This window comes from Strix aluco, chromosome 1 (genome assembly GCF_031877795.1).
Source record: "Strix aluco isolate bStrAlu1 chromosome 1, bStrAlu1.hap1, whole genome shotgun sequence".
Taxonomy (NCBI): domain Eukaryota; kingdom Metazoa; phylum Chordata; class Aves; order Strigiformes; family Strigidae; genus Strix; species Strix aluco.
This window is the reverse complement of record NC_133931.1, coordinates 144,843,173-145,419,888: the sequence shown is the minus strand read 5'-3', so window position 1 is coordinate 145,419,888 and position 576,716 is coordinate 144,843,173. Positions and strand designations below refer to the sequence as shown.

At 37.5% G+C, this 576,716-nt stretch overlaps 1 protein-coding gene across 2 annotated transcripts; it reads left to right on the top strand.

Moving 5' to 3' along the window:
• The first annotated feature begins 97,857 nt into the window (after nucleotides 1–97,857).
• On the top strand, nucleotides 97,858–544,235 carry ZNF385D (zinc finger protein 385D). 2 transcript variants are annotated; one of them, XM_074838710.1, is made up of 9 exons: nucleotides 97,858–98,021; nucleotides 185,491–185,769; nucleotides 399,656–399,798; nucleotides 438,534–438,644; nucleotides 472,474–472,636; nucleotides 532,184–532,417; nucleotides 534,357–534,535; nucleotides 535,897–535,998; nucleotides 540,137–544,235. In XM_074838710.1, the coding sequence occupies exons 1-9, from the start codon at nucleotides 97,919–97,921 to the stop codon at nucleotides 540,368–540,370; spliced, it is 1,548 nt and encodes a 515-aa protein (XP_074694811.1). In that variant the 5' UTR covers nucleotides 97,858–97,918; the 3' UTR covers nucleotides 540,371–544,235. The 2 variants fall into 2 exon arrangements, with proteins under 2 accessions (XP_074694811.1, XP_074694822.1); XM_074838721.1 differs by lacking the exons at nucleotides 97,858–98,021; nucleotides 185,491–185,769 and adding an exon at nucleotides 364,943–365,284.
• The last annotated feature ends 32,481 nt before the right edge of the window (nucleotides 544,236–576,716 follow it).

Here is a 576,716-nt window from a genome sequence, read left to right as displayed (position 1 = left end):
GTTACCTTGAAACAAATTTCTGATGGAACTGAGCATTCACATTAATTCTTTTATGTTGCTGGGGGCTGCAGCTGTTAATTAGCCATCTAAAAATTGCATTTGGTGGTTTCCCAAGAGATTTCTTTGTCATCACTTCTTTTGAAAAAGCTACTGAGGATGTTGTGGAGTAACACTTCAAAACATTGCTGGTATATAAACAATTGAGATAGTCTGTTTGTTAATTACATGTATTCAGTATAACCGTTTAATCTCAGTATTGCTACAAAGAATACAAAATGAGTTAATTCATTTATCCATCGTTTGCTCCATAATTTTAAAGCTCTAATACTCTGTTTAAAATGTTGTCAGTTATTTGCATTTGTGGTGAGTAACTGCAGGACAAGAGAAAGGTAAAATTAGCATGGAAGTGTCAATTTTTAGATCCCTTAACTGACTAATTCAGCAGATAATCTGAGTCAATTAAATCCAGGCCAAATCTTGTCATAACCCCAAATGTTTTAGAGGAAAGATGATCTCTATTTGGTGTAACATGATGATAGTTTTGCATGTTCTAGCAATATCTACCAATGAACATCATGTGGAAAAAAAATTCCACAGTATAATACTTCTGATTGTCAGAATATATTAGCCAAGAGGTAATAATCACAGCTAAGAAAGAGCCATCATCTTTAGAGGTGATGTTTTTTTGAGTAGTAAAAAATAAAGGATCACTTTGGACAGAGAAAGCAAGTAGTTGGAGGAATTCTCTGCTACCTCCTGGTCAACAGAATATGTTGGCTTCGAATTAGATGTAGTAATGGTGGATTGAGGCAGGTTTTTTCAAAGTAGAACTCATTTTTAAAAGTTTTTTTTAGGAGCCATAGAGTTTCCAGAAACATACTGTGTATTATAGAGGATATGACTCCAGGTCAGTTTTATTTGATTAAGCAATTGTTTGTAATGAGAAGAAGTTGATATGTATTTTATTCATTTTTGTAAGATAATGCCAAAATCCTCTATTTGGCAGGTATCAAGGGGGCCTTTATGAACAATGGCCAAAACAAGATGTCTCATCTTTCAGTGTGTTAGAGTTGAGTTTCAAAGATGTTGGAAATGTTGGATCAATAAATGTAAGTCATGACCAATTCTAGTTCATCCTCAGAGAGAGAAAGTGGGGCCGGAAATACCTAATGTTGTTTTATTTCAGATTTAAATATAAGCCTTCAATTATGCAAGAGAATAAAATAGCTTCTATGAATCTAGAACTATGAAATTAAATGTAATAACACTATTTTTTAAAAAATCTTTCTTGATACACGTGACTCCTACACTTGTACAACAGTTTGCATGCAAATGCTAGAAATTAACTTGAATTAAGAAAATATAATGTTGTTCTTGTATAATGTGGGAGAAGGATTCCTTGTCAGGAATGGGTTGGTCACATGGCCCTGGACAAGTGCAGGATGCTCCCTGCTGCTGTATGTGCTTACTGTCAATATTCATCCACGTTGCAATTTCCATTTCAATTCCAAACCTCAAAATTGCTGTGCTCTTGTATAATACACTCCTGGCACTAAATCATGCTACCTACTGATGTTTAGTGACCTGAATGAAATTGTTTCGATGTAATTGACTGGCATGCTTTGTGTATAGAAATAAGTCTGCTCAGCAAAGGCTAAATTATATTTTTAAGTCATAAAAGAGAGACTTGTCTATTTTAGATTTTGAAAAAAGGTGCGGGCCCATCGATTTCATCCACACAAGAGGTAAAATATATCAAAAAAGTACACAAACTTAAAAGCAATTGCTCTAGAATTGCACTCTACCGGTTCTCCCTGTTTTCATACTATAAACCATATCTTTTTCCTATTGTGATAGATTTCTCTGATCAACACTGTGCTGCTCTTAACTGGGAATACAGCCTTAGTTCTCTTTTGGAAGTAGGTTAGGTACAGTTGCCAAAAGGAAATGCAGTATACAGCAATAGGAACAGGGAAAGTGGGTGGGTATGGGTTATGTGGCAAGTGTATTAAAAGCCTGTACTGCATAAAAGGCTTACTGTTTAGAGGTGCAACAGAACAGTATTTAAAACTTGTTTGGAAAATTTTGCTAGATTAGATGTAAATATGCTCTGTGCTATATTCCTTCCTATTCTGCACCTATACTCTCCGTGTCAATGAAATCCATTACAGTCATCACAAACCGTTATGTTTTCGTGAAGAAAAATAGTTGTCTGTGTTTTCTCAACTTTTGGAGGGTGTACGCATGATCTGCCCAGAGGGAAACACACCAGAGTAAAGGGAGATGGTGAAGTTATGTCATGATTTTTATCAACTTACTTGGGAACTACGTAATAAATGGTAAAGGCTGATCCCTTTTTTTAATGACTTTAATAATAAAGAACTTCAATTGCCCTCTTTCCCTCATATGCTTCATCAGAGCTGGTCCTCTGATTGCTGTCAGCCCATTGTTGGCTTTGAAGGATAAGGATGGAGGGAAGTGATTGCGTGGGAGTAGGAGTCCCAGCCCAAATTCCTACTTTCATTAGATATGTTTCTGTGAGATAGTTTCTAATTCTGGTTATTACGGAAATAGATTCCCTATAGCATGAGTGCTTCTTGCGGTCTGGCTGACTGTCGACATGTCTCTTGTGTTGTTTAGAGATACAGAAGCTTTGATAACCAGATGTGTCTGAATGAAGGGATAAGTCACTGTTCTTCACTATCATGCATTCACCTTCCGGCCTTGACAGCCATGAAAGGTCTGGTAGCTCCCTCATAGAGCTCCTCAGGCTAACTTAGTTGCTCTTTGGAAAAGATCCCACATCTGTTTAAAACTTGCATGTTGATAGTTACATCAGCTCCTGCAGAAAATCACTAAGTTTTTGCTGAGGAACACAGTAGTAATTTCATTAGCTCTTTTTGGCCACCAGTGGCTGCAAGAAGTCAGTCCCTACTTGCTCTGTCACCTCTGAGGAGCAGCTATAAACTGCTCTTGGTCCTGGCTGTCCTTGTCTGGGGTCATTGTGCATGTGGCTAAACATTAGCTCTCCTGACCTGACCTCTTGTTCTTTGTAGTATGACATTTAATTTCAGCAGGCAAACTTAAAAAATTTGTACTGCTTGATGTAGGTGAGGGCTGAAACTATGTCTTCTCAAGTAACTCCTTTCCTGACGGGAAAAGTGCTGATCAGGTCTGCGTAGCTTTGACTTACTAAATCCTCTGGATGAAGTCACACCTTGTGTGATTTCCTTTGCCTTCACTTTCCTTCTACCTCTGGGTGGTTTTATTTTGCTTTGAGATTTTGGTTTGTGATATGTGTGGGATTTGGACAGAGTTAGATGTCAAATCTGTGTCCCATAGTTGTAGGTTCAGATTTCTCCTGGCTAGCCTAAGAAAGGATAGTCTTAAAGGCACTGATATATTTTCTTTTTGTCCTCTGTTACCTTTGGGGCCTGTCTTCAGACTTCAGGAGAATCTTAACAAAAGAATGCTGTGAAAAATTAGTATCAAAACCACCATGTATATGAATTTTAAAACTTCAAATGCTGTATTATTATACCTCTTTATGGCTATAAACAGTTCTGTTAGAGTTGTAAAGATTAACTTGTCCTGGGAGTTCATGGAAATAGCAATGGTAACTTCACAATCCCAAACTCATGTTATTTTAAAGAAATATAAAGCTGGTAAGTATATGTGGTATTGGGCACTTTTGCTGGCAAAAGTGTGGTAGGCATCTGTCTGAGGTGAATACCTGTGGATATCCTGTGTGTGTTAAAACAACCACAAACATTTTGCAAAAAACCAAGCTTTTCTCTAGGCTGTGCAAGTCAAAGGCCTGACTCATGGACTATGTCGTGTTTTCCTTTGAGCCTTGACTGACGGAAGTGACACATTTTATGCCCTGAAGGACTCCAAAGGGAGAAATCTGGCAGGCACTCAAAGGCCCTGAGGAGTGTTTTGGGCTTCAGGTTTATAACTTGTGTTCACTAACCATGAATCAGCCCACACATTTTGGGCTGATGTCAGCAGTATACCATGGAGATAGCACATGGCTTTGTCCCTTACCGTGTTGAAAGAAGGGCCAGTTCTGCAGCCTTGTAGGTGACATGGAGCACAGAGGGAAGGAGACACAGCCTCACACTCCACAGTGCAAACCTTCCCTTGTACCTTTGTACCCCTCTCCTCTCCACCTCCCTTGGTAATGTGTTTTGTTTTGTTGAAGAAGTCCTCTTCTCTGTAGCCAGAGTTCTCTTGGATGCACCTTATGCTAAAACAGCTGCTGGATCTGCCTGTGCTCTACACTAAAGTGAAGTACTGTCTGCTGAAGAAAATGGTCGCTGCTTTTGTTTATTCATGCATAGAGATATTGACTGAAATGTTGACATGTACTATCTTAAAGTAGGATGATTATCTGAAAGATACCCTATGTTAAATTCTAATAAAACCACAATTTAAATCAACCTGTTCACCCAAGTGTTCCTTTTAATCCTCAGTGTCATCTTTCTTCTAAGGAGTACTTACAGGTTTTACCAGTGATTGACTGTTATTAGGTTCTTGGAAAGTAGTCTCGATTGGGTACAAACTACATGAAGAAACATTTAAATTGTCCCCTTAACTTTTGATGTGCAACTTGAATTATATGTATATTTCTTAAAATGTAAGTAAAAGATCTGTTTTGTGTCTCCTGTTAGGTTTCTGTTTATGATTTTAACATCACAAGTGTGCAAAAATCTAAATATAACCCCCCTGCCATAATTCAGGCAGAAAAAATTCTTGGCAAGACATATCAGGCTATGATTAGCTGAAATGGGGCTCACTTAGAATAATTTTTTTTTCTCTTTTTTTATTCCATCCCTGAGAACAGAAGGTGTGCCTGGAGCTTCTACTAACTAAAGCTTTGCGGACAATGAAATAGCAAGGATACTGGGTCAGTAAGCTTCTCTTTTAAATATCTCATTATAGTTTACCTACTAATAAAGTTAAGGGTCTTGTTTGGTCTGTAGGCTTGTGATTGTGCAGTCTATAATTGTCTATACAGTCCCATCTGCCTCGTTTTAAATGTAACTAGAAGTCTGCATTTGTACTGTTCTCTCCAGTTCCATAATTGGCCCCTAGATTATTCCTTCTGATGTCTTCAGGTGATGATTTTTTTACTTGTTTGCACACAGAAAGATAGTTTACATTCTCCACACTCTGCATGGAGTCGCCTTACTATTTATACATTTTTTTCCACAGCATTTCTACTGCTGTGTTAATAATTGTCACTTTTTTCTTCCCCCATGAAAAAAAAAAAGGATAAATCTTCCTCATCCCATCTTGCCTTACCAGCTCTCACATAAATTTTGTGCTGTGATTCTTCTAGTTTTATTAATGCTTGTTTATTAATTTAACCCTGTAGTTTCTGCACCTCTTGCTTGGTTTGATTGATTTGCTACCACTTTACTATGATTAAAGGTAAAAATGCCACCCTTGCTTCTACTCAAGAAATCTTGTCTTCACAATTGTCTATTCCTGTCAAGTGCAAGCATGCACACCACTAAGGAATTCACATGTCCCAGGGAAAGCAGGACATGTTCCTTCTTTACCAAAGATAGGCTTCTAGAAAAATGTAGATTGACAATGTGTTAGTTATTACTCAGATGAAGCCTTCAGTCCTGTGGATGTGCCTAGTTGCAGTGGCCTCTTGTACAAAGGTATTAACACTTACATTTGATGTGCATGACACCAGAATAATTACATTTTTCACCTGTATTTTTTTCAGTTCCTTCTCTTTCTGTCTGTCCCTCAAAGGAAAAGAATTATTCTACTCTGATAGGTCCTTTGCTCTTTTTGTATTGTGTCACTTAAACACAGCAGTGGATGAACATCCTAAAGCATGGTCAGTTAGCTCATGGCAGTCCATCTTGCCACAGTTAGATGCCTAACAGAATAAGTAGTTCAAAGCCATTTTTTTATCTTCCAGCTAGGTTATGGTCTCTTGTACATCAAATCAATTCATAAACTTGATTGATTTTGTGTATGCTATTCATGTGCATCCAACTTGAGGATGGACTTTGTCATCCAGTTGCCTGCTGACGGAAGTCTGCAAGAAGCCAGGGAGATGTGCCAGCTTCACAGCTTTCCTTTACCAGTAACCTGTTGTATTTTTCTGCTTTTGTATCTTTTACTTGTCTGGCACAGAAGCTGAACCAAAGACCCTCTTTTACACTCAGTTTCTAATCATATACCTGTAAAAATATAAATGCTTACTTTCACCCATAAGTTATTCCGTTAAGTTGGTTCATCAACTTTCACGTGTAAATGTAAAAGTATCAGTGAGAACTGCACTGTAGATTTTTTTTTTGATCTATTTTAGTTCAACTCGCTAATTTGAATACTATTGAGAAATATATAGAGCAACCGTTGTCCTAAGAAAAATGTTTTGGAATGGAGCTTACATGTACAGGGTGTAATAGAACAGTTGAACCTAAAAATACATGCTTGGGACAAACATTAAAGAGAAATGAATAATTATTTGAAATGATCTGAAGGAAAGAATTTTTATGACAAAGCTAAATTAAACAAAGTCCCATTATCCCTTCTTGTATAGGGTTTTGTATGGTGTCAAGCTCCTTTTAATGTTTAAGATTGTCTCATTCTTGTCAAATGGAAGTGACTGAGAGGACAGAGAAAAGACTGATTATAAGCAAAATGATTTCCAAAATGTCAGACAATGAGGATCACTTCAAGGCACTAATGAATTAAAATACTTTTCTATCTCCTAACATTCTGTGGCTTAATCTGTACCTGCATTCAGTGAAAAAAACCCCTCATAAAATACTCTGTGACAAGAATCATCCAAAAATACGGTTTATAGGAAATAACCTTCTAAGTTACTACTTCTTTTCTTTCCCAAAAGCTTGGATTAAAAAGTAGGTCAACAAGCCCATTTAAATAGCTTATTCCAGTGTGGTTTAAATTAGTACTAGTGACAAGTGTATGAAGTGCTGTGCATTTTGTTTTTATAGCATATTCGTTAAATTTAGAATTGTTCAAAGTGGCTGTCATACACAAGCCTCCAGGCAAATCCTCAGATCTTTCAGTGGACTTTATTGTATTTAAACATGTATAACATGTTGGCATTGTATTTGTAAACCAGGTGTTTTATCTGACTGTGAAATTAGAGTAATGAGCATTAATGTTAGTACAGTGGTGGAACCTCTTGAACCAGGGAGCTACAATATTGGCTCAAAGGGTAACGCATTTATGTTCTCTGAGCACGTGACTCCCATTCCTAGTTTTGTCCAGGAATCTCTCCAGAAGAGTGATTTTAATCTAGAGACAAGCTGAAACCTTCAAGTATCACTGAACAGAACTGCCCTTGTAATGCTGTTTAGTAATGATAGGTCAGGCAGCTTCGATCAGACAAATGGCCTGAGATGAAAGAGTGATTGTAGGCAAGGAAATGGCTTTTGCAGGAGCTCTGTCCTTGCTTCAAAAGCCATTCTTTGGCTTGCAGTCTCCCTCTCTGCCTCTTGAGAACTGCCAGAAACAATTCTGGCCCTAAAATTCAGAGGTATCTAGCGCCAAGGCGAGGAGAGAGGTTTCCAGCCCAGATAGAAATCTTTCTCTGTTCCTCCTGCTTTTGTTGCTGTGCAGCAGAGGGTTCTCATTTGCCCCGATTGTGAAGATACCAGCAGAGCTAAGCGAATAATGAGGAAATCTACTCACTAGTGTTTTGACAATTGCTAAATAGAGTTTTGCTTAGATCATGTTTGTACTTATTTTATCTGCTGTGGAGCTTTTTGTGAAAAGCTGTGGGAGTGAAGTGTTTGCTCAAAAGAATACTTGCAGAGAACTATTTCTGGACTGTATTCATGATTAATTTAATCAAAACCCAGTTTTTCTCTCTGTAAAAGTAGCTGATTAATGATTACGTCACAAGTGAGGAAACAGAGAATAAATCAGTGTGTTAAATTCAAGTTCGGGTCTTTTTCAGAGCTCTACATAATTCAGCTGCAGCAGCATGTCTTCAGTAGCTTTTTTTGTATCCTGCTCTTCCAGTAATGATATCCTTGTCACAGTCTCCCTCCTGCCCTGCTCTTGTATGCCATTCTATTTTATGTAGGTTCTCATTCTGCTTTCATTGTGAAGTATATGAGTACCTTACAAGTTTATGGTACGTGACTAGTGTCTGTCATATTTGGCTGGTTCCTTCCCTATGTGAAGAATTAGATACTTAAGAGTGCTTTGTATTGATAGGATTGTTTTCTGTTTATGGGAAACAAGATAAACAGAAGAAGAATGATTTGCATTTGGAGTGAGAATTGATGCCATTTGTGATAGTCCTCAATTCCTATAGGAATTTGTTTCAGAGCCTTGGCTGGCTGCTGGCAAAGCCCTGTGTTTTAATCAGGTAGCTTTAAGTTATATTTTTGTATCTGCATACAGAATCACCTAGGTTGGAAGAGACCTTGAAGATCACCTAGTCCAACCATTAACCTAACATTGACAGTTCCCAACTACACCATATCCCTCAGCGCTATGTCAACCCAACTCTTAAACCCCTCCAGGGATGGGGACTCCACCACCTTCCTGGGCAGCCCATTCCAACACCTAACAACCCCTTCTGTAAAGAAATACTTCCTAATATCCAGTCTAAACTTTCCCTGGCACAACCTGAGGCCATTACCTCTTGTCCTATCACTTCTTACTTCATTAAAGAGTCATCCCCATCTCTCTGCAACCTCCTTTCAGGTAGTTGTAGAGGGCGATGAGGTCTCCCCTCAGCCTCCTCTTCTCCAGACTAAACAACCCCAGTTCCCTCAGCCACTCCTCGTACGACATGTGCTCCAGACCCTTCAGCAGCTTTGTTGCCCTTCTTTGGACACGCTCGAGTAATTCAATGTCCTTTTTGTAGTGAGGTGCCCAAAACTGAACACAGTAATCAAGGTGTGGCCTCACCAGTGCCGAGTACAGGGGTAAGATCACTTCTGTCTCCCTGCTGGCCACGCTATTTCTGATACAAGCCAGGATGCCATTGGCCTTCTTGGCCACCTGGGCACACTGCTGGCTCATGTTCAGCCGGCTGTCAATCAACACCCCCAGGTCCCTCTCTGACTGGCAATACTCTAACAAAACTTCTTTGTCAGGTCTCCATCCTCAATTTGCCCCTGTTTCTCCCATAATTGTTTCCTAATGGGGATGGATAACTGAAAATCCTGAGAAACTGAGGCATGAAAAGAGTTGCCAATGCAATGAAGTGCTTTTCCCCCTTGCTGCTCTTTTTTTCTAACATTGCAGTTGTTGGAGAGGCTTCTTATTTGTGCTCAGAAAGCTGAGATGCTGACAGAGTGAATAATGAGGAAAACTATTTCTTATTTTCAAAGTCATCTCTCAGGTGTGGTTAACTATTTCATACCGGCTGCTGGCCAGTCAGGGTGAAATACTCAAGACATGATAAACTTAGCTCGGTAATGACTTTGTTGATCTCGAGTCATCCCTAAGTTTTAGCTAATAGTCCACACGTATTTGCAAAAGCACTTAAAGAGCATATTTGTGTTCCTTTGACTACAGTGGATTGAAGCAAAACGTTAAGCATATTTCCAATACAGATTGATTTCCTGTATTGGATCTGTGTTGCAAACATGTCTTAATAGATACTGTCACATAATACTTCTTAAATGAGTAGTGAGATGAGTTAGGTACAATATGGCAGGGTTATATGATGCCATAACTAGCTACTAGTGTAAGAAGTCATTTGAACATGTATTTTGTGGAATGAATTGTTCTGGCAACGCTTCACAAATTTCTGAGAGAAACTTAAACAACTACCTCTCTAAAGACTAGTCATAACATATGATGCCATCTTGAAAGGTTATTTAAATTCAAAGAACCCTTTATGAAGTGATTAAGTTTTAAGAGCTGGAGAGGTTTAAGAACCAAAGGAATAAGCCTTTATTTGAAACAGTATCAATTCTTATTAAATTTGATGAATCTGAAGGATATTTCAGGGATATCTTGTTTAGCATTGAAAGAGGAACTCTAAAGATACTCTGAGAATTTACTACTACAAGAATATTGACAAATTACTCTGTCTCAGCACTAACGGTCTACTTATTCATGAGCTGAAGATAAATATCCTGTTTTCTTGTGCAAGGAAATAGCAAGCAGACAGGTAAGAAAGCCCAGAAAGAATAAATTCCACAATACAGCATGAAGACTGACAACAAACCTGTACCTTCCCAACACAGTGATGACCTCATGACCACATGATCATGACTGAAATTATGAAGCTCCACTAGGAAAGTGGATTAAAATTTCAAGATAGTGTGTTAAGTTACAATCACTTTTCAGTTTTTACTTGTAAAAATGTCAAAACCTGTATAAGGTAGATTTGCTGAAAACATGGTCCTATAGAGGGCCAAACTTATCAGACTAAGATTTTTGGACAAATAATAAGACCTGATTAGAGTTTAATAGGCATATTAATGGATTACTATCTCTCACAGAAATTCAGATACACTTTTGTCTGATGTCATAGGACTTGGGTGCAACCAGAGATATTTGCCATTTATAATTTATTAGGTTTTTCATAGTAAACGAAGAAGTCTTCCATAGATTAGTGAGATTTCATTCCCTACCTTCTAAGGTTTATTTACCTAAGAAAGATGTACCCTAAAATGTGTTTCAGTTTGGAGAATTAAGAATTTTGGGACTGAGATTAACTTCATTGTCATAGGTCCCATCTGTGACTAAAGGTTTTCTCAGGAATAAAGGTGTATATTAGGTAGCCGTTGTTTGTGTTCTATTTTTCCTTTACTACTTCTTAGCAGTACCACAACAATCATAGTTAATTACTGCTTAACTAATAATTTTTCTTCTCTTTAATTGTGAAATTTCCCAAGTTGTACAACCAAATTACATGATGGTCCCACCTGTGAGTTTTTCTTGAGAGACAATTATTAAGACTTACCCTGCTGTGTCTTGTTTCTCTAGGCCCTTTTTGGTAATCTTCTAAAAAAAATTCCTTGATGCTTAACTGTATGAAGAACCTTCTTATCCTAATATCTCATCTAGGAAACCAACTAAGTAATCCTTTGTGTAATTCCTTAGGAAAGCATTTCTCTGTGAATGGGCTGAGTGAGCAAGGATGAATAATTGAAGCTGGATTTCACAATCCAGTTTATCTGCAATGATGTTAGCATACATGATCCACATAACTTTAAAATATTTAAATCTCTAAATTGATCTGTTGTTCATTTTGCCTCTATGTCACAGCTTGCATTTTGTCTCTCACAGTGCTGTCATGGTAAAAGGAAATAAATACTTGCATGCTTTAATAAGTGGTTAAGCTTTATGTTAGTCTTTCCACAGAAGTGAGGCAAACTGGGCTAGCCAAACAACTGTTTCTCACTACTTCTAATATGCTGAGATGGCTCTGATTAAAACAAACATTTCTATTTTGCTTCAGGTACTGTTGACTTGTGCTGCCTATCTTAGCCTGCAGCCCTGGAAAGCGGCCAAATTACACGGAGCTTGGCTTTGGAGAAAGGGTTATTAACAGGGTAATTTGTGAACTTTCTGCTTTTTTCACTCCTGTTATTCTGTTTTGATAGTGGGTAGATACACCAAAATGGCACTGTGTAGTACCTGGCCAGGAAAGTCAAACGGCTAAGATTTTTGCTCATGAAGCAATTTCAGTTAAATATGAATAAATGTAGTTACATCCACATAATACTTACATTCTCACATTTTGTGACTCTTGAAACTTAATACAAGTAAAACTAACAGTTTTTGTCTGAGCAAATGGGTTCTAACACTGAATTGACATGACATGAGACTTTGTACAAGGATTGTCCTTTTGAACTAAATCAAAGGGATAAAAAGTGCCAACAATTTTAGTAGCCAAGCATACAGTTTCATTTCCTGGTGATTCTTCTGAGAATCTAGGTATGAATCAATATCTCATAAATTTTGATGATGATTCCCAAACTCTTATTCCCAACTCTATTTTTAAACCCTGGTGGTTTCACCCAGCATTGGCTAAAACCACCTATTCTGAGCAGTCATCTATGTATTTGTGGTGATTTACCAGCTGCGTTTGGAGGCATTTATTGCCTTTGCCTTTGTTCCTGTATGTCAGAACCGAGCACAGTGTAGCTGATGTATTTAGGACTCTGGCTCCACTGTAAAATTATGAGTGTTTTTTCTGATGTAGCTAAGGCTGTGTTCCCCCAGAGATACGGGCCTGGGCTTAATGTGACACATCTCAAATGGTCCTGCTGTACTAAATGGGGCTGTCTGTGCGTATGGGTAAGCTTATACCTAAGTACCTGCAAGACACTGGCTTGAAGTTTGACCTGAACCACAAGCAATATTCTGGAGGCAAGAGATTCCTTAATCATCAATTCACTGAGGCACTATGTTTTCCTTTATTGTTATTTACTTTAAATTAAAATTATTCTCCTCTTAGAAATGTTATTGCCATGACCAAAAAAGAAAAAAAAAATGCTACAAGCTGACTTGATCATAAATTCTGGGAGGCACAACTTCTGGTAAGCCTATAAATTGAAAGGATTACAACATTTCAAAATTCTGTTGTCAGACATTGTCTTTATTTTAATTTCTTTTTTTCTTCCTGTATTATTAGTCCCTACAAGAATAATGGATGACAAAGTGTGATGTTCCCATTAACTTAAATTGTTACCTATAAACCCTCCAGAGATTTCTAAGTAATATGAAAGTTCACTAGACTGGGCTCACTATGAGAACCTGCTCATGGTGCTCTGTATTTTTACCAATGCAGTCCAGAAATCCATAAATCTTCATAGCTCTGGGATTCCCAATATGTCCCATTATGATGAAAAAGTGGCATCTGATTCAGGGAGTGTAAATACTGTATAGACGTTCAATAAAGTGTTTCATTCTTCACTGGTGAATTACAGCTTTATGGCACATAAATAAAGCAAAGCAAGGAGAACTAAAATATGAGGAATAAGTGTATATCACCCATGTTATCTGGGATGAAATTGTTTCTACTGTGGTGACAAACTTCTCATCTTCAATTTGCATTCATGTCTTGTGTTACACCACTCTAAAGGCAGCTGGTTGATATTGTTATACATGAACTCAAACAGTTAAATGATAGATTCTGTTATCTTCCAACTTTTCATGGGAGAAATAAATCAGACTGGGTTGACCGTGGGGTATAGTTTATCAGCTGGGTAAAGTTTGAGTAGAAACAATATTTTTTAAGAATCAACTTCATATTGTTATGATTTTTGGACACAAACTCTGTTGATGGATCGAAAGATTCTCATCCTGATCTACCTATGTGTTTTTGTTTGGGGAGTTAGTTAAATTAATTTTGACCACTTTGTATTCCAGAGGATGTTGCTCTTCCTTACTAATTCGCAGTAAAAATACCCTTTTGAATGTAAAGATGACGGGTGTGAGACATTACCCCAGGAAGGAATCTGGATGCCTGATAAGATGGAGATTATGCATGGTTTGGTATTCAATCCTTTATTTAAAACAACCCACAAAAAAATCTCACCTGTCTCCATTAGCTACAAGAAAGCTGAGGGACGTAGCACTTCTATCCAGTCATGTGGACTTAGTCTTTGGTGCAGTTTAACTCTGAAATTGCTTTCACAAGGACAGATATGTTAGTTAATCAATCATGGTGATTTATTTAGCTACTCCTGAAGGTTTTGTGAAATCCAAGTATTCTTGGCTGTCTGGTAAAGCAGCTGGATGCCTTGGCATTTCCATGATCTGAGAAGGTGTCTGTAGGAAGAAGTGTCTGTAAGAAGCAAATGATCTCAACCGTTCTTCTTGGCAAAATGACTGTCTCAGTGATGATGGTCACAGCAACAAGGGCATTTCGGACACCAGCACCAGTGCTTCTCTGCAGCTTAGTGATTGAAGCCCAAGCAGCAGGGCTGTTGATAATGTGGGGGATGAAGCCAGCATGAGTGGTAGACATATAGTAGACATTTGTCACCAAGCAGCAATAATGAACACTTTCTTCCTTGTTCCATGTTGGTTCTGGTGTGTAGTGCAGCAGCTGCAAAGGACTCTGGTTTCGTTCTTCCTTTCTTGTGCAAAACTTCCTTTGAACCGTATAGAAAGAAATAACACTAGAATCTATGGACTAAGGTTTGGGGATGTGAATTGCAAAACCACCCCCAAAAAACAAACCAACCAACCAAAAAGCCCCAAACCAGAAACTCCACCAAATAGAAAAACCCCAAACCCTGATGAAAAACACATAAACAAAAGGTGTTGCCCTGCCCTGCCCCCCCCCCCCCCCCCCAAAAAACCCCAAACCCAACAGTATAAATATACTGACAAGACCTGTTTTGTGCAATACCAGACCATGATGGGTTTTTCTGATCTAATGATACACGAATTTTTCTAATTCAGTCACTAGGGTAATTGCTTAGCAGAAGATGTGATGACAGAGGTGAAAAGGATTTCATAGATCATCAAAACAAAGCTGCTGTGCTAAGCATATTGTCATATCACCCTATTTATAAATGTGCCAGCTCCATTAAAATTGGTTAGGATGTTTGATCCTCTTACCTGTGTGAGCAGCATATTCTAGAAATGCACTTGTTTTATGGAGGGTCTAGTCTGGGCTTATTTATGGCATGGTTATATCCATTGGCTCTTCAGTCACTTCAACAGCTCTTTTCTCCCTCCAGTATTCATACCTTGGTGTATTTGTATAGAGCTGTCTGAAGACGTTGTCTCTACCATTTTTTTTTCCTTCATGCCTTTAGTGCAAGATAATCTTCATTCCTCTGATCATCTTAGCCCTTCTTAACTTGTAGTAGTCTTAAATCATCATGAAAACAGGTAACTGGAATTTGTAAGCTTAATTCTAGATAAGGTCTCACAGAAGTAATACATAGTATTCTGACTTCTTATACTATGTCTGTGTCATAAGATGGCATTTGTCTTCTCTGTGTCTGTATTTATCATTTATGGTCATTGCAACCTGTGTGACCAGGCATTTCCAGTTAGTGAACTCTGAGTCTTTAGTAGAAATTCTTTTTATATGCCAAGACTTTGTCTGTATGATGAAACCTAAGACTGACTTTTCTTTCCCAGCTGAAAGGAAAGCCAGCCCTAAGGGACAGGCAGGAAGAGATGCAGTGCCCTTCAGTCATATTTTTGACTATCAAGGGTCAGAACGTAGGTTGCAGAGTCTGTAATGCCCATGCTTATTTTGTGAATTATTCTATCAATTTTGTTGCATTTATCTCATGTTATCTACGTTTTTGATATTGTCCTATTGTCATCAGTACAACTTATATTCAAAACAGTAAGTGACTTGATGTGACTTAGATGTTCCCATCTTCACGGATAAGTACGACTGAAATCTTGGATGAGGCAGTTCACTATGTTATTGCTGGCTAGATATGAAATAGTTTAATATCTGCCTCAGTGTGTTTTCTTTTTTGTCTTTGTGTTTCTGAGCTCAGATGGAGTTACAGAATACAGTATGTTCAGATGGCCTTTTGGGCATTTTTAGGGGGAGTCTGTTTACATCTGGAACAGAGATTTAGAATTAAGATGACTTTATTTGAACAACTTCTTCTTAGGAGATTATACTTAGTAACTGTGTAACTGTGGAAAGAGCTGGTCCAAATACCCAGTGTTAGTAGTCTTGGTTAACACGAGATACCATAACTCTAGCAACTCTCTCTCCAATAAATTTACAGGTTAAATCAAGAGACACTGCATTTGACTTACATGCAAGATTGAGGTCAAGGCATGTGTGCTCTGTTCTTATCCCTTGCACAGATCTGCTGCATAAGCATGGGTCAGACTCTGCCTTTTGGTTTCTTTGTCTATAAAACTTAAACATGCATCATCAATTTAACAGTCTATGACACCTTACAGTTTCAGTTCAGCCATGGCCTCTGCTTCCGGGGTTTCAAACAAAGTGGCATGTTAAGGTGTATTTAGCAACATTGCAAAAATGTGATAATGTTTATACTAAGAGAAAGACAAAAAAGAAAAGAAATTAAATATATTCTATATGTTACTTAAAGTTCAGTAGCTGAGAGCCATTGAAAGTGGGGTTTAAGGTGGTTTGCAGTAAGTCATATCTTGTGGCAGATACACTGGCTGTACCTGGACTGAAAGGCCATAACCAGTTATCTGGGTTTTAGGAAGCTGAGAGGTTAGAAGCATGTCCATATTTCACTTTTGTTGAGTGTCTCATTCCTTTCTTCTTTCAAAAGTTTTTGTCAGCTTCCCTCTAGGACCAAGAGCTCTAATGTGCCTTCTTCCCCTCATCGCTCACTGCCAGGAGGGTAACGAGGCCTGACTTGGAAATGCTGCGTGAGTGGCAAGCAGCTGAGCAGTCTGATTCAGTATATTGCCATGTACAGCGCTGTAAATCTGGCAAACCTAATTATACTCGGAGGGATAATGACAACTCCATATGGAATGGAAAATTGTTTGCATGTAGATTTTGCTGCTTAACTCTTCTGGTCTTCCTGTAGTTAGTAGGCAGGCAGCAGCCTCCAAAGGTAACAGCGATACTACTTCTTGTCCAGCTGGCATGGAAGATTTAACTTCACATGAGCCAGCTGGCTATCTCTTTGCCTCCTTTCACCTAAGAGACCGAAATATGTCATCCTTGAGATATGACCAGACTCTTGGAACTTACACCTCTTTCTGGCAAAAAAGCAGCATTATTAGTACCCTGTATATGCTTTGCTTCAGAGATATTATAAAATATATAAATACACATACATATGTATGTTTATGCTTTATCTATCTATCTTCATGCACAGATGTTAAAACTAAAATGTATACCAAAGGAACTTCAAGCTTACAAATAGAAATCCAGAAAAAGAAGCAGGAAATGAAAAACCAAGGTACTCTGTTTTCATTTTGAAATGACTGTCTTACTTCCCCTACCCTGCATATCTGGGAACTTTAATTATCAGTTGGATTGTTTAAACATGCAGCTAAATTTATTCCATATACGTACTTAGAAGCATTGATATTAGGAGGATCAGAGTATTTTCATTTCCTGTATTTGGGGATTTAATTTATTACTTTTCAACATGGCACTGGTGGTTTTTGTACTTATTTTCCTTTCTCTAATAAATACAAATAGTATAGAGAAAGATAAAAATGGCTTTTTTAATAACACTGTTTTATAAGTAGTCCTACTAGGCTCTGAAAGTCACATCTGGAACAATGAATCGAATGGGACGTTATAACATTTACTGATGCTGCTGTTTGGTTGAATCTTGATTTTCTGCAGAGGCAGCAATGTATCAGTCTGAGCTATGAATCTTTCCCAGGAGAATGTAGAATTTGGAGACAACTGAAAGTGATAAAGACACAGAATTCCACCTTTTTGGGTGTGTGGTGCTAGGGCAATAGTAGTGTTACCTCATTAAGTTACAGATGCTTCTCTTCATGTCAATTGTTTCAGCCAATCCTGATGAGCTCCTTTTAATAGCATGGGAAGTGAATGGGGTTATTTTGCATCTCCCCTTTTGACTGCTCAAAACTTAGAAAATGCTCAAACGAAGCAATTTTAAAATTATCCAAGCTTGCAAAAATTAAATTAAAAGCATGACATAAAAGCACTTTAAAAAGTGCTAACTGTGGATTCTTGTCTTGTATCTCATGAACAGCAGATGTGGCACAAACCTCTAGCAATAATCTGAGATGCCTACAATGCAGACATTTATAAAAAGCAACAAAGAAAACCCCTTACCTCACAAAAGTAACTAAAGTTTTTTGTCCACTGGATGCCTACTCCTGGTAGCACCGAGTGCCTTTGTTAATATTGACTAAAACAAGAAGGCCTTTATTCAAATAAACCTTTAAATAAGGCTAAATATTTGCTTTAAAAAAAAAAAAGTTAGAAGGTGCAACTTTCTTCCAGGGTAATAAATGAGGATTGTGGCAATGAAATAATCAGGATCCACTTAATTGAACATTAACAGTAAATGAAGGTAGGATTTAAAGTAATAAAAACTGAGGGGCTACAGGTTTTAGGTTATTACAGTCTAAGTTAGTGTACTGCTATCCTTCTTGCTCCATCAGTTTCCTCAGAATGTGTACTGTGTCGCCTAATGACTATAACTAGGTAACTAGTCTTGACTGTCGATCAAACCAGGGGGTCATAAGAAGGATCTCAAAGGACATCAGATGCTGTTTGTGCTGGGGTTGCTGATCATGCGTTGTTCAGTGCTCTCAGCTGTTCTGAACATTTGTCATCTGCTCTGTCATTTGATATCTGGGATCTCCATTTTCTAGGTGGAGAAAATAGTCCCTCAATGCTTATTGCAACTGGCATTGTAAATAATATGTTTAGGATGCTGAAAATAAGTAAAATAGATCACATGTGATATCAAGAAAAGATCTCAAAGGCCATCATATAAGACTGTTTTATAAATTGACTTTGGAAAGTCTTATCTATGTTGTCAAACTTATAAAGATATGTTGAAATAATAAATTAAAAAAATGAAATAAAAATAGGGGTTTTACTCTTAATGAAATGGCCTACTTAAGGTCTTTGTATCTTTTGCAAGTTTTAACTGCTTCTACTGGAGGCAATTCTTGAAGTTGTCTAGCACCCAAATTATTTGCAGTAGCTTTTTTAGCTGCAGCATCCTTCAAAGTGATCTACAGAGATATAACCAGGAATGTATCCAACCGTACTGAGCATGGGAGACCTCTGATGCTAAGATAGGTGTCTCATGTTTGGATTCCATCCATAAAAAGGGATATAGTGCAATTCCAAAGTCCTAAGACCTTGTGAAGGTTTTAAAGTGAAACCTGTTGTTGGAGGTAACTTCCCTGAGGATTACTGGCAAACATGTTGTATTTATGGAGGTACTCCACAATTTAGATGGCACAGACATGATGACTCTTTCATTCTAATTTATCTTTGTACATGATTTATAATGTCCCCCAAATTACTTCTTGGTATGTAATTTTTTAATGCTTGTTCTTCTCTCAGAAGTGAATTTTTTCAAAGGATTTCAAAGAAAATCATTTTAGCTCTGAGTGAGCTAGGTGTGAAAAGTATTGTTTTGACACTCTTTTATGCTCTGGTTGCTCCAGAAGCATTTAAATCTGAAAACTATAATTGTGATGGGTAAGTCTCAGCCTCTCAGATAAGGTGTTATAAGCACACAAAAATAACATTAAATAGATGTTAATTAAGGTTGTGAAATTAAGCACTTGCCAAAAAAAGTTAGGCAATGACAGAATGAACACCGATAGTGAAACCTTCATTCAGACCTGCTCTGTGTATGTTATGCCAACTTTTAAGTGAAAGTGTACTATTTTATTCATGTCCTGTCTTTTTCTCACCTGCTATTGTCTTTTCTTCTTATGTTTGTCTTTCCAGATCCAGTTTTCTTGCCCAGTAATTCTTTGCTTTATTCATCCAGAGCTCTCATTTCTACACCATTCCTGACATTTCCTTGCCTCACATTCTTACTGTCACCTTCACTCCTGAATGTCTCTGCCTCTGTCTTTTTTTCACTCTGCTGCCTCTGCTGTCATCTTCCTGCTGTTGGCCATGAAGAAATGAAACTGTAAGCAACAACAAAATCCACATCATATTTCTTATGTACCCATCTGAAGTTGTAGAGAACTGGTTTACGTATGGGAATATGTTTGGAAACAAAGTTTTGGAGGAGAGGCAGAGGGGAACCCTTCCAGACTGTGGCCACAGTCCAACACCTCCCATCCTTTTGTCTTGCAGGTCCTTTTGCTATTGTGCGTGCTTTGGGATTTCCAATGGGAGTTCAGCTTGTTTCTTTTGATTACTGATGTGCTGAGTTTTTTAGGACCGTGTTAATAGATGAAGTAAAGATGGTAGAAGGGTCTGCTAGAGGAAGCTATCTAGGAAAAAAAAATCTGAGACAAAAAGTGTTGTTGGCATTCTTCACATATTTGCATTTTACCAAATATATGTGAGCATGCTAATTTTGTGTGCAACTCCTCTGTGAAACTAAACGCTCTTTTCACTCATACCCACTGCGTGTTTCCCATCTTTTCCCTCTATCTTTTTATTAAACTGACTTTTCCTATGTTCTCTTAAGTTATATTAGTTTAGGCCTACAGGGAAGGTTACTGTGTGTATGTGGCATCAACTGGCACAAGCCCCTGCAGGTTTGTGAGGCATTGCTGTTGTGTGCTCTGTACTCCTGCTGTGCTTTAGTGATCAGAGTGTTGGGAGGGGTGAATGTGCTAGATGATGCCTGTGAGCAGTTGGTGCCTGAAAATTGAGGTCTGTAACAATTAGTGATGAGAAGTGTTCCATTATACATTAAATAAAGAAATTTTTTTTTACCAAACAGTGTTTAACTTTGTATTTAACAAGGCCTGAGTGATTAAAATGTACAGAGAAAATATCCTGACCTTGACAATAGGTACATCCTGGCAGAAATGCTCAAACAAGGCAGATAAGAAAGAACAGCTTGGCCAGAGTTGGGAAACATCCAAGGAGAAAGAATTGTCCTCAAAAGACTTGTGATCATAAAAGGGAAAAAAGAGTAGGGGGCTCACTCAAACAACCACCTGTGACCCCTGCACATGTGTAGTGTAGTTTTGCAATGTCAGCGTTATGCAAATGTAATAGGCAGAAAGGTGGAGACTACTTGGAAAATGTATGAATATTCATGTCCTTAAGGTATATAAAGGATGAACTTTTGTTTTAGTGTATGCACGTTAGGTGGAATGATCGCCTGTGCATCCAGTGCTGCAATAAAGAATGCCTGCTTTCTAAACCTCCAAAACGAGTTTTAGAGAGTTCCTATGCTGGCTTTTATGGTGAAAAACACACTGGAAAAAACAGTGAGGCCAGTGCACTGGGTGAATTTTAACCTTAATTCAGGAACTTCCAGAGCTTTCTCACTGATATTGAAAAAAGCTAACTTACATTCCTAATTTTCTACACTGTAACTAGATCTGGCTAATTTCTTCCCCAGCTGTTTAATTGGCAAAGGGGGCTGTCATTCTGTTAAATAAAACTGGAAAAGAAGGAGCCCAAGGAAGATCTGTGTAACGAAAGTTTGTTCCAGTTCAAAGCTGCTGTTGATATTGGGTGTGATCCAAAAATCTTCTGATGCCAGAGGAAACGCTTCCATTGATGTCATCAGATTTCAGATCAGAGCCAGTGTGCTCAGCCCACTGCTCCTCTAGCTACTGCTCTGCTACCTGAATCTCTGGGACGATGTGCTGTGCCAACAGCATTTACAGGACACACTTCTAACTCACTTGTCTAGTAGGACACGCAATAGACGCCCACTCCCACTTGTATAATTCACTCTATTTCTCCCCCCAGATATTTAATTATTTTTGTCTTTTTATTTTTTCTTTTTTCAGCCTAGTCTTGCTTTTCCTTTGCTTTCATGAGGCTAGATGTGTATGGTTTTGTGTAATCCACTGATGTCATGGACCAGGTCTGGGTGGCCCTCGCTGCCTGGTGGGCAGTTGTCCCCTAAATCAGTTGCTGGCTCATTCAGCCATGAACTGATTCCTGGATGGTCTCTTTGGACTCATGGTCTGAGACTGGACATGATTGGTGGCCCCACCATTGACACTCTCTGTGTTTTTACATTAAAAAAACAAAACAAAACAAACAAACAAAAAAACAAAAAAACACAACAAAAAAAAAGGAAAAAAAATGTTTTGAGAATCCAGGCAGTTATATGAAAGGGTTTCTAGTGATCTGCTCTAGTATTACTGTATGTTATAGGCTCAGGCACCAAACCATGGTCTTGGCAAGCCCCACCAGAGTGTGGCCAGCTCTGGAGCTGAGAGAAGCTTCCTGGTAGAGGGTTTGAGATCAGTGGTCTACTTTGACTCTGCTTGTCAGGGAAATGTGCCTCATTGGACAGTCTCATGGCTGAATTGATTTCTCAGTTGTCTTATGATCCATATTGCCCTTTGGTGTTGCCAGTCATACTATTTTAGATTTTTCCTTCATCTGCCTTTTTTTACAAGGCTTCATCCGTCTCTGCACTGCTGAAACTTGCTGTTTTCTCTTCTAATTTACTTTCAGAGGGAGTGGGATGGAGACCCCTGTCAGTCTGTCTGCTGGTTAAAAGATGCCGGTGCCCTTAGCTAGGCAATCTCTTACATCAGTTCATTGGACAAAGACATAAAAATAGTTTTCTTACTGTCAGAGCAGAGCAAATATTTAACTCTTTCCAATATCCAATTATCTTCTCTGATTTTTTGATAACTGTTGATAAGAGGTTAGCTGCTATGGTAAAACTTGTTTTATGGACTATGTACTATTTTAGGCTCTGTGCTGGTAGGGGAAGAGAGCTTGTATAAGTCACTTTCCTATTCTGAATCTGTTCTCCCACATATAAAAAGGGAATAAAAATGCTGGCTGCCTTTCTGATAGGCTTTGAAATCCACTGCTGAAAAATGTAACTTAAAAGTTGGACATTATCATCTATAATTATAATCAAATCCATATGAGCATTATGTGTAAGAAGGCAGCCTGATAGCATATATGGCTGTAAGTGTAAAGAAATCAGGAAATTCCAGCCCCTTCTGCAGATGAGTGACAGTGCAGGCATTTTTAAGTACAGATATTAACTGTTCATTCTGTCAGCAAGGCAGGGAACATGGTGAGCTGCATTGCTTCATATTAAAATTCCTCCCTGTATTTAATTTCTCTGCCATCATTTTGCTTAGCATAATCCTTTGACCTAAATATGAAAGTATCAGCAAAGGACTGAAAAATGAAGTCAGGTTTAGAGCTGAATGTCCTGCTATACTTTGTGAATGGCATTAGTTTGGGGGAGGACAGGGGGCAGTAGGAACTCACACCTCAAAATCTAGAATTGGACTGCAGAACCCAACATATTTTTTAAAGATACAGTTTCTCTTCCAATGTTTACAATTTTTACTCCTATAGTCTAATTCTGTCTTGGATCATGAGAACCTCAGATGTACTTTTGAGCATCAGATTACTTCAAGAACTTCTAGGTAAAGCATCAGCTTTTTACTGGCTTACAAAAGCAAAAATGGTTTGTTATCTCAAATAAATACACATCACTTACTGTTGATTTAAAAACTATCTTAAACTTGTGAACATACCTGAAGCACAAAGTATCAAATGTGAATCTTTCTTATTTTCTGATTCCAGATATGGGAACTGGATAAATCAACATGCAATTCTGTAGATGAACAAGATTTCGGATCTATCTCCAAAACTCCAGCTGCTCTTTTTGCTAGTCTCACTTGCCTTGCTGGTCTTGCCTGGACACCTCAGGATAGTCCAAGGACACGTACTAGCTGCTGTCTGATAGGTCTGTGTTATAAAGGTGGGTTCATCAAAATGAATGCCTTCTCCCTGATTAGATTTTTATTTTGATTTATTGGTTTCGGTCCCTGGCATCAGTGCAGTAAATTTAAAAACCCCCAAAACTATTGACTTCATTTAGTACATGTTATATAGAATATACCTGATGTGACTATTTTTTTTTTTTTCCCTTAAGAAAGAAGGAATGTCTTTATTGTAACTATACTGGATCATGCTTCTTGGTAAAGGAGCAATATGGTTGCAAATTGCGTGATTCATCAATCTGGAAATGCTTGTGTAACCAAGTTCTGTTCTATTTGTCTGCATCATGATACTAGTTTATTGCATTTCACTGCCATTTTATAAAGCTCAGAACAAATCATAGAATCATAGACTATCTCAAGTTGGAAGGGACACACAAGGGTCATCAAGTCCCACTCCCTGCTCACAGGACTCCCTAAAACTAAATCATAGGACTAAGAGTGTCATGTTCATCTTGCTTTATGGCAGCTTCCTACTGTACATGGTAATGGACCTTGTGTCTACTCTCTATTTTCCAGCCACTGTACTGACACTGTTCAGGTAGGTGTGGAGTTGAGGCTGTGGTGATAGAGATGGGAAAGGCAGCAGCATGGGTTTCTCATTTAAGAATGTTTGTTTACAAGTGAAGCAGATAACTTTTAGTTGGTATAAATCAAGATACTAAAGTGGAGACACTTTTTTTTCCTTTTTTCTGAACTACCATTTCTTGCTACTTTGAGCAATAATACAGTGGTTGTAGAAGTAGCATCCTGAGGTCTTAAAAGGTTTATGGCTGTATTGTGTTACATGCTTCAAACACACTTGATATGAAGTGTTGTAAATTTCCCCGAAAGGGGATTGAGTCTAGGGGGGTACACAGAGCACAACCAGATTTGCTAGAACACCTTGGGTTTTATTAATAGACTTGAGCTGTTAATAGCAGAAAACTATTTGAACTACTAAGTCATTACTGTTTTGCACAGTTCACACACCTGCACGCAGCTGGAGCAACATCTGAAGTGGATGGTTATTTGGATATAATCATGATTTCTAGACAGGTGTTCTGAAACTCCTTTGAGGAGGTCAGCAGGTGTGTGTTATACTTGTCGTTTTTGTTTGCATGTAGCAGCCCATTTCCTCTCTTGGTATGGTCTGAATTATCCCACCGCTGCTTGACGGACACATTCACCAGCCTCTTGGTGTCTTCAGTTTACCAGTTCTTGGGAGACTTTCACGTGCTATCTCGTGGCACGTATGTTTCCATTCTTCACCCACTGTTTTCTGGTGACGGTTCCTCCACGCACATGTGTAGGTGCCTGGGGAACCTATTCAGGCAGGCTTGTGCAGAAGGGTTTCTGTGGCAGGGGCAGTGCTACTGAGTCACTGACTGTGACTGAGGGAAACGGAGCGTGCGTGGGAGAATGGAACAAATGACCCTGTTTTGTAGCTGGGGAACTGGGCCACGGCATTTTACTGACTTGTCTCACCCCTGTCAAGAAGCCTGTAACAAGACTGCGAACTGAGTCCAGGATGTCTGTGTCCTTCTTGCTCAGCCCTTCCCTTTCAAGAACAACTGTCTCTGCAGTTTTCAGCTCCTGTTGCTCTTCTTGCCCTGCTGCAAGGTATGCAGTCACAGCATACTTTCCTGGATTTGCTGACGCTCTGGAAATAGGCTGTAAAATAGGAGGAAAACCTCAAAATGTCTGAGATTGGGTCTCTAGGGCTTGGTTGGCACACTCTTACTATGACTCAGCCTGAGTTGTTTGTTCCTCTCAACGAACTAAGAGATATTTCTTCCAGTCTTGAATGCACAAAGGGTGGCTAGAAAATAAGAAGCCTGAAGAGATGTCAGGTGTCCAAAAGGAACAATTGCTAGAATAGTCTATTTTCCCTATGACTCTTCCACCCAACACATCTAAAATATTTAGAAGAAAAGAAAGAATAGGCTTAACGTGTGTAAGAAATTAAATCCAAAAGGAAGACTTGAAAGGATTAAGGGAAATGATTATTGAGGTTGTGATTCAAGATAATGTTTTGCAGGAGTTGCTTTGTTTTACCAACCCATGTCTTTCCACTCTTCCCCAGTCCAAGTGCTGAAAACAACTGTTGACAAACCCTTGCTTTTATTTCACCCTAGATATTGCTAATATTTCTTTAGATAACACTGACAAATGACTATAAAATCTTAATCTGTAGATTTCGTGGTGATGGTGTCAGCATTAGATTTTGCTAAGGATACGAGTTGTGACCAGGCCTAACACTGTAACTTCATGCTAACCTTTTCTCTAGTTCTTTTTTCAGTCTCTGAAATCTCATTAGATTTTTATAGAGGAAAGACTACATAGAAATTGCTTTTATCTTTACGTAAATTCCATTCATGTAATACGAACTGTATGTGCAGTTTATAGCTTGACCGTGAAATGTTTGCTGGTTTTGAAAATATCAGTGTATTTTGAATGAAAAACATCTGGACCTGGCTTCTTTTTTGCACTGGGGTCTGATGCTGAGCCATTAACAGTTACAGGATCAATCCCTTAGTCAAAACTCTACAACTGCGAAACTGTAGAATTTGTACCAGATCCTCAAAAGAGATAAGTAAACTCCTGTCTCTTACCTCACCCAGTTAAAAACCAGGCATGGCATAGAACTAGATCAGTCTGTAAGATCTGTGTCCTGCCCCTACAGTACCTGATACCATACTGCACCTTCCTGAGCCTATCCAGGCCTTGGAGAAGACTCTGATAGTTGCAGGTGACTTCTTAGGGCAAAGGTCAGGAGAGTTGGAGGCATTTGTGATGAAAACCTAAAAGGGAAAAGTTGTGAAGACAAGTAACTCCACTCTGTGCCTTTTCTTGTATTCCACTGAGTTTTGCTGTTGATTCACTGAATCAAAAGCATAGAAATTCTTTTAAATACCAGTAACTTTAATCATGTGTAGGTATATTCATCACTGAATTGTCTTAGTTAATTAGTGTCATATTTAAACAAGATTTTGGTTGAGTAAAGTGTCAATTCTCCTTACCATTAAAATATACCTCATGTTAGAGCAGAATATTTAAAATGGCTTGACAGTGTTGTATTTTCAACCCACTTCATGCTGGTAGAAGGAACTTCATCTGAAGTACTGTTGAGGTTTGAACTCAGCTAGCAGCCAGACGCCACGTGGCCAGCCGTTCACCTCCCCCCCTCCCCAGTGAAATAGGGGAGGGACAAAAGGAAGAGAATTTGTAGGTTGAATAAAAAGAAAGAATTTACTAAATATAACAAGATAACAACAGTAACAATAGTGAGTCCAAAAAGGAATGGGTAAAATGTAGCAGTGGCTTACTAAGCGCAGCAACTGCCCCCCACAGCAACAACACAACCTGACGAGCAAACGGCCTGAGTCCGAGCGAGAGCCCACCCACCTATATCCCTGGGCATGACATCACATGGTATGAAATACTACAATGAAAATTGAATCCATCCTGGTCGAAACCAGGACAAGTACCTAGTCTTGAAAGTATTCTTGAGACTCTCACTTCCTTGTCCTGATATACTTAAGAGTGATTAGAATAATAAAATGAATGTTTATTTTTTTTTAAACCATACCTACAAGAGGACATTATGCAGAACAAGAACAAATTAGATGATCAAACTGTATGTAATTAACTGAATTGGAAAATCTCGAGATACAAGGGTGGGATGACCTCTATATTTGATAAGTAAACAGCCTATTGCTGACACTGGTGGGAAGTGAATAATAAAATAGTTGGTGTAGGTATCTTTACCTGATACTAAACTTCACATTTCACCACTGGTTAAATGTAGTCTTACTGGTTTTGACTATGTCACTTACAGCAAATTGTTCTGTTTAAACATGAAAAGCCACTGAACTTCCCGGGAATTTAAGGAAGGGAAAATGACACCAGAACTTGGCTGACCATGAAGTGTGCAGTAAAATTCTGGCTGTCACATGGAACACATTTGAAAGATTTTTGCGGACATGTTTTGAGTTAGGAAACTGTGTCCTCTCCTAAAAAAGAAAAAAAAAAAAATAATTCTTGAGCCTTTGCTTTTGGAGCCCAAGAATGGGAACAAATTCCAAGTTATACTGAAAGATTTAGAACAGCAAATTCATGTCAGGTCAGAAAAAAATAGAAAATTATAATTACAAGAAAACATTGTGACTATTTTTTCTCATGTAATTCAGTTGGGAGTCATCGCTCAGGAAAGGCGTATGATCAATAAAATCTTGTTCTGTTTAACTATTATAGGACAACTTTACTAACATGTGAGCCAGTTTCCTCACACTGCCTCAGACTTGGAGTTGACAGAAAAGGAGTCAAGTCTCTAGATTGATTTAATGCATATCTAAGGATGAGTAGCCAGAAGGAGAAATGTGGACCAGTTTGGTCAAAACCCTTGATCAAGGAAAACAGGTAAGTATTAGACTACTTTGAAATGTTGAGACTATTTTTAATGGTGGGACTAGGTTTGCTTAAAGGTGCATTGAAAACAGTAAGAGATAAGTGCCTTACCTCCTTCAGCATTTTTGTGAGTTGCACTGGATTTCTGGCTAAAATGCAGGTGCTTTGCTCTCTTTGTAAATCTGTAGAAGGCTGGATTTGTGTCAGGGCCCTGAGGGCACTAATAGACTGATATGCTGGAGGAGTGCTGGTTTCTAGCACAGCCACAGTGATGCCCTGCCTGGCCATGGATCCCCTTGATTAACACTTCAACCTGTGGACTGGCTTCTTGGCTCAAACTTGGACCTGCCTTACTACTATGGTTTTGCCTTATGTCTTAGACTCTTGATTGGACCTGGCCACCATTTCTGCGCTGCTCCCCAACTTGGGGTGGTGGATGGGCCCTGGCTGGTGACACACTGCCCTGCTGGTCCCCATGGGGACTCCCTGCCGCTCCTGGCTCAACTCCCCTTAGGGAGCAGACTTGCTCTTGTTGCTCTCTGATAGCTTCTTGTGGATCTTTTTGTTTGTTTCTAGTTTTTTTTGTTTGGTTGGTTTAGTTGCTTTTCTTATAATAAATTGTATTCTGCAGACTTCTCTTTTAATCTATTGGTTTCACAGAGATGCTTGAATTAGATCTGATATCTAACCCGTGAGCAGGAGCACATCTGTAGTGAAACCAGAATTTCCCCTTCATCTCTAGGATTTGACATTATTTGAGTTTTTTGACCTAATTTTCTTTCCTGAGCTTGGCTGTATCAAAGATTTTCTTGCAGGTTTCCTCTATTATAGATCTATTACCCATTCCCTAAAGACCAGATATAATCCTTTCATCTATCTTGTGTGGGTATTACTGCCTGCTGCAACAAATCAGCACAGCTTTAGCAGCTTTAGATGGATATCTATGTAATCTCTTCATGGGCTGGCCAGCAGAATCCCACTACTCACTGGTACAGTGTTCTTTCATATTCATCATGTGAGTATTCAAGTGCTCAGATTTTACTAATGGGAGTACCCTGGAGAGAAGATAATAAGCTTCAAGGAAGGCAAATATTAGTCCTTGGTTTTGAGGTATTTGCTGAATTGCATATCTATCTGATTTTAAAATTTGCAAGTTGAACCATGTTTGGTTACTTATATTAGTTGGAGAGCACAGTCAATAAAGCAGGACTTGTGTGAGGGAAGTTTCAGTGGAAGTTAATTACATGTAATCTGGGAATAGACAAAGCATACAATAATGAACCTTAATGCCACGAAGTTAATGAGAATTTTGTCATTGATTTCACAGTGGACTAGGCTTCATGAAAGACCTCTCTGACCTACAGAGAGGAAGTTTACCTAATGCATGTCAGGTTCATGTTAATAACTATTTACTGAAATAATTTCAGTAATTAAGAGTGTGTGAGAAGTTAGACTTATTTCCAGATAATTCACAAACACAAAGCAAAAGTTGACAGAATGAATAATTTGCTTTGTTCAATTCTATTTCTTTGTTTGTAACTGTTGCAATAGCAGTTAGTATCACTAGCTCTCTGTGGCTCAAAGTTAACCTGACTGAAGTGATACAGTCCAGAGCAAAATCTGCAGTGAAAAGCTGATCACAAAGTTATATGGTGAGCCAGGGGACTGAAGAATAGCAACTACGAAGTTGCTATTTGTGAGTGGAAGAAGGATGTCTAAGAGAGTGCCTTCTACTTGTGGGAAGCAGCTGTAGATTTCATAATGATGCTTTTCATGGTAAAATGATGGTTCCAAACACATATACTACAAATATCAAAAAGTCTATAAAATTTTAAGGTTTAATTGTTGCAAAATCAATAGGGTTGTAAAAAGAAGCACAGTCCACTAACATTCCCTGTTATTATTGCACAACAGAAGTTTTTCAGGGTTTTCATGGATTTTGGTAAATTTAAAATCTTCAGATGTGCCAGAGTGTGAATCTGAGAGAACTTCATAAAGAGGAGAGCTGTTACATGACCTAGGCTGCAAATGTACTTTCCTCTCCCTCCCATCAAGTAGAGAAATCTTTGCCCTGCCTATGCCTTTGCTGAAAGGAAGAAACTAGCTCAGTTTTCATGCCTAATTTTGTTGCTTGACACTGTAATAAATTTAACAAAGCCTCTAGGTTTTTAAATGTGATTCTTAACGGAGCTCAGGGTTCAGAGCACGGAGTTGGTTATTTGTGGCTGTATTTAATATGGAGGTACCAAAGGATAAATCAAGGGCTGGGCTTTGTGAGATAAATTTCTGCAGTTCTGAGGAATAAGTCACTGCAGGTGAATGTAAGGCTGAAGAGGAAACAAAACCCACAAGAAGAGGAAGAACAGTAGTGGCTTCAAGCAGTGAGGGAGTTCCCTGGTTCTTATCACACCAGTGGAGTTGAGAGGGATGGGCTCTGGAAAGGCTGAGCTAAACCAAAAACCTGAGGAAAGAAAGAGAATAAGGCCAAGCAGAAAAGGATGTGAAGGAAAAGGAAGGAGACAGGCAAGATGGGAAAAAGAGTCAATTGCTCAGGAAAATCAAATTGCTAGGGATATTTACATATATAAAACTTAGTTTCATGGGGCATTATTCTCATATTTCTAACACATGAGAATAACCACTTCTCCAACTGAGGACATTGCACATATCCTGTGGTGGAAGAATCATCTCCAGGCATCAGCTCTAGCAGAATTTGCTTGTGCTAGATAAATAAAACCCACATTAGCTGCCAAATAAAAATCATTAACACATGAGTTTCTATTATGCTTGCTCAGTCTCTGGTGTATGGAGTAGATATTACCAGCTCATCTCCCATAAACTGCCCAGCAGGTGGTTGATATGGCTTTAGGCTGATACAAGGCAGGACCATGATGCAGGGCAGAGTCACATCTCTAGTCCTTGTATTGAGCCACTCTTGAAACCACAGCTCAAAACTACAGCTGTCATTCAGCATCCTCCCTGCAAGACATTCTTGGTACTCTGAATTCACTTAGACCAGTCTTTTTACCCTTTGGGTCTTCCTTGGGCAATTTAATTCGTAAAACAGACAAAACATGCTGTGGGTACTGCAAGTTTTTATCATTTCTGATTTTTTAGTAAGTCGTATCTTTTTTATGCTGTATATTAGAGTCCATATAATACAGAACAGTACAATCATGAGACCAGAGGGTAGTCAAAAGACATTTTTTCCCGTGTGTGTGTGTGTTTTTGGTTGTGTTTTTTTTTTTTAACTTTTGCAGTTCAGATCTGCAAAAGAAAAGGTGTGTTATTCATATTTATCTCATCTGTAATGCTAAAGTTAGTCTGCACTGCTGAGATGGGTGCTGCTCTTTGGGGAACCCCTTCCAATTTATGTCATAACTACTAAAAGATTATGTAAAATGATGTACTAACTACTGGGAAATGATGTAAAAAAAAAAAAAAAAAAATTCATTCCAGAATGTGAAAAGATGTTCCTAGTATCCCTTTCATTCATTTAAAATGGCTTTATTATTCATCTTTTCCAACAAGCCAAGAAAAAGTTCAGAGCAAAGAGGGGTATATTTTGGGCCCTAGCAGTCTGTGTGTGTCCCATTTCAGAGGCTGAGCAATGCTGGAGGGACCCATTTTCTGTCTGCTGTAGCTCTCTTGATTATTATTTTAGCCAGATGTCAAACAGAAAACTGACAAATTTTAGATACTCTTAATGATCATAGTAAGCGAAGATGATAAACATAACTGGATTATACTCCTGCAGCTGAATTGCTATTGATTTTAGAGAAGATAAAATTTTATTGTGAGACGGTCACCTCTCTAGCTCTCAGCTATGCTCTGCCACCTTGCCTACATGGGGCAGGGTAGTGCCTTGCAAATGGCTTTGCTCTTCCCAAGGAGATGACTGTAATGTGCAGTTCTGCTTTGTACAAGCCTGGTTGCTATAATTTGTGTCTCTGATTAGTCCTTCTCCTATTGCAACCATTAGTAGACATTATGTTGACTTCAGTTTATAGAGCTGTGTTGTATTAGAACAAACTGGTGATTATTTTTTTATTAAATGTTGCACTGTGGCACCTGTTTTCATGGGTGTAGAAGGATCTGTTGTTAAAAAAAAAGATATATAGTCTCAACCTAATGAAGTGGGAACTGATTTGAGCCCAAAGTGTATTTCATAAGTAGTAGGAATAAAATTCAAAAATTTGTATTTTTTATATGATTTTTTCTTACATTTTACCTACAGACTTTTTTCCAAGGAAGTTATATTTTGCCTACCTTATTTCATTTTGTATATAAGGAAAGAATGTAAGAGAAAATATTTTTGCCAATGTTTTGCTTGTGTTCCCTTATATACAAAGAATTTTACCAAAAAAACCCCAAAAAAGACTTAGCAAAAAAATTCATTCTTTATTAACAAGGCACAGCATACAATCATTCACTATTATACAGATGTTACAGTTAATCTTTAGTGTTCAATCACAGCAAATAATAGTGGCAAAGTTGGATTTTGTATGGCTTTATTACTCTAAAGGGTATAGGAGAAAGAAATTATATTATTCCTGGTTTAACTTTTATATGACCATGTAAAAGAAATGTATGCAGTTGTAAATTGTTTATTTATATGGGTCCCTCTTATCAGTAGATCCTTCTGTTAAAAGATGTTGTTTTGCTGGACAGCCCATAGATGTTCCACAAGCATATTCATGTTCTTTATTCTTGAGAAAATATTTGTTTCCAGGCTGTATTAACACAAATTGTTTCCCTGTGCAGTGTATATATCTGCATAATTATGTAAATATGTCACAAATAATTCTACAGGGCGTAGCTTTCATTTTCTTCTGTAGTGATATCAAACAGCAGTATAATTATGGGGAGCAATATGTAGTGATATTGTTAACTTGCAAAGACAAGGTGTCACATCTAATACAGTACAAATCTAATAGGGGAATACAGCATGACAACAGTGAGTTCAGACTCTGCATGCTCAGGTATACATTGTCATACATGTTGAAACAAAGCAGGAGACAGAATTCAGGAGGGAGAAGGCTTGTGACATTTAAAAAGCTAGAAGTAGAAAAATTATGTTCTCCTGTTCTTTTGTTGTATTTCAGCAAAGTTTGGATAGCCCAGAATCTGAATTTTATCTCCCAGACATCTTGTTACTATATTATCAAAACCCATGATATTAAAAAGCAACTGGCATGCAGTTGATACTTGACTTAATCAGTGCAAAGCAAACTCCTCAAGCATCCAGTTGCTTAGGATCTTTTTATCCTCCCAAATACCTGATAAATTCCCTCATTCATATCTGTTAGTAACAATACAAATTATTGTTTCAGCTGTGCATCATTAAGGTTATCCCAGGAGCAGAAACCTTTTGAACCTATGACGTAGTTCATGAAGCCTGCCAGAGTCAGCAGTTCAAGCTCATCACGTGCACTCCCCTACTGACAGTGGTCCAAGCCATATCTTGAACTCAGATCACCCATACTTCCTATATTTTTATTGCGATACTACTTGCAGTCATAAAGGAAAAAGAAACCTGGAATGCTTTCAGTGTTTATTGTAGTTCACATCATAAAAATGAACACAACTGGAGGTAAGGTGAAGCACTGCCTGTACAGTCAACACAATCTAATATCTGGCTACATAAATAAGAGATGAAATAAAAAAACCCAACCCACCACCACCAAACACACACCAAAACAAAAATAAAAAATTTAAAATATCTATGTTTAAGTCAAGTATCAACTGCATGCCAGTTGCTTTTTAATATTATGGGTTTTGATAATAAAGTAGCAAGATGTCTGGGAGATAAAATCCAGATTCTGGGCTATCCAAACTTTGCTAAAATACAAAACAAAAGGACAGGGGAACATAATTTTTCTACCTCTAGCTTTTTAAATGTCACAAGCATTGTAGTGGGTGGCTCCATTTTGAGGGAGGTTGAAGGCCCAATATGCAGTCCGGACCTGCTTCATAATGAAGTCTGCTGCCTCCCTGGGGCCCAGGTGAAGGACCTCATGGCAAAACTCCCCACTTCAGTGATACCCAAGGACTACTACCCTCTCTTGGTTTTTCAGGTAGGTAGCGATGATATTACCAGGAGAAGTCCTAAATCAATGAAGAGATATTTCAGGGCCTTGGGGAAACTGATTAAGGGGTCGGGGGCACAAATTGTGTTCTCCTCCATCCCTTCAGTTGCAGGAATGGATGAAGAAGAATACAGGAGAACTCAACAGATGAACTTGTGGCTCAGAGACTGGTGTTACTGGTAGGGCTTTGGATTTTTCAATCATGGGTTAGTGTACAGGATGACAGACCTTTTGGCATTAGATGGAATGCACCTGTCCCAGAGAGGGGAAAGGGTGTTGGGGCAGGAGTTAGCTGGGCTCATTGACAGAGCTTTAAACTAGATTTGAAGAGGAAAGGGGACAAAACTGGAACTTCCAGACAGAAGCCCCAGAATAGATTACCAGAGTTTTTTGGGCTGTTGTGCCAGTGATGACCCTCACCCTGATATCCCAGTGGAGGCAAGGGATGGAGACATGCAGCACAACAAAGATGCAAGGGATATTGATGGATCGGTAACTGTGGTAACACCTGTGAAAGGTCAGGCCGGACTTAGGACCTCTAAATGTGAAAAGGTGCTGGGGACATCAGCCCATCTGAAGTGGATGTAGACCAAGGCACACAGCATGGGTAACAAACAGGAGGAGCTTGAAGTCATGATGCAATAGGAAAATTATGATGTTGTGGCTATTATAGAACCATGGTGGGATGTCTCCCATGACTGGAATGTGCCAATTGATGACTACAAACTCTTTAGGAGGGATAGACAAGGAAGGAGAGGTGGTGGGGTGGCACTGTATGTCAGGGACTGTTATGATTGCTTCAAGCACAAATATAGTGAAGACAGGGTGGAGTGTCTTTGGGTTAGAATCAGGGGGAAGGCCAACAGGGCAGATGTTGTAGTGGGAGTCTTCTATAGGCCACCCACCCAGGACAGAGGGATGGATGAAATATTCTATAGGCACTTAGAAGAAATCTCACGGTCGCTTGCCCTTGTTCCTGTGGGAGACTTTAACTTCCCAGACAGCTGCTGGAAATAGCACACAGTAGAGAGGGACCAGTCCCGGAGATTCCTGGAATGTGTGGCAGATAACTTCCTGATGCAGCTGGTGAGTGAACTGACCAGAGAAGGTGTCCTGCTGGATCTCCTCTTTGTGAACAGAGAAGGACTGATGGATGATGTGGCAGTTGGAGGCCGCCTAGGGCACAGCGATCATGAAATAATAGAGTTCTCTATTGTCAGGGAGGCCAGAAGAGGGGAAAGCAGAACTGCCATCCTGGACTTCCAAAGAGCTGACTTTGACTTGTTTGGGCACCTGCTTGACAGAATCCCTTGGGAGACAGTCCTGAAGGGTATAGGGATCCCGAAAGTCTGGACACTCTTTAAGAAGAAAGTCTTAAAGGCTCAGAAGCAGGCAGTCCCCAGGTGCTGTAAGAGAACCTGGCACCAGAGAAGACCACCCTGGCTAAACAGGGAGCTTTGGCTGCCACTCAGGGAGAAAAGGAGAGTTTACGGCCTTTGAAGAAGGGGTTAGCCACTCACAGTGATTACAAAGAGGCTGTGAGGCTATGCAGGGCAGAAATCAGGAGGTCTAAAGACCAGCTGGAAATCACCCTGGCTTCAGCAATCAAGGACAGCAAGAAATGCTCCTATAAGTATGTGAGTAGCAAAAGAAAGACCAGGGAGAGCCTCCATCCCCTGCTAGATGCAGGAGGAAACATGGTAACAAGTGATGAGGAAAAGTCTGAGGTGCTTAATGCCTTCTTTACCTCAGTCTTTAATAGCAAGACCAGTTGTATTGAGGGAATCCAGCCTCCTCAGCCATAAGACAGAGACTGGGAGAACGACCCCCCCGCAATCCAGGAGGAGACAGTCAGTGACCTACTGCATCACATAGACATACACAAGTCTATGGGACCAGATGGGGTACACCTGAGGGTGCTGAAGGAGCTGGTGCTTGCCAAGCTGCTTTCCATCATTTACCAGCAATCCTGGCTGACCAGGGAGGTCCCGACAGATTGGAAATTGGCCAATGTGACGCCCATCTATAAGAAGGGTTGGAAGGATGATCTGGGAAATTACAGGTTTGTCAGCTTGACTTCAGTGCCCGGGAAGCTGATGGAGCAGCTCATCCTGAGTACTATCACACAACACATGCAGGACAAGCAGATGATCAGGCCCAGTCAGCATGGGTTTATGAAAGGCAGGTCCTGCTTGGCAAACCTGGTCTCCTTCTATGACAGGGCGACCTGCTTATTGGATGAGGGAAAGGCTGTGGATGTTGTTTACCTTGACTTCAGTAAGGCCTTTGACACCCTTTCCCACAGCATTCTCCTGGCAAAACTGGCTGCTTGGAGCTTGGATGGGCACATGCTTTGTTGGGTAAAAAACTGGCTGGATGACCGGGCCCAAAGAGTTGTGGTGAATAGGGTTAAATTCGGTTGGTGGCTGGTCACAAGTGGTGTCCCCTAGGGCTCGGTTTTGGGGCCGCTCCTGTTTAACATCTTTATTGATGACCTAGACGAGGGGATCGAGTGCACCCTCAGTAACTTTGCAGATGACACCAAGTTGGGTGGGAGTGTTGATTGGCTCGAGGGTAGGGAGGGTCTGCAGAGGGATCTGGACAGGCTGGAGCAATGGGCTAAGGCCAACTGTAGGAGTTTCAATAAGGCCAAATGCCGGGTTCTGCACTTGGGCCACAACAACCCCCAGCAGCGCTACAGGCTTGGGGAGGAGTGGCTGGAGAGCTGCCAGTCAGAGAGGGACCTGGGGGTGTTGATTGACAGCCGGCTGAACATGAGCCAGCAGTGTGCCCAGGTGGCCAAGAAGGCCAATGGCATCCTGGATTGTATCAGAAATAGCGTGGCCAGCAGGGAGACAGAAGTGATCTTACTCGGCACTGGTGAGGCCGCACCTTGATTACTGTGTTCAGTTTTGGGCCCCTCACTACAAAAAGGACATTGAATTACTCGAGCGTGTCCAAAGAAGGGCAACGAAGCTGGTGCAGGGTCTGGAGCACATGTCGTACGAGGAGCGGCTGAGGGAACTGGGGTTGTTTAGTCTGGAGAAGAGGAGGCTGAGGGGAGACCTCATCGCTCTCTACAACTACCTGAAAGGAGGTTGCAGAGAACTGGGGATGAGTCTCTTTAACGAAGTAACAAGCAATTAGACAAGAGATAATGGCCTCAAGTTGTGCCAGGGAAGGTTTAGACTGGATATTAGGAAGTATTTCTTTACAGAAGGGGTTATTAGGTGTTGGAATGGGCTGCCCAGGGAGGTGGTGGGGTCCCCATCCCTGGAGGTGTTTAAGAGTAGGGTCAACATAGCGCTGAGGGATATGGTGTAGTTGGGAACTGTCAGTGTTAGGTTAATGGTTGGACTAGGTGATCTTCAAGGTCTTTTCCAACCTAGGCGATTCTGTTAAGTGCAGTGATAGTTGGTGTACCTGTGTTCAAAGGCCAATTTTACACAATTAAATTTGATAGATAAATTTGGAATAAGCTATTTTTATACAATATATACAGCTTGTTAAGGATGAAAGTATTTCTGATTTTTTCAGACAGTTATATCTGAGAGATCTTGTCTTTCAACACAATTTTCCTCTGCAGATGATTTTTGTAGCATGTTTCTAGTCAAAACATTCAAGGCAGGGAAGGTATCCCAAACAAGGCTAGTAACAATATTTTTGCAGACCTAGCAAATGAAAGGCTGTGCATGGAGGCATGTTGGTATAAAATATTGGCACAAGGGGAGCAAGAAGGCAATGTTAACACATTAAAAGGCATAGTGCCAGGGCTTGATAGTGGAGTTCAACTCCACTGTAGGTAATTTATTCTTTTTTTACCAGAAAAGAAACATGATCTCCACTGAGAGGTTTTTAGGTCCTACACACCATCTAAGGCAGGAATTCTAAAGTTTTATCAGGCAGCAGCAAGTCATAAAAGTTCATTTAGGGAAGAAGTGGAATTCCTCAATCCACTTCCATGTCCACGTATCAGGTGGAGGACTGCTTTTCTTTTTCTGCCCTTGCAGAAGTGGAAACTTCCTCTTTTCTTGTTGACAAAGTTACTCCTGGAACTGTTTGATGCAACAGTTTCTCTTTGCCAAGCAGAGTATTAGGTGCAACTGGGGGATTATGCGGGATCTGGTTGTATGGCAGGGACACGGTCCAGACTTTTGGGAGATGACTCTTCCATGGGTCACTTTGACTGCAGGCATTACCTCCTGGGGCACCTAGATGTAACTCTTGGTTTCTAGCATACTGGACACAGACCCTTTAGTTGATATACCTCTCTGTCTGTCAGCAGCAGCTATGTGAAGAAATTCCAGCATGGACTATACAGCAATACATTATGGTTTGCAAACAGACCCATGGGCTGCATTTCTGGAACCCCTGCTCCGAAAAGGCTGTTTCTGCCAGAAGATGCTGCATTCCAGAAAACTCATATGTAAGTAATCCTAGTATCTGAGTCCACTTATAAACAACAGACTGTTTCTGGAAGTCCTTTTTGGTATATGCTTTCTCATTCTGTTACCTTGGCCTCTTTCCCTCCTCCTTGATTTGTCACTTGAGAATCCACATAAAATGAAGAATGCAGCATATTCAAAGGAAAGTTCCTGGGGCTGAAATGTTGCAGCTGTTCAGTCTCTGTGGTCTCTTAAATCAGAGCTGCAGTTTGTATTACTTGTGCTGAGGAGAGTTAAAAGCCTTAGAAGGAGTTGCTGTTGGCATCTGTGGCAGAGGGTACCACCACTTTGCAATACTAGAGGGGATATGAGCTCTCGAGAGCTGAAAGCACTGTAGATTTTATCAGCATGAGCAAATACAGTCTGCGCAGACCCATGAAAAGGTAGCTTGAAGTCTTCAATCTAATGACTGCTCTTAGGGCAATTAAACGTTAATTTTGACTTAATGAAGGCTTCTGGGCTCTGCAAGACATCAATAATCCTGTCTGATTTCACTGCTGAAAGATATCCTAACTGGTAAACTCATTTCACTGATGTGTGGTTCAGAATGGTTCCTTCCTGAAACAACATTTCACATACTACAAAATATAAATCATTAAGCATTCCTCTTGGAAATGGATGCTTTTTCCTAACTTTTACATACTGTACTTGTTATAAGAATTTTGAGAATGTTGCCCCCATATCCACTAATTGCACGCTGTAGCTGTATACAGCGTGGAGAAATGAAAAGTGAAACAAATCTGTTTTAGTAGAGCTGCTCTTTGTCATGAGCTCTGATGAAGATGGTTGGGTTTTGAATGCGTTTAAAAATGAAATGTTGATTCACTTTTCGTTCATTTGTATGTTGCTGGTATGTAAGATGAAATGCATCCCCTGCCGCCCAGCCTCCTTTTCCCTGACATCAAATCGGTTTACAGACAGGCAGCAGTCCCAGATGTACCATCTACATCTGAGAATGGTGGTTTTTTTTTTTTTACTTTATTTTATTATTCTGTGCTTCATCTTTGCCCAGATGGAAGATAAAAACTGGCATATCCTGGGAGGTGGGCAGTCAAATATCTTTATATATTTTTGGAAGAATGTGTCTGTTTGTGGGACCGCACCTTGAAGATGGTGTCCAGCTGGTGACAGGTTGGGTTGGAAAGAGCTCATTAGTTGGCATTGGTTGAATTTAAAGGCCAAACCAGAAGCAAAAATCAAGTGCAGTTTATGGTTAAGCACCCATTCAGTATGTCAGTGCCTTTCCTTTTTTTTTCCTTGCACTTGTTTTTTAACAAATTACAGTTATCTTATTTGGTTAATTGAACACAACTAGCTTATTTAGAACTGGGAATTTGATATCTCTACTGCATCAGATTTGACATCCACTTCAGGCACATCTATCAGGGAATGGGTTTTTAGAGTCAACCTCAGGATTACATTACAGCTCCTGTCTGTGCTAGAACTGCTGTGTGTCAGGAGGTCAGTGTAAATAGTGAAAATCTGTAGCCTGGAGTAATCCAACTTGACACGGACAACGTAAATGTATGTTATAATTAGCATGCTGGGACTTAATTGCTTGCTAAAGCACACTGCTTCTCTCACTTGGGAATGTAAAAGTGCTTATAAATCTAATTAAAATTCTTATTTGAAAAAAAAGATGATCTAGACTTGGATTCACTTGGGCGTTTTACCCCTCAAATATAGAAGAATCTGTTCTTATAGGTAGGAAAATATTGATAATAGCAGATGATATGATAACATAATCAGAAAATCAATTTGTGAAATGATTTTACAGGACTATTTTTGTTTATCTTGGCCAGCCTTAATCTTCTGACTTGAGAAATCAGCTTTCTTTCAGCACTCTTTTCTGAAAGACTGTTGCTGACCCTGCTGGTTTCTATTGAACTAGCTCCCAGGCACATGGTTAGCAAAGTTACGTTTACCTCTTACTCAGCAGAAATTTCAAAGTTTCAGCCTGTCTCTAATTCCCAACACTTGCAAAAAAAGCCAACCAAGTGACAACACACAGGAAAAAAATAACCATCCCAGCCTGAATAATGGTCTTGGATGCAAATACTAACAGGGCAGAAAATGATAGTCTTCTACAGCTCAGCTTTCTTCTTCCCTTTGCACATTTTCCCTTCCTTTTTAAGGTGTTTCTTCTTTTTTTTTTTTTTCCTCAGCTCACTGGCATCTGACTAGAAAGGACACCTCAGAAAGGTTAGTTGACCATAGACTGAAGACAGCCTTAGTTGAAGGGGAGGATTTATAATTAGGAACAGATACAAAGATATATAAAATGATGTGAAACTTTTTCTGAAGTGGCTGTAATTTATACTTAAAAGGGTCATAATGACATTGCTTTTCTGCACTTACACTGAGTGCTTCATCTTAAGATCTCAAAGGGCTTTAAGGAATGAATAATCTCCTCCTTCACCTTTAACAGTTTTCAATGTCAGAATAGGAGAAAAGTTAGGGATGAGCATGCAGTGACAAGTGGCATTCAGGGGTCAGTATTGGGACTGTTTAACATCTTTGGTGACATGGACTGTGGGATTGAGGACACCCTCAGTGAGTTTGCTGATGACACCAAGCTGTGTGGTGCGGTCCACGCGCTGGAGGGAAGGGATGTGCCATGCAGAGGGACCTGGACAGGCTGGAGAGGTGGGACCGTGCAAACCTCATGAACTTCAACAAGGCCAAATGCAAGGTCCTGGACATGGGCTGGGGCAATCCCAAGCACAAATACAGGCTGGGAGGTGAGTGGATTGAGAGCAGCCCTGCAGAGAAGGACTTGGTGGTATGGGTGGGTGAAAAGCTGACTATGAGACAGCAATGTGCACTCACAGCCCAGAAAACCAACCATATCCTGGGCTGTATCAAGAGAAGCATGGTCAACAGGTTGAGGGAGGTGATTCTTCTCCTCTGCTCTGCTCTTGTGAGACCCCCCCTAGAGTACTGTGTCCAGTTCTGGGGCGCCCAGTGTAGGAAGGATATGGACCTGCTCGAGCAGGTTCAGAGGAGGCCACGAAGATGATCGGGGGGCTGGAACACCTCCCTTATGAGGACAGGCTGAGAGAGTTGGGGTTGTTGAGGCTGGAGAAGAGAAGGCTCCAGGGAGACCTTATAGCGGCCTTCCGGTACTTAAAGCGGGCTACAGGAAAGATGGGGAGGGACTCTTTATCAGGGAGTGTTGTGGTAGGACAAGGGGTAATGGTTTTATACTGAAAGAGGGTAGATTTAGATTAGATATAAGGAAGAAATTCTTTCCTGTGAGGATGGTGAGACACTAGAACAGGTTGCCCAGAAATGTTGTGGATGCACCCTCTCTGGAAGTGTTCAAGGCCAAGTTGAATGGGGCTCTGAGCAACCTGGTCTAGTGGAAGGTGTTCCTGCCCATGGCAGGGGGGTTGGAACTAGATGATCTTTAATGTCCCTTCCGACCCAAACCATTCTATGATTAGCAGAATCCACAATCTCCTCTCCAATTTAGGCTGGCATGCTCTCTCCAATAAATGACATACTGTCACCTGGACCTCACCAGACTAGCTATAGTGCATAGAAGATCATAGTTGCTGTCAAAACCTGATTTGGTAGAAAACATTATGTAGGAGAATGTGTAAAAGCTTCTGTCACAACCAGAGCCAGAGCTGCTGATGAAGCAGGGGGGGTATTAAGCCTGAATTCAGATAGCTAAAACAGAAATGGCTACCTGGGATCATAATGCTGATTAGTTGTTTAGACCCCCCCTGTATGTTCAAGGAATGGAACAGGCACTTCTGCAACACAGTTTCTGACCTGTTTTAGATGTTCCTCTTAGCACCATTAACTAGGAAGGTCAGGTAGACTTTTAAAGTTAGATGAAATTACCTCCCCACCCCCTGCCAAAAGCAAGCACTTTGTGGTGTTAAGGCTGAGCTGAGAAGGGAACTTTTGATTCAGATCTTTTGATTCCTGGGTGAAGATTCCAGTAAAAAGAGAGTACTAAAGTAATTATGATTTTAATGAAAGTTTCCTGAACTGCTGTGTTTAGTGCTGGACTGCAGGTGGTCTTTATGCAGTGGGCATGCTGCGAGTTGTCTTAAACAATTAAATCCTACGGAGACCAAAGTGGAGAAATAATGTCTTTATGGCTAATGTTTGGACCACAGCAGATAAATATTCAGGTCCCTGAAGACTCATGATGCTGAATGTGTAAGCACATTTTATCAAAGCATCTCCAAGACACTGCAGTTATATGGCCACTGGGATGGTGCATTTTTGGTTGCTTGGTGGACACAGAATTGCCAACAGTGCTGTTTTGTGTGTCATACAGGAAGTTGGAGGTTTTAGGTAACTTGTTCTATATGACACCAAAAGATTTTCCAGTAAATGGGGATGACAGCCTTAGTATACAAGTGATGGAAAGACCTGTGTTGAGTATACTTCATAGGTGTTTCTTGTGATCAGAGCAAGCATGGACCTGATCTAGTTGTCTCAATACTTGGTGTTGACCAAACATTAAGAGAAAATAGATGGGAAATAACCTGGTCTGGCTTCCTTCAGTTAGTGAGACCTAATGAAGGCCTAATGTTGCTCCTGCTGGGATTCTTCAGCAGCTTTGAGGCAGCTGAAAAATTACCTTATATAGAGCAGGCATTCCCTAGGAATGCTTCCTGCTTTTTCTATAGACCAGAGCTTTATGATCTTTATAGATGGGAAGGAGTCTGCAGAAAAAATCCAACTCAAGTTTACACTGTAGTATTCAAGTAGGCTAAAGGTGTGTTGCTTGCAACTTACTATGTTAAAAGCTGCTGTCCTTTCAATAACTCTTTCTGAATTGTATTATGTGTTTTTTGTTGAGACTTCAGCTTGCACAGCTTCTTAAACAGGCTCCTAAAACTTGAAATCTTGCACACATTTACAGAAGCAGCGGGTGCCAAGGAAGTGGCAGTTACAGTGCTGCCACCAATTTCAGTGGCACAGCAGGAATGGTCTTTAAGAGTAAAGCTAGACTTACAAGCACTCCATGTTCTTGGGGAATATTCCTTATTACAAAACAAAACTTCTTTCTTAGAAGACTTTAAGGCAAAGAAATAACTTCTTGCCAAGATAATGTCTGTTCCTCTTGGTTACTGGCCTCACTAGACCTTTCAGAAAAACCCGGTTTAGGCACAGGTAGAGTTGTGCTGTTTCAAAAGAGTATTTTATAGGGAATGACTAAGCTGTGCCATGATCTTGGCAACATGTGTTCTGATCTTGGCAACTTAAAGCCTTTTGCTCAAGTGAGGGATTCAATAGCCCTCTAGGCTTCCCCTCCCTTCTGTCTACTTGTCCAAGGTCTTTTGACACATTTTGTCATCTTAACGTCTGCAGAGAGAACTAACATAATGTCTAACCACTGTCTGCTGGGTGAATAAAAATCTATTTCACAGCATGGCAAGACATTCCTTCCACCAGTAAAGACCTATAGAGATTTGCCCAAAATTCAGGCACTGTTTAGAAGATTGAAATACTTTTGTTTAGTTTGTGCTCTCCACTCTCATTTTTCACATACTTCTCCACAGCTTAGCCTTCTTTTCTGAAAGAAGTTTTTAAAATATCCTAGCAGAGGCTTTTTGTGTGAGCTATCTCAGATTAGGAGGCAGCCAGAAGAGGTTTATTGTGGAATTCAGGCAGCATTTACAGCCTCATTAATGCACAAGTGTCTTACTGCTTCTCAGACTTTCTGTATTTGTATTACAGTTACATCAGAGCTCCATCAGGTGGGTATTATAGAAACATGGCCCCTTTCCTAATGAGAAGATGCCTAGGTGCTCAAATTAGAGAGCACTGAAATTTTATCTCTTTTTCCATTCAGTGTTTTTGTATCCCTCACTGCCTTATTATTTTGAGAGTGGGAGCAGGCTGTCTCAGTCTAGACTTGTTGTCCCTGGCTTAATGATCTTTTCCCCTTTTTCTGTAGAGTGGAAATCAAAGATTTTTCTTATTAATAACATAATCACATGAATACTTTGTGGGTTTTTCCATAGCTTCAATAACTTCCTGTGTTAAAAAGAAAGCAATGAGGAGGGGTAAATGTCAGCACTGAGCTGGTGACCTGGGAGGTTGGTGAAACCTGGTGATTGGGGTAGAGCTTTGAGGAAGCTCACATGGTTCTGACCTGGGCTATCCTGATAGTGATCAGTCCACTGAATAACAGACTCAGTAATAAAAGGAAGCAAGTGAATATATATTGGAAAGTACATCAACTGCATAATATTTTTCTGGGTCATTATGAATGACATATGTTGTGAAATTCTTTGATTTTTTTTTCATAAATATTTGCTACAACCCTCTGGTTTCTTCCAGTGACTTATTGTTAGTGATTTCATCTTATGCTGAATGACTATTTAGTAACATACTGGGAATTTTTTTCTTTCATTATTATGTTCTGCAGTTCAGACTGAACAACTCAGAGCTTCAGCCATATTATTGTCTTGTTTTTGTTGTTCCATCTCAGCTGTAAATTGCATTTTCTGTCTTTTTCCAGCAGTGGGATGAGTTGTTCTTGTTCCTCTTCCCACCAGAAGTCTGGTTTCTGTTGGTTAATTTAATACCTTTTCCACTGGAGATAGTTTATCAGTTTCTTAAGCATTCTGTTATGTTTTACTGGCCTTATTGACTGTCTCACTATTTAATAAGCCTGGTGCAGTGCCTTCCCAATGGATTTCCTATGCCTCCTTTGTACAAAGTTTTCAGCAGTTAAAGTGTTATCTTGTTGGTTTTAGTTTGGTCTGATGGATTCTTCCCTGCTTTTTGACTGGCACATTTCATTGTCGGCTCCATCACTTTTCTCCAGCCTGATTATCTACTTGGTTGTCACACCCTTCCAGACCTCCAAATATTTTCTAAATGCTAGTATTGAAGTTTTTCCAGTCTCCTCATTAGCTTTCTCACAGGGATGCAAAGTGATTTTTCCGAAGGGCATTCTGAATTTTAAGCTCTCTGGCCTGTGGTGTCAAAGACTATTCAATTGGTTGTGACAGGGTGACTTCAGGAGTCTCACTGCTCTGCTGCTGTGACTGACCAAGAAATGGGCATGGAGGCAGACTGATAATTACCTTGTGTGTGCCTCAAATAGGCTTAAATACTGGGTTTTTTGAACTGACACACAGAGTGTGAGCCTTTCTAACACCCTTGTGACAGCTGACCCTAAATGATTGTAACAGTGCATGGAAACACAGTGTTACAGACCCACCTGGAGATTGACTAGTTATGTCCCTCACCTGAAGAAAGAGGAACCAAGTTCTATGTAACAAGCCAGAAATGATAAGCAAGAAAACAAACTTCCCCAGCACTGAAACATGAAGTCATTTTCTTAAAGCACTTGTTTGCCTGCATTTCCCACCAGTGTGCTGTAGGGAGCAAGGTTTGGGAAGCTGAAGGACAGGTGTAGATGCTTGTTTGTTCTCCTCTGAAATGTGCAGCAGAATAATATCTCTTGAAATGCATAGTATGTTGTGTATGATTTGTATGGACCTGTGACTCAGATTTTCTGGACTGAATCTTTTGTCATTCTCATTCAGGTTCTGCCACACACCATCACGTTCAAATCCTTACATTGTGAACATCTCCATGGAAGACAACAGAATAAGTCACAGGGAGAAGTGATACTGCATTTCTGAACTGCAGCCTGCATCAGCCTGGACAAGTCACTAACTTTCTGCCAAGTTCATACAAGTCACCTCTTGTGAGATGGATGTGCTGTTTGTGCAGGGAATTAATCTATTACAAGCTCAGCTTTGTATGTTAGGGTGAGAGCAGAGTGCTGCATGTGGAGGATCAGTTTGCAGGACAGGAAGCATCTGTAAAGCCTTCCTTTTTTGGGCTTTTGTATTGACAAGTGAATGAATGCAGCTCTTTTGATTAGTTTATTTCTTGGGCTGATATTTCTTCTTGTTCTTGTAAGCCTTTGCATTTCTTGCTCCTCATTTCAGTGTCTGAACATCTCACTTTAATTTGTCCTCATAAAACTCCTGGGAGGTAAAGTTGTAGCTGAAACTTGGAGAGTTGAAATTACTTTAATCAGCTTCTATAAGCAGTTTGCGAGAGGACAGGGACAGAATTTGGGATTTTAGAGGCTTGGCACCAACACCATTTCCACTAGTGGTCCAGTTGTTTAGGAGGGCTTTCCTTCTGGAGTTTTGTCTTACCTGTCTTTCAGGAACTTGCAGTTGAGCTTGATTTAGTGCAGTCCCACACTCTTCCTTTTAAAGATGTCTTTCAAATCAGTGTTTTATATGAACTTGAGTTTAATTCTCTTCTATGATATAGAAACACTATGGCTGCAGAATCACAGAATGGTTGAGGTTGGAAGGCACCTATGGAGGTCATCTTGCCCAATCCCCCTGCTCAAGCAGGGCCACCTAGAACCAGTTCTGGTCCATGTACAGATGGCCTTTTAATATATCTGAGGATAGAGACTCCACAACATCCCTGGGCCAGTGCTTAGTCATCTTCACAGTGAAAAAGTGTTTCCTGATGTTCAGAGCCTCCTGTGTTTCAGTTTGTGTCTATTGCTACTGGGCCTGTTACTGGGCACCACTGAAGAGAGCCTGGCTCTGTCTTCTTTGCAACCTTCCTTCAGGTATTTATACTATTGATAAGATTCTCCTGAGCCCTTTCTTCTCTAGGTTGAACAGTCGTAGCTTCTCAGCCTTTCATCATAGTACAGATGCTCCTCAGTCATCTTCATGGCCCTTCATTGGACAACTTCCAGAAGCTCTCACTTGTACTGGGGAACCTAGAACAGGACCCAGTACTGCAGTTGTCTTGTCAATGCTGAGTAGAAGGGAAGGATCACCTCCCTCAATCTGCTGGCAACACTCCTCCTAATGCAGCCCAGGATACCATTAGCCTTCATTGTGGCAAGGGCAATTACATTCTACTGTTTTTAAGGAAGGTTTTAGGGTTGCATCTTCCCTCCTGAAATGTAAATGTTTGTAGGTCTGTGATCTTAACCAAAAGGAGAGCAGCTTTAGAGAGAATATTTTTCTCAAAAATTTTAGTCAGTGCATTTAATTAATAAAAATAATAAACTCTTTAGGGAAGTCTGTCAAAAAAAAAAAAACCCCTTCTGCTCTGTTTCTTAATTTTTTACTTCTCTGGATTTAGTGGTGCCTTAATTTCAACAGTTTTGGAGACTCCACAGTGTTTCAGTTTTCAGTAGAAAAAGGGATTGGAAAAATGCTTTCTAGGCATCTGTTTAAAAATAAAATAAACTAAACACTTTTTTCCCTGGGCAACCAGGAACATTACATAGTTGCAGACTGCCAATGCCACACCCTCTAGAGAGCCTATGTAATAGGTTTTGACTTCTGCCTTGCCCTAGCCTATTTCGATTTCACTTTTTCCATTGCATAGTGATTTTACAAGAATAACATGTAGTTTCTTAGTGGAATTGTCTTTATCTTTTGTGTGACTGCAAAGGAGACAACAGAACAAGGATTTTCACCGCCAGGAACTCCATCAACAAAAGCTGGAGGCAGTATCATTCTCTAGGTTGTATGGAGTGGTATACAGAGGTCTTCAAGAAGACATCTAGATTGTATTGCTGTAGGGTGTGATAAATATATTAAAATGTGCAGTAAATGGAAGAGAGGAGATTCCTGCTAGATCACTTATCTCTAAGATTGGACCCTGCCAGCCTGGGAAATGGCATGGCTCATTATTTCAGTGTTTGATCTTTGTTTGTATTGGCAGGGGAAAATACATCTATATATCTATATCAATGCAGTTAAACCTCAGTGATGTACTTCGGAGAACTGGGTCATGCTGAAGGTTGCCTATTAACCAAACTTCAAGGTGAATGGCAGACATGAATCTCCTGCGCCTGAACTGTAAATTAAACACGTCAATGAAAATGACCAAATTGAAGGTGAAAGGAATCTCCAACACGCTGCCCTTCTGCTTTCTGATAGTGATGCAAATGAGGATCAGAGTTGAATGTGAGGGCAGAAAAAAAGAACATTTGGAGATGAAATTTGGAATGAAGCACAGTTCCTTAGAGACAAGGGAAAATCTCTGTTAAAGGAAGTCATTGACAATCAGAAAGGGAGGGCAAAGAAGTGGGATGTGACAAGTGGTAAACGATGGTTTCCAGGTGCTATGGGGAGATGACACAGGTAGTGCTGTACAAAGTGGTCCTGGGCAAAATCCCAGTTTGGTGTGGAAATACTCCTTGAAGACCACCTTCATCTGAATAGGGAGCAGAAAACCTCTTTTTCTGTATAGACACTTGAGCGCTTGGTATCTCAGGCCACCCTGACTCCAGAAAGTCTGATAAAAGGCTGAAGTCATCAGGGAATTGCTGAACTCCTCACAACTAAAACAGGTTTCAGTTGTGTTTTGAACAGAAATTTTGAGATGACTTTTTAGGTAGAGGCTACTCATCTGTGCATCCCTGGAGGAGCATAGGCTGTCATGGAGTTACCTCTGCTGAGCACCACAAGCCAAAGCATTAGAAGCAGAAGACCTGTATCCTGTTCTCAACTCTGCCTCTAATTTGTTTCTTAATTTTGGGTAACTTACACAATTACATCACCAGATCTTGGCTTGCTTGTCTGTATGATATACAGTAGCCCCTTTATAAAGCTTACTTCCCAAAAACTTGTACTTGCAAAGGGATGTTATTGCATGGTGTGTGGTGGATAAAAATTAGGTGGCTTTAAGTAATTGATTGATTTGTATCCAAAAGATTCATATGGGAGCTATTTTTTGCTACTAATGTTGAATAGGAGCTTCACATTATATGGAGGTCTAGACTGATCTTTTTTTATAATTCTTTCCTTTGATTTTATTCTGTCATCAAAATGTTGACAAGCATCAGTACACAGTCCAGATTGCTATAACAAATAACTGTCATATACAAGCATGGAAAGCCTACTGTAAAAAAACCAACCAAACAAAAAAAAAGCAACAAACTAAATCTTTTATGGTGCATTATTCACTACATTTTAAACAAAAGCACTTTATATACAGCCTGTTCCTATTGCATTGGGATTTCCACCCTTGTTTTAAAATTTCACTTTGTGCTAACAATTGCACCTAGCTGTAATACATTTTTAATAATAATAAAAAAATTCTTATAAAGGTACAAGGAATAAAATAGCAGAGGGTTATAGGGTTGTATTACACAGTATGCTTTTCATATTGTTCATAGCAATTGCCACTTTTAATCATAACAATACATCTCCAAAGCCCTACTTGGTTTGAAATAATTTAGTGTTGCAAAATCAGTCATGAAAGTTCCTTGACCTGAAAGTCTGCCAGTTTAGAGAATGGAAAAACAGGCCTAGCAAACATAAGCGTATTGAAATGTTTTGGAATATAATAAATAAATTCTGTTAAACTCACTAGGGCAGATTCAAGAATATGTAAAGTCTATTTGTATAGCTCTGACTGAATGATTTGCACAGGACAGGTTTGAAACATAGTCTTCTGAGACTGAATTTCAGTGATTTATTAAATTGGTTCTCATTCAGTGAGAGTGGTGAAAATTTTAATGTATCCAAATCTGGGCATTGTAAGGAGATCTTTCATGCTCTGACATTTGCAGTAGTCACAGTGTATGCCTGCAATATTAAAAAAAAGAGCTTACCTTGTACAACAAGGTCTTTACAATCTCATCTGCATAGATTTTAAAGATTCATTTTGGATTAAACATTTACTCTGCTTTAATAAAAATCATAGCTAGTAGTCAGATATCTTCACTGCATGCTCTTTTTTTAAAAAAGTATCCCCACATGGTACATAACATGGAATGAAACTTGAGCTGTGTAAAAGCTGACTCAGTTCAAGGCTCACAATCTCACTGCTGTTGGGCATGAGGATTTGTATTTCTTCACAGGTGGAAGATTCTCATTTCTCAAATTTAATTTCTTATTAAGTTTCAAATGCCAAGCAGGATCAGGGAGAGGAGATGCAGTTGTCTGGACACTTCTCAGAGGAAAAAGAATGAACTGCTCTCAGGAGCTGAAGTGTCTCCTCAGGTTCTATAATTTCCTGTTGAGGAACTGTCACAGAAGGTAAATTTATACCTTTAAGGCATATAGGTCGATGTCAGGCTCAAGAAGGACAGAAGTTTGAAGGCTGATAATTATTGACCAGTGCTAGTCATATCTGACCTCAGCATAAGGACTAACTTTGTTCTTCCCATAAATGCTCTTGGGTCTGATCTTCCCCACTGGCAGCCCAGCCTATGCAATAATTTTAGATGTGGATCTGTTTGTCCATTGGCGTCACAGGAAAAATTCCCTTATTGACAAACAGACTTGGGAAAAGTTCAAAATGAGGATGTTCTAATGTAATGAACACTTCCAGCTTCGGTTTCTAATCAAGACTGGGATTGAAGTGGTGTTTGCAAGTTGCTTGCATTCACACTTGCATGTATGTTGCTAGAGATAGCCTGACTCATAACACAGCTTCCAATTTCTCTCTCATGTTTTTGTCCCTTCCCTGTTTTTGGGAAACTCATTAATTTACCCTCCTTTGAGTTCTTAACCATATAAGAAGCTTTATGAAGGTTTTGTACTCCAACATGAGAGCTCTGGAACACTTAGATTTTAGAATTTGTGCCATCTCTATTTTTGACTGATCTTTTTAATACTCTTGCCTTCATTTCAGCATCTGCTCTCAAGGCTTGGAAGGAGACAGTGTTTGGCACTGCATTTGAAATACAGAGTAAAACATGTATAAATGATCTGTCATAGCTTGAATACTCTTGTTCAATATTGAGGGGTAAAAAATGGCTGTTCTATTGCATTTGTCCATAACAAAATTTGACGATGTATGCAGCAAAAGGACAGTTTAAAACCTGCATCCTTTAGTTACCTTTCTCTAGCCTCCTCGTTTATCATTCCACTTTAATTTTTAAATATTTCATTGCATCTTGATAATACACTCAAATTTTAACTTGTCATGAAATGCATAAACTGTATTATTAATATCCCATTATTTTATGGTTGTACAAGAGCAGATTTGAATTGTCACTTTAAATCAGACCATAAGTCAAAGTAAAGATCTTAATAGGCTGCTTAGATCTGTATCTTCACTGAATTAAACAGTAAATTGGCAGTCTCTTCTGCTAAATGTAGTGAGATAGCTAGTTAGTGTGATATGCCCAGGCAAACATATTGTGTTGCAATGATGGAGACAATTCCCTATGGCAATTGCACTGGCAGTTGAGTTGATTCTTCTTGATATACTGATTCAGCATGCTCTTAGTGTTGAGGAAGGAAAATGTGTTTTAGAGGCTCCTAATGTGAATTCTAGGAATTGGGATGAATATTACTTGTGTCACCCGAGATAGTCTTCCCATATTCTTATGATATTCATTCCTCATAGTCCATTAAAATGCCTTTATTGTGGAATGTATCTAGTTGGAAATTATATTTAAACTGTATGTTACTAGTAAAAATGCTTAGTATTCATAAAGAACTCCATAGACTTGATGGGGCATAGACCCTGTACTGTATAAGGACACCTCAGATCCATTATCTAACACTGGTGTCTTTGACAACCAAATATTTTTCCTCATGTCTCACCATCAACACTTCTGTACATCCAGAAAACAGCTACGATACATGTGCTGAGAAACTGAGCATACTCACTGCAATGCATGGAGTACCTTGAGTGCTCATGTGAACCACATCCAAGTGGGACTCACCTGTCTCAATACAGAATCACTCCTTGTCTCTGCATCTCCAGGATTTTGGAGACTAAGGGACTGTAATATCATGTAGATGTCCTTTTTATTTCAAGTATTTGATTTGATCTCTATTTTGATAGTGTCTTCCAAGGAGAAAATGGGATGTGTTTAAAAATCCATGTTATAATTGAAGTGATAGTATTGTTATTAATGCCTTAATGTAGACATAAACATTTAGCCTAACCCATCTTTGTACTTTGCTGAGGAGAAATGTCATTTTTAGATGTTCAGATATGCTTGGACTGGAAATGGCTAAGAACTCTTTTGTCATAAGTGAGCATTCATTAGGGAATGTAAACATTTTTTGCAGATGAGGTAGATGTGCTTACAATAATATTTCTTCAGACACTAGTAAATAAAGCAGAAAAAATGGAAAGTACCACTGCTAGTCTTCTATGTTCTGCTTAAAAGAGGCTATCTTTAGTTAACATTAACTCTTTTCCACCTCCTTTAGGTGCTGTTAATGTACGTTAAAAAAAAACCCTCTAGGTAGTGAACGGTGAAGATGGAAGGTGAAAAGGAAATGCTCTCTGTAGATATAAGCCACATTTTTCTGACTTTTCATGTGCTTTTTTCATTGACTTAAAGAAATATTTGTGTATTTTGTATGTTCTTGTACTTCAGTTGTTGTTTAAAATGTGTTCAATACACATTTTTAAATTCTATTTTAGGACAGAAGTATAGTTCTTCCAATAATACTGGAAAGAGGCAAGGTGACGGTAAAAAAGCAAATCCTTTAAGAGAGTAGGCATTATAGAAGACTTGTGTCTCTCGTGGGAATAAAGCAGCAGTTTTACTTCAAATTAGAACATTAATTTTACTGAAACCAAATACTGCATTTCAAGAATTACTAATATTGAAGAGAGGATGATGAATCAATACTTAAAGTAATCATATGTGACAAAGAAAGATCTTACCGATAAATACATAAAAAGAATGATTTAATGTTGTGTTTCTCTTATTTCTTTTACTACTGTGCTTTCACTGAACACTACCTCAGATCTCCCACACATGAATACTATTTCAGTCTTGCTGTCAAATTAGGAGAACAGCAAGGCAGGAAACAAGTATCATTAAACTGCTGCCTGTTAAAAGGAGGTACAGAAGCAGCCAGATGCTTGTACTTTAGTCTCAACTTAAGTTGTTGGCTTTGGACTTAGAGACTTTTTACTTTCTTGTAGTATAAGTGCATACTTTCAAACTCTTCAGACATCCTTGACTTCATTTATGGTGAAAATATTGAGCTATATTGATATTCTGTGAAACACAGTCAGCAATTGCATTTTAAAATTTTTCTTTAAGGATAGTAATGTCACCATTTTAACTATCTTTGAAAGTGTGCTTAGGAGTCTCTTGAGCAAAAGGCACTTTTTATCAGTCTTTCTGTGGGACAATACCATTTCATAATTTCAGTTTTCTACAAAAGGGGTGTCTCTGTGCCTTGCTTCATTGTAGCAGTTATCCATAAAGCCACCACTTGAGTTGTTTTCAGTAAAAATTACACTCTTTTACCCATGGTGAAGTTGAGATGCATACTCTCATTTCACTCTTGAGGACTTTCCTGTCTGGTGCTGGTGAGCTTCTCCAGAAAGCCACATTTAAAAAAAAAAAAGGGATGGAAGGGAAAAGAACAAAGCCCTGCTCGTGCATTCATTGCATTCATTTACCTTCAGTTTAAACATAGAACCTTGTCCATCTCCTTAGAGGTTAAGTCTCTGTTTCCTTTCACAGGCTAGGCAGGATTATAGAAGAATTTATGTGCAGCTGCTTCACTGTCCCAAATCACTCCTAATTTTTTTTTTTTTTGTGAAACTTTTGTTTTCATTTCAGGTGGCAAAGCAAGTGTTTTTAAATTTGGGGATTTCCTAAGATTTTGCCCAGACTATGCACCCACCTACAAAATGCCACTGGTTTTGCAATTTTGGGGCCCTGAGGGACAGAGGGAGGTTCAGCTACAGAGGTTAGCAGGAGCATCAGCACACAGGCCTCAAGAGTACAGGGAGGTGCTTTCAGGCAGCTGGTAGAGACCCCTGCCAAGAAAACCAGAGTGTGTTTTCTTTAGCTTGATAGGATTATTTTGCACTGCTGAAAAGACACAAAATGAATTTTAATTTGGCTAGAGATTTCTGGTGGATGATCTCCCCTGCTCCCTCTGAAATACTGGTGCATCTTGATGCTAAATGTCATCATGATTTTCTAAAGGAAAGTACTGGGAATATACTACAGATGAGTCAGGGCTATATGGAGCCACATGATACTTAAGTTACATTTCTCTAAGAGACTGTACTGAGACTGTGTCTTTAACATATGGGTGGACCTGGGAAATGACACTTTTCTATAGATACCTTTTTCATCATGCAGGTATTTAATTAACAGCGTTTCCATAACGGTAAAAATGAATGAAATCTGATTTCCTATGGGTTTGATTTTTTTCTGATTGATTTTGTTGTCTAAAAAAGTGTAAACTCTCCCTGGAACTTTCCCTGAGTTGGGAGCAAGTATGAAGAGGTGCCTTCTCATATGGGCATTTCCAGGGTTCCTCTATTTTTCATAAAGTTGCTAGGACCCAACCTATCTTTCTGATCTCAGTCTCTCAAATTCAGTTCAAACCAGTCAGCTGGCTCAACGTTTATTGAAGGTGACAAATACGCAGGTAGGCACAAACAAGAAGCACTATCATAGTGGAAAACCAGACAAAAATTGGACAAGAAAGCTTGTGCAAACAGAATATTTAAGTTTCATAATGCTTGAAGATTTGGATGGGGAGAGGAGGAAAGCTGCTAGCCCACTGACAAGTTGAAAATGGCATGTAGTACAATATGCCAGAGTCAGTATACTTAAGTGGATTCAGTGTCTTGTAGAGAATCTGACGTACCTTTCCTGTGAAATAGCACTTTAAAAAGTCATTGTTTTGCTTCTGGTGTTACCCTGGCTATTAAGCAAGTTCATTTAATTTCTTTATACCTTATTTATAGTGTGTTGGAAGATAAGCAAATGACCTATTGACTGCTCCACATTTTAGCTGACCACATAAATCTTGTCTAATATTGAGATATTTTAAACATTTGAACATTTTTTGTAAGACCTGCATGTAAACTACAACTTTGTTTTTTCAGAGTTACTTTTTAAGCATTAGAGTATATATTTTAAGTGTTTAGATATTTTTTCTAATGCAATGGAAATCAAGTGCTCATATATGTTTTTGGAATGTTGTTTTTGTTATCTTACAAATGTAATAGTAATTAGTAATAATCCAACAATTCTGATGACCCTCAGCTTTTTTCAACTGCAGGTATAAGAAATATGAACAAATGTGCATTAACAGCAAAGGAGGTTTTCTTAAACTTGTCTGTACATAATTTGTCAACGTAGTAGAAAATCAAATTTAATCTATGTATAATAAATTGAGCTGACATTCCCCAAACAAAGCTTATTACTCAAGAGTGGCAAAGTGCTGGATGTAGTAGTGACTTCAGCACTGACTCATTAGAAGAGTGGCTCTGTGCCAATTGCCAATTTTAATTTGCAAAGAGCCCTCAGAACCTGTTCCCTTCCTTGTGTTTTGGCCTGACTCTATAAAGTACGTTTCAGTTTTGTTTCCTTCTCTCTTCTTGGCGTAGTTAAAGTTTCTTCTGCCTTCGTGTGCTAGGGGAATGGCTTGTATGCAAATTTAGTTTAGTTATGGTTTTTGTTTTGTGTTTCTTTTTTTTTCTGTTCCCCCTCAAAACATTCTTTAAGATCCAGAGCCAAATGACTAATGCCATGCTACGTTGCAGCCTTGCCTTCGGATCTACAGTGTTATCTACTCAGTGCTATTTCAGCTACTGTCGTATAGGGGCAAATGTGAATTAAAGTGCAAAGCGATCCCCATTATATTACACATACAAACTGTAAAGAGCTGTATATAAATCTGTTTTTGCCATATGTATATTAGCTAAAAGGTTGCCTTGGGGCACAGCTACAAGACCAGAAATGGCTTTTCCTCACTGTATTTTTATGACATGCTGTATTTTCTGCAGGAATGTTCTTTAAGACCAGTGTTTTCAAAAACTGATTTATTTGTCTATTATTCATTTGTCCATCATAGGCCAGCAGTGATCTCTAGCTCTGAAAAATCAGTCCCAATTAAATGCAAATTACAATACCAAAAGTATTAACCATAGTTGAAATACAGGCTTTTAATTTTCTGGGGCCCAGAGTTCAGACTCCTAACTGTTTAACTCGAATAAGAATGCTTCTGTATGTGAACTGGGTATGAGACTTCACTGATTAATTTTGTAGTAGGTTTGGAAATGTCCATGATATTGCCAGCTTGTGGGAATACATCAAATTCTTTTAGGAAGACACCTCAGTTTTCACCAAGTTTATGTCCTTCAGCCATTGCGTTTTTCAGTCATGAGAGTCCCAGCTAATCTTAACTGACTTCTTAGTAAAAAGCCTGTCAGAGGATAGAAATTTAAAAACAGCTTGTAAACCAGGAAGCAATCATAATTGTACAAAAGTAGCTCACTCATGCTACTTTTTTGATCCAGTTGGGATTTGAGGAAGACCTTCCGTGTGATATTTCCAGTGGGCAATACTAACCTGGCATGACATGGCACTGCATAATGGAACTTTAAATAGCTATGGTTAATAACATGGTCAATTTTAATTCCTCTTTATAATTCTAGAACTTCTCAGGATGGCATATAATTTTCTTAAACATAGTTGTTGTTCATAGGTAATAAACAAATTAAAAGTAGCATTTGGAATTCTAGCCATACTCCTCAGACATCAGCAGAGTATGTGTTATTTTCACTCTCTGAATTGAATGAGCGTAGCTTTTTATTACTTTTTCTCTTCCAATTCCAGAGTCCTCACAGATGAAACCCACACTCACATCCTCCCTCTAATGTGCTACTTTGCTGGCCTTGAGGGCTCTGGTAAGGAATTTTGGGAATAACGTCATCCTGTGATGAATTTTCCCCTACACCATGTGAAATAATACCAGGCAGGTGAGATTTATTGGTTATAAAGCTTTCATTAGCAAAGTAAACTTCTTTTCTGCAAGGTGCTTCAGTGCCTTTTGTGGGTGGCTCATTGTTTTCTCCTGCATGAGATTTTGGAAATGTTATCCACTTGCAATGTGAGGCACTGTCATGTACCAAGCCCACTGTGCTATATAATCTACTGTTATATGATTAATTGCAGTTTCTTGCAAAAATACTTTACCAGTTGTACTAACATGCATAAAAAGAAAAATATGTTCTTATATATGTCTCTACAGGATTGAGGCTCTTTACTGACAAATGCTTCTTGTCTTTGTTAACATTTTGGAAATCTATTGAGCAAGGTTTTAAATTTTATAGTGCTTATATGTACACTTTAAACGAAATCAAAGCAACCTCCAAATGAAATATCAGAAAAAACCAATTTCTCACTCTTTCTTTTTCTTTTTTTCCCCCTTCTACTCTTCATAATACAATGGGTTTGTCTCTAGATGGCTGCATCTTCAGGAGCACTCCTGAAATTATTTTTTGAAATACCATTCTCTGCAAATACTGCACTTGTTATCACAAGTCCTTGCTTCTGAGAAAACTCATGCAAAAATCAGAGACTCGTTGAAATCCTAAGGGGAAGAAATTCAAAAGAGGTTGGGTATAATCATTGACTCCATTGTGCAATCACTGCTAATATGAATTCAAGTTAAAATTCAAATGAACACTTGCAGAAATGTTCACCCATCTCACACATTTTATATAAATATGAGATACATGTTATTTATATACATGATGTAAATAGCATCAGTTTCTTGGCTCTTTTAAAATGGCTTGAAGAAATGGAGTAATCGCTTCAGATGATGAGGCTTTGCAACATGTAATTTACTATGGGTCCCATCACTTTTGAATGTGTTGAGATTATCTTTGATGTATTATTGAAAATGTAACTCCTTCATTTGAAATTCTTCTCAACTCTCAAACAATGAGAGCAGTCACAACAAAGAAAAGAGTGGGAAAAAGAAAGGGAATGAATGTCTGACAAAATAGCCAGAATAGCCGTTTAATAAACACTCTGGTAAAGGAATATTTGGATAGGCTGAAGTTGTCCTTTCCTTATAGTTTTGCCTCTCTATATTTTGACTATTTTGCCTTTTGTCTTCTGCTGTATGTTTCTAGAAGTTTATAGGTATTTTTATATGTATATTACTGTTGAACTAATGAAGGAGTTCATCTGTATGGAGAGTTATAACAGCCTTTTTTTCTTTTCACCCAGCAGTGGAGTACTCGCAGTGCAGATATCCTCTAGATAATCTCTATCATGTCAATGAATGCTGGAGAAAAGGGGAGACTTGCACAAGGGGAGGTGAGCCTCTGCTGCTTTTTTTCCCCAGGTGATTCAGGAGGGAAGACTAGCTTGGGTCCCTTCAAGTGATCTCCACTGGTGTCAGTTTTGTTTCACTGAGAGGGTATGTTAACCTAACAATGATGAATACTGTCGGGGGAGGCAGCGGGTCTGCCTCTAGTCTAACTGAAGAAGAATTCAACCTTGACAAGATTCCAGTGTATCCATGAGAGGCCAGAAAGTCCCGAGAAGTGCCATGGAAACAAGATTAGAGAACTAAGATAAGAAGAACTGTCTTGACGATTCAGGCGAGAAACTATCACCCAATCGTGAACTGTTACTAAAGTAAACCAATCCTGTATGAACACCAGCTTTGAAGAAGGCTATAAAAAGGCTTGTTAGAACAATAAAGGTGCTTTTGCAGCCATTTTGGTCATTTCACACAATCTGATGTTTGTCGTGTCTGTCTCTACTGTGACAGAATACTTCCTTTTATCACCTCTTATCGCCTTGCTGAAGTGGGTCAGCAGTATTGTTTACTCCTTTGATAACAACATTAGGGCAGTTGTAAGAGCTTAACTGGGGTTTATATCACTAAGCAAGATATGGTTTGTCTCACAAACTCTGAGTTAGGATTGACTGTGGAATTTGGCTGGGGAATTCTTTGGAGGATGTAAAGACAGGCATTTCTTAACCCACTGCAGTTGGTGGAAAAGCTGGCAAAAACATCCCTGATCTTGGGAGCAACATGAGCTCACCCAGCTGAGTGCAAGTTACTTGCAGTTATTTTAAATTTATTTGTTTCTACTTGCCTGATTTGTCCCTGTTGCCCCTAACAGGTATGAAGCTCCACCTTTTTCTCTGCACTATAATGTAATAAATAATTGTGAAAAGCTAGCAGATTTTATGCTACTGTGTTAATTTATTACATGCTGCTGTCATGAGCAACAACAACAGCAAAACCTTTAAAGTAATATCTGAAAAAGAACATAAATGAAGGCTCAGGGACAACTTCTTAAAAGAGTACTTGAGAGCCTGAATTCCCTACCAACATCTCCTCACTGACAGATCATTAATGGCCTAGCAATTTGTGGCAGGAGTACATCCCTGTGAATGATTGTGTAGCTCTTTTATTTTTTCTTTTTAGTTTGAATTTGTCTGAGGAACCAAACCAAGAATGTTAAGGGACAACCTCAAAGGAAAATTGATTTTTATTTTTCCTTTCCACAAAACTAAACAAAGCACCAAAGCATATGTTGATTTCAGACTGAGTGGGATATCTTGCTTTAATATACAATTAAATACTACATTTATTTTTAAGTTGTATTTAACTCTTTATATAGGTAAAATATCAAGGCAAAACATGTTGAGAAAGTAGCGCAGCATTAAAATGCTTATCAAATCTGTTTGTTGCTAGCCACAAAGATGATAAATTCCATTCAAAGTCTCAAATACTGCTTCTTGAAGTTGTATTTTCCAGAAAATATGATCTAGTCTTAAAGGACAGAGACAAAATTCTTGTCTTCTGCATTCTGCACATACTCAGATAAAACCTTTGCCCTGCAAAGTGTATTCCCATTAGTTACTTTATTATCTTTCCCTTCTTGATCTCTGTTTTGTTTCAGTCTTCTACAGCATCTTGTCTGGAAAACTGCAGTTTATATTTTTATTGCATAGAATCTAGTGAAATTGAGCCATAATAAAGTAAATGGCTGTAATAATAAATTCCAGGTCTCCACCATGTTGGTTTTTTTCCCTGTATAAAATGTTGCTATTATTTTACACTGTACAATGTACTGGCATCCACCCCAAGTTATAATTAGCTTTAAACAAAGAGACTTTTATTTTTTGGGGAAAGAAAAAAAAAAAAAAAAGAAACCAAAAATCAGTGCACTAACTCATATTCAGATATTCCAGTTGCTCTTACCTATTTCTTACCTTTTCTTCTCTAGTATAAATTTAGCATACAACCACACTGTACTTCGTATGTTCAAGAAGGACTTTGAGATCTTCATGTTCAGACAATCTTGTCTGAGATCTTGCATTTAGTCCACTTGCCTTATACTGAGTGTGGTCATTTGGGTGTGACTGAAGTGTAACTCCATCATCCCAACAGCAAGTTTCATTTATGTGTGTGTTTACAGGAAGTATCCCACCAGAAGTTTCATTTTGTCTCATCATTCATTTGATTTGGAAATGCTGATGGCTAGAAATAGAGACAGGGAGGCCACAGCTATATTAAATTAATATACTGATCATCTTGGGCATTTCTGAATAGTCTTCTACCATTAAACTCTAATCATATTCTATCTATAATTCAGTGCTTGTATTATTTCTTTTCCACTTTCTTTCTCTCTCTGGGATATGGTAATAAATGAAAAGGGCACATGGTTCTGAAAAATCCTTAGACCTCCCTTTCTTGAAGGGCTGCAAAGGATGCTTATAAAATTCCAATTTTTCTTTGTTCCTGGGAGCAAACCCTTTAGCTTTGTGTTCATGTTGATCACAGTCAGTAACAAACTAAGCCTCTCTATGGAATACTTAATTTGATCTAAATATATCCTATATTAATAAATATAACTGTATTTACATGGTTCTTGCAGGAACAGAAGATGGAATACTTGTAGAAGTCACTGGATATAATAAGCAAGCAAGACAAAAGAGAAAACACAACCAAACAGGCTCCTCTGTACCATCACTCTGAACTCAATGCCTACTAGGCAGCTGGATGCCCATTTTTAGAAAATCTTTTCTTCAGGCCTAAACAAACACATGCTTTCACGTTGACACTGGTAATCAATACAAAATCCAACAAAATATGAATTTACATCAGCATATGGAAGCTCTTTCTTTAGGCTAAGCCTATCTTGAGAAACTCACAAGAACAGACAAGTTAGTTCAGAAGGTCTTTTCTGGTTTTTCTACTCTTTAATTACTAAAATAAATATTCATGTGGGATGGAGTAGTGAGCAGCAGGAATAACTAGTAAAAAGTGAGATGGTTGGACTACATAAGGAATCCCTTCTGTATCCTACTTTATTCTGCTAATCCTGCAGGTGCAATAGAGTAGATTTTTACAGGGAGAAAAGATAGTTAGGGGGAATGGGTTTTCTAAAGAGGATTTGGCATCACTTTGGTACTTAGATGAAGGTCAAATGTTCAGAAGAGGCAAACATCAAACAGCTCCAACCATGACACTTGTGCACAGATTTTTTCAAAGAAGTCAGCATCTTGTATGCAGAGCTTGTTCTCATAATCTTATTTGTTTTGGTGGCAAAGCTGAAGCTGAGCTCTTCTGAAAATCTGACTGCTGTAGCCAATTATGTTGACAGAAGCCCAGTTGACGCAAATCAAATTATGATTCAGAATGGTCAGAGAAATGGAAAATTTGTGTGTTTCATAGTTTCTTGAAATGTTTAGTTTAAGAGAAAACTGAGCAGAACTAAGAGCTCATTGCAAGCCTCCCTTGTGTAGCCTTCTAGAAATCAGCCCCATAATGTTTAGTCAGTGCATTCTTTTCTTCAAATGGTAGGGAGGCATACTGAATGACATTTCAGTGTTCGGTATAATTTTATTCTTTTGAAGAATCATATATAATTTAATATATAAATAGTGAATATTTTAAATGATGAGTGAAATCCAACCGTACTAATGTGTTGAATATTTTACCATTAATCTCAGTAGAACCAGTTTTGACACTAATTTTACAGGCACTGGCAAAATAATTGATCTAAAACAATGGAACGAAAGTTATCTGCTTCACCCAAACATACTGAAGATTGCTCCCCTTGTTTCCAAATAAACGATGATATCTGAAAAAAGTTAAGGATATCACTGTTTTAAAAGATATACTTGTGGTTTCCCCAATCTCACTTTCATCTATATATCTTTGTGAAGAAGGCAGATATGTACTGTGACCGTGGCTACTTTTTCAATTGTGGTGTTTAAACCAAAATGTTACAGTATGTTATGGTGTACATGTATGTACTTGGCTGCAGTAATATAAAGAGCTTGGGATAAAATTCATTCTTTCTCTGAGTTCATTGAAGAACACGTGAGAGATATTCAGTGACTCTCAATCCTAGGCATCTAACAAGTTTTTAAACATGACTGTCAGGTATTACTGAGATTTATTTTCACAATTATAAGACGGTTAATAGATTTTTCTAATGTCAGTGTTTACAAAACCAAAGTTTCACCAAAAAAATATATTTTCAGCAACTTTAAACAAATGTTAAAATAAAAATATATATATGTGGAAATATAAACACCTGTGCACACACACACATTCCAGAAATGTTCTTTAAAAGACCTGCTGCTCATATTACTCTTTCCATCTATTTTCTTTTCTTTGCAGCCAAGCAGAATATTAACTGGAATGTTCAAGACTGGAATAAAGACATTGGTGGGAAACTCAGCAACTCCATATAGGTAATATCATTGTCCACAACAATGACATTAAGGAGAGAAATTAATATACTTGTTATTTGTTTCATCCCTTACCCCTTATTTTTACCTCCATAATCTTTCTGCACAAGCCATAAATTCCAGGGTATACTACCTAATCTCATCTCAATATACATATGCTCATTTGTTGGAGGCAGGTTGGAGGGGATATAACAGCATAAAAAGGTCCAACCTTTTTCTGTTAACCAGAAATAAAGCCAAAACCGTCTAGGCTTTAGCTGAAGGTTTGGGGTTTTTTTCCTCTTTGTTTTTTCTTCATATATCCCTGTTTTATTTCATAGTATAAGATAAGTTTCTAATTATAGACTCAAGCAAAGCCCCGCATATAGCGTATAATTGGTGTGTTGGTTTCTAGATAGTATATGCTTCCACTGTGACCTATTTTCATGCAGCGAAGTCACTGGTTTGATGTTTATTTCTAGGTGCAATGTTAAAACCAGCAGCAATTTTAAACCCTGAGAAGTGTCTGTTCAGATGAATGGATAAAGAGTAGTTTGCTCCCATTTTAGTTAATTTATCATCTGGTATGTAACAGCAACTGGTGATGCTAAATACACTGATGTCACTTGAAGAATCCTATTAAACACAGACTGAAGTGTAAGTGGTTCATTGCCCTAAAAACAAACATGGGAAATTTTGCAGGCTATGGATCTTTTTCTAACTGACACCAAATAGACAGGCAAGAGGAATTTGGTTCTTTGTGTCTGTCTTGTATCTTTCTCAATTGTTTCTTTTTCTTCTTGCAAATTTTGGCTCATAGTTATTCTGCAAATATGAATTTCAACATGTAGAGGCTGAATATGGCTTGTATGTCCTTATGGACACTGTCTTCAGCATACAGCAGAAGCTAGAAGGTGTGCTGGAAAGAGAAATTCTTAGTAAACAAAACTATTTTTTCCTTTCCTCTGCATTCACAGATTTTCCCTCCTAATTTTCTCATTTTACTGTGCAAAGTAACCAGAAATGCTAATATCGGATGATTTGCTTGAACCTCAGCCAGTTATCTTAAGCTAATTATTATGGATTTTAGGCCTGTTTGCATCTTCACAGGCAATTAAACAATATTAGAGGGTAGTCATTAGAAAAGGGATCAGACTGAGTCTGAATTGAGACTCTTGTATTTTTCTTCATGACTAGAGCTATAGTGAAAAAGATCCCACCTATACACACAACACAAATATTTTGAGAAATGAGATTTTTTTTTCACAATGCTTTCTCAATAACAACAAAAGGAGAGCAGTTATAAACAGATAAATATATTTAGATTGTATCTGTCCAGTTGATCGTGTTCAGTGGGTTAAAAAAAAGAAATTAATCCCCTCTCCAACCACACCCTTCAAAAAGCAACAACCAGGGAGCAGTCTGAAAGAACAATCAGTGAGTGTGAGATGCATTTGTATTTTCAGCAAGGACCAGAATAGATATTAAATAAGCCAATTAATATGATGATAATCCTTGCTTCCCATTTACAGAAATATATTTTTCAATTGTTTATTTTATAAAGGAACCCTTCTGGAATTGAAAGATATGCGTGTTTTTTTTTTTTTTAATTGCTTTTTTTTTCCTTATACTGACATCATATTTTTCAGGTTGTCTTTTTGTCCCATCTTTTTTAAAGTAATTAAACCCTGAAACTTGAGCAACATTCTGTAAACTTTAATTCTACTGCTTTCCAATAATATGCAAACTCTGGCTGTACATACCTCATTGTAATGCAGAAATCACTTAGCAAAGAACAAAGAGACTTTTAGTATGAGTTTAATATGAGAAGAAGGTAGATTTAAAAGATCTTTTAGCATTTTTGTGTAAAAGATTTAAAAAAGGAGCTCTCAAACTCATGAAAATTGTATAAAATATTTAGAGCATTTTACAAAGCCAGAGAATGAAGAAGCATGAGATGATTTTTAGATCCAGTAAGCACGTTGTAAACATTCCTTGACCGTTGTATATGCTGGTAGGAGGAAGAATAAACTGAAAATACTGTTTAAAATGTGAAAAGCATATATATATTTGAAAACCTTTTAGAAGAACTAGCAGATGTACTATGAAGAATGATGTCTGGATCACACTTCTTGCTTCTAAACATAACCCAGTCAAATACAGCTGGCTCTAACAAATTCTGATAAATGTTTTAATCTCAGTAAGAAAATGAATGCAGTGATGTGCAAAATGAGCATATGAGTATCAATAAGATTTTTATGTGCTAATTTTTTTTCCAAGGAGTATGGCAGACACAACAGGAAAGAGCCTGCCAGAGGTGTGTGAACGTGAGGCACAAAAGGACTGGTGACAAAATCTGGTACTAGCATAGATTGTGGGGAGGAAGATGGGATAAATGTTGACATAAAAACCCAAAACATTTTTACTTTTGGAAATGGTAGTTTGATCAGAACTAGGGACTGAGGCAGTGCTGCTAACAGACCTGTGGAAGGACTTGAGTGGGGAGAATTGCAGCTGTACTGAAGTAGTTACATGAAATACAAGCCTGGAGACTTTGCTGGTGTGGCCTGGGCTATTTTGGAAGAAAATGCAAGATTTAGGTCTGACATCGATGAATGAGTCCAGAGGTTATTCATAGATCCTGTTTAAAATAGGATGAAATGTGCACGCTATTTTTTTTTTTTTTCTGTAACAAACTGTGAAGGCAATCTGCATTTTCAGAGCAAACAAACCACAATCCTACTGGATTTCCCTCTTGGTTATTCAGATTATGTTGAATACTGAAGTGTTTTTGCATTTAATGTTATTTCACTTTGTTCACAGTGGTTAAATAAACAGGATTTTGTTTAAAAATATTTATAATGCTATAATACTTGTAGTTTCCTTTCAATTATTTAAATTCTTTTGGTTTACTTACATATAAAGAATTAGATATTTCTGTAGGTACTTCTTTTTTATGGCTTCAGGTTTTTATTTTTGAAAACGGTTTATTCAACACATTTTGACATATGTGTGAACAATTCTTTGTAATGTCATGTATGAATATACATATTCTAAATTACCTGAAGCCTCTCACCTTGCACATAAAATAGAAAGAAGGGATTAAGTTAGAGGGCAGTCATGTAGATAAAGCAAGCTCGAATCTGAATATAACTGAAAATCTCCAAACCCTTTCTGAAAGCTCCAGCTATAACTGAATAAACTTTTAATTAAACTTTAAGTATTTTTAGACAATTTTTCTATTCATTTTCACAATATTTACTCAATTAAATACACACATATATATGACTGTTTAATAAATGAAATAGTGTGTAAAATGTGTAAATGAGACACTTTTATTTTTTACCATGATCTTTACTTAAACCTTGCTCTCCAAACATAACTACTAAAATAGGTCAAAGTATAAAAATAGTATAGTAAGCAACCTAAGGAGTAGATTCTGTTTGCAGACTGACTGGTGTAAATCCATCCTAACTCCATTGATTTCAGTGGTTTAACTTAGATTAAACTGTGTTGTTATTAATGAATGTGCATCTACTGCAGATGTGTTACTAATTCCTCCAAAGTCCTAACACCAAGGAGCAGGATTTAGCCAGCAAAAAATAAGAAAGTGGAAGGAAATACCTACCTTGTTTCATTCCATCTGCAAATTTCTACTTGAATCCTGTACTGCAGGAGTGTTTGACCTTTCAAGCTGACGGATGCCAGCTCTCATAAGGAGGTACACGGGAGACATACGTCTTTAGCTTTCCTCTGCCAGATAACAAAAACTGTGCCCATCATGGAGCTGCAGCCATCCCCTATCCCGTGACTGGCATGCAGCCTCTATATTCTGTTTCAACATACATACTCTTTTAGTTATGTAGTTGGATGAGCACTTATTGCAGTTGGGGATGTCCAGATTTCTGCAGCTGTATTACACAGAACTCTGGACATGTTGCAGGGAGAAGGATTGATGAGCCCTTGGGAAAGTCAGTGAGTGCTAGAGCAGTTTAAATTACTTATGCCTTGCTTTTTGATTATGTCTCAGGTGTCCCTGAGGACTAAGTCATGCAGTATATGAAATGATTGTACTGAAGGGATCAAATAAAAAGGCTGGTGTAGAAGGTAACATCCTTGGACTGCAGCAGTCCAAAGGATGATGTGCCATGGGTACTCCTTGTCTATGCTAGGCAGTGGTACCCTGAGCAGCTGCCTGCCTGAGCAGCCTGCGCCTGGAGCTCTGATTTGCTAATCAAAATCTAGGTCTTCCCTAGTAGGCCAATAATGTAATAAAAAAATGTTTTTTAATGTTTTTTTTTATTAACAACTAATGCATTCTTCCAACTTCAGTGCAAGTTTGATTACTTCTTAAGCCATTTATTAAATATAAGGAGCAAAAAAGTAAGTCAAAGGTTTCAGTTTTAGTGATATTTGGCAGCTGGAGAAATGCCAAGGCTAGCAACTGCCAAGCAGAGGTATTTCTGAATAGAAGTTTGAAACAAAAAAATTATTTTTTAAAAAAAATCTTTCATAAATGATTTGGTTTGGGGAAGCTGAAGCAAAATATTTTTCTCCCATCAACTTTGCCAAAATATAGTCTCTTATTTAGAAATCCTTTGTCCTCAGAAAATTCAGATTCTTAAGACTTTTTACATTCTGCTGACCTTGAAATCAGGAAAAGAGGTCCAATAGGTAATTAAACTAATTTCTTCAAAAACCTGCCTGCCTACAGAGCTTTATGAGTGACCTCAGATTGAGCATAGATTTTTTTTTTTTTTTTTCTTTTTTTTGCCCCCCTCAGCAAGGCTGCATACTGCTGCAGGGTGCAGGTATTAAGCGTCATGTTCATTTCATAGGTATTCATAATAATACAGTTTTCAATCATAGTTTTATGCAACACCACAGAACTTGATGCAGCTGTATTAATACATAGCAGTTAAGGATCAAGCCTGTTGCACACCTCTTATATCCTTTAAATATTGCTGAAGAATCCCTCATACAGTTTGTCATCAGCTGTAGCATTAATGCAAGTGGGCAAGTTTGAATGAATAATCAAACCTTCCTCATACTAATTCCAAAGTTCATGAGGAAGCAGTCAAAGCAGTAACAGGATGCATGGCAGACTAAGCAAAGCATTCAGGATATGTCTAAGCAGAAGAGAAAAATTATCATTGCACAAAAAATGCCCAAATGTCTGAAAGACTTTTATGACAAGAAGGAGTACTGAAGAGCGTGATAATTCAGATAAGCTGCTTTTTTTCTGATAAAAAGAATCTCCCTGGTGTCTGCCTTCATTTATCCTTGTCTTTTCCAAGTGTTTTTTTTACAATCTCTTTGTTGCTGTAATGCTAGTTGATTGAAATTCTCAATTTGCAGATCTCCTGGAACATGTTTATTCAGGGGATGGGACTTGCACAAAACAATACACTTGTATGAGGCAATCCCATCACATCAGCCTTCATTATCATTTTTTGATTGTCTAACTGGGATACTTGTCAGTGATTGCTGCAGTTCCTGTGCTCCCACAAAAAATGGCCTTGATTGTTGTGTGCCGATTGTTGATACTACATTGACTTTAGCTTTACCATGATATCTGAATTATGTGAGCATCTGATGTGCCACAACTGCAACTTTTCTCCACTAATACAATGGGATGTTTTGAGCACAGGAGCCGAGGTCTTTATATGAGTATGTGATACAGCTGTTGTTTTTTTTTGCCCTCAGTGTATCTTTCTTTTTTTAAATTAAAATACCATCATTACTATCTATTTCAGGCTCATAAGTTTATGCACATGACACAGCTTATTGCACTGGTCGTCTTCAAAGGAGGATGCAGAGTGTCTGAGTTAGTTTCATATTTTCCACAGCTGGATGATGAGTCTATCCATTCCTCTCTCTGCCACATCGCGTGTCTTTAAATCTATCATGAGTCATTTTTCTTATGTGGAAACTAATTAACATCTTGGGAACAGATTGCTTGCATTGTCTTGATATTTTCTGAAGTAACCAGATGCTGTAATTACTGTGTATACAGTTCTTTTTGCCTGTAGGTTGTCAGATAGCACCCCCCATCATTTTAATTAACACCATAAAGTTCATTTAAATAGTAAAAGATGAGACAAATTTGTTTAGGAGTCTTTGAATGCAATAGGAATAAAGATCTGTCCTGAAGGTAAAAACAAAACAAATCTAATTCAAATCATTCATGCTAAAATACTTAATTCCTTTCTTATATTGCTACTATTCTTTATTTGAAATTCTCCTACCTTTAGTTATAGTTCTTTTGTTTAATTTTTGTCATGTACATACTGGTAATCTGTGTTGGTTTACTGCAAAAAAGATCTAGATCTTCAATAATTACATTCCTGGTGAAACCTCTATCTGTAGGTCCTTGTTCTCTATATCACTGTCCACTTTGATTAGATCATTTTTAGTGCCTTATTTCTTCTGATTTTTCTCAAGAAACTGCACAAACTGGATTGCAATAAAAAAGATAGCTCATTGTTAATTACTTTTTAGGTGACAAGAGGCAATAAACATTCTCTGAGATCTGGTTTAAAAAGAAGCAAAGGGAAGGACGGACAAGGCATCAAAGCATGAAGACATTTATAAGGAATCAGATAAATCAACTGGCTCACCTCCTAGCCATTATTTGTCATCTTTTTCATAGGTAGATTTACTTATGAACAGTGTCAGCTTGACTGTATTTAAATTGGTCCCATATACAATGTCCGCTATAGTGCAACACAGCATCTTTTGGATGAGAGGAACTTGTTATATCATACTTTCATCAGAGGCTTTCTGAGATCTAAACGTGTTGTGTCATGTTTTAATCATCAGTCTTGGCTATAGCATTGTTCCAAACAGGTAAAACAGATTTTCTCATGAGAGTTATTAAAGAAAGATAAGGAAGAGAGAATTCAATGGAATGTTGTTGTCAGTTAAAATGCCAGACACATGCACAATGAAACTGCTTGGTTTGAGGATGGTACCTGCATCAAATCCAAAAATAAGATTGCAGTCTTGTTTCATGTAAATGCAATATTTAATTCATGATAATCGGTTACACCTTTTTTCCTTGTCATAGTCTATGACTATTCAAAATATTTTTTCCTATAACTGTGTAAGTTCTTTTCAATTACATGATAATGAATACCATAATCTTCTGTCCTAACTTTCAGCTCAGTATGTTGTATGTTACACAGCTGTGACTGAAATTATAAAGTGATAGAAAACTATTATGTCTGCAAAATATATCTTGTTTGTTTGTTCTTTTTTTTTCCTGCACTTTTACTAGTCATGGTGGATCACTAATAAATAGCAGTATCAGTGTCTTTTGAAGTCTATGTGAACTCTCTATTAGTGTCAGGGGAACATAATACAATGGATATTTCTAATAGAAAATCTTGTTTTACACCTTCTCTCTGAAATCAGGAGGAAGTGTAACATTAATGCCACAGAGAAAATAAAGAGAAAAATGGATTAGCAAGTGGAACCAACCTTGGGAGCCATTAGAAGTCCAGGTGTCATTAACAACACTAGGTAACTGCCAACCAAAAAAAAGAGAGACCCGTGTCTTATTTTGTGTATTGGGTTGGTTGTTTTTCTGTATTTCAGGAACCTTTTAAATTGAGAATCTGAAAAAATATTTGTTCCCCTGTTATATTGTCCTTTTATGGACAGACCTGTTTTTTTGATGAGTTAACATCAGTCCCTATGATGTACTGGCACTGTTAATGGAATGATGAGTTGTGGGAAAGTGTGTAGCTCCAAAAGCAGTCTCTACCTTGGGGATCAGTCAGCTAAAGATGGTTAAAGGAAGGTTTTCGGGGTTTTTTGTATGATTGCTGATGAACTTGGTTAAGTGTCAACACCAAAGTTCCCAGACTGTGGTTGCCAGACCATGTTAGTGGTCTGGGAATTAAACCATTAGACAATGCTTAGCATGTCAGTTGTTAAGTTAGATAAGATGGTAGCATGAGGTTTAGGATACATTAATTGCTGACAGTGGGTAAATCAACCTTCTTATTGTTGTGCCTGAGGAAAAGAAGTGAGGCAGAGCAATCATGCAGTAGGAAATCATAGTCGAGTACAGAGCAGCCTGAGGAAGCAACTAGAACTAAGAACCAACAGGGGTATGTGAGAGAGGACCAGAAACCAGGGCTCAAGGCTGGGGAGTTGGGAAACAAGTCCAGGACAGATGAAGGTTTTTCAGGCAAAGGAAGAAATACAGTTAAGACAGGAATGACAAACATACATGGAGGCAAAGATCATAAACAGTTTGAGTGGGCTGTGTTGCCAAGCTGCTTGTTGTCAGGTCTCAGTCCTGTTGTACAAAGTGGGAATTACAGAGAAAAGGACCTTTATCCCAGCTTCAGTCTCATCTCTTGCTTACTCATGCTGAGTCATCATCTAACTTGTTTTATCTTCTGAACTTACATAGGTTTAACAGTAATTGAAAGGCTGAATGATTTTAATTTTACAGTATCTTGTGATATTAGTAAGCAGAAACTGAACTCTCTCCACAGAGCATTTTTATGAGGTTCAGTTTTGTAACACTTTTGATTTTTTCCATGAAAGAGGCAGGAGCTTTAGCTGCAGCATATGCCATCTGGAAAGCAGCCAGCTGGAGACCCTGAGTTTTGTCAAATCCAAGACACTCTGTTGTGCTGCAGAGGAGCTGAGCAGGGATGATGAGGGGCAAACAGGAGGTGTTTGAAATCTATCTTGGCTCTAGACAAGTTTCACAGGAATCTCTCTGTCTTTTTAAAGCAATTTTGACAAATTAACAATCTTCAAACAAGAATAAGCAGCCCCCCCCCCCCACCCCCTGAAACCACACATCAAATTTAAAAGCAATTCTCCATCCATGCAGTTTCTACTAGGCTGAAGTTGGTATGAGTGAAAATGCTGATGGACTTAAATTCATTAGTGCCACTGCTGGCAGCCAGTACTGACTGAAGTGAAAACCCAAACTACTTTAGTGCATTGCTGGAGTGTGTTCTAAAGATGATGAGGTGGTTTATCTTCTGCTAAACTCTAACAATTTAGCTGAGTACAATTTGATCAGTTTGGATGGTACCTCCCTCACAATCAAGCACCAATGCTTTTTATAAAACACAGTGTTCTGGGTGATGACTGCCCCATGTCTTATTCACAGTATTGTATGTAGTCTAGAGGTTGAGATGACTGTTTTGGACAAACAGAATAAAGATGTTGTTATCTAATATTTGTATTCTGAAGGGCAGATGGATGAATGAATGTCAGTCTGGGAGCACATCTTATTTCTAGGCTGGTAAGTCAGACTAAAATGAAATCTCTTGTATTGCATTGCTTTTTCCCATATTTCTTTCTTGAGTTGTAGCCTCCTCTTTTAGTATCAGATAATTTTCTTCAATACTGACTTTAGCTCAGTGATTGTATATATATTTATATAAGTGTGAGTTACAAACAAATGTTTTATGAAGTAATTAGTATTTCCAGTGGTTTAGAGATTGTAAAATAAGAAGCGACTGGGAAAAGTAGAGAGAACATAGTTCTTTGTTAGTCCATTATTCTTCTAAGAAAGTAGTAGCTAGAAATACTATTTTGCTGGGCTTGACACATTTTAAATAGAAGTAAAAGACACGTCTTTGATTTTTTTAATTTCATGAATTGGTGAAGAAAACTGCTGTGAGTGGTAGTCAGTCACAAGAACTAATTGATCTGAATGGCAACAGGAGAAACAAGGTTAGCCATCATGCTTTTTCACAAAACTATTCTGCTCCGTCCTATGAATGTGACACAGCTAATAGTTGCATTCACACAGATTTTTAAATATGTTTTCAACAGTTTTTAGAAAACAAAATGTAGGAATTGGAACATCCACTTTGAGTTTCCTGACCCCCTTCCATCCATTCAGTATTATCGAATGTGTCAGCATACAAATTGCCCCACTGCATCTCAATTGAATGTAAGATACGTTCCTCCTTTTTCCAGTCTGAAGCTATCGCTGTTGCTGCACAGTCATAAACAACAGTTGTGGTCCACCTGAGAGGCAGCTGCTTTGTATGGTGGGTAAAGAGTTTGCTATACCAAATTTGATTGCGCAGTGTCTAGTGGGTTTGGGACAGAAGTGTCAAAAATGACAAGAAATGCTGTGCTGTATTGAAATAGCGCAGACCTCCCTGTGCTTAACTGTACCCTGCCACTGACCCAGTGGGATCTGATGGACTGTAGGACTGGAGTGCAGGTTACCAGATGTCATAGATGTTAAAATGGTGACTTTTCAGACTATGGACCTCTGCCACCTGCCTCTGCATTGTGCTGTGACTTTCCTGGGTTTTAAAATGGTCTGCAGATAAGTTAATGTAGCTGTCATCTTGCCCCCAGCGAGATTTGTGCCTAGTCTTTCAGCGGTCCCTCCAGTAATACTGCTTACATTTTACGGTTTTGATTTCCTCATATTGTAGATTTAGTTTTATTTTTCTGTAGATGTTCCCTGGAGCCAAAATAGAAGGAAGGGGAAATCTTTGCTGTAAAGTCTTATATTTATGAGGCTTATGCTGACAGGGAGGGGGAAGATCCTTAAAAAAGAACTCCAGTTGTTTTTAAACCTTTGTTCACATTTCAAAATGATCTGTGGAACACAGTTTTGCATCTATAAAACAAACCAAAAAAATCTTGTGATGTTGTTATTAATAAAGCAGGTAGCTCATCTTTCAAAATCCCATTTTAGCCAGGCAGTGATTTTCAATGAAACCTGACATGTTCATTTTTACCAGGCTTAGCAGACCCCAAGGCCTATTGAAAGTCATCTGAAAAAACCTTATTAATAGATCAGTTTTCTTTGCTGAAGCTGTACTATCTCCTGTATTTATAGAGATTTGGTTCTTTTACAACTGTCTTAGTTGAGCAGCAAGCTAACTCTGGTGACATAGATTAACAAAGTAGGCTAGTTATACAACATTGAAGAACGGTATCTCCTGGAAACCATTTAGTGAGCACCTTTACATATTGGCAACTATATTTTCATTTTTCCATTTATTGTAGAGAATTAATCCTTGGGAATCTATTGACATAATTGATGTCAGCTGGGGAATTGGAGCCAGCTTTGCAAATATGTTAATTATTGCTGCAAATGATAGAGAGCACTGGGACAAATCCAGACCTAGTTTGAATCCATTGACTTCTCTGAGCTCATAGAGGATTTTGCATGTTAATCACATGAATTTTGTTCAAAAATGCCTTCCAGTCTCCTGGTTCACATTTTATTAAAAAAAGACAGTCTGCTAGCTGCTCATTAAGATACTTTGCTTAACAGAGTGGATAAGCAGTCATACTTTTTGAACAAGTGTGGCTATTTACTTATAACTATGTGAGCAGAATAATAATGAGTTAAGACATTTTGATGAAAGGCAGTGCTAGTTTGGTCTTGCTTCTAGCACTGAATGAGAAAAGAATGTTTTTGGTTGAGCTCAGCTATGGTTATCATCTCAAAAAAATAAGCATGGATCTTTCTTCGCTCTTACCTCTCCACAGTCTTGTTTTAGTGAGTTTAACTTTTCAAGAACTACACCAGATTGTGGCATACTCATCTCCCTTTGGACTTCAAAACTTGCAGTGGCATCAAGTCTTACCCATCAAACAAGTTTCAATCATTTAGCAGCAGTCCTGGCTAACTAGGGAGGTCCCGGTTGACTGGAGATTAGCAAATGTGATGCCCATCTACATGAAGGGTTGGAAGGAGCATCTAGGGAACTACAGACCTGTCATGGTGCCAGGGAAGGTTATAGATCACGTACAGGACAACAAAGTTATCAGGCCCAGTCAGCATAGGTTTGTGAAAGGCAGGTCCTGCTTGACTGACCTGATCTCCTTCTGTGACAAGGTGACCCACTTAGTGGATGAGCGAAAAGCTGCGGATGTCTACCTGGACTTTAGCAAAGCCTTTAACAACATTTCCCGTAGCATTCTCCTGGAGAAACTGTCTGCTCATGGCTTGGATGGGTGCACTCTTCGCTGGGTAAAAAAACTGGCTGAATGGCTGGGTCCAAAGAATGGTGGTGAATGGAGTTAAATCCAGTTGGCAGCTGTTCACAAGTGATGCTCCCCAGGGCTCAGTATTGAGGTCAGTTCTGTTTCGTATCTGTATTAATGATCTGGATGAGGTGGATCGAGTGCACCCTCAGCAAGTTTGCAGATGACACCAAGCTGGGTGGAAGTGTTGATCTGCTTGAGGGTAGGGAGGCTCTACAGAGGGATCTGGACAGGCTGGATCAATGGGCCAAGGCCATTTGTATGAGGTTCAAAAATGCTCAGTGTCAGGTCTGCCATGCACCTTGGTCACAAAAATCCTGTGCAACACTACAGGCTTGGGGAAGAATGGTTGGAAAGCTGCCCGATGGAAAAGGACCTGTGGGTGTCTGTCGACAGCCAGCTGACTATGAGCCAGCAGTGTGCCCAGGTGGCCAAGAAGGCCAATGGCATCCTGGCTTGTTTCAGAAACAGTGTGGCCAGCCGGACTAGGGAAGTGATCATCCCCCTGTACTCAGCACTGGTGAGGCCACACCTCGAATACTGTCTTCAGTTTTGGACCCTTCACTACAAAGACATTGAGATGCCGGAGTGCGTCCAAAAAAGAACAAAGCTCGTGAAGGACCTAGATCACAAGTCTTATGAGGAGTGGCTGAAGGAATTTGGGTTGTTTAGCCTGAAGAAAAGGGGGCTGAGGAGAGACCTTATCGCTCTCTACAACTACCTGAAAAAACGTTGTAGTGTTGGTCTCCTTTTCCCAAGTAAGTAAGAGATAGGATGAGAGGAAACGGCCTCAAGTTGTGCCAGGGGAGGTTTAGATTGGATATTAGGTAAAATTTCTTCACTGAAAGTGTTGTAAAGCATTGGAATAGGCTGTCCAGGGAAGTGGTTGAGTAACCATCCCTGGAGGTATTTAAAAGATGTGTAGATGTGGTGCTTAGGAACATGGTTTAGTGGTGGACTTGGCAATCTTAGGTTAATGGTTGCACTCAATGATCTTGAAGGTCTTTTCCAACCTAGATGATTCTATGATTCTAAGTTGGAACTTGCATCTTTCTCCTACATGCTGCTCAAGCAGAAGCTATGTGGGATGAATACAGTGCTGGTGTCAGCAGGAGGACCTGAACTCTTCCCCTGCATCATTTTAGGTTTGGGGGATATGGGCATGGATTGAAGGGCTAAGAAGAGAGGTATCACACGTCCTTAGCTCTGTAGAGCACGACAGCTCTGGCTCTCATGTTAGATGTGGCATCTGGGGTTCTCCTCAAACCCTTGGTACTGCCAAAGTGAGCCTTTTTATGTATCCTAGGCAGTGAGTGGGAGCTGGAAACTTGCTGAAGCTCTCCCAGTCAACCTGTTACTTGTAAAAGATGCTTACTAAGCCGTAGGGTGAATATTGATTTAACTTGTGAAAAGCTTCCTCAGTAGGAATCGGTCTCAATAAAAGCTGGTCACGTGTTTGAAATGTCATGTATTTTCCATAGAGGGCAAATAATGCTCCTTTTCAGCTGTCAAATCAATGTCTCTGAGCTTTGCATGGTAGGAGAGGTCTGAGAGAAACTCCTGAGGGATCATGTCTAGGACTTTCCACTTACATGAGTCATATGCCGCTTCATCAAGAATAGATCTAGAAAATTGCAAAGGTACCTATTATCTGAATTAAATATCCTAAATGGATCAAATAGCACTGAAGGAGATGGTATCTTCACGCATATGAGATAAGGAGGGAATGCAATATGAGGAACTGGAAAGTAGAAGTCTGGAAAGCTATATTCTGAAGGCAAGATGAGATGGTGTCTCTTACCGCCTGCTTGAATTCACAAGTCACTTCTGTATCCAATATACAGAAAAAAAAATCTTCAAAGTGGCACTGTTTCTGCATCTGGCTTCTGAAATTCCTCATTTTGTGTCAAAACTTGGGTTCTCAGTGCAGTGTGCTTTGAGAATTTTCTTGCATATTTGTTAGAATAATCATCATAAGGAGTTCAGTTACTCTCTCTTAATGTGGTTATCATTCCTCCCTGGCTTCAACAGGAAATTATAAGTTAATTTGAGCTGATTTTTTTTTTTTTTTAATATGTTAACATTGTATGAGAGGGTCCATCTAAGGCACAGTACTTCATGCTTTTGGGAGTTTTGCCATGATCCAATAATAAATGACAGAACTAGAGTGTCCGTGTTGAGGAAGGAACCACTTCATTATGACAATATAGTGACAAAATAATTTGCTTCTGCATGAAATAAGATGAACTGGTTTTTATAACTTTGTTTAGCTTGTGCTATGTCTGTTGGTTTTTCTACAGGTAAGTGTTGACATACCTCTCCAACATACACAGTTTTTTTAGTTTGATAGTTCAGCTCTGTGTAAGAAACGACCTATAGAAAATATGCATCTGAGCTAGTGGAGATCAACACCGGACAACTTTCTTTTTTCATATTGTTTTGTTTGTCTGTCTTGTTTCTGGGCTTTTTTAAATTTATTATATGCCAGCAATTTTATAACATGACAGACTCTCCTCTTTTCTGTTAGTTTACATACAGTACTGAAAATTTTCCCATCTACAGAGCTGTAAATTGTGGAAAAAAAGCCCCTTTTTACTAAGTGTATGTTTTAGGTTATCTTTAAGTATAGTAGAGGTACCCTCTTCTCAGCACTAGTAAAACCACATCTGCAGTGCTGGCTCCAGTTCTGGGCTTCCCAGTGCAAGGGAGAGAGATGGAGCTGCTGGAGAAAAACCAGCAAAGCATCACTAAGATGATGAAGGGACTGGAGCTTCTCTACAATAATAAAAGGCTGAGATAACTGTGATGGTCCAGCCTGAAGAAGAGGAGTCTTAGGGGGATCTAATTAATGTATATAAATACCTGAAGGGAGGGTGCAAAGAAGACAGAGCCAGGCTTTTTCAGTGGTGCCCAGTGACAGGACCAGAGGCAATGGGCACAAACTGAAACACAGGATGTTCCCTTTGAACATCAGGAAACAATTTTTTGCTGTGAGGGTGACCGAGCACTAGCACAGGTTGCTCAAGGAGGTTGTGGAGTCTCCATCCTTGAAGATACTCAAAAGCCGTCTGGACAGGGTCCTGAGCAGCCTGTTCTAGGTGGCCCTGCTTGAGCAGGGTGTTTGAGCAAGATGAGCTTCAGAGGCCCCTTCCAACTTCAGCCATTCTGTGGTGCTGTGATTCTGTGAAATGCCAGACTTCCTGATTTTGGGTTGAAATCCATGTGGAATTAAAGTGCTTTGCATTTCCATCCAAAGTCCTGAGAAGATGCTGGTTTGCATTTGCTGAAGTGTACTGGAAGATACTCAACCCAAGACAACAGCTTTTACATGTGTCTTTTGAAAAAAGAATTAGCATTACAACCTGTGTACCAAGCTGTCAATACACTTACTCTCAGGCATAGGAAACGACCTGGTCTTGTCCATTTCATTTGAGTCTGCCTCTTCTGTAGCCGGTGCCTATCTGTTTATTTCTAAACAAGGCTGTGAATGGGTAGCTTCATGCTTGACCTTCCCAATTCACAGGGCTTGATCAGTGATACCTGTCCTTGATAGAGGGGTTTAGTATGTCAGGCAGCTGCTAAGGAATAACTTCAGGTTATAGATGTCTTGATTCTGTCTCCTAAATACAGACATCTGGTGCCATTTGATATGCTTTGCAGTGTTTCCTGTCCTCCAGCTGCTTGTCCCAGGAGTGTGGACTCCCACTGGCCTTGACTTATCTTTGCCATCACTGTGCAGATGTCTTTGATAACAGAGGTTTCAAATGGTGCTAGATGCTTGTGTAGACAACTGCATCGATGCAAAAATCTCTTGTGTCTCAGAAATACAGCCATGCTGGCCATGCAATAAATTTAACATCACTGGAATGTTACAGACTTTTGTTGTTTCTGTTACCCTGTTTTTTAAATAGCCTTCTTTATATTCTCGATGATCAATCCAGGAGGATATTTTCTTCTTCTTCTATTTTTCATCCAAATTAGTTTTGAGCATGATAAAGACATAGGACCTTGGAGGTAGATGTGGATTTACTGGAAGGTGAACAGTCTACAGTCTTCCCTCTCTTGGGGTGTCACTTGATACAGCACACCTTAGCCTTTATGTGAGGGCCTTCTTTGCAGCTCCCAAATCCACCTGCAGTTGAACGCACAACTTATGTTTTACTACCTGAGACTTTCTGATCCTCAAAATGTTGTCAGACACCTATGATTTAGTATTTATTTATTTATTTAGGTTTACAGTAATTGCACAAGCAAATGTAGTTCTCATGTAAGAGCCTTTCCTGATTACAAGTCCTGCTTACTCAGAGAAAGGTAATTTACTGCCTGCAGGGCAGGACTTGGGTATACCCAGGCTTCCTGGGTAGCTAAATGGATCATTCCATTCCAGTGCTCATTCACTTGCTGGCCTCTCTCAGACTGCTTGCAAAAGCATTTATCCTGTAAATGCTTACTCATGTAAGTAATAATACTCTAATTAGAAAGTATGTGGGGTTTGGAGACATTAGGATTTTTTTTTTTTTAGTGAGTAAGCACTTGCAGAGTAAAACCCAAGGGCACCAGAAATGATGGTAATTTTCTGCATAGTACATTGTCTATTTTTATCTTGAAGTCTGGATCTTTACATAACTTTCTATTAAACTGTTTGAGATCTTCCCTTCCTAGACCGGTCAGGAAGCCCAATGGGCAGACATTCTTATGCTTCAAAGCATTTTCTAATGACTCCCTTTTAAAATGAAATGAAACATTAGCCTGAATTATAGCTGTAATATGCATCTAAGTTCCTTTTTAAGCACTAAATTATATCCTTCCAGTGACTGTGTCCTTTCTTCCGTCCCTCTGAATCTCACTTCAAGCTTATCAAATAACTGCTTTAACAGAAGTTGGCATTCAGGTTCATTACTTGTCCTTTAAAAATGAGATTGTTTACAAATGTCTTCCCAACACCTAACAACTTAAATGGAAGTGTGCTTTTTCGTCTGCAGGAATGAAGAAGACAATGAAGATGTGTCCATGTAGGGGCAGTTTTGCCACAAAGACTGAAAGATAGTCATCAAAGCAAAAAAATCACTAATTTGGTGAGTGGAGGACTGTGAGCTACCCAGGCAGACATTAACTGGTATGTATATGCTTGACTTGCTGCTGGTTCTATTACCACTCCTTTTAATAGTGCTCTGACTGCCTTTAAAAACAAGTCCCTTGTAAGAATGCTTTCATATCTCAAACTGGTTTTGTGATTTTACTCTTCAGCTATTTTCTTCCTTCAACAGTTTATAAAGACTGTTTAACTCAAACTCCAGAAACATTAAAGCAAAGGGTGATGTTTTGCCAAGCCATATGTTCTTAAATGGTGTATTTTATGCAGTTGATAATAAATACTTTAAGGCATAGTAGCTAAAAAATAATTTCAACCTAATGTAAGCAGGCATGCTTCCAGTGATTTCAGCACTTACATTAAGGATGAATTTAAGTGTCTGTTTTCACTCAGGACTGGGCACAGTGTTCAAACTGTGCAGGTTTCATTGACATTAGGTGTTGGGCTGGGATCTAGAATAAAATTGCTTTTTTCTAGTCTACTCAAGAATTACTTCACTCTATATCCAGCTTTATTGCTTTGCAGAAGTATTAAAACACTGATATAAAATGTTCACTAAGTATAAATAGCTTGCCTGGTATTTCATCATTTTTTTACCTCAACAGCTTTTTAAAGACATTGTTCACCTGCAAACATTTTAATCCTCTTTTACATGAATAAAAAACTTAAACCTCTAATATATGTGCTATTCTACATAAAAATACCAACTGTAGGCTGTAAAATGTCTGTTCAATTGAATCATAAATTGCAATGCAAGAGTTAATCTCCAAGTAAACAAAGCTTTTAGTCCTGCCTACTTGGTATGCCAGGGAAACATAGATTACCTCAGTTAAAGTAGCAGTGTTTCCTTTATACCTGTAAAAATACACTGCATAGGAGTTGCTTATCTGGAGGTTTGGTGAGAAGAGAACAGAGTGCCAGGCTGGCAGTTGGGCTTAGTGTGCTGACGCTCACTTTTTCTCTATCTTGAAAGGCTTTTCTGGGGGCTCCTTCTGTTTTTTCTTTTCTTAGACGTGAAACAAGAAGGTTTTTAATATTGGCGGATCCTAAGTTGTTCAAAATATTTTTTTGTTCTTATTCCTTCATTGCACTTCTCTCCCTACCCAGGTTGAATTCAGTTCTGTGCTCTGTTGCTTTAAATAGATACCCGAGGTGTGAGGTGATGACATGGGGATAAAGCCCACACTTACAGCTTAAATGCTGTTTTCACATTGTTTGAAGATTGTTAAATTGGAATTACAATGAAAATCTACTTATGTCATAAAACTATAATCTCATCAGAGCAGTCAGAATTGATAAGGTATCGTGGCATATTTCTGACTTTGTTTTTGGTCTTCAGATAACCAGAAATTTCTATGTGAGTTGTAACCTTTAAGAAAAGGTTTTAAAATCCTTGTAAAATTTAAGATTTTTAATTTCTGTTCTTCCTAAAGAATGTCAATATGAAACAAAGACCTAAGGAAATAGCTATTACTGATATTTTTCTCTTTAAAAGAATGCTGTATTAGATGGAGTAATGTGTTAAAATGCCATGAGCAGACAAACCTAACTCATTGTTCAAAGGAAACGTATTAATGAGTGGAGAAGAATTTACAGCATACCTGTCATTTTAACAGCATAAAAGAAGCTTCAGGAACATGAAATCCTTAAGTGATTTCTTTTTTTTTTTTTTTAAAAAAAAAAAAAAAATCTATTCCCCCCCCCCCAATTCTTAAAAAAGAGACAGATTGCACAATTACTAATGAATTATCAAATGTTAAGCTTTGATTATCCTCTCATGACTATATAATGTTTTGGTTTATTGTCCGATTACTGAATGACTTCCATGTGTTAGTCTATGCCAAGTCATTTCATGATACCATGGATTTTAATAGTGGAAGTATGATAGACTTTTAGGAAACAGAGCTTGGCCTCAATGTTACAACTGTATCTTTATTCTTCTCTAACTCCTGTTGAGGGATCTTTAGAAAATAGTTTTGGCCTAATTTTATCACTGGTGTAGAAATGAACAAGATAACTGATATCTATGGACAGAAAGTACCTACAGAAGAGTTAAGAATTATAATTATTCCTTGTAACAGTAGCTAACTACTACTTCCTTAACTAATCAAATCCATCAATGAAGTCTCACAGTATTTTGACATATTTACATAATGTCCTAATTTGGTTTTATCCCCTGAACGATGAAATACAGAGAGTTTTTCCCAAAGTCATTCAGTTTCTTAAATCCTCTGAACTATAAACCTACCTGTGCTCGCTGTGTGATTCCAAAATCACACTGCTTGGAGTGAGAGAGGTTGAGAAAAGAAGTTGTGTTATAAAAGAGACAAAAAAAAGTTTAGAGAGAAAAACAAATACAGAAAAATTAAGTACAAATAAGTTGTGGTAGCACTTGCAGATAGCAAAATTTTTAAGAGTAAGAAAAGAATTCTGAAAAATGTCAGTTGCAATCAGTGTCAGCAATATCCATCCAGGAAGAGAGACAGTAATTACTTGGTTTTAGTTTTGCTGATATAAGAAATGCAATCTTGGTCCTCATTTGGTGAGTGGCAAAAATCTTATTGACACTGATAGGGCTGACATTTTGCTCAATGTCTTTCTGATGCAAGCCTGATACAAAACCCAGCCAACTAACATTGCATCCAGCAGGAGCTTTGCCACTGAGTTCACTGGCAACAGTGCTGGACCTTTTTGCCTTTGGGCCGTGAGGCTGAAATCAATGAGATTTCTGCTTTAAATTAGGTCATGTATTCCAAACCTAGTCCTGCAGCAGATTTTCTTTTCCATAGCCTTTTGTTTGTTTGTTTTTTTGTTATGACTACATCAAGGTCAGATCCACAATCTGGCACAGAAGTGGATCCGTTTTCAGTGTACATATTAAGGTGTGCATAGATGTTATGTTGTGTTACAGATTCGATCAATCTGAGCTCAGTTCAGTTGTGATGTAATTTCCATTGGTCTCAGTAAAACAAAAGTAGAAATAAATTTGGCCCATTTATTTCTATATTAGAGCAAAAATAGGATTTTGCAAATTAAAAAATAAAAAAAGAGTATTTGCTTGATGCTGCTTTTTGAATCTGATTTGAAATAGTTTAAATAATGCAGATTAGTGATCTGTAGTCAAAATTGGTGTTGACAAAGTTGAACACCTTGTCTGATGTCTTAAATATTGAAATAAAAATGCCAGATAGTGACCATCTTGTAATAATGTGTAATTTATATGAGCATATCAGTCTTGTTTAGAAGTGAAAAATTCAACGTGATAGAACTTCTTTTCAAAGGAAAATGTAGCCTAAAGGGTATGCATCACACTTCATTTCAAAAGCCCTAGGAGAACTTCTCACTGCGGTTCTTAGAAATTATGCTTTTTTATTTTTTTATATTTTTTAGAATGCATTGATGGAAAAGTACTAAAATGTTGGAATGTAAGAAAAATGTCAGCATTTCTAATCATTATTCTTCTCTGTGTGTGTGTGTATGTGTACACAAAGACTCTGTGACGTCCAACAGGATATTTTTGCATAATGGAAATTCTATATATATTCATTTGTGTAGTTGCAAGTTGAGCATTCTTCATAGAAATAGGTAGCATTTTAGTATTTCTACTTTACTTTCAGTGCAATAATTGTCATTGCAATGTTATTTGAAGATACATAGTATGCATTATCAACTACTTAAGTGGTGTACTTTGGCATTGTACATTAAGAGGATAATATTTACTGCAACATGATAATTATGGGGAAAAAAAACCCCAGGGAACAGTAAACATCTAACTTGCAAATGAAGAGCCACTGGGAAAAGGTAGACTAGATTTAGATTTTCACACAAAACTTTAAAAAAATTGCTTATTACATTTATTTAGTTTGATTAGTTTTTATTTTGATTAAACAGTCAGGGCTTGTAGGTTGTTCTCCATTAGCAGGTGTAATTTTAATTTTTCTCTCTCTACTCAACCCATTTTGCTCTGGTCCTATGTTTTGTACTGCATGTATAAGACTGATTTCACTTTTATTTTACAAGCAGTGGGAGAACAGATTAAATTATCTCTGTGTTCTGTAAGGATATGTCAACTCTGAGCACTGGAGTCTGGTGCAGATCTCCTTTAGTCGATGTGAATTTGAATAGATAAAGATGTACAGTGCAGCATTTTACCAGCATACTTACTGGCACAAAAGCTGTTTGCACAGCACTGCTGTACCACTTCCAGCCTTGATCCAGCCTCGTGTGCTGCTAGGCTGGGTCTCACATTCCTTACTGCTGCTGGCTAGTGTATGTGAAGCCTGCTCAGCTCAGCTGTAGCTCATCTACCTACACAGAATATATGTAAAAAGTAGGAAGTGACTGAAACCATATAAAATCTCATTTTTTGTTGAACAAAACCATCTCCGTTATATATCTTCCATATTCTACAGCAAAATTATCTTTGCAGAACACCTGAACTAACTTCACTGTGCAGAATAATATATTTAAAAACACATTCATGACATATAGGCCTTACATAAACCTATAAACACTTTAAATCAGAGACATTCCTCTAAATCTATTCATAAAAAAGATTCTCTGTCTCTACCAGTGTATCAGGAAGGAGGTTTGTCTTTGAAAAACATGCTTTGGCTTGAAGAGAATGGCAAAGATAAAGTTAGCTGAGTCAAGGCTCACTGGAGCTGCCTTGTCAACAAAAAGATTAATATAGCCTTATTTAAGCCAAGGCTGGTTACCATTTTAGGAATATTCTAAAAGAGTTGAGTGAGTTGTTCGGATGGATGTGTCTGTACTTGATGCTCAGCTACACAAATGTTTTCGACATGGTACCCACCGAGGATTTTGGATGGAAATCTCACAACTTAGAGGTGAGGATTTCTTGAATGCCTGATAAGGAAAAGACTTTGCTTGGGATCTTGGACAAAGCACACTCCTAGGTGACTCAGTATTAAGCCAGTGTAAAAATGACTGGTATTTGTGAGTGAAGGGAAGTGACCCAGACTGTGGAGAGTGAATAGTACTCTTATGCAAAAGTGAATCCCAATTACTAGGCAAAAGGCATGCAGAGCTCCACTTTGGATCACAGAACAGTGCATTAAGCTATATACACTGTGGAAAACCGTACGAGGTAAGATAAAGACTAGCATAAGGAAAAGGATAGAGGTATTACAACAGATAACATTGCTGTGCAGGAATTTTAAAGATTTGCTTGACACACATCATGAACCAAGAGGATGGCAAAATCCCTAGCTCTGGGGCACAATGCCTGGGAAGAATGGCTAATATTGAAATCTATGTTTGGAGTAACCACCTGAAGGTAAAATGTGCACAAGTCAGCTTTGCAGCCAAAAAGTTATGTGAGAAGCATTGTGTGAAAGTAGCCTCAGTTCAACTTTGAAATGAATGTATGTGTTTCAGTGGAATAAAAGGGCACGTGATTTTTGAAAATGTGGAACAGTATAGGCGAATTTATAAATTACTACTTTTATCTAGATTCTTTCACCAGCTCTCTGAGGATGCTACCGCAGCAATCCCAGGTGACATGGCATACAAAGTAGAGAAAGATTTTGGAAAGTGAAAGGGCTAGTAAAAGCCTGCCGTTGTGAGGTACTGTGCCAATGCAGAAAATGTGCACTCCTGGATGTCTTTTGCATGTTCCACATAAATGTATATACTGCAAGGACACTACTTTATCTAGGTCTTGTCTGTGCATGGACGTGGCAGAATGCAGAAGCAGAGTATATTTGTACCACACGACTGAAAAGATGAAGCATACATTTTTTGGGCTAAGGAGGGAGTTTGTTCCTTCCATAGGGATGTCCATAGGGATGTCCTTCCATATAGATGTCATTGCTTTTGCAACGACATTAGGACATCCTATCAATGGACATGCGAGGAGGAGGGAAAACTTTCTTTTTCTTAGAGAAAGATGTAGGAATTGCTATTTCCCTGGCTGGAAAGTGTACAGTTAATGATAGGTTGGGTCTAAGACAAGTGCAGTAAAAAAGCCTTGTGTGCTCAAGGGAAATTTATGGGGAAATGTGTTAATGTAGTAATGAGATTCATCTGTAGTTGACATATCAAAGATAAATGTCAACTTATCTATTTGTTAATGGATCTATTAAAAGCTTTGTTTATACTTTCTGTCTATTTTTTTTTCCTCAAGCACTTACACACAGATGGATTGTGCAAACAAATACTTCATTAAACGTAGGACTTAGAGCCAAGTGAACACTTTTGAGTCCAGAATCATGTCAATTAACCCAATTTAATTGCTTTCTTGATCCACCCTCCCTTTTTTAACATTTCTTTTTAGGTTTTTGGATAAGACAAGAGAGGCACTGACTAATTCTATATGACTGAATGACTCTCTACATCCTATTTTATTAATAAAAATACAATCTCTTCTCTCAAAATGGCACAGTACCATGGAACATAAAAACAACATAAACACCAAAATCCAAAAAGCTTAGTTAGAATGAGTCACTGAGGCAAAATTGGCAGGAACAGCCTAAGATTCCCAAGCTCAAGTGAGCTGGTGAGGGGAGGAGAGTCCTATTTAAATAAGACAACCATTTTGTTTAAAATGAGTTCTGAGACATATTTTTCCTACTGCTAAACAGCTAATTTGTCAGTATCAATAGTTCAAAGAAATTTGACTTTAAGTTGCACTAATGATTCGTTATATGTCTAGTTGCAACATATACACCTAGGTTTGTCAGTTGGACACAAAAAATGCTTTGATTGGAGAGAGTTCTAGAGTATACAATAAAAAATGGAGTTTTATCTGCAGCCAGTTGTATAACACAGAAAGGACTATCTTTGTCATTAAGTATAACATGTGCAGTGCAAATTATCAGCTTGAATTTTTTGGAAAACAAAATTTTACTTCCTTTGACCACAAACCAAATCTTCTGAAAACTGACAGCAACTGGATCTTTTGTCACTTCTTAATGACTAACAGTATGAATTTTTGATTTGTTCTTTTATGGTCTTTTCAATAAATGAAAGACCAAGTGGTTTAAAAAGATGCATTTAATCCTAGATTTTTGAAAGCTGCATCATTAGCATATGGTCAAATGTAGAACTTCTGAATGAAATTTTGTACAATAATTTAAAAAATTACAAGCTGGTACAATGTTATATGTCAAAACCTAAATTTGTAATATTTCCTTTTCTATCACTGGTATACATCTCATTATCTTTGGCAGGCATATGTAATATTTCTAAGTAATTAGATGAAGGACTTTTGCTACACATGGGTTTTTGGGATGGGGTAGAGGAATGATCATGTGATGCCATATTCCTTTGCAAAGGGATAGCTGCCTTTTTTTTTTTCCTAGGGTGAAGAAAAAAACCAAACTTGAAATAATAGTTACTGACTATCAATTACTTAGGACCACAAACATTTTTCAGTCCTCTCAGTTGTTCAAATGCTCCCAAATAACAAAGAGGATTTTTAATAGTAAAAAAAGTAAAAAATGAAATTTGAAGTTGTTCATATGTCAACACACAGCTTTTTCAAATTTCAGCTTTCTCAGACCCTTCACACCTTTCTATAAATCCATGTCATTTGAGCAATTCCGATATCTGTGAAAATCCAGAATTTGCAATTAAGTACACAGAATCTTCCTCTGCTGAAAAAACAATGTGATTGAGCACAATATCTTCAATGTATCTCTCTGAAGAAACATTTAATTGTTCAGTCCTTCTGAACAATGTTATAATAATAACTTAAACATAAACTCTCATTTGGTTTTCTCATTATGCTTGCTGAAGTTAATGGGACTATATGCATGCTTAAGCATATACTCTAGAGCTTTCTTTATAGGTTGTAGGTCAGAATGGCAGGGGAATAATATTTAATCAAGGAAGCAAGTTTTAGTTCAAACTTCCACCACACTGTTATGTCTAATAGTGAAGGAAATTATTTAAAAACTGCTGGCACTAAGTCTGCATTCAGCATGATTTCAAAACCACAGAATGGTCTATTAAATTTTTCTGGCATGTGAAACTTGGAACATGAAAAGTTAAGGGACTGTTCCTGCAAATCCCTTGCTTGCAAGAATAAGTACTTACAGGACTGAGCTGAAAATCCTGAAGTTCTTTCTGAATTTTCACTGGAAGCCAGGCAAAATTAGGGACTTAGAGTGCAGGCACCCAGCTTGGCACCTGGATCATATCTAAGCTCAGTCAGGATCCAGATCCAGTCAGTATGTCTGCTTAAAAACCCCTGAGAAAAACAATTTAGCAGGAACTCTTAAGAGTGTGCCTAATGAGTAACAGAGGTGGCTGCCTCACAAATGTAGCTTGGGCCACTCTTTTAAATTTAATTTCGTATTAAAATATGGCTGAAAAAGGAAATCTCCCTTTTAGTTGATAGCTTAGTGGTTGAAATACTTACCTAGAAAGTGACAAATTCTGGTTCAAATCCCTATTCTGTCATTTCAGAGTTAAATCTGTATCTCTTTTAGGAGTGGACATTAGCCATTGGCCCTAAAGAGTCTTCCAAGGAAGGAGCATATTTTCAGTGTTTCATCTGATTGTGGGTCATAATTATTATAAGATATATAAATTCTTATATGATAAATAATTGACATATTTATGTCATACAAGAAACAAGAGTCAGCATAGCTTCATTAGGAAGACCTGTGGGAATTTTTACTTGTGGTCCTTGGAGTATTTTTGTATTTTAGCAGTCTCTAAATAGCTTTGTGAACTGCCAGTTTTCTGATTCTCAATAGAGTTCCCTTTGAATCCAGACCTTCCCATAGACATAGCACAACATTACTTACTCCCTTTTGGGAGTGAAATATTTATAATTCAGTCATTGTATTCCCTAATTTTAGGCGATTGTGCTATGTGTTAGATATGTGCTATATATTAGATTTCATCCTTTGTCTTCACTGAGGCAAGTTTCCTATTGGCAGACCTAGGAATAGAAATTAAATAAGGTAAGCTGAGCTTTGATTGAAACTGAGTTTCTCTTCCTTTGATATTTGGATATAGAAAGTATTAACCTGCTCCAAAGCATGGGAATACTACCTAATATTTCATGTGTCTTGAGTTTATCATATTCTTACTAATCTCTTTTCATTTATTGTACCTAAAATTTCAACCACATGTGATTTAGAGAATATAATTATAGTATACATGGTAGGAAAGTTCTGTTCTCTGAAACATCATTAAATTTAATTCCAGTGTTTGTAGATCAATTTGATGAACTTCCATCTTATCAGAATAAATAATACTTCTAGCTATGCATTATTCAACATCCACATATGTTCAATCATGCAGTTCACACAGGAAGATTTACTAAGATCAGTATCATCATTTAAGATTAAAATTTTACAGAATCAGACCAGCTGTTTTCAGACTTTCATCTAATGTTGCACTAACCTCAGTATTACATCGTCAAAAATATTTTTCAAAATTCTGGTTACAGTCCCAAGCCCTCTGAAATCAATTGACTTTATCAAGTGCAGAGTTTCACATATCTTTTTTTCTATTGCAAATTAGGTACTTCTAGAGCAAAATATGATACCTTTTGGAAAAATGTTTCCTTCTGTGTGAATGAATACTTGATATTGCTGGTTAAGAATGAGTGGAAGGTCTGACTGTACTGCCAGATGTCTAAGAGGGTGTTGCATTGTTCTGTTAAACTGCTGCGGCTTTTAATATTCAGCCTTTTTGTCTCTGGTCTCTTAGAGCAGTGCTGTGCAGAGTGCTTCTAGAAGTGAAGAGGAACTCTAGGTACGTAGATGTGAATTATCAATATTTCTTTCCTTTGTTTTGTGTACAGCTGTGTTGAAATATGTTTGAGTTCTGAAAACAAATTTATAGCCTTGTATTCAGAAATAAAATCTAGTACATGTGCTGTACGTCTTTGGTTTTGGCAAACCTAGACTTTTATTCCTGTGCTTTGAAGACTGGAGTGACCTAGAATCATCTTTTCTGCCATTAAACCAAACTCATGCCACAGGTGTTCCATGGGATAAAAATACCCTGTTAAGAACAACTGTCTTATGAATTTTAACTCTCTGATTACTGATAGGAATTGTTGCTTGGTTTATATTAGCATGAGACAAAGAATGACTGAAATGGAGATGAACTACAAACTATTTAAGAAACAAGTAAGTTACACGTGATGTATATAACTCTGTATCTATATAGAGAAAGCCTCTGAGAGTTATAGGGTTATGAAATCCTGAAAGATCCCATGTATTCATGTTGAAAAATATAGAGATGGAAATAGAAATAGCAGAGGCAGATTTTAAGCAGTTATATGTGTGTAGTGCTTTTTAGTTTTACTGTAGCTAGACAGAAAAAATAGAAAGACACGCATCATTATTAACAACTCTGTTTGTGGTTTGTCACTTTTTAAAAGTCAGGTGGTTCCATGGTGTGTATCCGATACATGTCATGTATTTCCATATCCCTTAGTCCTGTGGCTATTAAAGCTCAACTTGAAAAATGTGTTGGGAACTCAAGAGATGTCAAACATTAAATTGTATTTTTATCTCTAGTCTATAGGAAAGGTAGCGTCTGGTTGTGACAGGCTGAAGCAGCCCTGAAGAGGAATGCTGCTTTCCTGTGGTCAGCAACACAGCACTGGCTTCTGGGAGCACTGTGTTATACAGCTCAGATGTGCACTGGCTAAAATAGAAGCTGCTTTTGTCTCCTGTTCCCATTTCCTACATAGGTCACAAATGATGTTTTCTTTTTCTCTAGTCAGGCAGTACTGTGGAAATGTTTAATTTGACCAATACTGAAAGATCACACAGGTAAGGCCAAAATGCATCCATCAGAACTGTGCCTGGTGGTAAAGCCCCTGCTGTTGCAGATGTAGTGGTGAAGAAGTACTGACAACTCCCACCTTGCATTTCACACAGTTCCGGTCTCTGCCAGCTGTGAGATGCACCAATCAACTAGACAGCACATGACCTGACATGTATCATAGCTGTCAACATTACCAGCATCTACTTCTCACTCCAGGACAAGATTATTTTCTGGTGTGTGTATAGAAGGGAAAGGGGATGCATTGGTTAGCCTCCTGCTGATGGTCTAAATGTCACCCTTCCACCTCTGAACTCTTTCCTCCGCAGGCCAGAAGAGCAAAATTGCAAAAATTCTATTATTTAGGGCAAATAGGTTTTCAAGAGGTTAAGTAGTGCATGCCATTGTATTGTGATAGTTCTCTTTGTAGCACATCAAAGAAGGAGGAAGCAGTGAGACAAAGGTGTCGTGCAGTAATATTGCAATAACCTAGGAACCCATCAGCATGTTCTGCTAGTTGGTCAGGTCGTCTATGTCAATGTCCTGGAATTCAGCTACTGGAAGTGACAGCTGTGGCCATCCCCTCAACTCTGAATGATCCCTGAACGCTGCATGAGTCCAAAACTAAAAGGAATAGAGAATAAACCCTGAACAGACATGGTTCTGTTAGGGGCCAGTGAAAGCACCAAAGAAACTTGAGGAAGGATGAAGGCAATTAGAAATTTAAAGAAATGTTGTTATATGGTGAATAGCGGGGAACCAGCCAAAGGAAAAAGAAGTAATGCTAGTGATCAGGGATCTCCTGTACACCTAATTCCAAAGGAATTTCCTTATTTTGGTTCCATATTCTTCACTGATGTTACAGAGATGCACACAATGTTTTCTTAAAGTTATATTAGAGTGGTTGTTAGATACCTATTTATACTTACTTTAAACATTCATGTAGCAGTTCTTTCAATAATTAGGTGGTTATTGAAGTAAGGGGAAACACAGACCAAATTATATGCAATTTTGAGACACGTGTTTAAAAATTGCAGATGTGTTACTTCACGCTAGCACATTCTCATTGACAAAACCACCTAAAGCAACAGTTTTTGACTAAAAACCAGGGAAAAGCCATATAATGTAGTTGTAGTGGATTTAATGAGTAATTGGTCCTCCATAACTGTATGAGTTTAGTTACATCAACATGCTACTCAGTAAAGATGTAGCATAGCTTGTGTTTGATGTGCTTTTAGCCACTGCAGTTAGGGCCCAATCCCAGATGCCATATTCAAGCATGACTCCGGTAGAATAGAGAGTGAAACCCTGAATTATGGTCACAGAAACAAAGAACAAACAAATCATTCACAGTTGTTAGTACCATAAAACCTGCGTGAGGTTTTCTGCAGGCTCCTGCAACCTACTGTATGCTGGAGGGATGCTACACATGTTGTGGCTTTGGCAGGGAGATGCACAGCCAGGAGAGGTAATGTTTCATTCAGTATGTTCCTCTTTCAGCCCCTGGCAATAGGTTTTCTGCAGTTTCCTACAGAGCTGCAAATAGAAACTAAGGCTGTGTCTGACTCACTGAACCTTTAAGGAGGTGACAGGTGAAAAAGTTAGCCCCTTCTCTTTTTATTTTTTTTTTCAGAGTGAGTTCCATGGTTTTATTCTAGTTAGGATATGAAACGTATGTTTCTGCTTATGTCTGTAAGAACTAAATTCTTAGTCCAGATTCTATCATCAGTTATATTATGTTAAACTGACTTCAATTTATATTACTACTATTTTTTTAAAGTAAAGTACAGCAAATATTTTTCTGTCATAGTGACAGGGAAGCATATTTATAACAGGGACCAAGTTGAACACCGAGAAAGACTGATAACCAACACAGGGAATAACGCAGGAATTGCAGATCACACAAAATGTGTGTCAAAAAAGGAAGAAATGGGAATTTTCTCTCAAACTGCTAAATTTGTTTGCTAAGGAATTCAGAAAATTCAGGGAAAATTTTATTTTGTTTTGGAAAGTAGAAAGGAAGATCTCTTTAATTCTTAAATTCTGTGACTGGGGTAATTATAAACTGCATTTAGCCTTTTATGGCTGACCTTCTAATTCTTCTCTCAAAGACCCCTGGGCGTACTTTTGCTCTACATTTATCTAAAATCCCATTCCTCAGGGTATCCAGAGCAGGAGGACTAGTAAATACCTGAGAGCAGCATGCCCTCTTGGGATCCCATCTCTTGCACATCCTGAAGATTATCTGTCTTCTGATCCAGCTCTTCAGTATCATTTCCATTTCATTAGCTAATATGAGGGACCAAGAGGCACCCCTGCAATAACTCCATAGCTTTGAAAACAGAAATTTCTTTTACATAATTTCTGTTTTTCAGTCATCAAAACTCGACTGACCTGAAACAGCAGTAAGTATTCAGTATTTCTTTATACTTGCTTTTACAACTATTATTTCATTCAGAAACCTCTCAGTTTATTTGTGAGCTCCCAAATGGTGGTGCCTGGAATTATGTTCTTATATCTAAATGTTTGCTCATTGGGTTAGTGATGTGCTTGGTTTCCTCAGCCTGCTCTAAGTTACGTAGTGAAATACTGAAATATCTTAAACTTCAATACTAGGATAAACGAACCTGAGATTACAAATCTTGGAGTTCTTCCGTATATTGGATGAAAAGACAAAAATGTGCAGACAACTCTGTGCCACAACAGTATCTCAGAGACAGGATTGTGATTCAAGAATCTCCCTCTGATGAGATTTGAGTAAAAGTTTGAGTAAAATGGAATTTTGACATGTAATAGGATCATTTAAATAGGATCATTAAAAATTTGAGCTTCTAGAACAGTAACTGAAATGCTCTAAGGTCAAAGCTGTGTCCTGTGGGCTTTGTAAATTTCCATGTTTATCATCTCCAGTGCATCCACCCAGCACCTCCAATTCTTTGGGCAAATCCTCAATTGCTTTTTACAGTCAACTGGATCAAACTCTGTGTGGCATGAAAAGGGTAGGCACAGTTTATGAATTGTATCTTCTGTCCTACCCATTGGAAAGGCATCCCTTCACTTCCACTTGATGGAAAACAAGTTTTCTGCTGTTAGGCATAATAACTGAGGGAACAGAGATGCATTGAAAGAAACGCAGACAAGGGCATAGAGAATAGAAATGTTGCTTTCCAGAGTAACCTTGTTTCACAGTTACCTACTCTTTTCCCTAGTTCTTTACACTTAAAAGAAAGATTCTGGGAAGTCAAGTATATATTGAATTTTGGGAATATGTAACCTGAAAATTAAACTTTGTAGATACAAAGATAAGTTGCTATTTCTGCTTTATGGAATGTAAAATTATAGTGGCTGTCCTTTTTGTCAGACTTTCAGTATTAAGTTCTGACTCCACTGCACGTTTCTTTTTATGATGAATATGTAGTCCTCTAAACCCATCCCCAGCTCTTAGAAACAATTATGAGCACAGGAAGCAAAGAATATTACTTGTTTAAGGTTGACCTTGAAGTTTTCCTTGGCCAGGAGTGCTCTCATGGGTTTGAGCTGGTGGGGATCCCTGCTGCCCGTCATGCAGGTGCAGTATCTTCACTGAACTTGGTGCCAGGGTGTGCATAGCTGCCCCGAAGAACATGAGAGAAAGAAGACTCAGAAAGATTATACTGAGGATTATAAAGTTGTGATGGGGGTGGACGCTGCTATCGCCAAGGCAAGAGCCAGCACAACCCAACTCCTGTCCTGTGCCTTGTCTTGTAGCTGGTACCAAGCTGTCCTCTTGTTTTTTCAATTCCTCCAGAAGTGTAAGAGGACCACATACAGGCTGCTCCAAAGCAATGCATGAATATAGCTGAGGTTGCTGTGAAAGGGCGAGCTGGGGTACAGGTGCCAGTTTAGCTGCTTTATCACAGCTTTGCAGCTGCAGGCAGGTAAGCTAGCTCAAAAAAAAGATACTTGTGGTTATTTGTCTGATTTGTACAAAATCACTTGCATATTTACATAATTCATTATAACCTGGAGGCATCTTCTGGAGGGGTACAGATTCCCATGTGGAATGTGAAGTGGTGCTCTGCAAGGAATCAAAGTCATTTTGTGAACTGCTTTTCTACCTCATCTAGCTTTCCTCTCTTTGGTCAGGTTAGGAGAAGGTAGGTATCTTCAGTACTAAAAGACACCAAGAAAAAATTCTTGTCAATGCTAAATTATGAGGGTGTTGCCAGCAAGTTTTGGACCAGAAGATGAGATGGGCAGAACTGCCTCGGGGCTTCTAGATTAGAGCTGGATTGCTACCATGGACTGAGCTGAAGCCTTACAAATTTGAGGTCCTGTCCTCAGATGGACTGACAAGGCAGAAGGTACTGTGTATTCCCCTTTCCAAGTGAAGCAAGTGTAATAATTTCAGCACTGAGAAATGGTACTATTGGAAATTCTTCTGTATTATTCTCAGGTAAAACAACAGATGCCTAAGCAAAAAAGCAAGTATGGCAACACTCCTATTTGTGAAGGTCTGAATAAGTCGGTTCAGTACAAGCAAAATTTAGAACACATATTCAAATCACCAGTCTGTTTAGTGCTGCGTCTATGCAAAGAACATGTTAAACAGGGAGATGTGACATCCAAATACTCCTTCGTCAGTGGAAAAACAGCCTCAAGTTAATACATGAAAACAGTTGTACATCTTCAACATTAAATGAGCAGGAAACATAAACAAGAACAAACAAAAATTAGCTTGCAACTTATGAGGCTACGCTAAGGGAATGACAGTATGATACATAGAGGTATTGTATAACATTCCAGTATTGTCATTTTATGATATCTGTACCTCTTATTTTCCACAGAGGCTGCTCATGTTCTCCATTACACCCTTTGTTGGAGTATAAGTGTGATGGTCCTTTAAATCACAGGTACTACACTGTACAACAGTGTTTAAGAGTGTTATGTCTTTCACTCCTTAAAAAAAAAAAAAGAAAAAGGAAAGTTATTAAATGTTGATCATGAAAAAATTAATCTTTCAAGAAGGGGTTTTTTTCAGCTATTAAAGTTTCTGCAAAAATACCTCTTTGCACAAAGACACAAGTATGTAAGGTTGGTATAAGTATTTTTTGCTTTTTTCCTATTTATTAAACCTGTTCTGGAATATTAATTCTACATACAACTATTGTAGACTTTTCCTTCTTCTCACTAATTCCTTGTTTTAGATGCTATATATTTTTATATAATTTAAAAATATTGCTCTCTACAAAACTTTTTATACCCTGTTCTTCATTTGCATTCCAACTAATTGCTGTAGGAGTTTCACATTCTTTGCAAAAGCAGATATAACTCCAGATGTATTTTCTTTCATTTTTCTTTCTTCCTCCTCCCCTGTGTAAATACTATTATAAAAGTACATTTATCAAAAGACAAAGACTATTCACTATAAAGAATATCCTCATGTAGAACAGCAGTGACATGATACACCACACACCCACTTGTGTAGTCTACCAATAACAACGGAAACAGGATCAAGTGATAGAAATATATGTGATTTAAATCAGTCATTTTGGGAGTGTATTTATTTAAGATCCTTCAAGCGGAGATGAATAGCAGGTTTTTAAATGTGATATTATGAGGGTAAGCAAATGAGTCATTATTTGTACTATAGTGCAATAGAGTTGGGCAAGAACAACACTACAAGAGGGAATAAGCAGTCATATCTAACTGTTTATTCTATTACATTCATCACCGCAGGGTGTATCTGTACATGTCGGGTCAAGGTCAGTGATCCTTGTTCACATGAATCATTCTCAGCGCTGATGAAAACCACCCCTGACGCAGCGTGTTCAAACACCAACAGCTTCAGGAGACGACAACATTGGACTGACTCACTTCTTCGAGCCAGAATTCACAGGTGAGGCAGAACAGCTGGGGGGAATTCAGGGCTTAGGATGGATAATGGATTAGCAGAGGCTGTTGGAGGAGATCAGAACTGGAAAAAAAGGTGGATAACTTTTAACTGGGGGACAAAACAGTGCTGTTGCATCATAGGCTATGGCTCCTTGACAGCTTGGCTGTTTGAGTTTCAAAGCCAAAGAGAGTCTCTCAGAAACAAAACTGAATTTTTAATTTTTTTAAGTGCTACCTGGTTCTGAGTCAGTTTCCAAGAAACAAGTTTTAAAGTTATGATAACAGTGAATCCTAATTATCGTTCTCCACAAACTTCTTGAAGTCAAGGGAACAGAGATAGAATATAATGGCACAGGAAGGAGGTTTTATTTTCCTTTTTCTCCTTTTTTTTTTCTTTCGATCAGTGCAAGTTCTGCATACATTTTGTCTGTATTTCAAAGTGTCCAGATAGAAAGAAGGATATGCCTCGTGGGAAGTGCTGATGCCATATAGATATTTATGTGTATGAAAAATGAAAAATCAACTGTGGAATACCTTTTCAGGGCTGTTGCAGTGACTGCTATAATTTGACATACAGGTGGATTTATTATCAAGATTACGAACAAAAGTTATGTGCATTATTTGTACTTAGGAAGCATCCTGCTCCGCCACATCCTCGGGACTATAACTGCATTTCGAACTATGGGTTTTTTTGCCTGAAAACTGCTAATATTCCATCTCTCTGCGCCTGTAACTTTTTAATCACTAAATCTGATTTTAAGAGGACAACAAATTGCAGTGAATGTTGTGTTTCTGACGTCGCAACGACCCTTTTACAGCAATTTTGGAGGCCTCATGCTAAAGCAAGGGAGGAGAACACGACGTCGGGGGGGGGGTCCCCGGCACTCTAGCGAGGAAGAGGGTGCTCCGGGGGGTGCGGGAGGGAGGGAGGCTGCTGTCTCACCACACATGGGCTTGTGGGAAGTGGGAATCTCAGGTTGAGTTACTCATCGTTATAGAGTCAGGAGTGTGCAGAACCAACGATGTTGATGGCAGGAGGTAACGTACACATGTTTGTCAGTGAAGGTGCTGTAGGAGGACTTGCCGGCGGGCAGGAGGAGGTTTATGCCGGGGACTGTCATTCCCCAAGTGTGGAAGGAAGCCTTCTGGTCCCGGGAGCCCATCACCGCCTCCTCTGATGTTCTCCCTCCCCACGGTACGACCGGGGGGCTGCCGCCGATCTGCCCCCCCCGTCGCTCCCCACCCCCGGCCGGGCAGGAGCCCAAGCACCGTTCCCCGGCTGAACGGGGCGGGGGGGCGCGGGGCGGCGCTGCCCGGGGCTCCGTGCTGCTCCCCCCCGCCCGCCCGCTCGCGCTGATTGACACCGGGCCGGGCGGAGGCGGGACCGCCGGCACCGCGCAGCTCCCGCCCGCCGCCGCCGCCGGGCAGCGGGTCCCGCGCCCCGTCGTCGCCGCCGCCGCGCTCTCCCCGCCCGGCTCGGCGCTGCTGCGCGGGGCCGCCCGGCGGCATGGCCGGCTCGCTGGGCAGGGGGGCGGCGTGCTGGCGGATGCGGAGCGCGGCGGGAGGCAGGAAGGAGAAGCCGGCGGGCGGCAAGCCCCAGCCGCGGCACGGTAAGGGGCGGGGGGGGTCAGCCGCCGCCGCCGAGGTGGGACGGGGAGCTCCGAGGTCCGCGCGGAGCACCCCCGGGGCCAACTTGCCTGTGACTTGGTGCAGCCGCTCGGCTGCTGTGGGGCGGGGGGATCCTCTTTGCCTTGCCCCTCCGGCGGGTGCCGAGGGCGGGGAGCTCCCCCCGCCCAAACTCCGCCGAGCTGCGCCCCTCATGCCTTTTACCGCGCACCGGGGCTAGGGCAGAGGAATCGTGCTTGCGTGCATTTTGGCATCTTGCTCTGATAGCGGATTCTTTGATTGTTGCAGAAAGCATTTGCAACCTGGCAAACGCCAGCGACTCTGGGAAGAGCCCTCGAAATCTTTTTTGGCTTGCATCTGTCTGGTCTCAGTGCCCTTAGAGCACTGTTAAATATAGTTGCCCTGGGTGCTCTTGTCCCCCCGTTACTTCTTTCGGGGAGACAGATGCTCTCTTCCGAGCCGAAGCAGCACACAAAGAGTTCTTCCAAAATCGGGTCCTGACTTTGAAAACACAGAAGGGAAGGGTGTTGCACGAACTACTGAAAACAAGTGTCAGGTTCGTGCCCCGTTGTGTGCTGCACGGTGAACGTGGTGACCCCAGAGCCACATCTGTCATGTACGGGTTCCTTACTGTACCACTTGGCTGTCGCCGTTGTCTGCTTTGATGAACAAACCCAACTGCCTGTGGATACAGTTGCAGTGTCTGGAAATCTCACTAGAATTTGTTTTAGCTGTGTGTTTCCCGTGAGTTTTAAACCCGCTATTTGGGTAAGTGGGTTTGCAGAAGTCTCTAATCTAACCTCTCAAGGATATAGTAACAGTTTAAATTGCGTTTGAGTTCTGCTTTAATTTGTGCTTGCTTATTGTTGGATACGTTAGTCCCCAAAGTAACTCTGTGCCTTTTCCAGAGAAAATAATTTGGCTGAAAGAGTAATTTGTACTCTTTACAAGTATACAGAGCACTGTAGCGCACGCAGTAATCTTGACGACAAAGATGTTGGGATGGCGGGGAGCCTGGCGTCTTAGGTGACAGCATTCTGAAGAAGGTGCTTGCTATGAAAGTAATACCCCCAAGTGCAGGTCTGAAATGAAAGAAATCTAGAAGTTGCTTCTCCCACCAACTGACACCTGGATATTTCTGAGCTAAAGTGCTTTCGCAGCCACACCTCCTTTTATGCTTGTTTATGTCCCTTTCACAGGGCAAAGAGGAAACAGACTAAAAGTCTGAGTGAAGGTTTTGTCAGTGGTTATCAAAAAACCTCTAAAATAAATGACTGTGCAGAAGAGGAAGTGTTACCCAGTTAGAGAACAAAAGTGGTTGTTTAAAAATAGTTGCAAATATTTATCCTCTTAATTCTGAGTGTAATGCTGGTAGTGGGCAATAACTCAAAGAGAGTTGGTGGCATCCCTTTAAGTTATATACCTGTTATACGGTAACATGTATAACATACATGTGTGTTATACAGGAGCTATGCACATAGACCAAAATCCTGGATGTAGTGAAGTCAGTGGGCATTTTGCCACTGACCTGAGAAGAGCCAGAATTGAACCCACAGACTGTGTGGTGTAAGGTGTCGGGCCAAACTGAAAACCTTCGAGTGATACAGCTGTGCAATTGTGGCAAAGTTTATAATACTGCAGTATGCTGCTGTGTTTAAAAGGTTGTCAAAGTAGCTCTACCGTAAATTAGTTAATTTAGGGAGATATTTTATAACTTGGTTCTAATTTAGCTTAACAAAAAAGGTGTGCTGTGCTTCAGTCTATCGGAGTTGCTTCTTATGAATGTTTTGTAAAGTATCATATGGCACTAAATTCTCGTTTAAGTAATTGCTGTAACAACACGGGACACTAAATTACACTGCAGCACATACCATTTGCATCCTAATTAATTTTCAATTGTACTTTAAGGATAATCACTCTTCTCGCTGTACTGTCTTTGCAGGGTGCACTGGACTTATTTACCAGGTCATTTACTATCCTTTAACAGCTCCACATGTAAGGTAAAAACAAAATTAGACCTAATTTGTATGTCCCTAATACTGGTTGTGTGCAACAGGGAGATTTTTGAGGAGGAAAAAAAAAAGTGTAGTATTACTTTAGTATGCTCCTTAAATTTTCAAAGTTATAGAAATCCTCTGTTCTCCAAGAATGGAAGTGAATTTTAGCTTTTGTAGACAGCATTGATCACTTCGTGCAGGAACGGAAATTTTACTTAAAATGTTCAAACTAAAGCATTAGAGGGGTTATAAGTAAGATATACCACAATTTTACTTCTAAGTATGTGAGCTGTCAGCAGTTTTTAACTGGGAAACGCACTTACACGTTTGATTCATTCATACGTGTATGCGTGCAATTATCAAAGTGAAGTGAGAACTACTCCCAAGAGAACTGGGAAGTGATGTTGTTGTTTCCGATTCTCTTTTTGCTGCAAAACCATTTCTGTGGGCCACCAGCCTGTGTTTGTAAAAAGTGGCATAGCTCTATGCATCTCAATGGTGCTGTTATTATTGACACCAGCTGAAGACTAAGCACAATATTTTGGTGTATGTTGGATTAAGATACTTTTATTTGCGCATCAGTTAAGGGTCAAAACTGTCAGGGTGCATATTGAGTTGTGAACACCTGAGCAAACCTGCTGCTTAACTGAGTCAAGTTACAAGTATTTGCCAGTTTTGACATTCCTCTCACCTTTTATATGAGCAGTTATGGAGACTTCTCTATACTTCTCAAATATTTTAAAACATGAATATGAAATTTTCTCTATCTCATGTGCAGAAGCTCTTGTTTTTACACTTTTTGTAGTTTTATACCATGTAAATCAATGTAAAGTAGAATTAGAGTTTCCACCTATTGTGGTCTAGACAGTAAACGAAGTCTTTGTCCAGACTGCAGCAAAAAGTTCAAGATCCCGTTAAGATGATGAATGTTAATCATCTTGTAAAAAGACCATTTTTAAATGATTTAATGTTGGGTTAGCATTGGGACCTTACCTGTAAAATCTCCCAAGAGCCTGAAAACCTGGATCGGTGGTTACTGCCAGAATTCTGTTACAGATAGTCTCTAAGCAGAAGATGTTAAGGAGTAGCATAATGAAAACCACAGTGTAAATCAGGTAGTATTTTACTGTACTGCTGAAGAAAACTGAAATATTTGTATGAAAAAATCTCTTCCCTTGAGGAGTAGATATGGAAGTTTGTGACTAGTTGTGAAACAGAAAGATGTTTTAAGTTACTTGACACCAGCAGAAATACCTTCTGGAGAGAAAGCAATATTTTATATCCCTTTTTAAAGCTGTGTGAAAGTTTTGTAGTGAAAAAGTAGTTCTCCATCCTTAGTGTTAAAACAATTACTGGGGGAAAAAAGCTCAAGTAAATAGTCCTGGATGTATGTGTAGGAGTGTGTGTGTACACATTGGTGATATTTTAGACAGAAAATTATTACTACTTCAATTTTTAATTTTTTTTTAACTGCTTACAAAATGTGCCAAATTTAGGCAGGGGAGTGGAAGTCCTCTGTGCTTCAGCCAGCCCAATGAAATCAGTTGGTATTGCGCCAATATGTTGGATCGTGCCCAGGTAGGCTAGATAAATAAATGTGAGCTGTAGCAACACAGACCTCTTTTTCACCTGGACCCGCTGACTAATTTTAGTCTTCACCTGTCTAGAGCTGTCACAGGACAAGACAAAAACTATTGTCTGCATTTCTGTTTAATTCTATCTGAGTGTAACAGAAATGTTATAGTGCGGTAAGGATAGAAGTCAGCATATTATCACTCCAGAGAAGTGGACTCCTCTAAATGTGTTGAACTGGTGGAAGAATGGGGAGAGAGGAAAAAAACCTGTCCATTGTTTTCCTCTGCTATAAGCTTAGATGTTTGCACGTACTGATTGCGACTGGACTAATTCCACAGTTGACGGTAGGGAAATTAAGTTGTGCTTGAGCTTTCCAGTTTCAGATGTTCTCATCTTTGCACATTTCTTCTTGAAATATTCAAGAACATGCTTTACTATTTTCTGTCATCTTGTTCCTTTTTTCCTTCTCTGTCTCCTGGGAAATAATGTTCTTGGTCATACTGAGGCAGTCATAACAAAATCTTTTGTTTTGCTGGAGGCGTAGTTCTCTATGCCTCACTTTTTACGTGTGGCTTATTGCAGTGTTTGTAAAAGTAAATGTCTGAAATTCATGTAGGCGTCGTTTTTTTATATATATATATTTATATATATAAATGTGCTTAATATAAAAGAAGTTCTCTTCTTGAAGCAAGTAAACCTCTTTTCTGTTATCAGCTGGAATAACCTGCAGGTAGACTAAATCTTAAAACATTTTTCTAGCCTGTATGTTCCTATATGTAGATCTACTAGTGCTTTGATGCCTTGACCACTTTTGGTGTCCCACTAGTCAGTGAGTGTCTGTTTGCCATGTAATGCAGACCTTGCTGTGAAGGCATGGCTTTCACAACAAATGGATGGGTAAAGGGTTTGACCTGGAGAACAAGAAAGGTTGGTTTACCAAACACATTTTAACTTGCTTAGTCTTTTCCTTTATGTAAGTGCCAGCTGATACCTCTTTTCTTATCCTAATCAGACATAATAGGGTACAACTTCTATAAGAACTTGTGTGATTTAGGAGTTAAGTTCCATTTTGTGTATGTTTTGGGTTTTGTTTGTGTGTATGGTGTTGTTTTTTTTTTTTTTTTTTTTCAAATTAGTTCACAATAGCGTTACTGTATAAAGGGTAATACCTGCATGGCCAGATATGTGCCTTTTTTCCCCTAGTGCACGGAAGAGGTTATTTATGATACTGATAAAACCTAGCATTACAACTTGCACAATTAGAAGAAGTAATCCAAGCTACAAATCCATGGATTATTCTAAATTTGAATTTACAACAGAATTACAAATGCACCATCTAGATTGTAGAAGCAGACTCCAAATAGTTTTATGATATTCATTTAAATCTAATTTTGGCACAGAAATGTAGTTAAGAAACCAAAGACTTCCCCTTCATTCCATAACCAGATTCATTTTTCTGACCTTTGTTTTTACAGATTTGGAGAGTTTTAATCAGACAGAGGTAACAAATCACTTTGGGAAATGCAAGGTGTGCTTTAAAAGGAGAAAAAAAGAATCACTTTCCTAATCATTTGGCTCTTGCTGTTTAAAATTGTGAAGCTAGGTGAAATGATTACTCTGACAGAACTATAGAAACTACCTCATTTTAGTACATTCTGAAGTATTTTATATTTTGAGTAACCCTGGCTCAGGGGCATTTTATACTCACATCTGGAAGTTTCCAGTCTTAGTATTCAGCCTAGTGTCTCTGCCTTTGTATTTCCATTTCGCCTTGCCATGTTATAACAATGAATCATCTTGTCCATTAACTAAAGTTGGAATGTCTGTTTATGCACTGAATTTGTTTCATCACGTCGCCATAATAATTGATTGGAACCGTGGCAACTCTGACTGCTTTCCCATATGTATTTGGACTGGACTTTACCCAGTGCTGTTCTGAGCAGCAGAAGGATAAGCCATCCCAAAACCTGGAATATCTTTATCCTCTTGGGATTCAACCTGTCTTTCTCATGAAGCTGTAGGGTAGCATTTTCATATTCTGTCTCCATGTATATGAAATTGGGTAGAAGCTGTAGTATTTCCAATCATATGAAAACATAGCGGAGTTGCAATACACATACATATATAACAGTTAAACCAGGAATGTTGTTATTGTAGGTTCGTTTTGATATGTTCTGTTTTGTTGATGGATTTTAAATTAGTGCTGTTTAAAATATTGAAACATTAAATAAGAAGTGAAACAAAACTATAGTGTTATTTGGTTAGTTTAATAATGCTAATAGAGCAGACAAGTGACAGGGTGCAAATGAAAGGGCCACGTGGCAGGGAGGCTGTGCCAGCAGATGCAAATTCACACCTCTTGCCATGTGAGTGGGCTTGCAGATTGCACTCTGGTTGCTATTTAAGCAGAGTGTTTTGCAAATAAATGTCCTTTTGTTAAAAAGGTATTACACTGGCTGTACCTTGACTCATATAATAGCATTTAGCCTTAACTTACTTTGTGGTAGTATCACTGAAATGTTTTTCTTTATTTCCATGAAAAAAAAAAGACCTTTGTTGCATTTTGAAGGTGAATACTGAAGGATCTGCTTAATAAATACAACTAAAATGTTGTGTAAAAGGTGGGGTTTTTTTAAGATGGCTTTGTGATCTTGTCCTGTGCACTGTCATGTCTAAGCATATTTTTCTTGGCTCTCTATGACCAATTTTTATTAAGAGTTGTTGATGCCATGTTTCTGTGGAAAGTATCAAAAAGAAGAAATGAGGAGTAGGAATTAGTGGGTAGAACCTTCTCCTGAAGGCAGATTAAAGTAGAACTGTTAGTTTGTGATAACGAACCCAAGAGCCTGTGGAAAGAAGTGAGAAAAAAGACTTGTTATTGTCAATGACTGCATTGAGCTTTGCTGTACAAACCATTCCAGTTTTTTGTTCAGTACTTCTCACTCAGAAGCTCTGAAACTACAGAGCTGTCTAAACTGCTGGCATTTGTAGTGAGGGGGAGGAATGGGAGGTTGAGAAGAGATACTCTTTCTCCAGAAGTTGGATGGGGTAGATTTGCGTAGTATGACCAGGAGTCCTCACCAGTTTCATCTTTTTGGCTGATAGTCACTGTGGTTTCATGTGGGAGGTCATGGTTCCTGCTAGACAAGAAGTGGGCGTAAGTAAAATTTTTTAGGAGGTAAGTGAGAGGAGGTTCTGTAATGAGAAGCTGTATGCAGAAAGATCAAGGGACCCTTGTGATGCATTCACATCAGCCAGCATCACAAAACAAATGAGATGCTGTGCTCTGTGCTGGCCAGAATGTCTTTAGGCTTTTGCATGGTTTTTAAATATAAGGCATCCTGATAATCAAGTCTTGACATCATTAATATATGGCTTATAATGTTCAAGCCTGACTTAGAGGGAAAGGGAACACAATCTTCGATTTTTATATAAGCTAGAGGTGTGAATTTTTGGCTGTCTAGCTATTTGGAATTCCAAGAGATATTCAGGTCTGCAAATCCATTTTAAAACTAGACGAAAGTGGTCTTTAGAACACAAGAAATGCTTTAGGGAAACACGGTCTTTTCCAGTCTGGATGACGTTGGACTGCTGTGGATTCTCTATGGCAGGCTGCTCCCAGTCCAGGTATTGATTTCAGTTAACATTGAAGTAGCCTGAGGGATGGTCAGTTGTTCGTGCTAATGGTACAGCTGGGTGCAGCCTAAATTGGTTCAAGCTTTTAGCCTACAAAGGCAAATTCTAATGAAGCAAAAAAGAAGTTATTGCTGGTTTTATTCATTGTGCAATGGGAGGATATCTTGTTATTTTTTACTGAGAAGTGGTAACAGTCTGATCAAAATAGGAGCATGTTTTGGGTTTTTTTTGTGTGTGTAGTCTTTGTTTTCTTGATGTCCAGGCTGAGAAGATAGTCCCAGCTCAGTTACTTTACTTTTTGGTAGAGGGCTATATTACAAATCTAAAGGTGTGGGAAAAGGATCGCCTTGCAGAAACTGGAGTGAGATTCTGATCTTGGAATGACTTGATCTTGTGGGAGGTGGCTGCTTGCTGGATGTACCATATCACTCAGTGAGCTTATTTTCTAGGCTTTTTGAATTATGTTTTGCCACTTGTTCCAGGGACTGAAGCAGACAAATGATCTCACAGAAGTGATTATTAGGTGCCACCTGAGAGTTTTTCAGGGTTCTTAAGAACTTTGAGAAGTTATTCCATTGCGGGGAGGGTAAATCTGAAGATGCATCCTAGATCATGGCTAGCTTTTCTTCCCTATCTTACTCCAGTAACACCATGATGCCGATTTGATGGTAAATGGACATTTTTAGCCAATGGCTTTTATATTCTGCAAACTGAAACTCTACTACTTTCTCAGTATAAAAAGAGGAAAGTTGCAAAACCTTTTATTGGTATGGTATGACAATAGTGAGGAACTTTTTTTTTTTTCTTTTAAATCAAGTTAAAATATTTAGATCCATTAAGTCCTGATTATATTCAGCATATCTAGTGGAAACCTGAGGAATGCATAGGATAATTCAGGTTGGAAGGGTCCTAAGGAAGGTATCTAGTCCAGTCTCCTGCTCTGTGTCAGCTGTGAGATCAGATCAGGTTGCTCAGGGCTTTCTTCAGTCCAGTCTTTGCAGTCTTGAAAACATCCAAGGAAGGAGAATGCACAAAATCTGGCAACTGGTTACTTTTTCACAAGTTGAAATTCAAAATCGAGTCTGAAAACTTTGGAAAAGTGGGAGTTCTAGATGATGGCCCCATCTTTCTAGAAATCAGGCCAAGAGTAAGCGGTGCTAAAATGATTCCACTGATTATCTGAAGTATCACTTGCAAAACATAATCCAAACTGCCTCATCTTAGGATATTCCAGAAAAGATCTACGGAAAGCTAATAATTTGCTTATTTGCATGGTGCTTTGAATAAAAAGTGCTAACTATTCCTAGGCTGGCAGTCCCTTGTCAGAGTATACCCAGAAATGTAGTAACTTTTTGAGAAACACAAAAGAGTATGCCAGGTTTCTGGCCCTACAACTATCCATTGCATAAATCAGAAGTGCAGGTAAGATTTTGTGACAAGAAGGGTCTTGGCAACTTGAATAATTGAAATGTTCCAGTGTAGTTGTAGCACAGAGGTCTCTGGTCATTATAGAAAGAATCTGAAAGATAATGCTTTGCTGTGTGTTTTGGTGGGTTTTTTTTTAGTTTGTTGCTTGGTTGATTGGTTCATTTGTTTTTAACAGGGCTGAGGGCTTCAGTCTTCAGACCACTCCGATCTGCTTTCTGTCTTCCTTAAACGTGCTGAGCTTGTATCCTGTATACGTTGAAGTTGATTTAGATGTCCAGACTCAATATGCATGTCTACCTTTTACTCTCTTCTGGAGTGAGACCACCAATCTCTGCTGTACCTCTCTTCAGCAGTGTTGAAGGAAGAGAACTAATGTTGGATCTATTTAAGCGTTTTCTGTCTGGATTCCTGTGCTGTGCTCTGTAGCAAGAGGCCATTTCACTAGGTTCTGTTAGTAGAAAGCTTGTGTGCCTCTTTGTCCTGGTCTTGCTGGGTAGTTGCCCACAAATCTGTAGAAGTAAATACAAGCTCAGCGTATTCCTATGAATCATCCACTCCTCTAGTCCAAATCAGATAAAAAAAAAAAAAAAAAGAAAGATTGTCCATGAACCAAAGATTCTGCATTTCGGTGAACTCTAACTGCACTTCTTGAACTCTGCAGCCAAGAGCAAGGAAGCTGTAACCAAATTGCAGTCCTGTAGCTGCAGGCCCAATGTTCACTGAACACATTTGTGAACATCAGGAACCTTTCACAAACTTTCTAGGGTCTGTCTCTGGCTTCTTTAGCGAGGGGCCTGGAACCCTGATGGTCCGATTGGGTCTGGGCTCCCAGCGCTCTCTGGGTCCCAGCTTTGGGGTAGTAGCATGGCTGCCTGCTCTGAGGCTCCACATGCCACCCTGCCAGCAGGGTGGGTGGGTTTCTCTGAGTGTCCCCCGTGTCTGGCTTCAGGAATCTGCTGAAGAAGCTGCAGCTCCATTTCATCTTTAAGTCATGGTATCTTCTTGTGTACAAGCCTACCAGTCAATTTCACTGCTTTCCAGTTATGTTCCTGTGTAAGAAATTGTCATACAACACAGTCTGTGTAGTAGTACAACCTTGCTGGTAATATATGTCCCTGGTACAGAGGAGTACTGTTTTTCTTTCCAAGGAAGCACTTTATAATTTTTGATATTAACACCCATTGTCTTGCATAGCCTAATAAATTCAGCTATTAGGTATGATTAATTTGTTAATGCTTCTGTGATCATCTAATAGGTTACATTGAGCCATGGACACTTTCAGGGCACTCACGTTAAAAGATTGTTTAGGGAATCACTTGATTTGCTTAATAATATTTTAATAAGATCTTTCATTGAGTTCTGTGGCCATTAAAGTCTCAGTTTTGAAATTTTTCTCTTGCTTGTGTTGTCTGCAACTGTTGCTTGGGGTTTTTTTTTTACATTTGATATCTGATTTTATCTCTGTCCCACTGCTCTTTTCAGTTGTTGCTTTTAAGAAGTAGATGGGCAAGCATTTCTGTCAGTACAGGTCTGATTCAGAAATTTTTGTTCAACGGTCTTCCTTGGACCTTACACTCCTAGTAATATTTCAGGTGTCAAAGTTAGAGGCAACACATGATTTAAAAACTAATTCAGTTAATTTAAGTCATATATGATTTTCCTAATGTAAGGAGAAATTAAGGACTGTATCTGCTCAAAGTTGTGAAAATTTGGCAGTGGCTGACTTTGTGATGCAAATGGCAAGACAGATTTCTCCTGTTTGTAATCTTTAACATGTTTCTTAAGAATTAGCACCCATACTTCAACAGTTGTATTTTTAAATGTGTCTATGTGTGAGAAGGTACGTATGAAACCAATCCGTGTAGCAGAAGGAATTATGATGAACTAATAGCTTTTTCAGGAATCTGTGTTCTCTGGTAAGAACTTGCTGAGTCTTGAATCTGGTGTAGACAAATATGCTGTATGAAGGGTGACATGAAGTACTTTCATTGTCAGAGCAGCACTGTGTAGTGCATGTCTGTGTTGCCACGTTTTGTTGTTTGTTTTTGCTACAGAAAAAGATAGCAATCACAGGAGGCACTACTAAGGAGCATGGCTAGGAACTCTGCTGCCATCTGTGTTAGCACTGTCTGTTCATGTGTGCTTGTTTCCATATGTATAGGTTAGCACTTAGTCTCTACAACCATTGGAGTAACATATCTGAAAACAGTTGTGATAATGAAAAGTGATGGCAATCAGTCATTTAAGAAGTTAATTTATTTGTTTTCAATATACTTGTTCTGTTTTTTTTCTTCTTTTTTTCTTTTCCCCATTTTTTTAAAATGGCCTACTACTTTAGACAGATTTCATGAGATACTACTGCTCATTCCAAATTTGAACTCATCACTTTTGGCTTTGTACATTGTAATCACCTTCACAGCAACCACTGTGATGCCATAAACAGAGGGTTTGACTTCAGGTGAAGAATGTAGGCAGTAAAAGCAGAAAAACCCATAAAGGAAAATGTGGGAGGATGGGAAGGAAGGGAGAGTGAGTATTCTTTCTGTGTAGGGATTTTTTTTTTCTCTCAAAACTTTTTTTTTTTTATCTTTGCTGATAGCTGAAAGAAAATAAATTCTTTTAAAATGTCAGAGTGGAACTTCCATTTTAGACAGTATAATTGAAAAAATGTATAAGCAGGGGAGTTTTATTCTGCATAGGATTTCTTTTTCTCTCTTTCCATTCATTTTTAAAAAATCACTTTAGTAAATCCACTGTGGGAGGATAGTTTTGCTGATGTACTTTTCCCAGGATGCAGCAAGAGAAATTGCATTTGCAGTTCACAGAGAATGAAATTAAACTTGCTCTGTCCTGATGATCTGCTACTCCTACACCCATCACATTTCTGGGAGAGACTCTTACATGCTATAGGAGGCAGTGCCCTGAATGTGCTTGCACCTGCTCTACTGCATGAAGGAACAGGCATGGATTTGGGCCCACGTAGCTCTCAAATTAGAATTAGGTACTGTGTGGAGTGCCGGTGTGTGTGTGTGTCTGCCTCCTCTCTGATGTGTCGCTCTTGGAAGGGGGGACTTCAAATGTATCACTTTGCTTATAGAGGTTGAGACTACTTGCCATTCTGTAAACTATTTATAGATGCTCAGAAAAATCGTGGTTTTAGAAAGCATCAGACAATTGAAGGATACCCCTTTTCAACTTGCATCATCTTATGTTCAAAACATAGTTGGGTGCTAAAGTGTTAAATCCGTAAAAAGTAATTGGCAAGTGGAAATCACACTGTGGCAGCTGAAAGAGCGGACTGTCATTTATTTGTGTAGTTGGGTGGCAGTGGGAAAGGCAACTCCCTCCCGCCCCCCACAAAGGTACAAAAGTACTTCCTTTCCTTACAGAATAGAGATTGAATGCATATAATGCCTATGGAGAAAAAAATTCTCCAATAAGAACAGAGAAAGCCCAAAGATCAGCAAGGATCTCCATTTAATATAATGCTGATCCTGTGCTCCACAAAGCTTGTTAATGTGAGGAGACTCCCACAATATATATATATAAAAGTTAGCACTTTCTGTTCTACAATTCCAGCAGTTTTCATTTACATTTCAAAGTCAGAGCGACTGAGAACACTCATACCTGTTCCCTCTGTCTGGATGACTGTTTCTGTAAAACTGACACAGTATGTGCAGTTTTCATCAATTTCATTTGTTCCATCTTCTCAGATGAGCCTTCAATCTTCTGCTTGCTGATCCCTGGTTTATAATCAGATTTGACAGAGATAGGAAGGCGGTAAATATCTCGATGTGAAAGTCTATAACAAGATAGAACTGTCATTTCTCTCCTCACTCCTCTGGTGAGGTAGAATTTTATTTGTGAAGTGTGAATAACTTTGAAGCTTAAAGCTGCCTGGTTTCAGGCCATTTTCAGGTGCATCTGTTTACAAGTAAGCCTTTTTTGTTTTGTTTTGTTTTTTTTCCTTTGTAAAAGGTAAGAAAAAAGCTCTTTATTGACTTGCCTCTGAATGTTTTGGAAAGCAATTTTATGTCAAATTGATTAACTATTCTGTTGTCCCAGAGTTTGATAACATGCTGATTTCAAGTAAGACCTGAAATAACAGATATTTGATGTGTGCATAATCATTTTGATTTCTGAATAACACCATTCCTGAATTAAAGCCATTGCTTTCACACTGTCAATAAAACCCTTACAGTTAAGTGAATGAAAATATGTTTAATAGCTGTACATAGCAAAACCCTGTTCATGGGGTTTTTGTTTTGGTTTGGTTTGGTTTGTTTCCCCACAGTTTTGTATACATGTTAGGTGCATAATTTTTGCATCTATTTTTGCTTCCTATCAAAATGGAAAAATACTTCCTCTTTGCTTTTTAAGCCATCCTCTGCATAATCTTAAAGCTCAGGTTTTGCCACAAATTAATACAGTAAGAATATTCAAAGTATGGAAGGTTAGGGCACATAGTTAAGCATATAGCCAGGTTACATTAAGTGTAACCTGTGCCTATGGAATAACACAGTTTTGTCCAAACTATAAGATGTTAACAGTCCTTTTCCAGTTTAATAAAGTGGTTCTTTTCTTGAACATTTTTACCTGGTTGTGTCTCCCCTTTACTTTTTATATTCTTATTTATACTTCTGGCATTATCCCATTGTAGACTGTCTGCCACAAACCTTTCTGTTACCAAGTCTTGGGAGGGAAAAGACTCTAAATACACTACCATATTTTCTCTCTTTCTCTCACATTTCATGATACACTAATTTCCATGTCTTTTCTGTTCCAAAAATTCTTCACTCCTTTACTTAATCCCCATAACCTCAGTTAAATCCAAGCTTTGTTATCAAAGGCAAAAATTTAAATGTGGTTTCCCCTCCCACTTAACCTCTTGCCTTTCATTTTTAGAATTTGGTGTTCCTGCCACCTGCCTATTCAAATTTCCATCTGGTGCACTACAGACTCTTCTGGTAGATAAATGTAGTAAATTATCTGCTGCTAATATATAGCCGTTAATTTGATTTTTCTTAAAGAAATTTGTGGGGTTTTCAATGTGTGTGAAATTCTTCAGGTTTTTTTCTTCACAATTGTAATGAGTCCAAAGTGTCAGCCCAATGAGCCCCAAGATCCACAGCTCCACACGCTTACCTATATGAGCGCCGTAATTTTCATTTCTGTTGGTTTTATGCCAATAACTTCAGGAAGATCAAACATAGTAAACTTTTTAGGTATAACTTTACAGACAGAACAGAAGAATTCTTCTGAGTAAACCATTCTCCTAACTATGCACATCAAAACCAAACTCAAATCGTGAGATGTACAGACAAGTGCTAGTGATGATTGTCCTCTTTGGAAGCTGCTGTTTTCACTGATGTGACTGTGGGAAAATGTCTTTTTGGTGTTTTGAGTACATGTGACTTACAGAGCTCTGTGGAAATTGCTGATAGTAAGGGAGAATCTGATTTGGGAGGTGCCTGCAGACTGTGAGGAGAGGGTGAATGACTGCATTAGTGCTTGTTATTGGCAAATGGTAAAAATCCTTTTTGTTGGGTCAGTGTTTCTGACTGTTTCACCCACCTGCCTTTTGTGTTCTCACTGGATATGCTATTACAGAACTTTGAGAAAGATATTGAAAAGCTGCATGCAGTAAATGAGCATTACAATTTCCTTATTAATGCTACTTTTCCCTTTGGCAAGCTTTTCAACTTCAGAGAGTGTATTTCTTCTCCTGCACTTAGAATGAATTTTGTATGCCTTGACAGCCAAGTTATTTGAAGTAGGAGTAAAACACGGCATATGGCAGTCACTGAAGTTAAATACTTGGCCTGAGCTGGTCCTACCAGCATGCAGTAGTGTCCAAATGACCGTGAGCCAGAAGAGAACCTACTGGTAGGAGGTAATTCTAATGTGTATGGGCACAACAAAGCTGATACAGAGTTCAACAAATGGGAACGAGTTGCAAGTAATAGAACATTTAGTCAAAAGTGATAACCATTGTTGTTCATGCCAGCATGTAAGTTGGCCTTTAATTATCTTAGAATTATAAAGTTTGCAACTTCAGGTGAAAGATGGTAAAGATTCTGTGAACTGAAAGTGAATTGCCTGAGATTTTTGGAGTGATTATTACTGAAAACAATTCATTGATTTTTACTGATTACTGAAACTAAAACATTCCTATCAAAACATGAATTCTCTATATAATTTATTTATATTTAACATATGTTATATCAATGTATAAATTATATATTGATATATAAGGATAGAGTGCCTGTTGTGGAAAAGAATATGCAAAACTCCATATGAGAAGGACACAGCTTTGCCTGACTCTTTCAACCGATTATAGGTGGTTTCCTGGCCTTGAGTGAGGAGCTGTATTTAATGACCTGAACATATAGGGGTGCATAGGCAATGTCTGCGCAGTGGCTATTTGCATTTGAGAAATGGGAACAGCTATCCGCAGAATTTACTAAGGCAATTTAGTAGGTTTTTGAGTGTGGAGAAAGATGCATTTACTGGGGAAAGCTAGCATCTGGCCAAATCTGCATGCATAGAGCTTGAATGTTGTTGGCACTTTGCAAAATTGCTCATCAATAGCTTCTTGAGTAAACAATTTAATTTTACAAGTGTGGAATATTTTTGAATGATGAAATATGAAATATTATAGCAGTGATAAGGAGGGCAATAGCAAAGAGTATGATTAAGGAGGAGATAAAATAGTAGAAGCAGGACAGTAAAGCCTCACATGGAAGGTTTTATTTCCAGATAAAGGGCATTCTACAACTGAGCTTGCACAAAGGTGAATACAGTGGATATAAAGAGAGGTGTGGAGAAGATGAAGTATTTAACTGGTTAAAGAAAGCAAAGAGCAGTATGGTATACAGTGGTCAGCAATAATGATCAGTTCAACAGCTGAAAGGGTATTTGACAAATGTCCTAATAATAAACAGAATAAACCAGTACAGAGATGTTGTTTTAATTTTCTCTTAATTGAAGCCAGGAAGCAAACATGAATCCTGAACTGAAAGTCTTCTGGTATCTGTGCCTTGCTTATGGAAACTTACAGTTCTTCAAGTAGAAATATATTTGTGAGATATGTAATTCATACAGTGAAACTGTTGCAGTTTATACGTCTATGGAATTTGTCTGATTTTTTTTTTTTTTTTTATCTGGAGGAAAACAGTGAACGCATCTTTCCTGTGTAAAGATCAAATCACTAGATAAGCTATTGGAATAACTAGATGAGCTACTTGTTTTAGTAATGTCTATAAGAAGACAGAAAATCTTAGAAGACCTGCATCTTTCAATAAACCAGTTAACACAGAGCTAGTAGTGAATGAATAGTGACTCCCAGTTCTCATCAAAGATCAAGGATACAGCAACTGATCATTTCAGGCTGAAAGGGGTGTGTGTGCGGTTTGTTTGTGTGGTTTTTATTTGTTTGTTTTTTTCCTCTTTTACCCCTGTGAGTCCAGAAATATGAATCCAGAGCACATATAGTTGGGCTGCACCTAGAACTTTTTGTTATCTCTCAGAAGATATCACTAAATAAGAATGTCTTTGGAGTTAGCCTAGCGTTTGGGATGTTTCAGATGAAACAGAACCAGGCATGAGGGGAGCTTTTAGATGTTGAAATTGTTGCTGGTAATGTTCTTGTTGCAAGGAAAGGAAAAGTCAGGGAAGAGGCAATAGAATTCTGTGATATTGGATGGTAGCAACTCTTTGGGGCATGCCAGACAGTGCTTGTGTCTAAATTGAAGGATGAAAGGGAACGTAGCATTTGTAGGAAACCAAAGGAAGATCAAAGGACATCCTAAGGGTGTCAGTGGTTCTAAAACGTTGTGGAAACAGAGCAATGTTAGCTACGTGGTGATACTTCTGGAAGTTCCCCAAAACAGGTGCTGGTGTAAAGACTGCACACCATGGCATTTGCTAGCAGAGTCTTTAGAGACCCAGGAAGCTACAGCACAGTAAAATTGGTAGCAGAGACAGATGGACAAGATTAAAATGGCAGATCCCTAGCTAACAGTGTGTGACTACTCACATTACTTGAAAGCTAGACAGTAGTATGGCACAGGGACTGGCAGTGGATTAGAGGAACTGGATCCTTTATTGCCTGCAGTAGCCTTTTGCAGTGCATGCCACTACCATACAACTGGCAACACATGGAAGTAATTAATTCCAATCTTCTATGCCTATGTCTCAGCATCTTTGTTCTGCTTGTCCTGGTTCCCAGTACAAATTTCCTTCTCCAGGCAGTCCCAGGTTCCTTAACACACTCAGTTGCCCCCTGTATTTTCTTAGCTCTCTGTCTTCTAAGCCACTCACATCCAGTAATCTTTTCCAGTTTTATGGGCAAACAGTATGTTTCCCAAGCCTAATTTTCCCAAAAAGTCTTTAGCCATGTTCCCCCCAAAATTCCATTTGGGACAGACATTGAACAATAAAAATGCCACTGCAATTAAAGTTTGGCAAACCAACTGAAAATGGGGTCTTCCTGATCGCAAATGATGGCTGTGTTAATGTGCAATGCTATCAGTTCTCCCTGTAATTACAGTTTTTCACATATAGGTTGAATAAAAAAAATTGTCAAAAGTTTGACGGAACAAATTATGCCTAGCATTCACACCTCAGAGTGATAGGAGGCATTTGAAAGGGACTTATGAAGATAGATGGGAATTAAAAATATACTTCTGTCTGACACTGTGGCTAATATTCTTAGATGTTCCTTCAGTCGTAGTATCCTTGACTGCTACAAGTGCATTATTTTATGTCTTTAATGTATTTTGTGTGTTTGATAGTGCTTTGTAGGATTTGTGTAGATCTTGTGCAGTACCAATTTTAAAAAATTCAATTGCCACATTGCATAATTTGAAAAAAGAATGCAACATGCATTAAATTTCCTTTTTTACCCTGATTAAATTTAATTGCCAAGAAACTCAGCAGTGAATTGAAGAAGCTCTATTTGATGGTCTTATTTGGACCCCTGTCTTTAAATGAATTTGAATGAAATAAATTTTCTTAAGACCTTCTTTAAAAAACAGCATTTTCTCTGAATAGCTTTTTATTGTATAAGGTATTTCAATTCCATACACAATTGGATTTGAAAAAAAAAATATATATATTACATTTGCCTTTTTATTTCAAACTAATCCAGCCTGGGAGTAGAATAACGGTCTTCTAGAAGCAGTTCCTATTTTCAGTGGAAAGTTTATATCCAGAACAAGTCTCCCACTTCAGGCAGTCTTGCTCTTTCCCGAGACTGAGATAGCTTTACATCTGAAGTAGTTTGTGTGTGTGCCCTTTATTTCTCCTGAAGTCATTCACCATTTCAATTCTTGTACACTGCCAGTTTTGTCCCCTTTCTATTCATATGAAGTTAATGCACCTGGAATCACACAATTTTTAAATTGCTACGCTTTGTTACTCTGTTTTACCCAGGTTCACATCTACAGTAGTCCAGGGGTCCTAGACTCTCTTCAGAGTGAGGAAATGTGTCCCAGCAATGTGAATGCTGAAACGCAAAATTCCTGGCATATCTGGAAGCGTGAATGGAGAAATGCAGAACAGGACCAGAGCTGCTTCAAAACAATCAATCAAGGGAGCAAGCAAAGCAAGTGCCTTGGGAAGAATGTAGGAATACAAGCTGCCTCAGTGCCTATGATGTTTGATGAAGTGCAGGGCTAAAAGCAGGCTGATGTGATGAATGCGCCATGCTCCTCCACTGCCCTGAAACATCTGTGTGTCGGATGCAGCAAGTCCATTGTGTTCTAAAGGCAGATTTGGGTCAAGCATCTTCACTTCCCATTGCCTGGTGCTAGGTGTGCTGCTGGAAGGAGCTCAAACATACCTGTTATGCATAATCTCTGTCACTGTTCTAAGCTGTTCTCATAAAGATGGTGGGGTGAGTGGGCATCCCTAGTCCGCAGGCACGGAGGAGAGCAAGCTTAGAATTTGTTCCCTGTTATTTTGTTCCATGCACTTGCATTAAAAAGTGAAGTTTTCCGGGAATGACTGAAACAGTAGCCTGGGCTGGGATAATTTACAAAGTTTGGAGCAGGTGGGAACAAAACTGAAAACGGGCACCAAGGTGAGCTGGGCCAGTACTGTGACCCCCCCTAGCACTGGAGATCTTTCACAGAGGCTGAGTGGAGAATAGCTGAAATTGTAGATGAAAAAGGTCTCTTAGGAAGTAAGGTGTCCTGTTTTTCTTCTGCTCTGGCAGTCTGAAATGGTTCATGCCATGGTCAGATGTGTGCCATGGAGGGTATGGGAGTGCATGGTTGAGAAGAAAATGCAGGACTCATATCCAGCAGTTGAACTCACTCAAGCTGCTGTAGGTGTACAACATTAGGTGACGAATCACTCTCCTGTAGCTGCAAACAGGGCAACAGCACTAGGCAGTGTTTAGGCCATGTTTTCCTTCCCCTGCCACCATATCACTTTGTTTTACTCCTTTGCAATTTAAGGTTCTTGAAGGCATGCCTCAGGGCAACGTGCTGATAGTCTGTGGAGTTGTACATTGTATTACTGGCTCTATTATCCACTCTTCCAATCCAGAATGTGTCAGTTATTGTACAAGAGCTATGTATGAAAAGGCTTTATGATCACCCAAGTGCTAGTAACATAAGATGGAAATGTCATTCAGGTACCAAAAGAGAGGAAGAATACATGCACATTTTATTGATGTCGGTATGGAGGCTTGTACTGAAACAATAGTCTTGTGTAGAGTGTCTTTAAAAGAGTTCAGGGTAGCATAGTCATTATGGAGAAAAGTCTTAAATAGCTGCTGAGGATCTGAGACATCTCTGTAAAGAGTGAAAGAGGGCAGAGAAGGTGTGGTTTTGATCTGTAGAGTAAATGCCAGCAGAAGGCCAAGAAAGCAGATTAGCTTGGTGAAGCACCTTGAAAAGGCAAGGTCGTGCAGGAAGGGCATGTGGACAAACACAGAAATAAGCAACTCTTCAGGAGACTGTACTGTTGATAATGAACATTCCTAGAAAACCAAGCACTGTGTGCTATGATGAGGACAGGAGGCCAATGGGAGACCACTGAACTACCACATCTGTCCTGCAGCATTTTACCACCTAGGAAAGGGAGGATTTACCTTCATGATTTATAACCTATTGACGCTAACATATAAGCAGTCAGGCGTGTTCTGCTACAGCTCCGGTGCGGTTTTACATTTTGTTGTTTATATTCAATTAATAAACATTTTTTATTGTGAAAAACATGGCAAAACTATCTCTCTGTATGCAGCTTCCTTCTAATAACATCAATTCCTAATAACTTGTTTATGCAAAGACAGAGCATTCATCTTCTTTCTTACAGTAAGGAATAATTTTTCCTGCCTTCTATCCTCTAGATTTCAAGTGGGAGCATATGATGCAGCTGACCCAGATTCACCTGCCATCTGGACTACCTTTTAGAAACACCTTTTTTCATTGTTTGTAGCATCCATAAAAGCTCTTTAGCTTTGCCCCCCAATCCATTAAAGGGGTTCTCAGATATAACTTCACAGATGATGAGCAAAACACAGCAGACATGTATGATAGACAGAGCTATTGCTCACAAGCATCCAGTCTTGTCACCTCCAGTTTACTTTGTCTTACACATTAGTGGTTACTTCAGTCTTACAAGTAACTAGTTCTCTGTCATTGGAGTAAACAGAGCTGAGTTTCCAAAGAGCCTGGTCTAAATGACCTTACTGCCCTCTTCCATGTTAATACATGGTATTTAGCTGGTCTGTGAAGTGCACTGGGGAAGACCAAGACCTCATTTCTCTTTTTCGCTTCAGAAGATCATGGAGCAAACTGATGAATGCTGTTAGTGTTCAAACAAAACTGGAAATTGCCAGCAGGTGGCTGTTGCCTTTGTGAGATGGGCTATGTGAATTGATGTATCAGAGCAAAACTAGTTAGCTGCATATCAATAGGAATTGAAATGGTGAATTTTGAGATGGCAATGATCAAGCTTAGCACAAAGTTAAGAAACAGCTCTCATGTTGATGGAGTAGCACCAAAAATCATTTCAAATTCAGACATTTTCCCCAGGATGTTTTATGTTACCATGGACAGTCACAGCTTTAGAATGTTAATTTGACCAACAAACCCTTTCTAGTTATCAAGCCTCAAAGTATCGATGACTGATGAAGTTGGTCTAGGAAAAGTTTTGGAAAATACACTTTTTGATTCTTACCTCTCATAGAGTTCCTTCTTGTTCTTGTAATCATTTCCTAGTTCATGAAACACAATGTAACTGCGTAACAGTGAAGAACAGAAACTAATTTACTGCCTTAATGATGGTCAACATTGGGAGGTACATTGGAATGGTACTGCTTTACAAAAAATTGAGATTATTAGTTGAATACCATGCTAAAATCTTCAGTTTCATCCCGAATCTCAGAATTTCATTTGAGCACCACACTGATGTGTGGAAAAGGCTTTCATGTCTTATAGGCTGTCTTGAAAGTTGGTGTATAGTAATCTGCTGATTTTGAAGAAATCTTTGTGGTAAGAAAAAGTGAAGTCTTTTACAGATATCTGATATATAACCTGTGTCACTGAATATCTTAACACAAATTAATTCTCTTAGGCTTCTTTTGTATTTTTTTGCTATGCACCTGAGATACATATGTATATATGTAACTTTTAAAATAAAATTATCCTTCTAAATTTTAAATGAATGTGCAGTAATTGTCTGTTTGCTTCTTAAAAAATCTAGTGTATGGGTTTACTGTCACAAATTGCCAGAGAATTAGCACCTTTGAATAAAAAATTCAGAGGAAAATAATTTTAAATTGTAACCTTGTATATTTTGTGTATTACAGCTGACTTTGCTAGTTATAACCCTTTAGTTAATGAATAGAGGTGATCTATGTGTATGGTTAAGACCGACATGTCTGGAATTTTCCTTAGAGAGTCCATAATGCAAGATTTATTTGGGCTTTTTTGTTTGTTTTCAAAACAAAAAATATGTAATCTCTTTGTGGCAAAACTTGAAAATATAAGAAAAGTGAACTGCACCAAACTCTTTCAGGTTGTTTGACCTATTTAGAAAACTAAGAACTACAACTTTTTGGACTTAATTCTATCAGTATTTAGTATCTACCAAAGAGTATGCTAATTATTACCAAAGAATATGAAACATCTGTGAAGTAGAATGAGGTTATTGAACAGAAACCAAAGAATTACAGATCCAGTTCACTGTCAACTGAAAGGTGATTTGAACCTTAAAGTAAATCTCTCTCCATTAGGAATTGCCAGAGCTTTTCAGGATCATGAGGTAGAAATCACTGTTTGCTTTCCTGTTGTAATGACATGATTCACATGTTCATGACACAGGCTAACTGAGAAGAAAACAAAGTTAATATCTGAGACCATCTGAAATGAAATAATGTGATTTGTGCCAGATGGATGCCTGAAGTAAGTACAATGTCAGTGCTTCCTAAGTAGGGTAACGATATGGACCTATTTCTGATAAGTCTGGAGAAATCTATTTTGATGAAGTTCCTTTCAACTCTGTTTAGCTCAGACATATGTTGAAAGATAACCTAATGGGATGCTACTGCAATCTGTATTTCCCCAAGCTATTGAATACACTACTGCGATAATTATACCAATGATGGCATAAAAAAAACTGTACAAGCACTGAAACAAAAAGGCTAAAGCCTATTATTTTTCTACTTAGTATGAAGCCTAAATAAATAATCTATGTCACCTTGGTATTGGGGTTTGTTATGAGCAAAACAGTCTTGACTCTAGAATCATAGAATGGTTTGGGTTGGAAGGCGACTTAAAGATCATCCAGTTCCAACCCCCTGCCATGGGCAGGGACACCTTCCACTAGACCAGGTTGCTCAAAGCCCCATCCAACCTGGCCTTGAACACTGCCAGGGAGGGGGCAGCCACATTTCTGGGCAACCTGTTCCAGTGTCTCACCACCCTCACAGTAAAGAATTTCTTCCTTATATCTAATCTAAATTTACCATCTTTCAGTTTAAAACCATTACCCCTCGTCCTATCACTACACTCCCTGATACAGAGTCCCTCCCCATCTTTCCTGTAGTCCCCTTTAAGTACTGGAAGGCCGCTATAAGGTCTTCCCCGAGCCTTCTCCAGGCTGAACAACCCCAACTCTCTCAGCCTGTCCTCATAAGGGAGGTGCCCCAGCCCCCTGATCATCTTCTTGGCTTCCTGTGGGCCCTCTCGAGCAGGCTCATGTCCTTATGCCTGTGGGCCCAGAGCTGGACACAGCACTGCAGGTGGGGTCTCACGAGAGCAGAGTAGAGTAGAGGAGAAGAATCCCCTCCTTCGACCTGCTGGCCACACTTCTTTTGATGCAGCCCAGGACACGGTTGGCTTTCTGGGCTGCGAGTGTACATTGCTGGCTCACAGTCAGTTTTTCATCCACCCATACCCCCAAGCTCAGGGCTGCTCTCAATCCACTCATCTCCCAGCCTGTATTTGTGCTCGGGATTGCCCCTGACCCATGTGCAGGACCTTGCACTTGGCCTTGTCGAACTTCATGAGGTTTGCAGAGGCCCACGTCTCCAGTCTGTCCAGGTCCCTCTGGATGGCACATCCCTTCCCTCCAGGGTGTCGACCACAATGCACAGCTTGGTGTCATTGGCAAACTCACTGAGGGTGTCCTCAATCCCACTGTCTGTGTCACCAACAAAGATATTACACAGCGCCGGCCCCAATACGGACCCCTGAGGAACGCCACTTGTCACTGCTCTTCACTTGGACATCGAGCTGTTGACCACAACTCTTGGAGTGCGACCATCCAGCCTATTCTTTATCCACTGAGTGGTCCATCCATCAAATCCATGTCTCTCCAGTTTAGAGACAAGGATATTGTGCAGGGCAGAGTCAAGAGCTTTGCACAAGTCCAGGTAGATGATGTCAGTTGCTCTTCCCTTATTCACCAATGCTGTAACTCCGTCATAGAAGGCCACCAAATTCATCAGGCACAATTTGCCCTTAGTGAAGCCATGTTGGCTGTCACCCATCACCTCCTTATTTTCCATGTGCTCTAGCGTATTTTGCAGGAGGATCCACTCCATGATCTTGCGGGATACAGAGGTGAGACTGACTGGCCTGTAATTCCCTGGGTCTTCCTTTTTTCCCTTTTTAAAAATGGGGGTTATTTTTTCCCTTTTTCAGTTCCCAGCAGGAACTTCACTGGACTGCCACAACTTCTCAAATATGATGGATAGTGGCTTGGCCAATTCATCCACCATTTCCCTCAGGACCTGCGGATGCATCTCTTCAGGTCCCACGGTCTTGTGCACCTTCAGATTCCTTAGATGGCCTCAAACCTGATCTTCTCTGGGTCCCTAGCTTTGCCTTCTGTGTCTTGGGTTGTGTGGCTGGAGCACTTGCTGGTGAAGACTGAGGCAAAAAAGTCATCGAGTACCTCAGCCTTCTCCATGTCTGGGTAACCAGGCCTCCTGTTTCCTTTTGGAGAGGACCCACATTTTCCCTCGGCTTCCTTTTATCACTGATGCAGGAACCTTTATTGAATTTAATTATTTACAAATTAACAGAAACTTCTCATCATGGATTTAGGGATTGAGTGGGAAGAAAAAAGAAAGAACATAAACAATCAAAGCAGTCAACTCCTCTCCTTCCCCTCCCCTAGGCTCAGCTTAACCCAAACACCTATCCTAAACCCTTCCTAATCTTTGCTTTCCCTATTTTCACTGCAGGTGAGGTTCAGTATGCCCCAGCTCCTTTGGTGAGGTGAAGAGAAGGGTGGAAGATGGTTTCATATGCCATAATGGTATAATTGTGCTTTTCTTTGGTTTAGTGTTTTTTCTGCCATTCTCTTTCTTAATGTGCCTGCTCTAGAGTGACATCCACAGGCCAGAGTCCCCTTGGGGGTGTCCCTGCCCTGGCATGGGTTCTCCACAGCTGCGGTCCCTTGGGGGTGTTGTTGGCTCAGCATGGGTTGCCCACAGCTGCAGTGTCTCAGGGGTGTCCGTGCTCCTGTGTGGGTCACCCACGGCTGCAGTTCCTCAGGGCGCCTCCGTTTTGCATGGAGCACCTTCTGCCCGGAGCACGTCTCCAGCTGCATTTCCAGCACCATGTCTCCCACTCCTTGCAGCTGCCACTGGCTCTCTTAAACCTCTGAAACCTGCTTGAGGTTTTGGGGGGTGATGGGCTGTTTATGCTGGTTTTGGAGCTGGCTGGAACCAGCTGTGACTGGCTCAGGGCTGTCTCCTTCACAGGGCACCGCAGAAGCCCCTTGCCACCAAAATTCTGTTGGTGCCCGATACACAGATTTTTCCACTTTTGTTTTAAAGTTTTACTCTGCAGAAAATAGTGCACAGGCAGACTTGAACCTGCAGTACTGAATTTTGTAAGGGTTTGGAGGAAATGGTTAACTTCAAGGAAGGGCTATTTGATGAGTAGGAAATAAAAAACCAAGACTTTGTAAATGGTTTCTTAAAGCTTAGCTGTGTGTCTTAGTCCTTGTGTTTCATTGACGTTGGAGTCATCTTTCACCTTAAATAACAAGAGACAGCTGTATTTCCTTGTGGACTCCTTCAAGATTACTTCTGAGAGGTGAGCAGCAATCTCATTTACCTTAAGCTGCTGCATGCATCGTGCCTTTATTCTTCCTTTGCTGAATTTTAATATATTATTTGCCATGTTGCTGAAATAGTCATTTAGCTCCCTGGGAAGAAATCATTTTTCAGTGAGCAGAGGCAGCAGAAAGCCTGAGCACCTGGGAACGAGCACTCTCCTGCATGTGTGCTCACACCCCTGACAGCTGACGGTCATCTCCTGGTCTCTCTAATCTGGAATTTCAGCATGGGTATGTGTCCAGTTTCCTGACTCAGATACACAGCTCTTCCTTTGTTTTCCACCTAAATCTTGACAGATGTATTACAGCCGTGTTATCTAAAGAGCTCAGGACTCAACTAGCTGATGCTGGGCTTTTTAGTGTATATGTGCGAGCTCAGTAGTGTTGGTTCAAATTGCTGTCTGAAGGCTCAGAAATGGAATACGCTCTTGATTAACACTTCACGCAGGTTTAAAAAGCTTTTTGAGTTTGTTTTCTAAACAGTCATATTCTAAAATTTATCTTCACTTTAAAGAGGAAAACTGGGATTTGCTGAAATCTGAATGTCTGAAGACTGATTTGAATACTTCTAGACTGCAGGTCTTCTGACTGACATATCCTGTTCATCTGAACAGAGCAGTCTATTATATAAATTGTCCAAGGCCTATTTTGTTCAAATGAGCTATCGTTCTGGCTTTACATAAGCTTAAGAAAATACTTTTTTGCAAAGCTGACTGAAAGTCAGTAGACTAAATTGTGTAAAAAAGAGTTTGGTATTTCAATTTAAAATTATATTGAGGATGGAGGAGAAAAGGAGAGACCTTTTTGTGCTGAAAGTTATGATTAAGACAAAAATAATTCTAGCACAATGGTCTCCCTTTGGAAAATGGGATTTCATTAAAATCAGCCTTCAGCTGAGTCTATCAGAGCTGTCAGTCACAAGAAGAGGTCATTAGGCATGAAACTCTGTGGAAAGATTGTAGGTTCACAGCCTGTCTGTTTATATCTTCCATGCAATAAATGCCACACTTTTTGATTTGAGAAATAGGAGAATAGTTTGTTTAGTTGGAAATGCTGATGCAATGAATATCTGAGTTAAGATTCTTGCAGGGGGGACTGTGCTACTTTATTCTGAATTCTGTGAAGAGCTTAGATATTATTTTTTTTCTTGCTTGTAACTCATCTGTAGTGTTGTTGGATTTGGTTTCAGATGTGATGTATACGTGTGACATTGGACATTGCATAATATTTATCTGTTTTGGAGAATCCGTGACTTGTCAAGACATTTGCTCTGATGGGGTTAGGAAGTTAGCAGCATGTTTTACCCCAAGAGTTTCTCAGCAATGAAACAGTACAGTTGTCTTCATGAAAATAATTATAAATAACTGCCAAAACACTTGTATCTACTATCGAAGTAGTATATATTCCAAGGAGATATTTTAAAAAGAGAAATATCTTTCATATCTGTAATATTTTCTACATTAGTTGAATCAAAGGACTTTATAGTAGTAATTGAAGATGCCAAAAATCTAAAAGATAGTATTAATATACAATAATTCTTCTTGCTGTTTTACTACTATTTCTAAATTGACGGCTATTGTAATCATATCTTTCTGAATGAAATGTTACTGAAATTGCAGTTCCTATACAAAGAGAGAAAGAAAATACAAGCTCAGAATATTTTTGTTTTCTGTGATGGATGCTTGACATCCAGTGTTTTTGATATATATGAATAGAAGGCAATTGTCACTTACTGATCTGATTTTAGGTGACGTGCTATCAAACTTGTTCTGGCTGTATGTAGCATAATTTCCACAGAATGTGATGATACCTTTTGGATTTAGCTTTGAGGGCTTTTGTATCAGTTGCATTTTCTGATTTATTTTAGTACACATATTCAAGCCATTAGAAAGCTAAGACTCAAATTTATATGTATGTGATCTGAGGAGACATAGCATTTACCTTACCAGTCTAAGGATGGCCCTCAGCAAATGAAGGCTCTGTCTTCAAAAGAGTAGCGTGATCAGTATATGTACTGTGGATATAAGAAAGAAGCAACCCAGTATGAGTAGTTGTTTTTTGTTTTTTTTTTTTTTTTCTTTTTCCCCAGATATTGTTATATGCTGTATTACACACACAATATATCATAGGCTACTTGGTCTTCTGCTTTCATAGATTGTTTCTTCAAAGACGTTTCCCGACTTCCTTTCCTGACTTTCCCTCACTTTTATTTCCAATAGTCTTTAGTCAACCTCCTGTTTCCTAACATCTGCAAACTGATCCTAAAATGAAAACTTTCTTCGAACTAACAGCTGTGAGATGTCTCTGCATCTGCAGTCTTGCATGGAGTCCTTGTTTTTTGACAATTATTTATGTGCAAATTTCAGCATATGGTGTGCTTTATCCGGTGCATTAAGTGCTATTGGAGTGGTCAAAATCCAAAAGTTAGTACTATGTATACCAGAACAAATTTACACAGGCAATGAGTAATGGACAAAATAACTGAGAAAATTAACATTTTCTTTCATTTAAAAAAAAAAAAAAGCAAGCCTCCCTGATTTCATAGTCTTGATCTTCAAGGGAAACTGCAAAAAACCTTTAAAAATGAATATTAGTGCTAAAAGTAAAATCTCATTAGATGCTAAGTGCAACAGAGACATTGGTGTTATGGCAAATTATAATTTCTCCTGAGTAACACTTCCTTACTCCCAGCTGTTCTCTAGATCCTAAGTATTTATTCGTCATGCTTGGGAAACATACTATTGAGTTAGTGCTCCCAGACCTGCCAGAAGTTTTTTCTGCTCTATAGACGACTAGCTCCCCTTTTCTAAAGATTAACTAATTGTTCTGGAACAAAGTTAATGATATAAACTAAGTGTTTTCAGATTTTTACTTTGCTCAATGTTTGCTCTATTTTTTCAAGTCTGATAAAGGCTTTGAGTGTCAAAAAGCTTTTGTTTCCTTCAATATCTCTTTATCTGCTGATGTAAGAAAAAGATACTATCTCTGCAAATGCTACTTCAGCTGTTCTTAACACACTGTTATTGCTTGTCCTTGTCTCACCTGGTCAGTATTGGAGGTTGTAAAGTTTTTAAAGGTTGTAAAGACAGATGTGGTTAAAACTTCAGCATGTGGGTTGAACTAGCCAGCTAAGCTTTCTCTGCAGTAGAGAGAAATAGGCACAAGCAGAAGATAATTAAGTTCTTTTATTACTTACCCTATTGTAGGAAAACAGGAACAAAGTGGGGGAAGAAAACCAAAGCTTTAACCTTGTCAAAATCCACCTGGTTCCCGTTCCCACTTTTCCCTTGAAAAAAGACTGTTTCTGGAGCAGTGTTTATGCCCAGATCTCCAGGATACAGTCAGGACCTGATGGTTTACCAAAACCATAATAGGGGGAACACCCACTGATTTCTATGATGCTGTTCAGGTGAGGAAATTTAAGTATAGGAAAGAGGTGAGTAGAGAACTCATTATTCTCAAGGATTTAGGATTAGGATGCTGATATTTGATAATCTCAATGCAGAACAAAATGCCATTAAAATAGCAATTTTACTGTCTGAATAGCACTTTGTATCTGACTCTTTAATACTCTATTACAGTGGACTTCACATACTAATATTGTTTGCTTTATGTGGCTGACATATAATTTTGAGTGAAAAATGGTGCACTTAACCTCCTATTATTAATCTTTTGAGACTTTTGTATGCTTTCCAAAACTGAATTACATTTCAATTTCTGTAGTGGAATATTTTAACTAACCTCTTCTTGGTCTGACATTTAAATGTGGCAGTTCTCTTTTTCTCTCTAAATAAAACACAAACAACTTTTGATACTAACATTAAAATGAAGTTCAAAGAACTTTTACACAACTTGGAATGTATTTTGTAATTATTGTGGTGGACAGATTTTTTTCAAATGCAGTAGTCCAGGGTATCTCCAGTTTCTAAACTCCATTAAATGAACTAAAGCTCTGTTTTAATAGGTTTTAAAGAGAGACCTGTTTGTTCCTCCCTGCATATGAAGTTTTCACCTGGAGCCTCAAGAATGCACTTGTCGAGATTAAAATTTGGATAAATTAATTTTCAAAGGGAAAGAAAGAATATAATAAAATATTCATGTTAAGATTTACTAATGGTTGCTGAACTTCCTATACTGTGTATTAACATCTGTTTGCGAATGCTGTGCATTTAAGCTGTGTGTTTTTTCTGGAAAAAAAAAAAGGTGCCTGTTTTCCTGGTTATTGTTGGAATGTACTTTCTTGTAATAACAAAGCAAAAACTAAAGGTGTAGTAGGTGAGTACCATCACAGAAAGAAAGAGCGGAAAGTACTAAATCAAACTAAATATGATGTACTTTCTGAAATGCTGCAGAGAATTGAGATATTTTAGTTACAAATTATACAGTTTCTAGGCTTGCTTTCCTAACAATGCAAGTCCATCCACAAAGTAGTACTAAGAGGCAGTAGCAATTACAAGTATTTTTAGCGAATAAGAATTAGAAGTTCTGAGAGTGCCATAAAACTATTGTACCTTTTCTAAACATTATATCTGAGCTACATATAACTATGAAATTGTTTTGAATACCTTTAAATTCATACACTTTCAAGTACAGAAATTAAATGTTTTGGCCTCCAAATACACATCCTAACTGTGTATGCAATTTGTACATAGTGTGGACCTGATTGATGGTATAAGTTGATCTGCAAATTTAGTCCCAGACAGAAATCTGTGTAATTTAGAAAGCTGCAAATTTTCTTGTATTCTTGGTAAGAGGTAGAAAAGATTTAACTGATAAATTTATGTATATGCTTTTAGCTGATAACCTTTTGGAAACTTCAGAGATTTCAATCTGCCAGAGCTGTTGTATTTGGAAGTTGATGGAATGCAAGATTAAAAATTCTATTTCCTGTGACTCTACAATTTAATTTAGGGTTATTAACACTGTGTTCAGCATATTTTTTTTCTCTGATTTACAGTGATGTATAATATTGTACTTGCATATTTGTATTGGAAAACTTTTTTTTTTGGTTTATATCTGATTTGGAAGATAGGAAGATCTTGTCATGAAAGTGCTTGTTTATCTGCTTCTCTTATATGCTAGTGTAAATAGGTGTTACAGTTTGAATTACTGTTATTTTATAGAACCTCTTGGGAGGGAGGGATTTAAATCTTATGGTCTCATATTCACTCTTTCATTGAAATAAAAAGTAAATGGTTTAGACGGTCTATTACTAGTCATAACATTTAGATTAAATGAACTAGAAAATAATCATGTTTGAGATACAGTGTTCATAGACAGCATAGCGTGTGATTCTTTAAAACTGTCCTTCCATTTATGTTTGTTATTTATTCACCTCCTCCAGGAAGGTCAAGCAAGATGAACTATCTTTGAGTCAGTAAACGCACTGGAAAGGGGTTAGTTCGGTGACAGTGCCTCTCTGTTCAACATATCTGTGTTTAAATTTATTAAAATTCCACACCTTGTATGAAAGCATTTCATGGTAACTGGGCAGTTGGCCATGTATTTGTTTTGAAATTTAGTTAGTTCTGCAGTGACTAAGAATGCATTCAAAGATCCACAGCTAAGATTTTGTATGTTTATTCCTCAGCAGTTGGTTAGCAAAGTGGAGTGGAGGTAACCTGGTCCATTGGGACAACTTCAAGGCCCATGAAACTTTCGGTTAAAGGCCAAGCTATTTTTTGGGCTACACACTTGCTGCTTTCATTACCTCTTTGTGAGCAAGGGTTTTGTTCATTGCATTTGTAAATTAGTGTTGTCTCCCTCCATCCTGTAAAAATAATAATAATAATTGCAAATAGGTGTTTTATGATAGCATGTTAATAAATGATTAGAGAAATGATTTTCTGATTGATTGACTGATTGCAGAAAATTAATCAAAGATTACTTGTTGACACTCAAGTCAAAAAAGTTGAATGATCTCTGTAGTCTTTTGACTGTGTGTGACTGAGCAGTGAAGAGTAACCAGATCTAAAGATCACTGAAGTCAAAAGAAAAATTCCCTTTGTACAGTGGGCTTTGGATGAGCACTGAAGAGAGAAACCTGGAAGTAATACAGTACTTGCTTACCTCTCTTGAAACGTTTTCCAAGTCAATTAGCAGGGCAACTTGTGCTGCTCCCAATTCCACTGTTCTGTGATGTTCTATTGTACTATATTGTCTATTTGCATTTTGTTAGCATTTGTGGAAAGCACAAAAATGGAAACGTTTAGATAAGCACTCAAATCCATTGTCACAGTTTAGTTGTCATCACTTATATAATGTGGCCTTGAATTAATAGCCAGGCTTTATTTGGGTTATTAAATCAGAGGCTTTGTTATAAAACACTTGCAAGTTTTAAAAGTTTATTTCAAATGATGTGCAAGCTAGATGACTAATTAAGGTTGCTAATGTCTCTGTGGCAATACTATGGATCAGAGGAGAGAAGAGAGATTTTCCTTTCATGTCCATGCACAGAGAAAATTGCATATGTGCCAAATGTCTGCTGCAGGTAATTGTGGACCAAATGTTTGCATACATGCGTGCACACACACACAGAGTGTTGCCTCTCTGTGGCACATGGCCCACTGAGTGTGTGACGTGAACATCTCACGCTGCTTATTTCCTCTTGGCATAGCGCTACTCTGATTTCACTGCATCCCATGATATTTCAGAGGGATAAAGAAGTCTGCCTAGTGCTGTTTCATGTATCATAACTGATTATTTAATTTCTTAATTTTCTCTTGGAACAGTGAACATTTTTCTCAATTTTGTTTTTATATACAAAGTGTTCAGAGAGTGTTCTCCTTTCTCTTCTGTATTTTTTTCATCTCAGACCGGTTTTACTGGCAGCCTGCTGTAGTATAGTGTAGTCTAGTATAGTGAGGCTGCACTGTGGATTTCCAGGTGATGCTAGCTGAGTTCTTTGGAAAGTTGGAGCTCTCCAAGGCTGTCACATAGCTATTTGTGCTTCTGTGGAACGTAGGCTATTGTTTCTGGATGAGGTCGCTGTGTGCGTTCCTGCCAGTGGGCACACAGACATTTTCTGCTACTTGGTGTCTGTTAGTGTGTGAGAGCTTACTCTACCAGAAGGTTTTGGCAGTACCATCACTCGTCAGATTGCATGAATGTATTGATGCCATTTGGGCATGACAGTTACTCGGGGAAGAAGAAAATAATGTTGTTCCTTCTCAAACACTTTTTAAAATCAGTAACATCTTAATAAACTAAACTTTATTCACTAGCTTGAAAACAACCAAACAAATCTCAGTGACATGTAGTGAAGCAGATAAACAATATAACCTAACCATTTTCTTGGTTAATACTTGAAGCTCTGTGAACTGTGAACTTCAAACTTTAAGCTCTGTGAACAAGGCTACACTTGCAATCATGTCCAGTGACCCGGGTATGTTTAATTTACTCAAGAGCTGCAGATTTCAGTGATTTTAAGAAAATATGATGAAAAATAGATTTTAAGTAAATATTAAATATTGCAGAACTTGTGATGTGGTCAGAACTTTCATAATTTACAACAGTTGCATTTCTGCTGAATGAACAGACTGATGTCTACTGTATCTTTATTTTAGAGTGTGGTTTGGTTTTGTGTTTTTTTTTAGTTTGAGTTAATTGAATACAATAAAAAGGACTGGGGATTCTTTATGCTTTATTTTTAGGCAGATACAGTTAATTTTATTTTGTGCCCAATTTGATGTTTTCCTTTTCTCTTAGCATTGTTAAAGCTCATTGATAAGCGGTCAGATTCAAATCTGAAATAAAGCTGGTAGTTGAACAGGGGGTAGCCAGAGTTTGTGCTCCCACTGAAGTCTTTCTTCTTCTTTACTGTCTTTTCTCTCAGCCCACTGGGCTTTGGGATGAATTATTACTTCACTGGGTAACAGTTGGGGACTAATCACATGAAGAGACAACTTGAGCTTGCTCTATCATGAACATTGTAGTTTCAAGCTGTGGCACTTAAGACACAATTTGAAGTTTTCTTGGTGCCAGAAAATGGTAGGTACATATATTTGTAGTTATGCTGGTGATAAACAGGGGTATATGAACATGGAGAAGTACTATTATAACTTCAGCTGGGAGGCTTAGGCATAGGAGAAGTACCCTTATACAGATTTTGCAGTATGAGAAAATACTAATAAAACCTTAATTAGGTGTGGAGTCTGCTGTTACTCCTGTAAACAGACAAATAAAGGCATATTTCTGTTCCATAGTGTAGCTGTGATGATAACATATGGCCTCCAAGCTTTTAAGATTTTTTTTTTCTGAAAACATTTATGCATCATTAATACTTAGCCCTTCTGGTAGGGAATAAAACAGCATTTAGGAGCATTCCCTTACCCATTGCCTTTTCTCTCTCTCTCAGCATGTAGGCATGTTGTTGGTCGAGGAAGGATGAAAGGCAAGCCAGAGCTCTTTAGAAAACCTGTTTCAAACACTGGACATCCACCCTATTATGCATTTTTCCTAATATAAAATATCACTTGCAACCAGCGGGTTTTATGATATTCTGATACACAGTAAATGTATGAGTTTGCAAATAACCTAGACTTTTCCCAGTGCAGTGATCTTGATATATCAGTACAATTCTTTAGTATTAAATAGGGTTTCCATTTTGGAATCCTGATGCATCTGAACACATGTGTATCTCTACCTAGAGGAAAAGATACATTGTAGGTGAATGTAATCAAAGTGTTAGTATTTGAATCTGTGTAATTTTATATCTTGCATTTGCAAGTAGTATACTTTAGAAGAAATATTTTTCCTTAGAAATGTTGCATGCACAGATAATTAAGGGAAAAAAAGCATTACTATTTTCTATATCTTATTTTTTTGTCTAAACAAAGGCTTCTTTAATCTTTGATTTCATGGCTGCAGAAACTGAAAGAATTTACAGTTGTTCTCAAGACATAGTTTTGTATTTGAGAGCTTCATTTGCTAGGCTTATCTTCATCCTGGGGAAGGAATGGGGTGGATGGGGATCGCAGGTGAGGCTGTTCAGGGCAGTTACTACATATACAGGTGCACTTCAGGTCCTGGCAGTTGCACCAGTAAGAGCAGACAATAGTTGATATCAGTCTGCAACCTTTCATTCAGTGGAGACTCCAATTAGATCTCTCTCTTCTATCCAAGTATTAATTTCTTGTTAAATTATATTAAAACAAACATTTATTTTGATAATTTGGTACTTCAGTTCTCTTGGTGTAGCTGAAATTTCATGAAGGTGAGCAACTGATCTAAGGTATGTGGCAAAATTTCAGTATGCAGCAAATTGTTTGACAGAGAAATTCTGTTGCAGCAGCTTTATTTTTTTATTTTTAATTGTGGCTTTTAATTAAATAAGCAAAATGAGAATAAAGCAAGGTACTAAGGCTGTTACCTATTTTGATACTGAATCCTATTTTATGTTCCCCATTCATTTTCAGGCTTGGAATTTTTGATGTTTTTTCTGTTGACAATGCCTAAGTGCATCCTAGATACTAACAATGGTGAACTTGGAGCTTTTGGAAGAAAACAGTAAGGGTTTCTGGTACATAGGAAGTTTTGGAAAGGTTTGGGAGTGTTAGAATAAGCCTATTAGCTGGATTTTTCTGCAGAGATGATGGGCAGTTAAAGTTAACAGTGCTGACATTTACATTGTTATCTTTAGGTGTTAGACACTGAAACGATTGGAGCAATTCATACCATGTTACAGGCTTTCCCAATGCTCTGAAGACCTAGTTATACTGTGTTGCACTGGTTTTACTTCCAAGTATGGGGGTTAGAAACCTAGCTCTATTTTTCTAGGAAATAAATGAAAAAGCAGCAGAGCAATGAGGACTGGGTAGCAAAGCAAAATCCAGGTCTCAAGGAGTGACAAGAGAATGACTATGGGAATGACACCTGATAGTGTTTCTCTGAATGAAGTGAATTTCAGAGGGTTTGTTGTGTAAAGAGTTAATGATGTTTTAATCAACTTTGTGCTTTGGGGTTTTTTTTTGTTTGTTTGTTTTTTTCCCCTTCCTGTCACCCACACCCCTTCATTAAATATTTAGGAAGATGATTTGAGGCTGTGTGGTCCATCACAAATGGACCTTGGGGCTTGTTGGGCTGTATCCTGTAAGCTCCAGCAGGTATCCAGACTGACTGTTCAAACTGCTGGAAGTTTAACAACTTTTGCTTATTAGAGGAGAAAAATGAGGCAGTAGGAGGGCGTGTCTCCTTCCCACAGGTGTGTTGCTCTCTCCATTGGCAAGGAGGGAGTGGAGGGCAAAATTGTACCTTACCTAAAAAATGTGGTGTTCAAGATTACCAGGTAGAAACTCTACAAATTTCAAATTCCTATCAGGAGGCATGCTAATTGTCTTCTATTTTCCTATTGATATGTTCTTACAGTAGCTTAAAATAAACCAAGGCTCCCGAAAGACCATTAAATGTGTAGTATTAAGTGTATGAACTCCAAAAAGCCAGGGGGAGAGTACAGTAAAAGCCTGCTTTTTATAGCACAGTTGGATAACAAGGCTTTACTCCTGTAAGCCTTCTCTGGTCTTTCAGTTTGTTCATAGAGTTAAGGTACTTGTACAGGTGTGACATAATTTTGAGGTGTATTTAAAATCTTCTCTAAGGAGTAGCCTCCTGAGGTAGGAAACTTGTTTTTTGGGGGGCCCCAATGGAATACCCAGTGTTCCTTGAGCATCCTTCATCTCAACACAGTGCAGGCTATATAATACACTGAAGTCTGTTCAACGGCAAGAAAAGACACAGTTTTGAATGGGAACCACATTTGGGCTACTTTACGCAGTAGGGGCAGCTGGTTTAAAGATGCTGAAGTTCACAGTTTTTAACAGGACATCTGGGAGGCACTGCATCAAAGCTGGGCCAAGTACATTAAGTGGCTGAGGAAATATCAGTAAGCGTGTAACCTGCTGTGGACCATCTTAGAGAGCATAACATGTTTTCTGCTCGGTGGCACTAAGTAGAGATATCCTTGTGTTTTATGAGTGCAGATACTGAAATTCTATTTGATTGTTGTGTAATAGCACAAGATAGTGGAGAAATCTTGCATTTGCTGCTTCCTATGAACTTTTTAATGCCTCCAGTCAATTTGAGTTGCAGTAGCTCACCAACTGTTTCAATTTGCTTCAGAATTGTTACGTGCAGCACTCCCACAGCATTTTGCTTTAGGAGTGAAACTAATCCAGGCAAATTTTGGAAGGCAGAATACAAAAGCTGCTGCAGTCTGGTTATATAGAAATATTTCGGATAATAACTGTATTTGAAGAGTTCCAGATTTGTATCCCTATGTAACAGTGTATTTTCTATGACAAATACATTAATTACATGTATGCATTCTTGTTCTTCACTAGTGGATGATGAGCTATTTATTCTGTCCTATAGTGAAGACTTCTGTATTTTGGAACTGCAAATTGTGGGTTCTTTTCCCTGAGGCACTGTTCAGGGTGTGTATAGCTAGCTATAGATTTTGGTATCACATATGTAACATGTTTAAAAACTGTTAGACACCATTTGGATGGCACTGTGTTCTTTTTTTCTCCTTTTTTTTAACAGGCTTCCAAACTTTTGTTTCTCTTTCAAAAGCAAAATGTAATAATTTGATACCTAGTGAACCACCCAAAGACTATGTAGAAGTTTGCTGTTCTGATAATTTGACAGTGATCTTGACTGAAATTTTCGTCTTGTGTATAAAATTGTGTATGAAACATAATTACTGACCCTCTGTATTATATCTTTAGCAAGTCAACATATTTGTGTTCAATTATTTATGTTATTGTCACAGTTGAATACAAATATGGTGATTTTTGTTATGGTATTAGGTGAACATTTCCTAGTGAATCTTCCTTTTTCTTTTGTTTGTTCAGGATGGAAAGGATTGTACTGCTTGATCTAATAGAGTCAAGATATAATTTCGAATGATTCTCACAGTAATGCTTTGAGCCATTCAGAAACAAATTCACTTATGACAATGGGAAAATTGATGAGTGATCACAGTTTAATGGGGTTGCGTTTCCTAGCACAACGAGGAAAGAAAGAATAGAGAGAAACTGGAAAAGAAAGTGGTGTAATGGCACAGAGTTCAATATTGATGGTAATTGAAGGTCAAGTTTGAGGACTAACATTTGTTTTCTTGGATAGCTCAGCTCATTAAGTGAGACCTAAATGGATTCCTTGGATCTCTTTGGCAGGAGAGATACAGTTGGGCAATGGCTAATGTGTTTTATCCAGTAGCTGATGCAGGGGATGATAAAGCTGGTTGAAATAGATTTCTTGGCTGTAGGCAGAGAAGAATTAATTAAGATTTTTAATTCTCATCTGAGTGAGAATTTATACCTTGGAATTTATAGCATGATTAAAGTTAACTATAATTTTCTTTGAAAAATCATATGACAAGTAGGAAACTCTTAGAGTGTGCTTACTTGAAGCATTTAAGAAACAAAAAGCTGAATTCTTTGTTTATATTTTTTGGAACATTGATAGGATAAAAATATTGCAGAAATACAAAGGCTTGAGGTAGACAGGTGCTCACTTCTGAAGTTTAAATTAAAAAATAACCCAAAACAATTAGGCATATACAATCTAGCCCTACATTGGGATCACTCTGGGTGGAATGTATTTTAAGTTTGTTATTGATAAATCTAACTTGTAAACCAGCATGAAGGAATTCCCAGTGACTGTGATGACTCTTTAATTATGCGGGCACAGCTAATCAGCTGAAAGCTGTCTTCTTGCTGAGTTCTGCCAAGAAATTGTCTTCACACCAGCAGATGCTTTTTTCTCCTTTTTTTTTCTTTTTTTTAAAAAAATTGTGTATTTTAAGCCACTGAAAACCTTATTAACTATCTTCTGTTATCTGTGGAACAAACTTGGTGTTGGTATGGTGGCGCGAGTGACTTGCTTATGCTAAAACCAGTAAAGCAGTCTTCAGCTGCTGGAATGGAATTTTGTTGTAGTAGGTCATCTTACAGAACGGGGTATTAGCTAGCTGGAGGAACCTTGAGGGAGCAATCTTTATTGAGCACCAATGTATCAGGCCTGCTTTGTTAAGTACAGAATATATTTTTCAAAAAGTTATTGTATAATTACCTTGATTAGATGAGAAAAAAGTGCTTGGAACTAATCAAAGAGCTACAATTCATTGGGTTTAATAATCATTATTTTTCCCCTTGTGAAATGCAGGTGCTTGGTTTGAGTGTGAGGGTGGTGGTGCTTATCTTCTACAAGCTTTGATTAAGATCTAATTCTTTGCATCGTGGAAGGAGCTAATCAGATATTCAATTTGCTAATCAGCTTCTCAATTTGATTAATCACTTAAGAAAATAAAATGTGACATATGTTTAAGGTTTTTGACTTAAAGTTACAACCATCTTTGAGGGTGGGCAGGTAGGCGGATCCGCTTAGTACTACCAGTTTGATGCGGCATTAAGTCTGAGGCAGCTGCAGCCTCTCCAAGAGTACCAGAGAGGAGAAAAAGCTCAGAAGCAGATGCTGCAGGACTTGCTGTTACAGGCTGCACATGAACTTGTGTCCCTGGTGCCTGATGCTTTACCTAGTCAAGAGTGGAAGTGAGAAAGCAATGTCCTCACTGCTCAGCTGATTACTTCTGTTCCCACTCTTGGGATTTCAGTGGGATTTCCCTTTTTGTAGTTTTTTTTTTTTTTAACATATCCTAACTATGGAAAACCTTATTTTTAATGTTTCATTTTGCTTCGTGACAGGTGTCACTGAGAAGGTGACAATATGTGAAATACTGCCATGAGTGGTGTAGGGTTTTTTCTTTGCACTGTTGACAGACACTGCTACTTGGAGCAATGGGACTGTTTCTGTTGTCATCACAGGAGAAGCCTTCGCTGGCCATCTTGTGTTTCCTTTTTCTGTAGATTATAGAACACTCTCTCCTAATGAAATTGTCAAAACTTGCTTCCTGTGTTGTTTTTTCTTTTTATGTTTGTCCTTCTGATGAGAAGTGGACAGTGATTTGCCACTACTTCCATTGTACAGAAGTTGTTTCATTTGTGTTTGCTCATTTGTTGATGCTCAAGATGTGTTATTGTGACTGGACTCTATTAAAATGGATGGCAAGAAGAGTTGTACTTGAGCCTTTATAAGCATATGTGCCCAGCAAGATCATGGAGTAGATCCTACTGGAAAGTACGCTAGGGCACATGGAAAATAAGGAGGTGATGGGTGACAGCCAACATGGCTTCACTAAGGGCAGATTGTGCCTGATGAATTTGGTGGTCTTCTATGATGGGGTTACAGCATTGGTAAATAAGGGAAGAGCAACTGACATCATCTACCTGGACTTGTGCAAAGCTCTTGACTCTGCCCTGCACAACCTCCTTGTCTCTAAACTGGAGAGACATGGATTTGATGGATGGGCCACTCGGTGGATACAGAATTGGCTGGATGGTCGCACTCCAAGAGTTGTGGTCAACAGCTCGATGTCCAAGTAGAGAGCAGTGACGAGTGGCGTTCCTCAGGGGTTGGCACTGGGACTGGTGCTGTTTAATATCTTTGTTGGGGACACAGACAGTGGGATTGAGGGCACCCTCAGTGAGTTTGCTGACGACACCAAGCTGTGCATTGTGGTCGACACCCTGGAGGGAAGGAATGTGCCATCCAGAGGGACCTGGACAGGCTGGAGACGTGGGCCTCTGCAAACCTCATGAAGTTCGACAAGGCCAAGTGCAAGGTCCTGCACATGGGTCAGGGGCAATCCCAAGCACACATACAGGCTGGGAGATGAGTAGATTGAGAGCAGCCCTGGGGAGAAGGGCTTGGGGGTATGGGTGGATGAAAAACTGACTGTGAGCCAGCAATGTACACTCGCAGCCCAGAAAGCCAACCGTGTCCTGGGCTGCATCAAAAGAAGTGTGGCCAGCAGGTCGAAGGAGGGGATTCTTCTCCTCTACTCTGCTCTCGTGAGACCCCACCTGCAGTGCTGTGTCCAGCTCTGGGCCCACAGGCATAAGGACATGAACCTGCTCAAGCAGGCCCACAGGAAACCAAGAAGATGATCAGGGGGCTGGGGCACCTCCCTTATGAGGACAGGCTGAGAGAGTTGGGGTTGTTCAGCCTGGAGAAGGCTCGGGGAAGACCTTATAGTGGCCTTCCAGTACTTAAAGGGGACTACAGGAAAGATGGGGAGGGACTCTGTATCAGGGAGTGTAGTGATGGGATGAGGGGTAATGGTTTTAAACTGAAAGATGGTAAATTTAGATTAGATATAAGGAAGAAATTCTTTACTGTGAGGGTGGTGAGACACTGGAACAGGTTGCCCAGAAATGTGGCTGCCCCCTCCCTGGCAGTGTTCAAGGCCAGGTTGGACAGGGCTTTGAGCAACCTGGTCTAGTGGAAGGTGTCCCTGCCCATGACAGGGGGTTGGAACTATGGAACTATGATCTTTAAGTCGCCTTCCAACCCAAACCATTTTATGATTCTGTGATGTTGAAAGTTAGAATTAGGTGCTTATATGCAGCTTTATTCATTAGTAATGCTTTCTCTGTGTTACAAATCTGTGGGAATCTCTCTGATAGGCCATGATGGCTGTGTTTAAACCCAGACAGGGGAATAAACTAGGGAGCAAGGTATACTGTCTATATGCTTCCCATTCATAATGTTGTATACGTTAATGAAACTAGTCAGATGAGCCATCTGTTGTGGACATAAGAGACCAAACAGCATGCCTTTGTCAGAGAACTTGTTAAAATGGAGATTTTAATGGGCTTTATTTGCTTTTTGGTTCAATTTTAAAAACACAAAATAGCATTTTAATTATTATTTAATCAATATTGAATTTCCCGTTAAATAATTTTGTGCCTTCACCTCTTAGATGGCTCCATCTCTTCACTTGTCCATTGCCTGGCAATATTTGCAGTGGTAACTGGCTGAATATTGGTCCAAATAAGAACAGGGTGTTTGTAGTTGGAGGCTGAAGGCATAATCATGATGGCAATGATATCTAGCCCCGTGAATGTGTTTCCTTTGTTTATCTCTATATAATGAGTAGGGGAATGCATGTATCCCCATCTACTTCAAGTAGGTTTAATATCAGCAGTAGCAAAAAATGTGCTTTTAATCTGTATTTGACTAAAACCCAACACATGCTGACCATTTATTTATCAAAATATTAAAAAGCCTGGGAACTGAATGATAAATATTGTGATTATTGTTTTTTGTATGCTGCCTTCTAAAAGCCAGTATGAGTTTGGACTGTGGATGACAGAAAAATGCAATTTTAAAATGTAGGAACATCAATCCTGAAGTAATGGTAGTCCTCAGCTGCCTCTGCCTGAAGTAGTTTAAGTTAAATATTACATTGTTTGCAGGCCTTCTCTAGGGAGTGGAGATGCAGAATACAAGGATACATTTTAATAAATATTTGATGGTCATTGAACAGCCCTCAGTTTTTTCCCATCTTTTGAGATTATGTGTCTAGATAGAAGAGTGAGTCTAAATTTTACCTTGAACTGAGGTTCAAGAAGTCTGGGAGTATCTGTATTTCATTCTCTATTTTAGAGTTGGATGACTCTCCCAAGTTGAAGAAGGCAGAGGTAGAAAGGCATGACAAAACTATTCATGAAATTTCCAGAAGCAACCTGATCTTATTCTGCTCTGTAATTGAGGAAGACTTTGCTAAGATTCAGATTCATGAACTTTTATTATTTTTTGCTTAAATGTCCACAAAGGATTACATTCTTATGTTAGAGCAAAGTTTGGATGCTTTGGTTTTACGACAGGGTTAGGCCAGAGGGTTTTCGGGATCCGTCTGTGTCAACACGAACCTAAGGAAAGAGGGGAGCGAGTCTGTGGCTAGAGCCAAGGCTGCATCAAGGGCTGTCTGAGCGGTGTTTTGCTTGCAGAAAAAGTATTGCTAAGCACTGAAAGCAAACCCACCTTTGCTATGAATCCATAAGAGGATATTCCTCTGGGAGTATTTGTTTGACTTCATGAATATTTAGTTTGAAATGTGTTTTGAATGTATTGTTACAATATTTGCATCTGAAATACCTCCATTAACAAAGACAGAAAAAAGAGAATGGTATCAGTTAAGACAGACAGGGGAGTGTGTGTCTATATATGCTCAATTAGCCTTAGAAACTACTAATTTATGGCCAGATTGTGGCACTGATACACACAGATGGAGTAGGATATTGTGGAAAGATTCTGCCCAAATGGCTGAGATTGCAAGCACTTTGTCCTTGGAAGGAAAGATGTGGACAGGATATTCCCACTGTGATTCGGTAGTGCCTGCAGTGTGGTAACTCCCATACCTTTTTAACTGCAGTGTCACTAACCATGAAAAACAAACAATCCTGTGGTTCAGTCCTCATATTTCTTCAGCTTATTCTGCCTGTCAGTAAAAGTGTAGAGTGCTGACATTTCTGGTATCTTTCCAGAGAGTGTAACAGCTGGGATTCAGACTTGTTCGATCTCCTGTTACTCTTTCATTGGTGTTTCTGGAGGGGGGGGGGGGGAAAAACAAAACAACAAAAACCCTGCAACCCTTAACACCAGATCTGGGCATGTGTCACGTGTCTCTCTGGCAAGCACTCAAAAGAGTATTCTGCTTTCTAGCGTTTCCCTCACAATAAATATGCACAGTTGCCTACTGGTGCTCAAATGGTATGTGATAATGAATTTACCCAGAGAAATGGGAATGTCATAGCAGCCTTCTTAATAAAGGGGTAGCTTTTAATAATACTATATATGCTCCTGGTCATGTAGAATAAGACAGATATTTCCTGTGGTTCAAAGAAATGTGAGACTTTCACTAGGTTGTAAATAAATCTGCCTGCTCCTAAAGAGCCAGAGACTGTGATAATGGCATTCAAAATGATGCTGACATCAGCCCAGTGGTTCTTGCCACCACTGAAAGAGCAAATAGTTGCCATTTAATTCTAATGCGGCGACATAGCCTGGAGCTAAATAATACATTTTTGTTAGTAATTATTTAGAACAATCCCAAACTGCAAAATAAATTTACATATGACTTGTCCGTTGTTGAGTATCTTACTTAGAGGGAATACAGAAAGGAAAACGACTCCAAGAGGATGGTCTGTTTGCATTATTTCAACTGCTAACGTTATTTGAAGCCTTTAAATGAAAATGAAATATAAATAAGCTACTGGTTTTAAACATTAAGGACTCCTGCATGCAATATTTAACAATATTCCATCAAAGATATCACCTTTTTATGCAAAAAGGAATGTATGAATATGAAAACACTTTCTTGGGTCCTTAGGTATGGAACTCCTGTGGCTGTTTTTATTAATTGAACATACACAGTGAAGGCTGTGTGAAATTCCTCATTCAGTAAATTGAAAAAAATCAATTAATTACAAATCTTTGTGGATTGATTTTTACATAGCTTTAAAATGCAGCATTGGTTGTGTTGAACTGAAGGTAAAATATGGTGAAGGTTTGTTCACAGGCAGTGATGTGAGCCCTGCTCTTTGTGCTTAGCTGTCATCTTTGAACCTGTGTGCTTCTAAATGAGCTGGGCATGACCGGGGGGTCTCCTAGGGGCTATGAGAAACCTGGCCCTATTGGGACACACTCCCTCCTCACCTGTCCCTTGCTGGACTGTTGAGGGCACTCCAGCCACCTTCTCGTCCAATGGAAACATGCTGGAGGGATGTATGTAGTGTGGATTAGCTGTAGCTGTATATCTTAGTCCCCTGAGAGTGGGGAAGAAGTTAAATCTGGGGCTCCCGAATCAGCTCATCGCCTGGTTTGTCTGATCTAGGCATACACAGTGGTCACTGGGTGGTACTGGAAAGGCTGCACAGGGACCTCAGAGTGGGAATACGCGCTGCCTGGTTGGGACTGAGAGCTGATGAAGCTGCTGTGGTCACCAGCAGCCCTTCCTCAGCATGTAGACTGACGGTAGATAAATGGGGGGACTAATTATGTTTTTGTAGAGAGAAGGAACTGAACAAAAAAAGGCTGAGATGGTTCATCAGTGGAGAAAGATATATGTGGAAAAATCTACAAAAAAACCACCCCTGTCTTTCTGATACTTCAGGTTTCGGTGATTACTGGTGTTCACAGGCTGGGATAGAAGAAGCAGGATGCTGTGTGCTCAGATAGGTCCTCTCAGACTAATAGATAGTTAGTGGGGGCTCTTATTGATTTGTAAAGTGCGTCTTGACAGAGCTGCTTGAAAGTCTGGGAGTTTATTACCCAGCTCAGACTAAAGCTGCAGGAGTTTGAGCCTGAAGCAGCTGCCAGCGATAATTTCTCTCCAAATGAAGTTCCTGACTCCTGTTTAAATAGAAGACTGGTAGTGGCTTTTCTGAGATGAATTAACATGATCTTTATGGTAGCGTTGTGTAGGTTCTGCTGAGTCCACTCAGTGTGTAGGATATAGGTCCCACCATCTCCTTCCTCACCTGCAGCCCAGCTGTCTGTTGTGGCCGAGTGGACAGCTCTTAAAGCTGTCTTAAAGGCCTTGCCTACATGAATGTTTTGTATGCTGCTTAGTTTAAGTCTAAATGAGCTTTTTTTTTTTTTTTTTTTTGAGAGAGACCTTTTTTGTTCCTGGGTGCCTTAATATGCAGCATTGGTTGCTCTGTTTTCCTTTGGGAGAGGTAATGAGAATGCTTTTATCTTTGAGGCAATCTAATGTAAAACAGATGAGAAGAATGACAGTAATTATAAATGCTTCCTTTAATAACCACTATTTTTATTGGTGATGCTTAAAATTTACACTTGGAATAATGTTTCTGTGATTTTCTGTTAAGACTTTCAAAGCTGAGCTTCACTCATGGGAAGTTTCATATTGGGGAGAAAAGATTTAATGTGCATTTGCTAATTATTAACAAAATGAACTGCAACATTAAAATATTCTGTTTACAGTGACAAGTGAGTGCAAATCAGGTTGTAAAGGTTGCCAGGCTGAATGTTTTGGTTTTGGATATTAATTTGGAGTGGCTCATTCTGAGGCAAGCGCATATGAGGGAGATGGTAGATTCAACCACAATTTAAATCTATCCCTGAACTGTGATTCACAGTAATTAGATTATTAACATTTGCTGTTAAAGTATGTACAATTGTCTTCAGCTGCATTCATCCTTAAGATGCTCCATTAGCAAGCAGGCAGACCTCAGAAAGCTCCTGGGCATTTCTGGAAAGAGATGGCATTTTACTGTAACACAGAGGAAAGGGGAAGCCCAGCATGGTTCAGGCACCTGTATCATCATGGCAATCGAACCTCTCTTTTAACTGGCTAGTCTGAGATTGACTTGCTTTTCAAGAGAGTCACATTTGGGGAATAAGGGAGCTAGATTGTCTCATACTGTGACCCTCAGCATGGAGTGAAGACCTGGAGCTGTTCTCCATGGGGACAAGGAAGCCACGTAGGGAAAAACTGGGAGAGCCTGAGGTCTGTCGCACTGTTGCTTCACCAGTCAGTGACAGTACTTGCTAGGTGTGGGGCAAGGAAAATTTTTTTTTTCCCATTAAAAACCCTAGAAAACTCAATTTCCTACGGAATAAAGATAAGAAACCATTCACTTAGGTTTGGTCCTCTGTGGTGAAGCTGCATGTTATTGCTGACTTGGAATTGTGGACTTGCTGATGGTGTGCAATCACAGGATTGAAATAGTTTGGCCTTGTCAGTCTGATCTTTAGCAAAAGCCAGGAAGACCTGAAAAGGGTTGTTCTTTATTATGGCTAAATTATGCATTGATAAATATTTCCTTGCACAGAATAACTGGAATTTATTGCTTTAGATATTTTGACTTCATGAGTTGTAACCATTTAACACCATGAATATGTGTTTTTTCTGAGACAGGCATAAACTAATAAACTTTTCTTTTTTTAAATAGCATGTTACTGGGTTACCATCTAAGGTATGCTTCTCAAGTACATTATTTATGGGCAAGTATGTTGTTTCTAATCGATTACATGCTTTTCCGCATGCTAGTAATGACTTCATAATTAGAGCAAATAAAGTGCATTAGATTTCAACATGTAGTAAATAGTTATAGCATTGATGTTGACTTACACCAAAGGTGTTAAAGCCCTCTAAGGAAGTGGAACAGGGAGCTAAATTACTGAGATATTGAGTAACCTGAGAAATTGAATTCTGAAAACAGACCTAAGTGGTGAATATAATTATGAATTTTATCCATGATACTCTGCTAAAAGCAAGGATCTATCAAAAAAAAAAGACTTCTGTATAGTGGCCTTCTTTCAAGCTTTTCCTTTCAGTAGCTTTGAGCTTTCTGCCAAGGCTGAAGTGGGGACTAATGTATAGAAGCCCTCAGCAACCAACACCTGCCTCTAGAGGTACAGAAAGATGGCAGCATTTGTCACAGGCTGTACCATGGGTAATGGCTATATTGTACGAAGTCATGACCAGTTGCTTTCTCTGGCTGGAGGGTATCATCTCTTAAATGCCACTGCATGGTGTACCACATGGATCTAGGATCATCTAACTGTATGTGGATTGATTTTTCGGTTGCTTGACTACTAGGAAAAAAATGAAGCACAGGAATTGAGATAAATGGCAAAAAGGAGATGTTATTACAAATAATAGAGGTAACCTTGCTTTTTTATAAATACTGCCAAATAATAGAAGTATGTGGAAATAGAAATGTGAGTGTTTAGTGCCTCTTGTAAGCTTCTGCTATTCTGCATTTCTGTGCTGTTGTCATTTGAAGGCTGGTGCTAAAAGGTGAGAGGAATAAAATTATTTCTTAGGCTAATTTATTCTTGAACTTTTTTCCCCCCTCCCAAATCTACATAAAGTTCTAGCTATTGGTGTTTTCAGATAGTGCAACTGGAACCAGGACAAGACAGAATTCTTAACGTGCATGTCAGATCTCTCAACCTACCACAAGAAGATGAATCCTTCAAACTTCTAGGTCTGGAGCTTGGTTTCAGGTGATGTCAGAGTAATTAGGGATATCTATATGGATTTGAATCACTAATAAATGCAGTGGATACATTTGCAACATATTTCCAGGTAATTACATTGGAAGATTCTGGCACTTCCATATGTTTGTCTGCTCTGTTTTCTTGCCTGTGCCTATATGAAAATATGGTCATGGTTACATGGCAGATTTACTGTTGCTTATTTAGTACTAACTGGAAAAAAAAGTTGCACAGGCCTACTACAGGGCTTTCTTCCTCTTGAATGGTGTTTTCTGGCCATGCAGCTTGGTTGTACCGAGGGATTCAGAGGTGTCCAGGGCAGCCCACAGGACGATCTTGCCAGTGCAGTGGGGCTCACTCAGCCTGTGTCAGACTGGGTGGTTCCCCCTTCCAACTGAGATAAGAGCTTGGAAATACAGCAACAGACCTTCCAGTTATATCTGTGAGGGGGGACTGAATGTCTCTTGTCTCTGGCTGGGCACTGCAGTGTCCCCTCTGGAGGGCCATATCAACCCGGGGAGAGGCTGAGGGAGCTGGGTGCTGCTGGAGGTTTGCATCGAGCTGCCACCCGCATTCATGGCCATTCAGCTAGCATGTACCCTCTTATATCTACCTTCAGCCTATTGCCCGCTGTGCTCCACTGCGGTACGTTGCTGCAGGAGGTAAATTTAAGAGATCTGATGAAAACTGGAGACTGAAGATGAGAAATGACAGACGGCATCTTCCAGAGTGCTCTCTCTAGTTGTTGCTTGGGAATGGGAGAGTGTTGCTCACGTAATGTGTTTCTTCTTGTCTGTTCAAGGGCACCCTAAAAAAGGAAGGCTGTGAGTGTTCTTGAACTATGGCTTGAAGCAAGATTATTATGGTAAAGATTTAGTCTCTTTCAATATTTCAGCTGTTTTCTGCTCCAATACCATCTTTGGGCAGCAGAGATTTCAGTAATTTTTAAATACATTTCATCAAGATGCCTTTGGGATGCTTCCTGAGATTTTCTGGTAATTTCATTAAATGACTCTGCTGGTAGTTATCCCCAGATTTCATTTTGACTGACTTTATTAAATGAGCTTTGACTTTCTTTATATTTGAGTAGAAAAAACTTTTCCTGGCATTTGTAAATGTTCAGGTTTGGGTTTTTTTAAGTCTGTAATTAAGTTTTATGACAAGACTTGCAGTTGTTTCTCTGCTATTTGAGTGTGTGTGTGTTCCTTTTTAGCTCCATTATGTTCGTTTCTGTACTTAAAATTCTCTGAAAGCTTCCTCAGATGTCTTGCATGTAGCTGTTTTAAGAGATTTTTTGGTTCATCAGGTAAAACTGAATTATTTTTAAAGTGCATGTATGGATTTGCATAATCAGCTCTCTGGAAGGTGTCTAATCTTTAGTGTTGTTCATGAACAGCACCTCATACAATTTCGTCTTCAATTCTGATTTGGGGCTTTTAGACAAATAATGTCAGAGTTACAACTATTAATTGTAACAGTTAAGAAAATGTAAATTTTATGTGCCTGACAACAAACCTGACATTTTTAAACTCTGTGTTCTCAGCATATCCCAAATTTAGTCAGCAGCTGTGGTGAAAGTGACAAATCTTTGCTAATTAAATTAAGAAAATGTTAGCATGCTTCAGGCAAGCTGATTATCTGGGCTATTTTAATGACTATTTGATGGTAGGTATGTATTTTATTTTCCTGGCAAAATGTTGCATGTAATAATGGAAGCTGAAGTGCCTTTGAGTTTTACCCCCCAAAAATTAATTTATGTAGGAAAAATGAAATGAAGGTAGGTAAATATGAATTAATAAAAAAAAAATCTACAAAGAAAAAAATGATGTGATGATTAAAATATTGTAAATAAGTGGCAGAGTATATTGTAGAAGGAAACTGAAGAAAGGTAGATAAGAGTGTTAGAGAAAAACAATGACTTCTTTTTTCCCTCAATGCTAGATGGAATATACGTAACGTGTCATAATGGGATGGGAAATGCATATAGGGGTAAAAAGCATCTGGCTACAGTAATACCTGATTCTGGGAAAATTAAGAGAAACCAAGGACCGCATTGTAGTTGAAGTTAGTGTGAAGAAGAGAATTGTAGGCTACATCTGATTTAATAAAATGAGGGAAAACAAATTTTTTTTTGTTCATTTTGTAATGGGAAATTTCTGGGAAATATCCATTAATACATGTTGAATGTTATGTAACAATTGAGTGGAAAACAGTTGCAAGCTTGCTGAAACTTCAATTTGTAGTGAGAAATACAGCTAATAAACATTTATGTGAAGCAGTAGGTGTGGGTTTTCTTTTTAATAGCTAATCTTTGAGGAAAAATACCATCCTCACAATAAACATGGATAAATGGGGGAAAAAAATAATTCTAGTTTTAAACTGCTTTCTGACCTGTGGCTCATTCTGGAGAGTATAGTTTCTACCATATTACAAGAGACTAAGATTTAAGCTTACATCCCAGAAAAATGTGCTTAACCATATAGATACTCTTGTGATCACTTGTCTTGAAAATTGTCTGCCTATTTATTATTATTATTCTTATCTTGTTGGAAAATTCCAAACTTTCCTGTGTTTTGTAAAACCAAAGTCTTGCAAATGTCCATCCAGGACTTTTAAAGTTTTCCAAAGGGGAAATAGCTTTAATTTACTTGTGGCTTTACATTTTGTTTCTCAGCTGTTCTGATCCATATTCCTGTAGAATAGTAGCTCCCAAAGACAGACCCTCTTCAAAGCCTTGACATATGTACATAAGCATTGGTACCTTCTGAGAAAAATTCCAGGACTTTATCTTTCTATATGTATATCTTACATGTAAAATATGTATATAAATATGTATCCTAACAACTTCTAAAAAATCATATATGTACTTCTTAATTATATATAAATCTAAGTCTATACCTATACAGCAAGGTAGACTTTTAATTACTTTTAACAGCATATCAAATAGCAGAGGAATATTTTTGAAATGAATCAGATGGTTACTATTCAGACCTTTTCATCTTGAGACATGCATTTTGTTTGGACAGCAAGCAAAATTATATATATATTTTTATGTTTTTTCCCTCTTCTCTTAGGTAATACAGTATGACCTGCTTTGCTCAGGACTGCCCCTATTCAATAATTTTTTTGTTATCTTTTTCAGTGCTACATTCAGGAAAAATGCTAGATATTAAATCAGATAAAAGGTGAGACAGTCTTTTTGTCTTTTTATATTTATTAAATATAAATATTTTAATTCCATGAATAAAAGCTAGAAAGGAGGATGATGCTGTAAATTTGGAGAAGGATAAAAGAACAGCAGTCAAGAAATAAAATTTGTTTTGGGAATTAGGTTTAACTGTCCATGAAATAGAGCTGAGCCTATATTGATTACAGGAATTTGGCACTCTCAGGTTCCTACATGGCATGGTACCATCAAGTCCCTTGGTTGTCTGCCCATTGTTCTGAAGTGCTGTCATTGTGTTAAAAACTTGCTCTGCTGTCATCCTTACCTCTTTTTTCTGTTCTTTGCCCTTCTGCTGAAAACATCCCTCTGTATAGTACTAATTTAACTGTTGAGAATACAGATACAGTAAGCTACGGTGCAATATTTTTAGTATTTCACTAATATATTATTTATATATCAGTGACACAAGTAGTGCATGGAACTTCCTTAACTGACAGGTATGTAACAGCATCCCTTCAGTCTTTTTACATTCATGCTGCCAGGATATTGTGTGTTTAGGTAGTGTTACTGGGATGTGAATCAGAGAGATTTTATGTCATAATGCATCGTCCCTATGTATTTAAACTGCATGTATTTTTTTGAGTCCCTGCGTATGCCCCCCCCTTAATTCTTACAGAAAAATATCTTCATTATCTCTCAAAACTTTAACCATTATGCTTTTCAAGAAAACATCTTTGGGGTATTCTTGTGTTATCTTTGTACAAAACATCTCCTATAACCTGTTCATTGGTGGTATTTACTGTATTATTCCATGAAACTCTGCCAATAAGAAATTCTGCAAGTTTTGATCGTGAATATCATCATAAAGTCATAGAATCATAGAATGGCTTGGATTGAAAGGTAGTTCCAACCCCCCTGTCATGGGCAGGGACACCTTCCACACCTTCCAATGTCTGACCAGGCTGCTCAAAGCCCTGTCCAAACTGGCCTTGAACACTTCCAGGGAAGGGACATCCACAGCTTTTCTGGACAACCTGTTCCCGTGTCTCACCACCCTCACAGTGAAGAATTTCTTCCCTATATCTAATCTAAATTTACCTTCTGTGAGTTTAAAACCATTACCTCTCATGCTGTCACTACACTCCCTGATAAAAAGTCCCTCCCCATCTTTCCTGCAGGCCCCCTTTGAGTACTGGAAGGCAGCTATAAGGTCTCCCCGGAACCTTCTCTTCTCCAGGCTGAACAACCCCAACTCTCTCAGCCTGTTGTCATAGGGGAGGTGCTCCGGCCGCCCTGATCATTTTTGTGGCCCTCCTCTAGACTCACTCCAGCAGGTCTATGTCCTCCTTATGTTGGGGGGCCCTAGAGCTGGAAACAGCACTCCAGGTGGAGTCTCAGGAGAGCGGAATCAAGGGGGAGAATCACCTCCCTTGACCTGCTGGCCACACTTCTCTTGATGCAGCCCAGGATACGGTTGGCTTTCTGGGCTGCGAGCGCACATTCAGTTTTCTGTTTGCTAACACCGCCAATCAAGATTATTCATATGAATGAGAAAAGGGAATATTTGACCTGTGTTACTCCATAAGAAAGTGACAGTCAGCTGTCAGATTTTAGTATCTTCTTCCAGAACCATAAAGGTACATTTTTGTGATGTTCCTTAGAGCTGCGAAGTATCTCATCCTTTTGGAGCTGAATGTCCCATATTTTTTTTTTTTTTTTTATTTTAAAAGCCAATGCAATGTTTGGAATTATTAGGAAGAAGCAGAAAATAGAACAGAACATCAATATGACAATGATTCTATGGTGTGCCTGTGTGTTCAGTATTTGGGCCAATTCTGGTCTTCATCTCTCAAAAACCATGTAGTAGAAATGGGATAGATTCTAAAAAGGGCAGCGAGTATGATCAAGGGTATGCAATGACTTCTGCGCAAAGAGGGACTAAATTGGCTAGGACTCTTTATCCTGAAAAAGAGGGAGCTTATTTTAGAATGCTATAAAATTGTAAGCGGCATGGAGAAAATGAATAAGGAAGAAATGTTCACTGTCTCATCTAAGAAAAGAACAAGAAGAAATACATGAAACTTGCAAGAGCTGGCTTAAAGCAAACAAAAAGAACTACAGTTCAGTGCATAAACTCCTTGCTGCAGGAAGCTGTAGATAATAAAAGTTGACATGGGCTTAAGGTATGATTGGAGAGTTTCAAAGGAAAGAAATCCATGAAGCACTCTTTCAAAACAAAAACAAAGCCCACACAAACCAGCCAAACAATGAAACAAACGAAAAAAACTTCTAAAGAAACCCCCAGCATTTTGGTCTTGGAAATCCACAGACCGTTGGAGGCAGAGAGGATGTTCTAGGCATGTGTGGTAGATACTTGCTCTGTTTGGAAGCTTCTCCACACCTCCAATCAACCTTTGTTGATGTAGACATGCTAGATGGACTTGTGTTATCTCTGATACTCTTGTGGTCTACCAGCAGATAGAAGAAAGTTATTTTTCCATATGCTTTATTTTAAAATAACACTTTGCGAAGTGTTTGTGTATATGCATGTCTAAAGATACCTAAAAATATGTCCAACACAACCAATGCAGTTCAGTTTAAAGTAGTGTGCTAGGATAGGAAGCTGGTTTCCCAAATTCTGCACTGGTAGCAGTGATAAAATTCTCGCTACTCATGAAAATAGGCAGAAATCTGTTTTGGGCTTTATAGCATTTCTTTTAAAGCTTTATGGTTTAATTTTATATATATATATTTTGGAGTAAAAACTATAAATTTGGTGGTACATAGCAAATACATTTCAAAGAGTGTATGTTTTTTGAGAACATGAAGTGGTTCCACCTATTCCATTTGTATAACCCCTGCCTTTAACACTTGGTGGAAGAGTTTAATAGTGTCTTTTTATTTTCTTTTTCTGGCATACTCTGTCGCTTTACACACTAAAGAAATCTCTTTAGTAGCACTTATATTGTTACTGGGAAAAAGAAAGCCTTGTCTTTCAGTTTCACCCAGAAAAGTCATACAGGCTATATAGCAAGGAAACCCTAAAGATCTCATGGATGTTTTCTTAAGGGAGATGATTAGAAAAGCATTCTGGCAGTGCTGCACGTGTGCAGGTGTGAGCAACACAATTCATGGGGTTGTTGAAACTGGCCTATTCGCAGAGCTCCAGTGCAAGGATGATTTATCAGGTAGGCAGCCTAGCAGGTTGTGCAAAAGACACAGTCTCCCAGCCACCTTCTAGTGATAATAAAAGCACACGAAGGCATTGTGTACTTTGCCTGTGAAAAGCATTAGGATCCTGCATGATTTACTGAAACAGTTTATCTAAATCACCCTTGCAAATTTTAAAAAAAGAACAGTATTTTGTTATCTTTTAAGATGAAAATTTGTCAGTGGGTCCTGCTTTTGTGTTTTAGTTATTTATAGGCTCCTACTGAGTGTCTTGAGCTATGCACATAGAAATCATCTTTGCTATAAAAAGGATCAACCAGTTCCTTCCCAAGAGGCTTTCGCATGGCACAACTCAAAAAAAAATTTTTTTTTTTTGCTTATAGAGCATGTCTGTGATGATATTGTGTAACTTCAATTTCTCCTGCTGCTTGACATTTACTTACCCAGATTGTATCTCAGAGAATGGTTTGTCATTGTGGTGACTTTTTTTTAATAAACATGAGTGTGTTAAATGCAAATAACTACATTAATGTGGCTTTATTGCTGAAATTTACACATGTAAAGTCAGGAAACTCAGAATAATGATTCCTGTAACTATCATAACTTGTCCTCTTTCTTGTGGGAGGTGTACTATTTTCTGTTACCCTCTCTAAGCATTTGTGTCATGTTAAACACTTAAATGTTGTTTCTCTGGTTGGACCACTGCCTCTCTAATATACTGCTTTGGATTTTGCTAAGGTTGTAATTGTGTTACAATTTCCTCAGCAGTAGTTTAATGTCTCTGAAATAAGTACGGTGGGAAACCAATACCTTCAGTCTGAAATCTCGCTCCTCAAAGATTATTTTAACCTGAATGGGGACAGTGTCAGGGGTTGAAATTGTGCAGGAGTCCTGACTAAGAGAGGGTCAGTCATCAGACCTTCAGTGCAAACTAAGCAGAATGAAGTTACTTTGTTTTTTTTACCCCCAGGGCATATTTTGACTTGACATAATTCACCTTTATATAATTACAAAATATGTCTGCTATAGATATTCTGCAGCTCCACAGTGTTAGGCTGTTGCAGCATATTCCAGTAACAGGTTTTCTGTTGGCACAGTGACATTATTTTCTTAGGTGAGATCAATTAACACAACATGCAAATGCTCTAGAGTTAATTTAATTGAATCTAAATGAACAGTTATGCCAGATTATCTATGTTGGCAGGAGGGTATGAATCTTTTCCTCAGCAAATCTGTATCAGAAATCTTTTCAGCCAGGGTTACTATAAAGTCTTGGAAATGACGGTTGGAGTATACTTAGCTTGCTTGAGTGAGAACTGCGGGTTTGGGAAGTTAGCTATCGGCACATCTGAAACTTTCAAAAACTCAAAACAGTGTGAACCCTTTGGAAGTAGGATATAGTCAGCACAGAGTGAGTGACTGCAGGAACAGCATCTTCTTTTGTTTTTGTTTAAGTGTAATATATGTTTTTACTTATTCGGCTAAATTAAAACCAAAAATGCATTTAAAAGCAAGAAACATGGTGTATTTGCACTCTTGGAGACTTTGTGTGCTTTATTTCATAAATAAACATCCTTCTGATTCACAAAGGACACAGTGTGGCTCTGTAATAAGAATGTCGTTTTAAGGGCAGGCCCTACAGGACAAAAAATCCTTTAGTGCTATTATTAGCAAGTCTTTTAGCCAGTAGCAGAGGGCAGGATTGTCAGGCAGTCAGCAAGTGTCCGCAGGTGAATTGTTACAGTGGATACCCACAAACCTGGCGCCAGTTGTATAGTTTAGCCCTACACCCTGCAGTATTTAGGCTGCTCTTCCTCTTCAAGGTGGCATCTCTGCAGGCTTCTCTGCAGGTCAGCTGGCAAATGTTTTGGTTTCCTATTTGAAACTAGGCATTCTTCATTGCTTTGTTTTTTTAAATATCTATCGATAACTGTAGGTTTATGTGTATGCACTTGAAGTCAAATTTTGCTAATTAATCAAATTGCTAATTGGACAGGTATTCAGTCTGGCTGAGAGCTAGCCAAAACCAATATAAAGCTTCTTGTTTCACAGTGTGTATTTGGAGTTATCTGTGTACAAAGATTTGTAAAAAATAATCTAGTGCATGGTGATTAATGCCCTATAATGCATTTCACGTATGTTGAAAACAAACAAAAGGAGCTTTATCAAGCATCCTCCAAGTAAATTAATTCTTGAGCTATGAAATTTTATCCTAAGAGTGATTTTCTTTTAATAATTTATGAAAGTGATTCATGTCCAAGTTCTTCACCTTCATGACTTCTGTTGGTGGCACAAAGCTCCAGTGTCATCAGCATTCTGCACCTAAACCTGCAATCTGCTGAGGAGCTGCCAGGTACATTAACTCTTGTCAACTTAACAGAGATTTGTTGTAAGAGAAGCTGCCTCCTTCATAAGAAGTTCAAACAGCCTTGACACTTAATCTAAATACTGAAGCTACAGGGATTTTCCTGGAGGTAATTTTGCGTGATTATTAGTTGATTAAAGTGGTTCTCTCTGTCAGTTTCAATCATGAATTGGCCCTATATGTGTCGGAGTCAGAGTTTATCATGCTGATGGATATTGGTGTGCAACTGAGTGTTTTTCATATAAATTGGAAAAACAGTTTGGTAATCCCCTTTTACAAGCTGTAACAAAATCTCTCAGAGTAGCTCTGCAAATGTGTCCATCTAATACAATAGCACTAAGCAGCTAGAAGTTAAATACCCTTTTCACATTCTGTTTTTATAAGGTAGACTGTTATGTGTGTCAAATCTGTTGTGTGTGACACAAGCTCATTTAAATATAAATAGGCATTCATTAATAATGAAATTTTAAATGCATCAAAAGTGTAATATGACTGAGTTGGATATTCATCCTATTGATTATAAACAGAAGAGCTGATTGTAGCAAATACTAGGTTATTTTGAATTTGCTGTACTGAAATTAGAAGTATGTTTCACTTTCAAACCTATAATCACAGCAATAATGAGCTCCTGTGCCGTGCTCAGAGTATATCGTGCTTGGATTTGTAGAAGATAGAAGACAGGTCTGACTATTGCTTTTTGTCAGTTTTGCCTCTTCTTGCTGTCAGCTCTTCCACTAGATCATCTGTATGGTTTGCCCTGAAAGATCAGGCCTCAACCCTTCACTGAATTTGAGTGTCCTTTCTGAAAAGATAATCTAATTTATTGGGTTCAAAATAGATATTTTACAATTTTAACACAAAACTAGAAAGAGGGTTTACTAGTATGATATGAGTGCATTCAGTTTGGAAGTAAATAAAATTTTTGTCCTCACTGTACTTTCATAAAATTATTAACATTATGATGAAGCAATTAATTTAAATAAAAGAAGAATCTCATTTGCAGATCATGTGTGAAGACTGTTTTTAAATTTCAGGACTTAGCATAGAGTAGGAATTCTAATTTCCAGGTGTTTCTCTTCAGGTTTCTTTTGTGAGCAGTTGCCATTAATTTAGAATCTGGAAAAGTGACCGTGTAGTAATCACATTTCCATCTACATTATCAACATGCTTAACTGCCAGTTCTTGTTTAGTTAGATTTATTGAGAGTTTCATATTGATGGTGTGGTTTAGTTAACACCAGTTTGGATAATTCATGAGTTTGCCTCCTTTTAATCTTGGAAAGCTGGTAATTGGAAGGGCATGTCAGAAAAGATTTCTTTAGTATATACCTGCATGGATCTACAACTTGCAAAAACATTAAGTGAGGAGGCTGCTGGGGCTGTGTCACGTCACTAGGAGGAGATCTGGCATAGGAGGCGTCTTGTCTGTGAATCCCTGCATGAGGGAGGAGAGCCAGCAGGGCTTCCTGAGGCCAACCGTCTGGCATGTTGACTTGGGCTTGCGTGCATATCCCATCCCATGGGGTGGAGAGGAAGATTTCTGGAAAACCATAGCTGGCTACTGCCTTCTCCTGGAATTTCCCATTTTCTGCCTCTTTTGAGGTTGCAGTGTATGTTTTGTGTTTTCACAGTTGTATGCAAGTTCTGATGTGCAGTGTATAGAATTAGGAAAGGTTGTCATCCATCCTATACATATTGGCCTTCTTCAGGGAAGCCTTGATTTTTTTTTAAATTTTTTTTTTTTTAATAGATCAACATTAATGCCGCATTTCTATGCCCCCATTTTTCCAATTTCTTGGTTTTAACTTTCTTCAAATTCCTGTTTGGCACTGTTTCCCCAGGCTTCCATAAATTTCAGGTAACTGCAGTGATACATCCAGAGATGCATGATTAAGATTCTGCTTATCACAGAATCATTCAGGTTGGAAAAGTGCAGTGGAGCAATACTGTTGTGTGGTTTTGATTTTCTTTTTCTTTAAATGAATGGTGTTTATATATGAAGAAAGCAAATATCCTTTGCAACTATTGGCCTCCTTTATTGGCAAATGGTGATGGAGACATATATATATATATATATATATATATAGGCATATTTTAGGGGAGATTGATCCAAGGAGGTGCCTTTGAAGCAACTGTACTTTACATCTGTGCCAGTTCCGCTTCATGCCAGCTTTGGGATCGCTGACCACTGAGGGATGCCATAGTCATTCTGAATCTTTGAAATCATGATTATTTGCAGTAGGATTAGGAAGATGAGGAGAAGGGTCAGATTGAAAACTGCATCAATTTCTGTAGCTCGGTTCTTAAAATAAGATAAATGAAGCATGACATCATGTATGGGAGTAATATTTATCTGTTTCTGCTCTTCTGTTTTGGTGGTGTTGCTTTCCCCTCAGAGCAGTAATTTGTGGCCTTTGCATGACCACACTTGGCAGTTTCATGTGGAGAGGAGAACTGGATACAGCCTTCAGCTCAGGCATAAAGGGATTTCAAACTTGCCTTGAAAATTCGACGAAATTGCATAAGTGATTTTATTAGTTAGTTAGATGATAGTGAAGGTGTGTTAACTGTCTCTTTTTATCTTCTCCCCCCTGCCCCCTTGATATGAGTAAGTGCCATTCAGTTGGTCTGGAACGGTTACAGTTGTGAGATAATACAGTTGGCTCTTCAGTTTGTTCACTAAGTAAGGCAGTATTGTATTTGGAGGTGTGCTTTACCTACCTGTATCACTCAAGTGGTTTGTGAGTGAAGGGATGTAATTGATTTAGCAAGGATGCACTTTCAAATACAGCTATATATTTTTAATTAACAATAGAAAAATGGAAAAGGAAATGACTTTTATTTCGTATTATATCTTTCTCTTTAGCATTATAAGCTTACTTGCAGGTATTCTTTATTTCTGAGTGCAGATTTTTGCAGGAAAACGATCTGTTGGAAAGTCACTCAATGTGGACATATCTCTAGGAAGCACAGGTGTTTGAGGGTTTATTTTAAAATAAAACTTTAATGATTTTTCACCAAGATCTAAAAGGTTTGATGTGATTCAGTTTTATTTACTAGACTTACATTTTGATGTTCCCACTGTTTGCCTTTGGAAACTATAGTAGTTTATCACAAAAATCTGTCTTGGTGTTCTCAACACAAAATAATCTTCCTAATTGCTCTTCTGACTTGCCAATATGTGTGCAGTTTGAAAATGTTCACATACAGAATATCTGCTGCTATTGGTATTTTGTAAGACAGAAAGTTTGTGTTGTTGGCCAGAGAAAGAATAAATGCCTAACACATGCTATTCTTGCAAGCTGGTGTCATGACCACCTCGCTGTACTTACCCCATCGACTCCCCAAGCCCTGAAGAAATGTGCAGAAATAAGTACAAAGATTAATCCTTCAAAGACTGGGCTTGATTCTTGGATATATTAATTGCACCTTGTTAGAATTTAATTGATTTATTTTTGCATGAACATAATATTAGAGCAGTGTACCATGAGCATGGTGTTGGACAAATCTCTTGCAGAGACTGTAACACTTGTCCACCAAACTGATGGGATTTGCTTATTCATTTAAAAAAAAACCCAAAAAAACAACCCACAGAAACCCCCAACCCGACCAAACTTCAAGTATATTGATTTTTCTTATCTCTTTATTTATACTACTTAGACTTGTAGATCTTAAGGAATTCATAAATAATTTGGCCTTTTTTCTTTACTCATTAGTTCAACTGAAGATGTGTAAAACAGGATGATACCATGGATATTAATTTGTTTTTTATCATAAATCTGTGAACTGTGTAACTCTTTCTTCCCAGCTCTTCTGCTATTATAATTATGGAGAAGTTTTCCAAAACCAATAGTTGGCTTCCTTTGCTCATCCTAGGGGATTGTTACCCATGTTGGCTCTTTTAATACTGTATTCAGTGCTTTATATAAAGTGAAGGTGCTTGGAACTGACTTTGATGCTTATCTTCTGCAACAGACCCCGTAATTCAACTGTTCAGACTGAGTCAGTTGGCTTGTTCAGCCTGGAGAAGAGAAGGTGTCCTCATCTCAGTCTACAACTTCCTCGCAGGGGGAGCAGCGAAGCAGGGAGGTGCTGATCTCCTCTTTCCAGTGACCAGTGGTAGAACATGAGGAAATGGAATGAAGATGCACTAGGGAAAGTTCAGGTTGGACATTAGGAAAAGGTTCCTCAGGGAGAGCGTGGTCATTCACTGGAACAGGCTCCACAGGGAAGTGGTCACACCCCCAAGCCTGTCAGAATTCAAGGAGTGTCTGAACAATTTTCTGTATTATATGGCTTAGTTCTATGTAGTCCTGGGAGGAGCAAGGAGTTGGGCTTGATGATCCCTATGGGTCCCTTCCAACTTGAGATATTCTATGATTCTAGTTTGCATAGAAGTGAAGGGTGACAGTGGTCATTAATATTCTTCTAATGAGAAAATGGAATACTCAGAATATTCTAATATAACATTTGCAAACTGAGAATCTATATATAAAACTTTATATCTTTTTAAGGAAAAAAGACAGCTATATTGCAGGTTCATAATAAAAAAACAAATTATAGATTTAATATAATAGTTTTACTTAGCTACAAACCAATGTTTTGGTCAATACAAACTGATCAATATTAGCTTTTCTTTAAGAAAACGAGAATGAAGTGCAAATGTAAAATAATCTAAATATTTTCAATGAACGCTTCTTACTTTGTTCGTTTAATCTGAAGAGAATTAATGTTTTAGGCATTTTAATTTAAACTGATCTAGCTGGTCAGAGAAACATTTTGACAGGAATTCTACTCCATGGTTGTTTATCATTCTCATTGTAGAACATCTGTCTGCCTTAAATCTACTGAACTTGCCTGTGAAAATGTCATTGCAAATGGATTCTTCTTAACGGCTAGGATACCTGTAGTTTCTGTATCTAGCTTTAATATAAATGCTTTATGTATTCCACGTGTCTTCTGCAAAGAGATGTGATTTATTAAAATGTACCAGTGTCTAAAAGCAGGTTTGAAAGTACATTTTACTACATTTCCGAAGTATCTTATTTCCTAGTTGTCTTTAATAAGAGTAATTTCTCTGTGGTAAGTTCTTCATAAAAACAGAGTAGGAGCAGAATAAAATAGTTTTGAAAAACTGTACAGTTTTCAGTTATATTGATTCAAATCCTGATAATCAAACATACAGCTATATACCTGCAAAGTGTTCTGCAGTTCACAGAATCACAGGATGCCTGAGGTTGGAAGGTTCCCCCAATGCCACCCCAATCAGTTATTTATACAAACTGAGATTCCCCCTGAGCCTTCTCTTCTAAGTTTACTTTGTGTTCCCCTATTTGTTCATCTATGGCCACTTTTCTTACAGTTACACATTGGTACCTTATATGTGGAGATCTCAAGGGATATTTTTGGAAACGTTCTTATGGGACATATCGTGTAAATTGAAATCCTGAATCGACAGGTAACAACACATTCAGGTTCCTTTAAGCATAGATTGATGAATAGTGACAACATGGGTAAAAATGTTGAAATTGTTCTAACTGGAAAAAAAAAAATTTGAAGGAGCTGTCTAGCTTTAATTCTGTAAGGATTAAAGAACACTAACTGTATTTCTGTTGTATTTATATGAATGATGCTGAATGAGCCATGTGATGGGCTTCCTTAAAATTACCAGATCAGTGGAAGCTCTGTCTATTTCCCATTGGGGTCCATTAGATCACTCTCTAAGTGAGTTTAAAAGGTTTGAAGTGAAAAAGTATGATCAATGCCGAAGAGAAAGATACCTTACCAGTTATTTTTGAGATGATCAAATGCAATTCAGGTTTGTACTACTTATTCATCAGAAACCCATTCTCCCAGACTTAGAATTCATCCATACAGGAAGCAAAAGCAGTAATAAAATGGGCATTTATTTCTTGCATGCAAAGGATGCATATCTGCCTGCATTACAAAAGCACCAGGAGTAGTTTCAAGGTCCCAACTTTAAAAATACTGCCAAGTGTTGCAGACTGAGGTGGGGGGAAGAAAGGGCATGGTACATAATGTTGTTAAAAAAGGAATAGCAAGAGGTAGTGAGTATGAACTCTGTGGTGCCCGAGAGTCGTTATTCTTGCTTGTGCTTTGGATTCATTGGAGCTTCTTTGGAAGCGACCTTAACCTTCAACTAGTGTGCTCAAGCGTGATGACTCCTCAGCCCTTTGCAGGCATTGTAATTAGTCCTGCAGAAATGTATGAATATAGTTCTTGCCTTAGAGAATCTGTCAACAACTAAAACTGTAATTATACTATAGCAAGTACATTATGAATCTCTAGATAAAGCAAAATACATGATAGTTTGTATTTTAGCTTCATGCAGTGCTTTAGTACTGCTTCCTTACACAAGTTGGTAAGATCTACATATCTGCCAACTATAATAATTTTTTCAGTAGTCTGTAATTTTTTTTTTTGCAAATAAATTTTCATTCCACCAGCTGAGCATTTGTCCAGGGATGCTTGTACATCACATAGCTGATCAGAGTTGTTGCTGTTTAGAGAAACTCAGGATTAAATACCTGTAAGAGCTGGCTTTACATGTCATCTAAGTTGAGTCCAATTCATATTGGATTCACTACCCTGATGAGGAGTAGCTAATTTACTCATGTGCTGTAGCGTGTTCCTCTCTGGTTCCCTCTGCACTCACTGTTCTGTGCAACATGTGCAAGTTAAGTCCAATGCAACTTCAGTTCATAGAATTTACAGCATAGGTGCTGCATGGCTAATGTGTTAAAACATCTGTATAATCAAGCATGTATGTGTATTTTACACCAGACTCTTACTAATTAATTCTTGTGAAAATGTGTTTAATTTATTTTTGCATGGTTTTCCTCCTCAGATTCAGAATGTGAAATAATATTTTGAAACTTTTTTTTTTTTCATGGGTTGGAATTTCCACTGGAAATCTGGTCTCAGGTAAACCAAAACCCAAATCACCTTTAGTTTCCAAATTCTTTGTCTTTTATATTAACTATATTTACAGCATTAAAACTTCTGGGCAAGTATACAGATAGTCACCAAACAAGCATATGGCCCAGAAAACCTACAAGTATGTACAAAAAAAAAAGTGTTAAATTTTAGAACAATAAACCAATAACTTGGCTGTCAATTTAAATTTAACCATAATCTCTGGTTATCACTCTCTCATCCTTTTGTGTAGTTCAAACATGGTGCTTCTTGCACAGAGTACTGTAACACGCAGTGGGGAGAATGGCGTTCTCCATGGCTGATGCAGCACCCCACAGTACCTGTCACTCTCATGTTTTGCATTGATTTTTTTTCATTCGTTCTTTTCTCCTCTGTTTTTCATCCCATCCTGATGCTGGAGTTGTCATGCAGAGACTTAATGCTTTCCAAAACCTTTATTGCTGTTGAATGCCTGTGTATAATTTTTGTACCCAGCTGTGGTGAAAACATGTGCTATTAAGATACAGAAGAAAGGTGAGGCTTCCTTGCTGGGGCAAAGCATTGAAAAACCAGAAACATTATACAAAAAGAAATACCTTTTTGCAGTCATCAACAACATTTTAGGTGGGTGGGGTTTTCTGTTTTGGGGTTTTTTTTACATTTGACTTCCACTGTCAAATTTATCTTCCTTCCGGAATTTGTTTCAGTGTCACAGTCCTAAGCTGAGTATGTGCTGGGGGAGATATTACTTTCATGCAGTCTGTGAATGAGTTTTTGTTTTCCTAGTTCTGTCTGCTTTCAATGCAATGTTAACCTCATTTTTCACAAAAATGTAACAGGGAAATATGAGGGATTTTTTGATAGATGATGTATATCTGTTGAGTAAACATCAAGACAAAAGGGAGGTAAATCTGTTATGCAAATCTCGAGAATGAATGCACAGTTCTAATAGTATGGCAGGAAGCATTTGTAAAACCATGTGTATTCAAGATAGCGCATAGTACAGCCTAGTTCTAATGATCTCTGACAGAAGTATGAAGAAAGGAGACTTAAGTGACCCCGAGCTGGAACAGAAATAGAAGAAAAAGCCCTTGCACTGTGATGTGAGGAATTCCTACAAATCTATTTTCTGTCCCCAGAGAAGGGCAAAATACTTTTTCTTAGCAGATGCCAAAAAATGTTTCTTACTTGACTATGGTTTAGCCTTTCATCGTAGAAGGATAGTCTTTCAGACAGTACCATTCATTTAGTGTGCTAATTACATGTTCAGCTTGTGATCTATTCTAACTTTCCTATTCTTTACTCTAAAACTTCAGCTTAAGTAGGTTTTCCCTATCTTGTATTTGTGTGGGTGATGATTTCCATTCCTGTCTTACGGGATCTCCTTCTTAACAGGGCTTTTCTCCACCTTGTCAATTTAATTTAATCTTTGCCTCTGATGTGCTTTCTGTCTCTTTGTCCTTGATGTAATCTACCAGTTTAATAAGTATATATTGCATTCTATCATCTGGTTATTAATGAAATTAATGAGTAATATTGGACAGAGAACACATCCCAGCAGAGCCTGCTAATACATCTTTCTCATTTGGAGAAATTGTTGACAGTTGCAACTTGGTCACTGTTTTCTCATAACTTTAGTATTAATCTCATAGATGTTTCATTTAAAGTATTTTCAAAATTTACCAGTGAAAAATAATGGAAAAGGGTGTCAAACGACTTTAAGTCAAGAGTTAGTGTCTGGTTTTCAGAGCTCAGCCTCTGACAAATCTTTTGTAGTCATTCAGTGAGTGAAGGAGCATTTTGTTGTGCTCTTACTAACAAGGAGTTCTCAAATCAAGGCACAGACACAGTAGTGTTATGAACATTAGTAATTATATTTTCACTGTATAAATATTCTCTCCATAGACTGAGGCTGATTAAAGCTTATTTGTGCCTCCTGTGTCATGGCAATGCAAGTCACTATGGAGACATTCCCACAGGTCTATTTAATTTCCTTTCAAGCCTGCCTTGGTTGTTGGAGCAAGGATGTGCTGAAGGTCCTCCAGGGCAAAGTGGTGGCTTGTCTCAGCTCTGCAGTCCTTTCTGAACATTGAGAGCTTGGAGCAAGTGATACAAGTGTTATAAGCAGACTAGTATCAGTATATAAACTGATCTGAGCACTTCTGCACTGTATACCTGTAAGTTTTTGCTGTGCCTGGGCTGGCTTTCTTATCTGGAAATTATTCTTTGCTTCAGACTAGAACATGTTTCACAAAGCCCTGTCCCATCATAGGCTTCATAGCCTGCTAACTATGCTCTGGGAGCAAGGTCTGCTGTTTCCAGAGTCCCTATTAGAATGTCCCACTGTAGAAAAGGACACATAAAATTCAGGTTGCAAAACATGTTAGGTAATTCCTTTCTTTCCAGTTGTTAACTTTTCCATGCAAATTAGGTCAATTATTAAAGAAAATGAGCAGAGTGTTTGTTTAACTGGAGAGGTTTGTTCAGTGTCTAGTACTGTGACTCTTCCTTTCTGGCTGTTTCTCTTTTTCAATTCTGTTTTTATTAGTTTCTGCAAAAGACAGTATGTGTTTATACTTAGTATTTAAATTTTTCCTTGTTAGCAAGTTCACAAGAAGCAGTTTATTTTCTTGTAAGATAAAGGTAAGATACTAAGGTGAGTCAAAACTCCATGGTTGGTGCAATTTGTTAGTAAACTGCGCAAATTATGTGAATACAGGAACATACCATTGGGTAAGGCCACGGAGAAGCATGGGCCACAGCAGTGAGCATCTGAGTGTTCTCTACTCCAAATATTAGATGAATTTATGAATACTCTGCTGAAGCAGGTGCAGTGTCCTGTTCCTATACGTAGTGACAGGTTTAATGTTGTCTGTGCCGTTGAAAGTCTCCTTTGAGTACCTTGCTTCTGTCCAAAAAATACATGTGTGAATGCAGTAGACCTGTAGATTACTGAAAACTCCTTTTGAATGATCAAAAAAAACCCCACCCAGAATACATTAAAATCTGTCTTGTTAGAAGTTTTGTCCAAAACTGTGCATTTATATGTAGTTCCTTCAAGTAAAACAATACATAATGGTGTTTTCAATGTCTATCCTAAATATCCACTTTCTTCTATTATATATAGTCTTTGTATCCATTTTTTAATAGTATGAAATAACAAATCCCTGTAATAACAAAACCTTTATTATAAACTTGCCTTTCATTTCCTTGTTGAGAAGTGGCATGCGTGAGATTGTGTATATGAACAATAACTGTGTTGTGTAAGGATGTGGACATAACTTTTCCTTTTTTCATATCTTAAACCATTTACACTGCAAAGGTTAAAAAAGGATTGAGATACTGCATGAAATCTGATGTATAAGCTGATTTGACTATATTATAAAGTGTAGAAAGCTACTTCCAGATACCTGCCTGTATTTTAATACAGGCAACTGCATTTTGCCTATGTAACTTCCTCCTGAATTTTTGTTTAGAGACTGTCCACTTTCTTATTTGCATGTGTAAGTTCTTGGCTTTCCTTTCTACATCTTAATGGATGTGAAATTTTCTCAGTGAGCTGCTGTCATTGGAACTATGACAGGACTGCACACTACCTGTTGAGAAATCCTTCTCCACAAACTAAAATGAAGGAAACTAGAAAATTGTGGTAAATTATAACCACTTTACAATTAAGAATAGGTCTGAAAAAGAAGCTGCTTCTTCTGATCAACTAACTATCCCTTAGAGACACAAAGTTATTAATATGTTAATGATTTTTTTTATTCTGACCAAGTTGTAGCCAGCACAAAAATTGCCAGCAGTTGACATTCAAAAGTGTTTTTGAATTGCTAAGTGGAAAATTGAAGAGAAATTGCTCTTTTACAGTAGAGTGGATCTTTGATTAAATGTTACATGCAATCACTGGTTTTACCAAAAATGTATGGAGTGTAACACACTTCAAAAGGCTTTGTGCTAGGACAAACATTATACTCCTTATGTGAGTGTGTTTTTTGGGAATATGGCTAATGTTGTACTCTCTGCATCACTATTCACACTTTAATATCGCTTCAGATCCTCTCAATAAAAGGAAGAACAATAAATAGTTGCCAGAAAAAGGAACAATGCAACCCAGACCTATGTCTTAAGGGACTGTGTTATTTTCAGTGAAATAAGAAAGAACTTGAGGAATGAAATAACCAACCAAATTTGTGGTTGCGAGAGAACTCGTATCACATCTGTATCTGCAAGACCGTACTGCAGTGTACAGTTAAATATGCCTAAAGCTTACTCATTTCCCCTTATTTTTATAGCTTTCTTTTGTCACAGACTTACTATGATTTTATCAGAATTTATGATTTGTGGGAATAACCCTTCTTGGTTTTTGATTGGTTGGTAAATAATTAGTGGAAATGTATTCTGAAAAGGCAAAAAAAAGTCCCTTGCTCCTTGGGATGTTTTACTCTATAAAGCCAAGGCAGAGAATGAAATGCCTGTCCTTAACTTCCTGCTAGAATACTGTGTGTGTTCATAAAACAAGTGTTAAAATTGTTGTTAAGTGCTGACATTGAAAAACTGATGTTTACTGGGATATATTGGATGTCTCTAAAATTTGACTAATATGACTTAAATTTCTTTTGATCCTTTTTGTCAGCTTCTGGTGTGGATGTAATGTATTTTAAATCAAATTGCTGCATTCAGGGCAAGCTCTTTAAAGACTTTATAATGAAATGCTAGACCAATTGAGTTGTCTTTCAATATGAAACAAGCCAAGCCCAAGTTCGCCAAGGCTTATGAACCTGGACTGGATTTAATATACTCTCACTCTGTTCTTTTTTATGTTTTTGATTTGGAAAGAATTCCTGAATCAAATCATAAGTAGGAAGATGTGAAACCATAGAAATTAAAGCTAAATGTATGCTGGATCCCAGACTCCTGAGTTTCAGTTTCCGAAGAAGGTTTGTGTACACCAGTTCTGGGGTTTTCCCCACTGATTTGGAGACTTTCACATATTCAGTAAAATTTGATACTGAATTCTAGGTGAAGAACCAAATAAACTTTCAGAGAGAGTGAGCTGTTAGAGTGCTCTTCCACCTCAATCCTTGTCTCTGACCTCTATTTCTGTTACAAAAAAGCAGAGTTAGGAAACTGGCCTGTCACATTATTTGTTCCTGATATCACTCCATGTCTTTGTCTTCTCACCCTTCCCCAGGAGATTTGGACTTTATGCCTGTGTTGGGAAACCTGCATGTCATCCTCTTCTGTCAAGTAACCGCATTTGAAACGGTCTCTCTAGAAGCAAGCAGAGTTTCTATTTCTGTAGAAGATGATGCTAAGCACAATGGTGGTATTGATTTATGCAGAGTTCAGATAACACACACTGGAAATACTGCATGCAAATACAGTTAAGATGAGCTTAATTCAAATTCTTCACTACAGTAGAAACAATAAACAATCATTTATAAAAATAACTTTATTTCTATTGAAGGCCTAAAGTAATTCAGAATGGGGGAGCTCCCGATAGTGGTGCTATTACTAGGAGAAGATTTGTTTGCTCTGTATATGTGTGGGATGTGTGTTGGTCTTTGGCAGATGGTATTGACAACATTGTGAGCAGAGTTTACTGTGTGATATAAATGAGTGAGAGGAGGTCAGGGAATGATTCATCTGCCAACCCATCCGCGCTTAGCTGCTCGCCCTGAGGTGGCACGGTGCATGGCAGGTAAGGCATGAAATGCATGGGCACCGTAGATCACGAGTCCTTTTGTGCGGCTAGTCAACTCTTTGTTCCAGCAGCAGTTTTGGTTAGTCCAATGTGTGCACTGGTTTTAGTTTTCAAATATTAGCAATGCTTTCGTCTTTGTGGGGCTGCCTGAGCCTACAAAATTCTGATCTTAACTTGGGTTCCTGTAAAGGCCAGTCAGTCAAAATTTCTATATTTTCTGTGCTTGCACAAGAAGGGTATAGTTGTTCCTCAGCTGGGTTGGGGCACGTTGTAAGAATTTGGTCAAGTCCATTCAAAAGAGATGATATGATATTTTACCTAATTTAACCAGTGAAACAAAATCCAGGGAAACAGTGTAGAAGAAACAAATAGATTAGTTTTCTAATAGTTTTTGAATTTTGGTCCATAATTCTCATGAAAAAAAGTATTTCCTGTCAAGTACCTATACTCTATTGCTCACCTGCAACTAAATTCTCAGTTGTTGGATAATCTTTAAATGTCTAAAAAGACTCATCTACCTGCAGTCTACAAAGGTCTTTTCCACACTGTTTTGGTAACAGCATTCAGTTGTTCTGGAGAATGTTGCATGTTTGAAGCACTCCATCAATTAATTAGCTAAGATTTGTTAAATTAAAGAACAAAGTATTCTTCCAGTAATGCAGAAGAATGTGCTTAGCACACATTACAGTACCAATAAATGGATTCCAGATCTCATTAACAGATTTAGGAGACACACTGTACTGTCACCTGGTGAATACATTTGGATAAGTGTCTTAATCTGGTATTTTCACATTTATAGTGACTCAAAACTTTATGCCACAAAATGGCCAAATACAATGTAATTTTTTTAAAAAAAGTCCATGTGACTACAGAGAAGTATTTGCATGTTTCCCTTATGTAATGTAGTTTTTATTAAATCGTCTTTTAGTTATTATATAGTGATTGCTTTTTAAGAAATTGAGTAAATACCCGTATAAGTTAGACTAAAACAATCAACAAAGCATACTAATTGCAGGTTTTCTGGTTTGTTTTGTTTTTAGGCTCAGTTTGGGCATATCTTTGAAAATCTTATCCCTTAAGAAGAGATAGTACAAAAAAAATACAACTATCCTGTCAAAGCTTTATTAGTGGCCTAAAAAATTGCACTTCAGCAGATATAGACACTCTACTGAATAATCCTAATCATAGCAATTATTCAGCAGTTTCCTGGGGAAGACCACTGAAATTGAAGAGTAAATCATCTTTTCAGACAAGAGTTTTCTCTTGTGGTGTACATTCAGTTTCTAAAATATGATATCCAAAATTCAAACATTAACTTTTATCTAAACGTATGTCTCTTGTGTTTGGGGCATTCTTAGGATTTGTTGTTTTTCCTAGATAGAAAGTACTAGATTACAATGATCATGAGTTTACCTGCCATTTGTCTGGGGAATTTGTGGTATTTTTTCCTACTGAATTCCCAAGTGGCAGAAAATTGAATAGTCTTGTAATGTATTTTCCCTTTAAAAAGCAAATGAAAGGGGATGGGGGCCTATGAAATATACTGTTGAACTTCTCTTCATGCTAGTCATAGTATCATGCTAACAAAAAATACTCTGACATTCAAATGAGAAAAGTTATTTGTCAGTTTTCCTTAAAAGCACAATAATCTCTGAAAACATAAAGTTGGATAGAAAAGGAAGAGAGCAGAGCAGAGGGGGGTTGAAAGGAAAGGAGAGAAATTGTCCATTAGCGTTAGAAACTGCACTAAATTAGGAGCCTAGAAAGCATGAATTTAAGTTTCACCTCCTACTGCACTTAGCAATTCCATGATTGACTGGAGGGTTTTTGTCTGGATGCAGATAGGAATTGTACAAGATTTACAGATACAGTAAAAGGCTTTCAACAAGGTCACTGCTGGCAGCACTGAGTGTTGTTCTGTAAGTATTTTCCTCAAGCTCCTACAGGTAATGAAGAAAATACGATAGTGCATGTATCTAATCTTCCCAACTTCACAGCTATTTCCAGTGCTAAAATATTATAGTACTTCATAATGTTATCTTCATCTTAGTCTTATATTCTAATAATGCATTTAATTTAAAGACACTTCTGCTATATTTGTGAGTTGAGACAGGTTTTGTGCCTGTTATGTCCCGGTAGGCACTCTCTCTGACCCATTTTCTTTTTTTTTAGATGGTACGTGTTTCCTTCAGTATCCTTTGAGGAAATAATACCTTTAGCAATGACAATGAGAAATCCTTGGGCTTCACAATAATGTAATTCTAGACTGCATGTTCTTTTTCTGCTTCTAAACTGTGGCTTTCATGCTGATAGAAGATTAAAAAAGTTATGAGTATGTCTTAAGACAGTTATTCTCTAAAGAAAGTACTTGTTTTGTGTGATGAAGAGTTTCTGTGACAAAGAGTTCTATATAATGAATCCACTTTGGAAAAAGGGGATTGTATCTCACGTATGGAACCAGTTGGGGCTGTTGGAGTAATCTGAAGCGTGGTGGGACAGGACTGTTCTGCAGCCTAATGTAAATGGTCAGCTCCAGATGCAGCTATATGATATGAGGAACTGGGAGGAAGTATGAAATGTAAGTGCTCCAGGAATAAGGCTATCTTTGCAGTATTTTTTAGGGAAGCTTATGTGAGTGATTAGCAACACTGAGTTGGGGCAAACAAATCATCTTTGTGAAAATGAGTTAAAAGTAGAGTGAGGAACAAATGTGAGAGTGAGTGTGGAAACAAACACGATAAACTAATGAGCTTTGGTATGTCACGTAGCCAAGGACATTACATTTGTTAAAAACATGAATTGTGTTCTGGCCAAGTTTAATGCAGAGTTGCTCATAAAGAATAAATCAGAATCAAATTGAGTATCTGCAAGGAGACAGCCCATGGGACTGTCACGAAAATAGGAGTTTTGACTTCATGAGTTTCCTAAAGGTCAGCCTTGTTGTGGTCTCCTTCTGTTTGTTCCTTGGCATAATCCCGAAGTGCAATTCTAAGATCTGAGTGTCCCACAATTTACAGTTACTGTAATTAAAATGGATACCAAACCTTACCAAGGTAACATCTATACTAGCAAAGTGGATTTCCTCAAGTTGTGTTTTTTTTTCCTTTGCCTTCACTGATGAAACTGTTAGATGGGTTCTTGTTCTAATGGTGAAAACAAAGTCCTTGCGTGTGTGCTCAGAAATGTGAGTGGTTATGGAGGTAGTTGACATTATCAGGTGGCTGCATCTGGGGTCTTCTGCTTCTTTTCTTACTCCTGCAAATTGGTTGAGCCCAAAAGTTCAGATCTGAAGGGTGAACTCTGCAAAGTCAGTGCAAGAGGAAAAGCTCAGGGATGGAATGGCTTGGTTTCATTACATTGTTTTATGCCAGAATTTACCATGTTTGATTGTACATTTGTCAAGGTTGCTGGTTTTTATCTCTAAGGTGAGTGAAAGACTCCTGCAGGCAGAAATAAAAGGATCTTGGGTCACCATTTGTCAGTGCTAATCCCTTTGTTGACAAAATGCTCACTCAGGAGAAGAAAATCCTGTTCTGTGTTCACAGGTGTGACAAAATATTGTGTCACTGTGAAACTTATCCATATGTAGGCTGTTGGCTGCTTTCTTTCATTTCATACTTTGCCACTGGGGCACTCATGCTTCTGGTAGGCTTGCTCTCAGAGAAAATCCACCCACTTTCTGGTACCTCTTTTGATGGTTGAAATGGTGACAGCAGAAAGAGTGGTTGCTGCTTTGTCTCCTGTCTTAAATCTATAACAGTGTTGAACACCTGTTAGTAGGTGATTGTGATACTGGCTGTACTAATTAGCTATAAAATGAGCACAGTCTTATACAGAACAAAATTTGAAACATAGTGACTTGTTTTTTCTTGGACCAGAGGAACCAGAAGCTTTTGCTCTTCTTTCTCATTAAAATTTAATGTTGTGCAAGGAAAGTTGAAGAAACAGTGTCATCCTATTTGTATGAAAAATGTTGACTTTGACCAAGTTCTTTGAGAGCAAACTTCCTGTGGTCTTGACCCCAAATGATTTGCTCAAATGACTGTAAGAGATCTCTTTCAAAAGCCTCAGATATGTATAACTGTATATGTGTGTGTGTATATATATATATGCATATATATATTATTTAAGTATATATAAGTACACACAATAAATGAAATTTTTCTGTCTTTGAAGTTATTTATCCGACACAAGGGTTGAAGCTAGCTGGCAGGACAGAAAAAATTATGCTTTGTGGCAGATGAAGTTTGGTAAAAAGTCCTTGTAGTCTCCCAGGTGCTTGGTGGCCATTCAGACAATTACCTTCCTAAAGCCATGTGGTTAGTTATTTGTGTGTGTTAGATCTTTGAATTCTTCAGTACTGAAAAAACATGTCTGTTATAAAATAGTAAAGATATAAATCATAGTGCACTACAAGGGGAAAAACAACCCCTCTTGCTTCTGGGTAAAGACTTTGCAACTGCAATGGACAAATTATTTTTTCTTAAATAAATGCATATCACTGCAAAAATTCTTGATATAGTAAGTATCCAGTGTAAAGGATCACTGCCCTGGTTTGTGAGTGAATTTTCCTTGTAATAAAGTTTCAGAATTTGCTGAAGCAGCAGGAGAGCAGTAATGTGGAATAAGGCTCAGTCAATGAAGGGCGGTAAGTGTAGTGATCAATAACCAAGTGATTTGTGAAAAGCAGTTGATGGCAGTGAGTATGTGTTGGCTCCAGATGTGTATGTACTGTAGGAGCAAGGCATGCTGAAGTGGGTAATGATGTTATACTGCAAGGTAAGGCATTCCCATTTGCTTCCTGACAGTGTTGATTGCAAATTATATTATTGGGCCAGAATTAAACAATGATAAGTAAAAGAATGATGATTCTGGCTAAATGAGGGAAATGAGAGGTAGGATGAAGTAGTCTCTTGTGTACAGTGGCTTAGGGGAAGGTTGCTTACTCAGTTTGGTTATAGGCTGTGCTTTTGATGGGTTTGTTTACACGCAGTGTTTACTCTTCATATGCCTCTGACAAAATGAAAATGTGACAAAGATTTAAAATGGATTTCCATCAAATGAAACAAAAGTAAATGTATGTATATTGAGAGGTGTATTTTTTTACCTTGATTGCCCATAGTTTTCTTCTGTTAAAGATAACATTTTTTTGGGAAGAAACAAACCTGACAATATCAATGTTTACAAAAAAAGTAGTAATTTGACATTGTTGGGATTTTTATTATCTTACAGGTCTTCTCAAGAAACTACAACCAGCTGATTGGACAGATATTAAATTAATAGTGAATATATTGCAGTCTTGAGTCATACAGTCAACAATGAAGTTTTAGCTGTGTTAATCTTTGTACTCTTTCATCATTAAATGTTTCCCTTATTCTGATTAGAAAAGCTTTGCAGTCCTGCAAAGCTTTTGTCATCTAAGAAGTTTTTACACATGCAGGTAATCCCATTAAAGTTCCCTGAGACTGCTAGTGTGAACAGTCTGGTAGTCTGGGTCTAAATTAATAAAGGAGTCTCATTTCTATTCTTCTATGGTAAAGATATATCAAACACTGAAAGTACTTTAAGTATGCTTTAACACAAGCTGTAAAAGGTACCATAAATTTAAAAAGTGACAATTTCTATAATGCATATCAAGAACAGTACAAATTAGGGTGACTGCCCCAAGATGCTGAAATTACTGTATGAATTTCTAGGTAGAGAAAAATGGGGATCTGATTCTGCTTTTCTTGCACTGTTTTTATGCCAGAGTAATGCGACTGACTTGCACTTATATAGGAGTATGTTTATCTTGACATTTTAGGAAAATGGATTCAGATAGATGTCTAATTTTTTAGTGGAAGGAGCACCATATTGTAAAGGTCTGTCAGTAGCTAAGGGTCACTACTATCTTGTGTTCAACACTTCTCTAACTTCTCCAAAAAAGTTCATTTAGATTGAAGTCTATACATGTCCAGTGAGGTGCAATGTTTTAGATGCTGAGGTTAATCAGAGAAGGTAATTCTGAGATAAAAAGCCTTGAAATACTGGGCCATTTAATATTTTGTGAAGTCTTCTAACCTTTTGTCATAAAATAATGATTCAAAATGAGTTAATTCTGAAAATTTCATATGTATTTTATTCAGTAGTCTCGAATGACCTTCAATGCTAACAGATATTTTAATGCATAGTTGAGCTGTTATTCTGCAAAATTAAGTAGTTGGGCAAGTCCCAGGGATTTTAAGACTTGCCCTATATTTGATGGAGTTTATAAGCTGCTTCATCTGAATCAGCATGGTTGAAGGAAGAAACTTCATAGGTTTTACAGAGCTTTAAATTCTGCCATGCATGACTTCTCAGAGGTTTTCAACAGCTTCAGTCTACCCTGACAGGTCGAGAGAGATTGCAGATGGCTAACAGAGCTGGAAATATTTTACAGACTCAGCAGCAACAGTTTTTACAGATCACAGTGGCTGAGCAAAGTGCTCAGGCTTCCCAAGAGCAGCAGTTTTGGGCTTGCGCTATGAGCATTTGCCACAAAGTGCAACAGGAGAAGTACTGCTGTGAAGGTCTTCCACAGAAGGCTGGAAGGCATCAGCTATTCTACTTCCTCTGTGTGTGTATACTTTTCATGATTCTTTTTCAGAAATACATTTTTTAAGGACAAAAAGTGGCTTCCAATCATGTGAGGGTGTTTCAGAAGTAAGCACCGATGCCTTTTAATTATTAGCAACTATGCTGTATAAAGTCTTAACAAAAATTACGATGGTGGAATCCTGAAGGCGGTGGTTCAAGACAACTTTGCACAGAAAAGATATGTAAATATATATATATTTCTGCAAAACTGAAAAACGTTTCCTATTTTAGAAGCCTATGTTGTAATTTAGCAATAGTAAGGTACCATCATTGATTAATATGTCCAGTAAGCTCCTGGGTGCCTCTGGTAATTTTTTAGATTTCGGAAGATATTGCTGGAATATCTTGTAAAATCAGCAATTTCTAACAGGGGCTGATTTTTACAAGCAAAGCGAAGCAGCAGACCCCGTGCTGGGGGCAGGTATGGGCTTGAAGTCTCTAGTTTGTCCATGTTTTCCTGTATTTCCATATTTTTATTATTGAGCTGTGTATGTCCAAATAGTAAATAGGTAACATATTTCAGAGATCTTGGATCAATAAAAACTTACAGAAATAATTTCAAACCCTCCCCTTATGCTTGCTCTAAAAGATATTTTCATTGTGTAACTTGTGAAAAATATAAGCAAATTCTCCTCAATGTCCCCTACCCTAATTTTCCACACAAGAGTCAACAAAAGAGTGAATTGTACTTATGGGAAAGTAATGCAAGGAATAAGTTACTGCAGTAAATATCTCATTGCCCAGTAGGTCCTCTTAGGTCCTGGTATTCTGTGATATGTTACCGGGTCATACACTCACCCTATGGGTTTATAGCAATCATAGCTTGAAAATATGTTCGCATTCACTAATAGGGAATCACCTGAATTTATCTTAAATAAAAAAATAAATCATCCCAGTTTGTATTTTCAGTAATTAGATTCCTTTTGCACATTTTTATTTTTAATGCATAAGCATTTCTATAAATGCATTACATCTGGGTACTGTGATGAAAAGGTTATTAGAAATGTGACACAGACAGATAGGCTTTGTGTTAAAATAATTCCCCAGCTGCATAAGTGAAGCCCTATGTTGGTCTTGTGTGACTGTAACAAAAGACTTCAGCTGCTGCTGTAGGATACTGTCATCCTGAGGAAACATGAAAAGGTCCAGATCTCCCAATTTGTCTTTCAGACTTTTTTACTAATACATGTCAAGGAGAGTCTAGTTTGCTAGACATTTATCTCTAAATCCCTAATATTGATGAAGAGATTGAGGTAAATTTGTAGTTGACATGAAAGAACATTATATCGACCTCAGATACAATAATGAAGATGTTGGCTGTCAAAACATGACAAAGTATATACTTTTAAAGTTATATACGGTATATTTATAGTTCTCAATTAAAACTGCACAGTATACCCCAAAAAACACATGCTGTAAACTAGCAGAAGTTATGTTCCTATTGCTATGAATGCAGTCCTAAATGCATGATCTTTGCAAAAGAGAATGCAATTCAAAGGTGCAGGAATAAGATAAATGACAATAACTTGCACATACACTTGCAAAAACATCTGCTAACCTTTCCAAACACAACAGACTTTCACCTTGATGTGTTTGCATTGCTTGGAAAATGATCTGCTCTCCATTAAATTCAATATTAAATAGCCCAGTGGGTGTAATGAAGCAATAAAATAATAATAATAAAATCCTTACACTTGTAAATGCTGCCAGAGCTACCTGAGTATTTTATAATGAGCAGACGATCAGAAAAAATTATTACTTTTGTGAAAGTGTAAATGATAATATTCAAATATGAACCCTAATTCTGCAAGCTTTTTTTAACACTGGTGTTTGTAAAAGTGCATTTACAGGGAGACAGAATGTACACCATTTTGTTTGACCTGGAAGTCTCTTCCAAAAGGTAACTGATTGAAGCATTAAAAATTGCTCTTTTGCTCTTCTATGGTTCTTTTGTTTTAAAGGCCTTTTGTTTAAAAAATATCCACACAGCAACTCCCTAAGACAAAACTATAACAAAAAGAGAGGGAAGATTGACTTTTAAGTTTTAGCTGTTTTTTATGTGGTAAACATTGCTATTTCCTATGGCCTGAGAAGGTTTGAGGATTCAAATCATAGAACTCTGGCAACCTTGAGAAATTATCTTGCAAACTGCAAGAAAATAATGATTTCTGAAATTGCTTATATGAAAGAAAAATTACAAAACACAAACTTCTGACATTCCTCCTGAATTGAAAACAAGAAAAAATAATTCTGAATTTTAGTAGTCCTTTGCTTGTGGCCTTTAATTTCCTCTTCACGACTATGACTACATTTATTGACAGTTTATTTTATTCAGTGTCTGATGGCTGCATTTTATGTGCATAACAGATTGTAGGGGATGAACTATCTGTCTCAAAATTATCATTCTTTTTCTGAAATTTTTTTTTGGGTGTGGTGGGGTTTTTTTTAAGCAGAATTCCCACAGAGCTTATTCATGTGACTTGCCTTTTATTTTTTTGTTTCATTTTGTAGATGTATTTTCATCAGCATATTGGCAAAATACTTAACCACAAAACTAAAAAAAAAAGTGACTTGTGTTTCTAAAGAGATAACCTATCAACAAAATAGAAACAAATACTAATTGAAACTTAATTTTAAAATTACCTACTCGGTAGATAGTGGTTGTATTAGAATGTTAAGAACAGAACTTACTCGTCTGCAAAAATGAGTTGCTCATTACGCCCCAACAACTGTTCATGCTCTTGTTTTCTGCTGAGGTATAAAGATTTGACTGGATATTTAGGTACTAGGAAAAGTAAAGATCTTTAAGGTGGAATATTCCACTTATAGGATATCTGGGTGACAAGTTGTAGGTTGATTTTGTGTCAAGGAATTGATCGAAAGAGGCTGAAAGAGGTGGGTTTTATTTATGAAATCAAAAGTTATATTCTTATATCAGAAATAGTGTGGCCAGCAGGACTAGGGCAGTGATCATCCCCCTGTACTCAACGCTGGTGAGGCCGCAACTTGAATACTATGTTCAGTTTTGGTCCCCTTCCTACAAGACAGACATTGAGATGCTGGAGCGCATCCAAAGAAGGGCAGTGAAGCTGGTGAAGGGTCTAGAGCACAAGTCTTGTGAAGAGTGGCTGAGGAAACTGGGGTTGTTTAGTCTGGAGAAAAAGAAGCTGAGGGGAGACCTTATCACTCTCTACAACTACCTGAAAGGAGGTTGTAGCAAGGTGGGTGTTGGTCTCTTCTCCCAAGTAACAAGCGATAGGATGAGAGGAAGTAGATTCAAGTTGTGCCAGGGGATGTTTAGGTTGGATTAGGAAAAATTTCTTCACTGAAAGGGTTGTAAAGCATTGAAATAGGCTGCCCAGGGAAGTAGTGGAGTCACCATCCCTGGATGTATTTAAAAGATGTGTAGACATGGCATTTAGGGATATGGTTTAGTGGTGGACTTGGCAATGTTAGGATAATGGTGGGACTCAATGATTTTAACGTTCTTTTCTAACCTAAATTATTCTATGAGCCTATGATTCGAATTCCAATACCTACAAAATTTCAGTAGTTCTGTCAAAAAGGTCAGTTGTCATCTTTTCCCTTCGCACATCCTTTTTTCTTTACACCTGACTCTGGACCCTGCTAAATGGTCCAATTCATATTTTGCTCAGAGTTAATAACTTGAAAAATCTGTAATTTTCTTCCTGACCTTTAAAATCTGTACTGACTGTCTGCCTTCTCAGAAACAGTGCTAAACCTGAGGTTTTGTCTAGTAGAGGCAGTCTGTGTGATTGGACACTTCTGTCCCTTCTTTTTGAGTCCAGCCAACTCAGAGTGCTGTTGGCAGAAGTTTTGAGGCTGAGTGGAATTCCCAAATGTGGAAATGAAGACTGTGGAAAAAATCATGCGCTTCAGGGTGCACGGCAGCAAAAAATTTTCTTGGTAGGCCGAGCCTTCACAGCTTTGCTAGCTCTGTCTTTTGCCGTTTTAACTACTGCCTTCTGTACAAGGTCTGTACCACAAGATACCACTGGTGGAGAGAGGGAGGTGAGGCAAACAGCTTGCTTTACCTGCATGGGAAGAGCATCCCTCGGAGCCTGGGTACCAGACACATAGCTAAACCTGTGTTTTTATTTGGCCCTTACTTTAGGGAGAAATCTTGTGTCTTCACAAGGACCATCTCTGAAAATGAATTGAATAAAAAACAAATGAGGGAGTTTTCATGGCTTGGCTCTGGCTGTAAGTCACTACAGTAGTACTTCTCAGATTTTAGAAGCTGATGTTTGCAAATGAATTACTTGGCCTTTAAATAGTTCCAAACCACCCAAAGTGCTCCATTATGTTAGCACAGGCTTGAGAAATAGATATGTATTACTAGCTAATTGAATAACATATGGTGTTGATTAGTGCTTAGCTCTTTTTATAGAACTCAATTAAAAAAATGACTGCAGTATATTTTGAGACTGAGATGTCTGTTGGTTGCTTCTGACATGAGGGATCTGCTGAACCAAGAAATGATGAACTTTTTCTGTTTAGTTCATCTATAAGTTCCTTTAGGAACTCGTGGTGCATGTGGCTGTGACAGGAGATAGGCTGGAGTCTGTTCATTTGCTGCAGTATTGAAATGCAGCCTTTCCTGAAAGATTTAAGTGCTCTCCGGGCAAAACAAAACAAAAGCCCAGGCTTTTATTTTCTGTGCTATTGCTCAAGGTATATGAATATACAATAAGCCTATTTCAAATGGATAAAAATCTACTCTTAGAGGGTTCAGTTTGCAGAGATGTATTTCTTGGGAGGAGTCCAAGAACATAGATATGAATTTATAAGGTCCTCCAACCCCAAATAACCTTGGTCTCCTTCCGCCTCATCCTCCCTCCCCAACAATAAACATGTGGGGAGAACCTGCCTTTATTTCTTTCACTTGATGCAATTTTCACTCAAGAGATTATTTTCCTCTTACACTTCACAAAAATCACCTGAGATGATGATGATTATGATTTTCTTATTATTCACATGGATGACTGAAGTGGTATAACAGCTAGCAGCGGTGATCAAACTGGGAGGAGGTGGAAGGATGCAGAGAAACAATAAACAGGAATACAAGATGTTTCTCTCCCTGACTTGACTTTTTTTCTCCTAAGCTACCTCTTCTACTGTATTTTGTGTGGATTTTTTGAAGAGAAAATTTGGTAAATAGTTGCTTCAAATGTGATGTGGTGTGCGCTATATGAGGCACACAGCAACAAGAAATACTGAATTCTATCTGCAGTTACTGACTAGTAATTTAGCTCTTGGGTGTATGACCTGACAAACTCTTCCTTGCTTTTTAAAAGCAAGTGATGGTTGTTCTTGTAGTCCTAAAACTCTTAGTTTTAGAAAAACCTATCAATAGCATAAAAATACTTAATGCATGTATTTTCCAGATTTCCACATCAGCATTTATTGTATTATAAACTATTTTGTATTTCATTTTCATCTGAAAGACAGCAAAATCTGAAAGACTCAGAACAAAGGAGGTCCTGAAAAATCAATTATTTTTTAAAAAAAAGCCTTTTCAGTCCCAGTAGGTTCCCATTCTCCAGTAGCTCTTCCACTGAAATGATGTTCATTCTTCCATCCAGAGAAAACAGATGAGTCCTGAAGCATATCCTGAAGGTTACTCAGGTCATTTGGGAGGGAGCTGTGTTTCAGAGATGCAGTGCTTTCACCGTGGGTGCCCTTTCACCATTTTCCCATTGTTTGCACTGTATGTTTGTAACTGCCACAGCAGCAATGTGTAAAATACGGCAATGTGTAAAATAGACTATTCATGACCTAAATTGTTCTGGGCTCAAAACCAGGAGCAGGTGCAACCCTGGTCAAAACCAGAAGGCTACAGTGTCAGGACCACATCATCCAGTGATAATAGGGGTTGGAAGAAGCAAAACCTATTTTATTTTATTGTTCCTGATCCTTCTTCTAGTCTGTCCTGTGCCCTCCATCCATGTATGAAATAGATGGCAATACGTTCGTTTTAAGCTTCTCCCAGGAACAAATTTCTAGAGCCAACATTTTATTCAGTAAGGTCAATCTAGATGTTGCAAAGGGCAGTTAGCTGTCACTGGCTTCTTAGTAAAGGCATCACAAGTACAGCAGGGATTTTCAAGTAACACATACAGGTACTGGGTTTGGGATAGGTCCTGTCACATACATTGGCTCACAGTGTGGAAGAGATTCTTAAAAGGCTGACGCAAAGGTCATCCTGCTATTATGGCTGTCATCAACCAGTAATGTCCTATCACCTAAAAGATATAGCATCAATTTATGAAGTTTGAAAAGATTTGAATATTCCAGTTATTACCAGAGGGGTTTTTGTGTAGCGTGTTGGTAACATTTCCCCCCAACGTAAAAACTGACAAGGTGATAATTAAAGATAGGATCTTGATAAGCGATTAATTTTATTTTTTGTTTTTAAACATTGTGCTAGCAACAGTTTCTTTGGAAGCAGCTGATATCTGTTGAGATCTGAAAACTGAGTTTTATTATTTCCTGCAAAAGTTCAGCTCTTTTAACTTTTGAGGAGACTGTTATGGCAGGGAGAGTGAGATTCCTCCCATCTAACTTGAGATCTACAGCATAGACATCTGCAAAGGAAGGGGAATACATGTTTCTAAGAACAAAACACCTCACTGTTTAATTTTAGTCTATTTTGCAGTGAGATGACTCTTTCCATAGGCCCCTTTGGTGAGATTTACAGCAAGTGCAGAGTCTTGGGGTGACTAACTGAGATGCAAGCATCTGCATTTTTGATTGTCGCTTAAATGTCTTTCACAATTTTAGAATGAAATATTAGAAATCCTTGAATATTGTAATTAGGGGACTTTTGTCCTTAATGCCCTGTCTGCATTTTCTGTCCTTCAGCTATTACAGGAATGTATTTGTTGTAGTGACTTGTTGGGAAGAAGACAGGGAGTTATTCTTTAAGATACACTGTGTCATTCATCGGTGGCAAGTGGTCTGCATCGAATACAACTGACTTACCTGCATAGCAGTCTCTCACTCTGGGATTCTCATACTCCATTGGGTTCTTAAGTGTACCCAACATACTTGACTGTTACGTACACAGGGTCAAAGTCACAGTGACTGGGATAGTTCTATGCTGACAAGACAGTCTGGAAACAAAACAATTAATTGTAATACAAATGAGCAAAGTTCCTTTTGATTTCCTTGAACAGAAAGCATGCTATTTTCTTGCAGCTAAGAAGGTAAGGATTGTTTCATGGGAAGGATGTAATTTCTAATCCCTTACATTCAAGCACATTTCAGAAGAGAAATCTCCAGGCAGTAGCTATGTTAGCTAAGTCAGCAAACACCACAAACTGTAGTTGTGCTGGTTTTCCACATGGGACAGTTTTCTACTTCACAAACCTATAATGTCATGCAAAGTTCATTTTACTGGTAAGCATCATTAAGCCAAAATTGAGTTCAGAGCCCCAGGGAAAATAGATGTAAGTATTTATCCACAGTGCTATTTGAATTGGCTTGAAATTTTGAGTTCTTGGTTGCCTTCCTCATTCATTTCTAGTTCACTGCAGTCTTTATTAGAGCTCCTAAAGGTTGAGAATTTAGCTTCTTTTAGGGGGGAAAAAAGTAATCTGCAAAACCGATAACTTTATAAGATAATGTAACTGGTACAGTCAAGATGAACTCTGTAATATGATGGCAGGGAAAGAGGGTTTTTATTTAATGCCTATCCATTTCCACATAGGATCAGCTGTTCAAACCAATAAGACAATGATAGCAATTAAAAATTGCTTTTAAAATTAAGATTATAATGTTTTCTTCTAACCATATTCTATGTAATTTCCCAATAGAATAAACTAAGCATTCTTTTCCTTACCCCCACCAATCAAAATTGCTGTCTAAACGTTTCACTTCAGAAAATTGAAGTATGCAATGATGCAGGCATGAACAGAAAATGCTGCTTTGCAAGAATTAGTCTTCATCTGTGTTAGTTTAAACAGTGATGGATCTTTACAAGATTTCACAAATTTATTTTTTTAATTTTCTTTTAAAATACTGGTTGGAGTGGCAAATTATATTTTAAAAGTATCTCAGCTAGTTATACTCAGTTGGATATCTCCCTGTTCTTTACCCTTTGCTATCTTTATTTCCTTGTTCTTTAAGGAATATTGAGTAAGAAGTACTCAGAATGTTTTAATCCTAAACTGCTTCTGTTTTTACAAAATTTTTTGTCTTCATGTTTGGGATTTTTTTTTCTCAAACCATTTGTGTCCAATATACTGACTACTGCTATGTGATGCTGGTTTGCAGCATCAGCTCGAGCGGTTTGCACAGGTATGTAATATTTCACCTTAGTCCTTTAGTAGTGCCATTACATATTCAGAAATCACTGTGTATCTGTAAAGGAAATGGTGACAGACTGTACTGTAATATGTATTCTGAAACTTCTGTTTTCCTAATTGTCACCTAGTACGCACTTATAAATTATCCCCTTCTTCTTCCAGATTTAAGAGAGACATAGCAGTAGGCAAAAATGTATTGCAGCTCTAATGCCATCACAGCTTTCTAGTGAAAGCACAAATCAAATGGTAGATGTTTGAATCATTTATTTCCAAGATGGAATTTCCCTTATTATTTTACTGTGCCTTTATCTAGTGTGCATTTTATAATTTATCTTTCTGGAATATGATTAGAATGCAAGACAAAAGTATTATATATGCCAAAAATAAGACTCGCATAGATTAGGCTGTGTTGACTGGAATATTAGAAGGATGTAATAACATGCTAATACACTTTATTAGGCTGCCGGCTTACCTATGTAAATGTTTCAAAAGGAATTAGACATGTGTACACATAGTGTACAATGTTTGTTTAATTTACGAGATTATATTTGCTTACAGAGTCTTACATCTTGGTTAGAAGATCTGTTTTATTATAGTAATCTCATGTCTATATGACTAGCACTATAGGTCTAGCGATATATTGAACCTGTAAATTTAAATTCATACTGCTCTCTAGTGGGGAATGTTTTCAATGCAAAATATATATATTAATGTACAGCAGGTATATAAACTGGGATTTCTGAAAAGTTACTGTCACCTAGAGCAATTCAGTAAAACTAGTGTTATCATGTTAGCATTTTAATCCTTGTAATGCTTTAATCAAAAGACTGACCTTCTAAATTTAAAAGTATTTTAGACAGATTAATATAGCTCTCTTTGCTGGAGATATTCTTCACTCCAAACTCCAGAAGACTGAGAGGTTGATGGATTGCTGCTGCTTCCTCAGGAGAAACTTCCTCCTTCCATCAGGAGACATATGCTATAGATCTGCTGTAGAAAAACTGCAGGTTTTCTCCTAAGCTTCCACAGTCTCATAATATCTTATGGGATGGTTGTGATTTGTCTATAAATGTTTCTATCAACACTGTTGGTATAATAGGTTTGATTTTAATGAATATCTACTTTAATGTGCTTCTTGTTTAGTCTGCTTTCTCATGTCTTGCTTTGGGCAGCTAAAATCCTAGATAAGAGTTGACTATACACAAAAGCTGAAATCATAATATTGACTGAACTAGTTGAGTGAGGTTTTAATCTACTGCAAGTGCAGAGCTCCTCTCAGAACTAGGTCTGTGCTTTCTTAAATGAAATAGGGTTTAGTTAGCATAAAAGAACACAATATTAATTAGATAGCAAGCATCTGAAAACTGAGATTGAAACTGTTTTGAACAATTGATAGGTTTTAGATTTGCATCTTTAGATAAATTTGTCTTTATGATTTGATTGGGAAACACTAAATGTGTTTAAATCCTTGGGAGGGCTGGCAAAACATTTAGCTGATGAAATTTATGATATTTTAAGCTCTCTCAAGAATGATTTGCAGTATTTTGGTGTAATAGGACCCAAATCTGAAGGCTGGTTTAGACTTATTTTTAGATACTGAACCTTGTCTGGATCTGGGATTAAAGGCACCTGTAGTCCATTTTCTTGTGTTGCTGCAATAGTATATTTTGTCTTGAGGTTGTCTGATTTGTCTGTTAGAGACCAAATAGTATCGTCATATTTAAGGCTGCAGTAATTTCGTCACACAGATTCTTTGGCTAGACCTTCATTTATTCACTAAATCTGGGAGAACAAGCAGTTTAAAGATTTATATGCTATATAAAGGTCTCATCAAAATACTAAGTTGGTATAACATTTTGCACTCCTTGAATAGTAAATTAGGTTTGCTGTGCACAGAGCACTTCTTCACCTGTGACATTTCTGCTCACCTTTAATTGCAGAAGCTCATGTTTACATTCATTTCACTTGAAGTTCTGCAGATGGGATTATCTTCTCATTGCTGTAGTTGTTACAATTTGGTATTAGCTGAATCTAAATTAACTATCCTTGAATCATAATCTTGGGAGGTTTAAATAAGAAACTAATAGAACATGTTTATTTGAACTATTTTGAAACCAGACAGGTTATGAAGTGATTACACTTGGGCTTGAAAGCATTCACAGAAAGTGAAGAGGGGATGACTAGGGGTTGCTAAATACCTAATTAACAAACTCAGGTGTGAGGTCTATGCATTTAAGCTTAGCTGACTAAAATATAGGGGATTTATTTTTTCTTCTATTAATTGCAGTACACCAAAATATATAAATATGTGAAACAGAGACTAATCCTCCCCCCTTCTTTTTTTTTTTTTCCAACTTGAAAAATGCATCTTACATTTCGAAGTGCTAAAACAGCTACAAATTTGTAGCTGTTAGTCATGTGAAGTATTTGCATGTAGGAGTGTATCTGTGTAGTTTAACTGACCTATTTATTGTATAGTTTATATAAAAAAAGTGAAATTTATGGATTTAATCCTAGAGAGGATTATAAAATATTTCTGCTGCAATAACTACTTGTATATCTGTAGTGGATTGACCTTGGCTGGCTGCCAGACCCCACCCAGCTGCTCTTTCACTCCCTTTCCACACCAGGGCACAGAGGGGGAAATAAGATGGAAAAGCTCATGGGTTGAGGTGAAGACAGGGAGCAGTTGCCATCACGGGCAGAAGAGATTCAACCTGCGGAAAATTTGTTTTAATTTGTTGCTAATTAAAATAGAGTAGGATGGTGAGAAACAAAGATAAAACACTAAAACACTTTGCCCCTCTGTCCCCCACTTTCTTCCTGGGCTTAACTTCTCTCCTGACTCTTCTGTACTACTCCCCCCACTCCTGAGCGGTGCAGGAGGATGGGGATTAGGGGTTGTGGTCAGTCCATACCACTTCATCTCTGCTGCACCTTCCTCCTTATGCTGTTCTCCTGCTCCAGCATGGGCACCCTCCCACGGAATACAGTCCTTCACGAACTGCTCCAGTGAGGGTCCTTCCCATGGACTGCAATTCTCAATAAAACTGCTCCAGCATGGGTCCTTTCCATGGCATGCAGTCCTTCAGGAAAGGACTGCTCCAGTGTGGATCCCCCACAGGATCACAAGTCTTGCCAGAAAACCTGCTTCAGCCTGGGCTCCTCTCCACAGACCACAGACCCTGCTGGGAGCCTGCTCTTGCATGGGCTCTCCATGGGCTGCAGCTTCCTTCAGGGCACGTCCACCTCCTTTGGCATGGGGTCCTCCACGGGCTGCAGGATGGATTTCTGCTCCACTGTGGTCCTCCATGGGCTGCAGGGAGTAAACCTGTGTCACCATGGCCTTCACCATGAGCTGCAGGGGAATCTCTGCTCCAGTGCCTCGAGCACATCCCCCCCCCCCCCCTTCTTTTCCACTGTGTACAGAACTGTTTCTCTTGCATTTTTTCAGCTGCTGCACACTGGTTTTACCCTTTCTTAAATATGTTATCAAAGAGGTGCCACACCTGTGGCTGATGGGCTCAGGTTTGGGCACTGATGGGTCAGTTTTGGAGCAGCATGGGACAGCTCCTGGCCTTGTCTCAAAAAGGCTGCCCTCCAGCCCCCACTGCCAGCACCTGGACACTTGCACCCAATACAGTTTCCCACAGAAGATGAGAGTTAAGTTGTCATAAGCTTCATCCAGACTTTACTGAGACTTGGCATTTGTAAGGTTGCTTTTCATAGTATAATTGTTAAATAATTAAACTAACCGAGGGCAAAGATAGAAATAATTAAAAAAAAGTTTAAAAAAATAAATACCTGTGACAGGTTGACTCCAGTGATAGACTTAATAGTACCCCTGAACATGCAAAGACATTCACTTGAGTGGCTGTGAAGTTATTCAAGTTACACAGCAGAACTAAAACATATGAAGAGAAAGCAAAATACATGAGTGGAAATATAGTGTTGAAATATGAAAATACAAAGGATGATTTTTTGCCTTTTCTACATCTGCAAACCAGTAAATCTTGTGTATATTATTTTATATTACTCATAAATTTTCCTTCTTATGTTTTTTCTTCCCCCCAGAAAATATGAAGAAGCCCTGGAGCCCTGATTTACCAGTTGATAACCACTCATACAATTCAGATTTCACATCTGTCCCAGAAAGGGAAGGTGAGAAAGAATTAGCACCTGATGGCACTGAAGAAAAGAAGGAGAGAGAAAAGAAACACACCAATTTCACTTTGTGTAATGTTTGTAACATTCAGCTGAACTCTGCTGCTCAGGCACAAATCCACTACAATGGCAAATCCCATCAGAAGAGGTTAAAACAGCTCAGCAATGGAAATCTCAAAAGTGATAATGGTAAGCATTAAAATATACATACGTTTTGCCATGTTTTGATGTGGGAATTGCAGCAATGTTCAGTAATGTCAATATATATGAGTCTAAACTTTTTTTTTTAATTCAACCAACAAATTCTTTGAAGTTAAGGCAAAGGCTCTTGATGACTTCAGAGTGCTTGGGGTCATCACTAGCATGAGAATCTGGCAAATAGCTAAGGGTATACCATCTGTGTTGTTACAAGTGTTTTCATTTTATATTTTGTTTACTTGATGGTGTTGATTCAGATTCTTTCTCATTCTATTTGCATTTTGATGGTTTTCAGCATAATCAGTGATATTCCATATTTCACGGTCTACTAGAAAGGTTATACTTGTTAGGGGTATGTTTACTTTTAACGAATGTAAGACAGTTGCAAAATAAATTGAAACAAATACATTACACAGAACAAATACATTCCCAAACTCATTTCACTTTAGTTTGCTTATTCAGGGTTCAACCCATAGCTAGCATAAGTCTGTTTAAAGATCATGACTGAAGTCAAACAGAGATGGAACAAAGGTTATTTTGATTTGAACTGTTTTCATTGACAGCTTTGAGAAAAGCATTTTGTAGTAGGTGGCATGTTTTCCTATCATCAGAGTGAGTTGTACACCTCAAAGAAAAACATGTTTGTGGCTTTATGTACAAAAGTAGATCAGACGTTAGAGACAAACAGCGATCCCTGACAAGAAAAAGCATATTACTATGTTATAGTTTTTCTCAATTTCATAACAGGTAGTACTGAAATTTGTTGTACTATGGGTAGAGTTGTACTGTATTGTTCTATTTGCTTCTGTGCACAGTGTCGCAGAAATGATGGTCTTAATGTGGTGTACTTCGGATTTTCAGACTTACTTTCTTCAGACCACACACATTACTTAATATTTTGTGCCATGAGTTGCTTCCTGCCCCACTTGCAGAAGGACATGTAGAACACTAATCCTTAGATAGGATTTAAGAGGTATTTTAATAATCTGTGCTTTGTCCTGGCTTTAAGAGTTGGGAATAATATGGGTATGTTGCAGAAGCGTGTTGGATGTGAGTGCTTTTCTATGTACAAAGTGTTGCTCATTTCCTTAAAACAAAACAATAAAAAACCAAAAACCCGTAACACTGAACACGGTTTTATCTTTAAGTGGTAGGACTATAACTTTTGGCACTGCTCATAGTTCAGGCTTAGGAAGAATACCACTACCATTAGTAGGAGCTATGAAAATGTGTAAAGAAAGATTGATTTCCTAATTGATTAAAACTGTAATATGGCTATCCACAAATGCATTCTTTCTAAAACCAAATAGGCACAGTCTAATGTTATTGCTATCTTCAATTAAGGTAAAATTGTTTTGTTGTTATTAGCACAACAGTTTTGCTAATGATAGAAAGCACGTTTCTGCAGTTCATTTATCTGCGTTAATCCATAGTAATGAAAGAATTAGTAATTAAGCAATGCTGAAATTAGTGTCAAAGGGCTTCAATCATGCTTCAACATTGATCTAGAGAGGATCAAAGTAATAGTATAGCGGCATGTTTCTTATTTCCTCCTTAAAATTATCCCTATGTCATTTGTAGCTGCATCCATTTGTAGTCAGAAAATAGCTGATTGACTGTCTAGCTCTTTGTTTCAAAGTTATTTTGGGGGTTGCCTGAAACTTGAAGCTTTTCAAATCTATCAGCTCTTTGAGTATCATCAAAAGTAACACTCCACTGAGAGAATAACTTAGGGAAGAGAATAAGGAAGTGATTTTCCCATGTCACCAAACCTTGAGATTTCAGGTTTTTTAAACTGAACATTATGAATGAAATAGAGATGAATATTAAATATTTCTTGCTAAAAGTTAAAACTGAATATTTCAGTAACCACCCTCACTGCACTTTGAACAGAGACCCTGTTTGAGATCCATTTTCTAAGTCAAGTAGAAATTGGAATGTGACAGACCGTCCACAATAATAGTTTTGTCAAAACTAGTATATCTGAAATATGGTCAATGTTTTATCGATTACTGATTGTTTTGTTGATGAGACCCCATCAAGCTCAAGTGTCATTTGACCATGACTAAAAGAAATTATGACTTGATCCTTTCAGTTTATCATGTGCACACAAATGATGTTGTTTGAAGGTCACTGATGTAACCGAAAAAACTGTTAAACATGCACAGTACTGTTTATTCAATGTATGTCAGTAGGTTGCTTTATTTATGAGAATGGTATTTCTTGTGTAGAAGTCTGATGGTCACAGAAGTCAGCTGTTTTTCCTCAGTGTCCAGGTTAATGGTCTAATAATTCTTGAGACTAAATTCTGCTGTGAATTAAAACTAAGTAAAGCCTCTGCTTTATGACATTGTCTTCCTGGGCTTCATCATCAATAGCTATTCATTATGTCTTATGTTGAATGAAGTGCTTGTACTGTGCACAAGAAAACACCGTTTCCAAATACAGCGATTCATGGACTGCACTATGGGTTGTATACGTCTCTGCAAAATTGCCTGCTCACTTGGAACTAGCGTACATGTAAAGCCTGGGAAAAATATTGGAATTGTGACTTCTCCTTGTTTTGTTTTATCTTGGAAATATTCCCACAAAGCAGGTCGGGTTTGTGTGTTTTATATCACGAGGGGTAATAGAAATGGAGGATTGACTTGTATGAAGCAATGGCCCATGTGTCGTTCCTAAATAATTTGCAATGGACTGCTGAACAGAGGTAGGGTTCAGCTGTATTAGCATTTGGCTGTGTAATTAAAGCTGCCATGCTATAGTCATCATCTTCAAACTGTGTGAAGTAGGTTTTATCTGCTGGATGTAAATAACAGAGCATGTTACTATAATTGAATATCTCTGCATAATTTCATAAAGTAAATTGCTTAAGCACAAAGCCTATTAACCTCTGCAAATATACAATTAATAGATAATGTGCATTGTGGGGTTAAAAGCAGCATTTCTGTGCTGCTGTATTGGTATCTGTACTGAATTTGAACAACTCACCAACTCTAAAGTTTTGCTAGCTGCTTACCTGTTAGCTTGGCAGCTTTACTGTATGATACCCACGTGGTTCCTTTCTGGGGCAGAGCAGCCTCAGAACAGCACACTGTGCAGAGTCACAAAAAATTATGTGAGCCCATTGTTTCTTGTGTCATTACTTCGTACAGTGATTTGTGTTGACTTAACAGGACATAGTAAGACATCAGCACTTCTGTTACTGAACTGTACATGCTTGGGAAGAACACAAGTTTCCATGTTCCTTCCTTCTAATAATTGTCTTTTGTGTCACTTAAAAAGACTCTTCACACTTTCTTCATTACACCCTATAATATATTCTTTTTGCTGGTGATTTTTTTGCCATTCTGTTCTCGTGCATGCAGTAGCAAGGTGACAAGTAAGTCAGTGGGGATTTTCAGTAAGTTTGTTTCTGCCTTAAAAGAGGGCAAAACGCATTTCCTATCTGGTCTGACGACATTGTACCACTTCTCACAAAACCAGCCTGGATGCTGTGGGAAGAGGTGACCTCTTGTGGGAAATCATTTATTCTGACCAGCAGGAGTAAGATTCACGTTTCTACTGACAGAATGGAAAAATAACTGTAGATGTAAATGTATAGCAGTACCAGTGAGAAAGCTGATATTCCTAAGATTTTACGTAAACCAGAATTTCCCGTGTTCTTCCTTTTGTGTAAATTGCTGAACTATCATAAATGAATGAGGCATGGTTAGGACAAAAGCTAAAACTGCTTTCCTCTGCAATACTTTCTACATACATTAGATAACAAGTGGAAAAATAATAAAGGAGATGAGAAATGGCACAAAATTCTTAGTTTTTAAAGTGAAAGGAGTTCTGATTTCTGAAACATTATTATTTTGAAACATTGGAGCCAGTGAAGCATTTGTCAGTAGTTTCTTCATCTAGCTCTCTGAATTCATAACTGAGACAAAAGACTATCCAGTTTAGAATCACAGAATCCGAATGGTTTGTGTTGGAAGGGATCTAAAAGATCATCTAGTTCCAACCAAACAGTTAAGTTTAGCAAGTTTCATTTACTTTCTTTTAACCTAAACCTGCCTACAACCTTTTTTCAGTGGAATTTCATCTTAGTAAAATTTTATTGTACTGTGAACAAGGACAGTGAGTGCATGGAAGAAAAAGAAAGGGAAAAGATCAGAATTAAATACTCTTTTTATCCCTTGCTAACTGCAAAAAGCAAACCTCTTAATTCAGCACCAGATATTACTTAAGAATAAATAACAATTTGCTTATTACAGTTATATTGAAATATACACTAAATTATGATCAAAATCTGTTTCACATTTTATTTTTCTTCAACTACATTTGGTGGTTGAATGTAGTTTCCCACAACAACTCTTGAGATTACAATTCCATAGTATCTATGCAGCAAATTTTTTGCACACTGGTCAGAAAATATTTTATCTTTTATAACTTTTTTTTTTGGATCTAAATCCTGACACTTTACGGTCCTGCAGGTAGGAAATCCAAAAGATTCACCTAAACCACTTGAAGATTCTCCTTCTTGCATTCTTCTGTTGCCAGTTCTTTTCTAGTTCTGTGCTGCTACTGTGCTCTACACCCCTACTGTCACATTTTTTTGGTCATGAAAACAGGCAGCTTTGGGGCAGACAGAATCTTACTTTAGGGTGGTAAACTACTAAGCTACAGCTTTCAGGGAAATGGTGTCACCTGCTCTTTTCATTATTTCCTCCAGAGAAAGAGGATTGGATAGGCATTGAGGAATGGAGGAAATCTTTAGACAAAGTATATTCTCCTTCAGAGGAGGGGATTTTCTGTTATTTTCCTGGGAAACAAGTATTGTCAGATCAGCTTGAGATGTTTCTGGAAGTCATGTCTCTTGCAATTTTTTTTTTTTTTTAAATAATGTCATGTTCTGATGTGGAGTCTCATGACCAGTTAACAGGAAATCCAGTATGAGTTATCCTCTGGTTTTAAGCCTTTAGTCTGGGGGTCATAGATGCCAGTATTTTGTAAAGAAGCACAGCAGGTTCCTTCTGGGTATTGTGTAATACCTCCCAAATGTCAAAGCTGGAGATCTCTGGACAAGTAGGACTGGCTGAGGGCAGTGTGTTGTCACTTCCACTGCTCCTAGATATAAATCGTTCTTCTTACTCCAAAGCACTTGTCTGTTTTCATCATGTTCCTATTCCAGTTAATGAACTATTAACATAGTTTCTGCTTTTAAAAAGCACTTTTGCAAGCAAAATATGTTTCTAAAGCACTGCTTGTGTTTGCAGAATTTATTTTTTTTATTGTATTCATTAATGTAATACCCACCATATACGATATCGTTCGGCACTAAGTTTTATCACAAGGTAACTTGTGTCTCATTGAGTGAATTAAGCTTAAGAAAGAGCCAGCTCACACCAGCCAGATCCATGATGTTAATTTTTCACCTAATAAGCACAGTGGGATCCATTTGGCTTTGAGTTGTGGTGGTTTAGGCTCTGCTGGGGTCTGAGACCACGGGGCCGCTGCCCCTCCCCCACAAAGAGAGTGAAATACAAAGCCCCGGGGCTGAGATAAGGAGAGGTTTTAATACAACAGTGCAAGAGCAACAAAACAAACAACAACAATAACAGTAATAACGATGAACAGAGCAAGATATCTACCAATACAGCAGTGAGAACAGAGAGATGGCATAACACACGCGCTCACCGATTCTCCCGCGCTCCCGCGCTTGGGCGCCAGGAGGTGATGTCAGCATGGTATTGAATAACTTGGCTAGAGCTTCCCCCCACTGCTGGGGAAACCTAACCCCATCCTAGCTAAACCAGGACATGAGTATACAGAAAATGATGGATGGATGGATGGTAATTGTGGACAAACTCTTTACATATGTGCAAATATCCATTGTAGACTTGCTATAGTAAGCTGACTGCTACCTATTACAAATAAATACAAAGGGACACTACTGAATTTTAATACAGACCAATCATATGTAAACCCTAGCATTGTAACAAGTTGTGGGAAGAAAGGTTAATGAGTGAACCTGGAATAACTTCAATAACGTCATGCAGTCACAAAGGTAACACATATTTTGGCAATCTCTAAAACATTCTTTTGGGTTTGGAAAAAGAGAAATTCATAGTAGTCAAACAATTTTTCATGTAGTGTATCTGGTAATTGGTCCACTGAATTGCATGACAGAATGAAAAAAAAAAAAAAAAAAGGAGCCTAGAAAACTGTGTTTATTAATTATGACTAATACTTCAGAACCTGGGAGATAAGTACAAATTTATTGCTAAATATGCTTAAAGTATTTTTGAAGTTCCTTATTTTTCATCAAGTGCACTTAAGAATGTGCTTATGTTCTTTGTTGAAGTATGGTTTCAGTCTCAACTGGCAAATTCCTTTCTTTTCTACCATCTTAGGTGTCAACTGAATAAAAGTTGCTGTGGCAGTTTATTGTGAATCAGACTGTTTAAGGTATATGAAGAGTCTCAACTGTCAAGAACATCTGCCCAGGGTCTAAACAAGCCTCTAACTGCAGGTTGAAAAACTTACAAAGAATTGGGTTTGTTCTAGTTTTCTGCCTGAATACTGCACAGGATCTCTTTTTAATATCCCCAGTTGTATAGAGTGCCCTCCTTTTGGGTACCATCTCCAAAGCAGGGTGCTTAGCAAGTTGTCTCCATACAAAGGATACAGATGTTTGTCCATGAGAAATTCTACAACAGCGTCAGACAGCTGAAACAAGTTCAGAAATGGGTCCTTACTTTGCTGCCTTTTAGCAAACTTGGATGGGGTTTCTGATTTCTGTGCTACGGCAGTGGGGGCTGAAGTACTTAAAGGTGTCTTCAACAGCACACAAAAGCTGCTGTTATACACAGGTTAAAGGGTGAAACCCGTTGTGTGTCTGGTTGCTACGTTTAATCCTCCTCCATACTCACAGTTCTTACTCTGTATGTTCCAAATGTTGTTCTCTTAGAGTTCGCTTGTCTTTTTCATATATTTATGGCCTCATGTCTTCAGGACTTCATGTTGCTCCTAGATGTACAGCACTTTTCCTTCTATGTTGAAAAATAACTGCCCTTAAAATATCTGTGCTTAAAATATGCATGCATAAAGTGGGAAAGCTAACTGTTATCTTGTTCTCTTTGCACCTCTGCTAAACATCAACATAGACTCTTTTTAATCACTTTTCTTTTGTTGTGTTTTTTTTTTTTTTTTTTTTTTCCCCCCTCCTGTATGGCTTCAGGCTAGAACCTGCCATACACCCTATTTATCTGAAACGGTTTGTCTCTCCATTTTAAAGTTATTACTGTTTTAGGTAAGTGTTGCCTTAATGTTTTGTGCTGTAACAAGAATATCAATAATCAATACTAAATTAGCTGTAGAAGGTTCAGTTTCTCTGGGAGCAATCTGTGTCCATCTGCGTTGTTTCTGAACTGTGCCGAGATGTTGGTCTGCCATTCTTTGCTTCTCCCTGAGTGTGGCACTAGTCTCATTTCTGAGAACTCTGGTTTTTAATCTCTACTTGCATGTACAGCTAACAAACTGTTGAAACCTATTTTGCAGTATCTCCATTTAGTTCTGCTTATATCACTGGGTCCAATATAGATTATGATGACCATGGCTTCCTTCCAGACCTTCTCAGTAACTTGTATTCTTTTAATATGATGTGGGGTTTTTTTTCTGCACTGGCATCTGGTAGGCAACAAATCTTCTATGAGTCATGACAACACACTAAGTTTATCAACATTTCCTGGTATTAATTTCCTGAGAGCTAGCTTTTCCCATATTCAGTTATTTTTGCTACTTCAAATATAGGTCTATATTCCTCAATGAGGCTGTAAAAGAATAACTTTGTATCTCTCATGTGGCATTAATTTTTTAATTTTTAGGATATCACAGAATTAAAGCAGAATTTTTGGGCTATATCTGAGTAGAAGAAAAAGTAGATATCATCAAATGTGACACACATTTCAGAAATGCTGATTTTTCTTATTTATGGCTTTTTATTCCTCTGATTCAAAATACACTGTCTTCCTGATAGTCATGTCACTGAAATCTTTAGTTAATTTTTTATCTTCTGACATGTTTCACAGTAGGGCGAAATATATCTCAAGATCAGAGTTTTAAGACCAGCTCCAACAAAATTAATTACAAACTCCTGTTGATTTCAAGAGAAGGAGGCAAGTTCCTCACTCTATTGAGGAATTATATTAATGTTAGTACACATTTATGCCAGTTCAGTTTGCATCATCAAGGAAGCACCAATTCTAATCTACAGTTCACACTGCTACTGTAGGAGTGAGTTAATCTGTATTATGTCTTTCCTTTGTTTCTCAAATTATTGTTTATAGATTAGTCTGCTGGAGTCCCCATGCAGACAGCATTGTAGATAATAGACACAATCACGATTCCACTCCCCTGGTTTTTCCATATGTATGAGATTAGAGAGCTGGATAGATACACTAATTGTAAGCAAAGCAACTCACTTCCTAAACTAATTCTTTGTTCTGTAATAAAAATTAAAATTCTTCTTCTCTAGATACTTTACATCAGGGTAATATGTCTTTAAATGCAATCCTCCTAGTGGGGATGGTATATAATTTATTATATGGAATGTAACGTCAGTGTGTGACTTTTTGACTCTGAAAGTAATGTTGAATGTTTCTTTTTATAGGCTTTAGCAGCATAATGACTATTAGACTAGAACCAAAACCAAGACATAGTCTCCTTTTGTGCTGGATTCCACAATGTTGTAGAAGAAAAAAGAAAGTTAATGAAGAATAATTTGTGATCAAACATTTTGTGAGCTTTAAGCAATTTCATTCATAGCTAAGTACAATAAAAGTAAAACTGGAAATGTCCAAATGACTCACTTTGGTATTTATGAGTACGGTTGGTTAGCAATTTTGTCAAAGATTATTCAGAAAATGGAGTATTACTGATTTTCTTCTGTTGAACCTGTTCCATTTGTAATCATTCTTGGGAACACTTAACTCATCTGTCCCTTTTTTACCAGAAGAACCCAGTCCCTACCTTCTGAGTAATTCTCATTCCATCCCAATAGAAATAGCAATATTATTAAACAGTGGATAAAAAAATCCTTCTTCCACTTCCGTTCCTGTCCTCAAATTCAGTAGAGGTTTGAACTTTGGCAGCTTGCACTGTGAATAGATGTTTTTTCACCGGTGAAGGACGGTAGAATTTTGTCTTGGTCCTCAGTTTTAACTATTCTGATAATATGTCCTAGTTTTTCCTAGGGTGTTGTTTTGTTTTCCTTGGGTTTTTGGTTTTTTTATTATTATTATGGCTTTTTATTTGATGATCAGACTGAAGAAAACCAGTGATTACATGATCATAGTTCTGACTGGACTTAGCTCCATTTTCCTCACTTTTGATTCAGAGTCATGTTACTAGTCATAGAACTTTTATATAGTAAAACACAGATGGATGCATATGCATGGCTGGTCATTCTCAATTTCAGTACTAACTTTTTCTCCTTTCATTGTTGAAAAAATAGTATCTTTAATGCTTCTTTTTTCCTAGAAGAGATAGCAAAACTCTACTGATAAAATGAGAGCATTCTTCTTATCAAAGGTAGTCGAGACAAATGTAGTCAACTTCAAATTGAAATACTACCAGGGATGTCCCTCAGCTCAGTAGTGATATCTGATACTCTGAAGTAACTTTGCTATGTGATGTATTAAAAATTAGAAGTCATTAAAAGAAGTATTTCATCTTTTTGGAGCAGTCTCTGACCTCACACCCATAGGGCATTAGGGTCAAGCCTGTAGGAGCTTTTCTTGTGAAATTGTATACTGGGTAAGTTTTCATTGGCAAGCAGGACAGTAAATTTTAAAGGGGTCTGTATGGGAGGAATATAAAATAGTGATGCCTGGAAAGAGGTAAATGTTACTCCCATCTTCAGAAAAGGTGAGAACCAATCAGTCGGTTATCAGTGGCCAAGAAGTTCATGGAGCAAGTCTTTATGAAAGCCATTTGCAGGTACATGAAGTAGAGAAAGGTGATTGGGACCAGCTAGCACAGATTTATGTGCAGACTTTGTAAGACCAACCCAGTTACCTTCTGTGGTGAAATGGCTGGCTCTGTGAACATGGAGATACAATTTTCTGACTTAAGAAAGGCTTTCACCCATAGGATTGTCATAGCCAAATTGGTGAGATAGGGGCTGGATGAGTGGAGTACAAAGTAGATTAGAAGCTGGCCCAGACTGTCAGATACAATGTGTAATGATTAACTTTCACAGTCTAACAGACAGATGATTGGTTATGGCACTCCCCAAGGACTGATTGTGAGCCAGTGCTGTTTAACATCTTCATAACACCTTCATCATGACTCTGGTGATAGGATGGAGTGCACACTTAGCAAATCTGCAGATGACACTAAGCATTAGTATGATAGAGTACAAAGCTACTGTTCACAGGAACCTCAACAAGCTGCAGGAGAGGCACAGCAGTAACTTCATGAAGTTCAACAGATGCAAAAATGTGAATATACATACACAACTATAGTCTGGGGACTGACTGGCTGGAGAGCAGCTTTGTGAAAAAGGACTTGGGTGTCCTCATGGGCAACAAGTTGAACATGATTCATGAGCTTTTGTAGACATGAAGTGTTAACTAGCACACTGGACTGCATTTATAAAAGGATAAGTAGTAGTTTGAGGGAAGTGATTACTATCCACTCTGTACTTTTTGAGATCGTATGTGGAGTACTGTGTCCAGTTTTGGGCCCCAGTATGAGAGAGGCATCAACAAAAGGGAGTGAGGCTGGAGGAGCATCACTAAGATGTTCAGACTGCTGGAGCACATGACACATGAAGAGAAGTTGACAAAGCTGGTTTTGTTTAGTGTGAAGAATAGAAAAGATAATTGGGGATCCTGTTGCAGTCTACAACTTCCTCAGGGGATTTTAGAGAGAAGATAGATGTCTACAGTGAAAGGGCAAGAGGGGGTAGTCACAAGTTGCAGCAAGGAAATTCTGATTAGATGTATGGAAGAAAGCTCTCAGAACCTCACTATAAAAACTGGAATAAGTTGCCCAGAGAGGCTGTGGAAATTATTCTCTGAAGATTTTAAGAACTCAACCTGATCTAACCTTGAAGTTAGTTCTGCTTTGAGTAGGAAGTTGTGTAAAGTGAATTCCAGAGATCCTTTCCACCTGAATTATTCTAAGGTTCTGTAGAAAATACACTAGGAAAACTTCAGTTTTAAAGATTCAGGGGCCTACTTACCTAATTTACATCAGGAGCAAGTTATATACAGACAAAGGCTTGGATTTTTCTTCATAGCTGTGTGTTTAAAAAGAAAAAAACACCAAGAAAACTCTGAATGTCATGTTGCTGATGTTATTTGACAGAAGCAAAACACATACAACAAAATCTGTATTCTTAGAAAGGCTTTGAGATGTACAACAAACTATTGAAGCCTTTTTTAGTATTTTTATTTTTTCATCAAATTGCCTGTAGCATATAGTCAGAACTACTGTTGATGTATGTTACAGTATATCTAGTTAAAGATTATAAAAATAAAATTCTTGTTCTTTAAAAGAGGAAATCTAGGAACAAAGCTACTAGTATACATAGATCTTGTTTTTAGACCTTTCTTCTGTTGTTAGTGGTGACAGAGGAAAGAACAGATGCTAAAGGATGCAGTAACAACAGATACCATTAAGACAGACTTGTCCTCATGGAAGGCCAATATTAATAGCCATTCAAACTTATTTTTCTTAAAATACATGAACTTTTAATGTAAACTATTGAAGATGTCAACAGTAGACCATGCCATGTAAACACTGGAGTGATCAAACAGCTCATTAAAAAAATTATTCAATTTGATTTTGTGTTGAATGTTTGCTGTTTTTTGGTTTTATGAGGTGTATTTTTCTCACAGATCACACCTCATCATGAAATTAAATTGCATTTCATGAAAAAGTAATTTTTGTATGTTGAGGGAAACATGTAGATCTCTATTTAGAATTGTCATTGTAATCTGGTATCAAAAGTACCACACATCAGTAACAGAGTATTCCCAGTGTTTTAAACTCTTGAAATCTTTAAGAAAAAAACACTGCCATAGTAATTTGATTTTATCACTGACTGTTGATGTCAGTGACCCTTGTCACAAACAGATGAAACATGCTTGAGAAAGCCAAAGAAAAGATCCTGGAACGGCCAAACTTTGAAAAATACATATTATTCAGAATTGCGGCGTTGGCATTTAAAGGCTTACTACTGTGAAATAAATTGTTTCAAGAACAATGGCAAGCCTCTCTGGTCTTATGAACAATCCAAATTAAAAGATTGTGGAAACAAACAATGCTATAGCTAAACAAAGAACAATTAAGTAAGTTTATAGCTGGCATAGCAGTCTCAGGACTATTCAACAAGGAAACATTTTAATTTTACAAACACTGTTTTTTGCAGGTCAGGAGAGTTTATTTCAACAGATTGACTCTCTTAATTTTATCTCCATGCGACTGGATGTGTGTGTAAAATCATAAATTACTTTCTGTTTTTTGGTACAGGCTGAAAATTTGGACTGTAGGTTAATTTAATCTGTTTTATACCCATAAATCTGTTGTGGGGGAAATAATTTGCTGGTTTTGTGATTCCTTTGATACCACACACAGCCTATTCTACAAAATCCATTGACACATTAATAGAGTACTAAGATAGTGAGGTTAAATTTGAATATGTGTGCTCTGAGTACAGTGATTATATATTCATACACACACACACAAATCATGGCACAGTTTATTCTTAGTCTGCATAGAAATATGTTGGCTCTTGGACTAGTCTGAAAGAAAATTCCAGTGCTGTGCTTTATAGAGAGAGCACTTGTGCACCATCTCACTATTTGCTCAGAGTCAGTCCTGTATGGTAGTTAGCAGCTAGTTAGTTTTTAATCTTTGAAAATTGTAGTGGATGTTTTTTTTTTGCTGAAGAGCTGTAATAATTTCTTTTGAAAGGAATTTTCCAAACAGTATGTGTTTATTTTGTCAAATCAGAAGTCACATTGGTGATATTTTCAAGTGAACATCGGTAGGAATAAAACTTCCTGATCCTTTCACTCTAGAAAGCTGAGTTGCATTTCTTCTAGTTCAGTATTATTCACTGATGCTGCAGATTTTATAGACCAGAAAACGTGCTCTTACAACTTACATAAGGTTTTTTTCCTTTCTTAATTCTGTATATTTTTCTATTCAAAACAGTCAAGAAATCTTCTTGCACTTTAGTATTCATATCACGTTATGACTGATGTAAAATAATACTTAACAAGAATAGGTGGTGTTACTTTTGATAGATGTCTGGGAGGTATGTTAGCTGTTGATAGGATTACTGAAACATCATATCTTTTGCAAGAATTTTTTTTTTTTCACTGGGAATACGAAGTGGTATAATTACTGTTTAGTGCTATTAAGATATTCCTGGTATATTCTGGTAAAAACATATATCCCTTGCTATATCCACTCTTCTTTAATTTCTTTGGAGAATGATCGTCATAATATTTACTTTCTTCTTTTGCCAATTAACTGTGGATATTTTATTAAGTCTCATCATAGAAAGCTTGAGTAATCAAGCTCAGCTGATCCTCAAAGTTACCCAGAAAGAGAAGTTGTCACCACGACTTACTGTTTGTGGATACCCAAAGGATTTCTGCTTAATGTGTTCTGACAGCTTTCCATGCTCTGTAGTTCAGCTGCTATAGATGTGATGCCACTAAAATGTGGTGGCTGAGGCAGCATGTGCAAACACAAAATGGAAGGATGGGCAAGTTTATCGTGCAGTTTCTGAAGACAAAGGGGAGAGGGTATCAAATGATACCTGCTTCATCCTTTAGAGTCCTTTGATAATAAAGCATTTCACAACATTCTTGAGACTACAGCAGACAGGAATATGTACACAAAGTACAGCATGGAATTTGAAATGTGCTCCATTTGTATATTTTGTGTACAAAGTGAGGTGCTTAGGGCTCCTTTTCTCTTGACATTGTGTAAGGTCAAAATCACCTACTGTGGCCCAAAGAAGCCCTATGAGAAAAGTAGGATATTACCCATACTGAGGGCAGCAATCAGGCCAACAGCAGCTTCCTACCAGACCATTTTACTGTAACAATGTGAGGTTAGACTCATACTGTTTAATCTCATGGAAGACTTTAGAAGGCCTTGGTTCCCATGGAGAAGCACTCTCTCTGGTAGTAAAATGTGCTTCACAACCCCCTGTGAACAGTGGCACAAACCCCTGAACAAACTCACTTGTAAGCAGCATAAAAGGGGATCAATGCCGCGGCATGAGGAGACTGACTAATGAGGGGATAGTCAGATTCAGATGGGGCTAGGTCAGTACTTTTTCATGATTTGGTGGGAAAATCAAACATGAAAATTCATTTTTATAAGATGGTATTAACTTGCAGAGGTAAATACAAATGTAGAAAATGAGTAGAATGAGTAAATGAACAACTGTGGGGAAGACTACGGGATAGGAGAGGGAACTGTTTGTCTTGTATGTCAAAATAATTGAAAACCTGACAGAACATAAAATGTTTTTTGCTTCCTGACCATCTTGAAGTCATTAAGGAAATGACAATAAATTTTCATAGAATTTATATTTCCCATTCACTTGAATGCCTGGTGCATTGTATTTCCTACTCAGATGGTGGGCTCCTTCTGCCAGGCACCGGCAGGTTGGTGTAAATTACCCAGCAGAAGTTAGAATGTTCTTTCATTACAAGCTGACAAGCTGAAAGACACATGCAAAACCCAATACTCTCCCCATCCCTTGCCACTGTCTCATTTCTTCCTCCTTCCTCAAGAAACCTTAGGAAAAGAATTCATAGTCCTTATCTGAAGAAAAGTGAAATTCTTGTCTGAAAACTGCTTGATTTTGAGCAGGCAAAAGACTTCAAAGTTAAACTGTGGCTTTTCTCAACTTTTTGAATCTACATGATACTTTGATTTGCTGCTTTGTTTTTAATCCAGAGTTTAAAAATAATGTTTCCATGCTACACAACTTAGAAACAAAAATAAAGTTCTTGATAACTGGAACTATGTTTCAAGAAAATCCACTTCTGCATTGTACTTTTTACCCCATATAAATACTAGTAAGAAGATACAATGCAAAAAAACCCCTTTCTGCCTGGCTCAGCACAAGAAGGATTTATCTCAATTTAGATAACATTATTTGAACACTAAAGTACTGAGCAATGAATCACACATTTCTTCTGAGGCATGCAGGTTTCCTTGCATATGAAGTTGGGTGAGCCTTGGAACTTTCCTCATAGAAATATAAAGCATACCTAACTCTGTACTCTTCTAGAAGAAGACTCTTTTGGACTATGAAAAGACCAATGGCATATTTGTTATGTTGCAGTTTCATCAGTAGTTCTTCTACCAGTAGTTTAATTAGGTCATGATACCTGTGGAATTATTTAATACGATATGGTAATATTATATCTGCTATGTTGGCGGTCTTTGGGATGGGGATTCTGTTACCCTTATCACTATGTGAGGCAGAAAGAATGTGAAGACTCTAGAATAATACTAGCACAAAGTATCAGTAGCATCAAAAGCATCAAAAATTAAAATGAATGTTTGTTGGGGTTTTTTTGGCCTAAATTATTAATTTCATTTTGTGGAAGTCAATTTAGTGTTTCATGGGAATGGACTTGGCTTTTTCTCCCTCCTTGTCTGAACTCCACTTATGTGGAGTTTCTTATGCTCTCGCTCTTTACCACAGAAGCGTCTGTATATTCGCAATAGTGCTGAGTACACAGTACGGTAATATTAAGGCTTTATTTAGGACAGTCTTTCTGTGGCATTAGTAAAAAGCGGGCAGGTTCTTGGTGGGATTTTTCTGTCTTCCAAAACCAGTAATTGAACTGTGAAGTGCTCTTATATCTTTTGGGGATTTTAACCCACATCTCTAAAGCATCTTACTGTTTTAAACCCAAATATTAACTAGTTGCCCTGGAACAAAGAAGTGTATCAAGCTTTCCTTTTTGCCTGTACAGCACCTACTGCAAGTGAAAGTACATAACCTCCTTATATTCTGACTCTGTTCTTCCATAAACAAGTGGCAATGTTGTTAACTTCAGTGTACACAAAAACAATATTATAAGTATTTTTTTATTCCTTTATTACTTGTAGTATGCAGCCATCTTTCCTCCTTGCTTTTCTTTATTGGCAATACTTGCCATTCAGACATTATTTTCTAACAAGTTAAGTTACAAAGAAATAATTCCGCAAGAAGCTCCCTTTCAGCTTCATTCCTAACTCCCCCTATTAATACTGAAAGTGTTGGCAGCCACATTTTCATGATGTTTACAGAATTGCTCAGAAATTTACAGTTTCTTTTTTTATTTCCTCTTCTTTGTGAAGATCAAAATAAGTTTTTATTGTTCAACAGTTATCAACATATAAGACCTAATACTCCCACAGGTATATTAGATCACCTTTGGCTTTTTACAATTAGAAGAAAACACCCTGGTGGATATTTCTTTTATCTGTCAATTCACTGGTGTCTGAAGCTGCTACTGCCAAACTCTGGAAGGGTTTGTCCTGAATAAATGCTTGGGGGCTTGGTCTGTAGATTTTTAAATGCCTTTGGGAGGTGAGATCAGATGTGTAAGAATGTGATTGTGTTTATTTTTTACATGAATACGGCTGGTAGAATTCTTAGGGATTTGCTGCATCAAAGATATTTATGAGAATATTGCCCTTGGCTACCATTTGAAAGGGAGCAATGTAGGACAGGGACAGATGAAGGGCAGGCAAACTGATGACTGGCTATAGAGAATGGTGAGAGTCTTTACATCTGGATACCCTTTCTGATACATAGCACTCAAGCAAATTAGGTGAATGTGCAAAAATCTTCAGTCACATTTCCACTTCAAATGTTTGCTTGGGTATTACAGTTCCTGAATGTTCATAATTTCAGAGACAGAAAAGCATGAGTAGGATTAGTCACTCAACAAATGGACTCAGTGTATGCTGTTGTATGTATATGGTGTGGGCTTGTTTGGAGAGCGAGATCTTCAGGCATGTGACTATTATGTTTGACCTTTGGTGTGAAACAGATGTTTGCTGGTTGCGTGCATGAATAGTTCTGCGTTCTTACATCTTCCTGCTTTTAAGGGAAGAATTGGGCAAGAAGACGGTAAGTAAAATCTGGCAGGTTTGTCATAGCAGTTCCTCAGCATGTCTAGGTTTACATTTCCCACGAGTAACAGGTAGTAAAAATGATGAAGCAAGCAGAAAAAGAGGAGAGTTACAAAATCAAGTTGTATATGAAGTTTCTCTCACTGAGGATGTATTGTTCTAGTTAGAAGAAGGAGCTATTTGCCTTCAGTTCAGTAAGAGCTCTCGAGCAATACAGAGAACTGTTGGACTCAATGATCTTAAAGGTCTTTTCCAATCTAAATGATTCTATGAAGTAGCTGAAGTGGCATTTAAAAAAATTGTGACATCTACCATTTATATTAATTTTGCTGACCAGAATAGTTATATAATCTATTAGTAATATACATTTGCTGATTTATAAAAATAAGTATGTGTATGCACGTGTGCATACATGTACAGAGGGCTTTTAATTAGTTGCTGAGATAATGTATAAATCTCTGCCCCTTTAAATTTGCTGATTGAAAAATGAAGAATTCCTGCCCTTTAAATGTTCGGCTTTCACAGAGGTTACAGTAAATCTCTTAATCTCCCAAGCACTTATTCTCCTCTGGGTTTTTCACAGGCATTATCCACAGGACATTCATTTCCAATCTGTATTTAAATCCAGCAATAACTATGTGGGCTTTGAGCTATCTGCTTTCATGCACTCCTAATGGGCTCTGCCACAGGAACTCTGGATGAGCTGGAAAAAAAAATAGATTCAAGCCCAGTCATATTTGGCTTCCATTTCAGCTTAAGCTGAGTCTCTATTTATTCTTGGTGAAGAGAGCATTAAAGAAAGCAATTATTTGGGGGTGAGAGAAGGGCAGGAAGGATCCGCAATAAAGGATTTATTCTGGCTTTATAGAGAACACCAGCGTATCAGTTTTTCAGGTTTATAATGGGACGTAGTTGAACGTATCTGCAGAATGAGGTGTGAGGATTTGAAACATATCCTGGATTTTTGTCAAATGCCCTCAGCACTTTTTTTCTTGTTTCTTACAGAAATTGTAGACCAGATTCTTAGATGTAACTGGTCATAACTTTACTTTGTCCTATAAATACAGAGTAGCGCACAGTGGCATATTTTCCATTAATTTGTAGATGCTTTGCAGTTAATATGCTAAATGACCCATTTTTGTAAGAGAAACTTAGTATTAAATTTATATTATAGTGTGAAAGAAAAAACAGAAACACAGTCTTCTTTTAAGTAGTTACATGAAGCTGCATCTTGACCTTCTGGCATTTTCTCTCCTGTGCATCAAAGAATTTGTTTCAGTTTCATTAACAGTGTACTTAGGGATAGGTAAGTGAAGGAGATTGAAAGAAACTGTGCTGAGGAGACTTATAGATCTGTATTTCCAGCCTATATACAATAACCTAAATTTGAAAACTATCTTAAATTGTATCCAGAAAAATGTGTGATATTACCAATGAACATGAATCCTTTAAACAGTAATTCTGTTGTTTTCTTCCCATCCTGTTTTCCTTTCTGGCATCATTCTCTTTATTATTCCTCTTCTCTGTTGCCATTCAGTGAACCTTTCCCCAGAGTACAAATCCTTCCACTTTCTGTGCACTGTATTTTCTGACTGTTCTGTGCTAATTCAGCTTTGCTTTGCTGTTTTGGCTTTATAAGCATACTACTTTATCAAAGACAACTGAATAGCCTTCTGTCAATAATAGCAAGCTGCATTTCTTCTTTCCTGCTTATAATATGAGATATACTTTAAATATTAGTAGTATAAAGATTTTATATAATAATTATATTATTACCATTATTTTCTGGTAAATGTGTTTAACTTGAGATTTTACCTTTGAAAATATTCTTACTAGGAAGCATACAGAGTGATGGTGAATTCTTCAGTAGAAGATAGATCTTTGTATTTCTTTCTAAATTGCATGTCTGGGTCTCATGTAGAGCTATAAGTAAAAATAAATGGGCTAATTAAACTGTGATGCTTATTAAACCCTTGGCAAATTCAGTTAGACCCTCTTCCCTGCTGCTGGAAAAGTCTAACTCAGATCATTATTCACAGCATGAGTAAATTTCTGGATAGATGGAGATTGGGAAGAAAATTCAGGTCAAATCTTGTGAGATGCTGCTTACCTCTTTCAGTTTAGATTAAGGAGCTCGGGCCAAGGAGTATCTTGAGTGGAAGTGATGGACTCACACCAGTATCTTGGCCTCTCACAGTAGCACAAAAAAGGAATTGGAAAGTAGTTGCTGACTTGTACCACTTTGATGTTTGACTTCTTAATTTATTGATATGCGTAACCTAAAGAACAGATCATAATATGATCTAATTAAGTGTTATCCAGCTATTTAGTAAATGATTGCTTGAGCAAACTTGCCTAAAACCCTCTGATGCTAGGAAGAGAATAGTGATGAGCCTGAAACTGGCTTTTTATTTATGTATTTATTTTTCCTCCTTAAGGGAACAAAGCTCTGGCCAACAGTTCTAAATGTGTCTCTGATTCAGTGAATTTATACATTGTGGCTTGTCTAACTCTGTTTTCTTACCAAGTTAAGCAAACGCTTATAAGAGAATGCACAGGGTTTCTGTAACTAGGGAAGTATTACTTAAGATCACTACACTTACTAGGTTATTTAAACAAGACGATCCTATATTGGCCTGTGTGCAGCAACCTATACTTGCACTGCAGATTCCTAGCTAAAATTAAAAATAAATAAATAAATAAATAAAATGTTCAAGGTGAAATAGAGAGGAGACCTGAAAGAATAGTCTACAAATTGGCTAAGTTTAAGGTGGAAGCTTTCTGAATCTGGAAATCTGTTCTTTAATAAATTTTTGTTCAGTGGCTTCTTTTCAAAAACATTGAGTTGTTTGGTCACACCAAGTTCTTGTTTGCTGTAGATTGCTGTGCATTGCTGATGAATATGCATGCTTGTTAGGAGTAACATTCCTTAGCAGAGTGGACCATAACAATAAAGAGAAATTGTCTGTGAAAGAAACTTGTTTGAAATAGCATTTAACTTGCAAGGTTTATGCTGACTGATGGCACATTTAATGATCACGTGGACCAGAGCCCTGAGAATTCTCCTCCTCAACTTTCTGAATTTGTTCTTAATTTCTTAGGACCCTGCATGTTAAAGCCTTTCCTTTATTTTTTTTATTTTTGAAAAGTACATTTAAGGAACCGAGATATAGCCATGCTCTTCAGGATTTGAAATCTTCTCAAAATCTGAATTCCGTCTCTCAGAAACACAAGTTTCTGTTTGTCACTTAGAGATTTAAGTTTTAATATTTGGCGTTTGAGCTTAATTTTCCCAACACTTAATAACTGCATTTACATGAGGCCTGTCTTGATGGTTAATTACTGGCAATTTGTGGCTGTCTTGACACTTCTAATACACTGATGATTACAGTTAAATCACTTACAAACTTATGTACATTTTAAGTTGTTTGCTTATGAACTGTTTATTCATCCCCTTTCATAGGAAAGCACTGTAGCAGTAGGGACTACAGGTGCTCAGTATGCTGCTGTGTGAATCTGTTTACATCAGCTTCTCATCTGGTAAATTATCTGATAGTCCAGCAGCCATTTTCACCTACTTGTAATAATGATGAGGAAATACAGTAGCTAAGTAACACTTGTCAGCCAGCCCAAATGCAGGTGTGGAATATGAGACATGGATGTTTCCTGGCTCACCCAAAATCTTGCCATGAGTTTCTGGCAACCAAAACTAGAATGAAGGATATCTGCTTCATGTTCCAGTTTTCATGGCTTGCCTTTCTTCTGACACAGTCCAAATCTGGCAGGTAATTCACTTACCAGTCTTTGTATTTCCATCAAAAACTGTGGTACATCGCTTTCTTTATCCACAGCTCCTTGACCAGAATAAAATATATATTTAATGTCATCTTTATAAAAGCAATATTGCAAAACTTATTTTGGTTCAAGGATTTTTGTTCTTTAATAAGGTCCCTCAGATAATAGTTTCTGATTCTTTGGCTTGCAATATAGTATAAACTTTGCCACCTTAGCAGACCCGCTGCCATAAAATTCTGAAGAGAACTATGCTTATATTGATATATTTCTAGGAGTGCAAATGAAATATTCAGCTATGTTTCTTTCCTCAAATCTCGACACAGGAATGGTTTGTGAGAATACCTGCATGTCTGCTGCTTATTTTTCTGTGAATTTTAGTTTGAGAATTTTCTTACTCATTTGTAAAAAAACCCCAACAACAAAAAAATTGAAACAACCAAAAAGCCACTAAAACAAAAAACAAAACCCCACAAAACAAACAAAACCCCAAAACCCAACCCAAACTTCAGGACATTTTTTAGCTGGGCAAATGAATTATTTTAATCCTCTTAGGACACCAGATTAATTTACAGGATAAATGTTATGTTAGGCTATGTACATTGGGTTAAGCATAATAACATAAAATAACAAGTAGCTCCATAGAGAACAAGAACAGAAATTTACAGCTACGCCATTTCTCATAGTGCTTAATTTAAAAGATGTAAATATAGGGTTATGAACTGGAAGTTACACAAGTTTTCAAATTCAGCCAAATTTATAATTTATTTTACTCCTCTGAAATATAGTTGAACTCATCAGATGCTGAATTGTACGTGCCAAGAAATTATGGTCAAATACTCAGGCTCATGCCAATGAGCTGCTGTTCCGTTCGCTTCCATCAACCACACGGAGCTTTGCTCTCTGAGGATCTTCTGATGTTGCATGTAGGCTTCTGTGACTGTCAGTGTCTTTTTGTTGGTTGTTCATATCGTCACTTTTGCATGGGCCATTTTACTGTAATGGATAGATGGATTTAAAAACCATCTGCAGCTACTATTAATAATCATTCTTCAGTGTGTGTATTTTGACAAGCATTTGGTAACAGCTGTTTGAGCAAAACCTTTTTTTGATTTACTTCCTTTTTATCTAATTTTGCAGTACCATTTCCTCTTTTGTTTGTTTTAGGTAATATTTGTCTATCAGAAAATATCAATCTTAAAATTTTAAGAAAAGCCTTTCCAAATGTCCAGTGAGGTATTTGAACTTAAAGTACTTACTATAAATTTTGTCAGTGATTTAAAATCAACATAATTTATTTTAGTGGTATTTCTGTCAATAACTTAACAGAAGTTTGGGTGTTACTATAAAGCTCCCTTGTTTAACTATATGTTAACTATTCTGGCAAATCAAAGAAATCACTTACTGTAAAAGTATTTTAAGGAATTTCTTTAATGGTCATATAGTGTGCTTACTCCTTGATTACTGCTTGATATGTGGTATTTATATCCAGGTAGTAGAAAAGCCTTCTAATGAAAGAAAAGATTATAAAAACTTAAAACATATGTATCTTTTAATAATTAGACATTATTGCTGCAGATTATACATCCATGGAGAAGAAAAGGAGATATTTTGCCTGATACGAATTGCTCTTCTGTTCTGCAGGAAACATGTTCAGTTAATGTTGTTAAAGCTTGGGATATGCAGGAAAAATCAGTGACCTCTTTAAAAAACAGTTGAGTGAAAATAATGATGCTACTTGATGCTACTTATATTTGGAGCAATAGATTATATTTGCCCCTTTTACATTCTAGAATTACTTTTGGTAATTTTCTTTGAAATAACTGATTTTCCAGACATTTGTGGTACAGTGTTAATGAGCTTTTAACCAGCAGTAGGAGTCCAAAAGAGAAAAAATAGGTTTCATTGTAGTCATTAGAACCACAGGACACAAGGAAAGGAAAAGACTCTGGATATTAAAAATCTCTTCAGCAGCTACTTTAGTTCCACAAGTGTTATTCCTGTTGTTTGACTGAAACAGGATTTGCATGCTCTAGGAGATGTGAGAGTGCTTGGTTACCATTACGAGCAAGTGACAAAGATCTTTTATATACTGTTTTACCAGGTTATATCTTTAGATAGTTTCATCGATGCATTTTCTATTTATACTGTAGTAAGGAATAATACAAAAGTTTCAAATAAAAACCATCATCATTTGGTGGTGATTATACAAGCTAAATTAGTTCTTGGTGTTACAAACCACACTGATGGTGAGTGAAGCATTTAGTAATAGGAAATAAAGTGAATCCTGTCTTCTCTCAATTCTGTAAGGAGGTTTGGCAAGTCTGCCAACAGGGTTATTGATCCTTCTTCCTTTGTGTCTCTCCACTTGGTCAGGCTATTATTTACAGATTATCTGATATTCATAGTATATTTCTTTTGGCATTTGAAATTTTATAAATAGTTCACTGCTTTCAAAAGCCTTCCTCTGGAAAGGCAAGAAATATGGCAAGATCACTTCCTGAATAGACTTTACAAGATTGTCTTTAGTGCAGGACTGTGCATCTTCTAGCCTGCCATCTAAGGTAGACCTTGTATTTGGAGATAAACTATCTTTTAAGTATATGATACCTTTAGTGGAGATTCTGTTTTGGGAGCAGAATATAACACCGAGTGTGTGTTCTTTGAAAATGTACATGATGATGGTATTGATGGGATCATTTCCCATTATAGGCTTCTATTTTATCTTGACAGCTGGATTTCTCTTCTGCTGCCTTCAGTGTGCTCACTGGGTAAGATTAATTCTAAGTCAGTCTTAGTGATGTGGGTGTACAAATCCAAAACCTCCAAACAAATAGGACATTTCTGTGATAGGTCAGTGATTTCAAAACTTAATACTCTGGGCTGTATGTTCTGGTAACTAACTGGTTTAAATGGCAGCACTACAAACAGAGTTTGGGGAGGAAGAGAACACTGTGTTTTACAGCCATTTTTTTGTAGCATACAGCCATGACTCTGATAGGCATTGTACTGCTTCAGCTGAGGAAACTGCCCTTGCTGCTTTTCCATTGCCGTTGGTAATAAAGCTTCTCGATTTATTACTTAAATTTTTTTAAAATACTAATCAAGAGACAAAAGAATGCAAGTCCTTCCTCTGAAACTGTACTGTCTGTTTTCACTGTAGGAGAGCTTGTATCTCTCTGAATACCAAACAGCTATTGTGGCAGGATACCTTGCTGAATGTACTATCAGATGTTGCCACTTTTCTTGCCATAATAATCATAGTTACAGCTAGTGAACAACACCACTGAAGCAAAAGTTGATTGTTTTTCTAAATATGACTTTATAGCATTGTTTGTATTAGATGCTAAATTGTAGTGCTGCTTCTAGCCTGACCTAAATTTCTTGGGGATTTACAGATGTATTATATTAAGGTACCACCCAGACTACATTAAAATGAAATACAAGTCTATCTTTTTTTTTTTTTTTTTTGACAGGTGAAGTGCTTAACAGTTCTATTTTCTGGTCCTATCAATTTAAAGGATCAAAAGAAGCTTGATAGTTTGTAATTTAGCACTATGTCACTTTAAGGATAACATCATCTGTTTGCATGCCACTGAAAACCAACTACTCTGTGACAAAACAAGGGAGAGTAAGTCCATTTTTTTTGTGCAGACCATACAGAAGAGAAGAAGGATTGTTGAAATGTTATTTGAATTTAAATGTGCTTAAGTAATTGATAGCTGTTTATCTATAGAAATAAAACAAACAGAATTAATTTGCTCCAATACTTGCAGCAGCAGCCTAATTGTAGAAGAGGAGGTGCATTTCTGGACTAAAGGATAGCAACTTGAAAATACTGTCTTTGCTAGCTTTGGCTTTACATAGCTAAAATGCTAAGCCCCTCCCTCCAAAGACAGCCTTTGATGACCTGTGTGCTAATACTTTCTGGCCAGGATTACTCCTGCTTTCAAAGGAATCTAATAACTGTCCTTGGCAGAGATTACTGTCTTCTCATGTCACCCGTGATCTCTACCATCGGTTCTGAGTGGGTAGGTTCCTGGGAATCCCATGCATTTTTGCACCGTTCCACAAAGATCTGCCTTGCGTGGTTTCATAGTGCGTTTTTGTTAATAGGACGTTATTACTTGCATTACCAAATTTCAGCGATGATGTAAGACTAAATATTGCAGTTGGTGAAGTGTTTTATTTTGTTCACTAGCTTTTGTCACACTTTTGTGTGACAGCTGCTGTAAGGTTTGTGGAAACAGATGCATAGACGCATATGAGAATTTCTCTGTTGTCATACTTTAATCTTCTGGGAGGATTCTTTCACAGTTTATAGTTTGTTGTTCCTTCTATATACCTATAACCTCTTGTTAATATTCTTGTATCGTTGTTTTAAGAAAAGACTTTGTTTTTGCTGTGTTGTGATATCCCCATTAATACATTTCGGATCTACCTTCTCAAAAGTATGCATTCTTGATGTTTTTTGTGTGTAGCTAACAGAATTGTGCATGTCAAAGTTCCAAGAGGCAGCACTTAGTTTAAAAAACAAAAAAAACCCCACCCTCCAAAACCAACAAAAGCTCCTTATTTGGGGAATTTAAACTAGCTATCTGCAAACATTTCCAGAATATTTCATCATCTACCACAGCAATCCATATAAGATACATTAGAGAAAAGGAAGCAGGCTAAAGACTTGAACTCAGACTCTGATTTTGAAAGGTAAGAGGAACTCCCTGCTGAACAGGCTTGCCTGGTTTGTTTTTCAGAACATTTTCAGTATGAAGAACATGTGAAGGCTAAGTCATGGTTTACGAGAAGTCACTTGATACTTTCTTTCCATGGAACACTTGAAAGGTTTTGCCGGAGTATCACTTGCTCTGTGCACTTGAAGGCGTTTTCAAAGTTATTCTTTATGCCACAGCATAACATTTACCTTGAGTGCTTCCAGTAGTTGATGAAGATGTTAATTTTGGGGCAGTATATTTTTCTGTGACATTCAGTTTTGAAGTAACATCAAGGAGACATTAAGGGAATCTGTATTAAAATCTGGAGAGTTGTACAAATTGTTTTCAGTCTCCTGATGAGTCTACTGGATATAATTTTTTGTGACCTAGAATCAAAGTCCACTTCTGTTTCTCAACTAAGTGTCACACTTAATAAGTGCAGATTGACCAGCATTTGACATAAATGTTACCATTCTCTCTAGCTTCATCTCCAAATTTAATTAAATGCAGGTGCAAGACTGAGTAATAACTTTAGCACTCTGTTCCCACACAATGAACCCACATGTCACTTATAAGACATCTGATGTCTGATGCGGTTTCCTGTTTGTTTGTGGGAAGTGTTTTCCTTAGGAATTAGTGTCTTATGGAGAACCATCTGAGCTCCAACATCTGCCGCAGGTTGCAATCTGTTGTCCAGTGCTAGAAATCTGATCTCTGTAAATGCTGCTTCTGAGTAAATTCTTTAAGTGGCAGATTCTTAAAGAGCATAATTCATACCTACTTGGGCTATAATACATTCTTTGCTCTTTCCTTTTCATAATTTTCTAGCTGTTCCCCCATAATCTGCAGTCTTCCAAATCTGATAGGGTTCCTCTTGCAATTCGTTGGGACTTCCTCGACTTATTTTTGTAGAGCGAATTGCATATCCTTGGATCAAATGAATGAAAGCTCAGAGAGGTTCTGGGTTTTTATGTACATGGAAATTAATTTAAACCTACAGCACTTTACATAATTTCATATGAACATTTGATATTTTTGATATATGAATGGGAAATCTATGCCTAGTGTGTTTTGTCTTGGAAGCATGTGTATGGCAGAGAATTGTCTTAATATTTTTTCAATGAATTAGAAATGTTTCTGCTAAATCTGGCTACCCTTAGTGTACTTTTTTCATGCAAGGTAGAAAGATATCTTGTAATTGATGTTGAACCTGGTTTTGGCTCCTGAATATAGAATTAAATGAAAGTCTTCATTTTAACTTCTTCACTACCTTTTACTTATTTTATATTTAACGTAGGCTTTTTGCATTTGAATGTAGATAAGAGAATCAATGCATAGAAATATTTCAAAAAATAGTCATGCTTGAGTTGTATTTTCCCCACCTTAAATTTGAGACAAGAAATTAATTACTAACATGAATTTTTTTCCTTAGTATAGTAATACTTCAAATTGTTATACAACACATTTTTTAATATGAACTCTTTACTAGAAAGTCATGTTTCCTTATGTCTGATGAACTTGAAGAATATATCTTGAAAGGAAACATAACATCAAGAGCTTCTTGTCTGTGAGAAAACAGGTTTAGAGGTGAGATTTACTCCCCCGTTTTTAACTGATTCTAGGAATGAAGAGAATTGACCTTTTGGTCCAAACTGTGAATAATGTATTCCTGTTTTTTATATATTTTGCTAAATGCTGCAGTATTTCACACTTTGTATGCATGTCTGCACACATATATATACATATATGTATGTAAAAACGGAATACATCTGTATATATGTGTTGCTTTAACTGTATAATATTCCAAAACAGAACATGGAAATTAGCACATTGAATAACTGTATCTGAATTTGCATGTTACATGCTGACAGTAGTCTAAATTGTGGTCAAAATATCTTGTACCTTTGCAGCTGTTTGTCATTTCACAGCCTGCTCAAATGGCTTTAATTTAGTCAGTCCAATCCCAGATGCTCTGTCTTTATGGAGTAGTTAGATCTATTTCTGTTATCAAGTCAGAAACTTTTAATTTCAAAAAAGAACTAAAACAGAGTTTTAAAAATATTTCCAGTTCTGCGTATAATGAGAGTTGCTTTAAATATTCTGCACTGAGAATATGATCCAAATAATTGACTTGTAATTGAACAGCAGCAGATCACTTTTTTCAACCTGTTGTGCCACCCAGTTCTTCATGTTTTTATAATAATACAGATTACATGAATAATTATGAATTACAGAAAAGTGCTTTGTCATTTGTACTCCTATTGAGGGTTTATTACTTTACTCAAGATCTGTAATAGTTGGTTTGTAAAGCATTTTGTTTGCTTTTCAGTGTATAATAACATTATTGCTTTCCTTTTGTTTTGTCAAATGCTTCAGGGTTTTTTTCAAATTTTTGTAACTAAATTTAGTTGTAGAAACTAAATTTAGTTGTAGAAACTGAGTGCTTCCAAACTCCTATGCTCCTTTTCCAAACACAAAACTGTTATTCCATTATAGCCAAAACTGCAATTAAACACTTTTATTTGATGTTAATAAGAGGTGGCGCCGTTCTGTTGATATCTTGGTGGTTCATGACAGGTACAATTCTATGCACTCTAGGGAAGAGGTCGAACCAGTGTTTGTCTTCAAGTCTGCTAGCTTTTATACAGGTATAATTTTGTCGTGTTCTAGACTTACTATTAAAACTTAAATTTTATTTAAAGGCATTAGCCCTTTATGTGAATGTTTTGGCTGTGTTTTGTCATTTGTAGATTATTTCTTATTTTTGCATACACAGATCTAAAAAATTGTACTGAATAGATTTTCTTCTCTGAATAAAACAGTATTTATGCAACTGGATATGTTGCTTGTCCATCATAACTGTTTGCACAGTTTTGATGAATATAATCTGTTTTTCTGTTGGGTTTGTTAGTCCTTTTAATACTTTGAGAAGCTGAATTTTAAAAAGAGAAATTTATTTATTTCTCCAAAGTAACTGTAGCTATTTAACTTGTAGCTGGAAGAGTTACTGTAGTGTCTCCCAGCAAAAAACACAGCCTGTGTGTGCTGTGTTGTATTACACTACCTGTGAGTATGAAATGAAGGAGACGGTGGAATAGCTGTGACTTGATTTGAAGACACTCCTGGAAGAGGATAGGATAGCTTCAGAAAGTTGTGGTGATTAATTTGATACTGAAATGTGAGGGGAAGATTTGGCCATGGATCACTACCCAGAACAGTTTTCAAACACTGCCTTTACCTAAAATTCTGTGGGTTCAGTAATGACTGTGGATACAAAGTTGAACAGTTACAGTAATGAATGATGTCAGTTAGTAGTCAGCTGTTGTTATGAAATCTTCCCTTGGCTTTTTAACTAACTTGTTATGTCTTGGATGAATTTATGTGATCGCACAGGTTTGGTAGCATCATTCTCCTGTTAGGTGTTTAGTATCCATGAGAGGGCACTGTATTACAGATGTGGAGAAGAGACGCATGGAGAGCCTGACAAGCAGCATGTCTTTAAAGATATAGTTGAAGATAAATCTGCTAAATATCTTTTGCTATTACATTTTAAAACCAAGGCAAGCTATTTTTATTTCTTTAGAAATATGAACAAGTTTAAGTATTCAGAGACTTCACAGTAATTTAATACGAATATACACTATGCAACAATTAATAAAAGGAAATAATACAGGTTTGAAATATTGCCTCTTTTGTATTGCTGGACACTGAAATTATTTAGGCACATATTTTTAACTAGTTTATTTTAACATGTCGAGATTAGGAGTGGTTTACATTTATTGGAATGAAAATGAAATGAATGCACCAAATACTCCACCCCCTCCCCTCCCTTTTTTTTTTTTTTTTCCTAGCTCACTGACAGGCAGAATAAAAGAATGATTTTCACTTTTTCTTGTTCTTTCTGAATCCAGGCAGAAAGTGTTAAAATGCAAAAGCTGTAAGTCTGACACTGTAAATTTAAATTATAGTAGCAGCTGCAGAACTAGTTTTTCTACATGGGCAAATTAAACCTAATAACATGCCCCCAAACCCCTGAGAGGCTGCCATAGCAGCACCAGGCACAAGCAATTTCCATACTGTGGAGCTTGAAAGAGTTCTGCTGAGATGCAATTGAAGCCAGTACCAGGGTTTTTTCCTGGTGATTTCCTATATCAGCTCTCCAGAGAGCATGTTAAAATGCTGAAGCTTAAAGGCTTCCATGTTTTCAGGAGTTGGGAGACTATCTAACATCAGTGTTATTTGTGCACCAACCCAACTGTTTCAATTACCAATTTATCGCTGGGGACCAGTAATGGATTTTTAAAGTTTGAAGATAGATCTGAGCTCTTGCGGTCTAAAAGGAAATTCACAATTCTGTTAGGGACATAGTGTAGATGCTGAATGGTTACAAGATTTAACCCTACTGTTTTGGGTAGTATTTATTAATATGCTTTTATAAATCCTATTAGAGCTGCAGTATTGCCCATTCTGCTCTACACTGTGGTATGAAACTGAAATCTGTGTAAAAAATACTGGAAATTGTGTTATTGCTCCTATTAGTTTAATGTAATAAAGTTACCTTATCCCTACCCTCAGACTCAGAATTCTTTGGCAGACTTAGTAAACTGTCGTGAAAGCCAAGAATCACATTATGGTCTCTCGAGAGGTGAAACACAGTATCTGTGTTTGTAGTGCATAGTGTCACTTGCACTGTTCCACAATGCACCTAGACAGGCAGTTAATTTTCTGCATGTGCTTACACTAATTTGGGCAGAGAAGGAAGTATTGCAGGTAATTGTCTGAAAAATCGGAAATATTGTGTTACTCCCTATCAGTGTAATGGGATATTATTTTGGTACTTCTTTTTGTAAAATAGCTAATTTGCGTTAACTGCAATTGGGAAATGTATTCTTCTAGATCTATTTTTCTGACCCTGAGTACTACAAATTCACAGCCTGTTTTGGAGGCATCTAAAATATGCCAATCAAAGGAGTTTCATGCATTATTTTGAAACTGGAATTTTGTAATCCATATGGAGTGATCAGGGCAAGATAGTTGCTTTTACACCCAGCAGAGTGTACATGGCACAGTGTGTGTCTCACATCTGGGAACACCACCACCCCCACTCAGGCTGGGGGGGTGCCCAGAAGGGTATGGGGTGCTTCCAGGTTTCCCCTGCATGGGTGACTGGAGACCACTGTGGGTGTTGCTGGAGGAGCCCAGCGTAGGTTAATGCCTGCCTTGCAGAGTAGGCGTGCTCAGGGATTTGTTCAGTCATCTTCTTGTAGGTTTGAACAGCTTCTTTTTGTTTATTGTTTCTTAATTGTAGGTACAGTTTACTGAGGGTTGGAGAGGTGGGTTTTTATTTATTTTGTGGGGTCTTTTTTTGGTTTTTGTTTCCTCCAAATAGAGTCCCCATGTCAGTTTTCCTTTTGATTTCTGTGGACTGTTACTACATTGGCAATATGGAGGAACAGTTGACTGTGACTGGCTTGCTGTAAGAGCTGGATTTCTGTGTAGCCTGCCATATAGCTCTGTTGGGTAAGGATACCCAAGAGGGGTTTCGTTAGTGCTGCTGGAGGGTTTTTTAAATTATAAGCCAGTGTTCTCAGGAATGCTGTTGAATTTCAGTGACAACTTTAGTAAATCAGACAAGACATTTTCAGCTGTTCTTCTAAATTTGATGCCTTATCCTTTGTGTGGTTTGGGCATACAAAGGACTCTTTTAAAGGGAAAGGTGTGACTGCAGTTCCACAATTCACAACATTAAAAAAAATATTTGAAGGCTTTGTATCGTTGTTTAATACATTTTAAGAAAGTAGATTAGAATGATTTACGAAGCTATCAATTCCAGCGTGTCAGTAATTAAGGGAAGAGAACTAGGATGAATTCAATATGTATCTAATACTTGTTGTGGATCACTTTGTCTAGCATGTCATCCAGAACTTCAGCTTCAGAGCAGCCTGTTGACAACATGTGTAGAACAACAGTTCATGTGTAGAGCCATGTGGCTTAGCAGAACTTGCCGGAGAGGGGAAAAAAAAAAAAAAGGTGAAGGATATTTTCTGTTTGTTTATTTTCATTTTAAGCACGAAGGGATTTAATGTCATAACTGCTTTATTCAGGTTAAAAGAAAATGGAGTGCCCCTGATGGGACATTGGGAATTTATGGTATGGTGTTGAAACCAAGATCGTGACAAGCAGCACTTCACACCATGTCTGTGGAAGCAGTTATGTTTTCAAAAAGGGTGTTATGCGGAAGGTCACATCTTTGCCTGCCATCAAGATTCTTGTACAATGCAGAATGTCATTTGTATTTTTAAAATTTGTATAAACTGTTAACTGTCCTTAGAGTATGATGGCTGCTTTAAAAATTATTACTTCATTTCCTGTTTTAAAAACAATTTTGTCTCTAGTTACAGACTTCCTGAATCATACTACCCAGATATCAAATAGTTTATGTGTATAATTCCAGCTGGTTGAGCTGAAAATATTTCATAATACTATACAACAGCTTTATTTCACACAAATAATCTTGTTTACATGTCGTAGTCTGCTGTGTACATCCTCGTTGCAGTTGATGGTTAGGAGATATTGGTAAAATAATTTCCTGGATTCAGTATCATATCCAGTCACTTATGCTACATAATGAAATCACTAATTTTCCCCAGTTAAATGGCTTCATAAAAATTTTGATGAAAATGAAAAGAAAAAAACTCTAGGGATGAAATCATGTCTCCATTAACCAAAATTTCACGTTAGTTATTCAAGTTTGAGTTCCTACACCCATGTCTAGACTGGGTAAGTATGTTATTCTTACAGATGTCAGCTAAACCCTTTTGTTTTCATTGGTTTTGTGGCAGATATATAAATTCTTTGTATCTTTGAACAATAGTCCAGTTTGATTTCTAGACCTTGAATGTTAACACCAACTTTTGACCAATTTAGAGTGTCTGGCAGAAAGACTTTCATTCAGCGGGTAAGTTTTTTTTCTTGCTGTCAGAAGGCTGTGGAGGGCTTTCAGGTCCTGAGTCCTAGTTCAGGAGATACTTTCCAACTATGACATAATTTGACCTACTCACTTGTACCATTGATATCAGATTATAGTGGACTTTCTATTACTGCAATATTAAATGTAGTGTGGGATAGTTCTTCTATCCACCTTATTCACCCTTTCCTGTCCTATATGATCCTCATAATTTCTACTTTACTGTACTGCAATATATTTATGTCTGGTCACAGTTCTATTTCTATGTTAGATATTTAGATTCTATATTTAGAGAAGTCTTTCAGAGTGCCTACTCCACATCTACAGTTTACATATAGTAAAACAGCTTTTCTGAGATAACCATTTAATTAAGCTTAGGAATTTCTTAGTACAACTGACAAACAGATGCACCTTTCCTTTCCTTTGTATTCTAGCAAAATAATTTGAGAAAATGTTTTCCCACAAAAATGCTATAGAATAATGTGGTATGGGTTTTCCCACCTTTCCCCTTGTCAAATTGTTTTATTTTTTTAAATTTGAGGAATAATTACATGCTTATGCTAAGTATTAAAAGTCCTTTTTATTCAAGTGAAATAAATTTCCTTTTCACTTCTGCTAGAAAGTGGAAGGAAGGTGACAGTGGTCACCATGCACTCTGACTTTACCTGTAATTCTGTGTCATGATTTATGAGATTAACATGTTGATTCAGCATGATTATAGAGTGCAGTAGGTCTTTCTTGAATTTGACTATTCCTCTATATGTTAACAGTTTCATTTTTTTGTTTGATCCAATTATAGGCTATTGGATATTGTAAGATCTTTAGTTCAGTATCCTGCTAATTGTAACTATTGTCTGCTTTTTGCTCCGTCACCTGATTGCAATGGTACTGTTGTGTTCCTGTTCTTCTGTGATGTATGATGTGCTGGGGTGCTTATCTGAGATCACTGTTATCCATTAGCTTTAACACAACACCATTGTTTGTTTGTTTTTTTTTTCTAAAAAAGGAAAGAAACCAACCTCAACAACTGAAAATGAGGTGAAATGGATTTTCAACAGAAATATTGTACCTCTATCAACATATTTGAGGAAATTTTTCCTAAGTGTTCCTTGGCTCTGTATTAGTGCAGACAATCCTACAGAGCCCTGGGATTTAGCGGCAACAGCAAGTTGAAACTGCTGTATGGGCTGGCAGAAGTGAAGCAGTGAGACTGCCAGTGAAGTGCAGTGTGCTGTGAGTTTGGAGGTCCTGCCATCACCTAGTGGTGAATCCAACGGCTGAAGTGATACAGAGGACGAAAGCATTACATCCCATTGCCGTGAGAGAGTAGCTGAATTGACTTAGATATGTTCCCAGCTGTTCACTAAAGAAAACTCCAGAGTGAACATAACCCCACAAACTCAAGCAAACCTGGATACAGGAGAATACTTTGTTTACTGCCTTTTTTTTTTTTTTTTTTTTGAGAGAGAGAGCAAAATATTCCTTAACTGATTTTCAAGGGTATAATTGCTGGTGTAATTTTTTTTTATACTTGGCTCTTCCTAATTTATTTGAATCTGTTTCATGGTCTTTGTGTTAACATTTGCCAAGTAGAATACATCTAGGAAGGACTGTTGTAATCAAGTATGTGATAAATAAGAATAATTTAGAGTGGAACAAACCCCTAAATTCTTATCTGTAGGTAGAAAATATTCATCCTCTTTAATCTTGTGATAAGGGAATATCCTCTTTAACAGGAAGGCTAATAGCCTACAAGAGAGTATTTCAGTGTTTACTTCTTTTATTGGATGTTTATGATTGATCTGTATTTTTTTTCCAGTTTGATTGCTGTATGTAAGATTCTTTGTTTGAAGCCTGCTTTTATTGCTTAGAATGACATGTCAGAGTGTAGCTAGCTCTCCACTTAACTGTAATACCAGAAATAACGATCAGCTTAAGTCAGATATAAATTCTGCGAAGTCTAATTTTACATTTGGTTCTAGTGTTTCTTTTTAACTCAATGTATGTCCATAAACACTAATTTCAGCTTACTAATCATGTAAAAACCTATGGAGTCAATCAATAAACACAGGGAGTTAATTGATATAAAACAGTGGCAGTTGATCTGTTCTGAAAATACCTCCAAAGTTACCACTTATTTATACCTGAATTTGCATGATTATTTTTTTTTTTCTCCCTGGGCTAGTAGTAAAGCAGAGAAAAGAATAACTTACAACTAGTGCTACAACAATAGTAATAGCTCACTTTTACAATGAGTCTCTGTAAAAAAGGTATCTAGATTTGGTCAAAAGAACCAAATGCAAGTGTATGCAGGATGGGTAGGAAGCAAGCTGATACAGGCATTCTCCAGAGTGGCTCATGCTGTCATTGTAGCAGGAAGTACTTGGCACTGTTTAAAGCTTTAACTGTTTCTAGTGCTTTGGTGTGCTGTAAAATAATAGATTTGTAATATGTATGAGCTCCTAGGCCAACCTTAGAAGTTCATAAAAGCCAGCTGCTGACAACTTGTACCTTGTACCTCACTGGCATGCATGTATGACACTAACTCTTAATTTCATGAGCCCATGTTCTGTTTTTCCACAGGGCCTTTGCCTCATTCAGTGCATTAGGATAAATAGTGCTCAGATTTAAAAAGGAACTCAAAGCTCTTACTATTTTTTTCCCTTTTTACATGACAGTATTTTAAAATTAACATGCTTAGCAATATAGATCAGGCATTTTTGAAGTCTAAACTTAATGGCAGTATCAAGATCAAAGCACATCTAGTTTTTGCCTTTAACTGATTTCAACATGTATCATAATATATTTTGTTGTATCTGGAAGCTTACAGTAGGAACGAAGAAATTATGTATTATGGGCTCGGTTCATTGCAATGGCTTCTGAAGGACAAATTGCATTTCACTGTTGTCAATTTGCAGTATAAAAATATTAAGTGGATCTTTGAGACAATGATTTTTCAGCTATCACGACAACAAAGCTATTTTAGTGTTAACTAAGACCCAGATCTAGCTTAGAAATTAAAGATGCCAAGAGGAAGGCATAACGGGCTTGACTGGGCACCAGATACAATTCTGTTGATTTCTGTAAGCTTTGTTGCAATTTCTGCTTGCAGTTGATAAGGCAAGAGGTGATTTATGGCAGATTATTCTTGAGGAGCAGATGGAAGGCACCGGCAGTAATCAGAATGGGTCAAGCAGAGAACATCTACATGCTTATAGTACCTCATACTACATTTTTGTCTGGCTGTAGAGGTGGTCATAAGACCTGGAGGCTTTGACAACTTATTCCTTCCCACATGTTTACAGTGAATAAACCACAGGAAGCTCTGAGAGCTGCTGCTCTTCCGTGGAGAGCTGGGAACAGCTGAGGAGGCTCCGGGCACGTTTGTGTTCATTACTGGTCTCTGCTGACCTCCTAGTTTGGATGCTACTTTTGGTCTTCCCTCCTGCATTGACTGGCTTCAATCTGTCATGCTATCTGTCCTATCTGTCATAGGACACAGCCCTCTATTAGTAAACAGCAATAATCTTAAAGAAGAGGTGGTATCTAGGGGGCCATAAAGTACATCGTATTTAGGAGTTGTTAACCTCCACTTCTGTTCACCACCGTCCTCCTCCGTCTTGTATCCCTGCATTTTCTTTAAAGCATGACAGTTCTGCTTTGTGGTATAGAGATAAGAGAAACAGGCAGAAAGGGGATCAAAAATGTTAAAATCCAATGCAAAATATTTAAGGGAGTTTTGAAAACAAATCTGAAGAATTTTACAAGGAAATTAATGTTTGTTATTTCCCATGGGTTACATTTTCCACTTAGTAAGAAACATGAAAAATAAATGTAATTTGTAGAATTAGACTGGCAATAGTACAGTATAATAGACTGCACTTCAGGCCTGATTATTCATGTGTCTGTAAGGTTGTTCTCATTTGGAGCTTAAGGGTTAAAACTGTAGTTTTATAACCAGTTTATCTGATAACAGTTTAGCTTGTGAACAACAGGAACCAAAAATCTGGATGATTGATTTAGTACCTGATCACATTACATTTGTTACAACTTTCCTAAAAAATAAATTCCATACTGGCAAGAGGTGCCAGATTGACAGCTCTGGAATCTTATTTATCTACTGAAAGACAATGTTTCTGACAGCAGGAGTTTGAAATCTCTTTTACTGCCCCAAAACTCTGCCTGGTAGGATTCAGTGCAGAATATAAGGATGCAATTTTGTCCTCAAACCATTGAAGACTTAGTTTCACTGCAGAGGTTAGCAAGCTGTTGCACTGCATGAGGAAAGCACAGCCCCGTGAAAGGTGTTGAAGTTGTGTGATGGAAGAGCCACGGGTTATTATTGTGCACATGGTTGCTCACTGTGGAGCAGAGTAAGAGACTGTCCAGGAGCTGTCCTGATCCACGCTCCTTCCCCAGTTCAAGCAGACATGGACCATTCGGCTTTTCATTTGCAGAGGGATTCCCCATGCAGTATCATCAGGCTTTTGGGGATGGTGGGGGAGAACATGTGGGGAACAGAATAAAGGAGAGGAGTTGCCTATCATTTTCCTGCACGTGCCAACACTCGTACCTTTAGTAGTGTAGAGAGGAGGGAAAAATCCTCCTGTAGATGGCTCACTGCAGCCTTTGCTGGACTTGCCTTGGTTTTAAGAATAAGCATTTGTATTCTTATGAGTAAGTGTGAGAGAATGTGTGTATCCTCTTTCTTAAGCTAGTGTATTTTTAACGTCATCGTTTAGCAATTTTGGCCTAGAATCTTTGTCTTGTTTGTATGTTTTCTAGTGGCTTACTTCAGGCTTATGGTTTTTACTCAGACTCTTGAGCTTCAGTCCTGTGTATGCCGTTCTCTATACTTTTATCCTGAATAGCACAACAGCCCCTGAGTGTGGTACACTGTAAATGTGAATTGCAGTGGTGCAGTCTTTGATATAGGTGGCTCCTGATCCGTCAGCATTATTGTAGATGAAGATTGTTTTCAAAGAGTGCTGAGAGATTATCTTGACTTGATGGGTGTCTGTGTAGCACCCAGGAGTTGTGCTTTGCGCAGTCTGTGCCTCTGCATAGCCTGCTGCTGTACTTCTGGAGCTGAGCGGTGGCTTTGAGTTTTATATCCCATCCAAGCAGGATAGTACAGAAAAGTGAAGGAAAAATATAACATTTCCATCAGTGATTTTATCTGAGCAGCTAAAGTTTGAAAAAAGTTCAGAAGATTATTTTAAGATTATACTTTTAACTGTGAATGACTGAGATGTGCAGATAATGTGGACTTCAGATAAAGCTCAGATGGACTGAAATGTATTTAGTTCTGTGATAGTACTAGGGGAAATTGGTGGCAAATACTGTTTAGAACAGGATTAGATAAAACTCTGAAAAATATATTAAAGTGCTAATCTTAATTTGGCAGAATGGAATAGGTGAGTACTGCTGCTAAGTTATTATTTCTTGGATCTACCTATCTAATATGTGAAGAAAGTTTTATAAAATTTAATTTTGCATTTTCTCAGTTGGATTTCAAATGAATGCTAGTTTCTACTGGAATAGAGTCTCATCAAGCACATCCCAGCACCCTTGGCATTTCAACCTGAGCCTTACTAGCACTGCAGTAGTACCCCAGGTTGTCTGTATTAAAAACTTGGTATTTGGGGAAATGGAGAAGAACCAGCAGATTTAAATTAGAAACTAGTTTTGTAATTTGGTTCCAATCAAGAAAAAATAATCCTTTTTTTTTTTTTTTTCTTTCCCCCAAAATGCTGGCTTTTCTATAAAGGCCGTCTGTTTCTCCCAGAGCTATAGCAACTTCAAAGGGTTTGTCAGCATTAGCACAGCTTGAGTAGAAACAGCCAACAGGATGTGGAATATTTGTACAGCCTTTCTAATTCTACAAGAGACTAAATACATTTACTGTTTTATATGCAAATACAAGAGATGATGATATAAAATTAAAAGAAAGAATAACACAAAATACATTTTCATGTGTTTTGCACTGAATATGTCAAAGCATTGCTAGTCATAATTAATATAACTGCAAGACTGAATACAAGATTATTAGTTAAATTCAAAGTTGAATGGAAACCAGACTTACCTGTTTTCTTCAACTGTTTTTTATAGTTGTTTTAGTTTTATGTTATAATGCAGCATACTGTATTGTCATAAGATAATACAGAAATTGTTAAAGATGAGTATTGCTTGTAATGTATTAGAATTATATATATATAAATTTCATGTTGAAATTTGTATTGTTCCCTGTCTTCCTGAGGAAGAATTTTTGAGCAATTGGGGGAACAAACTAGTAGAGAAAAATAACTGTTGAGACTTTAATGGTTCCATGGTAGGAGCATCTGGGAGTAGAAAAGTAAATTTTTCAGAGAGTGTTCTTGCTGAGGAGAAGCAATCTGGAGTGGTTCAATGAATAGTTTTTTCATCATATTCCACTGTTTAATTGGAACAATTCTCCCTCACTGTTAAAATGGTACAACTCTCAGCACAGCACTAGCTCTTGCAGTTTCACTTTTACTATATGCAACTTTGCTTTTTGGTGAATTCTGCAAATACTTGGGGAAATTCTTTGGCGAAAAAAACAGTGCAAGCATAATGGCAGTGGAGAGTACCTTGAACTACCAGCATAATCTTTAGAAAGCAAAGAAATGGCAGTTACTTTGGGGTGGTACTAATTTGCCTGCTCACTTTTCCACCCTTGTGCCAAGGGTTTATCTGCTAGTTTCAATGTATTTGAGGAGGAACTCACTGCTCCAGGTAAAGGGAATTAAATCCATGAGCATCTTTAGATACTCAGGCTGTTTACACTGGAGAAGGATGTTGCATTGGAGAAGCCTGGATATTACCATTTTGCTTAGAGAAGGAATCTGAGTTCCATATGAAACTGGAACAGTAATAAGCAAAATGGAGTTCAGAAAACTCTGTAATTTTTCCCCACCCTCTTCCAGAAATAGTGGAGGAAAATTTGGTTTATATAGCATAAGGTAAAGAGTGAGATCATTCAGTGTCTGAACAAAAAACCCCAATGTAGTCTTAACAGTTACTTTAACAGGTTTTTGAAAAGCCATTAAAGAGTTTTGGTTTTTTTTTTTTACTGAAATCTGCTAAAGCTCATCGTAACTGTCATCCTTCTCAAATTTATAAACAGGGAAAAAAAATGAATCACTTTTCCAAAGCAAAAAAGGGAAAGTGATTGCCTTTTTTTTTTTTTTTCCCCCCAGCCATTTTCAAGGGGATGCTTTGACTATGCAAAAATCTGCCATTTGTACCAAGTAAACATTTGAGCATCAAGTCATTTTGTTTCTGGCCAGTGTTACTAAATACTGCTCATTTATACTTAGGAGTGTTTTGTGCGATTTCTCCCTAAATAATGATTTCTCTATTTGTTAAGTGTATGTTTATTTTTCGTGTGAAAGGAGAGAGATCTGGTTCAGCACATTAACTACTTTGTTGGAATTATCTGATGTAGTGCATCTGAGCTCGTTGCAGTCCATAAATATTCAAACTTGCAGTATGCAAGTGAGGTAGGAAAGTGGTATCTCCTCCTTTTTACAGGTAGGGGAGTGAGGCACAAAGAAATTGAGAACTAGCTTCTCAAAGGGATCCCACTATCCAGGTCCCATTGATTTCCCAGGGAGATAGGCACTTAAATATCTTTCTGAAACTGGCTTACTGAGGAACTCACAAGAGGTCCGTGGCAGACTACTCTTACAAACCTCAGTCTTCTAAATCTTGACCTGTTTCCCTGACTACTGCCTTGCCTTTCTTCTAAGGAAGTTTTAATATTTTTCTTTTGTCTCATCTTTTTCAGAGGCAAAGACAAAAGGAAGGCTTTAGTGGTATCTCTAGCACAAGTAGTTGGGGGTGGGGGGGATATGGGGCAGCAGGGAAAAGAAGCTCTTTCATATTTCCCTTTTAAGTTTATTTTAATTCTGACACAGTAATCAAACTGACAGTTTTCAGCTTAAGTGTATGCCTGAATACTGCAGACCCATCTTTGACAGAGTTCATTTGACTTCAGCGTCAGGGCAATGCTTTTCCAGTGGTTAATATACTTAGTATTTCTGTGACCATGAAGCAACCTTCTATAAATATGTTACAACAGTTGTACATGGCTGTCTGAAGAAGTCTGTCTATAAAGATTTATTTGCAAATGTCCTTTTACCCTTTTTTTAACAAGCAGCTTTCAAAGGCTGTTTATATTTTTGGCAGAGCTGTGAGCTTTCTCTCAGGGCTACTCACATTTCAGAGAACAGGTGACTTGCATACTTTTTGTTCATAAATTACAAGTAAACTACATTGTCAGTCCAACATATATTTAGAGCAATCATACCTGACTATATTGCTAACAAGTTCCAATTCTTTTTAACATGTTTGAATTTCTTGTTGGTGTTTATGTTTTTGTTTGTTTGGAATTTTGTTTGTTTGTTAGTTTTGGGTGGGTTTTTTTTCCACTTGAAGACCTCAGGAGTAATCTTAGTACTTTAAAAATGTTTTCAAACAAAACTTCTTTCTTTTTGCACTCATTTGTTGCGTATGTATTCTCTGAAGGGTATATGTGCGTATATATTCTCCTATATTTGCTTAAAATAATGATCGCTAATTATTCCCTGTTAGTCAGGAGATTGCTAACAAACGATATATGCAGGAACACACAGCAAATCACAAAGCATCTTATCCGTTCAAGAAAATGAACTCCTCATCTCTCAGCTGATTGAACACTGTAGAACTGATTATTTTAGGTTTGTTTTTTGTTTGCTTTAAATTCTGAATTAGTCGTATAGAAGTTGTATAGAAACTTTTGGGAAGCAGCATAATGATCTACACTGTTTTGTGGCTCAGTGATGGAAAGAAGTGCTGCCCATGGCTTAATTCCCTGTTGGAATCATTTACTTGACTTTGTTGAAATTATGCCAGTGGATAATTTGGCCCCTGGTATTCCAGGAAACAGAAAAATGGATGCTGAAACCTGCTAATATCACTGGACTGTAACCAAATATCCCTTACTATGGGGCTGGGGAACAACATTTTTTTAAGTAGTGATGTGTAGCTCCAAGGTCAGGCAAACTGTGTCTTTATATTTGTGTATCAGTCAAAACTCATTTCATAAAAGAATTATTTGAGCACTGTGTCATTTGTATAACAGTAAATGTTAGAAATCAGAAAGCTGAACAACACAATTAAATAGAAATAAAAGAGAAGGTGCAAACACTAAAACAAACTTGAAAAATGGCACTTCATGCAGTCACCTGAGAATTCAGATGCTTGCTGCAGGCTCCTCCAGCTCCAGAACTCTCACCATCCCCTTTCATTGTCCAGCTGTACATGGTTTTTCTTCTTTGCTCAGCCAGTGACTTCTCTCAGACGGTGTCGGCTCCTTTCCATACTGTGATTAACTGCACTGCTTTTGATCTGATTACACAGAAGCCATGTTCTACTCAGGGAATGTGGCAAGGTCTGTGGGGAAAATGCCATCTCTGTGCATGGCATGGGTGTCCAGGAGGAAGCCTTCTATGGACCCTTCCTCCTTCCAGTTATTGGGAACCTTGGGCCTAGCGTAGTGGGATTCCTCATCTCCCTTACCCTTTATTGTAATGGTAGCAACAGAAGCCAAAATAGGCAGGAGCAGTCCAGTAGCCCTGGCAGTTTCTTCTCTGGATGGCAGTGATCCTTCTTGGCAGATACCTCTCAAGTCTGTTTTATAGCTCTTCTCCCTTTCTACAGTTTCAGAGGATGAGAGGCAGTGAGAACACAAACTGCGTCTGAGTGTGTCACAAGGGCATAGGGTTCTCAGGCCATGTAGCAGCATTCAGGAATAGAATCTTAAGGCAGAAACACACATTGGTTCTGTGTACGCTAATACTAGCTGTGGTACGGTCATGAGAGATCAGTATCGCAGAGAACCCCAGACTCTCTTTTTGTTCAGAATTGCTTTTGTTTCCTGTTCAGAGGTAGACTGCCTTATACCATGAAGATAATAATTGTTATCCTGCTATTTATATGATAGCTGAGATACCGATGACTAATGGAAAACAGTTAGCATGCTGGAAGCACTAAATTTTAAGATGACTGTAATGGAAGTTATTGATGCCTTCAGAAACTTCGTAGGGAAAAAACAGAATTCTTTCTATCAAGAATTTTTTTAATTTGTGGACTATCAAAATACCCCAACTAGCATCAGCATTTTCAGTATTCAAGTTTAGACTATGTGTAGCAAACATATTGATAAGTGTGTTAATAATACATAAAAATGGTCTGGGCGTTTTATAATTGCATTTCTCAATAGCATACAAATGCATATGGTAGCAAGGAATGGCTCTCAAGGGCTTTATACAGAGCAGCATGAATAATCTGTTTTTAAAAGTGTGCAAATAGCACATGGCCTGAAAAGACAAACCACAGTGATGGAAAAAGTAATTTTCATATATCTCTGTGCATAATCTGCTCACAATAAATAAATAAATGCATCAAACTGGTTAATAGGTAACAAATCCCAGTGCTGGTAGACAAATCCAGGTGTTATCAAATTCTGTCTAGAACTTTGTTTTCATGTGAGCAGGTCGGAGAATTATTCATAGATACCTGCATGAACAGGTTTAGAGCAAATCAATCAGGCTGATGTTTTGTTCTATCCCCCAAGCACACATGTGGCTGGTTCCTCTGTGCATTAACCTTGGAATATGCTGTCAAAGTCTATTTGCCTTTGTCTCATTGAGGTTGCATCCAATACTTGATTGGTGAACAAGTGCAAAAAAAGGTGTGATATTCCTTCCTGACATCATACGCAAATCTTGCATTTCTTGCATCCATGTTCCCTCTTAGGATTATGGGGCTACTCACATTACCTTGAGTCTGTAACCTATCTTGTACTTTATCCTGCTGTCTGTCACATCTTTACCTATCTGTTAGGTCAGTCATTTAGACTGTCAGTTCCTTGAAGCATGCACTACCGTGTTTTGTTGTGTGTGTATATATTTTTAGTGCAAAGGCACCTTGACCCAGCTGTGATCTGTAGTCTAGGTAGCTATTATGCAAATTTTATCCTTTAGTATCCTTGAAGAATTGCTTTTCAGTAATATTGATTGGCAGCAGTTATCTGTGATATAGTAGATTTGCATCCTGAGAAAAGGAGGAGCGTAGCACTCAAGACAAATCCTTGAAGGCGACCCTTTGATTTGTGAAATACATGCAAACACCAAATCCAGCATATTGCTGAAATGCAGCAACAAACATATGCAACTTCTTTGGATGACTTGCCATGCCTGCCCTCATGTTTGCCAGGGCTGAAGTTCTGAAGTGCCCTAAAATTTGTGTGGGCCTTATTTTAGCCTGTAGTGTATTTATATCTTAAATGGAAGTAAAATTTTGTTAAAATTTCAGTGAAGAGATCTCAAAATCTAGAGGGAAGGATCTAAATTTAACTGGAGCCTAAATATCTCTTGATTTACTCGGTGCACTTCAAATCCTATAAAAGTATGTTTTCCTCATGTACTTACTACGGTCATCTTGCCCTGGCCTGTGCTGATCTCTGTTACACCACTGTGCAGATTTATAGTTCAATTTTTCTTTTCAAAGCTTGCGTGCTGTACGACTGAGCTGTTGAAAAGGACAAAAGTGTTCTGAAACTGTTCAGGAGGTGAATCCAGACTGTGCCACTTTCCAGTGACTGCTTAGTTCAGCACAGTGTTTAAGTTAGCCTCCAAGGGTTCCCCTGAGCCTCAAATCAGCATCAAACTGAAAAGCAGCATGGTCAGGATAGCACACTATGTTTCCCACAGCTTCAGAACACTTATTTTCTTTTCAACTTATCCTCCAAGCAATTGAGTCTCTAAATTGGCATCACACTAGGTGACATGCTTAGGAGGGTACATCACTAATAGCATTAAATTGCTGATTTCTCTTAAAAGAAATACAAAATATAAAGGAACCAGACAAAAATACAAAAGTTTTCTGATGTTAATGGAGCCTACAGATGAGAAGTGTGGAAATAAATAACTGCTTGTACAATTATCAGCTTTGGCTTTCTTTCAACTACACACTTCTTTGGAAGCAGTTAGAGCTTGCGGATTCTTGAGAAATTGTTTATATTTTGCAGAAGCAAAAGGATGGAAACAGTCCCATTGAAAGCCATTTAATGCAATACTCCTGAACATGGCTGTAACTTCTCATTAGAGATCTTAGTCCAGCAGCAGAGGGTGGACGCAAGATCATCTTTCAGAACTGTTAAATGCAGAGACTGTCCTGGTCCAGACCCCTGGGACCCTATTTCATTTTCTTTTATAGAAGTGTCCAGTAGTTTAAGATTAGGATGTGATGCTTCCTTTTGGCTTAACGTCAAACCCCTATGTTTACCTCCGATTCACCCACAGGGTCTTATTTCCCAGTTCTCTCTGCTGCTCTTGTCTTCCCATAGGAAACAGGTTGAGGATTGATCTCAGCTGCACTTCAGGTATGACAAGGATAATCTGGCCCTGAAAGCAGAAATGAGGAACTTCTAAGAGAGTTTTGCAGTCAAAGTGTTGGAAGAGGAATTGTAACCCACTGGAGATGGATTATACTTGATTGAGATAGTGTTCTCTGAAAAATAAAATTTGTCTGAAAGACAGAATATAAGAAAATTTGTTTAAATAACTTGAAAACAATGGTCACTTAATAGTGATTAAAAAATTATTTCTGAAACAACTTTTTTCCCCATTAGTTTTAGTGGGCTTTGGAAAAACATCTATACAGATTACGACCTCAGAAATTCTGGGTTCTCCTATGCATTTGTTCCTCATACATCTGAATCTCAACTCTTAAGAGTACTCCTACTAAAACAGATATAAAATATATTTATATGTGGTTATTGTGTACTTCTGTATTATTTTTTGTCATTTTTTGGATAGTTGCCAATATCTTATTGAGAATTACAGAAATACAGGCCTATCTGTTCAGCCTCCCATTGTGTTCCTCTATTAGATCTACACATTTTTCAGTAAAGTCTTTCTGACTTTTATTTTGCTGTTTTAAAAATGTGATAATTTCCACTAGTCACAGCCCTCATGCAACAGCATTGTTTGAAGTCCCTTGAGTTTCAAAATACAAGTATCATTTGTGGGGAAGTAGCAAAATATAAGTAGTAGTTTCATGGGGAAGCCCCCACAAAAAGACTTCAAATAATCCTATCTGACCTTTGCAAATCTGTTACTTTTTATGCTAATGTCTGTGTATCTGAATCATCACTAAAATCAAACTAAAGCTGTCAAAATGAATCATCCAAATTATGGTTTAGTATCCTTTCCCTGAGTTCAACAGTTTTTTTTCAGTGACATCTTTCATGGTTTTAAAAAATAGTTGTACAAATGGGTTTATATTGGTACGAGTTGATAGAAATTTGCAGCATTTTCCTAATATACCTCTTTTTCTCCTAATACTCCTCTTTCTGTCACTTCGCTTATTTGTCTGCTGTCACAATAAAGGTACTCTACTTGTATTTTGAGACACAACAGAGGATGCCCTGTGTGCAGACAGCTGCTTGTACTTTTGTAAACTCGATTGCAAGCATTTCACACTGTTTTTTCCTGCTGTGTCCATTGCTGGCAATGAATTGAGTGCTGAGATAATCCAACTTCAATTGCCAAAGTGCTTAATTTTATCCGGTATCCTAATTTTTAGTGTGTTTATTGCAGTAATGCCAAGAAATGAATGTAACAGCACTTAGATTTGTCCAAATAATAAAAAGAGTCAAATGTTTTTATTTGACATATAGAAATAGAACTTTAAAAGAGAAGATGAATTGTGCTGAGCAAAAAAGATGCTTAATGTATGTTAGTTATTTTGTTAATGAATATAGGAATTGTACAGGAATATAGGAGGTGCTTTGGTACATGGGACTGAAGAATTTCTTTGTCTGAATGAAAACAAATGCATAGGAAAATGTAGCAAGCATATATACTCTTCGATCTTCTAACCCTTTCCAGCTCAAGGACTGTTGGAGCCAGAGGTGGTTTCTGTGTGTGTGCACCTTTCAGAGGATTATTTTTTTTTTCCTGTTGGTCTGTTCAGTCTCCCTTTGAACTCATGTAATCCTTAAGCATCCACAACATTTCTAGGCCAGGAATTTCAATAGCTTAACTGCACGTTGTATGAGGAACCATTTTCTTTCATTCAATCTTGCTGCTTGCTTCCTTTGAAATGTCCTTATACTTGTGTTTGAAGCAGCAGTGAACAGTCAGACTTCTAGCACACTATTTTAGGAAGGACAAGCTTTCCTCATACTGTATCGTAAATTGCACTTTGGATACATGGGATGGCAAAGAGCTAAATATCCTAATCCTTTATAATTACAGATGTCTTTGCAATATCTCTATGAATTAAGGTGCTATTAAATAAAGCACAGAAGGGCTGTGTCTCAATTTTTAAGATGCCTAGAGACACAGATAATGATGCAAAAGGACTTTCAAAAGAACACAATGGTCTAATTCTGTAATTTTCTCATTTTGGTTTTCTGAATACTGTCTGTCTTAATTGGCCATAAAATATCTTGCTGAAAGTTGAACAGGTATTCTGTACTGCAGCAGAAAGTGAATACCCACCTCTAGGATGTCAGAGTATCATCTGCAATAGTGTAATATCCTATGTCTTGTGTATAAAACCAGGTTTTTGTTGACTTCTGTAGGAACAACATGGATCCAGTTCCAGCTGGAAACTGAGTCCTGCATTTGTAGTCCTCAGGACTGCTTTCTCAGGGCACCCCCAGCATACTTGAAGCAACACCTGTACCCCACAATAGATAAGGAGCACTCAGACACAATACTTTATTGAACTTCTCCGTGCTCTTCCTCATTTGAGCTGTGACTTGCTACGCAGTCCCACATAAGATGTCCTACTGGCCACTGTGAGCATGAAATAGCAAGAGGAGGATCTGGAGGTTCCCAGATGCTCTTGACAGGGGAGGGAGGAACATGTAGCATGTGTGCTGGGGAAAGTACACTGGCATTACTGCAGGGCCAGGGCATCACCTCATGTCTGGGGCAAAAGGCTGCCTGTTCCTTGCTAGTTGTTCAGTACAATGCCATTAGGCAGGGAGCAGTAACAGTTGGGGAACAGCAACTGGCCCACAGTGCTCCTGAGATACTCATCCTTTTCAAACTTCAAATCCCCTCAAATGTACACTAGAGAGTAGCTATGCATATGTCATTTTCCTTCTGTCCCTGATAGGTGAGGAAGCTGATCATGTTCCAGTAGAAGCAACAGTAACTGCTGTAGTTAACATTGTATGATAGTTTTAGTTGTTTTACAGCTGCTCACAGCTGTCTGTTCCCCTTCCAGTCTGAGTAGTTTTCAGTTTTGTTTCTGAAGAAAGTATTTTAAATGTAAGTGGCTCATCTGCTTTATATTTTGAGCAGAAAAGCAATAAATAGGCTGTATTAAAAAAGTCTTTCATTTTTATACAAGTCCTAGCAGAAGCCATTATATTTTTTATATATAAAGTTGTCATGAGTTCAAAATAGCACTTACTGAAGACATTGTCTTTGAGTGGTCTTGCCTGAATATTGACTGTTGTATAAATGTTTTGAAAATCCTGTTATACTGAAGAAGTTGCACATGTAAGAGGCATGAAAGTCTTGTTTGCAGTTGCATAGGTAAATGGCTACTCCAGGTGGAATGGATCCAGGCTTAACTTGCTCATGCATTCAAGGATACTCTCGACATAGAAAGGAGGTACGCTAAGAATTTGTAGGAAAGGAATAATTAGGAAATGATCTCCAGGGATAGTGGGTCATACATAGAGCCTAAATTTGCTAGATTCCTAGCATACCTTAGTAAAATGCTAAACTGTGTCTTCAACTTGGGTGTTTTGGTTAGGTGCTAGCTACAAATGGATTGATTCAGACCATCCTAGCTCATAGAGCAGAAACTAAAAGATTTCACAGGCTAGTCTGGAGAAGAGTGCTTAGAAAGTACACAGAGTTCCTAAATATTACAGGCTGGGGCAGGACTCTGAAATTGTACCAAATATGCAGAAAAGAGCTTTATTTTTCTGCTCTATTCTTCTTTCTGCAGAAGCTGTCAAATGGAAAAGTGAGGGTTATGGTGGGTTAAAAGAGCAGTTTCAAAAGGGGAGGCTGGAAGACAGTGCAATGAGAGACTTAAAGAAGGAATAGTATTTGGGGCTGTTACAATTGTTAGATTAGGCTCATCTAGAAGTTTCAGTAAGATGAACATATAGTTTTCTTTTTAAAATTGTCTACCATTATATTATCAGTATAATTTTTAAATGGTACTGAGTTTTCAGAAGTCTGTTCTATGCTTCTGTGTCACTGCTGGTCACTGACTCCTTAAAAGAAAAACTGCAAATACATTTCCATTTCAGACTGTTGTGAAAGGACAGGCAGTATAATACGCAGTGCAGTATACTGGAAGCCGAGGTCTGAAAGTAAAGGCATTTCAGTATTTATCTCCCAAAAGCTGACACTATGGTTTTGAAGATTGGTGAAGAGTATGAATTTTCCAAGATTAGAAAGACATCTCTGACTGAGAGATTAGAGGAAGAATTTAGTAACCAGCCCTGCAGCTACAGCAATTTAAATCTGTAGAACAAGCACTTCCTCATGCATGCAGGGATGTTCTTGACATAGAAATGAAAAGGTTCATGAAGACTTCCAGAGAGGAGAATAATTAGGAAATAGTCTGAGTTAATTCTTCTTAGTATATATTTTTGTGAAGAGAAAAGTCACACTTTCTAATGAATGTTAAACCATTGAGAGGGACACTATTTAACTGGATTTGAACTATTTTAATTCTCTGTGTGTGCGTGTAGCATTAGATATTTGATCATGTCCTTGGTCTTGGGCAGTCTAAAGCCATAAAAATCAGGAGATATTTTCCTCTGACAGTTATACCACGAACACTTTTCTTGTCTCCCTCCAAGGCATTTCAGCCTCAGTGACTGGTCTTTCAAACTCAGTTTCTGTAATTTGTCAGAGTATGCTGCTGAAACAAAATGTCAACCACATCCTCTGTTGAGGTTCATGACTGTTGTATAATATTAATTTTTCAACAGTATATAAGGACACTACAGTTGAATTTTAGGGATGATCATTTTGATATAACATCTTTCTGCCATAGCCAACAACCCTTAACATCTGGAAGGTCTTTTTTTCTTTCATGGGAACAAGAAATGGCTAGGGCTTTCTCTGCTGAACCACCACATTAAATGCAGTAGATGTGTGGGGTTTTAAAACACTTACTGTGTTTTAAAAACAACTGCTTTTCATGGAATCACAGAATTTTTTAGGTTAGAAAAGACCTTTAAGATCATCAAGACCAACCGTAAAATGAACACTGACAAGTCCACCAATAAACCGTGTCCCTAAATGCCACATTGTATTGGGTTTGCATGGCAAGATTTTGGTAGTGGGGGGGATACAGGGGTGGCTCCTGTGAGAAGCTGCTAGAAGCTTCCCCTGTGTCTGACAGAGCCAGTGCCACCTGGCTCCAAGAGGGACCCATCACTGGCCAAGGCCAAGCCCAAGAGTGACAGTGGTAATGCCTCTGGGATAGCATATTTAAGGACAAAAAGTTGCTGCTGCACAACTGAGCAACTTCAGCAGGAGAGAGGAGTGAGAATATGTGAAAGAAACAGCTCTGCAGACACCAGGGTCAGTGAAGAAGGAGGTGGAGGAGTTGCTCCAGGCACCAGAGCAGAGATTCCCCTGCAGCCCGTGGTGCAGACCCTGGTGAGGCAGCTGTACCCTGCACCCATGGAGGGTAACTAATGTTTCTGAACATCCCCAGATGCTGCCCTAAGTTTTCAGAGATGTGTCTGAGCACCAGATATCAGGTATGGGCATTATTTCTCTTCTCTTGTGTTCTGGTGATTGGCAGCTAAGTCTATGAAGCCAATGCCCAAACATTGGAATGTCATGTTTTGGATAAAGTGAAATGAATCCTTTATACTTCATATATTAATTTTTACCTTTGTATCCATCTGAACTATTTAACAAATGTTATTCTGATGTAAATTGTTTATTAAAGGAAACATGTCCATCTGTGAAGGTATATGCCACAACTTTTCTAAAAACCTGTTTCTTTCTAATTGACATATGCTAGACACCTAGAAACTGAACTACTTAATCACTAGCAGTTCTTGAAAATTGTTTTTTTCATGCTTAATATATTTTGGAATTCTTTATGGTGTTGAAGTATGTATTAACAGGTCTGCAACTGTGCAGAAATATGTGACATAGTACTTTGAGGTTAGATGGTTCAGCCCAAACCTTTGTTCATTCCTTGAACAAAACATGAATGTGAGCTTTCAGCAGGTTTCCTAAAGTTCTGTTCATTTGAAGTTTTTTCTTTTTTAAGATTTAGCAGGTTTCCAGACAAGACTGTGAAACGTAACATAGTGTTGGCTCTTCAGGGCAAATCTTTCAACTGAAACCTGTAACACAGTGTTTCCACTTTTAAATCCTCTAGTAAAAACCTGATTGTAACTAAAACATGATTATTCTTCTCTATACAGTGCACCAGAAAGGTTCAGGCAACTTTTGATAGCCACTGAGCAGCTCGTCAGCCAATCAAAACTAGTTTTGAAGGCTATCTTACCTTGCCCATGTAATACACCCCAATATGTGCTGTGTGGTCTATCAAATCAGTGTGATTTTTAGTTGTACAGAGATGCTTTTGCTAACAAGCATGTTAAGTACCCATCATTTCACTGTCTTTGCTAGTATGGCTTCCGGTGTAGGATATATGCAATTCAGACAAGGTTAATTTGGAGATACTTGAGCCCTGTGCTTTTTCTCATTTTCCTATGCATGGCACTAGCATGCAGTGTTTAAAGTCCTTTGAAAAGCTAAAATACATATTTATGGTAAAGCCTGATTTTAAATTTAAAACCAATTTACTAAGCCTGTAAGGCTTGTTTGAGCTTCATATATGCATATAAGGAGAAAGAAAAGACAGTTTGGTCTTGTAAAGTCTTAGAAGAAGATATGAAAACCAACTTTGATAGTGTTACAAATTCTAAAACTGTGACTAAAGAGATAGAGAATGGTATTAGCTGTCCCTTACCATTGCTTAGATGAGCTAAAATAAACTGTCGTATTACCTGACCTATAAGAGGTATTAGGCATTTTATTACCTTCTTTCTATCCACTTGAGCTCTAGACCTTTATTAAAGATTGTTTACAGAAGTTATTGAATGCTGCTGGTCTTATTTTTAAAGCACTGACAGGATGGCATTAATGTCTCAAAACATAAAAGGAAGGAATGAGATAAATTTTAAAATCATGATCTAAGTGCAAGAGGAAGTAAGATAAATATAAACCAAACTTATACATTCTTCCTTGCCAAAAGTCTCTTTATATGCCAACATGTCTGCCATTACTTTAACAGCTTCTATCAGAGTAAACTGGAAAGGAAAAACATTAAAAGTAATTCACTGCACAAAAATGCTTCTTTAGAGTAACATTAGGCACAGACTCTGAATGCGATCTTTGCTTTCATAATGTATTTACTGCTTTGATGGATGTTAAGGTTATAAGGATGCTAAATGGGGATGGAACATTTTTGATTATGGGCATCATCGATCTTGATGAAACACTGTAGGTATGACTTCGGTTTAGCGATGCAGCCCATATTTTTGATTTCCTTGTATTGATAGCTCCTTTGTCTTCAGGGCTTCTGCTTTGTCCCCTGCTCTGCTGTTAATATGAATGTGGTGACTTCCCATGAGCTACTTCACTCCCCTAAAACATTTTTAGTTGTAGATTTTGAAAGGTATGTGTAAAAGACAAACAGCCTTAGTAAGCCCAAAAGGTCAAAAGCACAGAAATCTGTTTCATTTTTTTAATTGTCACTGAGAATTTGTGCAGCTTGAAAGAAATACTTGCATCAATGGCCTGTGTGTAATTTTGGAACCAACAATCTCTATTTTGATCAGACAAATTGACATTAAGGTGTATATCCTAGCTACTAGCTATTTGTGGTCTGAATGAATTTGAGATTACCCAGTTAATGATATCTAGTGCTAGCTTGGTCAATTTGTAACACCATTCTTCATTGGTAAATAATAGTAAATAGTGATTTTGGTACGCTTTTTTATAGGGGAGCTCAGTTTGAAAGTTCTTCTTACCATTTTCAAAATGGTCCAGCTAAAAACTACATAGGATTAACAATTGGTCCATACTCTGTCTCACCTCAAATAAATTATTGACTATAACTAGAGTGGTACAAGAATAGTTTTTTAAATATAAATTCTCCTAAGATTATCATTAATAACAAATTTCAGTTTGTTGCTAAAATAAGAGGTTTTCTTTGTCTCATAACAGCTTCTGATAATGTGCTTCCTTGAAAAGTAGTTTACTACTAGGTCATCGGTTTCCTCTAAACCATGACAAATGAGGATATTTTTGTGTGATTTGGTGAAGACTCTTTTAGTCTGCCTGTTGTACAGCTGCTATGAAAATACTTGCTTAATCAAAAGACTTCTGTGCCCTTGGGTGCAATATGTCACGAGTTGTGTTTCATTACTAATGTATGCAGGTTCTGCTGCTGGAACATCTGCTGCTTATTTGGAAAGGTGTGGAAAAATTCACTATACAGTAATTGGATAATAAAGCTATTGAGCTTCAGATAATTGCTTGTGCTAAACTCTAAATTTCTTTTGCTGTAGGCCAAATCCTCATTCAGATCTTTGACCCATCTTTCTGATGAATTAAATCAATTTGATTTTTATAATACTATATTGAATGTTAGTAACTGTTGTTATTTGTTGATAATTTGCTGATAGCTGATGGTTTGTGTTGGCCCTATTTGTTGTTAATATTTGATACTAAAATGTAAATCTAGCTATACTTACATTTATTACAAATAGCCAGTACTCTTACACACTCAGTGTGTATAGTAGTTTTATTTGGTCTTCAGTAGTTTTCCTTCATGAATTCTACACAGATAGATGCCAATTATCATAGAATCATAGAATGGTTTGGGTTGGAGGGGATCTTAAAGATCATCTCGTTCCAACGCCCCTGCCATGGGCAGGGACACCTTCCACTAGACCAGGTTGCTCAAAGCCCCGTCCAACCTGGCCTTGAACACTGCCAGGGAGGGGGCAGCCACAGCTTCTCTGGGCAACCTGTTCCAGTGTCTCACCACACTCACAGTGAAAGATTTCTTCCTTATAACTAATCTAAATCTACCTTCTGTCAGTTTAATACTGTTATTCCTTGTCCTATCACTACACTCCCTGATAAAGAGTCCCTCTCCATCTTTCCTGTAGCCCCATTTAAGTACTGGAAGGCCGCTGTAAGGTCTCCCCAGAGCCTTCTCTTCTCCAGCCTCAACAACCCCAAGTCTCTCAGCCTGTCTTCATAAGGGAGGTGTTCCAGCCCCCCGATCATCTTCTTGGCCCTCTTCTGGACCCACTTGAACAGGTCTATGTCCTTCTTACACTGGGGGCCCCAGAGCTGGACACAGTACTCTAGGGGGGGGTCTCATGAGAGCAGAGCAGAGGGGGAGAATCACCTCCCTCGACCTACTGGCCACAATTCTCTTGATGCAGCCCAGGATATGGTTGGTTTTCTGGGCTGTGAGTGCACATTCCTGGCTCATAGTCAGTTTTTCATCCACTGATACGCCCAAGTCCTTCTCTGCAGGGCTGCTCTCAATCCACTCATCTCCCAGCCTGTATTTGTGCTTGGGATTGCCCCTGACCCATGTGCAGGACCTTGCACTTGGCCTTGTCGAACTTCATGAGGTTTGCACGGTCCCACCTCTCCAGCCTGTCCAGGTCCCTCTGCATGGCACATCCCTTCCCTCCAGCGAGTCGACCGCACCACACAGCTTGGTGTTGTTGACAAACTCACTGAGGGTGCCCTCAATCCCACTGTCTGTGTCACCAACAAAGATGTTAAACAGCGCCGGCCCCAATGCGAACCCCTGAGGAACGCCACTCGTCACTGCTCTCTACTTGGACATCGAGCTGTTGACCACAACTGTTGGAGTGCGACCATCCAGCCAATTCTTTATCCACTGAGTGGTCCATCCGTCAAATCCATGTCTCTCCAGTTTAGAGACAAGAATGTTGTGCAGGGCAGAGTCAAAAGCTTTGCACAAGTCCAGGTAGATGATGTCAGTTGCTCTTCCCTTATTCACCAATGCTGTAACTCCATTGTAGAAAGCCACCAAATTTGTCAGGCATGATTTGCTCTTAGTGAAGCCATGTTTGCTGTCACTATTTATTGTTCATTAAAAATTCAGTAAATTTTCAGGACAAAGAGTATAAGATTAGGTTTTATTAGCAAGGTGTGTGCTTTCCCTCTACACGTGAGTCAAAAATTATTTTATTGGTCTTATGGCAACTGAAACACTTTTGGAATAATAAAATTATTTAAAATCAGTGATAAATTTAGTAGTTATTAATGCTTTGGACTTCCTAGGTATTTTCATGAATACCAAGTAGCAATATGACTGATTGTGACTGAAGAATATCATAAACCCCCTGTAGAGCAAATTCAGTTCAACAGATTGATTTTGGAGGAGGGTTTGTTAATTTTTTCACTAAATGGTCTGTGCTGACAATGAGTATTGTAGTAATAGAAAGTTTGTAAAATCAGAGTTTGTTTTAAATAGACCTCAATGTTGATTTCCGCAGGGCTTCTGAGAAAACTTCTGAGAAAAGGAGAAAGCAAGAGCAGAGCAACTCTGTGAGGAAGAATAAATGTTCATTAGAAAAAAGTAAGCTTTGTTAGAAAAGGACTCCTTGTTGCCCACAACAATATTACTCATGACTTCATTCACTGGAATATTGAATTTTTATGAGTATTTTCATCTCTGTTTCTTCCATAGGGTATCTAACTGACTTTTCTGCTTTCATCAGAATTGTTCATCCCTATTATGCTGCAACGCTTTCTGCCGCTGATGGTGACTCACTGACCCTGCCACAGGTTTCCCTGCTTTATCTGCCAAGTCTGATAATTATTTTAGTAACAAGTGCTAGCTCAATAATGTTTAGCCACTCAGGCCTCCTCCCTCATTATTTTTGTTCACTGGAGGCAACTGATCTGAAAACTATCTTTGTTCTCACCTGGGGTTTAAAGATATGAAAATTCATTCAGATCACAGTTATCTTTCCTGCTATCTTCCTTGATTAACAGTATGGTGAGCTGAACTGAAGTTTACAAGTGCGGTTGCTTCCTCACTCACTGTCTACTTTGAATCGAGCTTGTTGTCCCAGTTGCATGAGGCAAACAGAAAAAATGAGCAGTTTTAAGTACATGTACACTTCAGTATCATGTTCTACATATTATTAGTAGCTTCATTGCTTATGTGCTGCCAGAACTGCTCAATTCTGTCTTTTCTTGGCTCTCAGCAGGAGACTTTCAGGCTGAGCTCAGGAGCCCTAGTACGTAGAGGTTATTCCCAAATGGTGATTATTGCTCTGATAGCCACTAGGAACCATAGCTATGGACTATCTTAGTCTTTGCCCCAAGAAACTTACGGAGAAGTGGTGAAATTACTTTAGAGAAGCTCATTATTAACTAAAAGCTCAAAAGATAGGAGAAGACCAGACTTCTCAAGATCTACACTTTCAATCCCTGGGTAAACTAAATGGGCTGTCGTTCAGCCATCATTCAGGGTCAAGCAGCCTGATCAGTTAAACATTGCCAAGACAATACATAAGATAGCTAATTTCAGTTGCTTGTGAGAGGGACATTTTCCAATATAATTTTACTAATTAGTATTGTTATGTTTGAATAGAAAACCAGAATTTGAAAATGCAGCACTTCAACCCCCCATTCTATGGTGTGTAGCAGATCTCTCCTGAAATATTAGTGTCAGCAGCAGCAGTGTTGCTACTGGATTTCGATAACCATTTTAATGAAGTGTAGTAGATCCCACAAATAATGCATTGGAGGGAAGAAGCTGGTTCTGTCTGTCTCCGAAATGACAAATCCCCAGGGACCGCTTTGATAGTACTAGCTTATTGCAGGGTGGTAGGACTAGATGACCTTTAGAAATTCCTTCCAACCCAAACTATGATTCTAAGAAGAAAGCGTTAGAAGATGAATGGGAGTGCTATCAGTGTTGATCTGTAGTTTAACAAAGTATGCAGGTCTGAGACTACCTATTTTTTCTACAGTAATTTTAATATTTTGATAGAATTTCCTAGGAGTCCCTTAGGGTGAGAAAGATGAGCGCTTGTGAAAAAATATCTAAAAGTCTACTTCAGTACAAACCATTTAAACCTATGCCTACTAAGGATTGGCTCACTGCTGGAAACTTGTGTCAGGTACATGTGAAGAGATTCTCCTGGCTAGATAGACAGTGAAGAAATCTGTCCTTGAGCTCCATTCTCCTTTTGAAGGTGGAGCCCTGATCAGTACAGTCAGTGAATCAAAGGTATAATTCACCTCTTTCAAAAGACCACGTCTAAAATAAATCAGATTAATAAGCTATGTAGATCATCCATTGTCTATGGAAGAGACCTAGGGTGACAGTCATATATGTATACTTTTAGTGAAACCTGTGCAAAACTAATAGTGGAAGAAAATTGTGTTCTATATCGCCATTTTGGAAGACAATCTTAAATCAGGGAGGAAGTAGGAAGTTAAGTAGGGAGCTACAGAGACCAAACTTGCCTATTGTGCCTCAGACGTCTTTTTTTTTTTTTTTTTTTTGGGGGGGGGGGGGGGTGTTGTTTGTTTGTTTGTGGGGGTTTTTTGGGGGTTTTTTGTTTTTTGTTTTTTTTTTTTTTGTGGTATTGTCGCCATAAACTCTTTTACTTGACTTGACATTTGGGAAAAAAACCCAAAACATTTCTGTTGTCAGAGGAAATGAGTGACAGAAATATTGCTTGCCAGACCTCAGTTGGCTATGGCCATTGAGTCATACTTGGTTTTAGCTGACCTGGGCTTCCTACAAATAAAGACATGAAACTTCATTCAGTGGGTTTGAAAAGAACAAAACTGTTTCCATTATATAAGCATATTGACATGAAGTTTTTGTAGGTGCCTGTTCTGTATGAAACACTGCTTCCTAGGTTTGGCAAAAAGGGGAGATTTGATCTCTGACAAGTTATGTCTATATTTGGTTATTTATTCATATACTTGGTTCACATATGCCTTTATTGGGGAAGAAAATTCAATTTGCCCTCTACTACATATAGCTTTCCTTTTTTAATATTACTGTTTACAGCATTACATTGATTTGAATATCTGTGACTAAATTAAATATGAAAACTCATTTGCTTCTAGGCTGATAGGACTAAATGTCTGTCATCACTGTATTTTTCATTGTTCCTATGAGTTCCTATTGTTCCTATAAATTTGTTTGAGCATATGGTGGTGGTGTTGTCTTTTGTCCATAGTTTCTTAGCAGTAGATATAACTCATTTATCTCTTTTTCAAAATGTTAGGAATTGTTTTGGCTGGTATAGTTTTCCACAGCATGAGGAACTTCACTGAGTACCCGTCGTGTGGATCACAACTTTAAGTTTGAGGTGACCTTTTTGCCCAGCTTCCCTTTCTAGAAGTATTTTGACGTTTATAGCGGTCCTTCTCACTTCCATATCACAGCACTGTCTACTTTCTGGTACTGGATGTTTAGCGTGGGCTATTTGACTTTCTTTGATGAGCTCTAGTGACTAATTCTGGGTCTTTCTGTGGCTTTTTATAATGTTCTATCCCTAGTATCAGTCACCATTTAGTCTATACTTAGGAATTCATGTATGAAAAATTACAAAATTGGATTTTCCATCATAGGTCAGGCAAAGACTATTCTTTTTCACCTTCTTTTTTTTTTTTTTTTGATTTCCAATTCAAAACATATAATTTTATCACTTTTATTTTTAATTTTATGTAATTTTAGTGCTTCTGCATTCAAAGTACATTCTTACATTTTAGTTCACAGTTAGATTCTTATGTCCGAGTTAACAAAAAGCTACTTAAAACATCATTTCAGAACTAGCTGTTTGAAAAAAGACTACCTCTTGCTGCTTTTGTTTTAAGTTTCTTTACTTGTCGTCCACTTTTTTTGAGCTGAGGCAATGATGGAAATTATAACAGTTGTATATATATGCTCTCAGCTCTGTGTGTGTGTATATATATTTAATGAGGAAAATATTCAAAGTTAATTTTGGATTTTGTATAGTACATCAGAGCATTCTGATCAAAAACATTTGACAAAACCCAGCTGTTTTCAGCCTTCAAGTTCTGACTACCTCCACAGCCAGAGGGCTCAGTGCAACACAGCTGGGCCCAGGGAACTCCTCCAGGACCCTTTTAACAGCATGCTACCCTACAGGCTGAGGAACAAAGGGAACATCACAGAAAATAATGCAGAATGCTCCTCATGAGAAAAATTTAAGGATCAGTTTGTGGCTCAGCAGACAAGCATCCCGCCTGTGATCAAGTCATCCCCTGGTTTAGGTATTAAAGCAGAGTTCGAGTAGGAATTTGAAAGGTGAGCACGTTAGGTCTGACAAAGATGCATGTTTCTAGTTTAAAGCAGTAGATGAAGGAAACAGGCATCACTCGGTGTTGAGGAACAGGTATTTGTCCTCCAGCATTAAATGGAAAATGATAACATATGAAGAGCCATAAATGTACAAAAAGAAGTAGTTAACATTTAACGTGATAGAAGAAGGGGCAAAAGAAAGGTAGGAAGTGGGTCTCTGATGATCAAAAACCAGCCTAAGAATTGATCTTTATTATTCTAAGAGGTAATAGCAAGGCTGCTGGAGGAAACATTGCTGCACTAATCAAGACTAGAGGTGACTACTTAAATTTTTTAAACAAATAATTTAGTTGTCAAAAGATATTGTTTCAGGTTGATTAAGTATGTTTATGAATTTGCATGGAATTTGACATATACCTCTGGCTGAAAAATAGTGAACAGTTCTGGTTTTTTATTTTAAATATTGTTATTGAAGCCATAAAGGAGGGATAATTAATCAGGAAAAGAAAGCTTCCCCCCATCCCCTAAATTTAGTTGCCTGAATGGAATAAAAAAAAAAAAAATTAGAATGTTTTGGTTTTGAATTGGATGACGTATTTAATACAACCTGAAACAATTTTATGTCAACTCTTAATCCAAAAAATTGCCTGTTGTACACTGACTCAAAGCAAATTATTCTCTCCGGATTTTTTAGTTTAGCCTTTCATCGACTTAACAGTGATAGGTGACCTTGAAGAGCAGATTTTGCTGTAAGACTGGAAGGGATGTCTTACAGAGAAAATCTTCAATTTTTAGACATTGCTTGTTTGGGAGGGGTGTGATGGAACTTAATGTTCAAACTGGTGGCTAATTTTCAGCTTAAATTGTAGAAGTAATCCCAACATTGGCCAGAATCTCACAAGAGCAAAAAAAATTATTCCCATCTCTCTGAAAATATGTTTTTTACCTTCCCGGATCTGGACCTTGAATTCTTATTCTTCCCCTGCAACAGTGCCACAATGCATTTGAATTTGATCTATCCCATGTCCCAACAAAGCAGTGCTAGACCTGTGTTTGGTTTTTGTGTAAATGCATAAATATGCTTTTTCTTTTGTACCACATAATGAGCATGTTACTTTGTAAGTCTTTTATAATGAGTTATCAAATACTATTTTTGTTGCTAACATTGCTGCTAAGTTGAAACAGGATCCATGGTAAATTAAAACTCTTAATCTTATTTAACTTCTGTTTGAGGTCTCAAGTATATATTTCAGAGGTGTTTATGTTTATTAAAAATTAAGAAAATTAAGATCCAACAATAGAAAAATGAATTATTTGATATAGGCCAGTTAAAATGCACAAAATCATAAATCACGTTATCTCCACCTAACTCCAGAAGCTGCACAGCCTTGTTCTGCACAGATCTCTGTCTTTCAGGAGCTGAGTAGTTTTATAACATGAAGTGCTGAGTTCTTATGCATCGGGTATGGGCAGACAAGCCAGATTTTGTATGACGTGAGCAGTTTTCAGTTGAGTTCTAACCAGGAACAGGCTTATTTTATTCAAACTTCAGGTTGAACTTGACAGACGTTACAGAGAATGAAAACAAATGCTCTTTAACTTCTTTATAGGGGTAGAAGGGTCTTTACATGTGAAAATGACTGGCCAAGATGTAAGCATTAGAATCTAAATTTAATTGATAGCAGCACTATTTTCAGATATTGAAAAATGAATATATGAATTCATTTTCATATATTTCATATATCAATTCATATACCTATAAATGAATATACAAATCCATATTCATATGCACATATAAATATATATGTTCCTCAGGGTTCAGTTCTGGTGCCAGTTCCATTCAAAATATTTATCAGCGATCTAGATGCAGGAGTTGAATGTACCCGTTAGCAAGTTTGCTGATGATACCAAACTGGGAGGTGCTGTTTACTCTCTTGAGGAACAAGATGCCTTGCAGAGGGATCTAGATAGGTTGGAACATTGGGCAATCATTAATGGTATGAAATTTAACAAATCAGAATGCTGGATTCTGCACCTAGGAGGAGTAACACTGGGCACAAATACAAATTGGAAGAGGAGTGGCTGGAGAGCAGCCCTGCAGAAAGGGATCTGGGGTGCTGGGCACCAACAGGCTCAACATGAGTCAGCAGCACCCTGGCAGCCAGGAGGGCAAACCCCATCCTGGGGTGCATCAAACACAGCATAACCAGCTGGTCAAGAGGTGATTATCCTGCTGTATTCAACATCGGTGTGGCCTCACCTTGAATACTGTGTGCAGTTCTGGGCCCCAGAATTTAAGGAAGATGTGGAGGTCCTTGAATGCATCCAGAGGAGGGCAACAAAGCTGGTGAAAGGGCTGGAAGGCATGTCCTGTGAGGAGGAGCTTTGGGTTTGTCTAGTTTGGAGAGAAGGAAGCTGAGGGGTGACCTCTTTGCTCTCTACAGCTTCCTGAGAAGGGGATGTGAAAAGGGAGGTGCTGATTGCTTCTTCCTGGGATCCAGTGATAGGACTCATGGGACTGGTTCAAAGCTGTGTCAGGGGAGGTTTAGACTAGACATTAGGAAGCATTTCTTTACTGAGTGGGTGGTCAAACAGTGGAACAGGCTTTCTAGAGGGGTGGTCGAAGTCCCAATCTTGTTCTGTTCTATTCTATTCTAGTCTATTCTAGTCTAGTCTAGTCTATTCTCTGGTTTTCATGTGTTCGCATTTAATTTTTAAATGCTCATTTTCAAATGCATTAAGTCCAGAAGCACAATGTTATATAGCAGGTATCTCTAAAAGTAAAGACCTTCAGGACTGAAATGAGTGGTTGTCAGGATTTTGGTTTCTTGGCTGGATGATGTGTTAGATGTCAAGTCTTAAGTTGTTTTATTGACTTTCACAGCAGGGATATAAATCAGCAAGTTTTTTATAGCATTTACAATGATTGAACTTGAGTGGCTTTCAGCAGAAGAAAATAGCAAGCAGATTGTGAAAGGATTAAGATAACCTCAAATGTTTTGATTAGACTGTTTGTAATATAGTACCATTGGGCTCTCAACAAACTACAATGCAGAAAACATGTTAGATTTACTTTGGACATAGTTGCATCAGAGAGAAGCAACTAAGTAAATGTTTCTCAGTATAGAAATAACTTGTAACTGTACTATGTATATTGTGTAATTACACACAAAACCCCATTTGTTTCACTGTGGATTTTATATAAGACTATATAAAAGATACATGTTACACAATGAGAATGTGCTCATCCAAGTCTAGAGTCCTGAGGAAAATGACTGCTTGAAGCACTCAGCTTCATGATGGTCCTCAAAGCTTTTTGTTATTATGACAATGCATTGGTTTATTTTATGAAACACTTGAAGCTTCATATATTTGGAAAGGTGAATCATGCCAGCAGTGTGAATAAATAAATTTTCATGTAGTCAGATCTTTGGAAATATGGTTTCTATAGTGCATTGATTTCATTTCAGTCCTTCTTGAGTATTGAATGTAATATCTTTGAAAGTGTAATCTGTGTATTGCTTTTGCATTACAGCTTGTGCCATCTTTGGCATGCAATTTATCAGTGACTTGATAGAAAAATGATTGAAATTTGAGTCATAGACATGCACATCATTATTTGCAATTCAGTTTCTTAACAAGTTTTATTAATCTTTTTACTTAAAAAGGAACTGGAATAAAAGGCACCTTTTGTGATTTGCCAGTGAAAAATACTGGCAAAATGCTATAAAAAAAGCAGTTTTCAAAGTAGCTGTCACACATCCTCAGACCCACTTAAAAATAGGTAGATTTGTGTTGTGGCACGAGAGAAACCTACCTAAAAGTGTGTGATACTCTCATAGATCTGGATTGAGGAATAGTAAAATGTGATATACAATGGTGTTCTGTTTTTCTTCTGTGGCTCCAGAGACCACACTTCCAATTGAGGCAGAACAGCCTTAACTGAAGAAATTAAGAGCAACCTGCCTTATATCTTTTCATAGAAGGAGAGGAGATGGTTTGTCTTTCTTCTAGCAGTAATGTGAATTTATTTCTCTATTTTCTTTGCTCTTAATACAGGTGTCTAATATGAAATGTTACATTCCAGGTCAAATAAGTAATCTGATCTGAAACGTTTTTTTCTTGCCAAGATGAAAGTAGGAAGGACTTGTGTTTTAGGTTGACATGAACTGAAGCTTTCTTATTTTTGCCAGATAACTTAAACCCCATATATTCTGGTCAACTCTTTATATACCAGCAAACACAATTAAGGGTGTTTTTTTAACTTGTTTAGGTAAGTTATTGGACTGTAATAGCATAGTGTTATCATGTTGCTGAATAAATGTATACACTGCACTTGGTTCTAGCTGGCCAGTGCTTCCTCTGTTGTTCTGGTATGTTCTCCTTCCTGGATTACCATATCCATTTGGAGGGTTAATGAATGAATCTTCTCCCTGGTCCTCCACTTCTTGAATTTTTTATCTTGTTATTAGTGTTGTGCTTGATTTACTCCTTTTGTTATGCCACAGGTTTCTGTCATAAGCTGGAAAGAAAACCAAAAAGGCTTTGATAGGAGATGTTACCCTAGGCCATCCAGCCATGATATTCCTCAGTTGGAGTTCAGATGTATAGTTGTAAGATTATAATGAATGTTTCTGAAATGTTTACTCCAAATCAGTTCTGCCAGATAAAAAGGTATACAATGAATCTGACTTCTTTTTCTTTTTTTTTTTTTTTTTTTCCAAAACAAAGACTTATTTGTTCCTAAAGTAGAAATATTGATGTATTCTAGATAACTTTTCTGTGTAGGACTTTTGAAGATACTCCTTGTAAAAATCCTACTAATAAGTCACTTATTCTAAGTTCTTGGGAGAGGACAGGAGAAAGCTGACACTGCTGGAAATCTTGTTTGGAAGTCTGTTTGCATAATTTCTTGTTGAAAAGGCACTGTATGATAGTGATTCAGAGGTATTATCTTCAGTGTAATAAAGCATAGCTGAACTGAAGTTGTGAATAAAAGCAAAGTTAAAAAAAAATCACCAAGGAAAAATTATTTTATAATAAAATACATTATGATAATTTAAATACATGCCAATGAATTTGAAAGACACAGGTAGGTGTGTGGGTCTGTGTCTTTCCCCAGACAACAGTGTCAATGATCAACTGGTACAGTACCAAAAGAAAATAAATTCTAAAAAGTACAGTGAAACAGGTGGAAATATAAAGTGCAACTTGTCATCTTAATGTACTTTTGAAAAATGTTTCTTTAGATTTTAACGTTTTATTTACAATCAGAATCAACATCTTTGTGGACAAGGTAGTTTCTAATGACCAAAAAAAGGAATCAGGAAAGAATGGTATGTTCCATACAGACTGTTTGCTTGCAGTGGGGTGTCTAATACCAGGCTTCAACATCACTAATTGATCGTACAGTGCTTGTTATAATCTATCAGGTGCTCTGGCAATGTATGTGTCAGGATGAATGATTGAATATTAAAAACCTTTTCCTCTGTTCTTTTAGATACAAAACATTTTAAAACTATTATTTCTTTTTCACTGAGAGTGTTACTCTGCGTATACAAAGTACATACCTATATTCAATGTGTGTGTATACATATTGTATTTATATACATATATGTACATATAAGAGCCATCCCTTATTTACAGAAGCTGGGAAAATCTTACCCATTTTTTTGTGCTTTTCAAAATACAAACTCCATGCAATGAATTTGCTGTTCTCATAATCTCTTATGGAGATTATTTTTATGACTCTCTTCTACAGACTGTCATAAAAGCTGGTTTTAAAAACCAGTCTCTTTTTCCTAAAGACTTGTTTTCCACACCTATTAGCCAAGTGAATGTTATTGTCAGAAAACTTTTTTAATTTCTTCCAGTAAAGTTGAGAAAAGAGCAAAAGCATTGCTATCTCCTTATCTGAATTGGAGCTGACATCTATACCTGCATACCAGGTGGAGGTTCTGATCTAGCCTTTATCCTCTTGAAAATCAAACACCATTTCTTTGCTTTAAAGTTTTAAAAAAGTGAACTCGTAGGACTGGTTTCCTTGTGGAACTTCATCTGTGGACCATCACTGATCCACAGGATACAATGAAAAAGCAGTGTTCAGACCACTGAAGACGATAGGTTATCTCCCTCTTGCCTAGTGAAACCTGAATAATTCTACAAGAGAAATGAAGGCAGAAAGAGGCTAAATCAATTCCAAAATCTTTTGAACATCAACCTTGTATTCCAGATGATTTCTCTTTTCTGACTGTCCTTTTTCTCTCTTGTCTGTCTGTCTTCTGAGTTCATGGTTCCGTAATGATGCAGGACACAATGAATTGCCAAAGCTTGAACATAACTTTTCTTATTTCTTGCTTTCTGGATGGCTGAGAAGTGAAACTGATACTCAGGAAAGAAAGTGTGGAAAACTTTATTTCATCCATTAAAATACCTTTTCCTACACTGGGAGAAGGTTTCTGTGCAGGGGACTGTCCCCTTCTTCCCCTGCCCATTTGGCACTGGAGAGGTAGCCAGCTGCTTTGAGCAGCTCAGTGTTGGAGATTGTGCTAACTGCATTTTTGGATGAGGAACTTTTTCCTTCATTGACAGATCAACTTGTGCACTTGGATTTGTTCCTTGCATTTTCTCTGCAGCCCAGGGACCTGCTGGAGAGATTACTTTCCCCTGCCAATTTTCTTCCATCTTTTGGTGCTCCTTTCAAGGCCACGTTCAGTTGGTTATTCAATACCCTGGTAAGTCAGAACTGAAAGTGAACTGGCAGATGGCATTTCCTGGAGGATATCAGAAGGGGTCTTGTATAGTTAGTAGATAACTCTCCTATCCTTTGGTCATTAGCCACACTGTGCTCACAGGTGTGGAACAGGCATTTTCCTAAAGTTTGTGTTAATTACTAGCATTGTGTTAGCAGGAGGAATAGAGAGAGACGGATATTAATGGCAATCTTTGCCATAGTGTTCGTGGCACAGTCAAGTAGTATGGATTACAAAAGAAGGGTGAGCTGCATGGGATGAATTGCTGTCAGACAGCTTCTATTTCAGTCACATATGAAGGTGTGATTTTGTGTGTGCAAGTCACACGAATATATGACACATGGTGTTGAGTTGAGAATGCATTCATGCATTGGCAGAATGAAGACAATCCATATGGAGCATGATAATGGTTGTACTTCTTTCATCTGAAGTTTTGAATTGCTTTCTGTATTTCTTATCTGCCTATCGATCTGCCTGATTTAAAGAAAATACTTTAAATGGAGACATTATTTAAGATTATTCTAGTTTTCCTCTAGTAACTACTTCATTAAGGACCTCTTGTCCCACCCCATGTTGATTGAAAAACTTGGTGTGTATGTGTCTTCTGCTGTGAATTGATATTTCTTCCCTTATTTGCAGCTGATGGTTTGAATGTATTTCACAATAAATTTTAATGTATTTCAAGATCATTTCTAAACCGGACCATGAAATACCTCTTTTCTAAGTCTTCCTCAAGTTATTTTATACATACATATACTATAATATTTAGGAAAAGAGCATTATGGAAATGTAATTGCATGTAATTTGTTGAATGGATCATAGTGAAATTTTTAATTCAGAACTATTACACAGGGTGATATTGAGGCTCTGTAGGATACTGACCTGTAGAAGACCTGACAAACTGTGATGAAAATATGTAATTTTAATAAACATCATTCAGGAATGAGACTGCAAAGTATAACATATGAGTTTGCCATCTGTTTGGATATTTACAGTATTTTTGTAGTAATTCAAGGGGTTAAACTAATAAAATGCAGATTTAAGAAGAAGCAGAGTCTTCTGTTATTTTAGAAACTATAATCTGTGCAACATTCTTTTGTTGAGAGGCATTGGCTCAAATTGTTTCTTCACTAGACCACTCTAAGCTGAGCATCACTGCTGTCAAGTACTCTTCCTCTGAACTTTCTCATTATTACAAACATTCAGCATCAATGCAGTCTCATTAATAGCCAAATTAAAATCTACGCAAAAAAGTTTTAATTAGGTCAGCCGAAGGAACAGAGCTATAGGAGCCTAGACAAAGATGAACAATAGTCGTCTTTTAGAACTGAAGGATCACAGCTGTAACAAAACCTGGCTTTTCTCATTTGAGTTGCATCAGAAATGAAAAATTGAATTATCTGGGTAGTACAGAACTGCAGTAGCTCAACAAGGAACCTCGTCTTTTAAAGCTGGAGAGAACCTCAACCCGGTAACTTGCAATTCCTCTGCAATGCTCACTTCAGGCTTCATCTTTATTTTAAAAGATTCAGTGTCTAATCTATATGAAAGCAGACAGATCTTAAAAGTGATGGGTCCTAAAAGGATGATAATTCTGCTGTGGTCTTTCTTGCACTGCCTTTACTTGTTTTCTTGCTTATCTTTTACCATTGTAAACCAATTGTCAGAATTTCAGTGTTCCCATATCCGCTGCTTTTGGAGATTTCCACTACCATAAATGCCAATCACCATATTTGTAGGTACGTTAGAAAAATTTATCTCAAACCTTTCTCATCAATAGAATTTTTCATTTGTTGTAATTATCCAGCTGTATTGGTTATTATGGTAACATTATTTTTTATACCTACTTTTATTTAAAGTAGGGAACACCTCGTCATGATACAAACCATCTCATTCACAGGATATAGCAGTGTGCTTTGATAATTGGTTCAAGAGCATGAGCTATTTGGGGTCTGCAAGCTCCCAGAGGATGGCCAGAACAGGCCACAGCTCTTCTTACTGATGCCGTATTTGAAGCAATTTGGGCTTTCAAGTTGTAGAACATTTCCACTAGCTGGTGTCACTAGAATGTATGAAAGTAAGACAAAAATGAGGAGTTGAATAGTAACTGTAATACTTACATATCTCTTTTTCTTCTTGTAATATTGTTTCATCGATTCCTTTACAAAGTTTAGCCATTATAAAATAACTGCCTTTTCCAAATTGTTTTCCCACTGTGATGTCTTGTTAGATGTTTTCTGCTTATGTGTGCTTGCTTTATAAGCATGGATAGACAAAATGGAATCTGTCATAAATTATAGCAGTTACCTGTGAGAATAAATCAAATCTTGAAAAATAATTCAGTGTGCTCCTGGGAACAATTTGAATGTGATTCACTGCTGAAACCTGTGGAAAACAAAGTATTATGACTGCACTGGTGATTAAATCTTTCTTAGTATGAGTTGGGAACAGAAATATTCTATTTAATGTATCTCTGTGTCTTTTTACCTTTTATAGAGGGTTCCCCTCACACCCTAGACAAATGTTTTCCTCTTAAAAAAAAAAGTCTGATTCATTGGAAATAGATGCCATATGTTAAAACCCAAGTTATTCATCTGTTGATGTTTGCATTGTGTCCAGGGAATGTGTTTTTAACTTGCTGTCTTCCCTCCTGTGCTTGGCTGCTATCCCCTCTGAGGTCTTACAGTCTTACAGTCTTGAAGTCTTAATACAGTTGCTAGTCTCCAGAGACAAAAGGTCAGATCTGGGCTGGTACGTGTCAATCTACTGCTCTTGGAATCAGTGGAATTAAGAAAATTGGCAACTATGTGGGATTTGGCATATGACACACACATATTTATAATGAAGAGCAGTACTGAGGCTGTGAAATGAAGCACTCAGAAGACTAGGAAATGATGAATTAAATGGCTTTGATGCTACTGGAATGATGACTGAATTCTTGCTTTAAGGAATGTGCTTAAGTATGGTCCTGAATAGGAAACTTTTTATTGAATTGTGAAGATTTTATTCCTCTTTTTGAGCTAGATGTGAGAAAAATTTCGTTAGCTGCAATTTGGAATGGTACATATGCATGTTCTTAGTGCTAAGCAGGCAATACTTAGTGCTAAGCAGGTGTTCTCAGGAAACAAAGAAAACAAACTAGAATATAGTGATGTGCCACTGAGGAAACTTCTTGTGGGTAAAAAACAGGATAGGAAGGAGACATAAAATATTTTTCCTCCATACTACTGATTAACATTCATACTGGTACTTCAGGATTTGTATTTTCACCATTATGCCTCCCTCAATCAGGGTTTGCACTGAATTATCCATAGATATGTATTTATTTCAGCCTTGTTTTTAATAAAGTTCCTGTGATTTTCCTATAAAAATCTAAAGCAAAAACTAAACAAGTATTCCTATGCTAAAAATATTAATACTTTAAAACAATTACTGTATTCTAGAAGTTTGCTTTCCTGTTTTGCTGATACTGCCTCAGAGAGGCTTACACAGTTAGGGGTGCAGAAATAATTGTAGATGCCCAATTCAGATACACAAAATGTTGAAAAAGTAGCTCTTTCTATAGGACACTGTGTTTCTCTGGATCATATTGCTACATACATTTTAGATGTTGTCATATTAATTACTATATGTAAATGTGTATATTTGCTATAATCTTTTAATGTACTGGTGGCACATAATATGTGTGGTATAAATGTGGATGTCAGTACTTTATTTAAAATCTGTATAATATGATGTATGTAACTTACCATATTTTTTGGCATGTTCATGGGCATATTCATATTTACACATATGTACACGTCTCATGCTTTATGTACATGTTTTGTAATTAAAATTACAATTAAATTTAAAATTAAAATTAAAAACTTGAAACTTTGTTCCTATAACATGTAATGAGGACTATTGTGATTATATTTCCAAGTTAAAAAAACCCCACAACCACCTATGTGCACTGGTTACCTTGACAACCTCTTAAAAATACCTATAACGTTTTAAAAAAGGACAAAGCAGTCTCCAAAAAATGAACTTGTAGTATATGATTGAAGTTTTAATAAAAATGTGTTGTTTTAAATAAGGAATTGTTTGCATTATAATGACATGTCAAAATGATATGCATTTGACATGTAGGAAACATGAAAGCCCTTGATAAGCATAACATGGAGTTTTCACTTGCGAGAAGTCAGGCAGGCTCGTGGAAAAAAGCTCAGTGAGGTATCTGGTGAAGCTGAACCTGGTCTGCAGCAGCCCAGTGCTGTGGGATACAGTGCGATCTGTGGGAGAAGGGAGGCAAAAAATACAACCAGTCCCGTGCCAGACATCTTACTAGCCTTTAATCGAGCTTAGTTTTCTGTCCAGATCTTGGAAAGAATAGAGGATTGTCAGTAAGTACATGTGAGAGCTATCAATGAGCCATGAAGGGTAACAAGGTATTTGGTCTGAAAGCCATGACTGATTCATGTTGAAGCAAAGCCTGAGGCTTGCTCCAGAAGTCAGTGTATTTTTGCACTGACTTGACAGTCAGACACCTTTGGAAAGTTTTTCATAACTTTTCAGAGATGTGAAACACTAAGGCTGTTTCCAGAAGACATGGAGCCAGTGGGTGGAGTAAAATGAATGACCTGAAGATTCAGGATAACTTGCATTAATCAAAATGATTTGCTGTTTGTCAAAATTGATGTTGCATAATAATATGATTACAAATCTTGCGAAAATGATATGCTCTGTGGCTGTTGAGGTCACTTGTAGGCTTTTTTGTAAGTTATATTCCACCTATAAACATGATTCAAAAAACATTAAGACATTTTCAGGAGAAAACAATAAATTGGCATTTGAACATTCACCCATTGAGGCACATTAGGAAGTGATAAAATATGTTCTCACAGAAGGTAAAGACTATAGTTTTATTTATAATGAGAAAAGATCTGAGCAGCCATGTTAGCATGTTGTTTTGGCAAAAGCTTTACCTCAGTTTTTGAGGCATGTGCAATAGCATGCCTTCTGATAGCTGAGCGGGATGAAACATAAAAGCTGAACCGAGGAGCTGGAGTTCTGCTTATGGCTAGTGCATGATTTTTAAAATGAAATGATTTTGTAGGAACAACTGGGTGCTTTGTTCACCAAAGTTATTTTCTAAACTGACTGACATTCAGGAGTGATACTTTTCCACTGTACTTTAGAGATAATTTATTTTCTTCCTTTTACAATATAAAATGCATAAAATAAGATTACTGTCATTATAATTACTGTCCATATAATTCCCACCAACTGAAGGATCTTTTCTTATGATCAAATTACCACACAATTAGAATCATAGAATCATTCAGGTTGGAAAAGACCCTTTGGATCATCGAGTCCAACCCTCAGCCCTACTCTACAAAGTTCTCCCCTACACCATATCCCCCAGTATCTCATCTAAACGACCCTTAAACACATCCAGGGATGGTGACTCCACCACCTCCCTGGGCAGCCTATTCCACTGTCTGACCACTCTTGCTGTGAAAATTTTTTCCTAATGTCCAGTCTAAACTTCCCCTGTTGGAGTTTTATTTGATTTTAATTACTGTAACTCTGTACTGATTAGGAAGTGGAATTTGCTTTTTACGGTGTGTAACTTAAAAATCCCCAACCCTCAGCTATATGATGGAAGGGAAGAAATGAGTTGAGAGTGTGAAGTAAATGCATTATTTATTTTTAGAAACAGTCTGAAAGAGATCCTAATTCATCACCATGGTGTGATAAAACTCTGAAAAATGTTTAACATTTCTTTAAGCTGGTGTGTTTTTCAGCTGCTTTAGGGAGAATATCACTTGCTATTTTTTTGCTCTGCCTCTTCATTTAAGAGGTTGTGATCTGATCTCATTAAAATTTATGGCCCACGTTTAGAAAATAAGGGGAAAATGTAGAAGGAAAATAGAACAAGAAGAAAACTAGAGATGAGAAATCCTTGGCAATTTCTTGTTCAGAGAGGGCTTTAGACATGAGACAATGATTATCTGGCAAGGCTGAGACAGTTTTGTTTAGCTCTGAAAAGTTACAACCTACCTAATATACAAAAATTATTTTGCATGCAATTCTTTTAAGAGGAAAATTAGTAATACAAATAAATTTTTAGTAAACAAGGCAGATCAGGAGTCACAATCAGCATAGAATATTCCAGGACAAAAAAGCCTCAGGGAGATATGGGAAATCTACAGATTAGACTGCATCAAACAAAAGATGTTTAAAACCACTTAGTGACATGGGCTAATGTTGTTTCACTCATGAATGCTGACAGTTTCAGAATTTATGGCAGTATAGTATTACAATGGTCGTGTTGACAATTACATTGTAAAGGCAAACCTAAGTATTTCCACTGAAATTATTAGTCATTTTTACTGTCATTTTGTGGTGGGTGAAAAATAATATTTATTGTAACTAGAATGACAGATTTAATCAGCTACAAAAATCAATAGTTAATATATGCAGCAGTTTATGTCTTTCAGAGGGTGGGAAATAATTTTGTACAAAAATAGGGTTGATATATAATGTTCTTTGAAATATTTTTAAAAATTATATTGATGTTGAAGCCTTTTACAGCCTCAAATCATACAGTCCATTTGAGTAATGGAAGGCAAAGGAGGTCCTGTTATGCGATCATAAAAAGAAATGCATGGTGTCGTTCCTTCAAAAAAAAAAACCTAGGTACAAAGCAGCTGATAATTTAAAGCCTTGAGAAGCCCATAGTCAGAAATGAAATAGAGTATCTGTCACTTGAGAAAAAAAAGGGGGATTTTTTTTTTGTCAGGTGAACTGTGTGTTAATGCAAAAAGAAAGCAGAATTATATGATGCCCTATTTTGTCAGAAGAGCTTCACTATTTTTTCCTGTTTAAACTGTCTGCCTTCTTTAGTGCCTCTGGTGTAATTTACTTGAATTTCCCCTTTCTGTTTCATATTATTCTAGACATACTTTTCTGATCTTTTTTACTGTTACACTTTGTGCGGAGTAACAAAACACTATTGGTACTATCAGAAGTGGAAGATGCTTTGTTTTGTTATTGTAAAGAAACGAATCAGTCTTTTCAAATGTGCCACATAAGTGGATCTAAATCGGGTTTTTTTTTAATTTTTCTTCTAATGACAATGTATTATAATTTAAGTATTGCCTAAACCAAAATATTTCAGCTGCAGAACAAAGTGTTCCATGAACTTCTCTGTTCTGCTGTCCACCAACTACCTTGAATGAATGAGGAGGCAGTGCAAAATAGCCCATTAATATGATACTATTTATAGCACAGTAATTGGGAATCTATGTATAAACACTCTTTCGCAAATAATTGAGTCATCCTTACAGCTGCAAGTAAGTACAAGTTTGCCAAGTACCCACACAAATTCAAGAATGGCTTTTTGAGAATTTAGCTCCCTCTTTTAAATAGTTTGTGCAAAGGCTGATAATTCAAACTCCAAAGGAGGCAGCTGACATTTACATGCTAATGTATGTTTTTAAAATAGTCACAGGTCAGAGACATTAATATCTTCATCCAACATAAACAACACTTGAAGATGTAATTGTAACCACAGTGGTAAAAATTAGGGATGGTTAAGTCTGACTTGTGAAATGAACCACATGGAGCAATTTATAGTTGTATTTACTGTGCTTTTGATATAATTAGATTTATTTGCCATAGTTTTTGCCAACACTCAGTGCTGTCACTTACAGAAAGCTGGAATCCTACATCCTAGAGTGTTTAATGATTTTTTACAACTATATGGGCTCTAATAAATAGTGCACTCTCTATAAACTTTGCTTTGCCTAATACACTTATATGGAAAAGTCCATACCTACCCTGGGCATATGCATAAAGCACCAAAGGAGAAGAAAGTGAATCTTAGTATAACTTATAACACAGAATGTACCTACGTTTTCATAATTACTCAGGCTTCGTTTACACTGAATGTTTTACATTTTTAATTGAAAATTGTAATAATATAGCACTATTGGTGTTTTAATAATTTTTGTCTATATCATAATTCTTGACTATCAAGTCTTTCACAGCCTACCTGCTGTCCTAGATGGAGTAATTAGTATACTAATTTCAGTCCAGTCCACCAAATGAAACTATCTGTTAAATGGTTTCATGTTATTGGATGCAACATACTGCTTTGAAAGGGGGCATCAGGGTCTTATCTTGTATTTCATTAAGTGAATTCCGTGGTGAAAAGTTGATAAATCTCAGCTTGCTTCCTAAGCTTAGGTCACAAATATTTGTTAAATATAAACATGCATCACACACAGAAAGACAGATCTAAATGAATATTAAAACCAAATAGTGTTGCAATGAGAAAGAGATACTAATTGGCCTAAAAGTTGCAAAGTTCCTGTTAAAAGCAAACTTACGGTAGTCAGCAGGTACTTGGAATTTTGTTATTTGCATATGATAGTGTCCACAGTGGCCTAGCGCTGCATGGTGTGAAAAAGTATTCACCTTATTACAAAGACATTGCACATCAAAAACAGGGTACAGATAAAGACTAGATCTGGTGCCCTGCAGACCCTCTGGTCCAGGGCTTTTATTGTCCTGAGACATTGCAGTAATGACCCATCAAGTGGGATCAGGAGAAAGGGAGTTTGGAGAGAGCTGCGAGACAAGTTCCTTTGCAATAAGCATGCTGGGAGAAATTAAGAGTCCAGCTCCAAATGTATTGCATCCTTGGGTTAAGTAAGGTAACACTGGTATGTTTTCAGGCACAAGTTAAATATGAAATTATGACATAGCTCATAAATTCATTAAAGATACATTGAATTTTTGTCCTTTTATGCTCCTTTAGATTAACTTGAGCCTAAATAATCTCTCCAATAGAACTGCACAGTAAGAACCTACATGCTGCTTTGAAACCTCTTTCTTCTCCCCATTCACTATGCCTACTTGCCAGTTTACTATGTGTTCTTAGAGACTGTTCATCTATATGGTTTCTGCTCTAAAGGTTTTAACTCCTGCCCTTTATTTCTGTCCCTACATGTGTTCCTTATTATCTTCTGATTTAGTATTGTAACACTTTAATCTCCAGTTAGAAATATTAATGCTTCTTTTTTCAACCGATGCATGTCTTCCTCTATTTTAATCATGAAACTGCTTTCCTGTTCTCATTCCTGATCAAGCTCTTCATCTTCATTATGGAGTTTTTTAATAATTAGATATGCTTATTCTGTATCTGCTTTTGTCTGTTATTTGCCTATTCATTTGCATAAGTTGTACTCACTTTGGATGTGTCTGTCCATTTTAGACTTACATCTGCATGTTATTACATGAAGTGCTTCAGCTTGAAATGTCATCTCAGAGTTACAACATTTACTCTGTCCTCCCCCATCTCTCTCCTCAACACCTTCTGGAGTTCTGAAAGAAGTCAACTGCCAAGGGGTTGTCTAAATTGAACAGTTTATTGGAGATAGGCAGGCTTGTTTATAAGAAGTTTTTAAAAAAAGAACAGTTGAACATTCAGACAGTTGTAAGCTATCAAAATGAACATGTATCTGTGTTACTATGCTATCTGATCACAGTTTGGTTCTTCCCACTCCCATGCGATCGTACTGGTCCACCTCCCTGTTTGGTTGACGCTGTGTCTCAAATTATAGCATATGTTATTCAGGACAGAGATTGTCTTTATTTACAGACTCACTGCCAAGAGACCCACAGCCTTGATTAAAAACGCTGGATGGTACAGCAAGACAGATAATAATTGCTGCTAAAGTGAAGGTCCTAAAACAGCTCCTTTGAGGGAAGAATCTACTTCACAGTCAAGTCTTTTCCTTTCTGCCACGCTACAGATTCAGTCCTGCAGGAGTATGAGCTTTCTGCAGCCTGTTGGACTCCTGATTGCACCTTGCAGAACTCTTCACCACAACAGAGAAGAGTCTTGTTGTTATTTTCCTTTTCAGATAAACTTGCAAGGCTGATAATCATATTCTTATAGACTTGCCATGTTGAAGTAGCAGTGATTTTTGCATAAGAGGTGTTAGAATCTTTGTAGCACTTGGGGGGTGGGGGGGCAGGATAATGCTTACCTTTAAACAAAATAAATACTGGAAGAGGGTAACTTTTAGATGTCATATGTGCAGAGAGAATTACAGCACAGTGCAGAGTGGTAGATTACAGTGCATCTCGTTAATGCTTCAGTACTTAACCTCTAGAAATCATTTTGAATTAGAACAGAAAATGGAAAGATAAAAATCTGAAGATATTTTCATCAGATACCTGAAAAGTCATTTGTGATGTTCTAACTAAATCAGCAAATGCTTTTCCTGTTATCAGTGACAGCAAAAGGAAAAACACATTCCTTCTTAATAGTTTGACAGATTTCATCACAAGAAGTGACAATTGCTGAGCCAGAAAAGGGAGAAGCACTCGTTATTTAAGCAGTAATAGTGAAGGCAGTGTAGTGTAGCTAAAAGAAGGAAAGCACTTTAATTTACAATAAATTTGCAACACTGACTTCATGACATGTTTTTGCCATCTTGGCAGAGAGTATTAGACTCTCTTTTTGAAGGAAAAAATTCTCAATACTGTTGTGTCTTAAATGTTCTTCAGGATAGAATAGTTTTAAAATCTAGTAAGGCTATTTTGACATTCAGTTGTAGTCTTTTTGTTTTGTCTTAATAGGATTTGCATAATCATCGCAACATAAAAACACAGAAAATATGAAATTACACCTTTTATAAATAAGCACATCTGGTGGAGGAGATAAAAGTACAAGATGGCGTAATATTTCCATTAGCTTATTAAGTGATAGAATGCCACTAGTATTACTGACAAAATTCACAGTTTATGTTTAACATTCAAGTCCTAGAGAGTACCTGTTCTCCAGAATAGGTACAGTTTTCCATTTACATTATAAACATAAAAGTAATTTTGCATGCTGTGGACTCATGTTCAGATTGAATCTGGCTGGAGGATGCAATGAGATGAATTAGATAGACTGCCATTAACCTGGTGGACCAGATGAGGTTATGAAACAGTGAAGATGACCACAGATAATATAATGGAAAGGACCTCTCATGTAATTCTATGTATTGTCATTGCCAGACAGGAGGTCACCTCCTCTGCCTTGTTCCTCTGGCTTTAAAAGGAAGGAAATTTACTTCAACCATTTATTAGGGAAAAGAAGAATTTTCCTTATCATATTTAGTTGTATTTGCATTTGCCCCAAATGTTATTTGTATTCTTGTGTTATGTGGTATCATATATTCTACCTTGTAAATCAGGAACTTGCCCACCTGCAGTGATTGAAAGGAAAACTCTTTCATGCACTTAGATAAAGAAATAAAGGTATCACTCACCACTGGCTAAGTTGTCACGTACCATGTAGCTAGGGCATGCCTTACAAACAGCTTTACTTTTGTTTGTAAGTGCCACATAATGTAATTTTTCATGAGTATCAGGAAAAGCCACGTAAAAGTAACTGACCAGTGTAAATGTTTTTGCTATAGGCACAGTGTATGCACTGCAGTGTGATTCATAAGCTGGTGTTGCCTTATTTTCTCTCCTTTTCTGTAGTTACAACAGCAAGTAGTAAGATTTTGCCCAGAAAGATTTCGAAACTGTGAAATTTTCGCACTTCTTCCTTCTTTAAAGTGTTAATAAGTATCATCTTTCCAAACAGATTTTGTCTTGTCTAAGGATTTTTAACTGTACCAGAGTAGCTCTTTAATATCTGAAACTACTTTAACTGCTATTACTCAGCTTCTGACCTTGTATGCCAAAGAGAGTCTAATCAAATATACAAATCCTTCTTTTCTAAGTAGTAAGGCTCAAAATTATTACTGAGAGATTATTCCTTATGTAATATGACATGTAGGATATCTAGTGAAAACTGGTGTGAGAGATTGGAAACAAATTTTCTTCTGTTTCTGCTGAATGTCAAACAGTCTTTGCTAAATCATATTTTCGTTAGAAAACTTGACGAAGCTTAAGACATAAAGTCACCAACAGCACGTTTCTTTATACTTGGAAGTTAGTGTGTGTTGTTGCATAGCTGAAATACGCTACAATTAGAACCATGGAGCAACTATGCTATAATATAGGTATCTTCTGCTATTTCAGAGGTGCCCTTGGTTAGATGAGATATCATCACAGAGCCGCCAGATATGGCACAGGACCTACAGGAGACCTGTGGCCCTGTGATGCAGCAACTAGATGGTACCCTGGGACAAAAAAAAATGCTATAGATGCCTATGTGTTCATTTAAAACCATTCCTTGTGATTGCAGTGAGAAACTTTAAAGTGTGACATGCCTGTATTTCACAACCCGTAAAATAAAAAATTATGAAGGTTGCTCCAAAAGAGTTGACAGTTCATATTTTCAGTGTGGAAAATTTTTTGGAAAGTTTGTAATAGAAGTATTTGGGCAGAATGTTATAGTGAAATGTAATAGATAACTAAGGCTTGGACAACATTTTTTTATTTGAGTTCCAACTTACATTTTTTCTCCATGTATTTGTAAAAAGATTTCCTTTGCTTTTTGCTGTTTTGGTTTTTTTGTTTGTTTGTTTTTTGGTTGTTTTTTTGTTGTTGTTGTTTTGGGGGTTTTTTTGTTTGTTTTTTTTCCATTTGTAGTCTGTGTAACTTCTATCTACATAAGCAGATATTTTTGTCTGAAATTTTTTAGTTTTCAGGTAGATGTTTATACCAAGACATTGGTGGTACAAGCAAAATGACACTTACTGACCCATCTGTGTAAAGACTCTACTGTATTTTGCAGCAGCTCTGCAAAAGTGGTGTTTTAAGCATAAATAACCAGCATGGCAAATAGTTGCTTTTTTGAGAACCAATTTGTTAGAGAAACTTAAAACATGACAAATTGTAACTGCAGCTGGTGTATAGTGAAGCTGCTAAATAGATTTCCTGTAAAAAAAACCAAAAACCAAAAAACCAAACTTTTTTTGCATTTTTAACTTCAATAAGTACTTGATTATTTCAGCAAGTTAAAAATATAAGTACTTAAATCACATGACTGCCAGTTTAACTTGACTTTCAGACTCATCACTCTTCCATAATGAACAGCGTTATTCTGGACAATCCCTAAACCAAGCAGAACCATTTGAGAGCTGGATGAAGAACACAAATTATGTTTCATAGAAAAAATCAGAATGTAAAGTTTTTGATCCAAATTAGAATGAAATTAGAGTCCAAAATACATTCTGTAGAAAATAGATGAACACTGACTCCCCTGTACTCTTAAGTTTTAGTATTGTTTCAGTTGGAGAAGAGATACCTGTGAAACCAACACAAATAACTTCTGAATTTTCTATCATTTCTTTTGATGGTCCTACTCTGCATATAGGTCAGAAACTTCTGCTTTCAGTTTCAATGGATGGTAGGGTATGGGATGGTTATTAAATGCTATTTAATATACTTCCTTTCAAAGCTGCTAAAGCTTCTTTCAAATGAAAACATCTGTAAAGTGTTGGTTTGGAATAATCAACCTATCTACAATATGGTGCTGGGACCATCCCTCTCTTCTTCCAAGATGACATATATTTAGGTTGAGCTGTAATTTCTAGCTCTACATTCATAATCAGAAAACTTTGAATTTAGGCTCAGCCCTTTTCTCCTCAATTTAGACAAGGCTGAGAGTTCTTGTTGGTATTTCACCTGAACTTAATGCTCATCATGACTGTAAGCAGACATATTTTTTGCTTCTAGGATACAAGTATGTGTGTTGTGACATTAAGTTCCAAAGCTCTTGCACACTTGTCAGTGTTCATGGCTCTGGGGAATGATAGACTGTGCTTGTTCTTAGTTCTGAAAACAGAATATCTCATAAAACTGGGAATATGCTTTTCATTAGTTTTAACTTAAATGTAGTATTATTTAGATCACTCTTCCAGTGTGGAAGTTCTTCCAGTGAAATACCATGGTTACCATGTGTTTGGAAACAGTTACTGCAGTAGTCTAGGTTGCCATGGCGTTTCCCTATATACAGTGCTCCAAATGCTTATGGCTTGATATGAAAATGCTCACTTTCACACATATTCAACTGTTAATGTTGTGTTTGTCACTGTATATACTAGGAACCAGTTATAAAACTTCCAAGAGATCTGGAGTTGTTAATCTGGGTGTTTTATCAGCTTGTTCTCTGTGGACATCAGCACTGGCATTACTGTTCAGGGTTTCCCATCTATTTCTTCCATCATTATCTCAAACAACCTGTCTAATAATGTAAATGTATGTTTAGTATAATGCCAAACAAAACACGCTGTATAAATATTTGATGTTATTTATACTTCAACAAACTCTTTGCACTCAAGATAATTTGAGATTTTTTTCTCAAATTCATATAGCCACCCAATACCAAAATAACATTGCTTTTAACTTCCAGTCGGTATCCATGTTCATGACACTAACTGGCAGCATTTGACTGAACAGCATTAAAGATATTCTTTCTACTAGCTAGAAATAACAAGTAAATTGATATTACACAGTTATATATTCTGCTAAAAATATATAGTAAGTTAGCATAATTTGGCAGTTTCTTTGGGCCTGTCAGGTAGCTGATTTGCAGAGAGTAAAGGAAGTGAAAGAAAGGATACAATCCTCTTTCTGTTAAAGTCATCGGCAAAACCTACATACATTTTGGACCTGAAGGATACCTCAGATATTTTAAAAGCATGTTTCTCTATCAACAGAGATTTTAGAATGGCATTTTCTTATTCATTAGACATGCTCCGTTTGAATGTTAAGGACTGTACTTTCTTTTGGTAACAGACAGTGATTTAATTTTTTTTCTTGTTGCTGTTAAGAGTCAGCATTAGGAGGGGTTAAGCTATGTTCTGCTCTTTCATGTGCACTAGTGGCTAATGTGCAGGCATCATGGTGGTTATCCTTTGTAACCGAGACCCTGATCTTGTCCATAGATTCTTGTAATATTTTAGCATGGAATCCCTCTTTTTATACTGTTGTTTTGGGGTTTTTTGGGGTTTTTTTGTTGTTTTTTTTTTTTTTCCTATTTATTTTCCTTATTTTTCTTGTTCTAGAGCTTTTACATTTTTGAGGACTAAGAAAGTTTGGATGGCACCATAGATAACAACTTTAAAATTCTGAGCAACAGGTCCAATCAGACCCTTAATATATGTTTGTGAAATTTGCATACTGGAAGAAAATTACATATTCACAGAGTAGTTACTGAAAAATACCCTGGAGTGATTATGCAGATCCTTGCTCTTTGATTGGCTAATGATAGGTTTCAGGCAATCACAGTAAAGGGAATGGCACATTATGTGGTTATTTCAAAATTAACTTGTGCAAATCCGACATCTATAGTCAATCAGAATGCAAGGAAGTAGATAAATTTTGAGAAAAGAAATAGTAGAATTATTTCAGTAAAGTAGCAACCCTTGTGATCAGAAGTGATTGATGTGTCTTTTCTGAAACTAAAAAAATCATCTTCAAAGAATGAGAAAGGATGTGTAATGCTTGCTCCAAGAATGCTTCCAAGAATGAGAAAGCAGTCTAACTGTTAGGCCAAACTATACGTAAAGAGTTTTGGGGATTTAGAAAAAGATATGCCATCTTTGCCAGCTCCACCTACATGGCCACTTTAACAAAAGAACAAGTTTTAGTTTTACTGTTAGTTCAGAGTGTAAGACATACAGTCAAGGGCTTTGAGATTACATTTTGTGGTGGGATGTTCTCCTGAAGAAATTTCCATTTGTCTCTCTGTTTCTTTGCCTGGAGACACTTTGAATTTATATTTTCCTGAAATTGTAACTGGGACAAAAAGTACAGGTAGCAACTTGAGCAGCTCAGCAATATAAAAATATTTTAAAGGTTAATTTGATATTGCCACTTTCGTTCATTTACTTTGTGTGGACAAGATCAAATTTGGTACCCTAACAGCTGCTCTAGAATAGTTGCAGGCTGCTAAAAACTGTGAGGACTTCATTATCTAATCTATTGCTAGAAGGCGGGCTGTTTCCCTCAAGAATCTTACAGATGTAGATGAAAAAAGTGCAATTAGTAAGCGCATTCCAAGAAATGTATGGCAAACTTATGTAATTTGAAGGTTAATACCCATACAGGAATTGACTAGAAACTGGTTTTAATCATACTGTGTTTGTCACATGGAAGGTGATTTAAAATTGCAAAAGGATGCAATTTGTTATTTTCTTGAAATCTTCGCAGAAGAGCCAAGGTTATTTTATCCCCAGACCTTTCTCTCACATTTTCTTGTTTGGACTCTTCCTTAATTTTGTTAAATAAATACTGAAAATGAAAATACTGACTTCTATGCATACAAAAGCATTTATTTAATTCATACACTATAAGGTTCATCTTGGAAAACAGTCTTACAGCTCTAACTGCTGGTAAATTATTTTCTTTTTTAAAGCAGGAGAGGACTGCTTTTTAAGTCCCATCAACTTCCTATTTAGTGGTGTTGGCTATGAAGGGGTTTTTTTGTGTTACTTTGGATAAATGGGCTCAAAGAGAATAGCAGCTTTGCTGATTTGATACTCTCCACCTATTTGAATCAATTGAACATCTGGCCCTCTTTGGCCATTTGAACACCTGGTGTCTTTTTCCATCTGATAATTTTGTTTAACTTTTGTATTTGAGATACAGGTCTACCAGAAAATTTTGCCCAAATCTGAATATATAAGTAATTGGTGAATAATGGAGACCTACTGGTGTGTAGAACAGAGACAGTGTATCTCACCATGTTATTAAATGCGTTATTCCAAGTATAGTTTGCACTGTGCCAACTGTAGCTGCTGGACCTAATATCCTTCCAGAGTCTTGTGTAGAAAAAGACTGCTTCAGTGTTTAGACTCTCATTTAGAAATCTCATTCCAATTTTAATGTAATGCTAAAGTAAGTTGTGTTCCTCCTCAATGTTACAGCCTATACACTAATTATATAACTAGTCTGAAAGTTCAAAGATCTGAAGAGTAAATCTAGGCATGTGGTATCTCATCTGTTGGGTAGAACAATGGATTTCATATATATGGATTAAGTGAAATAAATTCTGCATGTTTATACTAAAATAATGTCCATAGATGTGCAAATAAAAAATTACAGGTAATGGCTAATTACCTGTAAGCCTTCACTATACTGCAGACATCTTGCAAACTGTCATGCTTTAACTCCAGCTGGCAACTAAGCACTACACAGCTGCTCACTCACTCCCCCTCAGCAGAATGGGGGAGAGAATCAGAAGAGTAAAAGTGATAAAACTCGTGGGTTGAGATAAAGACAGTTTAATAGGTAAAACAAAGGCCTCACGCGCAAGCAAAGCAAAACAGGGAATTCATTCAGCACTTCCCACCAGCAGGCAGGTGTTCAGCAATCTCCAGGAAAGCAGGGCTCCATCACATATAACAGTGACTTGGGAAGACAAAATGCCATAACGCCAAACATCCCCCTGCTTCCTTCTTCTTTGCCCAGCTTTTTTGCTGAGCATGACATCACATGGTATGGGATCTCCCTTTGGTCAGTTGGGGTCAGCTGTCCTTACTGTGTCCCCTCCCAACTTCTTGTGCAGTCCCAGCCTACTCGCTGGTGAGGTTGTGTGAGAGGCAGAAAAGGCCGTGACTCAGTGTAAGCACTGCTTAGCAGTAAGAAAAACATCCTTGTATCATCAACCTGTTTTCAGCACAAATCCAAAACATAATCCCATACTAGCTACTATGGAGAAAATTAACTGTATCCCAGCCAAAACCAGCACACAAAATAAGGATTCTAGATATATTGAGAACTCAGCACTGAATTTGTTGGCAGAGTAGCTGACACTCCAAGAGAATCAGCACACATCAGGTACAGAAGACTAATGTGTCCTTTCAGCACTACTTTTCACTTACTTCATCGTTTTGCTGTGAGTCTCACAAAGTCTACTGTCTTTGCTAAACTCCAGGTGCTGAACTCTGGGAACGTAACCTTTGAATGACAGCTAAAAGAGTATTAAAAAAGTGAATTTTAGGTCTCCAGTGTGCAAAGAAAAGGTTTAAAAGATGAATACAATTTGCCAAGAAGGCAAATGGAAAGCACTTAGTAACTATTTTCTACTATTGTTCTTCTCTTTTTTCCTTTTTTGTCTTTTTTTTTTTCTTCCCCCCAGGGCCCTTTCTCAAACATCAGAACAGTTGGACTTCAGTGCTAACATTCACAGAAGGTTCTAAATGTTCCTATTGCAAAGAGTTGGGGGAAGTAGCATGAGCGCTAGGCACATGGAGCTCTAGGCTTGGAAGAACGAGTCTTTATTGGAGTGTCACTGTGCTACTTTTGGGAAGCTAGCAGCCAGAACGAATTACCTACAGGGACACTGCACAGAAAAGCTGTGTGACTTAGTTTATCCTTTCAACAGGCTGTCTTCAGGACTGTGTTAGGAAAGTTATAGTTCATAGCTTTTTTTTAGTCCTAGTAAAAAGATCCTCTTGTCTTTCTTTCAAGCCCTGTTCCATCAAGTGGAATATTCTTGGGACTCCACACTCCTACCTGTATATCCCATACTGCTGTTGGTTACACTAAAAGGGAAGAATAAGGTCTAAAACTTCCTTATTTCCAAACCCAAACTGCATCCAGATTAAGTCCGGTTCAGTGGCATAAATTGGTGACAGAATTTGTATTTTTAAATATTCTTTCTCTGTATTTTAGATTGATGTTTTATTCACTTAAAAACATTTGGAGTACAATATGTTGTAGTTTTAATTACATTTAGCATATCAGTCTAGCATGATTGACTTCTTTTCTACATTTCCTTCGACATTTTTATTAGCGGATGTCTCCAGTGAATACACGTTCCGTAGATAGATTGTTCACCACAAGGAGAAATGCAGAAGTAACACAAAGGGCAAATTCTGTTATTGTAGTGCCATGGAAATATGGTTGCAAATGACTTGCTTTGAAGGGCTTAAGTGACTGGGATAGCTTAGAGTAAATTGCTATTTCAACAGTGCAAAGGTGCTGGAATCTGCTCCCTAGCACATTATGCTGTAGTACAGCATAGTTCAACTTCCTTTGCCGTGAGCTCTGCCACTCATACTCAGCTATGAAGACATTAAACAATGACTGAAACTTAATTATTGTTTGGCTGGCACTCAAATGGCTATGATTTATGATGGAAGGTTTTCCTATTTGTAGTCCATCAGTTGTCATCATAAAATATTCTTGCACTAATTGGTATTTTAACCAATATTTGGGTATTACTGCTGCTACTTGCCACATAGTTCCTATGGGCCAGACTAATAGTCCCCTTTTTTACCTTGGTTAGCAACTAGGTAATGCCATTGCCTTTACACACTGGAGAAACTCATTCATCTCTATTTCTGAGTTTTGTCATATGTAACATAATTGACTGAAAATGAAAAATTCAGGAATGACATCAAAATTTTGCAAGACAATACTTATTGTAAAGAACCCTAGAGAGAGAGATCAGTGCTAAATTAGAAAAAACATCCTTGCATGACCCAATTTCTGCTCCTGCTCCTTCTCTAAGTATTCATAAAACCATGGTAAGACAGTGTGGCAGGTAAAAGCACAGGCCTGTTCTGTAGAAATGGCAAAGAATGAACAGAAATTGAAATTGTGAATAGTGTCATGAATATTTGCACAGACAAATTCAATTAATATCAACAGAAAGGAATGTCAGTGTTACAGGAATAGCTGAGTCATGCACATCAAGAGAAGGGAGCATAAGTAGGAAGGGTGAGTGTCTAGAGTAACACTAGGATACTTTTTCCGTGTATTTTATGGTAAATTAGCGGGGAAAAAATGGACTATTCTTATCAATATCATCTTTGGTTCAGATCACATCATGTTAGCCCAAATTTCTGTATGCTCTGATTATCCTTCCAGTACAAAATTGTTTGGACTAGAAAGGTTAGATATCCTTATTGCCAAAGGATGGGTTAGAATAGAATCAAAATATAAGTACCTTTGAAAAGAAAAATGAAAGTTAGTGAGTAGAATGGGATTCATTATTAACAAGTTCAGACTTGTTAATAATACATAGGCTGTACATTAATTCTTAGTTATTCATACTTACTTTGTTTTTTGAGTACACAGAGCCTTTATTTCAATGAATAGTAAGTAAAGTCCTGTTATTCATAAAGGAAGTCCTCATGCATTGCATGTTAATGTTTAAACTTTCCAAAAAAATTGTCATTGTATAGTTCAAGAGAACATAAAATGCTCAATAATTCTATGCAATAAAATGCCAAAGACAAATGCTGGTTCTACGTATCAGGTTTTTTACATCAGCTGTCTACAGTGAATACAAGCTTATAAAAAAAAATAAATACAGATTTACCACCATTCTTCCTGCTTATCAAATGTTGCAGTAGGTTCTCCCCCTACTGTTTGTGATAGCTTTAGAAGAAAATTCTCTATATTTTATCATTTAAAGCTCCTTTATATGTAAGTTTACCTACAACAAAGGCAGGAGAGTAATTTTAATCAAATGTGCAATATTAGATGCCAATTGCAGCTCATAATACAGCTTGAGAAAAAAAGCACCATTTACCACATGGTTTTCTAGATGCTAAATGTGCATTTTAATGTGAAAGGGAAGATCGGAGAGCTCTCCTGTTCTTCAGCGACACTAAACCCAGGGGCTCCAGTACGCCACAGCCGAACGCCTCGTAAAAAGCTGCAGATTAACTGTATTTAGATGCACTGGTTTGATGTAACATCAGCTTGCTTGAATTAATGTCCTGTGACAAGCCCTCCCTTGCAAACCTTTAGAAGCAAACTGTTTCTTTGTCTACAGTTTTAAGCTTGTCTACAGCCTCTGGTAGATTCTGCACTGTTTCTCACATACTGTTTTTTGGACAAAATCGAATCATCATCTATGAAGGACTAACTACCCAAAGGGTATAAACCCAATTGCTAGTGGTTTATTCAGCTTTGACACTTCTCAGTGTGATCCTTACTGGCTTTTGTAAAACAAGCAGGCAAGGGAAAGGCTCCAGAGGCTTTCTTCTATTCATTTCTCTAATAGTTTTCTTGCCACGGGAGGCTTAAGAAGATTTGTACTGCCTGCTTTCTTTTCATTAGCAGTGAGTGCAATGCTGTTGGGTAAGTTAATGTGTGAGACTATAAAAAGAAAAGCACAGAATTTGGAAAAAAGGTGTATTTTCTCATTACTTAATTTTTAATATTATTTTTCTTGATTTATTCTGTATGGGGTGCAGAGAAAAATAAAGTAACGTGTAACAGTTGAGGTATTTTCAGTTGTTCTCAGACAGAGAATTAGAATCTAGCTGTAGCCTGTTTCTTGAATGCAATACTATGCTTCACTGTTTTTTGGCAGCAGCATGTTAAAATTCTTGCTATTAGACTGACAAAGAAACCTGATTGGATTTTCAACACAATCATACTTCCTGTCATGAAATGTAATAATATTTAATGATTTCTTTGTATTTCTGTATGCAACAAAATGCATCAATCTTTGAGCCTTACTTTGACCACTATATTGCACTAACCTTCTATACGTAAATTATCATTAAATGATTTACTCTGTATTTCATTCTGAATGTTTACTTTAATGAAGAGTGAGTACTTTTGTTAAGTTTCATACTTTCCTTAGTACAATTACTATTTGCATCAGAGTAAAATTTGACTCTGTACAGAAGCACTTCAGTAGTCAGTTTTGTGTGTTGTGACAGGTAATGTGTAAATCTATGCCATGTATACACAGGATAGCATTTTTATTTATATTTATTTAATTAATACCATACCATCATTATTGTTATCATTTTCCCAAAATCTCTGGGGTCCTAAAATTTGCTACAAAAAATGCAGAATAGGTAATGAATATAAATTAGCCTTATCCTTTTAGAGGACAAGTAATACAGTTTAAAATTTGTATCTGATGGATTGATGGATGATAACTCATGAAGGACATATATGTGTTAAGAAGAATGAACCTGATGATAGATTTTAATAGTCATTAAAGGATCACTGGATGCTGCGTCTCTGAACTTTTTAATCGTGCTGCTCATCAGCAGCAAATGTAATCTTCTTTAATATTTTTGTATAGATGTTTGTTGCCTTTTCCTATGTCCCCCAACACACACTTAAACTTCTCTTCTGGGGCATAAGGAATACAGTAGTGACTTAGGAAAAATGATGGTAACTCAAATGAAACAATACTGTAGGAATTACATTCCTTTTTTTTTTTTTTTTTTTTTTTAAGGACGGGAAGCACAACAACTGTTCTCTGCATGGTAGACCAGTATTTCAAGTAATTAGACCAGTACTTATAAAGCAATTCTTAGTGAAATGTATACAGATAGTGTGGTTTTTTTAAATGCCAAGTTCTATTGTTTTTTTCCAGACCGTTACTAGTATACTCTTTGACATTTTGAAATACTCAAGCAGAGATAACTGTTGATAGATGTAACTCAGCACTATTTTGTATTTATAGAAATCACATTACCTCCAGCCACACTTGTCAGCAACTCTGCTCTTTTGATTCCCAGTTGCCCAAGAACTGTAGCTAGAAGCACTGTCAGTGTGTGATATCATTAATCAAGAAACCAGTTATACTCTGTTTTATTTTAATTTGCATGCACACGATTACAAATTACCTGTCACAGTTATTCAGCCCTCAGCAACTATAGTCAGTGCTTGACGGTTTACTTGTATTCTATCTGTGTTGTTTTAATCAGACAGAGACATGATTCACTGGAAGCTAGCATAGATCATAGCCCAAAAATGGCCCTTACTCATAAGAAGTTGTATAGGGAAGTAAAGCTCATTTCTTAGAGAAACGTTTGGCTCTCAGATGGAATTTATTATAATTTTGTCCAGAAATTTAATTGTGGGGTTTTTTTTGTCCAGAAAGTATGCCTTTTCCCATAGTTGACCTTACTCGTATTTTATTTTTGTTACCTGCAATAGCTCAGTAATGGTTTGGAAAAGAGAGCTTCTTGCCAAATCTGACAGTCTGCTCAGTCATGGTGCAGGGGCAGTTACAGTTTTCTGACCAAATTCTATCAGATAACTCCAAGATCTTGTTCCCTGGCATAATAATCAGAACATCTCTGGATAGTGTGTGTGAGCAAACATACGTAAAAGTAACACATGAACACAGTTTTGGAAATTTAATATGATTAATCTGCTGCCCTCCTCATGAAATGTGCATTAGGGCTGTCACAGCTATTGACTTTCTTTTTCTTTTTCCAATTCCTTGCACTGCGTGCATTGATCTATCTTCATTTAATATTCTATCCTGTGGCAAGCATGGGATAAAATTCTTGCATGACTGAAATCAATATCAACATTTAGCACCTGAATAGAGTCAATTTATCACCATATTATCTTTATGCGATACTCCAACTGCAGTATGGAAGGCAGATGAAGAAGGGCAAATTGCTAGTGTTCCAAGCTTGGTGTTTTAGAGACATAGCATGTGGAAGTGGGCAGTGACACAGACGTGCTTATACTCAAAAAGAATTCAGCATAATTCTGATTCACTCCACCTTCCTCTACCTTTCAAAGATTTTGGAAAGCATTTAACTTAAAAAAATGCAGTGTTGTACCTTGAGAATGTCATTTGTAAACTAATAAATAGGATCGGTGTATTTCTGCTGCTGCAAGCACTTATGTGGGCTTTTTTCTTTTTAAAGGTCCTTCCTACATGCAGGTTTTTATAAGACATTTTATAATTATAGAAAAAAAATCCTTTGCATAGCCTTTCAGAAGAATATAACCTGTAATAATTTTTTTGTAGAGACTATTTTTAACAGTCTCCAAGGACTCTGATCAGCGTTCTTTATTCACTCAAACTCCCATTGAGTTCAATAGGCATCTTCATGATTGAAAGAACCAGTAAGGAATGTTGAATAGAGTTAACGTATTCAAATGCAAGCAAATCTTTTAGTCTATATTTTCATAGGGGAATTAACAATCTAGTTATTACACACAGAATAAGCCTAAGCTCTCATGTGGTATTTGGGTGCCAAAAAGATGGCATCTATTTTAAAGCTATTTGTTATTTTGGCAGTGTGGCTCCCGGCTACATTGCACTGTATAAACCCTTAATTTTACATAACAAATAATGAAGTATTGCTGCTTCACTGCCTCTCTTCACATAATTAAAAGAAATTAACTTTGCTTAACATCACTTTAAATTAATTCCTGATGCTATACCTGCTATTGAATCCTACTGTAGATTTTTGAAATTTGTGTATAGCATTTCTCTTCTCCCTATAACATGGTCCTCATTATAGCACAACAAACTAAGAGCTACTCATCTTGTCATGTAATATGATGCCTTTTGAGAGAATGATCAAGAAATCAGCAAGTAGCTTGGGGAAGATTTCCTAGTGTTCCTTGTGTTAATCAGGTGACTCCCAAGGGGACAGGGTGTCCAGAGAGGACAGTTAGAGGGCTACAGAAACTCCAGAAAGGGAATAAAGAAACTTGCATGTGCCACAGTATGTCTCAAGAGAAGGCTGAAGAGTTTTGAACACAGAGAGAGAACTGTGGGAGATGGAAGACTATGTGAGCTGGGAAGCTTGCCTGAATCCTGGTAGGCATTGGAGATAGGTTGTGGAGTCCATTAATAAAAAGGAAAAGTATGTAAGATTATAACCCAAAGGAGGAGATAACGTACGAGAAAGGCTTTCCAGAGATATGAAATGGGTCTCCCAGAGGTAAGAGCTGGCTCAAAAGGAGCTGGAGTAGAACCTAGGAATCCAGATACATTGGAGGAGAAAGAGTTTGGGTCCACTTTATAAAATCTCCAAGAAGATGTTTTGTATGTGATTTGAATACTCCTTGTTAAGTCTTGTTAAGCTATCAGCTGAAGGCACAGAAGGCATCTGCAGGACCATCTACACCATTAGGGAATATTACAGGGTAGAAGGATGAAGATGGATTCCAGTTTCTTCTGCTCTCCAGGCATCTGGAGTGGGCCATCTTTAGTCTGAAAGTGATGTGCCTATGTTAGTGTGTGCTGTCACCAACTAACTTTTTTGTGTCATGCCATGACAAATTGACTACACAGGTTCTGGACTGGAGCTCTTTGGATACCAGCCAGATTGGAGAAAAAGCAGCAGGGTAGACCTTCCCTATATTGTCCAGGACATCGCCAGAGCACAGCCTTGTGCAGTATGATGTTTCTTTGAAACAACTGCAGACAAAACTGCCTAGATTGCTGAAGTATGCAAGAGGAGCATAGTCTATTAGTGCTTTCAAAGGAAGTTGGATAAGGTTTTTTGTATAGCAGTTTAGATAAATTCTGTTTATGTAGGGAAGATATTATCAGATAGAAGTGGGATTTTCTACTTCATATCAACACTCATCTATTGTAGGATGAAATCTTATTTATCTTCTATTAAAGTAAGTGATTCACAATTAAAGTAGGGACTAAATTTTCAACTACAACATGAGCATGTTCAGATTTCAAACTTACTTTTATCAAGAACTGTCTACCCATCTACTGTATACTCTTGCAAGAGCTGCCTTTCTTGACTTGCATAATTCAATTAGGGAATTGTCTTGTAAGGAAGAGAAGATGATAAATGGTGATCAGATGATTGCTCTGTTAATAAGGAGACCGTGTAGGTTGCTGAAAGGTATATAGATAGGAAGCTGAGGAGGAATGCTAGTTAAAGGTACAATTTATTTGCATTGTTCAAAAACATAAAATTTGCTAGGTTAAGAAAAGTTGAAAAACAGAGTTAATGAATGTGATAGGATTTGCTTTTCATTGCCTTTGGACGTGTCAAATATATGAATGGAATTTGCTGTATAAAGAGAAGTTTCACTGAGGAATAAATTTTCCACACCATATGAGAGAGATGTAGTGGAAACATCTGTAATTAAAGGTATTACATCTGTGGTGCTTGTTGACCTGTACAGGATTGTACTGAAGAGAAAAGAGTTATTTCAGATGTACTAATTTACTCTGGGGCATTTTGCCCCATTGTGATGATAAGAGAATGCTGCAAAAAGTGAAGTTACTCCAGCATATTATTGGGATGCTAGCTTCATCTTTGAGAATAAGAAAGTTCTTTGTACAACTCCTTTTTATGTAACTTCAGCTATTCCCCATAATGGCATAATCAGGTCTTGATCTGCACTGAGGCTTCTGTTTCAGAGCTCCTCCTCCCTACTCCTAGCAGTAGTTTAAGACAAAGAATGTTTATAGCTTTCATGAACAGGCCTATGTTTTCCAGCATTTATTTTGAAGTCCATCTGGAGACTGCTCTTTCTACATATATTCTGCTTATCTCTTTTTGTTTCTCTATGCTTCTTTCTTGATGCTTCCCCGAACAATTATTCTCCAGCCAGTTGCTCCTGTCTTCTTTTCCTTCTACAGATGCATACAAGAGCAGTTGCTGTTGCACATTCTCCTCCGGTACTGCCACATGCTGTGGGTAGAATAAACAACTTGCAGACATAGTTTATAGACCTAACAGTTGACATCAGGCTCTCATATTTGCTTTACCACATGACAGAAACAGTACAAATAAAAATGGAAATGAAAAGGATTAATACGTGGTTCAAAAAACCGAAATGCTAACCAGCACCAAAATCAAAGCTGAAGCATATCTCTCACGAACTTTTACATGAGAGGAAAAGTATGTGTATATATATATCTCTCATGTAAAGAATATGTCATATGTTTTAGATATGTACTAAACAGGAACAATGGCTGGCTAAGAGTTCCTACTGTTCCTACATGGATAAAGTTCTATAGAGAACTTTTCTTTGTAAAAAACCAATACAGTTAGGTCTGACAGGTCTTGATAGTTGGTTTCATGGGAACTGTTGAGAACTTTAATTCAAAGCAATATTATGTCGAGCTGCATTACAGCTCTAGCTGCATTCCCAGATCAACAGACACTTCTCTCACAGGCTTACTTAAAAGATTTTAGCAAGGTGTTTATCTGTGATAAGTCTTTATTGCTCCTGATATGGAAGGTCCTTGGTGACCAGCCAGAGAATCTTTATCTAAGTAATTTGTCCTGTTCAGGCATCTTTCACAACTGCTCTGTTGAACTCAGCAGATTTATATTGTTCAGGTTTGATAAGTGGTTCATTGATCAGTTTTCCTCCTATAAAGAGAGAATGCAGTAGAATAGTATAATCTATGCTACTTTTACTTATACTGACTGAGTAATGTAACATAATGCACCTATTTTTTTGTGAAGTTTCCACAGGCTAGCCCCGAAGGGGTACATTTTATGGTCCGTTTGGCATGCTTTGTATATCTGTTCATACTAGAACAGATATCCTTTTCATCAAAGTCCATCTTTCATATAGTTATGTAGAGTTTTATTTTATGGTTTTGGTTTGTTTGGTTTTTTTTAAAGCAGAAAACTAGAATGGTATCCATTAACAGAAAAGTCAGGCTCCCTGTCATTAGACTGACTTGGTTCACCACCTCTTGGATGAAACAACTGTATTAATCTTTAACCTCTGTAGAAGTACTCTTTAAATCAATAAGAATAAATGAAAAATTATTAATGTGCTGGAATCACTTGAGAATGCTTCTGTTCATGAGGTTGGCAAATGTCTATGAGCAGTCAAGTAGTTAACAAACAATGTGGCAATTCACGTTTTTAATATACATTTACTTGGGTTTAACTACTCTCTCTTCATTAACTTTTCAACACAAAAAGAATCAATGTTTCACCTGCTCCATGAGGTAGCACAAATTTGTTGTATTATTGTGGGTTGGCCTTTTAAAAGCCAGGTAGCTGTACCTGATCTGAAAAAGTCCTTAAGGTATGGGAGATGATCAAAATTAATATCATTCCTATGGCTGGCTTAGTTATTGCTGAGCTTTAGTAAATGGTGACGTGCATGTCTTTACCCAAACTGTACATTAAAATTTAGCATCTTAAATAACATTCGTAAATTTGGACAAGGGCGAGAAAGGATTTTTTAAGATCTGCCATCTTAAGAACCTATCCTCCCACACAGCAAAATAGGTATCTAATAGTTGGATCTGGATTCCAGGTTAGCATCAAGGAACTGAATCCTCTTACAGTTTACTTCTTGGCTTTAAACAGTGACCTGTGCTAGGAAAGAATCACCTGATTTCTGTCAAACTGTTTCACTGCTTGGGGCTACAGAGGATAAGGCTGGTATGTTGTAGGGAAGGCTGTTATCTTCTCACAGTTCTGAAACAGATAAAGCTCAAAAATATCGTGCAGCTGTTACAAAGGAGACCAGAAGAATTCCTTTGCATGTTCTAATTTTTCTTCTAAGTTTTACTTTGAAGAATAAAACAGTCCCCTGAAAAAATCATATGAGAACACTCTTGGCTGGGAGAAGAGAAGGATGAATTTTTTATATGAGCAAGTGGTAGGCTGACTGGGAGTGGGAATGGCAGCTGGAGAATCTAAGGCAGCAGCTAGTTTGCCATCAGGACAGGTTTCTGGCACTGTTACCACTCTTGAATGAATCTGTTTTTATTAGCTGTTAGGTATATTAATTAGCATGCATTTATTCTTTAATCAAGCCATTTTCTTCTTGATATATCAGAAGTATATATACTACATAGACATCTTGTTGTTATAGTCTCCTAGCAACAGACACTTTTCTTAAGCTGACATTTGCTGTCTCAAGAGTTCTGTGTCCAAATTACTTTGAATAGCCTTAATTTTCCACAGAGTTTCTAAAATTTAATCAATCTCATCTTTTGTTAGTTTGATTTTCTAACAAAGGTATCTGATTAAGTTATTTCCTGAGCCTTGGTTACAGTACCATCCCAAATGTGAGTATTTCAGATCATGGCAAAAAAAAAAAAAAATCTCAACCCCTTCTGCCTACATCTTGAATGGGATATGTTACTAAGATACATTGTTTCTCAAGCATTCTCAGAATCAGTGATCTTGAAGTAAACTTCTGCAGTTATTCTTTTAAGTGACACAGAGCCTCTGCAGTTACTGTTAGTGAAAGCCATTGGTTATTGTTAACAAAATTTGTGCCAGATGGTCTCACTGCCTGACATTTGGAAGTGGCAATGGAAGGAAAGTTGAAATGTCTGTTTGCAAACTTGCGAATAATTTCTGTGGTCATAAGGGTGCTCTGCTTCACATCTAAATAGATTAATTCAGAGGGAAATTTTGAGAGCAGAAAAGTCACAAAGTCATCACAGAATCACACAAATCATCTAGGTTGGAAAAAACCTAGAAGATCATCTAGTCCAACCATCAACCCAACATTGACAGTTCCCAACTACACCACATCCCTAAGCGCTATGTCGACCCTACTCTTAAACACCTCCAGGATGGGGAATCCACCACCTCCCTGGGCAGCCCATTCCAAAGCCTAACAACCCGTTCTGTAAAGAAATACTTCCTAATATCTAGTCTAAACCTTCCCTGGCACAACTTGAGGCCATTACCTCTTGTCCTATCGCTTGTTACTTGGCTAAAGAGACTCATCCCCATCTCTCTGCAACCTCCTTTCAGGTAGTTGTAGAGGGCGATGAGGTCTCCCCTCAGCCTCCTCTTCTCCAGACTAAACAACCCCAGTTCCCTCAGCCGCTGCTCGTACGACATGTGCTCCAGACCCTGCACCAGCTTCGTTGCCCTTCTCTGGACACGCTCGAGTAATTCAATGTCCTTTTTGTAGTGAGGGGCCCAAAACTGAACACAGTAATCGAGGTGCAGCCTCACCAGTGCCGAGTACAGGGGTAAGATCACTTCCCTGTCCCTGCTGGCCATGCTATTTCTGATGCAAGCCAGGATACCATTGGCCTTCTTGGCCACTTGGGCACACTGCTGGCTCATGTTCAGCTGGCTGTCAATCAACACCCCCAGGTCCCTCTCTGACTGGCAGCTCTCCAGCCACTCCTCCCCAAGCCTGTAGCGCTGCTGGGGGTTGTTGTGGCCGAAGTGCAGCACCTGGCATTTGGCCTTATTGAAACTCCTACAGTTGGCCTTAGCCCATCGCTCCAGCCTGTCCAGATCTCTCTGTAGAGCCTCCCTACCCTCGAGCCGGTCAGCACTCCCAGCAAAACCAATACATATCAATGGAGAATGGTGACAGTTACTCGTCCAGATCATAAACAGGGAGACCTCTGGATATATTGCATCAAGCTGTTCACTGAATACTCTGCAGACTTATTGCCAGCTTTATTGCTCTGAGACTGGCTCCCACATATCTGCCTGGGATTACAGGCAGACCTGAAAATGTTGGCATCATCATTAATGTGTATGCATCAGGTACATGTACAGTATATACAACAAACTTGTCATACACCCTAAGGTCCTAGACATGTGTGCTCTGGTCATGTCCAAGACTGGCTGTCATGCAGTAGCCAGATTGCAGCATCATTTTTTCAAAGCTACCTGATGTTTGGAAATTCTGGACAAATGTTTATTTTCAAAATATTCTAGGATCAGTATTTCAGGAAGAAAAGAGCATGAATATAGGAAAATTTAGATGCGTGCTTACCCTTGGATAGAACATCCTCATGTTGATCTCTGAGTTCACCTCAATTCATTGTGGTCAATACAGCCACTGAATGGCTGAACTGGTACTTGTTGCTTGTTTCTGTCTGGCCTCTAATGGTCTTTATGCAGTTGTAAACCTTCAGTTATTTCTTCAAGATTTCTGTTGTGCTTACCACTGGAACTGCCTGTGTGTTACTGAGGAGTATGTACTCTCAAAGTGCAGATCCATTAGTTCCTTCCTATCACTTTATACACATATATTAACAAGAATTTTAGTACTGGATATGAAGGGGTTTTACATCTGCAGATAGGTCCATAGGTTTTCATACCTTCTGATTACCATCATGTAGACAGGAGTGATTTTTTTCCTCATCACTTGTTAAATTTCTAGCTCCTCAATAAACAACAAATGATTCTATTCCTGGCTCTTGACAATTTTATCGGTAAATGGTTGCTGGCAGTAAATTATGTGTTTCCTCCTCATGAATTTGTACAAACTGTACAGGTATTTTCAGGAAAGTGTGTGGTTGTAATGTGTGGATTAATATGACAGTATTGGGTTTTTTTCTAGACATTCTGCCTGCTTGATCTCTGGTTTGTCCTCATTTTTTATCTAAGTGCCACAAGGTCTACTGCTTCCCTGGGCTTCTGACACCACTTTGGGACTGCCTAGTCCTGGTTATAATCCATGCAGCTCAGTTTACTGTATTTTAAGACATACTACAATCATAGTAACAATCTGTTTCTTAGTTATCTATGTTGCATAAATACCACTTTTTTATATATGAAAATGCATGATATTCTGTATGTAATAGGGTTGTGGTAATACTTTGTGGCTTTCTGAATCAAAATGTTTTGAAGTAAATTGGGAGCCAGCTATCTGTGCAGATGGGAGCTTGGGAACAAGCTGATTCTGGGAGCCTTGACAGTTATTGAACAGCTTGGGGAGACTCCTCACAAGCCTTGCACTCGATCACTGTGGAAGCCTGAAAAGGAATGAGTGATTCTATAAAAAGCCAGATGGATTTCCAGTACTAATGTTGTAGATGATTTTGATGCTTTTTTATGGAACAATTTCATTTTAAGAAATTGGAATTTACTGATCATAACTACCTTAAAGCAACTTCTCTGCTGGATTTTTTTTTTTTTTTAAAAAAGCGGAAAACTGGAACAGGTGTTTAGAAAACATGAAGTTGTAATTTTTATTTTTGGTTTTATGTACTTTAAATCATATAACATTTCTTTTCTTTCTGCCTTTGTAAGGGCTGATACTTTTTGCTAGTATCTGTTTGGGATAGGGTTAGAATCACATAGAGATTAAGTGCAGTTATTTACCTGTGTGAAAGCCTGCACAGTTTATGTGTGCTTCTAAAGTCCTGCATTTTATAACCTTCTTGGAAGAAAAAGAGTAGAAATGGGCTGTTGCAGACCTTATTTCTCCATAGGAGAAAGTGTCAAGAAGGAAAGGAAATGAGTAAAGTTCGCACTCCTGTAGAGATCAGAAGTTCCAAGTTCTTGACACATTATTCTGTAGTTGAGGAATTCTGTGATGCTGAAACCAGAAAGCCCTGCTTAATGAATAAGTGAGATGGCTGCTACAGGTGAAAGTAGATGAAGTATTATAACAGATTGATCCATGGACCAACTCCCTCACGCTTGCTCCTTACAGCTTTTCATTCCTCATGGTTGCCTGCAGCACCTAATGTCTCAAAAGCTTCTTTCTGTCTGACCAAATGAGTACTTCACTTCTAACTCCTTTTGAGATAATAGCCTTAGGTTCCATCCCAATACTTACCTAGGTGCCCTCCAGAAAAACTGCATCCCTGATAACTCTTTCAAATGTGGACAGGAGACTTACAGATGCCTATAGTACTTAAGAGAGTATCCATGCTTCTGGGGCCAAATTCCTTGCCTGTCCTGACTGTAGTGCCTTTATATTGTTGAGTCATGTGGCCATGACTGCAATATCCTCAAGACATGCCCAGTCATCATTGGACTTCCTTGACGTATGCCTCTTCAGTAATTCCTTGGCATAAGCAGGGTGCGCAGTACTTTTATACATGGTTGCCCTGCAAAATGCTAGACTCTTGGCTTGGAAGGGGCAATATTTGCTGTCACAGCAAGATCCAGAGTCTTCCTTGTTCCGAGAGTGATGAACAGAGAGCCACCCACTGGATGAACTAATACACTATAGCACTCGTAGTCTTGCTGTGGATGTTAAATTTTCAGAGGTCCCATAATACAGCCTCTGGAATGCTTCCTCTGGCTTTACTGGCCAAAACCACACCTGCCTAGCTGAGATTAGCATTTTCCAGTCACTGTGCCTTACCTTTACCTGCACTACACATCTACATAAGCCCAACAGCATTTTGCCTCTTGGCAGGTGTTGTAAAAAAAAAAAATTATACTTGCCTCTCCCTCTAGCTAGTAGAGACAAACTTAGTGACTTGTCTTTTTTGAGAAGGCATGAGTTTAGCCCAAAGCCAGTTGTCATGAATGTCCAAGCTCCTTGGCAGAAAAAAAATGAAGTGTTCTTACGATGGCTTGAAACTCCTGTTCTTTTGGATGCGGACACCACTGTTAAAGTTCATTGGGTCAGATCTCAGGAATGATCTGACAAACTGTATGGGGACTGTATGCATTGAGAATCTCTTCAGACCTGATCCTCTCCACCTCAGGGACAGAGCTCCTCAGGTTAGAAGAAGAATAATTTTTTTCCCCTAAAAATCCTGGTGCTTCATCTGAAAATACTTAATGCTATGTATACTCTCCAACAGCGTGAAAACATATTTAAATCTCTGTTTAAGGGAGAACAAACAAACTAACAAACATATCCTTAATGTAAACAGTTTAGGTAGCTTTCATCCTATTCTGCTTTCAGGTAAGATAGAATTCCATTCATTTTTAAAATTGAAGGTTTTTCTAAATCCTCAGACACTATTTGCGTGACTAATTTGTGCCAGCATAAGTCTTGATTAAAAACATCAAAAGGAAATGAAAGATACTACAAACAACACTTTATACTGAAAGTATGGTGCTTTATGCGGTCAATGAGTTCAGTGATCTTTCACCTAATAAATTAGATCTGGGAATGACAGTGTCCACTCAAGTTTAAAAAAATACAGGAAAAAATCTCAAGCTTGTAACACAAACAAGTCTTTAGTATTATGTCAAATAGATCCATAGGTGAACTCAATTGCAGTGGCATAACTAAACAAGTAAATATCTGTAATATCTTTTGAATATCAAACTGCAACAAAATGGAGAATATTAAGAACAGATGACAGAACAGGAGACTATAATGAAAGATATTCTGCATCATAGATACTTGCCGTATCTTGATTTTTATGAAGTATTTAACTCCAATCTGTGTCATCATTAATATACATATTACATTGTATTTTAAGGGCTGTTTCGTCAATGTAAAGTCATATGAAACATACCAATACCAAAAGAGTAATGTATCAGAGCAGGTGAAATATTTTTGAGGTCCCACAAAAAATTTTTAGTTACATTACTTGCAAGATACATGAATCTCCTTGGCTTCTGCTATGCACAGGGGTCAACATAATGGCTTCCCCCAGTAATCCTCCAGATGCTTCTAACCTTTAGAATTTATTAAGTCTTCATCTCTGGGGTTGATAGTTTTCTTTTTTTTTTTTTTTTTGTATTAATTACAGAGAAACCAGCAATACTAATTTGATGATTTTTCACGCAGAAGAATTATCTTTATATTATAAAGCTTTAAGGTCCGTGCCTGTAGAAGTATAAGAAAAGGAACAAATGGTGCTTATATAAATTCAGGAAAAAACATTTACCTAAGTATTAAGACTTGTATTTAAATACTTATTGTTCCATTTTGCTGTAGAAAAAAATTAGATACTGGTTTCTGATCCAGATGTGTGTTTTCTTTTTCTTTTTGAAGGCACACTGTATATTTTGAGTTTTCATAAGACGAGGAATTCACAAAGGGCTCTCATATTATCATCTACATGAGAAATAATAATGTAGTCTGAGGAGAACTCTCGTTATGCCCTTGCAAAGATTAGCAATTAGTTTACTGAAAGATAATCTTTCTCTTGGAAATTAACCCCTGACAAACTTATCTGATGAAATCACCCCTCAGTTTCTGAAATATATGTTTATCTCTTTGTGCCTGACTTATCTTTCTGCCATGATACCTTATTTCCTTTTGAAGCCACAGAAAGAAAGAAAAAAACTAAATTTGCTTGACATTTCTTTGAGAAGCCTAATCTTTTTTTATTATGAATACAGTTTTAAAATGTATTTTTCTGTCTCTTTTTCCCATGCATTTTAGCAGTTTAGGTGTTGTTTTAGCCACAAGTATCTTCCTGTTCATTTCCAAACAGAATACTTTGTTTTATATACCTGATCTGTTATTTCAGTGATAATGCATCTTAGCAGTTTAGGCGATGTTTTGGCCACAAGTATCTTCCTGTTGTGCAGTTCCAAACAGAACAGTTTGCTTTATATACCTGATCTGTTAACTTACATCAGAAATTAGCTGTGAGATGGTGCTGTCTATCTGAACCTGCCTTTAGAAGTCATGGGATTCAGTCAAATATCCACAATTAGCAACCGACTTTATTTTTAAGTACTCACCCTAATTACTATTTACAGCTGATATAGATTACAGATAACAATGAACTCTTAGATCATTATTTAATTATTGTTGATCTTTGTAATGATGATGGACCATACAATAAAGTGATTTAAGGCATGGCAGTTTAATACTACCAATAATAACTAGAATCATCATTGCAGATAATTTAAAACAGGCTTGACAATTGTTAATAGCATTTGTGATGTTTCTTTTTATATTAAAGTTGATTGTAATTAATTTTACGTGATGCATTTAGAAGCACTGCCTTAGATAAAAATCAGAACTCCCCCTCATCCAATATTTAAAAATTAAGGTTCTAATCCAGCAAAGCTATAAATTGAGCAGTAACTATTACTTTTGTGAGTAATTCTACTAATTTCAACAGGATGTTTCTTATAAGCAAGCATATGTATTTATAATGAGCCCATATATAAGGCCTATGGGGTAAAGTAATACTTGAACACTCAGTGATAACTTTCCTAATGTTAATCATAAGACATTATGATTTGGAATTCTTGAAACCATCAACAAAATTGTGTCTGTACACAAAGCATCTAAAAAATATAGTATCACCATTTGGTTTCTGAGTGATGTAAGAACTCACATGCCATAAATCTTAATTTTGATAAATTGTTTTACTTAGGATGTTAGCAGATTTTTTACTTTGGTTGGGGGGGTAGTTAATCATTTCAGTAAGGCAGAATGTGGTATTGGTTTATACTATTCATAGTGTGCTTGAAAAGCATATTTTTATTCCCAAAGAAGTAAATTTTCACCCAAACACCAAAGAATGTGACTGGTTTTGATCGATCCAGGCTTGGCCCAGTCAGGGAAGGGGTAAAATGTCTTATGCAATATAGCTTTGTCATCACAGAGTTGTTGACTGCATTCTGTGGTACAAACTATAAAACTGTGGAAAGCAGTGACATACTTTGTTCATTTAGGACTTGACATTATCAGATGCTGTTGATGAAAAGTAGCAGCCCTGATATCCTCCTTTTCACAGTACTGTAATTGATTATCAACTTGACGAAAGGTGGGTAAGGCTGCTCTGAATAAATAAAATATCACTATCTTCTAAATAAAATATTTAAAAATGTAAATCCCCTTTTTGTAGCTGCAATAAGGAGACCCAGACCTGGAACTGCTGTGATTTTTTTTTCTTTGAATGTGAATCACTGATTCTTGTGTCACTTTTTGAGTTGATCTGCTTATGTGGCCGTTTATATTAAGCTCATGCCTTTCAACTTGTAGATATTATCCTATTACTCTATTCAGTAAAAAAGGTAATAATCTGTACATCTTAAAAATACCAAGAAGCAGTCATAATTGAAGTTATGGAAGCTTAGGAAAATCATCCCAAGAAACAGGAGGGTGGGGGTTCTTTTTGCATTTTTTTTTCCTTTCAAAACTGTATTTTCTTGTCTTGACTAGAAGAACTCTGTTTAAACACTGTGAAAAATGCCATGCCATCAAATCTTCAGTTTCTCTGGAACATGACATGAAGTGTGGATATTTCCCTGTGTATTTTATGAATGCATGTTGAGTCAATCACTTTGTCATTTCCTCTACTATAAAAGTATCATTGTAATTCATAATGAAAATTATATTGGTAGAACTGTGATATTACTGTTTGTACAGTTCTTGTACCTCTGAATTTCACATCTTTAAAAAAATAATAATTTACATAATACTTCATATCAACTTTATGAAACCGATCAATATTTGTGGAAGAAAAAAGTGTTTCTAGTTTAGAGGAGGTTTTGATTGAAAAAAACCCCAGATTCTCAAAATCAAACTTGTTTACTGTGTTTTGTAAAATAGGATTTTATTAGTGCTTAGCACTCCTAGTATTTATATCTGTAGAAACATTCTTCATGAGAATATCACCAAAAAAGGACAGTTTATATACTAGAAAATAGTCTGTCTTTTCATGGAAAAAAATGCTTTGTGCTTCCATATTTTTATTTCATATTTGAAATATGTGGTTAATATTTCTATTGTTATTAATGGTAGATATATACTTTGCCAATGAAATAAGTGTCCCTTTTACTCTTGTGATAACATCAAAAACTTAAATAGCTTTTCAAATTTGAAAGCATATGATTTGCTTTAATTTGGTGCCCTGAATTTTATATTCTGCTGGTTAAGCAACAGACCTACAATTATCTGACAGAGGCTGCCTTCTTGACATTTTCCAGCTTATTTTTTATCCTCAAGTAGAGCTGTGTATTTTGCATAAGCTTTAGATAATCATGTAAACTAGTTGCATCACTGAAGTATTTTTATTTCAAATTCAAATACATTGAGGGTTGCATACATGAGCTTAAAATAGTTTTTGAAAATCTTCTCATCTAATGTCTATCTTCATCTGATTTAAATTGTTCTTGAATCTCTTTCCCTCACCTTCCCTATCAAGGCAAAATCTACTTAAATTTAAATATACAAAAATATGTGAACCACTTAGACTATATCTGCAAATATTTAAGTATTGACATAGTATATGATATTTAATCCATACTTTCTTTTCTTCCCTTTACCATATGTACTGCATCCTCACTCCCATGTTACATTCAGCATTAGGTGGAAATATTGTGAACAGTTCTGTTAGGGCAAAACAGTGGGGCTCTTCCAAACAGTTAATTATTTGTACAAGTGTTGAGAGGTTTGGTGTCCTTGGTGGTTAGTTTCTGGTACAGTTTTCTCTGAAAATAGCAAGTGCACTCTAAAATAACTTACAATCCTTCCTAAGGGTTAATGTTAACCACTAGTGAATAACCCTTTTTCTTAAGATCCTGATGAATAGCAGAACTGCTCTCAGCTTTTTGTAGGACCAAAATACAGATTTACTGAACTGTCAGGTACCATAAATGCTAGCTGTAGATCATACTTAATTCAGCTCAGGCCAAAGCATTTGACGTATAATATATTGCCATAGGTTGTGCATGCACAGAGCATTTTACAGACGAGTATTTGTCTCTCTCCTTCAGCTGTCAGCCCAGATACATCATCATATATCATTATCACTTCTAGCAATGACACTGGAACATCTTGAGCAGTAGTATACCTACTGTGCACATATAAATATAATATATGGTAGCTACCTCCCTGTGGAATGTTCCAAAGGCATAACCACCTTATTTAAGGATTAAAATAGTTTACTTCTTTTTTGTATCATAAATAAGCTAAGTTTGTGTTGGTGCTTAACTTGTTCAACCCATGTACTTTCTTTGTTGTGAGAAGAGAGTACAAAGGTGTCCTCATATTGCACCAAGAGCTAAAGGTATCCTGTGAACATAAATATCCTTTAGAAAAGGTTGTGCTAAATCAGCAATGGGGGAAACACGTACCCAAGGAATTTAAGTTCTCAGGTTAGGTCAATTTCATATCTCACAAACTCGGGAAAAGAAAAAAAAAAAATGGTTTCTAAATTGCACACTTCTTAATTTTCTGAGAGAGTACCAGGCACTGAAAGTCAGGTTTTGGAAGGTATTTGGATGCCCAAAGATCCAAATAGCTACCTTCGGGTTACGAAGGACACCTACCTGCTTTGACAGGTACAGAGGAAGGAGCTGACTTTCAGGTCGTGTTAGGCATCTAACTTAGCTCCTTTTGTGTAATTGTGCAAAGCCTTTATCTGCATTTTGGAGCACCTATTAAAATTAAAATGCATTTTTAAAATTTTGCTTTCAGTCTCCCAGTATGAAACCCCTGTCTGACCTGCTAATGTGTCTGAAAATCTGGTCACTGTTACAGTCATTGAACTGTCAGGAAATTGTATTCCATTTGCTGTAGACTCTAAGTGTACTCCAGTGTACTCCAAATGTAATGTTCTGTGCACTTGAACTGTCTTTGTGCCTGTGTGTCTTTGAATGAATTTTATGATTTTGAAATGATCAGTGCTAATTTTTGGTAAGATTTTTGTAGAGCAGGTAAAGCTGTCACTAGAAGTGTGAACTATTCATTATTCGTCTCTTAATTATTCCCAGTTACTGCTAGCTACAGAGGGTTGTTTGATTTGGTTTAGAGATAATGGGGTTGCTTGTCCAATGGATACCCAAATTGAAACCATCAAATTAATTTTCTATGAAATACTAAGCAGTAGTTAAATAGCAAAGACTTTTTAATGTTAATAGTCTGTCCAACAGACCACTGTAATAATAATTGTCACTGGTAACAAAATTATATGTAAAAATTGAATCATACAAAATGCATATATGTTAATTGTAGCTATTCAAATACTGATAAACATCTGTAATCTTCATTCCTAATTTTTTCTATGACTGAATAAAACTTAAATTGACAATCTGTAAACATTTTAGAAACCAGAGAGTTTATAATTTCTAGTAAAAGATATGTTCATTTTTCCATAGTATCCCTTATTATTCATATGAATGTTCCTAAGAACTACAAGATCAGCTGAACAGGAGAGAATAGAGAAGTGCACCTTATTTGTGTGAAAATGTAGTTCCTTAGGTCTTTGTCTCTGTGTTTGTTCAGTCAGAGAATAAAGATTAGATCCAGTAAATTAGCTTTGCAAGTGTAGTTGGAAATAAAAGAAGAAAGAAGGTAAAGAAGAAATATTTGACTTTTAAAACAGCATAGAGATTAGATATATTTTATGTGCTTATGTGCAAGTACAGTAACTCTTAAAATATAATTTACTAAAAATCTAATTTCTCAGGGATTTTATAAAACCTTTCACTGACCCTCTGAAAACTCCAAAGGATGAAATCTTTTCCCTGCTATGATGGTGGATTTTCACACCTGCATTAAATAATGCAAATTGTGAAGACTCAGGAAAAAATAAGTCAATTCTTTCAACTGATCTTCCTAAAATTATTTATTTGATGTTGTAGTGCTCAGACTGACAAACTGATAGAAATCCTGTTCTTCATCTGTTGATGTTCCTGGGGGACAGTATGCCACATCTTTCCAAACAAAAGGGAGAAAAAGACCTTTATAGAACTAAATGAAGTGAAAAGCACCAGAACATCTTATGTGTAATAAACAGATTTAGATACTTTGTTTGTTTTGACCATTGAAAATTCATCAGATTGCCTTAGAGACTAAGTAAAGCTTGAAAATTTGGGGAAAAACAGTTTATTTGATGGAGTTTTGAAACAGAATCAGTAAAAATGGAGCTCAGAGAAAATGCTCAGGCAGTGTTTTAACAATAGCATTTATTTGTTAGATTCTCTTCCCATAGATCTATTTCAGATCCAAGGAAGATGGGAAAGGAAAATAAATATAAGTTTTGGAAAAGGAGGATGAACAACTCCATCTTTTTGTTGAAATAATTTAAAATCCAAGCTCTGCAGACAAAAATAAGATAGGACTGTTAACCAGATGTCAACTCAAACATGCATCAGGAACTGTGGCACTTGCAAAGCAAAAGCAGTTAATCAGCTGTTATGTGGAGATCTCCACCCTTAGCTAGCTATTGAGTTACAAATTTGATTGATTGAAATAATTTTATTATAAATAAATAATTTTAATTATAAATCCAAATCTGAATCGGCTAACCTTTTTGTGGAAGGTACTGTCCTTGGGAAAAGTATGTATTTTCTGTACTGTTTAACAGATTTAAAGGTCATTGATACCCTTTTTACATTGATATCCCTGGGTCTCTCCTAATTCAAGATTTTAAGCGGTATAAAAGGGGGACTAAAACTAAGATTAAATGTTTTAAGTGGTTGAAATAATACTCATGGTGGCCTACTTTGAAAGTAATTTTGGTAGCTTTCCTTCATTTGGTCTTTGCCTGAATAAATGCAGCAGAATAAACTGGTAAATAACAATCTAGTACAAACAATATCCAGCTGATCTCAGAACGCTAAGTTAGTCTGCAAAGCAGCTGTACTTCAAATTGCAAGGAAATGAATCAAGACTAGGATGGGAAACTTTTTTTTACTTTTCTGTGTGAGTTCTTGCTTATGCGGTGTATACCTGACTTTAATGTTATTTTGCCACAGCCACATTGTATTTCACTGAATCCTAATGTTTAGAGATGGAAAACTTATTTGTTTTAAGCTGTGAGAATTTCAGGACAGATGGGTGAACAGAGAACATCACTGACTTCAATTCTTTGAATACTATCTGGTTAGCACATACTAGTAGGGCAGAAGAAACATATGTTGCTTAGCTGGCCCTGCGTCACCAGGAAACACATTAGACTGACGTAGTCCAGGGATACATACATCCAGTGTTGCAGGGACAGTGAAGATCTTCATAGGTGTGAGAAATTCTCACTGATAGTGAAGACAGCTATAGGAAGATTTAACAGGCTTGCCAAAATCCCAGGCATCTGTTGGTCTCTGAGGCTGATATATGTGGAACATGCAGAGTATGATTTCTGAATTCATCTTGTGAACACTGAGTGCATCCAGAATATTGTTTAACTAACTTAAGGTCAATTATTTTTCTGACCTGGACTTGAAGTAGGAAGAAAGCTTTGTTTGGTTTGGTAGCAGAAAAAACTTGGGTTAGACTGTGTAAGGCAAACTTTGTTCTAGGCTGCTGCTGCCCACTGCATCAGGGAGTCTGGTTCCCTGACAAACTGGAACTGAAAATAAACAGAAAAACATGTCCCTGCAGGGAGGTGAAGGATGAAGCTGGTGCTCACTCTTCCTCGTTCATTCCCTGCTTTTTCCCCATCCTCTTAAACCTTTTTCCAAAGGCCAGATCAGCACAGATGCTTTGCAGCCCCCAGCAGCTGGGTGCCAGTGGATGCCCAGCCTCATGCCACAACACAGATGTGACTCACCTACACTAATGGCACATTGGCTCTCTCTACCTACTCACCCGTAAATTCATGCCGAAAGGTGAACAAGTCTTAGCTAGGGTGTATAGAGAGGGTTAGTGAGAGACTAATACCAACCTTCACTAGGCACATTAGATTACAAAGGAAAGATGTGGGAGATCAGCTCAGTCCAGCTGTTTCATAAGATTGTGATTTGATTAAGGCTGGGATATGGCCTAGCTAGATGTGGCAAGAGATGGTCTGGACAGTTTTGCCATTAATTTAAGTGGGAGCACAATCTTCTGCCAGCCTGTAATCTTTATCATTTATAGTTTGTGATTTCATTATTAAAGTAAGCTGTTTGCTGAAGCTCAGAGGCAGAATTTCTATCGATTATTATATAGCTAGTACTTTATCTTGGCTTCTTGTTTAAATATAAGCTTGTTTATTAGCTGTCAAGCAGCCGTGCACTCAAGTATATAAATAGCATTAGGAAAAAATGCATTTAACTTTTAAAAAACTAAATTCACTTCCTATGTGAAAATAAATTTGCTTTGAAGATTGTTAGTATTCAGCAGATTAAGCTGTTTCATTTTTGTCAGGCTTTCACTTTACTACCTTTTTAACAGCAAGATAAAATATCCATTGAAAGTACAATCATAATGAAATGGCACAATATAAATAGATGACTTTCATCATAATGCACTGTTTTTAGAAATGTTCATAATTTAAACAATTATGTTCCTTGACTTCTCGCCAATTAAGTTTAGTTGTCTAGGGACTGTGAATTTTAATGAGAAAGCTGAATGGTCTTTTGCAGATATGATCTGTTGGCAGGAACACAATCAAACAAGGAAAGGTTTAATCTCTTCTTTTCCCCTTATTTCTTTAAGTATCATAAAAAAGATAAGAGAAAAAATTTAAGTAGTAGAAGAAACAAAACCGCTTTACAGAAAATGCTTTATAGCTTTATGTAGATTGAATTATATTAAAAAAAATATTTGCTTACTACCCCTTGAAATAAGTGTGATAGGCTTAAAAGATACGAGAGATGTTAAACATACCCATGGGAAAATTAAAATTAGAAACGAACTGTAGCCAATAGTTGTTATACTCAGATTATTCAGACAGTTCTAATGAGCCTTTTCACAAAAATTTTGGATCTGGAATCAGAAAGAAAAAAATAAATAGGAGTGACATAAGATACTTCAGATGGTAAATTGTGGTCCACGCATCTACCTTTCAATGGACAGACCAGAACCCTCCTGGGGACTAGAATTAGATTAGCTAAATGCCTAACAGCTGTCTCACAGGCATGAGACTAGATAAAGCAACCAAGCTGTAAATCTGTGCAAACTGCATGAAAGGGTACATAATGCAAATTGATTAGTTTAGGACTTGCATTAATGTGGTTGTGAATAAAAATAACCCCCCAACAAATCCTCTCCTAATTTTAACAGCTACTGAAGAGAAAACCTTAACAGATGCATCTTATGAGGTATGAGTCTACAATGAATTTACATTGTGATCAAAGAAAAAAACCTGAATTACTAATCCCCATGAAGTAAGAGTTCTAATCTCTGTGCAGAAAGGCAAATATTTGAGGTTTTAACTTGGATTGATAGACGTCTTTCATGGAATACCAATGCCCTTTGCATTGTTTAAAAATTAAAAATATGAACACCTATTGATTTACATTCAAAGATGGAATATGTGATGTGGTACACACCTCAGTAGATAGATCATAAACTATCAAAATGTAACCTATGGTAACTATTAGGACTGATTAGTTTTCTGCAGTTTCAAGATTATAACATTTGAAACTAAGAATAGTAAGAGTATTGACTTAATTATCTGGATTTCTTAGACCTACAGAACCTGATGTTAAAACTGTTTCATAATATTTCTTGTCTACTCAAAGTTGTATGTCTTTTATTCAGTTAAATTTTATTAGAGAAAAATAAACACCATTTAATGAGTGCTTAAGACATTTGTGAGCTGTAAAATTTTATGTCATAACTAGTCAAGGGATAATAACCATGAGATGATAAAAACACTGTAAGATCAGTGACCTATATTCTTTCTTTAAATGCTATCCCTTCATATCATCTTAGTCTTTATTTATGGACTGCTACATTAATATTAATGTGGATTTGTTCTGTGCCATGTACTGAAAGACACTGAAGTTTCATCAGATTGTCAGGCTCTTTCTTGGCTGCAGTGAGACTAAAAGCAGCCTCCTTGTATGAAGTGCTGAGATCTCAAGGCTTTAGGTGCCAAGTATTATGCCTCTGTGATGTTTGTGAATGCAGATAGATAGAAAATTGTTCTGCCTATTTTTAGAGTCAACCAGAAGTCACATAGCCATAATTTGCATAAAAGTAAAACCCAAGGTAACAGGCGAGATGTGATGAATCAGGTGCTAATGCGGCCACATAGCTTCTTCTGGCTAGAGCACAAGCAGAATAAATTCATGTACGTGGTTTCTCTACACTGTTCCGTAAGCGCCCACAGCCACAGAGCACATAGATACCTATTTCACCTACATGCACTGAGAATTCACCATCTAAGAGTTTCTCTGCTTTTACCCCTGCAAGGCCTGATATTATATGTTTTATGTCTTTTAAATACAGGGCACTATTGTAATAGAGCACCTGTGCTCCCAGTTCTAAAGACAATCCACTATGTATATGAGACTTGCTCATTTGACTTGACTCAGATTTCCCTCAGTGATAATAGTAATCGCTGGTCTATAGAGAGTCCTGGTCTCTCTGATCCAGCAGGCACAGTATTAATACAATATTTCAGTTGTTATAATGTGAAGAAAGAAGTAAAAAATTGTATTTCAACTTTCAATGTTTTACTTGCACAACTAAAAATCAATACAGTTTGCATTATTTTGGATTTCTTTCAATGCTTCTGTGGCATAGGAAGCAAGTTGTTAATTTTGGATTGTAACTCATGAAGGAAAAAAAATTACAACCTCAGTAAAGCTTATTGAGGTTGACAGTTAACATTACTGTACACTAAGCCTTATTCTAACCTGTTGGTTTGAGTATTTGTGCACTGTACTCCTGTTGAGGAGGAAATGCAGGCTTCCACTTCTTAGAGGATTGCTTCAGCCATCACTGTGCTAGATAGCAGCTAGGTATCCAAGTTCTTGTTCACTGTATTCTGGGGAATAACTGAAGCAAATCAAGAATTCAGTACAAATTAATGAAGATACTTCATACAGGTAAAACTGGATTTTGTCACAGAGTTCATCCAGTTTGGCATTCATTGCAAAAAACCCTCAAAAACAAACCTCAAGAAAAAAAAAATACAGGATTTGTTCAAATGAAATAATGCATTCTGTTCTGAAGTATAGATTGTGCATTTATTGTTATTTCATTACATACAGCAAATAATGTTAGAGGTCATAAAGTGCTGTAGCCTTTTAAAATTTTATATTACTCAACTCACTGATTTTCTGTAGCAGTGAATTACACAGGTAGATATATCTCATAGACTATTTTTCCCCATTTCCTAAGAATCGGTGATTTTTTTTTTCTAGTCATGGGAACTCAGTATCTGCTACAGCTGTATATCATCACTGCTTTCTTCCTGGTTAAGCTTTCTGATCAAGCTACAGGAAAGTAACAGAAAATTACAGGAAACATAATCCCATTGCAGCACTCCATGTCCTGAGCCCATAAAGCACTAAGCATTCAGGCCATATTACAAAGAAATTGAAAGTGGACTTACAGGAAATTATTTTCTAAATACAAGTCCCCTTTACACTGATCCTTCATTCAAGGGCATGTTAATGGAGTCCCAGCAGTGGACAGAGATTTAAAGTGATGGGTGGTATCTCACCTCTAGCAAAGGAAGATAAGGAAACAAAGAAAAGTCTAATGTTATCACCAGGTATTTCACAAGTGGATTAATGCATTTCTGCTCTTATTAAATCTTTTATTGTATTGAAGTTTAGTGTGACTTGATATTTGGAAATCAATCAGTGTATCATATGGGAAGACTGGAGCAAAATATAGACATGCATATGCACTGCTTTTTGAAGTTCTTATTTACTTAACCCAATACTATAGCAAATAGTGTACTTTAATGATGACATAGAGCTGCAGTGACAGAGTGTGGTAAATGGCAAATAAAAAAGTAGAGTATGTCCTCTGCTGAAGGTGAGGGAAGACAGGCGCAGATAAATCAAGCATGGTGTTTTTACTGGAGGAAATATGGTTGGAGCCATTCCTCCCTTTCTGTTCTTCCTTTGTTTTTATTCTTGCATGGTCTGTGACTGTCTTATACATTCTTATTTTCACAGTGTGTGGGATATTTTATATATGTCATACAAATTCTTTGTTCTCTTTTCACTGTCCTAAAACCAGTTCTAGCCAGCTGTCAAGGTTTCATTCCTTCAGTGATCCATAGTGGACCATTTCTGATTTGTAGCCCAGGGACCTCCAGTATCATCCTGTGCCTTTATTTTCTAGGATTCTGCCTCTATCTTGTGCTTGTGTTCTTGAGGGTCCTGTGCCTTGTCCGTGATATGCAGGAGGAACATCACTGTGTATCTTCTGTTAGTTCCTGGTATCAGATTTTTTTCTCCCAAGGCTTGCAGAAGCTTCTACCTGCTTGTTCTAAAGAAAGGTGGAAAACAACCTACACTCCTGATAGCTTATCTCAGTCAGCTCCCAAAGTTTCTGAGGACCTTCATCTTTCTACTTGATTGTGCATCACACAGCTGGTAACTTGGAGCATTCTGTTAAAACCATTTTGAAATCTTTCTTTATGTGGGAGGGATTATTCAGCTGTTATATTTGTCACTATTGGTGTCTGGGGTCAGTTCTGCCTTTGTGACAAAGTTTGAGAGGATAGTCCAATAAATGCCAGCTCTTGTATCTGTCTTCTTTCTTGTTGAAGTCAGTGATATTCGAGCATTGACTTCAAAGGATAATGAGTTGGCTACTGGACATACCCTGCTGGGCAAAGGCCAAGAAGAAATCCTAGTGAACCCCGCTGGTTGCTTGATACATTCATTCAATACATGTGGATAGCTTAAAACAGCTGTTTCTGTGACTCAGATGCCTGTTAGCAAACTGCTAACACTCCCAAGTCACACATACCAGTTTAAGGTCAATGAAACAGTGGTTATGGGGCCTCTGAGATCCCTTGGATCCATGTGTGGTTTTGTGTTCTCTGTTAGGATGACCATGAATTCATCTCTGTGAGTCATCTTCTATATCTGAGTATTAAAGTAAAAAAAGTTTTTGGGAGTGATGCTGAAGGTATGAAAGTATAATCTTGTGAAAGTAACTGATAGGAAATGGTGGTTGTGAATAAACGAGAGGTTCTGTTCTATGTCAAAACATGCATCATATGGTGATAGAGAAATTAATGTACTAGTTTGTATTGAAATATGATAACATTTACATTGTTTCCTTGTGCATACCTATTTATAAAACTGGGGCAACTGCAGAGATAAAATGCACATTTTTTTTATAAGCAGCAAATGCCAATTTATGTCCTCTTCCCCCTTAGAAAATAGCTTAATTGTTTCAAACAATCCAGTGAAACAAGTCACAAATGAGGTGACATTATTCCCCAAGGAATACTGGAATGCTTGAATTTATGAATCCTGAGATTTCGGCCAGATTAGCTCTACTTGTATCTTGCTTCACTTGCCTATATTTAGTTTATTATCTTCTCACTAATCTCTTCTACAGATATTGCACCATGCCAGTATGCCCTTGATTTTTGTTTTTTTTCCCAAGCTGGTGGTTTGATGGGGAGAAGAGAAATTAAATTGCCTTTTATCTATTTTATTTTTTAATTATTTTTGCCTTTTATTTTAGTTTTTAATTTTTTTTTTCAGAACAGAAGTTAAAATTATGTTAAATTATGTTACTTACTGTTTTTACAGTAAAAAAACCAAAATAAAACTGTGGTTAAGTGTAATTGCTTCTTCCACTGGGTCATTTCAGATCTTTTTATCTGGAATGCTGATACCTGAATCAGCATTCTGTTTCATGGTAGGCATCGTATAGACTATAAAATTAAAGTTGTGTGTTCAAGCTTCCCACTTCCTTGTGTAAAAAGTAAAACCTCCATGTGATGTCCTCTCAAAGGAGAGAACTCCCTGGAGACCCAACATAATTGTGACAAGCTAGCATTACTTTTTATGACCTAATGATTTCACTTATATTGAAGTCTTAACATGAGTTTTAATGACTATTTGTTCCAGTCCTTTACTTTATATAATCATAGAATCGTAGAATAGTTTGTGTTGGAAAGGACCTTTAAAGGTCATCTAGTCCAACCTTCAATAATGAGGATCAAAATCTAGTAGTTCTGAGCAGAGGTTATCTCCAAGCAAAAAGTAGTTCCACAAAAGCAAGCTAAACAGTATGTTTAAAATTAAGTATACATACAAGTGATTTGCTAGTTTGTGGCTTAACTACTTTGTGGTTCCAAGCAGTCAGATGTTCACCAAGATGTCTTATCTCAGTCACTGTCTTTGCTGGGTATAGAGAGAGCAGTAAGCAGCATAGAATAAAATGCAAAGCAAAATGTAGCTATGCTGGAGTGAAGGTGGTAAATAGAAGTATTTCATAGTGAGCAAATCAGGAGGTAAAAGTAGCCATAACAAAGTTAGCAGCTTTCTTGTAAGCTGCATTGTCTCTGGAATTAGACGAAGCCAAGAACACTCATGTAAATTAATCACAATTTCTTGAATTGATATGGCTCTAAGAATGAAAGCATATCTTGCATTCTGAGATGGGCAGGAACAGAGCAGATCTGGGCCAAAATTGAAAGATGTCTTCCTCTTCCCTAAAGAATTAATTTTATCAGTTTGTAATGTACCCTTCTGAGATACCAACCATACTCTGTAGGCTTTGACACTATGTAGATTTTTTTTTTTTAAAAGTAACTGGTGAAATATAGGGTGCATAAATTTACCAAACCACATATTCTTTTCTTACAAAGGTCTAGCTTGACTTAAAAAACTAAGGTCTTTGGAGGGAATAATTTGTTTTGAAACTTAAAATGTTGAAATGTTTCTTTTGGAACCTGTAGATTTTGTGTGGCATTTAATAAGGTGATTAAAGATGCTGTCTATATCTGATACAATTGGAAACAAAAAAAAAGTATAATTAAATCTCATCCCAAAAGGGAATTGAACTCCCATCCTTCAATGTGTGTGGCTGTTATTTTGTTTATTAGGCCATACAATTAAGCACCTAAGTCTGAAGACTTATGAATGTTAATTTTACCACTGGAGGGAGCCCATATTCCATAAATGCTGTAGAAAAAAAGAATTATAATTTGAAAAGGGAAAAAAAGTGCACTTTTACAATATAATATATTTTTCCTGGTGCTGACTTTGCATGTATGTAGCATTTCTGATATACTTACTATACTGATCATTTTTATTCCTTCCACATAATGTAGAAGTCTAAGTTCAGAAGTCAGAAAACCAGAGTTGCCTGCTTGGGATATAGCTTTTTTCCAAAAAGACATACTTTGTAAAAAATTCATTATTACTTTAGTATTAACACTGGATTAAATAGGTACACCACTAGACCACTAGATGAGTATAGTTCCAGAGTTTTCAGTCTTTGACTTACTTGTTTTTTACATCTTTGACTATAATTAAGTTTTATTTTTCATAACAATAATAATCTTCTAATCTAGGTGGACTTGCTAGTATGATTTTTCATCTTTTGAGACCTCTGACTTTTTAGATATGATCTCGAGTTAATCTGTTCTAAAGCATGGTTCAAATGTCTAGAAAAGTTACCAGTGTAATGCTGTTTGTCATCATCTTATAATAACCAGTCGACAGGCAAGAAGCTATTAAAGCTTTCTTCTCCCTTGTGGGTTATTTGATTTGTCATTCTCCATTTTTGCAGCCTGTGTACTCAAAGCAATTTGTGATAACATGACCAGAAAGCTAAATTCAGTAAAGAGTTCATGCTGACATTGTTATTCCACACAAGAGGCCCAGCGGGGAGAGATAATGCTATAATTCAGATAACATGATGAAATGAGATCTTTTATCACAAAGACTTTGGTGGATGAAGAAACATAAACATGTCCTCTTTTTATATACATTAGAAGAAGATGTGGGGTCATAGTGAAGTTGCATCTGCTATTTTTATTTAATGTTTTTACAGACAATTCAGCTGAACTGAGGCTTAGGGAGATGGTTGAATTACAAGATGTTCACTCAACACATTTTAAGAATTTAGATTTTATTTGGCAGGTAGTTTTTATTTCAAATATTTAAAGTAGGTCAGAAGAAAAACATGCAATGGGCTATATTTATCACAGCAGAAACTTTAAAAGTAAATTGCATATGGCTGGAAGAGTTTTAAGCTTCCATAATTAAATTGATACTGATTTGCTGAATGTTTTAAAGAATCTTTTTCTGAGAACATGGGACAACCTAGAATATCCTTGCTTTTAGCAGTGAGACCATAGACACTAACACTAGTTTATAATGGAAAAGCTCATTTCCTACCTATTTTTTCAGAATTTTAGTTCAAATACTTTGCATTTTCAATGAATTATGTGCCATTTCTCATCTTGAGATTTGAAATGGAATATTCGTACTCAGTTTGTTCTTATTTTTATGTAAGTGCAACATAGCCTTGCTAGAATTAGGGTTTGTGACTTTGCATTTGTCTACTGCACATTGGTAACTGAATTTAGCTTGCATGTTGTATCTTTCTGAATGTGCTTCAAGAAAACCTGTATTTACATGAAAGATAAAGTGGCAAAGCAAATTCAATGAAAATGAAGGTAGAATTTAATACATCGAAGAGATTAAATAGGAATTATTATCTTGTAAAGCCATCTTGAACTGAGGTCAGAGATATGTGTTTTAGAAATTTATCATTTTGTACTGTTTTAGAAATTTATCATTACTGAGGATTTTTTTCTTTAAAAATTTATTCTGACAAGTCATAGGCAAATCATTTCATTCATTCTTGCTAGCTTGTTCTGCAAAACATGTACTGAGATGAATACCAGCAAATTTTAATGAAGAAAATTGGCAAAATAGCAGATAAAGAAAAATAAACTGTGCCTTAATTAAAACCGAATGAAGTTAGTATAAGTATTGCAATGGAGGGTTTCTGAATGTTTCACTGGGTTTGAGGTAAACAATGGTTTCAGAGTGTTTCTTTTTTGTTTGCACAGTTAGAAGCTTTGCTATTAAACATGAAGGAATTCCATTTTCAAACAGCTTTCTGACCCTTCTTACTATCAGGTACACTTACCCTCAGAACAGCTCTTCAATGAAACTTAAAGTGAAGTAAATAGAGTACCTGGCTTCTATAGTGTTCTTTTGATGTAGACTTTTCAAATAGTTCAACCAAGGAGTTTATTTTCATTAGGACCAGATGGAGAAACGGAGTTGTAAAGCTGAAGAAAGCCCAAATCAAAACTAGTATTTCCAGAATCCTTGTCCAACTTTGTTCATTAGCCTTCATATCTTGGTCACCATCTCTGCATCCTCACACACTGTGGAAAATCACAGGTTAAACCTGCTTAATGCTGCTGGTGCTTTATATCTCTAAAACCTCTTTTCTTTCATTGAAGCAAATCTGTGTTACTCCTCCATCTCAATAGTGGTTTTGGTCTTCCTTCCTTAGTGGATGTATAGAAAATTAGTATTGGCAGTGTTTTCAAAATTGTTTATATCATTGCTTCCCAAGTATTTTATCAAAAGATCAGTTCCAAATTAGAAAAATGGATGAGGCAGGCAGGAGATACAGCAGAGGCCTCTGTGACCTTGACCCCAAAGTAAGTGTTCCAGGGGTTTTTCCTGATTGACCTAATGACTGTCTCTCTCTCCAGAAATTTGATATAAAAATCTCTGTTTTCTAGAATAACTTTTGGGGTAGAGCAAGGAGAAGAATTGCCCATGACATTTTAAAAGAAAGCCCATACCAAAAGTCTATTTCTAATGCACGGGGTATCTAGGAAAACCAACCAAACAAAACCCTTGCTCAACTCTTCATGTGGTGCAAAACTGAGTTTTCATTTTCTGAGCAGAAGCAGGAGAAAAGCTGAAAAAAAAAAGAAAGAAAATCAGATTGAATTGATGAAACTTTCTGGTGCAGGGGATCAGGAAAGCCATATGAGGGGATTGTATGTCCCAAATACCATGAAATCGCAGTAGATACTTACTAATTAATTAAGTCACCTGAACAGAAAGACTCTACAAATTTGTGTCCTATCCCAAAAGAACAAATTTACTTCCATATTTGTCTTTACAGTTGATACGTCCTTGAGAAATTGTGATCTCTTACATATTGCAAAAGAACAAAGACTTTTCTTCAACAGGTTTTTATCTACCAACTATTAGCGCTTTCTTCTAGGCTCAAAAATTTTTTGCTGGTCCCAGACATTCTTTGAAGATAAAAGTCTAAACCAGAAAGATATTCTTCCCCTGTGCTCAAGATAGTTCTGTGTTTCATTTTTGTTTCTGTTGTCTCTAGTTTGCAAGTATACTTATAGCATTCAAAAAAACAAAGTGCTGGACACTTATAATTAGAAACATGGGAAATTTATTCGTAGCCCCAAATGTTGTTAAAGACATTACATTTTAAAAAAATTACAAAGCCACCCAGACTTTCATATTAAAACTAAGAATTTATGCATATGTCATAACAATCCACCCATCTGCACTTGGGCACAGATTAAGCAAGGTCGAATTTGGCTGCACAAGGAAAGAGGGAAGAATGCATTTTTCAAAATTCCCCCACTATTGTGTTGCATTGACTTTATGAACCCTAGTCATCTGCAAGGTCTAATGGTCTACATTGCTGAGATGTAAGCTGCTGGGTTTTTTTCTCCTAAAACGTGCCTGACACAAGATTACCAGTGCACATGAAAGCTTTGGTTCATTGTGAATTGCAACACTTTGTGTATGACATAAAATTCAGACTTGAGCCCAGTATGTTTTTGACATTTTTTTTGAGCAATTAGAAAAGCTAGTTACAGGAAAAGTATAAATTAATTGTCCTAATTTGAACATTATGTGTATTTTTAAAAAATTGCTTAGGCCCTGTACAAAATGATGTGCTGTGTCAAGGAGATCTCAAAAGGGAAATTTGAAAAAGAGGAGCACGAGGTGGTTTGTTTGGGAGGATATCTAAATGGCCTGAGATTATTGAATAGACTATGTAAGTGGCAGGAAATTTTCTTGAAATCATGATGAAAAGATTCTTTGCTTTTGTTGCTGGCTGTATCAGTAAGCCATAAACAGGCAAGTCATAACCCCTTCATGTCTGCGTTTTGTAAAATTATTATAAATATGTAATTCACACATTGAGCTAAATTAGTATTTGGAAATGTATTGAAGTCTTCTAACTGAACTGTTTCTAAAAATTTAAAACATTAAAATAAATTATGTGAAAATGTAGCTGTTTAATATTGAGAATGTGTTGATTTGATTTTTAAATTGCAAGAGGGGAAAAAGTAAACAAATTAAACATTATGTAACAAAAGAACAAAATGGAAACCCAAATTATGCAGCTATCTGCAGGACATGTTTTAATGACTATCACTGAACTATTTTTATAGATTTTGAATCCTTTAGAAAGCCAACTGTCATTTACAAGCTGGCCTTATTAAGTGTCAAGGAATGGCTGTGGCTTTGGTATCTGCATGATGAAACAAAACAAAGTCGATGTTGATTAGAGATTTAGGAAGTTGTATGAGCTGTTCTTTGTGACAATGAAGTAAGTATTGTATAAAGGAAATTAATACAGCTTTCTATTTTAAAGAAAGCAAGCAAATTAAAGAGTGAAATTAAGGTGTTAGATATCTAACTTCATGAAAATAAGACTATTTCAAAATAGCAATAATAGAAACTTTTAAGCACGTGTCTTTAAAAGGACTGTGGTTTAAATGACAGCTATAAGGCTTGCTTATTAGCAGACTAACAGAGCCTTTCCCTTCCTTCACAGATTATCTGTTTATTCATTGCTTTGATACTGTAACCCAAAATCTATAATAAAAAATTCTGTTTCCTGACATCTTCATAAAAAGCACCAAAATCAACTAAAGAAACGTTGAAGCAAAAGGGTTTTCAGTTATCACCGAATAGCTCTGTCTTTTAGTGGCTGGGCGCACCATCTTATCCTTTCACCCACACAGGGGAGTTCTGCAGTTTGCTGTAATCTGTGCCCTACAGAAGCAATACAGAAGGATAGGAGCAGAAGTCAATCCCGGCCTTTTGTCCACAGACTCACTCAAGATATGAGTTTCATCTTAACAGCACTTAGTTAGTTTTTAGGAATATTTCATTAGAGAGCAGAAATATGGTTTGTGGCTAGAAAGTGGCAATATTGCTAATTTAGAGTGCATTATTTAATTATGTGGCTAATATAAAGCATTTATCACATCATACAAGGATACCAAGGACTGTTTTTATGACATCTTTAGACTAGTCTACTCAGTTTGGAGACTTCATTTCTATTACAGTGCTTGCTGATCTGGGTACAACTAGACCTAGTCCATTTCATAGTGTAGCACATAGTATAAAAAATAATTCTGCTATGGACAGAAATGGTCCCACTTTCCTTTTGCTTATTTATTCCCACTAGCTATTGTATACTAACATCAGATTATGTGTAGTCCTGTGGTGAGCTGGATCAGGGAACTGTTGGTAGAAAATGAACAGATTTTTTTAAAGTTTCCAGTTTTATAAATTCAGTAATCCATCTTGGCAATAGATGTGAAGAATGCAAGCACCAGAGCAAGGGAGACAGTAGGGGCTAGTACTGAGTGGGGAGGTTAGGATATGGGGAAGTGAGATTGCCTTGTTTTACAGAAATGAGAGTTTTTGTTAGATTAAAGTGACTGCTTTGCCTAGAACCAGAGCAGAGAGGGTAAGTACAGAAAGTTAAAGAAAGCAGTGGAAAACCTGTTTGATTTTTTTCTCTAGCATTTATTTAAAAGAACTAAAGCAGCTGATTGTAAAGCGGGTTTACTTTCACTGCCGTAATGGTCCATTTGTAGCAAAATTGATAAAAGTTTCACCCAAACTGAAACAACATTAAAACACACACACTTGAGCTCTTTTCGTTGCAAGCAGTTCAAACTGCCTTGCTTTTAGGAATCAGATGATTTATTCTGCTGGAAGGCAACAACATATTTTTCTATAGTTTCTCTGTATTTTTGGAGTGGAAGTAAGAATGAAACCACAAAATATGTCATTTTTTAAAATGCAAAAAAAAAAGTGTCTTCATTAAGACGCATCAGAGGATTTAAAAGTAATTTAATATTTTTTCCTATAGCCCAGTCTTTGCAGTGTCATGTCATTAAGCAATAAATAATGGAATTTTTGCAGGAAACACATCTTATACTTTCAAATCAGTCACATAAATCTAACCATATGGATTAGGAAGTCATCCTTATCTACTTACAGTCTAATCTGCTGATGATACATAGTGTGTTCTCTTGTGATTTCTTTAATATGGTAGAAGATGAAGAACTCATCATTCATTTCCAGATTATCTTCAATAAGGTTTTCAGAATGCTATTTTAATGAGGATAATTTTTAATAGAAGATTGTGTACAACTGCCTGACCTGAATGATGAAAGTCCAATGAAGGAAAAAAACCAAAGGCAACTATTGTAAGAAGAGCCTACTTGCTATCTATTATTCCAGTCTTCTTCCTCATGTCTTGTCCTTAGTCTTCACATATCAGAAAAATCCGTGTCTGGAATTTCTGCAGATCAATGGAAGAATGCACATCTGAATAATAAAGAGTTATTGATAATGGATTCACATATCAAATATAGGCAAATGTTCATATTAACATATTTGAAAAATATGACTGCTTAAATGGTTTACAAGTATGACTTTTTGGCAATGAAAGCTGATAATTTGTGCATAACTTTTGGTCTTGTACAATTTCTTTTTTTGTATTTTAAAGTGGTTAATGCACCACATGTTGTGTGGTGCCCCTTGACGCTCCTGCTGCAGTTGGTTTTACACTGGTTTGTACATCTTAAATTTTTAATTGCACCACTGCTGTACAGTGTTTTCTTAATAGAGTGAGTGTATAGTACAATATATTTGGGCAATCACTCCTTTACTACAGCTCTGAATATTATGAAAACAGGCTAGAGAGATGATCTGAGGGGGAAGAGACTGTTCCTTGCAGTAATTCTTCTGAGACTGAGAAATCCGTTTTACCTGAAGAGTTGCATGAAGTAATAGTGTCTTATCAGGACTGAAGACTGATCGTGTCAAGGAACAGTTTATTAGGTTTGGTACTTTTTAGCACTTGGTGTGGTTGTTACAAAGTTACTTATATAAAACAAAACTTGAAAAAATAGGTAAGATTTTCTTATATAACGATGGCCTTTTTAAAATTAAAGCAGTGCTGCATTGCAGTAATGACTACTGAAGTATGTTTTAAATTGGTAAAATCTGGGAGCTTTTTATATCACCAATCCAATATAATGACTATATAACATTAACTCATTTATGTAATGGTGTTGTGACTAACTACTCAAGATTCTTGAGTATTAAATAAGAATAAAAAGCAGCGCCCCCCTTTCAGCTTCGTACTATGTTAATACATGGTTTTCAATGCAAAACAGCTATATTAACTTTGAAGACAGCAGCTGCAAAGGTAGCAGAGAGCTAGCAATATAATCACAAAGAGCAATAAATTGATCCCTTGTGTTTTCTCATGAGTATACATTCTGTCACTTAGATAACTCTACATTCAGTCAGGAATAATTTATGAAAATAAACTATTCAGTGTCAAGAGGACTGTATTCATTGAAGTGATAGGGCTTGGCAGACAGCAAAATGTTTTTTTTTTTAATATATCTGATGCTTTTTTTTTGAATCTGGTAAGGAGCAAATTATCTCATCAGATGACTGTCTTGTTAGTGTCACTTTTGATGAGCCAAATGTGAAGGTTTTGACATGTTTTAAAACTCTGGTATATTTGTATTTAAAAGGAAAGAAAGGGGGGAAAAAAAGAAAAAGAAGAAGAAAAAGAAGTGTCTCCCAGGCAGAATGAAAACCTGGCACACGAATTTTCAGAGTGTATTGATGGCGTATCTAAATGCAGTTGGGAATGATAGTAGAAATGACTGTGCAGAGGCTAGCTAGTCTTTTCACTTTTTTTTAAAGGGAAGCAGACAAAAACTAGGTTTTTTTGAGATTGTGAGATTTGGTTTCATCCTGTGTTTTGAAGAGTATGATGGTTACCTTGTTATACACAATATAACATCATTTATTATGTAATATTATATTTCCGTTTTTTCCTAAAAAAATTAAACATAAAAATGTAGTAGCTGATTGGAAATATCCAGATCTACGCATCAGTGAAGAGTTCTCTCTTAGTTTTTGTGTTGTTTTGGAAAGAAAGAAAGAGGCTCACACACACTTATATCAATAAAATCTGCATCCTAGGCATATCACTTTAACTCTCACTTGTGTGTTTTCATCTGCTGTGTGTTTATGTTTGTAAAAATAAATAAGAGTTGGCAGAATATAAAAAGTTTGCTAAGAGCTAGTTTCATTATTCATAGTGAGCACATCTATGAATAGTGTTAGCCAATTATAAAACCTGTATGGTCTTACTGGAAACTTTCTAGTGTATCTGTGTCTGATGCAATAAAAGAACCTCAGGAATTTAGCTAACCTCAGGCATGTGTCAGAAGTCTGTTTTCCAGGCTGGCCTGCAGGACTGAGAGTCCAGATTTGGAATGGACACGGGGATCATCTAGTTTAACCCATTGTACTCAGGTTGAAGGAAGTATAATGAGACCATCTGTCTCAGGAGCTCACTGTACTGTTCTTGAGAACCTATGTCTGAGTAGATTCCTGTAGTTTTGCCATATTTCAATGTTTCAATACCATTATCATTAGAAAGATTTTCCTGATATTAACCCTAGGTCTTTTTGCCACAGACTAAAATGATGATTCTTCTCCTGCTTCCATAGACTGACATGGGGAAACAACTGTGACATGGGGAAAGACCTGATGACATTTCTCTTAAGATTTTATGACAAGGAGATAAACGGCCATGTCTTTCCAAAATAATTTGTGTGTTTGGAAATTATAAAAATCTTAATTCCTTGAACTTCTCCCAGGAGATCTACTTGTATATCCCTTTTTTGGATGAAGAAGCCCATCAGTAGCAAGCAAAGTTGACAGATTTCATTCCAGTCATCATGAATTGCACCCCTGTTAATAAATCCAAGAATAAGATTTTCCTTTTTTGGAGCAGCATTGCATTACTGATTTGCATTCACATATTGCTTACTGTGAAACTGCAATGACTAATGAGTTTTTCCTACTTGGTACATGTGCAAGTGTCTTCAGATTTATTGCTCTCCTCAGCCAAACTTTTGCTGAATGCTTTGTTGATTTCAGGACATGTCTTCAACTTGACAAAATCATTTGGAATTTTGACCTTATTCTCCAGATACCTATCCTACAGGAGAGGTTGCAGTTTCTCCTGATCTGAAGCTTGTTGACACCGTGAATGTATCTATCTCCTTATTCCCTTGGTGAAGTTTCCCAGTGAGAGCTGTTTTGACACACCTTTTGTATATGATTGTCACTGGTAATTAACCTTTCAGTGCAATTTAATTTTACAGCTTTTGCCCTGATCTCATGTAAGTGGTCTGTAAACTTTATTTCCTTAGCTTAAGTATGCTTATGGTGTAGGATACTGAAGCCTTGCTGAAGTTTCTGATCAGATGCCACAGTATACATTCAGCTGTTAGCTATTAGAGGCAGAGAAGGTTGTTATCCCAAACTAATGCTGATAAAAGCCGTTCAGTACCACTGTCTCTGCCTGCGTTGTACATATCATATGTAATCTTTAGCACATCTTGCTGATGCAGTTGTCAGGCATTCTGCTGTCCTGGCAGTGCTAAAAGGTATTTTCAGTGAATTAACATCTTGCAGATCAAAGCTTTAATATTAGCAAAGGTTCTCCATAATGGGCTGCAATCACTTTATACCATTAGTAGGACATCTTGAGTTCTCTCAGGATATGCCTTGCAGCTTTGGCTTATGAATCACATCTCACTTTCAGATGGAGGGGGTTTTTTTGGTGGTCAGAGTAATGACGAGCACGTTCATGTCCTGCAATTTGCTTTCAGCATTGGTACGACAATTTATTGAATAAGAACTCTTTTTAGGATTCATTATAAACCTGGGAACTAATTTTAATAGAGATCCACGTGGAGCTTTTATTATTTTTGTTGTCTGAGGAAGGAGCAATAACGTTTAATCAAACACTTTAGGGAAAGTTGCTGAATTGAACCGTTGCAGTAGTTTCATCATGTTTGTACCCCAAAAACATTTACTAAATTGTTGAAGTGGAACTAATGTTCCTTTTGATGGCACAATAAAGGGACCAGACATATAATATGCATAGTTGCATATATTGCAGGTCAAAAGAGTCAAAAGGCAGAAAAAAATAATGCTGACGTTTGCCAAATTGCATTTATTGGGAAGTTTTTTAATTAAAGTGGTAGAAAGACAACAGGTTTGAACACCATCTTGGAAGACATGTCAGAAGGTTGTTGGTAATCATAAGTGAGTGAAATTAGGATTTACTTTTTTCTCTGCAGGTTTCTTTGACTAAGGAAGTGCAATGAAAGATGTGTTCACTCAATATTGAAAGATATTTATTGTTTTTGTTCAGGTACTGTATATTAAGTTCTACAATTTCTACAATATTGAGGTATCCACAACATATACAGGACAAATATTGGATCTGGATTTTTTTGTTTGTTTTGCTTTCTCTTTGCTTCTCCTTTTGGTCTGTAAATATTTTTTCCCCAATATTTACTGGTTGAGGGAAAAGCTACACTGCAGTACTTTTTCATCGAAATTGCGGGAAAATGGTTTCAGCAGCTCTATCCCTGATTCCCTGCCAGCTGGAGGCAGGCAGCTGCCAGTTTCCCACCCCTCCAGCTGCCTCTAGAGCTGTGCTGGATTTAGCAGAGGTGTGGTGCTGTGGTTGAGAGAGGCAACTGATGAGGATGGCTTTGCAAATGCCTTTTGCGAGTTTGGAAAGCTGCACAAGAATAGTCCTTCCCAAGACTAGCTTTTACACCTGGAAAAATTCTGACTAAAAGAGAATGTTCAGCACTTACTTGCTCTATGTTATATTTTTTCTTATGTTATAAATCTTATTACAAAATTGTGTGTGATACTCGAGATGCAGGAGGGAGTGTAATATTAATTAACAGTATAGATGGCTCTGCTGCAAACAAACTTGGAGCTTTCTAAACAAGCATTTTCTGTATATCAACAACCGTAAAAGGCAATCAGATCTACAGTTGGCCTTGAGTGATTATATGTTCTTTAGCAGACATGGTTGGTTCTTGAGCATTTTTCTGTTCAATAGAGGCAATGACAAGTTCTATTAAAAAGAATTGTATGCTTGTCCTTTGGGACTAGAAATGAGGATATGGGATCAGCACAAAGGTACTTGTGTGGAAGTGGTTCAGAAAATGGGAAGGTAAAAACTAAGGGTAGTCATTTGGGTGTGACTTTGATGGGGGTGTCTCTTATTTTCAAAGCGCAGGTTGGCTGAGGAGCCACAGAGTTTGCTAAATGTGTCAGTGGAAGTGTTAGGTGAAGGAGACTAAGGAAGTCAAGGCTGGCATGGATTTTGCTGTTTAAGTTTGGATAATGCCATTTTTATTTCTGTAGGCTGTTCTTTGTAGGTTTATTATTCTTTATACTATCACTGTCCCTCACATATATCTTTCTTCCTTCCCTGCCTGGGATACATCAGCTGCATTCCGTTCCTGCGTTGCTTAGATTGCTATACTGCTACTGAATAGATCTGTTGTGTGATTTTTCCAAATCTCCCTTTACCACCAGGAAGCTCGTTGTCTGGAAAAAAACAGTCTACTGTAGCTGCCTGTGCTTGCCCTCCATGTCTCTACCTTCATCACCATCTTCCGTTCACAGCCCCTCATTCACCTCATCTTTCCAACATCTTCTGATGCAAACATTAAATGTAGAAATAAGCAAAGTCTGTAATGGATAGAAAAACTCTAATTAGGAGAAAAAGCTGGCAGCGGAAGATAGGTGAGTGATTGCAGGGAACCTTCTTGCAGCCCTGCTCCTGAGCAGCTTTCACCCCAGCATCATTTTAATATTCCTTTGCTGGTTCATCTGGAGAAACACTGCTGAGATCTGGATAAGCAAAGGACAAAAAAGCATCTAAGGTCAAAAACCACTGGCATAAGAGCTTTGAAGCTGAGAAGGCAGCATCAAATGATGGAAATAATTGGGTAGTTTATTCAGCTTCTCTTTAGAAAATGAAGCCCTTCTCTGTGTTTTAAAATTTGCAAGAGTCCTCTGCCTGAAAATATTTGTCTGGCTGTCTGGAATTTGTAGATTTGATCTTAATGCATTTCCTAAGCATGAAAGGAAAGACCTTAATAAGCAAATATTATAGATCGATCTGTGTTCTAAATGTATCATGTTAAATATTAAAACAAAATTCAGTCTTCAAAGTTTGAAAAAGAAATATATAAGCCTCAACATGACCTTAAATATGACACTGCCATCAGTGCCTTTATGATAAATTGCCAAAAGAAATAATCTGTATCTGTAATCAGATATGGCCGCAGTATCTGTGAAGTTAGATTTCTGCTTATGCAGAGGGCTCCTTTCAATTCATCAAAAAAGTGGACTTAAAAGCAGAATGCAATCTGTTAAGATGCAAGACCTGGAAAGTTTTGTTTCTTCAATAGTATAAAACCTGAACTGCTTTAGTTGTTGATGGAATGAAACTTTTCCCTAGATGTCTATGATATTACTGACTTTTTCAAGAGGCACCAAAAGTTGGCAAGTGGATAAAAGACGAAAATGTTTTTAAATATTTTGCTTTAAAGTATAAAGGTATGTGTGTGTGTTTGTGTGTGTTAATGGATGTCTGCATATTGTTAACTGCTGGAATTGGCAAGCACTCATCTCTGAGTTTCATGTTTTTAACCAGGTTTTTAAGCTTATGAATTAGTTATGGAAGGGAAGAGTGGGAATCTGCAGAGGAAACTTCGGGGCTGTCTCTGTCTCAGTCTGGAGCAAAACCTGGGAGACATGGTTGCACCCAAGAATGCTTTTGTTTGTCTAAGGAAGAAGCCAAGACAAGCAGCCTGCTGAATAAATAAATAGGTAGTCATTGGGATGGTAAGGAGAGCAGATTTGCTATATAAATCTGGTAGAGAGTGGGATGGTTGTAAAGGTGAGTCAGGCATTGCTGGTGAGATTTCTGGAGGTCACACTGGGAGACCTGCTATGTGGAAACAGACAAACAAGAAGAAGGATCACTTAAAAAAATCTAAAAATATACATGTTTTTAATCATATGTTTCAGTTTCTGTTGAAATTGGTGAAGAGACTAATTTTCGTCTAATGTCCTTGACTGAAACAACATTGGATCAGCTCCCTTAAAATGCATTAGGTCTCTGCTACAAGAGGTCTCCAATCTGCTTTTCTTTTACTTACTTTTTAAGAAGTCACACTTTTATTGCTGCTTTGATTTGTAACAGGAACCTAACAATGATTTGAATTTGGAAGATTTTGAACAAGTTTGTCTCAGGTCACATAACACTTCAGAATTTGGATGACAACTGAGCGTTGTACAGAAAAAATACATTTTGAAATATTTTCAAAAAAGGAGTGCTCTTTTGTGTTTGGCCTAGTACTTAATATTATTAATTAATTTATGAAGTACAGACTGGCACAAATCCTTGTTTTCCTTTAGTTTTAATACTACCCAGGATGGTTAATAAAATAAACAAATCTGTGTGGCTGTTGAGCATTTTAAATGCTTCATTTAAAAAGTAGTTATCTTCCTGTTTTGAAATGGCACCATGTTTATTTTAACAATATTGATTAATTAGGTTGTTTAATGGTGGAGGATATTTACCTGTGTACAGTACAAAGCACTCATCAAAGTGAGGCTTGAGTTGAGTGCAGCAGGTCCCTGCCTGTACAGCTTGAACATGTGTTTAAATCCCTGCAAGTTCAGAGCCTCACAGACAAAAGACAGGCAGGAGATGGGAAAATGTTGATGTTTTGCATGTGGGGAAATGAGAGAGAGATGGGTTTTTTAGAGGCAGGAATCATTATTTAAAAAAACACCAAAACCCAAAGCCAACAGAAATGAGTTAGGGTAGGTGTGTGAGATTGCTTTGAGCTTCTTGGAGCTAATTCTATTTAATTCGAAAATAAATTACTTCACATTTTATAAACAAATTTGGCAAACTGTCTGAATTGGCTATCATGTACTGTAAATGATCTGCTTCCTGAGAATGTGTGCCTACCTATTTTGTATATGTTCAAGCAATTTAGGATTTCATGGTGTGTGAAAGCATTTCTAGGAGGATCTTGCAGATAAGAAACCATGATATTCAAAAGCTATTTTGTGGTTGATATGTTTTAAATTGTTGGAACTTATTTTAGAACAGGGCTGATGGAGGCTGTCTGAAGCTATTTGTGTGCATTACTATTTTTTGCACTGACCCTAGTTGTTGTAGAAATGGACTTACCCACAAACAGTGGTCTTTAAATTAAATGGGATAATCTCTTTCTGTTGCCTTAATCTTGCCCTTATGAGTTTGCGTAAATCTTCTTCCTTCATTGTTATGCATCACACAAAAGGTACTAAAAATAACTGTTTAATTTTTTTTTTAGTGCATACTGAAACAGAGATAAAAAGATAAAGTATATTTTGTTTTTATGTAACTCCTGCTGGGCTGATATTACTCCTTTTAATGTCATTTTGTGTCAACATACTCAGTGAAAGCTGTAGGACCTTAAATACCACCCACACAAATAGTCTCTGATTCCTTCAAGGAGTCATTTTCCTTAAGTATCTATCCAACAGATGGATCACATTTTCCTTCTATGGTAGAAACAGTTAAAGTAGGATGGAGCCACAGGAACATCATATTACAACGTAGTTTCAATTCATTTTACTTGCTATCTTCCTGTAACTTGCATAGCATCTTGAGACATTAATGATCTTCCCTTTTTAGGAGCCATAAAATTTTTCATACTGTGTTGTTTTCCTTTGTTTTAGTACTCTTGCCTGGCTTGGAAACTTAATACAAAGTACTTTCATCTGACCAGCCATTCTTAAGTTCAGATAAGAATGGCAAAGGGTTCTGTTGCTGGGCTGAATCATTCTTTTGGCAAAGAGTTCATGGAAAAACAGTTGTTCAAGCTTCAACTTTTAAATACATGCAAGATGCTACGATAATAGTGCATGGAAAAATGGAGAAGAGAGTTACTGCTCTGTAGCTTTGCTAGATACATGCCTGGATAGATATCATGCTTGTTGTATGGAACTTTGTTGAGTAAAATTTATTGGGTTTTTTTCCCTGTCAGCATACCTACATGCAGGCTGCCTGGACTAGCTGCATTCACTTCTCTTTTTAGCCAGCAGAACTGCAAAGACCTGATGTTGAGAATGGTTAGTACAGTCTTAAAGACTAGATTGTGAAATAGGTTTTTCATGGGAGATGGTAACAAAGCTGAGCTGGCAAGCATTGCATAGTAAATAAAAAGGATATCTTGCTTTTTAACCTGTCTCATGGCTCTGTAATTCCTCTGTTTTCTTGCCAAAATTCATTTTCTACTAATTTAACTCCAAAGATCTTGGCAAGCTTTGTATTTTCACTTTTTTTTCCTTCTTGACAAACAAATTACCCCCAATTTTTTGATTGTGATCACTGCCATCACTTTTTGATGGATTGACAGTGTACATTCCTGCAGGTACTTTGGGTATTTTTAATACATTTGAGGATTAACAGCATGGAAGCAGTACATTTTAGTTTCTAATTCTCAAAAATGTATTAACTCTATACTGTTGAAACCTCTATTAGTTAAACATAAATTAGTTTACAGCCTGCCACTGTGGATCTTGTAAGCTAACATTTAATATACACGCTAGTTAAATAGACAGGAGCTTTCCCAAGACAGAAAGACTCTTTATGACTAATTGCCAGGGTCTGATACTTATGTTATACTGTTGCTTCTGAGAGATAGGCCCAACTTCAGATCTCATTCCAGTGAGATCCAGCGCTGTTATTAGTAATGTCCTCTGGTGAAACTGAGAGGAGATCCAAACTCTTGATCCTTGATATGTAAAGGAGGGCAGATGAAGTATTGGGTTATGCTCATCTTGGAGGGAAGATACAAAGGGCAGGAATGAAGTGCTTAATGCTGAGTCGCATGGGATCAGAACTGGGGCATGGCCAACTGGAGAAGAGAAAGAGGAGTGGAGAAGAAAGTGAGAAAGCTCTGGAATACAGCCACGCAGCAATAAGGATGTGGGGAAAGACTTCAATGGAGAACAATCAAACAGTGGGTTAAATATTGCTCCGTGTGACTATGTATTAATCAGAAGAGAAGAAGATCTGGAGCATGGATACCTGGGGCACATCAGGAGTGTGGAGTCGCTGCACACTAATGAGGGATTAAGTACTGCTCCACAGACATCTGAGAGAGGGAGGTCAACACTACTGAAAGGTTGTATTTCTATCATCTTAGTATTTCAAGTAAGACTAGGAGATCTGGTTTTTACATTTTTTCCAAAGCTTTTAAATCTGTGAAGACATCTAGACTTCCATGCAAGTGCTCCTTGTATAGCTGAAGTGAACAGTATCCATTTCCTAAAGAAGCATAGGAGCAACCATAATAAATCTGTTGCCGCACTCGCTTCATTTTCAGTAATGCTTGAGACAATATTTCCACCCCACGAGACTTTTTCGGAAATGTCTTTTTAATACATTTTACCTGGAAATAAGTTTGTCTAAAGAACAAATACAAAGAGGAATTACTTCAGGATATGGCAAATTCGTCTTTGAAATATAATATCCTCACTTGATATTCTTTGAAGAATAGAGAACTAGATTGAAAATCTCTGGTTTGTAAACATCTTTCTATCATAGGCACTGGGACACCCTAGAGCCCTTTTCTTAGTGGCAAAACAGAGTCATCATGTTTTTTCTTTGCTCCTTGAAAAGCTACTTGGGGTCTAGATCTGCTGTTGTGATGTTGACTAGCCACCACTGATGTTTATAATGTGCATTTAACATACTTTTCACTACCACCATTTCATTTTCTTTTATTATTAGTTCCTCAGTTTCCCTTGGGGAAAGGCAAAAGAAGATGCAGATAAACTGAAAGTACAGATGTCATTTACAATTGTCATTTACAAATGTCTTTCTGGAAAAAGTGCGTTTGCTTTTCTGTTCTGCAACTCTATATGGAATTATCCTCCCATCTCGATGGCACATGAAGTGTGACTATGCAGTGTTCCACTGTAGTATCCATGCATAATGCATGAGTTTCGCCTTAAAAAGTTCCCTTGCATTAGAAACAATACACAATTGCACACTGCTTCAAATGGTGTAACAGGGGAACAATACACAATTGCACACTGCTTCAAATGGTGTAACAGGGGAAAGAGGGCAAAAAAATAATCTATTTGGAACAACTTAGTTTCCTAAAATATTTGTTTACAGTATGAATTTCAATAGTTAATGTATGGACTAAAACATTTGGCTTATCTTCTTCTTCCAGCTGTAGGGTCAGCACCTATAGCTACACAGAAGGAAGCCAGAAAAGCTTCCAGACGCAAAGCTGACAAGTACAGTGCTTCAGCTGCAGCCTCAGCAAATGCTGCAAAACTCCATACGTTACTGTACTAATGGGAATGTGGTTGTTTTTTTCTGGCCAGATCACCGGTGTGCTGTTTAGGCTATCTTTTTCTTCCGAATGTCATTTTTTTCTTTTGGTATTACAGAATGTGTATGCCAAAACCTTTATGCAGCTTTTGATGTAATAGGAATTGTTCCTGTTTCCTTTCCTGTTGTAAAGCTTGTTTACCTTCAGGAGTCAGCTAAGCCATTTGTGAACTAAAATCTCCTTGTTTCTCTGTAGCAAATTCCTTAGTAGCTCTGTTGTATGTGTTGGTGTTGCAGTATATTCAGTGTGAGCTTGCAAGTGTAGAGATATGATAGTGCTGTTAGGCTATTTTTATTGTTTACACAAATGTAAGTAGAGTTGCAGGTAGGCACTATTGTAGCTTAAAAATGTTTTTCTTAAGCCCTAGATTTTGAAAGCTTTGAAATGCATGACATTTTTTCTTCTTCTAGAGCAGTAAAATAGGATAAGGTTCTTAGATTAACCTCTTTTATAGGTTATTGACAGGAAGAATAAAATCCAGTGCCTGCTAAAGCAATGGAAAAGCTCTTCTTATGGATGAATCTTCTAAAATTTTGAATACACATAAAGGAGCAAGCAAATGCTTTGAAAGTATGGAAGTTTTAAATTTATATTACTTTGTCCTGCATTATTCACATTGATTTAAACATAAGATCATGGCAGATTTGCCATAAGTAGACTCCATCAGTTTTATTTGTGTGATTAAACACTGAAGTGCCATGAAAACTGCTTGGAGAAATGCAAGAGGAAGATGATTAGAATAATCTATTCCCCAAGAGGAAAACATGAAAAATATTTGTGCTAAAACAGAAAGGTGTAAAGGTAATTGTGGAGATGGGGATGAATGTGATTATCTTGGAGGCACCCACTCCTAAGAGAAGGTTGTCTGAGAACTACAAATACATTTAAAATTTAGTAGGGCACAAAAAACATGATCCCCAAACCCCTGTTTCCATAAATGTTTAGATAAAAAAGAACTGACATGTAATATCCATATAGAAAAGCAAAGAAATTGCACACTTTGCCTTGCTGTGTTGTAACTGAACCATGGTATTGGATTTATACCTGAAATTACTCAAATTCACTTTGAGCATCCCAATTTTCATTAGTAAAAGGGATTAATATCTAGGAGAGAGAGAAATGAGAGATTCAGAAATAGATGAGGGACTCATTCATTATAAAGTATAGTTAAAACAGATAAATATAAATTTGATGGAAATCTGATAAATTATTAAGATGAAAATATAATAAATCCAAAAGCACATAAATAATTAAGACCCAATCTACTTATTCTGTCCCAGGTGAAAGGGAATTATTTATGTTTGTGATCAGCAAGCATGTTTTGAAAAACTACATTTAAGTGAATAGCCTTATGTCATTATTTTGATGGACTGCTGATGTGTGTGTAGGCCTATAAGATCAAGCTGTTAGTGTTGCTATGCTAATTAAATAAAGACTCATCAAACATACAGATAAGCACACTTGTAGTCTAGATATGGCTTCTGATGTTCTGTATGTCCCAGCCAGTAAAAATATTTCCTGGTAAGATTTGCACTGTTACTCCCATTTTCTGCCCCACTGCACAAGCCCTGAAATGGCACAGGGAATGAGAAAACTGTGCTTGCAAGAAGCACAATTTAATGCCTGCCCAATTTGTATTCTATCCTGTAGGTTTGTGCTTTTTCTAGAGGCTTATATTTAAGTATCTCTTTAGTATGTATGAATATTTTTGTGTATTTGTACGTCTTAGGAGACAGGAAAGGGAAGGGTTTTGCAATGCTAACAACAGAATAGCATCCTTACCCAAAGAGGCATAACAGATCAAAAGATGTGTGTTTCTTGCATCAGATAGACCAGCTCTTGCATCCAATTGCTTAAACATATGCCTGTGCAAGTGTGACCACTAACACAATGTACACACATCTTAACAAAACTTTGGTGTATACAGACAGTATAGATTCTGATAATTTATGCAAAAAATATTCTAGGCAACTGGCTAGCTTTGATTCTCTTTAGCATTTCCAAGGGATTATCTTCACTTTGGTAATGTTGTTTTCTCTTGAGGAATGCTTTTGTATCTTTCAAGCAGACATGAAATGATAATGTTCATGTTTCATTTAGAAAACTGCTGTCAGGATCTGACATGGCTTTTACTTGTGCCATAATTTCATGACTTCAGGACAAGACTGTGAAATCAACAGAATTTTTGAGATTCTTAGTGTCTTGGAGCAGAGAGATGTTTAAATATACCCAGAACGAGAAATGTTCCACCAGTTATGTATTTAGACCATACTAAACCATATTGAAGTGTGGCTGGGTGAAAAAAAAATCTATGCACATTCCACCTTCCATAGTCAAATATGCTAAATTTCTTATTTCAATTTTGATCTCTAAAATAAAGCTTGGGTTTTCTTTGTTTGCTAGAGGGTTTAAGGTGGGTGTGGTTATTGTTATTTTGTGGAGTTTTTTCATCATTGTCCTCAGCATCAAATATATCATATAAAGATGACAATGAAATTTGTATACTGGGTATGATGTACTGTAATGTTAGAGGATTGCTTTTTTCCTTTCTTTCATTACAGTTATAATACATTATATTTACAGGGTTCTCCAGGTTTATTGGAATATACTTTCTGAACGAGAACAAACTGTCAGCCTACTGAAGCTGAGCGATTTTCAGGTGAACAGTTAAATCAGTGCATGTTTGCAGGGATAATTAGTAGTTGCAGTTGCCACTTGTACTCAGTAGAGATTTTAAGCACTGGAATAATTTAAAACACTGACTAATTAATCCCTGCCACACTGCTGTGAGGCAGCTAACAAATGCCATACTGTACAACCATGGAAGAGATGATAAACTGAGGCACAAATCTGCAAAACTCGTAGTTAAGCCAGGATTTATTATTACCCAGTAGACCTGGATCCTGGTCAGTTGTGTGCTTTAACCACTAACACTCATCTGAACTAGAAGAATTAGCAAAGAGTTCACGTCTTGGAAAAGAAGAAAAATCCTCCTTATTATCAGAGATTTTCACATTTTCCTGTTCAGTAACTTGATATGAGCATGATGTTCTGTGGCTCGGGTCATTCACCTATCTTTTTAATGCATATATATGCATTAAAAGGCAGTTAGACATAAAACTCTGATGTGGCACATGTAGCTTTGTTCATTCCATTTTATTACAATGTGATCCCAATACCATACAAACTTACATTTGCTTAGTAGGGACCCTATCCATTAGACAGTGGGTTTTTGAGCTGAAAGAACCATTTTTAAAATAAAAAAAAGGAATAAAATAATAGCCCTAGTGTGAGATACACTGTATTTGGGGCTTTTATGTCTGAGTTCATGTCACATCAGAACAATTACGCTTATTATCGTCCATTACACAAGAAGTAGTATCTTTATGTAAAAAGTCTGTCAGGCACAGCTTAAATATCTGCACACTTATTTTTCATCACAGACAGCTAAATTGTATTTCAGCTCGAAACTTTTCCAGTCAAAGAAATCCAATACCTAGAATTTCCCCAAGTTAACCAAACAGTAAGTGTATAGCTGTGTTTTATTGTTCAGATCAGCATATACCTTTTATGTGAGTAACCTTACTGGATTAGAGATTATTATATGCTAAGGGAAAATATTAACAAGTATAAGGCAAGATCAGAAGATATTTGATACACTTTAAGATAACTTTTATTAAGTGATCATATCTTATTTAACAATTAGGGCCTTTAGGAAGGTATTAGTTAAAAGTTTTCAGACTTTGAACAGTTTATTTCAGTTTATTGAACATGGTTATTTCAGTATAATTATGTAATCTTTCAAAGTAAAATTACAAAAGAAGAATGCAACTTTTGTTGCAAAAAGTGAATATCTAAATGGAAGCTTTGGGATTTCTGCCTCAATATCCTCATATAAAATGTTTTAAAATGAAGTTATAGAAGTCACCCCAGAGTTCTGCCATGGCTTCGAAAAAAAAGAAATCCTCTTTCCACCAGGGAAAATGACACCGAAATAAGATGTTACAACTTGAAATAGAAGACTTCATGGTATTATTTTTCTATATACTTAATATTTGCAAAATGTACTAGTGATCAATACGCTGAGCAGGCAGGAAACCTTAGTCCTGATTAGAAGTTTGATCTTCATAGTCAAGGAAAAAAGTTTATCTTTCATATCGATATACTACTTTATTTTTCTCTGAAATTACCAACTGGGCTGGCAATTTTCATGATAAATTTTTGAGGAGTTACGTGGCCACTAATATAATATATCTCCAAGGATGCATGGACCTGAGAGTATCACTGGTTTCACATGATCGCTCTCTTCACTGTGAAAAATTATAAGGAATCCATATCTTGTTGTAAACAAAAACATAGTTCTCACCTGTAGGACCTCAGATTAAATCATACTTTATAGTTATGGAATTTTTAGGGCACAGTGCCTCAGATTGTGCAACAAAAACATAATTTTTTGTTACTTGCTTTTCTGCCCATTGCTTTTTGTGGCATATTGAAAGACACAGACTCCTTTCGCACAGTTTCTTTCCCACAGCTTTTGGCTTATAGATTAGAGTCAATATTTTAACCAATATACAGTGTTCCTACCTACAGCATTTTTAGTGTAATGAAAAAAGTAGCAAGTGCAGACTTTCTTACATCTTGTTGAAGTATTTTGAAAACATTTGGAGATTTCTACCTCTGTACCAATCTATAGTTGTAGCGCTTCTATTTTTTTAAATAGTCAACTTGGACTTGTTTAACTTCAATAACCTGAAATTTTTGCTGAGGATTTTTTTTTTTTCAACTTATGAACAAATCTTTACCATTTTAGATGATAATAGAGTGAAAAAACTAATATAAATCTTTGTGACTGACACAAGTGGTCAACAGCTGCTTGGTGGTACAGTAAGAATCTTTTTTGTGTGTGTGTATGCAAAAATACATACATCCACATCCATAGATACCTATATATAGATAATTCTTAACAGTGGTCAAGATATCACAGCGAAATGTATTGGTATCTAATAAAGTCTACAGGTGTTCTAGTATTAAAACGCTCTAATGCATGAACCACTTAAACATGGGTGTACTGTCAACAGATGCTGCAGCCATGTGAATGCTTAGTTGTATCCTTCTGTTAAACTTGCAACTCTTCATTTTAGATAGGGATCATATTGATGTAAGAAAAATGTGTGATAATCAATGTTACTTCTTGTCTGGAAGAGTAATCATATTACTTTCAGATTTACATTGGAGAAGGACTCTATTCCACACTAACCCAAAGGTGAAGGGAACGAATTCATGCTGGGCTTGGAAAGGACTGTTTTTGTATCCTAGCTACTTAATACAGTAATTATGTGACATTCTCCATGGGAAGTACAAGCAACTGGAAAGCTTTTCCCTTAAGTGTGTCCACAGTCCTGTCAAGCCAGCTATTTCCCACTCTTGTTAACAAATTTAATCAGTCAGTTTTTGTTTACTCTTTGAATATTAAATTTCAGATAGGGTTTCTTTTCTATTGATTTTATACGTACACACACGCATAAAATAGCTACATGTGTTTTTAAGAACATATATTTATTAAAAGTTATGGGTCACAAAATATGATATACTGCAGTATGTTAAATAATGTAGTAAGGTTTGCACTTTTCAAAATTGTTTTTGGAAAGAGATAAGAAGATGCTGTGCTGAAAAGTGGATATGTGATTTAATGTTCCTTTTTACCTGCATCATTAAGCTTATTTGTGTATATTTGATATTTTAGTCCTTGTTACTCTTGAGTCTCTACTCCATGTCCTGCCTAATAGGACATTCTTCTTGTTAGAAATTCTCCTTGTTAGACTAAACAGGTCTTCATTTGGAAAGTTGTATGTTTTGAAGATCTGTAATTTCTTTAGCGGTAAGCTCCCTTTTGTTGCAGTGGGAAGAGGACTGGGAGCCTCTGCTGCTCTGTCTAGAGAGAGTGTATTTGGGGAATAAGAGTAAGCAAAGTCCCAGCACTGGAGTAAGGCTTCACCTGTAGTTATATCCACAGCAACACACACCGAGTCCTTCCTAATGCATGCACTTTCCTCTGAAATCTTGATAGTATGCCAGCAGAAAAAACTCCCAAAGCTGTGAAGAAAACCCAGCTTTACTATAGTGTGCATAAAAGATTTCCTAATGAAGTGGGAAAGGAGCTGGAGAAGTTATATCGTGCTATTGTCCAGATCACTGTTCAAAGAAGAGACTTCATCTTAAAATAAGTTTCTTAGCTGTTCAATTTCCTATAGTCTTCTTAAAGGTCCAATTATTTCTTTTTCTGCACACTTTGTATTTACTACGTAATAAAGAAAGAAAAACAAAAAATCAGGTTCTAGCTTTTTATTCGGACAAGGAAAAAGGCCTCTTAAAATGTTTTTTATTTAAAAATAGTTTATGTAAATGAGCTTATATTTTTGGGAAGTGCTTTCCCTGTGTTCAGTATTGCATGCTGCAATTCAGACAAAATGGAATTGTTTAAAAGATTCAATTTTCTGCACTTTCTGCTTCTTTTTCTTTATTTTTTTTTTTTCTCCTGAATATGTTCTGTTAGAAAGACACAAACACTTCGCTTTGAATATTTTTATGCATTAACATAATGGCTGATCTGGACCAGTTTTCTGCACAATAAAGAAAAAAAGCCCCAAACCCTGCCATTAATTTCACAGATATTAAATACTGATATATTCAACTATTTATGAAAAATTATATTCCTTCTGTTCATTACTGTGTTTTTTTTCAATACAGCTTTAAAAAAAAAGGCAAAAAATCCCTCCCAGTATTTCATGCCCACTTGAATTTTCTTTTTAAACTATACAAACTTGTTTGTATCATCAGAGTTAATCTAAGGGATCTTTGCTTAGTTATTATTTTATTAATCTGTAATACTAATCTAGTTAAATAAGATTTATCAGTTACTGAGTTTTATATTAAAGATACATTTGGTGCAGATCCTCCAAAGGTAAATGTGAGTATTTTTATAACTCGCTTAGACAGAACACAGAGTTTCTTTGAAGCCTGAAAGCAGAAATCCTGGAATGATAGAAATGTCTTTAGAGGGGGGCAGAGGGTGGGGGAGGAGAGGAAATACCTTCATAAAATTTGAAAAGAACATTCCTGTTCTCTGATAATAGATGCCATAGCACAATGTTTGCCAGAACTTAGCTAAGCTGTTGAGAACAGTGGAGTAGGAAAAAGAAGTTAGGAACTCAAGCAAATACCGACTATTAATGATTTGACTAGCCCATTTATAAATAATGAATTTTACAAGTGTGAGTGAAATTCAAACAAGAAAAAACAGTGATTTTTGTCTAAGTGGTGTAATGGTAGATCAACATAGCTGACCTGAAGGTCATATTAACAGTTGAATAGCTAATGTTTTCTACTCAGGAGGACCAGACATTTAATCCATGACAAGAACAGTGCAGATTTTGTGAAAGTGATTGCAGCAGTGATTTCCAACATTTTTCCAAGAAAATTTATTAAAAATAAATTTGGCTTTTTTACTTGGTAAATTATACAGATTAACAGATGAAAGACATATTATCAGACAGGGAAATAATCCTCTGGATAGATATCACAGGCTTCTAGAGAACAAAAAAAGATGTATCAATATATGCATATGCATAAATGTATATAAATCTAACATCAGTACATACATACACACAATTAGATACAATTGCCTGTGCACGGTGCATAACTAGTAACTGGTTAATCAAAAAGATTTCTAACCAGTTCAGTAAAGATTACCTGGATGATAATTACCATTTAGTCTTTTCTTGCTTTGAACAATTTAGTTTTAAATCCAAGGAAAAAAAGGGATGATTTTTTCATTAAATTTCCAGCACTTCTTAATGTAGCTACTATAAATCTGTATCTGTCATTAACAATTCAGAATATAGGAGAAAGTAATTAGGCAAAAAAAGTTAGTAATTTAAAAGATAAAAACTAAAAGAACACTGAGGTACTGTGAAGATCATATTTAGGGCAGAATACCTAAAGAATTCCTAGTTTTATTTAAACCAGTTTTCTAATCCCCTCCTAGGCCAATTCATACATAAAATGGTAAAAGGACATGGGTTCTATTTTTGGGTCTGCAATCATATTTTAAATGAATCATATTCTTCCTCTGTCTCATTTTCCACATTTCTAAATAGGGATAATAAGCTTTATCTGCCTTGGCAGTACATTAAAGACAGTATAAAGCTCCAAATTATTAATTCTTATTAACACACGCACATGCACACCTAAGCAAAGGAGATCACATTCTGTTGATGAACTGAAAGTAGGAGACTGACCAAGTGTCACAGAACTCAAATCTTAATCTTTGTGGAGAAAATTTAAAAAGCATGGATCTGCATGTATTTTCAATGTATTTGAGAGAGACAAATTAATTTATTTCAAGGAATTGTTCTGACACACTGAGGAAACAGAACACAAAGAGGGTAGTAGCATGTTTATGGAAACCCTTACTTGGGAAAGCTGACATTTTAAGCAGCAGTGTTACAGGATGAGTCCATCTGGGAAGACCAGAAGTGCTTCCAGCTCTTGGCTTCTGCTGTGGTCAGAAGCTGTCTTCTGACTCCTCATTTACTGTAACATGAACACACATTAGTGTCCCTTCTACTTCCTGTGGTTCCCATGAGAAGGAAATCCAAGTACCTTACCTAGAGGGATGCTCCAGGCATGGGCCTAATCTCAGTGGTCTAGGAGCACAAGCATTTACACTTTGCAGCAGCTAACAGACAGCCCAGAAAAGTATTACTTGGCTTACATTTCCCATGTTTATCATAGCAATGAGTAAGTATAACAACTACAGAAACAATGTAATGCTGCAATATGGTTATTGACAAAGAAGTAAGTATTTACAATGTTAAGCAGAATAAAGTTTTAGACTTTTTTTTTTTTTTTTTAATTATAAAAGCTTACAGAAATAAGATAGAGGGATTACTTTGAATTGCATGCGTTTCTACAGTGTTTTGTAACTCAACCATTTATTCATTGTGCAAATACATGGGAACTGGAAAATGAAAGGGAGCAAAGCCATTAATCAGCTTGCTAATGTGTTTTCCTTATCAGACTGAAAGAAGTGCTAAGAACAGCCAGGTAGCATACATTATGAAAAACAGATCGAGTGTCAGATACAGCTTTGTGAGGTAAATCTGTGCAGTGGGAGAGATTTAACTTTTCCCTTAATATAAAATTCCCAGTTCTATAAATAACACGATAAGAATATACTCTTGTGTGTATAATGAATCTAATGCATGTTTCCCAGGTGACATTAGGCAGGTAACTCCTATCTCCGGTATCATCAGTATATATATACCTCAGCAGTAACCTAGAATCTGTTCCATTCTCATCCAGTTCATTACCCATGTAAAAAATACAGTATTTCATCCTCCTTTGTTGTGTCATGTCATCTGCCTCCAAACAATTGCAGCTGCTTGCTGTAAGCATCCAGGCAATTTTTAAAGTAATCCTGAACCTTAGCACTGTGGGGTCTAGTATGAGGAACCCATTCTCTCTGTGTTTTAACTACCTAGTCTACTGTGGTGTCTTTAAACACTTCTGTAACAGAAATAAAAATAATCATATTGGTAAACTTGACCTTTTTATTGTGATTCCTAACGTGATCATTCTTTAGGTCAATTTAATGTTAACAGCTACTTAACTTTAATAGTTATATCATTTTGGGAAATGATTTTGCATCTAGTCGTCTTAAGCCTTAATTTGGAGCGCAGATAAATCTCAAGTGCCAGAAGGGGATTCTGCTGCAATATAATAACATAGCTGCGATTTAACTAGTCACCATTTATCATTGACTTACCATTTTATGATTTGCACAGATGTACTATAAGAGTAGAAAAGATGCCATTTGATGATGACTGGGATGCAATACATAGAGTCAATGCTCGGCTAAAATGTCATTTTTTTGTGCCAGGCATCATTAGGTATTTAAGTAATTAACGATTGCACAATAGAATGACAAGTTCACTCCCGGTTTGATGTAGAGCTCTCTTCAGTCTATTTGTGTAAGTTGGCTTTCAGTAAGTGAAAGCAACAGTGTCCCTTAGGGGACTGACGAGACTGATTTCTGTTGCAACTTTGGGCCACATAGTGAGATAATCTGCTTTAGATCATATATAGGTATTATTTGCTTCATCTGCATTTTGCAGCATAGTCTTTGGAAAGGAGCCATCTGTGGATTTGGAGCTTTCTGTTGTGGTACTGTTATTGAATTTGGTTTCATATGTAGAGTCTTCTGGTTCACCTCTGGGATATTGTTATTGACTGTGCAAACTGATCTTCTTGGGCCAGAAAATTCATCTTTATACAGGAACACTTGAGCTGATCTCTGGAGAAGGCCTGTTGCAAAAGCAAGTGAATGAAAATAAAGTGCCTACTGACAAACTCAACATACAAAATACAAGAATAGAGCCAGATAATTTATTATAACATATATCTTTATTTATATTTTAGAAATGATTAAAAATTGTATTTATGGTTTCTGTTATGTTAATTTTGATCATCTTTTCCTAGAGATGGTTCTACAACAGACTTGTAAGGCCATTGTAATTGATTGTCATGGACAGGCTGTCTTCTAGAATACCCATCTGACACGTAGGATATGTATGTTCTTTTATCTTTTTTACCTGAAAAACTTATAAATTAAAGGGACATTCTATTAAAAAAAAAATTTACTAATGTTTGACCGAGTAAGATTCAATTCCATCAAAAGTAATAAATTAAAAGAGAGCATATAGTAAGTACCTCAAACTGGATTGAATAAATTTGATTCAGCACTTATTTTGAATTCTTAAGAGTCCATTAATTTATTTCAAAGAAAACATATATATGAATACACTAAAGGTCTGCAGAGAAAACCCAAATCATTGCCTCTCCTTTGGAAACTATAATTGTATCAATAATGGCTTTGAACCTGTCTAATCATTTTAGTTTTAGTGCTGTAGAAGTATTTGTTAGTCACCTATGTTGATGCAGTAAGAGGGATACGACTTACTTTACACTGTAAGATAACCTTTGCTGGTTTGTTAAAATGGAAAACATAGTGATGATATGAAGCTCTTTGGAGGTGTGAGTGTCCTTGAGCTAAATGTTTAAACTGCCCAAAGCATCAGACATGCTTATATAAGTACTCAGCTATTTCATTACAACCCTGAGGTGAGAATTTAAAATTATTTGCAATCTACAGCTAATTTCAAGGTGATATCTTGTGAAGAGCTTGTGAAATAATAGAATTAATTACGAATAGTATAATGGAAATCAGAATATGTAATGAATCTTATTCTTACTTGTGCCCTATATCTACCAGGAACAGGTGGCAAGGATGCAGGTGGAGGAACAGATTAAAGATATTTATTTCTTCTACCTTTACCCCTCATATAGTTCAGAGCACACTCAGGGATGCCTTAAATTGTATTGGCTGGGTGTGGTTCCTTATTGCTTGGCACCTGCTGTGCAGGAGAAATATGTGAGTCCTTATCTGCTGGGTGCCATTGTGGGATGGTGGTGGGAGAAGGAGCTCTGTCAGTCTTTCATGCCTGAGGAGTTTCCACTTTGCTGCTGCCAAAGCTATTGATGCTATGGTTGGTGCCTTCAGCTAGAGTAAAGGAACTGTAGGTGTGGGAGAAAACTTGGTCCCATGTCCAAGCAAACAATTAGTTATAATCTCCATTCTTGAGAGCAAGCCAGGAGAAGATGGTGAAAGCGTGCAAGAAACAAGTCTGAGAGCTTATCCCACGTAAGCACATGGCAGTAAGCTTCCAGGCTCCCACTGATATTAACAGCTGAGCTATAAAAATGACTTTCTGTTTAAATCCAGGCTCCCCTATTGATTTCCAGCTTGATTTTTATATGAATGTCATATCTCCCTCTTATCAGCTTCATGCAGCTCTAGTTGGTTTGGCACTTTGTGGTGTTCTTGACATTGTTCAGAGAGATGTTAAGTTAAAGCCGAACAGCTTCCTTGACCTGAAGTTTAAACAAGAATGTGACAGACCTGGAATTTTACTTAAGACTCAGAAACATGTCTTCAAAAGTACCTGAAAACTGCCTTTGAGAAGCATTTCAGACAAACCCATTGCTAGTAACTATTTAATAATTTGGGATCAAATATTAATCAGTATTTTGATAAACACTGTTCAGTTAGAAAACAAAAATTATTTGGGAAGGAGATTCTTATGCTAAACTGAAGTCTGTGGGAAGCTTTTCTATGCCCACCCCAGAAGTTTTTTTCATTTTATGAGTTTTGTTTATGAGTTGATGTGGGTGCCTTTTATACATGATGGAATGAATAAACCTGTAGGTTTCACAGTCATTCTGTCTAGATTAGCATCAGTTGTGTGTTTTTGCAGTTGTTAAAAGAAACAGTGATGATTGGGTTAGAAGAGATACGAGATGATAAAAGTACAGTGTGGTCCTATTAAAGAAAAAGAAGGTACATTATTCCCCAGAAATTTCTGGGCAGAGGTTTGTATGGGGACTGGCAATGGTTGGAGAAGTTACAGAGAGGAGAGAATGAATGATAAACCTATTATTTTTAGTCATAATTGAAGTGCTTTGCTCTAACAAATCACTGTCCAAAGACTGCTGCCACTATTATCCTGTTTTTGTAAAGGGTTGTTGCTTGTTGTCCAACTGACAGTTAAAATTGGCCGGGAACTGAAAACTACAACCAGGAAAATATGTGAAGAGAAAGAACATATAAGCTTTTAAGACATTTGAAATGGCAACATAAGGGAGTTTTCTAAGGAATGGAATGGGGAAACGACTGTAAATTGGAAAAAAATGGCTTGTGTGGTAATGTCTCCTTTCTCTGCAATCACAGTCTTGAGGTGGTATTTGAATCCCCTGTAGACTCTTTCTGGTCCTTTGCTTTACAGTAACTTTGCAAGTTAGACTTTACTGTTAGGAGATTATAAATAACCTCCAATGATCTACTTTCAGGTCTTGTAAATTATTGCCTTGTGATCATATTTCCTACTGAATAGGGCAGAAGACTTTTATATTCATGACTGGAAGGTGTCAAATCAGATGAAGATGTATGTTAAGTTTCATGGATTGTATACAGTGCTTTACAAAGCAAAGACAAAAAGCTCTTCTGACCTTAATGGTGATGAACTATGTTTGATTTTTTTTTTTCCCAGTATTTCCCCTAGAATTTAAAAGCAGATTGCCAGTATGTGCAAAGAGGAGCTAGGAGTTACACACCTGAATTAAATATGGGGAGAATCTGGGGGGAAAAAAACCACCTAATCTTGTTTTGATTAGCTAATTACTCTTAATTGGCTTGCAGAGAGCTTTTGGGGGAAGTGAGTAAGGTGTGGATAAAAGTGATGGAAGAATTTCATAACTGATTACAGCAATTTCCCACCTTGCTGTAATCAGATATGACTGATACCAAGAAGTCTCATGCCCTGTTACAATATTGCACAAATTTCAAGAAAGTCTATGAGACAGCTATGTATAAATGATGTGAACTTACCACATGAAATAAATGCAAACAAATTATTGTCAGTGAAAAACAACATAATACATCAGGGGATGCAAAATAAAAGTGGTAAGTTTTTGGGTTTTTTATTTGACTTGGATATTATTTTTACTGTTTGTAGTTGATAATATGACCTCATCAACATACAGGTGTGTGTCAGTGCCTACACAGTGATGAATACTTCATAATAAAATTGTTGTATTTTCTTTCTGTAATAGAAGCAGTTCATAGCTATGCTTTGGATATTTCTGTTTGTATCTTTGTTGATTTATAGATGGGCGTATTTTGTTTATATAAATAAAGTACATAATGAAGGTTAATTTAAATAATAGGTAGGTAGATAGTAAATTTGTAAGTAGCTTTTATGTCTTGTGAGAAAGAATTGTGTGGGTCCAGCTCTTGTGGCAGTTACAGTCTCTGCGGAGTCTTTGCACAAATAAGCAGACTGGATCCTTAATTCAGTAGAGAGCAAGCGCAGCAAGAGAAGCACTCAGATGATCTAGTTCATTGTATCCCTGTTGCTAAGCAGACAGGCTTTTGTACCAGTTGGAACCTTTTCAAGCTCTGAGGCTGCATTCCTAGATGAGTTGCAATAATTAAATGTGAAAGTAGTGGTTGCCAGCATTGCTTGCCAGTTCCAGTTTTATAAAAAGGGGCAAAACCATCTGATCACCCTAGACAAAACCAGAAATTTGTTTGACCTATAATTATCTGCCAAACCAGTAGCAGTGTGAGTTTAAAGAAACAAAAACATAAAAATCCTCCTAAACTTATGGATTGTCTTCCTATTCAGAGAGGAGATACTCCTTTTTGGTGGGGAATACCCTCAGGGAGAAAATTCTCTTTAAGTGACTCTCATGACTCTCATTCTAGTGGTAACAGCTTTTTTTTTTTTTTTTTTAAGACTCCTTGAACTTCTGATTTTTGCCAGGCACTGAGTAAATTCTTTTTGTGTAATGGATAACACTAGGTATTATCTGTAATCTGCTGGTTTTCCAGTTTGTGTTGTCTCATCAGCTTTTTCAGCCACCTCTGCTAGAGACTGAATAACAAGGGAGAGAGAACTGAACTTTTTGGTGCTTCTCAGTCGACAGCTGCAGGGCTGGAAAAGTGGCAGTAATAAACTTCTGGGTTTCATGTGAGTGAAAAGGCCTATACAGTCATTTTCTATCCATTTGGATAGACTCTGGGGAAGCCACACAGGGCTATGGGTGATTCTTGTTGCTAAATGCTGTAGAAAGGTCTGAAAATACGAGTATTGTTACCACCCAGAGAATAAAACCAGCTCTGTTGAAAATGTGGAGAGTTTGTTTGGTTTTGGCTTTTTTTGCAAATTTATACAAAAAAGACAAATATGTTTCCTCCAACATAAAAAGATTATCAGAAAAAAAAGAGAATTAAAATGGATTTTCTTGTCTTACTAGGTTGGTACTGGAATTTTTGCTTATTTATGTATTTCTAAGTTTTCAACACTCGTCAGTTTCTGTATAATTTCTTTGATCTTCTGACCTGCACATAAGCTTGTTTTACATGCAGTGGAAGACCAAGGAAGAAAAGAGGTGGGACAACCTGCTTTCTTATTGACTCCTACCTTAGTTAGAGCTCCTTGGTAACTTGTCTTCAAGAGAAGATGTATTCAATTTTTTTTTGCAGGCTGTACAACTACTACATTGACAGGAGCCTCCTATTTGAGTAGGAAATAGTTGGAATTTAAGTTTCATCGTGAAATGAGACTTATCCTACTGCAAATGGTGGCTTCATAGAAATTTCTTTTTTTTCCCACTTTGCATTAAAAGTTCCAGACAGCTTTTGTGAATATAGATACATTTTCTTCTCCTATGGATAAGACAAAGAAGATCAGAGTTCAGGCCATAGTTCAATACTGAGTCTGGACGCTTACCTTGGAAGATTAAGAATTCTCAGTATGGAAACCATGCTTTGATCTGTGCTTTCAGAAGCAGCTATATAAAGGTGATCTATGAGGTCTCTAATATCCAGCAATCATTTTCATTTGTACAGGTCAGACTTGAAAGTTTTAGGGCAAATACAAAATTGTGAAGTAAGTCTAAAGTTATCCTTTTTCTTTTATTTTTAGTTTTACCATTTGTGTGGTTAATATCATAAGGCTCTGTCAGTTTGTCAAACTGAGTAAAAATAGAAAGACTTGCACTTGGTGTGGTAGTCAGGGAGCAGGTATCAAAACAAAACGAAATATCTTTGATGAACAGTATAGGAAGATGTCCTACTTATTCTTCCTTTGGTTGCAAAGAAAACTTCAGCTGCTACTTTGAATTTACCAATAGTGCTAAGTTATTTCCTTTTAATAGCTAGTTAATTTTTCATCTGATTGATTTTTTTCACTGACTATTATGCTTCACTGATAGCTGTCATTGCCACAAATTTTGCTCGTTTTAATTATGGCTTGTATCAAGATTTACTTTTGTGAACTACTTTAGTTCAAGCTGGAAGTCACATTTTTTATCATGTAAACAAAACAATTAAAAATTCATGGAGAGGAATAGCTGTGAATAATGTACATGAATAAATGGCTTACAGAAGACAGAATGATATATAATGCTTATGGCACAAATGTGTTGTCTCCCATCTTGCTGCTATTGTATTACTTCATTGTAGATTAAATGTACAATATGACGTTAATTATTTATTTTTCTGTGTTACTGGGCTAACATTTCACTGTGCAATAGCTCTCCTTTCTTCATAAAAGCTTGAATTTTTGCTTTTAGGTGAGCTAATGTGAAATCCCCTTAGCTTTTCAACTGCCATATAATTATCTAACTATTAAACCAAATTCCATGAAGAATCAGAATAGATTTAATGGGTGTCAAGGAATGTAAAGTGATCAGTGCTAACAAGGAAGGATGAAAGACCAGAGAGTGTTTCTACAAACACATCCAAAATGCTCTGTGGTTGATGGTTCCTTAAAGGAGAATGCTTGATCATTTATCCATGGAACCTATCCCAAGACTTTTGCTATTCATGGTTATTATTTTTTAGTAGAATATCACTACTTTTTATGTTGAAAACTTTCAGGTAATGTACCCCTGTGTAAGGATGTGGACCAAGGTCTCACTTTGAGCTTCCTGACTTGTTATTTTCAAGGCTAAATTAGTAAATCAACAGCTGTCTGCCTGAGCTGGAAGGAGCTGCATCTCAGCTCTGTTTGATTGATTAAGCATCTAGTCTTTTTATCTCAGGTGCAGAAGGGCGCTGGGTTTCACTCAGGAGGCTATGCCTCCTGTGGCATTTTGCTCTCAGGGTCTGCCAGAGGAGTTGAAAACTGGGAGAGAGGAGTGCTTGGGGAGCACACGAGTTAGCACTGATGCTTATATAGGAGGAAAGCCCTTGTGAAACTTCAGAAATATACTCTGAGGATGCCCACCCAGTACTGCTGCTTTAAACGTGAGCAAAGATTAAGCTGCAGACAGGCATCCTGCATGTGGGACAGGGTTGGCACAAAAGAGTTACTATGTGCTGAAAGGAATCAACAGTATTTTGTAATATCTCCGCTATGGAGGGAGGTCCTGCCACTGCCTGAACAAGCAGTGCAATACAAGCAAGTCTTGAAGCAGAGATATTTCACAACGTTAGTAGGTGGGGGGGGGTTTGTAACTCACCTTGGGAAACAAATATTTGTGAATAGTCTTGTCATAAATACATTCATGATAAATATTCATCTGCTGTACAGAGGAGTTTCTGACGGATTTGACTTGCATGCATGTACTAGGGCAAATTTTCTACCACAGGCAATTACAATCATTTAAAGCAAGACATGATGAGAATAAAGAGTAGAAAGAGCAGTTGTAGTTGCCATAATGATTCTGTTTCATCTAAACAATGGTTCATTTCCAAGAACATATGCCATATTCATTTTTAATTATTTTCTGATTTCAAGATAAATAATATAAAGGTGATGATATTTGACTGGAAAAAAAATCCATTGTAGCTATTCATTTTTAAGGATAATTTAGGTTGGAAGGGACCTCAGGAGGTCTCTAGGCCAACCTCTGGCCCTAAGTAGGTTCAGCTGTGAGATCTGACTAGGTTGCTCAGAGCTTTATTCGGTCCTTGAGAACCTCCAAGGATGGACACTGCACATATTTTTTTTTTATGCGTATTTGTTTTTCTCAACTAAGGAAAGCATTCAATCTTGTGCTGAAACTGAATGAGACATTGACTTGTGGGATGAATCTGAAGGAGTTTTCAGGAGCAGGGTAGTAACTTCCAGCACGTGGTTTCATCCTTGTGTAAGTTGGAAGCAGCCTAAGTCCCAACAGAAAGGGGAGTGCTGCCTTACTGCTAATGCAGGCAAAAGTGTGAATTGTGGGCACCTGCATCAAAAAGTAACTCATGTTGATCATAGTCTACTATATTATCATTTCATTGTATTTTTGTACCATTTCTCACTGGAATTTGTTCTCTTGCTGTCAGTAGGAGTTAAGCAGTTGAAACATACTCCAAGTGTTCATCTCAATTCAAATTTAAGTGAACTTTGATCCTTTTGGTACTTCCACAAAGTGAGATAATGAAGGTTAAGGATTTCTATGCAGAATTGTGGTAGTTTCTGTTGAGGCTTCCTTTTATGGCAACACGCCTTTGACCTGATCTCTCTCACCATCATGGCAATAAAAGGTTACTGAGGATGAACAGCTACTTAGACCAGAATTATGCCAAAGCTTTGCAGGAAATAGATTTGATTAGATTAGACTTCATGTTCTTTTTCCATCCCAGCTGCGCTTCCAGAGAAGTAATTACCCTCTTCAACTATGACATGAATATCAGCAAAGTGAAAAGGCAGGTTTTTTTCTGCCTTTAGGAAGACTGTGGCATAGAGTTTGCATTAATGCTCACTCTCTTCACTTAATATTAACAGAACTATAATCACTTTCCTCAAAGTTACGCCCTGTGGCATGATTCCAGTCCTACTAAGTGGCTTTCCTGATCATCTGGTGTTAACATCCACACCACAGTCATACTTAGACACTGGGAAAGCTACAATGTAGGAAATGCACTTGCTCTCCCTCTGCTTCTATTCCTACACAGGCACATTCTTCCCTAATTTAATTAAATGTTAGGGGAAACTCTGATCTGTGACATCCAGAAGGATAGTTTTGAGCCTCACAAGGGTTAGAAACGTAGGAAGAAAACTTGGCTATAGGCAAAAGAATAGTTATTCCTTTTCACTTTTGAATTATGGAGCAAGAAATCTAAATTTAAATGTGCTATCCTGCATGCATAACTTTTGTTGACTCAACCTAATTTATGTATTGTCTAGAGAAAATTGGAACTTATGCCTCCTGGGCAATTATCAAGATGTTATGCCACCTTTTACTGCATGTACATTTTTGATGTTGAATAATTCACATGCTACTTACAGTTCTAGTCTGTCACACCATTGTTGCTCACTTGTTACTAGTCAATGCTTACTTACTGATTTTAGTTTTCCTTCCACATTTCAGTCCCATAGATTAAAAAAGAGCAAACTGTATTGGATCTAATAGGATACACATTAATGTGAAATGAACTTGAATTGACCACAGGCGAAAAACCTTTGTGGTTAGGTACTATTTTTTTACTCATCAATTTACAAAGGTTAAGATATGAGTAATACTAAATACAATGTTAGAATATTATCTACAATGGCATGAATCTCAAGCCTGTATGATATTACTTGTGTTAATTCATCCTTCTGTATTTGCAGATGCATTTGTCTTAGCTTTATGAACAAAAGCATGTAAGATTGAAGGCACAAGTGAGTTTTAAAAAGAGCTTACCAATAGTATTTGCAGGCAAGAAGGTGATAAGTGTGGGGCTTCCACATTGATTGTATGACCTGCTTCTCTGTCAAGAATAGCATGTGAAATACTAATAAAACAGATTCTGCTGTATTTTCTCAAAAGTGATTAAGCTTCTATTGGTAATCATTGCAGTGCCTGAAAGTTACAACAGTTTCATTATAAAAGTGGTGTTTATACTATGTTTTAGTTCAGTTTAGAGAGATCTTGTGATTTGGCTAAGAGAGCAGTCCTGAGAGAGGCAGTGGTATCAGCTTAGCTAATCATTGCCATAAGCTTAACTAATTCAATGTTAGCTTTATTTTGCCTTCATTGTTTAATGAGGTATTGCATGTAACTACAAAGCGATAAATATTACAAAATATTACGTTTATTTCCATAAGAATAACTTTCATGAGGTATGACTGTAATTTCTTGTGTGCCTTATTTGTCTGTACTGCATACGAAGTCTAATATGTTCGCTGAGTCAAGCCAGACAGGATATATAAACAGTACGTTGTCTCTGCCAAGTACACTGGTAGCTTCGAGTGCTTTGCATTATTTATTTGAAAGTGTCTGTTGCTTAAACATTGCCTTTGACTGCATGCTTTTTAAGTGACAGGAAGTCTACCAGTTTGGATCCATTTAGTGAAAAGCGAAAGCCTTCCCATAAATTTTGAGCTGCAACAATAGGAAACAGTGTCAGAAATGGTAGTGAATCGAGTTCTGTATGAAAGTGGTAATTGAATCTTCTAAACAAATGGTTGCATTGCTGTCTGTGCTTTGACTTTCATTTCTCATCACTGCCATTTATACAGTGAGCACATAACATGATTATGCCATCTTTGGTTGTTTAGGCAATCTAAAAGACTCATAAGAAAAGGATTAACAGCTAATACTAATAATTCAAAACACATGATTCTCTATTCTGGATAAAATAGTCTTGAACATCTAATATAGATTATTCCACGTTATCTAATGAGAAGCTCCAGCAGACCGATTGAGATTTCAAAAGCCTTGAAGATCCTACAAGTTTATTTTAGTGGGATTTATTCTTAGTATTAAATTTCCTAAGGAGCCCTGACAGAATGCCAAGAACTGCAGAGATACCAGAAGTCTTTGGGCAGTTTCTCTGTGGTTCCTGCACTGAGTTCTCCTGATAGTATGGGGAATGTCTGCTGGTTGTTCCTGATTCTGCAAATCCTGCATACAACTGCCATTCAAACTCTACATTAGTTGGACAAAGCCACTACCCTAGAGTAGGATATGTGAAATACTTCCAACAGAGTTTCCCTGAAATTCCTACAGTCTGAGTTTTACTGAAATTTCATGGTGGTCAAGACTTTTACAAGTACAGAGCTTAAGCATACTTTTCCTCACAATGAGTAAAATTTGTTGCAATGTTCTCAATATTTCACCGAGTCATGATCCTTAGTCATAGAAGATATGGGCTTCAGAATCTACAAGAAAACTGGAGCATATTGTCTCCTCTACGGAATTTCTTAATATTAGTTTGAATCAGTAAAACAGAAAATAAATGATAGGCTGAGAAAGTCAATTTAGAAGAATTGTCTTTAAAAATGCTTGGAAAGCCTTTCTACTTGTTTTATAATAGAAAGGCTAAATATTTTGTTTTGAAAGTCTCAGAATGTTTTTTAATTCAAGAGTAGTAATTTATTTTGATGTTTTTAAAGCTATTTGCAGTGCTGATAAAAAATTGTGGGGTTTTTTTGCCATTTTGAAATGGTTTCTGTCATTCAGAAGTCATACTGTCTGGAAAATAAACTCTTAATCCTAGCAAAAGAAAAAAATCATTATGCTCTAGAAATAAGGTGATTTCTTCCAAAGCAGAATGTTAGAAAGGGACAAGCCTTTCAAATTATACAAGTCTTCAGCTTTCTATATTTATTTTATGACAGTCTATGGGATAAATATGATTCTTTGTAAAATACAACAGAATACATCTTAATTTTTATTTTAAACAAGTATTATCAATAAACACATGTACAAGATAAAGATAGCAATTTCTGAGTATTTTTTTATCACTGCATTGAATTGTTTTTTAATAAATAAATATAGTAAACCAAAATTTCTAGCAATGCCAAGTTGATCACAAATGCGGGGTGGAGAGGAAGATGTAGGAGAAAACAATAGCGTGGTAATTTAGGAGTAAATAATTTTTGAGTGCGGTATTGTTGGAAATATTAGATTAAATGTCATAGGAGTAGTAAAGCCTGAGAATGGATGAGGACGCATATCTGAGCAGGATTAAAAGTTTAGGCACTATCTTCTGTTTAAGGTTGCCCATTTCTTTTAAGTACTGTTATGTCAACGAAACAAATCTTTATTACAGGCTTTGTACCAGAAGACTTCAGTGTTATGAGAGTGCTGACATTAGATTACCGGCAGGGTTTCCTTGAATATGTAATCTAAATAATTATTCAGCAATTACACTAGCTGTATTTCAAATATTATTTTATCTAGAATGTGGGAATAGGATAATGAAGCCACTTTGTTCCAAATCCATGGTTTAGCAGAATTCAGGTCCAGTAACTTTTCATGACTTTTTAAAACCAGGTTTTATAGTGCAAACATGGCAAGTTACAAAATTCAGGTGGAAAAACATCATTGGGCTGAGTCAGTGTTGCAAGTGAAGATTGGTTACATTTTGAGGTATACATCCATTCACTTTTGCATTAATAACTTTGGTTTCTTATCTTCAGTATATGAGCATATGATATGTAATACTATTTGAAAATGTATTATGTATATTTTACTACGAAAATGGAAGACTTCACATTGATTCAATATAAAAAACACATAGAATTTAGAATCTTCCCTGGGGTCCTGTTCTATTCCCATTTAGATTGACGGGTACCTTCCTGTTGTTCTCTGTTAAAATAGGCTCAGGGTCACAGTATAAATTTGAGAGTACTAAAGTATTTTTTCCTTTTTAAAAAATTACTTCCACAGCACCTTAAAATGTCCTTGATATTTTATTTTAGTGGTTCTTTTGTACAGATGAGAGTTGCTGCTCCTAATAGCTGATAGTCTGACAGAGAAGAGCAAGTTACAGTTTTGTTATAACACACCAAATATAGGCAGACTTTTGTTTCTATTTTTAACATTAAGAAAAACTCCATACAAGTCTAAAGGCAGGTGACAAGTTGAGGAAAGAGGAGGAATCAAATGGAAAGAAAGCTATAAACAAACTCTGGAATCTAATTAACTGTCAGGGTCCCAGACCACACACACTGATGACTATTTTATGGCCTAAATAAAAAAACCCGTTTTCCTCCCGACTGGCTGGTGTAGGGAGTAATTTATGTAAGACTTGTTATTATATCTGTTTGTTGACTTTTTCCTTCTTTCTTTTTTCATTCTGCTTAATGATAGTTAAAGCCTTTGGGATGATTTGAGTACCCTATGGGAATACTGTCTCCAGCTAACATTAGAGAAACACACATTTAAAACTCTGCGTCCCTATGATTATCCTAAACGAAGCTCAGAGCAGGTGGTTGTCATGTTAGTTGATTCAGTGCATAAAATACAAAAATGTCCTCGTACAAACCAAATGATCAGACCCCAAAATAGTAAGTAGTAGCAAGATTTAAATGTCCTTTGGCCTTTTGTGAAGACGGGAATTTAAAAAAAATAAAAATCATTTGACCTATTGAAAGTCAGCTTGCACCTGAGGTTCTCAGTGCTGCTGCCTGGAAGTAGCAATTTCTCCTCTACGAAGTGGCTAGCTGCAAACCTAAAAATGAGAGGGTGTGTTGGGTTTGCATGGCAAGGTTTTGGCAGTGGGGAGGGGTGGGGGGGTAGAGGGATGGCTTCTGTGAGAAGTTGCTAGAAGCTTCCCCTGTGTCCGACAGAGCCAATGCCAGCCAGCTCCAGAATGGACCCACCGCTGGCCAAAACTTAGCCCAGCAGTGACGGATGTAGCGCCTCTGTGATAACATATTTAAGAAGGGGAAAAAAAACGCAAAAAAACTGGGCAAGAGCAATTGCAGCCAGAGAGAGTGAAAATATGTGAGAGAAACAGCCCTGCAGACACCAAGGTCAGTGAAGAGGAGGGAGGAGGTGCTCCAGGCACCAGAGCAGAGATTCCCCTGCAGCCCGTGGTGCAGACCCTGGTGAGGCAGTTGTGCCCTGCACCCATGGAGGGTAACGGTGGAGCAGATCTCCACCTGCAGCCCGGGGAGGGCCCCACGCTGGAGCAGGGGGATGCCCGAAGGAGGCTGTGACCCCGTGGGAAGCCCACGCTGGAGCAGGCTCCTGGCAGGACCTGTGGCCCCATGGAGAGAGGAGCCCACGCTGGAGCAGGTTTGCTGGCAGGACTTGTGACCCCGTGGGGGACCCACACTGAAGCAGTCTGTTCCTGAAGGACTGCACCCCATGGGAGGGACCCATGCTGGAGCAGTTCATGAAGAACTGCAGCCTCTGGGAAGGACCCACCTTGGAGAAGTTCATGGAGGACTGTCTCCCGTGGGAGGGACCCCACGCTGGAGCAGGGGAAGAGTGTGAGGAGTCCTCCCCCTGAGGAGGAAGGAGCAGCAGAGACAACCTGTGATGAACTCACTACAACCCCCATTCCCCATGTCCCCCTGCGCTGCTGAGGAGGGAGGAGGTAGAGAAAATCGGGAGTGAAGTTGAGCTGGGGAGAAGGGAGGGGTGAGAGGAAGGTGTTCTAAGGTTTAGTTTTTGTTTCTCATTATTCCACTCTGATTTGATTGGTAATAAATCAGTTTCCCCAAGCCGTGTCTGTTTTGCTCATGACAGTAGTTGGTGAATGATCCCTCCCTGCCTTATCTCCACCCACAAGCCTTTTGTTATATTTTCTCTCCCCTGTCCAGCTGAGGAGAGGGAGTGATAGAGAGGCTTTCATGGGCACCTGGTGTCCAGCCAGGGTCAACCCACCACAGAGGGTAAGTCAAGTCCCTTTCATCATGGCTTGAATCATTGTAGGTTTTTTTCTGCACTCATCAAAGCTAGAGGTAATGTCAAAGCACAGCATGTCCAGTGTGTTATCTCTAATGTACAGTTTAGGGAAGAGCAACAGGGGACATAAGGAGAGGTTAGCTGGGACAAGAAATACAGCATATATATATTTGGGAAGGAACCTTAGCAAATCCTGGATCTCTTCCCTCCTGAGCAAAGAAAGTGAAGTAACTGTGTTACGGGTCCTCTCATTGGAAGTTTTTTATGTGTCATGTCTGGTTCATCTCATTTTAAAGTTATCAAAGGGATGGAGCTACACCTGGTAGGGCAGACTTTCCTCAGGGCTTGATAAATCCATCATCAAACTAATTCTTGCAGCTTGATGGGAAGCATACTGTAGTTCCTGAGACTTTCAGACTCGTTTGCAGGCTCTCATGGGTTTGTCTGTCCACAGCACTCTGCTTCTAAGGAAAGAGTGGACCCAGTTAATGTGTCTTGTATTTGTCAGCTGAGCAGCATTCATTTTTCACACTAATCAAGTTTTATAGGTTAAAAAAGCATATACTGTGAATTCAGGCAAAGCAGAAGTTTACAGTCTTGATTGACAAGTTTGGAAAAAAGCTGTAACATGAGGAAGTAAAATAATCAGTGTAGCCTTAGTGTTTATTAGAGGTGAAATAATTTCTTTTGTGTTGATTAGGATTGCTGAGGTAAATTTTGGCCTTAGGCCAAGGGGGGCAATTCAGCTGGTAGACACCCCTTTGCAGGATGCTAAACCTCACAGTGGGAGCCTGAAGCCCATTGTGGAAGGGAGGTGCTCGCCTTCTCCCAGGCTGCTCTGAGCAGCAGTCATAGTGAGAAATTTCTATCAATTTATCAGGGATGGGAGCCCCCCTGCCTTTTTGGCACTTGTAACCTGCCTCATGCTTCAGACCAGAGGATACACAGCCCTTCCCTTTTGCCAGTTTCTCTCAGATTATCACTGTGCCTCATTACTCCATTTCTCTGGCTTCAGTGGCTTCCCCCTTGTCAAGTTTCCAAGACTCCTATCAGTCTTCTAAAATCAATAAGAGTATTGATTGTACAACTGTTCTCTTAATTTTACAATCTCTACCATGTCCACAGGTTTTCATAGAAATCAGGCAGGGTATGAATAATTCAGGCATAAAACTTGGCATTAACTATAAGTTTTAACTCCATAACTTTTTTTAGTTGCATACATGTATACATCCATATGAAACACTGATGTTTCTAACCTAAGGGGCCAGTTTCTGATGCCATTACTCACCTATCCTTGTGTCTTGTAATCATGAGGGCTAACGCACAGTAGGTCTGTTCGCATAGCTCAAATCTCGGTAACGTGGCAGAATTTAGTTTTAAAAAAAAAAAAAAAGAGTCTGTATAGAGGTGAGAAAACTGTCAACTTTCAGTTATTGTAAGTGATAATATCCAAGGAAAACTCCTCCTGAATGTCTGGAATGCAGCAGTTTCAAGTGCAGCTCAGGCAGTCATGACAACAACTTACCATACCTGGTGTCTGCAGATCAAAATATCCAAATCAATATTTTTAATTCAAGCTGACTCTTTCACATAGATGGATTCCTTTAGCAATGAATTTATATACTATATTTTCTCTCTGTTCATATGTGAAATATCTGCTGTAGTGGAGGATAGTTTGTGATCTGTGTGTGCTTTATTTTCCTGTTTCATAGAGGTGTATTAAACCCATTCCTGATGTTCTTGAAGCATTGAGGTATTTTGCTGCTTTGGGTCTGTTGCTAATTGCCAGGCAGCTCGGGAAGGTAAAAGTCGAGAAAGAAATTTGTCCAAATGCTGGAGATCATAGTATTTGTTAGTTGAATCTAATGAACATTTGGTTCATAAGCCACAGGTATTTGCAGAGAATAACCACTTTTTTTTTTTTCCTTTAAAAAGTAATAAATGCAAAACTTCGTTAAAAGCTTTGGTTGTTGTAGATTCATGGGTAATAGTACATGGTATTTAATTTATGTTTTACAGTTGCTCTTAGCTTTAATTTTTAAAATATAACTGAGTAAACAAAACTTCATTTGGAACAAAAGACAAATGAGACTATTTTCTGATAAAGTCAGCAAAGCATAGCCTGATTCCTTGTGATAGGGATAAATATATTTGCACTAATGTGCTTAAAAGGCAACTATTAGTTTTTAATGAATGTAAGAGATTTACTTTTTTAGCAGAGCTACTAAAATAATAATCATACATAAAGGAGTACTTCACACAAACTCAGGAAATTATATTCAGAGATTTAGCTAGGGAATTTGGTTCTGGTTTGAAAGATAACATTCATTTATATATACAAAAAATTGTTTAGTTCATTAGCATACTTTTATTCTTCAGACACTGAAAAGCTTTAATGCCCCTAAAATTACTTAGATGTAACTTAGTTTTATGAGTTATCAAGCACTGAAGATATACATAGCCTTATTATTCTGTCGCAGCTAGTGCAGTACTGTTCCAGAACACTATTGCACAATAGGAGGTGTTTTAAAGTGTGGCTGTTTTTCCCCCCACTACTGTACCAGATTAGCTAGATTCTGAGATAATATACTGACTGAAAGTGGATGTATGATTTTAAGACATCTGGTGAAGTGCAGACTTTCACATTAAAGCATTAAGATGTCTCTAATGGGCAGACACTATATTTTTTGAAGTAAGACTTTTGATTCATAATCTAATCCAGTACCAGTGGAAGATTAGTCAAGTCATTTTAATGGATAAGAAAAGTGGTCAGACCAAAATGTGCTACCTCCATGCTGGAGATAATTTTCACTTGCTCACGTCTATGAATAGATGTGTATATATACGTATATAAAAGTATAGTTCATTGGTGATGGAAACCAATGGAGTTGCGGCTATAAAAAACTGAAATAAGGAAGCAGGCATTTGGGCTCTTACCTTAATTTGTAAGAACTCTGCTGGGTGTCACCAACAGGTATCAGTAGTAGGAGTCACATGGCTGTAAGATGTGTTGCACTTTGAGCATTTCTCATAAATTGAAATTAATCTCTCCCTGTTCTCCAGAGAAACTCATGCATGTAGTATAGAAGTTAATATCAGACAGCAGAGATAAATATCAATACATTGGCAGCAACATTGATTATTAATGACTCCACAAGGAAATGCTTAAACCTGGCTAAATAATGCACTAAGAAATCCACTGTTAACTTTGTTTTAGCTTTACATGTCTGGCTTGAAATTTTATTTTAATCACTGTATCAGATAAAAAGCAGAAACTGGAGAAACAGTGTTGAAAATAATTGCCATTCTCTGGAAAATTGATTCAGGGGGGCTTAGTTGCAACTTTATAGTTGAGCAATTTGCTCTATGAGTGATGCTTTTTGTCTTTACTTAAAATAATAAAAAACCCCCAACCTGGTACTAGAAAAATACACTCTGAAGAGCTGCTAGCTGTTAATACCCAAACTGTACTAAGTGATAATATTCTTATGCCAGACTGATAAGCACCTTTACAAAAAATATAGATTGTCAGCTAAATTAGTCTGGTAATCCTGATAAATCCATAGTGAGGTCTATAATGTCTGATAGGGGCAAAAATATATTCTGTAAGACTTGCCTACAATCTATATTTTCAGTCTGTGCATGTCAATCAAATTATTTCAGGACTGGCTTTAGCTTCTCAGATAGAGAAAATGGCCTTGAAAATTTCCTTCAAATCCATGTCCCCAAATCCAACTTCCAGTAGGGTAAAAGATGATGCTTCCTAGGTTAAGGCTTTAATGCTGGCTGGGGCTTTCACAGTGGATCTAGATTGGAAGTGAACTTAAAGTGTTGCTCTAATCCTTCTTTTTCTTATTTTTTATTTTTACTGTTTCTTTCTAAAGAAAGAGCATGTTTAAAACTAATGATGATTGTGTATAAACAGCAACAGAGGAGCTGCAAGAAATTACTGTGCCTCATAATGCAGCAGCCACTTTGGATTATATTTTTTAATCGTTATCACATGGTTAAGACACATTCCTAAGGCTGCTATAAAGTGGTTTGCATAGTTTGGCTCAGCGACATCACACAGGAATACAAAGGTGATTTTTAAATTCAAGATGGGTTACAGATGGCTTAGACTTACACATAAACTGTATTTATATTGAATTCTTGCATGGTTCTATGAATAGAAGAACATTACATATAAAGCTAATGAACTCTCAATGTGCCATTATGTAGGCAGAATACAAGTGATTATATACTTTCATGAGAAATTCCAGCATAGGGAAAAATTATTTCTTATGATGGCCACATATTTTATCGTCAGTAACTTGTTCTGTCTGAAGAATATACATTAAATCTTGTTTAAGAATGTATGAGGTAGTTTATGTGTGTGGGGCATCAAACGAATCTGTTGGAGAGCTGACCATTGATAAGGTATAGCAACCAATGGCTTGGCAACTCTCTACTCGCAAACTTCTTTGCAATCAATACTGTATTAATAATTTAGTTTCTGCCAATTTAAAATGGATGTTTTTACAGGGACTGCATCCAGCACAGTGAAATGTGATGTAGCATCAACATCACTGTTGCATTGGGAATGGAAAGTAAACCCAGGAAATTTTAAATTGGCCTCCTAGAGCGAGTGTGGCTATGTCTACCTGAGTGTAATTTATGCATGGTAAATTGAACATATAGGAATATTTTGTGAGACACTTTCCCTGGGAAACACCTTCCCTGAGGCAGAAGGCTAAAGGACAGGAAAAAAAAAAAAATCATACTAATAGCAATCTTGACTGGATCCTACCAAATAGCTTGCAATAGGAGGCAAGCATGACAGAAAGAGGCTGTTCAGTTTTCCTGTGCAGTATTTCACTTGCTTGTCCCCAGGCATTTATTTTTTGGTTTTGATTTTTTTTTTTTCACATAAAGACCAAAAAAATTAACATAAATGAAATAGTTGAAGGAACAATGGTTAATGACCAGAAAGGGGGAAAAATGAGAGTGCACTTTTCCAGCATGATTCATGTTAACAGAGCATAATTTGGGAACTGAAGTCCACTGCTTCGCAATGTATTATAAGAGAAATTATTTTATCATAGAAATGGAGGAGAGCCTTTAGGATGACGAATGTTTTCTTGTGCATGACCTTCTCCCACATCCTTTTCTTCAAAGTTTAAAAGGCAAGGAGGTGCCAGTAGAGGTAGTAATTATTATAAATCGGGTCTCCGGAGGGTCTCTCATATGTGCTTGTATTTAATAAATTGTTGTCTTCTCTGTGTCTTCCAAAACAATATTAAAAGTGGTTTGGGGGGGGGGGGGGGTGTGTTTCAGGTTTTGTTTCCCTTTGATCCTATTGCAAGGCAAATCTCGTGGATTGCTCTGTTGTCTCCCCATATTCTGCATAAGAGCAGAAGACTGTGATGGACGTTAATTCCGCTCAGTGGCCATGTCTAAACAGACACGCCTTGTAATTGTTGATTTTGCTGTTTACTTTCAAGTACGCTATGTTTGGATCCATATTGCACAGCTTATCACTGTAAACTTTTCCATATCTTTTGCACAAGTGACTTGCTGGTGCTAACAGCAATTTTGTAGCTACTTGATACATGTACTACTATACCAAGCTCAAGTTAATCAACTTTTTTTTAGAGAATCAGGATAAATCCATCTATGTGAGCCTTCCTGACTTATTTGAGCAATTACTTCTGAGAACTTTTTGACTATAGGTTATGCTCCATTCTGTTCTTTGTTACATACCTTAAATTATTGTTTTACACCATGCTTTTGGAGATTGCTTGTGAAGTAGAGGCAGAGATCATGCAATGGCATGACTTCAGCTGTTCCGGAAATTTAGAAAGGCAGCAGGCCTGCTGTTTCTCTCTTCACCACTGGGAGCACAATAAAAATGTATAATGAACTGGTTTTTAGAGAATTTATATATCCAGTGACAGAGAAGATGAATAATCTTTGCGTTTCTGGTTCCCCTTTTGATAGAAGATGCCAAAAATGTTTGTCCACAGAGATAGCTAGAGGGGGTAGATGGAAAAAATCCACAGCAGTTGGCTTAATCTGTGCATTTGAGCAAGTTTAAGTGAAGGACTTGTTTGCGTAAATTTGCCTTGAAGGCTGAGTTTCATGAACTGGCCCAATATTCACAGGAGGGGCAAGATGATTTGTAAGGAAATTTAGGCTTTTACATTTCAGAATTACACACAACTTAATTGTTTATTCTTTCTTTAACACAGGAAGGGGAACAAAATCAGACTAGACACTTCCAAGGAATGATTCATCATACCTGTTTTAGTGTCTACTGTAGCTTGAGCTGATAGAGTTGTTAAGAGTGCCTGTTATCTCTATTGGCCAGTAAAGGAAGTCTAGAGAGCTAACTCAGATGAAAACGGTGTGAACACCTAAGGGTCTCCATTGCTGTTCTAATGTACTCTCTGGACTTCATGAGTTTGCAAATGTAGCCTTTCCTACGTTCACATGTAAGGTGTGCTTTCTGCAAATGAAATTATTACATTGCTTTGAAAGAAGGCTATATGCACTCTCAACAGCTGTGTCTATCCATGTTGTAGACTATTGTTTTATAGGTAACATTGAATAACAAAATAGGGATTGTTGTATGAGGTGTTCCAAGTCTGGCAACTTTTTTCCTTCTCTGGAGGACTTCCTTTTAGTTCAAAGAAGTTTGTGAGAAGCTTATTTTTTCATATCCTTATTGGAACTCATGCAGTCCACATGTCAGCCTGAGTCACCGCTGTAATGGTGAGTTGTAGTACCTGACAGGAGATGATTCAACAGAGGCAGCAGGTATTCTTCAGTGGGTTTTGTTTCTGATCCAGATTTATAAAGAATATTTTGCTGAAGTTATATGAACCACGCTTAAAGACAGAGAGTCTGGTCATGGATGAAAATCTGTAACTCGGTGCAATGACTAGTTTCCAAATATTTGAGGTATTCAACGGAAACATGTAACTTAGATATCACATGTCATTTTATGTTTGCCATCAGCTCCCTCTGTACAGATTACAAATAAGGACTGAGGGCAACGCTGCTAAAGAATGTTATGGTTATTTAGATGGCAGGCTATCTAGGTGCAAAGAGAGAAAAAAGCCACCTGGGCATTTTTCTGGCTCTTAAGAAAAATTAAGTGGCCAAGTTACTGAAGAAAGTGGGAGCTAGTGTTTCCTGCCTTCATGTGTGCTTACATGTTATGTACTCTTAAAATTATATACCTCTGCTTATTGTTGGGAACACTTTTAGACAGACAGTTGCCCAAAAGCAAGCCTGTGGCTTATTTCTTTATAGCACATTCTGACGGCAAACTGTGAAATTCTTCCATCTTTTTCAAATAATAGCATTTCCATTGCTTACTCTATTGCATATCTTCTGTAAAATAACCTAATGCAGCCAAAAAATATAACATAATCCAGGTTTTAATATAATTTATAAGTACAAAACTTAAGAAAAACAAAAAAACAATGCCAAGTTTATTTTTTTGAAACTGTTTTGTATGACTGTTTGTTTTATGCTGCAGAAACTGAAGACAGTGGTAAAAGATCCAGTTTTCCTTTAAATTCTTGAAACCTGTGGAAGCAGGGATTATCTTTTAAATTATCAAACACTTCATGAAAGAACTCAAATCCCAAAAGCATATAGAATACTTGAATGTCAATATTTGCAATGAGATCTGTTAATAAACATAAAGATATGTTTGCACATCTGTATATTCCACATCTGAAAAAGCTTCCAAAACTGTCTGGCCTATACTTTAACTGTTGGAAACATAGTAGAATCCAAAACTGTGTAAAAAGTGCCCTCTTTGGCCAAACCCATATCCCTTTTTGGACATATCTGTGCCAGAGCAGATGTGTGTGCAGCTGAACACTATTTACTGCATGGGAACATCCAGCTGATCAAAATTTCCACACTGTGACTGCAATAATCTTTCATTTCTCTTGTTTATCTGAGATCCACCCTACCAGTGAATCTGATAGGGGGATTTAGCATGGGTATTGCAGGGGACGTTTATTATCTTTAGAAGAATAGCTAAGACATTAGCAGGATGCTATTACTTGTGATAATACACTTTTGTGCCAGACTTTCATAAGTGGTGGTGGTGTTATTAAGGAAGACTTTTCATCACAGTGTTTTTGCTTAGACTTGCTGGATGTTTACAGAATGGTTGGCCGTGGATACTGCATGCTGGAAACACTGTCTTACTCATTTGCTAACATCAAGCTGTGAAGTGAGATTTTTCACATACTGATCTGGTTTCCTGAAGTGTAAGAATGAGAAAGGATGTGAAAATCTGCATGCCTTTGTTAGATGTATATATTTTTTCATTAGATAGATGATGAAAATCTATGTAGTATTTGCTTATGATCCTCCTAATTAGAACTGGTCTTTCGTGCATTTCGAGAGCTTCATTCAAGTGCAGGTGGAAGGCAGACTTGGCTTGATTGACTGTAAAATGCTTTCACATTTAATGTGTTCTGTGAAATAAGTATGAAAGAAAAAAATCCTTTGATTGTGTCTGAAAATGCAGTTATCACTGCTGTGAGTGTAAGAGAAAAGGGAGAATGATGGGAAAGATTCAAAAGAGAGAAATCATGAGATGAGGGACAAGGAGCTCCAGAAAATACTTTAAAAAAACCCACTACAAAACAAACAAACAAAAAAACTCCAGAAGAACAAAACATATACTGAATGAATCAAATTAAGTAGTAAATGAGTCATAATATAGAAAGAAACAAACTTCCATACACAGATAACATGCCACATAACTGTTTTTCTGCTGTGAAAAATTCAGACTAAGTTAATATTGCTACATTCCAGGGTGTACAGTAAAGTACCGTGTCCTGAAAAAAATATGCATAGGGATACATTTCCCTATCTTATAATTGCTATAAAACAAAGTACTGATGCTCTCAAAAACCTGTTAATTTATTTTTTCCTTAAATGCTGTGTAAGAATGTGCTCCAGTTGAATGTGCTTCAGTTGAAGGTTTACGGAAAATAAATGCAATGCACTATATTGAAAATGGATTCCTGAGAAAGATCAATAAATGCTGTATGCAGCAGAATGAAGTTATCAAAATGCAAATATTTTAAAACAGAATTTACAATTGCCAAGATAAGCTATTCCCTCAAAGCACACTGAAGACATTTTCTAGTTTGCATAATGTAATTAAATTCAAGCCTGAAGAATTCAAATTCGTCCCAAAGACATTATTGGCAATGTGATTTAATGTGGTGATAAGGATGAAAATGTAGCATGTTTGAAGGCCACAAGAGTATTACAAAATTACATTTGAAAGCTGACAACAATTGTTTGCAAGCATTTTTTTGAAAGCTACTCAATAGTGACATAATGAACAGAAGACCTTTTCCATTATTAGCAAGCACAACCTCCTCCTGACACAATTTGGGTCAAGTTCACCCCAATGTAACTTCCATGGTCGCACTGAAGCTATAGCAGGAGAAAATGACCCTTTTTTGTCTTGTGAAAAAAATGCCAAACATGTACGTGAACACAGTATAAGGACAATGTGAATCAGTGTTTTCTTACAACATAGTAAACCATTTTGTTTATATTCTTTCAGCGGTATGAGAGATGAGTACAGGTTTTGTGTACACTGCTTTCTTGCAGTTGGTTTTATTGTTTATGTGATGGGGGATAGCATGATCTAAATGCTACCCTAGAGTCAAGAACTCCAAGGGTTGAGTCTTTTTTTCTAATTAATCTCTCTAATTATATTTTAAACCCACATTTCATCTGCAAAACAGGGAGATAGTATTTCCCATCTTGTAGGATCAGCTAGTTAAAAATGCAACAGCACTTGCAAAAATATTAATATTATATCATAAATGTTAATGTCTTTTGATCCTTTTGTATTATGAGTGCCTTAAGTCTGGTAAATTAGGACTTCATCCATCAGGGTACAGAAAGATTAATTCTGTGAAGCATCTCTTGGCATTGGTGGGGGGACATCTCAAAAGGTGCCAATGTTCTGCTGTTGATGACTGAGAGTCATTTAGCTTCCTGAGTTGAAAGGGTCTTTGACTAGGATTAAAAAGGGAGAGAACTATTTGTATAGCAATACTTCCTACTGGAGAAGCTTTACAGTCAAACTGCCCCTCTTGAAAGGATCTATTTGTTCCTTAACAACTTTGTGGCATGACCCCTGATTGACAGTGAAGTGGTATTTATAGTATTTAGCCAGTCATCAAAAATGACTAATTATGCCTCCCTTGGAATGTACATGCTTTGATGACTCACGTAATATGCTCTCATTATCTCACAATTTGGTATCTCTGATACATTTAAAAATACGTACATATGTATAGTAGTGGTACTTAACATCTGCCTTTCTTAAAGTTCCATAAATTAAATCTTTTGTAAGTTTTAGGTAAAAACTGTTGTCCCTGCTGTGGTGTCCCCTTTCAAAGTAATAGATGTTTCTTGTTCAGTCAGTCGCTCTTGCGTTTGTCATTTTACAAAATCTTCTAGCAGGCTTGAATGCATGTAAGTCAAGGAAAAAAGATCAAAGGCTAATCCATTAGTAGCCTCTCAGATCTGACCTTCCCTTAGAAAATATTCTATGAAAAGTTTAAAATTACTCTTTATAAGAGGGAAAAAGACTGTAGCAGAAAACTTGTGAAATATATGGTATGTGCAACAGCAGGACCAAACCACTGGTTCATCTACTTTTCAACTGAAAAATCAGATTAAGTAGTCACATAATATGTAAAGAGCAATCTGTTTCTTTAAATTTGCTATTTTTATATTGCTAAGTGGTACTTTATGTAACTTTCTTCTAAAGAAACCCTGAAAGTATTCATCATAAAATACTACCTGAAAGCCTGTAAACTGCTTTTCTCTGGTTCTTGTTTCTTTAATCTTATCTGAATCTATTTAATTTTCTGTTTTTTAAATTAAAAATTATCTAACTCCAATGAAAAAGTCAAGAAATAATTTTTTTTTTTTAAAGTAAAAATGTATTTTGCCTCCCTTCGCTGTGCCCAGCCTGTCACCAAAGAATAACTTGCGCACCCCATTTGATTATTTATCAAAAAAATGCCTATTAGCAGGAATCTATCCACCAATTTTATGGTAGATTTTCTCAGACGGGAATTGTATTTTAACAGTGTGCTTGCATTTTTATCTCAGGAATAAAACCAGTAGCCTAATAAATAGGTTACCTGGATATTTGGGACAGTTTTAATTACTTGTTTGTCTTGATTCAGACCAAGGCATTTCCATTTGGTCTTCCCTGTCCTTGGTGACCCATTGACACAAGAGAGCTATCCTGAAGATGGTCTTTTATCATTTGTCCTAGTGGAGTCTTTATTTGTAGATCTAAACATTCATAACATCAGACTGAAGTTGATAATATCACAAGCTTTTTAAAGCACTCACCAGGTGTCTAGGAGACAGTAGTCCAAATTCCTGTAATGAATGGATGAGGACAGGTGATGGGAGGTAAAGCATTTATTATGGAACTGTGGATATTAATCTTCGCACAAGGGGGTGACCCCTGGGTAGCCTTCAGGACTGCTGGTTAACCTCCAGCTGGGACTAATCTGCCCATCTTTCAGGTGGCTCCAATGGACTTCTACCCAGTGGAAGACCCTCTCCAGGGACCTTGACTAAAACCATGGTTCATTCTTGTTCTTCCCCTATGCATTGGTTGGGATATTCAACAAAGGTGGGGAAAAAAGAGGTTTCTAACCTGACTAGAACAGTTATGAGGCCCAGAAGACAGAGGTGTCATGAAAAATTTTTATGCCAGGGAGTAGTGAGCAGGAACCCACTAGGACTTTACTGAGGACAATTCCTAACAATAATCATACTGTAACCTGCTAAATTTTTGACCATTCTAATTTAACTTCCTCATTCTAATCAAGTGTCTCTGGAGTACTGAATAGAAAGTAAAAAATAATAGAGTGCAAATTTTATCGCTCCTAATTCTAAAATTTGATTTGCCTCATATCCAATGATGAAAAAAAAGATCATCTTGTTGATCAGGAATGAGAAAGAAAGAAGGGGAAACAGGAATCTTAATGTTGCTATTTACCTGTGCAGCATGTTAAATATACATCTGAGAAAGCATCTAACATTGTCATGTTACACTGCATGCATATGTGTGTGCACATGACTGAATATAAATATGTGTGTATATGAGCGTGTATACATGCTTTACGCAACATTGCACTATTTGTGCACAGTACTTCTTGATTTGTTCTTAAAGTCGTTGGTTTTAAGGGACGTAAATAAAGATGAAACGTGGCCCAGTGGGTTTTAATGGATAGACAGTTACTCTTGGTAAAAATAACTACTTGATTAAATGCTCTGCTGTACAGTGATCAAGGAAGTGGTAGATAAGTAATGAAAAGTGTATCAGTACAAAAAGTATCAACAGCTTATAGAATATGATAAATCAGCAGGATAAAACAGGGACTGCAGACTTTTGCATGAAATGGTTTTACTGAGGCCTTCTATTTCTTGTACTATTTTCCATGAAAGCTTTTCTGTCAGTGATGCAGTTTTCTACTGCACAAAACTAAACTGCCAAATCACTGCACCCCACAGATGAGGTAGAAGTCACTTTTACATTGCAGTCAGCTGTGAGCAGTCAGAACATAAGTGTTCATGAAATGACAGTCACTTTTTTTTACATACAGAGAAACCAGAGGGTCTGCAGATGAGGTGAGCATAGCAGTCCAGCATACCATCATGCATCTTTGTTAAAAGCTCATCTTCTGTTTTGCTATCTGCAGACCATTCCTCAGTGCTGGGCTGTGGATGCAGACCCCTACAACTCTATGGCCAGCTTTTCCTCCTCTAACACCACCCAAGCTGAGATGGTGTTGGTGTAACATGGTCCTTCTGTCCAAGATGAATTCATAGACAGTCAGTACGGTTGGAACAGTTGTCTCATATCTACAGAGTCTGGAGAGATATCTCTAGGGCTTCAAAATCTAGCTGAAATACTTTCAGTTGTTAATGCTTTGTAGGAATATGAGGTTAAGCTATAATGTGCACCTTTATCTGTGGTATACCATTCATCTATGTAGTGCAGAGAAGAAAAAATTCTGTGAGGTAAGGACTCAGTCTGGTATTTTCTGTCTCTACATCCATATTTAGGATATCCATTATTAACCATAACCTAGGTTAACTAGGCTTATTTTTAGAGGTACTGAGTGGCAAACTGACTAAAAAAATCAAGTAATTGAATTATCTAAAAATAGCAGGAGTACTCTATTTAGGCTGTCATGTTTCAAAATTATTAATCTCCTAACTATTTTGGCATAAATATCATTGCAAAGTATTTGTTTTGAGATGGACTCTGAAAAGTGCATATTGAAGCAAGAGTTTGGCTTTGGGATACAGTCTTTTTGTTCAGCTGTGGGAAACAAACAGAATTACTTATAGGCTGCTATTATGTCAGGGTGTTTTCAAACCTCATAATTAAATTCAGAGGTATGGAAGATCAAAAGGAAACTGTACAGGAAAAAGATGTAACAAGAAAGTCAGGAACAGATACAGACAGGAGTTTTTTGCTGTACATGTCATTCTGAATTAGAATGGCAGGAGGCTCTGTCAATAAGATCAAAAGGTGGGAACAGATATGAAAACTCTCCTTTTACTGTTAATTATTATAAATCAGGTAGGAATGTATTTGAACACTATTGGCAGAGAGCTAAAAGCAGTAACTTCCCCCCCGCCACCCTTCTTTGGGGAGAGGAGTACTGGAGCATTTGAACTTTAAAAGAAATCAGTTTCTGGGTGATTTAAACATTTTTTTTCTTTTCACTATTAACACTAAATGGCTATATCATCTAACACGTTGTGACATGCTCCCATTTTTTTCTTAAATGTAAACTTGAATAGCATAAGTTAATCCACAGGGATTTTAGTGGAACATGGTTATTGTAGGATGCCAGCTTGGTCATTCAAGAGTGGTACTTTCCTATGTGACAGACATTTTTGAGACAGACATTTTTGATCTTTGTGTTTTTTTGCACTGTGTGGTCATTTAAAAACCCAGGAAATTTCCGCAAGCACTGTGGAAGCTAATGTTATAGTTAATTCCTTAGGAGATAATTCAATTCTTCTTGTATAAATTTCATGCTGGTTTCACTTGCAGGTGTTCTTCATGTTCTGTTCTAAATTGCTGCTTAGTGTTGCTGAGCACAGTTGGTAGTTGCTGTGATGATCCCAGATGGAGCTGAATTTCAATGGGTATGAGTTATCTGCAGGGGTCCCAGATCTTTTAAGAGGTTTGGATGCTTTGGCTGAGGTTCAGCTCCCATTTCTCAGAGTATGTATAGTTAGATGTGTGTGTATATAGGTATCTACAAGTGAATTAGATGTCTAAGCTCCCCTTTTGATTGGTGAAATTCTAGTCAATATAGTTAATGGAGCTTGGAGAGCTACTTGGCCAACCAAAGTTGGTGTCTGCTTCTGCATGTGATAAATAACTTCTGACTTTGTTGACTGCATCAATGTTATCTCCATTAACTGTGATGGGAAATTAGACATCCAGCTCGCATGTAGATACCCACATATACACCTAAAAACTTAGATGTCAGCCTCTGAGTCAAATCCCACCGATAGTGAGATCTACTGTGGAAAAAATAAATATCCCTGATATTTTCACCTCACAATGATTCATTACTTATGCTCTGTGTGAAGCTTCATGTGTGGAACTGCAAAATGCTTACACATGGACATGCAAATCAAATTCAGGGCTGGTGTGAATAAAAACAGTGTAAATTTTTCAAAACTATCTCATAAAAAGTTGAACACTATGCTATAACTTGCATCTTTTTATACCTTCAAATTAGTGCCTTGTCTGCTGCCATTTTGTCCTCCTCCCCTTTTTGCATGGCAGTTTCTGACAGATTACAACTTACCTTTGACTAGCATTTCCTTTGATAGCAATTTGTTGGCCAAAATAATTTTTCCTTGGATATTAAAGAGGAAATCAAACATATCATGTGTGATTTCTGTGAGATTAGTTAAACTGTTTTATAGTCATTGGAGATGAAATTTCTCCTGCCTAACTGTAACTGGCTAAAAGTTCATCATCTAACCTAAATCAAGTGTTGATACCTGTCTGTGAGTGGAACGAGAGAAGTACCTGCAGAGAAGGACCGGTCTTCCTCTCAGATAACAATTTACAATGGTATGAGTTGCCCCAGGAAGCACCTGTAGCACTGGCTAGTTTAGTTGAGATGCTTCCTCTTTGGGTAGTTAAAGCTGGATGTGCTTTAAGCTCCTGCCTGTTCTTAGTTCCAAAGGCAGTGCAGATGCTTCAAGTGCTGTTGAAAAGTATCGCAGATATGCAAAGCGGGAGAGAAGTTGTAGTGCTGTGCAGCTGGCAGTGCTCCTGCCCCTTCCTGGCTGTAGGTCTACGCTGCAGCCTTGCTCCCATCAATTGACCCAGTATAAAAACCAAGCTGCTCAGCACCCACATTGGGACTGCATCTGCCGGCATTTTCATCTTGTAGTTATATATTGAAATCATAGCTCAGTGCTTCATAATCACTGGGAAACAGAAAAATCATACTGCGTTGCTACTTTTTTTTCTTTTCATTTTTGAACAGCTCTGTATAGCAGCAAGAAAATGAAGGAGTATTGTTCCATGCCCATATCTTGAAATTGTTCCATTCAGGGACTTAAGGGTATGGAAATCTTTTGCGTATTTTGGGCTTCACGATGTTTTATTTCTTAAAGGAAAATTAGGAGCAGAACTGTTTAGGAAGAAAAACATAGCAAGACTTGGAAAGGAAACTGACACTTCCTTAAATATCTAGAGGTCACCAGATGACTAAAAAAAGTCATTTCATGTTCAGAAAATTGAAAATTTTGGCTAAAAGTCTGTTCTGGTTCAGCCACAAAATAAGGACAGCAACTAGAAATGAGAAAGCAACTTGGAACAAAATGATGAAAGAGGAAGTGGATACTAATGGATATAAATTAGAAAAAGTATGGAAAATTTATAGGGAAGGTCAAAAACAGGAAATGAAAAATCTGTGGTTGGCAAGGCAAAGGACAATAAAAAGTTTTTAGTGTATTGAGAGCAAAAATCCTTATACTATAAAAGCCACTAGATGGAGATAGTAAGATTGTTATGAGTGATTTGAAAGAGCCATAAGTGTTAAATAAATATTTTCATTCTGTATTTTGAAAAATGCTTGATACTGTCCTCATGTCATGAATGTGCTAAGGCACTTTGCAAAATGCCCAGAAGAAAGAAAGGAAAATGTCAAGTGGCAGCCACTTGGACTAAAGACTATTTAAAATCAATAGGCCTGGATAACTTTTGCACAAGAGTCCTAAAAGATTTGTTGAGGAGATCCCCATTTCATTGATGCACCATTGTGAAGGGGGACAAAACCCAAATCAAAACCAACCAACAAAACAACCAATGAAAAAAACCTCCAAAAAATCCAACCCCCAAATAAACACCTCCCACCCCCAGCACCCCACCCTCACCTCCCCCCAAAGAAACCCTAAACCACCCATATGAAACCACAGGGAAGTACAGGAGTGCAAATGATTTGCTGGTATTGAAATGTAACTGATACCCATGCAATAATCGCATTGCTATCATTCCTCAGCAAAATGAAAAAGTCTCTAATTAATAATGCAATAAATGTTAGATATTTTAGTTTAATAGAATATAAACAGACAGTTAAAACAGGCAGCATAAACAGACCATTTCACTATGTAATATCTGGTTTTGTTACTTGAGACTTGTCATTTGACTGGTAAAGATTATTTTAGAAATAATAAATGTGCATAGTTTTGGCCACGTTTCCTTTAAAAAAATGCACTATACAGCATAAGGCATGTACACATCTGATTAAGAAGGGGTTAATTGACAGATCCTCTACATACCAAATTTAACTAATTCATGATGGTACAATCAGAAATGCAAAATGCAGGTTGTACTTATGAACATATAGCATCCTGTAAATCAGAATGCAAAAAAACCCCAATCTAGAGTGCAAAAGCTGTACAGAATTTCTCAGTGCAGCATCTGGATTTATAAATTTAAATGTATATATTATAAATGTATAAATCGTGAGAATACAATGCCTGGATTTGGTGATGAATCTTAAAAGATATGTTGCAAATTATAGAGGGTGTTGGAAAGATGGACAGAAAAACATGAAACGCTGACTGATTTGTTCACCTCTAAAAGGGTAGTGATGCATTGTCTATGTGTGATGTACTTAAAACCCACAATATTAGTTAGACAAATTTTACTGAATGTGGTACGGAAATAAAATTACAAGGGAAAGAGGGAGAATGGAAAGACTATGCATGTTGGAGTTGATGTTATCACCAATTCCAGCTTTCGTTCTTTGACTGAAAAAAATCTATTTTGTGTGTGTGTGTGAAAAAATCTTTGACATGGACTCAGACAAGCTTCTCAGTCTTGTCGTTTGTTTTTAAGACCATCTTTCCCTTTAAAATTATTATTAATATACATAGTCAAAGAAGCTTCTGCACCAGTTGTATATTAATTTGCATTCATTATCTTAAATCTTGTCACATGCTTAGGAGCAAAAAATTACAGGAGTGGGCATTTGGTAAAACATAGTGCTTAAAATGTCGGTTTGGTTTTATGTTGGCGGCATTCTGTTTGTGTAATAACTATCCATATCCATTGGAAGGAAATTCAGAAGAATATGACCTTTCAATTGCCACATGCTATCTGTGTTCCAACTATAAAATACTAGAAGTACTAGCTTTAAGCTTACAAAAACGTATATTGTTGCTATTTATATTTCTTAGCCTTGCATGTGGAAAATCCCAGTTGCTTAAAAAGAACAGTGCTGCAAGTACTGTTATTGAACTGATAAAGTCTGCATGGCAAAGATTTGTAAAGGCTCTCAGAATCAAAGGTGAGTCTTTGTTTACCTCTTGAAAACACTTTTATAGGAGGTTCTGGTTAGCCATTTCCAATAGAGAATGGAGCAGTTGATCAGATAGCAGCTAAACTAATGAAAAGCATCATGGAAGTGACAGGAAGATTAATTAAGTTCCTCCAGTTGTATTCACGTGTGGCGGTAGAGTTCCTCTGGGTACTGTTGCAGTTAAATGCTATTCATGGTGACAAATATTGCAGATCTCCAGAAACGACACTTCTGAGTCAAGGGTAAAAAACACATTTGGTAGTTTTAGCCAGTGGAGTATGTGCAAAACGGAAGATGAGCCTCTATGGCTAGTTAAAATATACAAACATAACTTGCTCCTTCCCTTCTTATCCTTTAGCATAACTCCAAGAGATTAGTAACGAATCACAAAATCATCATTGCTGTGTAGTATGTCTTAAACTACTCCAGATGGCTTCAAAATAAAAACAAACCAAATTTCTAGCTGATGTGCTAAGTATATTTGATTTGAGGCATGAAAATATGTGCACTTGGAAGGACTTTCAACTACTTTTGGAGCCTTACAAAACTGTGGCTTCTTTGCTGTTTTTTATTTCTGTACACTGTAGTACTAATAGGAATGAAATATCTACAATACATAAATTTCCAAATTACATAGAAGTTCTAGACCTACTTCACCTTCAAGAATCTTTTGGTTTTAGGGTGCTTTTGGTGAATTAGTAGGTCAAGTGTGATTTGGATTGCTTCTCCCACTTTATTTTCAGAAACGAATGTTTGGACAATACATTTTTATTCTTAATAGCTGCCTCTGTACAGTAGATAAAATTTATTTTAGGAAAAGCTGGAAACCTTTCAAGTGTATGAGATCTTTTAACCTACTACACATGATGCATAAACTTAAAATGTTGTGTCACTAGTGTATTTTGTTGCCTACTATTAAATTTCTGCCAGCAAAGAGTCCCTCGATATGCTTCTGCATTTGCAAGAAAAGGTTTGTGGTCAGCCTCACTAATTGAAATTCATCAAAGCCAACTGGTAACAGTCTGGGTATAAATCTAATATCAGTTGACTCCTGGGAGAGTTCAAGACTGGAAGAAAGTTTTCCAGGAATCCTAGGGAATTAACTAGGTGCATTAATATTAAATATTAATTGGTCTCTGCAACAGACATGCTTTTAAGTGGTTTTAACACTTACTGTGGAGGCATCGTGTAAATAGGTGGATAGATAAAATTCAGTAGAAAGCATAGATAGCACAGCTGGTTCACGAAGTGGCCTTTGGCTCTATATGAAGTCAAGCATGGGGGGTAAGCTGTAGCTTTCCCAGCTCTGCAGAAATGTGGGGTACGTGCTGTACTTCTTGGACATGTGTATTTCTCAGCTTGCTTTTTGTTTATTCCAAGGAGGTAATGTCTTGTGGGGTAGTCTGCGTTTTGAAAATCTGCCCTTTGTGGCAAACCCTTTACCAAACTGTGAGGTTGTCAAGGTGAGGAAGGGCAGAAGAAATCAAGGTGGAGATGCTATTAGGAAAAAAAGAAGCAGGTTTCTGGGAAAAAGGATTTCAGGGAGCAGAAGCTACTTCTATTATTAGAAATAAGGTTGTGGAATAGCCGTTTTAGCAGAAGGTACATTTTTTCGTTTTATGTTTATGCTATTGCTGAATCACGAGGGTTTTGGGGTTTTGTTTTTATAGGTGAACCATGCATGAAAATATGGTAATTTTGCAGTTGACCTGCATCTGTAGCAAAGCTAAATGCTGATTAGCCTGTGCTGGCTTGTTGATGATTGGGAGTTTGTGCTGTGGGCTGACATCATGGGTAATTTGCTCATTCATTCTGCATGATCCTGCGTGCCCAGACTGGGTCTACTCAAATCTCCAGACGCACACAAGTGTTTGCTACTCCCGACTGCGCTTCCCCACAGTTGTGTTCAGCAAAGTCCACAGTGCTTGAGTTAAAACACCAGCCATTCGGGATTGCAATTACTAAACTAATCCTTGCTTTACTGACAGTGACAATATCTGGGAATAAAATTTATTCTTTGTCCCTTGCTTGGAACTCTACTTCTTTTTGCAGTTTATTAATGTTGTATGTGTGTAAATGAAAGCAGAGTTTGGCATGGAGTATGTGAATTTGGGCTGTGAAAGCTTTCCAGGAGAGACCACCAGTGATTTTCCCTCCTCTCTTGCATTTGTTCCATAGTTGAAATGCAAAGAAATTAAAGAAAACTCATTGGTTTAGTTCTTCATTGTCTACTTTGATTGTGTGCTTATTTTAAGAACACAAATAAGATGCAATAAGTGAGGAGATGGTCCTGATTGTTTGGCATCCTAAAGTGCAAAACAGAAGTGGAGGTAGCATTCAGAACCAAGTAGTGAAGAATATGTGCGTCTATGCGGTGCTTAGCTGTTTATGCTTCCTGAGGAGCTGACCTGCCATCAGGCTCCACCAAACTGGTATTGTAACAGAGCAGCTAGCTCAAGAAGGGATGTTTAAAGGCACCATAGTTGCTGCCTGACCGCTAATGGTACATCTACACAGACATGAGTCATCTGTACCCATGCTCTTAGCTGGCCAGCTGATGGCACAAATCAGCAAGGAGTATCAGCTTGGAAGAACGTCGAGAGTGGAGGTAGCCTACATCTCCCGGGGTCTGACTCCTGGCAGAATGAGCCTGAGCTTTTCTGCGATAAGGTAAACGCAGCCTAACAGGCAAATGCTGCGCCTGAGTGCAGACTGTCCTAAAGGACATCATGCAGTGCCTCTGCAAAAGCACTTTGGCGCTGGCAAAGGAGCTGAAGGATTTCACAGCAAATTGGTTCTGTGAGCTTTTACCCTCGGTGAAGGGAGGGGAGGGAATGCTTGTGCTGCAGAAGGGTCCTAATAGTAGCTTATACCTGCTGCTCAGAGGGCATTAGAGTGGCTCAGCTGAGACGTTTTAAACCAGCCTTTGAGGGTGGTGTTTTCTCCTATAGTGAGGTGTCCTTCCTTGTACAGTAGAAGTGAATGAGCATTGTAATGGTGAAACAGAGGAAAGGAAGGTGCCTTGAATACCCTCTGTTACTTGCTGTCTAAACCCTCCAGTTAAAACACAGGCCATGGTTTCTAGACAGCTTCTTTTTTCCTCAGAGGTTTCTAGATAGTGGTTCTTCACCTTAATTTAGGATTAGTTTAACTTAAGTTGCTGTTGGTCAGTTTGAATGACACAAGAAGTCTTGATCTTCCTCTCTCATGCACTATGTGCTTTTTAATTGTGAAGCAAAATTTATTTTGGAGTCTATCTGTGTACCGTGTATCCCTCACTTCAGGAATGCATTTTCCTAGGGGCAGTTGGAATAAGAAAGGGCTAGGCAACAGAAACAGAGAACTGTGGGACTGCCAGTGAGGGACAGGACTTAAATTCATGCCCCAGTTCCCCCAGGCAGTTTTTATCTCGGTGACTTGCATACAGGTGACTTGCATACTCTCGAGAGCAATGCTGTGGAGGACTCCTACTGAGATGTGTAGTGGCAATGTATGCCAGGGTTCTTAACTCTTCTGCTGCAATTGGAGCGTTCCTTGGCTGCTGTGCTTGTGGGATAATTTTGCCCTAAGTGATTGGACCTCATGAAATAGAAAAGTGTGGAGCTTTTACAAATAAGAATGAATTATACCTGTCATCTTCTTTCCTGTAGAATAAAAACATTCATTTGTTAGGTCCTATTATAATGAAATAAACACTTCAGCATACTGTCCATTTTTTTTACCTGTATTTAATTTAAGTGTATTACCAGTGATACATGCCAGACTGACAGCAGGAGACCGATGTCCTCTATTGATTCGTAGAACAGACGTAATAGTAATATGTGCACAAATACAGACCACATAGTCTTCACCACGCTGCCACACCAGTGTGTGTCAGATCCATCCCGAGGCACGATGTGTAGGTGGTGGAGAGTAGTTCAGCATTTCTTTGGTCGTTCTTCCTCTGAAGCTGCTACTAGTTCATATAGCAGCAGGGGCTGTGTGGGGACCTATTTACAGCAGACTTAGGACAACTCCATTTGTCACAGAACAATAAAATAGCTACCAGCTGCTAATGACTTATCAACCTGGGCTGGAAAGGAACCAGAGACCTGAAGGGTGAAAGGTTGTAAACTCCATTACAAATCCTCGCTGTCATATATCTCCCATCCTCACGCTTTGTTATTCATGCAAAGAAATTATAGTTTTAAAAAATCAGTTCGGCTCTATTGAAATTGAACTACCTATTTGTCAATTGCTTTTTAAAAATAGAAACAGACTGAGCTTTATCCAACATTCAGATTAAAATCACTTATTGAGATGGAACTATTGATTTAAAAAAAAAAAAAGTCCTAGGGGGACATGATCTTGCAAAGTGCCAAGCATCTTTCATGTTCTACCGAAGTTGGAAAATCGGGGCACTTGGGGCTTCTCCTGGAGCCTGTCCTTCAAAGAAAAATACGTTAACAAAATACGCTTTGTCTTTCCCATTGATTATGTAATTGAGCACGTTATGTCACTTGAAAGCGTTTGCTGCCAAAAAAAAAAAAAAAACAAAAAAAAGAAAAGAAAATAAATATGTACGATTTTAGAAGGGCTTTTTTTTTTTTGGCCAATCCAGAGTTTGGTTAACCAGAATATTAGAGCATGTCGTTGCGAGTCCGTTAAAGAAAAGATCTGTTTGTAGTACTCTTAGTCCTGATGTCACAGGCACAGCAAGGACATCAGAAGGAGGAGTCAGATTACAGTAAGAATGGGCAGTGCAGCATGCAGCCGGAGTAAACGCTAAATCAGACAGGGATTGTATCAGGGATAAGACTGCCTGCAAAGCGCTCATCCTGAGGAGGCACACTGCTCACTCACGCTTCTTGTGCTGGGAAATTTCCACATAATGTAGAATGAAAGAGCTCTGTTTTACATGTCAGCCCTGTGCGGGAGCTAATGCTGAATACACAGCGGTGGGATCCTGACTGCATGATTAATGAGAAACATAATGTATTTTGGTAAGTGTTAACTGTGATGTAATTTTGCTTCTGCTCACATTATCAATAGGAGTGATTATTATAAATTTTGGATTCAAGAACATTTTGTGCTGGCACGCACCTAAAACTGACAACTGGGGAATCCTGTCGGCTGTGCAGTTTGAAAGGATTCCATTGTCTGCGAAATTTTCTGTTTGAGTGGGCTACCGCGTAGTTTTAGCAGCTTGAAAAATAAGCTAGATAGGATGAACTCATCCTAGGTTTGCTTTATTTGAACTTGTGTTTCATCTGCCGAGAGGGGATGAGAAATGGTTGTGAGGCATGGGAAGTTTTAGACGAACTTAATGTAATGGACGAGCTGCTCCTGCACTGTGGTGAGGATACACAGTGAACCTTAGAATTTCATTCAGCTTTTAGTTTAAAGAATTCAAAGATACAAAGGTGAAACAGTGCTTTATTTGCAGTGGTGTGTTTGCTGCGTACTCTGCATTATGCAGATCACTGGTGTGGGGTTGGCTCCTAGCATACCACAAAACACGTATTATTTTAAGCCTTTAGAGGTCTCAGAGCTGTTAAATATTTGTGCAGCGTTTAGTTTTGCTGCTTGATGGAAATCTTCCTTCGGCTTACAGCTGAGCTGGCTGCATACCCTAAAAACATGCTGGAGCGTAGAGCTATGTCTAAGCAGTGTAGTGCTGCAGTACTGGGCTGGGATGTACTATTGCAATATACTGCTGCAAGTTAGAGCTGCTAAATAGCAAAAAAAATAAAATAGGAAATTTGGTGATGTGATGGAAAAATACTATTCCTGGCTACTTGAAATCTCATCTATCTTCAGTGTTAATTTATAGCTGCATAATACTTAGAACGAACATAGAGCAGAGAGTTGGAGGATTTCTGGGACATTCAGCAGCTTTCTCAGTGTCATTAAATATTGAATCAGGAGTTCACTTCAAGCTCTAAGAGAAGAACTTTCATAATATTCTGAGCCCTGTCACAAAAGTACTATGCTTTACGACATGCTGAGCACTATTTTCTTGTTTTCGTAAAATTAAAAATATTGGTGAGGAGGGTGTTGACTTTAACAGTGAAACCCATCAATTATGAAAGCAGATTGATTTTGATGTAAACTGTCCTAATAGAAAGAATATAAATTGGCTGAGTTGTCAGAACTGTTCAGAGTCCCTTTCAAAGACAAATTTGCAGTGTTTTAGCTTTGCTACTTTTTCCAAAGACTGAGGAATAATAGACAAGCATTATGGTTTTAGGTTTGAGTAATTTGGATTAAGTCTCTTCACCATTAAAAACGTGGCATTCGGCTAATCTTTTGCTCATTTCTTTTGTGTTATTTTTCTACCTTTAGTATCACTGCAAGCGTGAGTTGGGTTTTCTTTTGTTACAGTCAGGTTTGCAACAATTGCCTGTGTGACTAGGATTAGAAGTTGTGGTTTCCTGAAGTTATATGAGTTAGGGTATTAGGTATATGTTAGCTGTACTGTACTTAATTTTAGCAATTTTTCTGTCTATAATTTTCAGAAACATGTAATGTTGATCAAACTTATTTTGGTGTTACTTCTTCTGGAAAAATACAAACCGCTGTTTCACATGCTTTTTTTTTTTTTCTGGTGCAACACAAGTTTTTAATTGAAACAAACTGGATTGTGCTTTCTCTCTGCTTTGTAGGAAATTTAACTTCTGAGAGCAGAGCTGAAAGTTTCTGTTAGGCAGGTTCTGGGTCTGCTTTGTTCAGTCTGAAACTTCCTTTAATATTAAGTTTTAAATGAATGTTCTTGTTTCTGTCTTTTGCATAACAAAGTATGAGCTAATGGGGATAATGTTTACCTGTGGCAGTTCTGGGTGTTTTCCTGCTCTGTCTGTGAGAAGCCAGAACGTCTGTAATCTCACCTGTCCCTGTTGTAACACTTACTGCACAAAGCAGTGATGCACAGAGCTGGATGAAAGCTTGACTCCATACGTTGCGCACCTACTTTGACTTAAAATTGCTGTAGCCATCATATAGATGATACCGGAATTTTATATTTTCTGAGGAAATAAAAAGAATTTCCTTTTAATATTAGTAAAGAATTCTGTGGTATTTTTTTCTCTGTGCATGCTACTATTGGGCCACCTAAAGAATAGGAAGGGAAGAAAAAGCATTTCTGTATGTTTGTATGCATCTTGCTTGTTTTTCTGGGCCTTCTTGTCTAATTGCTGCTGATGTAAGGTGGCATAGTGGGAACACATGTGTACAGCATTAAGGTTGAAATAAATACTGAAATAATTACTGTAGAAAATAAGACCTTAACCTTCTGAAAGTATTATTCTTATAGAGCGAGTATTAATAGGTGAAGTGAGTTTCTTAACCATCACAGAGAAAAGTTGCTAAATTCAGGAATCGGTCATAGCGTTTGTTGCTCTCTTCAAAGCTGTAGCCTCCAAGATTTTGAGCTGAAATATTCTACTACATTCTACTATGTATATTCTACTATTTGAGCTGAGTATTCAAATAATTAAACTTTTTGTGACCCTTCTAATTGCATGAGCCTTTCTTTTACATTACACCAGAATTTTGATGGAGTAGTTTCAATAACTGCTAATTTTCATTCACCATGCTGTGCTTTAGAGTTTGTTGTTTAGTCACCGTGGATACATTTGTTACTTATTGTATTGATTTTGCATTCATCACTTCAAGTTGAACAGAAATATGGAATTATAATAATAATAATAAAAATCCTACAAAATGATGTAGTGTGTTTATAGAGTAAGCCAAAAGCCAATGAAAATAATAAATTTCTGTTAACTGTTTTAATAGGTAGATGTTTTGCACTTAAAAACATACATATCTACCCCAAAGCAACTTTTGGTTGCATTTATCATTAAGTTAATAATTTAGCATAAGATGTTGTGACCACTCTCAGCAGCTCCGAGAGGAGAAGCGGTGGGTGGCTGTCAGTGCCACAGCGCTGATGTTGAACACTGATAACAGGGGACCTCCTCTAGTCCTGCTCAAGGCAAGGGCTCTGCTGTGGCCAGTGGTCATAGCTGGACGCTGCCACCTCTACCTTAAAAGGTCCTGCCAGCCGCTGCTGCCTTGGCTCGGCCACTTCGCCAACATTGTGCCTTCCTCGGCCTGGCAGCGCAGGTGGCTAGCAGGATCTGTTTCGTCCTGCGAGCGCGGTGGCCCCTGTGGCCACCCCTTGGGCTGGGTGGCCAGTCTGCTGGGGTCAGGTGGAAAGCGCTCTTCGCCTTTTGGGAGGGGAAGGGGGAGAACTTTGGTTGTGTGCTGTGCACCGGCACCATACGTGATGGTTGTCAAACCGGAGGAAATGCTGCAGTGATATTGCAGTTACGGGACAGTGAGAACTGGTCCCGAGGGCTCGGTAAACCCTGACTGGAATTGAGAGGGAGGCCAATCCTCCAACCCCGCTGTCAAAAAAATTACCCCCCTTGCCCTTACTGAAGAAGCACAACCAAAACAAGAACTAAAATTAAAATTTACAAAGACAGCAAAAATAAAGAGAGCCTTTTACCTTTCCTGTTTTTTTTTCCTTTTTTTTTTTTTTTCCCCCTTCCCCCACTGCCCCCTATGAAGCTGTTACTGTTTTAAGTAACTTCTGTTCTCAGTGTTTCCATTCACATTATATAGGAAATCTAATATATTGGGGTGGAAATGAATATCCTGTAGGATAAAATAATAGAACTGTTAAGGGGAAAAAACAAACAATTTTTGCCTGAAAATGTCATCACATTTCTGCTTGCATGTTGGCTGTTTTTGGTGGGGTTTTTTCAGTCAATGTTGTAGAGTGTAGTAATTCATCTGCATACATACTACTGTTCTGAGTATCACTTTTTATTTCTGGAACACTTTCTTGTAGAAGAGATTCATGCTGGATGAGTCATGGAAGAAAAAATACTCCCCTCACACCCCAAATCTCACCACCTCTTTAAAGAAAACACACATTGTACAAACCAACCAACCAACCAACAAAACCTGTTTCAGCAGTTTCAGTGAAAATATTTAGCTGTCACCCGTTTGTTTTTAGGAAGTTGTATTTCCTTCTAGGTTAGAGAGTGTGGAGGCCTTTCACAGCATTTCTGTTTGTCTTCATTTAAGGCAGGATGAACCGGTGATAATAAGGCTGTGCTTTTAAAATGTCTTGAGAAACACAGATACTGGATTATTAACTGTATTTTATCACCAGTCATCTGCAGTAAGAAAGTGTAGTTAATATATAATGGATACTGTATGTGACAGAAGAATTCAGCTGAACAAGCCAATGTATAGGATCTTGAAATCTGTAGGAGCCTGATGTTTATACTTGGAACATTACAGCCTCCTGGGCAGTGAAGTTCATATCTGGAAGTACTGAATAATCATTAATGCATGTATACATAATAATAATAATAAAAAAAAAATTCTGTTTGAACTTACAGGAACTGCTCTGTGCTACATTGTAGCCTTTTAGATTCTGTTACAGAAATTGTTAATTTAAAATACTTCTAAAGATATCCAGTATGTTGCCATAAATAAAGGGTGATTTCACCATTTCACAGAGTCATTCCGAGTGTTACCCTTCTTGTGGGTGGCAGAATTGCTCCAAAACCAAAATCAGAATTAATGGTTTCTTGCTTCATTAGAGAAGATTAGATCACGGTTGCCTCAGCTGAAGGTCCTTTAACAGAAAGTGTGTGTGTGTGCACGCGCGTGCATGCATGCACGTGAATGTGTGTCTGTACATATTTTAACTGGAATGACTGTGGAATCTAATCCTGCATCCCTTATTAACAAATGTCTTGCTTCTGTTAAGAAATGAAATGTTAACTAGAAACTGGATTTTTAAAATTTTCATTATGTCATGCCTCTGTCCTTTTTCATCTTTTTTCCTAAAAGAAAATTAATATAAATAATTTTTATAACATATTTTAAAATAATGAGAGCTTTTGGGTGCAGAATTATCTCAGAGTCATATGACTTCTACCTCTCTGTGCCTGTGTGCAAATATCCTTCCATATTATTTTGATTTTGTTTTATAACCTGGTGGCAGTTCTAGAAATTGTTGCAATTACAAAAACGTTAATCGGGTTACAGGAATCCTTTCAAAGCTTTTGCCTCTCATTGCACTAAAGAAGATGGTGGTACTTGAAAAAGAAATATATTTCGACTCGATAAAGGAAATATTTCAATTTGGTATTAGATCATGAAAAGTTCTTGAAATACAATAGAGGTCATAAGGGCTTCAGTTTTAAAAAGGGGTCATTACATGTAATATACTGCAAAGATTAGTTTTGCAGCTGAAATTGCATAGATGATTGGTAACATTCAGAGAAAAATGCAGCAAAAGTATTTGGCTAGAAATACCAAAGCCTGAAGTGTCTAGGATTGTACTTGAATCAAATTGCTGGGGTTGAAAGTGGGAAGAAGCTTTGCTCTGTTGTAGGGCTAAGCTGTCATATGGCAAAGCCACATTCTGCAGCTCATCCTGTATTCTTAGTGATTTTAGCAAACGCTTCTGCAAAGTCTGTTTAGGGGTGAAAAATCTTAATACGTGAAGCTTCATTATTGGCATGCTCATATAGTTAGACCTCCTTGTCCATTTTGTTGACCATTTCTTTCAGTTTATCAGTCTGATGCTCATGAACATGTTCCCCTCAAATAATTATTTATTTTTTTTCTGTGTACATATGCCATAAAGAGTTACTCCAATCATAAGCATGGCATGACAGCTTAAAGAAGTTTACAAGGGTCTAGATCAAATGTGAAATAAGAAAATGCAACTGTAATTTGAAATTGGAATTGTAACGGAGGCTTTTATGAAAGTTTAATTATTATACATCCTTGTCTCTTGTTAACATCTATGATAATACAGTTCTGTCTCTTTTGATGCTTAAAATTATATCCATTTAAAACTCCTTTAGGTTTGAAAAAAAGACATCTTGAGTGCTTATCTAGAGCATTTAAACAAAAGCACTTGTTCTCTGTTTTTTTTTCTTTTTTATTTTTTTCCCTATTTCTGCTTTGGCAAAGGTCACAACTATTTTAAAAAGTTGGGGTTAGATCAATCTATTTATTTTTTTAATACCTCAGCTAGCTGGCTGAACCAGTTGCTTGGAAATCATGGGAAATTCTTTCATCACTATGGGATCAGGTCCTGGCTGTATTACCCAGCCAACTAATTTACTCTGTTTTATAGTCCCTGCAGATTTCAGAATTTAAAACCATAATGTATCACTTGCTTTTCAAGTAAAGCTTGAAAAGCTCCTGGGGTTTAGTCATGTATAGTATCTTCATCTCTGAAGCAGTTAGAGGAGATACAAAAATGAGATTGACTGGGAGTGTCTGCTAACTGGTATGGCCATTTGAAATTTTAGCATATACTTAGGATCTCAAAGGACTCTGGCTCATATTAGTAATTTTGATACTGTGTATTGTTTATGCGTTCTTTCTTAGGACGCAAACCAGCAGTCTCTTCACCAATTCTCTTCTTCATAAAACAAGATAGAGCCTAAAAAGTGGGTTTATGTTAGAAAATCATCTCTGAATATTAAAACTGCTTTCTTAAGAACAAAGGAAAAAAACCCAGGCTTAATTTACTCTTTGATTATCACTTCACATTGGTTCTCTTATTTATTTACTTTTATACTGTAATTGAAAAAGCAGATGGACAGTACAGTTCATTCAAATGAAAGACATGAAAATTTTCTCAGCTTGTTTTGTTCTTGTTGACCTTGTTTGCTCAGTTTGTTTACTATGAAGTGTAGTAAGTTATGTAGACAGAGGGAGATAATGGCTGTGTTTTCCAATACAGTTACTCATCGTTGCGCTAGGGATCAATATTGAATGAAAAAAAAAGAAAAAAAAGGAAAGAAAAAAAAGTCAAAAAACACAGACCCTTGGCAAGACCTGCAATTGTGAATGCACAAGGAAGGAGTAGGTGGGGAGGAAGCCAGTCTTGGCACCGCAGGCAATATCAGTGCTCTTCTTACTAAGCCAAGTCATTTTTCAGTAGCAACCTGAGGGTCTACTGTCTCTATAGTGCAATGTTTAGCAAATTAGTTTTTGTTTGCTGGTATTTACCTGTGATAGCAAATCCACTCACCTCCTGTCAAAACCAGCCATGTATCAGGAGCATTTAGTTTGCCAGATATGTGACTATTATATAGCAAGCACGCTGCTCCTTTGTTTTTCTATTAGTACTGGTAAGTTGTGCTGCTGTGAGCAGCAAATTTTTCAACAGTGGAAGTTGCATGAGCTTGTCTGCCTTTAGATAGCACAGAAAAAAATAATATCTTTGCTTCAACTCTTCATGCAGCATCTGTTATTTTCAGTAGCCATTTTTATTTCTTTAAGAAGAAAAAACAAACAGGCATACATAAAATGACCTACTCTCCTATTTAACTTTGCAATTCCTGTATTTGTAAAGGACAAATTCTAACAAGTCAAACAGGCTATAAAATGTTGTGTATGCATATGTAAAGATATATTTAAATCATTTCCTTTTTTGTCTCCTTCTCTGACTGAGGGCATGGCAGATGCATGAATATGGGTGCTGTAAAGCCATTGTAGTGCATTATTTCTAGTATCCTTACACGATTTTAGTGCTCAAGACGTGATGTAATCATTTACAAACATTTGTCTTGCCAGTCCTGACCACAGTCTGTCTACCTTGTAAAACTGGTTATTTAGTCCTCCTCTCCACATACAGTGCTAGGGCAGTCACACTAACCTCCTAATAACACATCTAGTTTCTGTTGGTTTAAATCTTAGTAGCACTGAGTACTCAGAAATTGCACTGGTCCACATGGTATGATTTTTCTCTCCCCTTTCTTTCTTTACTGAGAAAGGTTCTGAATTAACTCTTTTTCTTTTCAGTTGGGTTGAAGTAAAAATTTTCAATACATTTATAGATTCCCAGTGGTTTTCCCTTTTTCCTTTTTTTTTTTTTTTTAAACTGTAGTATTTTTATAGAACATAAAAGATATCTTCTTACATAGATACTGCTGACAAACTTACTCAATGCTAATTAGCAGCCCACCATTTGGGTTCCTGTGGGTTCAGTAGGACATCTGACATCTCTTTGGATATGCTGTATAGAAAGAGCAGTGCCTTGCAGAAATACCTATCTATGGTCAGATCCATGTATATGAGGTGAGTATCCTTCATATTAGCATTTATCTCTACACACTTTAACAGTATGTGCAATAGTTTACCTTTGCCACACATGCACATTTTCAAGGTAGAAAGCATCAGTGTCCTTAAAGAGGTCCATCACTACACATAAATATCTGCCCACACAGATCCGCTCCTTTGCATGAATGAACTTACTGAATGTAATAAACAAAGACTGAAAGGCTGAAAATACCTTAAAAAAATAAATCAAAGCAACATTTGAAATCTCACTAACAATGTAGATACAATCAAAATGTGATTGTGGAAAGCCTTAGAGTGTGTGAAATGTATATAAACTCTGCTGGCAGAGAAAGACAGGCAGGCAGCAGGTAAAGCGCTGCGGCGCAGCAAAATGATATTGGCAGCACCACCCTGCACAAGCACCCCAAGATGACTGAATGAAACTGCTCTGTTTTGCCCATTGTGAGTAACTTGAAGCAAAATTGTCATCATATGGTATCATCAGCACACAGGGAAGAAAATTTATTTAAATAGCCTGAAATTAACCTTGTGAAGGCAATGAACGATGATGCTACGCGTCACTGTGGACACCCAGGCAATTCTACAGATTTTGGGAAGATAATACAGATGTGTATAAAAATTTATTGTTATTGCCTATTCTCCTATTCCCTCATTTTTTTTTTCCTAAGTTAAATATATCCAAAAGAATCAATGTAGTGAGGAAAAGCAGCATGGAACTATCTCAGGTAGGCGTTTTTTGATGATACTTAGCATTGAAAAAACATTAACAATTAATACTCTTAAAATATCCCTCAGTTTATTCTAACAATGTTCATGTGATTTGTATAAGCTTTTTGTGCATTTCTAGTAGGAAGATTTCTTCATGGGAATATTCACAAAGATAACAATTGCATGATACTTTATTGTAATTTATTAAAGGAGTTTTTATTTTAAAAGCTATGCCAGAACATTTTCAGCAATACAAAGCTAACTTCAGATTCATCTGGAAACAGAAATAGTGCCATGTGACCTCAGTATATAGTCAAATGAATTATGAATGTTTTATATCAAATATCGGTTTGAGAGACCTCAGCTGAGCTAATGTCTTCCAAATCACAAAGATAAGAAGAAATAACGTTCGTTCTAAATCGTTAGTCCTTTCTAGGAGTCACCCAGTGATAGATGGCTAATATTGTTCAAGAATATTTAAAATAACAGATAAGTTAATCTTCTAAGAAGTCTTCCCAAGGTGCCTGTGATGGGCAGATCTCCAGTTTTGCAGGTTTCTGTTGATGTAGCCAGCTTCAGTTCTAGTAAATAGTGTAGGGAGATGATTTTGATAGTATATTGGTTGAGGTAATATTGATGGTTTGTCTGAAAGAAGTTGGACAGTTTTTGAAATCTGTTGATATAATGTATGTATGGCAACTGCTAGCAGGTACAAAAAAAAAGCTCTTGCAAGTTCAAGAATCTTTCAGCAAAAATTGAGCTTTCCTCATTGATATTGTTTTTACTGAGTCAGATCTGTTCTTCATAATGAAGGAGGAAGTTTTCAGAAAGTAATTATTATTTGTAATGAACTGTGAAAAGTGTTGGACTGTGTTAATAGATTTGCTTGAACTCAATTTCATTTACTGGACCTAACATGCTGAGAAACTTCCATGGCCCCCAGTAAAGTAAGAGTTTCAACTGTGCTGGAAATATTAAATCAGACCTAGTCTAATTAAGGTAACTGTCAAATAATTTGTAACAGTTATGTTTAATATCTCAAATAATTTCAGATGTGAATTAAATGCTCTTTAAAATCTTAAAATGATCATCAGCAGTGTAATCAAACTTTGTCAGCCACTTGGCCAGCAGATCTGAGGGTGGAGGGTGTTGGCATGCCCAGCAGCATGGCCACAATGCATTTCTTCCTCACCTGCCACCAGCCTGAAAGTACAGGAGGAAGGATCTATCTGCTTGGGTTGCAGTTCCTGCTCCAAAAGTTGTTCCCTGTCTCTTTGCACAAGAGGCACTGAATGTGATGGAAACATGAGCCTGGGCAGTTGGATAACTTAAATTGCATTGCCCTTGAATGGGGAGCCCCAACGATGGGAAGATGCACCTGCAGCAGGAATATGCTGTTGTGGATCTCCCCATGCTAGAGGAGCTCTGCACACCTGCGGGGGGAAGACTCTGCCAGTTTCCTTGTCCACCTGAGCTTTGATGGTTTCCATAGAAAGGTTCAGGAATTAACAGGCAAGAAAAGCTATGTTGATTTTTTTTGTTTTTCAGGAAGTGGTTTAAAACCACCAATCCCTTTTCCAGAAGCTAGCAGCTGTCCATATCAGTTCCCATTCTCATTTTTAAAAAAACTAAACCAAATCAAAAAAAAGCCACCAAGAAAACTTAAAGCTACCATGACTGTCATTCTTAGGTTTACATTTGCAAGGAGTTCATCTATGTGGATAGGATGGGGGCTTGCAAGCTTTCCTGATTATGTGCAAGTTATGCAGAGTATCTCTTAATTCACAGTAGTCCTATTTAAATTATGTTTTCTTTCAAGGGGGCACCCTCTCAAGTGATTCGTTGAACTGGAATATCTCTTTTGTCCCATTAAGGCACATTATTGGCAATATCATTAAAGAAATCAGGACAATTCAGTGAATAGTAGTTTATGGTGATTCTCCTCCAATTAACAGACGCTACACTAGTTAAGCAAAACAACAGTGGTAAGGAAAAGCTGAGGTTCATTCTTCCCCCTGAAAGCAGAGGAGACTTAACATTTTTCTTAAAGCATCATCTCATACAGCTCTGTTGAAGTTTATGACCACAAATCATACCAGGCTATCATTTCTGTGGGTTTGTAGCTCAGCCAGAAAAAGCTGCATGTGGGAGAAGCTCATTTCTAGTCTGCAAGATTTTAACATTTCCAATTGTGTGCCTGGAGCTGTTGAACAGACATGTATTAGAATTGTATATGGGTAAGAATTTCTAGTGACAAGGAAACTTTAATTTGTTATTAGAATGTTGATTTAACTTTTGATTGTGTCATATTGGAAAGGCCAAATAACGTTATACTGTTATAATTTCAAATTCACTATTTATTTATAGTGAATTTTAGGGGAAAAGAGATAAAATCTTGTATTAAATCTTGTCTAGTAGGAGGTCATTGCCCGTGCAGTTAAAGTAAGAGCAGTAACTTAAGAAAATATTAAAAATAGATTTCCATGGAAAAAAAATGAAAACATTTCTAGTCCCCTCAGGTGTGTATGTGCATCCACTGCCTTACATTTTTTCAGTGTGCAGTAGCCCTCTAAGAAATAGTTCATGCCACCTTTTCCTATCTTTCAATGAAGAGAATGAATCCTGAAATCACATGAGGTGGCAAACTTAACACCAAGGGGTTTTCTGGAGGCAGTCTTTTGAGCCTTTTTTTTTAAAAAAAAAAAAAAAAAAAAAAAAGTTAAGACCATCTCACTCACATCTGCAGAGGAAGTTGTAGGGAAACACTGAAGGGTCTTATTAATGCAAGAAAGAGATGTTCTGGTGGGAACAAAGTTTTCAGCTTATACTTGCAAGAGCAAGTGGCCTATTCACTTCAAGCTATCGGACGCTGAATTATACTGACTTTCTCAGTCTCTTTTTATTGTTTTTGGGTCTCCACCAGTCTTGGTAGTCTGAGTCTACCAATTTAGTAACATGACCAGACTTGGTCTTGGTAATGCTCTATAAAAGTCAGTGTCGAACACTGCACATTGGGGCAACCTAAACATGAACTCTTCCTTGCTTTCTTTTGTGTCCATGCTGCAATGTTATTTACATGCAACTGTAAGCACTTCGTAACAGTTCTGTTAATACGATTGATTCTTGACCTTGGACACAGAGATCCATTTTACTTTTACAACTTTCGTAACTGAAAATAGTCATTTAGCTGAACACCTGAGTCATTTGTTGCTGTCTATGAACTTAAATGTTAGGTTAAGTGAGAAATAAAATCTGGAATTTTTTTCACATGTGGTAGCAACAGAATCTACATAGCAACACCAAACAGCTGTGTGTGCTCTAAGTCTTCTTAACCTATTTTAAGTATAATTTAGCCATCTGAAGAGTGTAATAAATAAATCCTAACGCTCCCCATTTAGCTTATATCTTCATCCGGACAAGATTACCACATATTCTGCCCAAGTTCAAGTGAAACAGCATAGTCAGAAGTACAGGTTTTCAGAGTCTTTTCTCAGATGTTAAATCAAATCTTTCTATAATGCATAAACAAAGACAACAGATCTGTGAAGCTACAGATACCCAGTGTCTGAGTTAGAAGAGCAGAAAGTGTAGGGTCCCAGCCTGATGCAGAGAAGTGTGCCAGCATTGGTGGTTTGGGGCTGAAGAAGGGTGTGCAGATCTTAAATTTTATCATGGCTTGGCCAATGTCCACTGAAACTTTCTCAGCGTTTCAGGTTAACACACCCAAAACACTCCGCTGTGAACCAGGTGATTTATGTTTAGTTGCAACTCCAGATCTGTAAAATTGGCTTGAACATAGGCTTTGGAATGCAACCCTTATACAAGCAAGGAGTGTTTGGTTTCAGGTTTCTTAGAGGCTTGCATGCAAAACCGCCTCATTGCTTGAATTGATACCTTTAATTAAACAGATTCAGTGCACTGCAATAGTTGTCCTTTAGTATTACAGTTCAAATTAATATCCAGTGTAACTCTCCTTAACTAACTGGAATTATGGAGAGATAGGAGAGATAGGCCTCTTTTTCTCAACACACTGTGTTTTTCAGTAAGTTTATGGGGCTTTTTAAATGCCGTTTCTAGATCCAAGAAGTATGTTCTTGTCTCTGGAATGATCCTGTTCTTTTTTAAAGATGTGATGTCAGAAAGAAAAGATACACGTCTTAGTGTGTCTTTGGCAATATGCTTAGAGTACCTTCATTTTCATCTTATGTTTACAGTTTCATGATGTGTTTCTCGTCTTATGTGGTGCATCTTGGTGGTTTGTGGGCTTGTTTTGTTTTCAAAGAAAGTAGTGCCAAATTCTGAATTATGCAAACAAATTCTCTCCTGTATATGGTGATGTGAGTCAAGTATTCAGGGTTTTAATTCATCCTTCAAATTGCGCACCTTTAGTAAAATTTTAATTCCTTTTTAGTAGAATAGCAATTCTCGTTGTTTAAAACTCATTGTTATGGAACATTTTGAATGTTTAGTCAGATAGTCATGCAAATAACAGATAGACCCTACTTCTGCATGCATGAATTAAAAAGGAATTAACTTTTCTGATGTCATTCCACTGATGGGAGAATTGGAATAGTTAAATATATGCAGAACTATTTGCAGGACTGAGGTTTGTCTCTGGTTTAGCAAATCCTTGCATTTCTATAGCAATCTGACAATTGGTTGGCTCACTTCAATGGTTTAATATAATTTCATTTTCTTGGAAATGTACTGTAAGATTACCTCTTATAGAAAGCAAAGATGATTACAGTATGTGAGGCTTCCTCAACTCCTTAGCAGTTGAGTGGGAGGATGGGGGGAGGGATCCAACTTGTCAACACATGGTTCCATTGAAGGCTCTTAGCACTTGCCTTGCCCTTTTAGCTTCTCAGCTATTGTAAGGTCCCTCTGATCAGATTAAGATACCAAATTCATTAAAATTCAAAGGTGGTAGGTTTTGGAGGGGCGTGACTTGCTCATCTCCAGTAATAAAAACATATTGAGAAATCACTTGAACTATTTGATATACAATTCAATTAAATAAATATCTGTTGCCTAATTTGAGGGGATTACTTTTCTATTTTAATGTGAAAAAGTACTAAAAATATTGGAACATGTAAAGTAATGTGATGCAGAGAAGTCAAATGATCATTATAACTTCACTCCAAATAGTAAAAGCAAAGCAATGCAATGACTTACAAGGAGCAGAGCAAATACTCTCATTTATAACATACTCAATAACATCGGGAATTATAATAGCTAGACTTAACATTATGAAGCTGCATGGTTCTGATCCTTCTGATCTACATGGATTATCAGAAAGGTCTGCACAGGAATCTTTCTCCTCTTGGTGCTGTATTCTACTGTATCATGGTTATAAGGCCTAGTAGCAATGCCTTTAAAAAAACACATTTGCTTTAGTGTTTCTCAAATAATTGTTATGTAGCAGAAACCAAAGTTAGTTCTTCTGTTTTGTTTGGTCTTTCTAGCAGAGAGAGGCTTAAAAATAAAATAAAACAAAACATGTCAACTAAGACTTTTTTTTTTTTTTTTTTTGTGGAGTGACAGTTTTAGTGTGTTATGCCCAAGGCTTGATTTTTTGTGGGCACCTTAGTAACGAGGTAGATGAAAGATAGTCTTTGAATGGAATGAATGGAAAAGTCTGAGGTGGGTTGTTTTTATGCTAGGCCTGTTTCTAGATATATTTACAGTTAGTTCAAGAAATGCTGAAATCTAGACCATGAATAACAGTGAAAGCAAAATTGGTGAATGTCTAACCTGAGTTTGTGATGCACTCAAAGTGAAATTTTAATAGCTATGTAGGGCAATAAGTAAATATTCTGAGCAGGGTGAATGCATGAGCAAGAAGGGAGCTCCCTAAAAAGTTATTTAAATGTTTTTTATCTCTCTCCCTGATGTTTAGTTCCTGGGACAGGGACTACAACATTTTAAGATCCCTTGACAGAGGACTAGAACATAGGTAGACTGACTAAAGAGCAGGCAAGGAAAGGTACTATTACTTGAGCTCTTACCATATTCCTTTTTCTTTAGAGAGGGTTTCAGGCTGCTCCTGACCTATGTAAAAAAGCAGATGAATAGTATTTGTCCTTTTCACCATGCCTTGCCGTCTCTAGCCAGCAGTGAAATCTGCACGTTGGTATGCAGACCATTCCTTGCCACCTTTTATAGCACTGAGGGATTTGGGGTTTGGGTTTGTTTTGTTTTTCTTTTAGAAATTCTCCCATATAAAATGGTAACCAAAGACACACAAGATAATCTTCTGCAGCCTTTTCTTTACTGCTACAGGTTGTGTGGTCAACTCAGGAAACCTTATGACAAAATCTGTGTCAGAACCTATAAAAATTTCTTTGCTTTTTCTGTGAGGAAAAAGTTCTGAATGCATTGAATAATAGCATGTAGATTTATCATGGAATAATTTTATGTTGCATGATAGTAAAATGCTCTTAAGGAACATCTGGATAGGATAACAGAAAAGCTAAAAAATCATAACTGATTTCATATAGCTTAAAGAAATATGAACATATTATTCGGTTAGGTTTGTCTTTTTTGGCCAATAGTTTATGCTACTTTACTGAAAATTGTTATGTGTAAATGTAACTGGATTGTAATCAATGGAATTACCCACCAACAAGAACAATTTATATTAGCCAGGGGCAGGGATTCCCATTCATTAAATCTGTGGAGGACAAGCCTTTATCTATTTCTGTGGATGCAGCCTGGAGCGTCCAACATGTCATGGATTAGATAAATTGGGTCTGACATGCCTGTGTTTCTGGAAAACAGGACAAAAATTTCTTTTGTCCTTTGTGTCTTGTTGGCAAAAGCAGTTGTGCTTTCCCCCTACCTATAGAGAATGACAGGAGATAATTTTCCTTGCTTGAAAACTTTTCTTCTACAATTTAGGCATGTTTTACATAGAGATATAAAAAATGGACCTGCCAGCATTTTCACAAGTATCAAGAGGACAGTCAACCTACTTACTGCCACGTATTCCAGCTCTCAAATCATTTGCCTAAGTGAGCTTCATCAGGTGTTAAGCTTGTCAGAATCGAAGTTTCCACAGCCCTTCTTTATAAATAGTCATTATGTTAGAACTTCTCTACTGAAAAAGAATGTATTCACTTTCCCAGAAAGACACTAGCCCTGTGGTCAAGGGATTTTTGTGGGCTGCTGGAAACACAAGCTAAATTCCTTTGTGAAGTGAGTACACATTTACACAAATCTAAACTGCTCCAAAAAGAGGTTATTGTGCAAGTATTCCCAGTTAGTCAACAGCCCAACTATTGGGACATTCCCCTGAGGCATTGGGGACTTACAGAACAGGCTTCAATATGGGCCTCTGATTAAAATACAGACCCTAATTTCTTTAAATCTTTGAAACTTTTATAAGGATTTTCTTCCATAATAAGTAGATGTGAGAGTGTAGCTTACATGTAGATCTGCAGAGAAGACAAATTCTGATGGAACTTTGTAACAGAAAAAAGTTAAGTTTGATGGTGTCTTCTCTCACTCTCCTATTCACAAGCAGTGACATCTTGAATCAAAGCATCAGCCAAAATGTCACAGAAGAATAGTTATGATTAGTTATCCATAACTTTGTGATTGCAGGGGCATGTGCAACACCAAAGCCTGATTCAAGGGAGATGGGATTCTTATTGCTTACTGGCATAAAACATGGTTTCAAACTGGTCTTCTATAACAGAACAAAGAGACAGCTTTATAAAAGTGAATTCGAGATAGTCTGATTTGTCATGTTTTTTTCTGCTGCAGAAGAGTCATGGCTGGGATCTGTTAGTGAGAATGATGGTAGCCTGCTTGTGCAGTGGAGCATTTAGATGTTCAGGGGGTTAGTCAAACTCTGTTATTTCAAGACCTCATACCTTTGGAATTTGTACTTTTTTTTTTTTTTTTTGGCAGCTCGGAGTGTTACTCAAATGTGAATTTTTGTGGAGTCTGACTAAGAACCAGATTTTGATGGTTCTGAGCTCTGATGCTTGGGTCTGCCACCATAGGCACCATGAGGAACTCATTGTGCCATAAAACATTTGCAGGACCACTGTTCATTGGCATCTTTAACAGTCTTCCCTGCTCTGATTTGTAGGGAGTTGGATTCAACTTCAACTCCACAGCATTAATATATATGGGCCAGTGCTCTTACAGAACACTATATATTCATGTGATCTTTGTCATAGATAGGAAAACCAAAGTTTTCTTCACTAGTCCTAATAAAACTTTCTTATGTATCCTTATCTGTTATATTGCATCATGATGTGGTTTTTTGCTTACACTTTTTGAATATAGAGACTTACTGGTTTATCGAATAACTATTTTATTTTTAACTGTGTTTATGGAAGCACAATCCCAGTTTTTGAAGGAAATAAAAAGATTTATTCATCATGATGTACTGTGAATTAAAACCTAAAAACTGTTTTCCAGCATATCATATGACACATATTTATCTCTGTTTAAAAAGAAAAAAAAATCATTTGAATTGCACAAGATCTGTGTGTGATTGCAATAAATAGTTTTTGGCAATGATGTTAGTATTTTTTAGATACAGTTACACAACTATCACTTTTTAAGTATGTTATAACATGTCCTATTTAAACTTCATTAAAACTAAATCTGTGACTGGATATAGAATTTCCATAAAACATCTGTTTAATTGATTCTGGCCAAGGTTCAAATTTCTCCCATTGATTTCCAACATCCCATTCTTTTATTTCCATTCTTGTTCTGCCTGCTGCCTTCTTACTTTCCCTTAGCTTCCCTTTCTTTCCACTTCCCCCCCCCCCCCCAAATTTGATGCAAACACCTTACCCTTAGCATCATCTTGAGGGTTTTATGCTTTATCAACAGCTGCTCTTTCACGGTTGACCCCTTGTTGAACTCAAAAGTCTGTACTGCAGTCCAGAACTGCTAATCATTTGCATCCCCAGTCTTTGTCGGACAAATTAAGAATGGCTGATGTGTTGATCAGTATAGCAAACACAGGTTCTAAGAAAGTTGGTGACAATCTGCAAATTTCTGCTGAATTAAATGACTCATCTTTTCATGCTTGAAGGCTGGTATCTTGTTAGTGTGCATGCTTTTGTCTTATGTGAGTGCCCAACTTGCTTTATTGCAGCCGCTGTAGTTAACCTTCAATTTTGGGCAATGGGGCAACAAAGCAACATCTGATTTCACATCTCCGTAACACAGTGTGATATCAGCTGACCTCAACTGCTTAATGCTGAAGGGAATTACTCTAATGTAATCTTCAAATATTCAGGTGGTACTTACAGGATATGGGAAGATTTTTCTCTCCCCAGAGTGCAATTGGTGCTTTTTTTTTTTCTTTTTTAATTGCCTGCTGATGAAAATCCAGAGATAAGTCATTGCTGGACACAGTGCATGTATGATTTGAGGTGGCATAAATTTTTATTCTAGTAAGGCTCAAACTTAAGAGTTAACTAAACATTTTATACCTCTCTCAACTTGTCTCTGTGGGGGCAGCAGACAGCCAGGAACTGTCTTTTTTTCTTTGTTTCTCAGTACAAAGCATGGGTTGCCTGATAGGATAACTTCAATTTTTCATCAGCTTCTTTTTCCAGAAAGTCTTGGTCACAGATAGAGCCTCAGGCTCTTGGGTTTTTGCACAAACAACTCTATCTCCTGAGGGCTGAAATGGTTTAGTTTCATTAAAGTATGGTAGAATTTTTTGAAAAGTAATGGGTTGGGGTTTAGAGACAATCAGGCCACGTGATCTAATAGTTTTTTCTGGGTTTACATCCTGAGAAAGAATAGTATGAAAGATACTCATCTTTGCTGGTTTGGTTTACTTTTCTTTAAGAACTTCAGATATTTCATTCAGAGTATGAACTCAGGTATTTCATGGTGGGAAAAGTTCCTGAGTCAAATAACTTGAAGTATTTTTAATTTAGGAATGCATATAGGAAAAATGATGATATGATGTATAATTTATCTTAACAAGTATCTTTCAAGCCACCATGAATTAAATAGTGCTTCATGTCCAGGAGCCTGTCCTTTTAAAACTCACTTCTGTCTACTGTGGCTGTGCTCACTATCCATTTGTAAATCCTTTGTGTTTGGTTCTACTCTAATTTTTCTCCCTATTAATGTTCAGTAAGAAATGATACCACTTACTCTTTTGCCTACCTATGAAAGTCCATAAACCTCATAGTTTTAAACATTGTGTTGGGTCTGTGTGTGTGGTGGAGGTTTTTGGTAGCAGGGAAGGGGGCTACAGCGGTGGCTCCCTGTGAGAAGCTTCTTGAAGCTCCCCCGGCTCTGGCCAAGGCTGAGCCAATTAGAGATGGTGGCTGCACCTCTGTGATAGTGTAGTTAAGAAGGGGAACCTGGGAGGAGGAATTGGGACTTGTGAGGAAGAGTTGTGAGGAGGACACCTATGCAAACTCCAAAGTCAGTGGAAGAAAGGTGAAGGGTGAGGAGGTGCACTGGAGCAGAGACTCTCCTGCAGCCCAAGGTGAGAGGGAAGGCTGTGCCCTTGCAGTCCGTGGAGGTCCATGGTGGAGCAGATGCCTACCTGCAACCCATGGAGGACCCCACACTGGAGCAGGTAGCCATGCCTGAAGAAGGCCAGGACTCCATGAGAAGAACCCGGCTGTTGTAGTTTGGCACTGGGAGGACTGCAACACATGGTGGGGACCCACGCTGGAGCAGCTTGGATAGAGTTGCATCCCATGGGAACAACTCACAGCAGAGAAAGTTAGTGAAGGACTGTCTCCTGTGAGAGGGCACCATGCTGGAGCAGAGGAAGAATGCAAGGAGTCCTTCCCCTGAGGAGGAAGGAGCAGGGGGACTGACCATATCACCCCGTTCTCTGCCCACCCCCCTCAGCACTGCTGGCAGGGAGGAGGTAGAGAAAGCAGAAGCAAGGCTGAGCCAGGGAAGAAGGGAGGGGTGGGGGGAAGGTGTTCTTAAGATGTGGTAATGCTTCTCATTGTCATACTCTGTGGTGGTGGTGGTGTTGTTAGTGTTTGAATTAAATTGGTGTTCTTTTTTTTTTTTTTCCCGTAACAAGTCTGTCTTTTGCCCATGACCATAATGGGTGAGTCATCCCTCCCTATCCTTATCTCGATTCCCAAACCTTTTGCGTTACTCTCTCCTTCCTATTCCTGAGGGGGAAAGGGTGAGCAAGCAGGTGCATGGTGCTCAGTTTCCCTCTGAGCTCAAACCATGGGAAATATGTGTAGACTGTTTTTTTGTGAATCAAAAATTCTGGGACTGTAATAGTTTCTGATGTGTAAGCATTTATGTCTTACTGGGAAAGAAAAATGAAAAACATGATTTTGTTTCAATAAGTATGCATTTTTGTTATGTACCTATACATGAGCAGTCCTATGTATGCAAAAACTGCAAGGTTAGTTCAGGGGTGAAACTTGGGTCCAGTCCGTGCAACACTGGCATAGATTCACAGAGGTATTTTCATGTCCATTGTTGTGTGCTACCTGTAAGACCAACAGCCAAGTTGGATCTATGTAATCATAGACTTTCCATCACTCTTTTCTCTATGCACCTCTCTCTGTCCTTCCCTTCCTCTCTCTCTGTGGAGCTAGCTTTGACCTGGGCAGACTTTTCTCTTTTGACTTGGATTCTGCCATCCTTCACCTAACTCAATCACTTCCCAGGTCAATCTGTCTGTTACTCAGTAAAAGAGCAAAGATTTGACAGCTAGCAGAAGAGCAAAGTGGTGCTCTGGAAACACGCAATAACTGTTGGCATTAAGTTCTACTTACTCTTGCATTATGCAGTTAAAAATGTGTAAAAACTACTTCCAGTGAATTAGTAATAAAACTTGGTGAAGTTGAGCTTTCCCAGTGCTAAATGGAAGACGCATTGCTGCAGAGCACTATCTTCAGAGAGTTTACTAGTGGAGTGTGTCCATTTCATAACATTAGTTATATATTTGTCTCAGTTGTATGCTTGTTTCATTTAAAGTAAAGACATCAGAAGCTAATCGTTATTTCTTTCCCAAGCATGCTTTTGAAAAATGGTACTTTTAAAATTGCTAATATATTCATCATAAAAATGAAAAATTCTTTGAAAATCTATTTGTGATACAGTGTTCTTCTGATTAATAACCCTTGGAAATCCATACTCATTATACCATAAACATGACCTTTATAAAAACATCAGAAAAATCCAACTGCAGAATATGCCAGGTCAAGATTTTTTTAAATATCAAAAAGTGTAAAACTTTAAAATTAATGTGCTTTTTATAATACTTGTCTGATGCTTGTATTTTTGCTTTATTTTATGTGTTTATTTATGGTGGGGGTTTTTTTTGGGTCTTTGTGGTTAGGGTCTGTTGGAGACTGATCCCAGGGGAGCACACGTTGGAATAAGTCTTAATGCCCTTCAGCAACTTCTTCCCTGTCATCCAATACTTAGGTCCATTTAGTTTGTAACAGCATTTTTGCTGGGCCTGTAGTTCATTAGATCTGGTAATATCTAGTAGCCCTCCTGTAGAGGCTACTAACCACATACCCTGACCTACTGGTTAGGAGCCCTCCACGATGCACTAGTCAGTAATGGTGCGCTGTCAGAAAATTTCTCCTTCCTATTCCTGAGGGGGAAAGGGTGAGCACTGTCAGAAAATTTCTCTATCTGCTGAAAGCTGTAGAGAAACACTGTACATGGAGTTTTGGGGAAATGCACATCTGTAACATTGCGCCCTTCCTCTAATGCCATCAGATTGCAGTGCTCCTCTGAAAACACCCATGCTTCTCATACACCTCAAGATGCACCTTAGCTTGAGTCTGAATCCTTCCACTGCAGGTTGGAAACCATAATGTTGGTAGCTGCTTTATGTGGGAATAGCTAGCCAAGATTGAAGACCTTATGGTCATGAGAAGAAAAGGAAAAGCTGTTTTTCCTTTGATATCTGGACAAACTTTTCTGGCCTGGCATTACTGCTTGGTGGTAGAAATGTCTATATATATTTCTAGATTACTCCAGGCAAGGCAGGCTTTTCACTTCCTTCGATTCACTTTCTTATTAAAGAAAGTAGAAAGTTGTATAAAATATGAGCGGTAGGGGAAGGAACTGCAGAATAGAGCTGGGAATACATAGTTTGCCAAAAGTAAAGAGAATTATTAGTGCAGATGTGGACTCATCAGTCCACTCATCTTCCCTCTAGCATTTACGACTGGGAAGGGAGAACGGGTTTTAGCATTGTCTTTGCTATCATGAGATCACTCAAGTCTAAGTGAAAGTGCATTCAGTTCATTACTAGACTAAAACCAGGGAAGGATGTTGCAGTGCTCAGAGCACTAAATTTAGGGACCTAGGGCTCAGTTCCTTGACCTGCCACAGATTCCTTTATGAGCTGTGAGCAGGTGACTTAGGCTGTCTGTCCTAGGTTTCTGGGTGAAAAATGGGGATAATCTCTTGCCATGTAGAAATGTCCTGATAATTAATACCAGAATTGGTATTGGAGAAAAATAAGAATACTGGGTATTCAATGTTTGATTTTGTTTTGTAAGGCAAACAGAAAAGCTCCTCCATTCTCAAGAGGGAGGAAAGCTGAGGTTCATGGGCATTTTGCTTTTTTGTTTTCTCCCAATCCATGATGCTGGCAGGCTTGGGCTTTCTGATTCTCTGGTAACTGGCATGGCTGATACTTGGTATGGGCAGCTGGTAATAAGCAAGGTGGCCAAACTAGACAATTTCTTGTTGTTTCCTTCTAGAAACAACCAAAACTTTATAGAAAGTGGAACATTCGTTTTGGATCATTTTATTTTCAGTGATCCAAAAGCTTCCAATAGGGGAAAAAAAATCATCCAAATTTGTCTGACCAATTGGAATAAAACCTCAAAGGATTCTGAAGAGCTCAGTTAGGTAGGTCATGTTGCTAAAATAAAAGGCTTAGTTGCTGTCCTTGTGCAATTTATAATCCATAGAAGAAGTTGCCCATAGTGAGTTAGTGGAATTCATTGCTAGACAGTGTTAAGTACTGAAGTTCACATCATGGTTTTTCAGTAGGTTTTATTTAATATAAAAAAAATTAAAATTAATTGGTAAACTGTTTCCTGTGGGCATAGCATATTCTAGATATGGGGGAAAAGGGGTGATACTTTGTGAGGTTCATGGAGGCTCTGATATTAGTGTCCTTGTGGCCTAAGGTGGGTAGGGTCTGTACAGTGCTGTGCACTTTGATCCTATTCAGACAGGCTGGAGTGTCTGAATTATCTGTAACCTGGGCCCGCCTGTCTGTTAACACAGGTGGATTACGGCAGAGGAACAGGAGGGAAGAAGGTAGCAAAAAGGGAGCAGGAACCTAAGCTTGCTTACTAGAAGTAAGGACAATGATGAAAGAAGATAACAGATATCAGAGTATTCATGCAAATTTGTCTCTGCATTTTTCTAGTCCAGCATCATAACAGTAGTTTCACAGGATTCTACACAACAAAAAGAGAAATCTACTCCTTTAGGTGCACAGAGGGGTACATTTTTCAATCAAAATTCTTGTATCAGGATATATGTGTTTATTTTTTTCAAAATGCTAGTAAGTGTGAAAGAAAAGACTTCAAAAAAAAGCAGTATGATGCATAGCTTCAGGCGTCTAAAACTATAATAATAATAAAAAGAATTCTTTTTCTGAACTAGCTCACTTTGCAGGAATCGCAGAATAAATATTGTCTCTAGACAAAATAATACTTTGTATAGCAGCAAGTGACCAGAGCTGATTCAAACTTTCCAGGTGAATAGTATATGTGCTGAAAAATGCACTTTATAAATAAATAGTGGGTACTGATTTGTGCCAAACTGGAAGAGTTTTACTTTTTTTTTTTTAAAAAAAAGGAAGGGAGAGAAAGAGATGAGAAAATATTTGAAAATGTTTTTGTAATGAGTAGTTTTGAATTGTTTGGCTTTGGATGTTTGAAATTTGCCAATATTTACATAATAAAAATGGTTAAGTATCCAAGTACAAACTATAGAATTTCATTTTGGGTGAAAGAAATGTTTCAGCTGACACAATGATTTTATTTTTCCCCCCCTAATTGTCTTTTTTTTTTTTTTTTTTTGGTTTGCCCAGTGAACTGAAAAATCAATTACTCGCAGATCGCCACAGCTGAGACAGTGTTGCATTCATCCTCGTCAAAGTGACTAGCCACTGTTAACATTACTAACAGCAAAACCTATGAAAGGAAAGCTTTTATTGCCACACAGTGTACTTGATCCTCAAGCTGTCTCAGGAGCGTCAGCGGGATCGAGGCTGGTGTGGTTGGAGCCCCATTTTAAGAGTGGTTCTTTTCTAGTGGATGTCACATATTTAGTACAGTTGGGTTTTTCCATTCTTTTCTGTATCTAAACAGGGTTTATATGAAAAAATATTGTGTTTAAATATGGATATCCTAATTTTTAAAATATTCTTGAGATCGTTATATAATGAAAGCACTCTCCAAAAAAAGTCTGTGAACAATGCAGGGGCCAAAAGCACTTTGCTTTAAGGTCCTCATTTCCCCTTCTAAAAAAAACCCACAAAAAATACCCTCCCCCTCCAAACAACAACAGCAAAAAAACCCTACAAGGAACTGCGTTCTAACTCTGTAAATAGTCAGAAAACTGATTTTCTGAGCAATAAATTCTCAACAGGCATCGTGTTATTTGTTCACACATAACATCTTTTCAGCCCGTATGGAATAATATGTAGCTTATTAATATTAAATATTTAAAATTGAAAGTGTATCCATTTATGCACATAAAATGTACAGGTTACATGTTAGCTAACTTTCTGTATGCTGAGGTCATATTTCAATCACTTGAGTAGTATAATAACCACTAATAAGTAGTCTGGTGATTAGGTGAAGCCTATTTTGCCATGTCAGGTTAGATCACTGGTACTACTTATTATGGAACTGAAGTTACCTTTAAAGCGACAATCCAGCAGTTTTTAAGAAAAGTGTCTGTTGCAAAAATGAAGGCTATCATACAGTGATAAAAGGGAGCATCCTAGTGATTATAGGTCACGACAAATTATGTTAAGCTAATTCCTAAAAGACAGATCTACAATTCATGTTGCATTGTCTCTATTATATCCCAGAGAAGATTATTCTTTTGTCTTTGGATGTTTTTAAATTTCTCATTTTATCAGATTCTCTGAAAACCTAAGTGTGATATCTAATATTTTAGATAAAGTTCATTATTATCATCATGGCTAGCCTACTGTTTTTAATTGTCTATGTCTTTATTATCTTTTTGAAGACAATCCTTTCAAATATACCTTTTCTTTGGCCCACTGGCAAACTAGATTCATGATGAATTAAGTTTTAGCTGATACTGAGTTATCCAAATGCAAGTTTCTTAGCATTTATAAGATAGAACATGAGCTCCCCACATATCCCTTCTCTTTAATACTTCAAAATAGCCTGAGTTACCTTTCTTGAAAATTTTCTAGGAAAAAGAAAATTCCTCTTTTGGCTCAGGCTCTCTAGGATATACTGTAATGCTTAGTGGCTATGAACTGTCAGATAAGTGGGTGTGAACTGTCAGATATTAGGATCCTATATAAATAATATTAATTATACTTTTTTAAGTTACCTAGAAGTTAACTTTTAAGTGGGAAACTAGTAGTGCATTCCCAGCTACTCTACTGAGTCACACCAGCTGAAAGGTTCTCTGAGCTTCTGCCAAGGCAGAACGTATGTATTGTTTTGACCTCAAACAAGCTAATATTGGAACTATTGGGAGAGGTGCGAGATGGGGTGGAAAACTTGGGAGTATCCACATCTTGGAGAAACCAAATTATGATCCTGAAAACAAACTTGAGGAAGGAAGGGAAACTGAACATTAGTTTAGGGTGTGTGATGTACTGAAAATGGCTGCATACGTGGTCAGAAGGAAAGACTTGCAAAGTAATGAAGGACTGAAAATGGAATTCTGCAGAGATTTGTTTTTTCACTCGCTATTTATGATGGTAGTAGTGATGGAAGAACTGCAAAAGATTTAGATTAATGGGGTATTAGTTTAGAGTTCCTGCCCAGTTTATATAACTCCAAGTTCCAAATGCATTGCAAAAAATTACCTACATTATTTGTGTCTGCAAAATTTGGGCTGGATATTTCCTTAGGAGAAGCTATTTGATAATAGATTTGGTGATTCTTTTTCTGGAAACTAAACCTGCCATTGAGTTTAAAGGACAGGGAATGAGAATATGCATGAGGAAAGGCTATGCAGGGGAAGATGTAGCATATCTTTCTCTATAGCCAAATCACATAATATAGCAATATGTGGTTGCCAAATTGTTGAGCTGTTTGTTAGGGGACCTGAGGGACAGGGATCTTGACCTCCTCCAGAAACATTAAGGAAACTTGTTATTTATTATCCTGTATATAAAAACCACCCTGCTTTATCATGTCTATTCTCTTTTTTTTCCTTTGGTGCATATTCAGTCTTTGTGCTTCTCTTAAACCAGATTTTAGGGGCACTGCTTACAGCTGATCTGAGGGATGTTTCAGGTAAAATGGGCACAAAAATTTGCATGGGAAACTTTCTTATCAGAAAATGCTATTTCATTGAAAGGAAAAATTTCCCCCAGAAGGTGTTAAATTTTTTGTAAAGAATTGTGACAAAAATGTATTTACAATAAGGTGAAAACTTTAGCATTTTTAAAGAAATATGGTTTCTTCTTTTAGGAATGACTTCTCATTTTAAAATCTGTTTTTAATTCCATAGTGGAATATGGTCTCTAAAGTCAAAACTGGGGGAAAAATAACAAAATGGAGCATGGCGAAGAGGGCGGGCAAACAGGGCATGACGCATCAGAAGGTTGTGGTGTGACAGTTCGCGCAGGCAGGGCGAGCAGACAGGGCGCAGTCCATCTCCTGGGTCTAGAACTTATCTGAGCTAGTTTCATCTTATCCTCCACGAGGAGACTGAGCTATGGTTTCCACTCGCATCAAAACCACCACCAGAAAGAACGTGGCGACCCAGACGGAGCTGCCACGCAAACATGCAGTGGTCCAGGTCCTGGGCTGCAGGGAGTGCCTGAGCCTGTCAATCCTCCCAGAGGGCAGCAGTGACAACACCTGTGTGTGCTGCGATCAGCTGGATGACCTGCTCAGCCTGGTGGCAGAATGCAAAGAAGAGGTCGAAAGATTAAGAAGTATTAGGGAGTGTGAAAGGGAAATTGATTAATGGAGTAGCACCTTGGCACCCATGAAGCAACAGGAGCAAATGGAGGCTACAAACGAGGCAGGTAATCCCTCATCCTCTTGCTACCAGGCAGAAGGAGGGGATCTAAGAGATGTGGGAGGCTGGAAACAGGTCCCTGCTCACGGAGGCAGGAAAATCCCCTCCCGACGTCCCTCCATGGTGTCCCTTCACAATAGATTCGGGGCCCCGGAACTTTTGAATGAAGAAGAGAAGGAGGAAGAAAATGAGACAAACAAGGAGGAAGACCAAAGTCCACCAAGGCCGGGTCGTTCTGGACCAGGTATTAAAACCAGTTCTAAAAAGAACCCCAGAAGAGTCCTTGTAGTGGGTGACTCCATTCTGAGGGATGTCGAAGGCCCAATATGCAGACCAGACCCACTTCATAGGGAAGTCTGCTGCCTCCCTGGGGCCCGGGTCAAGGACATCACAGCAAAACTCCCCTCTCTAGTGAGACCCAAGGACTACTACCCTCTCTTGGTTTTTCAGGTAGATAGTGATGACATTACCAGGAGAAGTCTTAATCAATGAAGAGAGATTTCAGGTCCTTGGGGAAACTGATTAAGGGGTCGGGGGCACAAATTGTGTTCTCCTCCATCCCTTCAGTTGGGGGGATGGATGAAGAAGAATACAGGAGAACTCAACAGATGAACTTGTGGCTCCAAGACTGGTGTTACCGGCAGGACTTCGGATTTTTCAAACATGGGTTAGTGTACAGGATGCGAGACCTTTTGGCATCAGATGGGATGCACCTGTCCGAGAGTGGGGAAAGGATCTTGGGGCAGGAGTTAGCTGAGCTCATTGACAGAGCTTTAAACTAGATTCGAAGGGTGAAGGGGGCAAAACACCAGCCCATCTGAAGTGCATGTATACCAATGCACACAGCATGGGTAACAAACAGGAGGAGCTTGAAGCCATGATGAAACAGGAAAAGTATGATGTAGTGGCTCTCACAGAACCATGGTGGGATGTGTCCCATGACTGGCGTGCGCCTGTTGATGGCTACAAGCTCTTTAGGAGGGATAGAGAAGGAAGGAGAGGTGGTGGGGTGGCACTGTATGTCAGGGACTGTTATGATTGCTTTGAGTACAAGTGTAGTGAAGACAGGGTGGAGTGTCTTTGCGTTGGAATTGGGGGGAAGGCCAACAGGGCAGATGTTGTAGTGGGAGTCTACTATAGGCCACCCACCCAGGACAGACAGGTGGATGAAGTATTCTACAGGCACTTAGAAGAAATCTCATGATCGCTTGCCCTTGTTCTTGTGGGAGACTTTAACTTCCCAGACATCTGCTGGAAATACAACACAGCAGAGCGGAACCAGTCCTGGAGATTCCTGGATGTGTGGCAGATAACTTCCTGATGCAGCTGGTGAGTGATCTGACCAGAGAAGGTGCCCTGCTGGATCTCCTCTTTGTGAACAGAGAAGGACTGGTGGATGATGCGGCAGTTGGAGGCTGACTAGGACACAGCCATCATGAAATAATAGAGTTCTCTATTCTTAGGGAGGCCAGGAGAGGGGGAAGCAGGACTGCCATCCTGGACTTCCAAAGAGCTGACTTTGTCTTGTTTGGCACCTGCTGGACAGGATCCCTTGGGAGACAGTCCTGAAGGGTATAGGGGTCGAGGAAGGCTGGACACTCTTTAAGAAGAAAGTCTTAATGGCTCAGGAGCAGGCAGTCCCCAGGTGTTATAAGAGAAACCGACGACAGAGAAGACCACCCTGGCTAAACAGGGAGCTTTGGCTGAAACTCAGGGAGAAAAGGAGAGTTTACAGCTTTTGGAAGAAGGGGCTAGCCACTTACAATGATTACAAAGATGCTGTGAGGCTATGCAGGGCAGAAATCAAGAGGTCTAAAGCCCAGCTGGAAATTAATCTGTCTTCAGCAATCAAAGACAGCAAGAAATGTTTCCATAAGTATGTGAGCAGCAAAAGAAAGACCAGGGAGAGCCTCCATCCCCTGCTAGACGCAGGAGGAAACATGGTAACAAGTGATGAGGAAAGGGCTGAGGTGCTTAATGCCTTCTTTGCCTCAGTCTTTAATAGCAAGACTAGTTGTATTGAGGGAATCCAGCCTCCTCAGCCAGAAGACAGAGACTGGGAGAACGACCCCTCTGCATTCCAGGAGGAGATAGTCAGTGACCTACTGCATCACATAGACATACACAAGTCTGTGGGACCTGATGGGATACACCTGAGGGTGCTGAAGGAGCTGGCTGTGGTGCTCGCCAAGCCGCTTTCCATCACTTACCAGCAGTCCTGGCTGACCGGGGAGGTCCCGACAGATTGGAAATTGGCCAATGTGACGTCCATATATAAGAAGGGTCAGAAGGATGATCTGGGAAATTACAGGCTTGTCAGCTTGACTTCGGTGCCTGGGAAGCTGATGGAGCAGCTCATCCTGAGTACCATCATACAACACATGCAGGACAAGCAGATGATCAGGCCCAGTCAGCATGGGTTTATGAAAGGCAGGTCCTGCTTGACAAACCTGATCGCCTTCTACGACAGGGCGACCTGCTTATTGGATGAGGGAAAGGCTGTGGATGTTGTTTACCTTGACTTCAGTAAGGCCTTTGACACCCTTTCCCACAGCATTCTCCTGGCAAAACTGGCTGCTTGCGGCTTGGATGGGCACACACTTTGCTGGGTAAAAAACTGGCTGGATGACCGGGCCCAAAGAGTTGTGGTGAATGGAGTTAAATCTGGTTGGTGGCTGGTCATGAGTGGTGTCCCCCAGGGCTCGGTTTTGGGGCCACTCCTGTTTAACATCTTTATTGATGATCTAGATGAGGAGATCGAGTGCACCCTCAGTAAGTTTGCAGATGACACCAAGTTGGGTGGGAGTGTTGATCTGCTCGAGGGTAGGGAGGCTCTGCAGAGGGATCTGGACAGGCTGGAGCGATGGGCTAAGGCCAACTGTAGGAGCTTCAATAAGGCCAAATGCCGGGTGCTGCACTTCGGCCACAACAACCCCCAGCAGCGCTACAGGCTTGGGGAGGAGTGGCTGGAGAGCTGCCAGTCAGAGAGGGACCTGGGGGTGTTGATTGACAGCCGGCTGAACATGAGCCAGCAGTGTGCCCAGGTGGCCAAGAAGGCCAGTGGCATCCTGGCTTGCATCAGAAATAGCGTGGCCAGCAGGGACAGGGAAGTGATCTTACCCCTGTACTCGGCACTGGTGAGGCTGCACCTCGATTACTGGGTTCAGTTTTGGGCCCCTCACTACAAAAAGGACATTGAATTACTTGAGCATGTCCAAAGAAGGGCAACGAAGGTGCTGAAGGGTCTGGAGCACGTGTCGTACGAGGAGCGGCTGAGGGAACTGGGGTTGTTTAGTCTGGAGAAGAGGAGGCTGAGGGGAGACCTCATCACCCTCTACAACTACCTGAAAGGAGGTTGCAGAGAGCTGGGGATGAGCCTCTTTAACCAAGTAATAAGCGATAGGACAAGAGGTAATGGCCTCAAGTTGTGCCAGGGAGGGTTTAGACTAGATATTAGGAAGCATTTCTTTACAGAAGGGGTTGTTAGGCTTTGGAATGGGCTGCCCAGGGAGGTGGTGGAGTCCCCATCCCTGGAGGTGTTTAAGAGTAGGGTTGACATGGTGCTGAGGGGTCTGGTGTAATTGGAAACTGCCAATGCTACGTTAACGGTTGGACTAGATGATCTTCAAGGTCCTTTTCAACCTAGATGATTCTGTGATTCTGTGATCTTGCCTGTGCTTTAAATTCCCTGAAAAGTGAAGAAATGAATGATTACTTCAATCTTGATTAAAATGCTAGCTAATGCTAGCTAATTAAGCTTCTAAGTTTTATTATTCCTGTACTTCCTACAATGAAAATTAAGGTAAAAACATTGACATGAATTTCCCAAATGTCTGGATCATTCGTCTCCCATTTAGTACCTGAATGGGCTGGAAAGTCTCTTCCTCTTTAGAAAGACATTAGACTATAACATCACGAACTTGTAACACTGGAATTAGTAAATACAATAGTATCTCCTATTTTAAGAAATTGTAGCATTCAACTCATTAAATGTAACTTTAGACCTGTACTGCCCTACTTTTTTGGGGACTGTTATGTCTCTGAAGTCAGGCCATGCATGCACCTGGTTTTTGGCAAAGATGTCTATGTGAACTTAGGTAATGATACAGAGCATCAAGCACAGGATGTGGACAAAGCCTGTCAGTGGCATGAGATGTTATCCTAGCTTTAGTGGTCAAAATGGAACTCCAAACCTTGCTGGTAGGAAGTCTATGAAAAGACTGACATTGAGCCTTTGTTGTGTGTTGATCAGCAGTGTTGCATCTGCACGGGGAAAGCTATGGAGGTCTTTCTGTGGAATCTTATCATACAGAACAACAAACCAGTCATAAGCAATCTTTATGGCTCCTTTTTAGTTATCTAGTGTTCAGTAACACTGGATAACTAAAACGTACCGATGTCTTGCTATAATAATTTTCTAAATGTGCTGTTATCACACGTAGCACCACTTATTTACAAAACAAGTTCTGCTTTGTGAGTTTTAGTGCACCTCTCTTTCTTTGCCTTCAGTTTAGCTTTCTTGATTCTCATGTTTTCCTTCTGTCACCATTTCTGCCCTTGATATTGCCTTCTTTACAATAAGAATTTATTTACAGGTTCTCTTCAAGAATTCTTCCCAGTGGGCTTCTACCCCTCTCCATCCCTCTGCTAATGGATTAGGTGGGAAATAGTTAACATTGACATTCCCAAATGTTGTGTAAAGGTTTTTCATTAAAGCTGAGTCACAAAAATGGTTGCCATTGCTTCAGGTTTTCTGTTGCTGATTCTAGACTACAACTCTGCGCATGTTAAATGGAAATAGAAGCTAATTTTTGCAACTATAAACATTAGAGAATTTCTTTGAAGCAAAAGCTCAAATTTCCTGATACCTATCACATGCTCCATCATTAAGGGACATGTCTGACACTATTGCAAAAACAGAGAGCAGCTGTGCTCCTGAACATACTCATTTTCTGTGCCACTGTAGCCAGGACTGTGGTAGATTTTAAACTCTGTTCCAGAGGCTCTGAGTCCCAGCCAAGGTCCTGCAGAGCTGGCTGAATTTTTCCTTTTAAAGCATGTTCTTGTCCCCGGATGACTTTGTGCATCACTGTCTGGCAGTGACAGGTGGGTGGGTGCCTAGTCATGCCACAGGGAAGGATCACAGGATAGAAATATTTCATCCTTCGTGGCATTGGTATCCTAGAAGAGTATGGGAGAGCAGTGCTGTTCCTCTAGGTAATCCCATCCTGCAAGGCTCTCCTCCATAGCACTGAGATAATAAACTCGACTAGCTGGGTCCCCGAGCATAGGTGATATTTCTCAGTCCAGTTTGCATTTGCATGTGTGAGTTGTAGGATGTTTAGTCAGCTTCAAATTCTTTGCTATTGCCAGGCAAATGCTCACCTTGGCATTTCTGTATGATTCTGTACAATCTCAGGTGCAACCTGGAGACTTCTTGGTAAGGTTTTTATTACTAGGAGTGACTTTTTCCTTTCACAGTCTGTAAAAGCTTTACATGAGAAAAATTAATTCATTCCAGCATCTAAAAAAAAAAATGTTTTTATGGGTCTTTCCTATTCAGAGGGAGTAAGATTGGCCTGTTCAACACTACCTTATCATCATTCTGACCTGTTAAATTTATTTTTACACTGTTTTTGTAATAATTCCATGGGAATGTAGCAATTGCCAAACCAACGGCAATCATAAAATACTTGATGATTCTATGCTGGTGAGCTATGAAAAGCAGAGCTGCTTGCCCTCTACTTTTCTGTGTTCCATATCCTTAGCTGCTGCATTCAAAGGGTGATTTGGTACACTCTTACGTTGAAGTAAATGTAGAAATTACTCCAAAAATGGCAGTTACTCTAGGGCAAAAACTAACATGAGATCGGAGAGAACCCTAATCCAATCCCTTTGGTTTACTAGTAGGTAATGTTTTCCTTTCAATGATTCTTAGTGAAATGCTTCACAGAGGAGCTGAAAGTTGGCAAAAAATACTGTCTTTGAAAATTTGGCTCCAGCTGATTTTTATACCTAGAAGCAGAACTGTGGATGATCTGCTACAACTGGTTAATTAAATCCTGTGTTGTTGGTCCTCAATTAGGCGCATTAAATTGCAAACCTTGTTAGCAGATTTGCTGGCCAAATATGGAGAGATTCCGTATATCATTTTGACTACTTTATATTTGGGCTCTTAAAGAATGTATGCAGCTTGTCTAATGAAGTGTCTGTATGTATGAGAGGAAGAAAAGAAACAGATTTTGGATCTCTCCCTCTGTTGGTCTGTCTGCCTGTGTCTCTGTTCAATGAGTGGGGTAAAACTCCCTTTAACGTTTTTTTAAAATGTTTCTTGGACTTTTACCAGCAGGTTTTTACAGTCTGTTGCCTGCCTCTCAGATTAGAAGAACACTGGCATATTTTAACAGTTTCCTAGGATCCAAATAGTCTTTAATTAACAGGGAATTGATGTTTTGGAGCGCAACCAAAACACGGAAGACATTGGAAGCAGAGAACAGGCTTGGATCCTTCCAGCTTTTATCTGGCTGTGGCAAGGGACAAACAAATAAGTAAAATAGGGTCCACTGCAAACAGGTAGCAACTTATTGGTATGCAGGGGGATTTCTTTCTTCATTTGCATTGTGTTCCCACATGGTGGTGGTTGGTGGCGTTAGCCAGGAGGAGCTTTCTGCTGCACAGTCTGAATCAGCTCCACCCCTTGCAAGAGCAGAAAGTGTTCGTCAGTAATTTCCCATTAACAGAATTTCTGTGGCTGCTGAAATTGGTCTTAGTCTAGATTTGTATTGATCAACTGTTGAGGAAGGAAGGTATGTTGTGTTTGTGAGGTTTATGTTGACTCTGAAGCTGTAAGCTCCATGAGTGAGCATTTAATTAAAAAAATCAAAAGTCTGCAAATGACATGACTTTTGCTGAGCTAAACATCTAGTTTTTCTTCTGGAGCAGTTTGCCTATGGAGGGCTGAGCAACAGGGTTGGGATGAAGCACTGAAATTATGGCAGAATGAGACTAGCTGAAGTTCTAAATCTAAGTCAGACGTACGCTGAAATATTGTTCCAGATAATCCAGGGAGATAAATGGTTTATTAGCTAATTTAAAATAATGATAGATTGATATCTGAAGCAATTACTGCAGAGAATTATAACCAACAGTCACTGAGTCAGCTGTACTCTTTTATAGTAATGCAGTAATTTGTGGACAAATAAAAATGTATTTGTTTAATCCAATATTGGCTTTTTATTATTGCTTTTTTGTGTTGGCTTTTTTTTTTTTCCCCTCCTAGTCGTAGTACTTGCTGAATGCCTTCTGTCTCTTTTTATACCTAGGTGGTACATGCCAGAGCCCTGCTCTTCCAGCCCTAGTGCGTCCTCCTGCTCCACCTTTGCAGCCGTCGCTGGATATTAAACCATTTCTTCCGTTTCCTCTGGACACTGCCGCAGCAGTCAATCTCTTCCCCAACTTCAATGCAGTAAGTACACTCCTAACAGTTACTGTCCACCTCAGTGAGCCACAGTTTCCATGGAAGACTCAAGAGGGCACAAAGTAGAATTTTATGTACTCAATTAAACCTGGAATATCCTCTCCCTTACTGAGGGCCAAATAGCTCTTTCAGACACACTGGTACGCCATAAATTAAAGTCTAGCTGAGCGTTAGCCAGAAGTAATGTAGAAGGAAAAAATTATATGATCCCAAGTGACATGCAATAAAGTTGCAGGGCATATTCAGTCCCAGGGCTTGTGAGTTTCCCACTCTAATTTGACGTACAAAGTTTCACTATCTTACAGTTTGTTGCAACTCTCAGAGAGTGAAACTCTCAGAATGATGGCATTCTACATCCCATCTCCAACAGACTTCCTGAGAAATACTTAAAATTTATGAATTGGAGGGGCTACAAAAGATAAAACTGTCAGGGCAATTAAAGAAAGAATGAGAACAGCTTTAGCTGGTATATGAGCTATTCATTGGCAAACAATCCAGTGTATTTTTTTCAGGTTAGGGTATTTTATTTCTCACACCTTAGGTTAAAACAAGGTTAGATTTCTCTTTATTTTTTTTTTTACTTACTCATACTATCTGTGACTATAAAAATCTTATTCCTTCTTAGATATTTTCATTGTTTTACTGACATATGTCATGAATGTTTCGATTTTCCTGTTTCTCACTGAGATATTTAATGCTCTAAAAGAAAAAAAAAGTTTAAATTGGTTTTATGTTAATTTTGAGTTTACAGAATTATGCCCCTTTTTAATTTGAATGTGCTCTGGGAAGTTCTTTTCCTTATTTACATATACTAGATAGAGGAAAAAAAAATTAAGAATGTGTGTACTTACCTACTTTGAGACACACAGAGGGATGGAAAGTGCCATGCCAAAACAATTATATACAAAAATCTTAATTACAGTAATTAAGAGTAGTAGAAGAACATGCCCATTCTAGAAGCAATTTGTAGTAATCAATAGCAAATTTCAATAATTAAGTGTTCATTTATTTACCTTTTATAGATGTTCATTTTGCTTTAAAGTAATTAAAATGAATTAATTGTCAAGGATATTTATTTATGCAGTCTTAAATTTAAGCAATTCACAGTATTAATAGAGATCAGAGAAGCTATAAGCTGCAATTCTTAAAATGCTCAGAAACAATATGTCAAAGAATTATCATTACAAAGAAACTTTTTGTTACAAAGAAACTTTTTGAAATTTTAAAATATATATAGGTATGCAGCAACATTTTAAAAGTGCTGGTTTTAACCAGGTTGCTGATAACTCGAAATGGATAAACAATTAGACTTGTTTGATATGCTTCAGGTTTTTTTTCTTACCAGTTTTGCTTTGTGATCATTGTATTTAATGCAGTAGGCCAGCTGAATTTTTAGAAATTATCTGTTAGACTTTCTGTTCTTTCAGGATTTTCCATAGTTCAGAGTCTTCAAATTGTTTTGCTAATTGTTTAACTCTGTGTAATTCAAATACAATTTTAATGATTAATTTTAAGAAATAATTGTTAATCTTGTGTTGTTCCATAAATTTGCAGTTTCTTTTTACAAAGACTAATTTTTATACTATAATTATCTTGAGGGAGAGGTGGAGGAAGATGTACTTGTATTAATTTGGAAGAAAGTAAAAAATAGAGTCCTATCGAAACCCTGTTATTCCCAAACATCATCTTAGTAGTATATTGTTTGATATAAGCACTGTAGTTGGACTTTACAGATTCCTCATCTTTTTAGTTTTTCAGTAAACTGAGCCTAGGTTTCAAGAGTGAGACTAGCAGCCCTTTTTAACACCACTCTGAAGTTTGTTCCCGTGCAAAGTACTGCTTCCTGTGATGTGTGGCCATCTGCCAAATCTACCTTTGCTGCATATGTCAGTCCTGAGTATAAGGATGCTGTTATCAGAGCTGCTGTCACCTGCCTTGCTGCTCCATCATCTTTGCCTTGCAACATGACCTTTGGCTTTTCATCACGTGTGCTGACATGTAGCATCATCCTCATGTTCCCATTTTCATTCTGAACAGTACGTTATTGAACACTGCTATGTTTAGTTCATATGCCAGAGCTGGTTAATGGCATCCTCCAAACGTGTAGGCTAGCTGAGAAGTTCTGCATATTTTCAGAAATTATTTCCAAGCTGACAAATCTTTTGGGGACACACCAGCTGCTGCTGAGCATTATCAAGCCTAAGGAGAAGGTAACCCACAAGTCATATCAGACTTCAAATGGGATGTCTGACAAGGGCTTGAAGTATGTGAATGTGAGACAGAAAACAAGTGTTTGACCAATAAATGTTCTTTGTAAATATGCATGCTCATGAATGATTGGAGCTGTTGATAATGCTTTATAGTCATTGACTTCATTGACAATCCTACACAGTGTCAGCAGAGAAACATTTACGTTCTGTGGCTAAACCAAGGTCAAGCAGGTGGTCAGTAAAAGACCCAGAACTCTGAACACCTGAAATGGATATTCTTCTCTTGTCGATAAATTAGCTTTACCCTTGATTGTGACATCAAGGTCATAGATTGTCTTAGGAAATGGGTTTCTAAAGATCTTGACCCTTACACAATTCCACAGAAGCTAATGAGTTTGGTAGCATGTCTGGGCTGATTCCCAAGAGTCTAGAATGAATTCCAGAGTTTTGGCCATTTACTTGCCACTTTTCAACAGCCTTCACTTAAGAGCATGATCAAGGAGAAACTTGAGTAAAAATTCAGTCATGTTCAGGGAGAAGAAGTGGTCTCTGGTTATGGCAATACTAACTCGGGAGTTTGGTTGTGATAAGCATAGGCATCTCAGCTAATCAGGTTAAGTTTCTCACAAAAGATAATGGATAAAAATAAGTGGAGAAAAATACACAAAAGTAGGTTGCAGTGTGCAAACATCCTCTATGTCTGTTTTGGCATGAGGTGAAGCAAACCCTACAAGTTCCTATTCATCTCTGCTGACTATAATGAGGGTCTGGCTCAGCTGCATCTACATTTGGTTAGATGAGTCCCACATTATGGGACAGGTCATAAGCTATTCACAGCTGATATATTAAATTCCACTCAAAAATCAGATGACAAGTGCTGACATTGTATTTTATGTTTACAGAGGAATGATTCCATTTATCAAGCAGTTATGCTTCTATTTTTATCTAAAGACAGTCTTAAGGAAATTTGAGGATTCAGATGAACTGGATAGAAATATAGGAGAGGTGAAAGTAATTTACCAACGGATAATCTCAGGCACATACATAAGAACTAACAAAACCAAATACTGATCTTAGAGTACCACAAATAATAATAGTAAGGTCTTGTGTTTTATACCTTTTTTCACTCTATTTCAATTTACTGCAAACATAAAATTACTTTCATTGTTACTGAAGATTTTGGTCTAAAGCTAGTTCAGCTTTTGATGTCCACCTCTGAGGAAAACAATCAGCACTGATTTCTATGAAGGCAAAAGCTTTCATGGGAGCAGAGAATAGAAGAGATAACATGGGGTGTGCTAACCTTTATCACTAATATCTCTGAACACCGAGGAGAGAGAAATATAAAAAGTGAGTAAACTGAGAAATGCAAGGGAGATAACATGTGAACCTTTGAACCCTTCAGTTTCAGGAGAAACATTTTCTATTTATACAAGAAATCATAAAGCAAATATACCAATTAACAATCTGGTTAACTGAGCATTTGTAGGTGCTATGCCCTTAATTGTGAAGCAAATGGGTACCCTCAAGTCCTATGTAAAAAAGAAATTTTAAGACAGCTGTTTAAACTGAAAATAGCCCACTGGTACAGACCCTGAAAAATCACAAGTTCACTGCAAGTTTATCTGATATAAAAAGACTGATCAAGAGTATGGGATTTAAATGGCTAAATTTTATGAATGAAAGAAACTATCACTATAAACAATGCTTATGTAGCTTTTTAAAACATGATTTGAAGATTGTCAGAGTAATAGAAAAATAATTACATTGTCTATTCTGAAAAATGTTTGAGATCATTTAGCAAATATTTGGTATAGTTCCGTGTTTTCATCTCCAGAGTGAGAAGCTTTAAGTCTGTGTGCTCTTAAGAACTAGTTCTTAGAGACACAAAGCTTTAGCAGTTGTATTGAATACACACTGGTCCGTGAGTGTATGTGAATGTGGATATGTAGTGTTTCTGTTCATGAGACAATAGTTGGTTGCAAAGAAATTTCACAAAGTATCAAAGTCTAGAAGTTAATTAACTTGTAAGAAAATATTGATATGAGTTCCTAGACTAAGAGGAAATGCTTTGTTTTGCTAGACATCAGCATCAGCCTTAAGTGGCCCTCCCACAGAAGTCTCAGATCTTTTTTAGTCTCCAAAGTCTATCATCCTCAAAGCACAGATGCATCAGAAACTTATTTCTGAACCTCTCAGAATTACATATTTCAGACTCCTGAGAGACAGAATTTAAATTTTACAAATGCAGGACATTTGCCATTGCTAGGTGGAAAATCAGACAATGCATTACACTCCTTGTTTGTTTATTTTTTCAAGGATATGCAGACTATTTTCCTGAAAAAATTCTAAAAAAATTATATCACACTTTGTAGACTGTAGGATGAGCATAATCTGTAGTGGGAGAGGTCCACAATGTAGAAGATCTGAGTAAATGCTTGTAAGCAGAAATAAGGATGTTGCTTGAAAAGCTCTATCCTAACTCCAAGTTAAAGCCTGATCTCCCCTTGTTGCCAGTGGAGAGTTTCCCAAAGAATCATCCTTTGGAAAGAAACTTGATTACAGTTTTGACTAGAAATGTATGACTTGGAAGAGCAGTGGTAATGTCAGAACTGTACTAAACATGGATGGAAAATGAAGGATTATTCTACAGACATCTCTACCTCATGATCCATCTGTAGTAATCCTTGTTCAGTCCCCTGATTTTTTCCTGTTTGCTTGTTCTGTGCCAATAGCCCCAGGTGCAGGATTAAGGGCTTCATGTTTCACCTTCCCCTGGTAGAGATTTGCCATATGGGAAAGGAGGAGGAGGAGGAAACAGTGGCCACTGCCCATAGGTTAGGGCTCTGGCAGCAGCTTGGGTTAGGGTGCCAATGTAGTGCTCCTTGCTTCCTGAAAACCAGCCTGTGCAACATCTAGCAGTTTCCAGGGCAGCACAAAGGCTGCATTCTCTATTTATAGAGGTGAAGCTTGTGTTTGTAGGTCTCAGTAGTGGGCAATTATGGCTGGCTTGTTTCACTGGGAGATGCTTTTCTCCCCGCTCTGGGCTTGCTGTCGGGCTCTGTCTGGCCTGCTGATAACCACCAAGTTAGCTCATACAGAGCATAGCTTTGTGCTTGTTTGGGAAATGCAGTCTTGTCCTATTGTGGCCAGACAACTGATAGAAACGGACAAAGGAGAAAACCTGCTTGTTGACAAGTATTTCTGGGAAGGGTTATGCCAGGAAATGTAGAGAAAACCTGTCAAAAAGCTGCCAGAAGACATTTTAAAAATCTTTTCCTTAGGCTTTTGTCCCAGATAGTTTTTTATCTAGAAGGGAGATATGTGCTGCAGAAATGATGTGCCAATTTTCTGGATGTTATGAATAAGATGTAGCTTTTGATAGTGAAGAGTGGAGGAGGAATCTGAAATACATGTTAGTTTTTCTAAACATTAGCAGCCTGAAATTTACAAAATAAACCCAAGTTTTTTTATATGTCTATACATAATAGTTTTGTTTTATATTTTCCGACTTAGTTGAGCAGAGGAGCATAACGAGACTATTTTTCCTCATCATATAAAATCTTTTAAAGTTCAGTAGTGACGACATGCTGTCAGAATGCTTTGTTTCCAGAAGAGGATAGGGAACAACACAATGGCCTCAGTTTCGTGTGAATCAAAATGGAATACTGCCTATATAGAAGAACTTGGCAGTAAAAATATAGTCTGTGCTGATTTTTAATGTTATTTCCATGAGAAGGACCTTTATCAGGTGGAGAACTGTACCGCACAAAATTGTTAATTGGTCAGACAAAAAGAGGAAATTATTGCTTCTGAGGATATTCCTTGCATGGCTGCTCATTTACAGGTGTCTAGAAACAGGGGGTTTGGCTTGCTCTTTTCCTTTCCATAGCATTGCAGTTGAGCTATGAGATAGCTATACTCTTCTTTACGGTCTGTATCTTTATTACTGTTTAGCTGAATATTTTTCAAAATATGGAAGATTGCAAAAATGATATTTGGGTTCAGGAATTCTTTATTATAACAACATTTTCATCACTGGCCAGGACATTTAATTAAGAAGTCTGTAGGGGAAGAAGAGGGATTAGAGAATGGGCAAACACAATAATATCCTGGCAATTCAGATGCTTTTATTTGGTGCTCGCAAAACAGGAATGAATCAACATCAGTATGCAATATTCAATTATTTGAATTGGCCAGATTTGTTTGCTGTACATTTAAATCCTTAATCTACACCCTGGGCTCTGTTTGAAATAACAGTAAAGCTCTGATTGTCTGGTGCAGAGGAAGTGTTCACAGCTCAGGAGACATGGTAAAATTAAGCTCTTCGTCTTTTTCCTGTTTTGAGTCAGTTTAGGGTGGATCCACATCTCTAGGAATACTCTGTCCGCCTGTTCTTATGTACGGTCCTTGCTCTATGCCACGGATAGGGAACAGAGCTCATATTCTGACTTTGTATAAATGAGTGTTTCTGCAACCCTCAGGTAACCTTCCCATGGTTGCCTGTGATTGCATGGCTGTTCTTTTTCTTTGCACTGCAGAGCAGCTGGGGAGTAGTTTCTCATCTCCCTAGCAGTTGTCTCCAGAATGATTGCTATTATTTTCTTTGGACTTGATGCATTGTTAAGGAGCATCCTACTAAATCTAGCCTTAATCCCTTTGTAACTTCCTCTAAAAATTTTTGTCTTCTGCTTGCAACTTGTAGCTGGGACTCCCACAAGTTTCAACCCAGGCATCAACAAAAGTCTTATTGTTATCCTTCTCTTAGTGTTACCTTAATTTTAGCAGCACTCCTGGCCCTGTTTTTGGAATTGCTTTCCATGGGCCCATGTGAACTGTATGAAGTTCAATAAGGTCAAGTGCAAGGTCCTGCACCTGGGTTGGCACAATCCCCAATATCAGTACAGGCTGGGTGATGAACGGATTGAGAGCAGCCCTGTGGAGAAGGACTTGGGGGTACTGGTGGATGAAAAATTGGAAATGAGCTGGCAATGTGCGCTTGTAGCCCTGAAAACCAATCATATCCTGCAGCACGGCCAACAGATTGAAGAAGGTGATTCTCCCCCTCTACTCATGAGTAGAGACCCCTCTCATGAGACCCCACCTGGAGTATGGCATCCAGTTCTGTGGTCCCCAATAAAAGAAAGACATGGACCTGTTAGAGTGGGTCCAGAGGAGAGCCATGAAAATGTTCCACTCCTCTGATCACCTCTCGTATGAAGAAAGGCTGAGAGAGTTGGGGTTATTCAGACTGGAGCAGAGAAGGCTCTGGAGAGACCTTATTGTGGCCATTCCGTACTTAAAGGGGGCTTCTAAGAAAGATAGATAAATTTTGTTACTGTGTCCTGTAGTGACAGGACAAAACGTAATGTTTTTAAACTAAAAACTGGTAGGTTTAGATTGGAGTAAAGAAATTTTTTACTATGGGGGTGGTGAGACACTGGAATAGGTTGTCCAGTGAAGTTGTAGATGCCCCATAACTGAAGGTGTTCAAGGTCAGGTTGGACGGGGCTCTGAACAACCTGATATAGTGGAAGATGTCCCTGGCCATGGCAGGTGGGTTGGACTTGATGATTTTTAAAGGTCTTTTCCAACTTAACCCATTCTCTGATTCCTCACAACTTATTTGAACAATTTTGGAATTGTGTTCCAATTAGGGAATTAGCAGTCTCCTATGCTTATGATGAGCAGCTGTCACCTCTTGCCACATAGAATACAGTAGTCTTGAGAGCTTAGAGGATTTTGCTCATGGGTACAAGTGCGTAGATACCATTAAAAAAATCCATTTAAAAGTTTTATTTTCATTTAAATTAAATTTGTATCAAGGGTGCTCCAACCTTCTGTGATTGCTTTCAGTAGAAATTCAGGTTTCTAGGATGCGCGTTCTCCTGGGGAAGTAAATGTTAAGATTACCTTAAAATAGCATAAGTTTGTGTTATTTCACCTTGCTGAACATTATAATACCTATCCTTGAATTCATGTCTATAACTGTAATGTGGATGTAAATTATCCGACCATACTTGTTTCCTGGTTGCTGTCCAGTTTTTGGAGTGTAAGGTGTGCATTTGGCAAAACTTTTTTAATTATTCAGAAGACTTATTTCCAGTATGTGTGCAATAGCATCACCTGTGTTTGGCCTTCTCCAGCTACCATCTCTGTTGGCATTCAGTTCTGTGGCCTCATTCAAGGTCTTTATGGATGTCTCCAATGCTGGTGGTCATTTGACAGTTGCTGCCTGCAGATTGTATTTACTTTGTGGGTGTGGGTAGGACGTTCTTCACGCAGGCTGAGCATGTAGCACATGCGCTTCCAACCATCTGTTTGATAGCTCACAGTTTCTTCAGGATTCTTCTGACAGTATATCACTTTCCAGTCACTCAGCACCTTGTGGCTGAAGAACAGATGTTTGTGCTGCTCCTTTTTGCCATGTAAGAAGGGGTGGAACTCTAACTAGTCTCCACCAATTCTCATGTCCATAATTAACTGAAAAGGTCCGAGGCAGAAGCACCCTGTTTGTGTAAGCTCATGGCTACACCATTAGATAAATGTCCATATAGTAGCTTACAGAGTATAAACTTGAAGGCATTTTCATGAGCAGTGTTGTAGGCTGGAAATGATCTCTGGACAAAGAGCTCCACATACCTAAAAATGACACACAGCAAGCTTTGTTTTCTCTGTATTTTTTTTTATTTACTTAAGTGGTTTCTTGTTATTGTTAAAACAATCAGTAGGATCTAAATATCTCACATGCTTGTTTGTTTAACTGATGATTAGTAATAGCAAAAGAATAGACTTTCTGAGTTATCTCATCCTGCCTTACACATTTGCTGGAGGGCACTGCACAGTGTGCTGACAGATAACTTGCTGTTGGACAGTCATAGTATCCAAGGCAAAGGCAATAGCACAGCCTTTATTGGGGACTGAGGGTCCCTCAGGCTTTTGCTCTGCATGCAAAACATTCTTGTAAAGGAAATTAAATGAAGTACTCTTCAGATTTGTCAAGTCTTGATGAGTGGAATTACTTAAAACTAAATTTTATAAAGCATTTTGCAAAGCATTTTAAATAATGTTTTAATCAGTTGATGTTTACACCCTTTGTCTTAATAGCACTCAGATGAAAAAGATCAATGATTATTTTATTCTGCAAAGACTATAAAACTTTAATGGGTTGCATAGTAAGTATAACTCATAAAATCTACAGTTTAAATATGGATGGTTATTAACCTGTTTTTAAAAAGCTGCAATTAAAGTGAGAAGGAATTACTTAAAGCAATGATTTGATTATGGTAGTCTGAGGAGGAAAAAGAGTGATAAAATTCTAAAACCAGTATTATTTCTGTTGATGAGATAGACATTTGGAAAGATTTAAAATAAAGCATGATTTTTTCGTAGCCTTAGGCTTGTTTGTGTTGCTAACCTAGCTGAATAACTATTTACTGATTTTTTTTTTTTTTCTTTTTTTTTGTACAACCTGCAGTTTGTTCTTCTTAGGAATTTCAAATATATGTGTTGAAAAAAGCATGAGTTTTCATGACAGGTAATTTTACACACAGTAAATACATTCCTAAGCACAATTACCTGTTAATTGCTTATTCATAGCATGCAATAACAGTGCTGCTGTTATTCAAGAACTTCTAAAACACACTTTTATCCTTTATAATGAAAAGGTTTGGGGCTCTTCCTTTCCCACTCTTTTTAGTCACAGTAGTTTGGACTGGTAAATGGCACATGCTGAATAACTCATTTATCTGGAGTCATTCTATGATGCACTCTTTGATGGAATAGTTCTGTAATGTCCATGTCCTGCCTAATTTATTTTATCCTAACAATTTTTTGATAAGGGAAGAAATCTCCAAAGGTTATATGTTGGACTTGTACAGTAGAATTGGATATAGAACTCCAGATTCTCATGCAACTACTGTTTTTCCTGGCATCTCTCCTGTGGCTCTGCTGAATGCTTAAAGTAATACTATGTAAATACCCATGCAGATTAAATTAGTAATCAAAATAATTCGTAAAAAATAGTACAAAAGCTTGTATCTCTCCGGAAATTGGTGTTTCTCTTTTAAATACATTGGTTTATATAAAATAGATTAGTATCAAATTCTTACTATTTAAAAGAATACAAATCAACGTTTTTCTGTCCAATGTTATATTTTGTCCAGAATTAAATACTTTGTGATGTCATGGATAAAAATTTTTAGATGACATATTACACTTATATATTATTTTTTATCAGAAAGAATACAATTTTTTGAATAAATTATGTAATTTCCTTACACAACAAAAGCAATCATGTTTACAATGCATTGCAAAAGCTGACAACTCACAACAGAAGACTGAATAGTCTATAACTGAATGAAAATTAAAGATAAAAAATAAAAAGATATATAGGAAAGATACATTCTTAGTTACAATTAGAAGTGGTGTAAAGCCTGCTGGAAAGCTGACCAGCAGAAGTTTCTTTCAGTAGTTTGCTGCTGTGAAATTGCTAGGATGTTTGCATGGTAGAGAGAGTGATCCTAAGGAATGGAAGCCATGCAAGAGTTCCTGCAGTTGATAAAAAGACCCTGTGAAGGAAATATTTAAAGAAAATTTTAGGGGACTGGTATTACTTTAACTTATTCCTGGGACATTTGTCAAGAAGCCAGAAGAGGTATAAACCTGAAGCCTTTACTTCCTTTGTTCCTGCGCAGTTTTAACTAGGCTTATCTGTAGTCCATCAGGTCCATGCTTTGTTAAAAATCCAGGGAACTATGTCCACCTTACAAAGGTATCAGTTTGGGATCCCGAAAACAGCATAGGCCAATTATCAGGGTTTTTTTTGTTCCTGAGCTGATCAGCCCTCCAGTGTCAGAAGAGTCAAGTAGCTGATCTGATGTACCTATGCATCTTTAGTTTCAACAGGTAGGGCAGCTGTGGTACCTGAGGGTGATGCAATGGGATTATAACAAGGTAACAAAAGCCAGGACCAGGCCAAAGCATTATCTGTTCCTATAGCCTTTCTCTGGCAACTTAAGGAAGTGCAGAAGAGTAGAGAACACATATAGCAACACTTGCCAGACAATGCCTCCAGTGAGGTATATTTTAGGACGTTCTTGAGCCAAATGTGTTGTCTTGGCATGTGATAGCCCTCCATGTGGTACATGCTGAACTGGATGGAATCAGCAGGAGAGTTTGTTTATTTTAACTACTAATGAGGTAATTTGAGTTTCCTCATTCCCTTCTCCAGACGGTGCCCAATATATCCAGGCAGGGAGATACATAGGAAAGTTTTCCTGGGCAACCTAAGTAGAAGGAAGAGATGGGAGTATATGAACTGTGACTTGCTATAAACAGTAGAAGTCTAAGGACAATTTTTAAGGTGCTATGCTTGTGGGAGCTAGAAGTGGATGAAGTCCATCACCTTACTGGTACTTTGTGTTTGAAATGTACTGATTTGCTAATGGATCCAATCCATTACATTATTGGTGTTGCTAGGACTCAGATGACAAAGATAAATTACAGGGGTGATGCCAGAGTTAATTATAGTAGTACCCTCCCAAACAGCACTGTCAGCTCTGGGAAAAAGCAAAAGCTATTGTTGGCATTAGGAAGTTACATGAGAGAGTAGTGTCTGGGAGAGGAGCGGCAATGTGGAGACTGCCAGTTAAAGGACTGGAAAATGCTGGATGTATGGTGTTGGGCTTGGAAGAGAGGTGGGAGGAAGAGCAGAAGGTTTCAAGAAGAGAGGCTTAGAAATATCTCAGAACAGGTATTTGAAAGATGCATTTGCTTCATACACACGCACACAAAAAAGGTGGAAGCATTGCAAAGCAAGTTAAAGTATCCAGTTTCCACTTACTTACATCTTTGTTCCTGGCAGGAACAGTTTCTTTCCTTTTTAGTTACGTGCTTTTCCCAGGAAATTAATATCTCCTGGAACTTTTTGAAGCAAGTTTGTTCTCTCTAAATCTATCTTATTTATTTCATTTTATGGGAGCTATATCTGCTTGAAACCTAATTATGTTTTTCATTCTAGATTTGAAAGAAAAGAGAGAAATTACCTCAGTACTTATTGAAAATATGTCTCAAACTGAACTAAAACAAGCACAAAATTAAAAAGAGCGTGTTTCTGAAATCAGAGAAAATCCTTCTTTAAGAATAAACCCTCAGATACAATAAAATATCAAAGGTCCACAGCTGTTCACTCTCTGTTCCTCAGAAAGGATTCCCTGATGAAGGGAAATTGTTCTTCAGTTTCTGTGCACAAAGAGGATAGCATGTATTTTGGTCTTAAGTGCCTTTCTTTTCCATTAAGCAAAGCAATAAATTAAGGTAAAGTCTACCTCAGCAAATGCTGTGTATGCATGTCTCCTCTGTAGTGTCATAAAAAAAATTTCTCTTATCTCTTCGAACAGGCTGAGTTTCTATAACGTGAAGAAATGTCCATTTCAGAAGACACCAATTTGCACAAAAACTATGGATCTGAAAATTAGTTTTTATTTTATTTACTAGGACACCAACATTCAGTTGATTGGGAAAAGTTGCATTTCATTTAGAATTACTTCCTTGAGCTGTTTCTTCACAAACCACTACAACATTTTCAGAAGTCATTCAATTTATTTTTTAGAAGCTTCTGTGATACGGCAAGAGATTTGGTACATAAATTGATGCTGACCCTGATGATAAATAGTTCCCTCTGTGAGATCCTAAATTTAGTGTCCCTTGAGCAGCTCAGGTGAAAGTACAGACAAGCAAAATCCTGTAGGTATTGGCATTTGTAGTAATACAAGGAAATTATTAATTTTGAATGTAAACAAGTAAGAGAAGAGTGTTAATTTTGGTAGAATTAAAACTTTCATGCCTTCTAGTTTAATGAGAAAAAGGCAGGACTTCACCAACTCAGAAGTCAAAAATACAGAACACACAACGTATAAAATGTGTTACTCAGTTCTGTGATTTGATAAATATCTCTGCTTCATACTAGTTGGACTCACAGTAAAACACTGCAATATTTTATTTGTGTTTCTTAAAACAGCATTTCTGTGGACCAGAACACACCAGGAGGAAGGTTGTGAAGAACAACTTCAAGTTCAGTAACTGAACATCTTAAACATTTGTTAAGCTTTTCAGTAAGACACAAGATTAAACAATAAAGCAAAAAGCCACTTAATACTTCAATAATGCATTATTTAGAGTATAACTTCTCTTAAATAAGAGGAGGATTAACAATCATCTGCTTTGGTCTTTAGCTATCACTAACAACATTTAAGTCTTCAACCTACGCAGGGATTTAAGATGATTATATAATCAGCAGATTTTGTAGACTGCTACAGCTGGTGATAAGCATGCATTATTCCAGGCTTCTGAGCTATGCTAAGAAATTATTGTCTTGCTAGGCTTTTGTCATATAATAGTATAAAATAATAATTTATTTCAGTTAGTTGTTCCCAGTTGTTCGTAGTACAGAATGAGAGAAACCTTAAGTCTTTAACAAAATTGAGTTGAGGAAGCACATTCTTGCTCATAGAAATGATTTTTAAAGGGATTGGCAACTTTTATCCAATAAAATTGCTGATCTTACAGATAGTACCATTCAGGTAGTTTTTGAACTTGGGGAAGTTCTGTATGGTAACAGGAGCTTTGGGGACTCATTGCAAGCTTGGGAATTAATTTGGATGCTGTTTGTAGCCAGCCCAAAACTCTAGATGATAAGCTAGCCATGCACTGGTTTTTGTTTTTTCTCCTCATGTTGTCTGAGCCTGAAGTAGCCTCTTTGATGTATTTCTTCCTCAATCCAGTAACAGTGAAGCACGTAGAACAAAAGAAAATCTGTTCAAGTTAGTCTAATGAGTTTGAACCTCAAAGGTTCAAGGTGAAATGATAGTCTTTTAAAACACATCCTTAGGCCTTACTTTATTTAATCTCATTTATCCATTGTTAATTTTACACAAGAGATGTCAATTCTGAGTAATTTTAATTTGGCTTTACCATCCATCTGTTTTGTTACGGTGTAATCACTACCAGCCCTTCTTTTACTTTTGCTCATTCAAATGGCTGCTAGCTGAGCTTTCTTTTAAATCTCCATGAAAAATGTTATAAAATAAATATTGCTAAAATATCAGTAGGTTGCCTTCCATTCATAGCAACATGAGACAGTATGTTTAGACTGTGGTTCTGATCCAGTAACCTCTTAAAATTTAATTCCCAACAGATTACGGACTAGGTCTGTCGCTATTTGTCATTCATTTAATTTTCATTTGAGTCCCTCTTTTGGAGCAAGTCCAGTGTGCTTCTGCATCCTTTGGCATGGACAACCTAAGCAGGTTGGCAGAGATCAGTAACTTCAACAAAATGGGTCTTGACTAGTTTTGCAGATTGCTCATCCCCATTAGCTAATAACAGTTCCCAGGGCCTAGTCAAGCTTCTGACTTTGGGAAAGTAATTTCTCCCTTTTAGTGCTTTGATTTACTTCCCATTTCTGTAATGGGGAGTGATAGTGCATTCATGCCTTCCAGGCTCTGTTTTCATGCTCATATTGGTGTTTTGAAAACAAGACTAATATTCACAGAAAGCTTGGAAAATGTAATATGCCTGAAGAGTCCTACAAGTGATAAAAGTTTACAGATATCTGCCCTATAAAAACTTTTATGTTTCTATCATATGTGCTTTTTGAGTTACAACCCACTGATCCCTTCCTGCCCTAAACTCCAAAAAATGTTTATCAGTTGGGTTATCAGGGCTTGTCAGTGATGACTGCTTGATATCATCACCTAATTTCTGTTTTCATGTGAATATCTATCACAGCTATGCTTAAGGCAAAATTATGCCATAATGCCTAAAGGCATTTTCTTCATTGCTGCATCCAGATTAAAAAAATAAAAATAAATTAGAGGTAAATCCTACTGTTATTGTTTAATCTGTCCTGGGACTACCTCACTGGTCCATCTGTAGATAAGAACATGAAGATATTGCATAAAATAAACATTTTTAGGTTGTTGAAAAGTTTGTCTGGAATGATTTGCTGCAGCAATCTACAGGTCTTTCTAGTGATTTTGAATATTTCTCCCCCTTTCCTATACCTTTCACCTCTTATTACAGTATCTTCTTCAGAAGCAGATGGCTCTAACTACTGAGCTTTTCTTAACCTAGTATTGATACCTGATTTTTATTGCCATCACTGTCTGCTGGGTCTTCCTTAGGTAGATGGTTAATTAAATGAACTATTTTGAATATATTCAGATTTGGCCTTCTAATCAATCCTAAAGAACTGATTTAAACAAAGAATACAGATGAATGTATTTGATCTATGAAGACAAATGGCTTAATCCAATTGTGTATGAGACCTCAAATTCATATCCATGTAATGATTTAAAAGGAAAGGTAGTACTCCATAAACTTAATGGTAGAAGGCACAAGCAATTAGACTGCCATAGAGTTTTCTGGCTTTTACTTATAGAGTTTTGGTAGAGAGTGGGGAAAATAAATATTTTCTTTAAGTTAGAAATTTACAGTCATTAAATAAACTTATTTGCAATAATGATAATGCCAGTTAAGAGATCAGTGCTGAAGATTAGTATATTTAAGTGTCTTAGTAAGATCTGAGAAATTTAACTTGAGGCCACTCCAATATAAAGAAAAAAAATCTGGCTTTTGGCTCTCTCACCTCTTGACAATTCAAGCATCTGTGCTACTAAACCCCTAGTGTAGGAGGATATAACCAAATATTACTATGATCTTTCTTGGAGAAATTTAAGTTAGTGTGGATGAGACATATCTGACCTGAATTGATGTTTAAAAACAAAGTGTCCAATTTGAACCAACCATTCAGCCCCTTCCAGAGTCATTGTGGAAAGATAGATAGCCACAGAAAGCAACTTATCCCATCAGAGATGCTTACCTGGGATGGCATTAATCACCTGCAGGAAGTACTTCTCTCCAATAAATCCTATACCGACTGTGCTGTCTTGAAATGCTATACCTGAGGTAGCCAGCTGACACAGGAAATTCTAGTTATATCATAGGAATGCTTATTTTCACAGTGAGTGGATTCAAACACCATACTGGTTTTCCCAGGGAAGCTGTGGACTCTTCATACCAGGAGATACTCAAAACTTCACTGAACAAAACCCTCTGTGAGGGCCTGGACAAGGCTGCCAGTTAGTGCTGCACTGAGAACAAGGGAGCTGGAGCAGATGACATGCAGAAGTGTTTTCTCAAACTAAACCATTCTGTGAATTCTAAAGGCCTACAGAAAAGCAGAGAGACCAAGACTATTGTGTTCAGAGGAGATAAGAAACCATGAAAGGGAGGTGGTGAAGAAACAAAGCAGGAAGTATTGTGTCCAGCCTGAAATGCTGCTGAATACTGCAGTTCAAGCAATGCAAGGTTGATAGAGAGAAATAATATATTGTGTTAGATCAACAAGCTAGTTTCAAGTGCAGAGTTTCTTTCTTTCTTTCTCTTTCTTTCTTTCTTTCTCTTTCTTTCTTTCTTTCTTTCTTTCTTTCTTTCTTTCTTTCTTTCTTTCTTTCTTTCTTTCTTTCTTTTCTTTTAGCTCTTGCTGGAATACAGGAATCAAACAGAAAGAGTGAAGGATGAGATTAGAAGTAGAGAAGGCATGAAAGATATTATGTGATGTTATTAGATGGATCTCTGGTTAAGACATGCTTTTCCACATGTTTGTGGTCATTGCATTATTGCTATTTTACTCCAGAGAGCTAAAATAAGATTTCCAGCACTCATACTCTTGGATCTCTGGCTAACTGTTTATAAATGAATGTGGGAGAATAGGGAGTAGGGGTAAAGAAGGATATCAGACGTAGGGGTTGAACTGTGACAGACTATACTGCCTCCTGTCCAAAGGATGGCTCTCAAATAAAGTTATGAGTCTTAGGGCTGAGATGTAAAAACAGTGACTAGATTCTCTCCAGACTTGGATGTATGTGTGGCTTAGTGATGGAGAATATTAAAAACCTTTTGGTGTCTCTGTATGGTGATCGAACAAGAGAGCAATGAAGTATGGATGGAAATTGGTGGTTTTTATTAAACTGTGACATCATTCCCTACTGTATATTTACAAATTGTCTTTTCATCAAGAGGAGGCCACTTCTTAGTAATTGAAGTTACGTTTCAGCATTAAATTAAGGAATAGTAACTTCCAAGTGTTTGGTGCCTTGAAAGCAAAAGGTTAATACTGCTTATATACAGTATTTTAAACTTCACACAGTTGCTTGAGCAGAACATATGCTGGTTGAGTGCTTCAATTAGACAGTGAGATGTTCAGTTTGGAAAATTCACACTGTGAGGGAGAAGCTCACAATTAGAGCTTAGAGTTCAGGCTGCATTCTGCTTGCCAAAACATCTGCTGCAAAACGATGTCTTCTTTTGACATTGTGAGAAATTAAATTCCTTTGATTAACTTTTTCCTGCAGTTTAATAACATTACTATTGAAATTCAGGAGGTTTGGCTTGTATGTACGTGTATGGGCATGCATTCTTTTTATTTTCCTTCAGCAGTGAAATCAGGATGTGGTATTCTGACCGGTGATAAACTGTTCCTGCCTGTTACCTATTCATTGTAAAGGATTGCCACGTTTGTAATGTGCTAATCCAAGCAGTCCTCTTAGTACCTACTGGGTTGCTTAAAGACTAATGCACAGGAGTAGGGAGTAGAAGCCATTGCAGTGGGCACTGCACAGATACTCCTTTTTCAGATATCCATACATACAGAAAATTTAAATTTATCATGGTGTGAGTTTGGCATGGCAATATAAATTCAAGCAACACACTGTTCAGTCTTTCGATAGATAGATTTGCAGTTGAGAAATTTATTCTTATTTTTATTCCCAAGTATGATGACAGGTAGAAATAACCAAGGACTCCAGGACTATCACATTCTCGTGATATTATGTTCTGCAGAGAGATGGGATAGATGTCTCCATGCTGGTCTGCAAAACTAATTTGTTGTAAGCAAGAGTAGATCCTAGTTTCCGGACATCTCAGCCTTCAATGATTTTATCCTTCAACAACCTGTGTGCATCATTTTCTCTTTCATGGGTTAATTGAGGTGCAAAGATACTGGTATTTACTTCAGGTCCTACAGGAGATAAGTGAATGAGCAAGAGATTGACCTGAATTCTTCTAAACTGTGTAGTGTTTGTGAAAATCGCTTACTGCAGACTCATCTCAGCAGTTGGATGAGGTAGCTGTCATTTCCTTTCACGCACAAGCCTGTGATATGAAGTGCAGAACTGAAAACGGGCCATTGTCAGACCCTCAAATGTAGCACCCATTATTTCAAGATTATTTAAACTGGTTATCTCCATTGCTCAGAGATACCAAAGTTTCTTACATAGTTTGGAAACGGCTTAGTGGTTTAGATATGTGAACTATGTCTTTCCGAGTTATTTCCAAATAGTAATGTTGGCTGTAACTAATATTCTGCTTGATATATTTTTAGTTTTAAAATATTAGCAGAATCTATTAACAAATAGTATGTTTGTGAGAACTCTTGTGGGAAGGGGACTAAAGGAGGGTATGATATCATATGTCACTGCACATATTTGCTTTAATCTGTATTGACTATAACTTTATAGGACTTTACGTGTGTCCGTTACAGCTTCTTAGTATGGCTGCAGCCTCAAATAGAAGTCATATGTCTTTTCTAAAACAAGCATTTGTTAAATGCTGTTAACGGTTATGTCAAGCAAGAATAGATAGAAAGTAAAACAATCAAATTGCTTATCAGTCCATTTTTCTCCCAGAGGTAGTGAATAAATTCTGTAAGAACTAGCTCACTTTTCCGACTCCAAAATATTATTGGAGTTTAAGTTTAGGGTATCATCACTTAGGCAGACGTTCTAGCTGAGTCTCAGACTCAATTCTTTTAATAAAATACACTTATTACAAGAAAAATCTTTCATTACTAGTATAAAAAAAGTAATAAAGTAGGTATTTTAGCTTTGTATTGTTCTGAAATGGGACCTTCAGCAAACTGTATTTTGCATTGGAACTACCCTTATGCATCTGATGTATCATGCTAGTCACTGAGGCAAGTATCACATCTTTGTAATGTGAAATGGCTGAATACATCTACTGTCTTTAGAGAACATGAGTTGGAACATAAACCTACCAGACCCAAAAAGTTTGATGGCTTCCTTTCTTTAACTCAGACATATTGTCAAGCAGCTCATACAGAACGAATTCTGATCTAAGATTTATGTAGCTTGATTTATTTTATATCCATTTTACTTTTCTTTTTAAAAAATCCCTCAACTCCCTCTGTATAGAAATAAATGTGGGCATTGCTGGATGACAGAACAACATGTGAATTATGTTATCACTGAGGTTTCCCCTTTCTAATCAGGTCACCTAAGTGAGAAAGGATGGGGTAATGTGCATCTCCTAAATTTTTCATTAGGAGTAAACTAGACAAAGCAGACAGAAGAATGAAGAAACGGGCAGTTCTGACCCTAAGGCAATTGTTCCACTTTCTCCGAGAATATTAAAAAGAAAACCTTAAGTGTCTTTAACAACCTGTGCATTTGTTACTGTGCATATGAGATACTGTACCTCTGAGCTACTGGTTTCCCATGTTTTCATGTAGTAGTTTATAAACTCTAGTATTACACCTTCCTGCTTATGGATCTCACAGTAGAATGCCCATTTTCCTTCTTACTAACTGAGTATGTCCTCATATGCTATCATTCAATTCATCATCTTCCAGATGAGTTCCTCATCTTCAAGATCTTCTTCAAGACTCTTCCTCACGAGTGCCAATGATGTGACAGTGCCACTGTCCCACTCTCTATGTAAATAAAATGCTGTATCTAGTAAGGACAAGTTCAGGATATGTAAAGCCCCCTGAATTCTGGCTGATTTTGGTATCCTAGTTGACAAGTAGGAGGAAGAGAGATGAATCCTAAGAATGAATTTCAAGTTATTACTGGTAGGGAGTCAGAAGGGATAGGGAGAATGCCACACCTCTCAAAACTGTTTTGTGTGTTTGTACTGACATACCCTGGACCTCTCCAGTCATATTTTCTGTGTAAATCCATGGCCCAGAGTGCTACCTGCTGCTGAAGAATAGAAGCGCTTGCATCAATTTTTGTAGGAATGATTGGTCACCCATGGTAGCAAAACATTCAGCAGTGTAAACACTGGATGTGAGCAACTATCAGCAGATTTTAAACACAGCAGACAGTATGTTATTGCCACTTCTTTCTAAGTGACCCTCAATGATAATAGTAGCATTGGTAAATTAAATTTGATCTGTTGTTACTTAAACATGGTTATGAACTATTCCCTGTTTATGAAAAAATGCTTAAAAAAAAAAAAAAGAGAAGAGGAAGAAGAAAAGGCATCACCAGAAATCAATCACAAATGCTGTGGGTCAAGTATTTTTATATATGGCTGTAGAGAAGCTGTTGTTTTGTATGAATATTATATTTGCATGAGATTACCTGCTTGGTATTATTATGGCTCAATAATTAAATGAAACAAGGCTTCAAGGGAGGAATACATATTGAAGAAAACAGTGAAGGATATACACCTTATCTCTAGAAAGAATATTGAGGCTCCTTACAGAAAAACTTAAGAGCTTGTCACCGGAAAATATTGATGTTCCTGTTGCCATCTCAGTTAACAAGCTTATGTTTTGCAGGCCGGAGTCTAAGAGCAAAAAAATATTTAAGCTGGTTTAGACTGCTTTTCAAAGAGGCAAACTTATAGGAGAACCTTCATAACATAAACAGCTTCCCTGCTTCTGTAACAGGAAAACTGAGGCAAAAATGGATAAGTAGGTTTGAGATTAAACCTCTTTTATGTCACCTGAGGAACTGCTTCCTTTACAGGACTTTCTTTGGTCTTGACTGTAGGGAGTCCTTGCAGCCATCCGTTCCAGTACTTAGCTTCCACAGCCTTGAGTTACTGGCCTAACATAATGAAGTTGTTTATTCAGCAGATTCATTATTGAATTATGAACTCAGCGTTAGTGGAATCACAGAATCACAGAATCAACTAGGTTGGAAAGGACCTTGAAGATCATCTAGTCCAACCATTAACCTTTCAGCTTCAGTTTTCAGAATCTTTCAGCTTCTTCAATTACATTTATATTTTTGTACCATCATACAATGAACTTTGTTCATTTATTTTGGCAAATGCAGGTTAGCTGTAAAATGATAGTCTATTGCAGTATATTATGCAGATTGGTAATGCCTTACCTAAGATTAATGTTTAAACATTAGATGTTTATGATAACATTTGTAGGACCCTGAAACCTTTAAAAGTGTCATACTCTGACTGTTTCACATTGGTTGAAAAGTGGCTTACAAACAAGATATAAAGAATAGTGGGTGTTTTTAGGCAGAAAAATGTGGCAACAAACACATACTATAAGAATGACAAAGACCGCTTTTAGCATATCAGCTACTAAAAAAATTGCGTTTCACACTGAACATATTACAGAATCAACACCTCCTTCTTGTCCAGCTCTTGGTAGAGTTCTCTGTAACAGATAGCATTCAGATAAAGCACCGAAGGACAGGATGTTATATTGCTGTGAATCCAGTATGGACTTTAGGCACTAATTCTTCAAAGCATTTAAGCATGAATTTGCACATCAAAGGTATGCAGGACGACCTGCTACCCAGCAACTTCTGATGAATTAGCACATTGCTTCACAGATGACTAAAAGGCAGAACACTGTGCAGAATGGTCAGTCCAGCTCTCTTGCTAACATAATGTTCATTATTAAAAGCAAATAACCAAAGAGATTGAATCATATTATCATCTAATTGTCTTCTCTTCCTTTTGCATTGCAAAAATATTTGTCTTTGACATGGTGTTTGAAGACACCTTTACATGGTGTTTCCATTTGGTTTTGATTTTAGGTCAATAAATACCCTCCCTAGAAAAGAGTTTCTTTTCCTTTCTATAAAGTTCAGAGCAAAAGCATATCATTCAAGATGTTTATAAATTGCTACACAGAGAGGTTACAGTGGGGAAGCCTGTCAAAACCTTCAGTATAGAAGCACTTCTAGGCCCTGCAATAACATGTCCGATACACTAGCACACAGAGCACCAGAGAAACGCTCTAAAATGTGTTGTCTTTTTTTTTAAAACTGTATATGCTTTGTAATCAGAAGCATTAAAAGAAAATATTTTAAAAGCATTGATTTGAATAGAAACGATATGTGGTATTTTTAGTTATATTGCAAATGTGCCATACTGTGTAATGGAAATATTGGACACCTACTTTAGCATTTACTGCATTGCAGTCAGATCCATCCTGATAGGGTTTATCTGTTTCCTCATTCAATTCGCTCAGAAAAAATGAAATTATGTATTTCTCTTTGTGCTCTTGAAGCAGCAAATTCTGTTGTATTTTTTGATGCTGGGTTTATAGACTTTTCCTTCTTTTCTCTGCAACCTTATCAATGTTTGTAAATCAGTATTTATTTCTAACAAACTTCTCTTACCCTACTGCTAAAATTCTACAGTCTAGACAGGTAATTCTGAATGTGACTGTATTTTCTTTTGGGAGGTCCTGGTGGAGTGACAAAGGGAGGAGACAATACTCACAACACAGCTTGTTAGAATACTTAGTGCTTATTCCAATATCACTAGAATGGAATTCTTACCAATGTACAACATATTTTTATAGCAGAATAATTAATTTTCTCAAGGGGTCAGGGCCTTTTTTCCCTATGTGGTAAATTATGCTAAGTCTTTGTGAGTTAATTAAAAATCTTATCTGTTAATTATCTACAGTGTGTGCAAAATAGCTGTTCATGTAAGTTCTACAGTTAGGATTTTTTTTAATCACTGACGTCTTCCTGATTGTTAGAAAATTGTGCAAATATCCTAAATGTTGCTTTACAACTTTAATTGCAAGGCATTCAATTGTGATTGGTGTCAATCATCATGTCTATGTTATAAACTTAAAATTCATTATGACTGACAGAGAGAATAAGTATGAAATGTAGGGAATGCCATTATTATTTAATGGATCTCACTTATATAAATACCAGTAATATTATTATTACCATGTTTGGTAATAATATAGCATGTTGTAGTTATATACCATTTTTGGTCAGGGTCTGGGAAGATTAAAATCATCCTAATTCGATGATGTTTTCTTGGAATAATACTGTTATCAGTGATTCGAAGGATTAACCCTAAACTGGATTTTTGTAAGTATAACTTCAGAATTATTAACATTTTTGTTCTCATGCTGTAAGTAAACCCAAATATCCCAGTATTGGTTTAAAACCACTAACTACAACTGCCTTTAGTGAGGGGAATGTTTTTCAGATGCAACAGTCACCATTTGATTTTGATTCATGCCACAACTCACTTGTGTGTGTGTCTGTTCCTACCCATGTTTTTTGCAGGTGGTGGAGGGTGTTTTGAGGGGGTTGCAGTGGGTTTTTGTTGGGGGGTGGGGTGTTTGTTTTGTTTTCCAAAAAGAAGTGAGGCATATAATAGCCTCTGAAGCTCTGGTGTTCACTGTTAAGATTTATTCCCTGCTATTAGTTCCTAGTACGTGAAGTGATGGTGCATAGGTTCACAGGCAAGTAGATAAGGAGGATTTCAGGAAGGACCCTAAAGAAATATGCAGTGCTTTTTATGTTATAAAGTCAAAAACAAAAGAGAGCCAAATTAGGATTGTGGTAAAAGTTTGGCAGGAACACTTTTCAAACTAATGCGAGTATTGAATGCATAAAATCAGTAATCAAGTTGGGAGTCATATGTTGGAAGTAGCAAATGTGCCACATTATCTACAAAGATAATACACAGTGGTGTTCATTTTTCTTAGTAGCTAATTTAACTACCAGGTTTTTATTGCTTCTTCTGCTCAGTCCTTCCATTATTAGCTGAAGTCGACATTTCCCACAAAAGTTCATCCTTGGTAGTAATAATTTGCTGCCATATAAAATAAATGACTTAACATAAAAGATTTTACTGATTGCAGTGCCAGTTGGCACTTTCTTGTTCTCTGTTGAAATGAGCACAACACATTGTCTATTACAGCTGCACGACCACCCTGTGGCCGCAGCGTGTTGCAAGTTTTAACATTATTGCTTCTGTATGTATTTTTCCCCCATAAATTATTCTTTGCAGAAGAATGTTAATTAGTAACTGATAGATATAAAGATTGCCAGGGACAGCCCATTAATTCCATTTACCTTAATGGCACTTAGATCTTAGCTTGCAGTACAGCTGTATTCAGACTGGATTATAAATGTAATTTTTTGCATCATTAACTACCCTGATTAATCTTAGACAGCAAAAGCATAATTATAGAAACATAGGACTTGCAATGTGCCAGTTTAAAGTTGTAGCTTTGCTCTTTTATGTTTACATCATTGTAAACAACATAGGTTTTGAAAATTCAGACTGGGAAAGTTTTTCTCCCTTTCTTAATAATTAACTCGTGGCTTGTACTAGTCATTTCTCATTTCTGCTTTTAGGGTTTTTTTTAGGTTTTATTTTGTTTGTGGTTTGTGGGGTTTTTTAAGTGCCTTTCATAACATGTTTTGCTTTTGACTGGTGCAATTACTGGATATTTGCATAGTAATTGACCACCATTAGCAAAGTGTTCATTCTGCTCAGAGTATTAAGGAAAGCACATGTAGTCTGTGTCTGATTTCTGTGGGGGCTTCATGGAGGAGAAACTTACTGCCAGAAGATGTCGTTGTGATTCTCACATTACAGTCATCATGAATGCCCTGGTTAGAAGTCTGACAAACACAGTGTTGGGCCAAACAAGTACAAATTCAGATACGAACTGCAGACAGGAGCAGGTTTGATGAGGTGCTGGTCTTCCAGAGAGCAGCCAGGAAATGGCATGTTCTACTTAAGTTCATGTTTAACGGTTGGGAAACATTAAAAAATGGTATCATAAAAGCCTTTGTCACGTGGGGGTTTTGGTTTTTCTTTGGTTTTGATCAACAAACGGCCATGTAACACTACATTGATTGTGTGCCTTTGGTGTAGTATTGTCTTATCAATATATCACTGAAGTGACAAATCCCCACCCTCATAAGTGCATAAATGCTACTTGTTAAACTTCCAGTTGCAGTTAATAATGAGAAAGACAAGAAGTGACCAAAAGAAAGAAAGAGAGAATTTGCACTGATAATGCCATTTCAATAATCATAAATTTGAAAGGAAAACTAAAAGCAGTTACCTGAATGATGATGTTTCAGAAATGCCATTTGGAAACAGTTAATGGATGGTTCTCAAGAACATACTGGATTTTTCAGGATCAGTCAACACTGCTGCATGCTGTGAATGTGCTCTGTGGCCTCTTGCATAGAGTGTGACCCAAAGATTTTTTTGAATGGCAACAGAAGAAGAAAAACTTTCCAGTGATAAATTCAAATTGGTGATTGCACAGGTGCCTTCTTTAATAGTGTGGATTTCTCATGTGTGGATGGGTCTGAGCAGATACAAGTCCATTTCAATATAACAAACTACATTGTTTTCAATTTTGTATTTGAGTTTCCTGGCATCCTCTTCTTTCAAGCTGTAGGCACAACCATTGCAGAGGCAATCTGCTATGCAAATTACAAGGAGATTACAATAAATACAGTTTTCTTAATAGTGCCTGAAAAGGCAGCAGCACTTTTAAGAAGACACAGGAAAAGAAGAAGGGTAGAGGTTTGGACCACTGAAGTTTGCAGCTGCTCCTGAAAGAAAAGTATTTTTTTAATTATCTTATCCCATAGCAGAATGTTTGTGCCCGCAGCTGTTCCTGAGAGCTGCCAGGGTAAAAGCTTCCCTCCTGCTAGGTCAGACTGTCTTTTGAAACAAGAACCAAGAGCCACATACAGCGTGGTGAGGGGTTCACCAAGGGCACAGCTCTGATCTAGGAAGAAGGGGTTGGTAGAGGAAACTCTGCATTCAGGCGCAGACCTCCACTGTGACCTTGAACCATTACTTGCTCTCAATTTCTATCTGCAAGACAAGGATAATATTTCCTGGCCTTTTAAGTGTGACACAAAGATCCTGGTCATTAATGATTAATCCTGGCACATGACTGTGTGTAGTTATGTAAGTGTTAAGAACTGGACATAATTGTCAAAGCTGAGATCCAAGGTCAAATCTTGGTTTGAACTTGTTCCATCAAGAGTGTCAAAATAAGCAAGAATAAGTCCTGGTGGATAGGGTTCATCTCTAATGTAACTTCAGTATAGAGCTAAAAGAGCTTTATAGTAGCAGGAGGAATGATGTTTTCATTGGTGATGATATTTTTATAATCACAGATAATTAAATGGGCAGAAAATAAAACCAGTCTGAGAGCTGAGAGTCCTGCAGGCATCTAAGAAGACAGAAGCAAATCCTCTGGGGTTTGCACTGCACTTTTGGTGTCTTCTTCATTTTATCAAAATTCTTTCATTAGTTTCTGCCATCTTATCAGGTCCCTCTTACCTATTCTGTGTTGTAGATATCTCCAGGGCAGAGCTTTTACTATAGAAGCAGAGACAATGCACCTATATGGTATCCACAGGCATCAAATTATACATAAAAAATGAATCCTTCAAAATAACCAGAGCAGAGTTTGTGCGTTGTGGAGTTTCTTTTCTGAAAAGATACATTAGCAGTGTAGATGTCTTTAAGTACTTGACTTGCAGGCAACAACTAGACAGTTCACAGGCAATAAAATTGCCTGTCTTTACATCCATAGGTACTTGTGTGAGGTACTCCAGACATAGATGATTTTGAATCAATGATGTCTGTGCTGTCTAGTGCTAAGGCATAAGGCTCTGAATGAGAACAAGTGGATTTGCCAAAAGTTCTAGTACAGCTCAGTTTTCATATGTTAATTACCTGTCTGTAAGTGGTCTTTGTAAAGACTGTGAAATACTCAGATGAGACTTCCTATTGTGTTTAAGTTCATAATGTACATGAAATCCTTTTCAACCTGATTAATTCAAAATACTCAAGGGCACCCTAGCTTCACTGAATGTTAAACGATACTGCCCTTCTGGCAGGGGGTCAGCTGAGGAGATGGAAGACCTCTCAAGGCCACTTGCCTGCAGTAGCTCAGTATCTAGCTGCTTCATTCCTTCCTTTTTGCCCCTCTGGACTGTAGCCTGCACCACAGTCCTCACCTGATCAATGAACCTCTAACTACCTTGTGTGTGTCAGGACCTATACATCACCAATATAATTGGAGCTGATTTGGGAATAAGGACATCCAGTTTGAGTTTGCTTTACCTAAAACTGTGGAGAGACCAAAATCAACATGAAATGACTAAACAATCAGAGAATTCAAGAAAAGTGAACTAGGTCCAAACCAAATCACTGCTATAGAAAGAAACCATGTCACAATCAGCTCTGATGAAGTGAATGATTTCCCCCTTCTCCTATTGTCCTTACACAACAGAAAAAAACAAAAGAACCTGAAGTAGTCCCAGAAACCAAAGGCCCCTACTAACTCCATATTTTTTACTTTGTAGATATATTAATATTTATTTATGGAAGTGGACTCTTGGTAGGAGTGAAGATTGCTGTTTTAAGCCTATTTTGAGATATCTTGAACTTTTGGGCTAGTATTTCTGTATGCACACGGGTTTTCTTTCTGTCCTTTGTTTCATTTAGTTCTGGTTTGATCTATAAAAAGCTCACAAGTCAGGGTCAGAACGGTACTTCCCTGGCAATACTTTTTTCTAAATTTTAATTTTGATATATCATTCAGATAGAACTTCAAGGATGAAATTGCATGGAAACATACACTGTTAACTTTTCATCTTTTTCCAAATGATATAAAAACACGCTGAGAATTATTTAATACATCACATTTCAGAGATGGGTAGGAAGGGATTAAAGCACTTCAAGTAGTGAATGAGCCATACCTATATTCTCCACAGCTGTTCAGTGCACTCAGGATCACACTAATGACTCAGTCATTAAGACTGACAGGAGACTTGGAATGAATCTCAGTGGCAATCTGTAGAGAATTACTCAGAAAGTACAGTCACAATGTGGTTTCCCAGTACAGGTATAAGTATGTTCTTTTCATCAAAAAGGAATATAATTTTGGTTTTGTACCATGAAGAAAATGTGAGATGTTTCAACTGGTGGGGAGTTGGGTTAGTAATGTAATAATCTCCATTTGTTCTAAATTATTTATTTTCTGTCTTTTTCTACTCTCTGCATCCTAAAGAGTCTGAAGCAAAAAATCAGGTTGATCTTAATTTTGCATTTACAGATACCTTATTAAAATGCAGACCACCTATTTCTCTCATCTTCCTGGGATCTTGCTCAGCTTAGTACCAAATTCTAATGTTGTTTATGTATACGTAGTTACTGAGCACAGCAAGTTTTATTTTCATTATTATGTAAGGTCTCAAACTAGATCATGAGAATTTATTACAATTTATTATTTTTTTTTTTTAATTTTCTTATTTCATATTTCTGTCTCTCTTAGTGGGAGTGAGTTTCCTGAACACATAGTCTCATCCTGGTTCAAAAATTCAGGCAGATTTTAGAGCAAATAATGTTATGGAGGAAGTAAGCAGGTTAATGACTTCTGCTATGGACCACAATCTATGAGTTGAGCAAAGGTAAAATATTTTTCGCATGCAAGGAGTTATAATGCTTGTAGTGATCTGTATGAGGTCTATGAATATAAGTATTAATTATTTTATGTAAATAATACATTTTAGATATAAATATATGCAAATATTATATATGGTATATATGATATATAATATAGATATTATTTACCCTCATATTTAGCAATTACCTGTTCTAAGGGTGTATTGAGCTGCATGTGCAAACTATAGCACCTTCAGTTCCCGTATGTGAAGAGTCTGGGGAACATTATTTTTCTGTGTTGACTGTTGGTGATGAAATTAATTTAAATAAAATTCTCTTGAATCTCAAGATGTGAGGCAATACGATGACAGTTGGTCACATAGTTTTATATCCTTGAATTTTCTTAAGAACAGTAGAACATTTATTCTGAGAGAAGGGAGTGGAAATGTGCTTTTTTTCAGCACTGACCTAAAAGAAAAAAAAACAGAGAGAGAAAAAAAGTGCCTGTGGTTAAATAATTATACAAGAAAATGTCTACATTTGCACCTGAAGTGAAATGCTTCTACAAGATTTTTAAAGACAGACAGACATCCATTTACAAACCGGGAGAGATGTTCAATAATTTTGTAATCCCTCTGTTGTAAAGGGTTGTCTGAGACCTGGTGGCTGAACAAGCTGACCAGCTTTGGTAAATGTTTCAACTGAAGTGTTGAAGTGTTTTACTCTGAAAAAGTTATAAAACGAGAATCTGAAAAATTTCTGTCCAAGATTCAACTGCTGTATTTTAGCCTTTACTTCATGAAAATATTTGCTCACTCACACACCCCCCCGCCAAAACCTGGGATAAAAATATTCTGTCCTCATAACATTTTTCTCCTTTCATGGTGCGAGGTATGGATTAAATGATGTCTTGGGGTTCCTTTTAGTCTCTTTTTATCTGGTTCTACATGTATGGCTTAGAAATTGTAACTTCTTCCAGTGTTAAATCTTAACTGTCTAAGAGAGATTTTGAAATGTGTTGAAATGTTATAAAATATAGATTTGATAGAGTATTTTAATAATGTCTGAAGCATCCCTTGGACTTTTTCAGGTAAGAATGTATTTTTTTTAACATTCTAATTATACTCTACACCTTAGTTCTTAATGGTTTCTTTGGAGTCACCGGAATAATAATGGTAAATAAGAAGAATTTTTAAAATAGGCTAAAAAAGCATAGCAGCATGATCAGGAAGGTTGCATTGCAACATTATTTTCCCACTCCTTAAACACATACGTACACAGTCACTTCTCTGAAAAATGTGTAGTAGTTTGCAGAGACTGCTTTGGACTCTCATACATGTGAGCAATTCACTTGTAAGAGTGAATCAAGTGCCTCTCTGCCAGTTCTCTGTCTGGCATACATCCTGCTTTTATTGTTGTTGTGATTAGAAAGACCCGCTATTATTAAATACCAATTATAACATTTGGTCCAGTTTTCTGAAATTCATTCACATATGAATGATGCTATTGGGAATTTGTTGTGTAACCCTCATTATGCCTGCCAACCTTTTGTTCTGAGCTCTTTTCTTAAGCACAAAACATGAAAATGCCCTTAGCTTTTTTTAACGTGTTCTTTTTCTCATGAGCTTATTTTTGCTTTGTACTTGGTTGAAGCTGAGAAAACAAATGGCATCTTTGAACCTTAGGTTTTTGTCTTTATTGCTATCTTTTGAGATATCTTTAGAGAGATATAACATTTATCTCTTTTTGTTTTAAGCAATTGTTTTGAGTTTAATCATATTTTTACTGTCTGCCACTGCTCATTTAAGTGAGCAGCTGAAAAGAAACAATCCACCCCTTCTTTCCACACCATTTGGGTAATACCTACTAGAAGTGGAGTGACTAATTCTCCCACTTTCAAGGTGGTCTGTTTCACGTTAGTCTGTTCTTATGCTGCAATTGTTGTATTGAGCATTGTCCACTGGATAATTGACCAGTATGATAAACATGGCACATTTGGTTGCCTTTCGTCTTCTCTCCTCTGAGAGAATCTTTTAGGTCTGGTAGAATTTTGTGTGTCCTTTGGAACAGCACTGGGGAACAATCATTGTTTTGTAATTCGGAAGATTATTATCTATGTGTCATGGTTTGAGCCCAGCATGGTATTCTTGCTCTGTTTGTTGAAGAAACTGGAAAACATGTTTTGAATGAGATGGGACTGAAGAACAAGAAAGGGCCATCCCATTCCAGACAGCCAGTTGAGTACCACCCTGGAGAGTTGTTGAGAGATGCGAGGCAAGTCATTTAACCCAAACTTTTCTCAGACAACTTTATGGATTGTGAGTCCAGCTTGCAGCTGTAAAGCTGCGTTTAGCCTGTGTAGCAGCTTCACAGGTGAATCTGAAGTCAGAAGCTGTGTGGTGAACATACGAAAAGCAACATATTAATAAGTACTACTAGGTATATTAAATTGGGTAACTGGAACTAGTGTACGCTTTTATTCTTAATTTCTGAGAAAATACTATCTTTTATCTAACAAAGAAATTTTGAAAATAAGTTATACTTGTGAAGTACTCGCATCCTGTGTCAGTGAAGACTGTAGGAGAGCCAATGAATAGGCAGATAATTCCCATTGGAAGGGAGGTTTCAGCTTTATACAGTAAATGAGGTCCAGGGTGATTCACTGAACCCCTTGAACAAAACGCAACACTGAACAGTTGCTCATTAAGTGAACATTGTCCATCTCCTGAACAGAACAAGGCCAGAATCTTTCACAAAAAATACATAAACGTATTTCAAAAATGTAAATTCATAAAGGTGTTAAATTAAGGCTTATAGGCATTTCACATTTTTAAGGGCTTGATCTGCAACCTTAATGTTCTTTTAGCACTGTGGGTTTCTGTATTTAGCATACATACACATACATACGCAGATTTGTTCCAGTTTGACAGTCCTTCACATGTTTAGTGTGTGTGATTAGCATAATCACTGTGTGATTATTTCTCACTAGCCTTAGCATATGCAAATTCTTGTCTTTTGACTGACAACCATTATTAGACAATCAGAGTATAAGGATTTGCATAATCTCTGTGTGGTTATAGTATTTGTGTGCAGTACCAGTGTGAATGCAAATCCTTTTGCTCTGACTGGTTTCTGTATATTCAAGCAGTTTGCCAGAAATACTGCTGCTGCCTCAGCATCTCATTGCCAAGTGGAAAAATTACAAGAAAAAAATAACAAATAAGAAAGCAAGAGAGAAATACTACAGTCATATCAGAAAGGTGACTAGACAACAGCTATGGTTAAATAACTCCATTAAAAAAAAAAAAAAAAAAAAAAAGATAAATCCTTACACTCATAAGATTTCAATAAGAGAATAAAAAGTTTACTTTGGGAATTCATTCTGAAGTACTATTCATATTACATAAACCAGTTACATTGTTTGGGAAGAGACTACAGTTTTCTTTTTGATAGATACCACTTTTTTAGAAAAAAGTAGTTCTTCTGTAAATATTGTACATTACTGTAGTTGTTGCAGGTATTTTGTATTTAACTAGGTTGAGTAATATTTCTGCTTTATGTACATGAAAAGCATCAGGTTAGTTCTACCCTGTTTCATTGATAAGAGCAGAAATGGTAGACACTGAGAAAAGATGTGTAATGCTGAGTTCAATTCATTGCATAATTATTCTCCATAATTACTAGGGCAATACTGAATAAAGTAGATGTGAAAGGATAAACCATGCATGGTAGCACATCTAGAACATGTATTTTAACCATCTGACATCTTACTGTTCTACTTGTACCTGAAACCAAAATATTGTTGAACATTCATTTTCTTGAGTTTAATTATGCTTACTAATCTCTTCCCATCATTCCTTTTGAATTGTGTTCTTTGGTTAGTTTATAAGATTCTTATTCACAGATTAATGTGGTGATGTGAAAAAAACCCGGTCTGCTAGCCTTAACAATGGGACGTATTTCTTACAGAAATACAGAATGTCAAACATGCTTAGGATCAAATCACTGAGCTGTTGTTGAATTGTTCTGTTTCTGACCTGGACACCAGTATATTAAGAATGTGTCAGGTAGATTGTAAGTTATAGGTCTGACAGTTCTGGAAAACATTAGACCTACTACATGTGCTGCACAAGTTTCTTTTTTTTTAACATGCACAGTTAATAAATACTTTCAGGAGGTTTGAGATGGATATGCACACACAGAAATGAACTGCAGCACGTGACACCTAGTAGGTCCAATACTTCCTGGAAGTTTTAGACCTATTGCACATGCTTTGTCCAGCTTGATTGTGCAGCTGCAGTAGATGCCAAGTATCTCCTGGGGAAGGAGCTACCACTGAGCTGAACAGTGCTTATAATATGGGCACTCTATATGGGCAGTGTAAAGCTGAATGTCCAGCAGTTCTATAAAACATCAGAGTTTCTGCATAAGTAATAATATAATAGTGTAATGTAATGTTATCATATCATATCATATCATATCATATCATATCATATCATATCATATCATATCATATCATATCATATCATATCATATATCATATCATATTGCTGCATTTGTACAGTTAACAAACATGATTGCAGGGGAAATGGTTGTGAATTCTTGATGCTACTGAGATCAGAGAGGAACTGCTCAATTCTTAATCGGAAATAGTGAAATTATGCCCTGAGAAAATTTCTGGTTGAAAAAGTCCCCCAGCTATAAATGGCAGTGGCTTCGCATGATTGAGGAGCTTCTGTAGCTTTAGTAACTGCTCTTCTGTGTTTCTTCTAGTATGTCACAATTATAATGCAGTAGGCAGTTTTATGTTTGAACTGCTTGGTGTTAAAACTATCTATCATAAAGTTTTAAAAATGGATTAAGTTCACAGTAACTGCGTAGGATATGATAGTATTTTGTTCTTTTTTGCTTGGTAAGGCATTGTGTATGTGTTTGGTAGAGGATTTACACTGTTTCCAATGCTCAGATTTCACCATTTGTTGGAACATAAGAGAATGAATGAAAGGAGCCATCACTGAGTTATCTTTATTTCTTATCAACTTTACAGTTAAGATGTTCACATTCCACTTATATGTGGAATTATTAATACCTTGTCTGCAAGTATAATATTACAGTGTGCTTGTTTGACTTAATTTTTATACTTAAAATTAAATGTGTTTGTAGAAATACAGACCTACCATATGAAACCACACTCAGAATATCATTCCTTTAATGTTATTTTCATTGTAACATTGCATTGTATTAGCATCTGGATTTTAAGAATTTCCGAGAGGTGTTGGTGGCTGTGTCACTGAATTCACTTACATATTCAAGTAATGGAGGTCAGTCTTTTGGTGGGCAATTTTTTTGCAAATTACCACTAAAATGTTCTGCAGCAATCTTTTCCTGAGAGCTTCAATGACCTGATGTGTTTTTCTGCTCTCTTAGTGTAGGACCATAGTGATTTGAGTCAATCTTTTGCAGCTAATTTCTTTGGCTTTGAGGTAAAAATACTTTCTTACTTATTTGATTGTTTTAGGCCTACCATATGTTCTGGGCATCGACATTATCTTCATCCTTTGACCTGGATGCTTTTATTTATAGACATCAGTGCAACTCCATTAGTTTACTCTCAACCTCAAGCATTTGAAATGCTCATGTCATGCCCCTTGCTTTTAATGCACAACTAAAAAAATAAAAATAGCTACCTTTAGTTTATACCCTTTTGTGATTTGAACCTCTGTGGATCAAACTTGCATGCTTTCCTTTGCTATTGGTTTGTTGTTTTTTTTAACTTAGGCATACTCTTATGCCTCTGGGATAAGAAGTCACATAAAAAGGACTAATTAAAAATATATGTATTAAAAATTTGTTGGAATTCAGTAAGAGCTATGTATTTGAATTTCAGTTTCAGCATAAAAAAAATCTTCACAAAAAAAAAAAAAAAAAAAAGAAGAACACTTAGTAATTATTTGTGGAAATTATGTAAAATTTAGATTTCCAAAGGATCAAATTTCTCTGTAGGTAAAATTTACCAGCCCAGGGTCTGCCTTCTGGAGATACTTAATGAAATTTCATGAGATGGAGACTTGACTACAGAAGGTCTTCAAGGATAGCTGCTATGGTGATTGGTGATTCTGGAAAAATTGCCCAGGCGGGTAGGATAACAGAGGATCTCCTGGGTCAACTTCCTGGTGATTTTATGGTAGATGTTTCATCCAGAAAAGTTAATGCAATGGCCACTCCTTTCATCTGCAGGCCATGAAATAAAGAGCTCTTTTGTGCTCTATGGTAAGCACAAGAACAGAGAAGGACCGGCTACGGTAAGGTCAAAGCTAAGAAAATGGAGTAAGGGGCCAACTTCTGCAATGCCCTTGGTTTAAGCCTGGATTTTGCTGAAGTATGGCAAGCCCCTGAAGATCTTGGGGAGGGAATACAGTATTTGATCAAAGAAAGTAAATAATATCATGTTTCCACAGATTTCAGCTTGAATAATTAAAACATAGATGATATTATTGCTGTGCATTTTATGTATTGAAAACAAAACTTAATGAAAGCCTTTCATATTTATCTTCATTGCTCAAAGTAACAGTTACGTTGTCGTTTGCAGTGAACCTTGAGCAATGTGCTATCCCTAGACTGACCACAAGCAAAACTGTGACACAGTCTGCATTACATAGTAAGATATACCTAGTACTGGGTAGTAGAAAAGCAAAAGGTAGCGAACAAGCAAACACAGGGCAGCTCACCCTCTTTGTGTTATAACTTACAGTGCAAATACATTGGTGAGAGGAAGTAAAGGGACATCTTGCAAACCTTGCTCTCCTGCACAGCTCTGACAGCTGAATCATAATCTTTCATGTGAATTGCAAACCTCTCTGTCCTTCACTATAAATGGGAGTAAATTAAATCAGTTGTATCTAAGAAATAAAATAAAACCCCAGCAATTGTAATATAGCACTAGTAATGAGTAAAAAGCAGATTTTATCAAAGTTTATTATGATAACTTGTATTTTGAAAGCAAATATTACTTACGTAAGTTGAAATACGGTTTATCTGTGTAATTAGTAACATTCAGTGAGCTTGGAGATTCGGCTAAGTATCTCGCCACTTGCTGATTACTTCAGCCACATGATATTATTTCTCTCTTTATACTTCCCTGCAATCGTTGCTCTCTATTTTCTGGCAATCAGCTGCGTCTCTTTGTTCCTCTGACTCTCAGCAGGGCTCCTCTCTGTCTTCCAGCGTCTGTGAGATCTGAGTGCTTATCATGCTGCACCTAGGTATCCCGTTACCTCTCTCAAATTTCCTGCATAGAAGTTCTGGAGGCTTATCTGGTGCTTTTGGATGTTTATTTGAAATTTATGGATTGGTGGTGTTTCACAAATGAAATCTCCAGGAAAAGATAATAACGTCAAATACCACTACAGCATTCTGCCCCAACTTTATTAGAATTTGGGGCTAAGTTTTGAAGTTTAATTCTGCTTTGCAGTATCAAAGAGCAATTGGCAGAGAAGGGTTTCTTACTTTGAAACAGCTTTTCTTAATCAACTTGGAGGCTATCCAGAACACTTTTTCATTTAGAGCAACAAACACAAATCATCCAGTTCACAATAAGGCCATGTAGCAATATATCTGCATCTTTCGAAAGAGAAAGGGAAGTGTGCAGATGGATTTCTGTATCAGCAGATAAACAAGAGAAAATCTGTGGAGTGATTAGGAAAGAAACACCACATTTTTCCATGAGACCAAAATAAAATTAAATACAAAACAAACCAACTATTCCACACATTCATGATTCTTCTCAATTCTGAAAAATTATCTCATTCTCAATATGTAAGCATCAGTTCCCCCAGAAATGCAACCTCATTTGGAGTTAGAATTCTTAGTGTGAAGATGAGTAAATCCAACTGAAAAAATGACTTGTTCCATCTTAGGAACCATGGTGGTACCTTTCATATAACCCTTAGAGAGCTTATTTGTTGTCTTTCTTCACTTATGCCACTTGTGAGATAATGTCAGAGTTTAACATTTTAACACTGAAAGCTAAACTGGTAGTGTCTCACGACTGTGGTTAATGTGACGGCAAACAGTTACACTGGATCAAAGCATGCACGATTTTTTGTTACCATGTGCTGACTTATTTCTATACGTGGGCTTCTTGTTTCCCTAAGTATTTTAGCCCTGCAGTAGCGAAGGGAACAGTGCCTAAATTTCTTTAGGAATTTGGGCTGAATTTCTCCAAACTTCAGCAGCAGTGAAATAGCATTGATTAAGACCAGGTCATGCTTTAGTGTTGAAAATCACAGGATACAGGTCTATTGGTTCTGCTGGCATAAGAAGTCACTTCTTGAGTAGTGGAGCAGGTGGACAAAGAAGAGCTGTTACTGTCTATTTCCTTTCCTGTGTGCTGGTGTTCTTTCTGGTCTATACAATAGTATTTTTGGACCATGGACTTTTTCAATATCATGTTACTGAGTGCCCCTAGCACATGGTTTGATCACTGCAGACAGTCTCACACAGCATGCTGTAGTGTTTCAGAGCTTGATATACTCTGACCTTAGCCATCAGTGTTATTTTGGGGTTATGTTACAGTGGTGCCCCTAGTTTCTAGGTGGGATCGGTGTTCTTTTATGCTGGTGGTTGCACAAATGTGTGAGGTATTTCACTTTCACATCTAATTGAAAAGGATGATCAAACTGAGCACTTCTTCCACACCTTTCTGTAAATCTCTGCCATTTTCCTTGTTCCTTTCTTTGTCCATTCTGAATTTCTTTTCAACAGGAATTAGTTTAATGGCCTATTTCATATCTGACACTGAACAGCTGTTAGGTGATGCAAAATTTCTGTAGTGATCTGTTCTGGATTCACTGCAGTAGAGGCCATGACTGTCTACCATTACAGCTTCCATGAATAATTGATTACTCTAAGGAAAAGCTCTGATTCTTTATTTATCAAATAACTCTTTGCTAACAGACTAGATAAAAGTGAATCATGGGGACATGAACGTAGAAAAAGGTTGTTTTTCTCAAGACACATACACATTGTGCTTTCTGAATATTGGTTATCATCAGAGTTAGGCAATTAATTGTATTTGCATCTGTGAATTTTTAACAATACAATTTAAAGATAGAAACTATTAGTGGTTTTACCAAGTTACTGTAAAGCTATTACTAGATTTTTAAAATAGCTGTCAAATGCTTCTTGTGAAAAAGAAATATTAATTTTGACCAATGAATTTGGGGAAATGGATTTCAATCCTCCATATAAAAAAGTCTCTTGAATAACTTTTGTGAAATTCTCTGCCAAAATGGTACATTTTTTTATGGGACCCTGACTTCCAGACACTGCCAGATCAGTAGAGGTTAGTTCAGAATAATGCCTTTCATGAAAGTCAAAATTCATCCTTAAAGTAAGGTTTATTCAAAATAGTTTCTTCTAAATGACTGTGAAAACAATCTTTGATGGTTTTGGATTCTCATAGATTGTGTAGAATTTGTTTTATGGAAAAGATTAATTTATTGGTTCCTGGGAAATTTTTTTTTTCATAATACTGAGATAGTGTATGTTATTCTGGAATTATTTGTATATAATATTCTTTCACATTTCCATTGATCCTTTTCTTAGTAATTTTATTTAAAATATTCTTGTTCCGTTTGGTGAGCTAGCTTTTCTATGATATAAAAAACATAAATTGGTGTTTTGATAGGTAAACTTGTTCAGCTTTTAGCTTTCTTCAGTAAAGGGAGATTGGTGCATATAGAATTGAACTAAGGGTATGTATTTCAAGATAGCTAATGACACATTTCTTTGTCCCTCTCTGTATTACCTCTTCGTAAAGCTGCGTGAAGAAGAAATATTCATTTTCAAAGAAAAATAGTAGTTTTCTATAGTGTGGTGTATGTTATGGCTTGATGCAGACTCTGTTTTGAGACTATAGATGAAATAACATACAGTGGAACAGCAAAAGCTTTTCTTTTTCTTTTTCTTTTCTCTTTACAGATGGACCCAATTCAAAAAGCTGTAATAAATCATACGTTTGGGGTTCCTCTTCCTCATCGAAGAAAGCAAATCATATCATGCAACATTTGCCAGCTGAGATTTAATTCTGATGTAAGTTGATCATTTTGTATCAGATTAGAAATATGTACTTATCTTCTAGGATGTGCCATAATTTGCATAAATTGAACCTAAATGAAACGTTGTGATTTCAGTTTGTGGCTCAGCAGATGAAAAGGCTGTAGGATGCTTCAAATAAATACAATTATTTGGTAGTGTTTATACACCCAGCCAGATTTTCCCTGCAGATATATCCTTGCAAGCTCATCAACTTCAGTTGTGCTGCACAGAGTGTAAATAGGAAAATGGATTGATCCATTACTGCTAATAAGGCTGAAATATTTGCTGGGTCCTAATTCTTCTACCAGTCCTGGTTCTGTTTGCCTTCCTTTTCAACCTGTAAATGTTAGAAGTTATTCAGATACACTTAAGAGTCCTTTTGGATCTACCTTCGTTTTCCTACCATTACAGTATCTCTGTCTAGCCAGAATGTTCCTGTTCTGCCAGTACAAGCTTTTAAAGACAAAAAAAAAAAAAAAAACAAGCAAGCAAGCAGATGATATTTTTGTCAGTTGGTTCCTATTCCTACCTTACATCCTCTCACTCCTCCAGCAATGAAGTGGAGCAAGCTGAACTGGAGATGGTCTCTAATATACAGAGGAAACCCATCCCCCATAATTACCCAAGGAATCTGTGCTGTGGTGCTCCTTTCCAAGGAATACCTGTTCTGTCACAGAAAAACCACTTAGAATTTGACTTGTTTATTTCCTTCTCCAGGATCATTGTGTGTGCAGACAAAACCTGACGTGGTACAATATATTTTCTTCTGCTATTGTAGTCTCTCCAGGAAGTTTCTTGACAGCGCATCACTGGTGGATACTTATCTTCCCCTACCAAATGTCTTTCATTTGCTACTCGTTTTACTAATTTAAATATGGAAGTTACTTCTGTCAGAACAAAAATGTTTGAATTTAGAGTGAGGTCTAAGTCAAAAATGGCCATGAGGTTCCTTCCTCCTGCTAATCTTGTGAAGAAATTAAATAATTCTTGTGTGCTGCTGCTTCTTTGTAGGCAGCTATTTATGTACAGCTTGTACCTATTTTCAGTTTATCACTTATTTATCAAAGCCATGAACTTGTCAAAAACTTTAATTGAACCTTGAAGCCTCCTTTTAAGGATTGACCACCAAGGGATGAAAATAATGTAGCTCTCTTCATTCCCCTCAGCTTTTTATTCCTTAGAAATAATTTTAATGAGAGCTCAGTCAGAATTTCCAGACCAGTCAGCATCATGTACTTACTTTCACTGGTGACTCCTGGTTTTGTAGTTCACAGGCTGAAAGGACACCTTCCTCTTATAACATTGACATAATTCTCAAACGGTGGTTCAAGGAAAGGTAATACATTCTCTGGAGCTGTCATCTCCCTCGGATGAAAATAGAAGAGTCAAATTAGTCCCTTCCATTTAGAAGCCAGATGCTAGAATTAGGACTGTAGATACTGAGCCATTCACAGGAAGGGAACGATGGAGACTTCTGGGCCACAGTGGATCCCACTGACTGAGCAGCCCAACTCATCACTCATAATTTTCAGCTTTGTCTCAGGAAAAAACATATCACACTGAATCATACATAGTATATAGCTGCAAGAGACATCAAACACTTTGGTGTTACGTACTAAAGTGAAACACCTCCTTTCTAAGAGGGTAGACCATTTGTTAGTCTGCAGAAAGATCCAGACAAAAGAGAGGATGAACACATCATTAAAATGACTTAGTCATTAGCAGATACACAACTCGGATTGAAACATGGAGTGGAAAATTTTCCAGCTGACAGGAGCTAGGCATTTTCCAGAATAAAATGTTTGAAATAAAAATTCTTCGACACAGATACAAAGAAGGTATCAGTGGACACTGATTCTTCTTACTCAGAGGACTGGTATGCTCCCATACTGTTCTTTTTCTGCTGTTCTTAAAAAGGTTTCAAAGGAGAGAGGGGGAAGAAGCAGTGGCCATTTTCAGAGTCATCTATAGAGTCCAAAAAAATGGTTTCAGAAGAAATCTATTCATTTAGACTGTTCACAGCAAACTGTTGGAAGAAAAGCTGTTAAGTGGATATTTAGTTGTTCCTTCACACTTTCAAGTGATAGAGGCTTGAACTCCAATTTGCCAACAGTGTTCAGCAGAAGGTTGTTCTAATGCTCCCCTCTCTCAAAGTAAATCAATATCATTAACTTTATGGAATGGGAAGACCTTCTTGGTGAGTATCTTTCACTTTCCACTTGTAATATTCACCTAATTTTTAAATAACCCAAGCGTTGCTGATTGATGGAGAGATTATGATCCAAAAGCTGCCTGTTGATTAACCTGAGACAATATCTCTCCCCCTTTTCCCTATCACACAGAAGAGCTTTGTGGATATCTTTTTGATGGTCTCTTCTCATTCCAGTGCATATGGTTATTACTGCTCAAAATCACAAAGTGCTCTGCTGAGGCTTTCCAAGAAATAATAAGTAGTTGGAGTTCCACTGCAGTTTAGAAATATGCTTTTCTGCAACATGAGGGGAATAGGCAGAGCTAAGTTCTTCCGTTGCTTGGGTAATTCTGAATGTCCACCAGTTTTTGAAGCAAAAATGTGCTAAACTGAGGATTTATTGTTGAGACTTAAAGGAAAGATTGCTCTGAAGAAAAAGAGCTATTAACTACCAGTTTTTTGGTAAATCTACTATATGAATGGCAAGTACACACATTATAATTTTTTCTCTTATTATTATGAAAAAGTTTTAATTTACTGAATATTCCTAACTTTCATTTTCATCATGTTTTGTTGAACGTGATTTAAAACGATAACAACAATAAATAACTTTTCAGAAACGTAGGGCATTGTGGCTGTTCTACCAATATGCCTTCATTTTTAGATGCTAGAGATAGGATTTATTGTACAGTAATGAATAGAAATTCCATTTACCTACTGCACGACAGTATTATGAAAATGTTTACAATAAAACTGGTCTGTGAGATTTTTCATTTTTGCAGAGAATACAGAATTTTTTCCCCTTTGATACAGATTTCTTTCAGAGCAGAAGAGCTTTTTTTCTGGTTACATAGTATCAAAATTACATTTCAAGGAAAAATGAGAAAAGGCAGTACAATAGTCTAAAATCGTTTAGCTTCTTTCTAAAGGAGTTATCTATAAATCTTCATGACAGCTGTGTGTTCAGTATTTCTTTTTAAAATAAATCTTCTCATACTAGGGAAGGGAGGAATGAGCAAGTAACCAAAGTCTCTCCATGCTGAGAAAAAACATTAGAACAGCAGAGGTAGGTTCTGTGGAGTCAGTTTCAAGCAGTGATTTTTTTTCTTTTTTCTTTTTTTTTGCAGTGAGAGAGATCTATATATAACATTTACATTCACATGGTGCATCCAATACAAGGCAAAACATTTAAGTATGTGCTTAGCTGCGAGTGTGTTGCCATTTAGATTTTGGCAGCTGCTGAGAGCTATTGCACCAGTTCAGAAGAACTGCTAAATGCATGCTTTGTAGTAAACGTTAAACATCTGCTAAAAGCACCCTGTAAAATGAAGTCCAACTGACTTCAGTAGGACAACTCATGTGCTTACAGGTAGGAGTACATTCTCTGCTAACATAATCGATCACTAAAAAAAAAAAAAAAAAACCAACCCAAACAGAATACCCACCGAACAACCCCATAGCTTGAGAAAAAAAGAGCTTACTAAATTTACCTCATTTTTTGATCAGCTGTCTTGACTATTTGATCTTCCTTTGCCCACATTTCTAATTTCATCATTTGATCAAGGTAGTGACAGTGTGTTAACAAGGTCAATTCTTGCAAAGGGATTCTCTCTTTTTCTTCCCTCTCATTTAATGCAGATGGCTGAGTGATAATCCAGCTTGCCTTTAGAGAGAGGTTGGACAGTGTTTTTATGTACTCACAGGACTTGAATTTCATTATGATACACTGTAAAAATATTTCCAAATATGTTAGCCAGAAATTATTGTTTGACTTAAATAGCAACAGTAGTAATACTCTCCTGAAAACCATGAGCTGAATGCTTGTCATGGAGTCCTTATTTGTTGTTTTTTACCTTGTTTTCTTCCATCTCTATAAAGCAAAGGTACTGATGAATTGATATATAGTTCAACTGTATGAAGTTGTCAGGATTCAAAAAGTCCTGTTCCGGTAAAAGAATAGTGAAGGATTTTTTTGGAGGATAAGGATGCAATATAGCTCCACAGTATTTTACTATGGTTCTAACTTTCATGGGGAAAGAAGCAAGACCAGAGGACTTATATCCTATTTAGGTTATGCTTGGTATTGAGAACAAATGATTAAAGTATCAATTTGTAAGCACCTAAGGGATAATAAGGTGATAAGAAGAAGCCAACATGAATTTGTTAAGAACAAATCATGTCAAACCAATCTAATTTTCTCCTTTGACAGGGTAATTGGTCTAATGGATAATAGGGAATAAATAGATGTGATATATTTTGGCTTTAATAAGGGTTGATACAGTCCTATGTGACAGTCTTGTAAAGTAAGTAGGGGAATATGGTTCAGGTGAAATTTTTAAAAGTTGGTTGCACCACAGATTGAAAAACTGTACTGAGAGTAGTTGCTGATGGTTTCCTGTCAAAACAAAAGATCACTACAAGTCAGGATCTGCAGGAGTCTGTTCCATGCTTGCTGCTACTCTAAATTTTCATTAGCAATGTGCCTGACAGAATAGAGAGTACATGTATCAGGTTTGTGGATGACACCTAGATGGAGGATGGCAGGCGCTTGATGGAAGGTGACGAGTTCAGGATTGCAGTCCAAAATTATCTTCACTAGTTGGAGAAAATATTCTGGAATTCCAGCAAGTGCAGTAAATAAAAGCACAAGCTATTGGACTTAGATTGGAAAAATTAAATGCACAAGTAGTAAAATAAGAAATGTCTGGCTTAATGGGCAAAACCAAATTATAGTGAACCACAATCCAAATATACAGTAAAAATTGGTAATGGGGAAAAAAAAAATAAAAACACCCAATTAATCCTATGATTCTTTTTTTCCCCAAGACTGTTATATTTATCAATAGACAGGTAAGTATTCTACAGTATTTGAAATTGGCAATGCCTTGGGTGGAGAATTATTTACAGCAGTGATCATCACACTTTAACAAAAGCATAATTAGTTGCAGAATTTAGAAGACATCCACTAGTATGACAAGGTGTTAAAAAACTTTACTTGCCTAGGGAAAGTAGAAAGTACTGGATAGATGTACAGTGAAAAAGACAAAATATAGTAGGTTTTCAGTGTATGAAAGAGGGATAATAAGAGAACAGTGACCAACTGATCTTTGTGTTCCTTGGTTTTGATAGAAGAATAAATTTGATTAATTATTCAGCTTAATTTGATTCAAGATTTTTTTTGTTGGAATATTTGGTGAAACAATTCTTGCTATAATGGTAGTGAAGTTCTGGAAGGAAACACATAAGGACAATTGTGGGCTCTCTGGCAGCAGAGGGTCTTAACATATTAGACATCTGTTTCTGAGGATGGACAGGAAACACTGAGTATAGTCCCAGATGTGAGAGAGAAAGATTATATGACCTCCTGCTTGACTAACTTACAAACCTGTTTCTGTGGTTTGGAAGAGGTAATAGAAGTTTCATTTCTTGTCCATGCCAAGCCATGGTCACACCTGGCCTGCTTCCTCTGTTTGCAAAGAGAGAGGAACTTTCAAAAGCTGGTCCATTAAGAACAGGAAAGGCTGATACAACTAACTGCTTGAAGTTATTTAGTGTTTCACCCTTCTGATTTCAAATCTATTTTTCAACTTTCAGAGATCTGTTTAAATGGTGTTTGAAGCCATGCATACTCTTTGCCTCAGTCACTGTTCTGTGTGTGGCTATAACCATATTCTTATTCTTTGCATGTTTTGTTGTGCCTTCAATTATGGTTTAGATTTAGATTCAGATTTTCAATTAACCTTTAGATTTAGAAACCTGCTTTGATATAAACCCAACGATTTCTGCTTGAATTGTAACGCACAGCTTCCTTAATCAAAGTCTGTTGTTGCAGGTATTGCCAGCCATCAAACACATTTATCTATTATCTCAGGGCAATTTTACTTCTGGTCTCTCCAAACCAATGCATCTGCATTCTGTGAAGTCATCAGCCTGATTCTTTAAGGAAATTCTCTTGTGCAACTTCTAGAGATGTTCATCCTCCCATTAAAGTCAGTGTTACTATATGAGAGTATAGTATTAATTGCAGCACTTGTACCTCTCCAAGGATAAAACTTCATCCAGAATTAACTTATATATGTTAAAAATATATATATATGAGTTATATAGTTTATAGAATTCCATGTGTATATATATGTATATGATACTTCCTTCTAATGATACACCATCTTTTCTGTACTATGGAGTTCAGTGTAAGGAGAAACAAATGCTGATTTCAATTATGGAATTGCACATGCCATTCATTTGAGATCAGAATGTGAGTCAGAATGGAAATACATTCATAGGTCGACACTTTTCCAGAGATACTGGTTTATAGTATTCACTGGAAAAAGTAGCAAGTAATCACAGAAAGTGATTAGTGTAGAGATTTCCATGGGATGTTTGGCATTTGTGTCAACACATTATGGAAACCCTAAAGAATTTTTAAAACAAATAATTCAAGATATGTGATTTTTTGGCATACTAAAAGTCTAATCAAATAGCACAGAATATTTTGCACTTACGTTGCATACATGACAAATGTGAAAACAACCTAGTATTTTCTTTGTCCAGTTCAGTGGAGTCTGTTTTTATAGGACTAGCCTGCACATTTTAGAAGCATTACCTCCTCTTTCCTAGACCACAGACTGAAATATGAATTGCAGTCAGGTCCTGTGCAGGTCTGCTGTTTTTCATACTAGAGAATTCAACTTTTTTTTTTTTTTTTTTTTGACTGTGTGTTGTATTTTGAAAGAAAATAATTTTTTATTTTGATTCTGTTAGATGCTGTTTCATTCTGAGATGGTTGTGAGTAACCTTTCTTCATGTAGGAAATTAACTTAATTTATAAATTGTGAAATCCAGAATACCCTGTTGAACAATAGTAATGAATTTTCACATAACCTGTAGTTTCTTAAAGCATTTCTAAAATGCTTAATAGAAAGTGTAATTTTGGTTTGTTATATAAAGTATTTTTTTACATAGTTTTCACCTTGTATAGAGTACTTTTTATGCACCTATACAACCTAGAAGCAGAAATTATTCATATCTGCCACAGCACCTTGTTGTTTAGCCTAGGAGTACTTTTGGAGGTGTTGAACTGAGTCCCCAGACTAATAGTCTAAGGACATGGATATTTTCTTGCCTCTTAAGCATTGCCTACAAACTAAATGTTTTGGGTGATCCTCAGTAACTGCTGTAAGTGATCTCAGTGGTCTACAAGCTATGGAGCTCTCTGCATGAACTCTTCACTAATCCTTGTACCTATCTCCTCTCTTGTAGTGAAAGTAAGCTATTCTGTCTAGAATATCTGTACTGTTGCAGAACATGGACCAGCCCAGAGGTATCAGGCTCACAGAGGCATTGCCTGAGGACAAGAAGACAGTAGGAAAGAAGGAAGGTTTTAAGTTATTGATCTTTAAGAAAACATGCTCTTAATGTTAGCTGGTTACTCAGTCTGTTGCTGGTGGAGAGATGGAGCGCCCTGGTGTCTACTGTATTCGTACTACAAGACTTACACTTTCCTCTCAAAATTCACTCTCCAGCCACATTCAACAGTGGCAGTTGAAGAAAGAGTGTCTAAATCAAGCATTGGAACAGGCTGCCCAGGGTGGTATTTAAAAAATGTGTAGACATGGCACCTGGGGACATGGTTTAGTGGTGGACTTGGTAGTGTTAGTTAACAGTTGGACCCAATGATCTTGAGGGTATTTCCAGCCTAAATGATTCTATTCTATATATCAAGGAGAAAGCAAAGTCTAATGCTTCCAGCTACCTGGTCCCTGCACAAGCAGCGGTTATGGAGGAATGTCCAACATCTATGTCAACTGAACATCAGAATCAGTATAGGAACATGATCCTGGAGAGATTAAAACATTCAGCTGATCAGCAGCTGTTTCTATGTTAGGACGTAAAGATTATTTAAAACTAAGACTTTCTGTATTCACCTTTGTGAACTCTTGCTTCCTACGTCTGCTTATCCTACCAGGTAATTTCATTTTCAGAGCGCTCACTTTTTTTTGAAAAAATAAGTCAATTGTGGAGAAGGATTGACATCTCTTGAAAATTACTTGAGTTTGCTAGAAATGATCTGTGAATAGGCAATGGCACTCTCTGATAGTCCTGTTTATAATTTGCAAAAGACTAATGACCAGTATTTCGACTGTGGAATATGGAGACAAATTGGCTTAAAAGGTTTCTGCTTCGGGCACGGAAGTGAATGATTTCAGTATTTGTCCTACTGGGGCCAACTTCTAACTTATCCTTGACTGTAGATGGTCTCAGAACTGAAAAGAGCAGAAGAAGGAGAGAAGGCAGAGGTGAGACTTGTTAACAGGAGAGAAAGTCTGAAACAAGAGCAACCTCCCTCCTGTGTTTCAACATGTTCATGATTGTTGCTGTCAGAAATTTTCCTTCTCTCAGAAATTATTAAATTAGAATATAAGAATGTACCACAAAACATGATATTGGGAAGTGGGAAGCAGACCTAAGTGGTCTGATAGGCCCTAGATTTTCCAAAATCTTCTTTCAGTGTCAGGAGAGTGCTTAATGTGGATTATCTATCACTCACTAAGATTACTTTCAGGCAGATTACATATGTATTTCCAGTGTTTTTAATGAATTGGGTCCTGTAGCTATATTCTTTGTGTTACAATAGTGTCAGAAAGATTTTGTTCCTGGAGCAGGGTGGGGGAACATGAAAATGGAATTCAAATGCTAAAGTTAGGCAGGTAGTGGCTAACTAGAGTTTCTTTGAAGTCTTTGGCTGAAATTGTGGTAATGAAGACAACACTTAATATTTCTGAACTGTACATTGAAAAATGCCATTTTATACACAAAGGAATTAGTATAGACAGGGAAAAATATAGACAGTATGAAAGATATAGACAGTATAAAAGGGGGGAAAAGAAGTCTTCCTTCCAATTCTCTCATGTTCCATTCATGGAAAAGACTGCCCATTTCAACTGCAAGGAGAGAAACCTCTGCTTTATCACTTCTTGCCATACATTTATTTGTATTTAAGACATTATTTTCTGTGAGATTCTTCTGTCGGTGTAGGAAGTAAATCAGTCAACTCTAATAAACAATTGAAATTTATGACCAACTCTGATGGGGACTCTACAGAAACCACTTTCCATAAGCAAGTCATCACCTAAAAGGAAAGATAATTTGTAAACTCTTTACTGTGCAGTCTTCATCTAGCTTTGCTTGGTATGTTGTAACTTCTTCCTTATAGATTTATTTAAAAAAATAAGAATTTATACACTAGAGAATCTGAGATTCTGAATTATTAATAAGAGGGGCAGATAACAAATTTCACTATAAAAATGGCAAAATATTGTCTGCTTTCAGTCACCAATCAGTGACTCTTGGCTCACTTTCTTAGGCACTGATAAGGACATAAAGAAGAACTGGGAGAAGAGGAACATGCAGGGTTGTGTCAAAGTCTGGTCCACAGAAAGAGCACATAGTGAAGAAAATGTGCAGTTCTGTGTGATGTAGAAAGATTGCCATCAAAAAGAGTTAAATGATGTAAATTATATTTTTTCTCAAAAAAAATCCTAATTTCTTCTAAAAATGCATTAGAAGTGAATTCACTCTTTTACCTGGCTTTGGGTGATTATACTCTATTCCAACAGACATAAAATCTTATCAAGTAATATTACACTAAGTCTGGAAACTTTTTTGTTTTTTCCCCCCTTTATGGTGAGAGAAATTGCACTCCCTGAGGTACCTGTGATATAATCTTTACTGTATCTGTGCAGCCACCTCTTGTAGCAAATATAATATTTTCTTTTTCTAGAATTACTATTAAACATAACTGCCCCTGATGTAAACAAATTCCATTTCAGTACCTCCAGGCCTGACTTTTTCAGCTTCTTGGTTCTTTTATCAGTCCTCGCATGTCTTTTAAAGTCTCTTGAGATATTGCTATTCTGTGTACTTACATCACAGCTAACAGCTGGGAGTCTGATCCTCTGAAGGAGTGGAAGTGCAACCCAATATGTGCTTTTAAAAGCTTTATATTGGAATAAAAAAGCACATATTTGAACTATACCTTTGAGGGAGTATTGTCCCCACTCATGTGCATTTTTTTTAATCTCAGTTGAAAATGAAGTCTTTAAAGGTTTAAAATGGCCAAAGGGGACTGACTTCTTTTCAGGAAATAATCCAATATGGCACTTACACCTAACTCCCCCATGGCCCTTAAAAGCTTGATTATAAATTCAAAACATGTATTCAAACTGAGGCAGTGCTTTACTGGTAGACCATACAGGTACTTTCGTATATATAATTGTTTGAAGAGTTGATCTCAAACTGTGATTTTAAAAATACAAGGCCTTATTCTGTTTGGGGTTTATATAGGTCTCATTGTGTCATGGTGTAGATACAGATGCATAGTAAATGTATCGAATTCATTTATGTTAGCTCTTTTTGGATGGGCATAAATGTTTCTTTTTATTCTTTAGAAAGGAGACTTTAGAAGGTAGTCTCTGAACAGGTTTTATCCTTTCCCCAGCATAGCCTATTTTCTCTGCATCAGTGGACTTGTCATGATAATCAACTTTTTTGTCCCAACCATCAATCACTCCTGATTACAGCTGGGGAGAAGTTCTGTTCTGTTGATCAGCCCATCAGTGCACATAATGTTACACCTGGAGACAAGTGAAAATCATCCCTCGATTGGGGAATCACTTGCCTTCAAATCTTTTGTCTGAAGCATTTTAATTTACATTTAGAGTCTTGTTGCAATTGTCAGTGCTTGCTTTGATTTTATTATTTCTTTGACAAAAATAATAAGTTCAGTTGAGCTTTCCCTACATGATTAGAAAAAGAGTTCTTTTCTATTTCAAATAACATATGTTGTAACTTTTTCACTTCATTGTACAAATATTGCAATAATTACCACTATATAAATTAAAAATTAAATAGTTATGTAGTACTTCACTAGGAGAAACTTAGTATATGCTAGCCCACAATTTTTGCAAAAGCTTTTTTGTTGGCTTTTAATCAGATACTTGGTTAGGGTAATATTTATCTTTAGTATTCAATTTATGTGAAGTGGCAATTGCTCACTTCATAACAATAAAATCAGTAAAAATTAAAGGCATCTTTCTTTAAGGGAAATATGGCTTATATTGTCATCATTACTGAATACCACACTTCTGAGAATAGGGGCATTCTAAGTATCTAAAGCTAAACATTTGTCCTTTCTTGTAATAAAGGTGTTTTTCAGTTGTCACAAGAATGATGAAACTTCGGCCTGAGTAAATACTTTATATTTTGGTAATTACTTAAATATGACTTTTAATTAGCTATCAGAATAACCAGATGTAATTTAATTGTACCATTCTTTTTCCTCTCACAGTTACTTTTTAATTTTAGGTATCTTTCTAAATTATCATTGTTACAAGTTTATTCTTTCACAATATCAAAAAACCACAACATATAAGAAGACTGTAAACCTGATACTTCAAGGGCTACAGGATGAAGTGTAAATGAAGAAGAAAGTAGAATGTGAGAGTATAGGGTAATAAAGATTTGATTAGCAATCATGTTTTTATATAAAAGGTTTAATTAGCAGTAGCTCATTTTCCTATTCCTGCCAGCCATTTTCAGGACAGTGATATATTGCTTTTTTGCAGTGAGCCATGCCACCAAATAGAAGGTGTTATGTTTTCATTAAATGAAGACACTTCAACATTATTATCTCTCACCTCAGTCTACACAGCAATTCAAAACATGTCCAAATGTCATAATTTAATAGGCCAGTGATATATACAGTAATTTTAAAACTATGGGATATTCACTCAGATGCTTTCTTTTGTTTCTTTTTAAATTGGTGATAAAAACACTAAATTGCAAATCAAAAAATCATTCAAACAGGCTCACTCCTTATGTTCTGTCTGCTTGAATACCTTGTTTGCCCAATACAGAATTTCATCACTTGTATAAAATTGTTCTTCCAAAGAGACAACTTGTTTATTTTTATAATTTAGTAATTAATGTGATTATATTGCGTAATTTTTATTTTACAGGGTACATCAATCTGCATTACCTTTCAAAAGAGTCTCACCAATTATTGTAATGACATAACGGAAAATTTTCCTTTGTTATTGAATATCTGATGGTTCTTCACTAACACAATTCTAGTTAAATGGCCTACCACAAGGTACCTGTCATTGCTTGTCAATTTATGTTCTAACATGATTTTCTTACCAGAATCTTATGTAGTGATAAACAATTACTATAAAGTCAATTTCTAAGGTAAACACATTCTGAGAAGCAGCAGTAAGTGAGTAACAATGTCTAAAGATGTCAGAAAACATGGAGTATATGGAAATAATTAACACCTTGGACACAGGAGGAATGAAGATTTTTACTGCATTTAATAGTATTTTATTCTATATAATTCCCAGTGGCTAAGATTTTTTTTTTTTTTAAATTATATTACATGATTAATTTGTATCTCTTTAGTGCTTGAAAAGACTGTAAGAATGAAAATTCCATCACAATAGAGCTAAGAAAATGTACATCATGTCGTTACAGGATGGAAGTACTTTTAATAAAATGCACTAAAAATGGTGCGCACCGTTTTGGCTATTCTTCTAGAGCTTGAGCCCCATGTCTCAATTGGCGAGACAGGCCTTACTAGCAAGGCAAACCAACAGGGCATGAGATGCAGAGAAAAGCCTACAATCTTTGTAGGCTTATTAGCTTGTCCTGTGCTAAATTAGTGCTGCTGGAGGTGGTGCTGCCACCAAAACAATTGACAAGATGTTAGGAGAGAACAGATACTCAGGAGAAGAAAGGAGCAGATGCAATGACATTCAGCAGCAGGGACCACGAGGAGTGGGGACTGCAGCAAGAAAAAAAAAAACAGGGTTCTTCTGTAGACTCTTGGCTAAAATAGATGGGGTTGTATTAATGGTTACCACTTAGTTATTTCTCTTGTAGGATTAATTGCATTTGCCCAGGGAGGGATTCAGTAGTTAAGGCATGTTTCAACACAAGGCACAAGTTCTGTCATCCTTCCAAGAAGGATCTAATTATTTATTATGCATGTTCTGCACTAATAGAAGGAATTTTAAAGGAAGAGGGATTCCTATGGAGTGGAAGATTTACATTTCACACTTGAGACAAGTTTGTTACAACATTGTCTAGGCTAATAAGATGAGAAAGATGATTTCTTTGACTCACATCATGAGAGAAAACCAATACAGAGTTTTCACTGGTGTGTGTGACAAAGTCTGCTGTTTAGAGTTGGAAAAGAAACATAGTTCCGGTGGTGGGAAGCTGATTTTTGTGTGAATTTTACAAGTGCTGCACAATCTTTGAATTGCCAGCACTGGTAGCCTAATAATTAAAAGCAAAATTCCTTGTTGAAAAGGATCTTGCCTAAACTATGAAAGCAAGTTCTGAATTGGTTTATTCTCTCTCCAAATCCCATAGAAAATGACTGAAATTAATCCAGGGCAAATCGATCTTTTAAAAAAGTTAACACTAAGAATAAGTAGATGTTTGCTCTGATGACTCTTATTAACTGATACTTGTATCACTTGTAACCATTTTGAGGATTAATTCAGTTGTGGCTGTGATGTCTGCTTAGTTGCAGACATCAGTCCATGCTACTTCAGACAGAACCAAAGGCAAGGTCCCAAGAGAAAATGGGCTCAGCATTTTTGTCATGTTTCTTGCTGAGTGTCCATTGATATAGGTAAACAACCATTAACCACAAGATACACTGGAAATCCTTTCTCAGGAAACGTGTTATTGGTATGGTCTGAATTATTCTGCAGTAATGATCTTAAAAGTAGTAGAGGTACTTTTTAATCGGTAATTTACTTAGAACCTGGAGAATACTATGTGTCATTTATACAAGGGCCCTACAGCTAAATATCTGCATCGTATACAGTGCTTTACAGATGTGTAAGATGAGATCTTTTCTCTAGAGAGCTTATTTTCTAATAAATCAGAGATGAAACAAAAATATAAGGTAGGGAGAGCAGCAGGGGATTGGCAAATGAATTAATGGAAAAATACTTTCTGAAACCCATTTTTAAGTTTTCTTGAAAGAGAGAACGTTTGACAACCAGTAGGAATATGATTCAACTGATTAGATAACATGTTAGAACAGTTGAAGTCAAGCCTGTAAAAAATGTCTGAGGGTAAATAAGAATAAATGTATTTTCAGAATTTGTAGTTTATGAAATAAATGGTTGGGGTAGGTGTGTTGTTCTAAGGCATGTGAGAGGGAGAGGGAGCTATGTAAGAGAAGAGGCAAACATTATTGAATAACAGGTGTGGTGATGCAGAGTAGGAGATCAATATGCAGAAAGAAAGGAGACCCTGACTCTGTCATAGTTCGTGATTAACGTTTGGGATATAGTGACAGAAAAGAGGTAATTTGAGAAATGGAAAATTTCAGGTGGCAGAGTAAACAGTAGGAGAAAAATTAGAACCATCCAGAAGCTATTCATGCTGAATAATCATAAAGATATTGGTTGAAAGCAAAGGAGAAGTCATCCCAAAGAGAGTGTGTCCAAGTCCAGAGAGCAGAAAGGCTTGAAGATAGAATCCTGAAATATATTTGTCTGGCCTTACAAGTCTTGCAAGATGTGCAAGTCGTCTTTTTCAACTGGCAGGAAGTTTGTCATCCAGACATTCTTCAGCTGGGGTTACTTAGGATTCAGATCTTCTCTGAAGTCAGCCCTAATTTTTTTTTTTTCCCCCCCTCACTACTTAAGCCTGTATAAAAGTTAAGATGGCTGGTCTATCAATTAGCTCTTTTCTGGTATTTGCGGTAAGGAATAAGCACTTCTAGAATAGCTGAAATGGGTAGCTGCTTTAAATCTGGATTTTTAAAATGAACAGAAATTGTGTCTTATCTCTCTCAGAAAATCTACTTGTATCCAAAAGATGCTGATTTCTGTACTGCCTGAACAGGACAATGAATGCTGAAAATAATTAGCCACTTTTCCCTTCAATGTGCTGCCCTCCATCGCCACCAATATCCTCATGAAATCAGCTTGGTGATTTATTATGGCTGCTCCTGACATGAAACAGGTAACAGAGTAATAAGAGATTGATTCACTGTGAGGAGGTATAGTCACTTACAGTAATTGGACTATGAATTTTAATTCAAGTATTGAAATTGTACATGGTTGAATTCACAAGAATCTGTGTGTTTTGCAGGTATGACTCCTTTTTTCTATAAAAAGAGGTCCCACCAATACTAAACATGCATTTTTAATTGAGCACTTATATTCATAACAAACTGATCGGTTTGAACTCTAGCTAAGAAGGCAGGATTTTGCTTGTTTAGGGGGCTAACATCACATTTTGGTATGCTGTTTATAGAAATATGAATTGCATTTGGGACAAGGTGGGGCCCTTTAGTATTTCACTGCAAGATGTTGAGGTGTGTACAGAGGTGCATTTTCGAACTGGTAAGTGATGGGTTCGCCCTTGAGGCCCTTTGGCTGGGGAGAACCATAGTTCTCATAATTCTCTTTTATCAAAACCACAAAAGATAAATAAACAGGATGATGATCTTATCATTAGCATCAAATCTCGAGTAATTTTCTGAAATTTTTGCACTGTAAATAACCACATATTCAGACCTACTTATTAAAACTGCCAATTTTCTGTGACAAGGTTATCCTTAATTTCTGTTTGTTTAATGAACAGTAGTGGACTCCCACCCCTTTTAGGAATGGAGTGGTTTAAATGAGAAGGAGAGGAGACTGTACAGCCATGTGGAGCAAAGATTCACGTAGACAATAAATTCTGTTGCTGACTTCTGTAGTAATGAGCTGTGCAGTCAAAAGACCACCAGGGCCTATGATGTGGTCTGTCTGATCAGGTCGAGAAGGTAGGGGCTCTCTCCTATCAAATGTCAGGGGGTTTCAGACCCATATTCCTGAACTTGCAGAAGTCATAGACTTATATTTGACTGACTGAAAGCCATGTTTGCACACAACTGAATAAACGGTTTGGCAATAGATTTAATCCATATTTAGCAGACAACTGCTTGTCTTCCTAACATATTTGCAATAGTAAACCCTTTGGCCTAGCCTGAAAGTTCCCAGTTGTATTCCTGGCCAGTTGTCTGCCTGAAGAAACCTGTTAGATTTACTGTGTGTGAGCCTGAAGGTGCTAATACATCTTAAAACTCTCAGCTGGAAGTAATATCTGTTTTGTATTTGGAATGCAATAAAATGTGTTTTTTAAGAGACTGAAGGGCAAGAACATCTGTAAGTTGAAACTGAAGAATCAGTGAATTAAAGATTAAAGCATCGACTCTCTATAAAGAGAAAGGATTGGAAAAAATTAGAAGTTAAATCATTTCTGGACTTGGTAGGATGCTGGGTGCTAAAGCCAGTTGTTGTAAGCTTGGCCTAGTTGTCATAATCCTCTGTAAATGGCAACAGTCCTGCAAGCTGTAAGATGTTACACACTCCACATGACATTTGTGCATCTGTCCTGAGGGCCTTTGGGATCTCATTTGGAGAGTGTGACATCTTGAAGTTCACTGTCATTAATAAGACTCTAGATAGTACCTGAGATCCTACTCTCACCCCTTCTTTGGGGTACAGTCACAGTGCTGTACAGTTCAAAGTTCTTATTACTTGGTAAATGTGTGCATCGTTAAGTGGTGATCATTTCTGCAGTTTATGATTTGGCTGGTGGAGTAGGTGGCACACAGGGGCACTTCAGCCAGCGCTGGGAGTGCAGGCCTCACAAGGCTCTGTGGAAAATGGCACATAAGGGCACAGGGGTGACATGGTTCCAGCCATTAGGGCTACCCTGAACTCTGAAAGGCAGGAAGATGCCTTGGGAAAGTTAACTTGTCTCAGGCAGACTTACATGAGTCACTGTCAATATGTATCATAATCTGATAGATCATAACAACCTACACCTCCAAGTACTTGCTTTTGCATTCACAATGTTTGCTGTCTCCTATTTACCCTTCCATATCCACTGTTTGAACTTGCTCCCTTAATGTTCTTTTAAGGTAGGTTCCTTGGTTTTTTGGTCTGTCTAAAATTCATTCATGTAGGAATAACTGTCATTCTTGAGATGATTTATAGTATAAAGCACTGTATTTGGGAGCTAAATTGAGTTATTCTATTTATTTTTCTTATATTTTGGTTGTTTTTTTATTATGGAATGGACTCGGATGTAATTTGTCTCCAGGATCAAAAATAGGAAATTACTCTAAAATGAATAGATAGTCACACAGATTCAGTTGAGACTGAGAGTTCTAAAGGTTATCTGCCACCTTCTGATGTTTTATTCCCTAGATATCATTATGTAGTGTTTCTGATATATGCTGTGGCTTTATATCCATCCATAAACTGCTGCACAGATTATTTGCAACGCAGTAAAAAAAGCAGGGCAACGGATTATATCTCTCTGACAAAAATGTGAGAGTCTTTGTTAGCTTTATAGCTGGATGTCTGCTGGATATATATATCAACTGTACTCAACACTGGAAACCTTTCCATCTAATATAATATTTCTGGTGAGATGGCAGGTTGCCTGTGGTGTGTGTGTGTAGCCATATATATATAATCATAGAATGGTTTGGGTTGGAAGGGACCTTAAAGATCAACTATTTCCACCTCTCCCTGCCATGGGCAGGGACATCTTCCACTTCCAGGTTGCTCAAAGCCCGGTCCAACCTGGCCTTGAACACTGCCAGGGAGGAGGCATCCACAAACTCACTGGGCAACCTGTTCCAGTGTCTCACCACCCTCACAGGGAAGAATTTATTCCTTATATCTAATGTAAATCTACCCTCTGTCAGTTTAAAACCATTACCTCTTCTCCTATCACAACACTCACTGATAAAGAGTCCCTCCCCATCTTTCCTGCAGGCCCCCTTTAAGTACTGGAAGGCGGCTATAAGGTCTCCCCGGAGCCTTCTCTTCTCCAGGCTGAACAACCCCAACTCTCTCAGCCTGTCCTCATAGGGAAAGTGCTCCAGCCCCTGTACATCTTCATGGCCTCCTCTGGACCTGCTCGAACAGGTCCATGTCCTTATGCCTGGGGCCCCAGAGCTGGAGACAGCACTGCAGGTGGGATCTCACGAGAGTGGAGCAGAGGGGGAGAATCACCTCCTTCGACCTGCTGGCCACACTTCTCTTGATGCAGCCCAGGATACGGTTGGCTTTTTGGGCTGTGAGCACACATTGATGGCTCACAGTCAGTTTTTCATCCACCCATACCCCCAAGTCCTTCTCCACGGGGCTGCTCACAATCCACTCATTGACCAGCCTGTATTTGTGCTTGGGATTGCCCCAACCCATGTGCAAAATCTTGTACTTGGCCTTGTTGAACTTCATGAGGTTCACACGGTCCCACCTCTCCAGCCTGTCCAGGTCCCTCTGGATGGCACATCCCTTCCCTCCAGCGTGTTGACCACACCACACAGCTTGGTGTCATCGGCAAACTTGCTGAGGGTGCACTCAATCCCACTGTCCATGTCTCCAACGTGGATACGCTCCACCAGCGACCTCCATGGATGGCAAGGCCACAGCCTGCCCTCTCACCGCAGGCTACAGGGTGGGTCTCTGCTCTGACACACCTCTCCCCCTTCTTTCTCCTTTCTTCCACTGACCTTGGTGTTTTCATAGGTGTCCTTCTTGCAACTCCTCCTCACAACTTCAACTCCTCCTCCCAGGTTCCTCTTCTTAAATATGTTATCACAGAGGCACAGCCACCATCACTAATTGGCTCAGCCTTTGTGCAGAGGCGGGCCTGACTTGGAGCCAGGGAAGCTTCAAGAAGCTTCTCACAGGAGCCACCACTGTAGCCCCTTCCCCTGCTACCAACACCCCCGCCAACACAAACCCAGCACATAGCTCATCCATCAAATCCATGTCTCTCCAATTTAAAGACAAGGATGTCATGCAGGACAGTGTCACATGCTTTGTACAAGTCCAGGTAGATGACGTCAGTTGCTCTTCCCTTATCCACCAACATTGTAACCCCATCGTAGAAGACCACCAAATCTGTCAGGTACGATTTGTCCTTAGTACAGCCATGTGGGCTCTCACCAATCACCTCCTTATTTTCCATATACCCTAGTGTATTTCCCAGGAGGATTCACTTTATGATCTTGCTGGGCACAGAGGTGAGACTGACTGGCCTGTAGTTCCCTGGGTCTTCCTTTTTTCTGTTTTTACAAATGGGGGCTATGTTTTCCCTTTTCCAAGTCAGCGGGAACTTCACCGGACTGCCACAACTTCTCAAATATGATGGATAGTGGCTTAGCCACTTCATCCACCAGTTCCCTCAGGACCTGTGGATGCATCTCATCAGGTCCCATGGACTTGTGCACCTTCAGGTTCCTTAGATGGTCTTGAACCTGTTCTTTTCCTACAGTGGGTAGTTCTTCATTCTCCCAGTCCCTGCCTTTTCTTTCTGTGTCTTGGGCTGTGTGGCTGGAGCACTTGCCGGTGAACACTGAGGCAAAAAAGTTGTTGGGTACCTCAGCCTTCTCCATATCCCGGGTAACCAAGTCTCCTGTTTCCTTCCGGAGAGGGCCCACATTTTCCCTAGTCTTCCTTTTATCACTGATGTATCTGTAGAAACTTTTCTTGTGGCCCTTGGTGTCCCTGGCCAGATTTATTCCCATCAGGGCTTTGTCTTTCCTAACCTGACAGCTGGCTGCTTGGATAGTTTCTCTGTATTGCTCCCAGTCTATCAGTCCTTGCTTCTACCCTCAGTAGGCTTCCTTTTTGTGTTTGAGTTTGTCCAGGGGCTCCTTGTTCATCCATGCAGGCCTCCTGGCGTTCTTACCTAACTTCCTGAGCTTGGGAATAAATATATATATACACATGTATATGTGTGTGTATATATACATTCACATACCTTTCACAAACAGGTTTGATGCAATATAAAAGAAACAGGAAAATATTCCTGTGCAGATCACTTAAATGGTACGGTTTTCTCTAGCAGTGTTAAATAGAAACTAGTAAAGAAAGAGCAGGGAAACAAATAAAGTCCTTTCCATTTGAGTAATATTGATCTGGGTGTTCTCAATTTTCATTTTGTCAGTATTTTGTAGAGTGTATGTATGTACAACATACCAGTAGCAGCTGAGTATGAATACATAGCACCAGTCAAGATGATGCAGAGTTAGCCAAACAAATGCTATAGTGAGGGTAAACAAGTAGCATATTCCAGGTTGCATATAACACATTTTTGTGGTGAAAGCATGGGTTTTTTTGCTGAACCAATGTGTTTCTGTGATTCAGTATATTTTGTTTTGTTGGCTCAGTCAAAGGCTGTCCATCCATCTTTAAATTCTTTCCACTGGATCCAGGTGGAGCATCACACTTGCTTTCAATCGCCAGTCCAGGGTGAAATAAATGTCATTATTTCTGTTGACTTAAGTGGTGCCAGGATTTCACCCACACAATCTAAACTTAACATGCTTGCTACCTTTTTTTTTTTTTTCCTCTCAGCAAGGAGGTCCTGGCAATTTTCAAAGGGCAATGAAAACAGCATGATTTATTGTTTCTAGATTTTTTTTTTTGTGTATAATGAATTCATAGAGTGAATATTGAAACAGTTGTAAAGCTCCTGCCAAAATGTTGTTTCTTTAAGAGAAGTAATGAAGTATATTAGCTACACTCAAAAAATAACTTCCAAATCAATATGCAAGATGTTGATCCATAGTATGCATGTTAGGAAGGTAACAGAACACATTCAGGATTTGAATAAATGAACTAAAGAAAGTTCTTTTGCAATAGGCCTTCTAGAGCAAGTTGTTAACTTCCTATCATGGATGATTTTAACACAGATTTCAATGGAGCTTGGACTATTGAAGCAAATAGCTCATTCTTGAAGATCTTTTGTTGGTTTTAGCACATTGAATTAGCTCATTACTGCTGAATATGTAGTGGAAAATAGCATCTGTGTACATTGCAATAATATAAAAATTACTTACCAGTAACAGAATAAGGAGCAATTTGCAAAAGCTAATCATATTTGTGCACTTGTCTGCAAAAAGTAAATAGTTAATACATACCCAAGGGAAAATGCACTTACTGGTTCATGCAATTTAATCGTAGTGTTAAGAATAATATATTAAAGAAAATTTTTTAGGATTCAGTTTTAAGAGTCATAAGGGTATGAACATTAAAAGCATAGCTGTCCCATATTGCTGCTTCATCTGTACTTAGTGAAGGTTGAACTCCAGAAAGCATCCTGAAGCTCATTGTGCCCAAATCAGTGTCAAACTGTCCCTACACCCCAAATGTACACCACCAGTTTAGAAACCTACTAGGAGATTTCCTTAGTGAGAGTTCTGTCTTCATTTACCTAGAAGTTTTCAGTAGGATGTTCTCCATCACATGTTTGGGGTGCTGCAAAGCATAAAGGAATATTGAGAATTATCACAGCAGTGAGATATCATAGCTGTAAACTGAGAGCTTTGGAGGTGAAGTTAAAGTATCTTATTTTCATTTTATTCAAAGAGGATTCAGAAATCTCTACAACTTTTTACAGAAACCAGTTTTCCAAATGTAATTTTGTAGGGACCAGGGTAGACATGTTAGCTTTTCCTTAGCCCTGCTTGGTCTCATTGTGATGTATTTGCATGCCCCATGTGCAAATTTTTTCAGATCCTTTTTACCACAAATGCTATGTGAAAACTTTCAGTGTTTCTCCCCTGACATTTTATTTTTCTTCAGAAGTCTAGAGAGGAATGCTTTGCTCTGAACTTGTATCTCAGTACAAAACTTTGAAAGCAGCTTCAGTCTGTTCTTTAAGAACAGTATGCTTTTATACATCTGCTTGTGGAAATGGCAACTGTTAAATGCATTATTCTTAAAGGATAGAAGGAAGAGGAATCTTGAATATTCTTCAGTATTCATTGAGGTATTTTAATACCTCAGTAGTTCTGATAGTATAATCTCTTCTTGGTTACTGATGTTATCAAGTGTCCATGGATAAAATTTTGTAAAAAGGAAACAAAAGGAAAAAGTCTTTCATTTTACACAAGTGTTGTGTGAATTAAGTCAGCATTTCTTCAGGTGTTAAGGTCATGCTTGCAAGGTTAAATTAACCTTCTCTTAATGACAGAGCTTCTTAATCACTTTAGGAGCATTCCAACATTTGGTGAACATGGATGGAAAACTGTTAAATGTTATCGACTTATTTGTACTAATTTACATATATCAGATCTCTGTTGTTTCAATTCTAAGATGTGAGAAGTTTGGGGTTTTTTTCCTTTCATTTGAGTTACAGTTACTATAGATTGATGGGAATCAGCACTGAGAAATAACAAAAGGAAGAACAGCGTAAAAACAATAAAGAGCAATAAATAAGTATAATATGTTAATAAATATAGTGAATAGGTATGAAGGGATTTGCCAGCTGCAAAGAGTTTGGAGTCTCAGCATTAAGTTTCAGTACCATTTGGAAATTTCACTCTGTCAATAATCTCTGCCCAAACAAATCTAAAACATGAAATGATGTCTTAGGTTTTAAAATCAGACAGGGCTCTTATACCTGTCTGGTTTGACCTTTTTTATATTACACACCATACAATTTCATATAGCTGTTCCAGTTTTGAACCTGATAACCTGTGTTTGACTAAAGGAGATGGGAAACATAAAAGTCGATGTGACTGAATGTGGAATATAGAGCATCTCTTAAGCAGATGTCCTATAACACTTCAACAGATAAAATGTCTCGTTGATTTCGGAGGGGCTACTCTTATCCAGTAAGGTTTGTAGAATTGCAACCAGTAGCTTCAGCAATTATTGGGTTTTGGTCAGTGGAAAAAAATTAGATTTTTAGATTTCAGTGTAATGTGAGGTAGAGGTAACAAAGGTTTGTAGGAAGGAGACAAAATATAACTGCAGTGTAAACAGTAAGTAACAGAACATTCTCATTGTTTTGTGTACTGCTTTGTATCCCTAGCCATGGCTTTTTATATAGAACCTAACAGATAGCTTAAAGTGAAAGATGGTGACCTGTCAGCTTTGTACTGGAAGATATTGTTGCCTGTTCTGAATAAATGAAAGTATAACAACTTACTTGTGTTAGTAAATAAACCCCATTTTTCAGTCTGCACAACTTCTAGAATGACTTAATCTATCCACATTTATGCATTACTTTAAGAACAAACAATTGATTTTATAGCTAACTTGCATTGCAAGTAGGTCTGTGTGCACTATGTATGAGTGAAGGAGGTTATTCAAAGTACTGAGGTTCTGACCCTGCAATAGTTGGTAGAACTTGTGTTCTGGCAAACCTTGTAGGTATACACCATCTCGTGGACTTCACTGAGGCTCTGAATGTGTTCACAGAGTAGCCCAAGACTGTTTGAAAGCAAGGCAAAAGGAACAGCATTATGTAAAGGAATAAATGTAAGTATTGTAGCCTGACTGATCTTCAGGTTTTCATATGCCTCACAAACCTTTGTTCCTTCTGGATATTTTGATTGTTTTTCTCAAAATAGTTTCTTCCAGGCTAATCATTTAGATAAAACTAGTTTTTAATGCAAATTTGCTTCCATGGTATACCACTAGTTTTTATCAGCACTTAGGCATTTATTTTCTATTAATATTAGTTCCTTATATAAAACATAATTTACTTCTTTTTTTAAAAGTAGGAAATAGTGTTTATTAATTTTACTTTGTTTCTTCCTCTCTCTTTTTCATATATTTCCTCCCAAAGAGAGAAGTCCTGTGGGTAAACCTACAGTAGGGCTTTTTAAGAAAGACACTGTCATAGGACTCTTTTAGAGATACAAAATTTGTCTAAATGTGCCAGGAACTAGTAGGCTGAGAGTTCTTTTATTCCAAGAAAACACATTGCTCTCCTTGGATGTTTCTGCACCTGGAAGGCTTGGATTTCTCTTGGAATATGAGGAGAATGAAATAATCTGTAAATTCTTCTGTATTAGCACTAGCCTTAAATTATCAATCTTTGTGCAGCTGTGGAAACTTTTCACAGTGAAAAAGTTCACATAATATTTTACATATACTTATAGCCTTCTACAAGAAGGCTGGAGATTTAACCAGGGAAGCACCTAACTACAGCCAAGTCCACACAAAACAGAACTGAAATTGGCAAATTTGAGCATTTATGTTTCTTATTTGTGGGTTTTGAACTTCTACTTATGGGTAGGAGCTGATCTAAATGACACAGGAAAGATTTATATAAAAATAACTATTGAAATATAACTTGAAAATTTATGAAAAATTAAATATTTGAGTAAAAGAATCAGAAAGTCAAATCAACATTTTTCTGAAGACAAACTTGAAATTTGGAAAACCTCTAATAACTATAGTATTAAAAACAGTAATTCCAGTAAAAGTATTAAGACTGTGCTTAAGAGCACAATGAAAATATCTCCATGTACCCTCTTGTGGTTTTGTACATAGAAGTTGTATTAACTTGTTTGTAATTTCAAATATAAAGTTCAAATAGTATTGAGTTAATACGAATTTAAATATGCACTTTTTAAGCTTTTTCTGCTTTCTGTAAAATTTCTTGTGGTATCTTTGTGTCTCACTTATCACTATTCTTCCCTGATGCTTTGATTCAGTCAAAAAAATCTGAAACCCAGAATTCAATGCAATTGCTATTATAAATGTAAACAGACAAAAATGGTTCCCTTGGCAACAGAAACCAGGTGAAAACACTCAAATGAGCTACACCAAACCCACCCACTCAACTTTCTTTAGTGATCAGTTCACAAGCTGGGCCCAGAGGGAATCAAGTGTTTTACGCTCAGTCAGTGTAAGTTTTCTAAATGAACTGAGCTGCTGGGCAGGTAAATGTATGTGTACACCCTTAATTTCAATTAGCTGTTGTGAAATGTGGCAAACTGAGATTCAAAAAGATGTTGGCTACGTATCCACCACTGTCATTCCTTTTCAGATGACACCACAAAAGACTGACTTTTCAACATTATTCAGAAAATGACTGTTTTAAAGAAGTTATTTTAAATTCAACACCATCCGTTGTTTTTAAGTAAACATGATTTGTGTATAAACTGAACATTGAATTATGTTTACATTATTAAATCATTATTAAGTAAATCACAACCATATTGAGCTTATTTTCTTTGTTGTTTCATAGATAGATTGTATGTCAGCTTCCACTTTTAGGATTGTCATTATTGACATACTATTCAAAAGGTGCTAATTAACACAATGAATAAAAGATGTGTGGGTGTGTCTACTGCTAGTGGAGGGAAGCTGGGATACACTTCTACAAAATTCTATTGGCATATATCATTTGCTCAGTTTCTCAGTTCCAAATATGTCAGTTCCAAATTCAGAAGCGGAAGTATATATGTTATATTTACTAAGCTGAATTAATACATGGTTTATTTTATCACATGCGTAACACATAGCAGTATGTATAGATTAACCTTCTCATTCTAAGATTAATCTTGAGATTAATCAGTTGGTTAACCTGAATGAAAAAAAAAAAAAAAAACGAGTTTAATATTCTCTTGAAACTCTTAACTACAGTAAGATTTACCATGGGGAAAATAAATGATGCTGCCAATTAATACAATAAAGATGAGATCAATTGTTACAGTTAATGTCATTGTTATACCAGTTTTGAAAAGAGCATGTTTCATCTCCCTATCAAACAAGCTCCCCAAAAAGCAACCATCATTACTGTGGAAGCCAGTATGTAAAACCTTCCAGAGATGTGAACTTCATAACCTTGTCAAAATTAGTTTAAAACTGATCTGCCTTAATAATAAAAAGGATAAAATAGACGGTAAAGCAAATAGTCTGCTTATTGAATTTCAACATGCAATGAATTTATGTTGTGCTACATGAAGTACTGGTGTCCTTAAAAGAAAAATGACAGGTGTTGCATTTAAGGTAATGAATTAATTTGGTAAGAGATGAATCCCCTTTCGTTCTAGCCGGTCCTCAGAGATTAGAGGGGCTAGGGGTGGCTGGACTTATCTCTTAATAGGTATGCCAATTATGGCCGTAACTATAGGCCTGACACCAGATGCACGAACAGCCCATATGCTGTAGGTCTGGTTGCATTCAAGAGAAGGAGTCAGGTTCACAAATAGTATGGTTTATTCTTATGCAACATCTACAGATTCTTTGAGATTGCCTATGATAAACGCACATACTGCACGTTGGCTATATAGCACTACACACAAAAAACCCGCTTGCAGTCACACATACTTAGTTCCCAGGTAATCACTCGGTGTAGCTGAGGACCCAAATCTTACCAAAAGGCGTCCCTTCTGGGAGGGGGCGGGGAGCACAAACCCATCAATCTGTCCCTCTGATTTGATATCGGATTATCATCCCTCCGAGTTAGATACAAACTCAAGGTAGTATTTATCTAAGTATGTTTGTGTGAGTGGGTGGGACTGTGGTCAAGCCATTGTTTCTTGAGTAGCAACACAGCACATTCCTTGGTGCAAGGTGTGTGCTGTTTTTGTGGGAAAAGAGGAAGAATGAGAGATAAGGTCTGCAGAATACTGCAAAACAGTCCTTGAGAGAAGGGGAAGAGCAGGAGATAGATCTGCATAGTCATGTCAAATGTTCCTTGAAAAAAGTGGAAGAACGGGACCGTGCAGCCTCCACTTCGCTTCACATTCCTCCTTGGTGCTACGACAACACAAATCACTGGATCTCCATCATGTCCTGTGTTTGTTCTGGGCACCATGTGTTAAGGAAATGTGTGTTTTGCAGATTTTTTGCTGTTTTGGTTTTTCCACACTTCCAACAAGAGTTATGGGAAGAGATTGATTACTTGAGGTATCTTCCTTTCAGTATATATATTTTGATGCTGCGTATGTCTACTTAGAATGCAGTGTGAAGTGTGTTATATCTAGGCAGTTTTTTGTAATCTTGCTTGGATAGCTTCAGGTAATGCCACTCTCAGTGGCAGCCTACAGTGCAAGCAGATGCATGGTTATAAAGATACTTTGTTTTGGGACAGGCGATATTAAGTAGGAAATCCTGACCTTCTGTATCTGACCAAGGTAAAATAGCGTTTTCCTTTCCATAATGAAAATATTTGATTTTACTATAGGATGGATGATTTTACCATACAAATGGGGTCGATGCCAACCTCTCACAAAGTGATGCAAACCCTTGCCAGGTGCAATCTCTTACCATTATATAAATGGCTCTGGAAGGGGCCCAAGCATGGGGAGTGGGATGGAGCAGTTTTGTTAATGCAGAGGAGCTAATGAGCTCAGGAAGCACCCACTGGCTCTGATCCTCGAGTCTCAGGGTACATTCATGAGTGCATTGAACAAATGCTTTATGAAGGAGAAGAGGGAACAGAAAGTTTTTCTTTCCACGGAAAGAGAAAATTAAATACCTGGGAATTAACATGCTGAGACATTTATTTTATTCTGCCATAATAATGGAGAAATGTTTTCTTTTCTACAGAAAGGTCCTTTTTGGTATTTGCTCTGTAATTATATATTTGGCTCTAGGGAAAGGGGCAAAATGATCAGTTATAGTTTAGGGGGCAAAAGTCTTCTCTCGGAGCACATCTGAAAGAAGTCATATTACACACGTCCTTTATGACAGTTACATCTGAGAGCATAATGTAATTAGATCTCTGGCTCTGTATTACAAGTGATGTTGATGATGGAGTGCACAAAAAATTGAAATGACACAACTCAGAAGATAAAGGTAGGCTTAACAGAAGGAAGAAATGAGGACAGGCAACGTTTATCTACGCTATAATTGACTGCAGATTAAGTTTGTATGTATCAGGCAGAAATCAGGATACTCTTCTTGTTCAATATGAAACATGTCATCATGTTGACATCACCTTTAAAAATTACATTATGTGTCTTCATTTAATCTATTCTGCAAAGGTTTGCACAGGTACTTAGCTTGTTTGTCTCTTGTACTCTGAATCTGTGAAGCTCAGCTGAAGTCCATGTAGTTCCTCTGTTTTCTAGAAAGTAAGCATAGGATTTGTGAGTAGTCCTGAATTTCCTGTGTGTACTCACGGGGCAAACCAAACAGTAGGCCTTGTAAGAAGTGATTTTTGAAAATTTAAAATACCCTCAAATAAAAGCTTACCTATTAAATAGAGTAAATACATCTCAGTGCAAAAGATTTGTACAATCCTCCTCTTGTTTTATCAGGTGTGGCTCACAGTAAAAGCCTTGCCCTAGGCAGAACCAACTGTTGGGCATCTCAAGGCTGTTGGACTTTCTGTCTGTAAATTTCTCCAGTTTACTTACTGGAGAAGTTCTGTAGCGATCAGCTCAGGTTATGTAAATAGCACATACCTGGTAGTTTACAGATGTCTCAGCTGCATACTGCAACCTTCCCTGAGCAGTGCTGTCATCACTGACTGGCCAGGCTTTGGAATCAGTAGAAAAAAATATGAAGCTTGTTCTAAAAATAAAAAGGTCCTTTGATTTTTATCACTTTCTTGTGTGCTTAAAACATCTGTGAAGTTATATTTGAAGTATTTATTGACAGCACAACTTTAGGAAAAAATTCTGTACTCAGAGTTTAAAACAACGTGTAGCATAAGCATCTCATAAACAATTTCCCTCACTGCACCAAGGACAGAAGTCCTGTTGCCTTATGCAGTTGTGTATTATTGCTTTCCATGTGTGCCCAGCTCACTGACAGTATTAGTTTGAACCAGGAAACTCATTTTTTGGTTTTAGAGCTTTTTACTCTGGAGGATCCTGACATCGGTTGTTGATGTATTAGCCAAAATTGCTACTATTGTACTGGGAATAACAGCAGAGGTGATAGTAGCATCCTGTAGCTGGTAAAAACAAAGACATAACATGATCTACTGAAATCTCAGACAGACAAATAGGACTTTCCAACACTCTCAGCCCTTGTTTGGGGCTTTCTAAGGGTGCAGATGGACTGCAGCCTTGCTACTAATTGGCCAGATGACATCATGGAGCAGAGCACTCTCCACGATGGACATTTTACAAAATTCATTGTGAAATGAGAAAGACATAATGGAGGATAGTTGGACTGAATTTTTGTGAGGAAGAATCAGTGGAACATATTCACTACACTTTTTTAAAAAAGTTCTTTTCTTTCAACTGGTTTTTATTATGAAGGTATTGCCTAGAAGGAATGACTGAGACAGGAAGACAATTGTAAGAAGATTGGTAATATAAGGTGGACCAGGAGGGACATAAAAAGAATAGAAAATGCAGTGCTGCTAAGTTGAAAACTCTCTGAGTATAGGAGATGATCCTTTTTTGTCTCAATGCACAAAATCAAGCACAATGTTTTTGTTGGACCAATGCCTAAAGAACATAAGTGAGAAGATATGATTCACTGAAGTACCTTAGTCAGGCAGACAAACTTATTTTGAAGACTTCCATGTAGATATGATGACTGTAATTTTAAGAGAATACTGTCTGGATTGTTTAAAATATTTCATCTTTCTCGTCGTATTTTACATATTGCAATTTCCTTGGTAATATGATGTCCTTATGGTAATTGTGGTACAATATTGCAGTTAGTCAAAGAAAATACAGCTGAGTTTTGACACTATGGCTGTTATTTCTAACTGCTCACACCTGCATATAGAATTTTTTATCCTTTTATGGTATGTGCATGTCTGTGTTTATAACATATATATACACACACAATAAATCCTTATATAGAAAAATAAATTTTTTATATTCTAAGATTTGGGAAGATTACAAAATGTAAGGATTAGGAAGGTCCTTCATTGTTCAAGATAGATACATGGAACCAGAGGAAATTATTTGTTTTGCAAAAGACATGCTTAAACTGACTTGCACTCCTCAAATAGGCAGGACTTCATTACAAATAACCTTGGAAAGTGATTTGCTATTTAGGCATATTGCCATTTACTTGAAGTAATTCCCATAGACCAAAGTTTGTCTACATGTAATTTGCAGGATCAGAGCCCTCAAAATTTAATAAAGGATCCTTGAATTTTCAGCTTTAGATACGATGTAATAATCTACCTTTTACTTTCTTGTTAGACATCTTTTTCAAGAATGGACATAGTTTCTTAAAGTTCACTCTAATGTTGCACCAGCAATATTTAACATATTTCTCATGCTTCATCACTGACTGGGTCACATGTTAGCTGATAGTGACTTGTCTTCACAGCGCTAGGGTTAATTCTGTGTATCAAACATGGAAACTATGATGAAAGAAGAAAGTAAACTCTTTCTTAAGGTATTCTTCTAATGTGTTCTATTGTTATCATGAAAAGAAACAGAATTTAATATTAGAGGTTTTTTAGGATAGCTGATTGACTGTGATTGCAAAGTATTCTGTAGTAATAGGGAATTTTTCCTTTAGGATTGTCCTGAATCTTTTTCATTTGAGAGAACATTTGATTTTTAGATCAGTTATTTCTCAAAGGGGACTGGCTTCCATCGAGATAAGCAATTACAAAAGTCACTACCCCTTTACAAAACCTGGAAAGGGAAATCCTCCCTTGAGTCCCATCGGCTTCTGTAGATGTAGGGTTTCACCTGTAACCTCTGTTCATAACTTGTCTGAGCACAACTTCTAGCACAACTTGGTAAGGTAATATATAAACATGTATATATTATCTTCTTGGGTTTTGCAACTGTTGAATTCTGAAGTGTTCCAGAAGGAGACCCCTTCTCTGAAGGGGTAGTCTCTTCACTCAGTTAAGCGTCATGGTTGGCACCAAAAAGTATGACTATCCTGTCTTTCACTCTTCTGCTCTTTCTCAGTATTTCCTAATTCTGCATGAAAGTTGGGAATAATTGCATTTTATGATCTATCTTATTTTTGTATTTAACCTACAAGTAAATACCATTTCAGGAATGAGTTTTATAAGATATAAGTAAATGCCATTTAAGTAGTGAGGATTATTTTCGTTCTTTTATGGCTTCAAGAAATGATTCAGTGAGGTACCATATTTTATGGTGCTGTGCTGAAAAAGATATTTATGGATATTTTTCCATTTCCTACATCTTAGTCTTGCAAGCAAAGATAATGACAGACTTTTTTTTTTTTTTTTTTTTTTTAAGGTTCCAGTTCTGTTGTTAAAGTTCAGCATAAGCTAATTTGAAGCTGGTTAAATGCTTAGGAGCAATCTGTCTGCTCTCTCATAGAACTACCATTAGTGTGCCAGCTACAGTTATACTGAAACAAGCTCAGATGGCTTCATGTTCCCACAGAGGATGGCGACTTAAACTTTGAAATAAAAAAGGCGTAAAGATCTTCCTTAAGTAGAGGCTGGGTAAACTGGCAGCTCTCTGTGGGAAGTGAGTAATGGACAGCTCTGCACAGCAGCCATCGTACTTGTAAATTTGAGCAATGTGTTTCTAATTTGGAGCAATTTCATCCATATATTTCAGAACACTGAAAAGGTCACTGATTTCTACATAGGCCCTCATTGTATATTCCTTATGCATCCAACACCCTGCTTGAGTTGAGGTTTGTGGAGTTTTAGCTGTGAGAATTTGGAGAGAAGAAAACTATAGATGCAGGAAACGTAAACCTGGGGTGCTCCACCAACAGTTCTGTGAAGAATATTGAGCTGTGTATCAAACTAATACAAACATTCATACTTAAGTATTAAGGACCATGTTCTAGCTACCTTTCTGATATTTGAAGAATGACAATATTAGTTAGGGAAAACAAGTGCAGTCAGAATCTGGAGCTGACTGATAATTAAATTTGACTAGAAACTGTAAAAATAGTTGATGTGATAGTGATATGAGGATGGTACTGTATAATATAATTTTTAATGCATCATCGTAACTTGACACTGGTCTTTCAGTTTAACAATAATTAACATCTCTTGACTGTTTGTATTTGGCTTACAGTATGTCTCAATGTTATGTGTTGGGAATTGTAAAAGATGCATGATTGTGCTGTTTCTGTTCAAGTCGTTTCTAATTAATAACTTCACTGTCCAGTGTTCTTTCAATAAGGGTACCTAATACAATATTTACATCATTTTAGGTATAGAGAAACTGGCTTTTCAACCAAACAGAATGATGCATCTCAATATACAACAAGAGCGTATGCATGTGTGTGTATACACATACACATACGTGTTTATTGGTTTAGACAAGGTCTCACACTTCTTTCCTACTCACCTTGAGCTTCTCAGATCTCAGGCATCTGGAAGGAATCATGACTTTTCATGAAAGCTGAGTCAAAAATCTTGACATTAATTAATATACACTCTTATTGCGTTATTCACTAGAACTTCCTCTCTCCCCAAAATTCAGCACATTAAATAACATTAAATAAAGGCCTAATGACTAACAGATGCCAGATAATGCGGGATTCTTCTACCTGCACGAGTGGCTTAGTGAGTCGAGTAACTGTCATTTTATCTCTTTGATCCTTTGAGTTTGTAGCCACTAAAGTACATATGTGTTTTCTTCTTCTTCTGATTCCACAATAGAAAGTGTTTACCTTTCTTTTATGTTCTAAAAGTCTCTGCTATTGTTTCAGACCAGAAACAAAATGCTGACCTTTGTGGGCCCTTGCACTGACTCAGCATAGTTGCTTTTCATTTGTTCAATTCTGTAGTAGCTAAATTTTTACCGGAGTCTTAATGATTTCTCTTTCAAGTAAGAAAGCAGTTGCTTTCAATAAAGTTTGAAGTTCAGCAATAAAAAAATAAGGAATTTTTCAGGTTGTTAATTTATTAACTGGAAGACTATCTTTCTTATAAGACTTTTAAATAATTGGGGAAGAAATAAACTCTGAATATTCATAGTAATTCGAGTGGGTTTTGTATAAGGTTTAATCTTATACTTCAAATACTATTCTTAAAATATATTGGCAACATAGATTAAATTAAGAAAAGTTAGTATTAACTCTTAGAATAATAAAGATACTTTCAGTGTAATACATAAATCTTTACAGCAATGCACATAAAAATCTATTTCAGCTTAACGGTATCAAATAGCCAAAATACATTTGGGACTGTGACAGGATTTGCGTGAGCTTTCTCCTTTGAAAGGATGCTCTTGGCTTTGAATTTCAAACACTACCTTTTGTAGCAGGTGGACAAAAGTAATCCTTTTTTTTAAAGAAAGACAGCTAATTGCATGTCTGCCTCACATTCAGTTAAATCTTTGGTGATGGGCTTTGAAGAAAGTGTTTTATGTTTTGCTTTCTTTTGTTTGGGCTTTGGTTTTGGTTTGGGATTTTTTTGGTTTGTTTTTTTTACTGTCAGTCTTTACTGAGAAGTTTCTGATACCACTATTAATAGTAAACTGTTCTTTGAAGGAAGCTTTGACAAAATATCTGGTTTGAAATAGAAACTGGAAAAGTGCAAAGCTACTGGGAGGAGAGTGCCTTCCTCCCTGTTGCCTGAGAATTAAATTTTTTTTTTATGCAAAAGCAAAAAAAGTCTTGATAGAAAAAAATAATGGTAGCATAGTAGACTAAACCAACCTTATTTTAGTCTGAAAGTAACATACTGTTATACATTAATATACCATATTTATCGAATTGGGGTTGCTTGAGTATTTTTTCCCATTGTTTTCCAAGCATCATTCAAAATATAATTTTCTGTTTGGTCACTGCTTAGATAATGTGGATGGTACCCATTATTGAAAGGTAGTCTGTATTTGTACTAATACAGAGAATGCTAGTTTAGAAATGAGCCTGATTGCATGGTTCATTTTGTTCTCCTTTGTAGAGCCAGGCTGCGGCCCACTACAAAGGCACTAAACATGCCAAGAAGCTCAAAGCACTGGAAGCCATGAAAAATAAGCAGAAATCTGTTACTACCAAGGACAGCGCAAAGACTACCTTCACTTCCATCACTACCAATACCATCAATACCAGCTCTGACAAAACAGGTTAAGCGACAATCTTTGTTGGTTTCGTTTGTGGTTTTTTTTTTGTTTTTTTTTTTTCCTTGTTTAATTCCATGTCTGTTTGGTTATGTGCTTGCCACATTGATTCATGCTCAATCCATCTCTCTGTGTGATATTGATTTCTTTTAGTCCTTTCAGTAGGCTCCTGGAGTATGATAGTCATGTAACTGAGTTCTCTTAGTGAAAAGAGGCTTGTCATTCTTTTAGAACAGAATGCAATACTGATGACTTGATTAATTTTTATAGTGGCTAAGCTATTACATATCAACTGATCTAAACCTCCTAGTCTATATTCAGTATCTCTCAATAAATTACATATGGCACATTTCTTTTAACCACAAGCAATGTAGCAAATTATGCTGCTTGTGTCTAGAAGCCTCTTACAAACGCATCGTTAGTAAAAACCTAATTTTCATAAATTTCAAACATTGCATTATTTTTTTAAAATGGCTATTGCATGGTTTTGAGCTGGAAAATAGCTGTATAACCTCTATTCCACACAATCAGGTAAGTGCTATTGATGCCAATTATTCTGCTTAAATGAGTCTTCAGACTGAAATAATATCCTTTAAATTATTGTGCAGGTAAAAGGTATTCCTTTGCAAATAAAATCTATGTGAGTATTTGATAAAAGTCAACAGGATTTGATTTAGCTTGCATTTTAAATATTTGGCTATTGTACTGGAAATTTCACTGAAGGGAAGTCTAGTATCTCACAAGGTATGACTGCTCTTGTGTATGAAGGGATACAGTTTGCATATTTAGTCATAATCAACCCCACTTTCCCAAACAAGCCCAAAACAGCCATGGCAAAAAAGCTAAAGCTGTGAAACAACAGAGACCTTTCTACTGATGCTGAAAACTGCTCCTTTGGAACCACTTCTGATGCAGTAAGTTTAGCATTGTAAATGGATATGCACTAACCAATTATAGTATAACAAAAAAGTACCTTGAAGACATGTGTAGTACTTTCCTTAAGATATGTCTTTGCTATATTTGTTATAGACAGATACCTCTATGTCTGTCTCTATATATATATCTTTGTTATAGCCTTTTATTATAGACAGCATATGTTTTTATGGAGATTTATATCCTATTTATAATGGGAGTGCTTTAAAAAACAATTGTTACATTATTTTCATGTTTGTTACAAAAGAAAGAAAGAAAATATTCTGAGTACTTTTGTTTCTATGATGAAAGAAATGAAGCATGGGAGAATAGGAAAAATGTCAAAAGCTATTTACTAAAATATATGTGTTTCTAAACATACAAATACATTTAAAAGTTTTTCCTGCTGTTACCTGTTGGCATGTTCAGAAGAGAGAGGGGGATGTTGTGTGGAAGGAGTGATTTATTGTTTACAAAATATGATCTAGTGACTGGAGAAAATAACTAAAAGAAAAGAGAAATCTTTTTAAGCTTTAAAATGTATTATTCAAAAGCTTTTATCTTATGCTGTGTAAGTTTGAAGGATTTTCCAAGGTGCCTTAAATCCTTTCTGAGTCTTTCCATCAGGCTTTGAATTAGAACCCTGACAAGATATATGAACTGTCTTGTATCCAAGGTCAGTAGTACAAATCAGTTTTTATATTGGCATAAGTAAGAAAACATCAGAAACCTAGTTGCATGCAAAAGCAATGGCAGGAGTTTCCTCAGCATTAGACATTGTTTGTGACTTCCTGGATTAATTTCAGAGAAAGTGTGTATACATATATGTATGTACATGTATTCTATATTAGAAGTATTGACCTTAATGGCATTCTAAAACACATATTGATGTTAATTGACAAACAGCACAAAATCTGACAATTTCACAAAAAACTGAGAGCCATATTCAATTGCTGGCAAAAGCACTATTCAATTGGTGGCATTCAAGAAAGGGAGCCAGTTTTGTCCAAATGCAAATACAGTTATTACAGGTCAGCAGTGATGTGACTGGCCGTAGAATAGCATCCTTGGTGTAAATTATCCTTTGTAGAATCAAGCATGTGTGCATAACAGGAGAAAATAAAAAAGGGAAAAAAGAAAATTTTGGGTAGCCAAAAGGATGAAATTTTCTGCTAGACATGGCAAGTTAAAAATTTAATAAATCAGTTTTCCTTTCCTTTCCTTTCCAGTTTTTCTGTGTCTTATATTTGCTTGATAGAACTTCTAAGGGCAAAATTATTTCTAAAAGCAAGAATAACATCAGAATATACTGCACTGTGTGAGTTTGCACATTTGTAAATGTTCTCTTTAAAAGTAACAGATTCTGATATACAGTTCTGAGGGAATAGTAGTACTACTGGTTACAATTCATTAATTAATCTTTCATAACTAGTAATAAGTTCTGTTACTAAGTCCCCGCACTCCATTCAGAACAAAAGCTTTTTCTACAGTTTTTTAAAGCTCTCTGCTGAAGATTAATACTTGATCCCAAATACACTGAGGATAGGGTCATGTTCATATCACCTCCTATATATCATGTACAGCAGTGGTTAAATGGTGAATTACATGTCAGTCACAGCACATTGGTCAGGACTTCAGTTCAGTGGTTCTGTGTACCCTTAGCAGCTCCAGCAAACAAAATGTCATCAGGAAATCTGCAGTGCCATACAATGAAGATTATGAAAAAGACCATACAGTATACAAACTGATTCAAGAGATAAAGCAGCAATTTTTTATGTTGCTTATTCTAGAACTATTTTGTCAGATGTGGTACCAGCATGTGCTATTGCAATAAATAATGGAGAGTCTGAAACCCACAATGTAAGCGGACTCCTTAAAACCTTTCATAAGTGATTCCTGGTGGCTAAACTATGTGTTAAGGAGGAAATGTAATATGTGGGGTCATTTTGCTCATTCTGTGAAAGTCGCTATTTTTTTTAATCCCTTTAAACAAATTTCTAGAATTATTAGAAGGCTTGAACTTAAGATATCTTTGCAGGAATTAAATATCATGAAGAGTTATGTTGGCAGGCACATAATGGACAATGCCATTCCCAATTTGTGGGAGCTTTGTTACCAGTTCTATTATTTAATGTCCTTCTTTCATCTCTATTTACTATTTATTATGTGATACTTGTAGTCACTCAGGACAGAAAAACAGAAAGTGTGACGATTACAAAGACAAGTCCACTTTATGGTAGTATACAAGACAGATTTCAGTATTTCTTGATTCTTCAATTCAAATAGAAATTAGTATTTTCACCATATATTAACATATATGCGTACATATTCCCTGACATAAAGTTGTTAAATGTCCTTGATAGCTTTAAAAATTGACCCTCCTTTCTGCCAAGGTATATTTTCCTCATATAGATGCTTCACACCTTCACTTTGGCTGTAAGGACAGATACTTTAGGAACACCCTTCAGACTCTATTTAGATAGACTGTGTTCTATCATCCTAACTACATATCCTGTCCAGTAAAGTCATCATCCTGCACTTGGATTTTTTTAATCTAGAGTGAGTGTCCAAGATTATATCCATGTAAAATGATATCCCCATAGTAGTTGCATATGTCTAAACATTGATCTTTTCCAAAGCTATTTGAATTTAAAAAGGACTCTCCATGACCACATTATCACAAATTTTGTTTTGAAGATTTGGGCTATTTTTATTTATTTATTTATTCAGCAGAGAATTCAGCATGAGTTAGATCATTTGTTATCAACAGAGAAGGAATAGACCTTTCTAAGGGGGGAAAACATGTCATTGGGAACCATCACTATAGCAAAGTCTTTAATGTTGCCTTCAAGTGTTATACACTATGTCTTAAATCCTATGTACTTAAATGCGATAAACAGCTCTTAAAAACAGGGAAAAATGTGATGAACAGAAAAAGTGTGTATCTGGGGCAAGGCACAGACAAGATCATTTATCATTAGTAGAGTCTTAACAGCTACGAGACCCCTGTGCTATCAGAGAACAAAATACTGGCACCTGTCCTAAAGGGCTTACAGTCTACACATAAGATGAGCGACAACTTAAGAGATAGACAGTGTTAATGTAATAAGCAAGTGTTTTAAAAGAGCAGTAGCATAAACATGTTCAAGTGATAAAGGTGTCAAAAGAAATAAGAGTATTGAAGGATGGAATAGAAAGAAAAGGAGGAGGTTTTTTTCCAGATACTGAGTGTATGTGTGGCTAACAGCATGGGAGAAAGCATAAATGCTCTTGTTTTCCTTTCACTTGAACATATGAAAATTCTTGTATGTGGGAAAATTTTAGTTGAGCTACCTTTTTGCAGTCTTTTTCTTTTTTCTTTGTCTTTTTATCTAAGAAGTGATAGGATATTTCTGGTCAGCAGATGGAACTTGCTCCTGAAATAACAATTTCAGCCCAGCTGGGATAATTCTGAAATGGAGAGCAGGTGGAGTAGGTGAGAGCAGCCAGCCTAGCAAGGTCTTGGGCATAAAAAAGGAAGGCAGGAAGGAGAAAGAAATCAGAAATGATGCGATAAGTCAGGGTAAACTTTGAATGAGGAAGAAAAGAAGATGACATGAACTGGAGAGATTCAGGAAGATATGTTGGTGTGTGGCAGCTACAAATACCACAGAATCAGAGCAATTTTGAGATTCTGTGAAGATACCTCAAAAGGGACATCTGGAGATTGACTAGATCACCCCTGCAGGTCAGAGCAGGGTCAGCTAGAGCAGGTTGCTCAGTATGTTTTCCGGCTGGGTTTTGAATATCTTCACACCCTTGCTGGGCAACCTGTTCTGGTGTTTGACCACCCTCAGAGTAAAGAAGACTAAAGAAGTTTTTTCCTGTATTTGAGTCCAATCTCCTGTATTTCAGTCTGTGCCTCTTGTGTCTTGTCCTGTCACTGTCTCTGTCTTTTTTACTCCCTGTCCCTGACCCCATCAGGTTTTTATATACATTGATAGGATCCCCCTGAGTCTTCTCTGCTCCAGGCTGAACAGTCCCAGCTCTCTCATCCTCTCCTCATACAACAAATGCTCCAGTCCCTTAATCACCTTTGTGGCTCTTTGCTGGACTCCAGTATGTCCCTGTCTCTCATGTACTGGGGAGACAAGAACTGGATCCAACACTGCCATTGTCTCACCAGTGCTGGGTACATGGGAAAGATCACTTTCCTCCACCTGATGACTGCAGTCTTGCTAATGCAGCCCAAGATGCCATTGGCTGCCTTTGCTGCATGGGCACACTGTTGGCTTATATTTAAAGTGGTATCCACCAGGATTCCAGGTCCTTCTACAGAAAGCTGCTTCCAGATGGTCAGCCTCCAGCCCAGACTGGTGTGTGGGATTATTGTTGCCCATTTGCTGGACTTCGCATTTCCCTTTTCTGAACTTCAAGGGACTCCTGTTTGTCCCATTTCTCCAGCCTGTCCAGGTCCCTCTGACTGTCAACACACCTATCTGGTGTATCAGGCACTCTTCCCAGTTTTTTTATCATCAGCAAACTTGCTGACAGTGCACTCTGACCCATAGTCTGGGTCCTTAATGAAGACTTTAAACAATATTGGCACCAATATCAATTCCTGGAGGACTCCACTCGTGACTGTCCTCCAACTTTGTGTTGCTGACCACAACCTTTTGGTCTGGCAGTTCATGCAGCATTTTTTTTATTAACATTTGTGTCTTTTTGTAAAAATGAGAACTAAGAAACTGCAAGAAAAGATTAAGAGTAAGCTCAAAGAAAAGAACTTAAATGGAAATGAGTAAGACTTATCCAAATCTCTACATTCCACTAATGCATGACTTTAATAGGTTTGCACCAGTTTCCCATCAGGCAAATCACACTGAATTTATGTAATATGCATTACTGTTATAAAATGTATGTTACATGCAATTAAAATAAAGGTCATTGATGGGACCTGATTGAAGCGCAAAGCTTTCTCTTGTATTTTAAACTGTTTCTTTATGTCTTTCTATTGAAATACATGACAAATTCAGAATTTCTATTTTCAGAGCTGTTTTATTCTTTTTAACTGTACTTCATGCCCTGTTATAAACTGTGTTGTGTTTGTGTGCCTTTTCTAATAATTCCACAGTGCCTTTTGTCACCCTTGCAGCCTTTACCTGTGCTTCTGTGGGATGATTCAACAGATTTTACTGAGAGTAAAAGTTAACGCAGATCTGTTGACTTAGCATCAGTTTACACAGGAGCTGAAGTTGGTCTGTACATATGTAGGGAGTGGCAATAACGTGTTGCACAGTGTGCAGGTTGTCTTATGCCATTACTGAGATGGAGAACTCAGCTTCAAATGCAAGGAGTATTTTAACAGAATGAAATCTATTGAACTGCTTAGACTGTTCATCTGTACTTTAGGTTTTATTGAATATAAGAAGGAGAGAAGAGCAAAGGTTATTAAACATAATATTCATTGAGCCTCTAGGTGGAATTTCTTTCAGCAACTATAGACATGCATATTGACATACAGTGCTAATTGCACTGTCTTCTCCTTAGTGTGAGAGGAAATCATGTCAGTGAAGTCTAGGGCACAGTTCATCTTACTCTAAAGTAAACATCTATAATAAATCAGATGGATGGTGAAGACCTGAGAAAAAGTATAAAAAACCCTGTGGTGACTAGGTCAGATGTAAACTGCTATGCTGATACCTAAAGGTAGTGGAGATGAATTCCAGCCCCAGTGATCAAATTGCAGGTTTTGATTCTTTTTAACTGAGTCATGAATTGCTCTGTAAGAATTTGGTGCTCAGTGTTCAAAATCTGAGTTGTGTTAGTTAACTCTGAATAGTCATGTAACAAATGACACTATTTCTGTCTGTCAAATGGAAATTTTAATATGCTTTTGAATAGCTTTTAGATTTCCCACTGATGAGAAGAGAGTTTCTTGATTTATTTTTTTGTTGTTGTTGTTGTTTGTAAAAAAAAATGAACCTTTTCCTCATCGAAGTTTTCAGGCATGGAAAGAAAATTATTGCCTAATAAAGTTAGACTGCCGGAGTATGTATGGTTTAGTATTAAAATATTAACTTCATCTTTCTCATATTACATTCAACCATAGGTGTCCTAGTGAACACGTCCTATTAGAACATTGTGTCTGTTTCTGGTCTCTAGAAAGGAGTCAAGGGACTTTTTGCTGTTAGTATGTACTGCTTTATTTAAGATTCAAAACTTCTGCTCTAAACTGTAGGAAAACGTTTTCAACTGTAGTGCTCAAATGAATATCCTATATCTTGGTCATATCAATCTATATAGAAGGATAATATATAACTGACTAGTACTACAGCAGTTTCATTTAAAAATATGAAGAAATATTCTTTGCATATATTTATATGAATATGGTTCTGCATGTTTGCAATATTTTCCGTTCTCTGTTCAAGACAAGTAATTAACTCTTGTTTCCTCCAATATCATGGATTTGCATACCTTGCTTGCTTTCTTTTATCACTTAGATAGTCAAAGCCATGTGTATGTTAGCTCTGTACATAGATGTATTTGTGCAGTTCCTGGTTCAGCTCCAGGACCTGTAATGGAAAGGAACTCCCATTTGAAAATGAAAATCAGTTTCCTCTTATCTCTGCTTTCCCTTTATTTCCACTTTCATTTTATCTCCCTTACATTCAGCTTTAGAGCTTATTTTCTTTTTGCATTATAAACATACATTTTGGTAATGGCCAGGCTTTAAGGTTTATGAGGGCTTCCATATATTAAGAATTACTGGATTTTTTCTGGTGTTGCTTGGTGTAACTACCCTATTTTATCATTTATCCTTCGAGTTATTTGTTTAATCCTTTGTTCTTAATGGCAAACCACCCTAACTTTTCCTTTCTTAAAGAAAGCTGGGGAGGACATACTGTTGTATTTATGACAACATATATTCAATGAAAAGTGCCTTTGCCTATTCATTAGCATTTTTATAGACAGCAGATTTTCTTGTAATCTTCTGTAATAAAAAAATCTATTTCTAATAATGATACAAATGTCAACTGTATTTAAAATTCAAAATAGTATTTAATACTATTCAAAATCTGCTGGTGGATGCAGAAACAATTTACTGTGTATGATCCCAGTGTGCAATTTGCTGGTACAGCTTGGGCTGTGGATACCCTTGTATACGTAATTATTATATTAAGGATGTTTAATCTAAGAAGACGATTCAGTGCAGTCTGTTTGTGTAACTTCGCTGTTGTTTTGTTTCCATATGCTTTATTATATCATAAAGTGTGCTTTTGTTTTGGCAAGTGATTTCTTCTGATCTTTGCATTGCTTAGGGCACAGCAGAATTCACAGGCTAATTCTGGGTTTAGGCTTGTGAGATTTTGGGTATAAATTGGTTTCCTTTACAGCCAATGTTTTAGTATACATCAAAACAGAACAATGACCTTGAAGCTTGAATTTGTAAGGATTTTTACTTCACATTAACTTGTTTGAGATATTTTGGGTGGAGCATTCCAAAATTGCAAGAGTGAAATAATAAATGAGGAGTAATTGCTTGGTGATTAGCATAATACAGGTGGATTTCAGAGCCAGCTATAGGACTTTGTGGCCCACTTCCCAGTAACCCAATTCTGAAAGTTCAACTTCTTTTTTAATTTTATTTGAATGAAAAATCTTTGAAAGAATCTATAGTCTGACAGAGATGTTCTTATTTTCTGGTTCTCTTGTCATTGGTTTGGAAATTAGAGATTACTGATTCACAGCTATCAGTTCTCTCAATCACATGCTTGGAAAATTCAGCTTAAACCAGTAAAATTTAACCGTGCTACATCTTTCACTTTAAATCACCTATGCTTTGACTTTTCCATACTTCAGACAATCTGTGGCAAACTGCAGCACAAAATGTTATCAGCATTCCACAGACTGTTGTACCAATTTTGCATTAGAGCTCAATGGTAATTTGGAAGACAATAGCTTCTCTTTTGATCTCTGTGTAGAACTAGGGCTTTTTCTTTCTTTCAGAGTGTAGCTAAATGGCGATATGAAAATTACAGTAATTTATGTGTGCCTCAATTGATCATGAATGTGCAATAAAATCCTTCTGGGCTTGCATCTACGTATGCTGAGAGCTTCGTCATATGAACACCATGTGTTTTTTGTGGACCCAGCTGCTTTTGATTGGGATTGCCTTGACAACAATTTTATGCTTGAATAATCCTGCAGATAGAAACTGCTGTCAGTCACAACATCTGTATCAGCCCCTTAAATCAGTATAAAAGTCCAATACTAACTAACAATGGTATTGTTTGTAGGTCTGAAAAGCATTTTCTATTAAAATACTAAATCGGGTCTTTCATACTATCTGAGGGAGATGTCAGCTTGGTTGCTGCATGCTCATAGTTGTAACTACTAGAAATCTCAGCAGTAATCTTCTGTTGGTCATATATCTGTTTATCAGTTGTTCATCAGTATTGTCCTAAAAACTGGATGAAGCAACATAGCGTGTATCTGCTTAATGATTCATTCTTCATGGTGTGTTTTGTTATGAAGTTGGGAATGGCATTGACACTAGCTATTAGGAAGGATCTGAAGGCTCTGCAGTTCTAGCTATTGGAACATCAAGAAAATTATTGTATTGCAGTCCTAGATTCTCTTTCAAGTTTTTTTGATAAAACATCAGATTCAGAAGGCTGTTACTATATTGCATAATTGTTTGGTTTGTCTGTTTATGGACTAATTTGGAATGGAGCAGAAACCTTGATCCATTGGTCTCAGACAGGTGGTCAGTTTTTGCGAGTCTGGAATTTTTCAAATGAGAAGGCTCTGCTTTGACGACAACAGAAGAGTAGGTAGGTCTTCATTTTAAGTGATCCATATTTTTTTAAAGCTGACTTCATATTGGCTGGACAGTGTAGAAATAGGAAGTAGTTGTTTGTTATCTGTTTGAGGACTGGTTTTGTTTTGTGTGGGACATTTCTAAGACAAGGGCGACCTCATTTCCAAAGATGCTTTAGAGCGTACTTAGGTTATTTTCTTTTGTTGTTCATGCCATATTCTTGCTATGGCTAAACCAAGAAGAGAGGGAAGTGCGGTTAAGAATATGAGTAAATGTACGGTGCTAAATATTTGGAGCCATTGCTATATGATGCCCATTATAACACCATTCAGAATGATCTAAAGGCAACTGGAGCTGGAACATCTGTATTAATAAACATAAGGGAATCTGCTTTACCTGGTCCATAGACAGTGGAATAGGCTTCCCAGGGAGGTGGTGGAGTCACCATCCCTGGATGTGTTTAAGGGCCGTTTGGATATGATGTTGGGGGATATGGTGTAGGGGAGAACTTTGTAGAGTAAGGCTGATGGTTGGACTCGATCCCCAAGGGTCTTTTCCAACCTGAATGATTCAGTGATTCTGTAATTTCATTGGCCATTCATGTACAAGAAAGCAGCACAGCAAAAGCAATTATTTCTAGAAACAGACTATCCTACTTACATATAGTAGGCATTTTCAGAAATAGGCCAAAACTGAGTATTATTCAAAACTGTAAGAATGTTAAGAACAGTTTTATTTTGCAACAATGATATTTATTCTGTCTTCCATTTGGTATTACACATATTTCAATAATGTATTTAAAGTATATATATATAAAGTATCTTTACTCAGCTGGAGAAGTCTCATATTTTAAATTCTTCTGTGCTATGTCATTCCTTTGCTAAAATATACCTTCCACTTACTGTATTAATGGAGTTAGACTTTGCAAATATTCATTTTATATTCATTTCCATTCAAACAAAGACAAAACAAAGTATCAGACAGGACCAAATACTTTCTCATCTCTTGCCATTGTCCCCTTTCCTTATGTCTAAAAAAAAAAAAAAAAATTAAAAAATTGTGTTTTGAATTATTGAATTTATAGCAAAATACAAAAATTCAGCTAACATCTAGTTGTTTTAAGGTTTGCTGGCACTGAAGTTGTAAATCATATAAATAAGCCTAAATTAAGCTTAAACTTAGTAAAGTATCCTTAGCACCAGCAAACATCAAGTTTTCTTGAGACAAAGCATAGCTGTGACTGCAATATCTGTTTGAGGAGGAAAGTAAACATACAGTTGGTCTTCATGCACCTGAAATCTGTGCTGCTTAGATTTAATGTAGTTTTCCATCTACTAAATGGTTTGCTTATAGCTAATTCAGGCAGGCCACACCTCTAACTTTAGAATAGGCATGTTAAGAGTCCCTTATTCTCAAAGTCCATACTGTGTTTCAAAAATCTTGAAGAATTATTGTTTATTTCTCATTTCATCTTTGTGCATTCTTTACTCCAACATGATACCTAAAATAGCAGTCTCCCAGTATTAAAACTCTTCATTTTATGGCATGTCCATAGCAGAATTAGTATCAAAGGAGCTAGGAGAATTTATGTAAATTAGAAAATAAGAACTACAGAATATTATTATAGGAAAAAAATGGATGAAAGAATAAATATAGGTTCATCAAGGGAAATGGAAAGGCATTTTCAAGAGTAACAGGAACCAAGGAACTGTGTCTGATAGATTTGATTTGAGAAGGGAAAAAACCAGCTTACTTATGTAAACTTGATGTTAATATTGATGTTTAAATGTTTTCCATGCTACTAGTAACATAAAGTGTATCTAACCATGAGTACTGAATAAGACAACAGATCAGGAAAAGTTGCAAATGAAAGCTTTAAAAGAAGCAGATAAAGAGCTTTCTGGATAAACTGTATGTTGTAGACACTGTAGAAAATCCAGAGGGCTAGAAGGAAGTTAATGTTGTGTTAGTATTCACAAAAGGTGAACAGGATGAATCAAGTATTTATAGGTCTATCAGCCTGACACCAATCTTGGGAAAAATAAAGCAACAGCTGACATGGGACTTGAGTACTGAAGTAAATGAGATAAATTGTATAATGACAATGAAAAATAATTGACAGAAAGTTAGACTTTCCTACCTAAAATTGTTTTTATGAGATTACATATTGGATTGATAAAGGATAAGTGTGCTGATGCTTTGTATTTGCATGGCTGTACAATGTGCAGAGGTTAAAAATTATCTAAGATACTGGAATGATACAGAATGAATATGGAACATATTAAGTGGATTTAGGCCTGCTAATTATAGACCTTGGAATGCAATCATGAGATATGAGTTGGTGTAGAAATATTCCAGTGAAATCCTTTTGGAATAGGGTCTTAACTCTAGTCTAATCTTACATCATCAGTTACCTGCAAGGAATTATAAAGCCTTTACAAATTGCAAATGTCACAAAATTAGAGTTCTGGACAAGTAATAAAGATGAGCTGGAGATCCAGTGAATCAAATGCTTTTAATACAACAAAATGTATTATTCTCAGGAAGGAACAATAAAGAATTTATTGAAAAGTTGGGGGACTTCATGTGAAAATGAAAATTACTTGGGAGTACGTGGTTAAATATCAGCTACACTGGAACTGGTGTAGTGATGGTTCCAGAAAGCCTTGTGAAAAAGGACAATGTAGGAATATAAAGATTCTTCTTTCTTTTATTACTGTAAATGAACTATATTATCTATTTTTTTTTCCAAACAATATCATCAAATTGAGTCAAAACTTAGGGAAGTTCTAATACAATTATTTAAGAATGGTTTACTAGTGGAAGAGATAGATGCATTCAACTTCAGTATTTACTTCATCAAAGAGAATGTAAGCAGTATTTTGATTGTGGTCTATATAAATTTGCATGAAAACAACAGTCTAATAATAAAATGACTCCTAGCAGTTGGGAGGTGTGGCAGTATCCAAAGACTGCAAGTGAAAAATAGCTTAATTCCGCAACCAAGACAAAACCTTTTTAACAATGAGAGCAATTATAACATATACAAAATCTCATGTGGGATTCTCATAATCATTTGACCAAAGCTAATAAGTTTGACTCAGGAATTAATAATGGAAGTCCTTTGGGCAATGTTCTGTTGCATGTCAGAGAAAACTGTGGACATATGTATTTTTTTCTGCCTTTAAATATATAATTTATCTTCCTGTCTCCTCCCATTAAAAAAATCTTTGGTGCCTGGAGACTGCAGATCTTGTGTATTATATACTTCAAGTGTTCTGTAATGAAGTTCTTTATGTGTCAGATTTAATAGTACTTCTGTGACCAATTTATTTGACCTCAGTCAAACAACATGCATTTTCAAAGCTCAAGAACGGATTCTTGAAGTATGTCCTACCTAGGTCATAATATGTTATCTTTCTGTGTTTTTTACAGGACTGGACAAGTGAATAGTGCTTGTTTAAAGAAAACACTAGGAAACTATAATTGCTGGTATAGATTTGTGTGGATAGACAAAGGCTTTATTGTACAAAACTGCCTGTACCCTGTCTCAGTGTCCTTAATTATGTCACAAAATTGACTCAAGATCATTAAAGATGTTTTATTTCTCTGGAACACTAATTTCTTTCTATTATTATACCTGCTTTAGTATTTTCTTTTTCTGTCATTACTAGAATTTGACATGTGAGAATTAAAATTTATGCTTTAATTCCCAAGTAGTATACCTTCAAGCATTCTTCCTACTTCTTTCAATCAGAATTTAGTACTGTTTCCACTTCCTTGTTCACCTTTGATTAGTTTTAAGCCCTATAATAAACATTTTAGGAGATTCAGATCAACTTAATCCAGTATATCTGCACTGATTATAGCATAGGTAGTAGCATTACTTTTAGTAACCCATGTTTCCAGCTAAGTATTACAGAGAATGCAAATTTAAAAAAACAGATTTTTTTATCACACTTTTCAAATTATCTCATTTCTGTTTCCAAATAGCCATTTTCTTACATTAGAGCACTCAAATGAGCTCTTTAGTTCATTCACCTTATCAGAGGAGTCCTGAGACAGCTGCCATGCAATTTTAATTCCTTCCTTTGCTACATTTTACTTTTTACTATTTCTGGTTCATTTTCTGCTCTGCTGGTTTAATAGCTGCAAGTTTTGAGCATCATTTTAGCAGCTCCATCTGAAAGTTGCATCAACAGATTACCCACTTCAGCCATCTAGTCGAATTTGCTTGCGGTAGTTGCCCTTAATAAACCAACATTTCCCAGTAGGGAAAGATGCATACTTTTTTTCATGCTTTCAAGTATAAAGAAATACCAGCAGCTGTTGATGGCAAAACATAGGGAACTTGACGTTTTTCGGCAGATCTGGCCAAACAACCTTGTCATGCTTTTCGTGCACGTGCTTCCTAGTTACGAGTTCCTTGTTACATCACCAGACTCAGGGCAAGGGCAATGGTTTGAAGAAGGGTTAGTGTGTTACTTCTCTCACAGAGTATGACTAGTGTAAGTGAGCTTCAACAGCACGGTTTAATAGATCATTAGTGGGGACATCTCTAGTGTGTGCACAGGAGTGACAATGCTCACAGCCCGTGGGAACGTGCTACTTGGGGAAGGCTTCTGTACAGAATCAATAGCATGGATTGCAGTATCTCATAATGTGAATCAGCTCCTTTTTTTGAAACTGCTAAGACTGGGGAACTTTTAACCCAATAACAATTGCCTTTGTGGCAATAAACTTATGACTGACACTTCCCTCATGAAAATCTACACACACTAATACATCTACAAGACATTTTTTCTGGAACTACAAGTCAGGTTGCTGGTTTTGTTTAAATGTAGATAAATTCATGCACATTACCAGGGTAAGTGGATGGTCAGATACTGATTAACCAAGATGAAGAGGAAAACTAAAAGGGCTTTCATTTCTTCTACTGTTTTCTCACTGTAGTGTGCCACATGTGTCATGGGTCCTGCAGCTCCTGTTCCAGACATCAACAGTGAGCATAGTAACTGTGCTACTGAGAGGAGAAGGTGAATTATGCCCATGATGAATGGAAGAACATCATGGAAATTAATGGAGTAGATGTAAAGTTCGTACTGACAAAACCACTGCCTTGCCAGATTTGGGGGGCCAACCTCCACTTGCACAGGGGCTGCATCTCCTTTTCACATTTTCAGCAGATACCTGAATGCCTTCTTGAGTCAAAGTCAGGGCACTCATTTAAGGCTCACTGAATTGTTTAAAAGGCAAACAACAATCTGTCTGAATATTTGCACTACATAATAGTACTTAACTGGTGTGTTTGGGTAAACTTAAAGGAAAATTACCCAACCTGCTACTGCAAATTTAAACCATTAATCGTCACTTTTTTGTTGTTGGGAATTTTTCACGTGTCTCACTGCACAAAAATTTGAGATTTTTGTTTATAGTTCTGTTTTTCCTACACCAGGGAAACTGTCTATTGCGATGGATATTCACAAATGCTGAGCTGTTACTGGGCTGCCTTTCAATTATCTAATGGTTTGTCTAGCTCCAAGTCAAGGTCCCCCGTTGTTCCTCTAGCAAAGCTGTGAAGCCTGCTTCATGACTATCTCCTGCTGGCATTTTGTTTTAAGCTTTTAACAATTCCTAGCTAACTTTAAACAAAGGAAGGAAATGAATGGAATTTTGAATTAGCCCCCTCCTACTAATTAGCATTAACAGTGTGGTTGTCAACACTGTAGCACTTTGTGCCACATTTTTGTCGATCAGTAATAGTCTAGAAGAACCATCTGTGACTGGAAATCTGTCTCATTGTTTCCTTCAGGTAATAGCCTTTCTAATACTTTAAAGAGATTTTTAAAAATCAAAAACTTTACTTTCCAGGCCACTTCAAAGTAAACCCTTGAAATGAGAACACTGAGAGAAAAAAAAAAAAAATTAAAAATCCAAGTGTTGTGCATACTAATCTGGTTCATCCAGAACAGGTCATTATATTTTGTATTATCTTGGACCTCTACCTGTATTATTTTTATTCAGTTTGTTACCAGCTGCTGTTTATGAAAAAAAAACCAACTAAAGCAACCCACAAACAAGCAGACAAACCCAAAAAACAAACCCAAAACCCAAACCAGAAAGTTGGAAAAACAGTTTCTTTTCTGCTCTCGCACAGAACTGTGCTACTTTAAACTTAGTGTTTTTCTTTTCCTCAGATACTGTGGACACTGTATCTAATCAAGATGGCTGTCATTATGGAACTCATGAGATATATTGCTGACATTTCCAGCCTTACATATTTGGGAGTGCATTTATCTTCCTTTGGTAGTGTGTCATCATGCTCTGAGCAATGGCTATTGTGTGCACACTTGCTTTACGGTTGGCAGGGAGTGCTTTCCAGTGGCTGAGCCCATCCTAGTGACTCTTTTAGTACCAGTTTGAATAACATGCTTATCTTTTTCAAGGTCATGACTGCATACTTGGGCAGTCTCTGAATCAAGAGACAAGATTTGATATTTTACCAAGTAAGGAGGTTCTGTGGTACTTTTGATATGTTTTTTTTTATTGGGCTTTTTTGTTGTTTTCTTTTTTAAAACACATCTCTGATTAAGTAAACTGAGCAAAGACATATATTTATTTTCGGTATTCATAGTTAATTCAAGTCCTGATTTGAAGAATTCAATATTATTTATTTTAATGGATTTTTTTGGCCATCTGACCTGAATATCTCAAGTACTGAAGTATAATATCTGAAGTATTGACAATAAAGTTCATAAACTGACTTGAAGAAGCCTTAGGAGACTTAAATATTTGATAATTTCACAGCCAGTTTAGGACAGTTCTTAATTTAACTTCAGGTGTGATCATCACCCAAGAGGCCATACTTCTAGAAACTGAATTTGGTTTGAAGGTGTACAGAGTAGATGTGGAAGGTACCAAACGGTTGACTTATGTCAGAATAATGAAACTGATATCCCAAATTGTTCTTTCATGTATGAACAAACGTGCTCTTGTAAAAGAGCTGTGCTTTGGCAACCTATTGTCTTTTTTACTTAGAAGGAAATTTTCACATAAGAAATAACATTCAAATAACATTTATTATTTGGAACATTTCTTTAACCAACTTTGGCTACAGGCCAATGAAGCAACAGTGCAATCTATACAAGATTCCTCCTTTGGGTGTCTAAAGAAATGAATGATTCTGATAGAGAAGCACAGGACTTCATTAGCAGTAGTCATGTACAGCTTCTTTGATTGCTTTCCCACTTTAATTATGGCAAAAACTTGCCTGTTTCTCAGATCAGACATTCTTATGGATGTCAGACACATCCACAAGCTTTAAAGAAGTGCTTAAACTCATCATATCATAGTACCATTATCTATAGACTGTAAAGTTTTGTAAATGTACAGATCATGTAACCTGAAAAAGAATCCTTAAAGACTTATTACTTAAATTTATTTCACCTAGAACTTCTGCATGGTTAATATGTGTTTAAGCGCATCTAAAGGTCTGGATTATCATTGATAGAATTTTGCACATGACCAGGGAGAGGTTTGAAGAGATTTTTCCTCAGTGCGTATTTTATAAATTTATATTTACCATATACTGCTGGTTGATATAGTGTTATGAACTGAGTAAGTAGGTTACAGGCTCAAGGAAAGAATTATCCAATTTCAATTCAATGAATCATGTTACTATTATATTGATTGGCACTGGAATTATCAAAGGAGGAAAAAATCCCAGAAAGCTGGGACAGCTTTAGGTATAGAAAAATAGGAATAAAACCCAGTGGAATTGAGGGAGGAATTCCTGAAGCTCCAGCTATGTGTTAGAGGTCCATGTTAGATGCAGCGTTGCATATCTGGTAACTATGTTGCCCAGAGCCCCGGAAGCCATCAAACAAAAAATACAAAGAGCTTCAGAGTTCAGCTAGAGTATTGTAACTTCCTGTCCATCTGGTATTTATATTTCTCTGGTTTGCATATTCCTCAACAAATTCTATTTCAGAATGGACCTGGGGCACTTGTTTTGTGCCATACCCTCTGCTAAGCCATGGGCGTTTCTGTCTCCATAGAGGAAGTGACTATTGCCTCCCTTGGGAAGGAGAGCTCACCAGCCCTCACAGATCCTGACAGTAGCAACTGTGATACAAGAAAAACATCACTGATGTAGCACAATATAACAAAGTGAATTATCTACTTTAAAATGATGCTAACAAAACATGCTTATTTCCCTCTATTCGGTCTATATGTGTAAGTTTGCATAAGGCTATGAACATGCTTTCCTGTGCACTATGAACATGTTATTCCTACCATAGTTGTATCTTCTGCATTTCAAACATTGAACTATAGGCAGTTATAAATAGATTTGTTGTTTGAATGAACTACCTGTTTGCCATTGGTATCAGGAATGAGAAATGCTTTCTCTGAATATTTGTTGCAAAGATGACTTGGGGCCTGGCTTGCTAGAAAGTAGAGTCTAGACTATGCCTTGTTTTTTAAGTATGAGCATGATAAACATTCCTCTGGAGAACTCTGGCATCTCATAATGTCTGAGAAAATACAAGAAATTGAGACAGTTGATAATAGTATACACGGTGTTCAATTTTTGGGAACTGTTTGCCTGAAGACAAGATAGACTCATAGGTATAGCAAAAAACATTGGTAGCACCTATTTTACAGGAACTTGTTTTTCAGTGTTTTGTTCCAAGTGAATTAATTAGCATATTTGTGAAGCTGAGCTATAGTTATGATATTATGGCTGCTAAATGCTGAGGCATGGACTCTACCCTGTGTGCATTGGGGTTCTGTGAATATTTTTTTATAATAGCTCCTTGTCTATGGGACTTTTTGCACTATGACTCTGTATAGACTGATTTTATTGTCCATTTATGTTGCAAAATTTGAACATAATTTGTGGTAGTACCTTATTTATGTGTCCTCTGAAACTCCAGACCCTGTTTCTTCAGGTGAGTCTTACTACAACTGTGTGGAGCTGTAGTAAACCTGACAGCCAGGCTTATTCTGCTTTATGCTTGTAAAAACTCTGACTGTGATCTCAGATTACATATGGATAAGGAACTTTCATTAACGAGTCATCTCCTAAGGAGGAAGAATTTGTTTACTGTAGCATAAAATAGGGATCACAGCTAAGGAAAATTATTTAGTTCTACTTAAAACATCCCTCCCAAAATGAAATTATCATATCAAATTTTATATCTTAAAATTTCTGAAAGGACTGCATTGGTTCACTTTTTCATGTGGTCTAGCAAGCCAAGCTGAGCTTAGGAATGATTCTGACCGATGTATAATTATCAAAACTTATATTAGTGAAGGGCTGGAAGAAGAGAGGAAAGGGTAAATTCAAATAAAAAATAAAATCTTTGTATTTAAGTAACAGCAATTATCAGAGGTTCTGCTTGTATTAATATTGTCTGAGCACATTATAAAGCATTTGTCATAGCTAATGCATTCCTGTCAAATCAAGCAATATTAGAAGAGGACTTTTATAATGAATATTAATATAAGAGACAGTTGTAAGTGACGTAACTTATAGAGGCATGTAAATGTAGTATTTACTGCTACAGCAAACTAGTCTTTCACTGCAAATCAATTTCTTCCTATAATGTTAATAAAAAAATAGGCCACTTGGTAGTCATCTGCAAGCTGCTGAGCATTGATATGGGTTTTCAAGTACTTTGCTCATGTGTCTAGCTCTAAATTAAAAGTCATATTCATGAAAATGAGTTTACAGTCTATGCACTCAACTTATCGACTATGCTATAGTTTCTGCACAGTTCTCAAATTCTTGTTCACACATCAGAACACTTATCTTCCATTCAGCCATCTATGAGAATTTAGGCAAGTTAAGGAATAAGTACAAGAATTACCCCCTACACCAGAAATAAAATGCATGAATTCAAATTTTTGCTGTCCATTTTGATCCAGTTTTTGAAAATGCCATTGGCGTTGTTTTATTTGTTGTTTGTTTGTGTTGTTTTTTTTTTTTTTTTTTTTTTTTTAATTCCAAGGCCTTTCATTGTAAAAGTACACATCTGGACTTGTGTTAGGATTTTTGCATTGATCTCAATTTTGATATGTGCTGTTTTGGATTAGGAAGTGAAAGTAGGACTTTGGCACATTAAGGATTATGTGCATGAAGTTAGGCTTCATAGTTTTACCAATATATTGGTTTTTGTTATTTTGGAGGTGTGTTTTTTTGTTGTTGTTAGCATTAATTAGCTAGTAACATTCAAGCCGTACCCTTACAGGAAAATTCTTTTGCAGGGAAATTGTGATTGTTAAGTGTGGTTATTATCTGGAGCTTCTTTCCCTAATGCCAAAAACTGGTTCAGAATTTTAATTAGTACACGATCACTACAAAGACTGTTTCAAGTAAGGTGTAATGAAGCTAAAATCTCATTCCTTCTTTGTAGTGTTTTAAGTTGAAAAACAAAGGTATTTTTTTAATTTACTTTTGATAGGTGATCCAAATCACACTCTTTAAGTTTTGAGAACAATTGTCACATGTTATTTTTGTTGTTGCCATCATTATTGTGCTTTGATGGCTATTGATTCATCTTCTAAAAAGAATAAGTGACAAATCTCTGTTTAAGATAAATGTTATTAATTGATTTGAAATGGTAGTGCTATTTTAATTCTGTATAGTGCTATGTTTGAGGAGCACAGAATAGAAACAAATCTGTAAACTGGTTTCCAAATGAGCAAGTATGGAGCAAAGGTACCATGGAATTTGATAATGTAATGGATTTTGGATCTTAGACATTTGAAGTGTGGAATTTAAGCAGCTAAGTCTGAACTTAACCACTCCTAAAGCATTTGCTCGTCTTTTATCTACATTTCAGAGACATCGCTGGTTTTAGCATTTAAGTTCTGCACAGTGACATATCCAGAATCACTCCTTCTCTTTCTCTTGTTTCACAGAATTAAGCAATTAAGGATTCTTCAGACCTTTTATAATTAATGGTCACATATGCTTTTATATTGCATCTGGTATTTAGTTTACATAATGATCAGTCAAATAGCCTGCTTGGAAATAAATTAACAACCGCTTAAGACTGTGCAAATGTTTCAATTTATCTACGCATTATAATCCCAAATAAAGATTTTTAGGTCACTCACTTTTCAAGATTACCTTGGTCCATGTACTATTTATTACCTTTCAAATATGAATATCTATTTGAAAGCTGAACAGATCTGAAAATTAGGATATTTTTACAATGAGCTGTTTGCATTTTTCAATCCTTCATCAGCAGATAGATCTTCAACATAATCAGGGACACAAATTGGATTTTTTTTACAAAAATAGCGGTAAGTGAAGTGAAGAAGCCATAAGCTTATTCCTGTAGAAATTTTTACTGATTTCAGTGAAGTCAGGATTTAATGTTTTTTACTGTGTTTTCCACAGAATTTTAAATTTTAAAGGGAAGTTAATAGAAGGATGACAATTCAGTCTTCTATGTATGTAGTTATGGTTGTTGGAAATGTTGCTGTTGAATAATTTTCAAAGGTTTTTATAGAATAGAATGTAAAAGAGGGAGAATAGATGTGTCAAGATTTTAAAAGTGTAGGTGTGCATCTGCTGTTTTTCTTACTGCTCTGAGGAATGCCAAGCAAAAAAATTTGAAAAAGTAGTTCAGAATTTCCTAGGTAAGATTCCACTCTCTCTACTTGTAAATATCTAACACTATTTAAGAACAAACCTAACTCTTATTAACAGCAAATCAATGAGTTTCACTAGCAACTTAGGAAAGCATTGTCACATCTTTTGGATGTTTCTGGACTACAGTGTATTGCATTGACCATATCTGTTCTGTGAAGCAAATAATTTTTGTTAAACTGCCCTTTGCCCAGAATGTCATCAAGTACTCAATGAATTTCCACTGAAAGTGAGTTTACTAGTCCTTTGAATCAAAACAGTTGATAATGCTGTTTGTGTCTGAGCAGAGTTTATAGTTGGAGAGAGAGATATACTTATAAGCTTCCTAAATAGTAACTATGTGAATTGAATTTTATGGTTGGAGGTGGGAAGAGGAGTGAAGGGCAAACAATGGTCAAGAGGCAATGGTTGATGTCCTGGTCAGCTAAGGCCCATCTAAGTTGAAACTTAATTTTTAAAGTTCTTCAATCTATGTAGCAATCCAATTATCTACTTTTCCAAAACAAATGAAGGAGAAAAATAAAAAAAGAATAAACAAATAAATCAAGTGAGTCTCATACTTGGGCTTGAATTCATCTCACCTAGCATTAGGCGATTTGAGTCTCCTTTATGGAAAGATATCTTTTTAGAGTCAATGGAATGAAGTCAGCTCTTCTAGAGAACATTTGGTCTCATTCTAGTACAATTCTCCAAAAGAGATCATGTCAATCTTCTGTGTCTTTTCAGAGCCTAGGGGGGGATTACTCAGGTGTAGGTATCTGAAGATGGACTAGATGTATCTCCCAGTTGTGGGTTTGTTTTGTTTTTTAACTTCAAGGCACATTATTGACATTGAAACACTCTTCGGTCTGTTAGTTTAAATCAACCCTACGCTGTTACTGTGGCTTTAGTAACCAGATTTCTTTACCCTCAGGTAGGAATGAGAACCAGATTTGAGCTCTGTCTGTATGATTCCCACCTCTTTTTGATTCCTGAAATACATAATGCATTTGAGATGTCTACACCCTCTACCTGTCAGTAGCTTTCATGAAGAGAACATGCTGTTTAGAATAGAAGTGCCAGTCAAGACACTGGGTTCTGGCTCCACTATGTCTCTCATGGTTCACAGCTGTTATAGGCAATTTCTAGCTTGCTACATAGTACACATTACTGTAATATGCTTTCTAAACATGTTTTATTAACACACGGTGTGCAAGTGTTTGCCCAAAGTGAACCTCCAAACAAGGTAGTCCTTAACCGGCCTCTGTTTCCTTCAGACTAGAGATAGTAAAAGTAATATAATGGCCATGTTTTAATAGTGTATTCCCCATCTGCACTTTCAGTGCTTCACAGAGGCCAATTTAAAGCATCTGTTTCCCTCCCAAGTTACTCGTATACATATGCAACAGTTTCGTCTATTATCTTTAGCTTGACATAAGAAACACAGGGAACTCTCAGCTAAGCCAAAAGCAACATTTTTTCTTCCAGAGTCTGTAGAAGAGTAATCTTTGAATAGCTGCAGGAACTTTCAGGCTCTTAATCTTATTCATACTGTTCCTGTTTACCATTTGGCAGCTTAAAATGTTAAAAGTGGAAATCCATAATTGTTTTCATATTAGGTAAGTAATTTGAGGAAAGCGCTCAGGGCCAACAAGGTGTTTATGATTTTCACTATATAACTTTTTATGGGAAAAAAGATCACAGAAGAATAAGAGATAAACATGTAGGCAGAATGTACACTTTTGGTTTAAGTCTCTGTATCTTGTATGTGTCTTTGAGTGTGGACATATACAAGTGGAGGTGGCTGTTTCCTGAGAACTCATATTAACTTCATTGTCTTACTGAAAATTTATCTGCGCATTAGTTGGACTTATTCATATGCTATGGAAGTGATTATGGATGCTGTTGATTACAGGAGAAAAGAGGTTACTTTAATATTTTCTTCAACAATAGAAAGTAATCTTTTACTGTGAGATATATGAATAATTAACTCCTGGACCTTCTCTCCTTTTCTTTTCTCCCCTTCCTTTTTTCTCTTGGAGTGGTTCCATGGGAACTATGACTGTTTTAACTCTTCTGTGTTAAAGACATTCCCTTCAGTTCTTGATCATTTTTATATACACTTATTTCCTCGTTAGTGTTGGTATTGATTTTCATTTTCTTGGTTATGAGTATCCTTAACTTATTTTAACAATGAATCCTATATTCTTATGTTCTTTGACTGCTTTTGATTGCACATTTCAAGAAAAAAAAACACATTAAAATGATCCATCTGACACAGAGAGTTTAAGTCTTTTTTTTTTTTTTTTTTTTTTCTCCATCAGGAAATGATTAATTTACTTCAGTGATTCTGAACAAAATGCTCTCAGGGGAATGGAAGTAAAATTTAATTCAGATGAGTGTTGCTTCCTTGCAAACTGCAATGAAATGAGAAACCTCTAAACATGTTGGCTCCTGTCTTCCTGTCTTTGTAAAATATGTTGGGCCACTCAGGTCCAAGATTTAGGACTTTTGTTACAAATGTATTCATCAGCACTGTCCTAATTACTGCTTACAGGGTTGATATCTCGTTAACTAAATCAGTTTATTGTTGTTTCTGAGTATTACCAATGTATTTTTAATGAGCATGTTTATTTTCCTGTGTATAAGTTTTCAAGACCATAAACTGTTGCATGTTTCACCAAAGTCATTCCAGAAATCAGTGTGAACCATTTAAGTCTTATTCTGTAATCCAATACAGCAAGCAAAACTATTTTAGAAAACATCAAGAGAAATCAAAGAATAAATAGAAAGTTGTGAAAGTTCCTTGAAAATGAAAATATTGATGCAGTGTTTAATTTTCACTGTATTGACATAAAACTGTTTTCCATGAGGTAGTAAATGAGATGTCATATTTATGTTTTATCCTAAGAACAGAGTGAGACCACAGTATCTTACAGTCCTGCATGCCAGCTCCCATCAAGTGTTGACTTTTCTATAGATTGTTACCAGAAATTATCAAAGTTTTAAGACGCTCAACAGGCTTAAGTCTTGCTTAAGAACAACAAGCATCCATTGTTTGTTAACATATATGTGAAATTAATGTTGTTTTCTGCCACATTTCTCTCTATGTTGTTCCTTTTGCAGAAGAGTGTTTTGGCAGTGATTTCCTCAGCTAAAAAAACCCACCTTCTGGATATCTCTTCTTCACTTAAATTCAGAAATCATCCTGTGTTTGTTTGCTCAAATCCATGGAGGCTGCCATTAATATTCATTCAGATGTACAATTTATATACACAGTCAGTATAAAGGAATGAAGAAAATGAAACAAAGATAGAAACATGAATTTATCCATTTCAGATCTCACCTGTCTAAAGACATACAGAAATAGAAATGTTGACATTTGAACAGATACGCTTCTTACTCCAATATTCTGGTTCCAGAGTCCTCTAAATGAAAGAAAAACATATACCATTGACCTGTATGTTTTTTTGGCTTGTTTTTCTCCTCAAGATGCATTAACACGCTATCTTTTCCATTCCATTTGAATTTATTTCATTTAACTGTGTATTTTGGCTTTAACATTCTAAACTATTAGTGCTTATTCAAAGAACAGTACAATTCAAAATGTCATCAGTAATGGGTAGTTATGACATTCATAATGATTTTTTCCTAAAATGGACAAAAATCACTTGACAAATTGAATACATTCTCTCTGTGCATTTGCATTTGGTAAATATAGCATTTAGAATATGGTCAAATAACGATTCAGCTTTGATCTCCTAGCCAAGGGGGAAAGAGCATTCCTAGCAAGTACTAATTGATTATTCTTCTGTCTCTATGATTTTCATGCTGAAAGTTTCCTGGCAGACCATGTAAATATTGCCAAGGATAAGTTATTTCATTAATTCTACCAGGACTAAGGAATCTGAGGGGAAATTTAACCATGTAGATTTTAGGCCACAGGAGGGAAATTCTTCTAATGTTAATTAAAGCTCTTGATGTTTAAACTTGTATGGTGAAAAAAAGAACAAACAAAAACTAACAGCAGTTCTTGGGAGGTCTCTAGTCATTTAGAAGATTATTCATTAAAGGTCAGTAGAGAGTATGAAAATATATATTTTTTTCATAGAGGTTATCCAGGAAGTTCTAATGACCCACCACCTGGAGAGGAAAACAAAAAGCAAACCCACAAACCAAACAAACCCAAAGCAGATGTACTAGGAATAAGATATAGCATAGTCTTTTGTCACAGGATTATTATTGGGGGCACAATAAAAGATATTTAACTTCCAGTTGCACTTTGCTGTTTCACATATTTTAAGCATCTCACTTGTATACTCTCTGCCTAAGGTGAGAATGAGATTCCTTTATAAAAAAATCCATGTTATTTTTCTCTTTAATTAAATATTCATAAAGGTGACCTATGATTCCTGGTTTTCTCGTAAGAACCCCAGAAAAATAAATCACTTCCTTCTGAAGCTGAATCTACACACAAAAGACTTGTTAACAGAGGTGCACCTAGTAAAACTAAATTCTAGACTTTGCCTCTTTTGTTAAAGTATATGTTTTGTTCTAGCAGTTGGAATTCTGGACCGTATTTTACACTATACTTCTTAATACTATATTCACTGTTGTCTCCTAAGGTAGCTGATGTAAAAATGAATATTTATTTCACTGGGACACAAGGGACACTAGTCCTTGTTAGTTATTTTTTAGTGAAAGCTGCAGGTTTAGAAGTCATTGACAGCATGACATCTCTTAAACTGGCAAGGCACTGGAGAGCAAAGGTCCTAGAGAGTAAAATCTGATGTCCTTTGCAGTTCTCCATCAAGTAATTTGAATAGAAGGAATTAAGTCATCTTAATGTGACTACATACCACACATGATGTAGACCCCAAGGGCAAGTCAACAGGTCCTAGTAATTAGTTTTGAAAGAGAGCAAATGATTAAAAAGGGGTAGTGTGGATTCCTATAATTTATCATTGGAGGAAGTAATCCAGAAACAAAAGAGAAACGTTCATTCAGGACCATATTTCAGTCCCTTGTCTGACCAGAAGTGGGTCTGCGGTACAGAGACAACTCAAAGGATGCTTGGATCTTCCTGCTCTTCTACTTTCTGTTCTCCTTTTTATCTGGATATGTGGTATTGCTTAGGGTCTCATATGCATCATGGTAACTTCATTAGCTATCACTGGAGTATTGAAAATCCTTTCTGGAGAAGGATATTAATCATGATAGCTGCCTGTGGATTCATTGATCTCAGCTATCACACTTAACAAAAGGGCAGTGAGCACTCCTTCTCTCTCCTACTTTTAAAGGTGGTTTTGGCCAGAGGTGTCAAAGAAGGGCTACAGGAAACATTTCTATCAGACCTTTTGTTCATTGTGCTCTCAAGCATCTATGTTACATCCTATCCCCATTTTGCATTCTCTGCTGCAGCTCTTCCTGCTGCCATGCCCTCTTCTTGTCCTCAATCTGTCAGTCAGAGACAGATCTCTTCAACTGTAACACAATATTAACTCTGTATAGTTACAAATGAAATTTTAAGAAGCTAAGTATAGAAAATATGGGAAATTATTTTTAAGACACAAATCAAAATCCACTACAGCTTTCATAAGCCTCTAGAAACCTGTATCCAGGCAGAAAATTTCATAAACTGTCTTTTATTCTATGTATATTATGTGTGTTACTAGTTTTGACTTCTACTGGTTTCATACTTATGTTTCAAAGAAAATCAAAATAATTATTAAATTATCCACATTTATAGTTATGAAGAAGGAAGTAATTGTATTCATGCAAGAGGAATGTATTACTTAATATAATATTCTTTTTCAATAAATAAGTTCTATGGGTCTGTGATTTACTCTGTGCTTTCATGAAAAAACAGGTACATTTTTCAGCCTGACATGACACAGTATTTGTCATTGATACTTTTTTCAGCTCTTCTGTTCAAACTAAACAGATAATTGAAATGAAGCTTTGTATCACAGAATGTGTTTATTCTAATGAGCATTGTTAGTGTCTTGCACAATAGCCTTTTAAGTACCAGAATTTTCATTCCTTAAATGAAATAGGCGTGTTTATGTTCCAAATTTCATTGTCACCAAAATTAAACCCTGTAGCTTTGAAAACTAATCTCCAGTCATATCTATGTCCATCCTCTTCCTTTTTAAGTGCAAAATTACATAATTAGTTATACTTCGAGAAAAAATAACACTTTTTCTCTGAGCCTTCATTGTATTGATTGATTGATCTCATTGCATTTGTTTGCCCAAATCTTAGGTCATTTACATAGCCCAAAATAATTTTTAGCAGCATGAGGGTATGAGTCAGTTACCTGCTTTAGGAAGATGATTATTCGATTAGTTGTGCACTGAAATAATAACTCTTTAATTTGCACCATCACATAACATGCAAATAAAACAAACCAGGTAGCTATGGACAGCCCTATAACATCAAAGAAAGACCCCCTTTTATTTAAAAATAATTTATGTCAGGCCTTTAATATAGAAGAATTAAATTTAATTTTGAAGAATCATTTGGTTATGAAACTGTAGTGGGCAAATTTAATGTGTGTCTTCAAGCAGATCATTGTGAAACAGTGGAGCAGTAGATTTAGAATAGCCAGGATATCCACTAACAGGCACATCCTGTTAAACACAGATGAGGAGTAATATCTGCTTGTGACAGTAGACAATCAAGGAATCAAACTCAGTATTACACATAAGTGAAGATAAAAAAGCAAACAGAACACTGTTAGTGTTAAAGAGAAGGATAGAGTGCAATGCAGGGAAAATTATTTTAATGCTCTGAGGGGCTTTTAAGATTGTGTTTGGACAGCTGTATGCAATTTTGAGCACATGTATAATCTGAGACCTTAAAAAGAGAGATTTAAAAGGTTCACAGCAAGCCAAACTAGAATGAGTCATGTTCAGAGGGCTCACATATGCAGAAAGCCTGGCAAAACTGAGACTAAACTAAGAAAGCTGTTTGGGCAAAGTTATTTTTCAGGTTTCCAAGATGCTGCAGATAGTGAGGACTAATGCACATTAAAGCTTGTGAGAGGGTTGTGGTAAAAGGGGTAAAGACCAGATGATGAATGTTAAAATGTAATGCCTGGTCAGCTTGTACTATGAGAATATTATAAATAGTGGTAAATATGGCTTGGCTTGGTTTCCAAGTTATTTCAACTATAAAGCTGCATGAATTATTTTCCTTGAGCTTTGGGTGAGAAAAATGGTCCAAAAATGTAAAAACTCTCAGAAATTGTGCAAATTTTTGTATATGTGTGTATACTTATAAATATGTCATTATTTATTTTTTTCCATAAAAAGCTGAAAACTGGTTGAGGTGATCATCATTATTCAGTGAGTTAAGCACTGACTAGTCACACAGTCAGAAAGAGTCACCATCATGAAAAGTTTATAGAAAATACCAGTCTGCGTTGCTAATTTATGCCGCTACAGCAGTATATTTAGCAGATATGTGTTTGTGAGACAGGGTTGAGTTGGTGTAGCTAATTTCATTCAGGAAACATGTATCGGGACTTGGGACCTATGCTGATATCCCCAATGGGACTCTGAGGTGGGAGCCTCTCATACTAGCTGGAGTGCTGAAAGGACTTTTTGGTTGAGCTCTTGGTGTGTAGCGAGGCCTGCTCTGAGCACGTATCTCTGAAAAGACTCTCAGAATTAGTATTTTGAGATGTAAATGCCAAATTCAAGAATTTCAGAAGGCTGTAAGAGGAGAATGGACTCACCACAATAGCAGACAACCCTGCTTGGCATGTGTAATACCAGAACTTTCTTCTTGTAAACAGTTTTAGCAACCAAATTTAAGCCTATCAGGAAAAGTTATGATTTTTGTTGTTTTCTTGCTTTGATGCCCAAACTGCAGATGAATTCTAATTTCAGTGGACCGGCCCCATCGGTGTGTAATTCTATAGTCAGTAGTTTCAGCATTTCACCAGGATCATCCTCAGTGTAAAATCAGGTCATGCACACAGACCCAGGAACTCAAAGAACTCATCCATTCTGGGATTAGAGGAGATGAACATCCAGTGACACTATTATTGCTCAGTCTTTACAATCCAACAGTTTTTACTGAGTTGATAGAAAATACCCTTACATTAGGATGCAATGGAACATAACAGCAATATCTGAAATAAGATGTAAGGGAATAAGCAATAAATGTAGGCAAGAATTCTTTGATCATTGGTTAATATTTGTTTAGTATTTTGATGTACAAAGAGGTTTTCCCATTCCAGACAAGGTCATTCTTGTTTCTGTTCATTTACAATACTCATCCCTCCTTGCTCCTTGCAAGTACACCAACCCTCCCTACGCATCCTGAAATTATAGCATTCTGCCAACTCTTCATTGGTGTAGGACAGGTTTAAAAACCACACTTCTTCTGGAGGTTGCCCTGTTTAATGGCCTTTTGTTATCTTGATAGTGATGTCAGATAGGGTTACTTGCTCTATTTTCTGCCTGCGGTCCTAAATGAAAAGCCTGCGTTAAAGAGTGTAAAACAAGTTCTGTCCTGCTCTGACTAGCTTAAAGCTACAGTATTGAGTTTGGGTTATTGGGGTTTTTTCATCTGAACATTTCTAAATATTTCTGCAGAATCTTTTTCTTTATAGAACTGGCTGAACCTTAGGGAACTGGGGAAAAAAAGTAATGTTGCGGCTAGACCTCAGATTTATTTGAAAGAGCTATAAAAAGTACAGGTTTGATGTTTTAAGAACTGTTTGTCTAAAAATTTAGCTAGTTTCAAAGCAAAAAGCTGTGTCTCCTTTTGTACAGCTTTGGGCATAAGCCAGCTTCTAGGCACAATATCATGATCTTCCCTAGGGATACTCTCTCCTGAAATGGTGGTAGTTTGGGATTTGTGTGGGGTTACTTTGTTGTTTGCTTTGTTTTGATTTGATTTGGGTTTTTTATTTGGTTTTCCTTTCAAGCTGATAGTGTCAGCTACTGTTTGAGACAGAATATTGACCTAGGTTCCTTCTGAGTGTTACAAAATTCCCGTTTATACCACAGCAGTGATGCAAGGATATTAAATGCATTATTGCTTGATCGTCCTGTATTTTAGACTGGGTATTTTTGTGGAGAAATTTTGTTATTTCACATTTGAGAGAATGGAAGTAGATATCTCTGGCTGTGGTTCTTCGGGGATTTTTTAGCAAACCATTGCTCTTTGAAGATCTGAAGAGGTTTGAATAGTATACACAGATCTGGGTGAGAGAGATAATCAGACAGAGAAAGGGATGAGATGATCAAAAGTCCATGATAAATGCCTGGTTTTGAAATTTATTACATGGGCCCCAGTCATGGAGTGGTCTTTATCTTGTCTGGAAAAGCAGCATAATGCTTAAATTACAGGGCTATCCTTCCTCTGTAAACTGTATTGCAATTAGCTTAAAAGTTTTCTCATAACCCATTTCCTGTTTATTTCAGAGTGAGTGTATTTATTTCTTATAATGAGGTTCGTATGAGTTGTGGGATTTTTAATTTCAGTATTGATCTAACTGAGAACATGTAGAACAACCCAGTTCTCAGTTCCTATCTCCCGAACTCCAGGAAAGGTATTTGGAAACTCAGTCATACATTTTAAATTGGTGAGGGTTTAAAAGATTGTTGTAACACTAATGAATCTGCATTTACAGACATCTGTAATTTGGAAACTTTAGTATGTCCTTTGGTTAATTTGATTTCCTCTGCAATTCCTGTCAAGTAGGCATACCAATTTCTGACCATAGGTTTTTGTGCAACTCCTTCTGGGCGACCAGTCCTCATAAGGATTGCTTCTAGCAAATTAAATGGCCCTCTTGTTTGTACAGGCCGTCCCTGGTGTATTTTCTCATCTTGTTTCACTGTTCGGACTAAAGTCAAAAGTCCATTTTCCCATTCGGAGCATCTCTGTTCTGTATCTTTAAATGCAGTCGAGCTGAATAATAAAGGTCTCTTTGGTCCGTCAGGGCCAGTTTGGAACAGGTTACTGTAAGTACCGTGTTCAGCTAAACACCATTCAGCTGTAATAGGGTCATAAGGGTGTACTGGTCCCAATGACTGATATGTTTTTAATTCTTCAATCAGAGTTTTTATCACCTCCTTATGTTCTAATTTCCACTCCCAGGGTTTCCCCTTCCATAAAAGTAAATATAATGGATGAGCAATGACAGAAAATCCAGGTACATGCTTTGTCCAATATCCTAAAGTTCCCACTAAGTATTGTAACGCTTTCCTAGATTGGGGCAGGGGCAGCTGTTTAATTTTTCTTAAGGTATCTGAAGGAATCACTGCAGTGCCCACTATCCTGGTCCCTGGCGTTTCTTGGGTGGGATCTCAACATCTACTTTATGTAGCGCTTGCCACATGTTGCTGCCATTTCCCCACCTTTTCAGGGGAAGTTCCTCCAATTAGAATGTCGTCTATATATTGGTACAGTTTCGCATCTTGAGGGAGTGAGACTGTCTGCAAAAGTTCAGCAAGTGCAGCATGGGCAATCATGGGTATCCCTGTGGGAGTCTGTTAAAGGTGTATCCTCTCCCAAGTAAAAGCAAATTTGTCTCTATCTTCTCCCTGTAAAGGGACCATAAAGAACATACCTTTCACATCTAGCACTGCCATCCATGGGTGTGCAGCTGCTTGTAGCATGGCTGTTAAAGTTGCAATATTGAGCCATTAGCAGGGCTGTGTTGGCATTTAAGTGCCAATAATCAATTGTTAGATGCCATCTCCCATTCAGTTTTCAGACTGGCCCAGACCAGTGAATTGTATGGGGTTCTGGTAATAATGATCCAGTAATAATAATCCAGTGGGTTCTGGAAATAATGTGCCATCTTTCCAAGTCTGCTATTACGGCAGAAACTCTGTTTCGTGCCACAGCAGGAATCAGGTATTGCAGTAAATCAGTAATCTTTGAATCAGGGAGTGCAGGGGCTGCATGGGGTACACGCACTGTAGCCTCCCGATATCTATCAGGGTTAGGGTCAACATTTGAACCAAAGACCCACACACTGCCGTCTAGCAGGAACCAGGTTTGGCTGTTCAAAACATTGAAACCCAAAATATTTTCATTGTGATATTTAACTGCAAAGCAACTAGAGTAGATGACATGCGCTTCTCACCCAGGACCCATAAATTAACTTTCGCAATTTGGCATATAGCACTTGCTCTGTTTATTCTGGTGATTTTAACTCTTTGATGTTCAGGTCATACACCCAGCATCTTGGCATCCTGTTGTGTTAATATTGAAATCTGTACTCCCATATCTATTAGGAATTTTACCAATTGTTGTTGAGGACCAACTGAAATCAAAATATATGGGCCATTACTATATATTCATTGATAGAATTCCAGTTGCCAGACAGGTAGGCCCAGTTGCCGTTCTGGCATTATTCGTTTTTTTGCCTCATGCTTTGCAATCCATCTCTAAGGAGGAGGAAAGGGTTATCACTCTTTCTTGGAGCTGGCGATGGTGCCAGAGTATCTGGAGTATGCTTTCTTCTTTCACGATCATCATGTTTCTGAAATGCATGAATTAGTCAGAAAAATGCCAGTACACTGTCCCGGTTTTGGGAATCCCTAGTACCAATGCTTTCCTTCACAGTTCATTTTTTCACTCCTGAGACTCTGCTCATGGGTCTTTAGGCATATTTTCCCTTGGTCTAGTTCCTGTTCCCTGTGGGTGTGTTTGTTTTACTGGTCACACTTGATGATCTCCTGCTCGGGGTCTTGGATCTGATCTTTTGGCTAACGGATTATCCCACCCCATTTCACGGGCATGGTTTACAATGTCATGCATTAATTCTGCCCAGGTAGGGAGTTGGTTGTGGGGATCATTATCACCTATTCCCTCATTGTGTTCTGTGTTTCTTTTAATTTCATCCCATTTTGCAATTAAGTAGGGTTTAAGAACTGCTGGAGCTCCTCTAAGTAGTGGTTTTAGTATCGCATAATCAATCGTAGCAGATATTGGGATATCATTGAGTTGTTTATGTATGGCCTGTATGCAGGCAGCTTTTGTGATGGCTGTAGAGAGTTCATTAAGAGATCTTACGGAGATTTTGAAAGGTTTGCCTTGCTCCATGGCATATATTCCCCCAGCCCAATAAGCTACCCTGCTGGTGATAGAATGGGTGGGATCCATTTGTCAGGTTGGGTCCTAAATTTAAGACAACTCGTTAAGCCCAAAAGCCATTTGCTTCATCTCCACTTGGTATTATTCGGTCACCACCACTTAGGCAGACTCGCCACTCTGTTTCAGTTTCGCGGGGCTTTCTGCCGTATTTTTCTTGTAAATTTGCCAATTGTAACAGATCCCACAGAGTGATTCACACAGTATATTGCAGAGCACCACCCTGAGGTTCTACTGTTTTGATGATGGGTCTGGCTTCATATTCAGGGGGATTTGAGGGAAACAAAGAATCATCTTCCACTGGTTTGCTCTCATCAGGGTCACCCCATATTTTCCCATCCCATTCTTCAAGGGATACTCTTAATTTCCTAATCTGTACAATGTCGGGGGAGCCTGCATAAGCATCATCTTGACCTTTTCTTCCTGTAACTGTTTCTGCAGCTGCTCAATTTTCAGACAGTATTAATTCAGCTGCTTTTCTGCCTTCTATTTCTTCTTTTAAGTCCTGTTCCCTTTCATTGTTATTCTTCCTGTCTTGATAAGCAGCTTCTAAACAGGTACCCAGCAATTTTTCATATAATTCCTTTTGCTTTTCCATCATTTATATGCCTCCTGGCCACTTTTAGCTCTTCTTCCACAGCTTTCCAACCATGCCAATTATCATGAGCCCATTCTTCTGAGAAACTGGGACTCAGGTTTATTCCATGCCTCCATAAATAATTGGTGATACTACTTGCCATCCTGCTGCTGACTATGCCAATTTGGCGCACGTAAGTGGAATGCACCTCGCTCAAAAGAGAAAAGCAACAATTTGTTTTACTGAGGTAAAATAATAAATTGAGAGAGTTTGATAAATTTGATGGAATTTAACAAAGTTTAACAGTGGTTTACCAAAGTTCAATAAGTTTGATGGCAGGATTCACCTTATTAATTACTGCATGGAGAAGCATACAAAGGAAGATTGAGTTAGAATCAAGTTAGAATGATTGACACAGAGACTGGAGATGCAAAGGGTAAGGAAGACCCTCCTGTTGAGTCACAAGAGTGGACCCCCTTGCTTTCTAAATTCCTTATGAAGCCTAGGTGCAGCTAGGTCCAGTCTTAGTCTCAGACTTGGACAGTGGTTTATGTCAAATGGAATTATCTATACAAAGTTTATAATAATATTGAGTAGCTACATGGATTAGTAATATTTCATTAGTATTAATTCAGCATGCTATCAGCCACTTATCGATCTGTCACACGTAAGGGATCTCTCTGCCTTGGGCAAGGGAGGATCTCTTAATCTCAGGTAAGGGATCTCAAATCTTGAGAGGTGTCCATGCTCAAGGGGAGAGTCACCTGATGTGCAGTCCAGCTGCAATTGAGGGAGAGCTCAAATTGGGCTCATCCTGATGGTAATATTTATAGAGAGAAGTAGCTGACTGCTAGTCAATAGTATATACAAGATAGATGGGTTTGGTTTAGCTCTGATATCTTGTTCTGTACTTCGGTACTTCTTGCATTTTTGGGCTTTGAAACCACCTTTCAAAATGTTTTTCCAACGTGCCTTCACTCCCTTGTACGTGAGACAAGAGCTTTCCGGCTCACAGTTGCACCACAGGTCATGAGGCCTGTTGCTCCTTAGTCAACGTGAACCAAAGTATGGCTAGGGGTCAAGTGTATCCATCACAACTGTATTAAAGTATTAAAACTTTAAACAACGTCAAAGTATTAAAAAGTCTATTTTTATTTCACTTCTCTATTGCAAGACTTTTTTCATCCACTTCATACTCTTGCACATTTATATACCTGAATTTACAGTTTTTAATGTCTATTGGGCAAATGTAACTTGCCACTTCCTCTTATTTTATACAGACATTTTCTGAGTGTTTTCTGAACATTTCAAATAAATGCCTACATTTAAAAAAATCATTACCTATCTGTGATGCATCTGATGTTGCTCAGTGTACGCTTTTGCTAAGTACATCATTTTACTGAAGTTTTAATCAGAAACTAAAAATCTGTGCAATAACAAGACACAGGTGAAGGCACAATAATCCAGGAAAAAGTTCCCTATAGTTGTCCAGTGCTTTCAAAACAATTAAATTATACTAAGGTTTGGGTGTGGGGGTGTGTAAACATGTTGCAGTTATGCAGTAGTTTTTAACCACAATGCACCAATAAGCATATCAATAAGAAGTTAGTGGTAGTGAACTAATTGTATTAGTGTCTCCAAAGATCCAGTGACTTAGCAGTCCAAAATGCTTAAAACACCATTATGCCAGTACCAACATCACACTTAGGAAAGAAGGGGTGTCTCTGAAGAATTATGAATGGCAAGCTGTGGGTATCAAAAACAAAAAGAAAATGAAAATTTAATGAGTATTTAAGAGATGTTCATTAAGCCTCTCCCCTGTCAAAATGGACATGTTGGGGAGTGCTTTTTCTCTCAGCTGAAAACATTTATGGTGAAATTCTCACTTGTGCATTTCAGTGACATAGTGATGCTCAACTGTGTGACATTAGCAGAGGGCTGGTGTTGAGCAGCGCTGGCTGCTTTGCAGTGCAGCAGCTGCACTGCGTGTGGTCCCTTCCTTCCAGAGGGCTCCACCATTTGAATCCTTAATATCTTTAGGGGGGCTCCTTTGTCATTTAACAAAAAGGCACTGTGAAATTACTGCTGTATGGTAGACCTGCTACCTGCTGTAAGCATTTGTGTGTTGGTTATGGACAACACTCCAAGAAAGGATTAAACTTTTACGTTCATTACCAAATTGTTTAAACAGCCAAAGGACCAGTGTGTTGTAGAAAGCTGACTGCTAAATAGTCTGGCCAGTCAGACACCATACAAAAGGAAGTTTTGGAAGAGTTTGTCAAGAAAAGATTTATGTACTGACCACTTTGCCCCTCTCACTCTTCGCTCTCTATCAATATTGACATTATCTTTCATTTGCACAGTTTGGGTGGAGAGCAAATTTCACATACAGCATTCAGTAAATCTTTAGCAATGTGTAGAGTGAAGAAACAGCGTATATCTCAGTTGTTTTAATTTTGTAGGCAATAGGGCTGTTTGCTGGCATAACTGTGGTGTGTGCATCCAGCAAATTAGAATAAATAAAAATGTCTCCCCCAGAGATGTCTGAAGGCTATCTGAAATTAAAACAGGTTTTTTGATTGTGGGAAAGAAAGAATATGATAGAAGTGATTTTGACAAAATGATAGGTGACTCCCCAGCGAAAAATTCATGGGAACTAATGCCAAGTCTTCCAAAAAAGACTGTTCATTGTGCTTCTATTATTTTGGACTCTGAAACTGCTGAGACAGGACTTAATTATCTATATACACATATACAGAGAATAATTTTTATTATATTTCAAAATTGATTTAATTTTCATTTAAATGTGTACTTGTAACATGCTTAGTGTAATCCTTCTTTGCAGCAAAATAAATATTTAAAAAATTTTATTTTCACTTTAAAAGTATTCTCTTTAACCTTCTTGTTTATTTATATTAGGGCCTATTTCTCACCTTAGACCCCAAATATTTAAGGACCACATGAAAAAAAGTCATGGAGCCTAAATTCCAGGCTGATTCTCAAGCTGTGAGACACATCTGGCTGGGAATATGAGATAACCAATATCAGAACTGTATAAATCTTTCAGGCAACACAGGTTACCTCAGGAGGTTTAATACGTAGTTTGGATTTGATATGCTTATTGAGACAGTCTCATTTTAGCATAGGACAGATATTAGAGTCTCTTTACACTGAAGAGATGGTGTTTTGTTTTAAAATTACAGGAACAGTTCTGCAATACTACATGTTTTATTATAGGAACAGTTATAGTATGGACAGGTAATAAAAGCAAATATTTCACAGACTTTTGTAGGAAACTGCCAGATTTTTCACAAATGTATTTTTAATAAGAAATTCTCTTGATTCATGGACATTTTTGTTTTTATATCAGTTTATGTTGTTTTATATCACTTGTATTAACATATTAGAAGTATATATAAACTGTCTTAGCTTCTGAGTTTCAGCCTCCTTAGCCATGACTGTCCAATTGCAATCCCTGAAAAAAAATACAGCCTTATGAAGGAAGGCTTCAGTTCTCTCCCAGTCAGTAATTCATGACTACTGGAAAGTGCAACGTTCAATCAAACACTTCCAGGCTAGAACATGACCACATTATATGTGCCAGATTAACATTTGGATTTTTACATCCACCATCAAAAGCCTGTGCCCAGCAAGCCATATTTTAACACACATGCAGGAGTTAAATGCATTTTTTATTTTAAATTGGGCCAATTTGATTTTAGACCCACTGGCAGTTATTGTGGCTCAATGTAATATCCGACCACTCTCTCGCAAAAGTGCACAGACTTAATTAATGTCTTTACCTCTCTGCAAGTGACTGAAATACCCATGTGTGGGTAATGTAGGCCAAGTAACATCACACACAATGTTGAGATTAGATGAGAGTGGGTTTTTAACGTTAGAGTTGGCTTGGTAACTTCAGGCAATCAGTAATGCAGATAGGTTGAAACTAATGAAACTATTGTTAGTTGCTTCTGAAGTTAAAGTCATTTTGCCGGGAGATGAAAGTGACTGGTAAATCCTTCTGGTATAAAAAAAGAGATGCTATCCTTGTCAACCCATATTGCCTTCAGTAAAAGCATGTGCTTCAAATATGTATTAGGCATGTTCCTTATTATTAGCATGCTCTAAATCTCCTTGACCACTGATTAGTTTATGTTCTCTTGTCCAGATGTTTGTAAGACCATAATGAATGTCAAAGTATGATTTATGTAAGTGTATTGGATTACCAAAACATGACATTTTTAAGCCATCCAGGTAAAAAAGGAACCAAGTTATTAAGTTCCCTATTGTGAGAGACAGTAATCTTTTGACAGATTAAAGCAAACTGGGAAAAAAAAAATCAAACCAAAACAAAGCCAAAACCAGTTTTGTATTAATAGAGATCTGTTTAAAAACTTCTTGTGCATTTTTTCTTGCTTTCTACTTCCTTTTTAAAGGTTTAGTGACATCTACCCCATGAGTGTGACAAAAATCATCCTATGAGGCAAGAAAAAATTGTTATGAAAGATCATATGCAGTATACAGTTTTATATTTATCAATTTTAATTGGAATTTTATTTTGGGGGTTTCTAATTACCTAGAATAACTCTTAATCTTTACCAAGATAAACATGACTTCTTTGCTAAATTAAAAGACCTGCTGAATTGCCTTGTCAGAAAGATACTTTGAGTCTTACTCAAACGTATGCCTTTTCATTTACTGAAATACTATTGCAGTATTTTGATAATACTTGCTTAGGTGAATTCCCTGTACTCCTTGTACTTAAGTAGATTTGATTTTCACCTAATTTAAAAATTGAATAGCTTAAATAAAAGGATAGCCCATTTCTCTGGATTGCTGAATTCTATTTGAGTGACTAAATTAATCTGTCAGCAGTTTTCACTTGTTAAAAAAATCTATGAATTATAATTACATGAATAATTTTATCTTTGCAGTTTTCTGCAATTAAGATACTGTTTAAATATTTTGGATGTCATTCCAAAATGTCTTAAATTTTCTTTTTGGCTAATCAGAGTATAAAATTTTCTGTTTCAGTGCATTAAGTCTCTGTCAACAAGTCCACTAGGTTGCTTCTTGGGTAACAAAGTAGAAAGTCTTCCCCTATTCTAAACAGAGGAAAATCAGTGCTTGAGATGAGAACGAGTAATTAAGCCAAATTTGCTGTCTAGATAGAATAATTGATGTATTCAGTGAGGAAGAAGTGTAATCTCAAGGAAAATTGTTTCAGGCAGTAGCTACTGTCAAAGAACTTCTGTTTTTCTAATGATCCATTAATTACTGTTTTTTATTCTACCTTCAGACACCTGAGAAATATATTTATAGACCATTAAACCACTTCTGGCTTTTTTTTTTTTTTGGTACTGATGCAGGACAGCAGTTTCTAAAACTGTGATGGATTAATTTTACATTCTCTTTACAGAACTTGTTATCTCACAGAAAATGTTTTGTTCAGTTATTGCTTGAAACACCTGTTATTTTGTCTTTATAAGTAATTTAAATTATCATCTGAGAGCTTAATTTAAAAAAAAATAGCTTTTCCAAAATGGTAGGCATATTTCTGTGTGAATTTGCAAGGAAACATGTGCCTGATCTTTTGACTGTGAAAGCAAAGTATCATGCTGTACCTGATATTCAATACCAAATACTTACCAACTTCTTTATATTATCCATGAAAATTCTTTATAGAAAAATGTCTGTATATTCATAGGTGAAGATTGTTAATGATAACTGATATCTTCTTGGTCAGACAAATCATTCTGGCTCTACGTGAAATACATGTCAATATAGAATCGTCCAAGAATATAGTCAGTACTGTGTCTGAGTACTGCTCAAAAAGGAAGTGAAAATGTTGCTTACAATACCTTCTGTGTTTGAAACTCATGAATGTAGAGGAAAGGATTGATGGGGGTTAATGTTATGTTTTTTCAAAATGGAGTTCTTGTATTTTACATTTGTCAGTGTACACAATAGTGAGCAGCATTTTTGGCTCTGATATTTGTGATATTCCTTTCCTGAACAGTGAAGATAAACATGTGACACAAACATCTTCTGTCATACAAATGTATGTATTTTTCAAGTCTGTGATCAAAAGCTTTCCATCAAAAATAAAAAATTATTCTTTAGTCTTTATTTCTTTCCCTGTTGCACACTCGCAGCCCTGGGCTTTCTGCAGATTGCATTCTAGGAGATTCCTTTGTCTCATTCCATGCCATTTTGGTGTCTGCTTTTTTATTTAACTTCTATTCTTGGAACAGCTGTCTCTTCACATGTACTAGATAACCCCCATATTCTTTGCTTCTTAAAATCTCTCCATAAAGCCTGCTTCTCTTAAATAGCCTTCCAGATTTTTTCCTCTATACTCACACAGCACACCTACTTCCACATTTTCTTAATATTTTCAGGTGACAGCATAAGTCCTACAAAGACTTGTACACAAGCTTGGTAGTATAAACTAGGTTGTGACAATTAAGGTCTAAATCTGTTAGAGCAATGGTTTATTTTGTTTTCCACAATGCTGCAGACATACAGGGATGTGAATTGTTAGTATTTTAGTCATTCTGATTGTATCGTGTACACATGCTAGGAAAGTCTATGAGTTAAAAAAAGCTGTCTTTTCTTAGCCTTAGACTTCGTATTATTTGGGTATAGGTACAGCAGCAGAACCCAGACTTTGTACTTCATCCGTGAAAAACCCTTCTATTGCCCACCAGCTCTCAACAATGAAACTAAAAAAAGAAAACTTACAGAAAGTAGGCTTGACACATTTCTGTCAAGAAGCTTAGAGTTCAGTCAGTATGTCCTTTAAAATGAGCAAGGACGTCCCTCTGTCACCAAGCGCTGAAGTGGCTCACCACCTCTGGAACACTAGGAAAAAAAAAATCAAACCACTTTGTTCAACGTCTGGCACAGAAGGAGGCTGGTGTTCCAAACTGCACCATACCTGTGCGCTATTTTTGTCAAAACAGTGGTTTACGATATCATGGTCAATACTTCAGTCTGAAAAATCAGGAAATAAATACTGTAGGTATTACTACTACTGCTATTAGAGCAGTTTGAAACTTTGTCCTAAACTTGATTAAAAGGTCAGAGGTATTCAAATATATAAGGGTTAACTCTTACGGTGTGTATGTGGACAGGAGTGCTCAAAGTAGACCAGAGATTTAGAGGGGAAAACAGGCAAGCTGATCCATTAATATAAAACCAGACAAAAATGTAGTTATTTAAAACAACAACAAATGTTATTTTCTTCATGCAGGTAAACAATTTAATATTTCACAGAGGAAGCAGTGAGGTGTGTCCTTGATAAACAGATTCACAAATGCAGCTGCTACGTACTACTCACTATCACATTTTATTACAGAAGTTGTAGCATCAACACAGTACATGTTCAAAATGCTGAAAGTGTACCTTAACAGGAGGTGAAAAATCACTGCCAGTGGCTGAAAACTGTCTTCCTTGCACAACAAACTGCACTGAGGAGGCAGTAAAGATACTTTCATAATATTAAAACATCGGAAGAGGACGTGTGCACATGTGCTTGTGTATCAAATAATGCAGCATCCTAGACTGTGCAGCTGGAGTGGGCATTCTTAAAACAAATGACTCAGTGCTAAGGACCTATAGAGCTCTTGGTGATAGGGATTTACTAAAGTGAAATTGTAGCTAATCAATTTTTCTGTGAACTTCTCTGTAAGATTTATGTTCGGAGCTCATAGTAGTAATTGGAGACCAAACCTGGGGCTTTTCACCTCAAATTTCTTTGAATTGATTTAGTCTGGCAGATCCAGATTTCAATCCAGTCATGTTTGCAGGGAGGGGGAGAAAGAACTGACAAAATGCTGAAGGGTTTTCAGTCCCCCGTTAGTGCCATGGCATCCAAGAGGAACATTCTTGGTTATGTGATATAAGAGTGATTATGTAATTCTCTTTTTATAATCCAGATTAAAAAAACCCTGACCCAAGGCATCCCTTGTATTCCTATACCTGTATTATTGTAGAGGTCTGTTCCAAAATGATAAGAGACCTAATGTAACTGCCATAACTGATGAGAATAGTTTTAATAAGATCTTATTGACCCTCTAGACATTTTGGTCTGGAGTAGGAGATGTTGCATTAAAGACCATCATTTTGGGCTGAAATTTTGTAAGCACAGTTTGTAAGATTTTATTATCTCATTATCTGATCTACACTGATGAATGTGTTTTCATAGAAATTGGCATATTGCACATTCAAGATGATTTATGTTCCACATATGCAAAGTGATAAAATTGTTTCCAAAGCAGATTAAGTATATTGCACAGTAATTAATGTATTTGTAAGATATCTGCACAATAGGTTGGACTGTTGGCTTTCCAGTTAGATATTCCAGATGCAAAGCTGTCTACTTCATACATGAATTAATGGTTCATGCAACCCAGTACATAAAACATCAACCTACATTTGAATTTTGCTCTGTTCTCCATTTCCTAGTGGAGAAGCAGTTGGTATTAAAGGATCATCTGTGCATGAAGCTGAAGCTAGTTGCCCATTGGTCCCAGCAGAACCCTGTGTAAACAACATGAACAGAAACATGGACAAAAAAGTGCAAGTCTAACATTCAGGGTAAATTGAGTGAGAATTTTGCAAATTTGACAGGTGATTTAACAGCAGCTGCTCATACTGGTGATACAAGCCAGTGCAGTTTAAGACTTTGGTCATAAAGCAGCAGCCTGTGAATTACTGAGCTGTTAGGCTGGGGAAAAAGAAGAGAATCTGAAAGGAAAAAGCATAAAAGACCTTAAAGTTCAAAGGAAAAAAGCAGTATATATGGACAAGGTTAATGGAAATTTTTCAAAGACTGAGTAGATAAACTTTTGAGCTAAATATATATTTGCAGTTTATAAGAACATTGCTGAGATATTTTTTCATAATTTTCAAAATCATTTGATTTATTGTTGCTGATGCAAACATTACCTCTTGGAAGCTTGAAACAGAAAAAAAAATATTTACCATTTGTTCCCCTCCATCATGCATGCAGATTGGTTTGTTATTGTATGGATGCTGGCATTATTTATTTTCTTTTTTTAGAAAAAACATCATTGAAGCATTTGTTTTGGAAAAAACACATATAAAGAACTACATGGACTTTGCTAACAGGTATGAGAAATTATATTTAAGAAAAGGTAGGTCACAATTTAGGCCTGAAGGTATTGTCATCCTCCCTTAAATTCAACTGGTTAGTTCCAGTAATTATAATCTGACATACAAAAATATGTGGAAAGATAAAAACACACTATTTTTGTGGAAGGGATCTGTTGCAATATCCCATTTTTGAGACTTTTTCATAGACTTTGCTGTTTCAGGAACAATTTCTCTTGTTCCATTTTTGGTGCTACATATAGAAAGATTTTGATTTGTGGTCTCAACCTGCATTTGAACAAGCGAGCAGAGTAACCAGGAATCTGGTACTGCAAATTCAGCCCATAGTGATTGGGGAGTGCAATCACTCCTAGTGATTGCTTTGGGGAGGACTTGATTATGTTATGTCTTAGACCAGTAATACCAGTGGCAAACTTTGCAGAATCCCAGCAGCAACCTATCATGCTAAATCAGCAAAAGTGAGATTATACAAAGTACTTGTCTGGTTTTAGTGATTACAGTTGATAAGAATTAAGGAATGTTTTAGGTCATGAAAGTCATTCAGAGGATAACTTAGCAGTCAGAGGTATGATGTAGTCAGCTTGCAAGAGACTTTCACCTATGTGCAATGGAATGAGAAGCCTGTCTTTTATTTATAAGCTATGTCTTTGAGGGAAAAATGCTAAATGGGTGTGCTCTATAAAACCCAGCAGGATGAATTTCAAAGATTTCTTTAAAAACACTATTTATCCTAATATTTTGCTAAAACTTGCTTTTCCTGGGATGTCAATTTTTAAGTGGCATTTTTTCACTATCCCCATAGAGCAGAGATCTTTATCGGACTTATCTCATTTGGCACTGTGGCCGCTGCACATTTGGACTGATTAAAAGTATTAATAAGTTTAGATAAAAGAATTGATAATCAGCTATCCATCTGCAGTTTTCTTGGCATTAGGCAAAGATAGGTTAGATCTGCAATTCCCCTGCCCACATTGTCTATCCTTTTTAATTCTGCCCTATCTGCTGACATTTGAAACAGCTGTTACAGCCTGAAGTCACAAAAAGAAAGATGTTACCAAGCATGGAAGCTTTCCAGTGCAATCTTTTTTTTTTTTTTTTTTTTTTGTAGAATTAGCGAAAAACTTAAGTCTGCAGAGAGATACATTGATCAGTTGACTAAGCTGTGATTAACATGTTAGAAAAACCTGCTTGCTAGCTCTCAAATTCATACACTGAATGGCTTAAAGCTATGACTGTTTCTTCAGAGGGAAAAGATCCATTCACAAGCCTTGCTTATGTGCTTGCCATCAACCTAGAGATGAAAACTGTGGTGCAAACTATGTGATAAAAGAAATTGTAATGTTGAAATCAGCATACACAGTTTTTCCAAAGCTGCATGAACTCTCTAAGATTCTGCCTAAGACAATGTGTTAGAAGAAATCCTATTTGCAGTCACAATCTTAACTAATATGGGGCTGGAATGTTAGTTATTGTGGGCTATGTCTTTAGATCCCAAAGGAGCATTTTAATCCAGATCATCTTTTCTGATACCACTAAATTGTATTGTCAATGAAGTATAAGAGGTTACAGCCTGATGAAGATGATGATGATGATTACATATTGAAATGGACAGTAAGTGGATTTTAAGTGGTTGCTTGCTTGCTTATTATATGCAGCTTTTTATTGGCTTTTCCCATAAGAAGAAAAGCAGACAGACAAGACACAAAAGGGCACAAAAAATGTATAACAAATGTTATGGGGAAAACCAAAACCCAACCACTAGAATTTATTTCCCGTAAAAATATTTGTAAATTCCAGTTAGAAAGAAGGAAAAGTAAATAGGAAGCCATGCTGATTGCTTGCTCTCAAAGTTCTCTTTTGACTTTTCTACTCTTACTTGGTTTCAAGGTGCCTTTGTAAGCGCTATGGATGGTTAGCAACTTAAACCAATATTTAAAATATAGTCCTAAAAGGTGAAGGGCTTAAGAAGCAGTTCTATCTTTGAGGTCTGCTTATATTAAAAAAACACCCAGTGCTTTGCTCTCATGGCTAATGGTGGCTCCACTCTACCACAATGAATTTTAAGCCTGGTCATGTAAAATTGGGAAGTCTATTATTCTTTGTACTGTATTTCTAAGAGTTCTTTCATCATCTCAAAGCTGCATCTCCTACTGCAAGCTGTAGCATTTGAAGTGTTGTCATATCATCTCTACTATACTTTACTAACAAGTGTAGACTAAGGATAGAAGGAGTGAAGGGTTTTGTTTTGATGTGAATTTTGTTTAGATTATTACACTGCTTACCTGCTGGAACTTCACCTTAATTTCTTATTAAAAATGTCTCAAACCTTTAAGAACAAGTTTATAAAAACATAGTTTTGGAGCACAGCTTGTGATCTCTTGAGTTGTGATGTTTATGACTGGCTCATGGGCTCTCAATTCCTGCAGAATTTTACTGATGATACAAAGCACGCTTTCCAAATTGAACAACTTCAGTCATGTCTACCCTGATCTTCAGCTATTTTTTGTTACCACAATTATTTTATGAGAAGTAGATATTCAAGTGTTTATCCAGTTTGATTTCCTGCCATGGAAATGAAAGATGGAAGTGCTTTCTGCTCTATGTATGTGTGAACAATGCACAGCTGTTACAAATCTTACTTTCACTATTACCTGGACATGCAAGAGATGAGGTATCTGTGTGCTATATAGTAAATATACTTGGGAAGAACAGTATAGTAGATTCTGGGAAAACTGATGGAAGGGTTATTTTGAAGCTAAATGCTTCAAAAACCCTTCAATTTTCCAAATTGCTAGTAACACATTTGTTTTAATGTTCTATATTATAAATATATTTGGGTTGCACTAGCATAATTATTTTCATGCTAATTTCACATTTTTTAATTTGTGAGGGAGGGGAGACAATGTGTAACCCTTTGAAGAAGAAGGAGGCAGCAAGGTCTTTGCTAATGGTTTCAAGGTAGTGGAAGCCTGGTTTTGTTACTTCAGGCATTTTTCCCACCTTCTTGTTTTCCATTTCACCAAAATTTATGGTTGGGCTAGGTGATCTTCAAGGTCTTTTCCAACCTAGATGATTCTGTAATTCCGTGAAAATATTTTACAGTTGTACAAGTGTATGCATTTTTCTCATGGTCATGGATCAAGACATCTGATGACCTATAGGTTCATTTGATCTACAGTTCAGAGGCTTTGAGAGAGAGGAACCAGTATTCTCTTTTCTGGTAAACTTACAGTCATTATCTCCTACTCACAAAAAAAAATAAGATCATCTATATAGATATATCTCCTAAAACTGTAGCTAAAGTACCACTATAATCAGTTGGCTTACAAGGTCACAACTGATGGACAGGCTGGAGCGATGGGCTAAGGCCAACTGTAGGAGTTTCAATAAGGCCAAATGCCGGGTGCTGCACTTCAGCCACAACAACCCCCAGCAGCGCTACAGGCTTGGGGAGGAGTGGCTGGAGAGCTGCCAGTCAGAGAGGGACCTGGGGGTGTTGATTGACAGCCGGCTGAACATGAGCCAGCAGTGTGCCCAGGTGGCCAAGAAGGCCAATGGCATCCTGGCTTGTCTCAGCAATAGCATGGCCAGCAGGGACAGGGAAGTGATCTTACCCCCGTACTCAGCACTGGTGAGGCCGCACCTTGATTACTGGGTTCAGTTTTGGGCCCCTCACTACAAAAAGGACATTGAATTACTCGAGCGTGTCCAAAGAAGGGCAACGAAGCTGGTGAAGGGTCTGGAGCACTGGTCTTATGAGGAGCATCTGAGGGAACTGGGGTTGTTTAGTCTGGAGAAGAGGAGGCTGAGGGGAGACCTCATCGCCCTCTACAACTACCTGAAAGGAGGTTGCAGAGAGCTGGGGATGAGTCTCTTTAATGAAGTAACAAGCAATAGGACAAGAGTAATGACCTCAAGTTGTGCCAGGGAAGGTTTAGACTGGGTATTAGGAAGCATTTCTTTACAGAATGGGGTGTTAGACGTTGGAATGGGCTGCACAGGACAGTGGTGGAGTCCCCATCTCTGGAGGTGTTTAAGAGTCGCGTTGACTTAGCACTGAGGGATATGGTGTAGTTGGGAACTGTCAGTGTTAGCTCAATGGTTGGACTGGGTGATCTTCAAGGTCTTTTCCAACCTTGATGATTCTGTGATTCTGTGATGCAGGTTTTCTGAAGGAAAGCTAAGCAAACTCTCTCCCTGCCTGCCAAATGGGTAATGTATAAGCATTGTATAAGGAAACTATTTGTGCAAGTGTGGGCCAAATTCTTTACATTATGAATTAATCATTTCTAGTTTTCATAAATGAAAACACTGAAATTATCTAAAAGGCGAAAGCCTGCATTTCATAATGTATTTCAATATCAGGAACTGAAGTATTTGAAGTTTTGTATCAGAAAGAGTACTGCTGGTCATCTTTCACAACCTGAGTTGAGTTTTCTAAAGTGCTGTCTGATGCAAAGTTATCCTAAGTGATCCATTTGTAATTTTGTTTGTATAGAATGGTAGCAACCTTAGGATCCTGAGAACACATCTAATATAATATATCAGTGCTAAAGAGATGCTTAAATGTTCTTGTACTGGATGCTGCAGAACCTGAAAGGTGTTCAGAAGTTTCTTGTTGCAGCTGCTGTTATTCTACTAATACAGTCATACTGCAACATCTTTCCAAGATTTTTGAAAGCTAATACCAAGAATTAGGCTCTTAATTCCATATTTTTCATCCAAATAACTTTTTTTTTTAAAGTGCAGCAGGTTTCCCCTGAAAAAATTGAAAAACTTAATTGTAATGTTTTTTAGTATTTGCTAGCTATTAAGGAGGAGTAAGTAAGAGGAGGTAAAATACACTCTGCATCATAAAAAAACCCAGCCCACCAGCAATCCCCCAGACCTTACACAGAATTATTAATTATTGTTTTTAATTGTATGCTCCATTTGCTACTATTTTTCCCTGTTCTCTGTGTGTTCTGCTCCTGAGTAGGTCTTTGCACTAGAATTGTTGGGATAAGATCTGATGGCGTTATAGAATTGCTAGAAATATTACTTTTTATGAAGGAAAAATGGATTTTAAAGAAACACCACTGATGCTAAGCTGAGTACAGGTGTGGCTGTGGAATGGTGATCTAATTGTTGCAGATGTGTGATACTTCGAGCCTGCATGTTCATTAACAAATAATTATATGGCTGAAAGGCTCTTGAGGCAGGCAAATTGCATGTATTCACCTAGACACTGTAAACATGAATATGAAAAATACATTCAGTTATTAATAAAATAGCTGCAAATGAGGACAACTTTCAAATATCTGGGCTTGCATTGGTGCTTTTATGAACTCTTATTCATATATTTTTCTCTGTTATACTGTACATGAGAGAGAGATATGACAGAATGAAAACTAAGGAACCAGTAGTATAGTATGTTATGCTCCTAAAGAGAACTTTTTTTCTCTCTCTCTTTTCTAAGAGCTAATCTGGGTCTGAATGATGTCAGATCTAGTGATGTCTGAATAACTGTCATGTACAAGAAAGGAAAAAAATCTAACAGAGGGAGCTAGAGTATGATCTTGTAAGTGGTGTAGTATTTGCAGCCACATTTAGAAGGGAAGCTGAAACCACTTTTGTTGCTACTGTGTTATGTTGTTAGGGAAAGAACTGCATACAAAGGAAAATGTGGCACATGTAGAGAATGACAATTTGAGTTTACCAAAGAAATTAATAAAAAACTGTGATTATGCTCATTAATATCCTCCCCTACTGAAAAAGAAAATGCGAAAAGATCGACCATTAAAGAACTAGCACAACAGTTTGCAATTATTAGCAGCCTTGCTCCTGTTGCATAGGGCTGTTTTCTTCAAATGTCCCTCCATGACATTTCTTCTGAACAGAGTGTAGCTCTCACTTTGCCTATGACTAATTGCCTAAGAATCACAACACTTACAACATAGCTACCTTCACTCAACATGACAGAATTTTTGTCTTTGCAGGTATTGGACTAAACCATCCAACAAATTAACCGTGTTGCTATGAGTATTAATGTATGTCACTTTTAGTTTTCCAGATAACATAGGCCTTTAATATCGGCCTTACAAGAGAATGTGTAAGAAAAGGCCAAAGCATAGCAAGAATTAAATGCCTCATCTGAGATCCTGCAAATGTTCTCTAAAGCTAGTCTTGCACTGCTATTTTGATGTTAATTTTCATTAATATGCAGCTGCTCTCTTCTGTCACTGCAAACTAAGAACAGTCATTTCCTTATTAAGGTCTATTCTGCTAGCTTTGTGTCCTAAAATAAAACCCCATCATTGTTTTATGTGTAACTGGTTAAATCACATAATTGATTCTATAAGCTTTGAAACTAGGAGTGATATCTGTGAATAGTGCCATTATGAAATACATTTGTGATTTTCACTGTTCCCTTGTGTGCAGAAGACTTTATATAATTCACCAGAACAGCTTTGGGCTAGGAAAGCATCACTTCCTCCTTTTTGCTTCTGTGGAGAGCTTGCCTGATAAAATTATGGTATTGTCTAAATAAACATCTCAAACAGCAAAGCACTGATAACCTCTTGCTGGGTGTGTGTGGATGGTGCCAGGGAGCACCACTAGAAGAAATAAAAAGAGTTCTTTCAGACTCCTGACAAAGACAAAATTTGATGAGAGGGAAGTCATTAAATTACTGAAGTAGACAGGTTTCTCTTGCTCTTTGCCTAATTCCAGGACGATCCATCCAACCTCACTGTGGTTTACTTAACATGTTTCTTCTGCCAGTTAATATAATTAGACTACTATTTCAGTTGGTAGCAGGCTGCCTGAAGGTAGAGGGAAGACTGGCACATGATAGCCAATGGAGACTGCTAGTGTTGCACAAAATAATTGTTTTATTAAAAAAAGGAAGAAAAAACAAAACAAAACCTGTAAATCATGCCAAAAACTATGATGACAGCAAGTTATTTAGAAATTTTTGGATTTAGAAAGGTCTGGATTGTCTGTGCAACTCTTTGTAACATCATTCAATATCTTTAACTGTAGTGATGACACAGCGTGTTTCATAAGCCCTTTGTTTCAGTCCTAGCCCAGAAGTGAAATGTGTGATGGATTCTAGAGGGAAAGGAGTAGAGGAGATGCAGGCAATAGTAGGAACATTTATTTTAGATGATGGAACCTGCTGGAGATGTAAGATCTAGTTAAATAGATGGTCATAGTAACTGTAGCTGTGAGTAGTAAAAGATGCTTTCACAGACTCTGGAAATTGCAAGAGATTTCCTTTCCCTGGCACTTACTTGGGTGCTATGCTTGGGATGTGCCTGTCAGTTTATAAAACATGTTACCAACAGTATGTGATCAGCCAAAGGAAAAATTCCATGTTAAAAAAAGCATTGGACTGAAGAGGTCTACTAAAAATCTAAATGGGATATCAAAAAAGTCAAAACACTTATTTACTCTAGAGATTAAGCATAATAACACTACCATCTCCTGTTCTGTTGTCTCATCAATTCCTTGTGAAATTTGTTCCTCCAAAATTTGGGCATTTGGTATCTCAGCTACTTATGGAAGAGCAGGTGGTTGTAAGAAAGCCATTGCTGATCAGTCTACAGAACACATCTGCTACAGGCTCTACTTACAGTGCACTCCAAGACAGATGTCTGAAAGAATATGTGTCTTCTCACTGCTCTCCCTGCCTTCACTCCACTGAAAAAAGTTACACTGTTACAGCAGATGCTTGTACAGCTTCTGACAATTCCTATATTAGACACAACACTAGTTTATTGCCAAAACCAGTTTTCCTAGCTCAATGCTCTCCAGTAAAGGAAGTAAGCTGCTGTAAAGGGAATAGCTTTAATTATTCCTGGATTCAAGACAGGAGAATGCCATGAGGTATTAGACTTACGAGGGCGGTCAGAAGTCAGAGTTCTCAAAAATTCTGAGTTCGATTCCAGTTATTTTAATTTACTTCAAGGTTCTAGGACTATAAATCTGTTTTGGAACTTAAAGTTTAGATGGAGGTTTTAAAGAGGACATTCAACTTGCTTAAAATGCAAAAAAAAATCAACTCCCTGCTTAAAATGGAGAACGATCCTATGCAATCTGCAGTGCAGTTCACTCATTCTTTCCTTGTTCCATTTGATTAATGAAAGCGGTGTATTTTCTTTCCTTCTGCCAGTGATTAATACTTCTCTGCGCTTCTTTGTTTTTGGTGGCAGATTGCTGGGAGAGAGATTCCACCGTAAATTGTTTTTGATATCGAGTTTTAAATAAGCTTTGCCAGCCTACTCGTTTTGTGAAAAATACTTCTCCGTCTCCAGTAGTGTATTGCCTAGACTGTGTCTGCTCTGTGTCTCTGTTAAAGGGAAGGAGAGTTTAGGAGAGCTCCTTTCAAAGCTCACTTCCATCACTACAGCTGAAAGTGCAATGTGAAAGATAACAGCTTGGCTGCTACTTCCTTTGCCATGTCTGCGGGGTAGGCATGTGGGGGCAGCAGGAGTGGCAGGCAGAGACTGAATCATGGTTACTTACTGGCCTCCGTAACAGCAGTTTGTTCTTCTAAGTACATGGCTTGAATAAAAGCCGTAATGGGTGTTTGAGTGGGGAGGTAATATTTTGAAGCCATTGCTGTTAGTGACACAGACAAAAGTTGCTCCCTGCATCATCCTTGGGGAAGTACTGCCTCCAGTACTGACTAGGTATAATTCATATCACCTAGACCTTGGTGGTGAGGCAGGGCCTATTTTTAAATAGTGTTTTGGACTACTGTCTACACTTGTGATTCACACAGTGCCAAGGATGTTCCTGGACACAGGAATACCACCATCCGTTCATTTCCACTGCTGTAGCTGTCTGTGGATGACTTCTGGCCAAAGCTGAATCTCACAGGTATCCCTAGGCAGAGTGGAGTTCAATACGAGCCAAAGAGCAACAAACAGTTCATGTGCAGCTGACCTGGTTTGAAGAGTAAGGGAGTTTTAATAATAAGGATGGGGAATGCTGTGTAAGTATTGGCTTCCATGCTGCAGAAAGATACCTTCAAGGCAAATTCATTTTACTGTAGTATATCTTACAAAACCTTTTCTTTAGTGGGCTTTTAGCTTTTAAGGAATTGTTTTCAATTTCTTGTTTTTTACTGGTGGTAAACTCAACTGATGATCAATTTCTGCTCATGCATTAAGATTAACTACAAATATACTTGTGATTATGTTTGCTTTTACTTAAAAGTTTGGAGATGCATACTGAAGCATGTGCAGATATAAAACTGGTGGCAGTTTGCCAGTGAAGCCTTTGATGTTGCCAAGCATGGGAGGCCTATGTATAGAATAATACAGCTTTCCTTCTATATATGCGATCAAACCACCATGTGCATGTTTTATTCCTTATCTTAAAAGCAATGTTTTACATTGCAGCCTCCAAAATGAAAATGTAACTATTGAAATGAAATCTAACACCCTGCTTTATGTGTAACCTTCAAATCAGAGTTGAAATAGAAAATGTGTTATTTTAGCAGGGCTGCTGAGACTGTGATCTGCAAAAATCCTCTTTGCACTTGACTGTGAGCTCCACCCTTTAAACAAACTCTTTGTCCTGGTTTCAAATTGAATTTTTCACTACACAGGTCTCATTAATTAAACAGCAAGAGTAGCTTCAGCCAGCGACCTGTTCTTCCCCCTGCAGCTCCTTGCATGGGGAGCCTTTCACTCATAGCGGGTGAAAGCCGTTTTTCTTCTGCCTGGCTGAGGAGAAACCTATACAATAGAAAGGACAGTTCAGCGCCCAAACCCAGTTGTCACCAAGAACTGCTTAAAATAACTTGAAAAATAAATGGTTTCTCATCATCATCTCCTTTCCTTCCAGTCACATTTTTGTGAGCTACGTTTGCCCAAGAACCCAAAACTCAGATGCAGCGTGACATTTCCCTACCTTTCTCCTTCCCTTTCCACAGGCCTTTTACTCCCAGCTGTTGCTGTTGCTGCCAGCTCTGTTCAATTAACCTCAACAGGAATGCAGTCATCCCTCTGCGGTTAATCCTGTTCAGGATTAATGAACTGTGCTTTAAACCAAGGGAAATGCTAGTAAAAATGAGGTATAATTTCATTAGAAAATTGTGTACTGCTAATTAATGAAAAGGTCATTTTAGGACTTGGCAGAATTGAGTTTAACTGGAGAAAAAAATCCACAGAGCAAATATGTGAAGTTTGCTACTTTCTCTTCACTCTCGCTCTCTCTGTGGACACCTTTTTTCACCAAATGTCCTGTTTTCTGTCTCACTCTCAAGTCACCACCAAAGTATGTCACTGGGAAGCATGGAATAGAGGCAGCAGTAAAACGAAGCCACTTGTTGTGGAGCCACTTGTTTCTTCATCATTTGTTTCTGAGTGATGAACACTATATATAATGTGATTTATTTGAGTGTTAAAAAACAGGCACTGGTCAAAATACTGAGGTCACTGTTTCTCCAGTTACGAACCAGGAAAATTCCTGGTATTTGGCTTTCATGCTGGTCCTGGGAAAGTCTGCAGTCCTTCAGTTTCTCAGTAGTGCTTGTTCTGTACATTTGAGCAAAGGCTTGATCGATACCTTAGATACGTTCAGCTTTTCACTTTCTGGATATCAAAAGTAATCACGATGGACATGTAGACAAAGCAAAGTAACAAGGAATTTTGCAAGAGACTGACAAGACAGGGCAGTGACAGGGGAAGGGAGAGAAAACAGGTGAATAGCTGGTGTTTGAAAAACAAGATCAGAAAAGGCAGCTCATCAAAAATTTTCAAATTCTTTTCCTGTTTGGTCATACACAGCTTTGTTTATTACTTCAGAGCTCTTGGCTCTTTCCTTATGGCATATGAATTAGTATCCATCCTGTAAAAGATCAGGTAAATATGATTTCCAGTATTTCATGTTGCTTCACTGAAGGGGGTTTTATCATAAAGTAATTAATTACACAACTGTCATTCAGATATTTTGATCTTTTATACCAAAAAACCTGTGATGTACAGTACTTAACTATCTAAACTATGCTGTTGTAATTAGTTTTTTCTTACAAAAAGTTACATGGGTCCTCCTAAGTTCTAAAAATATACTTCTGACTCTCCAAGAAAAAGATAACCATTCTGGGAAAGATATATCTATAAAAAAATAGATTGAATCCAGTTTTTGAATGTAAAACTAAGTCTAATGACTGGAATTTTCATATTATACCAGAAGAATTTTCTGTACAATATATTGTAATGGGCCAAATATCCACCAACCACAAAATATGCAAGTCTCTATTCTGCACATATAGAGGAGGAGAACTCGATACATTTGAGTCAACGTTCCTCAAAGTGTTTTGTTTAAGTGCGAGAGCCAGCCAATGTGCTAGCACACATGCTTATGTTTTAGCATATGAGAACAGAAAGTCAGCCAAGCATGAGAGAAAGTCAGTCAGAGTTATTTTTGGGATGGTACTTTGTTTTTTATATACTCCACTGTTATATTTATAGATTCAAAAGAAATTATGTCTTATCTTCAAATGTAATTACCACAGAGGACACAGAACATGGGATTTTCAAAGCAGCCCAAGGAAACTGAGGACCCGGTTCTTAATAGGCAGGAAAATAATATACCAAGACTCTTTTGAGCATGCCAGTATCAAGCACCCGTATATGATCATTCTGTTCTTTGATGCAGGTTTGCTATAAAGTGAGCCAGCTGACAATATTTTTTGCAATACTAAGAGGTCTTACAGTATAGTGAAATATTTCATATCAAGTTCTGTTTATCATGAGACAGAATGTGCTTTCTAGGGGGGGGGGGGGGGGGAGTGTTGTTTGTTGTTTTGAGTGTTTTTTCCTGGACAACATTATGGGCCACATGCTCAATCCTTTTATGTCAAAGGCAAAGTTTGATTTAAATGAGACCAGAATGCTTGGGTATGTGCTAAATCAGATATTTTTAAATGCATGCCACTTGAGATTGCAGAAGAAAAAACATGCTCATAAATAGTTGTAATTTGTTTGAAGTCAGAGCACTTTTCTCTCTGTGGGTCTATTTATAGTTTCAGGATAAGAAATTCTTATGCTTAGTAGCAGGAACTGATGAGTGAGAGTTTTACATACTCAGAAGAAAAACCTGAGTTGTAATTTTCTGTCTCTTCAGCCTAAAGGAAATTCATGAGTCTTGAAGCTGGGATATAAAATTAATCCTGCTTACTTAGGAAGACCTTAATCACACACTTGCAGTTTTCCATGTGAACTATGGTATCTGTAGAACCCAAAGGAGTCAGTTATCACAGAATGTTTTTCATCTGGCTTTGTCTTCTTGTTAAAATAAATCTTTAATTTTGCCAGTGACAAAGATTAGATTTTAATGGGGGTTTTTTTGTATTTTTAATTTTTATTCTGTTGCTCTATTAAGACCAGGAACACAAATGGATTGTTGTGAATCCTGAATTGTTCGCTTTTTTTGCTGCTGGAGTCCAGTTCCATACAATATTAGCAATCAGCTTCTATGCCAAAGCCAAGCAGTGACAGTTGCAATAATGAATATTTGCTGCAGGCCACTGGTATGAAAATAGCACAGTGCTGCAAGCCTGCGTCACCAGAAACAAATCTTCCATTTGACTGTGACTGAGTTTCTAGCTCAATTTTAGATAGATCATTTATTATTGAAATAGTTCTTAAAGCACTGTCATAATATAAAGTTAAGAAATGCTGATTCAGTCTTCAAGGCATCAGTTCAAATGCCTTCCCACTCTTTTGGTGGGGTATTTTTATTAATCCCTTTATACCTTTAATGCTGTACCATGTATTTAGGGCACTGAACTGTGTACAGGCAGCAACACTGTAATATATTCAGAGGCACATGCTGGTTAGGTTAGAAGTTCTGGTGAGAAGAGGATTTGAATTCCCTCTTTGTAAGCTTACTTGACAGCTTTTAGAATGTTTTCTCCTTAATTTCCACAGATAATTCTAAAGTTTATATGAGGAGGAGCAGCTTTACATCTTTAAATGTGTTGAATTTGGGTGGTTTTCTTGTATATGTTTTGATGTCATTAATACATTTGCATTAGTGGAATATATAAAGTATTAATATAGAGCACCTTTTGAAAGTGCAGAGTATATGCACTGAACTTTGATATTTTTTTAGTTGGAAGAATATATTGATGACATTTACCATCTTTAGTTTAGTTTTTATATACAATGCTGCTTTCACGCATGCATATTAAATACCCTCAAAAGGACTAATGTAATTGATTGTATTTTCTTTTCACTTTAAAATAATTACATAGTGAAATATTAGATCAACATATATATAGGAGGTCAGATACCTGAAGCAGAATAAAATCTGCAGTTATTTAAGCTTTTATTTTTTATTCATTGCCTCAGGTTTTCCTATGGAAAATAAAGAAATTATGATCTCTATTTTGCTTAGGGCAAAATACTGACCCTTGCACTGCAAAGCTGGTAATGGTGATTGATGTACATACCTAATTTCCTGCAAGATTAGAATAAGCACCAACCTTGCCATCAATCCTGAGAGAATGTTATTGTCTTCTTTTTCCTTCCCTCTCCCTGGTGCCATCTGCCCTCTGCCTTCCTTTTCACCAGGAAAGTACATTGGCTAGACCTACTACTGTATAGTAAGTAGTACCAGGATGGAGAAAATGAAGGTTTAAAAGCAGAGTTATGTACTGCTGGGAGTGCGCTTTTGAGGAAAATAATTTCACTGCAGTAACTTTCAACTGAAGGAAAGCCAACATTGACATGAATTCTCTACGATAGGAAAGCAGTGACTAGTTAATGTATAATTTTGTGGACAGATCTACAAAGGCTTCATTTATTCATCAGTTGCCCAACAGAAAGCTTAATATTTCAAAATAGTATTTTTCTTTTGAGACATTATTTTTGGTCTGTAAAAAATAATAAATAAGAACAGATTGTTCAGCAAGGTAATACCATTCCTTCTGCACCAGTATTTGACATCCCCAATACATTCAGGACATAACCACCTCCAGACTCACTCTCAGGAAAAAGAAATACTTTAATTAGACCTTGAGTGGGACCTTATTTTTGCTATATGCTTAATGCCTGGCGATATGTAGAATATTCACATGACAAACTCTGCTTTCATGGTTTTATGAATAATAATTTTTAAAAACACTCTGGGAGAATATGGAGAAACGTTACAAAATATACAATGCATAGAAATTAACAGGACTTGAAGAGTCCTATTCCCACTGACTGAAAGGGGATCATACCTGGGTTGCTCCTGCAGATACTTGTTCAGCCAGTTCTAAGACCTCCAGGAGGCAGTATTTTTGGATCTCTGTATGTAGGCTATTCTCAGGCTTTACAAGCTTTAATATTAGAAAGAATTTCCTGATGTCTAATCTGAGTTTCTCTTGATGTAATCCAATAGGATCAGGGAGAAGAGTTTATTCTCTTATTTTTAGCTACCTTCTAGAGATATGAAAAATGTTGTCAGTGTTTAAGCTTCATCATCCATGTTTTCTAAACCTCTGATTTGTTTTGGCTTCCTCCCTCACAACCCCTGTCTTGTTTGTTTGTATTGCTGCTGGAGTAACAACAAAGCAAGTAATTGTTAATTTTTGCGTTGTAGTTCCCAGACTGGACACAGGGCCTCCAGTGCTGATTAGAGGAGGAAAAAATCCTTCATAAATCTTTCGCTTTGCTCTTTCAATGTGGTGGGGACCTATTCCATAACACGATGATGAGACATCTATGCTCATCTTGTTATCTTCTACTGAAAGCTTTTTCTGAAAAACAAGCAAACAAACAAACAAACAAACCCAGAATCAATCAAACAAATAAAGATCCCCAAAAAGCGGTACTGGAGCTGTTCTTCATTGTGTTTTAATAGATCAGATTAATCCTACTGAGTGTGGATTCCTGCAGTTGTCTTTACTGAAAGGCATCCAATTTTCTAGACTGTCTCTCCAACACGTTAAAATTATTTTGAATCATGTCTCTCTCTCAGTGTATTTGCACTTGCTCCCAGTTTGCTATCGTCTGCTATGTTGTTAGGCATGTTCTTCATTAATTAAGTTGTTGAACAGTATTAGTCTGAAACACATCTCTGCAGCATCAATTAGTTGTGTCCCCCCTGCATCACAGCACATACTAAGATCTGTAAGTGAAAATTGTTATTTTGCCTATTCTAATAGATGGCAATGAATAAAGCGTAGTACAGGAAGAGTACCACTAACACCAAGGGATGTATGAAAATAAAATGAGCTGTCTATGTTGGAAAGTACCCAATTCCAGGGATATCTCAGTGAAGTAACTAAGATTTCTTATGGGGGAAGCTGCTACTCACTAGGGTTAATATGACAAAATACAACACTGCAAAAGCAGAACAGCTGCTGTCCCTTCTCTCCTTCTCCTGTCCCTTATTTGCCATCTCCTTCACTGGCTCAGTGCTAGATATTACTGTCCTCTACCCTGCTAAGTACTTAACTACCAAATGATACTGCCATATCCAAATGTCATGTATATATTATTCAAACCACAATATCATGGCGTATTTTCTCTCTCTTGGATTTTAAAACTACAGAAAAAGCACAAGTTCTTAGATGCAAGCACTAGGTTTCCAAATAGATTTAGGTATATAACATGCTTACAGTTTTTTCAAACATAACGCTGATACACAGCACAGAAATCTTGTTAGTCTCTGTGTAGGTCTCAGATATAGGATGTTGTATATTTAGTTACTATTATTACTATGTATTGTTAGTGTGCAATAATGGATAATAACAATGCATCATAAATGTATCCTGTGTATTAATAATTACCTTCATTCATTTAATATTAGTTTTGCTTAATATCAAGTGAAGTATCAATGTAATGTTTTACTTTATCAGATATCAAGAACATACAATTATTTTCATTTTAGTTTTATTAGTACAGAATGTTAAAACTTTGGCTTGGCTACTTAATCAGAATAAGTATTATGTTGTACTATGGGAGTTTATGCATCTGAAGTGCTGCATATAAACTTCAACAGCCTATTGTACTGGTAATTTACACAAACTCTTTTAGTGGATTATCTTTCAGTTGTACAGTTGTACAGTTGTACAGTACAGTCCTAATGACCTAATGACCTGTCTTTTCAGTTTATGAAATTCTGTATTTATTGGGTGTTAGCAGAATGTGGGAGACAGAATACATGGCATTTCCATACATGGGAATACTGTATTTTGTAACCACACAAAATGCAAACAATAAGGTCAGATTTAGTTCATTACCATTAGTCAAACCATCATCAGCACTATCAGGCTTTCTGTACGGTTACAGCATTAGCATGCCAACAAGCAAATGCCAAAGATCACAACCTCTTTTTTTGTTTCCTTCCATCTCCTCTCTTTGCCCACAGACGTTACCACAGGGACACCAGCAATATCAACGACGACAACCGTGGAAATCCGGAAGAGCAGTGTTATGACAACTGAGATCACCTCTAAAGTGGAGAAAATCCCCACAACAGCCACTAGCAGCACCACATGCCCTTCTGTTGAAACTGAGGAAGAAAAAGCAAAAAGACTGCTGTACTGTTCACTATGCAAAGTCGCTGTCAACTCTGCCTCGCAGCTGGAGGCGCACAACAGTGGTGAGATGGAGCAGTGCTTGCTTTCTTCCTTTTTTTCCTTCTGTCTCAAGAGCTCTGCAATTATCTTCCCCTGAATAGATTAGATCTCTTGCAGCAGGGGACAAAGAGGTGGCAGAAAAGTGGCAATTACATGGAATTCATTAGGTATTTAAGAATAAAAATGACAGGCAAAAAGGCTTTCATAACGGGGGAAGAAAGGAATTTTATTGCATGCAAGTTGCCCATTTTCTTACATTTTATCTTTTGCAGCCTCCAAACCTTACAGAGCTAAATGACAGCTTATGCTTCATTACCTTTGGTGTTCAGAGTTTGCATAGTTTTGTTTGTGTCAGCTAGCAAACTGAGTATGAATGCCATTAGTTTTGTTTGAAATCTAACAAATTAAGGCTGAAAGAGGGAGCGTCAGTCTGTCAGAGTTCAATGATGAGAGTTAGAATTCTTAGCTCCATATTGTCTGTTAATAACTTGTTAAAATTATGCATATTTTCCCTTTGTTTTCATCAACTGATAGCAACTGCTGCATGAGAGTTGAATGGGTAATTGCTTACCTCCATGTTTCTTAATTTTTAAACCTTTTCTTGTTATTAGAGCTAGTAGCATCAATAAGTTCCAGCAGTAGAGAGCCATCATTCACAGTCACTATTTTAAGCATCTTATTGATTGGCGGTGTGTTGAGTGGGGTTAAAATGTTCGGATTTAATGTGGTGGCAATGGCCACCTATAAACATCCTACAGAAAACCTCCTGATTTTGGATGTCATTACCTGCCAGCAGGATAAACAGAGTTGAGACAGACAGAGAACCTAAAGTTTGAAACATAAAGACTGTGACGTTATACCTGCAGCAAAATGATCAATGGTTTTATGATGTAATAAAAAAAAATAACTCTGGCATGTCTATAGAATCCACTTAAATGAAAAAGGAAATGATAATTTGTTGGTATTCATGAGAAACAAAGCCTAATCAGTTTTGAATGCTGTGTTTGCTGTATGCCAGATCTTCAACTGGTGAAAATTTGACTTCATAAAGCTGTACCCATTTAACCTATTTAACTTCATATGAGGGTTAGACTCTAAATATTTTTCTGATAAAGATGAGAGCCAAAACATTATTCTGAATATTTAAACACAACCCTCCAGGTTTTTGCTGTCTCTGCTGATAAACTGTGTGTGCTCACACACGTGCATGCCTGTAAAAGTGTACATGTGGGTGCATATAGCGATTATCAGTGCAAAACTAGTTCCGTACACAGTAGTAGTCCATTATCATCACAGACTACCTGTGTGGATGTCAACAGTGTGTCAAATCGTTTAGTGTGAATAAAAGTAAAGCAACAGGACACTATTGTTTTCTATCCAATCTTTATTTTAATAAAAAAATGCAAGCGCATTTTTCTCACGTGTATGTTTCTCACACACTTTGGTTTCTGTGCAGGCCATTAAGGATCCATAGGTTGCTGCCAGGAATTTCTGCCCCTTTTTGATTTGGAGACTAATTACTTAATTACAGATTTAAGTGTAAGCTACCTAATACATATTGTTGATCAATCCATTCAGGAGGACTACAAATCAAAGCCAACTACATCTTAATAGCTAAATTACTCTTCCTTTGCAACTACAGTTGAGGTCTTATTAGCAGCAGGAGTTAATCAGAAAAGTCACACCCATTTAACTTCACATCAGGATACCTGATTGTGCCACTACTTACTGGTGCGGCTGTTTTGTTCTAGTGTATTACCTACAGATATGTAATCTAATAATTAAATATCAGATGTGAAATACATTGGTGTGAATCTGATATGGACAAACACGGGCATATTCCAAGGATAGCACATGGCACCAAGCTGAGGTTCATATGATTTTCTTCTAAAAAGAAAATAAAACAATTAATGCAACCAGATTGCCAAAGTTGTTTCTGTTTCCCATTTCTGATGTCTCCAGGGACTAAGCACAAAACTATGCTGGAAGCTCGGAATGGAAGTGGAACCATAAAAGCCTTTCCCCGGGCAGGCGTAAAAGGCAAAGGACCTGTGAATAAAGGAAACACAGGCCTTCAGAACAAAACATTTCACTGTGAAATATGTGATGTGCACGTAAACTCTGAGACACAACTGAAACAGGTACTCAGCTAGATTGCAGAGTGTGAATCCTTGGTTATTCTTTGTTTTCATGGTGATAAAGTACCAACGCAATCAGCATATGTCAGTCTACAGTTTGCATCCAAATGGAGCTTATAGATTTTGCCCTTTGTACTTGGCTGTCATGCTGTATGTTTTGTTTTGGATATGATTTTCCCTTGCACAGAATATGTTTTCTCAAAAGCTCTTGATTATATATATTTCTTAAAGAGTTATAGAAGCTGTAAGCTGCAACACGTTACAACTGTCTTTAGATGACTATAATTGTCATTAGCTAATAAACCCTGACATTTTGTGTACTGCATATTTGCCTTGACAAAGATGTGGAGGTGAGTGCAGCAAGTACTTTCACAGAACACTGAATAACCTGCTTAGAAATGCGGGATGGAGAGGATTTGTAATATTTTTTTATCAGTGTTATTCTGTAACTGAGAAGCATGACCTCTAAATTGCAATTACACTAAGTTATGTTCAGTCATTCTTCAAATGAACAAAGCCTTTGTTCTGAAAAACACTTAGTTTAATTCCATATGCCTTTTGGAATTAAATACTTGTTAAGGAACTTTACAAGAATGAAGATAAATTCAGTAATGGACAATAGCAATACTTGTCTTCTGCTTTCAGGAAAAAAAAATGTCCAGTTCTTTGTCTTTTTTTTGAGATCTCTCTCTTGAGAATGAAAATCAAAGTAAAAATATAGTTCTGAAAAAGGTTCTTACATCTAATACTGCAATAAAGTCTGTGTAGAAGGATTCTTGTAAAATCTCATAGATTTTATGAAGAAGATAATGGATTTTTGGGTTTTTTTCACTGTCACTTAGTTTGATATGTGACTATAGCTGAAATCTTTAAAGGATCTCCAGGCTTCTTAGGGATTTAAACAATTTTGTGCCTTTTTTTTTTTTTTTTTCTTTCCCCAAATAGGGGATGCTCTACTATCTAATATTCTTTCTAAACTTTCTATCAGCAGTAGATTGAATTTGATGGGTGCTTTATACAGATAGGGAGGAATTTTTCAAAGGCTTCTGTCTTTGACCTGAAACAGGTCCTGTTGAAGTTAACAAAGGTGAGAAAATCATTGACTACAGTGGAAGCAGAGTTGAGCTGAGCACTGCTAAAAATCACAGTCCCAATACATGATGCACAAAGGATGATTCAGATTGGAACAAACCCTATTGCTATTTGTTGTTAAATTAGTCAAAGTAATGCTGTTGTGAAGAGCAGTAGCCTTTAATATCGGAGCACCCTTGTGTAAAGTAGAGCCTGAAATGATCTATTAAGGAACTATCACTCTTCTTTTTTTTTTTTTTTTTTTTTTTTTCTACCCAAATGTATTTTAACAGCACATAAGCAGTAGAAGGCACAAAGACAGAGCTGCTGGGAAGCCGCCTAAGCCTAAATACAGCCCTTACAACAAACTCCAGAAGGGAACACATCCACTAGGGGTAAGCCAATCACCTTTTTTATTTTACTTTCATTTTAACCCTGCTGAGTGGGGTTTTTAGAAAAAGTGGGAAAATGTTTAAAATGAGAGGAATAGTGTAAGCAATGGGAGTATACAAGTGTCCGAATGAGCCCATGGAAGCCCACAAGGGACTTTTTATACACTCTGATAGGTTTTGACTACAACCTGTGGGTCCTTGTTTTTGTAGCTACTCTGAATAACCTCAGAAAAGAAGCTTGTTTCAAGGGTCATTAGAGAGCAAGAGCCTAAAGAAAATTCCAGATGTCAAACAGGATTTTTCCAGTTTTCACCAAGAACAATAGTGATGAAATGACTAAATAAAACTTCATAAACAATAAAACCTTTATTCTATTCTTATTTAGAAACTTATTCAGATAACAATTGAAACAATTAAAAAAATCCATCTCTCATTTCATTCCACTCAGTTTCAGGATAGTCTGGTTACATTTTCTACTGCCAGGCTAAACTGTCTGAAACACAGTTCTTACTAGCTTCAGAAGCTCAGAAAAAGGTTTACTTCTTAATAAAAGTACTTTTTAATACTTTTTAATAAAAAACCCTCTAGGATCTTGCCATTAGTTAAGAAACTGCTTATATTGTGGATGGGATAGTGAAACATCTGATATTTATCTCCATCAGTTAAACTGCATGATTGTTTTATGTACTGTGGTGTTTTGTAAGGGTTTTGGCAGAGGGAGGATGTTGATTCATTGGCCTCATAGAGATTCGCCCCTTACGCCTTGACCATCTTCTCTAATGCAGGCAGAATATGGAGCTTTTTTCTGTGAAAACCCAGTTCTCTTTAAGTTGAGTAAAGCTCTTTTCCTGGCAACAGAAAGCATGTCCTTCTTGGGGCAGCCCTCATGAGTGCTATATTCATGCACGATTCAGTTGGGTAGGAGGAGCTTTCCTGGATGTTGTAGCATAATGCAGTGCACCGTTCTGGTAGATCCACTAGTAGGGAAATAGCCCCATAGGGTTTTTCAGTAATTCACCAGGAAGACCAAGGTCTCCAATACATATAAGCTATACTGAAAGGAATAGAAAATATGTAATGAGGTAAGTAGGATATGGAATCACTAAAGCCTTTCTGACAGGATTATTATTACTATAGGAAATTCATTGTTTCCCAGGGGATGAAAATAACTATTACATTACTTTTGCTGTTGTGCACAGTTCTCTATTTCCCAATTTATGTAATGTTGATTTCTGAGAACTCTAGCCAAAGATTAAGGCCATTTGGTTGCTGCATAGACAAATAAAGGCAATGTGTCCTTTTCCTGCTCCCTCACTCCCAATTGCTAGCAGTATACAAGTCAAGCCAGAGGTGAGCAAAGAGGCGAAGGGGATTTAAGAAGGAGAGAATGAGTCATCAATAAATTAACAGATATGTGTACTATAATGGAGGCTGTGCTGAGAAAGGATGAGAGCAGTTCCCCATTTAATCTTTTTGTTTTTGAATAGAAAAAATACCGAAATTGCTGTCACTTGAAATGCAGAATAGCACAGCAACAAGCCAAAGATGTGCTAATTTTACTTTGAATGTGAATGTTTTTGATGAGCTCTAGACTTTTTCTTTACTCCTCACTAATTTTTCAAGTAATTTACTGTCCCTGAGTTTACTTCATTGGAAATGAAACAAATAATGGATAGCTTACTCTTAATGTTGACCTGTGTGTCAAATAGTACTTGCAGAGTGAAATGAAATGAAGGTGCAAGATACTGTATATGCTAAATATTACTAGTTTTGAAGCTATCTTGAAATCAGAACCATGTTGATAAATTAACTGAAAAGCTAACTTCATTAGAAGTTCCTGATTCCTCCAAGAATGACAAGACAGTCCTAGCCTTTTAATATAAACAGTCTCATAAGACTGTTGATCTTTGTGACAAAAAATATACAAGCATCACCATATTTTTTTTCTACAGAAGTTAAAAAAAGGACTTACTACATTTTCATGGCTTTTCTAGACCAAAAACTTTCCAAGTTTTCAATATCATTTGTACGGCTTTGTTTAGTCTAGTTTTGCATGCTTCAGAGAAAGAAGCTTTATGAATTCCCACAGTACCGTTTCAGAGTTTAAGAAATCTTGCACTGTTGGGTCTTACTTGATATTTCTTTAAGCCACAGATGTCCAGCATGTATAAAATACTACACTTGAGAGAAAGAGGTTATCAGTTGCTTCATAGTCCAAACTTTCCGCAATAAAATAGCTCTTATGAAAAACATCCTTCACTGGGAATTCTAGACCACAATCAGAGCCCTGGTTTTGGCTGGAGTTTTTTTGTACTTTGTACTCAGGATTTTTTTTTTTTTTTGTTAGAGACTTTTTTTCCTTGTTTGTTCTAAACAAGGCTGAAAAAAGCATTTACTAAAAAATGTAAGGAAAGAGGAAAACGTCAAATGCTCAGCAAGGGAAGAAGACAGCCTGGATCAGTGGGTGTAACATCGATCAAGGAAAAGATCAGATCATTGCTTTTCATAGGCACCATGAGGAATTTTGTGTCTAGCATCCGTTATGTCCTCCGTTAAGAGAATTACAGAATCTGGTCCCCTCTGAGTATCTCTCCCAGAGCTTTAAAGAACCTTAAGGCCAGCAGAGTTGCCAGTGGGTATTAGGATAAGTAAATATCCTGTATCCATCTGGTTGGTAAAGAACCAGCAGATTTTTTGGAATATGGTGGTAGTGTAACTATGAAACTCGCTGGTGGTTCATGCCAGAGTACTCCTGTCCTTACCTTCTGACTATTCACTCACCAAGGTACTGTTGAATTGAAAATATCAGACTGATATACTGCAAGTTAATTATTTGAAAGCCCCTTTCAATTCAAGGATTAGAAATTGTGTTTCCCTGTGAGTGAGAAATGTCCATACACTGAGATGTACCACAGCATGGTACATATATTCATATTCTGTATATTCAGTACCACATATTCAGGTTTATGTTCTTTGCAAAGGTCCTCAGGTCATGCCAGGACACAGACCCACCAAAAGTCCATCAGAGCCAACGGGAACTTTTCTTTGTCAGTGGATGAGGTTTCTATTCTTATCTCAGAGTTATAAAACCAGAACAACAACGGTATTCAGGCTTCTGGCATCTCATTAGAAACTTGAAATCCCACTGAAATCTGCAGAAATCTATATAGACTACTCTGATGTTCATTTGTATGCATACCAAATGTAAATTCTCTTAAATAATAATGGACCTCTGTGAGTACTTTCAATCAGTCTGGGAAAAGCTTCAGGTTTTTTTTCATTTTGGAAACTCTAAATGAGGAGTTTTCTAAATTGTATTTGGTAGTGCACAAGACTCATGATTTAAACATTTTTAAAGCAGAAGCCTCAGTGACAGTAACAAAAATACCATGGTTTGGCACCATACTAAGTGATATAGGTAAGATTTTTTTTCATGATGACAACATTATAAAATACCTGCCAGTTTTTCACAGTCCTTGTAAGAATGAACAGTGTCTTAGCGAAAAACATTTGAAGACACAGAAAAATGACATAGGGCAGCACCATAGTATTCATCATCTATTTTAACATGTGAAACATAGAAGATTGTCATAACTGGTGCAAGATAAAGTTTGTTTATTTGCTCATTCTTAGAGTCAGGATCTAATAAAAAAATGCTAGCTGGAGATCTTAATTTTAAGTAGAACTTGCATCCTAATGATTAAAACAAAAAGTACCTTCTTAGTCAAACCAGGGAACAGGATATGCTTTCATTCTGCGCTGGTCTCTATCGTAAAGCTGTGTAGATGGAGGTCTTTTAATTGATGGCTAATTCTTCCGTATTTAATTCTTGCAGGGTACCTGCAGCTTTACTTTGGTGCAGATTGCCCAGCCCGTTTTTAGGTTTGCTTTGATTTCTGATCTCGTATTAAATTATAAGTCTCAATGATAAGGCTTTGTCCACAACCAAATCCTGCTCACCCTCGTCCAATGTGTGAGATCATTTCTCCTGTCACAAGCCTGCAGCTCATAGAGTCAGTAGCCACTATGAGGACTCTCTTGCTTGATTTTGCACTTACAATGTTAAGTCAAGCTCCCTGTCGTGTAGCTAATATGAACAAATGATGTGTCTCTGTTTGTTTGTTTTCTCTCTTCCCCACAGGTAAAATTAGTATTTTCAAAGGAACCTTCAAAGCCGATGGCTCCACGAATCTTACCAAATCCACTAGCAGCTGCAGCAGCAGCTGCTGCTGTGGCTGTGAATTCCCCCTTCAGTCTTCGCACAGCCCCAGCAGCCACCCTTTTCCAGACTTCAGCACTTCCTCCAGCACTCCTACGACCAGCTCCAGGGCCTATACGGACCACCCATACTCCCGTGCTGTTTGCTCCTTACTGAACTCCAAACAGGAATTAATTGTACTGCAATAATTTTTCAAATCAAATCAAAACAAAAAAAAATGAAAATCAAGAACATTGAACTATGCAGTGTTTATTTATAGTTTAAAGTATATATGAAGAGCCAGGACTTTTGATAGAGAACTGAACAAATTCTAAAAGGGGGAATGGGCAGTATTTTCTCCAGATGAGAACATTCCTCTTGAGTATTGATCGTTTTAGAACTGATCTCCAGCATTGACTTGTAGTGACATATAAAACTTATGAAGCCTTTTGACTGTGCTTTTTGGCACATATTTCCCTGCAATGTCTTTCCTGCTTTATGAAACAACTTACAAATTTGTCTAAAGGGCATTAACTGGTTCCAATGTACATAAAATACTTTATTCTGTAGATTAAAGAAGAAGGAAAAAAAAAAAAGAAACACTGTGAATAGTAGCACCCTTACCAATCCTCCTGCCAACTCAGCAGTTACTGGGTATTTATCTGAACAAAAGTAGATACAATAGATGTCTTGTAAAACAGTAGTATTGTGTCTCTATCTATGCCACTAGGTTTCTAACTGAGTTGCAAAAGATAAAATGAACAAATTATGTCACTTTGGTAAGTAGTCAAAAATGATGACAATAATGTGGAGCTGTTCCTGGTGAGCAAAAATTATTTTCCTCACCCGTAGAAGAATGGGCGTGAAGATAATCTATGGTTAGGGCAAAGTAAATGATAAAGAAGTTTTAGCAGGGGGAAAAAAATCCAGATGCTGTACACAGAGTACGTCAAACTTTTATTTAACGTGTGTACAGTGTGTGTATATTCAAAACATGTAATACATACAGGATAGATCAATGTCTAAGGTATGCCAGTGGACAGCAAAAAATACACTCTTGTCATGAAAAAGGTCTGACACTTTAGTGTTGAGCAGAGGGAAGACACAAATGGGTTACACATAGTCATAATTAGCAAATGAAAACAGGAGGAAATCCTGGCCTCATTTTAAGTCAGTATAAAGTTCCTCCTGACTTCAGTGTAGCCAGAATTTCATTCCAAGAATGGCACATATTCTTTTTATATCACACCAGTGGGAGTGTCTGTAGATACAGGTAACATCTTTTGCAATAGGCTTAGTCTTAGAAACAGATTTATTCTCTTGTTTTATTTCCTACTGATGTGATATAAAATGTCTTAATATACCTATAAAATGTAAACAGCAACACATGAGATACATATTACGAGATAACTGCACATTATGGGTTTGGAACAAATACAACCTTTAGGATCTGAAGGGACCCTTGAATTCTGTAGCTGACCTTTATGTACGGACAGCTTAAAGCCTTATATATTTACTGTGAGGCTTAAAGGGGTTGACTGTGTCCCTTTAAAGTAAGATTTATCAGGGGTATATATAGATATATTGTATATATGTTAGAGTAAGAAAAATAACTTATAAACAGAAAATCTACTATATAAAGTAATTATATAACCATTGAGTTTCACATGTGGGTCATTAAGTGGTAAGTAACAAACTGCAGAGAAAAAATAGACTTCTTGAATCTGATTCTTGCTGCCTGCTTTTTCCCATAGGGAGCTGAAAAGTATGTATTAATATTATGGAGTACGCTGCTGAGTCACATGCGACCACTCTGATGTGTAGCTAAGTGAAATGCCTACCATACATTTAGGAGGAATAAAATTTAAAAACATAATTTAAGTTTAGATGGAGAAATGATTTGAAAGATTTTATTAAAAGGTAGTAATGCAAAGTATTGACCATGTGGTTGCTGTACAATACTGCCTGTGGTTAATATGGACAATTGGGAGATAAAGAGGATGGGAATATACAGCACTTTTGACTTGCAGTTCATCATTGAGCCTTCCATATACATTGGTATTTGCCATTTTTTAAACCTCTCTGCATTTAGATTTTATAAAAAAATTATATAAAAAGAGAGAAAGAAGAGGTTCCATGGATGTCTGTGTCCAAAGAATTCCAAAGAGATGCATTTATTTATCTAGAAGTATTAAAATAAGTTCTATATTATGTATTTGTATTTCATCCAGTTTATTTGCAAACGTTTGTGCCTTGAAATGAAATGGGCTTTTGTTTATATTTAATTCACTCCTATGTAGCCATGAAAAAGATCTGATAGTGATTTCAGGGCTGGTTACTAGCTGGATTGCTTTGGCCCAATTTTCAAAGCAAGAAGAGTATGATTAAGTTCCTGAAGCCAAGTTTAGGCACCTAAATAACTAGGGGCTGACATTTAAAAGGGCTTCCTACTCTACAGCTCCCAGTAAAGAGGCAGTAAACAGGCCAACCTTCAAAGCCTGCGCCTAACACTCAATTTAGAAAATGTTTCCTTTTATTTGGGTACATAAATATAGTGTAGTAAGGTTCAACTCCTCTTTGCAAAAATTTGGCCTTGGTCTTTTAAGCCTGCTTTCAACCTTTCATCTTTGTGCAGAAATTGTGGTACCATTGCCAGCTGTGTTCAGATTCCTTCTTGAATAGGGCACTGGTTTTCAAGCTGTGCTCCATGAACCACCATTTATCTCCAGAGCCTTTTGTAACAGCCTGTGTTAAGAGCTTGATAAATGAGCAGAGGAGGACTAGCGTTTTGGGAAGGAAGAAGGTCTGGGAAGGCAATCTTTTCCCCATGAAAAAGCACACAGATGGGAAAAGGGGAGACCCACAAATATCCTGTAGGCTCTTATGCACGGCTTTCTGGTGCATGGACACCTGCTGTACATCCTGCCATGTTGTTGTGATGCCATCAAAATCAACAGGCTGACCCTTGCCAAAATGTGTCCTGTGGCATGTATGGAGGCACAGTACTAAGGGCAGAGTTAATACAAGTTTTGCTAGAAGTAAAAAGAGTGTCATTCCAACTACTTACATCAGCTAATTTGCAATGACACCTTCAGTTTTCTTGGACCTCTTTTGTCACAGTGCTCTATGGAACAAGTTTTGTTCACACAAGTCTCTTTTAAATTTCAGCTGTAAACAACAAACTCAATTCTTTTTATGTCTCTTACTCACTACCTAATAAAGGATAAAGCCTAAATGTTAGAATGTATAGTGGATTTTCTGTGCCTTGCTGTTCCACCCCCTCTTAGTCAGTAACAAGTCAATGTACTCAGGATGTCCGCACAGCAGTTTTATATTATATATATGTCAAGGAAAATACTGGCACAGCAATCTGATTGGGCAAGGGGAGCTTCCAGTCAAGGGTATGTCCACAGCAGCTGACAAAGGAGCTGGCAAACAGAAGACACTTTACACCTACTTGCCAATATATCCAATATGGAGAGTCCTATAAAAGAAAAATGTGTCATCATATTTTATGTTACAGTAACAGTCCAGGGCCAAAAGGAAGCCTAAAGCACACTTCATTTCATCGAAGACACAGTGACTCACTGGAATAACAGTGTGAAATCAGCCTACAGGGAAATGGCTGGGTATGAACTTGGAAAAACAAATAGGTTCAGGGATGTTTTCTTAAATTCTATACAAAGTGTTAAAGAATTACTATTCTGTTCTGACCCGAAGAGATGGTAATTTTGTGGGAGGGATATATATTTATATTTTTACCTGTCTGCATTTTTCCAACTATCTCTGGCTTCAAACCTTTGTTCTGAAGGATCATCATTGCTCTAAACCATGAAATCAGTTACCTTCTTGAGAGCTGCTGTAAAAGCTGATGTGAGAGATTGGTAAGCAAATGGTATAAATATGATGATTTAAAATGAACTGGAAGAAAAAAAATGAACTGGCCATGTCAAGGAATATTGTATTTGAAAAGTATACATCTTTATTTTAAGATAAAGCTATATAAAATTAAGAATAGCTAATAAAGTTAATATAACTAGAAGAGTTACATCTGTCATTTTAGTACTGGAATGTTACAATTGGCTCTGTATTTTAAAAGTTGAAAAGACTTTTTAGGTGCTAAATCAGTGCAAGGATGCTATGGGTAAATTTAATGTCTCACACTCATTATCTTCCAGTTATACCAAGAATACTATAACTGAATAGACCTGCCCTTAGTCACTTCTATTCTAATCCCCCAAAATACAATAGAGTATTGGCTTGATATTCCCTGAAAGCTGAATCATGCTTCTTAGGAACCCCTAAGCTTCCACCTTCTGCTCCCAGTAAGCACATAGTTTTCAGACTTTCTTCAAAGCTTCTTGGATAATTTCTATCTTAATATCTCTCATTTTTGGCGAAAATAAATGTCATTTTATGAACATAGACCAACACTGAGGAGCAAGACCTGAAAAGGTTTCATGATTACAGCATTCTGGTGGCTAAAGATGAAACACAGATACCCAAATTGTTTGGCTGCACAAATGTCCTTGAAAACATGTGAAGTTGGAAGCCTAAACCACTTTATAATGAATCTCTGGTTTAATTAACGTTGGTGTCTGAATTTCCATTTTAAAAATTGGCTTCAGCAGTTCAGGCTTCAGGGCTCTAGACACCTAAACCTCACAAGAAAATAACTGTGGGGTTCCTATTTACCTAGATGCATGTGAAAACATGAGCCAATGCTATGTAAAATACTACATACTTTTTTTACATCACATCTTCCCCTGTTCTCATTGTTTATCTGAAAGTGCCATTACTTCAGTGCCAGTGAATCATACAGAAGCTTCTGTGCTGGGATTCAGTGCGTGACTGCAAGAAATAGTAATACTGATAAATCCTGTCTTAAACTAGTTGAAATCTCAAACACACAGTTAAGGGTTTAGCCAAGGACAAGAGCTTTATGCCCCCTCACACCTACAGGTTTATTAAAATTCAGGACCATTTAGAAGTATATGTAACTATCTGGAGGATTATTATTACATAGCCTGATCCAAAATGTCAGGGGCTGAAAGAGTCTATGCTCTAGACTGAAATTAATAATACTATGAAAATGCTGTTAACCCTGGGACTTCTGAAAGCAGTTGCAAGGATCTCGGACTTCAGTAGAGACATTTTTTTGCCCTCGGTGCCTGAGGCCTTTTGCAGTCATGCTGTGTTGTTCAACTCTGATTCAGTATTGATATATTGATAAAGAAACTTGGCTGAGCCTGAAACATGATTAGTGGCTGCCTAGTTCCTGTTATCAGCTTCATGCTGGGATGATACTTGGGTGGTGAAGTAAAAAGAGTCAAAAGAGTCAATGTGAAGAAACTGATAAACTAATCTGATCCCTTTTCCTTGTGCAATGTTCTTATACGGAACTTGTGAGGCATTAACAAGTTGGGACATTCGAGAGTTCCTGGATAAAACATAGGGACCTTGAAGTTCATGAGATCTTAACTTTAAAAATTATTTTGATGAGAAGGATAATGAGAAAGAACCCAGAAGACTTTCTCTGGCTTAGGTACTTCAGTGACTTTGTAACGATGGTCTTCACACTAGTCACACTGTCAGCACACACATTTGTGCTGTTCACAACAGAAATTGAATATTTGACACCCATAATTAGAAACAAGTATAGTTATTAGTATTCATTGCATAGGTATTGGACACTCCATTACAGGATACAAGAATTCTCCTTGGAAATCCATGCATTCATGTCTGTTCATACCAACTAAGATACCACTGCAGCTCATCAACACCTGGGTGTCCAGAAAGGATGTCCTTATTTTTTGTTTGTTTTCATTACTATTTGATTTTTCTTCTATGTTTCTTTATTCGTAGCTCCATCTCTCATATGAACGAATAGAATCTTTAAGTTTAAATTTGCACGTAAGAAGTTGGTATTCATCAAGCCCCTTGTTGGATCATTTGATCAGTCAATAAATTGAATAAAAACTTTAAAGCAGCAATGCCATAGTAATAGTAATATATCATGAATAGAGAACACATGTACACTATAGTGCTCTTTCTTACCTAATCTAGTCAGAGTTTTATGACACAGACAGCTCTTTAGTCTTTCAATTTCCTGAAATGTTTATCTTTTGGGATTCTTCAAAGGTTTAATTAAATGTAAATGTTATTTCTTATGTTCAGTAACAATAGAAGGCAATAGAAAAAAGGATAAAAAACATAAACCATGTTCTCACTACAAATGCCTGCAGCATTTGTTAACAACTTCAGCCCTTTTTCTGCTTACAGCTGGTGGCTGGCATTTGCCATGGGAACAGTTTTCATTGACACGTGTATCAGGTGAAAATTGTCTGCTCAAAACACAGTCTGCTGAGTGCAGACATTCTTTTGGGACACCACAAAGTGGGAGATGATAGCATATGGGCAAAGCTGTGCCTTTATAACAGCCTGTTATAACTCCCTCAAAACTGCCTGGTGGCTTGATGGGAAGAGGCAGCACCTGCACAGGTTTGTAATGTGGTCATTCTGCCATTTTTATAACATAGAGGATGTCAATTTGAAAACAATTCTGATTTTAGGATTTTTTACAAGTGCTTCAGTCTGGGGGATGATGCCCCCCCCCCCCCCCCCTAAAGTATAGTCTTTCTTTCAGACATATTTTCAGTGTAGTCTTGTCCGTGACATTATTGCCAGTCAAACTGCTGCCTGAATCTGTTTAGTCCATCAGAATAAAACCGTGAAGGTAAGTTTTGGTACCCAGAAGGAGCACCTGAGAACAAAAAATAAAAATGTAATGAGTCTCAAGTTGGGTCGCATGTTTTTTTTACTTTCTGCAGTTGCCTAAACCCTAGCAAAATGTAGGTGTCAATCAAAGAGAAAAGGCCTGTTCCTTTATTCTACTGTTTTTAGTTTTAGAAAGGAGATGGAAACAGCTGTAGCTCTTTATCCAATGGTTCACACACTAACCTCCATGTATCTGCAAGACAAATATCTGCACAGGTATTGCCACTCTGTATTTACATGGCTCTTATTTCCCGCCCATCCCTCTCCTGAATCACGTTTTGTGACTGCCAGCAGGATGGGATACTGCAAGGAGCATTAAAAAGGAAAAAAAACCCACCCACCTATGGAGTGTTTAATATGGTATATGGGTGTATAATGTGGTTATGTAATACAGTACCCCTTTTTTCCCTTCAGTGGTATAATCTAACCAAGCATGTGGCTGGAATTTTGCACTGAGCCCCTCATTACAGTATTGGCTGCTTTAAATGGTGACCACTGAAACCAGTCTTGTCAGCTGTGCTACAGTTAAGCCTTCTCCCTATCTGTGTGAGATTCTCTGTTCTCCTCTGGGGTGTTTCACATGGCAAGTGAATCCTTGGAAGAAAAGCTAGAGCTGTTTTCATCTCCTTTACAAAGCTATGAAAGGCAGTAGTTAAAAAAAAAGAAACTGGCCTTTCATGTTTTATTGGTATCTACATTTCAGCTGTCAGGAACTTTGCAGCTGCAGTAAATACTTTAGAAGCTCTTCAGTTCTGCTCCATGAGATAGGATGCGATGGATGACTATTCCATGCAATAGACGTTTAATCCAGAACAGTGTGCAAATCATTTACTCTATGCCACCAACTCACTAAAAACCTTAAACTTCAGTAAAAAAGCCTCAAAACCTACCAGGGCCCACTGAAAGCACTGGAGATGAAGAGCACATGTTACATGATTTGGTGTCAACTGACAGGAGGACATCCAGATGAGTTCAACAGCTGCATTACATTAGGGCAAGAGAGGGTAATGGTTCAGGCAACTTAATGTAGGGAAGTTCCTTCTGAACCCAAATCTGAGAATGAGTTTAACCCTGATGAGAAATCTGAAACCAAGTTATTTATCAGGATAATGTAATATTCTTCCTAGGCTTTATAGATAACCAGCATAAGCTCTTCATTTAGTGATACAATGCACATTTAAATTAGTGTGTACCAGGAGTACTGTAGGCTTCAAAAAACTGGCCCTGATCCATTCACTCTTCAGAAGCACTGTAAATTTAGATGACATTTTTATAAGTCTAAGAGTAAAATTTCATGGTCTGGTAGTTTGTAATAGTAGTTTTGACTGATAAATAGTCAATATAATATCTTGAATTAAAAAGGGGTGGAGGGAGGTGACTGGGGCAATTATACCTTGTTATTTAAAAGCCCCAGTACATGCCTAAGGGCTTTTTAAAGGTCAGAGTTAACCACATGGAAAAGGCAGGGGGCTAGAAAACAACTGTGTCTTCTCAGAGGTAAGTTAGATGAGACAAAATTATCAATATTTTGGTAATTTCTTTATTAGGTAAGGGTAGATTGTTCCAGATTAGATTAAGTATTTGAGATGATGACCCATAAAAATTATTAAATTGGTACTATGAGGATTCAGACAACAGTTTTGAGAGAAACTAATTGAAGTGAAGGCTACATGGATTATAGTGTAAGGAGAATTATAAGGGTGGGGAGAGAAGGTAGAAGGCTGTTCCTAGGGAACAATTTTAGATTGTATCTGGTTTCACTGGTGATTTTACACACAGAAAAAAGTACACTCTTGAAATTCTTTGATAACATATATTAGGAGCTATCATCAATGTAGAGAGGAACATGATATTTTCCAGAATGAATAGAATGACCTTGAGAACTGATATAATAGAAAGGATCTGAAACTCAATAGGAAAGAAAGGGACAATCATGTATTTAGAATCTAATAACAAAGTAGCTCCAAGAACTCAGAAGCTGGAAATAACTGAAGAGCACAAGCCACAGGTATTACCATTGGTGACAATGAGTTACAAATTTGATACAGGTGTTTAAAAAAAAAAGAAGCAACAAAAATGTTCATTGAGGTATATTCTACATTATTCCACCACAGAATAAAAACTTTATATTTTGATAACTTCAGTGACTCAAGAACAATTAAGTCTTTTTAGAGAAGAGTTGAGGGAAAGTAGAGAACCTAGTAGATGAGAAACTAATATTTATATGCTTAGAATAAGGAGTAGAAGGCTGAGGAAAAGAGGCATCTTCCCTCACTACACATCCTGGGATGGAAACAGTGGTAGTTGTCAGGAAGACAGCTATTCAAGTTAAGAAAATGTTCAAACATAAGCACATGAATAAATGTCTATAAGTTCACCAGTGAAAATTGGCTGGAAATTAGATATTCGTAAGTGTTAAAACACAGAAAAGGTGTCCAAAAGGTTCTGAGCAGGCAAAAAACTGCTCCTCAGGTGGGTTCTGTCCTGGTTACGAATGGGGTTCTGTGATGCATTTGCTGTGGCAGCAGCGAACAGGGCACAATGAGCCAGTCCGCAGGTCTCTGCTGTTTTCTCTCTGTATGCATATTTAGTGAGTCATTCCAAAAGATGTTAGTGACTTGACTTCATGACTTGATGAGTCAAGGAGAGAAATATAAGAAATACAGGGGTTAGCATTTCATCAGAAAGAGATTTCTGAGTCTTGCCCTGGGTCTATTTCACCTATCTATTCACGCAACAGTAATCAGTCAGAAAATTAAGTGTTCCAAATCTGTGTGTAGGTAGATATGTCTGGTGGTGGTTTTTTGGACACTGTATGTCAGCTGGAAAAGTCTGTCACATTCTTGCTGAAGTAGGATTCAATATAGTTTTTCTAGACAATCTCATGTCAAAATATATCTATTATGATCAGTTGCTAAGCATAGTTCATGCTTTTAAGAATTCAGACAGATGAGTGAAAATATTTTAACAGTACTGAAAGCAAAAAAGATGTCTCTAGTTCACTAAATTCATGAAAATATGCAGAGTTCAGCAACCACACAATACAGCTAAACCTCTTAAGTGTTTCTTGTCTTTTATCTTGGGCAAGGACTGACTTGGGACTTTACGGCTGAGTATCCCAAAGGGACACAGAGACCTGTGACTGAACTCTTGCAACAAAATAAGAGGCTGAAGTCAAAGTGCAAGGCCTCTTAGTTCTTCTCTCATTTCAGACTCCTCACTGAGGTTGCTGAATCCTGTGAATTGAGTTCTTCAGTGTACGAGTGCCTATATGTTTTATGACTGTGACAGCTGGTTAAGGAGCCATTCAGCTAAGCTGTGGAGTTCCTAAAGTTCAGCAATAAAATACAGGTCTTTTTGCAGTTACTGGACTGGTTATGTGATGTCTGAGTCTTAGCACTTAGCATTCCGTTCAGGCTTTAGGTAATAATTAGGTAAATAAATTGCACTTGACATCTGCTTGTCTTTATTTTTTTAAAATTTTCTCCTTGCAGAAGTCGCTGATTTACCCCATTCAGGGGAGACTGGATATAAACTTCATGTTCTGGCACAATGCATCTACATTCCTACTCTCTATTCAATGCCATATTTTTCTATTAAGCAAAAGGGAAAAAAAGCCAACATACCAACTAAACAACCTGCCCCCCCCCCCCCCCCCCCAAAGAAAACACCAATACCCAAAACCTATGAGTCAAAGCTCAGCGATATCTTCAGTATGTTATTAGTTGATTTGGAGTAGTCTTCCATACGAAGTGTGTTCCAAAACATTTTACAGAATTAAAAGCTTTGTGTGACTACAGCACAAAAACATAATCCAAAATGTTTTGGCTAAAAAGGAAGCCTTCTGTTTTCCTTACAACTGAGGCCAAAACAATTTTAATTTCTGGCTTCTTAATTAATGTTAAATACAGTTTAGACTGAGTTTCTCATCAAACAAATATTGCAACATTTGTAGATTTGCAGTTTAGTCCATTGTTTTATCTTTAATTTGAGCATCCTGAGTATGAGAGCAGTTAAATTCAAAGTCTTCATAGATTATGCCATCTGTTAATGGAAATCTGGATTTCAGAGCTATGCAGAGCATGGTTGATAATTTTGTCATTTTACTATATCTTGGCCATTTTTTATTTATCTTTGCTATATTGGTGCCTAAAGACTCTGATTATGATCATAAAATAAGAATTTAATTTTATGACAAAATAGAGGTCTTAAAAGTTGTTTTCATTATGCAATTTTTTCATGAGAGAAGAAAGAGAGTGGCAATCTGGGATATGAGATTTAAGTTCATCTGTTTGTTCTGATTCTGTCTGGAGACCTGAACTTGTGTCAAGACCTAGGTAAGGCTCCTAGGCACTAAAGCAGTTCCCCCATCCCCTGCTTATCAGCTGAGTTGATTGATTCCTTTGTTACTATCCACAGTAGTGTAGATGCCTACATCTCAACACATATCTGTCATTAAACACAGATTTAGGGACCTGATACTGCTGCCCTCAATTAAAAGTCCGCTGTAGAATGACATGACTTGTCTCCTGGAAGTTCTTACTTTCTCCACGGACTGCAAAGGAAGCATTGGATGATGGATGAGAGGTAGACATCTGTGCTGTATGTGTTCAAAATTGATGGAAAAATTAGGCAAATATTAGATGTTCAAAATAAATCCAATTCAAGCAAGTTGCACTTTAGTTCAGGATGTGGGACAACCAAGGTGAAGTCAAACATGTGGTGAAGCACACTCAAAACTGAGTCTCCCATGTGCAAGATGAGTGTTTAAAAAAAATTTAAGAAAGCCTTGTTAGCAGTTTTGGTTTCATTCTTAGAAGTGAAAATTTTTTTTCAAGTGAAAATCATCAAGAGCATTAATGTAACAGTTTTGAATTGGGGTTCTTTTGGTGGCGTTTTGGGTTGGGGTTTTTTTAAGCAAAAATTGACGTGTTGGAAGCTCTCCAGGAAACACTATGCTTTTCAGAGAGCAGCAGACTGGGCTTCTCCACAGGGCCAGGGGAGCTCTAAGCCAAGGGTGACAGCAAGGTGACTGGGCAGGGGCCTCACCAACAAGGGGTTGGTCCCGTGAGCTGAGCAGGTTCGATGACAGTGACCATGTAAAATGAGAGTCGGGGACTATCCAGACCAGTCTGTAGTGATGAGGCAGGTACCAGGCCAGGGTTAGCAAGACTGAGTCAGGGCAAGCAAGGTGCAATGCCAGGCACAGGTAGAGATAAAGTGTAGCTCAGGCATCCTCCAAGGAAAGAGCCTGAGTTTAAATGCAGCTCCCAAGCCATGGGGCAGAGGCCCCACACAAGGTGTCTCTCAATTCCTTCTCTCACCTTATCTGTTCTTCAGCAGTCTGATCCCAGGTTACTCAGCCATGCCATGCCACAGCTGGCCTTCAGCCCAGGCAGCTGGATCCCTGGGAGGGGAATGAGGAGGCTGCAGAGCCTGTGGGTGTGCACAGAGCTCTGGCAATATTACCACATACTTTGTAAAGAGTAGAAGAGATGATTTTGACTCTAGAAATTTCTGTCAAAGAGCAGGAGAGGGAATGGAGAGAATGAGATTTACACATGACCAGAAGAAGGATGGAGCAAAGGCAGTTGAGCCCTTCTACCCCTGACCAGCATTTCAGTGAAACGCCAGTATTCACAATATGGGGTCATCATGCTAAATCAAAGAAGCTGAATTCTGCAGCAAATGCAGAAGCTCATTGAGGACAGCAGGAATAAATTTTCTTAAGTGTAAAAAATATAAAGATTTCATGAGAACAGTGGTATGCCTTGCTTACTTCCAACATGACTCAATCCACTCTAGGAAATGTAGTTCACCCTATTTGTTAGCTGCTTAAAAGGATTCCCAAGTTGAGAAACCACAATTGTTTAGCAGTGTATCAGAAGTCAGGTGTTTGTTTTCACTGCATAGAGCTGTTTGTTGGATGAAAATATGAAGTTTTGATTTTATACAGGGGGTTTCCTTCTATAAAGCCTGAGGTTGTTTGATTTGAAAGTTCAAAGCTAGCTTCTTAACTGGTCTAAATCAGCATAGCCTCATCGTTTTTCTAGGCCTATAGCAATTTTTTGTGGCTGAGATCTGGCACATAGTTTGGAACACAAGTGTTATTGTCAAACCATAATCAGGGAGATGACCCCTGTTAAAAATGGTTATATTCCACAGTAAATATCTGCTGTTTTACCAAAGAGACCACAGCTGTGAAAATTTTCCATGAGAACTGCTATTTCCATTTGTTCTCTTTTTAATGTTAGGCTACTATAGATTAAATACTTCAGTCATGCAAAATCCTCTTATTTCCTAAACAATTTAACTATTGGCAGTTGCATGATATTTTCACAGAAGTTATAAATAGCTTACTACTATTTTATAGGAACAAAATGTACTAATTGTCTCAGGTTTTGCTTGGCTGAGGTGTGGTGGATCGAAGCTTCCCCATCCAGAGCCGCCTGGACATTAACAGCCTAAATATTTTCATGTGGCCAAAGTACAAACTTGTGTGTCCCAGGACTACTGAGCGAGAAACTATTCTGGTAGCATAAACATCCTCTCATAGCTATCAAAGAGCTGAAGTGCTATATCTGTGTGCTCTTACCTTCACCTTGCTCCAATCTCTATTATACTTCATGGTATGTTGTGGGTTAATATAGACAACAGGCTTTGGTGGAGAAATCAGTGTTGAAGAAACAGAGCAGAAATTGAAGAAAATTCTTGCAAAAATACTGTTTTTTTGGTTATTTGGTGTTTTTTTGCAGTCTAGTTAAGGCAGCTGGGAGATTGCTTTGTATGCTGACCATTCCTGGTGTTGGGCAATTATTCAAGAGAGGCATCTGCTATGAAAGTGCTATGTTTGGTTACAAGAGAATAAGATCTGGTCTTATTGTGATTGAACTGTCATGCATCATGAGTGACCACCAGTTACTGGCATTAAATAATACACTGAGTAGTATGCTCAGCCCAAAATAAATAGTAGTATTGCCAAAATACTATTTTCCATACAAATTACATGGGAAGAAAATGTTTACATTCATAATCACACATCTCCCTGTCCGCTGAAGAATTTATCCCAGTCTTCTGACTGTGCCTACAACTGTTCACCAGCTTCATAAGACAGATTTCCTAGTCTTGTGTCCCTGCCTTCCTCTATCCTCTCCCAGAATCACAGAGCTAAAGAACCTGTGCTGGTGAAGACACTGCTTGGGATAAATTTCTTTGCATGTATTGTCCTTGGTCTGGGGAAATATTTCTCTGTAGGAATTAGGAGCCTGCCTGGAGAAAAGTGGCTAAAAATGCAGTCTCTCTGCAGAGAGATGTTATTTGGGATACACTTGTTGATTCCCAGGACACACACTAGGCTTTCAAATTTAGATATTATAACAGGCATTTTGTAGACATGTGACTTGTCAATTCCCTGCGCAAAACACCTTTCTTGTCATTCAGAAGAAAGGTCAGCAGCTGACCAGGCTGATGAACAAGAAGCCCCTAACATATATGTGAATTATTAGGAGGTCTCATGGGTGTTAGTTAATAGAGTGTATGGATACATTTCTTCCTGCTTTGACTTAAGTATTTTATACCATACTGAGCCTATATTAATTTAAATTTGCATTCTGAAATCTGGAAAAACATTAGACATAGATTAACATTAGGATTAGGCATCAACATTGTCAATACCTACGTTATATGGGGCATGATGCTTTACAGGAGGGAAATGCAGGCACTTGTATGATTCAAGCATTTTCTGAGCTAGAGAGAAGGAATTCTGTGGATCAAAATGTTCAATTAAGGGTTGCCAAAATTCTGCTCAAATCTCACATTAAAAATTTAGCTCCTTTTTTGGAACACACTCTTATGGCCTAGCTGCTAAAATCTCCAGAGGCTTTGACAGTGGTACACATTGTGCTTTTCGTGTACTATTAGAGAGCAGAGAGGGTGACCACAGTGTGAGAGATCACAGATCTTCTTCGCAAGGGTGTTCAAAAATGAGCCTAGAGGAACTGACACGTGTGGATGTGTAATTCATCTCTGCCACTGCAAGTGTGTGCAGGGGCAGAGGAAAGATCGGAGAACTCTTGCTTTTATCCCACTTGGTTCACAAATCACTTAACTGTTAGCAACATGCAGATTTAAAACCAAGATAAGCAAGAGAGCAAATAATTTAATACAGATGAAACAAACTCAAGGAAGTACATGTATAGTAGCTGGGGAAAGTTAGCCTTGCTATTTCCCCATTTATTTAAAAGAATGTGTTTCTGCCCAATACTGACCTCTCTTACCCACATCAGACATTGGTGGTGGTCTCCCTGGAATTAATATATTTCCTTAGTTTGCTTTCCTCATTATTTATTTTTCACTGTTCATTTTTTGTTCCCTGGTTTAGCTGTGTTGCCAGAAGTTTGCCTAGTTCCACATGTTTCTGCAAAATAGTGTTGGTCCATTGCTAACATTAGGTTAGCACTGCCTTACTTAGTGAAATACCATGGAAGAGAAAACTATTTGGATATTTGGTCAAGCATTTGGTCTGTAGACCCCTCATGTTTTTCTGCTTTCAAATGGTGGGGTGTGATTTTTCAAGTTCTAAGGGCACTTTTGATATAAATATGTAAAAAATATTTACTTAGAGAGATTAGAGCCTGCTATGGTCTTCATCATAGTTACAGGTACCTCAGTCTACTGCAGTTGTTTTCACAGCAGACTTAAAAGGCAGCACAACTGCAGTTATCTCATAATGATTTGGAAACTGAAACATAGCTCCAAACTGTGACTTCAAGCAGAACGTAATTATACTTTTTCCCCATCAACATAACCACTGCAATCTTAAAGCCCTCTTCAATTGCCAATTAACCCAAAGATGCCAAAAGTCTATCTATGCTGCAGTTGCCAATATTCAGTCATCAAATTATAGAATAATTTAGGTTGGACCACTGAAGGTCATCAAGCCCAAACTTAAAGCAAGGCTACCCTCAAAGTCAATTCAGGTTGTTCAGGGCTTTGTCCAGATGAGTTTTCAAAATCTCCAAAGTTGGAAAGTCCACAGCATCTCCAGGCAGTCTGGTTCAGATATTAACCATTGTGAGAATTTTTTTTTTATTATGTCTAATTAAAATCTCTTACTGCAAGAATATATTGCCTCTTCACCTTATATTATGCACCTCCTGGAATAGTCCTGCTCTACCTTGTCTCATAGTGGGTCAGCAGTTAGACCCCTCCTTGTTCTTTTCTCCAGGCAGACTCACATCCTTGTATGTCGTGTACTCTATACCCCTAACCAGATGGCCCTACAATGAACTCCTTATGGTGTGTCCATATTTCTCTCATAGTGGGGTGCAGAAGATTGGTGCGGGAGTTAAACACATGCAAATCATCACACAGTGATTAAGCAATGCCCCCTTTAATATGGTGGACAAATCTTTTATAATGAAGGTGAGAATCACAAGATACAATCACCTGGTACAATTCTTTCTGATTTGACAGGTAGCTTTGCACATGCTCCTTAAGCTCTCTTCTGGTTGGATGAGGACTGCCACATCGACATTCTACAAACAACTTCTCTGCCAAGACCAACACCCTGAAGTTGTTTACCTTCCTGGGTTCTTCCTCATTCTTCCAGGGTCAGTCCCTCGTCACATCCTTGCTCATACACAGTATTGCTCACACGTCCATTTTCTTGCAGGGACTCCTGAATCCCCACAGTGGGGACCCAAACTGTATGCAGTATTCTAGGTATGGTCACACAAGTGCCAAATAAAGGAGAAAAATCACTTCCCTTGATCCACTGGCTATTCTCTTTTCAATTGGTTGTATCTGTGCTTGAACTGCTGATTCATGTTTAATTTGACATCCACTGGCACCCCATGTACTTCCACAAAGCTCCTTTCTAGTCAATTTGTCCCCAACCCATAATGGTGCAGGGGGGTATTAGATCTTCCTATATGCATGACTTTGCATTTGGTTTTGCTGAACTTCACAAGGTACCTCTCAACCCATTTCTCTCATCTCTCAAAATCCTTCTGTGGGACAGCCTTGCCCTCCAGCTTATCAGTCATTGCCCCTTCTTCCACCCATCAAGGTTCAGGAGATTGCTTTAAGTGCAGTTATCTACACCACTGATGAAGGTGATGATAAACTGTATTGGTCTCAGTATTGACCCCTAAGGAACACCACTCCTAACAAGCTGGTGGTTAGATTTTTGAAATAGTGACTTAGGGCATGGCTGTCCAGACAATTCTTCACCAACCTGGTAGTCTGCCTCCAAACTCTACTACTGGGTTTAGGAGATCTGCAAGGCATGAAGACAGATCATACAAAGCAGTCATAAAGTACCTCAAGCTTTTCCATGTCTCTTGTCACTTTCCCATGTTGCTTGTCACTTTCAGCAGTGGATCATTTTCCCTGGTCTTTTTTTTTTTTTTCCCTGATATACTTACAGAAACATCTCATGTTGTCCTTCACATCTCTTTCCAGTTTCAGCTCCGACCTTGGCCTTCCTGATTTCGCCCTCTCATGCTCAGGCAATGATTTTGTAATCCAGGGAAATCCACCCTTACTTTCAGCTCCTTCACAGCTCTTTTTCCTTTTTATCTTTTTTTTTTTTTTTTTTTTTTTTTTTAATCCCTGCGGAACATAAGTTATTGTACATCATGGAGACAGCTGGTTGAAATCTGTTTTCAAACTCTGGAAATCACTGACCAGTATCTCCTCCCAAAATGAGATGACACTCCCTTTGTCCTCTTTATTCCTGATTTGGAGACTCTGGTGTTTGTTTGGTTCGGTTTGGTTTGGTTTTTTTACTATTACTCCTTGAAAAGAAACCATGTCAGAAATATGTAGAGAAATTAATGAACTTGTTGTCAGACTTTGGTAATATATATATGTCAGCATATAAAGATTTGGTCTTTGTCGACATAGTGTATACAACTAAAATGAATCGGAATAAGATTTCTCTAATTAGTAGCATCACTCTACGAAGAGCTGCCATCATTTAATTGTGGGATTTTATTAGTATATAAAATGATTGCTTTAAAATGTTTAGTCTGGAATTCATTTCAGAGTGGGTGCTGGAAGGTGCTTCACATACTACTGCATGTCACAACCATGCTATGAAATAAAAATACGCAATGGTGAGCAGCATGAATCTGAGACTATAGTTAGTATGTCACTAATGTGGCCATTAAGTTTTCATGTTAAGATTTATTATGCTGTCATTACAGCACTTTTCTTTTTGATGTATCAAACCACTACTACAGTACATATTTGTTGACATCTCATCTGTTTTAGGAAGGCAAATGATTACAAGTTACCAAGGAAACTAATAAGCAGTATGCAAGGAATGGGCTGCACAATTCGTTTTGCTAGATAGCAAGTCACTGCTGTTTTAATTTCAATTAAATTACACCTACTTCTCACGTTGATAACATAAAAACAAACCATGTACCATTTCAAAAAGAATTTTCATAGCTATATTCATTTAGTAAATGGAAGTGAACATTGTTTTGTAGCTTATACAGATGGAAGATATAGAAGGATGTAATTTGTTGAAGGTTTTGTGTACTTTATATATGTAGTGCTGTATCTGATGAGTTTGTAGAAAACTTTCTGTTCCACTAAGTCCACAAGACTACATAATCACAGACCTTAACATCTGAAGGAGTTTTTGAAACTGGAGTATTTAAAGTTGTTTTCTTACTTTGAATTGCCTGCACAGTTTGATACAAAAACTGTCATTCACAGCTGCTGTTGTGCTGTTCTGTGGAAAGAGAAGTTTGGGGTAAAGCAGATCAGTGGGGTTGACATTGAAATTGAAATTTAGGCTGGAGACTTGGATAAAACAGGTCACCCACCCTACCTCCTAAGCAGTTTACACTGATGAGCTGCATAATGCCATGAGTGAAAATGAAATAGTTTAATTTTTTTTTGAAAGCAAGAGGATATCCTTAGGGGATTGTACCTTTTGAAGCCATAATAGCTGTTGCTAGGAATTGTTGTGGATATTTACTGTGGAGGGAAAAATTAGGGACTGTCTGTAGCCCTAGAGAGCATTTGTTCAGAGGACTGACCTTTGGGCAAAAGACCATTAACTTTTAAAGTAATGTTGAACATTCTTTGTTACTCTTTTCTGTCCTGTTCTCCTGAGCCTGACATATTCTGGATGGTTAGGTTTATTGAGTTGTACTGCATCTCCCAACCTTTCCCATATTTGTAAGCTTTTACCCTTCATAAGTCCACCAAAATATCTGCAAGGCAGCTGGAGAATAAAGCAAATGTTGCCGCCGCCTACACACTGCTTAAATTGATTGTCAGTGGGCATGGTAGGCTGGGAGGGCATGCTTAGCTGAGTCCTGGGTGAGACAGGGAGCTGAGCAGGACGTGACTATAGCTGATGGAATGGAAGGTGGAAAAAAGGCCAGGGATTTGAAGAGATAATGTTGTGGGTCATTGCTACCATGATGATTTGTTAGATGGATTTTTTTCTCACTTGTATTTGCTCTCAGGATAGCAGGACTGCTTTCACTATAACACTTGCTCATTACAGCTTACGCAGAACATGTGTGCTATAACTAAGACCAGACCATCCCACATTGTGTATGCCATAAAAGACTATTCTTAATTCCTCATATCAGTAAGGCTGAAATGAAAGTAAACATGAGTGTGACTTGATACCGATAACCTTCAAAAACATCGTATTGGCTGGGTAGCGTATCTTAATGCATGAGATAGGAAGGTCAGACAAGATGGTCTGACTGTCCCTTTAGCTTTAAAATCCCTGAAACCATGGGAGATGTGAGGGGGTCTGCTGAAAGCCTTTTTAGCTTCTTTCTCTGTTTGGATAGCATTTCTCCAAAAGTATTTTTGGTAGTGAGGGTAGTTCTATAATTAAATCCAATAATTTCCTGTGGCAAAATTAGATCAACCAGCTGTATAAACTGCTGGTGGAAACAATGAGTTATCCACCTCTTATAAGAAGCTATTGAATTTTCAGTGTAATAATTGTTGATAGAAATACACCATGGTAATTCAGAATATTGTTTTCAGTTAATGGTGTGGGGTTCCCCTTTCTCCTGCCCATCTTTCTGGTGCTATGTTGATGTGAGCTCCTGGTGATCATACTGTGAGCAGAACAATAACAATTGCACAAGCAAGTGCATCCTGTAAGTCCCTGCCCAGGCAAGGACCCAAACTGTGAGCCAGAACATGGATGTAGGGAGCCATGAAGCCACTGTAGTTTTGGAAGCCAAAGCAGTAATTGAAAGTCAGTGTAACATTGAAATGTTACCTTTGGATCAAGAATGTTGGAAAAAATGCTTTGACAAAATTTGGTTTTATATAAAAATATGTAAATGCATACATAAACAGGTTCCAAAATATATATATATATATATATGTTTATGGCAAATTTGCTACTATACTGCAAATCTCTTGTGCTGGTATGAATGAGGCAGTGTGCATGAATAGCAGGGGATACCTGGATAAGCAGTGGATGAAGTGGATAAGAATGGATAGGTGGAAAGAAAAAGGTAGGAATGTTATGTTGAAAACCAGAATAATCCAATTCTTTCTTGGTTTTCTCTACTCCAGTTCTACCTTACCATGCCATATGATGAAAGTAATGTTTTCATTGATCCTGTCTATAGTCCTTATTTCCGACAGGCTTGACTTGAATACCTGGGGCTGGTTTTGCAAAAGTCCTCAAAGCTTCATGAGTACTTTTTCTAACATATTTCCACCAAAAGACGTAAACCTGCTAAAAACTGTCTGCACAGAAAAATTAGAAAATCACTTTGTGAAGTGAGTATCAGATACAACAATAAATATTTTACTGTTGTATACAACCATGAAACCTGATTTTGTTTTGCTACATTTGCAAAGACTGAAAATTTAAATATATGATGAGATTATTTATCAAATATTCTATAAATCTGAAAGGTAGATTACAGCCACACTTATCAGTTTGGTGTGCTAGTTAATAAAGTATGCAAATGGACTAGTAATGTGAAAGTGCACGCTGCATGATTTACAAAGATGGAATAAGTGTTAAGTTCAGGAAAGTATTTCCTGCAGAGGAAAATGCATCACCATAAATGAGAAACTGTTGCAACAAATACAACTGTTGAGTGTTTAAGGAATTAGAAATGAAGTTGAAGTGAATGAGACTGTGAACAAAAAAAATCATTCTGTAGCATCTTGTAAGAAGTAACCAGGATTAAAATTATCACAGATAGTGTATTCAGAAAACAATTATGAAAAGACAAAATGGAAATACATTCTCTAAAAGTATTAATCAAAGACAGTAGTTACAGGATGATTTTATGCCAGTCAATCAAACTTCAGACAAAGGAAGAAAGTAGTGTTAAGTTTAGATTCAAATTAAGGAATTAAATTATATAGTAACTCAGACAACTATTTCTGGATTTTTATAAGTAGAAGCCAGTCCATAATTTTCCCCTGTGGAATAAAGATGAGAATTTCAAAGGATTTCTCCTGGCTAAATGCATTTTACATAAATGCATAATGCAAAAATATAAGCTGCAGGGAGAAACATTCCAGTTATATACAAAGTTAAAATTATGTGACATTTAAACTATAGCTCAGAATATGCATATATAGAACACAGTGTGTTTATTTCTTGGACTCAGATCAACAAGAAATTGCTTTCATGGCAGCTGCTTCCACAGAAATGCCTTAAGGGTCAAGGGGGTTGGGTACAGGGAGGGGTCTGCCCTGGTGGAGATGAACTGTTCTCTAGCTGTCAAAAACACAAGCCAGTCAATTAAAGAGAGGAGAGGAAAAAAAAAAAAAACACCACCAAACCAAAACAAACAAAACAAACAAAAAACAAAAACAAAAAACCAGAAAACATACAGGGGCAACTAAATGAAAATTGAAATTGTGATCAGAGGCATGAAACTCTTCAGTATGCAAAAAGAAAGGGAATGATAATCATTAAGATCTTACATTAAGTGGCTGGATTGGGCAGTACTTGGAACAGAACTGGTGTGAGCTTTCACGAGTTTCTACTGTACTTTCAGAAAACTGATAAGGGCGCACTGAGAAGAATAAATTAAATATTCATGTTTTCCTAATGAGCATCAAGGGTCCCTCTATTTTCTGTTTGATATTATTCTGTCCAGGCTACTTGAAATTAAATCACAGGTGGGAAAGCCACAGGGAATAACACAATGGTGATGATAAGGTGATATCAGAGACTGGCAGGAGCCTGTGGGAAATGGCAGGGAAGCAGACTAGCTACTAGCAGCAGACCATGTTTACTCATGATTGGATGTTTACTTATCCCAGACTGGAGCACAAGATCAAAAGAGATTCTAAAATTTGGAAATTTCTTGTCTAGGGGAAGGTCTGAGGGGATTTTAGCAATTGCTGGTGTGGTACTGGAAGATGACACAATTAGAGATGCTAAAGGACGAAGAAGAAGAAATGGCAGAAAGGCAGTGTGCTTCTCATTCATGAAGTAGGAGTAACTTCTCATAGAAAACATTAACATTCAGGAAAATAAGTATTACTTTAGACACTTAGGGCTAAATCTCTAAAAGGTGCAGCTACACTGAACTGGAAAATTCCCTGGTGGTCTTGCAGAGGCACCTTTGAGTCAAGTCTCACATGAAATACTCCAGGCTCCTGAAACAACACCCATCCTGTAGGCAGCTTTGCATCTGTCTGAGAGGTGGAAGAGGCAAGACCAAAAACCCTCTAAAGCCAAGGAGGTAAAGCCTTTATCCCCCTGCTCTAGGCACAGGGTTGTTGCATATACTTGCTATTATTTCTCTGAATGTGCAAGAGGAGACCTGTGAAAATGTTAAATCACAGTGCAAATGCTAAGGTTATTTATTTAGGTAAGGTAAGGAAGGATGGTCTGCTCTGTGATTCTGCATTAGACAAATGCACTGAGGCAGTTTCTATGCTGTAATTTGAAATAGATGTGGGATATTTGTTAGAGACAGAACCGCTTTCCTGTCATGCTGTTGAGCAGTCACTAACCTGCCTAGACACACAAACTGTCTCTGTGGCTTTAGCCCTTTGAATAATAAACCATGCCGGGCACCTTCTAGTTTTGGAACATGTAATAAGGAACCACAAAGGAGTCTTGAGATCCATTTTGCATTTGCTTTCAATGGAAGGAGCATACCACGAGCCTCCAAGCTTGGTTAATGAAAAACAGTATGCGAAGTGGAGTTTTGCAGTCTAATCTGGGAATGGCAAAATCACACTGTATGCAGAGGTCAGGATTTGATCCCCCATCTCCCCAGCCCCTGTTAAGGCAGATTTAAAAGGCTTAGTAGTACAAATACATGTTGCCTTGCAAGTGTACTAAATAAGGAAAAGAAGGCAGAAAAAATAATTTGTTGGATGGCACAGGAAGCAAAGAATAAATCCAAAAGCTACTTTCACAGAATCACAGAATCACAGAATTGTCTAGGTTGGAAAAGACCTTGAAGATCACCCAGTCCAACCATCAACCCAACATTAACAGTTCCCAACTACACCATATCCCTCAGCGCTAAGTCAACCCGACTCTTAAACACCTCCAGGGATGGGGACTCCACCACCTCCCTGGGCAGCCCATTCCAACACCTAACAACCCCTTCTGTAAAGAAATACTTCCTAATATCTAGTCTAAACCTTCCCTGGCACAACTTGAGGCCATTATCTCTTGTTCTGTCACTTATTACTTGGCTAAAGAGACTCATCCCCAGTTCTCTGCAACCTCCTTTCAGGTAGTTGTAGAGGGCGATGAGGTCTCCCCTCAGCCTCCTCTTCTCCAGACTAAACAACCCCAGTTCCCTCAGCCTCTCCTCGTACGACATGTGCTCCAGACCCTTCAGCACCTTCGTTGCCCTTCTTTGGACACGCTCGAGTAATTCAATGTCCTTTTTGTAGTGAGGGGCCCAAAACTGAACACAGTAATCAAGGTGCGGCCTCATCAGTGCCGAGTACAGGGGTAAGATCACTTCCCTGTCCCTGCTGGCCACGCTATTTCTGACACAAGCCAGGATACCATTGGCCTTCTTGGCCACCTGGGCACACTGCTGGCTCATGTTCAGCCGGCTGTCAATCAACACCCCCAGGTCCCTCTCTGACTGGCAGCTCTCCAGCCACTCCTCCCCAAGCCTGTAGAGCTGTTGGGGGTTGTTGTGGCTGAAGTGCAGCACCCGGCATTTGGCCTTATTGAAACTCCTACAGTTGGCCTTAGCCCATCGCTCCAGCCTGTCCAGATCCCTCTGCAGAGCCTCCCTACCCTCGAGCAGATCAACACTCCCACCCAACTTGGTGTCATCTGCAAACTTACTGAGGGTGCACTCGATCCCCTCATCTAGATCATCAATAAAGATGTTAAACAGGAGTGGCCCCAAAACCGAGCCCTGGGGGACACCACTCATGACCGGCAAAATATCAAGAATAGGCAATAGCTATAGTCTACAATGCTGACTTGGAAGAAAAGAGTAGACTGAAACTTGAAAAGCACTTTGGTAGACTCTATAAGGGTAGACCAAACCAGATTTTTAATAATCTTTCCTAATAGCCTACTACTTCTATCAAGCAAGAAATACTTGCACAATTAAAAACATGTATTGAAACAATGATTCTACAGAACATCAACTGCTGCTCTGTCGTACAAATGACTAGAACAAAATCTCTTAAGAAATATTATTCTGTCATAAAGTTACCCTTATTTCCTTAAAGCAGTGCTAGTTGTACATGCTGTCTTATAGAGTCAAGTGTTGCAGTCAAATTCATTGACATGTATCTGGGTGGCAAACTATTTTTAAATAATGAAAGACTAGAGATAGATCACTATCATTAGTGCTGAAGGCAAGGTCCAGCGTGGGACCATGCACTTGATTCACACTCAGTACAAAGTTAATAATCTCTCTTAAAGTTTTCTAAATTCAGCTTCATTAATCTAGACAAGGTCTAGATACAGCAGTGACAGAATGAATAATTTGAATTCAAATCCCTGAAACTGAAGGAAAAGGATCAGTGCACTAGCTGGCTCTCATTCACCCTTGCAGAAATATATTATTTTAAAAATATACTTTGGTTTGAATTTCAATGCTTATAAAAGGTTGAGATATACAGATTGAGACACTGACCTTTCCTTTTCCTCCTTAGGTGAAATAGAACATAAGCAATATCCATGCAATCATCCAGAGACATGAAAAAAAGGGTGAAGTGTACAAGTGTTTCAGTGATGTAAGGATAAAAGTCAGTCTTGCAATTCTCTGAGAGGAGAAGAGGTCATGTTTGGGACTTCAGTCAAACCACCCTGGGAGTTTTCTGAGAGACCCTGAATTACTCTTTTTGGCAAAGCAATTAAAATATGAAAAGCAGAGGAAGTCACCCAGTACATACTGAAATTTATAGAGAATGGAAGGCACTTTGACCCTGTCAATATGATTGAGAACCGAACAAAATCCTCCCAAAAAGGACCTGCAGCAGAAAGGACTGCAGAGTTCAAACCAGTATTTAATGAGGCGCTTCCAATACAGAGCAGCACAAGTCCAGCATTTGGACTTCCAAGTTGTGATTGCAGTGCTGGCAGCACGAGTAAAACCCCGGATCATCCCTCCAAGCTTGCTGCTCTACCCATGATACCGATGATGCCTTCCTCTGTCCCACTTAATCTTGCACCAAGGGAGCAAGGAAGGCCTCTGGCCTGTTAAGTATTTAAGTGACAGGTTTGCACCTCATTAACTTGCTGATCTGCCTTCCCTCTTCTGCCTAGTGTTCAAAGGGTAAACTATTAAAGAGCTCAATGGTAAGAAATCACAACCTAGGTATGTTTTACCAGATTATCACTATCTCTGTTTTCACTAGGATTATGTTTGATTATGACAGCATGCATCAAGTGTCATCTGCAAATGTTTCCTGAACCAAGCCCCTGGGGTACTAAGCAGAAGAGCAACGAAGTTCTGGATCCTAATTAAGCTTGTGAAGGGTGATCAACTGCAAAGTGCTTGGAGAGAGGCTGCACACAGCCAGAAATGGAGCTCTGGTTCTGGGACAGCCTCTAGAGCAGGTCAAGGTGCCTCTGCAGGAAAAGGACAGCTAAATGCCAATTGTTTAGGGATTACAGCACACATGTTGGACTGCACATGTATGAATTTTGCCCAAGTCCAGTTTCAGCACAGCTGAATTGCTGATGTAGATGATCTAATAGCTTTTTAATAGACCTTGGTCTATGTGCCGAATTATTACCTTCTTGGTCATAATTGTTTATGAGCAGTCAAGAGCTTCCAGTGCTTATTCACATGGCGCCTTTAAGACCTGAGAACATATGGAGTTACAATGAAGTTCATGAGAATTATGCATGCATATTGATGGGTGATTTTATCACCAAAAGTAAATGTGTATAAAATGTGTTCTCACTGGCCCCATAAATAACAGTATGCAGCATTTATTAGCAGACTAATAGAGAAGTTGTCTCCCTTATTTTTGACCAGCAGAAAAGCATTTGGCATATTAGATGCTGTTAATTATTTTGTTTGTTTTAAATATGTTATAATATATAAAGCTCCTGCACTTTTCCTTCTCTTTTCTCCTGCACTCTTTTGCATCTCTGCACTGAGGACAGCTGTCCAGAAACAGCACAGCAGACTGCTCTGCCAGAGGAGGGGAGTGGGGAGCCAAGAGCAATCATGCAGCCATCAGGGCAAGGGCCTGATCCTGCAGGCCTGGGGGTGGCTGCCTGGCTCAACTGAGAGCCCACATTGTAGTGACAAGGCAGGTCTGAGGCTAGACTGGGAAGCTGGTCCATAGGTCAAGGTCCAGGTATAGACCACCTCGCTGCAGTGCAGCCGAGATGCTGCTGAACCATAGCTCAGGCAGGGACTGAGGGTGAGAGCCTTTGCTTACAAGTGACCCCCAAGAAAGTTGTAGGGGGGCATTCTTTGCTGGGGCTGCCTCTAGCTTTCCTTATTACAGCTTTCTTTAAGCCCTCCAGCTGTGCAGTTTGGACACTGGTCCCAAGCCCAGGCAGCTGAAGCCCTGGGTGTGGGGATGACTGGTGTCCTGCTCACCTCCCCACTGCAGCGAAAGAAGATGAGATGTTCCTGCCCATGCACTCTATTTTTATTCACACGAGGGAAGACCTCTGCCCACAGCTCTTTGTAAACTTGAGAAGCATAACGGGTTGGTTTTTCTTTTCTTTTCTTTTTTTTTTTTTTTGGTAGGGTGACAAATATGCCTTTTCTGCCTCTATTGAGCACAATTAGTACTTCAGGAGGAAATACAATCTTAGCAGGTTTGATTGCATATGCAGGACAGATTACATGGCTGGAGAGTTATACTGCAAATAACAGGTAGGTTAGACCAGGAACAGCTGACTTCGGAGCTCTCAAAGGGCCTGCCAAGTGCTAAATGGCCAGACCCACCCAGTTATGCATGAGCGCTGGTTGCTATATGGACACCTTTTGCAAATTCTTTTTTTCCCCTTTTGGTTTGGTAAGTGGTATAAATTCAGAGACGAATGAGGTACTGCCATTGGTCGACAGAACTGGACTATCTTTGTACTAATAGACTTCTTCGAGATGTAGAGATTTGTGGTCCTCTTGACAGTCAGCAAGAGAATGTGCAGATTTAGTTTTGAGACAGTCCTGACAAGGTTTTTTCTGACAAATTATTCTCTCATGAGACTTCTGACATGTAATTCAAACCATCCCTACAGCATGTATACTGCACCCTCATGTACTGTGTCCTGGTGAGCAGGTTTGGAAAAAGAGACAGCTGCTGGAAGAAGAGCAGGTGTCATTCCCACAGCAGGGATAAAAATGAATAAAAGAGAGGAGAAATCTGTATGACTGATGGGGTATAACAGCTTACGTACTTTCTTTAAAGAGGGAGGAGAGGAGAATTCTGCTTAAATCAGTCACATGGAAGTACTCAGTGCAAAAAGGGAAAAAGCTCTTTAAACTACAGCTTAGGTTGAAAGTCTTCAGTATATGAGCAACAAAGACTGTTTTTATGGGGTTTGAAAAGAATCCTGATTACTGAACAAAGAGTGTGACAATCACTTATTTGAGAGAGGGATTCTACAAGGGTCTAAATGTGGTCCTGAATACTGTTGCTTGTCGCGTCTGAGTGTTGCTATGTTGAACACTGGGGGAATTAGACTGAGCGTCTAACTGAGTGTTACAGAAGTCTATGTTGAAGAGGCTCTGGTTTGCATCAGTTAGGACCAGTCTGTGTTTTACTCAGAGCTTTAAGGCAGATAAAACCCAGACACTGAAGCAGACCTCTGTCAGATGCTCTGAGTGACTGAATAATGCAGGTGCTGGCCAAGGAGTGTGTAAATGTCTTTCTTTTCTGCAAATTCCTTCCTCGATAATGTATATATCACAGTAATCCTTTCCTTGGGATTCTCCCCAAAACTAAAAATCTTAACAGCTGATCTACCTTAGAAAGTTATGGAAATAAAACAAGGGGAGGAGAAAGGTATTTACTTATCTCATATGTTCCAAGTAGTTCCTAGTGTGGCTTAAATAAGTTTTGTATAACAGGAAGGTCTTTCACATGTTGTGTATGCATTAAAATCCCTAGCATGGCTAGAACTCACTAAAGACACACAAGCGTGTTAATCCAAGGCATGTCATGGTGCCTTAGTTTAAAAAAAAATAGTCTGAACACATTGAATACTGGTAAACATACATCAGGAACCAAACTAGTCACTACTCAGATACTTGCCTTTAGCGTGTTTCTAGCTATGCACTGTACTTATTTGTAATCACTTGTTCTGCTGAGTCCTGCCCACTGACTTTGTTCTGGGCTTCACCTAGCAATTCCTGCATTCGTACATTTAGCCTACAAGAAAATGGCTTTGAGAGTTGTGTAAAAAGTCCTAGCAAGGCTGTACATCCCCAGACTATGATCTCTGAGCATTTTTTAGCATATCAGTTGAAACTGCTGGCCTTTCTATATTCAAGTCTAAAGTATGGTTTGTGATCTGTTTATTTACTGGTTAACTTGGGAAGCTAAAAATCAGGCACTTTTTTGTTCGTTAAAAAAATTAAAAAGAAAAAAGATTGGCCCAAGATATAGCAAACCTGACCCTGTAGATGTTCCCTTAATGTTTGGTTGCTTTTATGTTTCCTGCTGTTTCTAAAGGAGAAATTAAGCATAGAAATATTAAAAATAATCAGCCATGGTGGGTTTTTTGCATAATACCAGATGTTGTGAAGTTATTTTTTTTCTTTTTTTTTTCTTTTTGAGTCATTTGGTATGCTTTTATTCTATCAGGACAATTGTAGAAAAGGTGAGGAGCCTAGCAGTGAGCACAGATTGGAGCCAGAAACTAAGGAGAACAGAATGCAAGGACTTGCCAAGTTTCCTGCTTCCCCACTGAGAAGAACTGCACTTTCGAAGTCTCAGGCATCCAGAGGGGAATTTTCTGGCTCTTCAGAGCAAGTATAATGATGAATGATACAATGCCTTTTTTCCCATTTCTCCTTCATCTAAACTGCAAATTAAATCAGACTGTGCCTTTCTCTGAAACTGTAAGATTGTATTAAAAAGACAGACAAAAACATAATAGAATTTAGAGGAAACCTACGCAAAACATATGTCAGTGATTGCAAAGCAGCAACCCAAACAAGAAACCAAAACTTCTCTAACTGCATCCTAGAGGTCTAAATACCTTTTACTGGAAAAAAAAAGGCTTTAAGAACCCTAAACTGTAGGATATTGTGTCATACATTGCCTGGTTTACTTCTATCTCCAGATATGCACCTGAATCATTGTGAAATTCACTCTTTTCCAAAGCTTCATGCTTTTTTGCCAGGCATTTGTTATCTCCTGCCAGATAAATAGATTCCTTAAGTTGATAACATGGTGGAAGTTATCCTGCTCTTTTGCGTTTCACTGAACTCCATTAATAACAAATGTGGAGCACTGCTCATATTCATTCCGTTCAAGAGAAGTCAAGAAAACCTAGCGAAAAATTGTGCATCTGATCAAATGTTTGAGAATCCCCAAAAATTGAATCATGAAGACTTGTAGTGAAACATGTCAGCTGAGTGAGGGATAATGGAAAATCATCCATCCCTTAGACCATGTCATGGGAAGGACCTTGGGGACCACTATAGAGCAAAACACACCTTATAGTCTAATCCATGGATTTTCTAATGGATTCTTATGGATTTTTTTTTATGGATATTGACTTTGGTGTGTGTATTGCATATATGCACTGAATAACAGAAGTCATGTTCATAGCAATGAATCTGTTATATATTTGAATTTATATAACAGGAAATGAGTCTGAGTTCTTGCTTTGACTTTTTCATGTTGAGCTGAGCTGATGAGAGCAGTGTCATTGAAAACTATGTTAGGAGACAGACCTGTTAGTTTTACCTATCGCATGTGGAATGTCAGTTCTGTGAAGTCTCAGCTGGGGCACTACAAGCATTGGTTATTTCCTCCCTAGCTGTAGATAACTGGAGCAATAGTGTTGCAAGAAGGAGCTTCAGCAGTCTACAGAGTGCTAACTAAAATGCAGCAAAATGATGAGTTTTTGATATCAAGAGTTTCTTTAGTCTACATGTTGCCATAAGAGTGGGAAGAGAGGAAAAACATGGTGTGGCAGTCTGAAAAGTAAGAAAGGAGCCGACTCTCCAGAATGAGGTGTATGTTGAAAAGGCAGAAAACAGTGATGCTGAAGGGAGCATGCGCTGAGGATGGAGTGCAGGAGAAATTATCTAACAAAAAGATGGACAAAAAGTTTGCATTCTCTGACACGACACGGTTTATGGAAGAAACAGAGAAAGTTACATTGCACTCTGCAGCAGAAACAGGTTACAAGGACATGTGACCTCTTGTGGTATGTGAGCTGTTTTCACGTGGGTTTTATTCTCACAGATGCACACCAGCTGAAGAATAAAAGAGGTAGTATCCCTGAAGCAACCTTTGTTAATGCCTTATCTTCACAAATCATTGCAAAACAAAGCTGGATGAATGGGAAAAGCCAGTAGATTATTTCAGTACAAACTGCCATTAAAGGTTTCTCAAGAAGGAATTCTATAATAAAGCAAACTTCTAGTGGTCACTGGAACGTGGAAACTGGAAATAAATTAGGAGGGAAACTTAGATAAACCCAAAAGTCATAAAGAATTTTTTGTAAAAATTACATTGATTGTTAGTAGGTTTTATTAATTGCATTCAGTGATGATGTTGAAAAACAAAGTGACGGAAGCACTAACAGTAATGTCAGCAAATATTTAGACCCACCCACAGAGAACAAAAAAATAAAACCAGATTAGAAGCAGTGTTGGCATAATGACTGGATGATGAAACAGATGTTCTCACAAGTAAAAGCAGCAGATTTTTCAATGTTTGGAAAGCTGAAACACAGGGAGAAGATCTGCAATGTGTCCTGATCTTGTTATTAGACTGGGATAGTAGAAATAAGATCTATTTTCTGATAAGGTGGATCATTCATATTCAGTTAGATGATTGACTAGAGACACAACTAATGAATTTTCATTACTTCTAATGTTGCTCTTTCAGGCAGTTTGAAAAATCTTTTTTGATAAATTTTTGCCGAATTTGTACTGTCTTTTGAGGATCTTTGTTCCTGTCAATAGTTTCGGTAAAGACTATGCAATGTGGGGCAAGGAATCCATGGAACCTGAAAATTTAGAAATTAGAAAATATTATTGTTACTGTTGTGATTCTTTTTAAAAGACAACCTGTCTTGTTGCTCAACGATAGTGAAAGGCTATTTGGAGCAGAATTAACGTAGTAAACCACAAAAGATACGGTGGTCTGCATAGACCACTGGCTTTCTTTAGGATTAAGATCTATTCACAGTAGATTTGAGGGACAGAGATTCCATTTAGATATGTGATCGATATGTTTGTATTAACCTATTAGGAATTAGAATGTTAGATGACATATTGGGATTTCTAACATTTTCATGGAAACATAGTAATACTGTATGTTGTAAATAGTGAACTTGTTACCAAAAGCTAACCATGATGATTAAAAATATCTATTAACAGTGAGTAGTAACTACTGAGAAAAAAAGATTTTCTTCTCCAAATGGGAAGGAGGCCTTGATAAATCTAAATTAAAAGTAAAACCAACTTTAAAAAATCCACGTGTTTTCCTGCATATGTCAGGCAAGCAAAGTTCCCCTTGAACATGTGAGAAATAACATAGGCTTGAGTCCAAAATGACCCCTCATTCATACCTTCAGCCAATTTTAGACATGAAAAGAGATCGTTCACATGATCAGAACTCAGAATCTGCAAGGACAGAAAAAGCCATTATCACCTCAGATCAAGTTAGGTTTGAGCCTAACTTCTAGCTGAATACTCACCATATGCTTCATGGTGGTCCTCCCTCTCCGACCAGATATTGTAGAATAAGTTTCACATCATTTAAAGATAGATTTTACTGTCATTCCTTAATTCTAACCATCATCACTGATTCCAAAAATACCTATCTTTAGATGATATTCTGTCTCCAGATACCATCTTTAAGGCCTGGCATAAATAAATAGGTATTTTTAAAAGCTAAGAGACTATATCAAGTTTAGCCCCAAGCCACAGAGACAGAAGTCTTCTGTAGAAAATTCTTTACAAACATCAAATAAAACAGTCACTGCTTTGTTCACAGTGAACTTACAGTCTAAAGATCAGCTAGAGGTAGCTGTAGCATATAGATGGTAAAAGGAACAAAAGCATCAGTTTTTGCTTGTTGTGATAGGCAGTGACTGAGGCTACTAATTGCTAGATTTAACAGTCATCAATATTTGTGTAAATGTAAGTGGGGGGACATTTTTAAACACTGAAAGGAGAAATTTTCAGAAGTACATACAGATAGTTCCTCCTGAAGATAAGCAGAACCCTGGGAGTAGCACAAAGGTGCTACTGTGGAAATTTGGTAAGCGGAAGTGTTGTGTCTATAAAGGAGTGGGAACAGAGCTTAATATTTCATGGTTAGTGGGACACAACAGACACGAGATTGGGTGGAACAGAAGAGAGCCATGAGGAGAAATGCAAAGGGAGAATGACATAATCCAATCACAATTTGTATACATCCAAAGTTATCTCTTGCCGTTCAGTCAAAACATACGTAGAGCATGCATTTAGACTTTGGATCTCCTGTATCCTACAGAATCAGTATAGTTTGTGAGATTCTTCAAATTAAAAATATCATCTATGATCAGAGTACTCAAAAAGAATTTCAAGGCCTATAAGAGCAGGAAACTGATGTTTCAGGCATCATTTTGAACAAGTATGGGCAGAGTAAGTTTGAACAGAAGCAGATGTTTCAGCTATGAGATAAGATCTTAAATATGGAAAGAAAGACAAAAACCTGCAGTATCTTGGAGATGTTTGGCAGAAAGATATCCTTCTGGATGTGAAAACCTAGGAAAAAATCTGACTTGAAGGTGATGTCCATGCTATAGGCCTGAAAGACTGAGTAGGAAGGTGAAGTTGTTGTCAATAACCAGGAAAAAAGGGGAAAAAAAGCCCCCAAGCAAACCAGGGCAAGAGAAAAATTGAGGGTAGAGTTGGTGAGGTAAAAAATATGTAAAGAAAATTTCATGAGAACTTGACAACTCATGAGAAGAGTCCATCTTTTTAGAACTTGTTCTAGAACACAGCCGGGTCTCCAGTACTTCCCAGTAAGCTCCAGGCAAGAAATCTTTATGCTTTCTGCCAATTTGCCTTCCTAATTTCGGCGTGGCTGGCCAGTGAACAAAGTCAGCCTGCGAGGTTGAAGCCACTGTGTATAATGGATTTGTAAATATTTTATCTATGTGCTCCATTGTATTTTTTCCCCAGATATGTTTTAAGCATATTTTGTTAAACAAGAAGAAATGAATTATGAACAAGGAACATACTATTCCAGCTGTGTTGGAGGAGGTAAGAATAGGGAGGGAATTAGATAAATATAAATGTTTATAAAACATTCTTCAACAATATTAGCTGGCAGAATTTCTTTGAAATCTATGACAAACCTGAGAGGAGGATAACAAGACCAAAGATAAAGTTCAGCTTTAAATATTTCCTCTGATACTTTTTCAGTCTTTCTTTTTTTTCCCCCTTAATACCTTTTACTGCTTTTAATTGAGACCTCAAGAGAAGGAAGTATATTGTAATTTTTTGGTAATGAGTTTCAGTCCCTGGCCTTGTTTTCTCTTCTGGTGTCATAGTACCAAGATTTATTCACTAGGTTATTAAAAAGGAAAAAGATCCCCTAAAACTTCTGTGCCAGAAAGAAACACAAAAAGGAATAAAAAATTTTGGAGGTAAAATGCATTGTAAAATGCATTGTGAGATAATCAGTGGTTTCCCTATGCCTAAGGCCTTTGTAACATTTCAAACAATGCCTATTAGAGGAACCAAGCCTCTTCAAAGAATCTGAAAGTGAACGTTTCCCACAAAGTAGGAATTCCCTAAAACATGTCCCCTAGTCCTGCTCTGCCAAAGAGCTGGTACGTGGGTGTCCACATGTGACTGGATCCCATTCCAGTTCATATTTAGGACACAGATGTGCACCCAGATGTGGGAATTTGTGTCCCATGGGAAGGTTATTCCAGCTGGAAAAACTCAGGGATTACAGTCCTGGCCTTCAGTAATGGAGGCACAGATTCAAGGCAAGTGCAGCCATCATGCTTGACGCCTTGATATAACTCAGGTTGGGGAAGGTCCCAGTATCTCTTTTTTTTTGACCAGAAATGTTACTGATGAATTAGGAAGTCTCTCCTAACATACGTATTGCTGAACTGGATTTAGTTCCTGAGGCAAAGGGGCAGCTGGACTTGATGGAATGTCATTTGTGAGTAGGAATGAACATTTTATTAATTGAAAAAAAATCCTTTATTTTGCTTAATACTTGTGGATTTGAAGACCTATTTATGCAGATTTTTTTTCTTCTTAATCTAGCTACAGTGATGACATGAAATTGTTTTAATTCTTAGTGCTCTATATTCAGCAGTGGTTTTCGGTCTCACATTGCCTTGAGTGTCCACAGGCTAGTTCTGAGTATGCTGTGAAAGGTAAATTAAGAACAACAGAACAATTCTCAGAATTACAGTAATTTTATATTCACTATGTAAATTCTGCCCCCTCCTACAATATTTTTAAGTGTCCACTAACAAAAAAAAAAGTTTGAAAATCATTTCTCTGGATAAATGCAATAGTAAATGTCAGTTCAGGTTTGTTGGCTTTTAATTTTTCTTGCTTTACAACTTTAGCATCCTGCAGGAAGAGAACAGTAACATTGCTAGATAGTGATGTATCATAATATTTCAAGGTTAAAACTTTCCGGTATATAAACCAGTAATACGTATGTTATTACAGGCATTACGACCCAATGTTGCAGTCTTAGGACAAAAGCTATAATAAGAATGAGAAAAAGGTTTATGCTGATCTTTCATTTACATAAAAATATTAGGAAAAAGTATGAATTACTTGTGGGTGTAGTTTCCATAAAATATTCTTTTACCTTTCCTCTGACTTCTTCTTGAAAATCATTTTGAGCTTTCTACACATCAAAAAGTATGTCGATAACAGACTATTATGACTTTCCTGGTCAAATTAAAGTTTGTGTTAACACTCAGTATCCTAGTTAGGATTCAGTTCTGAAAATAAACTCATGGCATGTGCAACCAGTTACAGAGGTAAAGACTTTATCTGTTAAAATATATTTAGTGCAGGGACTGATTTCTTTTGTGTTCTGTATAGGCCTAAGTTCATGGTCAGTGTTATATAAACACAATTTTAAAAGTCTTTGTTTGTGACTTTAAATATGTTTAATTCTTTAATACAGTCAAGTCAGGAGTTTATTCATTTGATGTTGACGGGGAAATCTGTCTCTACCTTTTTAATTCTGATTTTTACTGAATTCATAACAGTTTCCTTTCCCCAGTGCCACTTACAAAGATGTGGTCTTGATCTGATTTGTATGGTGCTTTTTGTTCTCATATTCCAGAGCCATAAAATTAATTTTAATATTTAATTTAAAAAACTACTAAGTTAACTGATTAAGTAGGTGTGCTTGTACTAGTAACAGTACTGAATATATTATGCCATTGATCTGCTGTAATTATGTCTTCTTTTATCAGACCTAAGCAGCAAAGTTAAGTTACATACCTCAGATCTAGCTATGGCTGATGAAAATTACGTAGCTACAACAAGATTATTTTTTGTGTAGACACAATAAGAGCAAATTGTGGATACCTGATTTGCTATCTTGTGTTCACTGCTGTTGTCTACAAAGGAGAGATGAGTTTGAATCATTGGTTGGTTTTAAATAAATACATATAAACATTTATAATATCACACAAAGATATTTGTATAAATATTTAATAAAAATCTCTCTCTTGTAACTTCCTTTGTTTCCAGGTATTGACTCCATGACCATTATGACTTGCACTTTTGTAATTTTCAGGCAGCGGTATTTAAGCTCACATAGGGAAGAAAGTGTCAGAGCCAGGATCTGCAGAGCTATTTCCTGGCCCCTGGCAGCATGACCCAGCTCTGCTGGGTGCACTGGCAGCTATATTACTCCCCAAGTGTAAGGTTTGATGTTCGCTCTGCATGTCCTTAGCAGTTGCAGTCAGTCCTCTGGGAAGCTCAGAGCGTCTGGGGAGAACAGAATTTGCTTTTTTTTTGTCAGAACTTGGGTCTGGCAGTTTTTGATGGAGCTATTTGGTTGACAACATGGTTCATGGCTAATGTAGGTGTCACAAAATCTGCATGAAGTGTTGGGCAGGTGCTTCTTGAAG

What these genes read in the sequence shown, in the direction of transcription:
- ZNF385D (XM_074838710.1), top strand. Translation starts at nt 97,919, where the DNA reads ATGGCCGGCTCGCTGGGCAGGGGGGCGGCGTGCTGGCGGATGCGGAGC. An exon ending in TACCAGCTCTGACAAAACAG is followed by an intron (nt 472,637 to 532,183) that starts GTTAAGCGACAA and finishes CTTTGCCCACAG; the next exon opens with ACGTTACCACAGGGACACCA. An exon ending in CTGAGACACAACTGAAACAG is followed by an intron (nt 534,536 to 535,896) that starts GTACTCAGCTAG and finishes GTATTTTAACAG; the next exon opens with CACATAAGCAGTAGAAGGCA.